The sequence below is a fragment of the Tachypleus tridentatus genome, chromosome 10 (genome assembly GCF_004210375.1).
Source record: "Tachypleus tridentatus isolate NWPU-2018 chromosome 10, ASM421037v1, whole genome shotgun sequence".
In the NCBI taxonomy this organism is placed as follows: Eukaryota; Metazoa; Arthropoda; class Merostomata; order Xiphosura; family Limulidae; genus Tachypleus; species Tachypleus tridentatus.
Genome location: NC_134834.1, coordinates 148,707,133 through 149,283,848, shown reverse-complemented (window position 1 = coordinate 149,283,848; position 576,716 = coordinate 148,707,133). Strand labels below are relative to the sequence as shown.

Genomic DNA, 576,716 nt, shown 5'->3' with positions numbered 1-576,716 from the left:
CACATTGTTTTGGGTTGCTTGTCATATGTGATATTAAATCAAGGGTTGTTTTAAAAGTTCTATGTTTTACTTTTTGATCAAACTAAATATTTTTATGTTGCTTATACGTGTGGGGAGGCCTCTTACTTTTAGTAACACATCGTTAACTTACAATAAATAATTAAATCTTAACTATGTTATTTCTACAATATACCAGGCCGTTTATAATTATTCAATGTTTAAATTAAAAAACAATTAGTTCCCTGTTATATCTATATTGTAACCTAAAACATTTAAGATAAGTGAAAAAGATAAATGATTTCAAACGCTTTTAATGTTATTTAATCAATAATGTATGTTCCATTATTATTAATTATTTCCTTCCAATGATTCACAAGCTTCTAAATGTTACTTCTCTAAAATTCATGGTTGTTTGAGGAAAAGAATGTAGAGATGGTAGTTTTGACATTTTAATGTGTTCTAAGCTCTTTCCCGTCAAGATAGTTCTGCAAACTTCGGAATAGATGATAATCATATGGGGCAAGGTCTGGAGAATACGAAGGATGTGGGAGTTTTTTCTAATCTAGCTCTTCAATCTTTGCAGATGTGATTCTTGCTGTATGGTACCGTGCATTATCCTGGTGTGACACAACACCTTTACGACTGATCAAAGCAGGTCTCTTTTCTTTCAGTGCAACATTCGAGTGCTCTAACCGCTGACAATAGAAGTCTGATGTAATCGTTACACTGTGTGGCAACAACTCAAAGTAGATCATACCAACAATATCCCACCAAACGCTTAACAACACTTTCCTAGGGTGGAAATCCATTTTGTGTTGTGCTTTAACCAGTTCACCTGCACTGAGTCATTGTCTGCGGCGCTTAACATTTTTATAAAATATCCATTTTTCATCTCCGGTCACTAACCTGTCCAAAATAAGTGAGTTACGTTCACGAGAGTGAAGTGCAAATGTCCACTCGTGCTTTAACGTTTGCTTCTATCAAGTCAAGGAGGACACATTTTCTAAGTTTTGACACCTTTCCAAGCTGTTGCAGATGACGGTGAACTGTTAAAGGGGTTGAATTAAGCTTCTGTGCTAGTTTTTCAACTGTTACAGCACAAGTGCAGCCAGCAGCAAGTCATCATTGAACTCAACAGGACGATCTGAACGTGGCGCATCACTTAAGCTGTAGTCACCTGATCTGAACTTCTGAAACCACCTTTGACATTTTCTTTCATTGAGAGACTTCACACCATAAGCACCTTAAATGTTTTATATAGTTTCTTCTCCATTATTGCCTTTTATAAACTTATACATCATTATATGCCTCACGTGCTCCTCAGATACATCCATCTTCATAAAGATTTATTTGATTAATGATCTGAAAAGTAGAGTTGAGTTAGTTTCTTTTATTTGTCTGTAAAGTTTTATACACGTTCTACTACATATTTTAGTCATTAAAGCCAGCTACAAAAACAGAAATGATAAAAGTAAATATATTTGGTGAAGCAATGCTGAAACATTAAAAATATAAATTAATTTGGTAATTTGTAATATAATTTAATTTCAGTCTCAACATCTTTAGGTTAACCTTTAACAATAGCAGTTCTACACGATACTATCAAGATGGTTATATTTTCCTCTAACTTTCTGTTCCTTGATTTTCCAGATCTTCACATGCTCAGGTATAAAGTATTGATAGAGTTCGACTTGTTTTAATTATTTCTAATTAATTAACACCACTTTAGCTTGTAATTTAGATCAAATGGGCACCAAAATTTTCAGAACATACTTCAAATTCAAAAAATGATCTTCAAAAACGAACGTTGTAACTTTATAGCAGATGACAAAATGGTGGATATATCTTATAAAGAAATACTTGATCCAGTATGTTATCCAACATACTGAATAATATAGTGATTGTCATAATAAAATAACAAGGTGTGATTTGTCAAAAAAAAAAAAAAAGACAAAGATAAATAGTTTGATTTGTGGGTACATGGAATCTCTAGGGTGAAATGGATGGCATGATTTTTCTGATTTATTTATCCTTTTAAAACCCCTACAGAATCAAATTACACTGAAAGAAAATTTAACATAGGTAAAGAAATTCAAGCAAAGACTGAATACAAGATTGTATGTAAGTTAGATGAAATAACTGTAAATATATTTTATTTTACGTAAGCAATTATAAGAATCATTCTCAAAATGAGTTATTCTGTGACATTGATAACGAATTTTGAAATTATCTGAAATCTTTACACGCATTTCTCAGTGTATTAAATATTTTGATCGGCTAATAATTTACAATAATATACTTGTAGTATAAATTCCGCATGCTCTAGAAATTCTTTATTAAACATGGGATTACAAGGTGAGTAAAAAGATGTTAAAGCATATGCATGTAGCATATATCCTCTAACGTTATACGCATTTTAATGTTATCTTATTTCATGGTATGGATTTTGGGCTCTCTTCAGGATTGTATGTGGTATTGTTATGTTTTCTACTGACCATTTTTGGTGAGTTTCGATTGTTTCATTTTTCTTGTATTTTTGTAACTTCGTTTGTTGATTGTGCTGTATTTATTTCCATGTACTGTGGACTTCTCCCTGTGGTGAAACTCCCAAAGTTGTCTGAGGTTGCTATCCTTTCGCCTAGTAGTCGCCCTAAACTCTCGCAATCTTCTTTCCTCCTCAATGCTGATAGACTCAGTATGTCTTTGTCTTCTACGCTTGCAGTTTCACCAATATCTGCTAATGTTTCTGTCACCACTACGTCTACCATTTCAGCCGATTTGCCTTCAACACCAGTTTGTTCTCAGATATATTCTCATTTGGAGAACTTTATCATTTTTCGTGTTTCTCTTTTTCCAAATGGAACGTTGGTTTTACACAGCATTGCGCCAAGAACTTGCTAAATATTGCCTCATAACTGATGCACGTACATACATTTATCCCTTCATATAATGGAGTCACTATCCAAAGTTTGAATACTCGTCTCTATGGCATCATTTGCTGTCAAATGGGCCTGATGAACATAAATCCAACCACCACCCAACTTAACTCCCTATCAAACAACAACCATCACCTACACGACCTCTTTCCTTTTCGGTCCCAGCATGACCAGATGGTTAAGGCACTCGACTCGTAATCCGAGGGTCGCGCTAAACATGCTCGCCCTTTCAGCCGTGGGGGCGTTATAACATGACGATCAATCCTACTATTCTTTGGTTAAAGAGTAGCCCAAAAGTTGGTGGCGGGTGGTGATGACTAGCTGTTTTCCCTCTAGTCTTACAGTGCTATATTAGGGACAGCTAGTACTGCACGAAATTCAAAACAAACCAAACCTTTCCTTTTCGTATGTTGTCCTTTAGGTGGATTCCGTCATCAGTGAAGAAGACGTTATCCCGGAATTCCTGAAAAATAAGCTATAAACTCATCGTGCAATCAGAATTAAACATGTTCAAGGTCCAGCCTATATGATTCATGTTCTGTTTAAAAGCAGTGACATCACTGACCATCTTCTTGAACAAGAAGTTTGTATTTTTCGCCATCGCCATCAGGTTTAATCTTGTCAATATCCTTCTCCTCAACCATTGCACTATAAAATATGCTTACGTTACAACCCTCGTAAAACTGTTAAGTATCTATTGTGAGGGCCCACATTTCGCCCGCCAGTGTCTACAGTAGAGACTATTTTCAGTTTACAATTCTTGCCACCACAATGTTGTGATAAACCTTCTCCAAAAGAGAATGATCCTATGGTGGTGACTTCAGCTAGTTCCTCTGATCACATTTTTTCTCTTTCATACTCTTCTCTTCACCTACCGCAGCGGTTAGAAAATGCTGTTATACAAAGATCCTATTACAAAATCCGAATTTAGTCATGCCTTTTAAAATGATCGACATAGATGAATTTAGAATATAGTGATATAAAATATGTTAAGAATGTAATGATGGGGAACGTAACGTTGCATTTCACTGTGACTAATGTTTATTTTCAAAAGTGTTAAAAATCAAGGTACATCTTTGGTTGATTACTTGACGTTTAACTTCAAATTTGTGTAATACTGATTACAATATAATGAGGCCTGGCATGGCCGAGCGCGTAAGGCGTGCGACTCGTAATCTGAGGGTCGAGGGTTCGCATCCCTTTCGCGCCAAACATGTTCTCCCTTTCAGCCGTGGGGGCGTTATAATATTACGGTCAATCCCACTATTCGTTGGTAAAAGAGTAGCCCAAGAGTTGGCGGTGGGTGGTGATGACTAGCTGCCTTCCCTCTAGTCTTACACTGCTAAATTAGGGACGGCTAACACAGATAGCCCTCGAGTAGCTTTGTGCGAAATTCCAAAAAAAAAAAAAAAACAAATACAATATAGTGTTTCAAGTCTCTGACGTAAATGAGGATTGAAAAATTGGTTTTATCTCTTAATGATGAAAACTACATAAATTCGTTATACTTACATCGTAAAGAATCATTTTATAAATTCATTACATTTATCTGAAATACTCTATATCCAAAATAAACTGTTTATTGAGAAATCAAATTTAAAATAATACTTACTTTGTTACTTCAACAACAAGTACAGAGCAAAGAAAGACTGTAAATTGATCTAGTTTTCTGAAATTAGATTTACTGTTTGAAGACTATGCTTTTTTAGCGTGTGAAATGCATAGGTAAGTAGTAAATTATAATTTGTATAAGAAAACCTATATCTTTGTTTTGAATAATATAATTTATTCATTTTAAATTGACAACCATAATTGCCACTGGGGAACTTCTTTAAGGGTACTAAACGAAGGTATGATGTGTTAAATATTTATCTGAATCTCGGGAAAGGTGGTGTGGGAATTAATATTTTTACCAAAATTAAATCTTTTTTTTTTTTTTGAAATGGTGAAAAGGTCCAAGCTGATTATATGATCATGTATATATTCTTTGAAGTAAGTTTTATTCATTTGCAAAGAAAGGATTCCATTAGAAAATAAAATGTGTAAAATACCTGCAGATATATCAGTTATAAGATTGGGGAAGCTTTCAATGGTAGATGTAATAGTTTACATTGGATTACATTGATTTAGTATGTGCTAAAGATACAGAGATGTTCTAAATAGAGGCCTTGCTTCCTTTATTATAATTACGTGTTAACTGATGCATGAAAATGTTATTCTTTTAAATTGGAAATACGATAGTTTTATTACATTTTTAATGGAATTCGGTAAAAGGGTGTCACATGTACTCATTGACTTAGCCATAGAGAGAAAGAGTGCGTGTGTTGCAATCATCCATTATCTAAATAAATAAAATAATATTTATATGGGAAAGCGTATTAATAGATAAAGAATGTATTATTAGGTATCTTTTATACGACAAATTTAACATCTACAATCTTTCGGTACTTTTTGTTTGGAACGTTTGATATTTAATGAACGTTTTTACTTTCAAGTGGTCTTTTAGGATATAGAGGTTTTAAAAATACAGTTTGAAGTTTAGTTTCTCGTATTATTACTGATAGTTGAATTGAAATTATCTCTTTATCTTTATTATGAACAACAGAACTTATGTTTATATTAACATAGTTCTCAGCAATGATAGTGAAAACGTCTAAAATTTTATTTCATTGCTATCATTTAAAGTTTATACTGTCACTATAGTGTAAACACGTGTTTTTTTATGTTCCTGATATCTGTTACAGAATAGTCATAAATTGTTCAAATAGTCTTACCTGAGCCAAACAAGGGTTGAAATACAATGACAGTGCAATAACTTGGAGAGAAGTAGTGAATGGAAATTTATATTGGGCTATGTATTTATCTTTTGTTTATCTTGATATCTTATCTGGCTAAATAATACACAATAATTAATTTTTAGTATCATCATTCCTACAGAAATATTGGATTATTGTTTAAGTGAAAAAGCAGTTTAAAATACATATAATAAATTCCATCACTGTGTGATTCCTATTGTGGATCCTCAAAAGATAGTTAATTTATTTATGGCTTTTAGGTTGTTGATATGTTTTGAAAAAGTTTTAAATTAAATTACGTTCTTTATGCATATAAATTTGGGGATTGTCCAATAGGTTTAGTTTATGGAGAATTATTCTGTTAGGCTAATCATAAGCTTGAATAATTGGATATACTACAGATGTTATACTGGGCTGTATGTATACTAAGAAACTGGTTTCATGTTCTTCAACTGATAATTCATGCAGATGATGAATATTCTTCTGAAGAAAATTACTTTGCTTGAACAGTTAATTTTTTAAAGTTTTTCTTCAGGATCATACCATTCTGAAAAAGAAAGAGCTTTGATTTCACATATCATCTCTACTTATGAAAGATTTCTCACTTTTTAATATTTACAATGAAGATCAGTATTAATCTGTTGTCTAGTTAGCAGTAGGTGATCTAAGATCACAATTCCATGTCTAATACTTCAAGTTTTGAGAATACATGTTTCAGTAGGTGTTACAATTGTCTTTATTAGAGTTTGTGATTTTACTTTTTTGCATTGGTGGTAGCATATCTGTATGGAGACTTGTATTAGATGGTTAAACACAACAATAGAAATGTAGGTAATCAGTTCCTAGAACCTCATTGTATGGAAACTACACTAACTTTTTTGTTTATGAATTATGTTCATTCATGTAGAAAAACATATTAATTACCTGATGTTTTCTTGCACTAATAAGTTTATTCCTCAGAATTTTTCTGATGAATGAGCTTGTGATTATAATTCATGAGTATACATAAAATGATACAAGTTTTGAAAATTATAAGATACAGAAATAGAATTTCAGAATGTGTAGTTCATAAAGTAGAGCCTGTATTCTAGTTTATTTTCTTCCAAAATTAATCCCACTCTTGATGTCAGTATTGTAATGGTGTTATTGTTGGTGTATTTGTTTTTAGCTTATCAGTAACATAGATAATGCAATGCCCAACTCGTTAGTAACAAAATTGTTTTATTTCTTCAACTGTGAGTTACAATAACTAATGTTCTCTCACAGGCTTAAGTTCACAGGAGATAATAATACAACAGTTTTACTTAGTTGTTAACTTTCCAGGTGTATGAAGCACTTTCTTGTGTCTCTGTTTCTTTGTCCAATAATTTCAAAATGAGTGAAAATTAAGTGGCTGACTAATTAACATCTTGCTAATCAATGAGTAATTATCTGCTCTCGTTCAAGGTGCATCTTATGTTGTTCATTTTCTAAGCTTTCTAATAATTAAGACGTGCATATCACACCATATCAAACTCCCATCTTCTGATGTAGATGTTTAAATTAAAACTAGCCTATGCTAAACTTGTAGGATAACACTGTCAAAAAATGAAGATAGATATTTTATTATTAATATGTATTATTAATAACAAGCCTGAGAGTGGCATGTTTCTGGACTTGCAATGCTAGAAAATGGATTTCAAAACCCATGGTGGGTTAAGCACAGATAACCCTTGCATAGGTTTCTGTGCAACTATAAACAAACAACAGAATTAATAATACTGTGAAAGTGAAAATATACTATTAATTGTTTTACCTTCTGATGAAAGATAAGGAAGTATAACCTAAACAAAACATCCTTAACCAAAATCTACAAGATTTTGTAACTCTAGGTGTGATTTTAGTAGGAGTAACCTTAACAAAGAAAACTAACTTGGTGTTGTAGCTTATTGGTCTGAAACAATGTAATGTTGCTAGTTGCAGAGCAAATAGGATTTTATTTTAAGGTTGTATCTACAGAAGTAATAGATACAAGTTCAAAGAGGTTATAGATTCATTGTATAGGGTCTTGGTTAGGCCATCTTTGGAGTATTGTGTTCAGTCTTGGGCTCTTTACTTTGGTGGTTGTCATGAATTTGATAACAAGAAACTTTCTTTTGTAAAAAGAAGAGTTAGATAAAATCTGTTTTAAGTGTTTAAGAATGTTAGGGGAATTGATAATGTTGGTGCACTGTCTATTTTTAACACTTGATGATAATAGATGCAAGAGACGCTGATAAAACGCCTTTATTTTTCACAGGGAGATTTGACACTTGAAATGGATTGCCTTTAGGTGTGGTGGATACAGTAAAGGCTTGATAAATATTCAAATGATATAATACAGTATGAAGCTCATAATACATGTAATTATAACAGAGTATATAAGCATGATACTTTAAAGATTTTACTGAACATCCATCTCTGAGAGATTAAATATAAAATATTAGAAATAAAATCAACCTCTTGTCTAACAAGAATTCAGTAATTCTCCTCTTAAACTAATCACCACTTAGAAAAATAATATTGTCTTCTCTGGAGCCTTTCTCAAATTCACTCATGTGACATTTCCATAATTTGACAAAACCAAGTAGGGGATTTTATTCTATCAAGCTACCAGATAATGTTTTAAGCTTCAGTATGATCGTGTTACCTTTTCTTCAAGAGAAACTTACCGATCATAACCTATTCCAACAAGATAACTTCTGTTTCCAAAGTCATTTCAGTAGCTATCCTCTGAACTCTTTTAAGTAAGTCAATATTCTTTGTTATATAAGAAACCAATGCTGTATGTACATAGTCCCAAGTGAAATAATTACCTTTTTAGAATTGGAATTAATTTTTAGGTTTACTTTTAGCATCTATTTGCCCCCTATCACATTAAAAGAAGTTTTCTGAATGGTTTTAACAAGGATGTGTGTATTGTATTTAGCTACAGGATGAGTAATGTTAGTTCCAGATGTGTGTGTGTGATAATGTTGAAGTTGTTTCTAAATGAGTGAAAATTAATGTTAACTAGCTAATTAACTAACATCTTGCTAACTCATTGAGCAGTTATCTGCTCTAAACCAACTTGCATTTTATATTGTAATCACATGTTTACAATTTCTCAAAATTGACTTTCAAGTGCACATTGACCATTTACAAGGAAATTTTGTTAATAATCTTGAATTATCTTACAAATATACAATTTGGCTTTTTGGTCTTCTTAGGCACATATAAATATTTTCAGTATTTATTTATGATTGGAGACCATATGAAATATGTCATACAAGTTAGACAGCTTTTAACCATCACTTATGTAATTTTTTAAGTGTGCTAAATTTAGCACAGTGCTAATAAAAAAGTTTAAATCCCCATGGCTATTCTTCCAAATAATTGATAAAACTTGTGTGGAAATAGGATTTCTTGCTTGTGAAGAACTTTTCATGAAACAAAAGCTCAGAATATCAATTCTTTAAGTATCGGTTTATCAACACATCTTTGTTTATATGATTTCTTTTATTTTAAAGAACATATGTTCATAAATGTAATAATATAGCAGGTGAGTTTATTAAAAAGTGTATAGGAATTAGGTGTTACCAAGATAGCATACCACGTACTAATCTATACTAGTATGTGTACTGTACATGCACATGTTGAAGTTGGTTTGTAGTGGACTACTTTATTAGACAATATGCTGGCACTGGAGGTTAATCAATAGCTTATTACACACTTATGTTCATCTTAAACATTTTCAGTTTTGTGTGTATGTGTGTGTGGTTGATCATAAACTTCATATATAAATTCAAAATGATTTACACCTCAGTAATGCAGTCTGGTTTTGTTTTTTTGTCTAACTAGATAACTTAATTCATTGAGCCAACTGCTTAAAAGTTAAGTTCGTAAGCTGGTTTTGACCTAAGAAAGGATCAAGAGATTGTTTCTCTGATGATGTTTGATTAAAGTTAACTATGATGTATGTGTTTTTATTTATCTTTTATTGATTTAGGATGAAACTTTTATTTGTTAATAAGAATGGGTTGTCTGTAGGTCATAAAATATGTTAATGTGCAAGTGGTTTAGTTATTGTAAAACATATTTATTTAAGACATCTTTCTCTTGGTAACAATCTTTCTAGACTTCTCAGGTACCATCTGCAGACTTACAAACAACTTTAAGGTGGAAAAGTTCTTCAGTACAGACATCCCACTGAGATGGCTAAAGCAAGGACACCTCCATCAGAGAGTGATCAAACTGTTGAGAATAGAAAAGCTGCTGAAGATGATATAGCTCTGACATTGGCCAATTTGTCTCTGATGGATAATGGTACAAAAGATGTGGCATATGTAAAGAGTTCGAGTTCTAGGACAAGTAACTCTGCTTCTATTGAGAAACATGAGCCAAGAATTATACCCAAAACTCTTCCTGAGGTAAGAAAGAAAAAGGTCCAATCTCTATCCAAAACCAAATTTGGGAGTCAAAGCCTCATTGAACGTGGAACTCGCAAGAAGAGACGACAGATGTCCATAAGTGATCCAACTCCAGAAATTACATGCTTGACTCGTAGTCCTAGCTGTGGGTTTGGATTTTTTAGAAGAGGGCTATCCACAACTTCAACCTCATCTTCCCATTCCTCAGGAGGATCAAAATTTCGCACCCCTGGCTATCGACCTCGATTGCACTCGGATTCTTTTCCAGAACAAGGCTGCCTCCTTCCCCGTGGCCTTAAAGACCAACATGCAGTTCATGTATGTGGGTGGTATGTATCATTCTTATTTTTAATTTGCATAACTTTGAAGTGCTGATTAGAAAGATTATTAGTATCCCATGTTTAAGGTATAGCTATGACTAAAACACATTTGGGTCAAAAACTGGTGATCTTTCCAATTTGATTAATATAGCTCTGGTGTTCTGCTGGGTTTCACCATTAATAATAATCATTAATTTTTAAATGACATGGTATATTATAGTAGTCTGGTACTAATGAGAAATTTCTTTTAAAACAGTATATATGTAAATAACAACACCCATTTTCCAAAGCTCCCCAGTTAAAGTACCATTGTACATGTATCAACACAAAACACCACACTGGATCTGGGTTTTAAACAGTGGGTTTGAAGCTTAGTGTATATTTATTTTATTTTTTTGCTTTTTTTATTTTTTTATTGTTGCATCAAATTATTTATTTCTAAAGCTATTTAAATGACATTAAGTTTTATAATTATGTTAACTCTAATGTTCAGAATAATTATATATAATAATTTAGTTTAGGTTATTAACGTTCAGTGATGTTGTTATATTCTTTTTCATAATTATGTTTTTGTTTTAGTGCCAGGTTTTTTTGAAGAATCATCTTTAGTTAATTCATACCACATGAGTGTAAGTAGATATTTCCTCTTCAGAACTAACTTCACCAGTAAATTTACAATGTAAGCAAATTAGACCATAAAGATGTTATAAATACGTACACTTTGTCCTTCAAATAACTGTTAAGCTGGTGTAATATTTTTTGTCACTGCTTTTTTTTTGTTGATGTATATTTAACTGATAGGAGATTAAAAATGATGCTAGTGATAAATATCATTTGACATGTATAGTTTGCATAGAAACAAACCAAGCAGAATGTTTTTCATTCTTAAAGAAAGTGAAAATTAGATAGAGGATCCATCAGTGAATTAAACAGACTAGTATATATACATTTTGTTATTTAGCAAAAGAAATTAGAAAAATCTTTTGTGAGTCTTATGAATAGGACAATTAGTAAATGGGTTAAGATGATTTCTATATGTATTTCTCTCATCTTTTGTTACTGTTTTTTTTTTATGCATTTTAGGTCAGAGTCTGACAGTGGTTCTAGGATTTCCCCAGGAGAGGGCCAAACTAGTTCCAGTTTTCCTGAGGAAGGAGCTACTGCACCATCATCAGTTTGTACCTTGGAACTCAGTAAAAGTAAGAAATACAACATTGAAAACTGGTGTATTTATGTTTAAATTGCATATTTTATAGGACTGAATGATGAAATAAATTAATGTTGATTGTAGGGGTGTAAAAAACTGTCAGATATTATTCTGAGGAGTGAAATCTAGTTATCACAATATTGTGTGTAAAACACGTCTCTTGCGAGCTGGTTGTTAAAATACTGTGTGTAAGGCGCGTCTCTTGCGAGCTGGTTGTTAAAATACTGTGTGTAAGGCAACGCCTCTTGAGCTGGTTGTTAAAATACTGTGTGTAAGGCGCGTCTCTTGCGAGCTGGTTGTTAAAATACTGTGTGTAAGGCGCGTCTCTTGCGAGCTGGTTGTTAAAATACTGTGTGTAAGGCACGTCTCTTGCGAGCTGGTTGTTAAAATACTGTGTGTAAGGCGCGTCTCTTGCGAGCTGGTTGTTAAAATACTGTGTGTAAGCACACGTCTCTCGAGCTGGTTGTTAAAATACTGTGTGTAAAGTAGCGTCTCTTGAGAGCTGGTTGTTAAAATACTGTGTGTAAGTAACGGCCTCTCTGAGCTGGTTGTTAAAATACTGTGTGTAAAATACTGTGCGTCTCTTGCGAGCTGGTTGTTAAAATACTGTGTGTAAGGCGCGTCTCTTGCGAGCTGGTTGTTAAAATACTGTGTGTAAGGCGCGTCTCTTGCGAGCTGGTTGTTAAAATACTGTGTGTAAGGCGCGTCTCTTGCGAGCTGGTTGTTAAAATACTGTGTGTATGAGGCGCGTCTCTTGCGAGCTGGTTGTTAAAATACTGTGTGTAAAGTTGGCGTCTCTTGCGAGCTGGTTGTTAAAATACTGTGTGTAAAGGGCGTCTCTTGCGAGCTGGTTGTTAAAATACTGTGTGTAGGGCGTCTCTTATGAGCTGGTTGTTAAAATACTGTGTGTATAGGCGTCTCTTGCGAGCTGGTTGTTAAAATACTGTGTGTAAAGTAGCGTCTCTTGCGAGCTGGTTGTTAAAATACTGTGTGTATAGGCGTCTCTTGCGAGCTGGTTGTTAAAATACTGTGTGTAAGGCGCGTCTCTTGCGAGCTGGTTGTTAAAATACTGTGTGTAAGGCGCGTCTCTTGCGAGCTGGTTGTTAAAATACTGTGTGTAAGGTGCATCTCTTGCGAGCTGGTTGTTAAAATACTGTGTGTAAGATGCGTCTCTTGCGAACTGGTTGTTAAAATACTGTGTGTAAGATGCGTCTTTTGCGAGCTAGTTGTTAAAATAGTGTGTGTAAGGCTCGTCTCTTGCGAGCTGGTTGTTAAAATACTGTGTGTAAGATGCGTCTCTTACTGTTTTGTACAAAGGTGTGAACATCAACCTTTCATACAACACATTAGTTTTTATCATTATCTGTTTAATGATACTTCGGTTGTTTTTGTGAATTTTATGTTTTATTGTTGAAATCATTTTGGCTTCAGTCAGTTTCCTCATAAACATCTCAGTGCAGTGATTTCCAACCTTTTAATGTCGCATATTGTCAGTTAGGTGTTTGAGTCATTAGCACTCCTCTGATGTATGAAATTGGATAAGTGTGAAAATTGATTTATGTTAGTAAAATGGTAAATAATAATACTTGAAAGATAAGTCAACAGTTGGTGAATTTTTAGTGTTGGCAAGTTTAGTAACTTACTGAAACTCCTTCCAGTTTTTAGGTTTGTGAGTTTATTTTAATTTTAGTGGTTTTCATACCCACAGAAAGGTTGGTGTACCTCCAAGTTTTGAGCCACTGTCTTTATTAATGACTAGCTTACTTTCAAAATAATATTTTTTGTGACATCTGTGATGAAAAAGTTTCTTGCACAAATAAAGATTTTTGGAACCAGTGAGATATTCTACAGAATTTACTTTTTTTCTTTTTCTCTCTCCTTATTCATAACTGAAACTTTGTTTTTCTGTCTTTACTAGAATCAGATAAAAAAACTCCAAAATGGCAAAAGAACTCAAAGGTTGGTATGTTGAAAGTGGTTTCTGTAACCAGTATAACAAAAACTTTAAATTATTTTAAATAGTACTGGTCTTTAAATAATTCCTACTGAGAAATAACTTGGAAACATTTATATTATTCTTACAAATATCCTTTGTATCAAACTTGTGGTTTATTCATTTATTATGTATTACAAACTAAAGAATCTGGAGAGTTAAATATTATCATGCTTTGAGCAATATTCAAAGTCAAAAAAGTTACGTTTTATTTGGACTAGTTTTATTTTTGATACATCAGAAATTGTATTTTCTCTTGATTGAAAGTTCAATCAGAAAAAGCTTTTGAAATAAAATGTGTTTTTAAAAGAAAAATTTGTTAATAAGGTTATGTTTTTTTGATATGGTGTTTGTCAAAAGATGATTGTTTTTTTAACTCTCTGCTCCCATCTGTCCAAGAATAAAAAACAAACTTAACAGAAATTTCCTTTTGTGCCTTGTATATTTATTGGCTTCTCTTTTTTTAGTTTGAAGTTTTTGTACCCCTCTGTGATGTTCAACAAAGTCTAAAGAAAGGAGAAGTGATTGAAGTGAGTTTTATCTGTATGAACGATAAACCTATAACAGACTTTTATCTGTAAGAATGACAGACTTGTGATACCCTGTAACAGAAGTTTATCTGTAAGAACTGCATATTTGCTATATCCTGTAACAGAACTTTATCTGTAAGAACGACAGACTTGCAATACCCTGTAAGAGATGCTTATCTGCAAGAATGACAGACTCACAATACCCTGTAAGAGAAGTTTTATTTAGGACTCAACTTTCTCAGATTATGAACATGTAAGGACTCCATTTTATTCTAACTAAAAATCAACAATAAATAAGAACCATTCTGAATAAAATCTAACCACTTAATACAGTTCTGCACATATGTAGGAGACATTTCTCTTTGAATATATTAGAATTTTAAAAATACATCATTCAAAAGCAATATGTTTTACCTACCTAAGTGTTTTGCAATTTACAATATGAGAACACCTGCACTGGAAAAGTTCTTGATAAACAAATACATGAAAAATTTGAATGAGAAGACCAAGGCTTCAAAAACAGTCTTAATTTTTATTTAATTTGTTTTGTGTCAGTTTGTTGTTATCAAGAATTAGTATTACTTCAAAGTTTATTTTCAAAATTAAATCAGTATTTTAAGTAGTTTAACATTCTCGTGTATTCAGTTATTTACTGTTTTTGTGTGATAAAGCAAGTTGAAGAAGACTGAAATTTATTTAAGATTAATTTTTTTACTTTTTCCTTATTTATATGTCACTCATTAAAAAACTTGTTAATTTTTATTAGTGCACTTATTACTAACTTATATGAAAATATCAGAAAGTTGGTCATACTATGTTTAAATGAAGACAGAGTAGTGTACAATGGGGAAAACAGACTTGTGTGAAAGACAAATTTTAGTGTTAATATGAACAACTTGAAAACTTTGGTGAGCTGAGCATGGCCTTTTGCTTAGTATACTGAATTGTGGGTCTGAGATTTTCTGCTTTGGGATCCATTCCAGATTAAAAAGTTATCTCTATATTGCACTTTCACTTTATGTGATGGTCAAAATGCACTGGTCAGTCTTGCAAGAGTAACCTTGGATATTTTTTCTTTTTAGTCTATCACTTCCAGATTAAGGATCTCTCATAACTCAGCATGAATTACAACAAACAAATTTTCATATAACAGTATAAATCTTAATAACTGTGTCAAATAATGACGGTGTGTCCAACCCTATCAAAATGTAACCTAACACAACAAAAAAATCTCAAAATGGCTTGTCCGTATCAAATGTACTTAAGAGTATAACACGAAGATACAAAATCCTATAACCCAAGTACTTTTGAAAGGTGAGCCTGAAGAAAAATGTTTGAATATATCTTAACAGTATAAGTCATACTAAAAACAGAGGATGTTAAAGTTATCCATTTTTAAAGGAATTTGTATTTAAGCCCTATAAAGAAGTTGAATTGTTCTTATGCATCTTACTGTATACTTTGTCAAGTAATATTCTCTAATGGCCTTTTTTTTTTTCTGTTTCATACTCACAGGGGCTGCTAAAAGTGAACCCAAGCAACTACAAAGATTCTTTCATTAGTGCTCCGGTAATCCTCGGTATCTTTCTTTTTTGTCTTTTCTTCTTGTTATGTGATTCTTTATATGATATGTTTCAGTAGTGGATAGACTCAATCGTTTCACATTTAAGTACCATTTATTATTCTTTCTTTTCTGTTTTCCACAGTTTCATTTTTGTTTTTTCTTATTATTTTTTGTCATCTGACAAATATTGGGTTAATTAAATTTGCAGTGCCTGTTTATCTTGCACAGTAAGAAAGAAACTGTATGCTTTTATGACTAATTCTGGAGATATTTTGTGGAAAAACAAAAAAAATTTGTAGGAAAGTCATATTATCCTCTCTGACCCTGGCATTTTGAACATAAAAATAGAATTATAAACCCTGTGTTTCATAATAGTGTTTATAAGATGCAGTGTTCTCTAACACATAAGTTGTTATAAACAAAAACTCATCAGTAAATGGTTTGGTGAATCTATGTGCATCACCAACCCAGGACCACTTGCTTCTCAACCTTTTCCAATACTGTTCACTCTGATAAGTTTTGCATGACAGCTCACTCACACCAGTTTGAAAAGACACCCAAAAAAACAAAAAAACAAAACACTAAATAAAGTACAAAATTAAAAGGAAAAATTTGCTATTATGACTTGAATATACATCAAACTACAACCAGAATAAATAAATAATCAAACAATAATGAAACTTGCTTATATGACACTGGAAAAACTTTTCTATTACACGATGTACAGCACCCAACTTTGTGAAATGTTTATCCTGTGTGTGTGTGTGTGTGTAGATTTGCAATAGGGATCACAATTTTCCCATTTCATCTGTGTTTTCCATCATTGGAGAACAATTTTTCTCCGCTTGAATGTACAGAAAGCATTGGACAGCTGAATTTGTTGCACATAGCAAAGAAGTTGCATACATATTCGATGTTTATGAAGTTATAAAGTGATGAATAGCATCAGAAACGGTTCTGTATTAAGGAGTTATAAAGTGATGAATAGCATCAGAAACGGTTCTGTATTAAGGAGTTATAAAGTGATGAATAGCATCAGAAATGGTTCTGTATCAAGGAGTTATAAAGTGATGAATAGCATCAGAAACGGTTCTGTATCAAGGAGTTATAAAGTGATGAATAGCATTAGAAACGATTCTGTATTAAGGACAAAAAAAAACAAAGATTACTATACAAGACTTGAAATAGGTCATAGTTGCCATGCACCTGTCATCCCATATGAGAACTGTTGCTATAGGTATTTGGCTAGTAATAACTAATGACTCTTTTGCTCTTGAATTTGTTTTACAATTTATAATACTCAGTTGCTCAGATTTTGTTTTTATTAATCCTTGAAAAGTACTCTCCTAGAACACCTATGAAGCCCCCCCCATGCCCCTCACCCAAACACACACCATACTGTCACCACATGTTAATAGTTGAAAATTTAATGCTGGCATTCTAGGGTTAGAATAAATAAATTCAGAGGAGCATCATCCATTGTGGTTTTTAAAGTTGATGTGGGAAGTGTAGATCTGAAAGATTTACTGAAAAAGTCATAACTTCTGTTTTTGTTTACAAATAAGATAAAGGATCCCATATGATGGTTAAATTCATCAATATATATATAGTTTCCGTAGGTTGTCCTACATACAAGAAATGCTGGTATTTTTTTTACACATTTCATATAAAAAAGAATGGTTTACTTTTGAGAACGTTCTAGGTGTATTGGTTACCACATACTCTGGTTACTAATTATCCTTTTTGTTTTTTTAAGTTTAAACTCCTATATTTATTATTCAGCTAAAACTATCATTTTAGGCTTGGTCTGGTCACATACAGAAATTCTAAGTTAGAATTTTGTCACTGTTACAGCTTATTTTTGAACACTTGCTGATTGATCATCTAAGTGTCATATGTTGACAAGTTACCATTCATAGTTACCATCAATGAGGATTCTAAACCTAAGGAATTCATTATTTGTATATTAAAAGAAAACTGAGCAGCCTAATATGTGATGATTATTGGGGTGTAGTTATACATGGTAGTTTCTAGAAAAGTTGACAGGTGTGGGAACCATTTAGCTTACTCTAACAGTAAGCTTAGTATTAGGCTTTTTGAATGATCTTCAGATTTAAATAGCCTAAGCTTAAAATATCGACATTGAACATTTGCTGTTTTAGACAAAAGATTTTTGATGTTTTCATGGTCAGATGTGTATAAATGTAACACAAAGTATTTTGAAGATTAAAAAAGAGCTAACAATAATTCTTGAATATATTTTGAGTATTTTTTTTACATCTAAATTTCCTGAGAATTTAGTTTTTTCTGAAGTTTTTTGTATATTGCACTATCGAAGTCAAATTCCTTTTGTTTGGTTATTTATTTCTCTTCAGGGTAAATGTTACTAAACACAGCAATTCTAAAACCTTCTAAGTGTGTTCTTCAATAGGTGAATTAAAATCATTACCGAAAATAATATGCATTGACTCACTTTATGACCTTTGTCGTTGAAATAAAAATTTGTATCATTGTGGTATGTTTTTCTGTCATCGTCAGATGGTCTTTGATCAAATTATTAATATGGTACCAAGTGGTTAGTGTAGCATACTGTGTGGTTTGTTATTTATGTCCCATTACTGCCCAAAAACAATTATAGTCTGTGGGTGCTTAACAACAATAATGGTCAAATTTCACTTTTTGGTTTGAGAAGCATGTCTCTAGATTTGGAGGTGGATGATGTTGACTAGCTGCATCCCTTCTCATCTTTTAATTCAGTATTGGAAATGGCTAGCCTACTTGTAGTTTTGGACAATATTCGACAAAACAAAGAAAACAAAAGCACAATATGACCAAAAGAATGTTGCTGTCTTGTGCAGCATTCAAACAGTGTTAATAAAAGACAAAACACCAAGTAGAACCTTAAAATTAAGGGCACCCTTCCTACCATGTCCAGATGCCATGTTTTGCAAGGTGCTCTTAATATCAGAATAAACCAAGTAAAGCCAGATTCTGTATTGACCATACCAAAGTTTAAGGCTCCCCCTGATTTTGTTGGGTGTTTGTGAGTTGCACATTGCCATAATGTGGAGTGTAGTCAGCAGGAGGTTTGAGTGGATGGATTAGCTGTTCCATTTTTTCTTTATTATTGGTCACACAGTTTCAGAGTACTTCTCTTCAGTGTTTGAACTGCTAAAGTATCAATAGCCTGTCTACTGGCTATCATTTCCTTGTAAAGACAGAAGAAAGTATCGATTACAGAAGATTCAAAAGTTTAGTTTCAATATAATTATGTACATCTTGACATGTTGATTGTTAAAACAAAGTATTTCAACAAGAAAACATATTTTTGGCAACACAATAACAGATTTACTCAAAAAGAATAGAAAAGAGGAATTCTATGCAGAGTTATTGGATTCCCAAACATACAGTAGCCAGTATCTGACCAATATTAACAGAAGTCAGGCACAGATCTGTGGCTAGTAGACCCAGAGCTTGTACAAGTGGTTAGCAGATTCAGACTACAAATCTGAGGGTTCATGACCTTGTGCCACAGAAACATGCTCTCCACTTTGAAGCTCTGATGCAATCTAAATTGATTCTTGGTGATGAGAAACCCACTTTAAATACAAATGTATCTCAGAGCAGCTGGTATGGGTATTAACACATTTATTGATAAGAGAAAAACGTTTTGACCTTGCTAGGTCATCTTCAGATTAACTGTGATGTTAAAAGCCCACAGTTCAGTTGGTTATAGGGACTGTTGACCAACTGTTTTCCCCCTATCAGTTTAGAATTAGGGACAGCCGAGTTCAGATTGCTGTTATATAGCTTTGAACAGATTAATGATGGAAACTGTGAGTGGCATCATTCCATGCACTTCTAACAAAGCTACACTGGATTTCACATCAGATTATCAACATGTTGTTAAATTTGACAAGTTCATGAATAGGGATTTATCACTTCATTTCTTTGACCTAAGTCAACTTTTTACCTCAGTTGATGTACAATATGCCTGCTTATGACAAAATTTCTGTTTTTAAGCTTGACGTTCGATGTTACTATAATCAGCGTAGCTTCAAAGAGAGGTTTGTGTTTGAATTCATTAGTAATAAATGAGGAAATGCAATTATATCTAGATGATTAGTGGAGAGGTTGCCTAAGTAGTGTTCCTTTTCATTCTTGGTACATAATCACTTGAATGCAGTGGTCATCTTTGCACATGCCATAGCTTAAACAAGTGTAACATTGAATATTGCTATATCTAGATGTATAATCAGAAAAGTCAGAATAATTTTCTAGTACAGTTTGTACAAACATTTCTTTTTCCTTTTGGTGGATGCATTTTACACAATTCCAAATAAGTCAACGTGATTCCAAGTGTAAGGAAGTCTGTGTATAGAAGTTACCATAAACTGCTGACCTTCTACAAAATAAATGTTGCTTGATTTTAATTGATTATAAACTTAACTATATTTACAGAAACCTTAGGAACAGATTCTCCCTGTAGCTGATTAATTCCACCTGTATACAAATGATTTTTTAAAATTTATTTCTTGTATTAAGCCAACCTCTTTGCAACATGATTGTTAGGGTTACTGCTTGCTATAGTTGCACAGTTGTACCAGCAATGCTATGGCAACAAGCTGAAAAAACATGAAATTTGGATTTGTTTTCCTTTCAGATTCTTAAAGTTGTGCATGTATTTTTTTAAATTTCATATTTTATGTTCAAACTCTTGCTTGAATGATATTGGATAAACCTTTTTATTATATGATGTGCAACTACCAACTTTACAAAATTTTTATCCTGTGTACATATAGATTTGCAATAGTGGTCATGATTTTCTCATATCACCTCCATTTCCTGCCATGGAGAACTTTAATTTTCTCCATTTTCAGGGTGCAGGTATGATATTACATTACACACACACACACACACACACACACACACACACACACAGATCTGATGCATTGGTGCCATTTATATAAATATAATAGTACTATCTGTTGTATGTCTTTGAAAATACTTTGCAGGATGCAGATGAATCTTCATTAAAATTGATGTAGAGGTTCATTTGGTCCATGGGGAAATGCATACAAATTTCAATTTTGCATTTTGTGGTTTATACTAGTGTCTTTACGGGTTGTTTTTTTACCACCATTTTGCTCATGTTGATCAATACCCCCCCCCCTAAATTTTGAATATTGTTATAATTTCATTATACAAGTGCATTTTTTCAAATACTTTCACTTTTTGACTTAGGAAGATCTGATGGACATTTCTATTGGAAACATAAGTAATGAATTACATCATTTCACCATGTGGCAGTTTGTTCAGTGGTCCATAAAACTTGCAAGGTAATGTTTCTGTTCATCTTGAAGTATGGTTTTATTTTATGATCTCATTCTACAATATTTGTTGTAGTAATTGTTGTGTAGGCTTAAGGTACAAACAACTTTGTATGATATAATGGCTCATTTTTCTGTTATAATTATTTTGGGATTAAATTTACATTTTTTACAGCTAGTAAAATTTAACTGAAATTTTGTTTTTTGCTGTTGTTGTTCTGCTGAGCAACTTTAGGATATTATAAAAGAAAAAAATGGCAAAGGAACAAATGTAATTATATAATAAAAAATACAATTGCCTTTTGAGTTTTATCTTGTATATTTCTATTAAACTGCATATTTTAATTTTGACATGAATCTTTTTGTCCATTCAAATCTTCTGTGGACTTTGTATTTTTTTTTAATTAGAGATCTACAAGTGGAGATTATAGAGTTGATGTCATTTCTAGGTAATTGAATCTCACCTATAAAATAAGTAAAGACAAGTTTGTTGTAGAAGTTACTGTGTTCTTCGATATTTCTTTCACCACTTCTCTTGTGCTTAAAATCAGTTAACTGGGACGTTATCAACCTGTTTTTATATAGTTCCATAGATAATGTTGAGTAATTGTTTTTTGCCTATTACAACATCCAGCAAGAAGAACTAACCAAAACACGAAATTGGGTGAAATCAATAGCTTTGTTTGAAATACACAGAAGACCCCCAAGTATGCTTTATTGACAATGTTGTTTTTATGCTATTTGTGTATTATTAGGGACCCTATAACCATGAAGGTTATGTTTGAACAGTTTATATCAATCTTCTCCCATTGTTAGTTCTAAAAGATTGCAGAGTTCTAAGTAGCGGCAAACAAAATTCACAAAAGTGTGCAGGTCCATATATTGCAGATTATTAAATTTTGTTTTCATATGTTACAACACTGGTTGTAAATAACTAATTAAAAAATCTGGTGAAATCATTAACTTTATGATATTAATTTACTTGTATATACGTGTGTATAATGGTAAACTTATTTTTATCATATATATTGTTATGTGTGTCACTTGTGTTGTTGTATTGTGGCTCCTAGTTCATACAATTCAAATAATTTCATAGCTGCTGCTGAATCGTATGTTTTGGGAAGTAGTCATTCCTGTCGGGTGAATAAGAGCTTCCAGAAGGGAAGGAGAAAAGTCACAATTTTAAAACTGATTATATCCAGAGAAAAGAGCTGTAGTGTTACATATTTCTACCTATAAATTGTACCTTCTATTTAATCATATAGAAGTTATCATCACTGACTTTAATTTCACTTGGAAATAGTAATAGAAACAATTTTGAAAGTAGCTCTGATATAATTAACTGTAGCTGTCTTTTTAATTATGTTCAGAGTTGTTCTTAACAGTAAAATGCATATTCTGGACTTGATTAACTACTTCAGTATGACTTCCTGAATCTTGGAAATGAGCCAAAACTAACTTCTAGTAAAGAAGTTTTTCTGTTGTTTGTTTTCCTAGTCATGAAAGTAATCGTACAACAGCATAAATGGTAGGAACAGTATTCCATTGCCTTAACTCCTGATGTGATTATGCCTGTACTATGCCTGGGAGATCATGAGCCTGAGATGGTATAGTTTTAAAATTGGAAGTTGCTGATCAGGAATTACAAGTTCGTTTGTCTGTACTTCACCAAGATTTAACACTTAACTTACTAGCAAGTCCATTAGGCCTAATTCTGATTTTAAATATGTACATTAGTATGTATAGATAGTACTGTGTGGTATACTTTGTCCTTTATTACTGAGAATTCCAAGTTACTTCGTTATAATTATATTGAGTAGGTGGCTTAAAATGTATTACAGATTTTTGTCTAGTAACAGTTGTATAAACAAAAAATACAATACTAAGTTGAGAAAAATTTTAACTTTGTGTGTGAGTTTTAGAAATGTTTTTGGTCTAAGCCTTTCTGTGCACCCAGAGCATCGTTATAAGTAATCAACGTTACTGCCTGCCAATTTATTCTCATTAGTTAAATACTTCTTTCCTGTTCCACACCTGTTTCACAATATTAATACTAACTGTAACAATATCGATTAAATAACCACCATTCCATATTTAGTTAAATATGCAAATGAGACCTCTGTATCAGGTAATTATTACCTAGTTTTGGTAAGGGCTTTCAATGATCAATAAACTTACCTCTAGGTTTAACAACAGACTTTAATGACTGAAAGTTTGCCATAAATATAATGAAATAAAACATTCCTTGTATGATGTTGCTATAACAGTATTGTACTTTCATTTTGTATAATAACATCATAAGTGCCATTGTCTCTGAAAATATTTTCAAAACTAAATTCGTGATTAAATTTACTTTACATTAGAAGTATCATTCTTCCTTAAAATCTTCTCTCTCTCTCTCCACACACACACACACACACATTGGTTTGAGCTACATTTTGTTTCCTACCACCTTGTGCCATTATTAAATTTTATTTTTATTTATTTTGATTATATATTTATATAAATTGATAACTATTATGACCTTTACACAAAACTAAACCTGACACGAACAACTCTAGGTTATGATTGGCTAATTCTCCAGGCCAACATCCGGTTTACCTGACATCGACATCCAAGCCGATATATTTCATCACATTCGTTAAACATAACCCTTTATTCTCTTGAAAAAAAAGAGTTAATTAATAGAAAATGTTCGAGTTTTGGGTCTTGTTTTGAAAATATAAGTGCCATAATATCTGTACTATTTGTGTTTTAGTGGACAACAAAATATGTTTATCACTGTTGCTTGAAAAAAATGGACATTTTTAGTTGTGTTACACAAATATAAATTGTTTGAATACAAATGGTTTTTGTGAAGTATTTGCCCCTCAGGGTTAATATTTGACCATTAAGTACTCTTTTCTAATATTCCATATTAAAGATACAGTTAAAGTGAACACTTTGGGAGAAAAGAAGAAATGAAATGTTTTCATTCTATGAACCTGTCAATTCTGTTTGAACCAGCTTAATGTTAAGATACCTATCTATTCTCCAAACACTATAATGTTGTAAGGGTCAATAGAGTATATCAGGAAAGGAGATACAAAGCAGTACTTTATAGGTAAGAGTTTAGCACATAATTGTCAGTTTTTCTAAAAGGGACATTTTGCAGAATATTTCACTTTCCTAGATTGTGTTGGTGGAAAATGGTATGGCCGTGTAAAAAAATAAATTGTACAGGTATACAAAGCAAAAGGATATAATGTACCATGCAATGAAAATGTTTTAGTTTTGGAATAGAAACAGAGGATTAGAAGAAACTATTATTGGAATCACAAGTTTATGAATTGTAGCAAGTGGACAAAAGTATATATATATATATCTAGCATATAAGTGTAACATAAGTTAAAATATCTATTTAAGCCTATTCCTGATCTAAGAATGTTTGATTTGTTCATTATTTGTATGTACAGACTTCATACCTACAAAATCATTTTTGTTTATGTACAGATTGTAAATTCTGTGACCTTGCTTGAAATGTATTATGTACAGCTTTTTATTTATGTATCAGTTAGGGCTCATATAATAAATAAATAAATAAAAAAACTAAAATAAATTGATATTTGTTGGCTTCGATTAAAAACAATTTAAACTTAGAAAAAGAAAATTATTTTGAATATTAAAATCAGTAAGTTTCAATAACAATAAGTAAAGGTTGAACAACATCTGTCACAATTACATTTTGACATTTGGCATTTCTTAGTTAGTATGACACCACCAAAATTTGACCACTTTTGTAATGTTCCTTTGCCATGCAAGATATTTGTACACTCAGATTGTAAACGTACTTTCCATTTAGAAGCTTAGAATTTCAAAGATGGAAATGTCTCTTGTGATTAACGGCAATGGAAAAAGAAAGTAATGTGGATCAACTTGATGTACCAAGACCATCAAGAAAGAGACCTGCAAGAATTTGTATCACAGCTATGATAATCATAGTAAGAAGAGTTGAGAACCTGTCAACACAAATGTCAGTGGCAAAAGCCAGAAAACAAAGGCAACATTATCAAGAAGTATCTCTACCTGGAAAAGTTAACAGGGTCATGGGCTCAGGAAGATAGTTTTCATTTACACCTCCTGTTGAAGTGTTATATACCTTAAACAGCTGGAGAAATGAAAGCAATTCTCATGTTAGTCCTTAATAATCAATTCACCAAATACAACACCATTGAATTTCTGTACATTCAAATTGTTGAAATAGGCTCTACAAAACCATCATCTTTGTACATCAGATGGATTAACACAGATTTCTGGGAGGGGTGGTGTACTTTAAACATGACAGAATTATGGTACCCTTTCACAATGTAATCTAGGCTGCAGGATTGTTGTCAGGATGTACAGTCATCAGATTGTGCATGTCCAATGTAGCAGTATGGACAATAATGACATAATGAAACTGAATTTCTCACAGTATGTCATATTCAATCTCTGTACTTAGTCACTTAAACCAAGAAGCATATAAAACAAATGACTTAAGCCTTTGTTAATATGAGTACTGAAGTTGAAGCAGGTTAAAGAAAATGTACCAACAAGGGAAGGGGTATTGTTTTAAATAAACTTGGCATGCCAGCTGAAACAGTTTTGTCAGTTAAATATAAAACAGTGGGCACCATATTGTCATTACCTTGAAAATGCTGGATTGGAATCGTATGTAAGGAATCAATAGTTTCAATATTTCATGAAACTAACATCACAGTAAATCGTAAAGACGAAGAGTTTTAAGTAATGTATTAAATGCAATGAAAGTTGGTGTAATACCCACTACAATCTCACCATAGTATAATCCTAATAGATGTCATATTTTCATTGTTACTGAGTTGTTTATTTTGTTTTACAAGTTGTGTCAAGCTTGGAGTGAGACCTATCAACATAACCTTGAGTGATCTGCTGACAATCCTAGGCTCAGTTTAAAATGTTGGGCTAGTTCTCATGGGAGATGTTAAGATAAAAACTTTGTATTCTGTGCTAAGAACATCTGTGACATTTTTACATCTTTAACTTGTACCACAGTAAAACATTTCTTGAGTCTATACTGGATATCATACTGAAACAGTTTCACACTGCTTGGATGTTTCTATGGAAACATAGTTTTGATACTACCTTAATATCAAAAGAATCCCATTTCAACACTGCTTGAATCTTATTGGACACTACTTTGTAAGTTGCTATAGAAACTGATCTTAACATTTTACTGTATGTTACTAGAACACATCTGGTTGTGATCTTGTATGATGCCATGAACATTTAACATTCTAATCCAACAGAAAGAAATCCATTGAATTAAAGTTATGAGACTGTGGACATTAGAGCACAAATTGTTTTAATACCATGAAGAAGGTACTTTCATTGTAGTGATGATAATTTTAACTATTTGTAAGCTGTTCATAGTTAAATTACAGGTTTGTTTTTACTATAAATAAAAACATTTGTCTTAAAATTCCCAAACTGGATTGTTGTTGCAACCTACATAAACACGTTTAAAAAAGATTCAAGTTCATGGTGAGTGTATTCACAAACTGGAAAAAGAATGTTATCTGGATCTTTGGATATGTCCTAATGTTGAAATTGTTGGGTACGTATTTTAATAAAATAAAACTATTTTTGTTTGTAATATTGTTTATTCACATGACAATATACTACAGGTGATACAATGGGAACCAACACCCTGTTTCACACATAATCCTGTAACAAGGTATTAATGACCGATATTAACACACACACCCCCCCCCAAAAAAAAAAATTAACTCAGTGCTATTAAAGGAAAAATAATGCTGTTATTGGTTCCCATTTAACCCAGGTGTGGGTAAAATTTAAATAGTTTCTATTCTAGCTAACATTTCGAAGCTAGTGCTACGTGTTATAGCAGGCACACACAGATAGTCATTTATATATATATATTTATGTACAATATTTATAAAAATTGTATTGAAAAGAAAAATTGTTGGGTAATATTATGCCAAATGTCATACAAAACAATTAAAAATCAAAATAGTTGCGTGTCTGGCAAACCTATAGCAGCACAGTGTTAACACAGCACATTAAGTTGGCAGTAACCTTCCACAGTTTATCTTTCACTTACAAAAGTTCACGTTACACAAATGTACAAAATGACAGACCATACATAAATGCTTCATTCATTTCCAAGCTTCTGCACTAAGACAGTATTAATGATTGCACCTTAAATTTCTATTTACAGGATGTTGAATATCTTTATCATAACACAGATTAAAGGAGGAAGAAATAAATCGTTACTTCATAGTTTGGGAGTCATCCCATAAGTTCATACATAGTACATCCTAGGACCTGTCGGTTTTAATTGAAGGTACATGGAAGAAAATGATTTGTAATAAGAAACTCTCCTCATACCCTAAAGCATGACAGGCCAAATTTTAAACAAAAAGATAAATATTTTCAAGGGATTAAAAAGATAATTAGACTACTCCCACCTGTTTCTTCATGTCAAAGTCCAGAAGGCCTCAATATTGAAGCCTAAAAGACATCCCATTCCATAACCAGCCAGGAGCAGTCCACTGAAACCAAAACATCTACCCCCATATATAGCCTTAAATACCCTTGAAATAAGAGTACACAAATTATTTACAATCTTAATATTCTAACATCGTCCGTTTATAACTTACTGAGTTGTAAAATGTCATACGAGTATTTGTGTGAATGATTGATAGGGTTCACATAGTTTGCATTTCTATGATTTTTGTTTTAACAACCCTAACACTAAAGTACCACAATGTAGCATTTTTTTTATAATAAATGGCACCAAAATGTAATATATATATAATACGAACATGTGCATGCAATTGTTCTATAAAAATGAATGGTTTTACTAACTTGTACATTTCACAATATGAACCAAAGAAAAACACAAGCTAGCCTTAAATATTTCATTAGTACAGAAAGTATTTATATTAGCATGAAAATAAGTAAACTAATTTTATTTATGTCTTTTTAAGCTTCTGTCACTGAGAAATATTTCACAAAAAAAATCAAATCCATCACATTTCTGGAGTTACTGATAATTGTATAAAAGTTTTCACTGTTTTTGATAAGTCTAAAACTACACAGATATCTGCATTGCTCACTGTGGGTTTTGAAACCAAATTTTTATCACTATAAACCCCATACTTACTGCTGAGCCACATGGGGCTGGGAGGCAATTTGCCAGTCAAGCCACAACCAATAAATTAAAAAGTAATAACCAACGATATGAGGTAGCTTGTATTCACTTTACATTACTGAATGTAGCAGGTTTAAGCTACATCCTCACAGAGTTGATGTTACAAAGTTTTGATTCTGTAACCAATCTGGTTTAGTTTTGTTTGAAGCACAAAGCTATAGTGTGCTATCTGTGCTCTGCCGAATCATAGATACTGAAACCCAGTTAGTGATAGCTTGCTCAAGTAAAAGTACACATGAAACTAAAATCCAGATGGAGATATCTTAGTTGTAAGGTGATTGCAATGATCGGTTTTTGACAATTTAAATGGTTTTGCTTACCCTACTCTGGGATCAAAATAATTTGATTGCAGCTTGTATAGCTTTTCTGTTTTATGAGCAACTTAATGCAAACAATTCTAGCTAAGATGAAATCTAATTAACAAGACAAACACTTAATGCTGTTACCATGACTGGTAATCCAGGGTCTAAAGCTAGTATTAATTTGTCTATTACTGAATTCGTTTTTAGTCCTTCATGGGTTGTCAGTTTTTTTATCAGAATTATTTTCTTGGAATGTTGAATATTGGCTTGAATTTAAGTTTCAAAATAAATGATCTCACAACACTTTTATCAATACAAGTACCTCTGATTATTATTTTTAACTGTTGCTTCTGAAACACTTTTACATGTTGCCACCAACACACAGTGCACCAACGTGAACTTTCCATAGACGTTTTAGCAATTCTCTTTGAAGAAAATTCAGCTTAAATTAACCAAACTAGAGTTATCAAAACAGATGATTCATAACAGGTTCCTTAAAGCTTCTAAATAAATTAATTTCCTGTAAAATTTATCTATGTGTCCGATTTTAGCGGACCAGTCAATCTCACCTGTAACAACAATAATTAATTATAATTCCTTAAATTCACACCTTTTGTTACCAAGTTTTAAAGTTTGTATAGAACTGCCTAGAGAAAAGTGTTTCAGTCTTACACTAGGAGGAGATAATAGAAAATTCAGTATGAACAATTTTGCCTAAAACTTCTCTAAATTCACTCTTTATTTTCATACTGAACTTTGCAGAACACAACGTTTGGATGAATTATATGATCCATAACACCTTTCAATTGCAGTCTAGTTTCTCCTACAAGACTATTCATTTATCGCTAAGACTATTTTAATTTCCACATTAAATCACCTGTAGGACATGGTTTAAACAAAGCTTAAATAAATCTTTACGCTACAAGTTAGTCTTACAGGATTATACTTGTTTATGGCTAGTAATCTTTTCCACATAAAACAACACATGGGGAAGGGAACGGGTCATTCCAGCAACAAACGTCATACATAATTATTATTTTTTAAATAAACAGCAGAGAATCCAAAACTCTGAACACAGAAGATAAGCAATACTATTGAATATATATCAGAACTACACCACTCCCTGGTCTGTGAATCTGTATTCCTGTATGTCATCTTCGACTGACATGCATGAAAGAGAAAACAATACAATATGAGAATAACATTAACACAACATACTGTAGTAATATAACTAGTCGCTTAAACAGGAAAGAAAGGTGTCAGTAAGGCTTCTTGGATTAACTGAGTAACAATTACATATGTTATAATAATTAACGTTACTGATTTTGTGCACCTGTAAAATTACAAACTAAACATTTGGTTAGTACATACACACACCAATTTGTACATATAATGTTATTTCACACATAGATAACCATGTTAACATTTTGCCAAGAATCAAAGCATAAAAAGATTAGTTTGCCTGGCTGGCCACTGTCTGATCTTCAAATTTCAGTTCAAAATAATTTTTTTCAATATTGTGTTACATGTACTGGACATTAAAAAAAATATATATATACACACACACACACAAAAAAAAACAGTGAGAGGGAGAAAGAAAAACCAGCAATTATGAAAAGCACACACATATGTGGATTTGTTCTCAAACTTGTCACGACAACAATAAAACAAACGCCTTACAAACATCTATCCTTTGAAAAAGCTAAATCACCCTTAAACAAACTCTGCATTGGTAAATGAGGTAAGTTATACATCATTTAACATCTAGTATTTGCTGCTCGATAAAATTCCTTAAAGGCAACACATTAATATAAAACACACATGGTGCCTGAAAAGTCTCGAACCACAGATGATTTGTGGGTTTTCTTCATTTCAGACCCATGACCAGTGATGGTGCAGTCAAAGCACGAGATCGCTAAGTTAATCTAAGCTTGTTTCTAATTACAAATACAACATACAGAACATATTGTGTAAAAGTTATTGAAATGCTTATGGTTCCAGACTTTTCAAATACCTCAATTCTAAACCAGGAATTCTTTCTGAAACTATGGGTTGTGACCCCTCACCCTGAGGAGGACTACAAATAAGCTGGAAAGATGCAGCATTTTAGTCTATACATATAAATTTACCTCATCTGTAAAAATTACTTTTTATACAAGACAAGAACTTCAAGTTGCAGAACAGCTACAATAAAACCAAGTACATTCAATTAAAACATCTACATGTGAAACTAAATTTATTTTTTATAATCACACATGCATCTCTTTGTTCACATACATAAATGAACTGTAGCGTATTCAAAGAAAGTTTTTCTATTCATCCTTTTCACTGTCTTAGTTACTGAAAAATAATGCTTTTTTCAGTTTATTCTTTTAATAATTTACTGATGTGCATAAGCTGTTGGAATAAAAGCAGTGGATTGGGGAACATAGCTACTACAATAAAACATCTGTGTTCCTCTCTATCTGTTACACATACCCAACAAAGAGGGATACAAGTGGGGCTCTGGAGTTATTAACCTGAATATAAAGAGAGGGGTACTGTTTTTAAGATGCATGACAACCCCTACTATAAACAAATAAATTCAGTTTTCTTGAAATACTTAGCACAAAATAATCTTTTTAAAAAAATTCATAACTGAAGTGAGTGGATATTTATATTTGTTCTCAAACTAAGTAAATAATTTTTATACCAGAAATAATCTTATAACACCCAACTGTTGTTTTTATTTCATTAGACACTCCATATTTCACTTTCCAAGTTGGTCAGGAGAGTTCATCACAAACACACACCATAACCAACGGCGAAAATCTTTTGTTCCATCAATTTCAATTAGTGTTTTAGTGGATGTTCCTGAAGAAAGTGAAGAGTTAAACATTGAGTGTTTAACTAAATAAAGAGAACCGTTTTATATCATAAGATCGTTCATTTCTGCTATCAAGGTGGCTTTTATTCACCACCATCCACTACAGAAATTAGATATTATATGTCAAATAAGAGTGGACATTTATATTACAAAATATTCTAAACAACACTGGAAGAATAAATACTGAGTTTCATGAAGTGATGGTCTTAGCAAAACAAAGCATCATTTGAGCCACATTTCATTCATACTTGTAATTAACTTGTTACCATCGTAATACTTATTTGACACAACAGTCTTATATGCTTTAAAAACATTATTAAGTAACAATGGGCTTGTATGGAAATAAATAACGTGAAGTAAGATTGTAACAGGCTTGTATATGATAAAAACATTTTAAAATAGCAATAGACTTGTTTCTAATGAAAACAATAAAAACTAATACAAGGAACATGATTAAAAATGCTGTAAGAGAAAGAAAAGTACGAAGCTGACTGCTAGGAGGAAACAATTGTCCGGCACTGTTTGAGGTCAAATGATGAGAGTATTTCTTTCTCCTTTACAAATTTTTCAATCATTTCTTTGTATTTTTGGAATATATCCTGCCACAGCTGTGTTTGTTATCAAAACTTAATAAATCATAGCAACTTCACTTTACACAAGTAACAAAAAAGTACTTTTCATATAGTCTGTTAACAAATCTAATCTCCAAAATATTTTATTTACAGACAATTAAAATGAATTATAATTGCTTCCAACATACATGCACCAAAACAACTGCAAAAATATTTATATAAAATAAATGCAGACAAACAGAACACAAATTTCAGCATAAGAAAAGCACAGTTTGATAAAAATATGAATTGGAAACTGTAATTAATATATCAAATAGCAGGCTTGTTCCTTTGCCAAAGGAACGATCATTTAAAAACATGACATACAACATGGTGTACTGTGTACAGAAATAGATGACACATAAAACAAAATTTCACTGAATTTAAAATCAACCAATCAAACTCAAATCTCATGTACATAATGCAAAAAAAAAATTAAAAAAATAGCTCACAGGAGGTAAATACAGACATTACGAATCATATACACAAATTTATATCTACAAAAGGTCCATGGCACTTCATCTTTCTGTGATTAACATAAAACCATAATAAAAATTGCTGATTATATAATGAATCATGCAGAGCTCCAATCTGTTGTACATGAAATAGCACCACACTTACTTCTAATAACCTAACTCTCATGTTTTAATTTGAAACAAAGCCAAATATGCATACACAACAAGTACACCATAAAACAACCATGCAAGACATAACACCCCCAGTGCATCACATCACATCAACAAAATATTCACACGGATTGTCCATAGCTCTGTGAAACGATTGTCTACTACCAGCAAGTTCCGTGGGGACGGCTTGGAGACAAGCAACATTTGGAGATGTCCGGATACTGAGACTAGGTTCACTTCCACTGCTCACACTACTTCTGCAGCCACTGTCTGCTACCTTACCCAACTGGCCACCACTTCTCTGGCTAGCTATTTCAGAATCACTACCTCCAGGGCTACTACTTTTCTTACTTTTATCTTTAACTCCTCCATTGCTACTTCCCCCTGGAAGAAACATTGGTATTTTTATCTTAATCATGAGAAGCAAGGAACAATTTCACAAACTTGTTGTTGTGAATAGAAATGCATTATTCAGTACAGACTAGAGATGTGCCCATACAAAATAACATTAAAATCACTCACGTTAAACCTTATGTTACAGCTTTCTTAACCCATCTTCACAACAGTTGGAGAGATCATCAGTGGTTACAAGTATTTGGTACATACAAAATTATGAATTTTACCTAAGACTTATTCCTTTTGTACTGTAGTTATCTGCATTCAGATTCTCAATATCTTGAATGTTATCAACTATGTACTGTGTAATGAAATGTTTATACTTAAAAACAGATAAAATGTCCATTAAATACCTTTTAATTTTTCATGAAATAATCTCAAAATACCTTGTTTTGGTTATATTATTAATTGTAAGTTTTCACTTTCTTCACATATAGTTTATTTTAGTGTTTTTTTCTTTCCTGTCCTTTAGCATTACTACTTTTTACAAAACAGGTCAACGATCATCATATTAGGGTATCATAAGCACAAACACTTTAGTTTTTGTTAGTGCTGGGACATTCACCTACTATGTTAAGCCTGATGAACAAAGGCAGTTTGTTTCACATTTTAAATATCCATTAAATCCTTTCTAATACACATTTTAAAAACATAAAGAACACTTATTTAACTCAAATATAAAACTAAAACCTAAATACAATTTAATTTTCTATATAACTAACATGTTTACAGGTGAGAAACTGCTAAGTGATAGTGAGAACAAAAACAGCAACAAAGCTGAAAGGGGTCTCAAGTTCTCTATGGAATTATTTGCACCAATTTCAAAATAACTACTGGGTATCTTTGGTAGAATGTGGACTTTATACAGGTTATAAACATCAAGCTCAACTAAATATAATTGGCTGTCCGTAGACATTAGACATGGCATTAGTCAAGAGTTCCAAGAAATATATATTCTTTTCTCCAATCTCCAAACATAACCTATACATGGAAAGTTAGCATACATGAAGAAGTTATTTAAGTTACAAAGCTGAGAAATTTTGAGAACTTTTGCATCAAATTTAAGTTTAAAAATTGTTTACTTTCAGGTTTCTTTTCAAATAAAGGAATTAAAACTTAAATTAACAGAAAACTTTGAACTATAATGTAAAACTTAATGCTTATTTCATGTGTATACATTGTTCATATGCTATCGTAAGATGCACAGAACAGGTGTGTCCATAACATAAGGGTCATGACAACACAAAAGACTAAAAGCAACATTTCCTGCTATGCAGATATCAAATTAAAAGATAAAAAACTAGAGTTTCAGAAACGTTTCTTCACATAAGAAGAAAGAAAACACTATTACCTGAGCCACTTTTAATACTGCCCTCCCGAGCCTGGCTAGTTGCAGCAGGAGTCTCGTTGGTATAGTTAAATGGCATCGGAATAAAACCAGCGGCTTGGGGAACATAGCTACCAGAATAAGGCATCTGTGTCCCCCATGGGGACTGGACCGTTGGTGGAGGGAGTGGTCCCAAGGTATCTCGATCTGCTTCACTCACTGAATTGTCTTCACTGAGTTTTAGGGCTGTTAAATCTGTAACAAAGAAAATGCAAGCACGTGACTTTATGGTTAATTCACGTGTTAAAAGATTCGCTCAACAGTAATTTGCAAACACTTAATTGTAATCGTATATTTAAAACATCAATCAATTCATCTATGGTTATTTGTCTATTAACATGCTATTAACATGAGATATTCAAATTTTTTTGACAAATACCAATTTTAATCATCACTGATAGAACCCTGTTTTTATCAAATACATGTTGCAAACAGAAAAAAGCAAAAAAAAAAACAATACTGTCAAACATACACACAATGAAATAAATATATTCCTCTCAGTATATCTTCAACTTACAAATAAGCTGCAACTAAAATCACATCTTTCTTTTATTATCCCTATTTCTTTCTATTCAAATGTAACACTCCTTGTTGGATAATGATATTTTCACAGAATAAAAAGGTAAAAACCTTATTTTATTGTACTTTAAAACTTCCCATGTATGAAAAAGTGTCTTTACTTGTACTTTTACTCTTGTGGTACTTATGAAAATTCTACGGTTTGAAAATATACACACTTGTGTATAAACCTATAACATACAAAACAATCCAAAACTTACTACTGCACAGATCTCCAAATACGTAATAACACTGTTCAGAAAATGTTATTTTGTTCACTGTGTGACGAATATACCCTGCTTTCAACATCTGTGTGGCATATTTACGGGCTTCCCGTCTGTCCTGAAACCCCTGAACATGGTTAAACAGCCAGTCGACAACGTCAGCACCTGCGAGTAAACAATAAAAGAAAAAAATCACTACTGTTTTAAAAAACTTGAATATGATAAAAACTATACTCTGACACTTTAAACCAAGTGATACGAGTAAGAATGTTACTTATTTTTTTTACCTAAATACGTAAGAATTACAACTTAAAAACATTAGCATCAACTAATAATTGTAAGTTATATAAAATCACAGATTTCATTGCTCATAATTTCTAAATGAAGTTTACATACCAATGAAGGCTTTTGGTATGGTTATTTTGAGCCACATGCGATCCCTAACGTCTAGTCCTGACTCAGGTCCTGCCATAGCTTTTACTATGGTTGCCATGTCACTGTCTATTGAAAGTGGAATGTCTTGCAACTGACCTACAAAAATAAATACTTTAAGTATAATTATTACATACAACAGAGAATAATGCAATACTGCAAACATCTGACAAAATATCAAATAACTGTAAAAACTGAATATAATCTAATAAAGCACAGTTACGTGAAAAACAACACTATACCTTCCTAGCTTAGTATCTCATGTTTTAACAGAATTAAAATGACAGTGCCATAGAGATCCCTTCCTTCATTATGTCAAATGTACATTTTTAAAATTTTTAACTTAGTTCACCTAGATGCCATGCAAAGTTCATTCTCTGAAATAATAAAACTTCCCGATGCTTGATGACAAGAAACACTTGAAGTAAAAATGTATCTCAATGCAGCTAGTATGGGTATCAAAACTTTTATCAAAATTAAGTAAAGACAACATTTTTAAAGACAACTATGTTTAAGAGATAGAGTAACATCTGCCACTTTGTTTTAATCTAATTTTATTTCAGTAACTCCACAGTTTACAAACACATAAATAAACATATAATTATTTAAGCTCTCTACCCACTTTTAATTATGCACTGCTTTTCCCTTTTGAAATTTTGTTTTATATAAATTATAAAAAAAAACACCCTAAAATAAAAAAGATATGATTACTAAATAAGTCATTAAGTGTACTAAACACTAAACATAATGCCCATAAAATATACAGTCATGTTTCACACTACAAATAGAACAAAGGACCATGTAATTAACTCATCATAAATACAGTGTTACATTAATATCAGAAAGACAGATGTATCATAAGAAAGCACATTTTATGCACACATATTACAACATGTAAAATGTTCCACACTCACGATCTGATTCTGGGATGGAGCTAGTAATGGAAGAACTGGTGGTAACTGATGGAGGGCGTAATGGATAATCAGCAGCTAGGTGGAATAATGTCAAAAGATGATGAATGAATCTTAGGAAAAATTTCATTAAATGTTTTAAATTTATTTAATCCTTAACTATTTCTTAACAACCACAATAACCCACAACACATTTAATTTAAATCAGTTCTCTGCATTAATGAAAATATTATTAATATACTATATATAATTTTAATCTTTGAAAGATTTGAAGCTGAATTAGTAATTATGTACAAGGTCAAGCAACAATTACCTCTTACAGCCTCTGTATGGGCCACCCATGCACCTGGATCTATTGGTCGGACAGGTTCCGTCCACGGTATTGTGAAGTAGCCTTTAGGGTTAGGATCCCAACATTTTGCTACTACTAATTTTATTGGCCTGAAATGACAAATATTTTACAAGTCAGTGAAGCTAAAATAAAATTGATTTTAAAGAAACTTTCTTGTCTATATGAAACTAGACAAAGCTTATTTATTTTATTAAAATAATTAAGTAAAATTTTCAAAGGAAGTGCAAATATATAAACTGAAAATTACAGCTCATCCTGTAGTCAAGTGTTAAGTTGTAAGCAATCTTATGGCAATATATGAAACACTTCCCCTGTTTAAAATATTCCATCAGTTCAGTGCCCAGGGGATAATTAATAAAACCTAGCTTCAAAGCAGGAGATTTACACAATTCAGAAAGTGGTCAGCAGACTTATGTTCAATGAACATTGAAGCTCTTTAAGATAGGATAACAACAGAAATCCACCAGTGTTCAGAAAGATGTACATCTACCTGCATCCAGATTTCTGTTGAATTTCATGTAAAGCTACTCAGTGGGTATCTTAATTATAAATCAGAGGAAAGATAACTAGTCAAAACCATCCACTGCCAACTCTTGAGTTACTCTAATAATGAATAGTGGGACTGACAATCACATTATAATACCCTCTAGGTTGAAAGCATGTCAGGTGACACGTTTTTATCCCATACTATTGCAGATTGCAAGTTGAATGCCCTAAACGTCAGGGCATATCCAAAAGAATATTACCCCATTAATGTTCAGTGTATAAATACATGAACACACACACACGCTCATAAGGGGATTTTGAATCCCTTGTAAAAAGAACATTTAAACTCACTATTTTTTTTAGTGGAAAATATATATATAATGTTCAGGAGGATGTATTATCTCACTAGTATTGATATTTGATATACACATCACAGTGTGTATCAGAACTTTGATCTGTCTCTTCTCTATGGCAGCTGCTTCCCATGCTGTTTTTGAAAATCTGTGCAAGCAGACAAACCTCAACATTCACTACTGAAATGCTGAGAGAACAAACACAAGTAATGTTGAAGTCCGATTTTGTTTCACAAACAGGATATTCTACACTAAATTGTTAGGAATTAATCACACTATAATTTATATTTCAAAATGTGGCATATAAAATAAAACTGTAGATTTACTGTAGGTTATTATGAAATTGTTTTTAGTACAACTGTAATACTCAACAATTACTTTTCGAGAGCCAAAGTTCAAAGCTTTGGCTCTGAGTAAAACCAAGAGTGTAGCACAATTAATTTTTTACAGTCCATGAAAGTCTATTATAAAGTTATCCAAGTTATTTGTTGACTTTTCTACACAAATGAACATTGTACTCTTAATGTAACTGACAATTATTTCTTCAAAACACAATGCTATACAATATGGCATTTGACAGATGATAACTTTGACTTTCTATTGGTTATGGGTAAAATACAATTAAATATACGAGAACTATTAAGAAATCCTGAGTAAGTGCCGTAAAACTGGACTGATTTCTTATTTGATAGATTTGTAACCAATCAAACTGAAAACTATATCTTAAGACGGCTGGTATGGGTATTAAAACTGTTGGCCTGAAGATGACCTAATAAGGTTGAAACATTGTTCTTTACTTTCTTTAAAACAGTTTTAATACCCATACCAGCTGTCCTGAGATGCATTTTTACTTCAAGTGGCTTTCTCCTCATCAAAAAAATTGAAAAATATAAAAATTATGGTTTGTCTGAGCAATGACAATTTTATAGTACATAATTTTAAGTTTAGTTTTGTACTTTTGGTTGGTTGGTTGATTTGGTGTTTTATGGCACAAAGCAGCTAGGCTATTTGTGCCAAACGTCCAGTAAAAAGTTAAAGTAAATTTAGTAAAATTAATAAAAGGAAATTAAGGTAAAACAAAAAAAGTTTAAAAAAACATAAATAGCATAAAACCAATGTTTACATCTCGTCTACAACGTTAAGAGAAAAACTACAGTAGTTCAAGTTATAAAGGGCTTTCTGTAGCATAACTGTAATTATCATTACTTGCCAAGAAGACTAACAGGTAAGTACAAAAACTACCATCAGTCACCTGAAGTTGGCCTTTCCAGACCTGGTTCTAAGTTATTTGATGTTATGGCCATTTTCAAAAATTAAAGTAATAAAAGTTTTAAAAGATTTGAAGCAAAATTGTAATAATAACTTGCAAGGATGACTAACGGGTAGTTCAAACAGCAGCATTAGTCACCTGAAGTTGGCCTTTCCAGTCCTGGTTTCGAGTTATTTAATGTTACAGCCAGTTTCTAATTTCAAATCGAGCTAGATGAACTGTGATTCTTAAAAGGGAATTACATAAAAAAAAAAGATGCAATGTATAAATTAAAAAACTTAAATGGCATGAAAAAGATTAATGGCCTTTAAAAAATTAAAAACATTTCCAAGGTGGACAGTGTCACCATCACCAATAACATTGTCTAACATTATGGACAAACATTTGGACAAAACATGTTCAAAATAGTGCCATCATTGAGAATCATAACAATAGCAAGAATGTAAAATGTGGCTTATTGTGAACTGAATGTCACACAGACTACACATTGGTGCATCAGTTCCAGATAAAAGAAAACAATGAGTTAAAAACTGTGACCAATGCATAGTCTAGTTAGAACAACTTCCTCTTTCCGATCCTTATGAGAGCAGAATGGCCAAAGTCCAATATACGCTTTTATTTGGAAAAGCTTCCTTTCACATTACTCACTCCAAGCCCACTGCAAACTGGCATGGAGCCAAGCCTTGAATACAGGACCATATTCCACGTACGGAACAGGCACAACGGTGATAATGCCAGAGCAGATAGATTTAGTTGCAGTGTTGGCGAACTCATTTGTGCAAATACCAAAGTGTCCCGGTATCCAGAAAAACTAGATAGAAGTAGCTGTTAAAGCGAAATAGGCTAGTTGGTATTGAATATCAGCAAGAACAAAGAGTGAACTAACATCAAGCGATTCCAGGGCCAGTAGAGAACTAAGCGAGTCAGAAAAATAGTGCAGTTTGAGTAACACTTAGCTTCTATGTAATCCAGGGCAAGAGAAATTATGTACAGTTCAGCAGTGAACATAGAAGCTGTAGAGGGGATTCTGCATGCAATCACCATACCACAACAAACCATGGCAGAGCCCACAGAGTCATCTGATTTCGAACCATTTGTATAAATAGAAATGGAATGATGGTTCAAAAAATGTTCAGCAAAAAACAGACTATTTCCAATCAGGAATGTCTGCTTGTCACAGATGACTTAAAGATAGGCCACATTTGGGGACTGTAAGAAGCCATGGTGAGATTGGCTGACCAGTGGATACAGTAATATTATCCAAGGACAGACCCAATTCATCCAACTGCACCAGAATACAAAGGCCAAAAGGAGCAATGAAAGATCATCTGTTTTGAAAAAGAATGGCCCACTAAGGAAGGAAAATACAACCCCAGGGGGAATGCTTTGGTAAGTAATGAAGTTTTGAATCATCTAGTACAGACAGAGGTGGAGGTGCAAAGAAAGTCCACGAGACTCCATGTATAAGCTCTGAACCAGGGAAGTGCAGAGTCGAAGTCCTTGGTGATGAATGGGGTCCAGCATCTTTAAGGCCAAGGTTCTGGCAGAACCATAGACCAGTGATCCATAGTCAAGTTTCGATCAAATAAGAGCACGATATATCTTCAGCATAGAACATCGATCTTCTCCCCAAGTGGTGAAAGAGAGGACACGGATTATGTACAGTGCTCTTGTACATTTGACCCATAGCTGCTTAATGTGCGATATAAACATCATCTTATGGTCAAAGATAAGCTCCAAGAACTTTGTCTTAGGGACCACAGACAGCACAACTTCACCAATATGGAGTTCAGGATCAGGATGAATACATAATTGACAGCAAAAGTCCATGCAAACAGTTTTAGAGAGAGAGAGAAGGTAAAGCCGTTTGCCTTGGTCCACTTCAGTAAACAATGGAGGGCAGTCTGCAGCTGCCCCTCTATATACCTCATGTTCGAAGACTGACATGAGATGTGAGAGTAATTGACATAAAGCCCATTTGCAACAGTAGAGGAAGTTGTTCAGTGATGGCATTAATCTTTATACTGAAAAGTGTGACACTCAAAACACAGCCCTGAGGGAGTCCAAGCTCCTATAGAAAAGAACATAAAAGTGCTGAACCCACACAAACTTGAAATCTCCTGTACACTAAAAAATGTTTAATACAAATAGGCAAATGGCCACATAACCCATATATATGGATGTCTCGCAAAATACCATACCTCCATGTTGTATCATTAGCTTTCTCAATGTCAAAGAATATTGATACAAGATGTTGTCGTTTGAGAAAGGCTTCTCTGATTGATGTTTCAAGTCAAATAAGGTGCTCCAACGTCGAGTGCTGTCGTTGGAAGCTGCACTGGGTGGGCGAAAGGAGGTTGTTTGATTTGAGAAACCAAACAAGATGAGCATTAACCATCTTCTCTAAGGTATTACAGAGACAGCTTGTCAAAGTAATTGGACAGTTGCTTAAAGGAATCTTGGGATCCTTCCCAAGCTAAGAGAAAGGCAGGACAAAAGGACCAGGCATCAGGAAAAACATTCTTCTACCAGATACAGTTAAAAAGAATCAGAAAAATAGCAAGAGAATCAGGAGATAGATGGCACAGCATTTGATAGTGTACATTATCAGGTCCAACCGATGTACTGCCAGACCAATTGAAGGGCCACTTTGAGTTCCAATAGTGTAAAGAGACGATTATAGTCACAGAGACAATCAGCTCGAAAGAAGATAGGTAACTGCTCTGCCCGAGTCTTGATGGCTAAGAAAATGGAGGAAGAAGTAGATGTGCTAGATACCCAGCAAAAGCTTTCACCTAGAGTAATAGGTCTGTCAACCTAGCAGTCAGGTATCAGCTATTTCCTGGCCATCAGAAAGCAAGATCGAGAGGGGGGACAGAATTATATTGCCCACTGACCTTTCAAATCTTGTCCCATACAACTTTGAAGATGTGCTGGTTGTGAACTTAATCCAAGATTCCTTCTGGCTTTGTCGTCTTACCCACTGAGCATGTGCACAGACCTGCTGGAAAGCGATGTGGTTTAAAAGTGTGGGATATCTATGGAAAGTTTCCCACGCCTGTTTTTGAGCCTTCCATGCCATGTGGCAAGCAGGATTCCACCAAGGATGAGGATATCATGGAAAACATGTCAAGGTTTTAGGAACACATTGAGCAGCTGCTTGTATAATACAGTCGTTTATTGATGGCTTACAGAAGACGACAGAATCAAGTTCTGGGAGAACAGTAAAAGAGGGCCAGTTTGCAGGATCCAGCTTCCACCTGGGCATGTTGGTCGGGTGGGATCAATCCTGGCCAGTCTCTCTCAAAATTATAGGAAAATGATCACTGCTTTTTGGATTATTGTTAACCCTCAACAAAAAATGGGAGAATAGTGAAGGGGAGCAAACTGAGAGATCAATAGCAGTAAAGGACTGACTGGGTGCATGAAAATAAGTAGAAGAACCAGTATTGAAAAGAGAAAGGTTGTGATCAGAGAGCATACGCTCCACAGAGTGACCCCTCCTATCAATATCGGCACTTCCCCATAGTGGATGATGTCCATTAAAGTCTCTCAGGATTACAAATGGAGACAGCAACTGTTCAATAAGAGCATCAAGATCTAATTGATCATAGGTCTCTCCAGGCAACAGGTAGAGAGAACAAACAGTGATGGTATGGCCCAAGTAAACACGGATGGCTGTGGCCTCCAATGGCAAAGACAGTGGACACATGCTGATCAACCAGCAGCACCACCCCTCCATGCATTCATACATCACACAGCCTGTCATTTTTGTGCAAATAAAACTGCTGAAAGGTGACAGTATCAGCAAGTTTCAGAAATGTTTCCTGTAAGGAAAGACATACAGGATAGTTGGAAGCAATCTGTATTTTTATGTCATACATATTAGAAAGTAAACCTCGACAGTTCCATTGTATCAAGGTGGCCATTTTTATTTATGTGTAAGCGAATTGGGTGGAGAACCCTTCTGTTTACAACTACATCTTTTTTCTTTACTGTCTTTATTTGAGGGAGTTCTATCGACCTCTATGGATCCTGCCCTGTGTCGATTGGGCAGGTCTTTGCTGTTGGAATAGGTTCCAGCGACTGAGGACATGAACAAATGATCTTTTTGCATCTTGGGGTGGGAGAAGAAGACGTATCTGAGGAAATGCCTGTACCCGAAACTAAAGTAAGTGGATCTTGGGATTTGTTGGAATGTATGTAAGGGACAAAGATCGGTGTTGAAGTTGATTCCATAACTTTTTAACCATGGAGATCAAAATACTTTTCATTTGTTTTGAGAACAATTCTTTTGAAGGCACAGAGAGATCCATCTATACTGTAGTAGTGAAATGTAGTGCAGCAGCATGCATCCGAGATGGAGTGGTGGACAGCAACTTTTGAGCCTCAGGACAAGTAATATTACGAATTGTTTTCAAACGCTGTACCTCTTTTTCTTCCAACTAATGAAGGCAAGAACAAAAGTAGGAAGGGTGAAAGCCACAGCAATTGATGCAATGAGGGACCATTTTATACTCATAGGCAATATGGTCCTTGCCACTGCAACAAACACGCGTCAAGGAACCATGACATGATGTCTTTGAGTGACTGAACCGCTGACACTGGAAACATTGGAGAGGGTTTGGAATGTATGACCATACCCTCCAACTAAGATAACCTGCCTTGATGGTGGCAGGTGGACATGGTGATGTAAATGTCAGAATGAGGATATTGGTCGGCATTGTAATTCCATCTTTGTATGTGGAGATATGCCTCACTGCAGAAACTTCTTGAGTGGAGAAACCAGTGAGAATTTCTGACTCAGGGATGTTCTTCAAACCTCTCTCAACAATAACTCCTCATGATGAATTCATAGTAGCATGAGGGGGTAACCTCAATAGATATATCCTCAATTGCCTTTGAATGCAAGAATTCACTGCATTGAGGTGTGGAATTTTCCACCAGTTTGTCACCAGATCGAAGTTTCTTTACTGACTTTGGAGAGCCAGCAAGTCCCTCTAGTCCCTTCTGAATGAAAAAGGGAGATATTTGCCTTAAAGGTTTGTCTGAAAGAGAATGTAGGATAAGAAAATGAAGCACCTGTTGTTCAAGATGTGGTGATTTACCTATGGACTGTTTTTTCACTATTTCATTTTAGTTTTTATTTCAGTGCCCACTGACCCCACCCACCATGAAGCCCTACAAGGGGATGCACTACAATGTCAAACAAGAACACTACAGCAACGGCAGTTACGTGAGCACTATACCCGAACACCAGCATCAGATACAATGTCCACAACACCTGTCAAGAACATCCAACACCAGTACTTGGTTGACCCTAGCCTAAGTGGAACAGCTGATTGACCCAAGGCTGCCTGTCTGCAGGAATTCAAGGCCAAAGTGGTGTGTAAAGGTTGGACCCCTCAACCATCAAGATCCTCTCCTCCCCTTCAAGGGTCACCATGCATGGCAAACATGTGGGTGGATGTTTAGATCCCAGAGGAGGTAAACTGAAAGAACAGAACCTTTCCTGGGAGACCTCCCTCACCACATACAGGAATCCACACCGAGGGGTTTTGCACTTTTTCAAGGAGTGGTGGGTAAAATAGGGATGATGCCCAGAGATATAAACACCAACAGACATAATTTAGTGCAGGAAGATATTTTAACTCAATACTGTTCAGTTAGGGATAATTACATAAACCCATTTATGTCCCAATGAGATACATATATATATGTACACACACAATCATATAAGACAAATAAAACTCCACCAAGGTGGTCGCATCCCTGATTAAGAAAGAAAGTGGGTTGTCCTTAGGGCTTGCAATCAAAACATAAAGACTTCACAAATTGCTAAACAGAAATGAAAAACCACATGAAATGTCATATTCGGAGAAAAGCGACACGTGGTGTAGTGTAACCCTGCTAAATGGATAAACCAAAGAGGAAGAAACATTGAAAGTATTAAAGTTTTAAAACAAATATTACAAATTTTCTTGAAATTAGAAGTACACAAGTTCCCTTTTCTCAGTCTCTGTAAATTCTTGTTCCAAACTATACAGCCACTATATGATTGGAATCTCTCTCGAGTCTAAATAGATTGATAAAACAGTTTCTCTTAATCACTTCTCTTTTATAGTAATATGCAAGGGTTGATGACAACAACATTTAAGATTTTTTTTAGTTGTAATAATGAACAGACCTAAAAATGCATACTGTACATATGCCAAACTGTAAACCAATCTTACTGAGAGTCTCTTTGCCTGTTTAATCTTTTTAAAGTCTTCATCATACTTTCCAATAACTCTGTTGGTCTAAATACTTATAGGGCATTTCCAGTATCAGGTTCTATATTTTGTTATCATTATGAATTGGCAAACAATTGTGTTTGAAATCAAAAGACATCTATGTTTTCAAAGACTAAAACACTACTGTTAAAATATAAGATATTTTTGAAAAGTACAGGGTGTTTGGAAAGTCACTGTGCACTTGCATATTTATTAACAGACAAAACTGCACAGTGACTTTCCAAACACCCTGTATATAAATATACACATTTTTACACCTTTCTATAGTACTTTAAACTTTCTTATACAAAACCCTTATAAAAATTCAGAATAAAATAATCTGAATGAGAAAGACTGTCATTTGTTACCCAGGTTTCTGAACAGCTTCACGGAGAACCCTCACTGCAGCTTCATTCCCCATGTTTTCAAAATTAATATCATTAACCTGGAGAATCATGTCTCCAGGTTCAATTCTCCCATCTAGAGCAACAGCACCGCTGTGTAAGAAGGAATGAATACAGAATTAAAAACTTAAGTCATAAACTATAATTCAAGTATACTTGTGCTGTGTATATTTGTTGTTTGTCACTTGTGATATTCAATAAAGTAATAAACAGTTTATTTACACACATAAAACTACCACTGTTAAACAAAAAGAAACAAACACAAAAGCTCTGTGACTCATGTTTCTATATTCAAGTAAAAATAACTTACAATGATTTTAAAATAATAAACACTGATGAAGCAATTTAAGTTCTACATGGGAATTGAGGTTCATATTTCACTTGAATGATTCTTTTCAGAATATCACTATTCATTTAACTTTCCATATACTTACTTTAAATTTAACAAACCAAACATCTGAACCAATAAGACTTGCTGTTTATCTTTGCTGTTAAGCACAAAACCACACAATGAGTAATTTTGTTCACCCACTTCAGGTATCGAATTACTGACATATCTTTATACCATTTACTACTTACTTGGACCACATTAAACCATTACAAAAAAGTACACTATTTTTTTTACCAGTTAGAATATACTATGTTAGCAACAAGCTAAATATCAAATTTCTAATTTGTTCCATAAAATACAGCAATTAGCAACATCGTAGTCTATACTTCAATGTCCAACACAAAGACCAAGACCTCAGAAGTCGAAACCAAGATTGTGATTTTATAATAAATTATACCAAGGAAAATAAAGCAAGAATAATAAAAATCACATGCACCAAAACATAACCACAAATATTTTATGAGTTAACCTCACAATGTTTGTTTCACCGTCCCCTCCTATGAAATAAAGAATGAATTAAGAAAATCAAAAAAGTCATAAAATAAAAATAAAATGAGTTGTGGTATCGATAACTATTTTACAATCTTTGAAACCAAACAAAATCACAGCAAATCTTCTAGTCATACTCAATACCAGGAACAATTAGTAACATGCACCAAATTACAGTCATATAAACCTGTAGTAAGTTTATGTGCAATGCAATGTAAAACAGCATATAGTGTTGAATAGCATGTGTTATAACCATGGATTGATATATAGGCAATACAGCAGTTAGTGATGAAAATAAAAATAAGGGTGGTGCTACAAACACCATTACAATGGTGCAGTTTACTTGTACAATTTCTCTGATGCTACAACACAATTCATACGAAGTGCTAAATAACTGGTACGTAGACCAAAATAATCCTGAATAGGGTCTGGTCTGAACTGTTAAAACATTTAAATTTAGTCAGCCTCAGTTTTAAAACCTGTAAAACACTGAGACCAAGACCTTCCAAAGGGTAGTCCCAAGTCCAAGATCCATTTAGAGACCTACATCACTTGTAATTTGTGACATTAATTGCAGAATTGATAAAATCCTTTTATGATAGTAAAAATTATCAGTAATAATACAGATGTAAGTGATCTATAAGTAAATATAAAAGCTGGCATATTTTACAGACCAGCAGATCAATGTCATCTAAATTTCCCCTGCCCTTTATGGTCTGCAGGATACCTTAACCTAGTCATGAAGTATAGAAGAAATTTCATTAGTAGGAAAACAATCAGTGATCTTTGTTCTAAGCCACTGCAGTGATGTGGACATTTAATAACAAAACTACATCCTGTATTGTTGTTTTTTAGATGCTGCACAGCTGTTTCTGTTCTGGAACAATACAGTACTTGTAAGTATTAAATATCTACACCAAAATACTTCTTCCTCTTTATTTTTTTTTTAAATCTTGATTTGTCTTATGGTTCAAATACAATATTTAAAAAAATATATGTTTTAACCATAAAATTAACTGGGACAAACACTTTGAACTATAAAACTAAACTTGTGTATTAATACATCTCTATTACAATAATAACAATTTAGTTAAGTGCCTTTTTTATATAAAAGCACAATCTCAAATGGTGGTCAACAATGTTTAAAACAGTCCACGTTCCAACTTACCCTTTCATTATTGAACCTACGTATATACCACCATCGCTCCCTTTATAAGAATTCCCTACAATACTGATACCTAGAAAATTGACACTGTCTGTAAAGAAAAAGATCCATATGAGTTATCACTCTTAGAAGCATTTACCTGAAACACAAGATGTACAAAAATCTCCCTTTATATCTGATAAGTACTACAATTTAAGTTAGTACAATGTCAGAAAACAGCAGTACACCATTTTATCTTTCTTTTTAATAAAGGTAGACATTACATTGTCACTTCACGCATAGTGTTCATGAGTTCCTTTCTAGCTTGCTTAGCAGCGTACTATCTACAGAATCTAAGACAGTACACTGTTTAAAATAGCTTTAAATCATATAAACAACCAACAAATAACCTTTAACTATTACTTTAATTTTAGGTAGCATGTACAAATTCTCAATCTATAATGCCAATCAGTCTTTCAAAAATAATAAACTCAACACACTTCTACAGTTGTCACAGCTTACAAGTTAGCCCTTGTTAGCTACCTTCACATACATAAAAAACCTTAGAGAGCTTGTTTCATGCAGTCAGAATGTTTTTATTTGCTGACTGAAAATGAACAGAATTCAAATGTATCACTCTGCTTATAAAGTTATTAACCAATGATGTGACACAGAACACTCACAGCATAGTCACCAAGTGGCACAACTGCCTAAGATATATATCAAGTATGTTTAAACCCTATCCAGTTTCAGTTTTAACTCCATTAGGGACAAATATTTTAAACTCATACGTGTATGAAATTTGAAGGTTACTAAATCATATTTTTCTACCAATAGTCAATGATGAAATAAAGTATACTACTTAGAAATTTCTCCAGGTAAACAAATCATTATTATGATTGAAAACTTGATTTGTGAAACAAAAATGTAAATCTAACATTTTATCCATGAACTACCAGATATCACTCCAAGTTTGGTCAAAACAACAATACCTACCTAAATATAATGTAACTGTAATAATGTTAAGAGACATGGTTGATTCTGTGATACTGCTAATGGATGAAGTCTGAAACAAATGATCCAAAACAGTGTTTTCATTAAAATAAAAAAAAAATCTTATTAAAGTAGTTATGGGAATTACACACTTTTCAAATTCACATGATGCACTTTATTTTATGGGTGGACAATCAAAACTTCACACTTAACTCAAAAAACTCTTTGTTTCTTTTTTAGTTTAAGCAAATACTTTTCTTCTCGCTGTCTTATCTGCAGCCAAAGAATCTTTACAACTTAATTCACAGTATAATGATATTCTTTAACAACCTAAAACATCTCAACATGTATAATTATAACAAAAAGAAAGTCACTGAAAATTAATCTTTTCCTCGCATGCATAAAATTTTTCTTTTCAATCGTACATTGTTAAATATTCTACTAATACACTATTAATCCAGACCTTAAATAAAACTTTTAATTAACACATAGCTCTCAAATGTTTTAGTTCATGCCCTAGCTTACCCTGCTCATTGGTGGCATTCTGTGCTTTTTCCTTCGTCTCCGATAACGGGCGTGAATTTTTGATACGCTACTCTCTCCTGTTGTGGTTGATATTCTAAACAGAAGGAGGCTTAAAATAATGAATCTTGCACACAGAGAAAACTCAGAGTGTGGACAAAAAACTAATATTGAAATTTACTCATAAAGTTTTGTCACTAGTTTTGACTCAAAACGTAACATGGAAGGGTTCTAGACTCATCTGTAACTTGTGTCTTAATGTTACATGTTCATTACTTTCACATTAGGGAACATGTTAGTTCATTGTGTACAAAATAGTAATCTTTTCAATAACTTCAATTGATACTCAGAGTCCGTAAACCTTTTATGTAACTGTGTGCCAGATTGTCATACATTTTCAGTAACTTCAGTTGATACAAATATAGTTTGTAAACATTGTACATATATTGTATACCAAATAATATATGTTAGACGGAGTTTCACTTAATGTAAAAAAACAACAATCTAGTAGACTTTTAAAAAAATATACTACTTTCTGCATTAGGTTGAGAAGATTCTATTCAAAAAATATAATTTAATCAATAGCATCACTTAACAAATCAGGTCTTTCTTGGATATAAAAGAAAGACTTTGCTGTCTACAATAAAAACAACTTGAAGAATTTCAAGTATATTTCAACTACAAAATAAAAACTTGTATATCCACGTGAACAATTCATAAAACAGTAATGACAGTCTTAATAACCACAGAAAAAATACAGTTAATGCTTCACAAGGTGACAGTCTTCCCAGCACTAGTAGAGACAAAATAAATTTAAAAAATGGTGGGAAATTGAAATAGCAGGCCATTTTGCCACAAAAGAAAGATCGGCTTTACAAACAAATCATAAACAAACATTCTAGGGAATAGATTCTCACACAAATAGAAGAGAAGTAATTTTTCAAGATTAACTGAAATCATGAACAGCTAATATTTAAAAAAGTAATAGCTTAATGTGGTTTGGCATTTTATGGTGCAAAACAAGTAGGCTATCTGTGCCAGCTTAATACGGACATGGAAAACTGACCTGATTATTTAAGTGAAATATGTAATACAATTTTACAGAGACTTTTAAGGTGTAAAACAATTACCTGCTTCTAGATTCCTCCTCTGAGTCTAAAAAACTTGTAGTTTCAATGTCACTTGTCACCATAGAAGAAGATTCATAACACTGGTGTCCACTTCTGTGTCGATCTACTCGGCCATGTCCATACTTACTCTGACCATTAATGCGGGCTACAAGAAAATCATGTTACTAAGTAATTGAAAAATGATACCAAGAACTCAGTACAGCATGATAAAACCAGCAGGAGATTATGAGTACATTCCAATTTCAATGTTGTTCTTATTTCATAAAAATTATACCCAACAAATTTTTTTTGCATAAAACAATGTGTCAATGATTTATTAAATGCTGTTTTTGACATGTAACTTACTTCACAAGATGAAACATTTTGCAAAATCATGAACAAAAGTAAAAAGTGCATTATATACAACATAAACATTATTTAAATTCTACTTACTATGTTCATCGTGAAAATGCTTATCTCGATGCTTAGAAGATCTGTGGCCATGACGATCTGTAAAGACAAAACAAAATAATGTGAAAGTGTCAGAACACATGGTTACTAGCTTACACTGTAATCTTTGTTTCTTAATTATTATTATTAAAAAATAATACAACAAAACAACTAATAATTTTTTAATGTCTCATGTTTTCTTTGAGAACCTTTATGTTTTTCTGGAATAGTCGCGAGAAAGACTATTTCTGATGCTGTGATGCTAGAACAGGTGCTGTCTATTGGTTCAAGTAACATCCAGATGAAAATAAAGGTTAATTTCCATGATAAATTTTGGTCAGAAAACTATCACTGTTAAACACTAGCTGTGTTCATTGTATTCTCCAATTGTTAGGTCAGATTTATTCTACTCGTACTTAGTACTAGCATAAAACAAGTAAACTGACACAACATTTGACATTCGTTGGAAATAAGGTTTACATAACACATAATCAGTTTTCAGAGACTACACTTACCTTTTCGAGAACTAATAACAGATTCTGTTTCTGTGCATGTGGTGTCACCTACAGTCTCTCTGAGGTCAAGTGCAGCTGCACTAAAGTTGATAAAAGTTATATTCTTATAAAATTTATATTTAACCATGAAGTTAAATATTACTGATTTATAAAAATTAAATTAATATGAAATTCAAAATTAACTTCATTTAACTGAATGAAAAACAACATGTGGTATTTCCTCTTCTAGAACATGAACAAATGTTACTTGTATCAAACATTTCCTCAAAATCAATAAAATTCTGTTTCACACTTCCATATTTACATGCTAATAATCCAGAAACAAAGTGTTTTGTTATAAAAATAAAAGACAAAGAGGTTCTTTGATTGGTCAAGTTAAGATATAACTAGTCATACAGCAAATGCTGAGTCTTAACTTGGTACTCATAAAGCCTAACTTCACACTTGCCAATATTTCTGTAGGTTAACTTGTTAAAAATACTGCTCACAGAAACATGAAGTTTGCAAAGCAAACAGTGATTTTTTTGTGATTTATAGACCCTCAAGTAAATTTCTTTGTCACTTTCTCAACAATTAGTACCTATTAAATCAAGAAACTTTACACACAGCTAACATTTATTGAATGTTTTCACTTAGTATTTCTATTTCCTGAAACATGACTGAAATAGGCATCAAGGTTTTCTGCCCCTGTGCAAATGTTTTCTTCATGCTGATTGTACAAGGATGTATCTCAAATTAATCTAGTTTGTAACAGTCTTTTTATCACACAGCTTTAGTAACAATGAAACATAATAGGTTAAAACATTCTTTTGTAACTAATTGTTCTTGTTATCCCTCAAGATGAATGGATAGACCTCTTTAAAAATTGAACTAATTTTAAGCAAAAGAACTAAAAAGAAAGATAAAGGTGTATTTTTTATCAGGATTGAAATTACCATCTGAAGAACTGCTTTTTTAAAGTAAATATCAACAGTGAACAACACTTTCATCTAAACAACTTACCGGAAAGGAAAGGGTCTACTTTCACCAGGAACATGTGACACTGAGTCCGTACCATCAGAAACATTGCTCCCTTCAGCTGAAACTAGCTAAATGGTAAATAAGATGTTTACAATCTTAATTAATGGAATTATGATCAGTACTTGATGCATAATTTATATTACGTTTTAATTTTTTAAAACTATATATATGTGGTGGAGATATTTTTATAAAGAGTTTACGTTTAGTTATGGTTTCTTTAGAATATTCTAATAAGCTGAGAAAAAAGAAAATTATTTTCAATAATTATGAAAACAGTTTAGAAAGCCAGGAATGATATTCCAGACTGTTGCGATTGTAAAGAATAGGAATAAATAAGTTGTGATATATATTCGAAAAAGTTTTCAGAAACACAGTTGGAATTCATGACAATGAAAAACCTACCTAAAGTAAAAATGTATTCTCAAGAAGGGTAGCATGGGTACTAAAACTTTAATTAAAATGAAGTACAGAACAACATTTCAACCTTCTTAGGCCATCTTCAGGTCAAACTAAAATGTTCTGTAGTTTATTTCAATTAAAGTTTTAATACCCATACCAGCTGTCTTTACAATACACAGCCAGAATCTTTACAAGTTAACATATGATGATATTCTTCTCATTAAACCAACCTACTTAAACAGATGAAACAAAAAAACTGACTTAAAGAATCAAGTTCAAGAAGCCACTCTTACAGTCAGTATGAAATGTCATTAAACAAAAAACTTGAAATGATTAAAATTCATAGATTCTAAGTTTGGTATCCTTCCTGTTACTGATATTTCTCAATTTAAACCCATACAAATGAATGTCATAATGATGGTCTTTACCAGTCTGATTTCATATTCTCAAAGTAAGTGAACAAGGAATGATTGGATAGAAAACCTGCAGGGACTTATCAAAAATTCAGAAACACTGAAAGTGTAATTTTTACACTGGAACATCAGAATCGCATAGCTTCAAATTTGTAACTAACAAGCCAAGTACTGAAAAAAATAAAATCACATTATTTACCATATGTATGCTAGATGTGCAAAATCTGTTCCTTCTCAATTTATTTTACCCACTATTTATGACGTCAAGTATTATATGATAGTCAGTAGATAACTGTTATTCACCCTCAAAAGACAGTGCTCTATTTTATTCTACATGCTGAATGTCCAAAATATTGTGTTAACTCTTTCACTTTGAGCTCATATACTTCACACAAAACCTTGTTCTGGAAATGACACAAGTGCAACATTATGTACTGTAACTTTGAGATTTCTTATCGTATCCTCACCAAAACTGCTGAGATTTTGTTAAAAACTGTAAATATCTTTTACATAAAGAACGACATTATATTAATTAATTGTTTCTACTAAAAATATGTTTATCTATTCATATTCTAGCTATTTACACACAAAGTCTTAATAGCATGAGTGTGAGATGATTTATTTGCAGTATAAAAACACACACTTTATCTTCTAGTTTTCATACTTTATTTCCATAATCTCTAGAACCTCCTAAAAGGATGTTAAAATTTTTTAAGGTAATTTTATTTTAATTTTGTTTACCATATCACTAACTGTAGATATTTTCATTAACATACAGTGCAAAGAAATTTTTAAAATTAAGAAACAGAAAAAAAAATGTACACATCTTTTAATTTCTCATACAGTATCTTAAAATATCTTCCTTTTGGTTATATTAATAATTTCAGGTCCTTTCCTTTTTCCTTTTCACATGTAATTAATTTTTTATGTTTTATTACCCTTTTTCTTTTATTACTCATTTCTGCAGAAGTCAGTGGTGCCCTTATGGCATAATTACCATAACATCAAAATCTGGCAAAATTGTCTTGCACTTGCACAAGTCCTTAAGCCTTGAGAACTGATGCAAAGTACAATGTGTACTTTAAAAAATGTTTACACCTTTCACTTATACATGTTAAAACATAAATAATCAACAATTAACTAAGATATAAAAGACCTAAATACAATTTACTTATCTATCTAACAACAACATACATGATGCAAGAAAAATACCCAAGTTCAACAGTTCTTGACAGAAATGAATAAAAACCCTTTAATCCTATATGGACCTTTCAAAAACTCACAGCCTATAGGGTTTTTATTTCTTTCTAACTACAACATATTTAGCTAAGAAAAACTAAGTGATACAGTGGATAAAGCAGTCAATAATACTACAGGCTAATAGACGATGACAGCTGCGCACTAATTTCACAATTATTCTTGTTGGACTAATGACTATATACATATTTATATATCACATGCATGTTTTAAAGCCCAAGAAAAATGTACAGAAAATGGGTGTGGCACTTAATCGAATTTTTAATTGTTTTACTGCATTCAGCCAGAGAACTTTAAAACTTGCATATCAGTAATGGAAACTAAAGGTACTTATCCAGACTTCTAAAGGGCTGGCATTATCCTGATGCAAAACTCAGTGTGCACAAATTGATATTTTTGATAGCTCATTGATCACGTCTTAAGAAAATCAAAGTTTTAAGTACCTTTTTTAAAAGTTTTCTTTGAAATAAGGCAATTAGAATTTAAATAGCAAAACTTCAAACCATAACATACATTATAATTTTAATTCCACACAAAGCTACACAAAAACTATCTGCACAAGCATAGAGCAAAGGCAGCTAATCATCACCACATACTCCTAACTCTTGGACTACTCTTTTACCAACAAATAGTGGGATTGACCATCACATTATAATGTCCTTACAGCTGAAAGGGCGAGCATGTTTGGCATAATGTGGATTTGAATTCACAATCTTCTGATTATGAGACAAGCACCCTGACCACCTGGCCATGTCAGGCCCTTGTTCAGTTTGACCTACTAAACTTTTAAAACATGTGAAACACTTACCCAAGAGACAACTCTTCCATTGAAGCATGGTAGTTTAACATCGTCTTCTATAATCTCTTCTTTAACAACACTACGAAGAAATTACAAACTTGATAAAAAAATTATTTCATATACTGTGAATCAACAAACATCAATTAAAGTGGAAAATAAACACAATAAAAAACAGCATTATGTGGGTTTACTGATTCCCTACAATACCTTCATTCAACCACACTTTTATTGTAGGAAAACTGAAAAATTTTATTCATGATGATGAGAAACCCACTTGAAGTGTATTCTCAACACAGCTGACATGGGTATTAAAACTTTAATTAAAATGAAGTACAAAACAATGTTTGACCTTCTTAGATCATCTTCACATTGACAAAGAGTTAATAAAGAGTTGTTAACCTGAAGATGACTTAAGAAGGTCAAACATTGTTTTGTATTTCATTTTAATTAAAGTTTTAATACCCATACAGGCTGTGCTGAAAATACATTTTGACAAATTTTCTACATGAAACAGAAGTAGATTCTGTACCATAAAATAATCCACTATACAACTTGCTGAAAAAAAAATATATATATATATTGCTTGGATGCAACAGTACTATTAGTATAATAACCCAGTTTTGAGATATAAAAATGAATAAATATTTGTACTTGTTTCCTTTAGAACAAAATCTAATTGAAGATGATGTCACTCAAATTAAAATGTTTTTGGTATTTGAACAATTTTATTCAAATAGTTATAGCAAGACACCTGAATGACAGTAATGAAAGTTTACTTCAAAAGTGACACTACCCTACTTGGGGTTGTATGTAGTTTTCCTTATCTTAAACTTGTTTCATCTAGCCTTACTAACTGCAGTCTTTTAAAACATCAATTGGATTTATCGACTCCAAACCTCTAAAAATCTTAAAAACCTCGAACAGATCTTTTTGAGGACATCTCTTCAGCAAACATGTGCCAAATTTAGTGTAAGTTTGGTAAACTGTCTGAACTCTGTACCCTCTATAATTAGAAGTATAACTCCAGATGAAGCCTTACCAAAAATGTTATCAAATACAGACAACAGGAACATTCAAAGTCATCCATACACACACACTTTTGAGAGAAAGTATGAATCTAAAGTCGAAATTTATTTCTCAAAAATTTAATTTTTCTTTTTGGCTCTTGAAAACTGCTGATCATTACTACCGTCAATCACAGTTCATTTTATGAGTCAATCACCTTGTCGTAAAAATAAAACAGCCTTAGCTGGAGTCTAAATGACCCCTCACCCTACTGTTTTTTGAAATATAGCACAACAAATTGAGAGGATCTTATCCTCCTGATTCCCTAAATAATCACAAACTTTCAATTTAATTTTCCTTACATTACATATTCTTCCTAATGATAACAGTCAGTGGTTTTTACATAAACAAAAGTAATATATTAATATCATTACATTAATTTAAATGTTTAGTATTGTTTATGTAACTGACATTAAAGAGATAGCTGTGCTTGTGTTTGAAGTATACATTTGTTAATGTTTGGATGTACTTGCTACACTTCTGCAGATCAAAATTTTCACAAACTTGTATACTTCTAGCAGTAGAATAAAATGTGAAAAAAATAGTTGCTCAATGAACAAAGTAAAATGACAAATCTATCATCCCAAAAATCAAATACAAATTCTGCACCCTTGCATTACCTTGTATTTATTATTATGAAAATACTTTGATAAATATTTGTCCAACTAACCAACCGATCCAGGTCATTCTGTATTTTCTCAACAATCTCAATATTGATTGAAATAATTAAGAGTTTAATGTCATGCATATTTGTTACAATTCAGAGAATCACAACTACTTCCAGAGTAAGATAAAATCAGTTACACAAAATTCTTAAGTTAATAAACTAGTACCTACTGAACATTCTGTACCTCAGTATCTCAAATGAAAAAGTATTCAATGAAAACATATACACTATACTGACCGTATCAAACCACGAAGTATAAAAACAAATTAGGAAAAAAAGCAAAAGAAAAATAAACTTGTTTTGAATGTAACATTAAAGGAGACTTAATGATGTTTAACAACTCCTACGTAAAATCACAAATATTTATAGAGAACTTATTACTATAAATATTCAACAAATATATCTTATGTACTAGGAAAGAAATAATCTCACAAGTCTCGTGATTTTCACTGCAGACATTATATAATACATAATATATGACTAGCAAACTGTGTAAAATTCTTAATGTACAAATCACTTCTTAATATTTAATGTACACTAGAAAACAGGCGAGATAGCATTTTTAAGGCATATAAAAATATAATTATAATTATAAAAACTTTAAATTATAAAAATAATTAATAGAAGAAATGCTATAAAAATGACAAAAAAGAATGTAATTAAAACTGAAATAAAAATCAATACTTCAAATTTACTAATTATGTTCCTATCAATGTAATTTACAGAAATAAGGCAAGAACCCAAACATCAAGAGCTGATGTTTCAATCAGAATCTCAGTTGAATTCATGTTTTATTATATCATGTTTCACAACAAGGTTTTCTGTAGCTTCTTTAATCAAACCCTCTATAATTTTCCTTAGTTTGGAAATTAAGACTAAGTCATCAGCACTTTCCAAGGCAAATCTATCACTACTTTAAATAAGAGTAGCCAAGCTTACTATCTTGCCAATTCTCCCAAGTGACAGCAAAATTAATTCAAATAAAAACAATAACAATAATTAGATAATTGGTTTTAAAATAAATTAAAAACACATTACAAATCCTTATCCTGATTCTGAACTGCACAAGACTTAACTAACAATGGATAATAATTACACTTCTTACCTAATGTAGTTCACATCATAACAATTGCTATTCATGCAACTGATAAAATTTACACCTACACTACGACAATGTCTGTTGTGTCCTGACCAGCCCAACAAGTCGTGATGTTAGAAAGGATCCATCAGTGCCAGATGTAGTGTGGTTGACATCACATATCCTTCCTTACTTTCACTAAGTTTACAGTTATAACATCAACAGATAACTTTTTCTAACAAATCCTTTTGGATTTCCCAACTTAATTCTTTATCAAATCCCTAACTTTACTATGGTTCGGTAACTACAAACCATGTCTGACAATTTAAATACATTTAACTTGTAGTCTCTAACCTTGATTCTCTCTTTTAGTAAGCCATCTGTGTTTGAGTTTCCCAGTTACATGTTCTTATAATTTTATCTTGAATTAAAATCAACTGATATTTTAATAGTTATTCCACATCTCATTCTACTCATTATATAAATACATTATGAAAAATTTTCTCTCGTGGCCTCAAAACTGGCTGAGAATGACCAGCTAAAATTTCATTTTAACTCAATGAATAATGAAACTAATTACTGCCTTGTGGTTAGCAAACTTGGACTGTGAATTGACAGTTTATATTTTCAAAAAAATGTAGTCCACATTTTAGAGCAATTAGCATGCTATATGAATTTTGTTTCAATGAAATATGAAGGAATGGTAAATATTTTATTTAAATTTACCAATTTTAAAAGTTTTGGTATTGCTGGCTGTGAGGAGAAAGCTGCTGTTTTAAAACAGCATTTGAGTTATTTGGCAAGTTAGACAAATAAATGCAAGATGTATTATAATTATAATAAATGCAAGATAATACATGTGGGATATCATATGAAATATGAGTATAATTTTAATAGCAATAATTTCAAGTGTTACTGAAGAAAAAGAGCTTGGAGTTCTAGCTGTTCCAATTCTTAAGCCATCAAAGAAGTGTGCTGTTGCTGGCAGCAGATCAAATAGGATTTTAGGTTGTATCTACATAACTACCAAATACAAGTACAAAAAGGTTATACTTTCACTGTGTAGGTTACTTGTTAGGACACACTTATAGCATTTTATTTGTTGTCTTGGATGATTTATCCTAAGAAGAAAACTAATTGGATAACATACAGAGAAAGGCTGCTAGGATGATACTAGGGGTGGAAAAATTGCCATACAAGGGCAGGGTAAAACCTCTCAAACTGTTTTTTCTTGAAAAAATGAGTGTTAGAAGAAATCTCACTGGATGTTTAAACAGTTAACAGAACCTCCAGTGTTGATGCATCATTTTTACCATTCTTAATGATGAGAATGGTATTACTTAAAGACACAAAAATACTGAAAAAATATCTTCAGCTATGACAACTTCATTTTTCTAACAGGGTGGCTGGTCTTTGGAATTGGTTACCTCCAAAAGTGGTGGGTGCAGTTAATTTAAGGGAAAGTATGATAAATATTTGAATGATAACAGCAAGCCTGAGTGTTTTATTTTGATTTTAAAGTTAAGTTTAGTGGATGAGATGGCCTAACAAGTCACTTTCTCCTTAAATTATATGCAATGTAGCAAACCAATTAGCAATCTGGATTAGGTATGACCTTCTATGTGCCTCAAGGAAGACTGACCAAAAATATTTAATATTCTTTTAATCTAATTTTGAGTGGGATTAGTTTTCTGAAGTACTAGAAATACTTGTAATGTAATACCTAAACAATTCAGTAACATTAAGCCTAAAAGCTCAAATTTAGCATGATTATTAGACCAAATGTTGTTTTCCCTTTTTAACTCATGAAATGGTATACCAGATGATTTGAAATGTCCTGATAGATGTTTTTACTTGTGTATCTATCCATTTCATTTATGCTTAAGTGTAATTTATATAAAGCTTACCAATAAAAGTATACTGTTTAAACATTCATTCAAAGTGTAGTTTACACACAAGTAGGCCTACTATTAAAACAAAACTGAGCTGACAAGTAACATGGATAAATAACTGATCAGTTTATATTTATAAATTTTAAAAACATTTCTTTGACATTCAAATTATTGAAAAAAAATCAAAATTAGGTCATAAAATCAAAACTAAATTTAGTCTATCTATATACTTAGTTTAGATGTAAAATCACTTTAACCATTATTAATTTTTAGTAACTCAATCACAACTGCCTTGTTTATATTCAAATAAGTGCGTAAATATGAATTATAAATACAATACTCACCCAAAATCATCATCCATCGACTTGAAAAAGAATTTAAAGTTTGGTCTATTTAGGACATTTTTAAAGTCACCAAGTGTAACCCGGTTTGGATGTATTGGTAACTTTACTAAATATGGTGTGTCTTCTTCGTCGATATAGTAGATTATCTTAGTTTCTTCCATTCTTTACCCACTTTGATAGTTTTATATAAAATACCTTCGAAAGCCTTGTGGTTAAAATTACTCACTAATAGTAGTACAAAAATTACAAAGTATAATCGGACTGGCATAAATTATATACCCACAGTCACAGGTAAACGTTATTTGTATAAATACTAAGCTTTACAATAGTCTTAAGTAAGCCTATTTTTTTTTTCCGTGAAAAAAATCGTCTACGGAATGAAATGTCAAGAACATTTCAACGGTATATTCTAAAGGCTTAAAGATTTTACGTTATACTGAAAAAGTCCATAAAACTTAACGTAACGTTATAATAATAACACTATCACAAACAGTAACTGTACAACTTAAGAAATTGAAACACCATGAAACAACGCTTGATGTTTACATTGTGCAGTTCCAAAATTGTACATTTAACTCCAGTTTCAACTCTACCATTTAGTAATTTTCTTTAAATTTATCAGCAAGATGTCATACGCGGTAAAGAAAAATTTTAAAGCTCCTAAAACGTAATAATTTCTAATTTTTCTTCTAAATATAAGTTTAGAACATTTTGACTACGGTCAATGACGCTTATCAGTGTTAATCTCATCTCAATTCAAAATGGCGACTCCATTACCTCCTTCTAAATCTTATGCGACATTGAACTTATTAATGAAATATAACACTACATATTACTTTTTCAAATAAATGCATTCCGTTGAAAAGTTACAGTAATTATTTTATTAAATAATTGAAAGTCATAAAAATATGCTCAATTTTTTGTGTATAATGTTACATATATTTTTACATGTTTCGTTGCACCTTTTACGACGTCTAGTGATACCATTTAATTTTTAATAAAAACATCTTGTTTTCATAGGAAAATACAAATAGTTTCAGATTTTTCTTATGAAGTTACACAAAGGGATATCTGTGCAGAATTGTTCCTAATTTGGAGCTGATATAATAGAAGGAAAACCTCAACTACAAAATATTGGGTCACATTCACTGTTCCCAACTATCAAGAGTGAATTTTACCCAACATCTTCGAAACGTAGTCCAGGTTTTCTCAACTTCAAAATTTATATATACAATTTAAGGTGATAAGTTATTCAACTAAACATGACAAATACTACCTAGCATAAAAAATCACTAACAAAGTACGAAGAAACAAAAAATAAACGAAATCAGTAGATCTCACCACTCTGTCATAAATTAATTTTAAATTAATCTATTTCGGAATCATAAAACGTTACTCGAGCGACCTTATCTTTTCCTTTAATATAAGATCAACTGTCTTCACCATTCCTGTTACAGGTATAACGAAGATGACAGATGTTAATAGTGGATTTTCTTCTTTGTTTGAAGTCCCTCGTTAGTACAGCGGTAAGTCTACGAAGTTACAAAGCTAAAATTACGATTTCGAGTTCCCTTGGCGGACTCAGCAGACAGCCCGGTGTGGCTTCGCGATAAGAAAATACACACATATTTTTTGAAAACTCTTTTGGAAATAACGGCAACTTCTTGAGGTGTTTTAATCTAAACCTTCCACTAACAAATTCTATGGCATTCTGAATGTATCACACCAACCAGTTTCAACACTTGTTCCTGGCAAACTAAAAATGAGACATCTCCCGAATAAAGGATACTTGTGTTTATTGAGTTGTCGGAAGTGAAAGTGTCTGGCCTTTTTCGGAAAAACTTTGAATTTATAGTGCAATTTCAGTCGGTATGTGATAATAGAAACGATTGCTAGTATTAGTGTGTTAATGGATGTACTTGGAGTTCGAAATTAAATTTTCTATCAGTACGAATTAAGAAAACCATAATTTTAACAAAACTAGAGATTAGCTGAATTAACGTAGGATAATATAATAAAAAAAAATGCATACAGGCAAAAGAAATATCGTTAAATAACATTGCAAAAAATAGAAGCGCTTTTAAAATGAAACACAAAAGTAATGTTCAAGAAAATTGTCCTAAAATCAAAAAAAGAGAAGTCATCATGGTAAAGTACAAGATCTTGGTGAGGTGGTTAGAATACATCAAATATCCCCTGCTGGTGCAGAGGTAAGTCTCCGGATTTACAAACCTAAAATCAGGGGTTCGATTTCCTTCGGTGGACTAGCACATAGCTCGATGTGGCTTTGCTACAATTACCACAGAAAGTGTTCGTACCCCTGCGTCGTGAGTAGTTTTTTCCTCATAACTTAAAAAGTATCATTAAATTAATGAAAGTACAGTATATTGTAAATATTATACTAACACACATCTACATAAATTTTTATGTAAATTAAACGACAAATAAACTGTTTATAATAACAAAAAAGCAGAAAGTGTTCGTACATTTCAGAACGTGTGAAAAAAAAAAATTGTTATTCCCGTGAAAATTTTGTTTAGTTTGGCAAATAAACTACATTATACCATTCCAGAACTAGACACTGGGTTTATAATTATTGGAATTTAGCCAGCAAACAATGTACTTCCGATAATTTAGCGCCGTCTCCGTCATTATCTGCTTGGTCATCATGGCGAACAGAAAACAACTGTCCAGTGATTTAAAAAAAAATGAATTATTGTAAAATACAAGTCTCGTGTGTCTCTTTCCGGTATTGCTACACAACTTAATGTGCCGAAATCTACTGTTCAAAGCATAATTGCCAAGTTTAAGCTTACAGGATCAATTGCTAACCTCCCTTGTTCCGGACGCCCCATCAAAATTCCAGATAGAACCAAGAGGAATGTTCTCAGAGAAGTTAGTAGGAACCCTCGTTTAACACGTAATGACATACAGAAACTGGTGAGGGAAACTGGGGTTGAAGTAAGCACCTCTACAGTTACGAACATATTACGCTCTTCTGGGTTCAAAGCATGCCGTTCTCGTAGATATCCATATTTAAAGCCTATTCATTTAGAAGCACAATTGAGATATACAAGAAAGCATGTAGATAAACTCTTTACCTATTGGAAGAGTATTCTTTGGTCAGACGAGACTAAAATCGAGCTTTTCGGCCACAATGATGTTCGCAATATTTTTCGTAAGAAGGGGGAACGAAATCTTCCAAAGAACACCGTCCCTACAGTTAAACACGAAGGTGGCTCGATCATGCTATGAGGTTTCTTCAGCTCTTCTGGTGTAGGTAGCCTTCACCGCGTCAACGGAATCATGAAAAAAGAAGAGTTCGTTGATATATTAGGCACTTATATCAAGAGTGATTCTCGAAACTTGCGGCTTGGACGTCGTTGGATCTTCCAGCACAACAATAACCCTAAGCACACATCGAAATATGTGCAATTCAGGTTACAGAGGAACCATATAAGCGTTCTGGAGTGGCCAACGCAGTCACCCAATCTCAACCCAATTGGAAACGTTTGACATGAGTTAAAGACCAGGGTTCATCAGCGTCATCCGAAAAACTTGCAAGAGTTGGAGGCCTACTGTAAAGAAGAATGGAATAAAATACCAGTCTAGTGCTGTCAAACGATCATGGAGGGCTATGAGGAGAGATTGCACCAAGTAATTCACCTGAAAGGCTACACAACTGACAATTAAAGTAGACGTACGAACACTTTCTGACCCTCCTATATTTGGTTATTTGTTTATAAACAGTTTATTTGTCGTTCAAATTACATAAAAATTATGTAGACGTGTGTTAGTATGATATTTATAATATAATATACTTTTATTATCCTAATCTTGATACTTTTCAAGTTATGAGGAAAACTACTCACGACGCAGGGTACGAACACTTTCTGTCGTAATTGTAAATGGAGAATTTTGATGTAATGGGAATAACTGAAACATTGTTAAACATAGATGATTTTGATGACAAACGTTTTTAAAAAAAAAACACAAGATTACAGGCTATTTAATCGGCTTTGGTTTGTTTTGAATTGCGCCCAAAGCTACACGAGGGCTATCTGTGCTAGCTGTTTCTAATTTAGCAGGGTAAGACTAGAGAAAAGACAGCTTGTCTTCAACACCCACCGCCAACTCTTAGGCTACTATTTCACCAATGAATAGTGGGATTAACTGTAACGCTATAAAATCCCACGGCTGAAAGGGTGAACATGTTTGGTGGGACGGAAATTCGAACCCGCGACCCTCAGGTTGTGAATGGAGCATCCTATCCACCTGGCCATGCCAGACCTTTTAATATGCTATTTCTATTAAATGGATTTATATGTAAAAGCTGATTTACATCCAGTTGAAGTTGGTAATATTAAATATAACACCAAAGAGATTGAATCCATTTGGATTTTTGTCAGTGGATATAAAATGAAAATTCAAATCCCCGTCACACCAAACATGCTCGCCCTTTCAGCAGTGGGGACGTTATAATGTGACGGTCAGTGCCACTATTTGTTGGTATAATAGTATCTCAAGAGCTGGCAATAGATGGTGATGACTAGTTTCCTTCCCTCAAACTTTGCATTGCTAAATTAGGGACAGCTAGTGTAGATAACACTTGAGTAGCTTTGTGCGTAATTCAAAACAAACAGACAAACAATAAAATGAAAAAAGCTTTTAGTGGGAACTTTTTACAGACCATTAGATGAAGTTGATAAAAGTAGTGAGAAAACGTTATAGTGATATTAACATTTCAACTGTTAAAGAAGTCATAGTTATAGGTGATTTTAATTTCAGACATATTGATCGGTAAATGTTAGAGTCAAACCATGAGAATGAAAGGTTTTTTGGAAACTGTTCTTCCTCACCAATTGGGAACTTACTAGAAACAATTTTATTTTAGGTTAATTATTAATTTAAAATATAGGTATTATCGATAGGGTAGAAAATGGAAAACCTTTACGTTTCATTAGATTCAATGTTTTGCTGCGTGTGAAGATAAGGAATAATAATATTTTGGTTACAAATAAAAAACAAATTTTGAAGAGATGTGAAAAGACTTACATGTGGAATTGTATGCTGAGTTATTTTGATGCACTGACCAGATGTGGATATTTTTAAATATTCAAGTCATAGTTATAGCAGTTGCAGGTAAAAAACCAAGTTGGGTCACAAAGAGTTTAAGAAATAAGATTAAAGAAAAGCACCATAAATATAAGGAGTTTAAATTGATCAGCATGATAGAAGACTTATAAAATCATAAAATATCTGCCCCCACTGGCTCAGCGGTATGTCTGCGGACTTACAACGCTAAAACCGGGTTTCGATACCCGCGATGGGCAGAGTACACGTAGCCTATTGTGTAGCTTTGTGCTTAATTCAAAACAATAAGAACATAGAATATCAAGAAAGTTGGTAGACCTGGAAATTTGGTTTTCAAAAAAAATTTACGAGAAAAGGTTGTCTGAAATGTAAGAATTTATTTAAATACATAAAGAGTAAAGAAAATGTTAGAATGGGAGTTAGGGCCCTCAAAGGATGATAAAGAAAGGCAAATATTTGACGATTATGAGATGGTTGGGTTATTAAATTTGGCTTTTTCTTATTTTCTTTTTACGAACGAAGATGTAAACAGTATTCCAGATTTTGAACAGTTGTGATATAAAAAAGAGATCAAACAAGACGACTGCATTAATTCTCAACTGGTTAAGAAAAAAATTGGGAAGTTCAAAAAGCGATAAGGTTCTCGAACCAGAAAATAATTTTTCAAGAGCTTTGAATGAGGTGAAAGATTGGATATGTAAGCCACTTGTTACTGTTTTTTGTCAATACTTGAATAATGGGCAGATACCAGAGAATTGGAAGTTAACTAATGTAACTCATTCTTTCAAGGGAGGTGTTAAAAATTATACCCCCATTAGTTTTACATCTGATGTGGGGAAAATTTTTAAAAGTACGTTAAAGATGCTTTGCAAAGTTTAGAAAACTGTCGCTGATTTCACTTAGGGGAACTCTTTCCTTACAAATCTATAAAAAGGCTACTGCTTACGTAGATGAGACTAAGGTTGTAAGTTCAGTGTATCTAGTTTTCAGAAAGTATTTGAAAAGGTGCTACATAAAAGGCTTGTAAGCACAATTGTCTCTATAGGTGTGGGAATAACCTAGCTGATTGGATACCCAAGTCTTAGGACCGTAGCTTTTTTTGATTTACATCAATGAGATAGGTGAAGATATAGTCAATCAATTACTTAGATTTCTCGCTGATATTAAGGTTTTAAGTATTAATAGATAAATGTGAAGAGGATACTGCTGCTTTACAAAAGGATTTAGATAATTTAGTGTGTTGAGCAAAGAAATGGAAGATGGGTTTTAATTATAATAACTGAAAGATACTACCCGGGGGTTATAATTTGAATTACAAGTATAACTTTAACAGCGCCATGAAATAAATGGATCTTGATGTAATTGTCAATCATTTCTCAAACCCATTCAAGAAGTGTGTTACTAGAATGGTATCTGGTATGGAGAGGTTATCACCCTCTTGGAGAAATAAAACGATCTACGATCTTAAAAATCTCAATCAGATTCCCCTTAACCATTTTTTATATCAAAATAAAATAATTTAAGAAGAAACTGATTGAGGTGTTTAAGATCGTATATTTTTGTAAGGGTGGGAGTCATCTTCAGTAAAAATAGTTTTATTTTTCCAAGAGGATGGTAGAACTTCTGGAACATCTCAGATGTTCCACATTCTAAATTAAATTAATTTTAAAATCTTAAACATCTGAGATGAACCAATAGGTCATTCTTTCACAAAACGTTATGTTTAAAATAAAGGCAGAAGATCTTGGACAGTTTATCAGTTTGGCTACACAAATAGAGCGTGTGGGTAACTGATGTAATCAAAAGTGTCTGGAACAAGGATAGGTGGAGAGACATGATCACCTACGCTACAAAGGATGACACTCGATGATAGTTATATAATGGAATAAAAGATTTGCATCAAATTCTTTTGTTCTTTAAACTTATTTGGATAATCAAAATTGATATTTGTGAATCAGTCTACAACTTGTTACAGATTTTGCATGCCACCAAATTCGTTCTGAAAAACGCTCTTTTCACCGGTTACTTTGTTTGTTTGTAAGACTAGAAGGAATGCAGCTAGTCATCACCACTTACCGCCAACTCTTGAGCTACTCTTTTACCAACGGATAGTGAGACTTACCGTCACATTATAACGCCCCCACGGCTGAAAGTACGAGAATGTTTGGTGCGACGGGGATTCGAACCTGCGACCCTCGGATTACGAGTCGAACGCCTTAACTCATCTGGTCATGCCGAGCCCTTTCTACTGGAGCATTCCTTAACAGCAAAGATAGTAGTTATATATGAACATAATTATGTCTATAAATACCTGTAGTTCCACCTGATACTTATATTCTTTTACTCTACTCCATAAAGAAGTAGCATCAATGAGGATGTGCAAATCTGAGCAGTTCAGTCGACCAAAGTAATATTATTGTTCAAGCTCAGAAAAACACTAAGTTTATAAACTAGTTTTAAGAGTAGTTTCCCAAAACTTCTCACCTAGCTAAATCTAAATCTGAACTTTGAGAAAGGTATTTGATCTTCTAAAGAACCTTTCAGTACTTCAACAGGTATGTCTAGAACATCTCTTCTCCACTCCAGTCTTGTCTCTGCGTCCATATTGGTGGCCTTTGTTTGTTTGAGAAATTGTAAACTAAAATCAATTTTCATAAGTGGTTCTAAGATCGAAACAAAAAAGTAGGTGAATATCTAGTCGACAACTCATAGAAGGGGAAAACGTATACTTCACTGGACTGAGAGCAAGTGAACATGGAGAGAATACTTGCTTTTATTATATGCAAAAACAGCTGGTATGGGTTGAGAAAATATTTTATGTAGAGGAGCGAATAATGTTTCGACCTTCTTCGGTCATCGTCAGGTTCCACAAAGAAAGAGGTAACTGACCGATAGCTGACCACATCATGGGTAGTAAATCCCGTGATTATTTTAGCAGAAAGTTAAAAGAATTGAAAGGACAAAAAGGTACATTTTTGAAACAAGCATCAACTTCAAGCAATGCTCTGCTAACATCCTACAAGGTGACATATAGAGTCTCGAAATGTAAAAAGTCTCACACAATCGCAGAAGAACTGATTTTACCTACTGCGGTGGACATGATGAACCTTATGGTTGGTGAATCTGCGGGAAGACTGCTTTCAAAAGTGCCTTTATCCAACAATACTATCAGTCGTAGAATCCAACACATGGCCGAAGACCCCAACGATCAGCTAATTTAACAAATGAAAAGGATATTTTGTTTGTGAATTTCGCACAAAGCTACTCGAGGGCTATCTGTGCTAGCCGTCCCTAATTTAGCAGTGTAAGACTAGAGGGAAGGCAGCTAGTCATCACCACCCACCGCAAACTCTTGGGCTACTCTTTTACCAACGAATAGTGGGATTGACCGTAACATTGTACACCCCCACGGCTGAGAGGGCGAGCATGTTTAGCGCGACGCGGGCGCGAACTCGCCCTCGGATTACGAGTCGCACGCCTTACGCGCTAGGCCATGCCGGGCCTCAAATGAAAAGGAAGGAATTGTATTGTAGTCGTAAAACAAATCGTGTTCTTCACTTTAGATGTAATGGTCAAATTCTGTTATTCGATCACACGAGAGCAGTCCAAGAGTTTGTGGCGGATGCCGTTGAACAGCTGCTGTCCTTTTTACTCTCAAAATGTTGCGTCAAGCTACATAAGATTTAAAAAAAAAATTATAATGCTGGGAAGATATAACCTTATTGTTTTATTAAGCTAATTTTTATTTAATGAAAAATTAAATAGGCTTAGAAACACAAGAGCTTTCGAATGAATGACTATTCTTTTTGGATCCTCCGCAAAGGTTAGCGATAAATTTACGGCCTTTACAATACAATGCCCGCGTTTCTATTCTCTGTGGTAGTCAGAGCAAAATAGTGTGCGTGTAGCTTTTACTCAATGAAAAACAATAACTTTTCAAGAACAAAATGCATATACTAGAAATTTAATTTGCACTAAAATCGAATGTAATACTTTTTCCACGCTATATCTCTAAAAAATTATTGATAAAAGAAAGATATGTATGTTTTTTATAGTAAAGCTAAAGGCAAGTAGTTACCTGCTATATTCATCGAGGGCAATTGAACCTTGGATTTTAGTATTGTAAATCCCGAGAGTTACCGGTGTACCCGCAGGATAAATACAGAGTTGTTGTTAACAAGTCCTAAATTTTATATACATTAAAATAATCATCTGGTTAATATATATAATTAATCAGTGCGTAGCAAATTATTAGACGTGAAACTCTTAAGCAAAATATTTAACAGTAAATTAATACAAAATATATATATATATTAAAAAGTAATTAATAAAGTATTTTTGTCCAGACGATAGTTCTACAAAATTATTAATAAAATATTGATAACAATAATTGTATGGTCTCTATATATAATCAACCAGCGCGTGGCAATTTATTAAACGTGAAATTTTGAGTGAAAGACTCAAAGTGTGAAGAGGGCAGTGTAAAGTAATACTGGTACTGTTATTAGTATTACAATTACTAGTTATTGCTTGAATGGGATTTTGTGAAGTTGAATTCCAATAATTTAAGTACAAAGTTTAAAACGATCAGTTACAACTTAATTTAACGTTAAATTATGGATGGTACTACAGAGATTTTGACATCTGTATTTCCTCACATGGATCAAGAACTTTATGCGTATATTGAAGGCAAGTTATTTAAATTTTGGTTACCTGTTGAGTGTTGGAAACTGTAACTTTTTGTAAATAATAATATTATCTACAATAACTGGCAGAGCAAAATATATTTCATCGCGTGCATATAAAACTAAATTGGCATGCCAAGGTAGTGTATAGACAGATCAGAATAAATTTGTATGCCGGTTTCTTCTATTTATGTATGTAAGCCTAACTAAGCATTCTAAGATCGAGCTAGAAGTCACGTTGGCGTATTGCTAATTCAGTTGTTAATAACGTTAGGGTTAATAATGGAACTAGTTTTGAAATATGATATATTTGTGAATTACTTATTCCAGTGGTTCCGCACCCCTAAAAAATGTTAACATGTTCTCGCACCCCTCACAGTAATTATTTATTTAAGAATAAAGGTGAAGGTGGCCAAAACATGTTATCTCGCACCCCTGGTTGGAAACCACTGTCTTATTCAGTAGTTGTTAAGTGTTGACGTCGATAAAGTGAACAATTAGCTCACTCTTTCTTTTCAATTTCAGAACTAAGCTTTACTAAAAAATAAAGCATGTTTTTTCTCAAAGTTAATATTAGCATCTAGCTGTCAAACAGATGTTACTGTATCAGTGACAGTGTATTACATGAAAACTAATTGTTTCAAAAGAAATGTCATATATTGAAAGCAAATGATCCATTTATCTCCCTTGTATTTAGTTATCATTCCAAAGAACAGAATTATACAGTTACATTGCAGCTCACCATTACTGTGTTAGCTTATAAATATTCTGAAAAAGTAACAAATTATTGACAAGAAAACTTAACATTCTCTCCCATTTGTTTGCTGCTATCAGTGAGCAAATGGAACTGAAACATTTGTTAAGATGAAATTGTGATAACACATTAGCTTAAGACCAATTCAAGTACAGTGAACAATAACTACTGAGAATTGGTTAGATGGAGATGAAATTTAAGTCATAAATATTACTATAAATGGAAATTGTTTCTGTTGTATTAATCAAACAATTTAAATGAATTAAAAAGAACAAAAATTTACATTGTTTATGCATTTTTTTAAATATGCAAATAATGTGTTTTTTTTACACATAAATGATTGCATTTTATTATTTGTAGGTGATATTAAAACTGTAAACAATATTGTTAGGAGTTCTAATTTATAGTCACTGTGCTACTGTTATGTCTGTTTATTATATATTCTTGTATGACACAACAGTGTAATATATTTAGAGCTTTTATTGTAGTGTAATACAGTTGATTTTAATATGTATAGCTTCTGGTATGTCTTTTTTTTCTCAAACATAATTAATACACCTTTTCCTAACTTCTAGGTGTGTTGGTATCACTGGTAACTTTTGGAACATGTGTAATATGTGGGGGAGAAAACTTCTAGATAAGAATATAGCAAGACTATGGGTGATATTATGACAGTTATAGAGAAGATCAACAGTATGATGCTTTTCATTTCTGCATGGGTAGCATTCTAGCTGCTCAGGGTTATCATGTTAAAAGTTTGGATTTAATAATTACAGTGAGCACAGCTGAGATGGCTCACTGTAAAGCTTTGTGCATGACAAAAATCTTCGTAAATGTCCATGATATGAAATGTGTGGATATGTAAAGGATGATGTCATTTGCATCACTTTAAAATGTCAAGATAATATATGTACAAGCAAGTAGTATTAATACATCAAAAATATGTAGTTCGTAATTATCACATGAGATAATAATCTTATAAAATTAACCACACTGTATTTCTACCTTTGTATGATTCCTAACCTAAATCATTTAATAAATGATGGTAATTAAACTGTTGAACTTTATGTTAATAGTTCTGTAATAATTACGCATCCAACTTTCACCCTTGATAAAACTTGTTCAAGTACAGACTGAGTAAGTTGAGACCAGTTCAGCTGATATGTAAACTGTGTGTGTGTATATATGGTTAGATGAAGGAATCATAATAACTACTGCTATGTGGATGGTAGTCTAGGTTGATTGTGTGACAACTTTATCACTGTATTAATGAGGGTTTCTAAATAAACCTCTTGGTAATCCTCTTTTTCCTCATTGTAAGCAGTAAAATCCTTAAATCTGTTTGTCAGTGAATAGTACTTGAAATTTTATTGAACTTTATAGCCTTAACTCTTCACCCAGCATACATTTTTGTAATTCCAGTTATCCCATCCTTACATGTCCCAAAAGCAACTTTTACCCAAACTCTATACATCTCATCTCTTCTTTCCTTGACTTCAACTTCTAATTTTCCTTCCTGTAATAGAAAAATATTCCCCAAAGCAACCTGTTACCTTACTCACTAGTAAGGGAAGTGTAAATATTTTGAAAAACTAGTAATATTTTTAAAATACAATGATTCAGTTAAAATTATTTAACATAAATATTGTAGATTTTGTGTTATATACAATCTTTTGATAATTGAATCAAAGTTTGGGTTATTGATGTGTTTATTTACGTCATTTTTTCATCAAACATTTTGGGTAATTTTTCAAGAGGTATTTTTTTCTTGTGTAGAACTGTTTTAGTTTTAAACCATATTTATCATATAAATATGCCAGAATAAAAGCAACTGAATATTTGTTTTCTAAAGACATCTTTAGAATACATTTTTATTTCATGTGTTTCTCATCATTATGATTGAAGATTTATGTTGTGTTTACTTAAACATATCACATATGTTATTGGGTGTGTTTTGGCAGTTGTGTAGGTATATTTACCTCTTCGTGCACTGTCTTGCAGCTGATTCATTGATCTCACATTGTTAGAATTTTATTGAAGAAATCAGTAAAAAAAAGTAAAAGCTGCCAAACCAAATTTTACAAATAGATGTCTACAATGTAACTACTGAAAGCAGACAGGTAAACCTCATTAAGGCCAACATGTGTTTTTAACAGGAGTCTTGGATGGAAGTAAGGATGAATTCAGTTCTATAGAAGAAGTGTATGATGCTGTTGGGGAAGTTTTACATGAAGTTGCAGGAGAAAACAAGAACAAAGAGGAAATAAGAGAGATTTGTAGTCAACTATTATATGCATTGAAAGGGTGAGCTCATAATTGTAGATTTCAATTTTTGTTTTTGTTGTTATTTCATTGTGAACATGTCATCCATAAGATATCTAAAGTGTCTGGTTTAAAATTAATTTAACTGCTTTTGTGATATGTAAATTGAGTATTTGTGGAGAAATGTTATAAGAAAATCAAATTAACTGTACTGAGTGACTCTTTCCTGGTACTAAGTTGCTAATTAAATAAATGTTTTAATAGTGATCACTGTTAGTAGCTTTATAAACCTTTTCATGAATGGTACAAAGAAGTGTTTGAAGTACAAATAAGTAAATTAAATGGCAAAGTATGTCTGTAACAGTGTCATACAGAATAGATCTTGGAAGAATGATGAATAATCTAACAATAAAAGTGTGAATGTGATTGAAGATAAAGTGTTACAATAGATGTTACTGATAGGACTTTAATTTATTGAAGTGAAGAGTAGTTTTTAATCATTTTTTACTGAAAAATTCCATTTAGGGAAATCCTATCCAAAGTTCCTAACCCAAATAAGTTGTATGTATGGTAATTGTATTTGTTGGTGTATTGTTGGATCTGAGATCCTCACATGCCATGCAAGTACTTTGTCTTTTGAGGTGAAATGTTTCCACAGTTGAACCTATGAAGATACTTTTGAGACTAATATTTTTCTTGACCACAAAAGTGTAATTCTTGCGATGTACATTTTTTCTGATTAGAGTATGGCTGCAACAAAGAGAAGGAAATCATTTCTGATGCTTCAGAATGTACTGAAGAGTTGGTCACCATGGATGCTTTTGTTGTTTTCAAGGTATTTCTTATCTATACCAAATTCAGCATCTGATTTGATTTTCTAGAAACCTGGAAGAACCAGATAACAAAGAGCACAAAGTTTTGGATGTTCCTGTACATCTTGGGAGAATGGCCGAACAGTTTGAAAACAATGCAGATGAAATTAAAAGCATCTGGATGAAGCAACGTGACATGGTTTCAGTAAGTTACCTAATTGATAAATATTTTGTGAATCAATAGTTTTAGGTGATGTTTTAAATGAGATAATTTTAGGACCGAGATATGATTTTAAAATTTAATTATGCTAAAAAATTAACTTTGTTAGCACCAGATGCTCACTACTTTGCCAATGGCAATTAGTGGCATAAAATGGCAAGTACAAAAGCCTGCTGTTTGCCAAAATAAAGGTAAGTATATGTTAAACTGTACTGAATCATTATTAAGTTTATTTTATTTTTTCCCTGTTGTTTACCATCTAATCTGTTGCACATAAGTAAATATTACAAACATTATCAAGGTGAATTCACTATTAGACCCAGTGAAAGCACCCCTTTGAAATATGTTTAACCCACTGACTACAACTGCTTTAAATGCACATAGAATTTTTGCAAGCTGCATACAGTGTACAGCATGCTGGCATTCAACTGCTAGAGATGCACTGTATCCCATACAGCAAATAAGCAGTCATATAATTATCTATTATCAAGTCTGGATTGGCATTTTATTTACATTGTAAATCTGCAGAAATGAACAGCCTTTTGATATTTTTAACTCAATTTATAATTTTGATGCATCCCTTTGTTTATGGCATAGTTTCATTAATGTGTTAAATGCTTATTTTGAATAATTTGTGCTGCAGTTTGCACTCGTGAAACATGATGCAGAAATATTCAGTGATGGCTGTGGATGTAGCACTTTTGCCAAATTGCAAGATGATGAATTAACCTTCTTGCTACAAGGCATCCTTTTTTGAGGATGTCATGAAGTTTTGCTGAGTTACTTTCAAAATGTATTTGAACTGCTTTCTTATCACCGTATATGAATAAACTTGACATAAAAACATAACTAATAATCCAAATTTTAACATTTATAAGTTTTAATTTTATAATTTTTATACAATATTAATAAAACAAAAATTCTAGTGTTAGAATTGTGAACTTTGCTCTCTAAGGCATCTGTGCTACTCATTTATTTACCACCCCTCCAAAAAATACAAAATTTTATGTAAATTAATTATTGTAATGCTGTCATTGTTCAGACAAAAATTTTGCATCTTTAATCTTATTTAGTTACAGGGCAGGCTATATAGTAGAAAATGCATAGACATGTTAACATCTTTTAACCGTAACCAAGTCCTGCCATGATGATAGGTGATGATACTTAAGTTATGGCATTATACTAAATTACACTGATGTTTGTTTTTACACCAGTTTGAACCATTGATTTCTACACTTGCAGATCCATAGATAATTTAACTTTTTGAAGTATATTCTGATTTTCCTGCTTCAAATACTGCAAATGAACCAAAATTTGTTTTAATTAAGTTACTGGTGGTTGTACTTCCAATCCAATGTTTCAATGTATATTTTGGGGAATTGGATACTGGAATCCGAAATTGTATGCATAAGATAATTTGTTTATTATTAAATTACATCAATGTGACTCCCTTACATAACTAGCTTTAAAACTTGAAAATGATTTGTTAATGAATATTAATCAGAGATGATCATTTGGTAATTTATTCATTTAACAAAAAGATACTCAGGCTAACATTGCATCTGAGTAAAGATCATACATATTTGTGACCAAACTGTTTCATTAATGACAGTATTAGGTTTCGGATTGTTATTAATGTTTTTATCACTTTCATTATGAGCTTACAGCTTCAAAGGAAAATTTAACATTAGAAGAGAAAATCTCAAAATAGTATAAATAAAACTTAAATGAACAGGTGTTTTGAATATGTTAAACAATGGTTTGCTTCATCAGGTGAGAACAAAATTCCTTCTTTTTTCTGAAGTTAAGACTGATTGTTGTGAATTAGCATTTTGTATGTATTTTTGTTTTTAATAAACATTTCTTTAACATAAGAATGGCTTCTTATAAGATCACTGGGTACTCAGGGAAACTTGTAAATGGATATTCTTGTGTTAATTGGAAATGAAGTTTTCATTTTTATGAATTAGCAAGTGGATCAGAGGAAACTAGAAAAAGCAGAAGCTAAGCTGAAACAGAAACAAGAAAGAAGAGACATGACAGATAAACCTGCCGCTAAGTAAGTTGAGTCTTACCCTTGTGTGTGTGTCTGTTGCTTTATTACTTTTGTTTATAGTGAAGGTACTGCCAATTTGTCTTTCACAATGTATGTTTTCCATTTCATGACTTTATAAAATAACTTTTTATTTTCTTTTAATTTAGTCATATGATAGTAAATGCAGAAGCCAGTGCAAGCCAATCAGTGAGTAAGAAGGAAATTAAACTAGAAGCAAAAGGGATAAACAAGACACAAGATATAAGAATTGAAAATTTTGATGTTGCTTTTGGAGACAAGTAAGTAGGTTTACAAGTGCCAGTATAAAAGGTGAAGTCTTGACCAGTGTTATTGGCTATAGGTTCAATTTCTTGAAGCAATTATAATTCAAATGAAAGGCAGTGAATCAAATGATAGTTCAGGTTTAATATTTATTTTAAGAAGGCTTATATTAGTATAAAGCAAGCTTAAATATCTTGACTATTTAACACTAAGTACCAGCATGTTGTATTGAATTATACTGGAAGCACATGAGGTTGATTTGTAAAAGAAGTCTTGTCTGTTTTAGGAAATCAATACCCTCAAAAAAAAGAATTTCATGGGTAACCTGCTTATTTCATGATATGACTTACAGGTGTACTGATAAGAAAATAGCTTTGTCACTTGTTCATCCATTGTGATTTTTACTTTACTTTCTTCTACCTAAATCTTTTACCTTTTTATGCAGCTGAAAACATAACAGATTTTTCATGTTGGATTGCACAAATTTCACCCACTTCTAAGCCTAACAGGTTGCTCAGCTTACATGCAGTTTGCAATGACAAGAAACCCACTTGAAGTAAAAATGTATTTCGGGAGGGCTGGTATGAGTATTAACACTTTATTAATAAAGCAGAGAACAATGTTTTGACCTTCTTAAGACCTAAGATACATTTTTACATGCAGTTTGTCCAACATCAGTGTGGGAGTGAGGTTTCTTGAATTTTAGTAATGGTTTTTAGTCCAAAAAGAGGTTGCTTCAATTTTTAAATGGAAACTTGTGCAATAATTGTGGTTTCTTTTAATTCATCTGTTAAATACATCTTTTGCCTAAAGGCCAGAAAGGAAGACAAGCAACATAGTGGTAGACTGCAAATTTATTCAACTCTATATCCTCTGGAAGTATGATTACTCTAACTTAAGTTGTTTCCAGGTATAGAGAACTAATTACATTGTAATGCATATTAACTATGGTGTGACAAATTCTACTATCTGCAGTGGTTGCATCAGATCCAAAAGGAATCTATCAAACTTTATGAATGTTGACACTCAAATTATTAAGCTTTGAAAAACTAGAAAATCCAGTTGTTTTATTTTATTTGTATGAGGCTGATAGGTGAAATAACATATAGAAGTTACATTAGAATAGCTATTTGATGAGATTGAGATGTGATATAATAACTTGAAGCTGAGATAAAATAACTATGGTCTATTATTTATATTTCAAATTTCAGTCAGCTTTTTTTTTTTTAAAGTAATTAGCTGATTACAAGTAATCTCTTTTATAGCTGGTAAAGTGATTAATTGATATCTCCCTAATATAGTATGTAAACTTCAAAGAATACTATTTGTACTAACAGGAATAAAACACCAGTACAAAGTGCACTGGTCCAAGCTTATGGCTTTATTGAGATTAAAAATGAATGAAAATTACAGTGAGAAGGAAGTTGGTTAATTCCTTTTGTAATGTACTTTATTTATCCTTAAGAACACTTTATTAACTTAACACAGATAAATTATTGTGTTTGTGAAGGAAATTATTATTAGTTTTCTCTTACAGGATACTTCTTCAAGGAGCTGATTTGATTCTTGCAAATGGGAGACGATACGGTCTTGTGGGACGGAATGGAATTGGGAAAAGTACCCTCTTGCGAATGATATCAAAGTAATGGATAGTTAAAGTGGATAGTTTTAACACCTAATTTTTTTTTTTATTTCCTTTTACACCAAAATGTCATTTGTGTTTGACCAAAGTAAAGACGTATCTACAAGCTGTTTTCATACTGTAATAAACAAATCTTGTAAGGGAATACAATTATTAACCATAATATATATAATGCCTTAAGCTAGCAAAATGTTATCTGTGGAGGATGGGCCAGTATCTGTGTGACATTACATGATGTTCTATGAGTGATGGAAGTGTGAGGTGCAGGTGATACGTCGTGTTCTGTTGTGAGTGATGGAACTGCTGGGTGCAGGTGACATCATTATTTCATAGTTAAAACAACCTCTAAAGAAAAACAAATTTTTTAAACATGGAGGAGGGGTACATTGTTTGAATGCTCTGAAATTAAATTTAAGAACTGTTTAATACAGGTTATTTGTTTAATTAATCTTCCCCTGTAAAATAAAGACAATAGTAAAAAATTTGAGGCATTGATAATTTGTTAACAACAATTTTAATATTCTACATTTTGTTATTGTCGATATTGAACTTCATTCATATACAAGAAACAAACACAGTTATTTGGTTGCAGTGATTTTTATCTTAGTTCAGTGAAGTACATTCAGTTAAGTGAACTGTAAAATATGCAAAGTTTGCTTGTTATTAACATCTATGCTACTTTTTAGACTTGCCATGTGGTTGAGTTAATCTGTTTTGTGTGGTTAGTGTTAAGGAAATAAACATTTACCTTTTTCTTTGACTGTTGAATGTTATTCAGAAACAAAAATATACATTGATACATACAAAAGTTTGTAAAACTGTTCTAAGTTAATATAACCTTCTACAGAAGACAGCTGATGATCCCCTCCCATCTCTCAGTGTTGCACGTTGAACAGGAAGTGGTGGGGGATGATACTTTGGCCCTTCAAAGTGTGCTGGAATGTGATGAGGTTAGGCAACGACTGTTGAGAGAAGAACAAGAGTTAATAGCCCGAATAAATGCTATAGGGTGAGTGACATAAGATGTCTGCGTGCTCTGTAAACCAGTAATTGGTAGGGTAACAACTTGTTTATGGGGGAGTAATTTTATGACATGAAAAAGGGAACAATTTTTTTGTATAAAGAATTCAAAAAAGATGCATGTAGATTTATGGAGGTATTTTGTTTTGTGTGCATTTGCATGCTGAATTGGGAAAATACACAAAATAAGTGATATGTTTATAGATCAGTAAAACAAATTCTATTGTAAATTTATTTTGTTTGAGTGCATATCTGTCAACTTTGTTTAATAAATTGTTTAGTTATTTTTTTATGTGGATAGATTCTGAGTTTAAACTCTTACTTTAGTGTAATCTTCATAAACTGTGTTAATTACTTCAGCAGGCTAGAAGGAACGATCCTGGTATTGACTCTTGCTTTGCTAAAGTCTTCAACATTGAGTGTGTTTTGTTTTTGCAGGTTAGTTGGAAATAATTCCAGGATAATTTCTGATCTTACTAAAGCATTAAAAAACCACACCTGCTTTTGCAGGTCGGATGGTGATGATCCCTCAACCAATTCTCGTCTAGCCCAAGTCTATGCAGAACTCGAGCACATAGAATCTGACAAGGCACCAGCACGAGCATCGGTAATTTTAGCAGGTCTTGGGTTTAGTGTTGCAATGCAAAGGAAAGCGACCAGGCAAGTTAAATATTTCTTTGATAAATTATATAAAAAATGTACTTATTTTGATATTTATGAAATGGAAACATATCTTGTACATTTAAGTATGAATTTTCCATTTTTAATTCCAGGGAGTTCTCTGGAGGGTGGAGAATGAGAATAGCTTTAGCTAGAGCACTTTTCTCAAAGTAAGTTTTTTTCTTGCACTTAAAATAATTGCACTTCTCATTGTTTTTTTAAGCAATTACTTTTTAAGAATTGGTTATCTTGTATATTGAGGTTGAGCCACTCTCAACATTGTTTAATCCACTTTTTCTTCACCTTTAATTCAGTTTTTGAGTGCCTAAGTATCATGATATTTGAATATTTGATAAGTGATGGATGCCTTTCCTTAGTAGGTTTTCAATAAATTCACCTAATGTAACATTCTATCAGAACATCTATTCAAGTGTGCAGAATTTAATTAATAAATTAGTTGCAGTCTAGTAAACACTTGAAGTTACTGAAGTCAGGTGTGTTACAAATGTATAAAGGGATACCAAAAACATTATTGAACTCAGAGGTTTAGTGTATTTGATTAACATTTCCCTCAAGACTTTGTTTCACAGTACAAGAGTTTTTTATTTCAAAATTTAACAAAATTATCTTATTTGAATGAATTAATTAAACTATGGTGGAATCTTTTCAAACAAATGTTTCTGTAGATCTTTACTTCTTTTTGAGTTAAACGATCACTTGTACTTAGTAGGTGAATTACATTTAATACAGTGATGGAACTTTTATTGAGTGCTTAATTACTTATTACCTTCCACAATCCATCTTCAGTTAGGTATCAAATTGCTGTATATATAACTTTGTTGTGTTTTGTTTTTATTTAGGCCAGACCTTCTTCTACTTGATGGTAAGTTACTTCTTCAGGTTTTGTTGCTGAATATTCATTTGTTTTTTAAGAATTATTCATTAGTTATTTAAAACCTTATTTCTGATCCTTAAGGAAAATTCTCTATTCATGTATAAGTATGTATACATTACTTGTTTTCTAACACTTTTTTAGTATGGCTTGTTATTACAAACCTTGTAACTAACTAAGTTATGAACTGATGAGCAATTTGGTAAACAACTAACTTACAGAAATGTTTATAAAATTGCACATTCCATAATTAATTCTAAATTTAAATAATTTACATAGCATTAGAATTATAGATTACATTGATATGTGGCCTTGTTTTAACAAATTTTGTAACTGTGATATATTTTGTAATATATTCTAAATATACATTGTATGAATAGATGGTGTAATTATTTTGATTACCCTATTATGTTTTTAATTTGACTTTTATTTTTGCCTTGCAGAACCTACTAATATGTTGGACATGAAAGCCATTATTTGGTTAGAAACATATTTGCAGGTAACATTAACTAAAACTAGATAAAATGTGTGATTTTTGAAATGTAGAACTCCTTTGTTATATTGGAATTAATTCCCAGTTCGTGTTTCTCTAGTTATTCCAAATAAAGGAATGTCAACCTTCCCATAATCCTTGATTAATTGTTTTTGAATTTCTTTGTTTATATGTTATACATGTATGTCTAGTAATTAAGAAGAGCTCATAAACGGATACTAAATATAAGAGACACAGCTAAGTATTTCTTATTCAGTATCCACAAGTTTTCATGTTTAAGAATGAAGAGTATTTATTTTGGTATTGAACTATAAATAGTTTTTATAAAAAGATTGAACTAACTGTAAAAATTTCAAATGTTTTTTTTTGCTTTTTTTAATATCATTTAGTACAGTTTATAAATGAATGTATTACCCTGTGTGCACAGTGGTGAACTTTGTAGTAGTGTTTCTGAAATACTGAGCTGGCAGGCTGAGTTTGTTTGAACAAATAGAACAGAACTGTTCCATATTCTTTTAGCCCTCATATCAGTAGCAGCAGTCTATTGGACAGATCTCATGTGTGTGAATCAATATATAAGAATGTTCACTATAATTTTTAATTTACTGTATGTTCCATAATAAAATTTTAAGTTTTTAGTAAACTTTAAAAGTGGTCTCCCCCCAAAAAAAATTAGTATTATTTATTAATTAGTTTTACTAAAGATTTGCATGTGAATTAATATATCTTTAATTCAGAATTATTTAATTTGTGCCAAGTATAAAATGTTTTCATATTTGATTTGCATAACCTTAGAACTCACTGGACAAAAATCAAGTGTTCTGCACAGTTTATGGTTATTTTATTTCCTTTGTTATAACATGAAATGTATTGAAAATGTTAATATACTGTGAAGTTATAAATTGAAAAATATGAAATACAATTTTTTTTCTAATGTCTGCAAATTAGAATGGACAATAAATATTTATTCTAATGACTTCAGTTTCTAAACTATTTGTAGAACTTTGGTTTAACAAACAGATGGGTTACATTTTGTGATCTCGGATTGTGATAATCTTTATTTGTTTAAATTACATGTATAATGTTACAAGTTTTTAATTTTTACATATTAGTTCCTTTTGTTAAAAATATACATCAGTAATTAGGAAAATATTCATAAAAAAAAAGTACTTCATGTTTTGTCCCAAAGGTACCATAACTTATCTGGTTCTTTTACCAAGTTATAAATGGTAAAATTCCATTACTTCTCAAAGAACTATATCTTCAGTCAATTACATCTTGCAAACTGTTGACTTTTGTTGCCCAAACTAAACGAATGAACATAAATTGACCTTTTCTTTGTGTTAGCTATAAACCTGTCCATTAAATTTGTACTATGTTAGAAACTACATTAAAACTACGATAAGATGAGAGTAGCCTGTATGGTAGGTTTTACAAATTTTTGAGATCTCGGCAAGTTTTGAAATTATGATCTGTGGCATAAATCAGCCTGAATCTTGACTACAGTTATAGAGTAGGGGACACCCTGGTTACTTATTATACAGAGAAATCCATCTAGCCACTGGCTAGGATGTTGGAATTTTATGTTCTAGTCTGTCTTTATTATATGTAGTTTGTGTATTTAATTGGTGTGAAACTCTTGCAAAGTTATTACAAAAAATGAAAGAAGAGATGTGTGATATAAACAAGAGGGAATACTTGGTAACAATGGCACTTGAAAATCTTTCGGGCAGGATCAGAGTAAATTAATCTGACATCTTTGTTTTCCTTCTTATTAACAATATTTTAGTACATCAGCAATACCAAGCATGGAAAGTGCATGTATAACCACTTCAGGGTCATTCCATGTCAAATCATCCAGATTTTGGAAACTTTTCCAGGTGACCCCTTCAGAATGCCTTGAAAAAATTCACATGTGCTCATCTACCCATATTATGAAAAATTGCCATAGATTAGATCAATATCTCATAGTTTCTGATTTACAGCCCTGTAAAATTTAATTTTGTTTTTTTTTTTGGCTAATTCATTTTCGGGCAGCTTTGGCTGCTTAAAGCTGCAAGAGTAACAGTGGTAGAAGGCTGAAATTTGCTGCACTTGCTGAATTAATCTCCCATAATTCAAAAATGGTCTCAAACCAAGTTTTTCTCTCTTAGGATTTTCATAGTGAGGCTGTAAAATCACCTGAAAACCCAAAATTGTAAAAAAACATTAGTTTATTTAATAAGCCATAGCTCTAAGACTTAATATGATACAAAGCTGAATTTTTTTTCTAATTTCCTATAACATATCAGTTAATAAATCAGCAATTGTTGTAATTAAGTCTATTAGATCTCCTGTAGAAAATTTAGTTGCATGCAACGTTTTATGATTTAGCTAAAAATAGCCCTGCTTCAGTCCACAGTTTGATCATGTCACCAGTTATTCAGCCTTTTCAGATTTTTACCATATATTCTTGTATCTCTGAATATGATCTACAAAAAAAATCAGGATGGTGTTCGACCTACTTTTTGAGTAATAATTTTTAAAGTATCCTCTGACCATACGTTTTTAATTTTTAAAAAATTCAGTTCAGGTGTGTTACTGTGTGCAAATGTATACATACAATTGTGAAATAATTGAATACTATTGAAATATTCTAATCAGCCTTTTCTATATATTCTTACATCTCTGAACATGATCTTAAAAAAAATCAAGGTTGTGAAAAATAATAAATTATCAAATTTTAAGTGTCTCTGATATGTATCATTGGGCAAAGGACAACATTCAGTTCTTTCTTGTCAATCAGGAATTGTGTAAAGTTTGATATACTTGAGTGCTATGAAAAATGCAAAACTGCGGCAGGTATTAAGTCACATCATAGCTTTATTCTACCAACACATTCTATATGAGAAGGCTATCAGATGATGATGTGTACACAGTTGTAACTGTTGGTAGTAAAAGTGAAAGTGATGCTGCAGCAGCTCAAATGGGGTCTGATGATAGCGGTGACAATTATCAGCCAGGGAAGTATGTGACATGCATATACGATCATGAATGGTATGTGGGAAACATAAAAGATAGATCAGATGAACATTCCGATGTGTTGATGTCATTTATGAAGACATCAAGAAATGAATTGTTCTCATGGCCTGCAAGGTCATGCAAAGATGAAAGCTGGATTCCTTTCCAACATATTCTTTGTCTGATTAGTGCACCTACTGTGCAAGGCAGTAGTGCTCGCCACTATGTTCTAAGTCAAAGTGATCTCAACATAATCTCGAATTTTAGAAATTTATTCAAGCTGTCTGAACAAAGCAGTGTTTATTTGATGTTGTTAATGCTAATTTATCACCAAAGCAGTATTTGAAACATTTCATTGCCATGATTATTGCAGTTTGGTGTGACTATAATCTTTCTCAGTTATCCCCTGTTGTAGCGCTGTGCTTTTTGTGTATGATTTACCTTTGTATTTATTATATTATGAATTTTAAACTCAGCCATATCTGCATAACTGTAATGTATACACAATATATTTACATTGCTATGTGTTCTAACTATTGGGTTCAGGAATAATTCGTGAGCGTTTTTTCAAGTTACAAAAATATATTCATAAATGAAACGGTTTCGCAAGATATTTCACGTCATTTGGTAGATAATTTTTTGCTCTAATAGATGGTGTGTTTGATTTTCATTTCTTTAATTTTTGCTTTCATTTTCAGCTCATTAAATGGAATGTCAAGTGGACAAAATTGAGCATTTTCGACACCATCTGCTTTTCGCATTTAATATCTCACAATTTTGTTTAAAACAATGCATACTATATACCTAGGTATTACATGAAATAAAGTATCATAATAAATGTTTTGGGTGTAATGTATTCATGCACTGAAGTATTGTATAGTCTTGCATGTAATGCTTGAATGAAATTATTTAAAAACGCTCACGAATTATTCCTCAACCTAATAGTTATGCCAATAAACTTGTTCCCGTCGGTGTGGATTCTTGTACGTGGTGAGGGGGTCCTCCCAGGGAAGGTTCTTTACTTTCAGTTTACCTCCTCTGCTATCTAAACATCCACCCATGTGTTTGCCATGCATGGCAACCCATGAAGGGGAGGAGAGGATCCTGGTGGTTGAGGAGTCCAACCCTAACACACCACTTTGGCCTTGAATTCCTGTAGATGGGCAGCCTTTGGGTAGCTCCCCTTGGGTCAGTCGGCTGGTCCACTTGGGCTAGAGTCAACCAAGTACCAGTGTTGGAAGTTCTTAATGGGTGTTGTGGACATTGTGTCTGATGCTGGTGTTTGGGTATAGTGCTGAAACCCTGGCATTGCTGCAATGTCCTTGCATGACATTGTAGGTGGGGTCAGTGGGTACCGAAATTTTCCTTTTTTCCTATGGACTCTCCTACAAAGAATTTAAAGAAAATAGTGAAAAAACAGTCAATAGATAAATGACCACATCTTGAAGACTCTGAGCAGCAATCTTCAACATCTGTAACACATGCACCTCATTTTCTTATTACATTCTCTTTCAGAAAAGTCTTGAGGGCAAATGTCCCCCTCTTTTATTCAGAAGGGACTTGCTGGCTCTCCAAAGTAAGTAAAGAAGCTTTGATCTGGAGAGACATTGGTTAAAATATCCACATCCCAACACAGTGAACTCCTCTTGTATTCAAAGGCAATTGGGGATGTACCTATTGAGGTTACCCCTCATGCTACCTTGAATTTATCACGAGGAGTTATTGTTGAGAGAAATTTGAAGAACGTCACTGAGTCAGAGATTCTCCCTGATCTCTCCACTCGAGGAGTTTCTACAGTGAGGCATATCTCCACTTGCAAAGATGGAGTTACACTGCCAACAAATATCCTTGTTTTGACATTTACATCACCACGTGCACCTGCCACTATCAAGGCAGGTTATCTAATTTGCATGGTATGGCTGTACATTCCACACCTTCTCAGATGTTTCCAATGTCAGAGGTTCGGCCACTCAAAGATGTTGTGTCGTGGTTCCCCGACATGTGCTCGTTGTGGTGGCAAGGACCACGATGCCTATGAGTGTCACACAGACCCACATTGTGTTAACTGCAATGGTTCCCACCCTTCCTACTTTCGTTCATGTCCAAAATGGTTGGAGGAAAAAGAGGTGGAGTGTTTGAAAACGACTCATAATCGTTTGAGAATCATTCTCAAAACAAATGAAAAGCCTTTTGACCTCCATGGTTTAAAAGGTTGATGAATCGACTTCTACACCCATCTCTGTTCCTCCCATACATTCCAACAAACCTCAAAATCCATATCCTTCAGTTTCAAATGCAGGCATTTCTTCTGATACATCTTCTTCTCCCACCCCAAGATGCAAAACAATCATTTGTTTGTCACTGGAATCCCCTTCCAACAACAAAGACCTGCCCAATCGGCCCAGAGCAGGATCCATGGAGGTCGATAGACTTCCTCCGAATAAGGACAGTAAGGAAAAACGATATGGTCATAAACAGAAGGGTTCTCCAGCCACTTCACCTACTCGTCATTAAAAATGGCCACCTTGATACAATGGAACTGTCGAGGTTTATGTTCTAATTTGGATGACATCAAAACACTGATTGCTTCTTACCATCCTCTGTCTTTCCTTATAAGAAACATTTCTAAAACCTGCTGATACAGTCACAATTCAGCAGTTTTCTCTGTACAGAAATGACAGGCTGTGTGATGGATGAGTACAGGGAGGGGTGGCACTATTGGTTGATCAGCATCTGCCCACCCTGTCTTTGCCACTCAACACACCCTTGAATGCTGTAGCCATTCGTGTTTCCTTGGGTCATACCATCACTGTTTGTTCTTTCTACCTGTCCCCTGGAGAGACATGATCAACCAGACCTTGATGCTCTCGTTGAACAGTTGCTGTCTCCCTTTCTAATCCTGGGGGACTTCAATAGATATCATCCCCTCTGGGGAAGTGCTGTTATTGATAGGAGGGGTCGCTCTGTAGAGCATATGCTCTCTGATCACAATCTTTCTCTTTTCAATACTGGTTCTTCCACTTATTTTCATGCACCTAGTCAGTCCTTTACTGCTATTGATCTCGTGGTTTGCTCCCCTTCATTATTCTTCCATTTTTGTTGAAGGGTTGGCAATAATCCACTAGGCAGTGATCATTTTCCTATACTTTTGAGAGAGACTGGCCATGGTCGATGCCACCCTACCCATGTGCCCTGGTGTAAGCTGCATCAGGCAGACTGATTCACTTTCACTGGGCTCGCAGAACTTGATCCTGCCATCGTGAATCAGCCCTCAACAGACAACTGTGTGGCAGCGGTAACTGACTGTATTATACAAGCAGCTGCTCAGTGTATTCTTAAAACTGCCACACGTTTTCCATGATATTCTCATCAGTGGTGGAATCTTGCTTGCCACTTAGCACAGAAGGCTCAAAAACGGGCCTGGGATACTTTCCGTAGATATCCCACAATTTTGAACTGCATCGCTTTCCAATGGGCCCATGCACATACTAGGTGGGTAAGACGTCAAAGCCAGAAGTAATCTTGGATTAAGTTTACAACTAGCATATCTTCTACCACCAGTTCCAAGGTCATATGGGACAGGATTCAAAAGGTCAGTGGGCACTACAGTTCTGTCCCCCTTCGATCTTACTCTCTGATGGCCAAGAGGTAGCTGATGTCCAGAGCATTGCCGATACTCTAGGTGAAAGCTTTTGCCGGGTATCTAGCACTTCTGCTTGTTCCTCCACCTTCTTGGTCATCAAGACTCGGGCAGAGCGTTCACCTCTTTCCTTTTGAACTGACTGTCTCTTTGACTATAATTGTCTCTTTTCACTGGTGGAACTGAAAATGTCCGTTCATGGGTCTGGCAGTACAGCTGTTGGACCTGATAATGTACACTACAACATGCTGTGCTATCTCTCTCCTGCTTTTCTTGATATTCTTCTATTTGTTTTTAACCAGATCTGACAGGAGAATGTTTTTCCTGATGCCTGGTGCCAGGCTATTATCTTACCTTTCTCTAAGCCTGGGAAAGATCCCAAGATTCTTTCAAACTACCGTCCAATTGCTTTGACAAGCTGTTTCTGTAAGACCTTAGAGAGGATGGTTAATGCTTGTCTTGTTTGGTTCCTCAAATCAAACAACCTCCTCTCGCTCACCCTGTATGGGTTTCGACAACAGCACTCCACCACGGACCATGCAATTCGTCTTGAAACATCAATCAGAGAAGCCTTTCTCAAATTCCAACATCTTGTATCAATATTCTTTGACATTGAGAAGGCTTATGACACAACATGGAGGTATGGCATTTTGCAAGACCTCCATATATATGGGTTACGTGGTCATTTACCCATGTTTATTAAAAAATGTTTAATGTACAGGAGATTCCAAGTTCATGTGGGTTCTACACTTTCCCTTTCTTTTGTACAGGAACTTTGGGTCCCTCAGGGCTGTGTTTTGAGTGTCACACTTTTCAGTATAAAGATAAATGCCATCACTGAACAACTCCTCACTGTTGTGAATGGGCTCTATGTTGACGACTTTCACATCTCGTGTCAGTCGTCGAACATGACATATATTGAGCGACAATTACAAATTGCCCTCAATCATGTACTGAAATGGACTACGGTGAACGGCTTTAATTTTTCTCTCTCTAAAACTGTTTTCATGCATATTTGCTGCCAACGGGGTATTCACCCTGATCCTGAACTCCATATCGGTGAAGTTTCACTGCCAGTGGTCCCTGAGACCAAGTTCTTGGGGCTTACTTTTATACGACACTTAAAACAGCTATGAATCAATTGCACAAGAGCACTGAACATCCTCCATGTCCTCTCTACCACCAGTTGGGGAGCTGGTCGATGTTCTATGTTAAAGATACATTGTGCTCTTATTCGATCAAAACTCCACTATGGATCAAGGGTTTATGGTTCTGTCAGACCCTTCGGCCTCAAAGATACTGGACCCCATTCATCATCAAGGACTTCAACTCTGCACTTGGGCTTTCTGCACTTCCCCAGTTATACGTAAAATCTCGTGAACCTTCTCTGCACCTTTGCCGTTTGCAACTGTCTTTAGTATATTCTTTGAAACTTCATTCCTTACCAAAGCATCCCACCTGAGGATGTGTTTTCCTTCCTCAGTGGTTTATACTTTTTCAGAACAGACTATCTGCTATTCCTCCTTTTGGCCTTTGCATCCAGGTGCAATTGGATGAATTGGGTCTGTTCTTGGATAACATTGCAGAATCCACTGGTCAGCCCATCCCACTATGGCTTATTACAGCCCCCAAATGTGACCTTCCTTTAAGTCATCTTAGAAAAGTAGATATTCCCATTTGGAAGTACTGTCATTTATTTACTGAACATCTTTCAAACAATCATTCCATTCCAATTTATACGGATGGTTCCAAATCAGGTAGTTCTGTGGGCTCTGCCATGTTTTGTTGAGGTTTGGTGGTTGCATGCAGAATCCCCTCTACAGCTTCTGTGTTCACTGCTGAACTGTATGCCATATCTCTTGTGCTGGATCATATTGAAGCTGAGCAGTACTCCAACTGCACTATTTATACTGACTCGCTTAGTTCTCTACTGGCCCTGGAATCACTTCACGTTGACTTACACCCTGTTCTTGCTGATATTCAAACCAACTGGCCCATTTCTCATTAACATCTACTTCTATCCAGTTTTTCTGGATACCAGATCACGTTGGTATTCGCGGGAATGAGCTTGCAGACACAGCAGCTAAATCTATCTGCTCTTGCACTATCACCACTGTGCCTTTTCCATACATGAACTATGGTCCTGTATTCAAGGCTCGGCTCCATGCCAGTTGGCAGTCCACTTGGAGTGAGCAACATGACAACAAGCTTTTTCAAATAAAACCCTATACTGGGCTTTGGCTGTCTAGCTTCCGTAAGGTTCGGAAGAAGGAAGTTGTTCTAACTAGACTACGCATTGGTAACAGTTTTTTAACTCATCGTTTTCCTTTATCTGGAAGTGATGCACCAATGTGTAGTTTGTGTAACACTCAGATCATAGTAAGCCACATTTTACTTTCTGGCCATCGTTACGACTCTCAACGATGGCACTATTATAAACATGTTCTGTCCCAGGGTTTATCCATAACTTTGGACAGTGTTATTGGTGATGGTGACACTGTCTACCTTGATAAGGTTTTTAGTTTTTTAATAGCCATTAATCTTTTTAATCTCATTTTAGTGTTGGATATTTATTCATTACACCTTTTTAATTGTGGTTCCCTTTTCAGAATCTCAATCTCTTATTCAATTTGAAATTGAAAAATGGCCAGAACATTAAATAACTCGACACCAGGACTGGAAATGCCAACTTTAGGTGATTAAAGCTGCTGTTTGAACTACTCGTTAGTCATCCTGGCGAGTTGTTATTACAATTATGCTGCATGTCTCTTCACACTATTATACTTTTCCTTTTGGTACTGGCCATAATGACACATAACCTGGAACCAGGACTGGAAAGACCAACTTCAGGTGACTGACGGTAGTTCTTGTACTTACCTGTTAGTCTTCCTGGTGGGTTATGATCATTACCATTTTGCTTTAAAGCTTTTCTTACTCTGCTTTCTCTCTTAACATTGTAGATTAGGTGTCAACGTTGGTTTTATGCTTTTTCTGTTTTTCAATGATGTTTTGTTTTACCTTCATTTCCTTTTATATATTTTATTACATTTCATTTATTTTTACCTTTTTACCAGACGTTTGGAGCAGATAGCCTAGCTTCTTTGTGCCATAAAACACTAAATCAATCAATCAATCAATCAGAAATAAATTAATTATTTCTTGTTTCTTACAACTTCATTATTTAACATTGTGAAAGGCTGGTTAGAATATTTCAGTGGGATTCATAACATTCTGACAGGTATTTTTCAAAATTGTATGGATATATATATATATATATGCACACAGTAACACACCTGAACTGAATTTTTTAAAATAAAAAACATACGGTCAGAGAATACTTTAAAAATTATTACTCAAAAAGTAGGTTGAACATCATCCTGATTTTTTTTGTAGATCATATTCAGAGATACAAGAATATATGGTAAAAATCTGAAAAAACTGAATAACTGGTGACATGGTCAAACTGTGGCCTGAAGTAGGGCTATTTTTAGTTAAATCATAAAGAATTGCATGCAACTAAATCTTTTTTACAGGAGATATAATAGACGTAATTACAACAATTGCTGATTTATTAACTGATATGTTGTAGGAAATTAGAAAAAATTCAGCTTTGTATCATATTAAGTCTTAGAGCTAAGGCTTATTAAATAAACCAATGTTTTTTTTATAATTTTGGGTTTTCAGGTGATTTTACAGCCTCACTATGAAAATCCTAAAAGAAATAAACTTGGTTTGAGACCATTTTTGAATTCTGTAAGAATAATTCAGTCAGTGTAGCAAATTTCAGTCTTGTACCACCGTTACTCTTGCAGCTTTAAGCAGCCAAAGTTGCCTGAAAATGAATTTGCCAAAAATAAAAATAAATTAACTAAATTTTACAGGGCTACTGACCAGAAACTATTAGAGATATTGATCTAATCTATATCAATTTTTCATAATATAGGTAGATGAGCATGTGAATTTTTTCAAGGCATTCTGAGGGGGTCACCTGTAGCCCCTTGAATGATTTGACATGGAATTTGACCCTTCAGTTATGTTATTTGTCAAGATCTCTGTCTGCTTACCCTTGAATTGAAATTCTTTTAAGCATGCTTAGAGCATATTAATCTAAGACACATTGGGCTTCGTCCATTAAAAAGGTTTAACCTCTCAAGCCAAAACCTGTAACTAGATCTTGAATTGGATATATGGTGTAACTAAAAGTTTGTACTTGGAAAAACAAACACAAAAAATAAACCTGGAGCCATTTTATAAGCTGTATGCTGTGGCTATAAATTGAAGGTATAGAATTTATTTAAATACTTCCTTTTAATTTAAAAACTGGGTATAAACTTGGCATTAGCATGTGTTTCATAATTCTAAGTTTTGTAAGAAACATTGATAATAAAGTTGTTTACATTTTGAATGTAACTCCACAAAAGGCCATCTGAAAAGTAGTTTGATTGAGCTGTAAAATCATAAAGGTAAGATGTTCAGTGTATTAAAAGAGGAACAGTCATTCCCTTAGTATAGATGGAAGATAATAAAATGTTACTGACTGGCTTCTTTCTCTCTGGCCAGTAGTTTGAAATAGCTATCTTTGCTGTTAAGTGCATTATAAATGTTTTTGTGTTTTAAGTTGTTTGGTATAAAAGTTTGAAATAGCTATCTTTGCTGTTAAGTGCATTATAAATGTTTTTGTGTTTTAAGTTGTTTGGTATAAAAGGTTAAAAGAAACCTATATAAAACAAATTTATTTTAAAAATGAATTTTTAAAATGTTCCATAATTTTCACATGAGTTTTATGAAATCTATTTTTCAAAAATATTAATATTGTGTACATCTACCTAAAAGTTGAAATAAAGAGAAACAAACAATCCAACCAACCTTTACAAAATTTTTACTATCTGGTTTTTAAAATAATTATATATTAATGTGCTTAAATATTGAAGACTGCAAACATGTATATTCGAAAGAAGTTGAGATAGTCCTTCATTACATTGTTGAACATATATTTTCAGAACTGGCCCACCACGCTTCTTGTTGTAAGCCATGACCGAAAGTTTCTAGATGCTGTACCAACTGATATTATACATTTTCACAGTCATCGATTAGAATGTTATCGTGGAAACTATGATGTGTTTGTTAAGACTATGACTGAGAAACTGAAAAACCAACAGCGAGAATATGAAGCTCAACAGCAGTTTAAGGCCCACGTTCAGGTAGGTGCCACTTGGGTTCAGTGAAACGATGCAATTGATCTATGTGTTTAAAACACAGCATAAGTTGTTCTGTTCATGTTTACTTATTTTCTGTATTTTGCTATATTTTCGTTTTTTGACTTCTCAGAATATTGTACAGTTTTTATATTTTTTTGGCCTTGAACCTGATTTTTTATTTTAAAATTCTAAACATGAGGATAAAAAAAATAGTTATTCAAAAGGAAGGCCACTTCAGTTTTTTTCTAAATTCTTCCCTTAGAAAATAAAATTATTTGTAACAGTTGTGGACTATTTTAGTAACATGTGGTTTTTCCCTACATTACCACAAGTCTAACAAAATTACAACTAGTTGAACATGAATGTGTGAAATGTACAAAACGCGCAAAAAGGGAACAAATAAACTTGCTGTAACAAAAGTGAGAAATGTTTAAAAGATTAAAATGAACATACTTTTCCATTACTTTATCATTATTTTTATATGTGTATTATGTACAGAAATACATATTGACAGGTTTTAACTTCTCTTCCAGGAATTCATTGACAAGTTCCGCTACAATGCCAAACGTGCTTCCCTAGTTCAGAGTAAAATAAAAATGCTTCAAAAACTGTAAGTAAAAAAAGTTGTTGCATCAAATGTGATTAAATTTATAATAATAAAATTAGATATATTAAACATTTTATCCAATAATGTTTATCAGTAAGTGAATGATGAAGTACTAGTTGCAACCTGCAAAACACTTGCATTAATTTTTATGTTAATCTGAAAATGACCTAGGAAGGTCACTTTCTCTGCTTATCAGTAAGTGTTAATACTCCCACCAGCTGTTCTGAGATACAAGTTTCATGCCTTTTGCTCAAATTTTTCTCATTTTATCATCTTCAAGCACATCATAGAAGCTGTACTTTCTTGCAGGCATTATGTGCTGGACCTGGTCTGTTAGAAAAAAACTTTAGCACAGTTAGACAAAAAAAAACTCATGCAGATAACTTATTCCATACAGGACCTTTGAGTGGCACAGTTATGTCTGTGGACTTGCACTGTGAGAAATCAGGTTTTGATTCCTGTGGTGGGCAGAGCACAGATAGGCCCGGCATGGTCAAGCAGTTAAGGCACTCGACTCATAATCTGACAGTTGTGGGTTCGAATCCCCGTCACACCAAACATGCTTGCCCTTTCAGCCGTGGAAGTGTTATAATGTGACAATCAGTCCCATTATTCGTTGGTAAGAGTAGCCCAAGAGTTGGCAGTGAGTGGTGAGGGCTAGTGCAGATAGCCCTTGTGTAGTTTTATGCTTGATTCCAAAACAAATAAATATTCCATATTAATTAAAATTAACTTAAATTACTTTGTTATCAATGTATGTTCATAAGCTTGGCAATAAAATAGTTTATAATTCATAATTGTATATTAAAGTTTTTAAATGTCAATTTCACTTTTTTGTTACGTTTTCTGACTTTTTGTTGATATTATTTCTCATCCCTCATGAGATTCAGAATGTTTTATCAATTATAAATGGATACAATACATATTGATAAAACAGAACATAAGATTCTAATTTCCTTCTTTGTTGAGGTTTATTCATTTCTCCTGTTACAACCTCCAGTCTCTCTATTTTGCACAAAATGTCTAACTCTCTCTTTCATTGGTATTGGAAATTTTTATAACCAGTATAAAGAGACTATTCTGAAATATGTAAATTAGATAAGTATATTTAAGTGGTGGTCAATGCCAGTAGTTTATGTGTAGACTACAAACTCTACCTATTTATAGTTTAGTTAGAAAGCCATATAAATTATATTAATTTTGGGATATTTTATTCTAATATCTGATATATTTTTGTGTTATAAAATGCACATTTGAAAGCTACAGGAATAATGTTTGGGATGTCCAATGTAGTACGAAAAATGAAGTTATGAAAATGCAGCATCCAATGTAAATTGCTTGTTTGCATAAACTAAGATTAAATTTATTGTTTAAATGAAACAAAATAATGCAAAAGTTAATTTTAATGAAAAAATATTCAAAATAATCAATCGTGGAAGAATTTGAGGTAACTTATGTCATATGATGAAACCTTGTTTGAGCTGTGTTTTTTGCAGAATGGTTTATTGTTTCTGATGAAACTTGTATGTGGTTGAAAGAGCAACAAAATTAAAAATACTGAAAAGATACATTTTGTTATATATTTAAATGTTTGCCATAGGTAGTATGTGTATTGTAGATAAAATAGAGAACTATAAATGTTTACCAAACAAATTGTTTCATTTCAAAGGTTGTAGGGAATATGCAAAGGAAATATAAAAATATAAGATGAAGCATTTTTATTCTTAATATGAAAATCAGTTTTAATTTGTGAACTTAAGTCTTTACTGTATCAAATAAATCAGTAGCAAGACAATTTTTTTCAAAAATCAAATTTTTTGTGCATAAAATGTTGCAGTGTTTATTAAAAGTGTTAAATTTCATGAGATACATTAAGTACAGTTAGTTATAATATGTACACATGTACCCCTACTCCAACATGTGTAGATGGATTAATTGTCACACAGTGGTTATAGAATTGGTCAAATTGACCAAGTCTGTATCCAGAGAGTTCAAACACATAATGTATACATTTACATATAGATATAGGCCATTATGCTACAGTGTGTTACATAGCTAGCTACAGGGCATTAAGATACTGAATATTAAATAAAATACATAATTTGCAACAACAAATGAGTCAACTGGACTGGTTATGGTGATATTTAATATTGATTGTTCAGTTGACTAGTTTTGACAATATTTAATATTAATTCTCCAATAGACCAGTGCTAAAACCTGTGGAGAAAGAAGCTACTGTGACTCTTCGGTTTCCAGATCCTGAACAACTTTCTCCACCAGTTCTTCAGTTGGATGAAGTATCTTTCAACTATGAATCTAGTATATCAATTTTAAGTCGTGTGAATGTATCGGCCAACATGCAGTCTCGTATCTGTATAGTAAGTAATTTTGCTAATTTCAATTGTAGAATCTGTTTGTACTTTGCTGTCTTTTTATGGAATTCTTTTTATCTCAGTTCAGGATAAATAAAGCTTTCTACTACAGCACAGCTTTTTGGTAGTACCAAAAAGCTATACCCATGAACATTTTTTGAAGGTTTGTAGTATACAGTTTCTTATATACATTGTGGAGTATTAAGCTAAAGCACTATCTGAATAATATTTTAATTTTTGTTGTGTTTTCATTCATTCTTTTTTCATGTAAATAATTATATGAAATATCCTCCATGTGATTGTTCAAGTTAAGTTGATACTTTGTTTCAAAGTTCTTTGTTCGTTAATTTGAAAGGTTTTTTAATTTTCAAATATGTGCATTGGTTTAAAGATACTTGGTTAACCTAAGTATAAGCCAAATGATCACATTATTGGAGAAGGTATGTTGATGTTAATTCTAAATAAGTTATGGATCTACATGGCATGTAACACGTTTTACGTGAAGTGTACAAGTCCGTATGCAAAACAAAATCATGTCTGTTATAAAACTACTTGTTCGTAAGATAAATCTGTGAATTTAAGACATCAATCGGACGTGGACTTTAACAAGTCAGTAGTGCTAGGTGGTGGTTATGCAAGGTATAAAAAAATTTTGTCCATTGTACAGATTGTACATTACATTTATATAACCTCTAAAGATTTCTAAAATGGATACTGGAAAAAATATATTTGTCTCTATGTTGTGTATTTACTGATTTCTACCACAAACTATCACTAAACCAGAATTGTGGGGTAAAACAAATAGTTGATAACTATCATTAAATATGTAATACCCTCTTGAATGGCACTCAGTAAAAGTTGTACCACAGACACTTTGATCCTTCACTGGGCACATGGAGTTAAATTCCCATTATATAAAGCCATATAGCAGTTAGGAATAAGTTTGAGGGCTTATGATGCTAAGATTTGAAGGACTAAGATGTCTCATTGTTCAGCTTTGTGCTCAATAAGAAACTGTAAATATTAAAAGTATTTTAAGAGGTTATGTTCATACCTTAAGTATAAATCTGGTTGTGTGTTGGTATGTATGCATCATATACATACTTAAAACAGAAAATATGACACAACCAAAAATGAGTTGTCAGTGTATGAGCTATAATATGGGATACAAGATGTATCCTTCTTTCTATAGGTGACTGCAAAAGTAAGACCCATATTGTAGTGAGGATGCTTCATCTATCAGTCTTACTTTCTGTTTGCAAAGCCTCGTATGTAAAGATAAAAACAAAAGACTAAAATAAAAATGGATGTGTAAGATATGGATGCTAACAAGAAATTTCTATTTCATTCCTTGGTTTATTTATAGGTAGGAGACAATGGGTCAGGAAAGACAACTTTGTTAAAGCTGTTAACAGGTGAACTTGAACCCACAAGTGGATTCCGTCACGCCCACAGAAACTTGAAGATCGGTTACTTTAATCAACATCATGTTGATCAGTTAGACATGTCTGTATCATCAGTAGAATTTTTAGCTGGAAAATTTCCAGGTAGGTGTGAGATAATTTAATCAGTATCACATTGGGCAAGTATTATCAGTAGAATTAGTAAGTGAATAATTGCCAGGTCTACTCTAAAATCTATGATGCTTTGTAGTTAATTTGAAATACACCTAATAAACACTACTTTTATTGAAATGTGGCTTAACTCAGGATTTTATACTATTAATATGTGTGGGTTAAATGTCAAATATAAAATTTACTGGACCACCCCCCCTTCCCCATATTCACATGTACATATTACTTTACATTTAAATGACAATTGTACATAAGGATAGTTTGATAGGCCAACTGTTCTGGGATTTATTTTTTTCAATGTACAACACAACTTGGACAAACAAATTTCTGGTATTGAATATGGGTATTGAGTAGTGACTTATGGGTGACAATACATCAAAAATGCTATTCTCACACACCTCTGATTTTGAATGTGAAATAAACAAATTACAAAGAGTGTGAAAAGAACAACTGCAGAACATAATTTGTATCACAATTATTAGGCCTAAAAGTATTGGAGGTTTTAATTGGTAAAATTAACCTAAAATGATTGTAAGAAGCAAGTAATTTATCCGGGTATGTGATTAATTGAAATGCAGGCAGTCAACACTAAACTACACTAACCTTCTCTCTGTTTATACTATCTCTTTCACAGTATATTCTATGGGCTTGCTCATGACCACAATCCTGGTTTGTCTATAAAATGCACAGGATGTGTGGTTTCCTGACATATTTATCGAAGAAGTGTATTAAAGTGAAAACACACATGCACATTGTGAAAGTTTGGCAGCACTGTCTTAAGAAAGTGTACAGTCTTATAGAACTTTGTGTTCAGGTTGCCAACCATCAACACATCCATATGTCAAAAGACCAAATGAAAAGTTAATACCTTACAAATAAATCACTTTGGCAGTTGTTATAATACATTTCAAAATGAGCTAGAAGCACCTTACCATCAAGAGAACACAACCACTATATGGAAAGAGAGGATTTAGATGACAAAGAAAAGATAAGAATGGTAGAGTGGTCCACAACAACAGGCGTGATAAAGATGGTAGAGCAGTGACAGTAGATGTTAACTGGCCATGTAGCATCTGGAGATCCAGATAAGTTTTTCATGATGAGAAACTCTTCTGGTATAAATCAAAAAAGCGTACAACACGTGTAATTAGTCTTCTGTTTGATAATACCAAACTCTATCAAAGCAACTCACTGTGCTTCTGTTCCTATTTTTGAGTTGTCAAGTGGTATACAGGTTTAATGTAATTTTGGCAACTGTTGTGAGACATTGAACAGTTATTATAAATACAAAGTGTAAAATGGATAAAACCAAAAACGCTTGTACCCATTAAAAGTAAATTGAATTGTTTGTACGTTTAAAAGTAAAAGGTAAGATTACTTGTGTCTCACCTATCCACTTTTACAAATCTTTAGTTTCGTACATTAATCCTTGTGTCTGAAGTTGTGTATTTTAAACATTTTATCATAATTTATGAAAGATAATGTTTTCAAGGTCAAATATTACATCTATTTTTCAGAATTCAGACAATGAGAAAGATTTCTTATACTTTAGCTTTTTCTAAGTGTGATAAAATTTATATTCACTAGGTAAATCATCAGAAGAATATAGAAGACAATTAGGAAGGTTTGGTGTAACAGGTGATCTTGCTTTGCAACCTATTGTAAGTCTTTCTGGTGGACAGAAGAGTAGAGTTGCTTTTGCTGCAATGTCTATGCTTTTGTAAGTAGTAATTACAGATAGAACTAGTACACCTTTGTGAACATAATTCAGTGGTTTTTCTAAGACTAGGATGATAAAAAAGGAATGAATTTTTAAAGAAAATCTTTTAAAGATTTAGACAAATACATATTGTTAATTTGTGTAGTGTGTGTATTGGATTATAAAATAAATTTTAATTTCAGTAAATGTATAAGGTCAAACACATACTACAAAATCAGTTTTATTTAACTCTTTGTATGGGCTCAGTAGATTATACCAACCTCACAACCCCAGTGTTTTCATATTATAATTTCAACATGTTTAGCCTCACAACACTGTTCATGCGTCTTAGTAAATATTACAAGTCTTACGTAGACAAACCAAAGAATTTTTACCAAGTATTTGACCCTGAATGTTTAAAGTTATAGAGCATTAACTGTTCCAAGTGCAAAATGTTTTTCATGGTAAGATTAAAAATACATTTGAAAATTTTGTAACTTTATTTGTTTAATCTTTAAAACTTCCAAAATAAATACCAAACAATTTTTGTTATTCTTTTTTAGGAAAATGTTATCTGTTTTGTTTCTCCACCTTGACTCTATAAGTAGATGGTTGATTTGTCTTAACTTGCAACCATCATGAAAAAATTAGGAAATAACTTTACCCTTTTTTTTTCTTTATAGAATGATTGCAGATTATAACAGGAAACCACAATTAATTCTGAATAGCTTAAAGCTCTTAACAGTATACATCTGTTTCAACCTAGATTTAGTTTTTTATTGCCCTTTGACCTATGTCTAATCAATAATTTTGCCCCACAAGTTGTAGATCACTTGGCACATGCATCTCATGTTATTTTATAAACTTGCGTAATGTGGAAGCTGCTTGTGAGCATATCTTGTGAAGTTTTTTAGTATAATATTTTTTCATTATCTTACGTAAACTAACCTAACAAGTTTCTATTTATATTTGTTACTTTCACAATAATAAATAAAAAATAGTCATGAAAATAAGAAATATAGTACTTACCTGAGTCTTTTATTTATTGCTATTGTCAATAACTCTTAAGTCTACTTCTTATACTAATTACACTACTACACCAAATAATTATTGTTTAATTAAGTAATGCACCTAAGAACACAGAATAATAGCATGCACAAAGCAAACGATGCTCTATAATTATCATAATTTTTCTCGCTTTTTAACTATGAGATAAAAGCTTTCAAAAAATTAAGCTAAGCCTATCAATGTGATTCCTACAAGAAAGGTTTTTGAAATGGATATGAAACAGACAATTCTCTGTATATAATAGAATGTAATATTTAATTTGTTGCATTACAACTTTGACTTTTTGGAGTTTATAAATAATATAGTATAAAGCGTCAGAGAGGTATTGGTAATTTGCAGAAGAAAGTATCTGATAAGTGGGTCTGATTTTTGTAGTCTTTCAGATATTTTCTTGTAAAACTAGGAACTTAAAAAAACTAACATTGACATGTTACTTAATTAGCAATGGTTTGATGCCAAGTTTATTCATATACACTCATCATTAAGAAGTTTGTTTCATGAAATTTTAAATGTGACTCTTAAAACGTGGTGACATGAGCACTGAGACCTGCCTGTAACAAGTGTGTTAAATCAACTGAAGCTTTCTACTGTTACTGTCTGTGTTTTGGTGAAAGAAACTGAAGTGTAATATTGAGTGTTCAATTAAATGAAAGAAAAGGAAGTGTTATAAGGTCATTTATTAGTAGAATTAAAAAGTAGTATTAGTATTATAGTTAAGAATTAAAATTACTTTCTGGTTAGTTCTACTCACCAAAGGTTTCAATTTGATTAATAATCTTTTGTAAACATCTGTAGTACAGCACCACAAACAGACTGTAGTTCCACTGTAAGCAGCATTTCACATAGTAACTGGTTGTCACACTTTGTTATACAGTAACACAAGCACTCATTTGTAGGAACTAGTCACAACACTGTACACTATCGCAATCATCAAGTAGTATGGTACCAGTGTCTAGCAACCCTGGACGACAGATCTGACGTTATATGGTTTAAACCTTATGATTGCCAGAAATAGTTTTGCTCCACATCTAAAGGATTAGAATACATTAAAATGGAGATGATCAATTTCCAATATTTGGTTGGAGAAATTTACACGACTGCCTCAAGAGTTGGTGGGAGGTCTTGAAGACCTCTCTCTTGTCTTTAACTTCAAAATTGGGGATTGCTAGGTTTAGGTGAAGGGTCATGCTTGCTTGTTTCATCAACTGTTTTAAGATAAACAGTGTATATGGTTTGATATAAAACGATGCATGTGATATATTTTCAGTCCTAACTTCCTTATACTGGACGAACCTACTAACCATCTAGATGTCGAGACAATTGAAGCTTTAGGAGAAGCATTAAACAGATTTACGGTAAGACAGCTGTGGTATTGTAATAGTTCAGGTGAAATTAAGAAAAAACAAATTTTCATATTATTTTGCACAAGTGTTTTTATATTAAAGATCTTGGATATTTAAAAAAAGTAATGTATATATTAACCCTTTCACTACAAGATTGGTATAATATACACAAGCTCATATATACATTTGCACTATATCTTTTGATGCAGAACATCTATCTTCACAAAATTTGATAAATGTTTAGTAAAAATTCCAAATATATTTTGAACATAGGAATTAGATTCTTTAATTAAATATTTTTACCAAAGCTTTGTTTGTGAAAGTTGTCTTTTGTTACTAGTCTAAGTGCAAAATGATTTCGTCTTATGATTAAAAAAACTATTATTCATTCCAAAAATATGAAATATTGTTTATGTAATCTCAAAAACTTCCTAAATATTTTTGAAATGTATGATTATATTTTAATTTCTATACTCAAACTATGTGGAGTCTGTCACTTAACCAACCTCATAACCATAGAATGACTACATGTTTACACATGCACACACTTATTATTTTATTTATTTATTTATTTATTTATTTTTTTATCATATTGACCATTCAGTCATGCCTAGCTAACATTATACAAGTTGCACTGATGTGGTGAACATGCACTCATATTATATATCCAATAATATAAAACTGGCCTTTAGTCTTTCCTGTTTTTGGCTGTGATTTAGTGGACTAACTGGTATTTAGTACTATACAGTCACATTTCTATTATTAAACATTATACTGATACCATAGAATTCCATTAGTAACAAAGATGTATTTAAATTTTAAAAAATATGAAACTTTCAGTAGACTAAACATGCAATATACCCTCATGAAATCTTGGTTTGAAAGAACACGGTAGCCTTTTCTAGATTAAAATAGCTGAGAAAACCACAAAGGGGACATTTTAAGCTGTTGATTGGTTATTTGCATGTCATATACTGTAGTAAGAGTATATAATGAACCGTTTAAAAAAATTGAAAGAGGTGAACCACCATGTTTGATTCAGTACATGAGCCATATCTCAGTAAAATAAAAAGATATAAGGTTCTTACTTTATATTCTAACTTGTAAATATTAGTAATTTGAGTTCCTAATTTGTATGAAACTACAGACTTAGTATTCTGACATCACAAATATCTAATTTTAAAAAGTGCTGCATTCAACATACCACATGACACACTGAAATAGATATTTACTTCTAAATTAAAAAACTCGTATATAACATTAGTTTGAATTATCTACAGTTTGATTCCAAACATATTGACATATTCATAAAATATCAGTTCAATAAAATTTTGAATGTAAGTCAACAAACATGATGACATGGCTTTTGAACCATAATCTGTTGTGAAAGGGTTAATTATTGTAGTTTCCATTTTCACTCAGTTTTGACTTCTTAGACTCCATCAGATACTGTAACCATCTGGCCATAAATCCCAATTTACCCATTGGGTGGTGACAGCAACCCATAAGATTTGTTATTCTGGTTGAAAACTTAAGTTGTTATCTATAAAATTAAGAAATTTGAAAGTTTTATGTTTATAAACCCTGATAATTATTAGCAGACTATTTGAATAATTCAAGTAGAACAAGCAAAAAATTATTGGTTTAAAGAGTTAAACAACATTAACAGGTAATGTATCTGAATAGAACTAATATTAACAGGTAATGTATCTCTGAATAGAGTATTTGGATTTGAATACTTGAGAGTGAGGCTTGTAACAAGTCTGGAAAAACTATTTAATTGTTATGTTTGTAAGTTATTTTTGCTTTGCTTTTGTGATAAAATATAAAGAAAAATTTGTATTTAACAGTTGGTAATTTCCCATAGTCTGAAGTAAAGCTTGTGATTTGTACTCTTACAGGGAGGAGTTGTGTTGGTATCCCATGATGAACAACTAATTCAGTTAGTATGCAAGGAACTGTGGGTGTGTAGAGAAGGGACAGTACATACCATAGAAGGAGGTTTTGCAGAGTATAGAAAAGCTGTAGAAAATGAATTGGCTGCTCAAGCTTAATGTGGAATGCAAGCTGTAAGACACAATGGGTTTAGCATTTATGCCAGCATGTTTTGTTATTTTATCTATAATTACAGCATGTTTCACTTACATGTGTATATATATATGTATATATACTGGATTGTGTATAAAATAGCTGGCATTATTCATGATAATGAAACAGTCACATGATGTATAGATCTGTTGTGAGAAGGTGTTTTATACGATAATAGACTTATTAGTGAATAAAAAGTGAAACCTCAATCAGAATTCTTGATCTGAAGTTATTTTCAATGTTAATTAGTAATGTTGTTTGTAATACATGTCTGGAGTAGTCACAATTTAATTAACGTAAGAGTTGCTGTGAATGGCCAGATTGTTTTCCAAGTTTTATATAATTTTGTAAGAATTTGGTTATTCTGTCAAATGTTAAAGTAGACCAAACCTTTTTTTTCTTTATTGAGAGTTAAAGCTTGAAACATTGTGTCTTACAGTCTTGGTGTTTTAGTAAATGCAATAAAATAGAAGTGTTTTGGAGGAATTACAGAAAAGTGCAACTTTTGACCATGAGACTTACAATAGTATAATTATTGGTTATCCTTTAGTTAATAACCTGTTTTAAAGGTATCAAACACACATTATTTATATAGTTTTCTTTTTTTCAGTATTATGTATTTTGAACTGTCCTTACATGATAAAAACCATGTGATCTTTCATCCTGTGATGCTTGAGTTATTTATACACTAGGAATCTTGGTGACAATTTAAGATACCATTTGACCCAATAAACGTTTCCATTGAACTGTTAAATTATACGTTTTACCAGAAAAATGAGATTATTTCATAGATTTTTCAAATTGTACCATAATTGGCACATTACCTATTATTTTAAATTTTATTTCAAACGAGTTTGAAAATATTTTCTGAGTACATCAGACATTACAGTCCACTAGCTGAAACAAGATAAAAGTGATAGTATGTTTCCACATTCTACACTTAGAAATGATTCAAATTTTGTTGGGAGAACCCCACATGAATTATAACAAAGTAGTAATTGAGGAATATGAGTGTGATAAAATTAAGTGCTTTTAATTTTAATTATACACTTTACATTTATTAGCTGTTGCCATGACAACATTTGGTATGTATTATATGAATATGATACTTTAACGATTTTATTTTTAATGCCTGTAACTAGAATGTTAAGTTCTTGATTTGGAATGATACAGTTGCTTGGGCTTTGCTGGCAACAGCTGTTTCCAGTAAAATATTCTAGCAGAGTTTACAAAGATTGTCTGTTTCCAAGACATGCAATTAGCTACCAGCTTGACTTCACAAGAAATATCTGTGATAACAATTAGTTCTTCTAACTCGCAAGAAACAAACTTTTGTCTTGGAGTGAGTTCGATAACAATGATTATCCATGTCACTTGTGTGCGAGTCTAGTGATAATGTGGAAAAGTCGTGCAATAGGAATAAATCATACGAGTAGATATAAATTGTGCATGAAATTTTAAAAAATGCTCATTCAAATATACACAAATACCTTTTGTTTATTATGTGCTTAACAGCTATATACTGAATCATTGGATTGTCTATTATGTCTCATAGTGAATACTTGGTTTTTAAGTATAAAAATAAACGTGTATATCGGTGGGTTTCTAATCAATCATAAACGAAAGGCTAGTCGGGTTTTTTTTTTTTGTTATTAAGGAAGAACAGTAAGTTATGAGCAAACATAATGATACGAGACCAAACTTTAAAAACTCTAAACGAAGACCTCATATAGTGTTGTAGCCAAATTTATACGAGTGGTATGTTTACACATTTTAGACTTATACACAAACCTAGTATTTTTATACGAAATTTAAGAATATACTTTTATGACAATGTTAATTCATTCTTGTGTATTTTTCAGCCATGTAAGTTATCCACCTATCTAAGAAGTAACCATGTAACCCAGTCTGGCATATAGTTAACTATTTTCACCGATTTATGCTTGTTTTAGTATACTGTCTCTCTTGATCTTGGAGAATGTGCAAGATTTATTTATTTATATATATTAACGTTAAATACACACTGTCGTGTTCCTCTTACTTAAATGTCTTAGAATTAGTTTTTGTATGTCTAGTTAATTTTTATGTATAACCAGCTACACACCCAATCAGGGTTCTATAGCATGCCTGTGTAGCGAGTACTTGTTTTTAAAATTTAAAAATAAACGTGTATATTTATGGGATTCTAATAAATCATAAACGAAAGGGGTAAACGGAACGTGTTACATTACCAGGTGTATTTCAGGTTCGTGTCTCGTTTTGCTTTTAATCATTTTTTTTTTCTGTGTGACATTGAATGAAATATTTTGTGTATACTTAGTTATATCACGATTTATATTTCATTTCCAAAGAGATGATTATTTTTGAAATCAAAATTTTCTATTCCTGCCACAGAAATCTTGTGTTAACATATCTTTACCTTGGAATTATTGATTAATAGTACACCCTAAAACTGATGCAGCACGTCCTTACAGGTTGAATAAATAGGGCTAACATTAATCAAAAATTAATCTACTAGAAGAGAACACTATTTTTCATTGGCTTGTACAGTTTCCAATATGTATTGTTCCTTAATACTTGTTTCGGTATTATGTTAAAAATCCCGATAATGATTCGTAGCACTGTTGAGTGTAGGAATTTTTTAATTATTATTCATTCATTCAGTATATTTTCAAAGACCTATATCTCGTTGAAGATTTAAGCGACAGAATAAACTGAAATATTTTTATCTGATTAACTACATGTAACAAATGAATAATAAACTGAATAAAAATTTATGGAGTGTTAGTTCGGTGTTTCTGTAGATAAATCGTGTTTAAGAGCTACTCTAATTGTAAACGTTTTCTACTATATTTACATTTTTAAATACACCAGTAAAATGTTTCTAAACGTTATTTACACCTTAGTAGTGGTTTACTGATAACTTGAAAGAAGAAGAAATTATTCTTTAGTATTAAAAATAAATTTTAATGATAAAAAAATCTAAGCACAACAATTATAAATATTTTGTTCACTGCTAATTATCATCCTAAATTCACCAGAGCCCTTCGACCTATAAATTTTCTCTCACCCGTTTAGTTACGATACTTGCATGTACGACGTAGATAATATTTACATATTCAAAAATATGTATACGCTGCGCGAACATTTTTATTTTGTTGAGACACTGGGATATCGATTTTCACAAAGTATCGACATTAAAATGAGCTGATATCAGTTGCTTTTGTTTGTACATGAAATTCAAAACAAATATAGTCGTTTAGAACGTGTTAAAAAATAAAACAAACTGTATATGTTTTTTGTCAATATAATTTATATGTTAGTATCAATGAACACATTGTTGCGGTTACATGGTCGCCATGGCAATCATCAGCTCGAGAAACAATGTACAAGGATTTTGGTTGTTAGGGGATAACAGAGGGAAAACATGAAAATTGCCATGGGTTAACATGTACGTCAGATAAGTTGCTTGTCAGATTTTGTTAACTTCATGTTTTTAATATATATTTTTGGAAAAAATGCCACACAAAATAGACTTCAGAGTGGTCCAGGTGTCAGGAGAAGACGAAAATTACCTTGCAGCTGAATTGAACGAACATGACCCAACGACTAAAGGATGGCAGTCCAAACGGTAAAATAATAGTTTCGCTTACGTATTAGATTTACCAGATGAAGTTGTTTTTTGTAGCAACATTTTATTTTTTGTTTTTTATTTTAGATATTTATTATTTTAAGAGGGACAAAATGAACAGTTTAAACTTTCTTCTCATTTCTTTGAAATCAAACAGTGCCTTGGTTTCAAATTATCTGTAGTGCGGTATATTCCGAAACTAAAGCACTGAACTATTGGTTTTAATTGCAGAGTGAGTGTGTTTTATTTCGAAACTTATTCGATGTTTGTTTGTTTTTTTGAATTTCGCACAAAGCTACTCGAGGGCTATCTGTGCTAGCCGTCCCTAATTTAGCAGTGTAAGACTAGAGGAAGGCAGCTAGTCACCACCACCCACCGTCAACTCTTGGGCTACTCTTTTACCAACGAATAGTGGGATTGACCGTCACATTATAACGCCCCCACGGCTAAAGGGCGAACATGTTTGGCGCGAAAGGGATGCGAACCCGCGACCCTCAGATTACGAGTCGCACGTCTTAACACGCTTGGCCATGCCGGGCCCTTAAAATGTCATCATCACCTGGTAAACTTATTCGACCTGTTTAACATTAGAAAATGAAGTACAGTCAATCTAGTTTTGGAATGTGTACACTGGTGCATTTTACATATGAAACTTAAATTTATGGCATCAATCTTATTGTTTTTTTTTGGGGGGGGGGAACATAAAAGCATTTATTATTTTTACATATTACTGAATTTCAAAATGGTGCTTAATTGTATTCATCGCATATCAGGCTATTAATTTTGTCTGCAATATCTGGTGCTAGTTCTACTAAACTAGAAATGGACTTCTAATTGGAAGGACCAAGGTTCGAGTTGCTATATGCTACTGAACACATTCTACGTTACAAGTGTGCCAGTAAATCCCGCTAATCAGTAAATATTAGTCATGTAGGCGTTAAGTGCTTCTAACTGGTTGTCCTCCCACAGGCCGTTTATCTTGTATATCCATGTTTGCGTTGAAAACACTAAGACTAAATATAAGTAGCGTTGTCTTTGATAAGTAAAACCATACAATAAGCACAGTAGATGGTTGCAATATTACGATGAAAATCCGTACTCAAACAGTAAATAATTATCGAACTAATTATTACTAGAGCTGATGTATAGTTAACTGGTTAAACAAATAGTTGAAAAGTACTTACAATATGCTTGGGTAGAAACATTTTTTTAATGAAAATATATGTTTATTAACCACAGGCGTCGTCGGATGCAATTGTATTTTCATGGTTCTGTAAGATTAAACCTAGTGCTGGGAAAAAAACACACAAAAACTGCCTAACATGGCGTTATGATTTCAAATTCATAATCTCTTTCATATGATAATGTGTTTATTTAGTGTGATATGAAATTTACTATAAAAATAGTAATTTTATTATTATTACTGTTTATTATCTAATGTTTCCGTTGGCACATAAACGGATTTTGGTGGTAGCAAGAATATGTCTTAGTACAGATTCACACCCAAGTATGTGTTAAATTATACGTCTAACTAATATCCTATACTGAAATGCACGTGCTTGTGTCAAATGATCACATTTTGTGACAAAATACTAATATTATGTCTATCCTGAACTTTAAAAAAATATATTCTGTTAAATCTGTCCACCAACCTTTCTGTGAGTGTGCACTTATGTATACAAAAAATAAATTGTTTCAAATAGAGGAAAAAAGAATAAGAAAGCTAATATAATAATTTTGAAAACGTTAATAATCTGATCGGTTTTACTATCTCAAAAGCAAAGAAAGTTTAAACCAAATTATAAGTTTGATAAATAATTAGATTTTCTTTCTACAGCGCCAAGAGTCACCTTCAACTGATCAGTGGCACAGCGTCATGTTTGCGGATTTACAAAGCTAGAAATGGCCCAGCATGGGTTAAGGCGTTCGACTCGTAATCTGAGGGTCGCGGGTTCGAATTCCCGTGGCACCAAACATGCTTACCCTTTCCGCCGTCGGAGACTTATAATGTTACGGTCAATCCCACAATTCGTTGGTAAAAGAGTAGACCAAGAGTTGGCGGTGGGTAGTGATGACTAGCTGTCTTCCCTCTAGTCTTACACTGCTAAATTAGGGAAGACTAGTGCAGATAGCCCTCGTGTAGCTTTGCACGACATTCGAAACAAACAACGCTAGAAATCGGGTTTCGATACCCGTAGTGGGTAGAGCACAGATAGCCCATTGTGCAGCTATGCTTTTAGTGACAAACGAACAGATTTAACTTTCTATAAAGGGACCATCTCTACTATTGAGCAAGGTCTAAGACGCTACATTCAACTTTCTAATAAGCAACGTGATGTCACTGACGTATACACTAAAATAAGAACAGCATAGTTACATGTCCACTTATCAAATATGCCAGTGGTATTATACTGCTTAATTATGTCGTGACGAGCGAGCAGCTTTCAGAACATCAGCAAAATATGTACTCATCGAATAATATATAAATCTGGCTTTAAAATTTACAGTAATTTGCCTCACGATATTATGGCCCAACTTAAACTATCTAAAACTTTCTCCAAGAAAAGGGTTTGTTTGGGAATTTCGCACAAAGCTACTCGAGGGCTATCTGTGCTAGCCGTCCCTAATTTAGCAGTGTAAGACTGGAGGAAGGCAGCTAGTCATCACCACCCACCGCCAACTCTTGGGCTACTCTTTACCAACGAATAGTGGGAGCCGTCATCTACACCCCACGACTGGGGGCTTAGCGCGACGCGGGCGCGAACCCGCGACCCTTTACGACGCCTTACGCGCAGATTTGCGTGTTTTCTTAGCAAAGCTACATTGAGCTATCTGCTGAGCTTACCGAGGGGAATTGAACCGCAGATTTTAGCGTTGTAAATCCGTATACTTACGCTGTACTAGCGGGAAGCCAAAGGGAAGGGAAATACAGCATTAGCAATAATTGTGTTATGCAATGTTACCTCTACGTTGCGCGCGGCCGGCCGCACACTTCATTATTCCAGCCAAGTACATCCGCTGAAATGGTGAGAAGTTTTAACACGTTGACCGCCTTAATGGCCCTTACAGTTGATAGGCCAAAACCCAAATGACCAACTGGTAGCAATGCAAAATGGCTTATTTAGCTAAGAGGGTCTAGGATCTAAACATACTCCCCGCCCCTTAAGAAAATAAAACAAAACTGGTGCATATGAAAAAAAACTGATTCCGCACATGGATTGGAAAAAAAAAAACACAGAGGAAACAGTGGTCTTACGCAGCAGACAAAACCAAATATACACAATATATAGTTTTAACAAGCAACAAAGTGTTGTCGATTTATTCAGCTGATAAAAGTTTATGGTACTATACATGCGCCATTTAAACAATTTCAAAGGCGTGGTAAACAAGGCCCTTAATGATAGCCTAAAATTAGCTATAATTGTATTACAAACAAAAACTCTAAACATTAAGGAATTAAAAGTTTAAAATCAATATAAAATGTTTGATTTCCAGTTAAAATGTAGAGACTCCAATAAACAAGTTCTAAAATAAGTACGATGGGAAATATTTTGTCTCACACAGCTTGCAAAACTGGCAACTTATCCACGACGCTGTAGGAAAACGTTTTATTTTTTTCATTATAATACGGACTGTAGCGAAGCGAAGTGAAATATGTTTTCTTAGGTTTGATTTCTTCTTTTTTGATATTTGCGGAACTATGATTTTGGTTTTTTATTTAAATCAGAAGTAAAATTGAACATGTTGAAGTGAGTCTACAAAAACGAAGGGAAAACGTAAAGTAGAACTGTAAGCCCACATTTTACCGAAAACTAGTTCGTTTTTTCAAGAATTCTGAGGCAATGAACAATAAATGATTTAAAGAAAGACCTTTGTGATATAATTAAACGAGGAAGAAAAGAGGGGTAAAACGTACACCAAACATATAAAAGAAAAAAAAAATGAATGAAATGATTTAATGTTCACAAAGTTTCGGACTATTTGTCTGGCGAATTTTAAACTTTGAACGTTTCATAATTTATTTCATCAAAGTTTAAAATCACCATAGGAAGGGGGCCCTGACCCAAAATGTTGTGAGCATTAATACATTTACTTATCGAATACTATTTTGCAATGGTACAATTTTACCCATTTTTGTTTTTGATATGAAAAAATAGACTTAGGCCTAACTATTTCTGCCATTGGTTATAACATTGAATAGGTATAGACATAAAAAGTGTTGAGAGCAGGCCTAAATGTAATTTTAAGAAAGAAGACCAAAAGACTGAGAATAGCATTAAGCCTAGTCTCATCGATAAAAGTTAATTTACATCAGCCATAAATTATGATGTTACTGACAGTGATAGGCCTAGGTGAGATCTGAACACTCACAACGGTTCTTCTGTTTCCGGACGTAGGCTATAATATCAACAGATCCAATCAAACACTTAAGTGACTTACAGAAATATTCAATGCTTCCTACCCATATTACCATCGTAATTGTAACTACCTAAAAAACAACAACACTAGTCACAAAAATTATCTATCTGCGACACTAACAGAACATTTAGTTTCTTTAAAAGCATGCTTGAAATGTAAACTTTCAAAATTAAACTCTGGGACAGAACTTGCTACATTCTTTACGGTTTTTAACCGTATATTTCCCGACAACATTTCCAGATGTGTGTACAGCATGCTTTCTATTTCTAACATTTCCTATCACAGTAGCGAAAGTAGAGCATTATTCTCCAAATAAATGTTACTGGTTTATAATTTAATTAATCTGAACTGTTTGGATATAGATTGTGTGAAATAAAATATTTCAGAATCAAACTTAGGTTTTGATACACCTGATGGGTAGAGCACAGATAGCCCATTCTGTAGCTTTGGGCTTAATAAGAAGCTAAGCCTAATTAAGTGATTTATGAGTTACAAAATGGCAACGAGTAAATTATAGAGCGAAATACAGAGCACTAATAGTATATTCCACAGTTAGAGGGTTATTATTTGTTATATATAAGTTACATGTTAAGCAAACAAACGTAAATTATTCTTGAAAAAATAACAACAAAGAAACTCTAAATTAATAAAGTAATTATTCGACTTGTGTTGAAAATCTTATGTCTGTTGACTGATAACTTTATTTTTTGTCTGAATTTTTCTTTATTGTTGTATTTAGGTATCCCCATTATCCTCAAGAACTAGTTCTTAAGCTCGAAACGAAAACTAAAGTTTACAAGTTACAAATACTCTCCCATCAGTACCTTATTGGTAAATATTGATGTTTATTTATTTTAATAAAATGTGGAAATGCTAGGTTTGTAGAGAATACGTATATTGACGCGATTAAACTATGTGGGTAGAGCGTGTGTGCTTTTAATTTGTGACTTTTAAAATGCAAACTTTTGTGTGTGTGTGCTTCATAATATCTATCTATCGTTATGTATTACGTTTAATTTTTAATAGTTTACGTTACACTCTACAAACTAGGTCAATTTATAGGTGGCTGATTACCACATCATCTATCATCTTTCTAAACATTTTGATATCAACTGTTAACTACCCTTGAGGTACATTCTGGCTTCATCCTTGAGATTACCACATCATCTATCATCTTTTTAAACATTTTGATATCAACTGTTAACTACCCTTGAGGTAGTTTTTAACATGCAGTTACGCAAGGCATTGTGCAACCAATTGCATAGCTATTAACAAGATAAAAACAGACACCAAGTGGAACACATCTTGTCGTAAAGACGAAAAATGTCTTCTAGTTAAATATGTGATACTTTACATTTGTTGAACATTGTTAATAGAATTAGAAACTAACCAGTATTTAGAAGAGTTGATTAATTGTTGGACATTGTTAAAGGAATTAGAAGCTCACCAGTATTTAAAAGAGTTGATTAACTGTTGAGCATTGTTAACGGAATAAAGAACTCACCAGTATTTAGAAGAGTTAACTAGTTATTGAACATTGTTAACGGAATTAGAAACTCACCAATATTTAGAACATCTCTGTAACTGTTTAACGTTGTCAGTTGAATTAGAACGTCACTGGTGTTTAAAGTACTTTTGTGGTTATTTACAATTATTAGTGGAATAGAATAGTCAGTAATTAGAATGGATCTTTGATTTTTCAGATTAAAAAAAAAAAAGAAGTAAAGTAATTCTGGTCTTTTGTTTCCAAATTATGTTTCAAATAGCCTCCAAAATAGATTTATTCTTTGGTACTCTACCAAAGGGTGAGGAAGAGATACCAAATGACCCAAAAATTAGATCTAAAGGAAAACCAAAGGTTCCTCGAAATATGAAATGGGTAAATGTAGGGTAAGTGTATTTTTTTTATTTTGATTACTTTACAGGCCTTATATACCGGTACTTGCACCATTATGCATGGCGACAGGAATGATATTAAAAAAATATAAATATATTACTAGTTATGGCGACCAAATATTCACCTAAATTATTTGATCTTTAGTCAGTTATGTTTGCGCCTTGCTAGTATAGCTGTAAGTCTACGGATTTACAACGCTAAAATTAGGGGGTTCTATTCCTCTCGGTGGGCTCAGCAGATAGTCTGATGTGACTTTGCTACAAGAAAAACACACACAGTTATCTTTGAAAATGTTGTAAGTTTTATATTATTTTTGAAAGCCATATTTTTTTTAATTGATCAGGTTGTAACTACGATAAACTCTGTGCATATGTTTGTTTGTACCCCTGAGTGGCTTAACGATAAATCTAAGAGCTCACATCACTAAAATCCAGGTTTTGATAAATGTAGTGGACACAGTGTAGCGTTAGCTTTATGCTCTGTCAATAAAGAAACGGAAATAGGCTGATTTTATGAGTTAATTGAGTACATTTTATGAGTACTATTCTTATTAATATATAGTTTTTAGAACTCTAAACATTCGGCGTTCATTGAGCTTCGTAAGGCATTGTTTTACAGTGTGAATATCTGTTTGAAGTCAGGCACGAAACTACACAATGGGCTATCCGTGCTCTGCCCACCATGGGTATCGACACCCAGTTTCTAGCGGTGTAAGTCCGCAGACATACCTCATGCCACTGGAGGCACCAGTTTGAAACACCAGTTAGCTGTAGCGATGGGATTCTGCTGATGATAAATAAATAAAGATGTAGTAAGGTAATTCCTCTCCTATTTATTATATAACATTTGTAACACTTCTGTAATTACCGAATTCAGGAATAATCTTTCAGAAAATTTTTTTTTTATCTTGCCTAATTTGCGAAAAAACAACAACTTTATTTTCAAAAAGTCAAAAATGGTTCTTGTGTTCCATTTGGGAATCAGTGTTATCTCAATTCGCATATTTCTGGTGCCAACAAATTTAGAAAAACCCATACAATAAATATGACTTCAATAAACACTAAGTTAATAGGAAGGCGTGAACTTCAAGGACTATTATCACCAACACACACTGAAGTGTTTTTATAACTACCTTTGTTTGTTTTAGAGCAAAGCCACACTGGGCTATCATCTATGTTCACCGCAGGGAATCGAACTCTGAATTTTAACGTTGAAAGTCCGTAAACTTACTACTACCAGAATACTTTGAACTACGTTTACCTTGTGTGTTTATGTTTATCACCTGGTAACATCGCCGTATCATCTTTGTCGCTGTCACGCTATACGTTCTCTATCTCTCAAAATAAGCTAATCAGCCCAGTTTATCATTATAATTTACCTACCATGATATTGGTGTCAAATCGATATGCACAAGGAGAATATAAACATGTAATTTTAATATAATGGAAATTTATATTTGTTTATTCAGTAAACAAATAAGTTTATTTTTAATCTCGTAGTTCGTTTTAAAGACTAAAATTCCTTTGGTGTATCTCGTTTTAGTATCGAGTTAAAACCGAAGAATATCGGACATTGAATAGTCAGACATTCTGTATTGATGGCAAAAGGATTTTTGTAACCAACTTTTGTTTTGCTGTCGAGGTTGAAAAAAAAAGCGTTGAGAAAAATTTCATATTTGTTGTGGTAATATATTACGATAGAACCTCACCAGTATTTGGTACTGTCACCAACAAATACTGTTTCGAGAGGTTTTATTTTTCGTATGGCCCAGCATGGCCAAGATGGTTGAGGCATTCAACTGGCAATCTGAAGATCACGGATTCGAATTCCCGTCACATCAAACATGTTCACCCTTTTAGCCGTGGGGGCATTATAATGTTACGGCCAATCCCATTATTCATTGGTATAGCTTTGTGCGAAAAGGTTTTTCTGGAAAGGAAATTCACAAAAAGCCGTCTTTGTTAACAAATTAAAACCTATACTTTACTGAAGACTAAAGTTAGTTGACAAAGTGAGCGTTATATATATAAAAATAGGCTATATTCACTCGAAGAAATGTCTGTGCGTGAAATGTGTAAAATTAATATTAATAAAAATACAGCTTTTTATAGTTAAGGGCTGTTTGCAAGGGTTAGTTTTCTAATTCTAGATCGCTTTAAAGCGGTTTGGTATATTGATACAATATATATTTATTTTCCGTGTATACTATTTTGTTCTTTAAGTTAAAAGTTTAGTTCAAACACACAAAACTTACAAGTTTTTTCTCAAACGTTAAAACAGTTTTAATGTAACTCAAACACAGTTTGTTTTTGTATTTCGCACAAAGCTACTCGAGGGCTATCTGTGCTAGCCGTCCCTAATTTTGCAGTATAAGACTAGAGGGAAGGCAGCTATTCATCACCACCCACCGCCAACTCTTGGGCTACTCTTTTACCAACGAATAGTGGGATTGATCGTAACATTATAACGCCCCCACGGCTGAAAGGGTGAGCATATTTGGCGCGACGGAGATGCGAACCCGCGACCCTCGGATTACGAGTCGTACGCCTTAACGCGCTTGGCCATGCCGGGCCTAGCTCAAACACAGATCCTACACAATGATGAGAACGAACGCAATGTATCGTTTCACGTTTTGACTTTAGTTTTAAATATGTTGATACGTTTAACGTTTAAGATACAAAGCTTGTCTACTTAAAAGGCTTTTTTTTTTAGAAATTATGGAAAACAACATTCATGGACTCACAGGTGAATCTTATATTTATACTTCAATTGTAAAATTTACATTCGTCAAAATATACCGTATCTATAAACTGTCGACACTAATGGTTATACAATATTTAGGCCTCTCTCCTAGCCCTAGGTTACTATTACACATTTAACAATATTTTAAAGCCTAAGTGAATATTAATCTAGGTCAAGAAGTATTTAACGTTAGGACTAAAACTGAATTAGAGTTCCCTATTCTAGACGTATTGCAATAAGTATAAACGTGACATCAAAGTTTAGGCTACCATAAAATGAAAATTAAACAGAAGAAAATGTCCTCGTCATAGATTTTCATTATGTTAATATACATAAATGTATATATATTTACAAATCATACCTGGGCCTACTATATAGGATTATATGTAATTATAGAAGGAAAACAACATATAACCTATTAACTGTTTATGTCTAGTTTAGTTGTCTATCATCTGTACACCGTTCCACTTACATTTCTAATATATTCAGTGGTGGGATTCAAAATTTTAACAACTGATTTTATCTCGCTTTACACACCGCCATTTTTTGCAAAGAAAAATAAAAAAAAATATCTTACTGAAATAATTTATTTAGCTTTAAATATTTCGAAATTGCCACTTGATTATCATCAAAATCTTTATTCCTTCCACGTTTTTCCCCATCAGTTGTCATCAACTGCGTTTTTTTTCTTAGCCACGTTTGAACTGAAGAAGTGGGATCTCATGAATCCAATGGAAGGCCAATCAAATTAATTGTCATTAGGTTTGCCACATTTTCAACTGTAAAGTGGCTTCTTTTATCTGAATATATGATATTCATAATTGAAAACATTTTTTCTGTCTCTGCAGTACTAAGAGCAATAGCATTCATGATATTTTTAGACTTTTGTACAGTTCTTAGAATCTCATAATTACAGCGATTTCATAGGACATTTTCCACATAGTCACAGAAATCATTAATGCTGGTTTCGTGATGAAATAGCTTACTGATTTCATACAATTTTCCTTCAGCGGTTCTAAGGGGCAACTTCATCAATATCCCAAGAATCTGCTTCAAGTATGTTTAATAGTTCATGAATTTTATTGTCATTTTCTTGTGCATTATTTTCTGATTTTAAGTGTTCACAATCCATCAATCTGGCTTTCATATTTTTTATTACTGCTTCCAGTAGTTTTTGACGAGAAAGGCCTACATATCTTTGGTTTTCAACAAACTCAATATTCCTAAAGGCATCAGAAGCAATGGTTCTATCAGTTTTCTTTTCGAAGGTTTTTCCTAGTTTTTTTTAGCATTTCGAATGCCTTAATGATCCTTTTTATTTGTTTTTCAGTTCTTGCTAAATTTAAGTTTCTGGCTTGAAGTGCATTAGAATGGAAAGACATTTCTTGTAGTGTATTTATTATTACTGCTAAATCCTCCAGGAAGGATTTGTTGCAAGGACAGGTAGCCATTCTTGAATATTTTTTCTCAGTAGAAAAAATTTGTATAACGCTGAATAAGCATGCCATACAGCACGTATTGATCTTAGGCTGCAAGTAACCCATCTTGGTCCCCAAACTCTACCAATCTTCAGAATTTCTAGTCCAATTTCTTCCGAAATGTTAAAAAGTTCCATTTGGTTTTTGTTTGATTAGTGAAAGATCGTGTAGATTTTATATATGAACACATTGAAATGATTCATTTGTTTTATATCAGTGATAGAATCATCTGAAACCAGTTGCAAGCGGTGATTTAAGCAATGCCAAATTATGGTGTCAGGAAAATCATTTTTAAGTTTAGTGCTCACCCCTGACTTGCGGCCAAGCATTACACTTGCACTATCTGAGCAGAATGCGACCAAATTATTTTTAAAATATTCACTGTCAAATCCTGCATCATGCAACCGTTTTAATAGAGATGTGGGTATAGTTTCAGCATCCTGTTCTTTCAACTTAACCAAATCAAGAAAAACGTATTGGCGATGGATCACAATCTTCAACCTTTACAAAAATTATTATCACTGGTTTACTAGATATGGTTGAAGCTTCATCAGTGATCATACAGAGTTTTAAATTTTGTTCAGTTGTTTCAGTAAATATTTCATTTTTAATTTCCTTTGCATGTGATCTACTATTTTAACAGCAGTTTTCTGAGAATGGAGTCCTATGTTTTTTATATGTAACTCAATCTCATCTTCAACGTCACAAAATGGCCTGCTTCGTTTTGCTACATTGTAGATTGTATTAAAAACTTTACATGTAGAGCTGATATATTTTCGGTTTATTTTTTCTAGGCATTTGGTAATTGCATCATCTGTGCGATCTTTCAGTTGCATTGCATATATATTGTGTGCCTTTGATGAAAAATGTTCATTAATTTTTTTTCTGAGAGATGCTTGCTGGACGGTTTTATTCCTTCTTGATGCTCCAACACTGTAGCTTATCCATTCCATCAATACGTGAATTCCATTCATGTTTATGGAATCAAATTTGGTGCAGTGATCACAACCAAGTTTCTTGCTGTGAACAACCAAACCATCATATTTTTTCTTGAACTCCTCAACCTGTTTCATACTCCAGCAGTCTGGAAGAGCAGTTGCTGGTTCTTCATCATCTCTAGTTTGCGCAGTATTAGAAGCGGAAGTTTCATCTCTTCTTGAAGTCGCTGGTGTTAGATGTTCAATTGGATCTTGCTTTGAAGTTTCAATTCTTGGGGTATTTCTTAAAAACTTCAGTGTATTATGTTGCCACTTCATTTTAGGGACTGAAGCCTGAAATATCAAAATTCCTTTATGAAAAATTAAATTTGTTAATATAACTTCTCCTTAAACTTTCACCACAAGGGCTAAAAATATATAATTATTTTTTATAAATTTTCATATGAAAACTATTTTTATAATCATCTTTTATTTTTTTGGCGGCATATGAGAAAAGAAATTAATTTAACGTTTAACTGTTTTAGCAAATATTGTTTTTAGGTGATTCTGTTCCGCTTACATAAGGAATTGTATATGATAAGTATGTATCAACAAGCATAAATATGGTGAAATATAGTTATCAAACCATATAGTTGTAACGTAAATGTAGTACTATGGTGTTATGGTTCATGTTTATATCTGTTATTGCAAAAGTTTTTCATCTTTTGGCGTATATAATAAAATAACATTTTTATGTTAAAAATAACTTTTATACTTGTCACGTATTAAACTTAACATTCTCTAATGAATGTTTTAATGATAGATATATTTATAAAACAGCTATAAGGTAAGATAAAAACCAGAAAGAAGTGTTATAAGTTTGTTTATTCACTAAATGTGATACTTTTATTTCTGTTTATTACATATCTATAAGGTGAACATATATGTAATTTATTATTACTTGAGTATTTTAACTATTTTAAAAATAAATCATTTGTATAAATCTAATAGTAATTTAGTGGCGATGATAAGTGGTAATTACAATACGGTCTTGGAAGAAAAGATTCACGTGGTCTTAAATCCAATAAATAAAAAGATTAAGCACTTCGTCATATAACTGAGAAACTTGTCTATCAAATAATGAAATTCAGTCTTAGACTTAATCAGGCCTGGCATGGCCAAGCGCGTAAGGCGTGTGACTCGTAATCTGAGGATCGCGGGTTCGCGCCCGCGTCGCGCTAAACATGCTCGCCCTCCCAGCCGTGGGGGCGTATAATGTGACGGTCAATCCCACTATTCGTTGGTAAAAGAGTAGCCCAAGAGTTGGCGGTGGGTGGTGATGACTAGTTTCCTTCCCTCTAGTCTTACACTGCTAAATTAGGGACGGCTAGCACAGATAGCCCTCGAGTAGCTTTGTGCGAAATTCCAAAACAAACAAACAAACATAGACCTAATCAAACTACAAGTGACCTCTAGCGACACATAAAGTAGTGCCATAACCTTTTTTTTTTATATAAAGGTTACTTTGAATAAATATAATATAATTAAAATAAGTTCTACTCACCACAGTGAAGCCATATTTATATAAGTTTACCATGGTGAGTAAACATAAAATGAAATATCAGATATATAATAAACACACTTCGTTACTAAGTAAAATATACTCTTCTTCTCTCCATTTCCCTTGTGCAATGTTATGGATGAGGGTCAGAAATTTCTAAAACCGGTATCAGTTTGTGCCTAGTGGTGAAGGGACTCCATGTTTCTTTCTATAAGTAGTTACGATTCATATATCATACTTAAATGGTTGTAGAATGTTCTAGTATACAGTTATCGTATTGGGTTGAGTATCCAAGAGTCTCATGCTCAAAATGAGTTGCTTCTACCACTTTCAATTATTGAGGCTTGATAAGAGTAACTGTCGTTCTCGCTTTTTGATCGGCATCCTCCCAATGAAAGTGGTTTTTTTCAGGGTACTTCCCCCTAACAAAATTATTTATATTAGGATCCTTTAATCCCAGCCCTGAAATAAGACCGTGTAACAGCAAAACCGAAAACTAATACAACTATCATCTCTGTAAGTACCTATAAGCATAATAACAATACCTAATTCAAACTAGAAAAATAATTAAAACTGAATAACATACCGAAATAGACACTCATTTGTGTAAATAAATATGTAAATGCTGGATTTTCATCTCTTTGCTCATTCCACCACTCCATGACGCCAACCCTCGCCGACGGACAACATCCGACTGCCCTACAATACACAACACTGGATCTGCAAGGACACCCTCCTTCCTTCACGACTTCCAGTCATTCTTACAGCTTTTCTAAGTTTCTTACGCTACTCCCAGTCATGGGAGTTAGGCCCCACTTAGCACTACAACACTGATGCAGAGTGAAAACATTTTAACCTAAATTCCCACCACGTCCTTGTTGTTGTCGTTTCGCTTTTTGATTTAGAGTAACCATTTGGGCAGCAGGTAGTTCTGATATTCCGTTCAAAATTAAGGACAGCTATGCCTAAACTATAGGACATTTTGTCCTGGTCATTTAGCCAATTGTGTGCATAGTGTACTTTAGATTACAATGGCCCGGCATGGCCAAGCGCGTTAAGACGTGCGACTCGTAATCATAGGGTCGCGGGTTCGCATCCCCGTCGCGCCAAACATGCCCGCCCTTTCAACCGTGGGGCGTTATAATGTGACGGTCAATCCCACTATTCGTTGGTAAAGGAGTAGCCCAAGAGTTGGCGGTGGGTGGTGATGACTAGCTGCCTTCCCTCTAGTCTTACACTGCAAAATTAGGGACGGCTAGCACAGATAACCTTCGAGTAGCTTTGTGCGAAATTCAAAAAACAAACAAAACTTCAGATTACAAGCAAACTTTTTTAAATATCTGCCTTAGACTCTCAATAAAGTTGTTAATACTATCTATGTGTGATACTGGGAAACTGCCATATTTTCTTTTACTGTAGATAGGTAAATTGTTTAGTTTGCTTAAATTTGGAAGATTTATGTGGTTTTAGAGTGCAGATGAACTTTTGTTGTACAGGTCAGTACTATGTGTTTGAATTCATATTAGTCAGATTTAAAAATTTTCAAATTGTGTTTTTAAAAGCTCTCAGTTTGGGCATAGAAATAACTCAAATGAACTTCAATTTTACCTATTTTGCGATGTAAGCATGTACAAAACATGGTTTCATTAATTAGCATTTAACCAACTTTTTTGCAGGGAAAATAGTACGCGACATCCAGAAATAGAAAGCTCTTTTACTTGTTGATGAATGGGATAAGGGTTAGAGTCAACCACTTCTAAGAGATCACCTCCCAGTAGTTACAGATATTCACGTGCAAATTTGGTTTTTACCAGTGTACTTAGTTATTGCATAAAAAACTGGGTTTGCTCTTTTAAGAAAGGATTCCATACAGTAGTGAATGGTTATATGTATTTTTAAAGTGTTAATTTGTCTTATTTAAATTTTATATTGCTTTTATGTATCTGGTGAAACTCCTAAGACTTGTTCAATTTTGCATTTTTGTATTAATGAACTGATCATTGTTTTTGCTTGAATTAGAGTGCAAAGTTAACAGAAGATGAATTTGCAACAAGAGGACTCATAGTTTGGTTCTGTTTTGAAATTAGTTTTTGGTCAGAGTTAGAAGATTGAGGTTTAACTTCTTGGTACATTTCCTGACATTATTATTATTATTATCTGAATGAGAAAATAGTATATGTGGAAGTACAACATAAGTTAGAAAAACAGTGATTGTGGTCAAAGTTTTTACTAGTTAAGTCAGCTTGGCAAGGTCTTAATATTTGGAATGTTAAGTTTGGTTTGTTTTGAATTTTGCACAAAGCTACACGAGGGTTATCTGCGCTAGCCGTCCCTAATTTAGCAATGTAAGACTGCAGGGAAAGCACTTAAACATTACTATCCATCACCAACTCTTGGGATACTCTTTTACCAACGAATAGTGGGATTGACCGTCACATTATAACACCCCAGGCTGAAAGGACGAGCATGTTTGATGTGACGGGGATTCGAACCCGCGACCCTCGGATTACGAGTGGAGTGCCGTAACCACCTGGCCATGCCGGGCCCAAAATGTTAAGTTGGACCAGGAATATTATATATTTGGAAACACATTTTATTTAAACTTCATACATGTTTTTTACCATACCAGTTACTATAAAAAGTAAGATTATTTTCCCGTTTTAACAGCTGGATTTTTGTTTTATCATATTTTATCATAACCATGTGAATTGGATGAGTGCGACATGTTTTTATATTTATCAGACAAAACAAGCTCATGATCACAACGTGTTAATTACCAATCAGATTAAGATCTACTTCACGTGACGTATATACCTCACCCATATCTGAAGATGTGCATGAATTATGGTTTTTAGTTTTAAGAATATTTATGATGTTAATTTACACACATCACCTGTACTGACAGTGTTTTAATGTACTTCATTAGACAGATATCTCTCAGTGAGAATGTTGAAACGGACTATAAGGCCAGAGAACTGAAGTCCGCACTCTTGGACTCAGCAGCTCTGTATATCAAACTTGTGTTTCACCAAAATCATGTTAATAGATTCAACACCTACAGCCAGGTAGGACATAACACGTTTTCCACAAATATTTGTAAGAATTTATAGAAATGGTACATATTGGTAGAATAAAAGATGTGTTAGTGTACGTGAATGTTTTCTCAGCATAATTCCTCTAAAAAGGAATTTAATCATCCTGTGTTAATTTGTGTTATGAATTCGTGAGTTTGACTGTTGAGCTATACAAGCAGTATAACAGCATATATATGTGACATTCATTTCTTAACTGTATATGGCGTGGATTGTAAGAATGTAATATATAAATATATATTGTTTTAATCCATATATGACTTTTTATGTGCAATAATGTGATAAATTATTGCTATTGAATATGTTACTTGACCCACTATTGACAATATCGTTCAATAGTAGTAAGCTATGCTTTTTGTATTTAGATGTTTATATTGTTATTTGGTAAGTGGGAAATTTCACATTACAAAATGAGTATGGCTTAAGAACTAGAACTGTCTTGAAAGTTTAAGAAAAAATATGACCAGTATAAAAATATAATGCCAAATATTGGGTTTCAGTACATGCGATGAGCACAGCACAAATAGCTGTTGTGTACCTTTGTGCTTAAACAAACATCTAGTAGTGTTTCGTGGAGGGAGTTTTGACATCTACACAGTATAGAGAGATGCGTGGTTTTTGGAAACTTCCTTAATTTATATATTTGACATGACATCACAAAGTTTTCAGACATCTTCCAAAAAATACAGTAATGTAGAAATACAGTAAGTATTTTTATTTATTAGTGTGTTATGTAGCAAATGAATCTGTTAGTGAATTCGTTACATTGTTGTTAATCAACTGCTGATTTGATACAATTGAAATCTAACAAGTACGTGACTGTGTAATTATCATTGACCTATTAGTTGGCTCATTGTTGACTACTTGAACAATTACTGATAATTGTTTACTTTTATTTATTGATTTATATCCAATCAAAAACCGTTGTAGATCTTTACATATTTTTCTTCAATTGGAATGAATTATGATTATTGTTTAAACTGAATAATAAATAAGAACCTGAACAATGCCAGAAACCATTACAATTGTACTTTTACTAAAGAAAAAAAAAGAACCGCAACAATGCCAGAAACCATTACAACAGTAATTTTACTGAATAATAAGAAACAATCCGAACAATGCCAGAAACCATTACAACAGTATTTTTACGGAATAATAAAAAAGAATCTGAACAATGCCAGAAACCATTGCAAAAGTGTTTTTACTGAATAGTAAATAAGAACCCGAAAAATGCCAGAAACCAATACAATAGTATTTTTACTAAATAATAAAGAAAAGAATCGCAACAATGCCAGAAACCATTACAATTGTATTTTTACTAAATATAAAAAAAAACCGCAACAATGCCAGAAACCATTACAACAGTACTTTTACTGAATAATAAAAAAGAATCCGAACAATGTCAGAAACCATTACAACAGTACTTTTACGGAATAATAAAAAAGAACCCGAACAATGCTATAAATCATCACAAGAGTATTTTTACGGAATAATAAAAAAGAACCCGAACAGTACCAGAAACCATTACAACAGTATAGTTAGTGAATAATAAAGAAGAACCTGAAGAATGCCAGAATCTATTACAACAGAATTTTTACTGAATAATAAAAAAGAATCCGAACAATACCAGAAACCATTACAACAGTATTTTTACGGAATAGTAAAAAAGAATCCGAACAATGCCAGAAACCATTACAATAGTATTTTTACGGAATAATAAAAAACAACCCGAACAATGCTATAAATCATTACAAGAGTATTTTTACGGAATAAGAAAAAAGAACCCGAACAGTACCAGAAACCATTACAACAGTATAGTTAGTGAATAATAAAGAAGAACCTGAAGAATGCCAGAAACTATTACAACAGAATTTTTACTGAATAGTAAAAAAGAATCCGAACAATGCCAGAAACCATTACAATAGTATTTTTACGGAATAATAAAAAACAAACCGAACAATGCTATAAATCATTACAAGAGTATTTTTACGGAATAATAAAAAAGAACCCGAACAGTACCAGAAACCATTACAACAGTATATTTAGTGAATAATAAAGAAGAACCTGAAGAATGCCATAAACCATTAAAACAGTATTTATATTGAATAATAGAAAAGAACCCGAACAATGCCAGAAACCATTACAACAGTATTTTCAATGAATAATAAAAAAACATGAACAATGCCAGAAACCAATACAACAGTATTTTTATCTGAATAATAAAAAAGAATCCGAACAATGTCAGAAACCATTACAACAGTATATTTACTGAATATTAGAAAAGAACCCGAACAATGCCAGAAACCATTAAAACAGTATGTTTAGTGAATAATAAAGAAGAACCTGAACAATTCCAGAAACCATTACAACAGTAATTTTACAGAAGATATTTAACCTGGATTTATCACTAATGATAATCCGTGATAACGAGAGTTTCTAAAGAAAGTTATTTTAAAAATTGGCTAGAAATTAGATCACAATCTTGAGCTCAAACAACATTTGTGAGGTATTATATTATGACTATTATATTATTTTTTGAACCCAATAAAATACACATACGGCATTTTTAATTGTGTTATTTGTGTCTGTATTCTTAGATTGGAGTTGTCGCTATTAATATTATTGGGGAAGAGATGATAACCAAAGAAGAAAAGCCAAACAGTTTTGTAAGTATTAATAACCTGCACATGAGCACTTAGAAAACAGTGAAATGACTCCCTGTGTATTACATGCTATTGAATTTGCTACAGGATATCAATTAGAAACTGAACAATAGGCCTGGGAGAAAGAAAGAAAAGCTCCTGCAATCCAAAACGTATATTTGTTGTTTTCTTTTATTTTTTTCCTAAGATATACCTCCTACTGTTAAGTCTATACATACCTGTGTTAATCTAGTCACAGGCATTCTTAAAGAAAGCAGTATAAAGAAACCTAAATGTTGGTTTTTTAAAGATTATTTTGTATAATTAATTTCAATATAACAACTGTTAAATTTAGAAAGCCAAGTTTAAAACCATGCTCTTTCTGTGTTGTAAGTTTCAGGAAATTGACTTAAGTGAACTGAACACACAATTTTAACAATGCAATATCATGATATTGCAGATTTTTTGCACTCACATGTGTCTGATATGTTTTTTATTTCCAGGAAAATAAAGAAAATGAAATAAAAAAGTAAGTTGTTATTATTACTTTCAGTTTTATTCAGACATATTTTCACTTGTTTCTTTCTGATTTATGGTTTGAAGAATTTCTACAAATAAGTATTTGACTGGCAGTGAATAGACATTAACAAATTTATGAGTTACATGAGTTAATGAAGTAATTTCTAGAGCATGTTTTTATACACCATGCAAAGCTTATGGCTTCAAAGTTTTTTTATTGCTAATGATTAAATATATGATGAAGTTTACACAGTTACCATTGATATTCTAGATTAACATGCTGCCTTACTGATCTGTCCTATGATACAATGAGAAAAATGGTGCCAAGAAAATCACTTTCCTTCTCATATTTATTTAACATGCACTGATGGTAATTGTGTCTTTAGAAGCACATGTGAAGCTAGTCTGTTTTTGCAGTGTATTAACAGCAGATCTAATAAGATTACATTTACAGTAGATATGATCCAGAAGTAATAGTTCTTGAAGCACAAGCTTGAATTGAAAATGTAGGGTTTAACTTCTTTTGCAAAATATTTTAATTCAGTGTGCTGGAAAAACTGTTATGAATGTAAAAATCTTTCTTATCAAGAATGTTCCTATATTCTTACATGACCAGACGATAATCATTACAAAATACCTCAACATTTTTAATTCTAAAATGCAGCTGGTATTGGCATTAAAACTTCATTCAGTTGAAATAAAGTACAGAACAACATTTTGACCTTGTTAGGTCATCTTCAGGTTAACAAATACAGTTTCAAACTGACTGTTGCTTAGGGACAAGAATAATCCCAGCAGTGGTCAGTTTCAAGCTGTCTTTGTTAACCTGAAGGTGGCCTAAGAAGGTCAAAATGTTGTTCTGTATTTTAGTTTAATTAAAGTTTTAATACCTATACCAGCCATCTTTAGAATACATTTTTACTTAAAGTTGGTTTCTGATCATCATGACCCTTCTAAATTCTGTGTTAAGACTATCAGAAACTATTTATAAAATGAATTATATTTTCCTTATACATTAGTGTTGTGATTGATGTAAGTGTATCAAAATTGTAATGATTGCAGTGGCACAGCAGTATGTCTGCAGACTTACAATGCTAAAAACCAGGTTTCGATACTCATGGTAGGCAGAGCTTATGTAGCTTTGTGCTTAACTTCAAAACATAAAAAGCAAGAAAATTACAATAAATTTTTTCATGGAATAAGATGTTATGTTTAACCAACTATTCTTCATTTATAGCCTGTCACAGTGATATTTCACAGTTTTTGTTATTATATTTTAAACTGTATTGTCTTGTAATAATAAGTGAGTGTGATTTATTTACTGTTACAAGTGATGTCATATCACCATTGGATGATCTCAGTATATCAATGTATGTTGAAGGAGAGGTAGTGACATTACTACGAAAACTAGAAGTAAAGAAACAAAAAGCAATCTCTGGTGAGTTGGAGACATTTTACATTTTATTGTACATAATATGAGGTATTAGAATTTCCTGTCCATCTGCTAAACAATACCTTTGAGAGATAGTAGTATAAATCATTAATGTATTGAGTGATCAGTAGAATGCACTGGGACAAATATGGATTGTACTTTCTTCCTGGTCTGACATGGCCAGGTGTTTAAGGCACTCGACTCATAATCTGAGGGTCATGGGTTTGGATCCCTGTCACACCAAACATGCTCTCCCTTTCAGTGTTATTGCTATTTTATGAGTGTTTACTAAATATTAAGGTGCATAATGATATGAAAAACATTAAACACATTTAATACAGACATTGAAGTTGGAGAAATGCTAAGTACATACTGAAACCACGTACAAAAGTTGTGATCATGGAACTGTCTAGAATATATCAGTAGAAAAAAATGATTTTTTTTATTTCTAGAAGAAAGGTTTGTGTATGCAAAGAAACTGAAGAATGCAATGAAAGAATTAAAAGAGGTAAAGATTAATTTGTTTTTTTTTGTTGTTGTTATTACTGCCTTTTTAGCCCTTACCAAGGTTCTTAATTTACATGAACCAGTACAGTTAAAGTCATTACGAAATAACTTTATATGCTCGTCATAAATGTATGTATAAGTTGGTCAAACGTGACCTCGTCATTTAGCCTGTTAGACTGAGGACACTTTAAGCCAGAATATGTTGCTAAACATGTCCCACATTTTTAGTTGATGAAACATTACAACATTGACAGTCAGCTCTGTTGTTTTATTAATATTTATTGTATAGACAGCAGGTGATGTGAGAACTACAACACTGACAGCTCCATTGTTTTATTAATATTTAATGTGTAGACAGCAGGTGATGTGAGAATTACAACACTGACAGTCAGCTCTGTTGTTTTATTAATATTTATTGTGTAAACAGCAGGTGATGTGAGAACTACAACACTGACAGCTCCATTGTTTTATTAATATTTATTGTGTAGACAGCAGGTGATGTGAGAATTACAACACTGACAGTCAGCTCTGTTGTTTTATTAATATTTATTGTGTAAACAGCAGGTGATGTGAGAACTACAACACTGATAGTCAACTCTATTGTTTTGTTAATATTTATTGTGTAGACATCAGGTGATGTGAGAACTACAACACTGACAGTCAGCTCTATTGTTTTGTTAATATTTATTGTGTAGACAGCAGGTAATGTAGGAACTACAACATGGACAGTCAGCTCTGTTGTTGTACTAATTATTGTTATATAGACAGTAGGTACATGAGAACTACAACACTGACAGTCAGCTCTGTTGTTTTATTAATAATTGTTATATAGACAGCAGGTGATATGAGAACTACAACACTGATAGTCAGCTCAGTTTTATTAATAATTGTTGTGTAGACAGCAGGTGATGTGGGAACTACAATACTGACAGCCAGCTCTGTTGTTTTATTTATATTTATTGTGTAGACATCAGGTAATGTGAGAACTACAACACTGACAGTCAGTTCTGTTGTTTTATTAATAATTGTTGTGTAGACATCCGGTAATGTGAGAACTACAACACTGACAGTCATCTTTATTGTTTTGTTAATATATATTGTGTAGACAGCAGGTTATGTGAGAACTACAACACTGACAGCTCTGTTGTTTTATTAATATTTATTGTGTAGACAGCAGGTCATGTGAGAACTACAACACTGACAGTCAGCTCTGTTGTTTTATTAATATTTATTGTGTAGACAGCAGGTAATGTGAGAACTACAACACTGACAGTCAGCTCTGTTGTTTTATTAATATTTATTGTGTAGACAGCAGGTAATGTGAGAACTACAACACTGACAGTCAGCTCTGTTGTTTTATTAATATTTATTGTGTAGACATCAGGTGATGTTCACTGTTAATTGTTCTGGTCAGTCTCTAAAGTCTCTAAATTATGGATGGCTGTGACTGAATCCTACTTGTTTGTGACTGCATTGGTTAGCTCACATTTTGCATAAACCAGTATTGAAGGTGAAAACACCAAATACCAAGTGTACAAACACTATAGGAAATGAATTAGTTGATTTTATATTAAATACTTGTTTTATATGTAGAAATTAGTCAACCAATGTTCTTGAAATTGATCTAGTTAGTTAGTTTTATATATATAAATATATTATGAAGTGCTAAATATTTCAATAAATTATGCTTTTGTTCCTTTTCTTGGTTGGAGAAAAACTGGGAAAATTTACTATTGAAAAACAGATGGCAGTTGAGTTAGAAGATTTTGATGAGGCTCGTGCAAAGAAGAAAGAAATTGATGAGTACCGATTGGAGGCTTATGAAAGACTAGGATTACCAGATTTACTGGAAATGGATGGGGTAAAATCTTGCTTTTGATAAGATTACAAAGATTAATACGTTAGTGTGCCCCAAATCAAGATTCATTGAAATAGGTCACTGTGAGGTTTATATTTTGAGGATCTCTTCTTAACCACTATAGTCATATTTAAACTAATACTTTGAAATAGCTAAACCTATCCTATGATATAAAGAAGAAATGATAAAATAAGGTTAGATACTTGAGGCAGATTATTTCAGCTGACAGATTTCTTTTTAAGGTTTCATATGTAAATGGTGTAAATATGAAATTTCAAACATGTTTTTCTTTTCCTAATTTAAAACCTATTATTATGAATGTATTCATACTTTCAATTTCAATCATGTACATATTGAATCATTGACATGATGAACTTAAATTAAATGCTAAAAATACTGATAATCAGATCAGATGCTCTTGTAATTGTAGTACTATAAACATATGTTTATTTACTGTTTTTTACAAACTTTAAAAAATGATTAACAGAAATAGCTGTTGAATTTAGGATCTGAAACAGTCATATTCAAGTATATTCTAAAAATATATATAAACATGATTCTATATCTATATTTTTTTCAGTATAATCCTATCCTCGATATGTCACAGGGAGGTGAGTTGTTCCTTTATTATCCAATTTAATCTATTTTCATTGAGTAGTTAAGATTTAAAAACTGAAGTTACATAGTGAAATGTTGTTGATTTACAATCTTATTTGTATTGTTTAAATATAAAAACAAATTAATATAACTTTCATGTTAGATTTTTAGATAAATACATGTCATCCATTTAAGAAATTATATATGCCTAGCCTCCTAGATATAGAAGTTTGTTCAGGTTTTCAAACCTCCATTATTTTGGTTTTAGCATGACTTTATTTTTGATTATTATTACTGGATCTTTAGTCCACTTAGAAGTAATCTGTTACAATTAAAATTAGAGAAAAACTTTTATATAGCAACACAAAGAGAACCAAAGAGTGGGTTTAACTTAAGTTACTCCACTTTGCATTATCTCTTCTAATGGTGAGACATCTTTCTCATACACTGTGTGAATGTTTTTCATCAGAAATGGAAATTGAATTATAATTTTCTTTAGAATGTTAAAGTGTGTAAATTATTTCTATTTGTTATCAGAATTAAAACTACCAAAAGTGGAAACAGTGAAAACTCCACCACCACCACCAAAACCTAAAGCACCTACTCCATCCCCTAAACCTTCTGGCCATCCCAGAAAATCACCAAATAGTTTTACAGCTTATGAAGATCGCATCATTCCATCCTTGAAGAGGTGAGTCTGTTGAAGTACATGTTTCTGAATGTCTGATAGAAACTGATATAAACTGTTGTGGTAATCTTGGCAGTTGTTATTCACATATGATGTTTTCACTGATCCAAACTGTTGTGGTAATCTTGGTTGTTGTTGTTTATGTATGACGTTTTCATTGATATAAACTGTTGTGGTAATCTTGGTGGTTGTTGTTTAACTATGATGTTTTCACTGATCTAAACTGTTGTGGTAATCTTGATGGTTGTTATTTATGCAGGATGTTTTCACTGATCTAAACTGTCGTATGTTTTTCATTATTGTAATTGAGTATTGTTGAATGTTTGCTTGCATAGTTTTCACAAACTTCCAGGCCTTAGTGAACAATAATACAAATATATGGCTCATGAGCACAGACTAAGAAAGAAGAAAAATGAAGTAAAGGAAAAAGTAGAGAAAAAGTGCACAGTACAGACCAGTTAAAAAATTAGTGAAAAAAAACGTTAAGTTAGCAGACATGTGAGTGATTAGCCATAATAGATATTTTAATGTAAGTTTCAGAGTTAAATAGAGATAAGGAGAATAATTTGTTTTCTCAAAGGGTGTTTTAAAGTAATTGAACCCATATGTGTGGACTTTGGCTAAAAGGAGACAATTATTTAAGGTTCAGGATACAACGATGGTAACTTACATAGTTACCGTAAGTGAACTGATACTATTGTGATAAGAGCACAGAAAAATAGTTTGTTTTGACAATTGAATTTGAAAGTAACTTAATCAACATAAGTGGACTTTTGACAAGAAAACAGAATTATTTATAATTCAACATACAACTGTTATATCCATAATGTAAGGAATTTTTATGTGCATATATCTAACTTGTTTTGAGTATATTATTTTATAACAAGTAGATTGTGTGCTGCTTGTTTAGTGTTCAGATTTATTGCTAAGAAGTTATGGACATTTGCTGCAGAAGAATCCTCAGCCAACTAGTATACATAAAACCCTGACAATGCTCTTAGTAACAAACCTTTACTGGACAAAAATTCTTTGCAGTTCAAGTAGATGCAGTTCTTCAAAGATTCAATGCTTATGACTGATTTTACCTTTAAACGAGAGTGTATTATATATTTAGATTTATGCTCATTTCAATATATTAGTTTGCTGTTTTAGCTATTGCATAGCAGCTCACAGAATGGCTCTGAGATTTTTTGTTTATTTTTCAAGTACAAACTTTTAGCTTATAGCTCTGTTACTTCTTGACTGGTTTGAGACCCAATTACAGTTTAAGATTATGGAGGTTAAGTCCTTTTGATTGATGTGTTTGATGATGCCTAAAGTCTCAGATTAATTTACTTTAATTCTGCCTAAAATAATTTAAATTTGAGAGTTAGTTGGTAGAGATTCTGATGAGTAATAAAATTGAATTAGGTATCCTTGATATTGCTGTCACACAAAAATATAACTGATAAAAAGAGAGAAAAAAGGTCACATAGGGTAATTTACTCTAATCCTGCCTAAAAGAATTTCAAGTGCTGTGGCTGTTATGGATTCCTTATTTCTTAAAGATAAACAAACATTTGTATGTGTGTATATATAAATATATATATCATATTATAACTAATGTTATCCTAGGAATTGCATTAAATGGTTGTTGAAATATAAATTCATTAGTTCTATAGAGTACAATTGTTAATTTTACTGGTGAGTGGCATTTTTAGATAATCTACAAAAACAGTTCATATCTATAACTAGTGATTAGACTTAAAAAATAAAAATATGATTTTTATTATATGATTGCTAACTAATAATTTTAGTTATTTCATTTACACACTAAAAATTTCTTTTTGTTTGATCATTGTCTTGGTAAAAAAATCTGCCACTGTACTTTTAATTCAGCGGAAAAACCACATCTCCATCTGACTCCTTAAAGTCATCAATACCTGAATTTCCAGATGAAGATTTGGAAGAGTTAAAGTATGGTAAAATGTCTGAGAAAGATAAAACTGATGCTGCCTTATCTATCGAAATATTTGGTTTGCCTGTGGTCAGTTTTAGCCATTCTTGTTTCTAGTTTGATTTTATGTACGTATGTGTATAGTGTAACCAATAATTTTTAAGCCAAAACAAAAACATTAAAATTAAACAAAATACGTTGCATTTTTTAAAAAAAAAAGATCCAAGGATACAAGCTACAACTTTGGATTATAAAATGTATCCTAGGTTTTGGAGGTGACTGGTGAAGTAGAACCCACATTGCAGTGGGGATACACCATCTATCAGCCTTAACCTCCAATTCTCTAGTCTCACATGAGAAATAGACACAATTAGACTAGAAATTAGGAGAGTGAAATGTGGATGCTGAAGCCCACAGCATCCCACATCTCTGTCACCCTTCATTGCCTGCAGACAGTTGTGACTGCTCTCCCATGCTAGAATAAGAAAAAGATAAAGATAAAACATGGAAATAAAGTGCTACCTTTTGAGGGTAATTAAGATGAAACTTACCTCTTTAAGTTAGCATTTCTCACCCCAGTATGGTAGAGGCACTAATTAACATGACATTGAACCATATCAGTATACTAAATGACATTCTTGAATTACCTTATTTTTAACTAAAAATGTGTATAGTGTATATATATATGTGTATGCATACAACAAATATATAAACAAGGTATCACAATCCAACAGTTGTGTGATAATAATAAAAAAGAATTATTAATAAAAAATTTCACTTGAAATCACACTATTTTTTTCTTGATGTGTACCTCCTAAAAATTATTCCTTGTGGCTCAACATGAAGTGTGGGTGCTTAAAATTCGATATCAGCCTGTGCAATGTGTACATTGGCTCAATGTGGACTTGCACCGAAAACAAAAGAAAGGAGCCTCAAAAAAATATAATTACTGCCACAACTATCCATCTCTCAGGGTAGTTGTAATCTAGCCACAGGAACTTGGGATTCAACAGTGATAATTGCATCTAAGATAAAGGTGTCGAATTGAATAATGAATTTACCACCTTCTCTATAGGTGAAACTTAGAATCGGTTGTTGTGTTTGTTTGTTTAAGTGCTGATCAGCAAGTACCCACTCTAGGGATCTCTCCCCGAATTTTACCATTATAACCCATTAGGTTTATTGCTGAGTCAATTATACCAGAAAAGTCCTTTGAAATCAAGCACCTATATTGTTCAATTCAGTTTTGATACCTATTTTAAGTTTTGTTTTTCCACTCATATAAAGTTTTTTTAAACATATACCACTATTTTTTCTACTACAAGTAACAGCCTAACAAAATTAAAAAGTAAAAAAAAACTATTGCAAAATCTTTATTACGATAAGAACAGTTACAAAAAAACCTCACTGAATCATCAGAACATAACATGATACCCAGAGCCTGAAACTAACAGATGGATTTAAAAAACAAACAGAATCCTTGGTTAAATTGCTGTTTGGGCATATTAGTACTAAATAATTCATTAAACATGTATTTTTAGTCACTTGAGAATTGTAAGCACAAAGATATCATAAACATTTACTTGTAATCAGCGACTGTTATAAACAAACTTTCCTTACACTTTCTGTTGCTTCCTTCCAGAAAAGGTAAAAGTTAATCAAACTTTGCCACAGTTTGTAATAAAATTTGTTGTCAAGTTTGTAAATTGCGAGAAATTACAAACACTGTCAAAAACTGAAAATATTATGAATTTACAAATCACCAAACACAGTGTGATAAACAGTAGGATGTATTATGAATTAAAAGTCCAATAAGAGCCAATCTTTTAAACTAGCCAAGTGTTGTTTTTAATAATTACAAAGTTTCAACCCCTGACATCACTAGGTAAGAGCTACATTTGTTTTAAATGTACCTTTTATCTCATGAAGACTTGATGCTCTGTGGGTGGAAATATTGTTATTATCAGAATCAAAACTTATCTACTGTGTAAGTTGCTGTTATTTTACTTTTAATTTATAATTCAGTTTAGTAGGTTCCTCAATGAACATTAAACTCTAATTATCTTTTTAGGCTATTTAGTGTTGAAAATGCCCTGCTGTGTGTGTGTATGTATGTATATGTGTGTGTGTGTGTATATATATATATATATAATGAAGTGTATATCTACGTGTTGATGGTGATATGTAAGTGTCACAAAACATTCTTGATATGATTACTTCTGTTTTATTATTTGAGGTTGAGAGAGCTTATTCAAAAGTATTTTCAAATCGAGAAATGGCACTGAAGGAGATTCAGAAGTTTCATCAAAAGTACAAACCTAAAGGAAAATTTCAAACATCCACTGACGTTTTGAAAGCCACAACATACATACTGGAACGGACGTTGAAGGATAAAGTGCTGTCTGTAAGTAAACATTGCTAAACATACGTTCTAGGAAAAAAATATAAACACGAAATGTAAAAGTGTATTTGTGTGCAACAAAGATTTTGCTAATTTCTATGGTGATAATAAAAATGTATTGATTTTAAGTATATTGTTTATACAGAGTCATAGGAGCCAAATTTAGAAGTAGGGGGGTGGTGGCTAAAGTTTATTTGACTCAGCCAAGAGAGGGAATGTGTGCCACAGATGCATCCATTATGACTGGGGTTTGGGGCTTACCTTAGGATCCTGAAATATCTTGGATTCTATATTAAATTTCATGCATTCTCTAATTTTTCATAAGAGCAATTTTTCTAATTTTGATGAACTTTTACTGGGACAACTATTGATAAGTTGGAAGTGTCCCCTGCTTCCTACACCACTGTTACAAATATATCATTTATATCCCTATGATCATAGGTACCAACTAGATAGATAGATGTCTGAGGAAAAATGCAATATGTATGTTATCATTTTATGTTGTAAGTTGTTTTTGTTCAATGATTTACAGCTGGTAGAATGCTCCAGTGAGCACTCAGTTAGATATATAGGTATTCAAACCAACCCAATGCTATGTGTTTAAAAATGTTGCCATAGGTTTTACTGTAGTTATGCACTAGTTAATTTCATTTAAGAAGCACACTTAAGAACCTGTATTGTCTTGGAGTGTTCCATAATTGTTAGGTCAATTTTTAACCTTGGTCTTGGCCCTTGTCAGAAAAAAATAAGTCAGCACCTGTGAATACTGACTGTTCTTGAAATGTTGTGAACTTATATCTTAAGTTTAATGAAAGTGTATTCATAAAGAATGTTTTCAGTGCTAACTTCCTTACTTGACAATTTAATTAGTGGAAATAATTAAAGCATTAGTAACTGTATCCTATAAATTGGAAGTATAAAATACTATTTTATATGACACATAATTGATATAACTACTTTTGTCAAATGATGAGAATGTTGTTACATATTTATATAAAAATTCTGCGTTGTCTCAGTTAGTTTGTTTTCACACAAGTTGTTATGAATGTAAGTATTTTCTTACTTTTGTTTAGAAAATTGAAACCTTGGTTTCTAACTATAGGAGTTACAAAAGTTTCTTTATTGTACAACAGTAAAATGTTTCTCAATTTAAATATTAATAATATTAGAAGAGCTTTATATAAAACCATTCAAAGTTATTAGGTTTACTTCATTTACCCAGTACCTGTTTTTGTATGAATTATATGCCATTGTTATCTTTATATGTGCCTGCTTTTGCATGAATTATGTGTCAATGTTATCGTTTTATATCTAGTACATAATGTGTTATATAATTCAATCAATTGTGTGTGGAGAAGGTACTAATAAAATATTTAATCAATTGAGAACTTATTCAGTGGCTCACACCAATTCATCGGTACTTTATGCTTATCTGTGTTACAGATACTATATATATATATATACCCCACAAAAATGCTTAAAACTGCTAGGGAACATTTAAAAATATATTCCATAATGCTTTAAAGAACAGTAGTGGATTTAGGGCATTGAGTAGTTTAGTTTATTACTACAATTTAGTTTGGGGCCAAGATTTGAAGACAAAATTCAGTGGTTCATTCATTCAGTACCAAAATAGTTTAGATGTTATTATACTGTCCGTATAGATATGTGACTGTTTTTGGGTGTTGGAATATACAAGGAGATATATGGATAAATCATTGTAACGTGTTTTAATTTTATTTTCATAATTTTGTTTCATTAGGAGCAACTCCCCCCCCAATGGGACATTTTATGCCTGAAAATTCCCAACTTTTTCTTTTCTTTCTTTCTTCTAATTATGAGGCTTGAAAGTAGAGGTTAAACCTGAAAGATGGTGTAACCCTATCAGTCTTTCTCTAATAGATATCTCTTTTACCAAGACACATTTTACACTTCTCACAATCTAGTTTTGTACTTCAGTTTTATGTACATATTTTTTTTAGCGTGTTTCTCATTATTTTAGTTATTGTTGTCTGATGTGTTTTAGAAGTAGGAAGAGTATGGTTTGTTTTGAATTTTGCAGAAAGTTGCATGAGGGCTATCTGTGCTAACCATCCCTAATTTAGCAGTGTAAGACTAGAGGGAAGGAAGTTAATCATCAGTACCCACTGTCAACTTTTGGGATACTCTTTTACCAACAAATAGTGAGATTGACCATCATATTATAATGCTCCCACAACTGGAAGGGCGACCATGTTTGGTGTGATGGGGATTCGAACCTGTGACCCTCAGATATTACGAAATAGGAAAAGAGTTCACTCCTTTTTGTACAAAGCTTAGTATGTTTGTATAGGTCTACATTTATAAATCTTTCTTCACATATAATCTTAATTCTTTGTAACAGTTGAACTGAATCTGGTTGTCTACAGAACTGGTTTTGGTTATAAAATCTGTTCTTCTTTTTTAGGTTTTTATTCTTGCTCTGGAACTTATGAAAATCATTTTCACCCAATTTCTTCCTTCTAATAGGTAAGTAAAACAGTTTAAGGTAAGTGTCTTTAAAAATGTTAATAAATAGGGCTTTTGATTTATTTGTTTGTAACAAAATAGAAATATTGTTATTAGAAGTGTATTTTTCTGAGAATATCTATTGGTATCTCAAAATTATTAGTACATTTTATATGGAATCTTTCAAAGATTATTTTTTCCTTTCCATTCAGAGTTCCAAAAAATGAGATTTCAGTTGCAATAAACAGGACTTTGCCTTTAGTCATTATGAGAACTGGTGATACAGTAAGTTTGTTATAAGCATTTCCTTGATGATTCTTGAGGATTTCTTTTTTTAATGGCATATATATTCTTATCAATTTACTGTAAAACATTTAAAACTTGATGAAATAACACTATGTAATATAAATTTTGTTCCTGTATAGTATGTGTTATTTTCAATTTTTCACGTTGTAAAAGTACAGAAAATGGCCATTATTCCCTTGAAACTTTGTTTTTGTGACCTGGATAATGAAATTTAGAAATTAACCTATTTTCTATGTAAAAACTGGCAAATTTACACATTTTCATTTACATAAGGTCTGAATAAAACAACACACAAATCAAGATTTACTTGTATTTATACTAAAGTTATACAAATGTTTAGAAGTGAGTATTTGTTTTAGATTTATGACTGTAATGTAAATCACTTTCATCTATCAGCCCCCAAATACAGTCTCCCACCATGTTTTCATTATACACTTCCAGGTCTCAAAAGCAAAGTTTGAAGAGAAAAATAGTTTTTTTTCCATTTACTTTAGGCATAAGAAATTGGGAAATAACACTTTCTGCCCAGGAACAAGAAAAAGTAAAAATTTTGTTACATAATGTAATTAATATTTTTGATGTAATCATGTCATGTCACATGTTTTCTTTGAATTAAAAAAATGCATGAGAGAAGTAGTGGTAAAAACAAACCTAGAAAAAAGGGGGTTAAAGTTAACAGTATTTATATATCTGTCTTTATTCTCTTTCACAATCACATACACTAAGCTATAAAAAAGCCTCTACTGTGTGTGAGTCCAGTGAAATGTTATAACACCAGTTCTTAACCTAATTGCACATGTCCATTGTTAGTGCATTTGGTCTAACATAGCTCTTTGCAAGATAAATGTTTATTTGATTTCAGTTTGGTAAATTAGTTTTTACCATTAAATAATACAGTAAGAAAGATAGGTGATCAACCCCTCTTAGATAGAAGTTGATGCCCATGGATCTCAGTGGCCATCATTAATTATTATAAAGAAATGTTTACTCTTTCAGGCTACATAATATCAAACCATAACTATGTACAGTCAAAATAGTTTACCACGCGAGTTTTATAATATCCAGATATTATTTTTAGATGCATGTGTCTTTTTTGTTTTTCTTCGTTGTTATCTTGTATATAATGTTTTGAAGCATTAAAGTTTATCGACTGTTTCTATGTTGGTTTGATAATTATAAACACCAACCTTTATATTTTACTCTAACAAGATGAATAACATCGTTTTATTAGTTTTTTTAAACCAAATAATTATATTTTTATTTTATGAAGTTTAACTTATAGGCATCAAACAATCTAATTCCTTCACATTTTCTTATAGTAAAGCATTATATGTTTACAAATTTACAACTTTAAAATAATAATTAAAATATTCTTCATCACGAATCAATTATATCAAAGTATGTTCTTCATTACTAAACTGAGGTGTTTCTTCATCTGTTAAATGATGATGTATGCATCAAGTAATCTTGATAATAAATTTATCACATAATAAAATATAATTAAACATTTGGACAAACTACAAGCAAAATTCATGAACTATTTATTCTTTCCAGGCACCCAGAATTAGAAGTACTGCAGCTAAGTTTGTTCTTGAAATGGCAGACTATAAGGATGTGAAAGTAAGAAATGTTTTAAAAAAATGGTTTTATTATAAGGATGTGAAAGTAAGAAGTGTTTAAAAAATGATTTTATTATAAGGATGTAAAAGTAAGAAATGTTTAAAAAATGGTTTGATTATAAGGTTGTGAAAGTAAGAATTGTTTAAAAAATGGTTTTATTATAAGGATGTGAAAGTAAGAAATATTTAAAAATGGCTTTATTACAAGGATGTGAAAGTAAGAAATGTTTAAAAATTGGTGTGGTTATAAGGACGTGAAAGTAAGAAATGTTTAACAATGGCTTTCCTTTACTATAGGTTACAATTAACCAATATTAAATAATTACATAATTTTAGCAGGAACCACCATGATGGTAATTCCTTATGTTATAGAATTCAGTAAAATATTATCCTTTAGGTGATTGTAAACTGTCACTAAGTTAGAAATTTCCACCTGTGTATTCGAGGATTCAGTTCTTTGAAACAAGGGTCCAGCATAGCTTGGTGGTTAGAGCACTGGACTTGCATTCTGAGGGTTGTGTGATTGAATCCCTGTGACACCAAACATGCTTGCTCTTTCAGTTGTGGGGGCCTTATAATCCCACTATTAATTGGTAAAAGAGTTGCCAGTGGGTGGTGATAACCAGTTGCCTTTCCTCTAGTCTTACACTGCTGAATTAGGGACAGCTAGCCTAGATAGCCTTCATGTAGCTTTGTGTTAAATTTAAAAAACAGACAAACAAAATAAAATCTTTGAAACATGACAGTTATGATGTATACTTTAATGTATTCACAAGAGGATAAGTCATTTAAAATCAAAATTCAGTTTATGAGTCATTATTAAATGCAATATAATTTTCAAATGGATATCAATACATTGAACTCTATTAGAAAGATATGTTTATATTTCTGGTATTATTTAAATAAAACATGAATTCATAGTCTTTGTTGACCAGTATGTTTTATTTGTTTATGAGTCTTTGAGAGCAGTACCTACTCATACCCTTCAACCTTTTCCTGGTACCATCAATTCTCGCTTAGCCCAGAGCCGCTGTGAACTCGTCGAAGCTCTGTTACGGAAGTATTCCATTAATGATCGTCAGTGAGTGCCACAGTTTTTATTATATTATATAACTGTACAATATGCCCTAAAATACACATTTAATTGAAATAGATAGCCTAATTATATCTTTTTGTATATTGCTTTGTTTTTTCTTTATCATGAATTCTGGAGACTGGAACTGCCCAATGCTTGAAAACTTATAGTTAGTTCAATGTAGTTTTCTCTTACGTATTGATTATTTACTTACACTAAGTAAAGCCTTAAAAAGAAAGTACTAAGTCATGACCTTCATTATGCATTAGGCATAATATTTCAGTGCAGTCTTACCAGTTTTTGATCATGCAATTTGTAATTCAGAAACCAGTTTTAACTGATATTTCTTCTACAATACCAAATTTAAGCTTAGATTTGACCATGTCTAGCTTGATCTAAATCTCCTTAATCAACCTCAATAATTTCAATAAATGATGTAAATATTTAATTACTTAACAAAAGATTACTTCATGTTAAATATTTTGTATATTTCGGTTATTTCCAGAGGTTTAACAGTAGGAAATGTGATGCTGTTCAGCATCAAAGCTTTAGCCCATCCGGCCGGCCAGGTGAGAGAAGTAGCAGAACGTATAATCATTGATTTGTATAAAACTGTGGGTAAACTGGTCAAGCAACATTTACCTCGGGATAAAGAAAAGACCCGGAAAAACATCATGTTTCGCAGGATCTTTAAGGAATTTGACAAGATTGACAGGCAGGTAATGCTTCTGGGATTAGAATACTTGATCCTTGTTAACAGATAAATTCACTGATGTGTTACATTTTTACATATTTTTTCAGACATCATTCCCTGCTGATGGGATGGTTTTATATTTTCAAAGATTCCTAAGTGTATATGAAATGTTCCACGATGTATTCAAAACTGAATGTATTTTGGCTACATAATGAGATCTCCATAATTAGAAGAAAAAAAAACATTCAGAGGTCAGTAAAGTATAAATGACAACTGAGATTGCATTCTTGATGTAGATTGGCCAAAAAGTATAATTGCTGATTTTGTTTCTAAGCATTCTGTCCATAAGTACAGTAGTAATAACCGAGTGGGATGAGAACATTTTAAAAAGTTAACTTTTACATGTTTAGTTGCTAAACTTTGTAAGATTAATTATTCTATTAGATGATTTTACAAATACATTAAAAGGTTTTCAGGCAGAGTAGAAAGTACTCTTTAAAGATATAAAAAGGAATTTAACAAGACCATGGGCACCTGCAGGAAGGGGCAAGAGGGAGTATTTGCCCTACCTACATTTTACAATGCTCCCCACGAGGAAAGTTATAGGTCTATGGATTTACAATGTTAAAATCAAGAGCTCGATTCCCCTTGGTGGACACAGCTGACAGCCTGATGTGGCTTTGCTATAAGAAAACACACACACATACATTTCAGAATGCCTCCCACTAGAACAGTTGTACGTCTATGGATTTACAACGTTAAAATCAGGGGCTTACTTCACCTTGGTGGATTCAACAGATAGCCTGATGTGGTTTTGCTATATGAAAACACACACACATACATTTCACAAAATATTGCACATATTATGATGCAAATTTAACATTGTTGTTAAACTAAACATTTCAAGTAGTGTTTATTAAAACTGAAACTTTGTGTTTAAGCACACATAACACATATTCTTTTAGTCTGTTGACTCAAACTGTAGAAGCTGATTCCATATATAAATGTTTTGCACACTCTTGAAATATGTTTCTGGGCACCCATGAACAAAACCTTGATTTCTTTGCAAATTTAATCGTTTTGTTTCTTTAACAGCAACAAACATGTATTCACACTTACTGTGTTACCAAGGGTATGGTCACACTTACTATGTGACCATGTATATAGTCACATTTACTATGTCTAAGCATGTAGTTACTTTAAATAAAATTTTGCTACTAATTACATTGGTCTCACTTATTCTCAGTTTCATCTATTGTTGCTATGGAACTCTTAATATGAGAGGAAAATTCCAACCACATTTTTATTACATGGCAATGACGGTAGTGCTGAAACACAACATATATTAAAACTTTTATTTATTTTGTTAAGAAGACATTTTTCAACATAAATTACTGTTTTGAAATATTTAATGCTTTGTTTCAGATTGTATACATTTCTCTTAGTATGTTTTTAAATATTCATAAAGGGAGACAGAGAGTCTTCAGACAGAGAGGAAGAGATTCGAAAGTTGAAGAGTAGGCTTAACATGATAGGAGGTTTTGGTGGGGTAAGAAGAACTATGTATACTTTATGATAATATGATATATATCAAAATCATCTGGACCTGGTAATGTCTTTTCTGTGGTTTTTCACGAGCTTGTAAGTCACATTAGCCTAAGTTAGATATTGTTGCAGAATTATTCTGCTCTATCAGTTCTGAAATCTTTTACCAGACCACATTGAAAATACAAATATATTAAAGTATCTGAATTTTATAAATAATAATAAATTTAAATTTATATCTATTCATATTCTGTAAATATGATTTTTGTAATGACAGAAGAGACTTATTTTAATGTGGCATTATTTGTAAAATTTTATGGCAGTTGTTTATTATTCATTATTTTATTGTTACAAAAGGGCCCCAGCAGAGCATCAAGTCTTCAAACGAGCCCCAAGAGACGTCCTCAGAGAAGACGATCCTCTTCATTAGACATGGGTCGAGTGTCTTTTATGAGTGGACACAATTCACGCTCTGTTTCACGAGCCAACCAGTCTCTGTTACATCTACGGTCAGATTCGTGGGATGAAGATAACATTACAGAACTTGATTTAGAAAAGTAGGCTTAAATTAGTTTTCTTTAAAAAGATTAGTTTGGTCATGCAACAGATAATGGGATGAATCTTCAAAAGTAATATATCGTAGCCCTTTACATATACATACTGTGCTGTGGGAAAGTGTTAGGACAAGAGAATATTTTATCATTCTTTCCATTTTATGGGGCTAATTCTTCCCTGCCATTATCTGATGTAAATTTCAACACTATGGTAATGTTTCATTGATCCATAGTCGCTGCAGAATTAGAGATAACTAATGGAGATAGCCCTCGTATAGCTTTGCAATAACTTTTGGTAATGTAGTGCATATTATACTTGAAGGTGAACGAGAGGGTGGAAATGTATTTGTCAGTGCATATATGGCAGTGTATCTAATCTTAAAGAAAAGTTATTTTTAATTTGTGGCAAACAACTGCATGCCAATTTAAGTATAAAGAATTTCAATAATAATTGTTTCAAGTGTATGCATTCAATATTTTAGTTCTCATGTACATTTTTCTGTTAATTGTAAAACGTTCCTGTGTGAATGTTGGCCTACATAAAATATCTAGACTCCTTTGGCTAATTTTTCCTTGCCATTACCTCATGTAAATTTCAACACTGTGGTGATGTTTCACTGATCCATGTTGACAACTGAATGAGCCAGGGTAAGAATACTTATCATTCTTTAGAATTCCCATATATTAGTACCAAGGGCATATTCTAAGGGTCTTGTTTGAATGAACATACTAATCAAATTTAGGGACTGAAATAACTGTCAGGGCACCCTATGCAGTGTCTTAACTATATGGGACAAAAGCTAGCAAGGAGCTAGCATATGGTACTGGTATGTGCTAGAAGAAATCAACTTTACTTGACTTGCCTTGTTTATGGTAATTATTGATATTTTAAAAACAAAAACAACATGAAATGTTGATAAGCATTTTATGGTACTTCAAATATGCCAGTCTCAGTTATTTCATGAGACATGAGTGAATACACAATATTATTAAACAATCTTACAGTGAAATTGTTAGAAGATAGTACCATGTTTATGTTCTCATCTGATATTATTTCTGTGTGACCATCTCAGTAAACAGTGTTAAAATTCAGAATAGTTTTAAAGCAAAAAAACTTGTACTCATAGAAGGACAAACTTTTTTTTTTGTATGCTTGTAATGGCTCAATGGACTTGATCAATATTTGTGAATTTACTGTTTTACAATAAAGGAAAACATGTTATGTTATGTCTATTTAATGGGAATATAATTTTGTAAATAATTTTGGTTCCAGCTCTTCACTTACACAGTGAATTTCTGTTTTCCATTGTAACATTTGTTTCAACAAAAAAGCTGTTATTTTGATAGAAGAAGTTTGTACACATTATAGGTGTATACAAGGTGACTTTTTATCATCAAATGTGCCAAGAATTTCCATGGTTTTGGTTAGAAATAAACAATATGTTAAAAAAATAGCAATAGACAATGTGAACCATAAAATATTATAAAACAACAATGATATCTTTAGATGATACTCCAGAATCTATTACTTTGGTAATTCAAACCCTTTATTCTTTTTCCAAAATATTCAAGTTCAAAGGTTAATTTTTCTAATCATAAGGTGATGTGTATAGATGCTAAAAGAATTTTTAAAAAGAGTGTACCATACAAGATGTAATATAGAATGGGCTAAGTTATTCCAAGTTTTGTACTTGGATGTTGTTTTTATTTTGGATAAGTATAAAATGACACAAATCTGAAAAAAGAATTTGAATGAATTAACATGTTAAGATACTTGTCAAAAAGAAAAACTTAATTGTTATTAACAAAATTACAGGATTGAAATAACTGTTTATTTAAAAATTACTACAGTTTTTCGTAAATACACTTAATCCTGAATCACAAATTATAACTAAATATAACAGATCTTTTTATAATATAATTTGATAATCAACTACAACTAGTGTGAAGAATAAAGTTTTAAGTATGAGTTATTAATAATGTGATATTAAAATGATAAATATATAGGTATAGGGTCATAATAAATTGATATATTTGTGTCAAGAAAGCAAAATCCAGTAAGCAAAAGTATCCAGTGACAGGAAGGTTTTAAGTTAATCTACCAGTTCAAATTATTTCACGGACTTTAAAAAAGTTAATTGTGTTACACTTCTGATTTCACTGGGAACCATGTCTCTGAGCAACTTATATCATCCACGGCAGAAGGTAATTGTTGAGTATTTCAGTCATGCTAAGAACCGTTCAATAATAACATACAGTAAATCTACAGTTTTATTCTTTACATCACATTTTGAAATATAAATTATAGTATGATTAATTCCTAATAATTTATTGTAGAATAACCTGTTTGTGAAACAAAATTGGACACAAACATTATTCATGTCTGTTCTCCCTGCATTTCAAGAGTGAATGTTGAGGCTTACTTTGGTACACAGCTTTTCAAATGCAGCTCATGAAGTGACTGTCAGAAATGGGAGACAATTTTGTGAGTTGCCTTTTATAACAACTGCAGGAAAAATATCTATTATGAATAAGTTGGTACCAAATTTAGTGAACAAAATTTTTATGATTGTATACGAGTACCAAGATTAAAATCACATACTTCAGTATTATTACAGATAGCCCTCGTGTAGCTTTGCATAAAATTTCAAAACAAACCATACTATAAAATTATTAAAACCGTTTATTCTGTTAATAAATCATATTTCACTGAATCTCGTGGGGATCAAATACTAACTAAATAATGTCAGTTAGAGCTTATTTTTTTAAAATGCAACACAATTAAGAATACTTAAAGCTTTTCTATTTGCTGTTATTTTGGCAGAAGCTTTTTTATTGTAGTGTTTATGTTGTAAAATACAATAGAAAAATAATTTTTTATTAAAGTGTGGAACTGCTGAGCATTATAATGAAATAAGGTAATTAATAATAGATGATGAAAATGCATAATTTGTAGGTGCTACTAAACTATCTTTTTATGACAGTTGTATTATAAATATCAGAATGAAATATACACAGAAAAAATATGCACTCCGAGGGTCATGAGTTCAAATCGATCCCACCAAATGTACTTATTCCTTTAGCTGTGGGGTCATTGTAAAGTAATGGTCAATCCCACGACTTGTTGGTAAAAGAGTACCCAAGACTTGGAAGCAAATACTGTTTCCTACCTGTCTTCCCTATAGTGTTTGACTGCTAAATTATGGACAGCTACTGCAGATAGCCATCAGGTAACTCTGCTTGCATTTCAAACAAAACGTTTTTTGCAGCCACCTCCCACCCCCACTTTTTCTGGCGATTTTTTTCCTTTTTTGAATTATCAGTTTTTGATCATACAAAGACTTCTGACTAAAAATGAAATAGGCACAATTGATTAAGTTTGTCCTTTTACTTATTTATTGTATCTCTTGTGTTTTATTGCTCAGTTAGGGACAGCTAGTGCATGTATCCCTCATATTGCTTTGTGCAAAATGCAAAAGAAATCAAACCAGAAAAAGAGTGGGTTTAAGGAATGACTCACACCTATAGGATTGAGTCATGAAGATACCATGACCGGCTGAGATATTACATTTCTTAACATTGGGATTTTTTTTTGCCTTTAGAATACCCTGTATTAATGAACTATTTTTGTATAATATCGACTCACTACCTGACAACTGCAACAGTGTATTGAATACACTATCTTAAGTTTATGCTTTAGTTTAAAGGAAAATTACATATTGACATAACTTGTTCATTCGTGGATATCTTTATGGAGACGATAATAATAATTTTACTTTTCATTAGGATCTGCATGTTTTGTGAAGAAAAAAATGATTCTTTTAATCCTGAGCAATTAGATCTTCATTATTACAAAGACTGCCCAATGTTGATGCTCTGTCAAAACTGCAAACAGGTGAGAATGTATAATATATAAAAATAATCTAATACTTGTAATAAAAAGGACTTGTACATAACTTGTCAAAAACTTGTGTTTTAACATTCACAATACTTGGATTAAAATTGATTTTCCTGACTAGAGAGATCAATTCATATTTCATTTGTTATTTATTAGTTCAGTTGTTCCCTTAGCTCAAAAAATTGAAAATATGGTGAACATTTTCATTTTTTTTTTTCTGTCAGAAGATTAGAAACTCAATTTAGTGGTTAGAAAGTACCCATTTTTCTAGTTTCTCCATTTTCTCTGAAAAATGGAAAATAAAGATTTGTGCAACTTGGAATTTATTTCTTTTCTTTAATTAAAGCTCTCAATGGGGACCTGTTGTTTGAGACAGGTCATGAGTAAAGAAGAACCAATAGTGTAGGTTTAAAAATCTGAAACATTGTAATAACATTACTGTGCACCTTTTTTAGATGGTTTATATATTTGCCGACAAAGTTACATAGGAAGTAAAAATGAGCCCATAATGTTAGAGATTAAAATTAGGAGGAAAAATTTACTATCATTCTTTTCAAGAACTCTTATTTAAGGTACATTTTCCTTTACATTTAATTATAAATAATAATGTTATTTTTTTTCCATTTGGCATAACAGAAAAATCCAGTGTCTTGCCACTAAATTCACCTGATGCAATGACATTTAAGATTTATTTTCTGATTTATACCGAGTTTATGCCCATTATATTTGGAAAAATAATTGTGAGGGTTAATTTTTCTTCCTATGTTGATGTTAATGGGAATGTGTCATCACTGTCACCTATACATTGATGGAAGGTATCATTTCTGCATTGATGCTCAAATGAAGTCATTGCTTTGTTGATAAAGATAGGAAGTGTCATCCCTATGTTAATGTACATGGAAAGGGGCCATACTTATGTTAATGTACATAGAAATATGTTATGTGTCGTCCTTATGCTGACATACGTAGGAAGGGGCCATACCTATGTCTGTATCAATAACAAGGTACAGTGCCTACACTGAGATCTATAGGAAGATGTATATAAGAAGGTGTTATGTCTGTCAGTCATCCCTGTGTTGAGATATGTAGGTAGTTATCATCCATAAACTGGTTGACAAGGATGGTATTATCTCTGAAAGAGACCCTAAAAATGTTATTATGTCTTACCAACTTGGTACTTGTAAGTTTTAAAACTCATACATAAAAACAACACTGAAATAAGGTGATAATAGTTTTCTATTTTTTTGTATTTTATAAACAAAGCAACTAAAGTTCCATTTCATAATTGTTTTAAATAAATACTGTTTAGTTTTGTTTTAAATAGACCAACTTTTCATTTCTACCAAGAATATGATGTGGCTATTTGTACTGCTGAAGTTATAAATTCCAGTGATACAAGCAACTTATATCCATGTATACCTTTTCTCATGTTTTTTAAGGTTGTCGAGATAGCTGGCTATACAGAACACTTGCTAGTTGAGTGTGACTCTCAAGACCAGTACAAACAGTGCCTGAGATGCAAGGAGGCAATCCCTCTTAAAGGTTACCAAGTGCACACGAGGTTGAAAAAGTGTATAGGTATAATTTCTTTCTTAGTTAACTATTTTAAGTGATGGTTCAGTGTCTTTGAAGAAACTTTACATTTTGAAAAGGTTTTGAATATCAAGTGTTTCCTTCAATGAATTTGTATACAGTTTTATAGATAACTGTGTAAGTAGTCAATAGTCTGTGTGTTTGTTCACTTATGACACACAAATTACTGTACCAATAGGGAGCCTCCTATGTTTTCTCTGAGCATTAAACAAATACATCAGCTGTAAACAAAGTTTATGGAAGGATATTGACATTAAAGAATATTAAACTACAGTATATTATTTGTTATGGAATCAGAAAAGAATCTTATGGAATCTTAAAAGTAAATTATATTTTATTTAATGAACAGCTGAAAGGGGGCCATTTTCTACCTTTCTGTTTGTTATTGGAATTTTGCACAAAGCTATTTGAGGGATATCTGTGCTAGCCATCCCTAATTTAGTAGTGTAAAACTAGAGGGAAGGCAGCTAGTCTTCACCACCCACTGCCAACTCTTGGGCTACTCTTTACCAACGAATAGTGGGATTGACCATCACATTATAATGCCCCCACAGCTGAAAGGCCAAGCATTTTTGGCTCAACGGGGATGTTTTGTACTCCATTTTAATTAGAATTTTAATATCCACACCAGGTATCTTGGGAATAGATCTAAACAACAATTGAAGGACACTGCTGTCGACATCTTTGCACAAGGTAACACAAAGCAAAGTTCTCCGTGGGTTACCTTGGTAACATATATTGACAGGCCCTTAGACTAGTCGTTGGATTTTACTGCCAATTACACCAAATTAATTTAATTGCGGAATGCGGTGGCAAGTGGAGCTCACAAATTACTAAATCGAGGAAATGTATGGTTAGTCTAAAGAAACTGATTCTGAAACTGAGGTTCAATAAAGTACATCAAGTTTATTTAAGTTATTACAATAACACACATTCTTCAATAACTATAATTATTTGCTAATATTTAATTTTTGAGTTGAACATTTTTCATATATAATATGTTTAACCACATTATGGATACTAACTTCCTTTATATTTGTACTTCGCTATTCTATTCTAAACTACACTGACTGAACAGGAGAAACAGCAGTCTTACTTTCAAGAAAGTTGAGATGTTCCATTGAAAATTGAAAATCTTCATCATTCTTGAACTCGAATTTCGACCTGGAGGCAGAACGACTCCAGAATTTGTTAATTTCTGAAACTCATCGGGCTTTCCCAAAACATTATTCAAAACTCCCAAGTAACTGATTTCTATAATGGTGAGTGAGCAGACTGCTTTCTCACTTGTACCATTGCTCCAATCTATAGAGATGAATTTTACATCAAAGTGCCAATTTTAGATGCTATAGTAACGTATCACTATTAAACTCGTGACTAGCGTTTTTTTGTCAGCGTTCTTATTGAGTTACTGAGCGTTGGTTCTATTATTATCACTCTTTAACTCATAATTCTCAACACTAACTACTAGCTAACTGTGCTTTATCCATTGTTTAACTTAAATTCGCAATACAGGCATCTTTCTTATGCACACCCAGAGTGTCCAGGTGGTTAAGGCGCTCGACTCTCAATCTGAGAGGCGCAGGTCCAAATCTCTATCACACCAAACATTCTCGCCATTTCAGCCGTGAGGGAAATATACAGTGACGGTCAGCCCCACTATTCGTTGGTAAAAGTTGCCAGTGGGTGGTAATGACTAGCTGCCTTCCTTCTAGTCTTAGATTGCTAAATTAGGAACGGCTAACGCAGATAGCCCTCATTATAGCTTTCTGCGAAATTCCAAAACAAACAATCCTTTTTATGCCATTTCTCCATGTGTGTATACCACCCTTAAAAATCTAAATTTTCTTTAATTTCTTGCTCTTTTTGTTAATCAATGTTTACAATAAACATTATTTACTGATTTGCTTAAACAATCCTCACGTTAACATAATATTCTAAACTGATTATATATAATAAATAATATACTAATTAATAACATATAATTAAATAATTATAATGTATATATATATGTGTGTATAATATAATCGTACGATAAATTTAGTATACATGTGATGTAGCATATATAAGCCAAATATAATGATTTTACATTGTTATGTGTAAATATTCTAAATACACTTTCATTAATAATCTTATTCAGAATTATGTTTGGAAGTATAAGAATGTCGTCCTTTCGCGATGGATGATCCAAAATTAAATGTCACATGCCTTCCATTTGACACAATGTTTACGAAGGTGCCAATGTTATACACAGAGAATTCTTTTTGAAAAGTCCAATTGTCTGTATGGAGGACAACCATAACCATCCAGATTCACTTGTGGAAGGCCCATTCGTTGATTCAAAATTCGCGTCTTCTTCTTTCCTTTTATTTAGATCTTGGAATAATGTTCACGGATGTCTTGACACAAGTACCGAAAAGTGCGATTGGCACCTGACCATCTGATATCGTGTAAATACTTCGTTCACCAGTTCAGGTGTCAATGGTTCTCTTCACTCAATACTTTTTCAATTGTATCAAACATTCTTTCTAATTTATTTGGAGAGAGAAAGAATGAACTCAATTTTCTACCATGAAGTTCCTTATTTCAAAAATTTGGCGTGAACCCACTGACCACTCAAGCAATTACTACGTCGGCATGGTGGACCCTTCCAAAAGGCGGCTAGCAATAATGCGTCTGCTATAATGTATCCGGACCTTCCATCATTCACCACTCCAGTGCCACACTGCCTTAAGCTCCCTGTACCCACTCCACCAGAGAGAAAGCAGCCATCTCAAAAAACTATTCACTTCCAAACATTTTTCTATAATTGTAGTATAAATACATGTAAATCTTCATTCATATGTTTTATTCAGACCTTATGTAAATGAAAATGTACAAATTTGCCCGTTTATACATAGAAAATAGGTTAATTTCTAAATTTCATTATCCAGGTCACAAAAGCAAAGTTTGAAGGGAATAATGGCCATTTTCTGTACTTTTACAATATAAGCAATTAAGAAATAACACATAGTATTCAGGAACAAAATTTGTGTTACATAGTGTAACCGATCGTACTGTGGAAAAAGTATATCTTTAACAATTATCCATTTATCTCTGGCTAATATAAAATTACCTTTTTAGACAAAAAAACATATCTACCTTGTTAGTCACTGGAACAAAACTAACATTTTGTCCATTCCTGATTTATATCATCAGTAACATAAGAATCCTCGTAAAACTATAGATACATCTACTAATGATACACATGATTATCATGTTTGATTTATATATATATATATATGTATAACATAACATTGACTATATACATCTACATAACTTATCCTATTTAATTACAACATCGTAATTAGTTTATTGTGTTATTGAAATCATCGATACAAACAAATAAATATAATTTTATTAGATGTTATGTAGACTTGGATGTTATTTTTGATGAAAGATTAGTATTATATATACTTTATTAAAGGATTTGTTTGTTTGTTTTGTTTGTTTTTGGAATTTCGCACAAAGCTACATGAGGGCTATCTGCACTAGCTGTCCCTAATTTAGCAGTGTAAGAATAGAGGGAAGGCAGCTGGTCATCACCACCCACCTCCATCTCTTGGGCTACTCTTTTACCAATGAATAGTGGGATTGTCCGAACATTATAACGCCCTCATGGCTGAAAGGGTGAGCCTGTTTGGTGTGACGGGTATTCGAATCCGCAACCCTCAGATTACAAGTTGAACGCCTTAACACACCTGGCCATGTTAAAGGGAATAGTTATTTCTTATTAAAAGATATAGATAACTGTTTCTAATGCATACTAATATTTTCTTCTTTAGATAATTTTCAATTACTAACAGATAAATTAATATTCAATGGATGTATAAAATCTGGAAATTATTAACATTTTTAAACTTTAAAAATGAGTATTATTGACTTACCAATTATTAAATGTGTGGTTACAATTATTATCAGTGAGCGATATTTGAGAGAACACTAGAATTTACCTAAATATTAAAAATACTGGTTTCAAATATTGACTTGTATTATTTGGTTTGTTGCATATTTACCATGCGAAGCCTGAAAAGGCTATTTTGAATCAGTTGAGCCCCACTTGGCTGGATTATATTTTGATAAGGGTGGAAAATGGATGCTCAGTTATTAGTAAACTATCTAGTAGGGTTTTATGGTTATTATTTTGTAATAATATTGGTGGAAATTGGATGTTTGCTTATTATATAAATTAGGTTTTTTTGTTTTATTATCATTTATTTTCTGTTTGATCTTCCTTACTGGCTGTCCATGCCAGTACTCAGATTAGAATTGCTAGCCTGTGGTATGATGTTTGTAATGTTACCAGGTCTGGCAGAGGTTTGAGTCTACCAACAGTATTGTAGCAATGGCATTCTAATCCAATAGGGACTGGCATGGCCAAGCGCGTAAGGCGTGCGACTCGTAATCCGAGGGTCGCGGGTTCGCGCCCTCGTCGTGCCAAACATGCTCGCCCTCCCAGCCGTGGGGGCGTTATAATGTGATGGTCAATCCCACTATTCGTTGATAAAAGAGTAGCCCAAGAGTTGGCGGTGGGTGGTGATGACTAGCTGCTTTCCCTCTAGTCTTACACTGCTAAATTAGGGACGGCTAGCACAGATAGCCCTCGAGTAGCTTTGTGCGAAATTCCAAAAACCAAACCAAACTAATCCAATAGTATAACTACATAAACTGCCTAACATGTTGCAACATTGTTTGCAAGAACACATTTATCTGTTGCATCACAAATAAAACTTTCCAGGTTCTTAACCAAAATTTTCCAACACTCAGTTGTACAACATAAAATGTACTTACTTAGTTGGCTGTAAACAATATAAGGTAAAGAAAACTTGAAAAGTGATGATCTATTAGAGGACCATTCTGAACTAGAGCAAAGAAACGTTACTCGATGAACAAAATGATCAGTGTATATTCATATCTCTGGCTTTCCACAAATTCTGTACTAACTTATCATAAGTAATCTTTCAACTATCAAGAACTGGCTGCATCTGGTTTGTTTTCTGCATAATCGCCCTTTACGGGTCTTTTCATTGGGCAGACTTACTTTAGCAAGGGTGCCATAATATACTAATGGATTAAAAGAAGTAGCATTTGACTGGATACACTGGAAATCATATACATACAGGCTGTGCATCTGTTATATAGGATTTGGGCTTCTAACTGGAATTTGCCTCCTGCTTAATAAGATGTATGTTTATTTGTGTTTCTATAATTTACAGTATTAACTGTAATTAGATCAATATGTAATTTAGCTATTTATATCATGTATGGGGTGTCAGAGAATAGTAGCATCAGAGATGGAGAATAAGTCATGCCCTTATTGGAGTAGTTCATTTGCATTGGTTTCCACTTGCAACCAGCTCACACCTGTGGCTCCAAATAATTGTTTGCACATGGCAGCAGTCACACCCTGGTAAACAAACAGGTGGTCTAAATTAAGCGAGGGTAATCAATTGGTCTCCTACTCTCAGTAAAGTGGGGATTTGCCTATTCCTAAAACTTGGAGACTGTGCTGGCAGACTGGATGGATAAAACCAGCCTTGATTCAATGGCTATGAAGGAGGTGCTGTAGCACAATGTGGAGCAATGAAAGCTGGAGAAAGCACTACAGATATCGTGGCTATCCACTAAAGCCAAGAAAGTCTCCATCCATAACAACTCAATGTGCCATTGGATTCAGGCTTTTGCAGTTGAGTAGATTGGAATGCCCTTGTACAATGACTTTTCCACTATAAAAACTCTTGTGCCTTGGTGTTTATTGTGTAATTCATCTCTCTGCTTTTACTTTTCAATCATTTAATACCCTTCAGCAATGGGGTCATGACAAACGATAGATAGAGGAGACCACTGGAAGTTCCAGTCACAATCCTGCATGTAGATGGCCCTGGGATGGACATTGGTCATTAAACTCTGAATTCCAAGAAAGCAAAGGAATTCACTAGCATCCCAGGCAACTAAACAACCCTGATCACCGTTCATTTTTTTTAAAGGAAGTGGCTAGAAAAGGTGCCCCAAGCATCACCTGCCCTACAATGTCTGGCCAGCTTACCACAGGTGGTGAACCATCCACTTAATGGTAAAAATCTGTAAGAAAAAGAAACCTCATGCTGGGAACATGGAATGTCCAAACAATAATGGACAGAGAAATGAATTAAGATCTGAAAGGAGAGCTGGATTATTACAGCATTGATATCGCAACAGTTAATGAGACCTGACTGGTTAGAGGAGGCTTTGTCAGCAAACTTTGAGATGATTACTTATCCTTCTGGAAAGTAAAAAGCATCATACAGGGACAGAGTTCATGGAGTTTGATTTACAATAAAGTTACTTCTTCTGAAACAACTACCAGATCTTCCAACAGTTATAAATGAATGTCTTATGAAACTATAATTCCCTGTGAATCCCTCATGCCATGTCACTATCATCTACTTTGACTTAAATGTCATCACCAAACACACTTTAGCAAGTGACAAACTCATATTGATAGATGAATTCAACACCAGTTTTGGCAAATACATTTGACATAAATAGGAATAGAACGTGTGCATAATGTTCTGTTATTAAAGTCACTGGTGTACATAATATTCGGTTGTATAGTTTGTCTTAGTGTAATTACACCAAGAGCAGCTTATGAATCAAAAGACTTGGTGTGTGATGGAAGTATTTGATTCTCCAGGCACCTAACAGGCATAGGTATTCAGGTGTTTGGGTTATTAACAATGGTAAGAACACCCATTTTAAATTTTCACATTTATTAAGCTGCTACACTCTCAATTATAAACTCTTAACATCAACAGAATTTGTCATCATTTTACCTTAAGAGTGACAAAAAAGTGACATTTTGCTATACTTTAGTAGCATTTTTTTATATTAGGTATTTCAGTTGTCAAGAGACCACTGAAATAATGCAAGTTAATATAAGTACTAAAAGTTGAATATGGAGTCAGTCACAAATGTATCAGTATTTTTTTCTGCAATTATCAACTGAAGTTTATAAGTCTCATTTCAGATAGAGTTACCTAAGCCTAGTCGGTATGTAATAATATTACATATTGAAGCCATATAAATTAGAAAATATTTAAACAGAAAACATATTTCTTGTTTATGGTGTTAGCTCTGATGCACTAATGATTTGAATTTTATATATGTACAGATTGTTTAAAAATAATGGCCAGTTAACTTTAAAAATATAATTTCAACTACTAGAAAGAGTTGTAACAACTATTCTATTGTTGGGCAGGTTTTTCTTGGATTGTTTAGTAAGAAAAGGAAAAACTACACTTAAACAATTAATGATAATGTAAGCATTTTATTTTTCTGACTACAGTACTATAAGAACAAGTACAACTTCTAAAAGTTCCACATAACTGATACTAGTAGGCCTGACTTCATAAATAACACTTAGCAGTCGCTTACTAACTTTTTTGTGTGCAGTACTCTTTATACCTATAAACTTCATGATAACACAAAACATAAAGTACTGAACTAATTGGTTGACTCAATGACCACTGATGTCAGCAATCTTCACACTTGACTTTCACATAAGTTTCATTACTTCAAAAAATTTCAGATGTTAAGCCACATGCTCATCATCCCCTGAAAGGACAATACAGACAAGTAACTTAAAGAATGCAGATAAAAAATCACACAAAAATCACTGTGTCAGGATTAATTTCTTAGCAAAACGGAAAACTTATACCGTACACAAAGGGATAATTAAATGTGTACAATATATTGAACTGAGATACTTTTCCTCGGGCCTTATGTGGTCAGGTGGTTAGGGCATTCAACTTGTAATCCAAAGGTCGCGGGTCTGAATCCCTATCACACAAAACATGCTCACCCTTTTAGTCATGGAGGCATTATAATGTGACTGTTGATCCTACTATTTGTTGATTAAAGAGTGGTCAAAGAGTTGGCAGTGGGTGGTGATGACTAGCTGCCTTTCCTCTGGTTATTTTAAACTTTGTTGAAAGAGTGCTGAGAAAAACAAACATTGCCCACAACAATATTCATATTTTTAGTTTTAAAAGTAGCAAAACACTTTCTAATTCCTGTCACAAAAATGTTTCACTATTGTTTGGATATATAACATTTTTTAAGCATTTGTCTTCTTAGATTGAGTTTGTTTTGTCATGTAGTAATTGTCTGACAAGTAGATAAATGCTTAAGTATTGCAACTATGATTTTATGTATTTGCAGCTGCCAAGCCAGAAAAAATAGCAAGTCGTTGTCCTCTATGTCATCAGAACATATCACCTGGTGAAGCAGGTTGGCAGGCTCATTTGATGAAGGAAGATGGCTGTGCTTTCAACCCACGTCGTAAGGGAAATTCTTTGATGAAAAGAGGTAAATATATTTTGAAGTAGAAATTTTTATCATGTTTATAAATATTTTTACACTTTGAAATAGCACAATGGTTTTATAAAAACAGTACAATGATTTATTATGAGGCATAGATTGCTCAATCTCCATATTTTGGTGTATACTCCCAACATTAAACCAAGAAACATTTGTTACATGAAAAAAAAAACTTGTAATTTTTTATATACAGTTTGATAAACCTAGATTCACAAGTTTTGAAATGTAACATTTATTATTACACTAATGAAGTTTACATTTAGTGGTATATGGGTGGAGTACACAGTAATGGGACTACTGGCTGGTGGCAGCATGGTGTCCTTCAATTGTTATTTAGATCTATTCCCAAGAAACCTGGTGTGGATATTAAAATTCTAATTAAAATAGAGTACAAAACATCCCCGTTGCGCCAAACATGCTCGCCCTTTCAGCCGTGGGGGCATTATAATGTGATGGTCAATCCCACTATTCGTTGGTAAAAGAGTAGCCCAAGAGTTGGCAGTGGGTGGTGAAGACTAGCTGCCTTCCCTCTAGTCTTACACTACTAAATTAGGGATGGCTAGCACAGATATCCCTCAAGTAGCTTTGTGCAAAATTCCAAAAACAAACAGAAAGGTAGAAAATGGCCCCGCTTTCAGCTGTTCATTAAATAAAATATAATTTACTTTTAAGATTCCATAAAATTCTTTTCTGATTCCATAACAAATAATATACTGCAGTTTAATATTCTTTAATGTCAATATCCTTCCATAAACTTTGTTTACAGCTGATGTATTTGTTTAATGCACAGAGAAAACATAGGAGGGTCCCTATTGGTACAGTAATTTGTGTGTCATATATCTATAAAACTGTATACTCCAATAGACTAGCATGACAAATTCATTGAAGGAAACACTTGATATTCAAAACCTTTTCGAAATGTAAAGTTTCTTCAAAGACACTGAACCATCACTTAAAATAGTTAACTAAGAAAGAAATTATACCTGTACACTTTTTCAACCTCGTGTGCACTTGGTACCCTTTAAGAGGGATTGCCTCCTTGCATCTCAGGCACTGTTTGTACTGGTCTTGAGAGTCACACTCAACTAGCAAGTGTTCTGTATAGCCAGCTATCTCGACAACCTTAAGAAACATGAGAAAAGATATACATGGATATAAGTTGCTTGTATCACTGGAATTTATAACTTCAGCAGTACAAATAGCCACATCATATTCTTGGTAGAAATGAAAAGTTGGTCTATTTAAAACAAAACTAAACAGTATTTATTTAAAACAATTATGAAATGGAACTTTAGTTGCTTTGTTTATAAAATACCAAAAAATAGAAAACTATTATCACCTTATTTCAGTGTTGTTTTTGTGTATGAGTTTTAAAACTTACAAGTACCAAGTTGGTAAGACATAATAACATTTTTAGGGTCTCTTTCAGAGATAATACCATCCTTGTCAACCAGTTTATGGATGATAACTTCCTACATATCTCAACACAGGGATGACTGACAGACATAATACCTTCTTATATACATCTTCCTATAGATCTCAGTATAGGCACTGTACCTTGTTATTGATACAGACATAGGTATGGCCCCTTCCTACGTATGTCAGCATAAGGAGGACACATAACATATTTCTGTGTACATTAACATAGGTATGGCCCCTTTCCATGTACATTAACATAGGGATGACACTTCCTATCTTTATCAACAAAGCAATGACTTCTTTTGAGCATCAATGCAGAAATGATACCTTCCTTTATACATCAATGTATAGGTGACAGTGATGACACATTCCCATTGACATCAACATAGGAAGAAAAATTAACCCTCACAATTATTTTTCCAAATATAATGGGCATAAACTAGGTATAAATCAGAAAATAAATCTTAAATGTCATTGCATCAGGTGAATTTAGTGGCAAGACACTGGATTTTTCTGTTATGCCAAATGGAAAAAAAATAACATTATTATTTATAATTAAATGTAAAGGAAAATGTGCCTTAAATAAGAGTTCTTGAAAAGAATGATAGTAAATTTTTCCTCCTAATTTTAATCTCTAACATTATGGGCTCATTTTTACTTCCTATGTAACTTTGTCAGCAAATAAATAAACCATCTAAAAAAGGTTCACAGTAATGTTATTACAATGTTTCAGATTTTTAAACCTACACTGTTGGTTCTTCTTTACTCATGACGTGTCTCAAACAACAGGTCCCCATTGAGAGCTTTAATTAAAGAAAGGAAATAAATTCCAAGTTGCACAAATCTTTATTTTCCATTTTTCAGAGAAAATGGAGAAACTAGAAAAATGGGTACTTTCTAACCACTAAATTGAGTTTCTAATATTCTGACAGAAAAAAAAATATGAAAATGTTCACCATATTTTCAATTTTTTGAGCTAAGGGAACAACTGAACTAATAAACAACAAATGAAATATGAATTGATCTCTCTAGTCAGGAATCTCAATTTTAATCCAAGTATTGTGAATGTCAAAACACAAGTTTTTGACAAGTTATGTACAAGTCCTTTTTATTACAAGTATTACATTATTTTTATATATTATACATTCTCACCTGTTTGCAGTTTTGACAGAGCATCAACATTGGGCAGTCTTTGTAATAATGAAGATCTAATTGCTCAGGATTAAAAGAATCATTTTTTTTCTTCACAAAACATGCAGATCCTAATGAAAAGTAAAATTATTATTATCGTCTCCATAAAGATATCCATGAATGAACAAGTTATGTCAATATGTAATTTGACCGTTACTTTACAATGACCCCACAGTTAGTCTAAACACAATAGCTTTATTGACAGATGCCAATATGAGGAGTACAAGTACTAGCAATATATAATGTGGTATGTACAAGAATGATAGTACTGCTTACTGTTCATGCCATCATTAGCATGCACATGACTGACTGTAACAGTTACTGATGTCATCAGTGACATGAACGTGACTGACTGTAACAGTTACTGATGTCATCAGAGACATGAACGTAACTGACTGTAACAAAAACAGATGCCATCAGTGACATGAATGTGAATAACTACTCTCTATCAAATAGTGAGTGTAGGGTTACATGTTCTCAACTCATTTGATAACATTACATGCCCATTTATCTTTACAGCTTCTAAGTCAAAAAAGAATACTCAAGATGTACCAAATCATTCGAGTCTATCTCAACTTGCTGAAGAACCAAGTGAGTCCTCAAACCGTCCTTCTAAAAGTACCATAACCCCTTCAGACCAGGTAAATTTCAAAGCTAGAAGCAGAGCTTCTTCTCAACAATCATTGAAAGCTGGCACTCCTTCTCAAAGAAATCACAAGAAGTAGCTTCATCAGTAGACTAACAGTAAACTTAGAATCCACTATTAAACAGAATATATTTTTTCTTAGTGTATGTAGGGTTGTATAGCACTTGCAATAAGATTTCCCTTTGTGGGCTAATTTGGCTTAAAAACATCTTTGTACAAAGGAATGTTTTAATTATTCAGTTATATTGTGAAACCTGACTTTTTTTTCTATTTTATTGAGATGTCAAAACTTACCTGTCTTACTTTTTCTGGCTTTTAATTTACACACCAAGACACAAAACGTTGGTGGCATGGTCATCTGGGTAACGTATAAAACCAACCTTAATGTTCTAGCACAGTTTGGAATATTTACACAGACTATTGATTTTTTACTGTTATAATTATTGGGCATTGTAACTGTGTACATTATGGCTTTTTATCGTTATGAATTTTTGAATTATTATTGAAGGTTATATCTGTTGTTGTTATCAACCATTTTAATTTTAGGTGGTATGATTAATGACCATTGTAATGTTCTGTCTGATGAAAATTATGATGCTTTAACTGACTTTTACAATTACTGAACATGTTGACAATCCTATAAGACACATTCTTCTTTTTTTGTGCACTTATGCCAGCTAACCCTGGATTAAGGCATGGCTTACTGGGCTGAAACCCAGGGCCTCACACTAATTAGAGGTTCTCAAGCTATCACTATAAATGCATTGCATATAGAGGCTCTATCTCGAGGGGGCTTCTATAAGTTGAAAAGCCTAGGACCAATAAATCTCTGAAGCTTGTCTTGACCCCAGACATGGTGTATTAGTAATCTTCATTGTTTCTAGAAGAATTTAACACTTTGATTCTTATTTAATAAAATATTATAATTAGTGAGAATTATGTCTAGCATTTTTAACATTTCTTTTATTTCAAACATTAATATCTCTAGGATAAAACAACGAAACAAAAGTAACTAGAACAAATTCAACTTTAACGCACTGAATGCAGCTGCTCCAAGTATTAAGTGTACCAGCTGTAAATCATGTATGACAAACCAGCAGACAATGGATTAATGGTTTTGTGGACCAAATGTTTATGCAAAAACTGCATAGGTTTACGTTAATTATAAAAATGTTTAAAAGTTATGTGTTAAATTAGGGAGGTATAAATGCCTGGTATGCCTGCCTCCCACACTTTAACTTGTAATACATTTGTGTTTTAATCACACTTTCTTTCCAGTCTATTTTTATAACTTTGTAAAGTTTTGTTTCTTTATTCAAAAGGTATTATAACTGGTGTTCATATTTTGTTCCATGGAGAAATGAAACCTGTTTTCAAGACTTCAAAATCCACAAGTGATGAAATATTTCGTAATAATGAATTTTTAAGCTGTTTACAAACATAATTGTATTTTTATTAATGTAGGTATATTTACTATGCTGGTTTTTAAGAGTTACTTTTGGGTGATATCAAGAAATATGTGTATTGGTAAATAGATATTTTATGGTGTTATAGGTATTATGATAGTTTTATACTTCCACTCACTTTCAGTTTGTGATGTTCATGTGATAACAAGAGATGGGTGTATAAGTATGTGGATATTTGATTATATGTGGTAGTATATTCATATATTTAAAGCAAGCAAGAGAGAGAAAAATAAATTGTGATTTGATTATGAAATTTTTAAGTTGAAAGTAACTGACAGAATGTATGTATCATTTTTAAAAGAGAAATTATGTATTTCCTGGCTAGAGGTGCATTATTTGATTGATTATAATAATGGCTTAGAAAAATGGGGACTTTATATTTAGTTAATAAATAATTAAGTGGGAAGTTTTTTTTAACTCTCTTTTAAACTTCATGAATGTGATTTAGAAATTATTCTTTTTCTTTAATTAGATACTGATAGGCAATAACATAGAACTCAGTGAAACGTAATAAACGTTTTATTTTAGAATCATATGATTTTTTCAACTTTTACCAGGCTGTAGGTTGAAATTATTTAATAACAGTATTCAAATAAACACTTGTAATTGGCCACATGTCCTCGTTAAAGAAGGTTCATATGTTCTATACATCCACACAGAACTTATTTATTTTCGTTCTGAAATACATTGGTAAATACCTTCAGTTCCACAAGTTGTTAACATCTTTTGGTGAACACACAACCTTCTGTTATTGCCACCATCATGGTGTATGTGTGTTATTGTTCTGACGTTTAGTTTTTTTCTCATTTTTTTTATTGGAATAAAACAATAAACAATGTAGTGTTAGAAAAACATTTATTATTATTATACAACACCTAAAAACAGGGTAGACAACAGGAAATTTTCACTCCTGAATGTGGCTTTATTATGTGAGAATGCATGTTTATGTAATAGGGTCAATCACAGTCCAATGGTTAGTATACTGGACTGTGGCAGAGGTTCCATTTTTCACACTCCATTAATATATATATAAAAAAGTGCTCTGAACTCTGGTCCATGGGTACATCATTCTTATGACAGTCAAATTTCATCATTCAGTTTGGAGTTCATGAGTTGTTAGTAAGGTAACGTTAACTAGCTACCTTTTTTATCACTTTGAAATTAAGAATGGCTAGTGCACTAGACCTCAAGTAGCTTTGGGCAAAACTGAATGAACCACAACAGTTTGTAACATCACATAAATTCAGTGATCATGTAATTACAGATTAATTGTACAGTTATTTTTTAAGGTTCATATTGATCCCTTTTGTTTTTGAACACATTTTCTAAATTATTTACACACCAAGTCTGTTGGTTACAAGGCCACTAATACCACAAAGAAATGTAAATAAAAAAATATAATCAGTGTTCCAAATTCACTAATATCTAATAAGATTTTTTACATAATTTACATAAAAATTAGCAACAAAAGTCAAAGTTTCAGTCAGTTATTCAGAATGACTATTATAAACAGGTAAAAACAAATTTACTGTAAATAATGCAATATGTGGACATTGCTGACAGTGAAGGGAATATAAACAAATTGGTCAATTCAACATTAATTATGAAGAAGAGAAAGAGAGAGAGAGCCAACAATAGAACTGGAACAATCCCATGTACCCTTGCTGTGAACCCCCCTCCCCAACACAGAATGAGGAATCATGGGAGAAAGACAGACAACCCAAAACATGTATGAGGACTTATGTTGATTGATTCAGTCCTAACCCAACCAACCCAATGGTACCAACATCCATGCATGAGGGCTCCAAACTGAAGGAATGAATTGGGTTTAGACGTTTCACTCCATTGTATGGTTAAATGTAGATTGGATGATGTTATGTCATTTACACCGACAGAACATCACCACCCTACTCTGAACTGAATAGTTATAACCATCATATATGGAATCAATCCAGCAGGGTGCTTCCAGAGTGGCTTGGAACTGGTAAGGACTCCCATACTCCACTAGAAGAAAGAGGAGCTGGGAATGTATTGGAGAGCCTGGAGGAACATTGAGCCCCAAGACAGTGCAATGGGTGATCACAATACCCTATTTTGAAAAAAACAAATCAAACAGATTTATTCATTCAATGCTTGGTAGAAATGGGCACCTGCCCCCTTCTTCTTTACTCTTGAAGTACACGGTTGGTATGGTCTGGGACAGGTCAATTTATGAAGCAAATGCCATAAAGTTATTCATCTCCAAGCAATTGAAATTAAACAATATTAATGAAAACAAATCAATATCAGACCAAACTCCACAGAAACTAGACTTATTAAATACGGGTGGAAGAGTTTTGAAGTTTTTATTCAGAACTGCTACCACCGAAGACTTGTGTGAATTAAACGAGAAGGTAGAACGATAGAAACAGGTATTAAAGGAAATGGCTAATTTGATAGGTGAACAGACAACTATAATGAATTCATTAAACCAGACTATTGAATTTCACGATCAATATGTGAAGAACGTGTCTTTGGCTTTAGTGAACATTAATATTGCATTAATACACCATAGTCAGACAATATGAATTACACAAAGCACGAATTTAAATCTTCGTTTTTAACACCAGAATTCAGAATAACTTAAAACAGTTATTTCTAACTGTTGCAAGTAGCATAACAGAATTAGTTAAGTTCGTACAAGCATTTTGTGTAGCTGCAGGTAGAAAATTGAGTTCATTCTTTCTGTCTCCAAATAAATTAGAAAGAATGTTTGATACAATTGAAAAAGTATTGAGTGAATAGAACCATTGACACCTGAACTGGTGAACGAAGTATTTACACGATATCAGATGGTCAGGTGCCAATCGCACCTTTCGGTACTTGAGCGACCTGTGTCAAGACATCCGTGAACATTATTCCAAGATCTACATAAAAGGAAAGAAGAAGGCGCGAATTTTGAATCAACGAATGGGCCTTCCACAAGTGAATCTGGATGGTTATGGTTGTTCTCCATACAGACAATTGGACTTTTCAAAAAGAATTCTCTGTGTATAACAATGGCACCTTCGTAAACATTGTGTCAAATGGAAGGCATGTGACATTTAATTTTGGATCATCCATCGCGAATGACGCACCTTCTTATACTTCCAAACATAATTCTGAATAAGATTATTAATGAAAGTGTATATAGAATATTTACATCTGACAATGTAAAATCATTATATTTGGCTTATATATGCTACATCACATGTATACTAAATTTATCGTACGATTATATTATACACACAGATATATATACATTATAATTATTTAATTATATGTTATTAATTAGTATATTATTTATTATATACAATCAGTTTAGAATATTATGTTAACGTGAGGATTGTTTAAGCAAATCAGTAAATAATGTTTATTGTAAACATTGATTAACAAAAAGAAATTAAAGAAAATTTAGATTTTTAAGGGTGGTATACACACGTTGAGAAATTGCATAAAAAGGATTGTTTGTTTTTGGAATTTCGCGCAAAGCTATACGAGGGCTATCTGCGTTAGCCGTTCCTAATTTAGCAATCTAAGACTAGAAGGAAGGCAGCTAGTCATTACCACCCACTGGCAACTTTTACCAACGAATAGTGGGGCTGACCGTCACTGTATATTTCCCTAACGGCTGAAATGGCAAGAATGTTTGGTGTGATAGGGATTTGGACCTGCGCCTCTCAGATTGAGAGTCGAGCGCCTTAACCAACTGGACACTCTGGGTGTGCATAAGAAAGATGCCTGTATTGCGAATTTAAGTTAAGCAATGGACAAAGCATAGTTAGCTAGTAGTTAGTGTTGAGAATTATGAGTTAAAGAGTGATAATAATAGAACCAACGCTCAGTAACTCAATAAGAACGCTGACAAAAAAACGCTAGTCACGAGTTTAATAGTGATACGTTACTGATGATAGCATCTAAAATTGGCACTTTGATGTAAAATTCATCTCTATAAATTGGAGCAATGGTACAAGTGAGAAAGCAGTCTGCTCACTCACCATTATAGAAACCAGTTACTTGGGAGTTTTGAATAATGTTTAGGGAAAGCCCGATGAGTTTCAGAAATTAACAAATTCTGGAGTCGTTCTGCCTCCAGGTCAAAATTCTAGTTCAAGAATGATGAAGATTTTTAATTTCCAATGGAACATCTCAACTTTCTTGAAAGTAAGACTGCTGTTTCTCCGGTTCAGTGAGTGTAGTTTAGAATAGAATAGCGAAGTACAAATATAAAGGAAGTTAGTATCCATAATGTGGTTAAACATATTATATATGAAAAATGTTCAACTCAAAAATTAAATATTAACAAATAATTATAGTTATTGAAAAATGTGTGTTATTATAATAACTTAAATAAACTTGATGTACTTTATTGAACCTCAGTTTCAGAATCAGTTTCTTTAGACTAACCATACATTTCCTCGATTTAGCAATTTGTGAGCTCCACTTACCACCGCATTCTGCAATTAAATTAATTTGGTCTGATTGGCAGTAAAATCCAACGACTAGTCTAAGGGCCTGTCAATATATGTTACCAAGGTAACCCACGGAGAACATTGCTTTGTGTTACCTTGTGCAAAGATGTCGACAGCGGTATCCATCAATTGTTGTTTAGATCTATTCCCAAGATACCTCGTGTGAATATTAAAATTCTAATTAAAATAGAGTACAAAATATTTCGCAATTCTTAGGTCATCTTCAGGTTAACAAATAGAGTTTGCAACTAACCATTACCAGGCACATGTCTTAGAGACGAGAATGTAAACGGGTATGGAATTTTAGGGGTTGTTGTATTCAAATGTTAGGTTATTAATTAGTATAGGTTTGTTTGTTTGTTTTTGAATTTCGCGCAAAGCTACTCGAAGGCTATCTGTGCTAGCCGTCCCTAATTTAGTAGTGTAAGACTAGAGGGAAGGCAGCTAGTCATCACCATCCACCGCCAACTCTTGGGCTACTCTTTTACCAACAAATAGTGGGATTGATCATGAAATTATTACGCCCCACGGCAGAAATGGCGAGCATGTTTGGTGCGACCGGGATTCGAACCCGCGACCCTCAGATTACGAGTCGCACACCTTAACATGCTTGGCCATGCCGGGCCAATTAGTATAAGTATACCTATATTTAGTAAATTACCTTTAATGTTACCTTAACTTTGATCATACGTTCAATATGAACAGCAATCAACGGAATAACACAACAGAGGAAAAGAATCTTGGTGTGGTGGTGGAATAAGTGACTGAAGCAATCAAAGCAATATGAGTTTAGCGTTATTTAGAAACTGTAATGATGTGTACTGGACTAGTAGTTTATCTAATAAATATTTTAAATTGGTGGAAAGAATTCGTGTGTGTGTGTTTTTCTTATAGCAAAGCCACATCGGGCTATCTGCTGAGCCCACCGAGAAAAATCGAATCCCTGAATTTAGCATTGTGAATCAGTAAACATACCGCTGTACTAGCGGGGGTCGACAGTATTCACATGAGAGTTGTTTGGATGAGATGAAATATTTATCTTATAGGGTAGATTAACAAAAGAAGGGTAAGAGGTGGCATTTTTGAAGATTATAAGATTATCCGTGGAACTGGTAGCAAATTGTAATTTTGAATTTCGCACAAAGCTACTCGAGGGCAATCTGTGCTAGCCGTCCCTAATTTAGCAGTGTAAGACTAGAGGGAAGGCAGCTAGTCATCACCACCCACCGCCAACTCTTGGGCTACTCTTTTACCAACGAATAGTGGGATTGACCGTCACAATATACTTCCCCACGGCTGGGAGAGCGAGCATGTTTAGCGCGACGCGGGCGCGAACCCGCGACCCTCGGATTACGAGTCGCACGCCTTACGCGCTCGGCCATGCCAGGCCAGCAACTGGTAGCAATTCGCTGCATTGTATTCTGAAGATAATAAAACGAGGTTGAAGAAGATAGGGGTTCCACTTCACATAATGTTATATTTCTAACAATATGATGGGCTTAGAAAATAAGTTGCAGTTAGAAGTAGTAATGCTGTTGAAGTTAGCAATTTACAATTGTTTAAAAGAGAACTTGATAGTTTCATCAGTGAAAAATAAAGGGTAGATTTATGCTTTTTTAAATCAAGGACAGGTGTGCGTAAACAACTTTAAATCACCAAATAGTCCATTGTTATTCATATTTTTTGTAAAAACGTTCGGGAAAATGTGAATTGTTGCTCGCCAAAGTATTGTATGTTTATACGTATATATAAAAAAACTAACAGTTCTAAACTGCCGTTTTATTAAATCATTAATTTGTTTTAGCGCAAACCTACATTAATTCTATCTGCGCCTGTCTGGCATGGGGAATTGAATCCTGGATTTTAGCTTTGTAATTAGTTGTCTGTTTATTCTTTAGAACAAGCATTATCCGACATTTAGTGTTATAAATCATCGAACTTAGTGTTTGTTTGTTTTGTATTTAAGAACAAAGCTATAGAAAGGACTATCTGTGCTCTGCCCACCACAGGCATCGAAACCAGGCTTCCAACAACAGATGTGTACAGACATACCGTTGTTTCCCTGGGGAGCTCAAGTTTACTTATGAGACAAATGGTGGCTTTAATGTATTAGTATATATACTTACAGCGTGAGAAGCTTGAGAATAAATTACCTCCACCAGGGGTGGGCGTCTCCATGGCCACTAGATAGCACAATTGTGGCCAGCTTGAGTTTAGGAAACAACTTTTCCCATCATTTATTTTTATCACGAATTTGGTAATCAGCAACTGCACTGCCTCCCGTCATCACTAATGTCATGCGCTTCATCACTGACACAGACTCCGCCCATTTTGTAACGTCAGTTTGGTTTAGATGTTTGCTATCGAGTGCGCGTTGTTTTGCATGCGCTTGCAAACATATTTTTATTGTGCAACTTTCAAGTGTTTAAATATAATTTGTTTTTAATCCCATAATATGGATAAGTGGATAATTTGAAACCGAAAAAATCCAAATAATGGTCAACGCTCAGAAAACAAAGACAATTTAATTGATTCTGGCATTACTGCCGAAAAGAGAATGGCGCGTGACAAGAAAAACGTGAAACAAGAATTCAATGAAAATCGGTAGTTTAAATTTGCAGTGATTGAAGAAAATAATAAGCCAATATGTCTTTTGTGTAACAAAGGTTTTAGGAATAATAAAGCAACACTTTAACAATTTTAACAACGTATTTGAGGTAAAATTTCCAGTTGATAACAAAAATCTTATGAATGAAATTAGCCGTCTGAAAGCGCAACTTTATGAACAAAAGGAAGGCCTAAAGAAATTTTTATCATCGATAGAACTAGTTGCTTTAGGTAGCTCATATGTAGCTAAGATTCTAGCTCAAAAAATTAATCTTTTTTGATGCTGAACCAGGAAAAAGAAATATTATTCTTGTCATTGAAACTCTGTAGGAGAATTATGATTCAAAAATAAAAGATGATATTCTTCAAAAAGTAAATAATTTGCAATTAAGTCGAAGAACAATTGTCCGCAGAATGCTAGAGTGCGCGAAAGACATAGAAAATCAGTTGCTTGAACAACTAAAAGACTGTTTGTATTTTTCTTTAGCAGTAGATGAGTCAACAGATATTAGTGACACTGCACAGTTGATGTTTTAGGTTCGATATGTAACTTCAAATCTTCAAGTGAGGGAAGAAATGTTTGATATTTGTGTATTACGAAATAGAACATGTGGAAAAAATATCTTTGAAAACTTTCTTGAAATGTCAAAAAATTTCAATCTATATTTTAAACAACTGGTTTCTGTCACAACAGATGGTACTCTCGCCATGACTGGGGCGAAATTAGGATTTGTTTATCTTTTGAAGCAGCATTTGATTGAAAATAATGTGAACTCCACGCTACCATCTTTCCATTACATTTTGCATCAGGAAAATTTGTATGCTCAGATATCTAAAAGTGATGAATTGAAAACTTTGATGTATATTGTTGTAAAAATTGTAAATTATATTACAAGTGGAAGCGATCTCATCCATGGACAGTTTGTTGAGTTTTTGACGAAATGCAGTGACTATACCTAGCGCGTAGCGCGTAAGCGTGCGACTCGTAATCTGAGGATCGTGGGTTCTAATCCTTGTCACACCAAACATACTCGCTTTTTCAGCTGTGTGAACGTTATAATGTTACAGCCAATCCCACTATTCGTTGGTAATAGAGTCGCCCAAGAGCTGAAGGTGGGCAGTGAAAACTAGTTGCCTTCTCTCTAGTCTCACACTACTAAATTAGGGACGGCTATCCCAGAGAGCCCTCGTGTAGCTTTGCGCGAAATTAAAAAAATAAATAAAAAGAAACCCTTTAGTCTATTATCGCTGACTTAGATACGGCTGGTGCAGTTAACCCCCTTCATAAAATTAAAAAAAATAAACAGAAACATTTTCACATATTCTTCTCTATAAATAATTTCTTCCGTATTAAAATATATTATCTGCATTACATTAATCTTTTAATATCAATTCTGTAGCTCCTGTATACCTCTGAGGGGGCTATACCCCTTGCTTCATTAGGAGTCTGATAAAACTTCAGCAGGTTAGGTTCTCAAAAAGTTTTATGGTTATAAAGAGACGAATTAATATATAACTCATCTTATTTTACACAAGAGCTTGTCTTTATGGTAAGACGATGAATGCAATGCGAGTATGTTATTCAAATTCCAGAATAAACTTAACATAACCAGCTCTACGACTGACAATACATCTTGCAAAAGTAGTCATAACATGTCACGTGCTCTTCCGACTGCACAGTTAGATAATATTTCTAATTACAAGCCTCAATATTTCTAAGTTTCTGGGCAATGTACATTCGAGGCTCTCAGAAACTTTGGTGGATTCAACCATTGTTTTACCAGATGTGGACTTTAAGCACAGCTTTCGAGACTTTAAGAATTCCTTCGGGAAGTGTTAATATAATCACGCTACTAAATAGGAGAGGTTCTGTTTTATCTGGTTTCAAAGACTCAACTGTGTAAACCTAATTCAGAAGGTTTAAAATCATCTTTCAAACGAGGCGTTCATAACATTGTTTACCGTAAATCATTCATTGGCTTAGAAAAATGTATTGTCGGTAAGTGTGAGCGAAGTGTGAACTTGTAAACTAAGAAACGAAACGGACAAAGGTAGGGGCGCAATTAATACGCACATTGTTAATGTTTGACCAGATTTAAACAGGGTTTTGTCGGAAAGAGACGCTAAGCTGATTAACTAAAAATTCGAGTTTAATCAAAGAAATTCTTCAACACAAACCCGTCGAGTGGAGTTTCGGAAACTCGTGAAGATACTGCGTGTTCAGTTTCAACTTACCAACAGCAGGGGTAACAATAGAGTTAGGGTCATAACCCCTAAAATAGCACTTATTTTTTCAGGTTTCGGAGCAACGAGTCCGTTAAGAGTACATAGCTCTTAAAGATGGGAAAATTGGGGACAATTTTCAAACTTTTAAACTCAAACATAACGATATTTTAGACAATAAAGAAATAAATCTTGTGAAATGATTCTTTATAGGTGTAGACGGAGGGTAACCGTTATGGAAATAAAAATTGCATATATAAAGATGTTAGGTAATGTTTCCGTTTTCTTTTGATACATTAAATCCCTAATGAAGTCATCAAATGCGTACCCTGATTGGTAGAAAATAACAGCTAACTCGTTTAACATATTGTGTGTTTAAATTCAAAGTTACAAGTCTATAAAAATTAAAAAAAATGTGCTTTACTCCAGGGGCTTCTTTATCCTCCTCTGGCAAAAATCTTAAAACAAAGTAACCCTTGTACACCGTAGGACAACTTCCAGTTACCACACAGAGAATTACTGTAATCGAGCTCACCAACTCTGAGTGATGGCTGATAACACACAGATGTAATGGATCATTCCTAATGTTAAACTGTGTTTCTTTACTGAAAGAAGGTACTTAGCTAACAACACTCACCTGCTGCAGAGGTGCTATACTAGAGAGAAGGTACTTAGTTAACAACACTCACCTGCTACAGAGGTGCTACACTAGAGAGAAGGTACTTAGCTAACAACGCCTACCTGCTACACTAGAGAGAAGATACTTAGTCAACAACAGCCACCTGCTACAGAAGTGTCACACTATAGAGAAGATATTTATTTAGTCAACACCCACTTCCTTGGCTAGTCTTGTCAGCTACACGATCTAACGCGTGCACCTAAAACGGTAACTCTTTAACCTAATAGCGGAACTAATTGTCACTTTTATAACTTACGAATAGCTGAGAGTATGTAGCGTGTTTGGCGGCATCACATCTCGAACCCGAGATCGTCGGATCCAGAGTCATATAATGGAAATACTATTTTTAATTTTATAAACGCCAACGAAACCAAACTAATTTTTCTGCCATTTGTATTTAGCACAGTAATGTGCTACATACTTCTAAAGGTTGTGATCTTAGAATAGTTTTTATTTGTTATTTGTAAAATCAAAATAACGTCAATCTCAAAAACAGACAATGTTTTCGGTGCTTCCTAAGGTTATGTCTTCAGTGAAGGCCTGGCATGGCCAAGCGCGTAAGGCGTGCGACTCGTAATCCGAGGGTCGCGGGTTCGCGCCCGCGTCGCGCTAAACATGCTCGCCCTCCCAGCCGTGGGGGTGTATAATGTGACGGTCAATCCCACTATTCGTTGATAAAACAGTAGCCCAAGAGTTGGCGGTGGGTGGTGATGACTAGATGCCTTCCCTCTAGTCTTACACTGCAAAATTAGGGACGGCTAGCACAGATAGCCCTCGAGTAGCTTTGTGCGAAATTCCCAAACAAACAAACAAGTTAAGTATTTATACTATATCTTTTGACACAGTACATGTATTTTCACAAAATTTGGTAGACTTTAGTAAAGATTACATGTTTTTTTTGTACTAGAAAAATCAATTTTTATGAAGTTTTCAATAAAGAATTGTAAAAATATTGAGTCTCTTATTACTCAGTGTGAGGTGAATTTCGTGGTATGATTAAAAAAACTTATCAAAATGTGTGTTGTCTATTTTTTTATTTGGGAGTTGTCAATTTGAGTGACCATTATAAAAAAATGTAGGAAATACAAGATTAATTTTGTCTAAAATCACTGCAACTTATATCACAAGTACAAATGTTTAGTGTGAGCAGCACAAGTCTCATAATGCTATATATATTATTTTTTGTATGCTGACCTAGTGTCGCTAGGGTAACGTAGCTGAACTTTTTTTAGTGGGCTATATTTTGTAATGGTCTCATTAATTACACGTTTATATGATTTTGAAGTAAGTTATTAATTTTTTTTTTTTTAAATATAGAACAGTAAATAAATGAAGCAAACAATTATCTCATCTCGCAACATCCTTCATACTCTGTTACTGTTGGACGTAGGTTTGCTAAGCCTTCTAAACTTTTGCATGTGAAGGATGTGAAAAATTTTCGTAGGTTTTGCATATAGAGTTGAATAATAAAAAATCATAAGTTAGTGTATTGATACCATAGAATTCCACTTTTTGAAATTTGGTAATTAAGTTGTATAAAAGTCTGAAGAAAACTTTAGATACAACCAAGCTCCTTAATCTTGTTTTGAAAGAATATGGTAGCTTTTTATCAGATTAAAATTACTGAGAAAACCACGAGCATGGACATTCTACTCTGTTGTTTAGTTATTCACATTTCTTATATTAAAGTAAGTGTATGTAAGGGGACCATTTCCAAAAATGGAAATAGGTGAACAAGGCCAATGTTTGATTCAGTACATGAGCCATATCTTGGCAGAATAAAAATGAGTTTTTTATTTTATATTCTTCCTTGTCAATATTTAATGTTGATACTAATTCCTAGTTCACATGAACACTGTATTTTGACATCTAATTCGGCATGCCACATGACTGAAAAACTGATATTTAAGTGTTCTTTTAATGTTTACTTTTAAGAAATTAATTTGTATATAATATCAAAACTTTAATCTACAGTTTTATACCAAACTGGATACAAATCCATAAAATAGTAGTTCATTAAAATTTTGAATGTAGGTCAACAAATGTGGTGATGTGGTTTTTGATCTGTGACCTATCACAGAAGGGTTAATCCTTTTTACAGTGAAGAAACCTTTTGTGTACTGCATTAAAATTTGCAAGGCTTTGTATGTGAATTACAAATTTTTGGAATCGGGTTAGGTTTTGAGCTATTAAGTTGGTTGTATGTTTGGCCTTTTGTTGATTGGTGTGTTCCTGATCATGACTGTGCCATCAGTGATACTTGTTAATGTATATCTCATCATTGTTACTGTGAACATTCTCAGTCTATATCATATCTTTAGACTTAGGGGTTAGTCCCAGAATTCTACAGCATGCTTAACTTCAATATTGTTTGTACTGAGAAATGTATATTTATTTACTTTCACAGCAATTAGTACATGCCAATGGCCATATGATACCAACAACTATTTGGTAGTATTGTCTGAAACAACTGTTTTTTGTCACGCCTGAGTCTAAACATATGCACTGATTGATTGAATTTGGAGAAAGAAGAAAATGGTGCAAAATTAGTTAGGTGATGTGCAGTTGCATGGCTTCATTTCTTCAAAAAAATTTAAGTGCTGAATCTGCCTTTAAAACCCTAGAAACGGAGTTCAGCTTAGGATTGAAATCCAGAAATAGTTCAAAATTTAAGAATCCAGAACTGTTTTAGACTAAAGTTCAATTTAGCACATCCCCATGCACAAATAAAATGGGAGAAAATATTAGGTGCAATGATAATTTTTCATCATCATGGTGGCCTGGAACCTTGGATCTGTTGAGGTCTGCTTTGTATACAGTGACTGTAGTTTTGTTTATGAAAATTGAGATTTGTGTAATTGGCTGGTGGTTAAAATGCACTAACTGCAAATTAGTGGTATCTGATTCATCTAAAATGTCCTCTCATGTGACACCATATGTTTGAAGTTCAAACTTGGTGTACTATGAGATTTCTAGCAAACTGTACTTGAGTAACATGAACTGAAAGATTTTCTAGCTTGTATAAGTGATCCTACAATTAAAAATCATACACAGTTTTTTTTTAAATGTTTTCACAATTCCTTGTTATCTAGTGGGTTTGATTTTGCCCCACATAAGACTTAACCTGTTTATTTTGCCCTGAGCATGTGGTTTCCAGTAGTGAAGGTGATACAGTGCACATTAACAACATTAGGCATTCTCTTCAACCTAGTAGTCACTGTTTTTCTAGAGTTCATGTTTGAACTGTAAAATTCTGCCCCTACAAAGTTATTTCTTTTTATATTGCCATACCTGTTCATGGCTCTATCAGTAGCTTCAAGTGGACCTTGTGTATGGGTATGTTCAAGATCTTTCAACTGGTTAAAGATGATCCCTATCTTAATCATCCTGTAGCACAACAGGAATTTTGAGAAAGTTATTGTTTTATAACTCCAACAATAGTTAGTAGGATTAATAACAATATTGATTACAGTTTATTTCTTTGTAACTTAAATGCCATCAGATACCCTTCAACAAGCAGTTGTGAAAATGGAGCATGTTTGTGCACAAAAAGCTGTAGGAAAATGTATTAAAAGCAAATAGAAATCACTGGAAGTGCTATGTTTTATGAAAGACTTGAGTGAGGTTTTGAAAGTATTTTTTCTCTTTGTAGCTTCCACCAGGAAAAATGCAGATTTATGTAAAAACATTAACAGGGAAAACCATCACCCTTGAGGTAAGTTTCTTACCAAGAAGTTTGAAAATTTTTACCAGATTTTCTTTATTTTGCCTTGTTAGTCTTGACATGTAAAGATGATAACACTATGTAACAACATTTTTACTTTTTCTTGTTCCTGGCAGAAAGTATTATTTCCCAAGTGCTTATGCCAAAAGTAAATGGAAAGTAGACCTGTTTTTCTCTCCAAACTTTGCTTTTGTGATGTGGATAATAAAACTTTGGAATGTTCTGGAAAATGGGTAAATTTCAGGTAGATTCAGTGCTGAGTCGCTGATGGGTCTCTGAGCACACTAACAGGATGCACTGGTCACAATGGAATGAGTTTTCTGTGGGGAGGCACAATGACAAAGGTGAGCTACAAGTGAACCTCCAGAAGGTGGTGTTCTCACCATTGCACATAAACTTGGGTCTCATGAAATAGTTTGTTGCAGCTCTTGATAAGGAGTCTGCAGCCTTCAAGTACCTTCAAGGCTTCTTTCCTAAGCTGTCTGAGGTGAAGGTCAAAACTGGTGTTTTTTTTTACCACAAATAAAGATCCTGGATTGCACAGAATTCCCCAAGAAGCTCAGTATGAAGGGAAAAAAAAGTGTGGGGCAACTTTGTTGCAGTGGATTGAGGCTTCTTGAGCGATTACAAAGCCAAAAATTATGTGGAACTGGTTGACGCTTTGGTGAAGAAGTACAGCAAAATCGGTTGCGGGGTGTCCCTGAAAGTCTATATCCTTGATGCTTATCTTGATAAATACAAGGAAAAATATGGGAACATACTCAGAGGAGCATGGCAAGTGCTTCCACCAAGATGTACTGGGCTTTGAATGCTACTACCAAGGAGCATATTACAAAAACATGATGGGAGACTACACCCTTGTGCAAATTAATCGAAACAAATGGTTATTTTATAACATTTTCAGCATGGCGGCTGGTGTATGCTCGCTGGACCTGCTGATTTTTTTAATAGTCATTTTTCACACACAGATGGCATCATTAGCTGTGTTTTGCAGTACGATCGACCAATTTTTGGGATATATGATGAAATTTTGAGGAATATTACGTCATTTGAAATTGTTAGAAGGGCAAGGAGACCAGTCAAAAAACAACTTCTTACTAACTCAATGAAGAAAAGAACAGTATCAGTGGGGTCTGAAATGCAAGAACAATGGAGGAAGATATTATTCAGTGACGAGACTTGTCAGAATTGAAAAAGAGATTTTCAGATGTATCTGGCATTTTTCAGCAAGATCTGGCTCCGTGCCACACATCGAAAGTTGTGAAGAAGTTTATGACTACAATGCAAATAAAGGTGCTGGACGGGCCTGGAATCTCTCCGGACTTAAATCCTATTGAAAATCTTTGGGCAATTTATAAAGAAAAACTGCGGGGAAAAGACTGTACTATGAAAGATAAGCTGATTGAGGTGTGGCATCGTGATCCAAAAATGAGTAAAAATTGCAGTCAACTCGTGGACTCGATGCCAAAGCGGATTAATGATCTTCTGAAAAATAATGGAGGTCATATCATGTATTAATTTGTAAGTAATTTTTGGATTCTCAGGAATAAAATGCAAAAAATTGTAATTTTCTGTCTTGTTCCAATTAATTTGCACAAGGGTGTATATTTGGGGCTGGTACGGGAAAGTGATTTACATTAGTCGGAAATCTCAAAACTACTCTCTTCCAAATATTTTTCTATAACTTTAGTATAAATACATGTAAATCTTGATTCATGTTTTGTTCACACCTTGTGTAAATGAAAATGTGCAAATTTGCCTGTTTTTACACAGAAAATAGGTTAATTTCTAAATTTCATTATCCAGGTCACAAAATCAAAGTTTGTTTGAAGGGAATAATGGCCATTTTCTGTACTTTTACAACATAAGCAATTAAGAAATAACACATACTATTCAGGAACAAAATTTGTGTTCCATAGTGTAGTTTAGGCATTGTTTTACTAGGAAAAAGTAGGCTTGAAAAAAAATTGTTCTGCAGTCTCGTGTAGATGAAATTAAGGTATTTAGAAAGTTTTGTCATATGAAGATGCTCATACATTTCCATCTGTTTATTCATAGTGTAGTTAATCATTGCATGAAATTTTAGTATTAAGGTTTCATACATATGCATTCCCTCTCTTTCTTTTGAGGAAGTCATTAGTGGAGAAGTGACTTGTCATTGAATTCTGAAATGTCACTTTAGTTTTTATGAGGAATTGTTTGTGTATCATCAATACAAAATCTGTCAATGCAAGTACAGTTATCAGAGTATTTATATAAAACGATAGTAATTTTCCATTTGGCTTCAAAAAAATATCAATTTTTACTAAAACAAGACTGAACATTGAATAAATACATTTGAACAACAGTATACTTATGCTTCTACTATAATTATTGCCAAGAGGATAAATATTTCAATCTTGTTTTTTTTTTTGATGTGGTTTGAAAATAAGACTAAATGTGAGAATAAAATTTTGGTTAAATTACTTTTTATTGTTATCACATCAGTATTTCTTACATTGTTTGTTTAATCAAGCCTCCAATTTAAATATATGTGTGTATATACTTAACCCTCTCCTGACAGATTTGGTGTAATCTACACAAGTTAGAAAAAAAACAAACTAGGTTTAAGAAGTTTTGATAGAAATAACTAAAACCATGAAACCAGAGTGCTTTCAAAAAGTGGACCTTTCATCTTCAGGAGCAAAGTGGAGTAAGAGATTCCATTTTTCAAAAGCACCCTGACTATTAGGCTTTTATTCATCAACATACACAGTTTGAGCATTTATAACTTCTGATGCAGTGTGTGCATCTTCACAACATTTGATAGATTTATACACAAAACATCAGATTCTATAATTAACCAAATGTTTGTCTATATAAATGTTGAGTGTATTGTTATTAGGTGAAGTACAAAGTGACTTCTTATGATCAAAAACTATTCTTCATCCCAAAAATCTGGTTATGAAAATTCTAGAGTTTAAAGTTCATAGAAGTAAAAGTTAGATAATGAAAATAATCCATTAACCCTCTCTTCACTGGCATCCTTTGCTCTGCATGCCACAAGGTATTTTTATGTTAAGAACTGCTTTTTGTTTGATATGTCAATTAGTGTAGCACAAAAGCATGTTAATCATCCAGATTTTAATTGTCTATAACTTTTAAGTTCTTGATTTTATGAGGCAGTGTGAGAAATTTTTCTCTTATCTGCCTTTTTCACCACACCTCTGATCATTATTAAACTTGTAAGTTACACTGTAATGTAGTTCTCTCAAGAGAAGCATAATTTTCATATCCTTCAATCTTGTTTAGTTGCAGAAATGTTAATTAGAAAATTGGATCCCATTTATTGCATATCTTTCAGGATTTAATAGTTCTCATATTTAATACATTATTGTTTATAATAGAATCTCTAGGTTGTCATTTGTCAAGTGACATATTACATGAAGTATTTTTCATACAGGGGATTGTCAGTTTCTCTTTCAGAATGAGCATTATTCTTACAGTAAGCATCGTGTAACTTGGATGAATTTGTAACACTTCTTGTGGCATAGTTAAAAAGCCAGAAAAACTGATGATATGGAACATTGTCTTTCTATATTTTATTCTATATTCCTTAGTGGGTTACTTGATTTAATGATTTAGTTGCAGTAGTACCCTTAGTATAATAAAAATAGGCTTAAATATCCTTGACAATTGGTGGCAAGAAAAATGAAAGGAAAAGCACTTTATTTTTTGTTTTAGACATTTATTCTTTTATTAGTATTATAAAAGTAGCTAAAGTTAAAAATGTAGATATTTTTAGGTTAGTTAAGATTAGGTAAAATATTTTATAAGACAAGCAGAGCAGCATATGGTTAATGTAATTTGACAGTATAACATCACATGTGATTTACAACATATAATGGTGCCAATAGTAGTAGGAGATAGTTCAAAGGCCACTCAAGAGTAATAAAATTTAATTATAGGTAGATATATACTGTTGCAAGCTTAGTTACTTAGGATAAACTAATGTAGTTTCATGTTACAGTTTGAAGTCTTAGAAAGAAAAAAGAATAATTTAGATATTTTAGGGTTATGAAGCCAGTTTAATTGACTTTTCTCATTTGTAGTTAAGGTAGAGAAAAAACTGAAGTCTCACAGAATATAGTTTGTATTTAGGTTAGGTTTACAAAAAATTGGAATTTTTGAGATGTGAAAGTACTTACTGTTAACTATTGTATTGTAACAATTTCTTGATCTTAAAATTGTTTTCCCATTCATCTGAATAATGCTTCATAGCTTTATGAATACAAATAGTCATCTGTATCTGATATTAAGGACATTTGTGAATCTACATTCGATTCACGTTGACTGCCAAGAAAAATGATATTGTAACATTTGAAATTATGAGGGGTTTCTTACGAGATTCATTATAGCATTATTATCCATGTCTTATAAGAAGACGAATAGGTACCTGACCTGAAATGCATTATCAATAGATGCCTGCAAGTTTCCCTAAGGAATTGAAAATGATTTGCACTCTATATATTTCAAAGAATGTTAAGAGTCCTCTTCTACAACAGTAACCTTTTTTCAAGAATGTTAAAAGATTTGTAAGTCCGTACTTTTCCTTAGTGAAATCATGTTGACAATCCAATGAAACTCTAAACTTTGTTAAATGGTTTCGCAAAGCTTCTTTTGTGCGACTTACCAAAAAGTTGTACATAACTGACTTAAGACTAATGGACCTATAATAACTGAAACAATATTCTTCACTTCCTTTAAAAAAGAGGAGCATCATCAGCTAACTTCCAACCTTCTAGTACAGGGGTGTGCAACAGGCGGCCCGCGGGCCACAACCCGGCCCGCCAAGCCATTTAGTGTGGCCCTAGTTGTTGTAATCTAACCATGTGGCCTGATCTGTAATCCAACGCAAATGGAATATTTTTAAAAGCATCGATCCTACGGGATTCCCAGGCTTCGACTCGACAAACTTCTAAAATTATCTTTGCTAGAGAGGAGCAGGCCGAATTCGATTGGTCGGCCTCCTTAGGGCATGAATAGGTGACGTGCACTAGCACTATTGTCTACGACTCAACGTCATGTCCTGAACCTCGCCTTCGCCCGCTGGCGACAATTTTCCCTAACCTCTGCTGTCCGTCATTCATTATTGGTGAAAATTTTATTACCTTTTACAGTTACTACAAGAGATTGAAGGTAAATTGATTATTATTTAGCATATTGTTGTGACTTTACTGAATTTATTAAAATTTTTGCTTTCAGATGCATCTGATTCTATGTACAGTGTGACCTCGTTATTCGCGGGGGTTACGTTTTTACCCTCCCGCGAATATTGGACGCAGTTTTAAAACGTATATGTATGCGATTATATACTATATGAAATGCTTCCCAAACACTAATGATACTTATACTCATTGATGCAGTAATAATGTAGCAATATTGCATACTGTTATGTATTTCACTAAATTGTACCGTGCGTTACCGGGCTGTGCTTTGCCGTTTGCGTTGTTGGGGAAGCTGAGGCAGTCAGCCAATAGCAGTCCAATCTTGTTTGGTGAAGACGACAATTGATAAAAACGGCTTGATTGAGTAAATACAACAGAAATCTCCTCGAAAAGCCCTTTCAGTCTCTGTGACCTACAAAAACGCAGTTCGCGCATAACCCGCGAATATGCGAGGTCACACTGTATTTTGCTATTCTCAATTAATTTAAGTACCGGAAGGCTATGATCGGGATGCCAATTTAGAAACATGTGTTTCTGTCCATAAGAGGTTCCATGTGTAAATAAATTCTATGTTTTTTTCTACTTTGCTATTTTCGTGAGAATAATTTTGTTTTGATTTCAGGGCTAGTAAAATGTCAGCAGTTAAGAAACGAAAAATTGATGATGAGGGAAGGTTATTCAATAGTGAATGGTGCACAAAATATCTTGTTGTCCCACATAATCAAGGTGTTGTCTGCCTCGTCTGTCAAACTACAATTGCAGTCATGAAAGAGTACAATATTAAGCGACATTACGCAACTAAGCACTCCTCCCAGTTTGATGAAATTGTTGGTCAGGCACGAAAGGACAAAATTGAACATTTAAAAACATCCATTGAAAAGCAACAAGGTGTTTTTACCACTTTCAAGAAAAATTCAGAACTGGTGACAAAACTGAGTTTTAAGCTTTGTGAATGTATGGCAGAAAAGGGAAAGCCTTTCAGTGATGGAGAATTTATTAAAATTGTTTAACAATATTCACAGAATATGCATGTCCAGAGAAAAATATTTGGTGGAGCAAACTAGCCTTTCCGCTTTACTGTCTCACGCAGGGACAAAAGATCTTTCAGAGGACATCAAAGAAACTTTGAAAGAGAGATTGAATTCAGTGAAGCTTTCAGTCTGGCTTTGGATGAAAGCACTGATATCAATGACACATCCCAACTTGTCATTTTCATCAGAGCTGTTACTGCAGACTTTGATGTTTTCAAGAGTTTTAGATATGGCAAGCCTTTCCTCCACAACCACAGGACAGGATATTTGTGAACAAGTGCTTAAGGTTGTAGAAAGTTTGAACTGAATCCTTATAAATTATGTGGTGTTACAACAGATGGTGCTCCTTCCATGACAGGTAGGACAAATGGATTCACCAAGAAATTTCTAACGGCAGTTGGAGCACAAGACGTAGTTGTAAGCCATTGCATTATTCACCAAGAGAGCTTGTGCACCAAAGTTCTGGATTTTGCAGAAGTCATGAAAAATGTCCAATGCGTAAATTATATTCAACACGAGGATTAAATCATCGACAATTTAAAACTTTTTTAGATGAGCTGGACAGTGAGTATTCAGATGTTTTGTACTTCTCTGCTGTAATGCGTTGGCTTAGTAGAGCTGCTACTTTGAAGAGATTCTGGAATCTGCGAGAGGAGATTAAGCTCTTCATGGAGAGCAAACGTCAGAATGTGGACTTCTTGAGCAATGAGAACTGGCTGAATGACTTAGCATTCCTCACAGACATTACACAGCATCTGTCTGATTTAAACTTAAAACTACAAGGAAAAGTCAACTTGTGAATAAGTTGTTTGAGCATATTTGTGCTTTTGAGAAGAAATTGGAACTTTTCCAGGTTCAGTTGAGAAGAGCCATATTGACCCATTTTACATGTCTTGCAACCAGGAAACTGGAATTTCCTAATCTGGATTGCACCAAATATGGAACCAGTGTACAAAAGCTGCGTGATGAGTTTGCAAACAGATTTCAAGATTTCAGACAAACTGAAATTAGATTGAAATTGTTCGCTCAACCTTTTGATTTGGCAGTGGAAGACAGTCCTGATGATTGCCAAATGGAACTCATTGAACTGCAGGCTGACATGGACACTAAAGGAAATTCTCTGAAAACAGTTTGCTAGACTTTACAAACTCTGTGTAATGCGTGAAAAGTTTCCCAATTTGTCCCGTCATGCACAAAGAATTGCCTCCTTTTTGGTAGCACCTACTGCTGTGAGCAATTTTTCTCCAAAATGAAGCTCATCAAAACCAAATGTAGAAGTCAGCTGACTGATGAACATTTGACCAGTCAGTTAAGAGTGGCAACCACTTCTGTCAAAGCTGATATTGACAAGCTCTACAAGGACTCTAAATTTCAAGTGTCGCACTAAAATGATCACTCATGCAAAAATATAAAATATTATTGCTTGCATTTTGAGAATTTTTTTTTAATTTATTGTGCATGTACACGAATAAGCTTGTTTTTTAAGTGGCCCCGCTTGATTGATGAAGTTGGTTATATGGCCCACCGACGAAAAATGTTGCACACCCCTGTTCTAGTACATGGTTAATGTTGAAGGATTGACAAAAAATAGTAGCAAGTGGCTGACATATCCAGTTTTTAACCACCTTCAAAACCCTCGGGAAAATATTATTTAGCCAATAGATTTATTTTCCTTTAAACTTCGAAATTTTGCCTTGACTAGCCCAGAATTAATGCAGCCATCTTTGTTTTCATCATCAAAATGTAGAATACTGCTTAAATCTTCAATAGTAGAAAGAGAATAAAAAGCAAAAACAATTAACAACCCATTCATCTCATAATCATCATATACAAACCTTTCTTTATCACCCCTTGAGGGTTCCACTGCATCCTGGCATTTTGTTTACACTTTATATATTTTGATAAATTGATAGTGTTGATGCAACATCTGTTTTGTACTTCATAGTGAGAATGGTAGGACTGAGAGACGTAAATGTAAATTTCTGCAGGATAGGAGTTGTTTTCACTTTCTTAATGTAGTAGTTATTTGGAAGAGTTGCCTGATGATGTGGAAGCTGAAATTTAAAGTGATTTTAAGAGAAATTTTGAAAAGTATATGAATGATAAGGGCTGGCTTTAAGATTTTTTAAAAATTTATTTATAAATAGTTTTAGTTTAATTTAGAGGATGAGACAAACAAGATGGATCAGTAGGTTTCATGTTGTCCCAAACTACTATATTATGTTATGTTTTATTAAAAATTATGTTTGAGATATATTTCAAGTTTGTATAAAATGTTTAATTCATTTATGCAAAAGTTATGCATGATCAAAATTTTTCTCCACCTAAACAGTTGATACTCTTAACAACAAATACAGAAAATTCTTTCATAGAATACACTTGTCAATATACATTTTTGTGTAATCAAACAGAAATCCAAGAATGGAGTGAGGTAAAGTTTTTATTGTCCTGTTGTTCACTAGATATTTGGAATAAAATTGTTTTGTTAACAAAGCTGCTTAAAATTTAAAATTGTGACACAGAATAGTTGGAAATGTAATTTATTCAGATACTTTGCTATTGTGAAAATTAAAAGCAGAATAATATCTATTTTGTAGGTAACAACAAATGAGAAAAATAACCAGTGTTATTGATATAACTTTTTAAAAATGAAAGAGAACAAACACTGACACTACACTGCTACGTAATCTTCAATTAATAACTCTTTGGTTAATAACCAAAATCCTCTTTTCACTCTACTAGAACCACTGTTCTCTAATTTTTTACAAGATATTTTGATATCCATAGATTATCATTATTCTACTCGCAGTGATATGTTGAATTTCTATTTATTTGTAACCTTTTAGTTAATGTTTTCCAGTTTCTTGGGAGTTTATGTGCATAGGAATATTCTCATATTTTTGTTTTTTTGCTTCTTTTTATTGTGGCTCACCAACAACTATGGTTGTGTATAGCAGATATCTTGCTTCTTGCTAATTTCTGTTGCAGGAGTATCTTTACCTGCATGTATTGTTGAGTTTGTAGTCACTTCCTTTGTTTTGTAATGCTGTATGCACGCTTTACATACACTATTTCTTTGGTCACTCTCAAACTAGATGTTTTCAGGTTCAAATGTGAACTTAAGGAACCACTGTGTTACAATTGATGGAATACTTTGGCTGAATTTTGGATTCAAAGGACTTATTTTATAAGAAAGTATTATGGTAAAGGACACAACAACACATTTAAAGGAAACCTGACAGTTAAGTGGGAAGAACAAGATCACACTTGTCCCACATAAGTTTACTTGTTCATGTTGAAGCACAGATCTACACTGTGAGTAACATTTTCTGTGCCCAATCAGTAGCATGTAACATTTCAGGCCCCAGAGTTTACTACTGAAACACGTGATCAAGAGTTATGATTAGTACAATTTATTACCAAGTTTTATTGATGTAATATCTACAGTAGGCTAGTTTCCCCTGTTCTTTATACTTTAGTCTAGTGTACATTTCATGTTGACCTGAAATTTTCAAATGTGAAGTCATTTAGTAAATGTGTATTCAATTTACATAGGCATGTATATTAATTTTGGATACAGACCACGCATATAATGTACGCAGGTTTGTATTCTAGTTTGGGATATATGCTACATGTGAAATATACATCGTTTGCCCATACCGTTCATAGGAGTCAGTGCTGAAATTTCAGCTGGATAAACAAAAACAATTTGGGTAAAGTGTTATGCTCAAAGACACAACAGTAGTTATCGTGCCCAAGGTATATCGTATGAGTTATAGGACACCAGATGACCGGAAATTAAAAAGTCACATAAGGGTTACCTGATCTGTAAGTTATACTGACATGTGAAGGTTACATAATTTACAAAAAAAAATGCTGCCTAAGGGTTAAAGTTCGACACCCTCCCACTTTGAACAGACATAGCTTTTCTGCTCATATCAAAAATACTTTGGTTTTGTTAGAGTGTAGTAAGTAATATGCATGCTTTACATATAGAATACTTTGAAAATTGTTAAAGATGAAGTATATCATTTAAAAAATTAAAAACAATCAACTTAACATAATACACCTCAAAAATAATTTTATATTTAAAATTCACTTCATCATTAGATGTCAGATCTTATTTGTGGTTTATTTTAGACTAAATATATTTTTGTATTTATCTTTAAAGGACATGATTGGATAGTTCATTCTTTAGTATAAATCATTAGATCTTCATATCTATGTGGGTGTGAGAGACCATTCACTTTGTAACGTTCTTCTACATTATATACAATTTTCGTGCACTTTAACTGTATGATGAGTTTCACAAACGTTTATTATGATAAATATAACACAACAACATTTAAAATACAAAGTGATAAAAGGATAAGAATAACACAACAACATTTAAAATACAAAGTGATAAAATGATAAAAATAACACAACAACATTTAAAATACAAAGTGATAAAATGATAAAAATAACACAACAACATTTGAAATACAAAGTGATAAAATGATAAAAATAACACAACAACATTTAAAATACAAAGTGATAAAATGATAAAAATAACACAACAACATTTAAAATACAAAGTGATAATACTTGAAACATGCATTTATCAGAATCATGATAAACAGAAAAGCAATTAAAAGGATTAGAAATTTAAAGAAGGATGCATTTTCAAATATATGAAATATGCTGCTTGTATTGTTGAACATAGAATTTTCTATTTCGTCTTCACTGTTCCGATCTTCCTTCTCCATTGGCAGTTCCTTTTCGTATATTGTCATGTTGATTTTTCTTCCAGGAGATAATAGTTTTGTGTTTGTCATCGCATGATAAATGTCTTCATATGAAGTTATGGTTTTTTATGTTATGATATGTCTTTCTTCTTTTGAGAATAATTCTTTGTTATCCTTGGCTTCATGAAATGTTTCAAGAGGTGTTATAGCTGAAGGTTTCTCTGTGATTTATGAGAATATTATTTTTAATATACAAATATGTTCAGTTTTAATACAAGCAAATTAGTAAAATAATGTTATATATAAAGACTAAAATTTTATAAAGGATGGTTACAAATAGTCCTTGAAAAAAAATAGTATAATTGCAAATAGAAACTACCACATTCTGTAAAAAAAAACATGCATCGAATTAATGAAATAAGTACTTGTGAAAGCTATTATAAAAAATATCTTCAACTGCATCATCTCTAAAAAGTTAGTTTTGTGCTGTTGAAATCATATATACTTTACCACTTGAATGATTTAATCATATCCAGAAAAGCATCTGAACTATATTGCGTACAAATCAGCTAAATTAACTACTGCACGAGCTACTAATAATTTATTCAACATCAACAGTAGGACATGATTGGATAGTTCATTCTTTAGTATAAATCATTAGATCTTCATATCTATGTGGGTGTGAGAGACCATTCACTTTGTGACGTTCTCCTACATTATATACAATTTTCGTGCACCTAAACGTTTATTGGGATAAAAAAACAACATATAAAATACACTCATAACATGATAAAAATAACATTTAAAACAGAAAGTGATAAAAATAACAACAACATTTAAAATACGAAGCGATAATACTTAAAACATGCATTTATTAGGATCATCACAAACATAAAAGCAATAAAAAAAATTATAAATTTGAATAAGGGTGCATTTTCAAATAAACGAATCATGTTCCTTCTCTTATTTTCTGTTTCGTATTCACTGTTCTTGTCTTCCTTCAGCGTTGGTAGTTCCTCTTCGTATGTTGTTATATTGAAATCTCTTCCAGGAGATGACAGTGTTGTTTTTGTCATCGAATTAATGAAAGAGAAAGTATATGTGAAAGCTATTATAAAAAATATCTTCAACTGCATCATCTCTAAAAAGTTAGTTTTGTACTGTTGAAATCATCTAGACTTTTCCACTTGAATTATTTAATCATATACAGAAAAGCATCTGAACTATATTGCGTACAAATCAGCTAAATTAACTACTGCACGAGCTACTAATAATTTATTCAACATCAACAGTAGGACATGATTGGATAGTTCATTCTTTAGTATAAATCATTAGATCTTCATATCTATGTGGGTGTGAAAGACCATTCACTTTGTGACGTTCTCCTACATTATATACAATTTTCGTGAACCTAAAATTTATTGGGATAAAAAAAAACAACCTTTAAAATACACTCATAACGATAAAAATAACACAACATTTAAAACAGAAAGTGATAAAAATAACAACAACATTTAAAATACAAAACGATAATACTTAAAACATGCATTTATTAGAATCATCACAAACATAAAAGCAATAAAAAAAATTATAAATTTAAACAAGGCTGCATTTTCAAATAAACGAATCATGTTCCTTCTCTTATTTTCTGTTTCGTATTCACTGTTCTTGTCTTCCTTCAGCGTTGGTAGTTCCTCTTCGTATGTTGTTATGTTGAAATCTCTTCCAGGAGATGACAGTGTTGTTTTTGTCATCGAACTACCACGTTCTGGAAAAAAAAAACAAAAAAAAACATGCATCGAATTAATGAAAGAGAAAGTACATGTGAAAGCTATTATAAAAAATATTTTCAACTGCATCATCTCTAAAAAGTTAGTTTTGTACTGTTGAAATCATCTAAACTTTTCCACTTGAATGATTTAATCATATCCAGAAAAGCATCTAAACTATATTGCGTACAAATCAGCTCAATTAACTACTGCACAAGCTACTAATAATTGTTGGTGAAAATAAATGAGTTGAAGGTTTATTATAATGGAGAAGACAAGAAAACGTTTAACGACAGGATATTTGAAGATTATTAAATTTTCTTTATTTTTGCACAGATCATTGGCCAACTTTACATCAATACTGATCTATTTCTCACAATCATTTCTATTGAAGTTCCACGTTAGTCCCCCGGCTTTTCATTTCAGAACAGATCAAAACAAGAATATGTATTGGTTCTTGTATGATAATTTATTCAACATCTACAGTAGGAAGGTATCGTATCATCCTTAGAAGAATGTTTACCTGATAAACCAACTTTGTTATAAACCATGATAATGCGGTCTTGGTTACGAATTACCTAATTTAATACGAATGAAGTTGAGTTATTCAGCACATCGATATATAATTAAAACGCTGAAACAATGATCAGTGTAATATATTTTAAAATCTTATAAGTTAATATTTTTCAATTCACTGACAAAAATAGTGAAAGTTCATGCTATCACCAACGAAACAGTAACATTGACGTGTTGTATAAATTACTTTGGTGAAATATATATAGGTAAACTTAATGTTAGTATCACCAAACTTTATGATTTATTCGCCTAAATACTTTTATGAAACGCCGATTTTAGTGTTTAGTCCTCAAAGACATTTGTGTTCCACTGGGGCCGGTACATATGTATATTACAACGGGACGCTCAATCAGACCAAACTAAAATCATGTGAGAGTTAAAGAATATTATCATTATTGATTTTGATTGTCAGGTTGGCTAAAACACTGCTGGTTCCTAATAGATTTAATATAGGAAGAATTGGTTTTTTTACCTGTGTTGGTCAGTTTCCGTATGAAGACCCGCCGTTGGGGATTAGACATCGGAGTATAAGTGTTGTTCTTTTCTTCTAAATCATAGATTTTCCCTTTTGTTGAACCTTTTTTTCGAAATATAATGTCCTGGGTGTCTGTTTTAATAACAACAAACAGACACACCAGAAGAACTCCGAAAAAGATGTTAGATTTCGTATGAACGTTTTTCATCATGTCAAGTCTTTCTCTCTGGCTTTCGAACTATTTCAAATTGAACTCATTCTGCACAAATCCGTTACTAACGGATAATAAGAGAGTATTGTTGTGGGTTAGACAATATTTATTGCAATAATATGCTATGACAGTACTTTGATATCTAAACAATATTAGTAAACTGATTTTACCAATTTCAAATAAGCGAACAGCAGTAACTTTGAATTTATTTAACTTTAGAAAATAAAACGACCTATATATTAGAGATGTAACTATATATATAAGTACACACATATGAAGGTATTTTAAGATTTAACAAACCTTTCGCATTTACTGCTTCATTAGGGTTAATATACACAACTGTATGATATTAGAATATTCATTACCTGTAATGTTCTATCTCTCGAGTCTGTGGTAACGTGCGTCTAACAATGTATAAATTACAATTGTTGTTCTTATTTTAGAGTAAAATTTATGCGAACTTATACAGCGATACTAACATCTGATATATTGTTACGTATTATAATTTGAAATAATGGGAAATTTTAATTTAGGATTTAATTAAATGTTAATATGTATGAAATTTATGATACTTATTACTCGTAATTTCAGGATGATGGATTCAAATCCCTTTCTCAAAAAACGTGTTCTCCCTTTCAGCCATCAGGTCGTTATAAAGTGACGGTTTATCTCACTATTCGTTGATAAAAGAGTAGCCCAAGAGTTGAGGGTGGGTAGTGATGACTATCTGCCTTCCTTTTTGTCTTACACTGCTTAATTACAGACGGCTAGCGCGGATAGCCCTCTTGTAGCTTTGCACAAAATTAAAAACAAAGAACCAACCTATCCATTTAATGAAACGAACTGGATGGAAGTCATGTGAATTCATGGTTAATAAAAAGTTATCTCAGGACATGAAAGTTATTTATATTTATAAGTTACATATATATTCTTTTAAAACCGAAAACGCCCATAGAAAAGGCAAAACACAAAATATGAAACTGTAAATTTACATGTATCTCTTCATGGAAACAAGAATATTCATATTGAATTTGGTGAAGATCCATCAACAGAGGCAAAGTTGTGGTAAACAAAACAAAACAAACACTCGTATATCCACACCCTACGAAGTTTTTTTTGTATTTCGCATAAAGCTACACGAGGGCTATCTGTGCTAGCCGTCCCTAATTTAGCAGTGTAAGACTAGAGAGAATGCAACTAGTCATCACCACTCACCGCCAACTCTTGGGATACTCTTTTACCAAAGAATAAGGGGATTGATTGTAACATTATAACGCCTCTACAGCTGAAAGGGCGAGCATGTTTGGTGGGACCGGGATGCGAACCGCGACCCTCAGATTACGAGTCGCACGCCTTAACACACTTGGCCATGCCGGGCCGCACCTGCGAAGTATTTACATGGATATACAATAGACAATACTGTTGTATTCTCAAGACGGCTGTATGGGTGTCAACGTTTTATTTTAATTAAAGTTTTAATACTTACACTAGCCGTCTTGAGAATACATTTTTACTTCGTACTAATTTAGTAGTGTAAGACTAGAGGGAAGGCAGCTAGTCATCAGCACCCACCGCCAATTCTTGGGCTACTCTTTTACCAACGAATAGTGGGATTGACTGAAACATTATAACGTCCCCACGGCTGAAAGGGCGAGCATGTTTGGCGCGACGGGGATGCGAACCCGCAACCCTCAGATTACGAGTCACACACCTTAACACGCTTGGCCATGCGAGGCCTCGGGGAAAAGACTGTACTACGAAAGATAAGCTAATTAAGGTCATAATTGAGGTGTGGAACCGCGATCAAAAATTAGTAAAGATTGCAGACAACTCGTGGACTCGATGCCAAAGCGGATTAATGATCTGAAAAATAAAGGCGGTCATATCATGTATTAATTTGTGAGTAATTTTTGGATTCTCAGAAATAAGATGCAAAAAATTGAAAAAATCGTAATTTTCCGTCTTGTTACAATTAATTAGCACAAGTGTATATCATGTATGTCAGTAATATACCACTGTCGAACCTAAAGGTTTTGCATCACAATTTGCTGACGATGTAGCGGTCTGGAAAAGTGTCCCCACTCCTCCAATAGCAGCAACGAACCTCCAACCAGTCCTGAATAGTTTAGAAGAATACTGCCAGAAATATAGATTAAAAATAAATATTCTGAAAAACCAAGTAATACCATTCACCAGATTAAATAAACTGAAAAAAGATCCACCAAAGTTATACATGAATGGATCAATTTTACAGACTGTTACTATGGTTCAATTTTTAGGATTAACTTACGATATCATATTAACGTGGATACAACATACTAACAATATCCTGACTAGAATCTGGAAAAAAGCAAATTGTGCAAGAAGTCTGTCAGGTAAAAATCAAGGTACATCACCTGATAATGTAATAAAAATCTACAAAACATACATCAGACATATAATAGAATATGCATGTCCAGCCTGGATAGGCATAATACAAAATTCAATCTTAACTTCAGCTTATAAAGTACCCCGCAGTACTTCATTCACATTTATGCACAAGTATGCAAACACAGAGACAATATCTATAAGACTCTTGCATAATGCACTAAATTATTTTTTTAAAATTTGGCATAAAAATGATTTATTATGTGATCTCGACAGATACCACGTACGTGATGAACAACATAGTCCTAAGTACCTCTCCTATGAATATATATTTTAGAAATATAAATCAAGCTGGCCACCATGCACTAGACGCCTAGAACTGGTATAATAAGAGGTCTGTTGCACCTGATCCTCCTAAGTATCTAAAATCCAACATACCCACAAAGAAGAAGCGAATTAGGGACGGCTATTATAGAAATCTGTAGTTGTCTTGCGCAAGATTCTGATATTGTAGGTATAGGTGTTTGTGGATAATAGTATTTCGCTTTTTCATTTCTGAAGATTGAGACAGTGAAACTTTACACTGAAATAAAATCAGATTAATCTTCGTGAAATTCTGAGAGCTTTTGGAAATTCTCAGTATGTTGAAATTAGAAGTGACGGTTATATCCATTCTTGGTATGTATATATGTGTATATCTGTTTTAATTAATACTCGTATGGTAGACAGAACATGGTTGCATTTTAAAGATTTCAAAAACAAAATTGTACAAATGTGTATCTAACCTGTATTATCTGTGTTCTGAACACTAAAATTAGGGGTTTTATCCAAACGACATGGAAAGCACAGGTAGTTCGTTATATAGATTTTCGCTTAATGAATAAAGCACTTTATCTTTGTTTTTATGACCGTATAATTTATTTATTTTATGCTTGTGAAAAAGTAGTTCAAGAAAAACGTTTTGGTTGCCAGTTGTACTGTGTTTAAAAACAAATCGTTCAATGCACAGTGTTACTTGAAGTACGAGGCTCCAAAGGTTTTGTGTGTGTACTTCAAACCATAGCGTTATATCAGTATTCCTTCCTGATGGTTAGGACGATCGCTTCATAACCTACAAGTCGAGGAATCGAAACCTGGTGTCGAAAATGCTCGCTCTTTCATTCGTGGGAATGTTTAAAGGTTGTCGGTAAGTCATACTATTTGTTGGTAAACAGCACCCAAGAGTTCATTTGCCTTTGATTGGCAGTTCAAAATTAGGAGTAGCGGCAGATAGACCCTACTAGTTTTGCCACAAAGAGATAATACGAGGGACTTAAGCCCGCCTGAAATGCCGATGAAAAAAACCAAATTCGTGTGTGAATTTCTAGATCCTGGGAATATATATTGTCAACGAAAGAGCTTTATCCCACATTATCAATTTGTATTTCCGTATCATCAAACCTTGGGTTACTAAAGTGATGAACGTTATTCCGAAAGCTAGAGACTAAATAATCGTTTTACCATCCTTTTATAATAAAGCATTTTATTTAGCTACTTTTTTTCTCAACAAAACGTGAATTTTGGTGAAGAAAAGATGACGCAAATGGCTAATCTAGTTTTCAATTGGATATTCTTACTGCAGTAGACTAGTTTCGCTGAATTAACAGCTCATCTGTGCTACTTGAAAGAGCGAAACAAAGTAGGCCTCGTACAGTGAGCAGTTTGGTTGTGATGTACGAGGTCTGTTAAAAAAAAAAAAAAAACGCGGACTGACGTCATAAAACAAAAAGTACTTTATTTAGAAGTTACAGGTCTGGGACCCCTTCAAAGTACTCTCCTCCCCAACGCACACACTTATCCCAACGGTGTTTCCACTTGTTGAAACAGTTCTGGTACGCTTCTTTTGTAATGTCCTCCAACTCCTTCGTCGCATTTGCCTTAATCTCGGGAATCGTCTCAAAGCTTCTTCCTTTCAAGGATCTTTTGAGTTCGGGAACAAGAAAAAATCGCAAGGAGCAAGGTCAGGTGAGTAGGGGGGTGGGGAAGAACAGTGATCGAGTGTTTGGCCAAAAACTCACGAGTTCTGAGGGCTGAATGGGCTGAAGCGTTGTCGTGATGGAAAAACCAGTCGCCACTCCTCCACATTTCTGGCCTTTTGCGACGGATGGCGTCCCTCAGACGTTTCAGAACTTCAATGTAGTAAGTCTGGTTCACTGTGGAGCCTTCGGGGAGGTACTCGTGGTGAACAACACCCTTAGCATCGAAGAAAACTGTCAGCATCATCTTGACCTTGGATCGAACTTGGCGAGCTTTTTTGAGTCTGGGGGATGTTTCACCCATCCACTGGGACGATTGGACCTTTGTTTCAATGTCATAACCATAAACCCATGATTCACCACCTGTTATGATCCTTGACAAAAAGTTTTCATCTTCTTCTGAACGATCAAGCAGTTCCTGACAAACAAGGACGCGATGGGCTTTTTGTTCGTCCGTCATCAGGCGTGGCACAAATTTCGCAGCAACGCGGTGCATCTTCAATTTTTCGGTCAAAATCTCGTAACAAGATCCAACTGATATCCCACACTCTTCAGCAAGCTCCCTGACAGTCAGACTTCGATTTGTCCGCACCAGGGTGTTGATTTTGTCGATGTGCGGGTCGTCAGTTGACGTGGAAGGGCGTCCAGGATGCTCATCATCTTCAATGGAGTGTCGACCATCCTTAAAACGTTCATGCCACTTGAAACATGCCGTACGCTTCATAGCAACATCACCGTAAGCCGTGTTAAGCATAGCAAAAGTTTCAGTCGCAGATTTTCCAAGTTTAGCACAAAATTTCACAGCAAGTCGTTGCTCCTTCAGGTCATTCATTCTGAAATCCGCCAAACGAAAAAATCGCACTTCACTTAAAACCGCGTAGCTAATTCACAAATGAAGATATCTGCAATCGGGAAATGGCGTCGTAATCAGCTGATCTGTGTGAACCTAGCGACACCAAGCGGGTTCCCCTGGAACCAACTGGAGCCGCGCAATTCAAACAGTCCGCGTATTTTTTGAACAGACCTCGTACTCATCGCTACTAACCTAAAATGCAACGGGTATTTCGATAACAACTGACGCTAGAATAATTTCTGCAGTAGGAGATCTGGAAACCACTAAACAAAATCGAAACCCCTCATATATGATAGGAGTGTACTGTTGCACCCTGAGAACCCCCTAGTATTCGCGGTGTTATGTAGAAGTAGTGACTTAGTAAATAGATTAGGCATCGATGTCATTTTTTTTCAACAAAATTCACGTTTTGCTGAATAAGAGAAATTAACAACTAAATACATACACAGTTAAGCTGCTGATTAATAATAGATAATTAATTGCGACATTATTTCCCATGTTATTCAAACATCGAAAGTATTTTAAGTATTTTATAAAGAGTAAACAAAATAAAGCTTTCTGGCAGAAGACCAACCAACAATGCTTATCACATGATGACGTGGAGATCCACGAAGATGATATTTATATTATTGAAGCATAATACTGTATCCATGACAATATTTTTTGATCGAGGATTAAATTTAAAATCACGAACAAAAATGATACTGATTAATAGTTCACATTAGCGCGTGAATTATTCTGTCGTTTTTAAATATCTCAAAATTAGTTAAACAGACAAATAATTAGCTATGGACCAATTTTCGGTTAAATTACTTAACGATCAACCTAGTACGTCAACAAACTTTGCTCAGATAATAATGCCTGAGGCACAAATTTTGTTACAACATGGTTATAAATTAGGAAGACTTATTGGAGAGGGATCGTACAGTAAAGTGAGGTAAACTTAAAAAGGAAAATACATCGAGTTTGTGGAGTTAAGACAGAGAGGCGAAATTATAATGATTTGCGTAACATATAAACTCCAATTCTAAAATTTTAGATTTGTATGAATAATACTATAATTATTTCAGGTAAAAATAATTTCGTGTTAAAAATAAACATCGATATAGAAAATCATGAAGCACCAACAGGCGTATTATTCATTAAACCATAGAAGATGTGAATATTTGCAATTTTTTAAACCAAATAGAGTGATTTCAATTAATGATATTTTTACCTTTTGATTTTGTAAAAATGTTAGAACGATTCATTTACAATTACTCTCAAATGTTTCTTGGAAGAGTTTTAGCGAATTTATAACACAACAATAATTAACAAAGAAAATTGAGATTTTTAGTAAGATGTACATGATCGTAAATTTAAAACCCACAACATATTCTTATAACAGAATTGCATTATTTATGCTTTAATCCATCGCCAGGCATGTCCATGTGGTCGTGGGTCTGAATTCCCGTCACACCAAACATGTTCTCCTTTTCAGCCGTGGGGGCCTTATAATGTGACTTCATCCCATTATTCTTTGATAAAAGAGTAGCTGAAGAATTGGCGGTGGGTAGTGATGACTAGTTGCCTTCCTCTAGATACTGCTAACTTAAGGACGTTTATCGCAGACAACCCTCGTGTAGCTTTGCGCGAAATTCCAAACAAATCAAACCGTTGCCAGAGATTTGGAGTGCATAAAGAGTCAGGATGTCTCCGTAATTCCCCTCTATCACTTTCTCCCACCGACAAAAAATATTATATGTTCTGAAGAAATAATATAAAAAGGAAGGTGGCGTTTTTTCACGAGGAAACTTTCACAAGGTTGTAAGGTTTAGTTTTCATAACGTGTAATTTTAATCTGAATTAACAATCTTAAACAATATAATTTTGCCAGTATTTTCGTTTAATTTTCATGCTATTACATTACAATTCACAGCTTTAATAGTAAGTACGGTTAATTTATAGAACAGGGACAACGTTTCGATCACTGGTATGATCGTTATGAAGTACACAAGGTTTAACAATAAAGAACGTTTTGGAATTTAAATAAACATTCGAAATCCAACATTAAATTCTAAAATTGATTGTGGTTACTTATGTAAATATCAATGTACATGAATTTTACAGTTGATTTATGTATGGCTAAAGAAAAATCAAGAGAAAGATGCATAAATGTAACAAACTATGGAATATTTTATGCAAAATATCTGCATACGCTTAAGTATGTGTGGAGAAATAATGATCAAAGATCATATATAGGTGTGCCTGGGTATTTTGTTAATTTGGCCCGGCATGGCCAAGCGTGTTAAGGAGTACAACTCGTAATCTGAGGGTCGAGGATTCGTATCCCCTTTGCGCCAAACATGCTCGCCCTTTCAGCCGTGGGGGCGTTATAATGTTATCGTCAATCCCACTATTCGTTGGTAAAAGAGTAGCCCAAGAGTTGGCGGTGGGTGGTGATGACTAGCTGCCTTCCCTCTAGTCTTACACTGCTAAATTAGGGACGGCTAGCACAGATAGCCCTCGAGAAGCTTTGTGCGAAATTAAAAAAAACAAACAAACAATTTGTTAATTGTGGGATTGTTTGATTTTATTAATAAAACTTTTGTGATTTTTTTTTCTGTTACTATCGAATTCATGTTTTAGTACTGTGATGTTTTGTTCAGAAAAAAAAAGTGTTTTTACCCATATGCTCATGGACTTGGGAAGGAATTTGTTGGTGTTCTTTTTTAATCTGGTCTTTAAGTTACGTTCTGTTTCACCTATGTGAGAGGCTGGACAACTTTAAACTGTATTTTGTAAATGTTTCCTGGTGGGGTAGGTTCGTTATATAATTTTCTCAACGTATGTTTAAATTTTATTTTAGGATTGAAAACAAATCTCGACGTTGTGTTAAGGTTGTATTAAGTTGTCCAAAAATAAATGTTTTTGAACTGCGAAGTTTGGAAAAGTATAAACCAGTGTTGTAAAACATGTTTAAATCAAAGTAAGCACAATTTTCTTCAACACTCTTTTGCCAACGTGTAACGATGCTGTTTATGCCCCTGCTGTAGAAATCAGAGTTTCTGTGGTCAATGAACTCCCTTAAAGCTTCTGCAGCTGCCTGGTCTTGAAAACATTTATTGTTCAGAAAGTTTTAAAAGTGCTTGAAAAAACGAGAAGCTGTAGGGCAATGGTCTGGGGAATAAGGTGTATATGGCAGAAACTCTATTCCTAATTCATTCAATTTTTGAAGCGTCATCCTTGACAGGTCTCATAACGCTGATTTTGTTGATTTTCAGTCAGCTCATGCGGAACCCACTTATCCAACTTTTTCATCATTCCAATCGCACTCAAGTGGTTGGCAATACTTGATTTGTTTGTGCCTAGCTTTTCTACAAACTCATGTACTGTTATGCAAGGGTTTGTCTCCCTTAATGAATTTTCATCTAAGAATGGCTTCATTCCACGACCTAAGTGGTCTTCAAGACTTTCATCTCCATATGGAAACCTTTGGAACCAACGCTGAACTGCACGTTCAGTAATAACAGATCCATGGCTGAATGCCTGGATGATATTTCATGTAGTTTTGGTAGCTTTTCGTCCACGTTTGAAGTCGTAGAAGGAAATCAGATGAAAGTCCTTCTTGTCCATGCTGCCATGGGGATTGCGAAACTTACTCTGAGTAAAGTTGAAACAGCAGACAATTAAGACACCTTGTAAGTGACAAACATTGGATTAAACCAACCAACCAATGATAAGTTACTTGATATTCAGCTTCTAAATGTCATCGTGAGAATTACGAAATTTATTTCTGGACAACCTAATATTTATGTCTAGTCTTTTCGAAAATTCTGATAGAAGCACGCTAATATTTTCTATATGTTGTATGCTACAAGTAATTATGGTTCCTTTGTTTTGGCGTGTTAAGGCGTGCGACTCGTAATCTGAGGGTCGCAGGTTCGCATCCCGGTCGTGCCAAACATACTTGCCCTTTCAGCCGTGGGGGCGTTATAAGTGACGGTCAATCCCACTATTCATTGGTAAAAGAGTAGCCCAAGAGTTGGCGGTGGGTGGTGATGACTAGCTGCCTTCCCTCTAGTCTTACACCGCTAAAATAGGGATGGCTAGCACAGATAGCCCTCGAGTAGCTTTGTGCGAATTCCAAAACAAACAAACAAACAAATCCTTTGATTTGTGAACTGTTTGAATTTATTTTTGTCAAACGCCGATTATTTTTATACCTCGTTAGAATTGATATCTTAAAAACGTTTAACATGTTTATGAAGTCCATTCAACAATGAGTAGACTACTAAAACTAAGTGATATCACGCTACGTAAAATGCTTGTATTTAATAAGGTCGCAAGGTCAGTCCTCCCATCAATTAAAATCCTATAACGTTAAATTTCTAGGGTTGATCCATATATTGGGCACATCAAGTATATTCCTTTAGGAAGTTTTTTGCTTAACAACAAATGAACTTGTTGATAGAGCATATTGTTCGAAGTACAACATTCAGCGGATGGCACAACTTTGACTGTCAGTCAACCCTCATGTTCTTCCCAATTCCCAATGTCACCATCCACGATTCCCTTCATCAGATTCCGTAATTCCATCTCCTCTTCTCCAATCCATTTTATAATGTCATCAAGCCCGCATGATCTCTAACTATTGCTTTTATTTCGATCTTACAATCTCTGACAGCATTTTTTTAGATCTAATCACAAATGTCTCACAAAAAAATCAACCGAAATAAAAATAATATACACTCACAAAAAAGTTTTGTTTTTTCCCCTTTAAATTATTGAATAAAATAAAATTCTCAAAGTCTTATTGTTTGAACCTTACTTAAGTATATGACAGTTTTATTCAAACTAACATGGTATATGTTTCAAAATTATTTTCATCACTCCTGATACACACTTCCAGACACTCGCAGCTTTGGATCCCCGTCAAACATGCTTGCACTTTCAGCCGTATAGATGTTATAATGTGATGCTCAACCCTACTGTTCGTTGGTAAAAGAGTAGCCAAAGAATTGGCGGTGGGTGGTGATGATTAGCTGCCTTCCCTCTAGAATTACACTTCTAAATTAGGGACGGCTAGCGCAGATAGCCCTCGTGTAACTTTGCGCAAAATTAAAAACAAACCAAACCAAGCTTCCAGACACTCGAGTCTAATATTCGCCATATTCATTATTTCTGCCAAATTCTTAACCCGTGAAATGTTATTCAAGTCGAAGAATCCTTACTTCACAATAAACTGTAGCATTTTAGGGTATAATTTCTTTAAAAAACAAACATTAAATTTCCATTTGAATTAGTTAGTACAATTGACGATCTTTGGTTACTACAACAAAACATGATGTCATCATGTTGCTTATCTTTGTTACTTGTTTAAAACACCACATTTTACATGTTTTAACTGTGGTTTCGTTTCAGTAGACAAAGTGTGTATTTTCACAGGGTTTAATTTACTGTGTTACAATATATTTCTGTGGTCCAGCAATAAGCTTGATGCCTTACAGTACTAAAATATGGAATTCAGTTCTTTTCATGGATACAGTGCAGATTGTGTAATTTTATGACTAATAGTAATATAATATAACTAAGATTTTTTTTATTTGAAGTACACTAAAAGTACAGACATAAAATTTTAATATAAACTTTCCTACACACCAATATGCACTACAGAAATTAAATAACAAGCTGTTCTGTCAAGACTGGGCTTGTGTTTAATTTACCTTTTCATAAAACCATAAGGTAAAACGTGGAGGAAGTACAACTTTTTTTTGCACAAAGCTACTCAAGGGCTATCTTTGCTAGCCGTTCCTAATTTAGCAGTGTAAGACTGGAGGAAAGGCAGCTAGTCATCACCACCCACCGCCAACTCTTGGGCTACTCTTTTATCAACGAATTGTGGGATTGACTGTCACATTATAAAGCCCCCCACGGCTGAAAGGGTGAGCATGTTTGGTGCGACGGGTATGCGAACCCACGACCCTCAGATTACGAGTCGCATGCCTTAACCACCTGGTCATGCCGGCCCTGGATCTAAATTTAAAAACATGGAACCATTACCTGTTTCTCATATTGCCTGAAAGCGTTATCTTAAAATTAAAAAAAAAAGAAAATACAGATTTGAAATAAAATATCACAAGTTTCTGTCTTGTTTATATTTTAATTGCTAACGAGCAAAAAATGGGCAAATTTGCACATTTTCATTTACATAATGTCTGAATAAAACAACATATGAATCAATATTTACATGTATTTATACTAAAGTTATACAAAAATGTTTAGAAGTGTAATTTTTCGAGATTTTCGACTGCAATGTAAATCACTTTCACGTATCAGCCCCCAAATATAGTCTCCCATCATGTTTTTGTCATACACTCCGATGTCACAAAAGCAAGGTTTGAAGAGAAAAATAGGTCTTTTCTATTTACTTTAGACATAAGCAATTAGGAAATAACACTTTCTGCCCAGGAACAAGGAAAAGTAAACATTTTGTTACATAGTGTAATTTATATGTGTACAACAAATTATGGTATAAGTTTAGTCAAACTGTAATACATGTAACATGAATCAAATATTGTTTATTAAATAAATGGATTTTATTTGTTTGTTATTATGCACAAAGCCACATGGTTGGCTGTCTGCACTCTGTCCACTGCAAGTATCGAAACTTAATTTTTAGCATTATAAGGCTTCAGATTTCTGAGCCACTGATAAGCCACAAAAAAAAGTTTGTTTTATCACAAAGTCACATAATTTTAACTTTGTCTAGATGTGAGGAATCATTCCCTAGATTTTAGCATTATAAATCTGTGAACGTATTCCTGTCACACCAGGGTAATGTATGAATATTAAAGTGATATTATAAAGTAGACATTTTTATCATCACAAGAGTGCAGAGCTAATGTGAGAAATGGCCTATATTCATACTGGGGCAAGTCAACATTAGTTGTTTTGGATAACATTCTAGAGACATTCTCTACATACTGGCTGTAACTCATGAAATATCTGTTCTTCTGGTATCACTGTGTTGAACTATTCCCATGCAGTTCAACCTGCTCCTGGTGGTAATTTGTATAAATATCACAGTCCACATGTACTCAGAGCGTACCCCCCACTGGGCAGCAACCTTTAATCTCCTCTACCTTGTTACTCCCTCAGGTACCTGCCATCCTCTTGATGTAAAAGTGGGACTTGCACTTCTCCTATTACAGCTACCTTAGTATTTTTGCCTTTTATGTTATAACTTGTTTATTTTATTTGAAATAGTTTTAATTTAACAACTTACACTAGAAACTAAAATATACTATAAATGCATACTGCAAATAAAAATTGTTTTGTGTGTTTCACAGAATGTTATTTTTCTGTGTAGACTAAGTTCTCTGAACGTAAGTAACCATTTTTTAATAAAATATTTTCTATGTATTACAATATAATCTATAATAAAAAATATCAATCCTTAAGTTTGTTTCGCTTTTGAAATTAATGTTACAGAGAGAACGTGCATTAGCTGCAGAAAAAGAGAGGCTATGGGGGGAAGCAGTGGGCCAGCAGCTACAGCTCCCAAGATCTCGGGAGCTGCCTTCTAACATTAGCAGAAAGAGAAAAAAAAGTGAGTTGAACAACTGTCATGTATTAATAAATTATTTACAAATCCAATAAATAATTATCAGAATGTGTGGAATTACTAGCCTTTTTACCCAAAAAATGGTGAATCCAAAAGTAGATATTGAATAGCTTTATCACTTAGTAAGTAATGAGTTGAAAATGAGAAATTAGCAGTCTTTAATGTATCAAAAGTAAATTATGAATATCCTTAACACTGGATAAGAAATGAGTCAAAAAGTGAGTAATCAGTAGCTTTTTCACTTGGAAAGATAAGAGTTAAAACGTGAGTAATCAGTAGCTTTTTCACTTGGGAGAAACCGAGTCAAAAAGTGAGTAATCAGTCTTTCAGTTGGGAGGAACTGAGTCAAAAAGTGAGTAATCAGTAGCCTTTTCACTTGAGAAGAACTGAGTCCAAAAGTGAGTAATCAGTATTCTTTTCACTTGGGAAGTAATGAATTAAAGATGTGAGTTATCTAACATTACAGTGATTCAGAATGAAAGTGAAAACAAATCTGGACACAATAAAAATGACATACAAATGTATTTTTATATCATTAGTGTTATAAAAAAGTATATTTTAACCTCTGACATACTTAATAATGTATTTAGACTATCACCACATTATTTTAGTAACTGATTCAACCAACTGTAGGTGATGAATACCAACACACACACACGCATAATTAATTATCTTCATAACAAGATAACTGTGACCACTGTACTGTCAGATACGGATTGTATGGGCACTGTAAGGATTTTGATACTTTTATCATATGATGTGGGAGCTTGTGGTAATTGCAAGACTTATGACAACTGTGCCATTAGAGATAGTGAACTCTGTGAATGTTGTGTAGACTCAGATAACACTATGTAACATAAATTTTGTTCCTGGATAGTATGAGTTATTTCTTGATTGCTTATGTTGTAAAAGTACAGAAAATGGCCATTATTCCCTTTGAACTTTGCTTTTGTGACCTGGATAATGAAATTTAAAAATTAACCTATTTTCTATGTAAAAATGGGCAAATTTGCACATTTTCATTTACATAAGGTCTGAATAAAACAACATATGAATCAAGATTTCCATGTATTTATACTAAAGTTATACAAAAATGAACAAAAATGTTTAGAAGTGAGTAGTTTTTCGAGATTTGCTACTATAATGTAAATCACTTTCACGTATCAGTCCACAAATATAGTCTCCCATTGTGTTTTCCTTATACACTCCCAGGTCACAAAAGCAAAGTTTGAAGAGAAAAATAGTTCTTTACCATTTACTTTAGGCATAAGCAATTAGTAAATAACACTTTCTGCCCAGGAACACCTAGATCTACTGAAAGAAAAAAATGTTCTCATAGCCTAAAACTAGGCTATTGTTTTAATGAAAAAAAAACACCTTTTTTCAGAGAGAACCATCATGAATGTTCCACGTAAAGCAGAGCAAGAAGGCAGTTCAGTGTGTCAAGATCTAACTGCACTGTTGGACATGTAGTAATTACTGCCTGAAGATGGCCAACCCTAAACATAAGACGTCTATTAAAGAATACATGATAGGGAGCTCATCTCCATCTAGATGGATAATTTCTATTTTTAAGATTAAGGGTAAAAGTACAGTATGTTTCCTCTATTTGCTCACCTTTCTTCATCCTTCTTCTCTTTGTCCTAATCTCACAAACCAACATCATCATGTTACTAATGGTTACAGACCAGGATTGGCTGGTTTGTTCTTAAGCCTTTGGCAACAAACTTGTGTTGTTCGTGAACCTTAACTGTACTGCTTAAAAGTGAGAGAAGATTATTGTGTGTCCTGTTCTTCCTCTCCAATTAATAACTCCTTATTTTGAAGTTTCATATTTATTTGAGAGTATATGGGCCAGTGGAATTTAGATCACTGTCATCTGATATGTTCATATATATGTTTCTTTGAATACCTTTTATTATTTTGTTTATATTTTATCATGTTTGAAAAACCTTGCTTGCTTATACAGAACTAAGTTTCTTTAAGTACTATAATCATGGTTATTGTTCCCTTTATCTAATCAAACATTTCTGAAACTAGCAACAGTTTTGTTCAGAATTGAACCTTTTCTAGCAAATGTTCCATGTCATTATTAGCTCTAACAAAAAGATGCTTTGTAGGGGAGAAAAGTCAGAAACTTGAGTGCCAAGCTGGTGTTTTCTTGTACATTTTACTGTAAAATGTTTTGTTAAATATGTTAGCTAAATCTATGTGATACATTTTGGAGTTTTTCATACATGTATATTATGCACTTTATATTTTTGCACTAATCTGATTTGAGTGTCTTTATATGAAATTACTTACACTTAGCTACTCATATTTGTTGTTTTATATTCATTTTCCTATAAGTCAAACAATTTGAAAATGTTTTAACACTAATAGCCTTTTTTTATTTTGTATCTGTATTACCTAACAAAAAAATCAAACTTATTAAATCTCTAAGACTGTAAAGGTTACTTTATAAGGAACAGTGTAGGTAGAAACTCGTTAACTCTTAAGTAGCTCCTTTGATTTTTTTTACTTCTGAATCTGTGAAGTTTACGAAGGTCATATATCAAGTAAAGAACAAAAAAAGTTCCAAATGCTAGCTTTGTTACTTATCACAGTGATTCTTGAATTTTTAGGCCCTCGAGAGCGAGAGAAAGGAGATATTTTAAATAACATTTTCCTAGAAATTACTAGACTTTTCTGATTTTAGGATCGCAAATTAGGAGGCCATTGGTGTCTCAGTTAACTATTTACGCACCTAGTACTTTACTTGTCTGTATGTGTCCAAACAAAACCCTTATTCCAGCTAACCATTTCCTGTTTGTAAACTGACCTAACTTCAAAGTTAGTCAGGTGGCCAATGCACTATAATCATTGCTATAAAATTAATGGGAAGTTGGTTACGTACATGTATTTGCTGGAGATGGTCCGTGTGATTTATGGGAACTAATACTTCTTAAAACAATGGATAATTTTCATACACCCAAGTCACAAGAAACAGTTGCTTATAACATTCTCCAGTAACTTTCAATTTGTAGTTGTAAATTTTTGTTGTTTGTAACAGTAATTTGTATGATGTGAAAAGGTTGGTAAGGTGCTAGGAGTAGACTTCATGATAACTGTCATGAATCTTTGTGTGTTTTTAGCATTTTCCTTTGTAAAACAAGTTGTTCTTTGTATATAGCTGTTGAAATCATGTTCAGAGATTTACTGATCATTATTAAAGTGTTGACGAGTGAGAAAGCTTCTGACCCTAATCATGTGTCAAATATTGACATTTCCTGGTCAGTACTGTGTGACATCCATGAAATTTGATGGTGTTTATTCTTCTGTATTTCATGCTGTTTAACAGGTATATCTTATATTTCTTGTAATCCACTCTTAAATAATTTCAGCCAGGTTGAAACCACAGCTTCGTAATAAAATTCTGTTGTAAGTTAACCACACACAAATTTCTGAGCTATATCTGAACGTATTCTGTACCAAAAGTTATAAAGGGCCCTATATGATCAGATTATAAACCCCATATGAGAATGTTTTTAGAAAAAAATCATAAAAGTACATATATCTCGATTTGTCCATAATAGGTGACAGTAGTTTAATACCACGTCCTCTTACATGTAATTTAAACTACGTTTAGTGGAAATTCACATTTAATATTTGTTTCCTTGTGGCTTAAAAATGTGTGACTGTTATAAATAAAATTATGTTTAAGACTCCATGAAATTAATTTCCTACAAATCTTGTGTACTTGTATTTATCAACTTTAACGTATAAAAAAGTACTTATTACAATGAAACAACCTCTACAGGTATCTTTGTAACTGAACTTGTAGATAGTTCTGAAGAAACTGTTACAAGTTTATGTAACCCTTGAAATTTTAATCGAGGAATTACAAATCATAAAGTATGTGAACTTGAAACACTGGAACGTATAAAAAGGAATATTATCATAAAATCACTAAATATTAAGCACTTCTAACGTTTCCTAACCTTTGTAGTTTTTCGTATAATATTAGTTTTACTATACTGATCATAAGTATACACGTATACGTTTTGTTAGTATATTTAGTAACAAGGTTCCTGGTTGCACTTGGACAGTGAAGTTGAAATTACTTAATAATTGAATATTTTTCAAAAGATTAATTATTTAAAGTTAATTTAAAGGTATTAATATAATGCAAATGTTTTAGTTTTTATTCTTCTCAATTTTTGGTGAGAAATGATAGTGAACGGATAGTAAACAGTGTTCTCGGAAACTAAGTCGATATACTATTTGTTAAAATTTAACATGTCACATCAGTCTTCACATTTATCCATATATATATATATTGGTAAAATAATGACTGAAAGCCATGCTGTTTCATTGTTTACTTGTATTCAAACTCCAAGGAAAGCTCGATGACCCGGAAATAGATTTTCTTACATTTATATGAACTTTCATAGTCACTGGACATTTCTGAAAATAGATTGTTTGTTGTATATATATTGGTAAATGGAGTAAAGTGTTATCAAGCTGAGAAAAAAGGAAACTTTATCTTGAAGAATTAAAATATTGATTGAAAAATAAAAGTTAAAGTGTGAACATGATTGTAAGGCACTATATAAAAAAACAAACTAAAGTTGTGGTAAAGCACGATTTATTTTCGACATTGTGGTCTTATAAAATGTATGTAAACTATCATTGAATATATTAATGTATAGAGAAACAACTTGTTTATCTAAATATAATGTCTATAGTTTAGAAATGTTAATTTAAAATTACTTAGTAAGTGTGTACTTGTAAAAACAAAACAAAACAAAACAGATGGGCAAGCAATGGTTTATAAACATAAAGAAGAGTGTTTTTTTTTCAAAAGTGATGATGGAACATGCTGCATGTTTTGACAGAACATTGTTTTGTCATCTTCAGGTGTCAGTAGTGCAAGAAGACAAACTATTGTTCTGTCAAAATATGCAGTATGTTCTGCCACCAACAAAAACTCTTCTTTGTGCTTATAAACTGCTGTTTGCAAGTTTGTTATTAGTGAGTGTTTGTGATTTCTTTTGGTTTGTAAATTGTTTTTTGGCTGTGAATCTTTTAAAGTTTTCACCGTGAGATTGATTAGAAACTGCATGATGTTGTTTGTATTATTGATCTGTTAACTATTGTATCCGAAGTCATTGGTCTTTTCATGTCAGTGTTTTGTGTCTGATTGATACTTCTCTATACAAATCAGATGCAGGCCAGTTGTTTTGAAATAAAAGATAAACTAAGTAAAAGAAATAAAACTGAATTTGTAAAATTAATAAAGCTTAAATTAAAGCAAAAAAGTACTGTTATTGCAAATTAGAAGCAAAACAAATAACAATATAATCTGTGTAGAATGTGAAAAGAATGAAAACAGGGAAACATGTACTAAATAGAATTTTGAGATCTGAAATGTTGTTATGAATTACAGACCCAAAACTTGGTTCGTGATTGACTGTGATACAGGCTCAAAACATGGTTCTTGATTGACTGTAATGCAGACTCAAAACTTGGTTCTTGATTGACTATAATGCAGACTCAAAACTTGGTTCTTGATTGACTGTAATACAGACTCAAAACTTGGTTCTTGATTGACTATAATACAGGCTCAAAATTTGGTTCTTGATTGACTGTAACACAGGCTCAAAACTTGGTTCTTGATTGACTGTAATACAGGCTCAAAACTTGGTTCTTGATTGACTGTAATACAGACTCAAAACTTGGTTATTGATTGACTGTAATACAGACTCAAAACTTGGTTCTTGATTGACTATAATACAGGCTCAAAATTTGGTTCTTGATTGACTGTAACACAGTCTCAAAACTTGGTTCTTGATTGACTGCAATACAGGCTCAAAACTTGGTTCTTGGTTGACTGCAATACAGGCTCAAAACTTGGTTCTTGATTGACTGTAATACAGACTCAAAACTTGGTTCTTGATTGACTGTAATACAGACTCAAAACTTGGTTCTTGATTGACTGTAATACAGGCTCAAGACTTGGTTCTTGATAGACTGTAATACAGGCTCAAGACTTGGTTCTTGATAGACTGTAATACAGACTCAAGACTTGGTTATTGATTGACTGTGATACAGGCTCAAAACATGGTTCTTGATTGACTGTAATGCAGACTCAAAACTTGGTTCTTGATTGACTATAATGCAGACTCAAAACTTGGTTCTTGATTGACTGTAATACAGACTCAAAACTTGGTTCTTGATTGACTATAATACAGGCTCAAAATTTGGTTCTTGATTGACTGTAACACAGGCTCAAAACTTGGTTCTTGATTGACTGTAAAACAGGCTCAAAACTTGGTTCTTGATTGACTGTAATACAGACTCAAAACTTGGTTCTTGATTGACTGTAATACAGACTCAAAACTTGGTTCTTGATTGACTATAATACAGGCTCAAAACTTGGTTCTTGATTGACTATAAGACAGGCTCAAAATTTGGTTCTTGATTGACTGTAACACAGGCTCAAAACTTGGTTCTTGATTGACTGCAATACAGGCTCAAAACTTGGTTCTTGATTGACTGTAATACAGGCTCAAAATTTGGGTCATGAATGGCTGTAGCATACAGTCTTGGCATTTGATTCATGATTGACTGTGGGATACAGATGTAGAACATAGTTCATAATTGACTGTGGGATCCAGATGTAGAATGCAGTTCATGATTGACTGTGGGATACAGACAAGAGAATGTAGTTTATGATTGACTGTGTAATACACACAGAGAATTTAGTTCATAACTGAGTGTGTGATACAGACTTGGAATTCAGTTTAGAATTGAGTGCATGATACACATCAAGACAAGATGGGTGGAACGGATTTATGCTTGGTATGTTTTGGTTGATTTTCATAAATTATTAACCAAAAAGAGTAACAGCTGTTAGGAGAATCCACAAACATGTCATTGTTTTTACAACTGATATTTGTTCTCTGAAAATAATTGTATGTAATGTTAATTTGATATGATATGTTTTTATTCATAGTTGATGAATTGTTAAAACACTTTGTTCAGCATTTATCTATTATTATCTTGTATTCTAAATGTTTACCCTTTTCATCTACTGTTAAAAGAAAATTTCAAGACAAGAGTATGTTTCATCTGGAGTAGTTTTTAACATAATTTGTTTCCAGTTGCTTCTATTACCCTTAATAAAGTACTCTTATCTTTACTGTTGATGGTCAAAACAGCAACAGATCTTTATAATAGATCAAGCACATGCCCAAGTTTGACTTGGAATATTGTGTTGCAAAGACTTTATCACAATTTTTTCCACTTCTTGTGGATTTTCATGACTGCAGAACTGTGTACAAATATTTTTTTGTATAATACTTTAAGATTTTCTTAGTAAATATGAGTAAATAAGTGTCAAGCACATTTGTATATATATATATTAGAAATACCTCAGACTATAAATGTTAAACTAACATAACTATAGAAAGACATTAAAGACTTTGTTATAATAAAAATATAATCTAATCCAGTCTAAAATAAAGGTTAATAACAGTGTATGTGCATTAACTAGAGAAATTGGGGGTGAGGGCATGTCCCCCTTCTGCTCTCTGTATCAATGATGTTTGATCCTGACAACTTGTGTGTACTTTACTGCTGTTAGCAAGTATAAAAAACATGATATAATTTTTTACTACTATAATAAATTGTGTGTATTAGAATTACTACTATGAAAGGAAAAATAATACAAAAAACTTGCCCTAAAAGGAATTGTAAAATTAATGCAATTTTAATGTTTAGGTATAGCATAGTTGTGGTATTTATGTAATGAAATTTAAAGTGTTTGTTAATAATAGTAATCAATTTTGAATAATTGTGATTACCAGAATTGTGATCACCAAAGTTACAGCCCTTTTTTAATATTGGATTTTTCTTAGTCGAAAATGTTTTTCAATTTTTTGGCATATCTTAAATATTCGTAAAATTCTGCACTGCCTATTTATATGGTTGTTGATTCTTTATAGAGATAACATATAATTATATAATTGTTTATGATTACTTAAATTGTTTTATGTATATATTGTAGTAGACTTCCAAACCAGACGTAAAAACAAAATATGCCACGGTTGATCTACTACTGTTCTCACCCATAAACGTTCACCATTCCAATTTTTCTTCTAATGTAAATAAGAATTATTATTCCTGGTGATAGACTACAGATCTTATTATTGTTTTAAGGGATGTTATAAGTACAGATGGTGATCATTTCGTCTTCCGTTGTATGAAAACTTTCTTTACTTTTTCTTTCTGTGCTTGTATATTAATAAAATCCTATAAAATAGACAAAATCTGACCGAGAGACTTGTTTATTTATTTCGCTTTTTTTTTTCTCACACTAATAACATATTTGCTGTCAAACGCCTGTAGCTGATTTGATACATACAAAGTAATAAGCTATAACATTTTTCTTTGAGTACGTCTCATGTAGCTTGTGGTCTAGCGGATAGAACGCTTAGTTCGCAACCTGCGGGCTGGGGGAGGGTTCGAATCCTCCTTTATAAACATTTGTTCTTTCAAAAACGAGTTTTGGGGGCGTTAGACTGTAACGTTCGATCCCACATTTTTTTGGTGAAAATAAACTAGAAAGCTGGTTGCCTTACCTCTAGTCTGTCACATCTGAATTGGCCAGGTGGTTAAGGCACTCGACTCATAACCTGAGGGTCGCGGGTTCGAATTCCCGTTACACCAAACATGCTCGCCCTTTCAGCCGTGGGGCGTTATAATCCCACTATTCGTTGTTAAAAGAATAACCCAAGAGTTGGCGGTGGGTAGTGATTACTAGCTGCCTTCCCTCTAGTCATTGCTAAATTAGGGACGGCTAGCGCAGATAGCCCTCGTGTAGCTTTGCGCGAAATTCAAAATAAACAATAAACACCTGAAAAACGGTGTTTGTATGTAAAAACGGCTCGTTTGAGTTGAGAAAATTTTTACGTAGAGGAGCGAACAACGTTTCGACCTTCTTCGGTCATCGTCAGGTTCACAAAGAAAGAAAGAGGTAACTGAGCGTGTACTGTTAATAGTGGTGTAAGGTATACTAGTTCAGACATAATGATAACAGATAAGTACAAATACACTGAGAAAAACACAAAGACTTACACTTGTCATACAATCGCCGATGAAATAATAATCAGTGATGTCAAGAAAACCCACTTGTAGAGAAAAATATATATATACAGTTACCCTGTTTATTGGAAGAAAGCAATAATTTTCATGTTTCAGAAAGAAGGAAAGCCAACAAATAAACCAAACGATTACCGCCCGATTAGCCTAACCAGTTGCATCAGAAAAATATTAGAAAAAATAATTAATAATCGACTATCTACATACCTAGAAGTAAATATAAAATTACTCGAAATTCAAAACGGATTTAGAAAATATAGACAAACTACAGACCACATAATCAGATTAACTGAAACAATTACAGACACCTTTAACAAAAACGAATGTGCTGTAGCTTGCTTTTCTCGATCGTGAGAAAGCATTCGACACGGTCTGGCATAACGGAGTACGTCACCGGTTAACGGAAATGGATTTACCCCAGGGAATTATTCGCTGGCTATCTAACTTTCTGGATAACAGAACGTGTAAAGTAGATGTGAATGGGGCCCACTCACGGTCTTTTCACCTGAAGCAAGAGTCCCACAGGAGGGGTAGTCAACCCTATCTTATTTACACCCTTGTGCAAATTAATTAAAACAAATGGTCATTTTACAAAATTTTCAGCATGGCGGCCGGTGTAGGCTTGCTGGACCCGCTGATTTCCTTTGATAGCCATTTTTTCACACAGGCGGTGTCATTAGCTGTGTTTTGCAGTACGGTCGATCTATTTTTGGGATATATGATGAAATTTTGAGGAATATTACGTCATTCGAAATTGCGTTAGAAGGGCAAGGAGACCAGTCAAAAAACAACTTCTTACGAACTCAATGAAGAAAAGAACAGTATCAATGGGGTCTGAAATACAAAAACTGGACGCAAGAACAATGGAGGAAGGTGTTATTCAGTGACGAGACTCATTTCTTCGTACAGGGTCAAAGAAGTCATGTTCGCAGATCTCCAGGTGAGAAACTTCGAGAATCACACATCAATCAGTTCGTAAAACATCCCTTGAAGAAGATGTTTTGAGGCTTTTTCAGCTACTATCAGCTTACACATCGTAGAAGGTATGATGCGAGGATTACAGTACATCGAAGTTTTGCAGAGAAGAGTCGTTCCAGAATTCAAAAGAGATTTCCAGATGGATCTAGCATTTTCCAGCAAGATCTGGCTCCGTGCCACACATCGAAATTTGTGAAGAATTTTATGACTACAACGCAAATAAAGGTGCTGGACTGGCCTGAAAACTCTCCGGACGTTAATCCTATTGAAAATCTTTGGGCGATTTGTAAAGAAAGACTTCGGGGAAAAGTTTGTTTGTTTTTTTAATTTCGCACAAAGCTACTCGATTGCTATCTGTGCTAGCCGTCCCTAATTTAGTAGTGTAAGACTAGAGGGAAGGCAGCTAGTCATCAGCACCCACCGCCAACTCGGGCTTCTCTTTTACCAAAGAATAGTGGGATTGACTGTCAAATTATAACGTCCCCACGGCTGAAAGGGCGAGCATGTTTGGCGCGACCAATCTTTTGGTGAACACACAACCTTCTGTTATTGCCACCATCATGGTGTATGCATGTTATTGTTTTGACGTTTAGTTTTTTCTTTTTTTCTTTTCTTGGAAGAAAACAATAAAAAATGTAGTGTAAGAAAAAAATTTATTATTATTATACAACACCTAAAAACAGGGTATACAACAGGAATTTTTCTCTCCTGAATGTGGCTTTATTATGTGAGAATGCATGTTTATGTAATAGGATCAATCACAGTCCAATGGTTAGTATACTGGACTGTGGCAGAGGTTCCATTCTTCACACTCCATTAATATATATATAAAAAAGTGCTCTGAACTTTGGTCCATGGGTACGTCATTCTTATGACAGTCAAATTTCTTCATTCAGTTTAGAGTTCATGAGTTGTTAGTAAGGTAACGTTAACTAGCTACCTTCTTTATCACTTTGAAATTAAGAATGGCTAGCGCACTAGACCTCAAGTAGCTTTGGGCAAAACTGAATGAACCACAACAGTTTGTAACATCACATAAATTCAGTGATCATGTAATTACAGATTAACTGTACAGTTATTTTTTAAGGTTCATATTGATCCCTCTTGTTTTTGATCACATGTTCTAAATTATTTACACACCAAGTTTGTTGGTTACAAGGCCACTAATACCACAAAGAAATGTAAATAAAAAAATATAATCAGTGTTCCAAATTCACTAATATCTAATAAGATTTTTTACATAATTTACATAAAAATTAGCAACAAAAGTCAAAGTTTCAATCAGTTATTCAGAATGACTATTATAAACAGGTAAAAACAAATTTACTGTAAATAATGCAATATGTGGACATTGCTGACAGTGAAGGGAATATAAACAAATTGGTCAATTAAACATTAATTATGAAGAAGAGAAAGAGAGAGAGAGCCAACAATAGAACTGGAACAATCCCATGTACCCTTGCTGTGAACCCCCCTCCCCAACACAGAATTAGGAATCATGGCAGAAAGACAGACAACCCAAAACATGTACGAGTACTTATGTTGATTGATTCAGTCCTAACCCAACCAGCCCAATGGTACCAACATCCATGCAAGAGTAGGATGAGGGCTCCAAATTCAAGGAATGGATTGGGTTTAGACGTTTCACTCCATTGTATGGTTAAATGTAGATTGGATGATGTTATGTCATTTACACCGACAGAACATCACCACCCTACTCTGAACTGAATAGTTATAGCCATCATATATGGAATCAATGGAATAACTAAGACATACTCCACTAGCAATGGGGATCCTGGAGGAACATTGATAATGGGTGTTCACAATACCCTATTTTGAAAAAAACAAATCAAACAGATTTATTCATTCAAGGCATGATAGAAATGGGCACCTGCCCCCTTCTTCTTTACTCTTGAAGTACACAGCTGGTATGGTCTGGGACAGATCAATTTATGAAACAAATGCCATAAAATTCATCTCCAAGCAATCTAGTGAAACACCTTATTCCATGTTAAAGGTGAATATGGAAAACCATAGAAAGGAATGTGCTAGTCACTATGGTATACAGTGTAGATTTAGTGTTAAAGAATACCTGGCCAGGCACCATTTGTCACAGAATAGGATCCATGTATTAAAGATATGAAGAATGTGCCATGAAAAAAAAAAATCATAAATAAAGTCTTACCTATTGTCAGAGTCCAACCAAAGTACAGCTAGAAGTAGAAGGCTATAACCGAGAAAGCTGAAACCAAGATATAATGTAAAGAATGGGAGATGAATGTGTTAAGCTTGGCTCACATCCCTGATTGCAAGATTTCCTCTAGAGGCTGATGAAGATGAAAAGTGAAGGAAAAGGTGAGGAGTCAGATGAAGATGAGAGGCAACACAAAACAAAGTATGGGAGGGGTGGGGATAAGGATGAATAAGCCAACTGTTTAGGGTAAAAGGGAAGAGATCTGGACCAAGGTTTCCAGGGATGAAGAAATGGGAACGAGAATCATGGAAAGAAGCCATGTGAGCAATACAACAATGAAGAGCACACAGAGGACATAAAAGTATATCCACGTTGAGAGGGGGTAGAGATGAGAAATAGAGGGAAGGGAAATAGGCAAAAAGGAGAATTTCCCTCACAAGCCACTAAGGTTTTGGAAATGGAGGAATGATCTGTGTAAAGGAGAAGACAGATATGGTAGTAAAGTATGTGTGTGTGCATAATGTTGATGGTGAGCAAGTCAGACTTCCAATGACCACAGGCCAAAAGGAAATATGCCTTAAGGGTTGGTTGGTTTGGTGTTTTATGGCGCAAAGCAACTAATCTATCTTTGCCAAACATCCGGTAAAAACTAAAAATTATTGAAATTTGTGAAAAGGAATTAAGGTAAAACAAAACAAACTTTAATTTTTGAATTTAAAACATAAATAGCTTTAAATCCAATTTTTATATCTAGTTTACAGCAGTAACAGAAAAACTACAGTAATACAAGTTGTAAAGGACTTTCTGTAGGATAATTGTAATTATCATAACTCGCTCTCTCTCTCTTCGGTGTTTGGGTAAGAAATGTTCATACCCTGGAGGGTCAGGTTCTGTATGACCACTTCCCCGTACTTATGGTCTTGCCGGATTAGAATTTGTAATTGTCGAACTGAATATTATTTTGATCATTTTCAGGGCAATGTCCATGTATTGTGGCACATATATAGTTATTATTTTACTCCATCAGCAGAATGTCAAGTTTACTGGTAGCACTTTTCTATTACTATTATTATTTAATATTTATTATTATTATTTTATTTTTATTTTTTTATGTATTTATATATTTTTATGTCTAAAATATAAATTAACTGGGAAGAGATATTTAGTACTAGCTTCATCATGTATGAGGTACCAATCTAGTTCCATGGTAATTCATTTTTCATCCAATTTTTAACAAAGTACATTATTGTACTATGTAAGAGTCTATCTGGTACGGTTGGTATGTTTGAATATTTGTGAATGAAATAAAATAGGTCTAATTTATAAATTAAAAACTTAAATAGCATTAAAAAGATTAATGGCCTTTAAAAAAACTAAAAACATTTGTGAGGTGGACAGTGTCACCATTGCCAATGACAGTGTCTAACGTTAGTGATAAACCTTGTGACAGAACGTGTTTAATATGGTGCCGTCGTTGGGAGTCATAACGACGGCAAGAAAGTAAAATGTGGCTTATTGTGACCTGAGCGTTACGCAGACTACATACACATTAATGCATCAGTTCCAGGTAAAAGAAAACGATATAGTTAAAATCTGTGACCAATTCATAGCCTAGTTAGAACAACTTCCTCTTTTCGATCCTCATGGAAGCAAGACGGCCAAAATCCAATATAGGGTTTTATTTGGAAAAGTTTATTTTCATTTTGCTCACTCCAAATCGGCTGCCAGCTGGCACGGAGCCGAGCCTTGAATACAGGACCATAGTCCATGTCTGGAACAGGCACAGCAGTGATAGTGCCAGAGCAGATAGATTTAGCTGCGGTGTCGGCTAGCCCATTCTCGCGAATACAAACGTGTCCTGATATCCAAAAAAACTGGATAGAAGTAGATGTTAAAGAGAAATGAGCCAGTCGATTTTGAATATCGGCGAGAACAGGGTGAGAACTAACGTAAAGCGATTCCAGGGCTAGTAGAGAACTGAGCAAGTCTGTATAAATAGTGCAATTTCAGTTCTGCTTAGCTTCTATGTGACACAGGGCAAAAGAAATGGCATACAGTTCAGCAATGAACACAGAAGCTGTAGAGAGGATTCTGTGCACAATCACTGAACCACAACAAACCATGGTGGAGCCCACAGACTCACCTGATTTCAAACCATCTGTATAAATAGCAATGGAAGGAAGGTTCGATAAGTGTTCAGCAAATAACAAATGGCACTTCCAATCGGGAGTATCTGCTTTTCTCAGATGGTTGAAGAAAGGTCACATTTAAGGATTGTAATAAGCTATGGCGGGATGGGCTGACCAGTGGACACAGCAATATTATCCAAGGACAGACCCAATTTATTTAACTTTGCCTGGATACAAAGGCCAAAAGGAGCAATGGCAGATTGTCTGTTCTGAAAATGCATGGCCCACCAAGGAAGGAAAACACAATCCCAGGTGTGATACTGTCATAAGGATCAAAGTTTCGAAGTATACAGTAAAGGCAGTTGCAAACAGTGGAGATGCAGAGAAGGTTCATGAGACTGTGTATAAGCTCTGGACTGGAGAAGTGTGGAAAGCCCTGGTGCAGAGCTGAAGTTCCTGATAATGAATGGGGTACAGCATCTTCAAAGCCGAGTTCCTGGCAGAGCCATAGACCAGTGGTCCATAGTCTAGTTTCATTCGAATAAGAGCACAATATCTTTAGCATAGAACATCGATCTGCTCTCCAAGTGGTGGAAGAGAAGACACGGAGGACGTTCAGTGCTCTTACACGTTTTATTCGTGGCTGCTTGATATGTGGTATAAAGGTCAGCTTATGGTCAAAGATAAACCACAAGAACTTTGTCTCAGGGACCACAGACAGCACAACTTCACCGATACGGAGTTCAGGATCAAGGCGAATACCCCGTTGGCAGCAAAAGTGCATGCAAATGGTTTTAGAGAGAGAGAGAAGTTAAAATTGTTTGCTGTGGTCCACTTCAGCAAACGATTTAGGGCACTCTGTAACTGCCGTTCAATAGACCTCATATTTGACCACTGACATGAGATGTAAAAGCCATCGACATACAGCTTGTTTGCAACAGTAAGAGGAAAATGTTCAGTGATGGTATTAATCTTTATACTGAAAAGTGTGACACTCAAAACAGCCCTGAGGGATTCCAAGTTCCTATAGAAAAGAATGGGAAAGTGTCGAACTCACACGAACTTAGAATCGCCTGTCCATTAAAATTTGTTTTATAAAAATGGGCAAATGACTACGTAACCCATATGAATGAAGATCTTGCAAAATGCCATATCTCTATGTGGTATCATAAGCCTTCTCAAGGTCAAAGAATATTGAAACAAGATGTTGTTTGAGAAAGGCTTCTCTGATTAACGTTTCAAGTCGAATCAGGTGGCCTATGGTGGAGTTCTGTCGTCAGAATCCATACTGGGTGGACGAAAGGAGATTGTTTGATTTCTGGAATCAAACAAGACCAGCATTAACCATCCTCTCTAAGTTCTTACAGAGACAGCTCGTCAAAGCAATTGTACAGTAATTTGAAAGAATCTTGGGATCCTTCCTAGGTTTAGAGCAAGGTAGGACAATAGCCTGGTGCCAGGCATCAGGGAAAACATTCTCCTGCCAGATCTGGTTGAAATCAATCAGAATAATAGCAAAAAAAGCAGGAGATATAAAGTGCAGCATAATGAACATCATCAGATTCCACCATGGACGAAGACATCATAGAAAACGTGTCGAGGTTTCAGGAATACATTGAGCAGCTGCTTGTATAATACAGTCAGTCACTGCTTCCACAAAGTCATCTATTGATGGCTTACAGATGATGGCAGATGAAGTTCTGTGAGAGGTCCAGTTTGCTTGATCCATCTTCCACTGGGACACACAGATCGAGTGGGATTGACTACGGTCCGTCTATCTCAAAATTATAGGAAAATGATCACTGCCTCGTGGGGTATTCAAGAATAGTGAAAGGGAGCAAACTGAGAGATCAGTAGCAGTAAAGAACTGGCTATGTGCATGAAAACAAGTATAAGAAGCAGTATTGAAAAGAGAAAGGTTGTTATCTGTGAACATTCGCTCTATGGAGCAACCCCTTCTATCAATATCAGTACTTCCATGATGTCCATTTAGGTCTACAAGGAATGAAAAGGGAGACAGCAACTGTTCAATGAGAGCATCGAGGGCTGATTGATCATAGGTCTCTCCAGGCGACAGGAAGAAAGAACAAACAGTGATGATACAACCAAAGAAAACATGGATGGCTGCGCCCTCCAAGGGTGTGTGGAGTAGCAAAGATAGGGTGGGCACATGCTCATCAATCAACAGTGCCACTCCTCCATGCACTTGTCCATCACACAGCCCGTCATTTCTGTACAAAGAAAATTGCCAAAAGGTGATTGTATCAGCAGGTTTTAGAAATGTTTCCTGTAAGGAAAGACATACGGGATAGTAGAAAGCAATTTGTATTTTGATGTCATCCAGATTAGAAAGTATACCTCGACAGTTTCATTGTATCAAGGTGGCCATTTTTATTTATGTGTAGGCGAATTGGATAGAGAACTCTTCTGTTTACGACTACATCTTTTCTTCTTTACTGTCTTAATTCGAGGTAGGTCTATCGACCTCCATGGATCCTGCCCTGGGTCGATTGGTCAGGTCTTTGCTGTTAGAAGAGGATTCCAACGACTGAGGACGTAAACGAATGTTCTTTTTGCATCTTGAGATGGGAAAAAAGATGTACCCAAGGAAATGCCTGTACCCAGAACCAAAGGAAGTGGATCTTGGAATTTGCTGGAATGTATGTTAGGGGCAGAGGTGGGTGTTGACATTGACAATGATTCATCAACGTTTTTAACCATTGAGGTCAAAAGACTTTTCATTTGGTTTGAGAATGATTCTTTTGGAGGTACAGAGAGATCCGTCTACACTCCCACTGTAGTAATGGAATGAAATACAGCAGCATACGTCCGAGATGAAGTTGTGGACAGCAACTTTCGAGCCTCAGAGTAAGTAATGTTTTGAATTGTTTTCAAATGCTGCATTTATTTTTCTTCCAATCATTTAGAGCAGAACGTAAGTAGGAAGGGTGAAAGCCACAGAAATTTACGAAATGAGGGTCCATTTTACAGTCATAGGCATCGTGGTCCTTGCCACTGCAATGAACACACGTCAAGGAACCACGACATGACGTCTTCAAGTGACCAAACTGCTGACACTGGAAACATCTGAGAGGGTTTGGAACGTATGGTCGTACCTAATAATTAAGATAATCTGCCTTGATAGTGGCAGGTGGATACAGTGATGTAAATGTTAAAATGAGGACATCAGTCGGCATCATAATTCCATCTTTGCAAGTGGAGATATGCCTCACTGCAGAAACTCCTTGACTGGAGAAACCAGCGAGAATCTCCGACTCGGGTATGTTCTTCAAATCCCTGTTAATAATATCTCCTCGTGACGAATCCAAAGTAACATGGGATGTAACCTCAATGGGTATATCCCCAATAGCCTTTGAATGTAAGAGGAGTTCCTTGTGTTTAGATGTGGATGTTTCTAGCAATATGTCACCAGAGAAAAGCTTTTTGACTGATTTTGAGTGCCAGCAAGTCCCTCTAGTTCCTTCTGAATACAAAATGGAAGCATTTGCCCTAAAAGTTTGTCTGAGAGAAAATGTAATACAAGAAAATGAGGTACAACAGGTGTTACAGATGTTGAACATTGCTGCTCAAAATATTCAAGACGTGGTCGTTTGTCTATGGACTGTTTTTCACTATTTTATTTAAGTTTTTATTTGGAGGATCCACAATAAAATAACGAATGTTTCGGCGCCCACTGACCACAACCATCAAAGAGCCTTAAGAGGGAACGCACTACAATGCCAAACAAGGACACTGCAACAACGCCAGGGTTTCGTGAGCATTATACCCAAACACCAGCATCAGATAAATGTCCACAACACCTGTTGAGAACATCCAACACTGGTACTTGGTTGACTCTAGCACAAGTGAACCACCCAATTGACCCTAGGGGCCACCCGAGACTGCCCATCTACAGGAATTCTAGGCCAAAGTGGAGTGTTAGGGCTGGGCCCCTGAACCACCAGTATCCTCTCCTCCACTTCACTGGTTGCCACGCACGGCAAACACTTAGGTGGATGTTTAGATACCAGAGGAGGTAAACTGAAAGAACAGGATCTTCTCTGGGAGGTCCCCTCATCACGTACAGGAATCAACACCAAGGGAGCCTTAAGAAACAGATGAAGCAAAACACGTGGAAACAGGTTCGAATGAGGGTAAAGTAAAGGAATGCAAGACCACGTTAATACCCAAAATAAATAACAGCAGGTTGCTGTGGGAATCAACGAATCAGGAAGGAATGGATTAACATGGTATGTGCGAGTAAACGGAAAATTCTGCGGTAACGGGAAAGATTAAAGCTTGTTCATAACTTGAAATTGAGTAGACTGAGTAGCTTCCACAGAATACCCACATGAGAAACTTGGCGATATTAGCAACAGCAAGAAATCCCGAGCCTGAGCCCATGTACAAAAGTCTTCCATTCTCGCTGATACATCTCCATGGAGGAAGGACAGATAGATTGAACCAAGTGAAGAGCTACATAATGGGAGAAACCTGATCACCTGATCAAGGATTGAATAAAACCAGACATGCAAACAGTGATTTGAAGTTCAGGATGCAGAACTGATGACTGGGTGTGATGAAAGAGATCTGGTAATAAGGAAAGTGGTACAAGAGGAAATAATTGTAGTTGGAATAAATGAAGAAGCTATGGTTGGTCTGCCTATTCAGGAGTTATCAGAAGGACCCAAGCATGGAGTGGCATGGATAAAGGAAGCTACTCAATGAACCAATCAGATAAGAGGATAAACATATAGGAATTTGTATGACCGATGCTGCCTGAAGGTTCTATATCCAAAGCCTGAAGATGAGAGGCCAAAAGAGGGTAACTAGTGATTGAGGGTAGTGGCAAATGAATCACTATGAAGAAAACCTACAGATTGCAAAGTCACCTGAAAACAAGAAGGTGAAAGGACCACGTCATCAAGGAAATTATGTTGGGGTGGGAAAAATTATTCACCACAAATTTGAAAACACCCAATACGTGGCATGCAAGAAAACAAAGTGTTTCTTGTGAGTCCCATTTTCGAAATCCAATGTAAGAAAATTGAGGGATCTCGACCAGGTGCTTTCTTGGTGATTAATGTAAGTGTTAGAATGGATCATTACCAGACAATGTATGGCAATGGGAAAAAAGTGATCCAAAGCTCAACAAATAGCTTGGAGCTCTAGTACATTGATATGTAAAGACCATTCATTGAAAGATCATTAACCTGAATCATACGAGTGATTGACTCTTGCACCTCAGCCGTGAAGGGATTCATTTCTAAAGAGAAGCAAGTCTGGACAAGGAAGAGGAAGTGATAAAGCCATCAATTTGCAAGTCTTACCCAACTAGAAAAGGATATCATTTACAAGGGAAGGAAGAATGGCAATAGAAGCATTCAAGGGATCCAGAGCAAGAATCCTATGAATCACTTAACTTCACTTAACTTCTTGTGAGTCCCATATACGAGATCCAATGTAAGAAAATAGAGGGATCTCGACCAGGTGCTTTCTTGGTGATTAATGTAAGTGTTAGAATGGGTAACTAGTGATTGAGGGTAGTGGCAAATGAATCACTATGAAGAAAACCTACAGATTGCAAAGTCACCTGAAAACAAGAAGGTGAAAAGACCACGTCATTACCTTCTGTAAGTCTGAGGGACTGTAAGTCTGAGGGCGATTAAGAGTTTTAGAAGACCACATCCAGAAAAGTGACAGAACTTTACATGCAGAAAGGGAAGAACAGGCAATTGCGATGAATGGACAATTTGGGCCAACTAAGGTGAGTGTTGAAAAGACACCAAATTGGACAAGGTATTTAGAAGGATGCAGGAAGGACATCTTCAATGTGACTAATCAGCCTAACAGAGCAGCTTCAAAAAAGGAGCTAACAACTATGACTGTTCAGCTCCTGTACAGAATGGGCCTGAAGTAGCTAGTTATCTATGTAAAAATAGAAATGTAGGCCCTAGGGCATGAAGATGAAGAGCAAAAACTCACATTTTGATTAAAACATATGGAGCCAAAGGGCAGGGCACAATGGAAGAACCGAAGATAAGGACAGAGAAGGAAATATGCAGGTAAGCACAGAAGACATCTTTAGCTGTGGGGTCATTGTAAAGTAATGGTCAATCCCACTATTTGTTGGTAAAAGAGTACCCAAGACTTGGAAACAAATAGTGTTTCCTAGCTGTCTTCCCTATAGTGTTTGATTGCTAAATTATGGACAGCTACTGCAGATAGCCATCAGGTAACTCTGCTTGCATTTCAAACAAAACGTTTTTTGCAGCCACCTCCCACCCCCACTTTTTCTGGCGATTTTTTTCCTTTTCTTAATTATCAGTTTTTGATCATACAAAGACTTCTGACTAAAAATGAAATAGGCACACTTGATTAAGTTTGTCTTTTTTACTTATTTATTGTATCTCTAGTGTTTTATTGCTCAGTTAGGGACAGCTAGTGCATGTATCCCTCATATTGCTTTGTGCAAAATGCAAAAGAAATCAAACCAGAAAAAGAGTGGGTTTAAGGAATGACTCACACTTATAGGATTGAGTCATGAAGATACCATGACCGGCTGAGATATTACATTTCTTAACATTGGGATTTTTTTTTTTGCCTTTAGAATACCCTGTATTAATGAACTATTTTTGTATATAATCGACTCACTACCTGACAACTGCAACAGTGTATTGAATACACTATCTTAAGTTTATGCTTTAGTTTAAAGGAAAATTACATATTGACATAACTTGTTCATTCATGGATATCTTTATGGAGACGATAATAATAATTTTACTTTTCATTAGGATCTGCATGTTTTGTGAAGAAAAAAATGATTCTTTTAATCCTGAGCAATTAGATCTTCATTATTACAAAGACTGCCCAATGTTGACGCTCTGTCAAAACTGCAAAGAGGTGAGAATGTATAATATATAAAAATAATCTAATACTTATAATAAAAAGGACTTGTACATAACTTGTCAAAAACTTGTGTTTTGACATTCACAATACTTGGATTAAAATTGAGTTTCCTGACTAGAGAGATCAATTCATATTTCATTTGTTGTTTATTAGTTCAGTTGTTCCCTTAGCTCAAAAAATTGAAAATATGGTGAACATTTTCTTTTTTTTTTTTTTCTGTCAGAAGATTAGAAACTCAATTTAGTGGTTAGAAAGTACCCATTTTTCTAGTTTCTCCATTTTCTCTGAAAAATGGAAAATAAAGATTTGTGCAACTTGGAATTTATTTCCTTTCTTTAATTAAAGCTCTCAATGGGGACCTGTTGTTTGAGACAGGTCATGAGTAAAGAAGAACCAATAGTGTAGGTTTAAAAATCTGAAACATTGTAATAACATTACTGTGCACCTTTTTTAGATGGTTTATTCATTTGCCGACAAAGTTACATAGGAAGTAAAAATGAGCCCATAATGTTAGAGATTAAAATTAGGAGGAAAATTTACTATCATTCTTTTCAAGAACTCTTATTTAAGGTACATTTTCCTTTACATTTAATTATAAATAATAATGTTATTTTTTTTCCATTTGGCATAACAGAAAAATCCAGTGTCTTGCCACTAAATTCACCTGATGCAATGACATTTAAGATTTATTTTCTGATTTATACCTAGTTTATGCCCATTATATTTGGAAAAATAATTGTGAGGGTTAATTTTTCTTCCTATGTTGATGTCAATGGGAATGTGTCATCACTGTCACCTATACATTGATGTATAAAGGAAGGTATCATTTCTGCATTGATGCTCAAAAGAAGTCATTGCTTTGTTGATAAAGATAGGAAGTGTCATCCCTATGTTAATGTACATGGAAAGGGGTCATACCTATGTTAATGTACATAGAAATATGTTATGTGTCGTCCTTATGCTGACGTACATAGGAAGGGGCCATACCTATGTCTGTATCAATAACAAGGTACAGTGCCTATACTGAGATCTATAGGAAGATGTATATAAGAAGGTATTATGTCTGTCAGTCATCCCTGTGTTGAGATATGTAGAAAGTTATCATCCATAAACTGGTTGACAAGGATGGTATTATCTCTGAAAGAGACCCTAAAAATGTTATTATGTCTTACCAACTTGGTACTTGTAAGTTTTAAAACTCATACATAAAAACAACACTGAAATAAGGTGATAATAGTTTTCTATTTTTTGGCATTTTATAAACAAAGCAACTAAAGTTCCATTTCATAATTGTTTTAAATAACTACTGTTTAGTTTTGTTTTAAATAGACCAACTTTTCATTTCTACCAAGAATATGATGTGGCTATTTGTACTGCTGAAGTTATAAATTCCAGTGATACAAGCAACTTATATCCATGTATATCTTTTCTCATGTTTTTTAAGGTTGTCGAGATAGCTGGCTATACAGAACACTTGCTAGTTGAGTGTGACTCTCAAGACCAGTACAAACAGTGCCTGAGATGTAAGGAGGCAATCCCTCTTAAAGGTTACCAAGTGCATACGAGGTTGAAAAAGTGTATAGGTATAATTTCTTTCTTAGTTAACTATTTTAAGTGATGGTTCAGTGTCTTTGAAGAAACTTTACATTTTGAAAAGGTTTTGAATATCAAGTGTTTCCTTCAATGAATTTGTCATGCTAGTCTATTGGAGTATACAGTTTTATAGATAACTGTGTAAGTAGTCAATAGTCTGTGTGTTTTTTCACTTATGACACACAAATTACTGTACCAATAGGGAGCCTCCTATTGTGGCTCTGTGCATTAAACAAATACATCAGCTGTAAACAAAGTTGTATGGAAGGATATTGACATTAAAGAAAATTAAACTACAGTATATTATTTGTTATGGAATCAGAAATGAATCTTATGGAATCTTAAAAGTAAATTATATTTTATTTAATGAACAGCTGAAAGGGGGGCCATTTTCTACCTTTCTGTTTGTTTGTTTGTTTTTGGAATTTTGCACAAAGCTACTTGAGGGATATCTGTGCTAGCCATCCCTAATTTAGTAGTGTAAGACTAGAGGGAAGGCAGCTAGTCATCACCACCCACTGCCAACTCTTGGGCTACTCTTTTACCAACGAATAGTGGGATTAACCGTCACATTATAATCTGTTTGATTTGTTTTTTTCAAAATAGGGTATTGTGATCACCCATTGCACTGTCTTGGGGCTCAATGTTCCTCCAGGCTCTCCAATACATTCCCAGCTCCTCTCTCTTCTAGTGGAGTCCTTACCAGTTCCAAGCCACTCTGGGAGCACCCTGCTGGATTGATTCCATATATGATGGCTGTAACTATTCAGTTCAGAGTAGGGTGGTGATGTTCTGTCGGTGTAAATGACATAACATCATCCAATCTACATTTAACCATACAATGGAGTGAAACGCCTAAACCCAATCCATTCCTTGAATTTGGAGCCCTCATTTTACTCTTGCATGGATGTTGGTACCATTGGGTTGGTTGGGTTAGGATTGAATCAATCAACATAAGTCCTCATACATGTTTTGGGTTGTCTGTCTTTCTCCCATGAATCCTCATTCTGTGTTTGGGAGGGGGGTTCACAGTAAGGGTACATGGGATTGTTCCAGTTCTATTGTTGGCTCTCTCTCTCTTTCTCTTCTTCATAATTAATGTTGAATTACCAATTTGTTTATATTCCCTTCACTGTCAGCAATGTCCACATATTGCATTATTTACAGTAAATTTGTTTTTATCTGTTTATAATAGTTATTCTGAATAACTGACTGAAACTTTGACTTTTGTTGCTAATTTTTATGTAAATTATGTAAAAAATCTTATTAGATATTAGTGAATTTGGAACACTGATTATATTTTTTTATTTACATTTCTTTGTGATATTAGTGGCCTTGTAACCAACAAACTTGGTGTGTAAATAATTTAGAACATGTGATCAAAAACAAGAGGGATCAACTGTACAGTTAATCTGTAATTACATGATCACTGAATTTATGTGATGTTACAAACTGTTGTGGTTCATTCAGTTTTGCCCAAAGCTATTTGAGGCCTAGTGCACTAGCCATTCTTAATTTCAAAGTGATAAAGAAGGTAGCTAGTTAACGTTACCTTACTAACAACTCATGAACTCCAAACTGAATGAAGAAATTTGACTGTCATAAGAATGACGAACCCATGGACCAAAGTTCAGAGCGCTTTTTTACATATATATTAATGGAGTGTGAAAAATGGAACCTCTGCCACAGTCCAGTATACTAACCATTGGACTGTGATTGACCCTATTACATAAACATGCATTCTCACATAATAAAGCCTCATTCAGGAGTGAAAAATTCCTGTTGTCTACCCTGTTTTTAGGTGTTGTATAATAATAATAAATGTTTTTCTTACACTACATTGTTTATTGTTTTCTTCCAATAAAAAAAAAGAAGAAAAAAACTAAACATCAGAACAATTACATACATACACCATGATGGTGGCAATAACAGAAGGTTGTGTGTTCACCAAAAGATGTTAACAACTTATGGAACTGAAGGTATTTACACAATGTATTTCAGAACGAAAATAAATAAGTTCTGTGTGGATGTATAGAACAGACGAACCTCTTTTAACGAGGACATGTGGCCAATTACAAGTGTTTATTTGAATACTGTTATTAAATAATTTCAACCTACAGCCTGGTAAAAGTTGAAAAAATCATATGATTCTAAAATAAAACGTTTATTACGTTTCACTGAGTTCTATGTTATTGCCTATCAGTATCTAATTAAAGAAAAACAATAATTTCTAAATCACATTCATGAAGTTTAAAAGAGAGTTAAAAAAAACTTCCCACTTAATTATTTATTAACTAAATATAAAGTCCCCATTTTTCTAAGCCATTATTATAATCAATCAAATAATGCACCTCTAGCCAGGAAATACATAATTTCTCTTTTAAAAATGATACATACATTCTGTCAGTTACTTTCAAGTTAAAAATTTCATAATCAAATCACAATTTATTTTTCTCTCTCTTGCTTGCTTTAAATATATGAATATACTACCACATATAATCAAATATCCACATACTTATACACCCATCTCTTGTTATCACATGAACATCACAAACTGAAAGTGAGTGGAAGTATAAAACTATCATAATACCTATAACACCATAAAATATCTATTTACCAATACACATATTTTTTGATATCACCCAAAAGTAACTCTTATCTTAAAAACCAGCATAGTAAATATATCTACATTAATAAAAATACAATTATGTTTGTAAACAGCTTAAAAATTCATTATTACGAAATATTTCACCACTTGTGGATTTTGAAGTCTTGAAAACAGGTTTCATTTCTCCATGGAACAAAATATGAACACCAGTTATAATACCTTTTGAATAAAGAAACAAAACTTAACAAAGTTATAAAAATAGACTGGAAAGAAAGTGTGATTAAAACACAAATGTATTACAAGTTAAAGTGTGGGAGGCAGGCATACCAGGCATTTATACCTCCCTAATTTAACACATAACTTTTAAACATTTTTATAATTAACGTAAACCTATGCAATTTTTGCATAAACATTTGGTCCATAAAACCATTATCCATTGTCTGCTGGTTTGTCATACATGATTTACAGCTGGTACACTTAATACTTGGAGCAGCTGCATTCAGTGCGTTAAAGTTGAATTTGTTCCAGTTACTTTTGTTTCGTTGTTTTATCCCAGAGATATTAATGTTTGAAATAAAAGAAATGTTAAAAATGCTAGACATAATTCTCATTAATTACAATATTTTATTAAATAAGAATCAAAGTGTTAAATTCTTCTAGAAACAATGAAGGTTACTAATACACCATGTCTGGGGTCAAGACAAGCTTAAGAGTTTTATTGGTCCTAGGCTTTTCAACTTATAGAAGCTCCCTCGAGATAGAGCCTCTATATGCAATGCATTTATAGTGATAGCTAGAGAACCTCTAATTAGTGTGTTTGTTTGTTTGTTTTGGAATTTCGCACAAAGCTATTCGAGGGCTATCTGTGCTAGCCGTCCCTAATTTAGCAGTGTAAGACTAGAGGGAAGGCAGCTAGTCATCACCACCCACCACCAACTCTTGGGCTACTCTTTTACCAACGAATAGTGGGATTAACCGTCACATTATAACGCCCCCACGGCTGGGAGGGCGAGCATTTTTAGCGCGACGCGGGCGCGAACCCGCGACCCTCGGATTACGAGTCGCACGCCTTACGCGCTACGCTATGCCGGGCCCTAATTAGTGTGAGGCCCTGGGTTTCAGCCCAGTAAGCCATGCCTTTATCCAGGGTTAGCTGGCATAAGTGCACAAAAAAAAGAAGAATGTGTCTTATAGGACTGTCACCATGTTCAGTAATTGTAAAAGTCAGTTAAAGCATCATAATTTTCATCAGACAGAACATTACAATGGTCATTAATTATACCACCTAAAATTAAAATGGTTGATAACAACAACAGATATAACCTTCAATTATAATTCAAAAATTCATAACGATAAAAAGCCTTAATGTACACAGTTACAATGCCCAATAATTATAACAGTAAAAAATCAAGTACTGTGTTCAATAGTCTGTGTAAATATTCCAAACTGTGCTAGAACATTAGGGTTTGGTTTTGTACGTTACCCAGATGACCAAGCCACCAACGTTTTGTGTGTTGGTGTCTTGGGCGGTTTTGTTAGGTTTGAGAAATGAAACTGAAAAGCCAGTTTAAGTTAAAAATATGTGAAAAAACGTATTGATTATATTCTTATAAGTGCAGGCAATATTTTAAAGACTAAATTTACTGTTGAAGTTTGACGAAGAACAATGCATATTTCAATGGAGGGTCGCAGGTTCGAATCCCCGTCACACCAAACGTGCTCGCTCTTTCAGCCGTGGGGGGCGTTAAAAAGTAATGGTCAATTCCATTTTTCGTTGGTAAAAGAGTAGCCCAAGAATTTGCGGTGGGTGGTGATGACTAACTGCCTCCTCTCTAGTCTTAAATTTCTAAATTAGGGACGGCTAGCGCAGACAATCTTCGTGTAGCTTTGCGCAAAATTAAAAAACAAAGAAACATATTTCAATGAATATGTAAAAATTTGTTATTAAACCAGAATATCGTAAATGGAAACGTTCTTAAAGCAAATACAATGTAAAATAGATTGTTCAAATTTGATAGACTAAAATAAAACTGTCAAGACGAGCTTAGTAGATTTTTAAATATTTTATAAAGTTAGTTGAGTATTGCATGTTTTATACAATTATCTCTTTTATCATAAACACTTAATATTTTCTTCAGAAAAATAACGACTCAGAATAAGTTCATTTTTTGTTTCTGAAATTATAAGAATGAATTCAAAAACAAAGGGAAAATTAAGAGTTTTTTTAAATGTACTTTGTGGTTTTTGCTGCTTTTTTTGAGTTAGGTAAAGATCTCGCAACTGTACACGTTGAAATCTGACCTCAGATGTCGCTAATAATTGTTTTCGATGTGTTTGTATCAATTTTGGCTAAGGGTTTTAATTTCAGTTGTTTAAGTGATTAGTTATTCGTTTTTGTTTTAAACTTGTATTGAATGAAGAACTCAAAGAGCCTCCAAAAGAAGGTACTGTGAAAATGTTTAATTTAAAAGGAACAGTAATATATGAATGGAACATTTTCAATGAATATTGTTAAGCCTAATACACAGATTGGGCTATTTACTTTTATAGAAATATAATGATACTTATAGTATTTTACTTTTAGATTATTTTTGCTAACTCTCGTCCCCTAGATTAGACCTAGATTACAATAAAACAGTAATTCTGTCTTAATGATCATAACAGAGGTTATTATTAAATAAGCGGGTCATAATTCTGTTGTAACGTTTATACAAAAGGTACTGTAATTTAATGATATTGAGGTGATCGAGAGAAAAAGTAGACACAGTGACACTACAGTATTACTGATAACACTTAACCGAAAAATAATAGTGTAATAAAATCGTCTTAACATTTGATTATGAACTTTTACCATTAGGACAGTCACTTGTCTTGGAATCTAAGACTAACAACATTGCTTTCAGTATCTAATTTCTTCGTTTTTTGCCCAATATTTGTTAATAATGGAATGACATGCCTTCATAGGGTGAATATTGGTTACGGTGTTGAACCAATAGTGTGAGATAGTTCATGATATTCATTAAAATTATTATTTTCTGTCAGTTATGATGTCTAAAAAGTTGTATTGATAAATGAGAGGATTTATGGATGAATCTTTCCATTTAAGTTTAAAGAAGTACTAAATAATCAAGAATATGAAATTATGGATTTAAGTTATTCAAAATTCTACTTTTGAGTATGTTACGTCTTAAAATTCTTAATGCAAATAGTTGACTGTTTATTGTAATTTTTCTTAGTGTAATTTTCCACTTAATTAGTAATTGTAATAAAATTATTAAAGTAATTAAATGTACAAGGAGGAATCTTTCCAACAGTAGTGAGTAATACAAAAAGAGGGTGAGCACTGAAAATGAAGTTGGTTGACTCCCAGCTTGGATAATTTTGAAAGAACTAAAATGTTAAAGCCTAATTACGAGATTAAAAAAATCAGTAACAATATTTTTCCCCAAGTTTATTGATTTTATTAATATACAGCTCTAAGACTTGTGAAGTATGGAGACTTGGTTATTTGATACTCTTGGACATGTACATTTCACCTGAAAAATAACTTGCTGAATGAAAATGGCAATATTAGAAGACAGTATTATATATGTAAAATTGGCTCATTTGGGTTGAGAAAATATTTTGTAGAAGAGCGAACAACATTTCGACCTTCTACGTAAAATATTTTCTCTACTCAAACGAGCCGATTTTACATATATATTTCTCTACAAGTGGGTTTTCTCGACATCACTGAGAAGTCAGTATTGTTACTAACTTGGAGGTCAGTTCAGGTTATAAAACGTTAAGCTTCTGGTCAGGGAAGATATTTGAGAATTTAGTTTTACTATTAGTCTGTGACTAAAAAGCTGATGAAATTATGTAGAGTTGGATAAAGTAATATGGGACCAAGAATCCAAAACTAATTCAGTTTTTTGAGTTATTTATACTTACATATAACAACAAATGACTTGTTGATCTGTCTAGGCTATTTTACCCATTAAACTTTAAAATAAAACTAAAACACTCAAAGGCAGGTCTCACTATTCAAATATTATCAGGCTTTCCCTGAAACTTCTTTACATTAATTGCATTCACCACACTGGTAGTTAAACCATTTCAAAGATCAACCATTCTGTTGTATAAAATAATATTCTCAGTTGAAGATGACTCACTCCAACCAAGATGCATATTTCTATTCCACAGTCCTACCATTCTCATCATATTGTACAATAAAAAAAAGTGATGCATCAATATAGCCAGTTCCTTTATTCTTAAATAAGTTCATCAGATACCCTTTTTTTCAAGAGAAAACAATTTCAAAGATCTTATAATTGTATGACAACCTTTCTACCCCATTTATAGTGCTAGTGGCTTGGCATGGCTAAGTAGTTAAAGCACTTGACTTCTAATCTGAGGGTTGCAGGTTCAATTCCATGTCACACCAAATATGTTTGCTTTTTCAGTCATGGGGGTGTTATAACATTATGGTCAATCCCACTATTTATTGGTAAAAGAGTAACCCAAGAGATAGCAAAAGGTTCTGATGGCTAGCTGCCTTCCCTCTAGTTTTACTCTGCTAAATTAGGGAAGGTTAGTGCAGATAGCCCTCATGTAGCTTTGTGCAAAATTAAAAAAAAAAAATCATCCTAGTAGCTTTCCCCTGCACCCCTTCCATCAATTTCATGACCTTCCTAATGTAAGATTAGGACTAAATACAGTACTCCAAATGTGGCATAGACTTCTGTTCAATATTTTTGTAGGTACAACCAAATATCCTATTTGTTTTGCCATTAGCTACAACATTGCTTGAATGACTTAAGTTCCTTTTCTCCTTAACACTCATCATTATGTACCAATACAGTATACTTAGCCTGTTTTATAACTTGGCAATAAGCTATATTGTGGCTAAAAGCAGCTTACATTTGCTAAGCCTAACCTAATATGTGCAATACTTGCTTCCCCCTAAACCGAATTTAACACTTTAATCCTACATAATCCCATTATGTACCAATACAGTATACTTAGCCTGTTTTATAACTTGGCAATAAGCTATATTGTGGCTAAAAGTAGCTTACATTTGCTAAGCCTAACCTAATATGTGCAATACTTGCTTCCCCCCTAAGCCTAATTTAACACTTTAATCCTACTATAACCAGTCTTATTAAATCATGTTAACATTTTAGTAATTGACATAAATTAATACAAATAAATAATAATATTAATCAAGTCATGAAATCAATTTAATTTGCACTCATATTGTCAAAATAGTTTAGAACTTGATAAGGCATTTACTTTGTGGGATGATTAGACAAGGCATGTTTGAATAAAATTTCAGGATGGGAAAGTTGGCTGAAAACAGTTTCTGGGTCTCTTTTCTCTGTTTATACTGAATACATGTTAAGAAATGACCTAAGAAATATTACATAAATAATTATGGTATTAAGGTGTATGAAAATGTTTTAAGTACTTGAATGCTTAACACACAAAATATACTTCAGTTTCTCCTGTACAGGTTAATTACACTTTTATTTGATGAGGTGGTGGTACTGCTAAATTGTAGAAATTAAAAGAAATTTTTAAAAAGTAAGTGAATTACAGCTTTTGATGCTTGTTTTTTGATATATTTCAAAGGATCGTGGCATAGTCATTCAAGCCTATTAGGCAGTGCTTTGTAGCTCATTTGCAAATATAATTTTCAGAGGTGTTTATAGATATATTAATTACAAATCAGAAAAGGTATTTATGTTTCTCTACAAATCACTAAGTCTTGTTTGGAATACTGTGTACTGATGTATTTCAGGACAGTTGGTATAGTTTTAACACTTATTAATAAAGCAGAGGACAACGTTTCTACCTTTTAATCTTCAGGTTGAAATGTTTTCTGCTTTATTAATAAACGTTAGTACCCATTCTAACTATCCTGAGATACATTCTTATTTCAAGTGGGTTTCTCATCATCACAAAATACTGTGTACTGTTTAAGTGTTATTTAAGAAAGGTATTGACATTGATTGTCTAACGATGTTTTCACTCTACCCGTCTTGCATGTGATAAGTTTATCACAGTTTTAGATGGAGTGTTAATTCAAAACTTATAACAACACTATTGTATCTCAAACTGTGATAAACTTGTCATGCCTGAGAATGGTAAAAAGTAAAAACTTTGAATAATCAAATATCAGTATCTAATAAACAATATTGGCTTATCAGAAAGGGTTTAGGGAAGGACAACTATGATGGTTCTAAGGAAGGATATTGACTTGTTAGAAAGGGTTCAGGGAAGGGCAACTAGGATGGATATTGACTTGTTAGAAAGGGCTCAAGGAAGGACAACTAGGGTGTTTTTAAGGATGGATGTTGACTTATTAGAAAGGGTTCAGAGGAGGACTATTAGAATGGATATTGACTTGTTAGAAAGGGTTCAGAAGAAAACAACTAGGATGGTTCTAAGGATGGATATTGACATATTAGGAATATTTTAAATTATTTTAACTCATTTTTATTAAGAATAGAAGAATGAGAAGTGATGTAAGTCAAGTTTACAAGATCACCCAGTGGATCAATAATATGAAGGCCATTGATTTATTTATATTGTATTTTGAAGATAATAGGATTAAAGGACAGAAGTTTTAAGACATGGAGAAACAACAAGCTGAACAATATACAAAGTAGTTTTATATTTCTAATAGTGAGATTGATTAAGGAATGAAGAGTAATGGTGGCTAACACATTACAAGAGTTGAGGAAAGGAATTTAAGACCTTTCCATAAACTGATGTGTAGATTTAACTGTTTACTTTCCTTAACACTCCTACGAAAAGTGGGGCCTAATAGGCCCCAGAGCAACTTGAAAGGTTATTAATATTAGGCTAATAATTTAATAATTAATGAAATAAAATCAAATGAAATGGAAATTTCATTTAAATACAAATTTATTAGCCTAATATTAATAACCTTTCAAGTTGCTCTGGGGCCTATTAGGCCCCACTTTTCGTAGGAGTGTTAAGAATGGATATGTATTGTGTAAGGCTAAGGTGGTCCTTTTGTGTCAAAATGTTATATGCTGGAATAACAGTTGCTTTAAAACATTTGAACTAACAGAAGAAGCTTAAACACTTGGATTTTTTGTGGTGTATAAAACCAAGAACCAATTTGATTCACATGTCTAAAGTTGTTAGAACGTTGGATGAACTGATATAGAAGGTTTATATGAGTGTTGAAATGCTGACTGTAATATTAAGATAATATAATTTTTGGAAACAAACCAAGATTCAAGTTTGTTTTTTGGAAGAATTATCTATTTGAAAGTGCTCTAAAGGTTTGGAATGGTTTGATAATGTTGTAGGTCTGGTGAACACAGTTACTTTAAACTTGTTGACTATGTTTATGAATTTTGTTTGTCTTGTCAAAGTGTTATTTTCATCATGTTAAATTGTATGGTATATAGTTGCTGCTTATTTGATAATCTCAGATATTTCATTCTCTGTCCTTATCCCCTTGGTGTGGATTCCTGTACATGGTGAAGGGATGTCCCAGGGAAGGTTCTGTTCTTTCATTTTACTTCCTTTGGGATATAAACATCCACCAACGTGTTTGCTGTGATGGCGACCCGTGAAAGGGAGGAGAGAATCCTTGAGGTTGAGGGGTCCAACCCTAGCATACCACTTTAACCTTGAATTCCTGTAGACGGGCAGTCTTGGGTCAATTGGCTGGTTCACTTCGGGTAGGGTCAACCAAGTACAAGTGTTGGATTTCTCAGCAGGTGTTGTGAACATTGTATCTGATGCTGGTGTTCGGGTATAGTGCTCACGAAACCCTGCCATTGCTGCAGTGTTTTTGTTTGACATTGTAGAGCTCCATGGTGGGTGGGGTCAGTGGGCATTGAAATAAAAACTTAAGTAAAATAGTGGAAAAACAGTACATGGGTAAACAATCACGCCTTGAAGATTCTGAGCAGCAATCTTCAACATCTGTAACACCTGTTATATTTCATTTTCTTATCCTACATTCTCTTTCAGACAAACCTTTAGGGCAAATGTCTCCCTTTTTCATTTGGAAGGGACTTCCTGGCTCTCCAAAGTCAGTAAAGAAGCTTTGATATGGTTAAATATTGGTGGAAACATCCACATCTCAACACAGTGAACTCCTCTTGCATTCAAAAGCAATTGGGGATATACCTGTTGAGGTTACACCTCATGCTACTTTGAAGTCATAACGAGGATCTATTACTGAGACGGATTTGAAGAACATCCCCGAGTCAGAGAATCTCGCTGGTTTTTGCAGTGAGGCATATCTCCACTCGCAAAGATGGAATTATGAGGCTGACCAGTATCCTCATTCTGACATTTACATCACCATGTATACCTGCCACCATTAAGGCAGGTTATCTTAATTGCAGATTACAGCCATACATTCCAAATCCTCTGTTTCCAGTGTCAGTGGTTCAGTCACTCAAAGACGTTATGTCATGGTTCCTTGACGTGTGCTTGTTGCTGTGGCAAGGACCATGATGCATGTGATTGTGTAATGGCACACACACAATTGCAATGGCTTTCACCCATTCTACTTTCGTTCTTGCCTTAAATCGTTGGAAGGAACAGGGGTGCAGCATTCGAAAACGATTCATAACATTACTTACCCTGAGGCTCGAAAGTCGCTGTCCGTCACTTCATTTTGGATGTATGCTGCTGCACTTCATTCCACTAGTACAGTGAGAGTGCAGATGGATCTCTCTGTGCTTCCAAAAGAATTGTTCTTAAACCAGATGAAAAGTCTTTTGACCTCTGTAATAAAAAAATTTAATGAATCAACTTTAATACCCATCTCTTTCTTTTACGTACATTCCAGCAAATCTCGAGATCCACTTTCTTTGATTCTGGGTACAGGCATTTCCTCGGGTACATCTTTTTCTCCCACCCCAAGATGCAAAATGATCATTCGTTTACGTCCTCAGTCGTTTGAATCCTCTTCTAACAGCAAATACCTGGCCGGGATCCATGGAGGTTGATAGACCTCCCTCAAATAAAGACAGTAAAAAAAAAAGATGTGATCATAAAGAGAAGGGTTCTCCACCAAATTCGCCTACATATAAATAAAAATGGCCACCTTAATACATTGGAACTGTCGAGGTTTACGTTCTAATCTGCATGATATCAAAAGACTGATTGCTTCCTACTATCCTGTATGCCTTTCCTTACAGGGAACATTTCTGAAACCTGTCAATAGAGTCACCTTTCGGCGGTTTTCTTTATACAGAAATGACAGGCTGTGTGATGGACGAGTGCATGGAGAAGTAACACTGTTGGTTGATCAGCATGTGCCCACCCTGTCTTTGCCACTTGACACACCCTTCGAAGCCAAAGCCATCCATGTTTACTTGGGTCGTACTATCACTGTTTTCTCCACCTGTCGCCTGGAGAGACCAATGATCAATCAGACCTTGATTCTCTCATTGAACATTTGCTGTCTCCTTTTTTAATCCTGAGAGATTTTAATGGGAATCATCCCCTCTGGGGAAGTGCTGATATTGATAGGAGGGGTCGCTCTGTAGAGCATATGGTCTCTGATTACAACCTTTGTCTTTCCAATTCTGGTTCTCCTACTTATTTTCATACACTTAGTCAGTCCTTTACTGCTCTTGGTCTCTCAATTTGCTCCCCTTCACTATTCTCTCATTTTTCTTGGAGGATTGACAGTAATATGATGCAGTGATCATTTTCCTATAATTTTGAGAGAGACTGGTCGTGGTCAATGCCACCCAACTCGTGTGCTCTGGTGGAAGCTGGTCAAGCAAACTGTCCCTCTTTCGCTGCTCTTGCAAAATTTGAAACTGCCATCAATAGACAGCTGTGTGGCAGCAGTAACTGAGTGTATTATACAAGCAGCTGCTCAATGTATTCCTAAAACCTCGACACGTTTTCCATGATATCGTCATCCATGGTGGAATCCTGCCTGCCACTTGGCACGGAAGGCTCAAAAACAGATCTGGGATACTTTTTAGTAGGTATTCCACACTCTCACACTGCATCACTTTCCAGCAGGCTCTTGCACATGCTTGGTGGGTAAGATGTCAAAGCCAGAAGGAATCTTGGATTAAGTTCACAACCAGCATATCTTCAAAGTCATATGGGACAATATTCGAAAGTTCAGTGGACAATATAATTCTGTCCTCTTCTCGATCTTGCTCTCTGATGGCCAGGAAGTAGCTGATACCCAGAGCATCGACGATATCAAAGTGAAAGCTTTTATTGGGTGTCTAGCACCTCTTCTTTTTCCTCCACCTTCTTAACCATCAAGACTCGAGCAGAGCAATCACCTCTTTCCTTTCAAGGTGATTGTCTCTGACCATTGTCGTTCATTTACACTGGTGGAACTCAAACTGGCCCTTCATTTGTTGGACCTGATGATGTACACTGTTAGATGCTGCACCATCTATTCTTCTGCTTCTCTTGGTATTCTTGTGAGGTATGGTATTTTGCGAGACCTCCATATATATGGGTTATGTAGTCATTTGCCCATTTTTATTAATTTTTTTTAATGGACGGGAGATTCCAAGTTCGTGTGGGTTTGACACTTTCATGTTCTTTACTACAGAACCTTGGAGTCCCTCAGAACTGTGTTTTGAGTGTCCCACTTTTCAGTGTAAAAATGAATGCCATCACTGAACAACTCCCTCTACTGTTGCAAATGGGCTTTATGTCAATTACTTTCACATCTCATGTCAGTCGTCGAACATGAGGTATATTGAGTGGCAGCTACAGATTTCCCTCAGTCGTTTAATGAAGTGGACCACAGCTAATGGCTTTATATTCTCTATCTCTCTGTGAAACTGTTTGCATGCACTTTTGCAGCCAATGGGGTATTCACCCTGATCTTGAATTCCGTATCAGTGAAGATGCTGCCTGTAATCCCTGAGACAAAGCTCTTGGGGCTTATTTTTGACTGTAAGCTGACCTTTATACCACACATCAAGCAGCCACATGTCAAATGTACAAGAGCACTGAATATCCTCTGTGTCCTCTCTTCCTCTCTGCAAGGACCTAGGCCTTAAAGATGCTGGACCCCATTCATCATCAAGAACTTCGACTCTGCACTTCCCCAGTTCAGAACTTATACATAGTCTCATGAACCTCCTTTGAACCTCTGCCATTTTCAACTGTCTTTACTGTATGTTTCAAAACTTCATTCCTTACCAGAGCATCTCACCTAGGGTTGTGTTTTCCTTCCTCGACGGGCCATGCTTTTTCAGAACAGACGACCTGCCATTGCTTTTTTTGGCCTTCGTATCCAGGTGCAGTTGGATGAATTGGGTTTGTCCTTGGATAAATTGCTGTATCCACTGGTCAGCCCATCCCACCATGGCTTTTTACAGTCCCCAAATGCCACCTATCTTTAAGTCATCTGAGAAAAGCAGACACTCCTGCTTAGAAATATTGTCTGTAATTTGCTAAACATCTCTCGAACCATCCTTCCATTTCTATTTATACAGATGATTTGAAATTAGGTGGCTCTATGGGCTCTGTCATGGTTTGTTGTGGTTCGGTGGTTGCGCGCAGAATCCCCTCTTCTGTGTTCACTGCTGAACTGTACGCCATTTCTCTTGCCCTGGATCACTTAGAAGCTTAGCAGTACTCAAACTGTACTATTTATACTGACTTGCTTAGTTCTCTACTGCTCCTGAAATCGCTTTATGTTAATCCATACCCTGTTCTCGCCAATATTCAAAACCGACTGGCCCATTTCTCTTTAACATCTACTTCTATCCATTTTGTCTGGATACCGGGCCACGTTGGTATTCGCGGGAACGAGCTCGCCGACAGTATCACCGAAATGGTATACATGGACTATGGTCTTTTGTTCAAGGCTCGGCTCCGTGTCAGCTGGCAGTCGACTTGGAGTGAGCAAAGCGAAAACAAACTTTTCCAAATAAAGCCCTCTATTTTATTTTGTCTGTCTTGCTTCTGTAAGGATCAGAAAGAGGAAGTTGTTCTAACTAGACTACGCATTTGTCACTGTTTTTTAACTCATCGTTTTCTTTTATTTGGAACTGATGCACCAATGCGTAGTCTGTGTGACACTCGGGTCACAATAAGCCACATTTTACTTTCTTGCTGTTGTTGTGACTCTCAACAACGGCACCATTTTACACATGTTCTGTCCCAAGGTTTGTTTTTAACGTTAGACAGTGTTATTGGCGATGGGGACACTGTCTACTTAAGAAATTTTTTTATTTTTTAAAGGCCATTAGTTTTTAATGCTATTTAGGATTTTTAAATGTATACATTAGATCTTTTTTTAATGTGATTTCCTCTTAAGAATCACAGTCCATCTAGTTCGATTTAAAATTAGAAAATGGCCATAATGCCAAATAACTCGGAACCAGGACTGGAGAGGCCAACTTCAGGTGACTGACGGTGGTTTTTGTACTTACCTGTTAGTCTTCCTCGCGAGTTATAATTGCAGTTATGCTACAGAAAGTCCTTTTCAACTTGTATTACTGTAGTTTTCTCTTACTGCTGTAGACAAGATGTAAACAATGGTTTTATGCTATTTATGTTTCTTTTAAAACCTTGTTATGTTTCACCTCAGTTTTATTTTATGAATTTTACAAAATTTACTTTAATTGTAACTTTTTAACGGATGTTTGGCGCAAATAGCCTAGCTGCTTTGTGCCGTAAGACACCAAATCAACCAACCAACCAATCTCCATCTTATACCAACAATACCTCATTATGGTCTCCATCACGTTTCTTGTCTTCTCTTGTGGTTTGTTAATGTAATAGGTTTGCTTGAGAAATTGTTTATTGTTGCTTTGTTTACCCAGTATTTAAAAATGTTTGCCAAGTCCCCAAAACGCAATTTCTTTGTCTATTTCTTATCACAGTAATTGCAGTGTACTTCTGAATATAATATTACCCTGAGAACTTCCATTAGATAAGTTGTGTTGAAAGAACGTGCATTTGAGATGTTATCTACTGCTTTGAGTGTCCTACACTTGTCATCTAGTGATAAACTGTTTTTGCTGCAACTTACACTTTGCCTTGTACAAGCTCGGAATTCTAGATTTATTGTTTTTCTAACTTCTAGTTAGAATCCACGTGACAGTTTCACTGTAGCCCTTATTGGTTGTTTTGATAATGTTTATATATATATGTTGTAGTGTTTTTTGTTGTAGGTGTGAATGTTTGATGTTTTGTATTTTATATCCCTTTAATGTTAATACTATCTGTGATTATTAGACTGATGTTAAATATCCAACAGTTTGAAATGACTCACTGGCTATCATGTTTCCAGAGGTGTTCATTGAAACAGATTACGCTTTCATTTTGTTTATTTTTAAGAGTTAAGATGATTCATGAAGTGTCCCCCTCCGAGGTCAGAGAAGGACATTCAACCTTTGAGGAATTCATGGTAAAAGTTCTTAAGTCTCTGAATTACAGGGGATAAAATATTTGTTATTGTTTAATGAAACCTTAAGAAATGGCACGAGCAGAATTTTTGTTAAGTGTTTTAAAAGGAAAATATCGTAAAAGCTGGTTTATGGTTCCCTTTATTATTTCTACCGGTGAATAAAAATGAGTAACTCGTCAGAGTAAACAAATGAATAAAAGTCAATTATTAACCAGTAATTTCATTTTGATGAGAACCACACAATCCTAGACTGATGCGTAGAGAGACAGAATAACTAGGACATTGTTTATTCAACTGACTTCGAAAATTATTATGAACCGACAGATGGCACCACCAAATACATGTTTTTGCTATTACAATGCTAAACTTCATAAAGCAGCACACGTGATAGATACGTTTATATAATCAACCCACAATGGTTTGGACATGCATTTTCTTTGTATGTAAATTCGTAAGTATTTTCTGTGAACATAGACAATATATACCGCGCACTTTATAGCGATGCAGCGTTAGCGTTGTTTGATCGAGTGTCCACATCCAAGGTCACATAGAGGCGTACATGTTTTCTTTGTGAAACTATTTTTATAAGATTACTACACGTAATTTCACACATCTTAAGCTGTATACCGGATATTGTGTTAACAAAATCGTTTACTCGTGTTTTCATAAAGTAACCCTGAACATCTGTTACAGTGGCTACTAGAATAGGTCTACTGCAGCATGCACGGAATGTCGTGGCAACGTGACACGGGCCCGACTGGAGTTTCAACGTGTTTAGAATGGAATGTTAATAAATATGTTAACCTAATATCCGGACACACGTATAAATATAATAGTAGTGTCTGTTGTATGTCCACGTACCTACTTCACAGGGTGTGGATGGATCTTTGCCAAAATTGGTATCGAGATTCGTTAGGTCCGTGCAGGGATGGATATAGTCTAATTTTCAGTTTTGTATTTTGAAATTTTAGAGCGTTTTTTAACCACTGCTTCACCTCGTGTGGATGGATTTTCACCACATTTGGTATGAAAATTTGTTAGATTAGTGCGAAAATATATGCAAACTTGCTCTTTCACATTTTATATTTTACTATTTTTATGGGCGTTTTTGCTTTTTTTTTTCAGTTACATATAAGGGAAGCAACTTTTCGTGTCCGAAGATAACCTTTTACTGATCATAAATTTATATAACTTCCATCCAGAGAACTTAGTACTCCAGATAGTTTTATTTATTTGTTTTATAAGGAAAACATCAAACTTCAGTGGACGTATTAGGCGTAAATATAAGGCATGCATTTTAGATGGAAACAATATCCAACAAAGTTCAAATATTCTGCTGTTCTCTTTCGAACATTTAATATTTACTTAAAGGGAGAGATTTCTTCAGCGCAACGTTAATGTACTGCTTTGTAAAGCACATGTTGTATGCAAATCTCTATAAATATGCATGTACGAATTCTACGTTTTACAGACATCTAGAAGCGCGTTTATTTATGTAAGAACTATACGCCTGGCTTTGAAGATCCAGATGGAAAGAAGAATGAATAATTGACAACTTTGCAACATGTTAACGTTGCACTGTAATTCGTGTCACGCGCTCGTGAAAATCTTGCGTTAAAAGCTCTAGGGGCTGTAAAATGTAACAAGCGCATAATACAGTATGTAGCGTGGGTTGTCTTTGCGTATTTATGTACCACTCAAAGCTGGGTTCGTTATTTACATAAATGCGATAAAACTTTATAATTTCTCTTTTTTGTTTATTTTTTAATATTGATAATTTTGTCGGTTTGGAGACTGTTATTCATAATTTTATTTGACTTAAAGTTGTTTTACGAGACGTTTCTATTAAATAAAACAACTTGTATCTCTACGACGTATCTTTATTAATTCAATATTTCGTTATTACAGCTTCGTCAGGAACTATTGATATCCCATAAATTCAGCTGAAAACTAAATTTGGAATACTGTTTTCAACTAATCGATACGTAAGCACACCCGCTGTACATTACAAGTCGTTAGTTTATTTTCATTAATTGGAATTTTTAGACTGTTACGTTTGCTGGTTTTCATTTTTATTAGGTCATAGAAACAATCGTGTGCACGTTCATTGTACAGGTTAATATTTGTATGTTCTCCTGTTACTGTTATTTATGTGTTCAACACCAGACCAGCGGTTCAAAGTACTGCGTGTTCGTCTTGGGGAAAGCAAAAAGAAAAGAAAAAAATGTTACTCTTATGTTAATAGATATATCAAGGCGTTTTCAGTTTTCTATAAGTTAACGTTGATTTTCCTTGTAAGTATATTCAATAGTTTGTTTCATATTCATTCGCACATGTGGTGTTACGTAGATGAAGTTAAACCACTTCTCCGTTTTGAATAAGCTTACGTGTGATGTATGTGGGTAAAGTACGGTTCGGGTAAGTGCCTATCTGAGAGGCTAAAAAATGAGTAAGTAGCAGTGAAGTAATTTCCCAACAATACTTAATGTTGTATTTTCATGTGACGTATACACGTATTCAGCAGGATTTCCTATTGTATGTAGCATGTATTTAAAAAAAAAAGTTAAAGTGCATGACATCGAGAGAGAAGACTGAAGTGCAGTTGAAACCATCCTTGTTTATCTAGTATGTTTTACAATCTGTATGTACCTGTCTTTGTTTATCTAGCGTGTTCTATAGCTTGTATCTTTACCTTTGTGTATCTTCGATACCTTTGTCTAGTGTGTTCTACAGTCTGTATTTGTGTAGCTGTGGTACCGTTTATTTACTGTGTTCTACAATATGTGCATGTACCTGTCTGTGTATTTGTGGTACCTTTGTCTAGTGTGTGTTCTACAGTGTATATCTACCTGTCATTGTGTAGCTGTAGTACCTCTGTTTATATGGTGTGTTCTACAGTCTGTATATGTAACTGTCTTTGTGTATCTGTGATACTTCAATTGATCTATCTATGGTACTTTTATTGATTTCGTGTGTGTTCTACAGTCTGTTGTATTTGTGGTACCTTTGTCTAGTGTGTGTTCTACAGTGTATATCTACCTGTCATTGTGTAGCTGTAGTACCTCTGTTTATATGGTGTGTTCTACAGTCTGTATATGTAACTGTCTTTGTGTATCTGTGATACTTCAATTGATCTATCTATGGTACTTTTATTGATTTCGTGTGTGTTCTACAGTCTGTGTACATCGTGTTTCTACTATATCTATATGGATCTAGTGTGTATTATCTAGTCAGTCTATGTACCTCTCCACTGTATTTCTCTCGTACTTCACTTAGTATGTATTCTGTTGTTTTTGTACATTCATTTCCTTTATTTTGTTACAGGTCATATGTCAGGCATTCAATATTAACAAGTAGAATTTTTAAAATAGATGCTGGGTGTGTATTTAGTTGTCAATGTGTATGGATTGTGAATTTGAGGGTTCTGTCCATTTAATGGGTTTAAAGTTACGTATACCTGTGTCCAGATAACCCAGGTGTATTATTTAGCAAAAATTCTAAAATCCAAAGAAATTCGATGCACTTGTTTAATTTTACAACAACACTGTATTTAGCTTTTCACGTCTCCCGGTAGGGTCATGACCTACAATTTGATATAATCTTTGTCTACTTCTCATCTGTATATTCTTCATACATCTATTGAAAGGACCTGTGTCCACCAGTTTTTCTATAGTTTTTTTTTTTTTTAAACATCAGAAGGGTGTGGCACCAAATGATGTGAAATGCTATCAGGTCACACTGTTTAGAAAATTTCAGATAATCTTAATATAAATTATTTAGTAAGAGGTCTGTCAGATTTGAGTTTGTTTTAGCATATTTTTTTAAACATACAAAATTGTTACATGTCTATTTAATTTTCTTTACCATACTTTTGTATATATTTTGTACCTCTGTTGATCTAGGCTGTATATGCAGCTGTAATTATGTTTATGTTGTACCTCTGTTGATCTAGGCTGTATATGCAGCTGTAATTATGTTTGTTGTATCTTTGTTGATCAAGGCTGTGTATGTAGCTCCAATTGTGTTTATGTTGTACCTTTGTTGATCTAGGCTGTATATGCAGCTGTAATTATGTTTATGTTGTATCTTTGTTGATCTAGGCTGTGTATGTAGCTGTAATTGTGTTTGTGTTGTATCTTTGTTGATCTAAGCTGTGTATGTAGTTGTAATTGTGTTTGTGTTGTACCTCTACTGATCTAGACTATATATGCAGCTGTAATTGTGTTTGTGTTGTACATTTATTGATCTGGGCTGTATGTGTAGCTGTAATTGTGTTTATGTTGTACCTCTTGATCTAGGCTGTATGTGTAGCTGTAATTGTGTTTATGTTGTACCTCTATTAATTTGTTGTGTATTTGACATTAAGTCATAAAACGTAGAAATAGTAAAAAGAAGAGCTGGGCGAGGAATAGTAGTTGATGTGCCCTGAATGTGAATCTGAAGATTCAGTTTTTGCATCTAGTGCTGAAAAACACACACGCACACAACACGATAAATATGCTGTTTGTTAGAGATATGTCTGTGTCCCTTATGACGGTTACCTCCCACTATTCAAATATAACAAGCTTATGGTATGTTAGTGTGAGCAGTTGATTAGCTTACTTCCTGCTGATCTGTGAATTTAGAAATAATTGTCTGTGTTCACATAGCCCGTATAGCTTTTCACAAAAAATAAATCTATGTTAAACACACACACGCATACATTTAAAACACCTTTAAAGAGACTTGACAATTTTTCAAGTTCAGTTTGAAACCTTTTTGGGCTTTGTGTAATCCCCAGGGGGATTGTAACATATAATTTGAAAACGTCTTTGTACGTATCTTTCCCTCGTGTATTTTTCGTGTACCTTTTGAATTAACCATTGTGCTCTAGTTTCTTTAAACACCTTTCCCCTGTATATCAGTCATACATCTGTTGAACTAAAATATCTGATCACTGATTAAATTATCTTTACTTTTCTGCCTCTCATCTTTTAAAGCCTGCTACGTTAATATTTGCACACCATTCGGTTCATTGTAACGTGTGCTGAAGACCGATCAGATGAAGGCATGTTTATTGGAACTATCATACAATTTATGTAATAATTATAGTCACATCCGCTTTTCAGTGCAATACATGTACACGTCGAGAGCGAGCGCGCACACAGTTTTGTTTGAAGTTCTTCAGTGGGTTTCATCACTATCCAAAGCATGAGGCCGAGTACTCTTACGAGTGCCTGACTGTGAATTGAAGGTACATGGTTCGCGTCTTCTTGCAGCAAAATTGAGCTCTGCACATTTAGAATTAAGTGTGCGTTATAAAAGTTACGGTAAATCGCACTATTAATTAAGTAATTTTAGGATTGACGATTGGTACTGTGATTAGCTGTTTTCTCGCTATGATTTTCAACTCAAAATTGTTTCTGCTGTGCAACTTTCCGTAGAAACAAAACAAACCGCATATCCTTGTTATAAATAACCATATATATATGTAATGAGAAAATGGGTTTCAAAATACACGTCACGTGTCTCAATGCCTCCACTGTATAGCAGTTAGTGTTAAGTTCGTAAGGTTTGGTAAATGCCTGAAAAGTGTGTGCGTGCGTATACGATTGTGTGATTCTAATACGACTTTTATCTCAGATATTCGGAGAAGTCATGTCTATACCATTTCTGAATCTTATTGGTTAAACTCTATTACTTTAAATGTAATTCTGTGTTAACAGTCGACAGCCTTGCCTCTATCCATCCACGTATTTTCTAAAGTCGTTTACGTTTAAAGTCGTAGATAGTTTACTTACATATGTCGTTAGGAAGTGCGTGATGTAAGAAACGACACCTACATTGATATTAAAGTTTTATGATTTATCTTTCAGTATAAATACTGCTTATTTTTTTTCGTAGAATCTGCTTTCGTTCGTCGTAACCTTCGTAATCTGAGGGTTGCGGGTTCGAATCCCCGTCGCACCAAACATGTTCGACCTTTCAGCCGTGGGACGTTATAATGTCACGGTCAATCCCACTATTCGTTGGTAAGAGTAGCTCAAGAGTTGGCGGTGTGTGGTGATGACTATCTGCCTTCCCCTTCTAGTCTTACACTGCTGAATTAGGGACGGCTAGTGCAGATAGCCCTCGAGTAGCTTTGCGTGAAACTAAGAAAAACCAAAACAAACAAACAATCGTCGTAACCATATCCAACGTTTTGGCTGGACAGGTTGTCAAGTCTACCGGGGTGTCTGTGTAAACAAATAGTTTGTCTTTTTAGCCCGATTATAAAATCAGTTAGAAAGATATCTAAAATGTGCAAATTAAATTTTCCTTCATTGAGTTGAATTGGTGTAAAGTAATATTTTCCTAGGCGACCTGCCCCGTTTTGTTTCTCTTAATATAAATAAAATGTAAATTTATATCTCCAGAATGTATCTGTATTGGCTCAGCATTTCGCTATCACAACTTCGTTACGAACTATTGTCGTCCTAACGATTTCCCTGCTCCAAATGGTTGAGGGAACTTGGGGAATATCAAAGCCTCCTGACGAAGCTAATATAGATACAATCTGGAGATATTGGTCGTTATTTTACTTGTATTAATAGAAATGTCTCCTAATGAACTCTTGTTTGCGAAAACGAAGTTTAGAAAAACTGTTTGTTTACTGTTGAATTTTGCTTCAAGCTACTCGATGGTTAATTTCGAGAGCCGTTCCCAGTTGTGAAGTGGTAGGTTAGAGGTAGAACTTGTCAACACCATCCACTCGATATCGACCGAATGCTACTTGAGCGACCCCCTTATGTTCTATTTTTTCAGCAGGGTTTTGAATTATGACTGTATTTTGGGGATGTTACTTTAATCAAAAGTTTCACAAAACAGTGGAGACTTGTTTAGAATCTGTTATATTTGATTTTTAAGAAAATGTTGAATTCGACATTTGAGGAATTAGAAGAAACATTAGTGTGGTGTACGACAGTTGTTGCGTTTCATTTCGTTAAACCTACTCTTCTAATAAATAAAATATTAGTTTGTGTCGTTTAAAATTAAGTAAGTTGTTCTTGGGCACGTGCGAGTGAAATGCTTCCTATATGTCCGGTTGGTGACGTATTACTAAATGTTAAGCCACTTACCCAAGTTTTGCTATTTTTGCATTATCCCAGATTGAGTGTTATTTTCTCGGATTTAGAATTTGACTCAAAACGCAATTTCTGGTTTCTTTTTCCAACGTGGGTTTAAATGATTCGTTTGGTTTGAATTTCACGCAAAGCTACACGAGGGCTATTTGCAGTGGCCGCCCTTAATTTAACAATGGAAAACTATAAGGAAGGCAGCTAGTCATCACCACCTATTTGGGCTACTCTTACTAACGAATAGTGGAATTGATCATCAAATAATAACTCCCCAATAACTGAAGTGGCGTATGTTTCGTGTGACAGGGATTCGAACCCACGAGTCGAGTGCCCTAACCATCTGGCCATGTCGGGCCTAAATGGTAGTCAAACTTTTCTGTGTGTGTGCGCGCGCGCGTTTACTGTAGATCTGTGTGGCGGAAATTTAATGTTTACAAGAATAAAGCCACATAAGTTCACAGTGTATTATCGTTCGAATAAGCTAACTGTTCGATGCTTCAGGTGAATACTGCATATGTGAAATAATGTTTCAGCGAATCTCGTCTCTCATCGTTCAGCCCGACTGATGAATTCTGGTGTTATACGAAAGGCCTCTATGGCAGTGATTTGCACCAGGCAAAAGATAGATATGGGATGTTATTTTTACTCGTCTCTAATGTTGAATCCGAGATGAAGAAATTCAGAAAATGTGAAGAAAAAGAAACGTTGCAGTTTAAACGATTTTTGAAAGGTTTTGTTACGAAGTTGCGCTGTTATTGTTTGTAATATAATAAGTATTGTAACTGCAGTTGCTAGTATTTATCATTAATATTATAAAACTCGTGATAAAAATTCTGTTGACTACGTATGTTTCTTTTCCCACATTCGTTTTAGTTTTGCCACCGCGGAAACAAAATCGAAGGTGCGAAAAAACACAAAGAAAACCTATCTTTTGACTCCTACAAACCACTACTCCAGAGACCTTTCGTTTAAAGCCTGAATTCGTAATTTGGTCTGGACGATGATAGACGTAATATAGCTTCTGATTTTTATCAGAAATGTTAGGTCTATTCTTTTACAATGTAGGCCAGCCTTCAGCGTTTAAACATTAAATACTGTTAATGAAGCGACGAATATTGTTAAACATTTTGACAGTTTATTTAAATAAATGTTTTCCTGCCTAACATTGGAAGAAATAATTCAGTTATGTATATTAGCGTGAACACACACATACACAATGAAAACTGACCGTTTCACTCTTAAGGATATAAACTGCAAAGTATGTTATTCATAATGGCCATGAGACGAAGTTTAATATATTTAACTAGCTCAAGTTTTTTATTTTTTTCTTGTCTCTCTTTCGTGATTGGAATTAGCCTTTAATTTCATTTTTTGGTGTTTCTGGAGGGATTTGTATAGCTTTGTGTGTTGTTTTAGCTGGAGCTAATCCTCTGATGGGACAGCGCTAAGCCTACATACTTGCGAAGCTAAAATTCGGGGTTCGATTCCCGCAATGGGCACGACAGAGGTTTTGCTCCAACACAAACAATTTACGGACAGTCTTGTTTTAAAATGGATATTTATTACTCCTACCTGCATTAGATATAAATAATGAATGGTTTTTAACAGTTTCCTGTGTATCCTAAATGATTAATATAATTTGTGTTTATTTCTAACATTTTATTTCTCCCCTGATAAAACCAACGAGGTGAAAACCGTGGGCTTCATCATCTTAGATCTCAGCACGTCAGAGCCTCTGCCCAGCAATCAGGGACGTTGAGTTCGAACCATGTTTAGTTCCGCTCTCAGAAGAGATAAAGAAATTGCTGAGCATGTTATCCAAGCTTCAAGTTACTTGAACGTGTAAAAAGTTTCTTTATAGCACTTCGATTAGCCACTTACGATACTCAAAGCAACCATATATTTGACCGTAGTTATATCTGTTGATGAGTCGTTTTACAATATATTTCCTATAATATTTATGTGCACGTTCTCGAGAGTTCAATGAACGATTATATACGGTTTCGTAGCAGTTGCTTTTTTTGCGACTAGGAAATAAGATTTGTAATGTGTGACAGTTTGTTTTTTGTCTTAAAATGAAAATTATATATGTAATCCTAAACACGTGCGTAGAATTACGATACATTTTCAGTTTTGAAACCCAGCAATTTGCTTGTGGAATATATTTCAAGAAATCTTAGTTTACTATTTCCCAGCCATCTGAGTTTATGCGTTAATGATAATTATCCTAAAACCTAGTAAAAAAGAAAATGAATAACACGAGTTGCGTGGTTAGTTATGGTGTGTATATATGTTTTAATCAGGCTAAAAGTGTTGGTACATTGTGAAGTTTACCACATGAAACATTTATATAAATAAGTATGGATGTTGTGGATGGATCTTCACTGGAATTGGTTTGGAGGTTCATTGATTTCACCTGGGGCTATTTTCAAAACATGCTCGCTATTTCATTGGTTGGGGTGTTACAATGTGACGGTTAATCCTCCTATTCATTGGTAAAAGAGTAGCCCAAGAGTTGGCAGTGGATTGTGATGACTAGTTGCCTTCCCTCTAGCCTCACACTGCTAAATTAGGGACGGCTAGCGCAGGTAGTTCTCGTAGCTTTGCGCGTAATTTGAAACAAACAAACAATTGCGGTTTTGAGTTTTCTACCACTATTTTGCCCTCAGAAGACAGATCTTCGTGAAATGTTTGTGGCGGTGTATTAGGTACATGGAAATATACATACAAATTTACAGTTATTATGAGCGTTTTTACCACTACTTCGCTTTCTGTTGATGGATCTTCACAAAATTTGGCATGACGGTTTGTTGGGCTCAGGCTTTTGGTTTCACATTTTGTGCTTTGCAGTTTTTATGAACGTTTTTGTAATTATTTAAAAGGGAAGCAATTTTTCACGCCCTAAAATAAGCTTGTATTAATCATGAATTTATATAATATCCGTTCAGGGAACGGTTACTCCAGCTTGTATGAAAAAATAAATGTAACTATAATTTATGTGTATCAGTGATGTTGAGAAACGCGTAAAACTTGCATTTTACACAGCGTATTGGCTTATTGGTTTTGAAATTAAGTGAACGTTATTTTAGACTGCCCCCCGCAAGTACAGCGGTATGTCTTTGGATTTACAACGCTCAAATCAGAGGTTCGATTCCCCTCGGTGGACTCGGCAAATAGCCCGATATGGCTTTGCTATGAGAAAACAAACAAATATATGAAGAGTTGGACTCGTTGAACTCGTATTGCTATATTAAAAAACAATCGTTGGTGTATTTATATCCTTATTTTTGAGCGCGCATGCGTGCGTTTGTGTGTGAATATAAATATACAACTATAGATTAATATAATGTTAATACAGTCGTTTTTATATAAAAGGTAGTTAGGTAGACAAGGAAAAGTTCAATCGTAAATAGGTATGCTACGTCCTGTAGTTAGTTTTTACCCATGATAATTTAGCTGTTAATCATAAGTGTTAATGCCACTATGTTTAGCCACATATCCTACCCATGACTTCAGAATGGACGCGGCGCATTTCCGTTTGTCAAAATGACACAAATAGCAACGGCGCACATAGCAGGACAGTTTGTGTTGCTTACTCTTCATGCTGGTACCTAGCTGTAATGGTTGCTTGGCAACAGATGGGGGTTAGGGACGTTACTCGGGTGCAAGTTGAGCGTCAGAAAATCTTTATGGACAGTTCGACTCTTTGAAGATTTTTAAAATCGGAATTGGCTAAAACGATCACATTGAAATAGTAAGTTGTTCAGAGAGACCCCAATCTTACGGGTTTTCGTAAGGTGTGAAGTACATTTAACACTTTCCGTAACTTGTTGACGAAAAGAGAACTAGCTGTGATGGAGTGACTTTGCAAGTGTCAACCGTTATTTTGTGTTCTTCCACATGACTAGACAGAAGAGGTGAGATATTTGACAATACGATGCATCGATTGTCTTAACGCAATCGAACCGTTGTGTTGTTTTTTTAATTATTATTTTATTAATACAAAAACAACCTTGCTTAAAGAAACCTTATTTAAAACGTGACCAGTGTTTGCTGTAAGATTTACGCTTCCAATAAACACGTTAAAAACAAATGTTCACAATGTTTGAAAACAGTTGGATTTGTTATTATAACGTCAGGCTTATATAACAGGCCTAATTTTTAATTACCAATCCTGTTTGTGGGTCATCATGTTACGTCGTTTACTGGCATAGGTCGAATTATTCTTCTATAATTAAAGGGAAACGTGCGAGTTTTTACAGGTTGATGGCGTTACGTTGTAATCATTAATTTATTCAGGCTACAACATGGAAGCTGTTTGTCTCCCTGTGTAATGTCTTTTGTGACACAACACCGTTGTCGCATAGTAGAACACAGTTTCCATAGCTCTATGTCGTTAAAAATAACTTAAGGCCGAATTATTCATTTTAGTTTTTGATCCAGTTAACACGTAAAGGGCTTGGCGTAGCCAGATTGTTAAGGCACTCGACTCGTAATCCGAGGGTCGCGAGTTCGGATCCCTGTCACACCATACATGCTCGTCCTTTCAGCCGTAGGGGGACGTTATAATGTTACCACTATTCGTTGGTAAAAGAGTAGCCCAAGAGTTGGCGGTGGGTGTTGATGACTAGCTGTCTATCCTCTAGTCTTACACTGCAAAATTAGGGACGGCTAGCGCGAGTAACCCTCGTTACTTTGCATGAAATTCAAAAACAAACAAAACATGTAAAGCAAAGGAGGAAAAGGTCAAAGCGCACCTGACCCTCCAGGATACATATAATTACCCAAATCCCGAGAGAGAGAGTACAGTATATAAGGGAGTGACAAGTGACAGAATCAAAACAGAATAAAGTGTGAACGTCGTGATAAAATTTAATTGTTCCGAGAAAAATGCTGTCATTGTGTCTGTTTATGTTAGTATTTTCTATCTCGCAGTTTGAACTGCTATACAATATGCCTTTGATTAATTCAAAAGAGGCAGCAAATGTTTTGTATGTGTGGTAGTTGAAAGAAATAAAGCATTGTAAAGACATACGAGACGTTTATTGAAAGTTTATATTGGTACGACTGTCACGAACGTGTGACGAAACACCCGTGATTTTTTTGTTAGAAATGATTCTATGATGGAAGTGATCTATGAAAATAAACAATAATAGTTTAAATCGGAGCGCATGCGTGGTGTAAAATGAGACCGTTTCAATCGTGTGTCACTAGTTTGAAAAGTCAGTGACATCTGTCGCCTGATTGAATTTCAAAAACAAAAGTTTAGCTAATCTGTTCTGGAAAGGTTTTCACTTAGAACTTTTTCAACCATAGTTACTATTTTTCCAAGTATATAGCTTTATAAATTTAATATATACTACAAGATAAATTCGGTCGCTATTTATGTTAAAACGGAAGTGGCAAATTTGTTTAGTATTAGGTGCAATTTGTTAAAATGTTTTAATCCAGTTAGAACCCGGTAAAATAATAATTAAATTATGTATTGTTAATGTAGGATAAAAATATATTTTGCTGTCCAAATTTGTACTTCAGTATATTCTCTCATTGTTTACGCTTAAATATTCTTGTTTATCAATATGAAATTTTTGTGTATATATTTTACATATTTTTGTAGTGATAGGTGTGTACATGTTTGTCATACTGTTTCTGTGTGTGTGAATTGTCGATAACATTTATTTCCACTGTCACTTGGACTCTAACATGGCCAGGTGGTAAGGGCGACCGACTCACGATCTGTAGGACGCAGGTTCGAATCTCTAAACTACTAAATATACTCGTCCTTTCAACCGTGGGAGCGTTGTAAGTGACGGTCTATCCCACTATTTGTTGATACAATAGTAGCCCAATAGTTGGTGTTGTGTGGTGATGACTAGTTGCCCTCTCGTCCAACATTAGTAAATTAAGGATTGCTAGCGCAGATAGCCCTCGTGGAGCCTCGTGCGAAATTCAAAAAAGAAACAAATTATTGTCAGTTTGGTAACGTCCGTGTGCCCTTTCTTTGTAATTATAATAACTTCTGTTTATTATTGTAATAACTTCTACATGGTCTTCTGTTTGTCATTGTGATAATCTGTCTATTATTGTGATAAATTCTGCATGCTCTTCTGTTTGTCTTTGTGATAATATCTGTCTATTATTGTGATAAATTCTGCATGCTCTTCTGTTTGTCATTGTGATAACTTCTACATGATATTCTGTTTGTCATTGTGATAACTGTTCATTATTGTGATAACTTCCACGTGGTCTTTCGTTTGTCATTGTGATAACGTCTACATGGTGTTCTGTTTGTCATTGTGATAACTTCTATCTATCATTATATTTGTCATTGTGATAACTTCGACATGGTCTTCTGTTTATCATTGTGGTAACGTTTACATGGTGTTCTATTTGGTATTGTGATAACTTCTACCTGTCCTTATGTTTGTCATTGTGATAACTTCTACTTTTCCTTCTGTTTGTCATTGTGATAATTTCTACTTTTCCTTCTGTTTGTCATTGTGATAATTTCTACTTTTCCTTCTGTTTGTCATTATAATAACTTCTACATGGTCTTCTGTTTGTGATTGGGATAACTTCTACATGGTCTTCTGTTCATAATTATGATATCTTTATTATTGTGATAACTTCTACATGGTCTTCTGTTCATAATTATGATATCTGTTTATTATTGTGATAATTTCTGCATGGTACTCTGTTTCTCATTGTAACAACTTTTACCTGACCTTCTATTTGTCATTGTGATAACTTCTATGTGTTCTTCCGTTTGTTATTGTGATAACTTCTATGTGTTCTTCCGTTTGTTATTGTGATAACTTCTATGTGTTCTTATGTTTGTTATTGTGATAACTTCTGTGTTCTTATGTTTGCAGTTGTCAACCTTCACATACCCTGGATCAGTTAGTAATAAACAAAATAAAATCATTTCGTGTATATAACACTGGTCACTAAGATTTAAATAAATGTACAAACACACATTGTAGTATTTACTCCATATTTTAGAAATGGATAAATTGACTCGTACTAAATCACTGAGTTTATAGTTTTTAAGTGCAGAGACCAACAACCGTGTGTTGAAGTGGTTATGTAGAGAAGTTTTAGCTCCTGTGACAACAGTGTAGTGACAGTATTTAACGAGTTTTCTCTTCTCGTCTGTTAATGGCTTTAGTACCATGACATTCTCTCCGAAGCTAAAGTAAGTAAGAGGTGTACTGTATCAAATATAAATGTATCGTGTACTTATGAACAGAAACATCAGCTTTTCTGAACGGTGTAGCCATTTTGTTGAAAGATGGAACAACGACAAGAAGTACACCCATTTTCATCAACATCTTGCTTAGTGAACACGACATTTTTACGGTTGGTTTCTCGCAGAACAAACGCAATAATACCAGTCTTTAATCCCTAGGGATGGTGGAGAGATTACTGTGGTTTACTGGTGGTGACGGGACGTCGTATTTGATTAAACATTGATTTTCATTGGACAGTATATACTTTATATACGTTTCTCGTAGCCTTAGTTGGATGTAGAGGTCTCAAACATTAAAACAAGTGGGTGTCTATCTCACCGCTTGTCTATTTACTCTCCTTGTCTTTATCCACCCAGCTGAATCTTTTTATCTCCCTGTATTTATTGATCCACCCACATGTTAAATATCCAAGATTTGTTTGTTGTGTTTTTCTTTCTAGAAGCTTAAAGGCAAGTTTAGATGCAGAATTATCATATTAAGGGTATCTTCTAGATCGTGTACAGAGATTACAAAGTAGTTTCCAAGAGCAATGTTGGCGTCGATGGGACTAGAAGAGGAGATTTGAAAGATTTTGTGAAAGACATCCATCTCAGTAAATATGTCAGTTTCGGTATATCTCCCACGTCTCGTTTGATGTATGACTTACCATGGGGAGGAGGAGAGGTAATTGTTGAAAGCCCGGCTTATTTTACACTGGTGACGTCTTTAATTTTTAGTTGAGAGAAAAGTATAAAAAGATGTACTGGACCAGACTGTTTGAGTTGCTAAGTCATCAAAGTGGAGTAAATAGGAAAGACAGAGAGAGAAAAACATAAAGTTATTAGCGAGATTGGTTGATGTTTTGCATATATTTTGATGACATGCAGGTGTTAATTAGGTTTTGAGCCGTTTTCACTTTTTTATGGTACATTTTAAAGAATAATTAATGTCAGAATCTAACGTTCTCGTAAATTGCGGCGGAAACAAATGTAAAAAAAAATATTTTGTTTCTTTCTGAAAGAAAGATGAAACAGCTTCTTAAACAGAGAAGACGATGAATATATATATGTGTGTGTAAATAAATTAGCTACCAGAAATTTAACGGTTGATAACGTATAATAATTAGTCACCTCTTGGACAGTGAACATCTGTTCTTTATAAAAACTCAACTTGGTGTGTGACATCCAGTTTAAATAAGCCCATAGTATCTTGTCTATGGGTAATATCTGCCGTCATAGATTGATATAAAGTCCAACTGTTCGGTTTATAGGTAATACTTGACGCCACAGATTGATATAAAGTTCAACTGCTGGTTTATGGGTAATATCTGCCATGATAAATTTATGTAAAGTTCAAATGCTAGTATATAGGTAATCTGTTGCCTTAGTATTGCAATACGATGAGTGATATAGTGGATAACATGACTTTCATCAGATTGTGAATTTATGAGTGGGCAGTGTGTGGATTTATTAAATTCCGTCATGTCTTTGATGACCTGTAACCTTTTACCGTCATGTCTTGTCATCACATTGTGAGCTATACCTGTCTTCATCAAGTCTTTCCATCTATTGATTCTTTTTGTTCCTTCTTTCGTTGGCGTTATTAATTGATTGCTGAACTAACAGGTAACAATTTGCTTACATGATATCATTGAGACCGTTTAGACTGTAAGCCATTATTCTATGTAAGCAAACGTGATTACGTATTGGTGCCATGTTTATTCCTTTTGAGCCAGCTGTATGAAAACACGGCTAACATGTTATCCAGGTATCGCTTCCCTATATATTCTGATATATATACAGATTACCATCTGATATTCGCTCAGGGATAAAAAAAATAATCCTACATTGTTTTTTTTTTTTTTTTTAAATTTCGGGTCTTCTATTTTATGAATAAAAGAGTGCACGAAGTCGTATATTAAACGTGGTCGGCGCGGAGTTCATGTAGTTACCATGATAACTGTGAAAAGTATATTAGGTCCCAGTATACAAATTGGTAGGCCAGAAACCAATAATATTATTTACACATGATTGCATTAAGTATAATAGATTATACGATTGAATGTTACTAATATCCAGTTTACGGATATCTGTTTCATCACCTCGTTTATTTATTTTTTTAGAGTTGTTATGATATTTTTGTTCGTCTCTGATTGTCGTTTATTCAGTCTTAGCCTTCATGTGTGGACCTGGCATAGCTTGGGGGTTAAGACGCAATTTTCAGGTCGTAGGTTCGAATCTCCTCACCGAATATGCTCGCCGTTTCAGTAGTAGAGTCGTTATGATGTAATGGTTGATCCCTCTGTTAAATTATAGTAGCTCCACAATTGATGGTGGGTGGAGTTGGCTAACTGCCCTCCCTCTATTCTGTTGTACACAATTAGGGACGGCCAGCGCAGATAGCCCTCGAGTAACTTTGCCCGAAATTAAACAAACCTCGCGTATTTGTAAAAGTTTTTTTGTTTTTTTTTTGGCCGTTCTCCATTAACATTGCAACAGTTATATCAATTTTGTTTGCGTTTGGGAATATTTTTTTGAGCGTCATCTACTGTACGAAGGCATAACATTTGAGGCCAGTAGCAAAGGAAGGGGCACTGATAATCTAACACAGCGATTCATTGGCCGAAACATACTCATATTTGTTGTATGGGGAGAAGGGAATTTTTTTGTTTATTTTTGCTTACTATTAGTGTGTTGTTTGTTGTTGTTTTTTTTGGGAGGGGGTGTTGGAAGATTCTTTACCGTTGCAGATGTTGCGTTTTAAACAAAACTTTACATCGTTCCAATAATAAATGTCAAAAGTCATATAAAACTGTAGATTTTTTTGTTTTAGTTTTCATATTTACTTAAAGATGCATTACTTTATTCACGTTTATAAGAATAAACTAACAAATGATTATCTCATTTCTCTCTCTTGACAAACAGTCTCAGCGGTCCCATGAGGATGCGAATAAACCACAGACTTTTACAGGCCATCCTGTTCTTTCTGGCTATTTTTACTATTGCCACCTATATAATTCGGTGTGGCGACACATCCCGTGGCCGAACCGACCACCTGGTCCCTGCTACTTCCAAATCGGACATTAACATCTTTGATGATTCGAATGACCACGACTATTTGGGCGACGAACATGAGCCCCCGCCATTGGCGGAAGCCCCGCGGATCCGTACAAGAGGGGGATTAAAGACTCTTGATGACATCGAATGTCTTATTAACGACGAATACACAGTGTCGTGTAAGCAGGAGGACGGTGAGGTTTATGTCCCATTTACTTTCCTTCGTGAATATTTTGAGGTGAACGGCAAGGTCGTGAAGCGCAATGGTGAAGAACGTTTCGAGTGGCAGCACAGTTACTCTAAAGTTTACTATCCACGTGGGAGGTATGACCCCCACGGAATCTACATGTGGTTTGAGAACTATCACGTGGAAGTCAGAGACCGAGTCCTGTGTATCAGTGGAGTAGAAGGTAGGTGTATTTCTCTATTAAACGTTTTGTTTTTGCTATAACGTTTTCAATATGATTAGGTTCCGTAATGTTTCAGCATCGTTATTTGAGGCCGATAGTTTTCAACAGTATGTTCGAATTCACAAGTGTTTTAACTACGTGACGTTGTTATTAATCATGAATACTTTCTTCGTAAAGCCTTCATTTATCGCCTTGGTGGCTAGAAGACTCGACTCGCAATCTTAGGGTTGTGGGTTCGAATCCCATCTTCGAACATGCTCGCCTTTTCAGTCGTGTCGTGTGGTTATTATAATGTGTCGACCGATTACATTTTTCCTTATTAAAGAGTAATCCAAAAGTTAACAGTGGGTAACTCAATAAACAGAGATAAATGCACAGTAAGTATTTTATAATTATAATTAGATTAGTTGGAATTAACGTATTATTTTGCATCGATATGTTTGGATTATTTGTAATGATTATAATTATATAATTTGGATTTTTGTATTTGTTATTATCGGACATTTAAGAATTTTAATTTGTAGCTATTTCGTTTGGAGTTTTTGTCAGTTTTCCAATAATTTCTATAAACTGTTATTTTCATTGGTATTTCTCGGCATTTCTCTAAGCCTGTAGACTGATATTTTAAAACAGTAATTATGTTTTGAAAACATTTGAGAGGACAATATAAATTAAGTCAGAAAAGATGTAATGGAGGCTTCAGTTTTTAAATTCCCATTTCTTTGTTATTTAAATAATATTCTTAGACTAAGTGTGATAACACCTTGATTACCACTGCCCTTACCACAGCACTGTCGGTAATATTAGACAAATTCAAGGCCTTACCAGGTGTCGCTTGAAGAATATTATTCAACTGAAAGAAAGCGTACTTTCCTCATTATTTATTCTACATATTCACAAGTCCTATTAATGCCCTTAGCGTTTGCTGCAGGCCATTGGCGTAACTACAAAAGATGTCTCTCCCTCCACATAAAAAGTAATTGGGTCCTCTACATTTAATCCTTTTATCGGAAATTCTTAAGTTTGTTAAGGCCCCCTTTGTCTCGCTCCCCCCTCCTGTAATTGCGGTAGAGGCGACTAAAGCTGACACTTGTCCACACGGTTGCACGTGCCGCTCGAGAACAACGTTTTACTCGCTAATGATACAACACATTTTTAGAAATTTACGGCTAAAACGGTCAAAATATACCATAACTGACATTTTGACTGACACTCAGCTGACTGTAAACTGGCTCGGTGTTTCACTTATTCTTTTATTTGTAATGTAGCCTTGTTTCCAGAGAATTCACAAAGTCTGTTACTGGTGTTATTGTCTAAAGCCATTATTATTAATATAGTATCAATGTTTTAGAAAAGAAAAAACAGACAAACTAGGAAATGGCTGTAGTAGGATTATAGAGTAACTTGCAGGATTAAGCGGCATGTTTTTTGTTGTGGCAGAATATTTCTGAAGGACAACTCTATCTCTTTACGTGGACATTCGTTCTAATGATGCTATATTTTCTGGAATGGTTAACAGATACTTTTTAGTTTACTTGTATTTATGGACTCTATCAGCCCGAAGCATTATTAATTACGGTAGTAGTTAATAGTAGGGATCAGCGAGGATTCCAAAAAATTCACGCGGTGAAAAACCACCCTATGGAATTCCTAAGCGAAAGAACGACTATTCAAAATGTTGGTTATGAAATGTTTTGCTTATAGGTATTAATAGTACGCTGAAAAGGTCGCTAACATTTCTGGTATAACAATTTCCACATTTATAAAACAGCAGCTTTTTCCTCTGCTATCTACCTGATCTCGTCATTGGGGATAGCCTTTAGACGGCTCGCACTATTGTTGCAACATTTCTCTAGCTTACTTGATTGTTCTATTGGTATCCGTTTTTGATATTCTAATAAAAATATACAGATGTTTTATAAACGGTAAACATAAATGGCACAAAAAGACGCACAACAGTTTCTAAGGGTAAAAAAGTAAACAAACAAGAGTGCTAAGACATACGAATTTTATAACGAAGTACGGATCTCACTACAAAAAGTAATGAAACAAGAAGTGAAACAACCGTCATAAGTTAATATATATAATAAGCTGTATATTTAGTGTTATGAAGGTTAGTGATAAAAGTGGCAGCTTTATACTCTTAACTGTAGGCCAAAGTATGAATTTGTGATTGTGGTTTTAATTCTTCTGAACGTTATAGCTATCAGTGACATGGCCATACTGAAAGTAAACTGGTTCAGTTGTCTATACAGATCACACTAAAGTATGGATTGAAAATCGTTTTGTAATATATCCAACTAGTATCACTTTACTTGTTTCTATAATTTCTATTGCAGCATTTATTTTGTTTTGAACAATTTTTATAGGAATTCTGCGAATAACTAACGCCCTTACTTTTCCTTTAATATTTTAATTCCGTTTTTCCAATTTAGGAATATGAACTTCTTAGAATAACCATTACAAAACGTACCTTCCTTCATTCCTTCGCGGGTTCGAAACCTCGTCACACCAAAAGTGCTCGTTCTTTCACCCGTGGAGGCATTATAATGTGACAGTCAACCCCACTATTCGTTGGTAAAAGAGTAGCCCAACAATTGGCGGTTGGTGGTGATGACTAGTTGCCTTCCTTCTAGTCTTATACTGCTAAATTATGGACGGCTAGCGCAGATATTCCTCGTGTTGCTTTGCGCGAAATTCAAAATAAACCAAACCTTCATTCTTGTACTTCAGGTAGAGCAGGTCCTTTAAAAAAAACAACTGTAAATCCAGTACAGCCAACTGTGCTTAAAAGTGGGTGATTTATATATATTTATGAAATTACTCTGTCTTCATGTCAGAACGTGTCTTTATTCTAGAAATACCACGTGTATTTTCGTGATGAAATGGGAAACAATATAAAAGAGAAAATAATCCAAGACAAAGGAAAGTAAAAAAAAAAGACAAGACAAGAATAACTAACTCTTGTTTCCTATTTTTCTTCAAAGATATCCATGTTTATACTGTGGACATTATTATTAAAATACACCTCTTGAGAACTTTTGAGATGTATTTACTTCGCATTGCGGCAAAATAGACGAGCTAAAATGCGCATGCGCCTTATGGTCGTCTTGGTGGTGTTTAAAACGACTTCAGCTCATTTCACGTCACTAATTTACTTAACAGAATATCCAGAGACGATGCAATTCGATGTTTCTACTATGAGCTTCTGTCAACCAGAGAGTAGGGGTCTTTAGCCTGTGATTAGGGTAGAGATTATTTGTAGAATTTCTCGAAATATCCTTAAGATAAGCCTTTTGGGAGTTCATTATTTTTTTTACGCTTATAACTTTTCTCTCTCTATCTTTGTTGTTACGTTGCTTGTTAAACAGAACGACTTTCTGTTACCAGATAGACTTATTAATTTGTGAAACGTACCAGGACGAATCAAGTCACGTTGATTTATTGTATTCGGCTGATATAGTTTTAAAGAAGACAGCAAGTCAACAGCCACCCGTCGCCAATTCTTGGGTTGCTCCAGTCCGACCAAATTGTAGGATTTGGCCTTCACTCTTATATTGCACTACGAAACATGAACATTAAATCATTAGATTCACGGGTTGCACAAACTAACAGTATGACTACTTCTGGCCCTAAGCTTATCGGAATACTTTAACTGTGTGTGTGTTTAGGTATGAATACTAATACCCCACACACACATAACATTGTTTTTTATTACTTTATCTGTAAGACCTGTGAAATGTGAATGTGCCAAAGGCTTTTAAAGCTTCAAAAGCGAAGGAACGAGGGGGGGGGGGTGCATTGAAATGTAATTCCCCAGAAGGAGGGGGACAGTAGGTAACGGTAACAGCATTGATCTGCAAGAATCGCATGGGAAGTCGATTTCTTGTGTCATCCATCAACTATTGAGTTCTATCTAGGCCTTTGACTCTAGACTTGTTTAAATCTTATAAATTTACTTGAAAAACACCGTCTATCTCCACTGACAAACATAGAAAACTGCTCTTTTGTTTGAAATGTAAACTGATTTTCTTTTATTTTTTTTCCAATGAGGTTTTCCATGGTTATTTGTACCTTAACAACGGAAAGAAATTTTCTTCCTGTAGAGTGTGTATGTGTGAGAGAGTGATATGACACATTACACATGTTTACGTAGTTTATTTTACTGTATTTCTGACACGCCCAACCACTTATGGGAGTGTGTTAAGCCTCATCCATTGATTAATTAGGTTTAGAAAATGAATGCATATTTTTAGTTTCTGGTCGAAATATTTTGCATCAATCAAAAGATTCGAGACTAGCAGAAATTTTCGATTGTACTGAGTTATAAATAAGCAAAATAGTAAAGGCTAAAGTATAATTCATCCATTTTGATTTCCATAAGCACATGTAATCCACGATGCTGTAAGAGCCTGAAAATAAAATAAAACGAGTTGATTAACTAAACAGTTTGAAAACTAGTTAAACATGCTGTTCTAGAATGTAGAGGTTAATGAAGTAAGGCATGATTTTTAAAGTGTTAGTAGTGTATATTGAATTTGACGTGATAGTACGTGGCATGTTTACCGTGGAGACATTATGTACGATTATACAGAATATACAGCAGTGAGAAACGAGATGGCCTGATGACTTAACGATAGATGAATGAGAGCAGTGGTTGTAAAGACACGATTAGAAAGTGGCATGAGTTATAAGTGTTTAAAACAGTCGTCCAGAGAAAAAAAAAATTCTCAAGACGACTGGTATGAGGTAGTAAAATAAAGTAGAGAACAACGTTTCGGGTTTCTCGTCATCAAAGGTTGTCCAGAGAAAGTAATAGAATTTGTCGGTTAAATGGAAAATATCGCCAACGAAAAATTAAAATATAATAACTTTTGAAAAGGTATACCGAAATAAGCTGGAAAAAGTCGACTTCCCGTAAGGCTTAGCGATAAGTTAAGATACTTGTAGCACTAAAACTAGGATGCTAGATATCTGTGGCTGACATAGCGCGCATTGTGTAGTTTTTAGCGCTTAATAAAGCAAAAATAAACCGGGAAAATCAATGCATGTGTTATTAAAATAGTGGTTTTTATGTTTGCAACAAATATAAAAAATAAAAAAAATATTCTGAATTCACACAATGCACATAAAATAAATTTCTGCTGATTGGGATCAGAACGATAGGTTATTAAAGATTCTGGGAAATCTTTTTTCTGTGAGTACTTACTCCAGTTAGATGCAGTGTTACACAGACTCCTTCTTTGTTTTATTTTGTCATCCGAGCTGTGATTGGTTGTTTGTGATACGTGTAACTTCTTAATTAGCTGGCAAGTAGTAAACAATGTTTTACCTACGTTGAGAACCCTCGCCTGAGTTTCCCTCGCATTTAATTACATGGGTCTCAACATTCCCACCTAGGAAAGGGGTGTAATGGTATGAAATTGTAAAGTATCTAGACAAAAAACAATTGTCAGTGTGTTCGCTTAGAACTGGCGAGCCTGGCTTAAGTTAATTTGCTTACGTTCATATAGGCTAGTATGGTTTCTTATTATATTAATGTATTTACTGTTAGTCCATCAGTAGTCGGATAACAATAGTACTGAGCTTGGATCAGTTCGGCGGAGTTCGGGAATGATCGGCTCTATCATAGTGGAAAAATCGGTTTAACTTGGAAAACGTCGACATCAGAGTCTTGTGATTTTAAGGTAAAGCTCCAACAAGCGCTAATCATGATCACAATTATAGCATGTAATATCAGGTAGCTTCTTTGGGACAACGTCCGTACTATTTTATCACTTTTATTTTGTATGTTGTCTCTTGGTGATCCAGTTAGGTACTTCGTTTTGTTTGTTATTCATTGTAACTGTGCATTTCATGCTTGACGCCTTGCTTTATTGATGTAAGCTAGATTCCTTTGTAGAGTATGTTACGTATTACAGTTTGAAATAGCCTGAAATGTTAATTTTAACTTAGAAATTAATTGAATATCGATATGTATCAAATTGATGCGCATATTTTTCTTTTTAACACAAATATATTTTAATATTCCAACAATGACACAATTTATGATAACGATTATTACAAATAATGACATATAGAAAAGTGTTACAAACTAACAAACAATACTGAGTCTTCTATCTGGTCTGGAACTGATATTTTATCGACGGTTTACGATGAGCGAATTAATTTCAAGTTGATATCTATACTGTTCACTTAATGGCAAGCTAGCTAGCTCTCAATTCTTCGCTGGTCTCACGCCGTTTACAAGCTGATTTTCACCCCTGAAGTTTTATAATGTTGAAGTAAAAATATAGATGTCCGATGTGAATTCACTGAAGTTGAATGTTTTGTAACGTCTGAAAACTATAGACATTTCTGGTCAAGTATTTGTAGTTTCCCGATTTATAATCGTTTATTACAGTTATAGCTACCGCTATAGTACACCAACTGTAACAAACCAACAATATAAACTGTCATTTTGCGCGTCGATTTATAAATTTTAGACGAGGTGCTTGAAAATTCAGCTGGCCCAGCAATATTTGACGATAAGATAGTGCTTTCGTAAAACGTATATTGTTGATTCTTACACTCGAAAATCTACAAGTTTGGGGAATAGGCGGGTCTTTTGCAGTACACATTTGAGAGTATTAAGTAAATATATATTTAACTAAAACAATAATCGATATTAAAATATATGTCAATAAATCCATTTTAAATATAAGTTTCAGAAGGTCATAAATATGCTTGAGAAAATTCTTGAAATGCCAACTATGTCTTATAGGTATCAGGAGTTTCTTTTTGCTGTAGTCGGGTTTAAGAAAGAACGTTTTCTTTGTGGTTCGTGAGTTTTTGTTGTGTGTGACGTCATTTTAGTTCAAGAGTACAACGTTAGGAGTCGCATGAACACGTTGAACATTCATAAATTATCATTGAAATAAATTATATTGACATTTATAGGAAGTAAATGAAGGTGTTACATATTACATCTTTGGGAAATAACAATGTTGAAATTAGAATCTAGCAGCAGATGAGTCGCTACAGATACATATTTAGAAACATGATCTGTTTGATTAAGAAACAAATAAGCAAGTAAGTTGTTACAGCCTAAATCATTGCAATGGCTCCAATAAATTATCAATAAATCCTACATAATTTAATTTTTTTTTAATTTATTAATAAAATTTTCATAAGTACTCTTTTCACAAAAATATCAAAATGAAAATCTCTGGATAACTCCTTCGAAGTGTGATATTTTTCCATAATATATTTATTTATATGACTGTCGACAGGCAAAATATATTTGTTTTCATCTTTATAATTTAATAAAAGAAGGAAAAAATTAAGTTATTAAAAAACGAGGGAATCCTCAGTTACCGCGGCACTTGAAATTCTTTCAGGCAGGATTAGAGTAAATTAATCTATGAAACCTTGGATGTCGTCAAATACATCATTCGAAAGGGTTTGACTTCAGAGAGTCCAAAACTGGAATTAACTCTCAAATTGATCAAGAGATGAGGGCGCTATGACCTAAACATTTGTACTTGAAAAAACAACAACAAAAACCACTTAGGGCCGTTGTGCCGTGGCTAAAAATATACGTGAAAGAATAAATCACGGTAAAAAATATCTGTCACCAGGACACAAATCATAGGGTCGGTTGTTATGTAATGTGCGCTTGTTACTTGAGGCTCTGGCAGAACTGAAGTACCCAGAGTACACTGTCTGTTTGGTTTAACCTCAAATTTGAGGGCTTCATATGCTAAGAAGAGAAAGATGTGGGTGCTTAAACCCATAATAGTCCACATCTTTATCTCTCGCTATCTCCAGCTAGAAGTGGGAAGGTGGTTACACACACACACACACACACACACAAGAATACTATACGTTACCGGGGGAGAAGTAAAAGTGTCCCTGAAGTTTGCATTAACCCCTCCCCCCCTATATGATGTTTGGAGATAAACACAAAAACGTTAAGGTGCATCTCAAACTAGTAACCATTTTGGTGACTGGAACTGTAGGCCTATGTTTTGAACTTAAGACTTCTAGAATTATTGTACATTTATGTAATCTGTTACAGGTGTTCAGTACTCAATAACAGGTGATCCAGGAAGAAAGAATTACTTGTACGTGTGTGTTTGTATGTATAAAGCAGTTGTTTGTCTGTCTGTCTGTCTGGTGTTACAAGCAATTGTGAGTAACTGGTCGAACCAATTTCTAATATATTTTGCAGAGGAACTCAGGCGGACCCCCTAAAGATCGAATTAAAATGGATAAGCATCAAGGCGAACGACTGGAATCGTATGTCGTGAAAACGTGGCAAAACACATGAAACAGGCACCATGTTTTCGGAAAAATAGGCTTATTTATTTTTTCACAGGACGAAAGTTCTGAGCGCTACATCTCAAAACAGTGAGCAAGGTGGGGAGGCGTTTATACCATTACTTCTTGGTCCTGGCATTGCCATGTGCCTTTATTGGTTTATGTTACACAAAATAAACGTTTTATGTTTAAATGAAGTGGACTCTGTTAGAAATATAAGCATAATTTAGGTTTCATTCATTCAGCGTTTATAAATTTCAGAGGCAGTCAAAGTAGAAACATGAATAGCACAATGTAACAAAATGTTTAATCTTTCGTGTTCCTGGACAGAAAGTGTTATTTCCCAATTGCTTATGCCTAAAGTAAATGAAAAATACCTGTTTTTCTCTTCAAACTTGGCTTTTGTGACCTGGGTAATGAAATTTTCAAATTTACGCATTTTCCAGAACATTCCAGGTAGATTCAGTGCTGAGTAGCTGATAGAGAATTTTCAAGAACTTGCTAGAATGTTGCAGAACTTACAAGAACTTTTCAGAATGTTGTAGAACTTTCCATAGTAATATATACAGGGGTTCACCACACACCACTTCAGTTTAGTTCTAGCTGCTTAAGTGAACACATTGACCTATCAAATTTTACCAGAGATGGCATCAAGAAGCTGCAAGCATTCTCCAAACCCATTCTGCTATGTATGTGGCCAATTTATCAAGACAAGAGCGAAAAAGTACTCTGTGACAGCACCTGCTAAAATGTGTGAAGCCTACAAGGCATATTTCAGCATGCCTATCAGGAATCAAGACAAACCCTGGGCACCTCATTTTACCTGCGAGCACTGCAAAAAAACTCTAGAAGGTAAGACGGACAATTTTTGCTTGCTTGAATAGTAAGATTTTACATTATACAAATTTTAGACCTTTTAAAATTTAAATATCTTTTTTTTATTTTCAATGGTATAGAAAAAGTATCACATATAAAATATTTTGCATGAACCTGTTGTGGATGAAATAAATCTATTCTTTATAATAATTTTATTTTGCTCATTTGCAGGATGGTACAGAGGGGGAAAAGAGCCATGAAGTTCGCTATTCCAAGAATTTGTCGTGAACCCACTGACCACTCAACCTATTGCTACTTCTGCATGATGGACCATTCGAAACGTCGGGCTGACAAAAATACATCTGCTATCATGTATCCAGACCTTCCATCATCCATCGCTCCAGTGCCACACTGCCCTAAACTTCCTGTACCCACTCCGCCAGAGGGAAAGCAGCCATCCTCAGAAGAGAGCAGCAAATCAGAAGAGGAGGTAGATGTTGAAGATCCAGATTACAATTTCAGAGGTGCAGCTGGTGAGAGAAACCCATACTACCCCAACCAAAGAGACCTCAATGACTTGATCAGAGATCTTGGTCTAACAAAGTCGAATGCCGAGCTCTTGACATCTAGGCTCAAGAAGTGAGATTTGTTAGATGAAAGTATGCAAGTCGCAAGTCATAGGAAGCGTCACCGACATTTTTCAAGCTTCTTCACTCGTCAAGATGGGCTCTGCCTCTTCATTGATAGCTCATCCAGAAGCCTCAAGCTGTGCTGCTCCATAACGGGAATAAGTATCCGTCTCTTCCCCTGGCTCACTTGGTGCACCTCAAAGAGGAATACAACAGCGTCAAGACCTTGCGAGAAGCCTTGAAGTATGATCAGTATAGCTGGGAGGTTATCGGAGACTTCAGAATGGTGGCATTCCTGATGAGTCTCCAAGGAGGCTGTACCAAGTTTCCCTGTTATCTTTGCTTTTGGGACAGCAGGGACACTGCAGCATACTAAACAGGATGCACTTGCCGCGATGGACCGAGTTATCTGTGGGGAGGCACAATGTCAAGTGTGAGCCACTAGTGGACCTTCAGAAGGTGTTGTTCCCACTATTGCACATAAAATTGGGTCTTATGAAACAATTTGTCACAGCTCTAAGCTGTCTGAGGCAAAGGTCAAAGCTGTTGTCTTCGTTGGACCACAAATAAAGAAGATCCTGGAGTGCACAGAATTCCCCAAGAAGCTCAGTAGGAAGGAAAAAAAAAGCTCGGGGCAGCTTTGTTGCAGTGGTTCAGGGCTTCTTGGATAATCACAAGGCCGAAAAGTATGTGGAACTGGTTGAGGCTCTGGTGAAAAACTACGGCAAAATGGGCTGCAGGACGTGCCTGAAAGTCCATATTCTTGACACTCATCTTGATAAATTCGAGGAGAACATGGGAGCATACTCATAGGATCAAGGCGAGCGCTTCCACCAAGATATACTGGATTTGAACGCCGCTACCAAGAAGTATATAACGAAAACATGATGGGAGACCATATTTGGGGGCTGATATGTGAAAGTGATTTACATTACAGTCGCAAATCTCGAAAAACTGCTCACTTCTAAACATTTTTGTATACCTTTAGTATAAATACATGTGAATCTTGATTCATATGTTGTTTTATTCAGACCTTATATAAATGAAAATGTGCAAATTTGCCCGTTTTTACATAGAAAATAGGTTAATTTCTAAATTTCATTATCCAGGTCACAAAAGCAAAGTTCGAAGGGAATAATGGCCATTTTCTGTACTTTTACAACATAAGCAGTTGAGAAATAACACATCCAGGAACAAAATTTGTATTACATAGTGTAATTAGTACCTTTTTCACGGATGAAGCTCCACCACCAGCATTGGCTCAATGGTAAGTCTGAAGGCTTATAACGCTAAATACCGGGTTCCTATACCTGTAGTAAAAAAGCAAAGGCATCCAGCCCCCAAACAAATCACGGTTGAAATGTTTGTTCTTGTCTATATAAAAGACGTCATAGAATGATAGATCACACAGAACGAGATCATAACTGTCGGTGGTGTCATGAAACTAGAACTAGGTTTTGAAGACTTGGTGCAGCTTTATTTGGTTCAGTTAATATCGGTATTCAAATGAAGAGTTGGATACAACTAGAACATGTCAGTATTGCAGAACCACTCTGTGTTTCAAACATTTGCACTGCGGACAATCTTGGAAGGGAGATGTTAGCTGAGGCAGCCCCTCGGTACGTTTTCTAAAATATTTAAAAGGTTGCTTGAAAATTTCGCCATTTTTAGCCTTCGAAATCTAGCTACGTTTTAAGTATTCTGTCTCAATAGTAGAAGAGAAATTAAACCATTTATGTCGTTTTATTAACTTTTGAAACAACAACAACAAAATCTCAAAGGTTCCATAATCTATACAGTAGTTACTTTGTAATCTGCCAAGATAATGTTGCTGATGACGTGTGCTAATATCGTTGTCATGGCTACGAAAAGTCCTGACGCATAAGTTTTTAATCTTCTGTTTTTAAATGTAGAAAGGTAAGCTGTCTCTGTCAGTCTGCTGCTGAATAAATAGTTCAAATAGCTGATGGTAATTTGTTTCAGTAAAGTAAAATAATTCAGTAGTGTTATATTCTATACTTACTGACAGAACGGTGCACCGATTTGTGGATGTTAATTGTAGAATTACAACTTCCACGTTTCATAAATGCAACGTAAATTATTCGTTATTTCTAAATTAAAGTTTGGATCTCTATTATGTCGGACCTCCACGTAAAATATTGAACAAAATGACCAGATTTCTAATATTAGTAAAGTATATAGATGATTACTTTCCAACCAAGTATTGAACTAAGTTTAGATTACATTCGGGTAAGCTCATTATGTTCTAAGTGTTGCATCGACCTTACGTTGTAAGCAGATGACCACAGTACAACCAAAGTGTTGCATCAATCTTTTGTTGTTTAAAGAAGTGACCACAGTACAACCCAAGTGTTGCATCAACCTTACGTTGTTTACAGAAGTGATTACAGTACAACCCTAGTGTTGCATCAACCCTATGTTGTGTACAGGTGACTACAGTACAACCTAAGTGTTGCATCAACCTTGTGTTGTTTACAGAAGTGACTATAGACCAACCCAAGTGTTCCATTAGTTTTAAACTACTATGAATAAATACGTGATGATCTTAACCGATGATTATCCTTTTTTGTTTTAGTTTTAGAACAAATTGATTTTTTAGGGGGAGATGTGGACTTGACGGACAACATACTATAACACCCTGAAAGTCATTATTGATAACAGTATTAACCTCTTGTTGTGACAAGTTATGTAGTGTTCATAATTCATCGTATCTCTAGAGCTGCAAGTAATGAAAATCCAGAGAGACGTATAATAAGCTAATGGTATCGGAAAACGAACTGCTTTGTGTGCATGTTCTCGGAGGTTTCTATTTCACTGACTCTAATATTCCATTGTATTAAAGCTTCGACACGAGTCTATAGAAACCAGCAGGCCAAGTTATTATTTCAACAGCACGTGAAAACTTCTGAGTAAAGAACACAATTTTTGTGTTGATTCAAAAACCATATAATGTAACGTTTTTCTACTGATTTGTCTTTTTCCATGCTAGTATTATTGAGTATTTAAGGTTTCAAGTATCAGGTTTTGTCGGAAACCTACAGACTGGTAATTATTAAACTTGTTCGAACTACCATTAGTCCCTGGACTATATTATGATGTAGGCAGTATACGTTTCTTAAGTGTGTGATGAGGCAATAAGTCCGAATATGTACATTTTGACTCCGTTTTGAATAATCAAGTGTATCAACTAGTTTTGAAGTTTAACAAGGGCCTATTTAATCTTTAGGTGATTTTTAAAAATAAGTTTGAACTTTAATGTAAAAAAACAAACAAACCTTATTATACAGAAGATCAAATACTTCATTTTTGTTTAGAATTTTCCTGTTTTGGAGGTAAACCTCTAACTTGTGGATTTTTTGGAGGGGGGAGGGATTATTGAAATAAGTTTAGTACTGTAACCATTTACTCGTAGTTTTTAACTGTTACATGCCATATTATCAACCAAGTAAACAACTGTTCCCTTCTGATTAGAGGTTTTTCTTATGGTTGAGATATATTGATATGAAATGAACATTTGATCAGAGTAAACTGACTACCTAGATCAGAACTAACAGTTAATTCTGTAGCTATTAGAATGCTATGGTTAATTAGGTGAGTACCAGTGTCGTTAGAGGGGGTTTCTATAGTAACTGTATTAAAAATATCTCGAGGCTCGGCCACCTATGAAGAAGGGTTAAGCTAATCCGAAACTTATATACTGAGTTAAAAATACAGAATTAATATTGTACATACTAAACGTTAATCACTGCTCTAGACACTAAATTTAAAGACAAAATTGAGTTTAATTTGACTTACCTTTCTATATTTTGGAACTAAAAAATATTCCTTTTATGAGTTTTGCGTTTACCTTTGGAGGAAAGGTCATGCACAATATATCGGATACAATGAACAACATTGATATACACTTAAAAACAGAATCAAATACAGAATGATTTATGAGCTGTAGAAATGGTTATAAAGTTCTGTACAATTGGATAGGCCTAATGAAACTGTATTGTGGTAATTGATTCAGTTGTAACTAAGCGAGTTTTATTACTGAACTAAGTCTCTCGGATGAGACGATTTGACCATTTTTTAATCCAACGTCTTGCACACAGTTTAACTCTCGGAAATAAGGTTCACTATGAATATTGTTAGGAATTAATATATATCTTTGCGCTAATGTTTTGCGTTAGTTGGTGTTTGGATGCCGTTAACGTACGCTAGGTTTGTTTGAATTTCGCGCAAAGCTACTCGAGGGCTATCTGCGCTAGCCGTCTCTAATCTAGCAGTGCAAGACTAGAGGTAAGGCAGCTAGTCATCACCACCAACCTCCAACTCTTAATAGTGGGATTAACCGTCACATTATAACGCTCCCATGGCTGAAAGGGCGAGCATGTTTGGTCAATTTATTTTTAACCGATACATTACAAAAGAATTCCAGCTATATCTCAAATAATTTGGATCGTTTTACAGTGATGTAAACATATTGTATTTGTCCAAAAACTGTTATTTATAATGGGAAATTGTATATCAACTACTAATTAGTTTTCAGAATAATCAGTGTAACAGTTGTTTTTTTTACAAGTGTATTGCATAGCATTATTGCTAAGCCTTCTTACGATAGGCGGAATTCGGTTTCTTTTTCTTTGTTTTTATAAGTCACATAATTGTTTTTACAGTTATGGTGTTTTAGTCTGCTTTTATTTTGATGTTGCTTATTTATTTTATTTTTTTAGATAACATTTCAACACATAGTAAAATGGTTGTGTGAGTGGTTTCGTTGATTGACTGTGTCAGTTATCAATTACAATTTTAAAAACCATCCGATCTCTACTCCTGTTCAGTTAAAAAAACACAAAATCTGCTTACGTTTTACATTCTATATTCAAGTTAAACTGCGCAAATCACCATTTTGAGAGCAAGCCATTAAGAGTAGTTTTGAAAGACAATGTCGCTATTTCAAACTCAAGACTTGGCAACAACAGTATCTCATACGGACGTATAAACCACTTTGTATTGATTACCGTACTGTATCGAATTTAAGACATTAATAGATTCAAAACATAATCCGTTTATTTTACTTGTTTTTGTTTTTTGTGCTTGAAAAACTAAAGCAAAAATGTGAAATATAAACACAAATTTGTAAATAATTTGATGGAAATACATCACTTTTTTTGTGTGACGTTTGCTAACTTCGGTTTGTTTGGGGTTATGACTGAAAATGCCTTGCAGAGCTAGTGTATAAAACTGATTAAATATATGCTTTTTCTATCTTTGTGTAAAGCTACATAAAGACCATCTGCGCATGACCGTCCCTAATTTACGAACTGCTAGATCTGACAGAAGGGAGCTCGTTAACAGCACCCACCGCCAGATCTTGACGATAACGGGACGTAAACCACGGATCTTCAACTTCACAGACAGATGTGCTAACCTTTAGGCTGTGCCCGAATCAAGAGAACTAACTGCTTGAAACAATGTATTTTTTTCTCTTGTTTTCTAAGCTTTAAAACTGTGAATTTCGGCGATGGAACTTATGGAAAATAAAGGACAACTTGATAGCACTAATTCTTCGTGTGTTAATAACTGAGTCTACTGACACCGTGCACGTTATTATTAGTACGAGTGAATGGTGTTAAATAAGCCGTACGATGGCCGTCTTCTGTGTTAAGAGCTACAACACTGTAGTGGACATGTTGGTCTCGCGCTGTCTTTACAAGTCCAGGTGACACGTAGTGGCCGCGCCTGTATTATCCCGCGAAGTTTTTTATTTGAATTAGTTAAAAAAAAAACACTGTTACAAAGGGTACAATTAACGTGGAATAATTCCTCATAAGTCCTCCGTTTTGTAGTTACTGAAAATAATTAATGAAGGCTATAGGTGCGTAAAATATTAGCGTTTGAACCTTCGTGAAAACATTTAGAAATTTGTTCATATATTTTATTTAAAAAACAAACTTTTTGTATGCACGTGCACGAAGTGGATAGTCACATAATTAACGGTCTTATTAGAAGGAAGTGTCAAGATTACGTGTAAGATAAATGATAATATATTTCTCGTCACCATTAAAGTTATTACCTGAAATTTCATCTTATATCCTATCGTCCGTCAAAGTGACGGCTTTTTGTTTCACATACAGCATGTAATTTCCGGTTGACGTCCTTCCTACGTCTGGTTTCTGTAGGAGCGGTTGATGAAAAACTGGTTTCAAGCTCGAATCGCTCTTTGTTCTAGAGGAAAGGATTGGTTTAATGTAGACGATGTGATTATTGGTGTTGCATTATAACGTGTAAACGTCCAGTGTTGTTACTATATAGTTTACAGGCGCTATTTTTGATGACGAAAAACCCACTTGAAATAAAAGTGTATCTCAAAACGTCTGGTTTGGGTATGAACACTTTTACTAATAAAGCAGAGAACATTTCGACCTTCTTAGGTCATCTTCAGGTTGAAACTTTGTTCTCTGCTTTATTAGTAAAAGTGTTAATACCCATACCATACGTTCCGAGATGCATTTTTATAGCCATTAATTTCGAGACGTATCATTTATTAATCCATTCTCCTGGGGTCAACATCACGTGAGCTCAGTAACAGAACACAGACTTGGTCGCGATAAGGAAAGGTAAAATGAAACTGCTTTTATTTTTGGTGGAATTTTAAAATATTCAAGCTAAAGTTTTGGGGTTTTAACACCACCGCCAATCGTCGGGGTTGGGAAACGTATGTGGGGGGCGACTTCATCAGGTCTGTCTAAACAAGTCGCACACAGGGACCGACTGTTGGGTGAATTTATTGTTGGAAAGCGACTACAAGGTTTCGCACTTAGCTAGATTGAACTTTCCCATTGTCACGTTCTAATGGTAAAATCAATACACCTCGTATAGTGAGAACTATATAAAGCAAGACATACACCCTATTCATAAATGCTAAAACTTAGGCCCCGTGTATTCGTTAGCTCTTAACTACTGCAGTTACGTGCGTTTACAATTTCAACTTAAGATAAAGCAGTATATTGGTTAAAAGTTTCATGTATTTGAGATGTGTTAATTTTATGCTCGAGTATTGTCATTGGATTGAGTTAGTTTTTATTTTTTACACCAGGGTATTTGGTTGTACTGTTATTTGCTGTGAAGATGGCGTCGAATTAAGTAAAGAAATAAATCCAGCGTGTACTTATATTATGTCTGTCTCACAAATATTTACGTAGTCTTTGTTCTGTTTTTTTAACATTCTGAATTTGTCTATCTTTAACTTTTGGCCATTATTAAATGAGCTACAGATAAAGATGGCCACTGAGGCGGCTTGTGACGCCATGCTTGCCAGTAACGAGCATTAATGAAAGTATATTTAGAACTCCATTTTTATATACGGTTTGTCAGGCATGTGTAGTTGGTGCTCACATAAAATATAAATGATTTTTTATGTTGTACAACATTTTCCACATAACATAATTTAATATGTAAACATGTTCGTTACAGAAAGACTGCTTCAACACAGTTGATTACAAGACGGGTAATTATTTCAACTTAATTAACGTGTTATATGAATAATGATAATTTATTTTGGGGAAGTACAAAACGATTCCTGAAAGGATTTCTTCAACTCACTCCATAATTTTAACCTTCGTATCTGTGTTGCACATTTAGAAGAAATGTACCATTCGAAGGACTCCTGGTTTGTTGCGTTCTTTCGTGTTACTTTCGTTAACACAGTTGGTGGAAGTGTCTAATGTATCAACTTTATTGTTTTCAATACTTTATTGTAGATATTATTGTGATTCGCCAGGTTTTACGGCTAACCACGTGAGATATTATTGGGATTATGGCCGAAAATGCCGTTAACCGCAACGGGTATTAAGTTGGTAAAATAACGCATTCTAAGTAAGAGGAGTATATTTAATTATAAGTATTTTTAATTGGAAGTTAATAAATATATATATATATGATGCGACAGAGGCTTTTCAAGAGCTGTTCATATTATATAACTATTTAATGTGAGTGTACACAAAACATTAATACAGGAAATAAACGACCTTAGTTGTTTTTTATTTAATTAAACACTCAACGTTTCGTTTTACTACTTTTTCAGGAGGGCTGAGTGTTTAATTAAATAAAAAAAAACAACTAAGGTCGTTTATTTCTAGTGTCCAGGTGTATCCTACCCAGTCGTGGTGAGTTATAACACACACATGTCTTGTCTTGGTAACCAATGCTATCAAATGTTGTCCCAGTGAGGCGTCATAAAATATATCGTAGGTTGTCATGGTAACGTATTAAATGTGTCATATGTTGTCGTGGTGACGTATAATATCAAATTTAGTTGCAGTGAGGCATCATAAAATATATCGTAGGTGGTCATTTTGTCGTTTTAAATGTGTCGTACGTTATCGTGGTGACACGTAATATCAAATGTAGTCGCGGTGATGTCATAAAATGCATCCTACATTTGTTATGGTGACCCGTCAGGATACATACAGTTGATGGTTCATGTACCCTAGTTGCAGCTTGTTAGTAAGGGTCCGTTGTCTGCAGACACGGGACTCAATTATTCATTAAATCTGAAATGTTTTAATTACGTCCTGTTCAGGGCAAGCTTACATAGATTTTCGTTTGGTCAATAAACTTTTGTGTCTTCTGTCAGCACACACAGTAGGCACACACAGTGACTGACTTTCCTGAGCCTCAGATGGTATAAAATTAATTTCCCACGTAACAGAACACGTAACATCAAAATCAAATCAAATACGTGAAACATTAAATAGTTCTATATTGACAGTACACTGTTGTTTTGTCACTGTTATTTTCACGTTAAGTTTCTTATCTATGGTTAACCTTGTGTTTCATTCCTTCCTCAATTTGTATTACCTGTCTGTGTATATATGAAGTACTAAATGAACATTTCTCTGTCAGAAATGGGCTTGAATACTTAAAACTATGTATTTGACAGTGGTTATTGATCAACAAATTTTCACTTTTTTGTCTGAAATGTTACTATAAAAAGTCATCGTGTTGAAACAGAATTATAACTCACATAATTTATTTATAGTTACAGTTTTTACAGTAACTTCATTTGTTGATATAAAAATATTTTTGTACATAGTAGCACCCTCTCCAGACAGTGTAAATGTCCGACATTTTTTGTCTGTTGACCTGAAATTTATGTTTTTTGTTTTTGTTTTATTATTATAGACTTTCTTAACAGGCGATGGTTAGCTCTTTAGAGCTTTGGGTTTTGGCGCTAGCGATCAGAGTTTGAATCCATGCGATACTACAAAACATGTCTCAATGTAACACAGTGGTATGTCTGCGGATTTATAACGTTATAAATCGGGTTTCGATACCAGCAGTGGGCATTGCACAGATAGCCCGTTGTGTAGCTTTGTGCTTAATTGCAAAGACAGACAGACCATAAAATATACCACGCAAATGACACTGTGGATGCATTATAAGTGTTAATCAATCCATTTTCATAGATGATGCTGAAATTGCAGTCAATAAATAGAACTGAACTGTCTGTGAAGTTTAGTTCTAAGCCTTCTTCACAAGTTCTTAATCCGGTCTGAGTGAGCCAAAGGTTTCCTGTCATCGATTAACTATTTGACACTTATTTTTTTTTCTCCTATGCTCGCAGGGGAGCGTTCGTTTGGAATGTATTTTTTCTCCTTTTCTTTCATCCGTAAAAACACTTAAAACGTACTCAAAGTTCGAATTTCAAACTAGGTGTCGTTCGTAGAAAGAGGTTCGTGTTTTTATTTTACAAGGACATCTTGGCTGCACGCATTGCATCGAAGTAAAGAAAACCAGACATTTTAGTTGGTCCATGTAACGTACATTTTGAAAGCCTTGGAATGATGCTGGTGAAGTTATTTGTCATAAGACTTATTTAAGTTTTCTTGTATCGATCCTTTTATATTGTGTGTATATAGGTTCCCGTTTGTCTGATACACTTTATATTAGCTACTTTTAACATCTGATTTATGTAACACAAAAACATGACTGAAATTCTTTGACTTAATTTTGTTAATTAAACTATAATTGTTGTGAATTCTGCACATCTAAATGTGGTTGCTACGGCAACGTTTCGGTTACTGGAGTTTTTATTTTATAACCAAGTAGAAGTATTTACGGCCCACATTAACTTTATAGTACACATCAATGTTTTTGTACTCATTTTGTACATAATTAAATACAATGAACTTGTTGAAGAAAGATAAAAGTTCATGTAGATTATTTTTATACGAATCTCTTAATTTTGTGTATTTTGTTTTGCAGAGACTATAGTATTCACTGGATTTATTATGCTGTTTTTGAACATGTATTTTATTTGTAATTTAATGATAAATATTAGTAGTTGACTGGCTCGCCATCTTTTGGCAAAATGTGAAATTGCGCGTCACTTTGGTATATTATTTAGAGATTATAAGCTTACCAAAAGTGTTTATCCGACTTTATCTACCTTCTTTATTTTACTTTTTTATAAACAAAGGCTGGTTATAATTCCTTGTGTAATGATTATAAAATTAATACCTAAATCAATATATTGTTTTCAAATATAAATCCTGCCAAGAGAAGTTCCTATCTGATAGGTGTTGTCATACAAACATTATATTCAGTATCACTATTAATGACAAACGTATCTCTAACACACCTCTAATAATAAAAAGGTTGACCAGTTCCACCAAATTTGTTCCCATCTTTACACAGGAAGTATGTTCCCTAGTAGCAAGTTTGAAAAGTTTCTGGAAGACATAAATGGCTGTTGTATCCCCTCCGAAGGAATATCACTATACAGACTTTACACTGACACTATTCACTGAACATTCTTATTAAACTTTAAACTCAACATTTCATTAGAAAAATAAAACACTCTTTCAAGTTATATTCATTACTGTGTATACCATTGTAAAAATCCAAACAAAAATAGCTAACAATAACGTACTTGTGTTAGAAACTATAGGTTTAACAGAACAGCGTTCATTATAAGTATAAAAGAGTGTTATGTAAGGTGACTGATATGACATGATGGCTTTATATGTGTAAAAAAAAAAAAAAGTATTAACAGTGTTTTTAATTTTTGGTAAATGATTTTGTAGTATAATTTCTTTTTTCAACTTGTAGAAGTTGTTAAAAAATAAAGTTTAGTTTGAAAGAAGGATAAGTAAATGTTAAACCACAAACCAACATGTTTTTGTTTCATTCAAGGAGGTGGCACCAGTCTCAGTTTTAGTGACATCAACCTGGTCATAAAGCTTATCACTTAAAAAATTTGGGATAGACACAATGATGGATTTATCTTTGGTCACCAACTTACCACTTGAACTGTATAATTTCTTCTGACAGTGTTTCCATATATAGTGATATAATGTCAAAAGTAACATAACTCATATCTCTATCAAACATTAGTTCAAATTTCTCTTTCAGAGAATATTCATTTCATGGTAAATCAACAAAAAATCAGCCAAATTCTGGTATTGACATGATTGTTGTAAGAGACAGCCTTCATTGTTTAAATTATCTACTGTATTTATATAACTATTTATTTACATTACAACACTTGTACAGTGTTCCAGATAAGATGCATACTGGTGTAATGTCTGACCAAAAGTCAGTCATTTATGTTCTTAAAAATATATTTTTAAATTTGAAATTAATTGACTGAATTTGAGTTTTGATATTGAGTTAAATAATGATAGTTGGAAATAGAAACTTGATATTATTGAATGTGAATACAGTCATTCTGGGTTAGCTCATTTCTAAATCAGACAATGGTAACTGTAATTTTAGATAAAGATAATTATATAAATAAAGCAGAATAGAATTGTTACTTCTAAATCAGATAATGGTAACTGAAATTTTAGATTTAGATAATTATATAAATAAAGCAGAATAGAATTGTTACTTCTAAATCAGACAAAGGTAACTGTAATTTTAGATAATTATATAAATAAAGCAGAATAAAATTCTTCTAAATCAGATAATGGTAACTGTAATTTTAGATAAAGATAATTATATAAATAAAGCAGAAGAAACAGTTAATGATTGTACTAAATATTTAAAAATTACAAAGATCACTAACATTAAAGAATGAAAATATTTAAAATTTAAAATAGAACTTGAACATTAGCCCATCAGGAATTTATCCTGATAATTAAGAAAACAAACAAACAATGAAACATGTTCCTTACAACCAATTGTATCAAACATTTATAACCATGCTTTGATTGCTTTTGTAGTTGATTTTTTAAAAACATCTGCCACAAATGAATATTGTCTGGGAGAGAGTTTTTAGGTTTCTCAAGAAATTCAACTACAGTTTGAAAATGATTTGTGTACAAATATATCATTAGAAGATAATGTACAGTAATACAAACAAAATCTTCAACAGCTAAACAGTAAACATACTAGTATAAGGTTTACTGTAAACCATACATTCTACTTTTTAAATACCTTAATTAGTAACAATAATGGATACTTCTAATGTGAGATTTATCATAGGGAAACAATTACAGGTTTATGTTTCAAAAACTTTTAATGAAAATTTAGTTAAAATATTATTTCATTATGCTTATAAAATATCTAATACAAAGCTATTCATTGAGGACTTTTTATGCATAAATGTTTCTATGTGAGATTCAATTAAATATGAAGTATTTCCTGTCCAGTTTAAGTGTCTAAATATTCTTCAGTTATAAAGAATCAGCTGAAATAGGTTACTCAAAGGATATACCCACATTTACAATTAAGGTGTGTATCTAAACCTAGTTGTTGTCTACTTTCTTTCCTTAAAGACCAGATACTAAATTTATAGTTACTAGTTCATAAGTTTACTTGTCCTTGCAGACATCAAGGATATATTAGTCCTACAAAAATAAAACTGTTAAAACAAACAAAAGAACATGCTACATTTATTAGAGCATACTATAGAAGAATGCTTGTTGTTCATTCTGATTCGTTTAAGATCTTTGCAAGGGCTAGTGATGAACAGTCTCCTATAAAAGTATATTGATTCACAAGGTGAAGTCTGAAATTAATTTTCTTAGTTCTTCAAGAAATGTTTGGTTAAAGCTATAAAATGTAAGATTTAAAACTTGGTGTATTAATACTTTTACTAGCAATAAAGAGCCTTTCTACAGCTATCAAGGTGACATGGTCCTTAAATTTTGTTCATGGGATATAACAAATATCTTGTTTTGTAGTAATATTCTTTGGCTCTTGAATAGTTTTATTCTGATGGTTTTATAGGTGTTCCAATCTCAACTCAGTGGGATTCCCATGGTCATTTTTACCCAATCCAGATTGCCCAGTTTGGGCTGAGCCATTTCAGCAAGAATCTTACAGAAAAGAGTCCGTCCACAACTCTGGTTGATGGTGGTGAAAAACCTCCCTTAGCACAATGGACGATGTCCACTATTGGTAAAACAAGGATCCCACTGAAAAGAGTTCTTGATGAAGCCACCAACAGGAAAGTCCTTGAATTTAAAACAGATGGTATGTAATGTTTATGTGTTTTTGAGAGCAAAGATACAAAATAGATCATAAAACTTAGCAGGAAGTCAGATAAGATATGAATAATGGCAGTGTTTCTTATTTAGTCACATATTACTTAGTAAATAATAATAACTTATGTTTTAAGACAAAATCTAGTATTAAAGTTTATATAACTTGAATAAAGTGGTAAGTTAAATAGACTGTGAATTTACTGCTATTCATTTTTTAGAAAATTTAATTTAGTAGTTCAGTAAAACACAAACAAAATAATGTGTAATATTTATTAAACATTTCAGAATCTAGAGGTACCAAACAAATGTATGATGTAAAGGGTAGAACAAGTGTGTGAAGTTTTTTATGTATAATATCTGGTTTATTAAACATTTCAGAATCTAGAGGTACCAAACAAATGTATGATGTAAAGGGTAGAACAAGTGTGTGAAGTTTTTTATGTATAATATCTGGTTTATTAAACATTTCAGAATCTAGAGGTACCAAACAAATGTATGATGTAAAGGGTAGAACAAGTGTGTGAAGTTTTTTATGTATAATATCTGGTTTATTAAACATTTCAGAATCTAGAGGTACCAAACAAATGTATGATGTAAAGGGTAGAACAAGTGTGTGAAGTTTTTTATGTATAATATCTGGTTTATTAAACATTTCAGAATCTAGAGGTACCAAACAAATGTATGATGTAAAGGGTAGAACAAGTGTGTGAAGTTTTTTATGTATAATATCTGGTTTATTAAACATTTCAGAATCTAGAGGTACCAAACAAATGTATGATGTAAAGGGTAGAACAAGTGTGTGAAGTTTTTTATGTATAATATCTGGTTTATTAAACATTTCAGAATCTAGAGGTACCAAACAAATGTATGATGTAAAGGGTAGAACAAGTGTGTGAAGTTTTTTATGTATAATATCTGGTTTATTAAACATTCAGTATTGTGTTTAGTCATGGAGATAATTTTAAAAATGGAGATAAAAACTGGATGCCCTGTTTGTGATCCTGAGTTGACAGGGTTTGTAACTTTTCATATGTGCATATGATAAAGTGCTTATACTTTAAGTTGATGTCTAATTTACTAATATTTTGGTCTTTGCACATATGTAGGTAGAGGAGATGTGAACAATGGGTAATCAGTGTACAATCTCAGTCGTAGGAAAGTTTTTAAGTTATAATTGGGTTTAAAACTTGGGTTTTAGATCAGTTTGAGGATGGTAAGAGTTACATAATTTTTCAACTATTTTGTGATAAGGGAGCTCTGTTGGTGAAGAGTCAGTAAACAGGCAGCTACAGAAATATGTTAGTTAAGAATGTAGAAGTTATTTGACATACATTCTTTATTATTCAATCGTACCTTGGTCTTTTTAAGCATAAGAGAAATGTGTTCAACCAGTTAAGGTACTGATACTTTTATGCACACTTAAGAAATAAGAAAACTATTTCTTTCATTTGATGTGCTAGATGTGATTAACACTGGTATTTCCTTTATGAATACACCCAATTAGTATGGTTAACTTTGCTTTTCAATGGACGTGATAACACTTGCCCCCTTGATTAAAGACATGTCACTCTTACATCAGGGGTGGAAGATGTTTTGTAAAGTTATTTAATGGTCAGCATGGTATTACTTCGGTAAATCTTTGGAAAATCCAGATGAATCACATCCAGAACTAAAGGCAAGTTGCCACATAAAATTCTTGTAAAAAATTATCTATGAGGGATAAGTTAGCTAATTGGATAAAAGAATTGCTGGATGGAAGAAAGCAGAAGGTTGAATTAAATGTACCTGAGGGCTCTGTGTTTAGGACCTTTGATCTTTCTTAGCTACATCAATGACATCAATTAAGGAATAATCAGTTATTTAAATTTGCTGATGAGATCAAAGTTTTGGGTGTTGCTGACATTGGGGAGAATGTTATTGCCTTGAAAAACTATTTGGATTATTTCGTGATTGGGTGAATAAATGGCAGATGATTTTAATTAATTATAATATAAGCAAGATGATATTACAGTTTGAATTACAACTCTAATATTGGTGTTTTGGTCGATCAGTCTCTTAAGCAATTCAGGCAGTGTGGTCTTACTAGTAGAAGGGTTATGATAATTTTAAGTTGTATCTACAGAAATATTAAATATAAGTTTTAAGAAGTAATAGTGTCATTGGTTAGGCCATATTTGGAATCTTGAGCTCCTTATTGTAGAAGGGGGTGTTGAATTGTTGGAAAGGTTATGATATGAGGATTGGTTGATATCTGTGAATTCGTGTTTCTGTGAAAATAGAAGAGTTAGAGGGGATCTGATTTGAGGTGTTTAAGATTGTTAAAGGAATTTATTGTGTTGATGTGTTTTTTTTATCACTTTTAATGGTGAGAATGGTAAGAGCAGGGGATGTACATCATAGTTTACAATTATTAAGTTAAGGAAAACGTTGAGAAGTTTTCCTTATCTGTAATGTGGATTCATATTTGGGTTCAGAAATGAAGAATCATTAACCTAAGCTACGTGTATTTCTGAAAAATAGTATTTCCTGCACAGGTAAGACATGGGTATATATTTTTAAATATTGCATAAACATAGCCAGAAATTCTTGCTTCTTATAATAGATTTATGGTCAAAAGCCTGAATAACTAATTCTGCAATAAATGTAATGATTAGGAAGATTTGTTCTCTACCAAGATCTGCAAGGAAGTGTCATAGAATATAAAAAAAAAAATTATGATGAGCCCCTTATGCTGCATAAAGAAGGCTGTTCTCTCCAATCAACCTGTAATTAGGTGCTATAAAATACATAACTGACTCACTGACAAATGTGATCAACTTGATTTGAATTACATTTTAAATGAGGCAGAAGATAAACTATTAGGTTACAACGTTCGAGTGCGAGATGATTTTAGTTTTTATCATCTAGAAACTCCAAAAAGTATCTTTGAGAAAGATTAAATCATGAACATTCTTTAAAGCAGCTTGTGTTAACATTTTTAAATGTTTGTTTTATTTATTACAGGTTCTGAAACTGATCCAGGCCTTACTCTGACATTGGAAACTGATTCCACTGATACAACCTTGGCCTTTGACTTGAGAATGGTAGCAAGTGTCACAGTGACAGTGGTCATAATTGGAGGTAAACATTCGATTTACAGATTACATTATGTAATGACTGACTCGCTTATCTCTGCACAAGACAATGAAGTCTTCCTAGGGATAGGGACTAGTAAGGATTGGACAAAAGTGACACGTGACCTTGTTGTGGACTTACAAAAAGGACTGATGCTAACAAAAGGTTCTAAAAAGAAGGCAAAGCTGCGAAGTGCAAGAGTTCATAGCATTACACTTCAGGGATGGGGTTACGTAGACAACATCACTCTTTGTTCTTCTGCCCACATGGCTCACTTTTTTGCAGTTGCCAATTGGTTTGTCCACCACCAAGATGAAAATGGTGGATGGCCAATAATGGTTATACGACGTCTTTCTCCTGGGATGGCTGATTTAGCTCCTGGTTGGTATTCTGCAATGGGACAGGGTCAGGCAATCTCTGTACTTACTAGGGCCTTCAATGTTACAGGAAACTTGACTTATCTCCATTCTGCAATGAATGCCATAGAGCCTTTCAAAGTGCGATCTGAAAATCATGGAGTGATGACCACATTTGCTGGAAAATACATTTGGTATGAAGAGTATCCCACCACACCCAGTTCGTATGTCCTCAATGGGTTCATCTACTCTCTTATAGGTCTTTACGACCTCAAAATGACCTGCACACACAAAGATTGCAAAACAGCATCCAAACTCTATGAAGATGGGATGGTGTCCTCAAAAGATGTTGCCACTCTTTGACACGGGTTCTGGGTCTGCTTACGACCTTCGACACTTCTCGCTGGGAGGAGTGGCACCTAACTTGGCCCGGTGGGATTACCATACAACTCACATTAACCAGTTAATGCTACTGAGCACTTTCAACTCTGACCCCATTTTTAAAACTACTGCTAACCGATGGATAGACTACATGAAGGGCAAGCGAGCAGCTCACAACTGATATGTCTTTTTACAAAATAAATTATTTATGTTAAAAACAACCGTTAACACAATTGCTTACATTGCTTGGTGAAAGATCATATACAACCATTGCACAGTTCCTTATGTTACAAACTATAAATAAAATAGGGCTTTCATGGTGGGTGTATTTAAGTAGTTTTGTGACATTTACAGCTCTTAGCTATGTTCTTGCAGTCTGTGAAAGAACTATAAAAACAAATGTGAGAAAGACAGCTTTTTGGCCTTACAGTAATAACTTTGTTACATGGAGAATGTAATTTAATCTTTCAATGACTAAAAAAAGAAAAATTACACTACACAAACCAAGTTCTTAACCGCCATGTGATAACTGATTAATTTTAAAAATGGAACTTCCCTTTTAAATTTTTCTGTATATTTTGTTTTCAGAAGTTTTTTATTTAAGCTTTTTTTTCTTTTGTAAAACAATGTACAAAGATATGTGAAACAGCACCTTGTTTAACACGTTGCTATGGTTATCTTATTTATTTAAATATCTGTCAGAACTCCTACACTTGAGGCCTAACCTAGTTTATCTCCTCAACTAATATGATTAATTTTTTGTTATTTAATTAATTATTTATGTTGCACTCTTGTGTCCTTCAGAATGAGGAAGAATGTTTAATTAATTATGTGGATATTCTAGAAAAATGTAATTTAGTTGGAAATTCAGGCTTTTCTGAAATGAAGTAGTTAACCTTAAATTATAGATCTCTCAAGGTTAGCCACAATGCAAAAGATAGCTTTATGTCAGAAACATTCAGAGTGGGTGATAGAGTTCTGATAGTATATAGAATATTATCATTAAGGGAAACAACAACAAACAAACAGGGTTTAGCTGTGATATTCTACAACACTGAAGATCCTTTTTCCTTATTAAAATATGGGCATGAAACACTGGAGACTAACAATCAAGGATAATTAAAGCAAGTGGCTCACACTAGTTTTTAACAAGTTTTACTAAATGTTTCCAGTGAAAGTACAAAATGTGCAACATTATATTTACTGTTTGCTGATGTTCCATCTAAAACTGTGTTCTTTTATGACAAGTAACACAATTGTTTCAAACAAAGAAGTTGGCAGAGTATTACCTATGTTTCTAAAATGAAATTGAAGAATTCTGTTAGATAACTAGTTGGAATGTGGAGCTAGATTAGGCCCTAGTGGAATTGTGTACAAGGAGAAAAGAAAATCAAAATTTTATTCTAATTGGAAAAGCAGGGTAAATAATTCATAATGAAAGAGAGAGAAATTAGCTATACCATTATTATTTTTTATTTAAAATTTGAAGGAATGTAATCCTACGTATTGTGATCAGTTAAATTGGAATGATTTATTATTACTTTTTTTTGTATTTGTCTTATTTTTTAAAAGATTTCATCAACTTATGGGTCATAAGTACAATTTCAATGTTTGAAGGTTTCCATGATGAACCTTAAGGTTAATAGTATAAAGTGCTGAAATCAAAACAGATATGTTTAGACTAGTTTGGCAGTTTGCTCTTTTTATAAATTTTTGCAAAGTTGAGAATGAACACAATTCCTATGTTGTTAGCTGGTTAAATATGTTTTATTTTGCTTGCTGATTATATCAAAGGTTCCTTGACTTTGCTTACAGCTTTTAGGAAACTTTCACAACTTAAGAATCAAAATGAAGATATTTTGTGAAACTGTGACAAGTTTATATAAATGCTTTAGTTATTTTTTTCAGTAGTTAACTATCTTTCATTATTATAAAGAAAGGCTAATGTTCTTAAATGGCAGAAACAGAATTGTTTTTAAAGCAAGCAGTTATTTGTCTGTATCCTTACTAAGAAGTGCTTGCACATGTTTGGCACTCAGTGAGTTTTGGTGTAGGCAAATATCTAAGTTGAATACTGTTTTGAACTTTTAAGTTTTCATCTGTTTTTATTTAGAAAACCATCTTAATGGACATACATGTCCAATTAAGAGTATCAACTGCAGTTTATTCTGTATTTTAATTTTGTTGCGAACAGATAAGAATAACCAGTTTTTGACAAGCTATTTCTGTAACTAAAATTATGTTTTGTTGTTGCTGAAAACTGACCACATAATTAAGGTTTATACAACTAATATTTTACTGTTTATGTGATTTATTTAGTTTTTAAAAACTTCTTTACCATTGTGTAAAACTGTTGACATACATGTCTTTGTTACCTGTTGTCTGTTTGCATCTCTTTATTTAAACTAGCCCAGAAATGGGCAGAATGGTATACTGACTAGACAGTACCACCTGGCTTGAGAGACACAAAGGTATGTGCATGCATATTGTAACTTTCACTGGATTGTTCATATCTGTCAAAAGAAGATGAAATACAGTGGCCATAGCATTCACATGTAGTTTTGTGAGCTGGCAAGTTGTATTATTCTCTACTAAAACTAGGTGTATTGTTTGATATGTGATATTTAATCACTCAAGTAAACTGTTTAATTCTACAAAAATATCCAAATTGAGTCGTTGTGATTTACGTCAGTTCCTAAGATATTTAGTTTGGTTAGGCCAAGTTTAGGTCCACTGTTGACTACACCAGTCTTAAAACACATTGTTTTTATCATGATCGTAATTTATCCACATTCCTAGCTCGTGAAGGTGTACAAATAATACAGGATTCCTGGGTGGCTTTTTCTGATTGTTACAGTAATTTGTTACTAATTAAGTTTTTCTTTAAATTCAATAGTATTTGTAAATAGTGCATACAATGTGAACCCAAGTTGTGTTGTTTTTTATGTAATCAATAGGTTTTAAAACCATTTAAGATTATAAAATAAACCCTATGAGAATAGATGAATGTCAAAAGGATGATGCCTTGACATTGTACAGAATGTCATTTTACATGATGTCGAGGTTATCAACCATTCATTTTACCCCGCATTGCCAATTTCTCGACAAAATTGTCAAAAACGTTTTGACAATTTGTATTAGAATAGAGAAAGACACCTTAGAGGTGTCTGTAGTTAGGAGGTCCTAATGGTTATACCCCAAGCACTTTTATTCTTGACACAACTTCATACAGAGTCCAACTTGTACTTCTTTATTAACACTTTTGATTTTTTTAAAACTTACATATATTTTGTGGAGATACACTTAATTAATTTGGAATTATAGTCAGTATTACTTCTGTATAATTGGGTTGGTTCAAAAGATTAACACTAGGGGACATGTTTAGTAGTATTGTATATAATCAGAAATATTGAATTACTGCTTTTGTTCAAACATAATGAACTAACGATGATGAAGCTATGTTTGTCTGTCTGTGTAGAAAAACTTTTAAATGTACCATATAGAAATGGTGTGTTAATGTCGTCTGTATTGGTGATAGGTCATAGAATCCATACAGTTTGCAAGTATTAGTGGTAAAATCTATTTAAAACTAAAACAGTGTCTACTATTATTTTATATTTATGTATATAATGAAAGAGAGAAGGAAGGGTGAAAATCATATGTTTATTTCATATTAGGTAGAACTAATTGTAGAACAAAGATAATTGGTCATCTGAGGATGCCAGTCTCTGGAAATTGCAAGCTTTTACAATAACCATATGTTGGACAAATAAGAAACTTTAAAATGAATATTGTTAGTGCAAGATTCCTATTTTACCTTGAAAATATTGGGTGTTTAAGTAGCATTTAATTTTAGTGTAGCTTTCAAAATGTGGAGTCATATGTTTTAGAATTTTAAAAGCAAATTAAGTTTATCAGAAAGTCCAAGTCTTGTCATTAATAGTCCTCAACTTGAATGTTTGGGAAGGTTAAAAACATGTTTCTCATATCATCAACTTTTCTCTACAACTCCAACTGGACAAAGTCAGGCATAATAACTACTTTTTGTTAATGCAAGGTTAGTTGTTAAGTTACTCTAAATTAACATCATCTAATGATAAATGACAGTTATGGACACCACTAGAGTTTTCTTTTCTTATCAAACTCTATCTTTCAACAAGTATATCTTGTTAAGGAATTGTTCCGAAGTGAGTTGGTTTCATTTAATTTCTTAGCGATATTATACTACACAAAAGAGGACCTCTGGTGAAACAGTACTGAAATTACATTAAACCTTGAGCATAATATTACTGAGCAACAGTATACCAATACAGATTCACTGATCTTTAAGACTTGTGTGGCTGCATTTCTCAAAATGTTACAAATTTTGTATTTCAGGTAATTTTGTCTCAATTTTTGTAAATTTTTAGCATGTTAAGAAAACACCATTTTGAGATCTCTATTTAGATTAGTTAACTTGTAACCTGGAATTTGGATCCCTGAAAGTACTTTGGCCTCCCCAGAACTGTTTTAGTCATTTGTGATAGAAGGAATACTGTGTTGTAACTTGGATCTGACTGTACAATGTTCTACACCAAGGGAAAGCATAGTTGCTTGACCGTAGATATGATATGACCAACTTGGTATGTACTTAGCTTAAAAAACACTTTTCTCATGAAATGTAAGACCTAAAGATATGTGTTAGTGTATCATTATCACCAGCAGGATGGCAATTGAAAGTGTCCAATCAATCACTAATATATCCTTTCTGTCAGCCTACCATGTACTGACAATTAGGTCTGAAGAAACTGAGTTTTTTTAGAACTCACCTTCCAGAGTTGAAATGATAAGAAATACATAAACTCTGTCTGTTAAAAATATTTTATTGCAGTAATTGGAGACTGTTAATGAAATACTCATTGTTAACATGTAACTTGGAAACAAACAGCTAAATGCTTAACAGTTATGCATAACTAGGACTGTATATACTAAGCTGGCTTATACTCTTAATATTTGCTTTAGCAGGCTGGGGGTGCTGACACTTTGGCATCTGTTGTATTTCTCCAAGCTGAAAACACTAGTGCTATGGTGACTGCTGTTTTATGTCGGCAGTGTAACACGTTGGCACTGTAGTGCCTCATATTGAGGCTTTCTGTATAGCTGTTACTGTCAGTAGTATATACAGTTGCCTGATTCTATTTTATTCCTGGGAGAATATCCTATATTTTTCTTAATAGTTTATAGATTGCCAGGGGTTAAAAGCAAATTTACTGACATAAATTAAACATTTTTAATATTAAGTTGGAAATGAAAATATACCTTTTTTTTTGAAAGCAGGAACTTACTCTGATAGGTAAGAATTTTCAAATTACATTTTTTTTCTGTGTAAGTCCCTATTGCACTATTTCTATCAGTCATATAATCTTTTGTTTATCTTTCAGTAAAAAATTAAAATATGTGGACTCGGCTGTAAGTTTTGAAGAGTTGTAGTGCTTTATTAAATTACTCCTAGTACTGTTCTGTCATCTGTAATGTTGCAGTAAATTAGTCTTATCTACCTTAATACCAGTGGTGACAAAAGTTTTAAATAAAACAAAACGTATTACAGATCATACTGTAACAGTTCAGGTAGCGTTGTTGGTTTCCAAATTTACAGAGGCTGAAAAGAAGTAAAACTAGCTATCGAGCACATTTGCCAACTGATGCTATTATCAAAGTGAGAGAACAAACAGCTTTGACCCCATTCTTTACTGTTCATGTTATCTGTAATACTGTATTAATGGTATTATTCCATTTTATTTTTAAGATAGTGGTTTGTCTTCTTGCTGTAATCTACATTATAGGAAAGGGTTTTCCAATAAATTGTTAATTTATTGTGGCCCCGTTAAGTCATTATTTCTTTGAAATTGATTATCATAATTCAATGAACAGATTACAATATTTAATGGGTATTATTTGATTCAGTGGAAGAGTTAACTATTACTATCCATGATTGATTTCAGGTCAACATTTTGTTTTTTCTTCTCCATTACACCACTGACCTGTTAGTTATAAGAACTAGGAAGCAATAATAGTAGCTCATACTTTTCATCTCTGTTATCTTATTTGTACATAAGCATATCAGGGATTGGAGCATATTATATAGCTTCTTGTAATTTGTATCCAGCATGAAATTACAACAGTTGTAGCATTTAGGGTCACGACCTATAGGATGTAAAGTTTTTAGAGCTCGTTTGATGAGTATCTAGTTATTAGATTACTCATGCTGTAGTTTTGGTTGTTATCGGGTTTATTAGATTACTCATGCTGTAGTTTTGGTTGTTATCGGGTTATTTTATACTTTCATACTGGTCAAGTAACACATTTTATGTATATCTTGGAATTACTGTTTGTATAAATTTATATTTTACCTTGTTAATTGCAGAGTGTGCCATCTCCACCACAAAACATTTTCCCCATAATTCTTTCTTCATGTATATACACCATATATTTAATCTACTTAAAACTAATTTGTTTCGAATGACATTGCCATCAGTAGAATCTATTGTTTAATACTAACCACTTTCTTTAATGTGGTAAGAGCTATTTAACTACTTTCACTGAGAATGTGTTACTAATCTTTCCAACAGTTGTGAATATTTACTAGAGCAATTTAGTTTGTATTAGGTCTATTAAAGCTTAATATCTTTTGATGCTGCAAGTTATGTGCCATAAGTTTACAAGTTTTAGGGGGTTGATATTAGATGGTTTTGTTTTTTTTGTAAGATAGATGTTAACCTTATTTCTACCTTTTGAAAGTGTGTGAATTATAAAGGTTCTTTGTTATTTTTATAGAATGGTATATATTAACATTTACCACTGGATAAAGATGATGGGAAAAAATATGTATATGTACTCGTACAAAAAACTGGGCTATATAGTTGTGAAATGTAGATATGTTAAATTTACCAACCATTGAAAATTTTGAAAGATGCAATGTCAGTTGAAGTCCAAATATTTTGGCAAGGAAAATTATAACATGTAAAAAAACCAACCAAAAAAACAAGAAGCCTTTACTGATATGGGACAGTTATAAATATTGGCTAATTTGTGTTGTGAAACGTTTTATAATGTTGGATTTAGTATTATATTGTATTAAATGGATTTGGTGACAGAATATATAAATATATATTGTTCTTTCAGCAGCCGGCTCTGTTATTTATTGAAACTAAAAGAACAAACAAAAAAAACAATAAATCTTGCTGTGTATACTGTTTCTAGTAAACGTCTGGGAACTGAAATATTACGTGAATCCTGTATATGATGACATTGATTCAAAACTGAATACAGTTGTGCGACGTAAGTTTCATCTGTCTGATTGTATGATCAGTGAAACATTCTTAACCAGTCAACAGTCATTAATACATGCACTATTCCTTGGAGAAGGGGTTTTTAAACTTCAAGACTTAAACCCCTCCCTCCTTGTTAGGGTATGGTAACACAACTCTACTGGAAAGATCTGAGTACGAAAGAAACATATCAAGAAACGTATCGAATCGATAAACAACATTCACAGCAAGCTAGAGGAGGGAAGGTAGTCGTTTTGAAGACCACCACCATAATGTATGAAACATCATACGACGCATTTACTTACACGTAGTAATGAATCACTCTGCCAGTTCTAACCTTTAAGGATCGTAATTCTTCTCTTTAATGTTGCAAACGTCTTGGTATATTGGTAATCCTACAACGAAGACAGAATACATTATCCACAATTAATTCTAATATAAGTACTTAAAAAAGAGAGAGAGAGAGATACCTAACTTGTTGAAATACGCTGAATTTTAGCCGTTTCTAAAGCATAGAAATCATACGTTACAAATAACCCTATTGACTTAAAATAAAAATGGAGATACACGTATAACTAATGTACAAAGAGCTTCTGTGGGTGAAATTAAGCCAGAATGAAATTCTGGTTCTGAAATTTATTTCTCATCCTTATGTGATCTCATGAGTTCAAAATTACAGTTTAGTAGAGGATGAACAAAGGTTAACTGATAAATATACGTAACCCTTTCTTAGCTCCTGACAGTTAAATGTCCTTACCTCGCTCATGTATTTAAGTAACCAAATAGAAGATCATTATCTGGAAGTGTGGATAACTAGCATTTGCCTTACCATTATTGTACTTGTTCACTTGATAAAAACCATTAACCTGTATTTGCGGGTGTTGTCTATGTAAGTGCCAATCCTGGGGACTATGAGAGGTTTTCTGTGTAGCTTTGGGAATGAGGATGATACATTTATCGTCCCCTACGTTGGAGACCTCTTAAACAAAGATACAAATTACAATATTTTTGTAAATAATGGGATTAAGTCAAATATAGCAGTATGGGTTATTAAAAGACAAAAGTAAAATTGATTTCTTTTATTTAAATAACATTCAGTATTTTTCATAAACGATTTCCCTTTCTCACTTTTCGGTTAATCTCCACTCATGGTTGGAAAAAAAAAGTTTTTAATTGAACACAAAAACGTGATAACGAGGAATCCAATTTTAAGAAGAGGTACCACCCACTGAGGACGCAAACTTGTGGAAATGTCAAACATTTATATACATGTTTCATCTGTTACCCACCAGTCAAGCTGTCTCAGAACTTTTATCACAAAATACACTATGCAAAAATGTCAATAGAAACCTTTAATATTCTTAGTTTTTTATAAATATGGTTTTATCAGAAAACAGACTAGCAGTGCTACTAATACTAAGCATATAAACAAGTTAAAGGTTATTAGTCCAATCTTCACCCTAACTGGCTACATAATACTACAGACTGGGTATAGAAGCAACATGATTCATCAGGTGGAAAACGAGAATTTATAAAAAATATTAAAAACACAGAAAAACCATCTTTGATGACCATAATTTTGAAAATGTTCCAAATTCCACCAGCATCAATAAAAACGTCAGAAAGTCAGTTTACAATATTTCAGCTGCAAAAGTAACATTAGTTATTGAATACAAAAACTCAGTAGCAAATGTTGTTTCTTGTAGTTAAAAGAATGTATTCAAAAAGTAAATGATTTAGAAAAATGGAATTTCTTCATTTAATTATGGCTATAAAATCTATAACTACACAGTAAAGTTGTTGCATGGTTGTATCCAATGGTGGTTGAATTATACGAAGACCTACTTTCAAATAAACTCCACGTTAATGCATCTACACATGGTTTTAAGTCTCCCAGTAAACGACATTGAAAAAAACGTACTTAACGACGAATGACATTCGTTTCATTTACAAACCATATTAATTGTATTGTTAAAGCAGAGACATAGTCAGAGCTATTGAGTTGTGAGAGGAGTGTTTTTCCAACAAAATATGGACTTCTGCAACGCAAAGAATTAGTGATTTACACGAAAGTCAAGAAGTTATTTTAAAAATAAATCTGGGGATAAAGTGGTCGTACAAGAAAGTTTTGGGCTCTTAGAAGAATCCTTTTCTGGGTGTCTTTCACCAATTTTGCAAAGATCCACAAGAACTGTCAGAATCTGGTGGACGCCCAATGGCCGAATTTATTCTCTTCTTGGTGATAGATCTTGGTACAAGGGAAGCATGGGTGTCATGGTAAGATTCCTAGATCTTTCCCAGCAAGAATAACTCAACTCCATCTCTTGTCGAAACCACTCACCAGCACTGCAAATGGACTGAAGGTGTCATTGGTAGAAAACATCCACCACCAAGCGAGATGGTGGGCACTAAATGGTGAATTAAATAGACCATGAGATGGTTGGCCAAGGTAAGCTAAGAGGTATATTGCTGAAATACACAACTACGAATCGCAAAGAAGCCTAGAGCTGCCTAAGGTTGACTGATGAGTTGTCAAGTGCACCTTGTTCTTCTGTCACCCTATTTAAAAGTGTTTTGTTTTCTCGGTAACAGAATGCGAGCAAGGGATACTTAGTATGGGACACTACTCACTAGGCCACGTTTGATCTATAAGCATTTTAGTTTTTATAAAATATCAGAATTTTAATCGACATCGTTTAGTCAATCTTTTCAGGAAAGAAACCAAACAACTGACGATGGTTTTATTATTATTATCAAAACAATGAGGCTTAAACATTCGTATTTTTTATACACTAAATGGCTATTATATTCCAGATGAAATAATGGATTTCTGATTTTATTACTTTCGAGTCAGTATTTATGGGGAAAAAATGAAAAATTTTAAAGACTATTAAAACATACAGACATCTCTGAATTCATGATAAAACAGAGGAAATTTATACGCACACCTGAATACTTGCAGAAAGTGGTTTGAATTTTGTGCAAAGCTATCTGCGCTAGCCGTCCCTAATTTAGCAGTGTAAGACAGCTAGTCATTTCTACCCACCGCCAACTCTTGGGCTACTCTTTTACCAACGAATAGTGACATTGATCGTGATATTAGACGCCCCCGGCTGAAAAGACGGGCATGTTTGGTGTGACTGAGGATTCGAACCTGCGACCCTCGCATTATGAGTCGAGTTCCTTAACCACTTGGCTAACAAAAATACCGAGAATACGAGAATATATGGTTTGTGGACGTTTTCAAACACCAAAAAAACAAGACGAAATTAAAAGTGAGAGTTTTGCATGGGTAATTAAGCCTGTGGTTTCTCCATAAAATAAATGTTATATTTTCGATAGTTTGGTGGGACATAAGAGGCAAAACATTTTCTTAGAAAAAATATTTAAGCCGCCGAATTTTGAACACACACCAAAATATGTTACGTTGAACACTGTCTTACCTTATTGCTTCACTATTATATTTCACCAATATAAAAATTGAGGTTTAGCGATTATATACTTAAAGATATATTTGATTAGAAAATATAGAAACATTATTTTATGGTTACTGTGAAACAAGTCACCTTTCGTTCTTAAAAAAAGTAATACAAACTCCAATAATATCAGAATGTTTCAGACTTAGCTATCACTATTTCCACTAAGGTTAACAATGGCGAAAATACAAAATACAATGGCTGATCTTTACTTCTTTTCTTGCAGAATTAATTATCTCAAGTATAATAACAACAAAACATCATTTTATAAGTTTATCTAAGTGTACGTTTCCAACAAAACATTTTTCATGATTAGACAATAACTCAGAAAAGACTTGATAACATATTCAAAAGTGCAACATAATCCAGAAGAGACCCGATGGAACCGTTATCTACACATTAATAAACCAGAATAGAACTGTGGAAACATTTATAGAAATAACATCAAAATAGTTTTTAACAACAGTCCCACGATTGGTCATTACATAATTTACAAGTGAACTACTCTGTTAAGAGAACCTCAACTTATCCCCTATTCTAGTTTAATCGTAAGTTTGTTGAATATTGCTTGTAGAAAATGATTTGTTAAATATCTTTACTATAGGAAGTAATGTTATGAATAAACGCAATTATGGTTGTTCTTATAGAGTAAAAGGATGGACTAATAAGAAGATAGGAAGTTTGGTTTAAGGCTGCATCATGGACACCATTTCTCCAGTTTTAGCAATAATGTCCATAGTACTAAGGGCTAAGTTGATTAGGTTGATAAGAAATACTTACAGTATTAAAGACAAGTAAGTGTCCACGATTCTAGAAACCTGTAGTGCTAGATATTCCATTTCATAAAATATCGACACTAATCTATTAAATTAATTTTAAAAATGATTGTTACATGAGATCATTATGTTACAGCTATTGCCATCTATGGGACATGTTTTGAAATATAGATTTTCACATATATCGTGTTGTAAAATAAGAGAATGTTTTCGTATCAATCGTATGTACACTATAAATCAAACATCAACGTTATGTACCTTGCGCACTTCTTTTAAAAATATTATTTAAATGATAATTTATCAACGTACGAGAAATTAAGTAGAAACACGAAGTTTCCTGTATGTAATTAGGGCTTTTCAAGTGACATTATCTCTTCTATATTTCAATTTCATCTGTACTCTTACAGAAAAGTAATACATAAAGAGAATAAAGCAGTTGTATTATCATTTAAACAATGAGTATCGGATGGATACCAGGATTCCTTTTTCAATCGACTTTACACATGAATACAACAAAAATAAGGTATAATTTTTCCATCTCAAGTTCCATGTTCACTTATTTTTAACACTGCCTGGTAACAAATCGAGTTTACGACAATTTAAATAACACAGACATTTTCGGTGGAATCTATAATCTAAAAACACAACCAACGTTCAGAAACACTGGAATGTAGTATCTATAAATATTGAAATTGCTTGTCGGACCGAAACATGATATACAAAACTAACTATAGACTACCAACAGGAAAATGAAAGAAAACTCGACAAGACGGAGACAAAAGTGAAAGTATGTTACGAAAAGAAAGAATTTTTACGAATTTATCATTCAAACTTGTCGAACGTAAAACTAATGTTTAATAACAGTGTGTTCTAATTATTTATTTCCTTTATCCAGCTAGAAACTGGGTTCGTAAGCAAGGACGATAAAGATAAACCTTATTTACTTAACGGATTAAATAACAACCTATTTCAACGTTTTATTCTCCAGATAACTTAGAAATCACAAATAGATAAAAAACAAACAAACTGCACCTCAAATAAGCGCTTCTTTGCTGAATATTTGTTTAGTACGGATCCGTCACTTATAACAGAGTGATTAATATTTAACCATACCGCCTACGAAAATGAAATGAATTAAAATATATAACGTTTCTTTGTTGTTTGACACAATGGGCTGGATGTGCTCTGTCTAGCGGAGGTATCGAAACTCGATTTCTAGCGTTACAATACCTCAGACTTACCAATGAGCCATAAGGCGTATAATGAGTATAGATATATTGTTAGTAATTGTCATAAATTTATATTTCAACTGTTCTTTACAGTGTCAATCTAACAGAGATTCCGACATTTCTATCAACGAAAGCATCCATGTTCGTCCCTTTAGCAAGCTTGTAATCAAAATATCGTTCTTATCGAATTTAGCGAATTAAGGTCCACTATTTAGTGAGAGGCATGGTCATACGGTCTGCTTTTTTATGACGATTTTGCTTCACAGTTCTTTTCTTGGTGAGTAATAATAAATCTTTGTTGCGTTATTGTAAAAACTATAACAACAGCTTAATGAATATATTGATTATCTAGTGAAGTTTATTAGTTAGGTGGTGTGAGTCGGCATCTTTCTAAACGTCTTCTATTACAACACTAACACTTAAAACATTTTCCATTAAAATTTCGGATGAAATCATCCATAGAATGGACAGGAACCTCACGTGTGATTAAAGTAATCGATAATATATTTCTGTACATTTCTGTGTGAGATTTTAATAGGCCTTCAAGTAAATTGATGCATAAACATTTCAGTGTGTTTAAAATCCTGAAGGGGTTAACACTTTAAAAACTAGAACAACCAGGGGTTGAACATGGCACAACTTAAGAAAGTTCAATAAATACTGACCCACCTATACATTATTAAACTAGTTTGCCGACCTCAACATTCCACTATACATAAGTAAAGTAAGTATCGAGCCGAACATTGCACTATACATTGCTCAAGTAATTTGTCGACCTGAACATTCCACTATACATGACTAAAGTAGTTTGTCGGCCAGAACATTCCACTTGACATTATTAAAGTAGTTGTCGACCCGAACATTCCATCAGATATTCCTGAATTCAGACACAAATCAAATATTCAGCCAAGTCTCGAGCTGTTTCTATTAACCAACATCTTTTCAGGCCTACAATATTAATCTCGACTTGGACACAACACACACACACACACGATTCGTGTTATGTAGAAGAATTTGATAGAAAGTTACTTACTGAAGATCCTAGGTTTGGTTGAATATAGAACAAGCCTGATCGTGATTCGTCTGGGAATAACATAACATGAACTATAGAACAGAGACACGAATCTCTAACTACACTTATGATAGTTTCTCGTATAACACTCTTTCTTAAAAATGTTCCTAATGTTTGTTAGAAGGCAATGCGAAGAATCTATATTACCAAAAGTATTCTTCACTATTTTGTTTTATAAATCTTCGTTTCATAGAACGAAAATATATACAAATTTACAGTGTAAAGTATTTAGTAGATAAATACAGAACGAGATTATACAGAAGCTTATAATGTGAAGCATTTAGTATATTAATGTAGAATGAAGTTTTATACGAGGTTACCGAATAAAGTTTCTAATTTTGTACTATAGTTCGTCAGCTTGGAGAATCGCAACAACCACGGGACTGGATGCCATTCACATAACGTATCAACAACTTAGAGTGTGAGGACTTGAAACTGGCTATTCTCCGAAACCTAGAGCTCTAAGTAAGTATTAACCAACCAGCACTTCGTTTTCCAGTATATAAGTTTAAATTGAAATACATGTAACTTTAAATTGTTAGTATTAAGAAACTAAATACACCATGAACACAAACGTAAGCCTAAAGTGGAAAAGCGTTTCTTGAAATAAACACGGCGTGAAATAATACACAGATTTAAATTTGAAAGCAATTTTCTTGATTATCATAGCATGAAATTGTATGAAAGATCTACGTGCTGATATGAATTCACCGCTAGGTGGCACACTCTCAGGGGTTTTACCAATAGGACAGATCCTTTATTTTCTAAAAGCCTCATTCACTCACAAAGACCTACCATGCAGAAAAATGCTTATGCATAGATACAGCACGTTTTTAATCAAAAGATATTTTAGAAATTAGATACCATACGCTGAGTTTTCTCATATTGCACAATGACGTTATTGTACAACACATAAAACCGAGATGTTGTTATTTGTTGTGTACATATAAATAAATTAAATTTTGAAATTTCGGCAATTTATTATAGGTCACATATTAAAATATCAACTAACCGTTAACTTCTCTACTAAAACAAATAATAGCCCCCCCCCCAGTGCAGTGGCACAGCGGTATGTCTGCGAACTCACACCGCTAGAAACAGGGTTTCGATACTCGTGGTGGGCAGAGCGCAGATAGCTCATTGTGTAGCTTTGTACTTAATTACAAACAAAACCAAATAACATCTGCCTTCGTGCTTTTCATTGGTAAACTTTGTCGCTGTCTGTTCCTCTTTTATTACCTTCGTAAGGTTAGGATCCTATTCTGTAGATCTATTGTATAATAAAATAAAACTTTTAAAATTACTTTATTCGCAAGACACGAGAAACAACGTGTGTAAAAGGCCGACTATTTCTAACAAATGTCGCTCTTTGCTTTTAATTTGTATATTTCAGATATACATGTAAAATAGGATTTAAGATCTGCCTTTTGTGTCCCAAAAGTAACTGGAAAATATACGCAGTTTTTATCACAAATTTTAGGCCTACTGGATTCTAATCCTTGGTTAATTTACTGCGTTTAAACCGTAAAAAAATAAACGCATCTTTTAAACTATTGTGTAGTTTAGTGATGAAAATACCCGTCTTCAAAATTGGGACTTCAGTAATTAACGTTTCGATCCATAGTATCAAGACATCAAGAGTAAATTTCCAGTTAGTTGAACTGGGTCAAAACGTTGTATTAATTAAATTCCGAATTTGATTACCGTAAAATTTGCCGTCATTGTATTTTTCATTTAATCTTCTGTCATTTTTTGATTCAACGAACCTTGTTTTTTTCTTGCTATACCAAGTTTCTTTGATCGGGCATTCAAGTGGTGATATGGTAATATATCGCGTGCTTAAATCCAAGACCTTCCGTTCCAATCGGGTGTACTTCTCTGTGTAACAGTAACCATAGTAACGACTGTTTTTTTTTAGGGGGGGGGCATTTCTTTTTCTTCTTTCTCTCTGGGAGCAGCGTAAATTAAATCAATATAACTAACGAATTTCAGCTCTTAACTAATGTTCCTTTAGTTTAGTTTTTTGACAATGAATGAATGTATTCAACATTCAAGTACTAGTGTTATAAGAACTACAGTGAATACCTCATTGGCTTCATTTTCGAATATTTTAGGTTAAGGACATTAAAATACTAGACGTTTAACGACTGAAACCTAAACTTAATACCATAGGTATTAAATCAGCTTATATTTGTCATCTGAAGACAAGAATGGTTTAAAACGTTTTACAAGTTTCGAAGTTTCTAACACCACTGGTAAATGCACGAGATAACATTTCTGTGCAAGGGTCTTGGGCTTGTGTCTTTAGTTTTCAATGGTACTCTACATAAGTAATTGCAATTTGTAACCTAATCAAGCACAAAGCAACGCGAACTTGGGCTAAGAGATCCATATGATGCAGATATGGCGGTCGCTGACACTGAACTGCTGACAACTAGCAGCATTCAACGCCACAAGGATTTTTTTGTTCGACTCTTTAAAACCGAACTACAAGACTGCCACTTCTATAACGCGCCTAAAGCTTAAAATGTAAAGCATGTCCCGAATAATCGCGCTTCGAATTCCAGACTTCAGGATAAAGGTTTCTCAGTCAATAAAGCGAGCCATTGAAGAATTATACCGTGCAGAAAATCAACCAGTCTTAGAGAGAAGAGCCACACCTAGATTAGAGTGAATTTAATTAATAGCTATGTTTCAAAAATACTAAAAAATTGCTGAAATAACTTAAAATCCGATAAGACCAACATAAAACGTTTATTGAAATGAAAAAAAGTTAACCTTTTCATACGCTTGACATTTACGACGGTTAGGGTTCTCCACTTGCAAGTCGTGGGTTCGAATTCCATCACCGAACATGTTCGTTCGCCATTTCAGTCGTGAAAGCGTTATAATGTGGTGATTGAGCCCTTTATTCGTTGTCAAAAAGTACACCAACAGTTGGCGGTTGGTGGTGTAGACTAGTTGCCTTCCCTTTAGACTAGAGCCCGGCATGGCCAGGAGGTTAGGCCGCTCGACTCGTAATCTGAGGATCGCGGGTTCTAATCCTTGTCACACCAAACATACTCGCTTTTTCAGCTGTGTGAACGTTATAATGTGACAGCCAATCCCACTATTCGTTGGTAATAGAGTCGCCCAAGAGCTGAAGGTGGGCAGTGAAAGCTAGTTGCCTTCTCTCTAGTCTTACACTACTAAATTAGGGACGGCTATCCCAGAGAGCCCTCGTGTAGCTTTGCGCGAAATTAAAAAAACAAAAACAAATAAAAAAGAAACCCTTTAGTCTATTATCGCTGACTTAGATACGGCTGGTGCAGTTAACCCCCCTTCATAAAATTAAAAAAATAAACAGAAACATTTTCACATATTCTTCTCTATGAATAATTTCTTCCGTATTAAAATATATTACCTGCATTACATTAATCTTTTAATATCAATTCTGTAGCTCCCTGTATACCTCTGAGGGGGCTATACCCCTTGCTCCATTAGGAGTCTGATAAAACTTCAGCAGGTTAGGTTCTCAAAAAGTTTTATGGTTATAAAGAGACGAATTAATATATAACTCATCTTATTTTACACAAGAGCTTGTCTTTATGGTAAGACGATGAATGCAATGCGAGTATGTTATTCAAATTCCAGAATAAACTTAACATAACCAGCTCTGCGACTGACAATACATCTTGCAAAAGTAGTCATAACATGTCACGTGCTCTTCCGACTGCACAGTTAGATAATATTTCTAATTACAAGCCTCATTAAGTCTGAGTTTCTGGGCAATGTACATTTGAGGCTCTCAGAAACTTTGGTGGATTCAACCATTGTTTTACCAGATGTGGACGTTAAGCACAGCTTTCGAGACTTTAGAATTCCTTCGGGAAGTGTTAATATAATCACGCTACTAAATAGGAGAGGTTCTGTTTTATCTGGTTTCAAAGACTCAACTGTGTCAACCTAATTCAGAAGGTTTAAAATCATCTTTCAAACGAGACGTTCATAACATTGTTTACCGTAAATCATTCATTGGCTTAGAAAAATGTATTGTCGGTAAGTGTGAGCGAAGTGTAAACTTGTAAACTAAGAAACGAAACGGACAAAGGTAGGGGCGCAATTAATACGCACATTGTTAATGTTTGACCAGATTTAAACAGGGTTTTGTCGGAAAGAGACGCTAAGCTGATTAACTAAAAATTCTAGTTTAATCAAAGAAATTCTTCAACACAAACCCGTCGAGTGGAGTTTCGGAAACTCGTGAAGATACTACGTGTTTAATTTCAACTTACCAACAACAGGGGTAACAATAGAGTTAGGGTCATAACCCCTAAAATAGCACTTATTCTTTCAGGTTTCGGAGCAACGAGTCCGTTAAGAGTACATAGATCTTAAAGATGGGAAAATTGGGGACAATTTTCAAACTTTTAAACTCAAACATAACGATATTTTAGACAATAAAGAAAAAAATCTTGTGAAATGATTCTTTATAGGTGTAGACGGAGGGTAACCGTTATGGAAATAAAAATTGCATATATAAAGATGTTAGGTAATGTTTCCGTTTTCATTTGATACATTAAATACAATTAATGAAGTCATTAATTGCGTACCCTGATTGGTATAAAATAACAGCTAACTCGTTTAACATATTGTGTGTTTAAATTTAAATTTACAAGTCTATAAAAATTAAAAAATGTTCTTTACTCCAGGGGCTTCTTTATCCTCCTTCTCCGGCAAAAATCTTAAAACAAAGTAACCCTTGTACACCGTAGGACAGTTTCCAGTTACCACACAGAGAATTACTGTAATCGAGCTCACCAACTCTGAGTGATGGCTGATAACACACAGATGTAATGGATCATTCCTAATGTTAAACTGTGTTTCTTTACTGAAAAAAGGTACTTAGCTAACAACACTCACCTGCTACAGAGGTGCTATACTAGAGAGAAGGTACTTAGTTAACAACACTCACCTGCTACACTAGAGAAGATACTTAGTCAACAACAGCCACCTGCTACAGAAGTGTCACACTATAGAGAAGGTACTTAGCTAACAACGCCTACCTGCTACACTAGAGAGAAGATACTTAGTCAACAACAGCCACCTGCTACAGAAGTGTCACACTATAAAGAAGATATTTATTTAGTCAACACCTACTTCCTTGGCTAGTCTTGTCAGCTACACGATCTAACGCGTGCACCTAAAACGGTAACTCTTTAACCTAATAGCGGAACTAATTGTCACTTTTATAACTTACGAATAGCTGAGAGTATGTAGCGTGTTTGGCGGCATCACATCTCGAACCCGAGATCGTCGGATCCAGAGTCATATAATGGAAATACTATTTTTAATTTTATAAACGCCAACGAAACCAAACTAATTTTTCTGCCTTTTGTATTTAGCACAGTAATGTGCTACATACTTCTAAAGGTTCTGATCTTAGAATAGTTTTTATTTGTTATTTGTAAAATCAAAATAACGTCAATCTCAAAAACAGACAATGTTTTCGGTGCTTGCTAAGGTTATCTCTTCAGTGAAACATAGGTCTAACCTTAAGTGTCCTCTCAATGGAACTCTGTTACAAGGACCAACGTTCAGTAAATAATAAATGAAATGATTACGGACCTAGCTATAATTAAGAAATTTAAAGCAAATACAATTTAGTGACATCTTTATATATATATATAGGTCTATCACTCAGCGACATCTGTGAAGAAATGAGTGAAGTCGATCTATGAATGATCGTTCTTGCGTAAACACGACAAAACACAAAACAGTTTGGTGAGAGATCTCCGATATGCCGTCGCTGATCTACCAATAAACAAACAAATAATGAAGTCCCATAAGGATAGTCGGGAATGGTTCAGAACTCACGTATCTGTCATTCACAAAAACTAATCTTACAAAAATATTAGACTAGTGCTTTCAAAACCAATAGAACTATAATGAAGTGGAGATTTAATTTATTTATTTTACGCGTAGTTTATTAAACAATCTGTTTTTATGAACTAGATTTTACGCATTTTGTTTAACAAATTACAGAGAGAGAAAGTCAATCGGATGGAACCTTTTAGGAGATACTTCTACGGTTTTAACTTTGGTGCCATAACTAACACCTTGAGTAGTCCATAACTATCACCTTGTCCAGCTAAGACAATAGGTAGAGCATAGCAACAACAAAAAATAAGAAATGTGCCCGTTGTGCAGATTTCTGTTTATAAACCAAATTCTCATGTTGTATTTACGACAACTGTTTAAAACCGTGTAGCTCTGATTAAACCTTAGCAAACGACGCCGTTTTCTTTTCAAAATCTGTTTGCTTTAAAGCAAAACCACATTGAGTTATCTCCTGTGTTCGCTGCAGAGAATCGAATCCCGTATTTTATTGTTGCAAGTCCTTATTGTTTTAAATAATTGTATATTTTAAGCAAGTGTCTAGTTAAACTGATGGCAAAGTCTGTGTGTGTGCATTCTTCCACCACAGTTCATCTACTCCCAACGCAGCGCCACCTTTCGGGATATAAACTAAATAAACAACGATATTATTCGATTCTCCACTGATCTCTACTACCTCAGCCATGTTGGGTTACAAAAGGTGTCATTCGCTGGAGTTACGTGTTTCATAATTTTTCATAACCTTTAAGACGTGAATACAGTGCGGTATTTTCTTATCGTTTAAATGATAAGAAGTTATTAAGCTGTGCTTAAATAATTGTGATTAACCATAAATGTTTGTTGCTAATTACAAAGCAATACAAAGGTGTCGAAACACAGCTTGTAGCGTTATAAGCTTTCAGATCTACTGCTCAGACCATGGTGGAGAGTATAAGTAGGCGTAATATTAAATACACAGTCTAAGGAATATGCAACATAAATCTAAACCAGTGAGTTACCGACGAATGTTGGCTTTGAACAATTCTTAGTTCATCGCCGTTTCCCTCTCTAAAATAAAAATATATATATTATTAAGACGAAGAAAATTTGTACTGCATATAAAAACAACAAGAAAAGTATAATACGGTTCGACAATGCTTTCCGATAGAGCATTCAAATTCACGTAACAAGAGTTTATATATTGGATGAATATTAATGAAAAAAGGTAAAACATTTGCCAAATAACATCAGTAAATTCATACTGTACACACTGTCGTTTTACTACTTCGTAAGTTGGTAAGAATGAAACGTTTATAATGGGATAAGCTGAAAACTTGGTTGCAATCAGAGAACGTGTCAAATATGGGGCCATGACAAAAACCAAACATTTTTTCCCACCAATATATTGAAGGATTGCTATAGTCACTTCACACAGTTTTATAATATTCGCTGGAGGTTTTACTATTCTTCCCCTACTCTTTCTTTCCTATTTAAAAATAATGATGATGATGTATCCCCTTTACTGGATGTTGCCTTCGAAGCAAGGATACAACTCGGATAACATGTCATCCTAACAACACATTTGTCTACGTAGCCAATGCTTGCTTCTTCGTATGCGAATAAACTTGAGGTGCTTGGTTGGTTGACGTGTCCTTAAGATCAAGGCCACTTCGGAAAAGTGGACAGAAGATGTTACATCCTTAAGATGAGAGTTAGTCTGGGAAAGTGGACAGAAGACGTGATCACATTTATAAATGTGCAAATTTGGTGCGTCACGAAAATTAGCGTCTGACTTAAAGATTGGTCATTCTTTTGTAGTCTACACTGTTATCTTGCTATATACAGCAATCGTTTAAATCTTCAGTCTCATGGCGAATTTGCAATTGTTTATAAGCCGAATCCAACCGTCTTTCAGTAGAATCGTTAAACCCCAGAGATACCAAATTGAACTAAAAAACGGTTATTGTAGACAGTGCTTTTGCAATTGTAATATATTTTACCGTGTTTGTGTAGTCATCTAACTATAAATTTTATTAAATACTACAAAACATATTGTCAACAACCAAACAAAAACTAGGGTTAAGTTATATCGATACTTCGAGAGAAAAATGAAGGGGGACAATTGATCCCCCTAACTGACCTGAACATAGTTAATTTGTTTGAATCTTCTATATCTACTTCCATAATTAAAATCTACCTTTTACCTCACATGAGGATCACTTGTGAAGGTTGAATTAGACTAATACATGTGTTGTCAATACAATAACTGAAACCTGTTATTGTATTTCGATTAATCATATTTACACTGCAAAATCAAGTTTCTAACTTTAATATTTTGTGACAATATATTATGAAATACGATTATAACGTTTGTAATTGTGATTAGTTGTACTTGATACCACGTACTGCTTAAAAAAACAAACACTACTAAACTCAGACACTAGCTATGTGTGTGTGTGTATATGCAATAGCATGGAAGTTTCTACAGATTACCTTCAATAGATCAGATTCGAGTTAAATACGACGAAGAAATATTAAATAACGATATATACCACAATAATGGTTAAAAAATTAATTATCTTCTAACTTGTAAAAGCTTTCCAGAATCAATTTGTGCATCGAAATACCTCTCATTTTCAAATTCAGTTCGTTATTTAAAAACAAAACAAAAAAAAACTAAAAACAAAACAAAAACTTAGTCGACTTAAGTCTTAGTTTACGAACTTCCGGTGATGTCACGATCACTGCAACAACTTCCTTTCAGTTTGACTTTAAGAAATCGGTGCCATTTATGGAACTAAATTATTATTACAACGCCACCTATGTGATTTTCTCTGATAACAGTTTGTTTTCCCACGATTTTTTGTCATCACTCACGGGCCTCAAGAAAGACTTTCTTGTAGGTGAGAATCTGAGAACAACAATCACCTGGAGGGCGCTTTCACTGCATTGTTCTAATTACATGAGACTTAATTAACCACCAGCTGAAGATGACTCTGAAAACAGATGAATATTAACTTTTTTACACGGTAATTAACACACAAAGTACAGTACCAATAAATCTTACTAAAGGAGTCTAGTCTATTAAATATTTTAAAACAAAACTGTAACCAATCTAAAAAAACATACACATTTATACTCAGCTACAATGGATCTAATGAACAGTACAGGTTTTTAATGGACAGCTAAAATAGACCTAATAAACAGTACAGGTTTTTAATGGACAGCTAAAATAGACCTAATAAACAGTACAGGTTTAGTGGACAGCTACAATTAATCTAATGAACAGTATAGGTTTAATGGACAGCTATAACGGATCGAATGAACAGTACAGGTTTGATGGACAGCTAAAATGAACCTAATACACAGCACAGATTTAATGGACAGCTACAATGAGCCTAATAAACAGTACAGGTTTAATGGACAGCTACAACGGATCTAATAAATAGTACAGGTTTAATGGACAGCTACAACGTATTTAATAAACAGTACAGGTTTAATGGACAGCTACAACGGATCTAATAAACAGTACAGGTTTAATGGACAGCTACAACGGATCTAATAAACAGTACAGGTTTAATGGACAGCTATAATGAACCTAAAGTAATTAACTACAGTTATTCCAATTAAAAGTTCTAAATTTAAAGACAAAATAAAATATTGAGAACACTGTAACTAATAAAATGTAAAACAAAATATCTTACGAAATATATAAAAATATCATATTAATGTATTAACATCTACGTGGTTTAATTAATGTTTCTTATAATTATTTTTAAAACCTCAGTTAGCCATAAAAATGTTGGAAAATTTAATGAAGCTAAATAGGTGGAGGAAAGCATAAAAAATATATAACCAGAGACTCTGATGAAATACTTTTAAACAATGTCCAGATGTGTCAACATCACATTGGAGTTCGGATACATGACCTATAAGGCATTATATGCTAACTTGCCAATAAATGTATGCAGATATACACGTTTTTATTGTGGAGGTTTGTTTTGATAAAAATATCAATGAAAATCACAAAGAAAAATGATATGTTTGACATTAAAGTTTTAGTTTTAATTTCTTTCCAATTGTTCCAAGTACCCACAAACTATTCATACAGTTTTAAAACGTCACATACAGCGACATGCCGATGTTGTGTTCTCATCTGTATGTGACATTGTCACAATACCGTAATCTGAATGGTGGGAGTTGTTTTGTAGCAATAATAGTTATAAATAAAACTTTGAAACACCGGATTTATTGGAGTGGGACTGGAAGACTTGATATTTTCATTAAACTGCCGCCATTCTGAGAACGTAAAGCAATGCTGACATCTGGTGGAGATATTCCTGTCCAATTCTTCTCATTTTACGTGCACTATCACGCAGACGTTCGAAACTGTCCATGAAAAACTTTCCGAGGACATATTAGAGCCACTACTAAGTCTCTTATGACACCCACTATTTGTCCTTTTATTCTTATCAATAAATAAATAATTTTGAAGTCGGACCTTGTTACTTTTTTACACGCGCAGTGATACATAATACAATAATCGAACTATATTGTAGTGTACAGACATCACGTATTTGTAACTGAGAAATTTAGGTAACATTTTAAAAGTTTAGATTACACAAGTCGATTTTTAATTATTAGCAAATTAGGACTAGCGGAAAGAATTTGAACAAATTTGATCGTGACCTAAACTGCACTTGATGAACTACTTTCTGCACGGCACTAAGCCACAGAGGCTGCCATACAGAGGTCATCGCAATTCAGTCGTAAGTTGAAAATATGTTTCGATTTAGTCAGATATACTTTTGACTATTTCTTGAATTTCACTAAGTTGTTTGTTTTACAATTTCGCGCAAAGCTACACAAGGGTTATATCCGCCAACCGTCCCTAATTTAGCAGTGATCAAGTAGAGGGAAGGCAACTAGTCAACACCATCCACTGCCCTCTCTTAGGGATAATCTTTCACCAACTAACAGTGAGATTGACTTGCACTTTATAACGCCCCCACGGCTGAAAAGGTGAACACGTTCTGAACCCGTGACAGGCAGATTGCTGCCAGAGAAACAGTACAATTCAGTAAATACAAACTAACTTTTATTGTCCAGTCTTGTAAACAAAAAAATCGAAGTACAACATCAACCCAGTGGGCTGTTTGACGGGAACTGTTTACAATTCCTTCTGAATTTTTCAAACGTGAAGGACTACATGTTCAGAAAAAACTTCGAGTTTATAAATGTCCGCAATATAACTGTTTTATAACTAAAAATGTCATTTGTGACATAGTCGACATGAATCTATACAAAAGTTTTTAATTGTTTCCTTTGCCACCGGAGGTGGACGGATAATATGTTTTGATATTTCTGTCTGTTTGTCAGCAAGATTTCTCGAACATGACTGACTGAATTCGGAAAAAGATTATGATCGGACTTAGAGGTAATTAATTTTTGGAGGGTCAAGGTCAAAGGTCACGAAAAAAATCCATATCCATTACCCAAGGTGTTTATTTTTCACCCTATTTTAGCTCTATAGCTCAGTAAAAAATGATGGAATTCTTGATGAATGTAATGGGCTTAATAATGACCGACACATTTCCGTATTTTTGGAGAGTAGAATGTTATTGACGCTGCGTGCCGAAGGTATCCGCTTCACTTATACTTACAAGACCAATAATAATATTTCTTAGGATTAAACTTTCCTAAGTTTTCATTTAAATAACAATAGTAATTAATTTAGCAAGACTAAAACAGAAGCCCTGAAAGATATATTTTTATTTGATACCGAATTTAACCTAGTATACAGCCTCGTTATGTTATGAAGTAACTTGTAACACATTATATCTAACATTCCCAAAGTGCGGTTCAAACATGTATCGCCTATTCTTAGGCTTAACTGAAGAGTGAATCCCTGTATGGTTTAATTAATGGAAATTACTTGGTAAAAATACACAGGGTCAAATTCAAAGAACAGTGATCGATTGGTAAGGATTGAAATCAAAGACAGTTGCAGCTATGAAGCTTACAGAAGTGGTTAATTTAAAGCTCCATGGAAGGGTGCTTAAATAGAAGTCATGTGCTACATACAGTCTTTGTTAAAATACTGAGCCTGGAAAACCAGTCTAGAATAAACGTTCGTGGTAGATATCGGATCCGTCACTTCGTAGCAAATTTCCCTCAATTCTGATTATAAAATGTATTATTTCATGAGTTCACCAACAAAACAATCGTTTATCGTTCGGTCTGATACATGTTGAAAGGTATTTTGAATTTCGGAAATCCCATAGAGGGCTATCCGGTGACGTCCCTGATTTTTAACAGACAGACGGAAGACAGCTGGTCAAGAACACTGACCGTCACATCTGTCCGAATAGTTTGATACGATCGTCACCCTTATAACACAGCCTCGGCCCTCTAGTGAGGAAAGTATTTTGTTTTTTTGGTAAGAGGACGCGAATGATGGTTCTGAAAATCCATAGTGCGGAACACTAACTATAGCAAAAGACAACAGTTTCACCACGTAGCCAATTTTACAAAATAGCCTTTAGTTGCTAAGAAGTAAAAGATATTTTCTTTGAGCTCTTCAAAAGGTCATTTAAAATTTTACATTAAACTGTATTTCATTAAAGTTCCGCTTGGTGGCGCTAAATACTGTGAGATTTCCTTCTGAATAACGCTTTGTTTGTTTGTTTTGAATTTCGCACAAAGCTACTCGAGGGCTATCTGTGCTAGCCGTCCCTAACTTAGTAGTGTAAGAAATAGAGGGAAGGCAGCTAGTCATCACCACCCACCGCCAACTCTTGGGCTACTCTTTTACCAACGAATAGTGGGATTGATCGTCACATTATAACGCCTCCATGGCTGAAAGTGTGAGTATGTTTGGCGCAACGTAGATGTGAACCCGCGACCCTCAGATTACGAGTCGCATGCCTTAACACGCCGGGCCCTGAATAACGCACACGTACTTTATTTTAAACATCTCTATTAAGAACTTATATCGCCAAAATAATAACTTTGATAAAACTAAATGCAATGAATTACATTCTTACATGCCAAAACCACTTAATATACTAGTACCAGAAAATGTCCCTTTTGTAAAAAAAAAAATTCTTTGCTTTTGATTTTTAAAGCAGCGTAAAATGGTATATAAAAGTTTAAAAACTGCTTTTAACAATTCTGAACAGACTTCAAAGTGCCTTTAGAAGTGGCAGAAAATGATTTATTTCTTTATATAAACTTTATACACTAGTTCATTACTAGTTATCGAACTTTATCTAATCCCACTCTTGTAACTAGTGTTTAAAAACAACAAACTTGTTTTATAATGTAAAAGTGAAATACAAGAACAAGAGATGTTGACAGGATGACGATGCCAAGCTCAAACTCTACTGTTGAGATATGTATCATAAAGTTAATGGAAGACTGTTTAAACTGTACGATATTCGAAACTTAACTTGAATTGTGAAAGGATAGTAAAATATACATGCTAACCGTCTCTGTGACCTTGACGTGTTACTCGGTTATAAAGACTGGATGTTATCATTTTATCACCTTAATTTGTGATTGAATTACGAAATACACATCCTAAACCGTCTCTGAACTTTGACGGGTTATGTAATCGGTATGCTAATCACTTGTACGACATCAATAACACCTGCTAATTAACTATGTAAATTTGACTTGTAGCCAGATTATGAAACTCGAATCTTAACGTTCTCTTCAACTTCGATTTGTGATGGGTAATTTAAAAATCCTCCTTCACAATCTCTGCCAGGTAACTCATATGTTTCCGAAGACAGAAACTTCCTTCAGGAAGTCTAACAAGTGACTCAAATGTCTCAGGAGACTAACATTCTTATTCAGAATGTTTTACAGGTGACCCAAGTGTCTCCAGAGACGTCAATACGTCCTTCAGAATGTCTTACAGATGAGTCAACTGTTTCCAGAAACGTGAATATCTCCTTCAGAATGTCTTACAGATGATCCAACTGTTTCTAGAAACATGAATATCTCCTTCAGAATGTCTTATAGTATGAGCCAAGGGTTTCCAGAGACATAAACACCTCCTTCGGAATGTCTTTTCAACTATTTCCGTGGTGTCTAAAAGTACACTAGTTGTTACACAAGGCTAGCCTTTCGAATAAGATAAAAACTCAACCAACCACATGTAAAGTACGTATTTCAGATGCTTCAGAAGTGAAGGTGAAGAAAGTTATGGCAACATTTATATATCCCTCACCTCTATTGGCCCCTTATCTCATAGAAAGTAAAACTCAGATAAAATGGTGGCCACTTGTCTCAAAGGAAGTTTTCTTTAAAACTCGGATAAAATGGTGTCACTTTTAAGGACACCCTGTATAATAATAAACAAAATCTCACTTAAACATGTAATTGTTATAAACAGGAAAGAACTCGAGATTAAACTTTCTTTTCAGTATAGAGAACTCTTGTACATCATAAAGCTGTTCTTCGCCTATTTTATTAATTCCTGGATTAATGGAACTTCTCGAGTTATTAATAATATCTACTTCAACATTGTGGGTGTGAAAAGATTCTCGGAAAACCTCATCTGTTTATTATTATCAATATACACTTTCAACTTTGTAGGAAAACGAACTTGAACTTTTCTATACCTTCTCTGAAAAGTTTTTAGATGAAGATGGGAACGAGTAACCCATTGATTTCTTGGAAGAAAAAAAAATCTACGCAAAATTCTTGGATGAGATGCGACATTTGGTGACGTCAAACTCTAGCAACCAATGATGTGATGTCCCAACCCGAATCGATTTTTCCCAATAGCGAAGTGTGTATAAATAGACGTGGAGTTCAGCCTATAATTATCAAACTTCCCCACCAAGCTTTACTATCGCTGGAAGCAACAGGAATCAGACCCTCAGGACCTATAACGCATTTCTGTTCAGAAACATCTTCACCCAGCAGGTGAAACATCTTCAGCAGAGAATGAAGAAACATCCGATGGCACTTGTTACTGCGCTTATTCTACTTTTCTCCTTACACGAGGTAAGACATCATCCTACGATATGTTTTCAATCAGAAAAAAAGATCATGCGTACTGACAGAGAAAGTTAACCATAGAACCAATAGTGGTTAATAGTTAACCACTATTAACGTACATCAGTTAACTACCACCATTTTACTTCTCTCACAAGTTAGAAACAGAATAAACAAAATATTTATAGTCATATCTTGAGATTTCTTGCTAGCAACAAGTTAGTTAAATAACTATTACATTCATATTTCCAGTTTTCTTATATCTTAAAGCAACGTAGAAAAGCATCAAATATTAGGAGCGAAACATACAATATACTACATACGAACATATACAGTATAAACTATCAAGTTTATGATCGTGGTCTTCAGCCAAGATAACTAATAACTATAAATCAAACTGTATCTTTGACACTTAGTTACTTTAATTGTCCCTACATCAGTTAAACTGTAAAATACACATTTAAAATTTATTTAAGCTGCTCCCAACACCAGTTAAACCGTATTTCAGACGTTTAAGAAACGTTACATCATTTTTCGCCATATCAGTAAAAGTGTTTTCTAGACACTTAAAGAAGAGTGACTTTAGTTGTCCCTACATCACTTAAACTGTATCCAAAGCACTTAAATGAAAATTACTTTAGTTGTCCCTACATCAAACTGTATTATAGACACTTAAAGGAAAGTTACTTCAGTAGTCCCTACATCAGGTAAAGTGTATTCTAAACACTAAAAGAAAAGTTATTTTAATTGTCCCTACATCAATGAAACTGTGATTTAGGCACTTAAACATTGCTTCACAGTTGTTGCTGTTGAACTTATTGGTAAACCTACTGAACCACAGGTAGTATAAACTACTTACAATATTTGTACTTTCTTCAGAAATTCGGGTGAAACATTATTACCTAACATGCTAGTAGTTTCTTTGGAAGGCAGAGTTACGGTAAGAAAGCACTAAATTGGAAGTTTGTAATTGTTCTTTATTCTACAGCAACGTAAGATTCAGATATCTAAATAAGAATATCTTGCAAATGAATAGCACAAACTGTATTGACATTGCCATGTTAATACTGTGTCTACCGAACGATCTATACGTTTATTATCTTACTGTTAGCTCGCTAATTTGTTTGGAGTGGGTGTATTTCGTATCATGCTAATTATGTCGAGGGGTCAATGTGACACAGTGGTTGACTATTTGTACTCTTAGTCCGATAGCTGTGCGTTCATTTGTCTGGATACGACCCCACTTGTTCCTGTTTACCTAGCATTTAAAATATCAGGTGAGGTTTAGTTATTTGAGGCTGAAGAAATGATAGTATATCCCATATAGGAAAAATTAATTTAAAACATATGTTTTTAATAATCTCTTTATAAATTTTATACAAGGTTCTTTAAATAACTCAGTTTCGTAACTATTAAAGCATCATAGATCACGCCTTAGTTCGGAGCAAACGCATATGAATATACAGCTGTTGTTATGGCTTGTCACAAGCTAAACCAGTACATGTACATATTTATTAATGATAGTAGTTTTGGTCCGATATTTATAGATTGGGTAGTAGGTGTGGCCATAAATATTAAAAACCAACCACAGATTCAGCCACACTGACCCCTCGCCATAATTAGCATGATTCGAAATGCACCTACTACGAACAAATTATCGAGCTGACAACAAGATAACGTATAGGTTTTAAGACTTTAATATGAATGTACACTGGAATGTACAGTTTAATAAGAGTGGTTGGTTACTTTAAGGAAGTGCGACATATAGTAACCTGAGACAGTGCTCAATACCCCGATTTCCCGTACTTTCAAAAGAGTGGTTATTGCAGGTTATGTAAGGGAATGCGGCATATAGTGGCCTGACACTGTTTAACACCATGTTCTCCCGCTGTTGCAGTCGTTTAGATTTGGCTTGCCTATGCTGTCGTTGCTGTGACCACTAGAGCTACAAAGTGGGAACAGAACGAGTAATGGTCATTTAAACCACTAAACAACAATCATTATGGGGTCTTTATGGGTACCATTTTTTATTACCAGGAAAAATACTAATATTAGTATGCTTAGGAGCTAGTTTAAAGTACAAATGGCCGAGTTGATGCAATATATACAGGGTGTTCGGAAAGTCACTGTGCACTTATATATTTATTAACAGACATGTTTCAATATAGAATACAGAAGGTAAATATGAATGACAATTATAAACAATGTTGAGAGTGACCCCCGTTGGCATCAATACAGGCTTGGATCCTTCTTGTTTTGTGTCTAAACACCGCTATCAGTTGCTGGCTTGAAATAGACTGAATACAATATGATTACAAAACTGACAGTGACTTTCCGAACATCCTGTATTACACGTCCCGTTCCTATTGTCCATTTATGAAGGAGTCGTTATTTATTTGTTTTTTAAGCTATAAATCAGTGGTTCGTATAACTTCAGAATACTGCACATAACTCGTTGAAAGAAAGTTACGGATAACATATATATATATATATTTATCTGCAATTTCAGCAGATTGCTTGAACTAAAAGTCATTTATCATTTTCCAGAAATGCCGTAAGAGGGTGTTATGAAATTTAATATCGAAGGAAACATTTCAAGGACATTTGTGATTAATTTCACCCAACACGACTCAAGATTTGAAAGACAGTAAAAAGTGTTGGAATGTTAAAAAGCAGGTTCAACCTGTATACGTTATTAAAACGTTCTCACCATTTCAAACTACGAAACACATAAAATCACTATAAAAGTTTCTTTATTAAATCTATATATCACCAACTTTAATCAAATCTTCGACAACGCTGCAACAGTGAAGAAATATGTTACAATGACAAAAGTATGACATTAAACTCAAAACATTTACTGGATATATGAAAAAATACGACAGACATTTTCAAAGATCTATAGTAGCTTTCGTTAAAACATGAAACAGTTTACGACAATGGAAAAAGTGTATCTTCTCAGATATGTGTACATAACATATACTGTCTGTTTGGGGTTCTTTTACACAATGGGCTATCTTCACACAGCCCACCGAGGGGATCGAACCCCAGATTTGCTATAAAATTGAATTGTTGCTGAGGGAAAGTGTTATTCTCTTTCGTACACACAGTGATATTTACGTGTATTTTTACATTACTTTTATAAATAACTTCGTTACACAAAAAATACAACACTGTAAACCTGCGTACAAAAAAAAAAGGTTAAAAAACAACAATTATGACGAATTTTAACTAAACAAACGTTGAAACGTATACAAGAACAGAGATGAGAAACGGAAACTCTATTTACATATATATAAATGAGGCATAAATAACAAATAAACTGACATATTAAACAACAATTAATACAGATTACGATACCGTTAATCCACTTTTTAATAATTCTTGAAGTACCCAAGTTTAATACTTTGCTACCTATAATATAACAAACAGAAACTTTGTGATCTGTCAAACGCTTGAAACATTTATAGTATGATCATATGGAGTTAACATAACAATGATCATATGGAGTTAACATAACAATGATCATATGGAGGTAACATAACAATGATCATGTAAATAACACACTTCTGTGTGTTGTAGTACCATATAGTAATAACATGATCATGTGCAGTACACACTTGTGTATGTTGTATTACCGTATAGTTATAACATATGTAAAAACACATTTTGTAAATTTGTGTAGTTTTTATCTTTCGTGGTAACCTCATTAAACCGTAACGAGTTTTGAAATATTACCACCAATATTCCTTTACCATTTCCAACTGACTGATTTTCCAAGCTTACCGCGCAACAGTCAGTTCCAATAAACACAGTGAACATTCTTTTCAAATACGCACATTTTTTTTAAAAATGGAACTGGAACAAGTTTCGTTTATTGGTGATAAATCTCATTTCTCTATATTTCAACTACTGTGACAACGCTTCATGTTTACAGAATAACGAAGTTTTTGACCAACGGAACTGGATTAGCCTAATACGGATTTTTAAACTTAATTTAATCGGCATTTAAAAGTAATATTACAATTAATAGAGACAGTATATTAGGGATTTTGTTCTTGAATTTGTTTTTAACAGTAATTACATTTGAAGTAGAAAATATGAATTATTACTGTGTGTTTTTTTCTCAAGTGTATAGATTTTGTGACAGTTAGGTTCTTTGAGAATTTTATGATCAAAAATTGATACTAATGTCTTCAAAGGTTTCACGTAGGAAACGATCCTTGCTAAGAAAGAACTGTGGTTTTGTTTCCCCGTAAATTTTGATTTCTCGTAAGCATACAACATGGTGGTTTCACGAAGCATTAGTGATGGATTTCACTTTATCACTGTTATTTAGTGTTGTTAACCTGAACTTTGTGGGTGCGTTATAAGAGTGACAGCTAACCTCCTAGCGTGAATAGTGATCGGTGGAGATCTGTTGGCTGGCTGTCTTCTTTCGGGACAGTAGTTAAAATTGGAAACAGCTCATAAATAGCGCATTATAAGACAGATTGTCAATCCCTTTCAGTGGATGGTGATCGGTAGGGTTCTGTTGACGTCATGATTTCTCTCTAAACAATAGTTATGATAATCTTAGTAGCTCTACCCTAAATACAAACCTCAAGTAACGTAAATGAGCTGATACTTACTGACGAAAGTAAAAAGAGATGTCGTATTGGGAAAGTACAATTTCTGACGAATAAAAAATTCAATGAATTATGATTTGTTATTTTCAAGCAAGGGTTGTGTATCGCTGATATATATACGACGTCTAATGAATTTATGTAACAGATAACTGGATGAAATATGGAATTATTATAATCAAACACAAAATGGCAGGAGTAATCTTGAAAGGTACACCTACGTTCAGGTTGATTCCAACTCTGAACGACTTAAGAAGGCGGGTCTTATTTAATACAGGTTGAATTCAATCAGACCGTTTTAAAAGAGCTTATTACAAAGATACAACTATGAAGAAAAATGTATCCAATTCTTTTAATGTGTTTTATGTCCTTGTACGTATAAACTTTAAAACAAAAGAGCAAATGAAATTGCTTAAGCTCTGACTGCTCAGAGAAAAGATTTTCAAACCAGGCGTTTACGTTTAGAACAATTGTCATCTGCAAGTAATCTGAAAGTGTATAATTAGTATTTGCTCACTCTCACTTCAACAGTCAGGAGCACGTCAAATTAAATGTCTGAGGTTTAAATAGGGCAAGTCTCATTCAAAATGCTGAGTAATGATCTTCTAATCATGTGCACCTGGTGTGATGCACCTGTGTGTGAGTTGAGTCATTTTAAGTTGGAATAAATGTGGAGGTGTGCTAACTTTATTTGGAAACCCATTATTGAAGTTAGAAAATTTTCATGTTGAAAATTTATGTTTTAAATGTGACATGGAAAATCTATTGATAAGTTTTTAGATATTTTTAAAATTAGAAAGTAATAAAGTGATTTAGTTAGATTCCAAATGTACTGGAAAAAATTGACACTTTGATTCAGGCATAGTGAGAAAGCTGAATAACATCCTTTGAACTTTGTCACTTATATATCCTTGTTTTTGCTCTGAGATTTTTTTTTTAGGTTTACATTTTTTAGTAACCGGTAGTATAAGGTCTGAGCAGCTTATACTTTGTGCTAAATATTGTGTGTTTTAAAATAAGGCTTTTTGTAAAATTTGAAATCATCTTTTTGTCAGTTAAACATATCTTTATATTGATAGATGGATGGTGTATGTATGTTTCCTCTTATGCTCTGTTAACTTCTTATTTTGGTATCCAATATTTGAATTTTATTTTGGTGAAATGCAATCTAGTACCATTATTTAGACACTTCTTTTTTGTAGTAACTTAATATTGGATTGGTAACTCTGTCTCTTTCTTCACTCATTCCTCAGTACAAGATGAAAAAAGCTAGCAAACGTTGTTATTTCTACCATGAATCTTGAACTGTATCAGACACTATGTAAACCTGGGAATATGTTCTTGATTAGTTGTTTCAGTAACTTGTTTATAGATGTTTTGAATATAGTTTACTGACCAAGTTTACTTTTAAAGTATTCCATACTTAGTGATCTTGAGATTATATCTGGGTATTTATAATTTGAAAAGACTTCAACATAGTAACTTATTGAAGCAGTTAGAAAATTAGGTTAATTATACCCAACAATGATGTAGTTACAAGTTGAGATGAATTGTACCAAACAATGATGTGGTTACAAGTTGAGGTGAATTGTACTCAACAATGATGTAGTTACAAGTTGAGGTGAATTGTACTCAACAATGATGTAGTTACAAGTTGAGGTGAATTGTACTCAACAATGATGTAGTTACAAGTTGAGGTGAATTGTACTCAACAATGATGTGGTTAGAAGTTGAGGCGAATTGTACTCAACAATGATGTGGTTAGAAGTTGAGGCGAATTGTACTCAACAATGATGTGGTTAGAAATTGAGGCGAATTGTACTCAACAATAATGTGGTTAGAAATTGAGGCGAATTGTACTCAACAATAATGTGGTTAGAAATTGAGGTGAATTGTGCCCAACAAAGAGGTGGTTAAAAGTTGAGGTGAATTGAACTCAACAATGATGTGGTTAAAAGTTGAGGTAAATTGAACTCAACAATCGTGTGGTTAGAAGTTGAGGTGAATTGTACTCAACAATAATGTGGTTAGAAGTTGAGGTGAATTGTACTCAACAATAATGTGGTTAGAAGTTGAAGTGAACTGTACTCAACAATCATGTGGTTAGAAGTTGAAGTGAACTGTACTCAACAATCATGTGGTTAGAAGTTGAGATGAATTGTACTCAACAATCGTGTGGTTAGAAGTTGAGGCGAATTGTACTCAACAATGATGTGGTTAGAAGTTGAGGTGAATTGTACCGAACAATGAGGTGGTTAAAAGTTGAGGTGAATTGTACCAAACAATGATGTGGTTACAAGTTGAGGCGAATTGTACTCAACAATGATGTGGTTAGAAGTTGAGGCGAATTGTACTCAACAATGATGTGGTTAGAAGTTGAGGCGAATTGTACTCAACAATGATGTGGTTAGAAGTTGAGGCGAATTGTACTCAACAATGATGTGGTTAAAAGTTGAGGTGAATTGAACTCAACAATGATGTGGTTAAAAGTTGAGGTGAATTGAACTCAACAATCGTGTGGTTAGAAGTTGAGGTAAATTGTACTCAAGAATCGTGTGGTTAGAAGTTGAGGTGAATTGTACTCAACAATCGTGTGGTTAGAAGTTGAGGTGAATTGTACTCAACAATGATGTGGTTACAAGTTGAGGTGAATTTTACTCAACAATGATGTGGTTACAAGTTGAGGTGAATTGTACTCAACAATGATGTGGTTAGATGTTGAGGTGAATTGTACTCAACAATGATGTGGTTAGATGTTGAGGTGAATTGTACTCAACAATGATGTGGTTAGAAGTTGAGGTGAATTGTACTCAACAATGATGTGGTTAGATGTTGAGGTGAATTGTACTCAACAATAATGTGGTTAGAAGTTGAGGTGAATTGTGCTCAAAAATCGTGTGGTTAGAAGTTGAGGTGAATTGTACTCAAAAATCGTGTGGTTAGAAGTTGAGGTGAATTGTACTCAAAAATCGTGTGGTAAGAAGTTGAGGTGAATTTTACTCAACAATGATGTGGTTAGAAGTTGAGGCGAATTGTACCCAACAATGATGTGGTTAGAAGTTGAGGCGAATTGTACCCAACAATGATGTGGTTAGAAGTTGAGGCGAATTGTACTCAACAATGATGTGGTTAGAAGTTGAGGCAAATTGTACTCAACCATGATGTGGTTAGAAGTTGAGGCAAATTGTACTCAACCATGATGTGGTTAGAAGTTGAGGTGAATTGTACTCAACAAGAATGTGGTTAGAAGTTGAGGTGAATTGTACTCAAAAATCGTGTGGTTAGAAGTTGAGGTGAATTATACTCAAAAATCGTGTGGTTAGAAGTTGAGGTGAATTGTACTCAACAATGATGTGGTTAGAAGTTGAGGCGAATTGTACCCAACAATGATGTGGATAGAAGTTGAGGCAAATTGTACTCAACAATAATGTGGTTAGAAGTTGAGGTGAATTGTACTCAACAATCGTGTGGTTAGAAGTTGAGGTGAATTGTACTCAACAATCGTGTGGTTAGAAGTTGAGGTGAATTGTACCAAACAATGATGTGGTTAGAAGTTGAGGTGAATTGTACCATACAATGATGTGGTTAGAAGTTGAGGTAAATTGTACTCAACAATGATATAGTTACAAGTTGAGGTGAATTGTACTCCATAATGATGTGGTTAGAAGTTGAGGTGAATTGTACTCAACACTCATGTGGTTAGAAGTTGAGGTGAATTGTACCCAACATTAATGTGGTAAGAAGTTGAGGTGAATTGTACTCAACAATAATGTGGTTAGAAGTTGAGGTCAATTGTACCCAACAAAGATGTGATTAGAAGTTGAGGTCAACTGTACCCAACAATGATGTTAGAATTTGAGGTCAACTGTACCCAACAATGATGTGGTTAGAATTTGAGGTGAATTGTACTCAACAATAATGTGGTTAGAAGTTGAGTTGAATTGCACTCAACAATGATGTGGTTAGAAGTTGGGATAAATTGTACTCAACAATGATGTAACTAAGAGTAACTGCACTGTTTAGTATTGAACCAATGAGAAGGTTTCATTTGTTACACAGAATCATTTATAACACAACATGTTAACTGAATGTTAAAAATATTCTAAGGCAAAAACAGTCGAATAAAAAATATAAAACTAAAACGTATGCTTACCAAATCGTTTTACACAACAAAAAACAAGGATGCACCATTGAAACAAACAGAAAAAAAGAATCGCATCATCCATGCTTCTCGCACTCAAGATTTGATCAGTAAAAATTAGTTGTTTTTTATCTTGTTATCTCTGAAATTTTCACGCCGCAGTGAACATCCTAACTTCTTGCTCAGCTGAGTAGGAAAGCTGGTTAGCCACCTAACGGGTAATAATGATAATAAATCGTTGTTCAAAATTAAATAATTTCTGTCTCAGATTGAAAATCAGTGAGGCTGAATGAACAGTTTACGAGAAAATATCGCATCATTAAATTCTGTCGTCAATAAATGCCCAGAAAATAAGAAGATATAACTAAAGTTGTATTAAAATCAACAGCAGTTAATAAAAACGAAATAAACCTTTCAAACTGATGTTTTGTTTTTAAAAGAAACGTGGATGACCATCGTGTGGAACGTTCTGGACGTAATACTAAGCACGTTTCGTTGTTGTTGTTTGTAAGCGTAAAGCTGCACAAAGTGCTGTCCACGCTGTGCAACCAATCGCTTGGATCGAACTTCGTATGTCCACGCTATACAAGCTCTCAATCTTACAGATGAACCACCTGGGTATACACGAACTGTGTATTTGAGGATTCAAGGTTCGCGACTCGTATTCGCTAAAAACGTGCATCATACTGTGGAGCCTTCAATGCGTTATAGAATAATTAATTTGTTTTAAATTTCACACAAAGATACTCAGAGCTATCTGCGCCAGCCGGCCATAATTTAGCAGTGATACACTAGAAGGAAGGTAGCTAGTTATCACCACCCGCCACGGCCACCGCTAATTTTTGAACTTTTTTTTTAAACCAACGAATAGTGGGATTGATTATTACACTATAAAGCCTCTACAGAAGAAAGGACGAGTATGTTCGATGATAGGAGATTCGAACCCGTAACCCTCACATTGGATTACGAGTGCCTTACCCACAAGGTCATGTTAAAAGTAACGGTTAAATTCCGCTTTTCGATAAAAGTAGTCCAAAGAGTTGGCGGTGGATGTCGTTAACTGGCTGTTTTCACTGGTGTCTGTTTGTTTAAACATTTATTTCAGAACGTTGAGCAAAGCTTACGTGGGTTTTCTTCTAATAGACACTATTTCGATATTTCGTGATGAAGAGAAACCAAGACAGTGTTGAACCAAAACACGGCATTTAAAGTAAATAGTGTAAAACGCGAAGTTTAAAATTCGCACTTAATTAGGGACCTGAAACATTATTTTCTATAATGTAGGCTCCAATGATGTGTTTAGGGTTCAAATACCCATCACACCAAACATACTCGACTTTTCAGGCGTATACTATTTGTTGGTGAAAGAGTAGCCCAAGCGTTGGCGGTGGATCTTACACTGCAAAATTAGAGACGGCTAGCGCAGATAACTCTCGTGTAGTTTTGCGCGAAATTCAAAAACAAACAAACCAGTGATGTATTGTGAGTAAATACTCTAAAACCAATAAGAAAAACAAGAGGTCTTCACTACTTTAAAACTCTGCGTGTACAAATGACTTCGGTCGCCATATTGTGTCTATATTCAATATTCCAAAATAATCTATTTTTTAAATAGATTATGTTTAAAACAACTCTCAATTGTCAAGGAGATTAGTAACTTTACTTTATTTACCTACACATATATATATATGATTGACTTTGCGTATTGTATTTGTCCTTCCTGAATTAAAGTGTTCCCTCGGTTTTGTTACGTAAAACGTGACACATCAGGGACAAACACTCCAAACCACCGTTCTCCAAAATGTTGAGTACATCCTGCCATCTTTATTATACTGTCTCAATCCTGTAAAATTGTGTTTTTCTATTTTAACCAATCACACATATATACAGTATCTCGTTTTCTCATGCGCACCATGTGGACAATACTAAAAAAAATTGTCTCATTAAAACGTACGATTGCAAATATCGTATGCGTACATCCACGCATGGAATTTAAATAACAAGAAAAGTACACATATATGAAAACAGTTTGTGAATCCTTCCTACAGTTATTAAAAATTCCTTAAGCCTCTCTTAAGTAGTGATCTGCTGTTACTATTATGTATAGTAACCCGGATTACTGGAATCCAAATGAATACGAACTTTTTCATTTTTGCTTAATTCTTTTCTAAGTCTTCCAAAGAAACGTTGTAGGTTACATATTTTTAATTATTGTCTTCTATAAATCCATGTACAATAAACAACATGTATGAAACTGTGCTAACTTTCTATCAAGGCCTATTATACTATTATTCTAAAATATTATTTACAAAAAAAAGCTGTTTGTGTATCTAATAACAACAACTGTTTATAGTTGAACTTCTTCATTTTATTTCTGCTAACTTCAAGAAGTAAGTTTTATCTTACTTACCCCCAAGCGGTAGTACCTTATTTTCATTATTTATTTATTTTTCATCTTTTTTTGTTTACCTTTTTCTTATTCTTATTTTAACATGGGAGAGCAGTCGCCTTCCCACAACTGTCTGCAGGCAGTGAAGGGTGATATATAATCGTGGGACGTTATGGGCTTGAGCACTCACGTCCCGCTCTCCTGATTTCTAATTTTCTAATGTGAGACTAGCGAATTGGAGGTTAAGACTGATAGACGGTGTGTCCCCACCGCAATGCGGGTCCTACTTCAGCAGTTACCTTCAAAACCTAGGATACATCGTAATCCCACGTTGTAGCCTGTACCCTAGGATCCTTTTTAAGATTATTCAGCTTATTTGTTTCGTGTTAATGTGTTTTATGACTTAAACATTTAAGGTTATATATGTATATATACACACACACAATCGAGCTCTTTTTAAAACCTGTGGAGCTCAAAACAAATTCTTTATGCAGACATTATAGGACATTTATTTATTGTCCTTGGTTGTGTCCATACTATACAGTTTTGAATCCCAAATTTCTGTTGCTAATACTCAAATTTGGGTCATGTTAATACTTAAAGACCGTTTGTGCTACATAATGTAAATATTAAGTTCTTGATAAGAGCAGAATCTTGGACATTTTAAGAACCATTTCTTTCAGTTGTCTCTAGATTGTGTATTCTACAAGCATTTAATGTAAAAGTGCTTCGATTTTGATATCCTGAAAAATAGTTATATATTGTAGAGGAGCCCATGGTTAACATTGAGCAGAAACAGAACAATGCTCAGTTGCAGAGCTGTCAATGATTAACAATGACTAGATGTAAAGACATGAAATGAGTTACAACGATTAGAAGTAGAACAATGACTAGATGGAAAGACATCGATGATTTACAATGATTAGAAGTAGAACAATGATAGTTGTAAAAACATTATTTACAATGATTAGGACTGGAACAATGACCAGCTGTAAAAACATTAATTATTTATAACGATTAGAACAAGAATAATGACGAGTTGTAAAGACATCAATGATTTACAACGATTAAAACTATAACAATGACTAGTTGTAAAGACATCAATGATTTACAACGATTAGAACTATAACAATGACTAGTTGTAAAGACATCAATGATTTACAACGATTAGAACTATAACAATGACTAGTTGTAAAGACATCAATGATTTACAACGATTAAAACTATAACAATGACTAGTTGTAAAGACATCAATGATTTACAACGATTAAAACTATAACAATGACTAGTTGTAAAGACATCAATGATTTACAACGATTAAAACTATAACAATGACTAGTTGTAAAGACATCAATGATTTACAATGATTAGAAGTAGAACAATGACTAGTTGTAAAGACATTAATGGTTTACAGTGATTAGAACTAGAACAATGACTATTTGTAAAGACATTAATCATTTACAATGACTAGATCTTGAACAGTAACTAGATGTAAAGATAACAGTGGTTTACAATGATTAGAACTACAATAATGACTCATTGTTAATGCGTTTATGTTTAACAATGTTTAATTGCATAAACGTCTATTGTTAATAGTGATTAGGACACCAACAGGCCTAAATCCACACGAGTCTTTACAAAACCAACCCTCGTAAAATATTTTCAAAGAAAAATATTTAGAACGTTTCTTTTTCAAATACAACACGATGATTTCTGTCCGCCGAATGAAAGACATTTTCTCTTTTTATTCTACAAACTCCACAAAACCACGTGACTACTACTGGCAAAAATATGGAGAAATGGACAAATGTCAGAAATAACCTCGATTTAATGAGAAGAAACTAAATAAAACAGAGAAGATTGAATATCCTAGAAGAAAAGAACTTCCTTTTCTCTGAAAAAACCCTCGATAAAACCTAGTTTTATTATATGACATTTTGCAAGAACAGCCAGATACGTGAGTGATATCGCTGATATAACACTTTACAACAAATGTAGTAGTTCTAATCTTTAAGTATTCACTTAAGAGAATTGCTGAGAATAGAACGGTTAATATTTTTATCTATTGAATAGCGCGAGCTATACACGGCTACTGCCCACGTGATCTGGCGGAACAGTCTTGATTTGAAGTAAAATGCCAAAAAAAGAAAATCAAATCGCGTCATATTTCTGCGAAACTTGCGCTTTGTCGAAGTATTAGAAACTCTGTTATTAGATAATCAGAAAACAGGAATACGCAGCTCGCTAACAATCGTTTCAAACTCACAAACGTACACCACAGTTGTCAGAGATCCGTACAGGATAAAATTTGAAACTTGTTTTTTTTCGTTAACTCTAAACAGTAAACAATGAGAAAAGAATTTCTAAAAGCACTAAGAAAAAACAAAAACAATACATGTAACTGACATATACGTTCAATGCAGACGGACTCCACGTATGAAACAGTTTTTTTGTTGTTAAACGCATAGCTATAACGCGGATATTGAAATCCGTTTCTTAACGTTATATGCCCTCAGACTTTACGCTGAGTTGTGAGGGCACTAAGGTTCAGATCTGAACGCAGCCCTTCCTTCTATATCACGAGGGCACTCAGATTGAGTGACAATCGGTTTAGCGGTTCGCTATCGATAAGCACATACTGACGTGTGTTGTTTTTTTCAAATAATAGTTTAGGTATATATATATATATACACATACAGAGAGAAAGCAAAACAGGAAGAAGCCTAGACAGTGTTAAGATAGTTACGTAGTAAAAACATACCAAACTGATGCGGAAATTGATAGGTTATGTAAACCCTGTAGGTAGCAGCATTACTCACAATGCACGCAAACCAAACAAAAAGCAAGCAGTTTTTGGGATTAATTTCAAACCTAAGACGTACGTTGTGTATTTCTCGTCAGGAAGAACTTTTACGAAATACATAAAATTCTAGAAATGTGTTTATGCGCCTCCTGGTGGGATGTTTCAAGACGACATGGTACGTTCGTTAATAGAATGCATAAAAATTCCTGAATTATTGTCCTAACTTCAACGAACACGCTTTAAGGAAAGTTTCTTACAAAATAAATGTTATAAATTATGCCATAAAGGACGTACTTAAAAATCAAATCGACTCGTATGTGTTAGCACCATAGTGTTTTATGTAGAAATAATTATTTTAGTCTTCCTTCTCGCCCTTTCAGCCGTGGGGACGTTATAATGTTACGGTCAATCCCACTATTCGTTGGTAAAAGAGTGGCCCAAGAGTTGGCGGTGGGTAGTGATGACTAGCTGCCTTCCCTCTAGTCTTACACTGCTAAATTAGGGATGGCTAGCACAGATAGCCCTCGAATAGCTTTGTGCGAAATTAAAAAAAAAAAGTCTTCCTCACATTATATATGGTTCCTTAGCGCCATCTAGTAGCAATTATTAATAAAAAGTTTGTTTGATACCCGGTAATTATAAACCTCAAATTTAAACATTTCTATATTTCCAATAAACAATATAATTATTATTGTCATAACTTACTTCAATTCTTAATGAAATAACTTATTTCTTACCTTGGCTGTTTGACTGCTAGCAAACAAACTTAAAAAATATCACCATTGAAATACATTGTTCCTGCTCACAACGCTAAGCCTAACCGAAAATGTAGAAACAGTGACACTACATAAATGTTTAAGATTAGTTAACTTTCGTATAAAAGTTCTACCTTCAACATTGTTAGTTGTATATTGGTATATTATCTCATATACCAGTATCTGGTATTAAAGTATTGTTATATTCGCCGCTAGGGCGAAACACTTAAGTAAAGGAAACAATGTATTTGATGCGAAAATGGAAATCTTGGTTTTAAAACGCTGTACGTTAATAAACTATAGAATTTTATACACGCTCTATCTGGTTTTGGATATTGGTTTTGAGAAACAAAATCAAATTGGACCGTTACTCGTAATACGGTCACTTTGTTTATGCCAGGTTATCCAGCCACAGAACCAAAGAAGAAAAATATGGCGTACGCCTGGACCTGTTATACTCCAATCTTGTGCAAGGCTCATTTTAACTTCACACATGATAAAACATGTTTTCAAGTACTTCCAGGACTGGCGTAGAGCCAAATTTTGTTTCTTTCTTTTTTGTATGTCTTTTGTGAACTAAGTCCACTGTTATTGAGCTTCCATTCAATACTGGTAAGAATCTTCTGATAAGAAAAAAATGGAAAAAACACGTTTTTTCAAGCGAAAATGGCTCGCTCTCTCTGGCGTAAAATTATTATTTGAAGCCTTACGTTCACTGACTAGGTGAGGATCTTATTTACTGAGTGACAACACTGATATTCGAAGGTTTGGTAGAAGGGCAAGACTGGTTCCGACTCTTCATTTTAAGCTTTATAGAAGATATTAAAATTGTTTTTTTTTTTAAATTATCGATTCTTTGTCATTTTGTTTCTTTTTCTAAAAGCAAAACTGATATTAAATTTTCAGATGACAGTCTCGCACACATTTGAAATTTGTAGATTATATCGTGAAGTTGTGAACTGGACCCAAGATTACTTCGGTAATACAAAACATGTACGTAAAAAAATGTAATCCCATACGTTTGAGATGTCCTGAGAATCGAAACTGTAAATAAAATGTTCTTCGGATTAAAGAATAGAGGCAACGTTTGAAACTTCCTTAATACGTTTCGAAAATAAAAATAGAAGCCAATGTTATTTAAATCTTTGTTTAAAAAAAAAGCACGTGGAACATGCGATTGTGCACGTTTAAAAACTTTCAGAGATCCAAACGTCACGTGCTCTAATCAAGAATCTTCAGATTTAGAAACTGTTGGAAAACAGTGCTTCACGGATATCCAAAGTATGATAGAAAACCTGTCGATTACTTGTGTTAAGTCAAGTTTAAATATTCCTTTTAAATCCTTTTATTGTGGATCAGATCTAGCGATACTTCACTATAGGTTCACTTTGTTATGGTGCTGCTATGTTTCTACGTCATTTTCCTTCAACCTTATTAAAGTTTTTAACAATCTTTAACAGGATTCGGTCCACGCCAAATTGAAATATAAATTTCTGTTTGTTACAATAACCAACTGGAGGGTTACTCAGTAGAGCGAAAACTTGCGCCATGTCACGTTAATTATATTTAACTGTTCAGAAATACTAAAGTTTCTCTGTGTATCCAGCCCTTCGCTAGTACAGCGGTATATCTACGGATTTACAACGCTACAATCAGGGGTTCGATTCCCTTCGGTGGGCTCAGCAGATAGCCCGATATGGCTTTGCTATAAGAAAATACACACTCTGTGTATCCATCGTTACGAACCACGAAGGACCACGTTTCATCAAACTTTACTCGTTTTTGATGTTATAGAGCAAAAAACGTGCGAACAATCAGGCTCCATGTTAACATAGGGATTTTTTTGGAATTTCATAACCTTGCTGTGACCCTGGACCCTTGAAATCATTTCTAAGTTGGACCATAGTCCAAATTTACATCAAATTTTATCCAACATCCATTCAGCCGTTTTTGATAAATTTTGCTAACACACACACACACACACAGGGGACAATCTAACCTTTGCCCACCTTCGGTAATAACACCTAAAATATAACTGGTTCTTAGGTTACTCTTTTTCTTTCTCATCTCTCGGTATTTCTCTCCTGTCCTTTTATACCAGTTTCTCCAACAACTACATCGAATACAGACGTTTTCTTACATCAATTAAATCTTCTCACAATCATAGAATCTCTTGCAGCTGTTCTAATATTTCTCTAATCACATAGTGCTGCAATCTCTTAATCCATCAAGAACTGACAAAACATCGGCCGCTCTCTCACCTTTCTCAACCCAAACCAATTCTTACATTGAACTTCGTATCACATACAGTTCATAAATTTGTTGGGAAAAGGACTGAGAATGGGATTTTTTTGCCATTCTCCGTGAAATATTTTGTATTTGTGGTACAGATGTCTGACACCGGTCTTAATTGTGAAATAGACTTGAGGGAAAGCAGCCGTTCATCAGAAACCCGTTATCCACGCAAAGCGAATGACTCACTCTTATAACGTAGTCACAGCTCAACAAGAGAGAAATATTTTATGGCACTGCATGGATTTGAACTCGGGTCAACAGTTCTGTAATCCAGATCTCTGCCAATCTTGAAGTAATATTCTTAATTTCAATATTTATATATCATTCTGGAGATTTACGTTAAAAATACGTTATTCTGTATGTATTATGTCAACTTTTTTGTGTTTCTTCCAATAAGTGAATTAATTATTACTTCTTTCACTCCTGTTTCACTCGGTTAGTAAAACAACGAAACGGTCATCTGTTCAACCTCATAAAATAAGTCCATCGCACACTCTCTGAACTGAGTTTTAATAAAGCCTAAGGAATACCTAATCGAAAGTTCATGACTAGATTTCAGCCTTTGAGAGCATATTAAGCTGTGTTTTTATGACGCTGAAATCATTAGCTCACGGTTCTAGTCTGGTATTTATATGTTTATGTGATTTTTCAACAGTTGGATTATTACAAAATCTATTACTGGCTCGTTTACATATCAGTCCAGCCACATATCGAGTTACTATATGTCTTTACCTTTTACAGCACTTAGTATAAAGAAAAAGTCAATTGAAAGCACGAATTATAATATAATATATATTGCGAACCGCGGTGTCTGTCCGAACGTTTGTTTGTCTCTCGTTTGAAAAGCTGTGCGCACAGGTAAATCTCAACATTCACTTTTGAAATGCCGGGAGAACAAATACAAATAATATTGATGCCAAATTTTGTTTCTCAAACAGGATATTCTACACAAAATTATTAGGAATTAATCACACTATAATTTATATTTCAAAATGTGGCATATAAAATAAAACTGTAGATTTACTGTATGTTATTATTGAACGGTTCTTAGCACGACTGAAATACTCAACAATTATTTTCTACAGTGGATGGTATAAGTTGTTCAAAGACATGGTTCTCAGTGAAATCAGAAGTGTAACACAATTAACCTTTTTAAAGTCCGTGAAATAATTTAAGCTGGTAGATTAACTTAAAACCTTCCTGTCACTGGATACTTTTGCTTACTGGATTTTGCTTTCTTGACACAAATATATCAATTTATTATGACCCTATACCCATATATTTATCATTTTAATATCACATTATTAATAACTCATACTTAAAACTTTATTCTTCACACTAGTTGTAGTTGATTATCAAATTATATTATAAAAAGATTTGTTAACCCTTTTAAAGTATATGAAATAATTTCAATTAATAGATTAACTTAAACTTGTCTCGTCAGTGGAGTCAGGTACTTTTTCTTGTATGTAAAATTTAGTAGTAATTGTAATTAATTGCAATGTTTAATGCTCTTGGCTATAAGTTTTGTGACCAACAAAGTCAGAGACCCACAAACTATTAGATGACTAAATGGTTTAGAGAAACGTGTTTGAAAAGATCAATCGTAACTATAAGATTAACTGGAAAAACACAATTGAAAATTTTTCTTAAACTCTAAGTTAATGTTAAGAATATCTATCGTTATCTATCCAATTCTCTTCAATACTAATAATTTCAATTTCTATAAAATATCTTATTATTTAATTGACTAAAACCTGCAAAATGCCTAATGCTTAAAACCTTTCACAAAACGTTTAATTTTTAAAAGACGATTTCAGAACCAATTTGATTGGTGGGATTTTCTGGCGATTGTTCCAATGAAGTTTGTTCTCACGCTACTCATGGAAGTGTTTCGCCCAAAATCAGTTTGGACGATGAAAAGAACCTTAAAAACTTCGACAGATTTTACGTTTTAGCTACTGCAGAACCAAACGAACATAATTTCCGTGTTCTACCGTTAGTTCAAGTGCCTGATCCTTAGTCTATCATTTGTGGCCCCTGTACATATTATTTTCTAACTTATTACATCATTCGCCCCTGTATAAATGTTTTTCCCATCCGACGGCGAAGTACCGCCAAAGTGTATTCCACTCAATATTACCATTCGATAACACCGTACGTAAAACATACGCTTCTGTACGGAAATAATGCACTGTTTGGCGTATGCCCACGATAACATAACAATGTAATACTTTTTCTGAGTAAACTGGCACTACAGAAACATGACATTGTACTCCACTGTTCTACAGAAACATGACACTCTACTACACTGTTCTATAGAAACACTACGCTATACTACATTGTTCTACAGAAACACTACGCTCTACTACACTGTTCTACAGAAACATGACACTCTACTACACTGTTCTACAGAAACACTACGCTCTACTACACTGTTCTACAGAAACACTACGCTCTACTACACTGTTCTACAGAAACACTACGCTCTACTGTACTGTTATACAGAAACACTACGCTCTACTATACTGTTATACAGAAACACTACGCTCTACTGTACTGTTATACAGAAACACTACACCCTACTGTAATGTACTACAGAAACACTACACTCTACTGTGCCGTACTAGAAAAACCTGACACTATTCTACAGAGACACGACACTCTACTGTACTGTCCTATAGAAACTACACTATTATACTGAACTACATAAATACGACACTCTAGTGCACTGTGCTACAGAAACACTACACTCTAGCGCACTGTTCTACAGAACCACGACACTCTAGTGCATTGTTTTACAGAACCACGACACTCTAGTGCACTGTGCTACGGAACCACTACACTCTAGTGCACTGTACTACAGAAACACTACACTCTAGTACACTGTACTACAGAAACACTACACTCTAGTACACTGTACTACAGAAACACTACACTCTAGTACACTGTACTACAGAAACACTACAGTCTAATGCACTGTACTACAGAAACACTACAGTCTAGTGCACTGTTATACAGAAACACTACACTCTACTGTACTGCACTACAGAATCACGACACTCTAGTGCACTGTGCTACAGAAACACTACACTCTACCGTACCGTACTAGAGAAACATGACACTAATCTACAGAGACACGACACTACTGTACTATACTAGAGAAACATGATACTACTGTACTGTTATATAGAAACACGACACTACTGTACTGTTCGACAGAAACACTACACTCTACTATACTGTTCCACAGAAACACTACACTCTACTACACTGTGCTAGAGAAACATGGCACTGTTCTACAGAAACACGACACTCTACAGTACTGTTCCATAGAACACGACACTCTATTACACTGTTGTACAGAAACACAACACTACTGTACTGTCCTATAGAAACTACATTCTACTGTACTGTTCTACAGAAACAGGACACCCTACTGTTCTATAAATTTGTGTGTGACAAAAACAAGAAGCAACTTGGAAAGAATGTAATACGGTGGTCTCCGATGACATCTAGTCTAGTCTACTTTACACAAGGTTACTTTAATTAGAATCACGTGCATCAAGACTGCTGATGTGAACAATAGAAACTGCCTCGTATGTTGGTTTAGCCACAAGAGAAGTTGTGGAGACAGACATGTCTAATAACGGCCGTCAAGTTTAGCTCATACTAGAGAAAACCCACAAATCACTTCTAGAACTGTTTATCTAGGTTTATTGGAAGTGGACTGATACTGACCACAGAAGTAATAATGTCTCCTTCAACTCATCCCCTGATTACGAAAACACAAAAAACCAGTTTTGGGTAGAAATATGTAGTTGTTAGAGCGCCTTCTTGATCACTACTATTAAACATTACCATAATTATATGTTAAATTTGTGTTAACGTACGGAATGTAATATACGAATATATATATCTGAATGTGTGTTATTCGGCTGTGTTGAGAACTAATACAAACTCTTACATGCTCATTCCACCTGTGTCAGTTTCTCAGCCTACTTTCCAGTTTTATTTAATACGAGCTGAGCTACTAGTCCTTGGTCCGGGTTATGAACTGGTTTGGTTTTTTATTTTGTTATTTGTAATTTAGCGCAAAGCCACACGAGAGCTATTTGCGCTAGCCGTCCCTAATTTAGCAGTGTAAGACTAGAGGAAAGGCAATTAGTAACCACCACTGACAGCCAACTTTTGGGCTACTCTTTTCCAGCGAATAGTGGGATTGACCGTCATATTATAACGCCCCCACGGCTAAAAGGGCTAACGTGTTTGGTGTAACGTGGATTCGAACCCGCCACCCTCAGATTGCTAGTCGAGTGCTTTAACCACCTGACCATGCCGGGCGGGGTATGAACTGAAAATATGTAGGTGGTGCTATGTTAAATAAGACAAAAAATCTAACTTTCACACAATTTATTTATAACAAAGTGTCATTACTGCACCCATTATTACCTCAACAAAGTTTCTGTGTAAGACCTAAGAACTCGCTATGTATATATACTGAAAAAAATGGAATATACTGTGTGATGGTCAGGATGATCTTGTAGGAAGAGGTAGCAGTGAAAGTAGTGGCGATAGGGGTGCTTATTGTTACCCGCTCTCAACAGACAGCCCTTAATGTTCTTTCACACTGTTTCACGTTATTAAGTAGCTCGGACGTTCCACAGGTTGAAGTAGAAAGTGTGTATAATTCAAGAAATGGCTCTGCATATTAGCCTTATGGTGGCTGATGGATTAGGAAATTTCATGTGAGTTTATGTATTATTTCAATATTGACAGCCGTTTTTTTTTCACTGCATTTCTCTACATATACAACATTTGTGTACCCTCCCTCACGCATTATGTGCATATTGTGTTAGAGAAAAGTTTATACTTTTTTGTTTTCTGTTTTGATTTTAGGTAGTGGCGCCTATTATGAATGTAGTTAACGTTAACTTGTGTTAAAGATAATAAACGTTCAAAAACGGCAATAATAGGGAGTAAGGAGGTTATGACCCCCAGTAACATGCCCCCTTTTCCAAACTATCATCCCACAAAGTTTGGCTGAGACTGACCCAGCAACCTAGTAGTAGTTAGATAATGGACAAACAGACAGGTTTTCCTACGTTAAAAAAAGAGATAAAAAGTAAAATTAACAGACATTATTTCTATATTTTCTTTTAATTTTATAACAGTTACATATGCTTTAACCCGCTTTTTTATGTTTGAACATATTTTATGTTCATGCAGTCGTTTATATCATTACGTAGAAAGCGTGTGTCTGCACAATGGAATACTTACGTTGTACAATCGTTTTAAACGTCATATACCGAGGATATTATTTAATAAAGAATGTTGTAGGAAGTTAATATGTTCTCTAGGTTTTTATGTGAGTTAGGCCACTTTAAGAGACTTAAATTCTGATGGTGAACGTGGAAACGTTCAACGTTTTTTTCCATTAAACACCCAAAGCCAACGACACATTGGAAAACTAAAAGACCAAAAAACTATTATTAAAACAAGTTAACTACAGATGTTTTTCGCTCTAGATTCTTTTTAACGTATTGTAATGTGTGTGTATATATATATTATATAAAGAGCGTTACGTGGAATATTTCGTATGTTATCGCCAGTCTGACTGACGAGTTCTCGTATCGAATGAAAGGCTTATTAGGCAAAGAATTGTGGAAGAGTAAAAACAGATCTTAAATGCTGTTTTCTCCACACTTCTAATTTCGAACCTTAACGAACAAATTAAGAGGAACTTGAGAAAAACGACAACAACAACAAAAAGCACCAGCAGTTATCTATATGAATATAAACAAGCAACCTTTACCTTATAAATAAGTTTGATATTTCTAATTGGAACAACTTCGAGCGCTTAGCTAAATCTAATTTCTCTAGGCTTAGAACTGTTGCTAATTCATCGTTTGTTCTCCCGTTCTCCAAAAGAAAAATAAATGAACGACTTCGAACTTATTAATCATCAGTAATAAACTTTGAACTTCATATTCTAGTGGATACAAAGCACTTAGACACACCGCCTCTTGGCAGTTTTTAATGTAGCACACTGATAATAGCGTAGACAAATTTTCTCGGCTTCTTAAAAGACGTTAGCTGGGGGTATTAATGATGCGTCAAAGAGATATATTTACTTTATATATTTGTGTAATGGTCTAACCACTTAGGGGGACTCAGTCATTGAAACTGCCTCAACTCTGGTTTCTTACAAATAAAAATTATTTCATAATTCTTCTATTGTATTCATCGCCAATATTAAAACTGATAAAATTACGATGTATAGGTAATATTATAGTTTACGTGTCTGGCCGTTTCGTTTGTAGTTCACAACACAGAAATTCGAAGCGAGAAGCATGAGCACTTGGTACATCGGACATCTCGAAATATTTCTCATGCAAAAAAAAAAAGGGAAGAAATTAACAACAACAAAAAGTTACTGTAACTATATTCTCTAAGCCTTACGTGGCGGAAATAAAACGATTTCCATCAACGCTATAAATGCTAATGGTTACTAAAGAAGTTTCTGTTTTTCTGTAGGATTAAGATGTATCCCTAAACCTAATGCGATACTAAGAGCTAACATTCCACAGTTCTATGCGTCATTGTTAGTTTATGAACGCAACCAAGCCAAACACTCAAATTCTAATTTAAAAGGAATCACAAACGAAAGATATTTTAATATGTACGGTACTTGAAACCAAGAAATTGCATACTTTATGGAGCAGATTAAAAGCTGTTCGTTACAATTGAAGTGGAACTTGATATTTTTAGAATTTACTATAATTAAAGGACTGAGAAAGAGAGTGATAAAATTTTATGGAGTTATCGACTGTTTCTAATTCTTTTAACGACTTTTTTGGCAGTAATCCTAATAACTTCTCATGAAGTTTTGCCAACTTAGGAAGTTTAAATTAAGTCCATATACTAATCCAAAGATAAAAGTAATACTATCTTAAGCCTAAAATGTCGAACATAATCTTACTTTTATATTTTATGGCACAAATTATCGTAAAATTAATCCTGCTTTATTATACAGTCCATGCAGTTGGAGTGTAATTAAATATGTTATCGAACTATCACTATATGTAAAGTCGAAGCGTTACTCTGACTAGGATGTAGCAAATTCGTATTTACGTTTCACCTGGATCCGGTATATGAATCTAATACTTGAAAACAAATAATTAATTAATCGAAATCATGTCAAAAGCAGTAAATAATAATTAGTGACTACGCGAAATTCATATTTGAACTAAATCATAAAAACTATGATTCCATTTAAAAACATTCATTACAAAATGTTATTTTGGAAAACCTTCACTTCATATTTACTTAGTAACTATCAAGGCTAAATGTACATAAAGTGTTAAAGTGTAATTAACGTCTTCGTAACAATAGAAAAATGGTGAATTTTTTCTATCATTAGGTGGCAAATGCAGAGAGAAATCATGCAGCGCCCTCTATAAACCTGGAATCTGGTGACATCAAGCGATATATCGGAGCTTTAGCAAAGAATGGCCGACTACCTACAATTCAGAGAGGTAAGAAGCCAACGGAGGAGGATTACTTTGGATCACCTTACACAATTGCCGATGCCAAAATGGCTTTGAGATCCATGCCGTTTTCTTTTCCTGAAGACACAATTCACCCAGAATCTTGGTCTGATGATAACACCCAATCCAAGCAACAGTCTCCTGATTACGTAATTAATGCAACTTTATCTCGCGAAGTTTCACCAAATATTGTCAAAATGTTTAACCAAATTGGTTCTTCTACTGAAGATCGCGTTTTGGATCGTTTACTCTCCGATCTCACTAGCAAAGACAGTTTACCAACAAGAAAAAGAAACATTGCCGCTCTGGCCCGGAAAGGATGGCTGACGGCCCTCAGATCATACAGACCTCCACCTCTCAAGAACTACTATCCTCCCAGAGATTACGAGTACAACTGGAAGAGAGAGATCCTACCATCTAATGGTAATTCTGAAGAACAAAATTCTCTTGAAGCTGTCTCAGAAGATGAGGAATGCATTGATGACAATGAAAATATTTCAAAGGTTGGACGTCTTTACAAAAGAAATATAGCTGCTCTCGCTCGAGCGGGAAGACTACCTCACTGGCACAGAAGAGCCACCTGGTGGGATTTGAAGCGAGACAACTACGTCGTTCCATTACATCGTTTCTGGAAACAGACCCCAACCAGCAGATATTCTAACAAACGACAACCAATAGAGAACCACGCGACAACCAGAAGATGTAAGAAGGTCCAGTATAGCCCCCAGGACAACCAGGAAGATAACTTCTTGACACCCATTCACGGATTCCAATCGAAAGATGATTCCAAAAGGAACATTGCCATGTTAGTTCGTAAGGGGCTGTTACCTGGCAAATAATATGAGTGCAACTGATATACTAATATATTTACCGTGGCTGCAATGTTCTTTTCTTGTTTGTTTGTGTTTTTGTTATTAATTTTCTCATAACACGATTTTTTTGCTGCAGAACTTGAAAGCTATTGAAACAGGTAGAATTTTTTGTTTTGTGATTCCATCTACCTTTTAGTAGATTCTGAAACTGCTTGCATCTTTAGGGCTAATTGCTTTCAGTTTTATTGATATACAGACAGCCAGTACTCAAAAACTGTGTTAAATGTTGCGGTTTATCTGATATCCATTACAACTTTGATTTTTCTAGAATGTAACAGAAACTTCCTTCTTTTAAGGGGGACAGCATGATCAATCGTGTCTAAACATCAACTAAGACTTATGTGAAATGTTTTACTACTGAAGATATGAAGTAGTCACACGATTTTTTTACGTGACCTAATCACTATAACTCCTGGTAAACTTGGGGTATTCCCCTAGGATATATTATATATGTAGCCAGTACAAATGTGCTGAGGTATGGGGTAAGAAGGCTGGTATATACCGTAGATTCTACGGTACAACGCGCACACACAAACAAACACATACGGCACAAGTCAGCGGAAGGGTTAAACGCTTGCATATTTTAGCATAAAACTAGTGACAAACAAATAAAACTCAAAGAAAGTATATATAAATCGTTCTTATTGAGTTTTATCAATATATCAGATTTTTTCTGTCTGTTTAGTTAAATATCTTGGATATGATATACTTCGGTATCTGTACTTTTATTTTTAACAGCAAATAAAATCAGAAAAAAAAATATACACTGAATTCAGGCTAATTCTGTTTTACACTAAAATATTTCAATTACAGAGGGACGAAAAAATGTGTAGCGTCAACACAAAATGATAAACCTGCTTACAGAAAATAGAACATTTGGATATATAATTAGTAGAGAAAATAATGTCCTACCCTTCCTCCTTGGAGAAACTTATCCATTTTTGTCTCTTTATCCAGAAACGGTATCGTAAATGTTCGGAGTTTCTTTGGAGGCGAAGTTTTGGGCGGCTGTTATAAGACTTAACCGTTAAGTCGAAGTGGTGTATCAAAAGAGAATCCAACTAAGCAGCCGGGTTTCGATACCTGTGGTAAGCAGAGCACAGATAGCCTATCGTGTAGCTTTGTTCTTAATTCAAAACAACAATCAAGCAGATGAAATTTGTTAAAACCCTTCAGGTTTAATTTTACGATACTCAACTTGGGATGAGGTTCCTTGTTTTGAACATCTACATACACAAATAGGAACCTATTACTTGTTCTTCTTTGTTTGTTTGTTAAGAACAAAGTTAAACAGTGAGCTAGCTGTCTGTACTGTGCTCAATACGAGTTAATCTCGTCGATAAAACAAGTTCTTAGTTTATACGGTATCTCAAATTATCAAAATACACTCTGTTGTCAGATGTTCAATCAAATAATCGTGACACACATGTAACGCCCGATACCGCAACCAACAGTTTTTTAACACCCTTCTTACTCGAAAACAGTAAAATAAGCTTGTCTGCAGCCATAACCAAACAAAATCATTAATGTGTAACTTTTTTTAATATATAAGTTAGATAAACAATGTTTTTCTTTCGTCAGTGATTGACACTGGAAGTTAATAAATACATCTCATGCGATAGAAAACAACATAAGCCACCAAGAATGAAATGTTAGAATACGTCACAGCCAACCAACATCAGCAAGTCTCATTTGTAGCCTAAAGGCAAACACTCTGGACAAGTGAATAATAAAAAAAATAATCGGTTATAAACAAGAAACGGGTCAAGATGAGTTAATATCATCTTAGGCCTCGTTTGCTGATGTTTTTGTCACTATTTATTAATCTGGCTAGACTTTCCAAAGTAAACAGACGAACCAATTTTGTTAAGTGCAAGGGAGGGGGGAATGCAATTACTCGTACAGAACTGTAGTCCATAGCTTTAGGCTAAGTTCTAGAATGTTACGTATAATGTTCATGTAGTGTTAGTAGCCGCTGTTTTGTCGCGTTTCGTACCAGGCGTGAAACAGGTGGAGTTAGGGTTAATTGTGTGGTAATTTCAATGCCTTACAAGAACAAGGTGTAATATGAAAATATCCTAAAAAGCCCGAAATGGAACTAGTTTTCCAAAAATGATAACTGAGATGGTTATTTCAGATGTTTTAATCAATTTAAACTCAGTTTGAAGTTAATAAATCACTAGCTGGATTAAGCGTCCGTTGGATATATAAAATAAAAACTCGTTTGTAACAAAAGATAGAAAACTGTGCTTTGCTTTTTTATTTAACATAATAAACATTAAAAGTGCAAAAAATATACATAAAGATACCGGTACTAAAAAGAAAGACATAACGTTTTCAAGAATTATATCAATATGAAATTAAACGTAGATCCATCCCACCCCACTCATTACCTTCCTTCTGTGATCTGTATCAAGTTTGGTGCTGATTGATCAAGAAACGTGGAAACGTATAATGAACAGACACACACACGCACACACCTATTGACGTTTTTTTTATATAGATTAATCAAGAAATATGGAAACATAAGGAACAGATGCATACATACTGACGTTTATTTATATAGATTTACGTTACCGATTTGTAGCGGATATTAGAAGATTGAATACAGAAATAAAGTATTAATTTATTTACATAACAAATTATTGGGACAAATATTACACAGTCTCTCTGAAAAGCGTTTTTTTAGGTGAATGACACAATCTGGAAGAAAAAAATATAGAAGTCGAATTTATATTCTTTATACACTTATCTTCTAGACCGTAAACAATACCTATCTCGGCCGCACAAATGACATTCGATCCATGCAATGACTGTAATCAACTTCAACAAAATTATAAGAATCGAAAGAATGACTGGTCTTGTTGACTAACTTCAAATATACATCAGTTGGTCAAGAAGAGAAACTTATAAAAAAAACACAATGAAAACGATTTTTTTCAAGTGTCTTTTTTTGTGTGTGTACCCCACACGACGAAACGTGTAATAAACTCCTTTCTTAAGGTATGACTTTCTATCACTCAGAAATAAAAATCTAATTATTTACCCAGTACCTGGTTAACATTTTACATTTTGTCCTTCCGATGTGTGTACAATTAATTCAATTCATCACTCTGGTATGTAAAAAAATATATATGTAATTCACACCTCGGGTGCACAAGGAACTAAGGTAAACATAATTAATTCGTTTTGGTGTATAAAGAACTACGATAAATCTTAATTCACACCTCAGGTTTATATAGAACTAAGATTATTTTAATGATCCAAACTTGTGAACCGAGATAATTCGAGCTTTTCAGTCAATCTAACCATAACTGAGCTAAAATAATATTACTTTACTTAACGATAAAACCTTAAATTGTGAACCTAAATAACCCTAGTTTGCGAACGTAGATAATCCTGACACACAGTAAAGGATTATGCAACACAGTAATACACACAACATAAAGTAGGATATTCAGTGCAATATAGTACATAACGGCACACGTTACAAATACCAGTGTCAACACTAATGACAAATATTGCATCTTACATCAATGAAATGATGTAACTCTTTATCAAGCAGTGTACATCTGAAAGAAAATCTGAGATCAATTATTCAATGAGAAGTGAAGCAGAAATGTTATTTCCTGTCTTTGGAATTCCAGTCGTATTATACCATCACTGATGGCGTTTTATATAAATTTCTGGTTATACTTCCTGTTATTTTCCTACACTACCTTACAAGTTAGATAAGATAATACTGGAAGTTCGTGGAATAATAACATCCTTACAACATTCCATGAGACAGGATAGTAATTACTCTCTTATCTTTGTGTTATTCGTTAAAAAACAACAAACAAAGAAACAAACTGTGAAACGTTATGGAAGTTGACGTATGAAAACTGGTTTAATGTAACTCGATTGTTTAGTGAATTTCCATTGGAAGGGAGTCATAAATGCAATTTGAACAAATATTACAAATTAATGTAGACGAAAATAGTTTAACTTCTTGGGCACACACACATAAAATAATAAATAAATAAATGCATGAGTTATCTGTAGATCTCTGAACTATAAAATTAAAATATTACACAGCAAGTGGTTAACAAACACACATTGATTCGTATCTTCCTTTCTCTAGTGGTTAACAAACACACATTGATTCGTATCTTCCTTTCTCTACCAGTACTAAACTTATACTACGTATCAACTCATTCAACCACTTCAGATCGAACCAGATTCATTAGAATATTGTCATACGAATTATAAGAAGAAACGGTACCCGGTGACTCAACGACAAGTTTATCTCTCTTAAAACTGGAGTTCGATCCCTGTGGTGGACACGGGGCAGACATCCCATTGTCGCTTTAAGAAAAAAGTAGAATGTATATCAAACCTGTAAATAAGATAACATAGATAGTGTTGTGACGAACAAAAACAGTGATATATACTCACACAGCTCCTCATGAAAATGGATATCAAAACATGGTTGTTCTATCGTGTTAACGAAAAATAAATAAAGACATATTTGCCAGTTTTCATCCTAAGCGAACCTTTTGACCCAAAGCTTCCCGATAACAAACAGAGGTAAGAAAAGGTACCACACCCTACTGGGACGCGATCAAATAGCTGCTTGTAAACGCTACAAGAGGGCGTGTTCACGAAACACGCGATCACGAACTGAACGCAACTCTGCGATCATGAAGTTAAGCGTTTTTATAATTACAATGTATAACGTAACTAAAACAAAAATCAAACTAGTCTCCACGAAAGTTCATAAAAATAGAACAGAAGAAACTCACGAAATATTCCTGGACTGTTGTTCCATGCCATTCTTTATTAATATTTTAAATAATTTAGTATAGTTGTAGTACGTTAGGCCTACTTTACGTCCTATGCAATCAAGCTAAAGATACACTGTTTTTATTGGTATATTTTTCTCTCATGGAAACACTATTACCAGCACACCATAGAAAGCTATCATATTAACTATTGTGTTGGTCTGTTTCCTACCTTCGAAATCCCCAAGTGTCTCAGCGCAGGCCTATGTCGTTAAACTTCAGGTTTAGATACCCGCAGTGGGCAGAGTACAGATAATTCATTGGTAGCTTTGTGCTGAAATATAACCAAAACCACATCTAGCTTTGAAACTTCCAGACTGGTCGACATTAACAAAATTTTATGCACGAATTATTAGCTTGTTATCAACCATTTTAAAAAAGTTTAGATTTGTTGAAGAGAAACCAGTTTCTACGCTTGGTTGCGAGACTGACCAAAAACTACATTATATTCTCCACAGACTTAACTTACAATAGTGCTACTTACAAGTTGCAAAATGTTTAAAGATAGCATAAACGTTCATTTTAATGCTGCCTTATTTTTTATGTGCTGAGTGAACATTCTATTATAAACTATTTTTCTAACAATAAACTTAACAGCCATCTAGTGGGTAAAATTATTATTATTATTATTACTTCTTGTTTTCCAAAACCAAATTGAAAGAAATAAAGGTTAAGGCCATAGATGACCCAATAAATTCTGTATTAACTGTATGGAACTGGTTCTAAAATACAATCTCACGCACATTGTTCGAGGCAGAAAATGTACCCTATTATCCAGAAACATTTTTCACGTTTTTTTCTTCTAATTAATATTCTCGTAACTGAGTCACTCTCTGAGATAAAAAAACTTACTGCTTCATTCTAGAACTTCAAATTACAGATCTGACATTCTTATATTCATTGAACTTGCAATAGACCAAGAATTAAGCACGTGGATGGTGATGTTGAAAATGGATCTTTAATTGCTGAGCGTCGCAGCAGTTTGGACTGATGTCGTAAGAAGTTTGTTTCAGATTCTGATGCAGAATTTGATTTTAAAACACTGAAGTAGAAGAATTGGGCGGCTAAGACAAAAGGTAATACATGCCAACATAACACAAATCAACATACAGACACGTAGATGGATCAACATGACAACACAGATCAATATGCAAATACGCAGATGGATCGACATAACACACAGATCAGTATACAAATACGCAGGTGGATAAACATAACAGAGATCTGGCAACAATGGTAGTAAGATAACTACGCACAGAACCGGAAACGTAGTCCAACACGCTAATTCCTGGGCTGTACCCAAGATAGACAGACAAAAGTAGAGAGAGAGAGAGTGAGAAGTAAAAAGAAAGGTTGAAGGGAAGCGTGAGAACAAGTTTGAAAATTCCTTTCCGCTCTAGTGACACGTCAGCATAAAGTATCCTCGGGGACCGAATTGCTGTGTTATAACTATGAACTTTATGTAGCAGAAACATTCACGCTACATGTTTCATATCAGAGTTTCCTTCCTTCAGTCTCGCTTGTAATTTCAAAGTTAAAATTTCCTACATAAATCACCTGCAAGAGCAAATAGGAAATATAATGTAAAACCATATGGCTTTCATGAAGTACAAATGTTAAACCTTGATGGTATGAGATGCTTGTATGGCCAGGCCAGGCACCCTTAGAGTGCATGTTTAATCCCTTCTCATTTTAAACTACTAATCAGTAGGAAGGGTAACAACCAGCAAAACCCACCACCACAAGGGCTTATAATGGCTTTTTGAAATTATTAACAGGGTTACCTGTTACTTTTATAACGTAACCTGAGAATCAAGTATGAAGCGCGTTCAGTGGCATTACGTAGTCTCGAACCTTGGGCAACCCAGCCAGCAAACCGATACCTTGATCACTATAGGCCACTATTGACCCATTTATCTCACTTTATCTATTTTAGTTAAATATTATAGGTATTAACTTGTTGTTGTTTTGGGGACTTAGGTTTAGACCAGATCATTTCTTTGCTCTGTCCTTCTAACCTAGGAGACTTTTTAAATGTCTACTTGTTGATAAAATTCAGTTTTAAAACTCAGCACAAGGTAGTTAGTAGCTGATCTGGTAAAGGTTACGAACGAAGACCAACCTCATGCGCCTAACCACTACAAACCATGACAGAGCTAACAAGTGTGTACGTTCACTGAACTTCTTAGACAATGACAACCACTCCACTATTAATAAATTCTTGTCTGTGACTGCTTTAACCGCGTGCGGAATTTTTGCGAGTCGTACGCGATATAAAGCATACTCGCGTTCAACTGCCGAAGACAGAACGTACGCTATCCGGTGAACCAGCAAACAATGGGTTAAAAACTGTTTTAGTTAGTTTGTTTCCTGGTGACGAGAGTATCTGGAAATTTTATTATGATTGTGTAAGGTAACGTGCTAATAGTCACGTGTAGCAAATCATATCCCTATTGTGCTAGAGGACACATGAAACTAAAACCTTATTCCAAAAATCAACAAAGAAAGAAAAATATTTTCAAACCAAGGACTGATTGGAAAACTACATATATACATAAGTTTTTGCCTGTGCTATTTTGTAAGGATTTAGATATAACACCCCTACTATGTTCTTTGCATAGATTTTGTTTAATGTGTTGATTCAATAGACATAAGGTTATATTTATAACCAAGTTCTGAGTACAGTGAGGTTCTAACTGTAATATTTTTGTTTATCTGTTGTTGGCTGCTAATTCTTGTTTCACCCTGTACTTAAAAGTTTATGAAGAAACACTTAATTTCTGTAAGAAAGCTAACTTTAAGGGGTAATGATAACATTGTTTACACTAGAATTATGATTTAAAATTACTACTATTTATTAATAGTATTTTAAAAGTGGATACTATGTTTGAAACTGAGTCACCTCAGTTAAACTGGTTGACACTATTGTTTTAGTTTTTTTTAATTATTATGTAATAATATAGAAACAGAAGAAGAACAAGAAATTCAAACATTTTACTACAATATTTATACACACTATCATTAACATAGATATTGGTATACCAGTAAACACTGTACAGTATGTAAAGTTCTGATGACCTATTGAAGAGATATTTAAAGTACTATTTAGACGAATAATCAGAGCCATTCTTAGATAGGCAGTGCTATCGCTTGCTAACAGGCAATCAAACCTGCATGGCTAGATGGTTTGTGAGTTTGACTCGTAATCTGAGTGTCATGGATGTAAATCCCAGTCACATCAAACATGTTCGCCCTTTTAGCCGTGGGGGGCCTTATATTGTTACGATCAATCATTGGTAAAAGAGTAGCCCGAGAGTTGGCGGTGGGTGATGATGACTTGCTACCTTTCCCCCCTATACTTACACTGCTTTGATCGTACATTTTAATGACGTCACGACAGTACAAACTGCAACGTTGAACGACCCTTATGTGTCGTCATTTTACTGTGTACTGACTGACTGACAGACAACACGCTACTGTGTAGTAGTGCGAGTTGTTAGAACAAATAACCCCCTCCAGTTGGCCTTCAGCTCCATTTAGGAGAAATAAACCAGACAGATCAACACAGCTGAAATAAATATTTTAAACCTTAAAGGTTTTTGTAAACAGGCTTAGCAAACAAGTAACACAATGACTTTTTTACGCCATGCTGACACAAATATTAACGCTTATTGTAAGTGTTGAAAAACAAGACAGAATGCGGTACGGTGACAGATAGTCGTGCAGCTTCGTACATACACAACTGTTAGGTCAATCGGTTATTTGTGAAGGGCACGTCTATACGCCTGATGAGGGAATTGCAAAGGAAGCCACTGTCTGCTCGTGCTTTGGACTCGGCGGCATAAACAGATTTGACAACCGATTTGAAAAGATCTCGGAAAAGCCACATCTAACTGGGGCTTTGGCGCTTTTCTGTACGGTCTATTTGTTTGTTATTACGCACAAAGCTACACAAGGGGCTATATATTTTTACGGGTTTATTCTGCTTAAATACCGATCAACCTTGGAGACAGTTACAAGATTAAATACAGAAAGGTTTGTTGTTGTTGTTTTTAATTTCGCGCAAAACTACACGAGGGTTGTCTGCGCTATCCATCCATAATGTAACAATGTAAGACTGGAGAGAAGGTAGCTAGTCATCACCACCCACCGCCAATTCTTGACCTACTCTTTTACCAATGAATAGTGGGATTGACCGTCACATTATAACGAATCCACGACTTAAAGGGCGAGGATATTTGACGTGACGGGGATTTAAACCCTCGGATTACAAGTGCCTTATCCATCTAGCCATGCCGAACCATTCAGAAAGAAAATGTACAACAAACAATTTATCTTAAAAACATTTAGGCCTAGGTACCAATATTCTCTTTATATCACAGCTTGTGTTCATATTTTAAACCGATTAAAAAATTCTAGTTTGTTACCAATATAAACAAAACTGGTTGAGTTTCGGTGTGATCTTGACCTACATTCACCATAAGTTAATTAATGTGTCCTTAGACAACACTCAATCTTTGTAACAAATACTAAAAAAAAAAAGAGAAAAAGAAATTCTTCTTGTACTACACACACGCGCGCGCAAAGAAGTGAAAGCAATATTCCAGCTGTGGGGTGGAGGTAATAACGCTGACTTTTTTTTTGGGTGTGTGTGATTTTTTTACGGACTTGTGCATTTGTTTATATACAACGCTCTGTATTTACGGAGGTTTAATCAAATTTATCTGTCATATAAAAAATCTCCAGAATAATTATTTTATTTTGTTTTCTTAAAAAAATGCTTGCTTTTAACGCTAGGTGGCTATGCCTAGAAACCAATAAACTAAAACTACACCACCGCATGAGGACTCACTTATCTCCAAGATTTAAGTTTACAGTATTTGTTGAAGATGTGTATTGAACGAGAAATGTTTACTTTTTAAGCCGGAAAAACAAAGGAGACGAACATTGAAATCTGCAGGAATCAGCAACACCTAACTCAAGTTCTTGAAGTGAGGTCGAAAACTTATAAAGCTACGACGAAAGACAATTTTTTTTCTACATGCTTAGCAACTTTCGGATCTTTTGTTTACTTCCTACGTTTCTATTCCAAAGATGTATATTATAAAATTGTTGTTTACCGAAACCACTTAGTTTACTCAATTAGTTTTGTACACAACAAAAAAATGTCCATAATACTCGCTTTTTTTAGTATATCTACAGTTTCGTCTACCACAACTTATTGTTACGCATGTTTCGTATTTGTCCCGTTTTTATGCGTCTTCGCTATAAATTTGTTACTTTATACCAAGAAGGTACAAGTTCAAAGCAAGTTTTAATTACTACAGATTGTGGTTTCGCTATTTGCAGACATTAGCTACATCCAACAGCCTTAAAACATGCACAGTTTTTATGTTTTATCATATATCAGGTAAACGCTTATCTTTTTGTCATAACTCTTAATGGCGCATTCTGTGTAGCGGCATGCGCATCCTTACGTCAGCAGAATGAGCAGAGCCTCTTGTACTTGTTCGGTGCGTAGAACGTGTATGTCATTTTGACCTTACTTTAAGGAAAAAAATCATTGGTCATCCACAGTCAAAATACTGTGCAAACTATATACACGTCTCCGTTAAAAAAAAAAAAAAAACACTCCTCTGAAATATAACATGATTTTCACGTGATTTTATATATTTTTATTACAATTAATATTGTACGTTTTAGTGTGAGTGTCATGGAGAGTCAAACGGTAATTATTATTCACGAAATGCGGTGTTCAAAGACTGATAATCGTTGGCTAGAAGAAAAATGTCATCCTGTCAACTTATCGAAATAGTTCTCACAATAGTCGGTTGAGGGAGTGAACTTATCGAAAGGAGGGAGTGAAATCAAAATTGATAGCTAAACTGATAGCTATAATTATATAATTAATAATTTTTTTTACAGTAAATATTCATTCATTAGTTAGCTGGACCTCGTATTTTATTGTTTTACCCATCATCGTGCCCTAAGTTAAACAACAACAACGACAAAAAACATGGCTTGACTAAATAATGAATAATATTTGCTGTAAATTCGTACCTAAGCTATGTGTAGCTACCAGTTGGTCCGCCAATTTCAATCGCATTCCTTTAAAGTCAGGTCCAGCATAGCCAGGAGATTAAAGCGCTCGACTCGTTATCTGATAATCACATTTTCGAATCCCCGTCGCACGAAACATGCTCGCCCTTTCAGCCGTGGGGGTGTTATAATGTTATGGTCAATCCCACTATTCGTTAGTAAATGAGTAGCTCAAAAGTTGGCGGTGAGTGGTGACGACTAGCTGCTTTCCCTCTAGTGTTATACTGCTAAATTCAGGGCAGCTAGCGCAGATAGCCCTCGTGTAGTTTTGGACGAAATTAAAAAACAAACAAAACAAAGGATCTTTTAAAATCGTTCTTCAGTCCTTTTTCGACCGCACCTTTTTTCACACATAAGGCGTTTTTTCTATTAGATGACTTTTTGTCCATACCAACAAACCACAGCAAGTAAGAAAGTGACAATAGATAGTAACCAACATTAGCTTTAGGATCGTAATCCTACTATTCGGACCAGACTCATAGTTTACAGAACCAACCACATTCTTTAAAATATATGGTGGAAGGTTTTTCTCTCGAAAACAGTGTTAATAACTTCCCTTAGGGTAACGCCATGGAATCTAAATTAACAGTTTCTTGTTATCGCCCGCATGACTTCAGTACAGCCATATTAAGCATCATTACTTATGCTAATTACTTAAGCTAATATCGCATGACACTAAACGCACTTTAATTAGGGCAATTCCATAAAATCTGTGCTGAAAAGTTGCAATGAATAATATTTGGGTTAATTTCATAGTGTTTACATTTTCCCTATTAAATGCTTAATTTTTTTTTTTTCCTTTTCCCATTTTCATCTTTCGAAACTCTACTCAAATAAGTGGTTGAGTCTAACAACGCAAAATGCATATTTTTTCTTTATGTTCATTGGCCCTACGATTTTGGCCAGCAGTGTACATGTATCTAGATTACTGTCTGCCCATTACGATTTTAGTGACGAGAGTACCTTGAAACCTTACAAGTGTAGTGAGTGTTGATAAACTAAGCCTAAAGTAATGACGTAGTGTGGGATCATCTAGCCTAGAATCAAATGCATAAAATTTATCATTAAAGTAAAAATATCGATTCAATCTTAAACTTAAATCTTTTCTGCATTAATATGTTCTGTTATATCACCAATGTTTTAATGAAAAATAAACTTCTTTAATCAATATAAAAAATTAACAAATATTTTTGCAGTTTTGTTGTCTATACATTTCATTTTATACTTTCAGTGCAGAGACTAACAACAATATTAGGTTATACTTTTATTTGATAGATTGTTTAGGCAGAGTATTCATGATGAAACTTTGCAGAATGGACAGCATCTGCCTGTTGTGGAGACACAAGTGTAGAAGACGACATTTCGAAAAGCGGAAAATTTTCGAAACGTCTTCCTCTAGACTCGCGTCTCCACAACAGGCAGTTGCCGTCCATTCTACAAAGTTTCACCAGGTTATACTTTTGTTGCTAAGCAACATAGCATAAAAGCCATTATTGGAACATAGTGGCTTTTCAACATATTAGAAGTTGTTAATCTAACTGATTTTTTACTAATAATTTACTCTACGAATACGCTACGAATTCATTTCATGAATGATCTTAATTTTGATTGGTTCACAAACGAATTTACCTACGTTTGACTGTCTCGACTATACTTCTCTGCCTCTTTGTTGGTTAAGCTAGATTTCGCTATAAAATGTGAGGTTAGGGTATACTATAGGGTGAGGTAGTTGTCCTGTCGTTTTCGGCGGGTTATACGCTAGTATATAAAAAACATCGTCTCAAAAATAGATCTTTAGCCAATTCATAAGAAACAAATAAACAGGTGTTTAAACAAACTATTCAAATAACTATCACCCCCCTCTTTCCGTTGGTTATTATATACTCTTCAAAGAAAGAAACGCAAAAGGCAAAATATAAGACACATTGTTAACAAGTTTATTCCGGGTAGTTCTCTATGACATGTGTGAAACTTTGCACATTCACTGCTGAACATCCAAAGTCTGCAAAGGCGAAGTCCACGCTCACTAGTTGAAGTTTAACGTCACTCAACGTCAATAACGAGTATGCCCCCCGTAAGCATCAATAACTGCTTGGCATCTCCTGCTCATGGAACTGATGAGATGACGAATCACATCCTGTGGAATGGCTGTCCACTCAGCCTGCAAAGCTGCTGCAAGCTGAGGTAGAGTCTGCGATTGAGGTTGTCGCCGTCGCAGACGTCGGTCCAACTCGTCCCAAAGATGTTCGATGGGGTTTAAATCTGGTGATCTGGAGGGCCAGGGAAGAACGTTGATGTTGTGGTGTCTCAAGAAGACAGTGGTGAGTCGGGCTGTGTGAGGACGAGCGTTGTCATTTTGAAAAACGTCGTTGACGTTCACCATGATGGGTTGCACATGGGGCTTAAGAATCTCGTAGATGGTTGCGTACGGTCTGATCAGAAATCCTACGCAGCCCTGGTATGGTTGAGGCAGTAGACGTTGCAGTGGTGGTCCTATCCCGAAGGTGACGTAACCGGATGTTGCGATCTTGTGCGGGCGTGGTCACACGAGGTCTGCCAGATCGTGGACGGTCACGAGTTGATCCATGTTGTTGGTGACGATTCCATAGCCTTGTGATGGTGCTTGGGTGGACATTCACAGCTCTGGCAACATCTGATCGAGATTTGCCTGCTTCCAAGCGACCAATGGCGTTGTTGCGTTGTGCTTCAGTCAGTCTTGGCGTAACTGTATTGCGTGTCGGTGGCATAACACTGAGCTATGGAAACCGAGAACCCGTCACTTTTATAGGGATTTTGCACATGTTGCCCTTGCAGAACATGCAGATCTCTCAAACAAATTTATTGGACACGCATGCCTTTTGGCGAAAAGTCCGATGTTTTCCTCCGTTTTCAAAGTGCACAACGTTTATTGTCATTTTAGTCTGACAATCAGTGCCTTAACACGTGTAACATCACATACTCTGAGCTTGTAACGTTATTACATATATTTCTCTTTAAAATAACAAAAATATCCCTTTTGCGTTTCTTTTTTTGAAGAGTATATGTTTCAGAGCAAAGCTACACTGCATGATTTGCTGTGTTCACCACGGAGAATCGAACACCCAGGTTTTAGCGTTTCAAGTTCGTGAACTTGCTGCTGTCTCTCCGGGTGATGGCTCAGTAGTAAGTTTAAATGTTTATAACGTTAAAAATTAGGTTTAGATACTCGCGGTGGGCACAGTATAGGTAGCCCATTGTAGAGCTGAATGCTTAAAAACAAATAAACAACTATTAGGTATCATGTTTATCTATATTTGACTACATTTGCTGATGAGTTTATTTTTAGTTGTATCTATGTAGATAACTTAGGCAGAGAACTCTATTCTTCAGGTACTGTGAGTTATTTATATATTCCAAGGATAGATGAAACCTTGTTCCTTTTGAAAATTAAAGTAATTTAAAAGTTGTACACACATAGAAATACTTCCTTCCGAAAAGCATGCAAATGAAGTATCTCTACACGACATTATAATTTGATAAATTTCAAATATTATTTTATGAAATATAAAACTACGCCCCCTACAGATATCTGTTGCAGTTAAGGAAAAATAACTTTAAAATCTCACTAAGAAGTCTTCTAGATACTAAGCCTTTGGTAAATTTGCCTTACGAAATTATATATCACAGTTTGAAAACAGAATTTCATCGTTCCTTTCAGTTTAAAAATGTACAAGTAATGTTCCTTTTAATGTTCAATACTCCTCGCAGCGCCCCCTACAGTAGAAACCGACTGAGTCCAAATCACTCAGAAGTCACAGGCTTTAAGGTTTACTCCGAAGAATAACATTCAATTTTTTTTAATGGTTTAACGAACCCATGATAAAACTATCACCTCCTGTTTTCATGACATAACAGTGATTATATCCTGTTTTAATGACATACAGGATATAATCACTGTTTAAAAAATTATTAAAGCATCAAGGCTTGAAGGAGAATGTACGTGTGTGTGTGTGTGTGTGTGTGTGTGTGTGCATACATGACACAAACATATTACCACAAATCAATATCAGGCATTTTAAAGAAACGTTTTAGAAACCTCTCGAATTTACAACTTCTCTTTGAAATACAAGGGAAAAATTATTCTTTTACCTATTATATTTAAAGAATTAATCTACGTTGCTGAGCCTGGGAGAGAAAATTAAAGTTTCTGTGGTGTTCAACGTAGATTCAAACTGAAATTTAGGTTCAATAAAAAAAAAAAAAGCGTGGTCACCCTTGTTAGGGATCTCGGGTATGCTGGAATATTTTTGAATGCAATCATTAATCCTGCACAAAGAATAGAACATTTGCTGGGTAGCTGAACTTTACATTATAAGACGCAGGGGACACTTTTGAGGGTAGGAAACACGGTCTATGAGTGACAAACAGTAATTACCTTGGCGGCGAGATTCAGGAAGTACTAGAAATAAAACCGACCACGACAATAAACTCTAATCAATCACTGGAATGATTTAATTAATATCAGGTAACTTAAATTAGAAGTTGAAGTGACGTGAGTTCGAAGAAAAGGTAACACGTAATCAATGCATTCAAGTATTTTTTCTAACTTTCTCTCTTAAAACAGCAATAAATAAAAACGTTTTTAATTATTTACATGCTTCAATTTTGTTTTTATTGCATAACGATAAAAATATCACAATTAGATGTTGCTTTGCCAGAAATAATTCCACAAATACCTGACTAATTACTTGTCTGAAGTCAAGCGAAAAGTTGTGCAATGGGCTACCTTTGCTCTACCCACCACGGGTATCGAAACCCGGTTTCTAGTACTATACGTCCGCAGAAATACTGCTGTGTCACTTGAAGGGGGGTAACTTAAATATATATCTTGGATTTACTTTTCATTCAAATTTAACTGTTCTCAAACTGACGACAGTATACACATTTATTTGTCGTTTCACGATCGTAAAAAAACTACATTAAAGTTAAACATAATAATTTAAAAATATTGAAATCTCACACTTCATATTTTGTTTAATTGAAACATTAATCGTTTCAGTGCCTATGGCTAATCATTGTTAGATTTCTGCTGTTTATTAAATCCTTCACAATATTAGTCGCTCCAGTGCCTATTGCTAATCATTGTTAGATTTGTACTGTTTATTAAATCCTCTATAAAAATTAGTCGCTCCAATGCCTATTGCTAATCATTGTTAGATTTCTACTGTTTATTAAATCCTCTATAAAAATTAGTCGCTCCAGTGCCTATTGCTAATCATTGTTAGATTTGTACTGTTTATTAAATCACCTATTATTTCACGTCAAAGAAACTATAGAACATTTTTTTTCCTTTCTCTCCTTATTTATTTAAAGAAATGTATGTTACTACAGAAAATCAACTTCAGGAAATACCGTTTTCCTACATAGTTTAATATGATCTATGAAAATAAAAAACAGGCTAACATGAACTGACTCGCATATCAATTTCTTAAGTACAAAATCAAATAATAGACAAATGAATGAAACTATCTAAATTATAATAAATCAAATATTTTTATTCGAGGATCTTAAAGGCTCTTGATGGCTGAATTATGTCCATCTAGATAGTACAGAATTACCAAGATCGAGGATTAAGCTGCAGTTGTAGGTTACTGACATTTCGAGTAAATCGGAATTAGCTACGCTATATAAACATACTAACACTGGTAGATTTTTATTTGTACATTAAATATTTTTATTTAATTTTTTCAACATTCCACGTGACATTGTTTCCCGTAAGAGCCAGTCTAAAAAACACTGTACAACCAAAAGCATATTAAGTGCTGTTTCATGTTACCCCCACGTGCTAATCACGTGGAACTTAGACTTATCGTCTACCAAAGTGGTCTTACTTCATTGGATAATGAAATAGATATTTACCTACATTAGCAGTCATAGTAGGCACACTACAGTCCTGAAGCTACAATTTAAAAACCAAAACTTAAATTTCTAATCCATTACTTTCACTCTTTTTGTTTTTATAAATGTGTATAACTTTTAATTTTAATTTGTTAATCCAAGCCTCAAAATTTACATATTTTTCTAATTTCCAGGAGTTACCCAGTATTTATTTCCTGACTTATCTGAACATGGGCAGATTACAGAAGAGAGAATCCAGAAAAAAAAAACGAAACGTGAATTTTTCAAAATACTGAACTGTTGGTTTACTTAACCAACCCAGTGTCTAGTTAACAACACCCGCCCACCTACAACAAATGTAAAATGTGTAACTTTGTAATCAGCTGTGCGTCATTTTAAATACCAGCAAATAGCAAAATACATTTTTCTAGCCTTTGTAATTTACTATTCTACTAAACCATTTGAATATAATGAGAAACACCATGAATTTCTTCTTTTACGAGCATGTTAAAGAAAACCAGAAGACCTGTGAAAACATGATCCGGTTTAGAAACACTGTTTCTTCTATGATGAATCTGTTACAGAGAACCAGAAGTCCCAGGTAAACGTGATCCGGTTTAGAAGCACTGCCTATTTCTTCTGTGATGAACTTGTTACAGAGAACCAAAAGTCTGTTTGTTTCTTGTTTTTTTAATTTTGCGCAAAGCTACACGAGGGCTATCTGCGCTAGCCGTACCTAATTTAGCAGTGTAAGACTAGAGGGAAGGCAGCTAGTTATCACAACCTATCGCCAACTCTCGGACTACTCTTACCAACGAATAGTGGGATTGACCGTAACATTATAATGCCCTCACGGCTGAAAGGGTGAGCATGTTTCGTGTGACGGGGATTCGAACCCGCGACCCTCGGATTACGAGTCGAGTTCCTTAAGCACCTGGCCATGCCGGGCCGAACCAGAAGTCCTGTGTAAACATGATCCGGTTTAGAAGCACTGTTTCTTCTATGATTAATCTGTTACAGAGAACCAGAAATCCTGGGTAAACATGATCCGGTTTAGAAGCACTGTCTGTTTCTTCTTTGATGAGCCTGTTAAAGAGAACCAGAAGTCTTGTGTAAACATGATCCGGTTTTGAAGCATTGTTTCTTTCGTTTGTGATGAACCTTAGGAACACTATACTGTGCAGCTAGTTTTTAAATCGACAAGTTGTCTTCAAATTAATACAGAACTAGACTAAATAACTAGTTTCAGATGAAACACTTGTAGATGCCAAAATGTTGGATGGTAAGCATTTTAGTCACCAGCTAAAGCAACGAAATTTGAAATATATACAACATATGTTTATTTATAATATGTTACCAAACAAATTGAAACTGTAAGAAGGCTTTCTATGGGACAGTAACATTTCTTGAAGCCTAAAACATAAAAAAAAACATGAACAAGATGTTCGCACGAGATTCACATCAAACACAGGTCTGCCGTGCGACTGATATAACTTTGCGAGTGCAGATGAGAATAAATCTGAGTTGCATGCGAGCTCTTAGCAACTGTGAACCTGAAGGATGTCAAGGTTCTCAGAACCCATTATAAGGATATTCTTGATTTTGGTTTCAATAAACACAGACTATCAGAAAAAGGCAGATAACAGACTCCTTACATCGAAGCCCATGTAGCTCACGATAGATACGCTAATGACCCTGAGAAGTGGACACTGATTTTGTACCTTTGAGCATTGTCAATGTGCAATAGTTACACGTCCAACAGTATTAGATTACCTTTGGAGCTGGAAAAAAGTGTTCTTATACATTCACTGTCAATATTCTTCGTCCAAGCAAATGCGAGGTCTTCTTTCATACATTTGTAGGTTGCAATTGCTCAATTAATAACGTGATCTAGATCAGAAAGTACTTCTCTTTGTCCAAGAAAGATAAACAACGGAAAAAATATATCTCCAATGTAGGCCACTCCTGTATAGTATGTAAACAGAACTTCTTACTACTCTTGATATACATATAAATTGTCAATCAATAGTCTCTGAACTATAATGGTGGTTGGGCTCGAGTGGATCGAGTATCTATGGACAACCATACCAAAGGTTTCCAAGTCCTGTGATGAGCTCGACCGGTGCCATGCCAACAACTACCACAAAGATTAATGCTTGAAAAGACCCTGATAAGAGTCAGTTGAATGGACAACAACTGCCTAAAGATAAAAGGCGAAAGATTTTCGACACGTCGTCCTCTGTACTTGTGTTTCTATAACAAGCAGTTCATCTACATAACTAAGTTCTAAACAATTTATCAAATAATACCGTGATAGTTGGGATAGACTTCGCGTTGTCTACAATGAAGAAGATTACACATGGATGAATCAAATAATTATTAAGACATAAAGTACAATAATGTCGGGATACTTGTTAGTGCCTTAAGTGTTGTCTTTATCTCTTTGAATAAACTTCACATTAATGATGGATAATGTTTCATATTGTGGTATAAGTGTAACAGGTGTGCATCTTAATGCATGTGCTACATGACAGGTTTAATCGTTTGTTTTAATAATTTTATATTTAGCTACGTAACTATGATTTACAAAAAAATTTAAATGTAGGAAATGTGCCTTATGAGATGCTATTACCGAGTGATGAAATCTCTTAGCTGGACTCACAATGCTATTTATAAATTGTATTGTAAACTAACTCATAACTGTATCGAAACTAGGAAGTTTCTTACATTAAATTCAATACTATAATAAAATATCGGACAAGAAAAGTATAGTTTTGGGTATTAAGATGCCATTTCTACGTGTAGATTTGAATAAAACTGATTTTCGATGAAGGCCACCTTGCAATTCAATATGGGGAACAAGATATACGACGAGTCTTGTTGCTGCATACATTTTCATATGAAAACCTGTATTCATGACGAATTTCATGCTGGACTATTATTTCATTGTTATACAGCAATAAACATACGAAACCTTGTCTGAGTTTTATTTTATTATTCATCGTTAAGATGCCAAATACACGAATTTCAGCTAAGCCTAACTGGTTCTGTAATGTAAGAACACTTTCGTAATTCTGAAAGTTTATCGTTAAAGTAGGCAAATGTTTCGAAACATAAAATATTCATACAATTCAGGAAATGGCGTTGCAAAGTTAATTCAAAATCGCGGAAATAAACACAAAACTTTGATTACGTATGATATTTAAAAATTTACATCCCAAGTTTATAACCTTCCAAATGTCAAATATTATTTTTGTGACTGAACTTTTAGGTTTAAGAGAAATTTGAAATTTTTACGAAACTATTTGATTTTTTTTAAATCTCATACTTACCATAGAAGTAGCGCTTAATTATTGCTTACTATCTAGTTTATTTTTCTCTTTAAAAAAGAACTAAAAATATTTGAATATTACTTATTACTTAGCTTATTTTCTTCTAATATGACAAATGTATTACTTATTAATAATGCATTGTTCATCTATTATCTATTTTTTTCTTTCTCTCAATGGAGTTACTTGCTATCCGGACGATAGAAAGGGTGTAGACTTGAATTTTCAAATAGCTTTTGATAAAGTGACACACAACTGATTAGCTAGGAGAATCACACCAGTATGAGTTGGATAATATGGTCTAATCAAACTGAATCCTCATCAGTTATGGAGTGTTTTGCTGATCAGTGTTCTTGGGTCTTTGATATTTTTTCTCTCTTACGTTAATAACATCGATAAAGCAGCTCTATTAATCATGTTGAAATATTAAAGGATAACTCGGATCAATTTGTAAGTTGGACAGATATCTGACGAACGACTTTTAAGTAACGCATTTAAATTAACCTAATTTGGATCACCTCGCGGTAAAGTTGTGGTGATCGTGTATCACTCCTTGTCAGGGTCAGTAGCTTATACGATCATCGAAGTCTAATTAATAATTAGTATCTAGCTATTAATGAAGTTGCTAATTAGTTTTACCAATGTTTCAGCTGTCAACCTGCAGGCGTCTTTAAGGAAGTTCTAAGAACTGTTTCTGTATTGATACGTTTATAACAATGTCTAGAGACAACAATGGACCTGTTGGTTCATCTCTGCTGTCTCATTCTATAAGCCAAACTAAAACAACTGAAAAAACCTAAAGCCAGCCCTTGCCAGTTATATATCTATTAAGTTTATTTTAAATCCACTCTAATTTACTGCCTCCAGAATATCTGAAGGCAACCCATTCCATAGGCCACTCGACTTCCGTCAAGAGGACCCAGGATCGAATCGCTCGCCAATAACAACTCGTTAGCGGCACAGTTTTTAGTCTACTTATCTAAGAAATTATAATATTTTATTGAAACATTTTCAAAGGACTATATGATTTTGGAGATGGAAAGATTATCTTACACTGGTGTTAGCGAAGTTGTGATAATTACCAGTAGAACGATAAGATAAAGGGTCCTGGTTTGTTTATGCTATAATCTGAATATAAAGGAAAGGTGGGTAATTGTAAGATTTGGGAAAGACAGTTGTTTTCTTTATCAGGGTGACTGACTTATAGGTTCAGTTGTTGCAAGTAACAATGAATTTCTTCTGTTTTTAAATTTCTCACAAAGTTACACGAGTGTTATCTTTTACTGTTTGTTTTTGAATTTCGCGCAAAGCTACTCGAGAGCTATCTGCGATAGCCGTCCCTAATTTAGCAGTGTAAGACTAGAGGGAAGGCAGCTAGTCATCACCACCCACCTCCAATTCTTGGGCTTCTCTTTTACCAACGAATAGTGGGATTGAACGTCACATTATAACACCCCACAGCTGAAATGGCCAGCATGTTTGGTGTGAGTGGGATTCGAACCCGCAACTCTCGGATTACGAGTCGAACGTTTAACCCATCTGGTCATGTCGGGCCATCTTGTAGTGACAGTCCCTAATTTAGCTTTGATGGACTAGAAAGAATGCAGCTAGTCAACACCACTTGGCCCGGCATGGCCAAGTGTGTTGAGGCGTTCGACTCGTCATCCGAGGGTCGTGGGTTTGACTCCCGGTCGCACCAAATATGCTCGCCCTTTCAGTCGTGGGGGCATTATAATGTTATGGTCAATCCAACCATTCGTTGATAAAAGAGTAGCCCAAGAGATGGCAGTGGGTGGCGATGACTAGCTGTCTTCCCTCTAGTCTTGCACTGCTAAATTAGTGACGGCTATCGCAGATAGCCCTCGAGTAGCTTTGCGCGAAATTCAAAAAACAAAAACAAACAAACACCACCACCTACCGAAAAATCTTGGGTGGCTCTTTATCAACGAATAGTGTGATTGATCGTGACATTATAACGTCCTCACGGCTGAAATTGTGAGCGTGTTTAGTAATGGATTCGAACCTGCAACCGAAGTGCACTAACCACTAGGCCCCTACAAGTATAGAAACCCAATTTTAATGTAATAAGCTCTTAGGCTTATTGCTAAAATACTGAAGGAGTTATTTTTAAATAAACAGCTTGTTTCGGAACTTTCAACAGAGCTCTATGTTTGGATTATCTGAGCAAAGCGGTTCCTAATTTTGCTAGTTAAAAGCGCCCACTACCAACCCTTGAGCTACTTCTATCTGGCCTAGCGGTAAAAGTTGATCACCATTCGTATAGTAGTCACTTACGGCATCAAAGTGGGAAATGCGATTTTACTGCAACGGGATACTAACCACGAACTATCAAATACACAGACACAGTTTAACAAAGAAAATCTTGCTTATTTATTACCTTGTTTATTTTCTTTTTAGTTAAAAATATAATTAGTATTTGTTGCATATTATTCAGCTTACTTTCTTTTAAATAAAATAAATATATGGTAACGATTACTTACCGATTATAACACCAGGAATCGCATTGGCTTAATGTTTATTTTTACCTAAAGATATCGCAACGACAGCTAAAGAATAAAATGCTTTTTTTACTGTATTTATCATCGTTTGAAATTAAGTTAATGTATGTATTTAATATCGCAAGTGACAATTTTATAAATTTACACAAAATACCACGTATACGTATTTTGTATTACGAGTTGTTACGAAATAGCTAATAATATGGAAATCACTGTCAAAACAAACAAAAATTTATCAACTGCAAATGACCTTAAATAACGTGAGATCTCGACATTAAATTTTCTGCTAATAAACAGAATAATTATTTTGGTTTGAAGAACAAATTAATGTTGCAAATTTAAGCTCATTTCGTCCTTAGCCACTAGATGGCGATACATCAGCACACAGTGTTGTCAAGAATTCATGGCTTAGCTATGCTATGTGTCAAGCATGCAGTCCTTGTGTTTGGTTGAAAGAGACGCCTCACGGGGAAATGACTAAACGTAATTAAACTAATGTGAATTTAACAGTAATAATATATCTCAAAGTAATAACTTAAATATAAAAAAAAATAAATTAAATCATAACAAAGCTTCCTCATAAACAATATTTCCAGTTTATATCTGCAAAAGATTTTGAGGAGATCCCAACCTTGAACACCTTACATTTTACTGACCATGACAACACCATGGTTGTTCGAGAAACAATCCAGCAACTTTCATATTTCGAATATGCACCACTTTAAGAAGTGTCAACCTGACAAGGATGATTGATGTGTTTGTTCTGAATTTCGCGCAAAGCTCCCCCAAGGGTTATTTATGATAGCCGTCCCTAATTTAGCAGCGCAAGACTAGAGAGAAAGCAGCTATTTACAACATCTACTGCCAACTCTTGGGTTACTATTTTATCAATGAATAGTGGGACTGACTGTCGCATTATATTATAACGCCACCTGGCTGAAAAGGCAAACAAGTTTGGCGTGACAGGGATTCGAACCTGCAAGTTTGTGTGAGAATGATTCAGTAGGATGGAAGTTATTAGCCCACAGGCTTTACAAAATAGAAGTAGGGTTAAGTACAACTTTGACCAACTTAGGGCATTACCCACAGTTCATAGTGTTTGTTTACATACAAACTTGAGATGAAATTGGCCCAATAGGCTCAAAGGAACTACGGTACAAACATTCATTTATATACTTAGATGTTAAGTATGGGTGTTTGGTGTTAATTACATACATTCAGTTTTCTAACTCTATGTGTTTTGTGTTTTCCCTTAAACGTACCTAAACGAAGCAGGTGATATATTTAATTTTAAAAATAGAGTATTAAATGATGTACGTAATTAACTGGATATTAAAATATATCTTAACACTACCCAGATGGGTTAGAAAAAATTATAAAAATCACAGAGAGTAGCCTACGTAAACTAAATGGTTATTAACCATAAAGAATGTGAGATTATATCCATCAGGTGACAGCACTGATACGCACGTTCAAAATTATAATGTGTGTGTATATGATTTCTTATAACAAAGCCACATCGGATTATCTGCTGAGCCCACCGAGGAGAACGAACCCTTGATTTCAGCGTTGTAAATCCGTAGACTTACCGCTGTACTAGCGGAGGACGCAAAATTATAACAATAAAGAAGAGGACGTGGTTTGATGTAAAGTGATACGCGCGAAAAAAAAAAGTTTCAGAAAGTTTGTTTTTTTTTTATTTCGCGCAAAGCTACTCGAGGGTTATCTGCGCTAGCCGTCCCTAATTTAGCAGTGTAAAAACACACAAGAACACACACACACACACACATACACACAGCATTTAAATTCGGTCTTTAAAATTGCTGATACGTAATTTGGGTTGAAATTACACCTAGAAATATAGGCTGTTCATTGGTTAACACTTTTTAACTACTATTTTTCTACGCCACGCCTGCAAACGTCAACTGTATTCAGTAGTTAACACTTCTTAATTACTTCTTTATGCCACAGGAGGAAGATATTAATTTAGTCTAAAAAGAATTTTTTTCTACAGCAAAGCCGCATAGAGCTATCTGCTGAGCTCACCGAAGGTAATCGAACCCCTGATTTTAGCGTTGCAAATCCGTAGACTGACTTACCGCTGTACCAGCGGGGGACAGTCCAAGATGAAGAAGAGATACTGATAAAAAATGACATTCATTGCTGAGTGTAGTTTGTTACAAATAAGCTTGTTTTAGCAAAACGTTGTTTTTTCTTACAGTATACATAAACCGCAAAGTTTATTTGTTGTTAGGCACAAAGCTGCATAGTGCGCTGCCCATGAAGAGTATCGAAACCCGGTGTTTTGCTTTACAAGCTCCTTAGATTTACCGCAGAATTACTGGGAACAAGCTTTAATATGTTGAAATCTACGCTTATTGTATAACTGCCAAATCTACTAAAAATAGGTCTTGCAAGTTACTCACAGTGACGTCACACCTTAACAAAGAAAGTGCTGTAACTTTAGTGAGAAGGTTTACCCACGAGCTAGAAACCCGGGTGACCTTCGCTGCAACTGTGAAAATTAGACAGTTTTGAATTTCAATATAACATGATTTTTCAAAGCTCTAGGTTTGAGGTCAAAGTTCATTAGGCGAGGTTAATAGAACTAGAGCAATGAAAATCACCTAATAATTAGTACATAATGACGTATTCCAATCTGAAGTTATTATTTATTTATGTTCTCTCTAGATAGGTATCTAGAAACATACCTCTCGCACCAGTGGTCCAGAACTATTTGTTTGCTTCGACAGAACCGGTTTTGAGAAACAAAAGGGACCACTATTTGATTAAAACATTAGGCAAAAATACAACTGTAAACTATAAACTGTATTCAAGTACAAAAATAATTAGACCACACAGGAGCCATAATTATGAATGTAAACATTTGAAATTTTCAAAGTTAGTACAGCGTAATATCTATCAACTTATAGCCTCAAACCAAGAAGAGATGTCAAAATTGTATTCACATAGGTTAATAAGAAAACATATCAGGCCAACATTTCAGTCAACGTTTTTTCCCCATTGTTCGAGTTGATGGCTGATCTGATATGAGACTTTAGAACCACCTACCGATAGTAGCTCAAACTTAGAAGAAAAAAAAAAAGAGAATTTGATATTGTAAACAAGTTCAAAGCACTGTTTGGATACATCAACGCACACAATCAGCTAAAATTAAAGATGTAATATCACAAAGGTTTGTCTGAGAACTATGTGTCCTCTACCCACCAGGGGTATCAAAACCTGTTTATTATTATTATTATAAATCTTCAGCCTAGTTTCTGAACCTCTGGGGGAAAGGAACGTATTATCAAGGGTTCACAACTATACAAACGCACACAAAACCCCAAAACTCCGAAAGTAAAATACCCACCACGAATAAAATAATCCATTTTCTACATTTAGCATCGGAGGTACGCCACCTAGTGCTATACAGAGGAATAAAAATCGTCAATTCTGCTTATAAAGAAACATGGATAACATACTGTGGGGTTGGGTAACATCTTGTACAACTTACTTTCCATGGCAGAAAATTTGCTAAAACCAGGAGTTTTAGCCCCTCATTCACCACAGAAGGTTCAACCATATTTTATTGGAGACCCCTCATTACGTCTTAAGTGATCCATCTTCTGATATAGAAATAATTGTGTTCAAACGAAAGGGGAATGCAGCTTTTTTCTTATCTAGATGTCGCTGTGTGAAGAAAGATGAACTATTCTGAAATAAATAAACTTGAAACCAAAACCAGTACCTACTTCCTCTCACATTTAGTTCAAAATGCACCTTTATTGTATTGAATTAATTGTCTTTGTACGTGTTAAAATCTTTTAGGCTTAGCTTTACACACATATAATTTACGGACAACAAGAAACATATTGGTCCATCTCGACCGAACTATTCATCAAACCTTCTCTTAAATTCACTGCATCTACCAAATCTGAAGGCAACTCCTCAAAAGCCAACCACCCTATTAGAAAAATAAAGCCGTCTTAGCTGACGACGACCCCTACTCTTAGCAATCTTAAACTCTCTCTCCGAGTTTATTTATATGTATAGATACATAGATAATATTAGAGAACAGCAGTATGTTACAATCAGTGTAAAATATTTCTGACAAAACGTATTGCTTACCACACACACACGTTCCGTTACACCTTTCAACGTCGAGTAAAAATATTCGTTATGACAAATAAAAAAATATTTTTAATAAGGTCCTCTTGTGAAGCATTTTAAACTGCACGTAGATTATTTTAGCCCTGAAAATGTTCAATAAATCGCCAATGGTCATTCAAAAAACACATTAACGTGCTGTATTTATTCAGTAGGTAAGAGGTGGGCACGTGATCTCGCAAAGTTCAGCTATTAACGATAGCACTGACTTTCATTTGGTTTCTCCAAACACAGCGCAAAATTTCAACGTTTTTTTTATACAGAAGACGAACAAATTATTATTATACAATTCTAAACATTCTTAAAGTAGCATGTAACGGTACAATGGTGGCAGTATTCTGACTCGTCTCGAGCTCGAGGTTACTTACCATATCGAAAAAGAAACAATGTATTCCACAAAATAACCACAATACCAAGAACTCCCCATCCAATCTCCCAACCACTTATATTGACTTATCCCAAATATAGTGAGTGGGCGGTGAATAGAAACCAGCCTGTTTTTGCTGGTTTGTATTAAATAGTTCGCGCAAAGATACACAGTGGGCTACTTGCATGGGCACTGTCGTCGTTTATTCTGAAGTGATAAATTTTAGAGAGGGCAGCTGGTTAACAGCACGTGCCGCCAACTATTGTCTGACAGATTAGTGAGATTGGACTGAAACCCACAGTCCACAGGCATGGATCGAGTTTTTGTATCACAAACTTAAATCTTTAAATTCAGTCAGGGCACGTTAACCACTGGCCACGCCAGGCACAAACCATCGAGTTATAAACGCATACAAAAACCAGGTCAACAATGAAGAAAGGCTCAGTTTGTATATTATTATTATAGTAAAATGAATTAGGGGCATATTCAATAGATGTTTAAATACTTAAAAAAAAAAAGAAGTATTGCATCATTGTAAAGAACAGCTTTTAATATTCCTTCTTGTTCGCTGCTGATAATACACCTAACTTCATTTACTAGCACAGATTTTACTGCAGAAGAACAGTATAATGCCACTTAAGGTTAACAGGACCATTAGAATGTCACCGTTAATACAAGTTTTATGGTATGTCATACGTGAAGGAGTGGAATGCATGCGGGCTTATTTCCCCTAACTTTACAGGGAAAAGTCACGACATTATACGACAGCAAATAGGCCTAGGAGAGTAGCAGTAGATTAATATCTTCTGTTCTTTTTAAGTAACTATTAACTTTACTCTATAAAACTTTAGTACTCGACTGCGCCTGTTTGCCATTAGGCGGCGCTTTATTACAGTAGTCCCGTCGTTAAATACGACATTTTAAAGAGATAAAAAAAATAAAAACAGGTAAAGATGTCTGACTTCTTAAAATGAATGACGTAATGGATTTTTTATAATCTTCTTTCTTTTTGCTAATAATTCCAAATTGTGCACAATTTAAATTAATCGGAATTATTATTATCAATATAACAGATTCTAATTTGTTCCAATTACAGACGCAACTACTCATTTAATTATTAAGGGTTTTACTCCCAACATCACCTAGTGGTCGAAACCAATAGTTTTTTAGGCTTAGCAACATTAAGACCTTTAAGTTTAATCAATGATTTTCATGTTATACGTAAGTATTCCCAAAAATGGAAAATGATGCAAAAAAAAATAGAAAAGTGAAAAAAATGAAAAAGAATGACAATAAATTCGATAACGAAAGGACATCAGATAAACCTGAATGTTCGTCGTTAAGCAAAAATGTTTCATGCGTAATAAAGGAGTTGTAGCCTAAAGGAGTGTCTTATTTATTATAACTGAAAAAGAGTAGCCATAGCAACTTGTAATTAGCTAGAAAACAAAACCAAAACCTAGTTAGGAGTGTACGGCTGCAGAATTCACATACATAAAAAACGTTTATATCTCTTATAGCATTTTATTACAAATGTTAAGTCTAGACATTCCTACATCAACGTCCACCAGAGGTCACTTACACAAAATATATTAAATTAGGTAAAAATATGGATGGCTTATTTAAAAATTGTTTTTATGTTATATAGTTATTCTATATACACGTGTAATTATTAAGATATCTGAGAAGTCACATTCTATAAACTGTTACACCCCTTTTTTCTTTTTAAGTTAAGACATCTTATGCAAAGAAAAAATTATAAAGAAATCGTTATTGTTATGTGATGTTCTTGTCTCTCCATGTAAGCGCCGGCATTAAGCACGTGCTGTTGAACGAGGCATAGTTTTCTTCTTTTCGTAGTTCGGCTCTCTATACGCATGATGAATACGTCGTATGCGAGGCCTATATAGGACCCGCAACTGAGCCCGCAGTGGGCTTTAAAATTCATAACTTCGGTCCTGATGCACACCTTACATCACAACTGACGTAACTAAGTTGCACTTGTTAGAATGTACGGTTCGATATACATAACGTTAAGTTCAATTTACGGAAAGTAAACAATTTGAACCCACATATTCTAATCTTAAGAGAGAGAAAAAACGACAACTAGAGGAATATGAAGGATTCTTACGTCACATAGTATTTTTCATATTTTAATACACCATCAAGATAATCAATACCATTCTGCTAATTGAACAATAATTTTCATTGGTATTATATACTTGTTTCACGTGCGATATAATAACAACAGTTAGTTTTTAATGTGTAGTTTCTTTAGTTTCGCGTGAAATTACACAGATGCTATCTGCGCTACTCCTCGCTACTTTTGAAACGATAGCCAGCTAGTCAAACCCACCCATCACTAAATCTTCGGATACTCATAGGACCGAATAGTGGTATTTGAAAGTCTCATTTATAACGCCCCTTGTTTAGACCCTATTTTAGTGTCCAGTATTGCAAGGAGGCGGGTGTGTTTAGAAGATATATTAGTGTCCAGTGTTACATGGAGATTAGGCAAATTTAGACCATGCATTATGTGTTTAACTATTTTAATTTGTTGTTTTCAGGCATGAGGCGATTCCAAGGAGGTAAATATATTAGTTGATCAAACGGTGGCAAATTTTATTGAGAAAAGGTTCGAAAACATTACTTAATTAAAAGTGTTTTTAGGCTAATGCTGCAAGACAACATCTTATATCATAGATGCGTCCAGAAAATGCTATATATCAATATGAATGTATTTTATTTAAAACTAATGGATGTACATATGGATTAGCACGTTATATTTAAATAATTTTGAATATAAACTTTAGTAAGTCACGTGACATCCACATCTGATGTAATGTTGCCTTGGAAAGAATTTGTTAGGCCTAATAATATTTGGTTCTGTTAACCCTAAATGTGTATTTTCAGCTGCATTATTGTATTGGTTATATGTTTTAATACTGAACCTGCCCACAAAATTCATTAGTGACGATGAACAGACTTCAAAAATGTCCCTTTAAGATCGTTAGACCTAATAAAACGTAGTTCTATTAGCCCTAAATAGCATACGTTGCACATAAGTATCCATTAGTAACGCCGACTAAACCTGAAAAACTTAACGCAACGTTTAACTTCGAAGAGTTAATGACTTAAATATTGCGAGGGAACGACGTTAGCAAATATTTAACATAATGACGAATTTACTCGAGATTATTCGAAGGCTATTAATTCACGTTCATAATATAATTAATCAATAATCAACTTTAATAATGGGTTTGTGAATGCGGTCTTTGACCGGCCAAACACAAAAATACTTTATATTTTTGAGGGAAATGACAGAAATGGAGTGAGTTAAATATTGGAAACAATATACATATATATATATTAAATTTTGTATTTAACTTTAAAAAAATCAGTAATTCAAAATTAAAACAATCGACATACGCGAGTTAGTTGCCATGCTTTACTTTTTCAGTAAATTCATACAAAAAATTAACTTACTTTTATACTTCCAATATTTTTCCTATTACTGCATTCATGTTTAAAAATAACCTGGAACACAGACAGAAACTGTAACGGAGGCGTAAACAAAAATGTTTTATTAACCTGGCCAGAAAATTTGGTTTGGTTTGTTTTGAATTTCGCGCAAAGCTACACGAAGACTATCTGCGCTAGCCATCCCTAATTTAGCAGTGTAAGACTAGAGGGAAAGCACCTAGTCATCACCACCTACCGCCAACTCTTGGGCTACTCTTTAACCAACGAATAGTGGGATTGGCCTAACATTTTAACGATCCCACGGCTGAAAGGGCGAGCATGTTTGGTGTGACGGGGATTCGAACCCGCGACCCTCAGATTATGAGTCAAGTGTCTTTAACCACCTGGCCAAATAGATGTAAATAAACTATAAAACCTGAATACAATGCTGACTCGCCAGAGGGCTCGATTTTTATGTCATAGAAATCAGAAGGACCCTATATTTTATTAAAATGAATATCTTCATTCTATTTAGCATGTTATTGAACACCAACATGCACAGAATATAACGTAATGATAATTTATATTAAGAATAGATAAAAAATAAGCCAACAAGTAAATAAGCTATTTTATTCTAGCTAAATACTTTAAAAGCCCCATTTACAAAGGCACCCTGGTGTTTGTTACCCACTGTCTTTCATAAATTTTTTTCGCTGCCTCTCTTTTTGTGTGTGCAGTTCATTTATAACAGTTTCAGTTGTTTTCATATAATTTATGAAACGTATGTAGTAAAACCAAGAATTTAACAGACTAACCGCAGGAAATATGTTTTCTCTCTGATGAAAACGTTAATATAAATATTTTCACCATTTAACTTTTTTATACTACATAATTTTGCTGTAAAATTGTTGTTGTGGCATAAGGATGTAGTTACAAAACCATTTAAAGAACCAAACTTAAGTTGTTGCGGCACAAAGATGTAGTTAGAAAACCATTCACAGAACCAAACTTATGTTGTGGTGACACAGAGGTGTAGTTGCTCTACACAGTAAATACATATTACATCTTTATAAAAGAGTATACGAAGGGTCACCACCGTTAAGACTGTTTATTTCCCTACCTATAGAGGGGAGTAAGGTATTAGTTATATTCAAGAGGGGGTGTAATATTTACTATTTTAAGTTGACATTGTGACGGTAGAATAGAGTTACGCATTAGTTTTCCGGAATGAATATTATAAAACCTATGAAAGTCAAAAATAATGTAATATCCAGTGCCCAACACGGTTATCGAAACCCGATTTTTAGTGGCATAAATCCAGAGACTTATCGCTAGGCCGCTGGGGGCCTTTTATTTTTGTTGTTTAAAAACAGACTCATATTTTATACCGATATATTTTCTTACATTAAAACAGGGAATATCCAACTATGCTTTTCTCAAGTTATCCTTCGCAAGCCCTGTGGCTGTTATCTTACTTCTTTCCTTAAAAATCTGGAAGTCCTTACTTCTATACATTACAGTGGTTTAACACAGTTACGTTGCCTGAAGCAACACAATTTAAAATAGGTTTCAAACACAAAAAATAAAAGACATTTATTTATGAATTTCGAAATGTGGAAGACAGTGATAAACTATGCTGTGAATTTTATTATTTTTGACATTAATACTAACATCTATTAAATGTATCAGGAAATACCACCAACCCCTGTAGACCGCTAACAATCTTAAACATTCAAAATATTAACATCTGTGTATCTCAGCTTCAATTATGCGCAAATTTAATTTCCCCCCTCAACATTCTTAGCCTAGCAAGCACCAGTAAATTAAAATATACACTTAACAAATACCTACATCCTCCAACACACTTAGTTAATGAAAGAGATTGCAGTTACACAACCATATCTACAGGGGCACAAAACCAGGATATTTCGCAATGCACTATCTCCTATTTACACTACAAATTTGATCAAAAGCTATTAAGAATGTATGTTTTCCAAAGTTACTTCTCAAAAATTGTTGTTAATTACTGACAATTTCCCTATTTATCAAACTACTGGCAGACCTTTTGCCAATACCTTTTTTCCCTCCTCACAAAATATATTGCTTAACATTTTTTAAACCTAATTTGCTATACACCTGACTGATAGGTGACGGGCGAATGGCCCTTCATTACCATGTAAAATAGTTCACCTTGAAGCGCCACCTGTGTTCAGAGCAGTAAATAATCTCGTCAAAGTTGCGAATAGTCTTGCCAACAGCAACGGGGAATTCCCCTTTCAAGAGAAATAATGACCTTTAGATATAATTAATAACATCAGAGGTCACTACAGGTCTGCATCCGGTTTATGCTTAAATAAAATACATTGTAATGTTCTAACTGAGTACTTTATTAAAATAATGAACAGTAGTTTTATACACAGTAACGACGCATTTACACATTATTAAGACAAGCAATATATCAGGCAACAGGGACTATTTTATTTAGCGTAGGTTTTTAATTGGTAGATTTATACAGTATAAAAAATGAAAAATAAATGCAACAGATAGAAATATATTAAGCAAAAAGTTATGGGTTACATATAACAACGACCGATCACGCATACAATACAATATTTTTATAGCGTTAATCAAAGTACATATATAAGAAGCAATCATTAAAAGAAGCCATATCATCAGGGACCCTGTCAACCAAAAATAGGACGCAATCACTAGTGACGAATGATAACACAATATCATATAAGCAATTTAAATTGAAAGAACGACAATATTAAATATTGGTAATTTTTTATCTTGATTTTCACCAGAAAACGACTTGTTTTTGTACACGGCAGAACTTCTTGTCATACCACGATTTATTCTGACGAATTAGCATGCCAAATCAGAAGTGACGAATTAAAACGTTCGTGTTGGGGTTGTAACGTACGAAACCACTTAAACAGAATTGATCAGTCACAGCTCTCAGCCGAATAGTACGTAGGTAGTCATTTGTCTGAAAATAACTAGAACAGTCACCACAAAAACATCAGAGAAAACGAAAACTACATAAATTCCAATACATCCTTAACAAACTGTGTACGTGGGTTTTTCTGTTTTTGTTTACACAAAAACGGGGGACTTATATGATTCAAAGAGCTAGGTTATTTATTTTCATGTGTGTTTTCTTATAGAAAAGCCACATCGGGCTATCTGAGGGGAATCGAAACCCTGATTTTAGCGTTGTAAATCCGTAGACTTAAAGCTGTACTAGCGAAGAGCGATTTATTTTCGTAAGCCTAATATATATATACAAGGGAATAAATAAAAGACCAGGTTCAACTCATATAAGATGATTACAAACAGTGTCACACTTCTGAACATTATATCTAACTGACAGTACGGCACAAGAAGGTGAAATTGCACACAGCTATTAAGGGTATCCTATACGTGCAAGTAACAATTGCCAAATGCTGCAATGAGGTGGCGCCACTATGTTTTATTTCGCATATTTCCCGTGAGAATAAGGACAATGCGATCATAATAAACCTACACGAAACTGGTGATAGTGAAGAGAACTAGTGAAGTGTTACCAACATATTGCTATGGCAACTCTTAAGGGGTTATCGTAGAATACATCTGAGGGTTAGATTAACTTGTGATAAATCACGTACGGGCAGATCACCGACACCTACTGGAATTAACGCTGAGGTCAGCCATGTCGTAGCAGAACAAGTCAGCACGTGGGTGCAGCACTGCATATCGTGCCGTCTGGTGTTTGGACTAGCCAATTTCAATTGTTCATCAGTATCTTTGGTCAACTTTACGAATGTTTCCTTACAAACTGCCTTACGTTCATGCACTAAAGGAAGTAGAATCTAACCTGATGTTTTGTACTCCAGTTCTTGAGAAGTCTCAAGTGGGTTACTAATAGCCTGCTAATATCTTAAAGACCGATGAACCACACTACAGTCGTTTTTGGAAATATAAATACACGCAAGTGCGTTATTTGGTTGGAAACTAATTTATGTGTAATATTTCCCATATACCTTTCTGATACTAATGTAGTTTCACGGCTGATTTTGTTATTGGAACACGATTTTTTTTGTGAACCATCAGCATATAGACTGCAAGTTTACCCTGTCACTGTTGTAAAGCATGAATAAACCATGCCAACCAATATCAACTTTATGCTACAGCAACGAAATGAGATGGATATTACGTTTGTTTGTGCACAATTGTAACTAGAATGGGCACTTTTTAAGACACAATCATTTCACACTGCTTTCTGTGTGATCAGTTTCTGGAGGTATCTGAAAGTCACGTATGTACTATATGAAGTCTCGCACAATGTCAGACATGATTGCAACTGTTCGAGAAATGAGAAGTACACGAGATGTCGCGTTCCCCGTTGTCGCACAGATACAGTACACTTGCTGTTGTATTCCCTGTTGTCGCACAGATACAATGCATTCTGGTTGTTGAAGGAACACTATTTAGAGTTGCTTTGATTGACAACACATTAATTTAAGTGATGCTTCTAGTGACAGCATGTAACAACTGTGTTATTTAACACCTACGTGTTAGGTTAGGTTAGGTATTTAGTAACCCGACTAGCCTCTCCCTACCCATCTTCTCTGTCACTGTCCTGTTTTCTGGGTAACTTCACCCTTTATTACTACTAGTAACCCGACTAGCCTCTCCCTAAATACCTAACTAAGGTATTTAGTTTGTTAAATATGATGTTAACAATTATAGAAATTCGAATTTAAAAAGCACGTGTGCATCATGTGCAGATAGAAGTTATGTTTCATATTCCAACTGACTTTTCTTATAAATATAAATATCAATAGATAAAAAGGCACACTACTGTGAAAACAAAATATCAATAACGGGATAAAAAGAAAGAAGGCTATTAAGAAAAAAAGTATTGACATGGAGGAAGAAGTGAAGAAAGAAGAAAGACGATTTAGAAAACAGGACAGTGACAGAGAGGATGGGTAGGGAGAGGCTAGTCGGGTTACTAGTAGTAATAAAGGGTGAAGTTACCCAGAAAACAGGACAGTGACAGAGAGGATGGGTAGGAGGCTAGTCAGGTTACTAGTAGTAATAAAGGTGAAGTTACAGAAAACAGGACAGTGACAGAGAGGATGGGTAGGGAGAGCTAGTCAGGTTACTAGTAGTAATAAAGGTAAGATTACAAGAAAACAGGACAGTGACAGAGAGGATGGGTAGGAGAGCTAGTCAGGTTACTAGTAGTAAAAAGGTGAGATTACAGGACAGTGACAGAGAGGATGGGTAGGGAGAGGCTAGTCGGGTTACTAGTAGTAATAAAGGGTGAAGTTACACAGAAAACAGGACAGTGACAGAGAGGATGGGTAGGGAGAGGCTAGTCGGGTTACTAGTAGTAATAAAGGGTGAAGTTACCCAGAAAACAGGACAGTGACAGAGAGGATGGGTAGGGAGAGGCTAGTCGGGTTACTAGTAGTAATAAAGGGTGAAGTTACCCAGAAAACAGGACAGTGACAGAGAGGATGGGTAAGGAGAGGCTAGTCGGGTAACTAAGCATTGTTTGGGGATGAGGAATGAAGCAAGTTAGGAAACAGAACAACAATCAGGTTTTTCATCACTGATGCGCTAGTTGATACAGCTGTTCCACGTCTGTTAAATTACTGTGACAGTCGTGACTGAAGTTGTAACTTTGAGAGAAATTTGCATTCTGGTTAATGACTTTAAAAGATTTGTTTGTTTGTTTTTAATTTTGCACAAAGCTACACGAGGAATATCTGCGCTAGCTGTCCCTAATTTATTGGTATAAGACTAGAGAAAAGGCAACTAGTCATCACCACCCACCGCCAACTCTTGAGTTACTCTTTTACCAACGAATAATAGGATCGTAGCATTATAACACCCTCATAGTTGAAAGGGCTAGCATATTTGGTGTGACGGTGATTCAAATTCGCGACCCTCAGATTGCGAGTCGAGTGCCCGAACCACCTGCTCAGGTTTTAAAAGACCCCAATGTCATCTCAATTATTATGAACACCTCGGTTGAGATACTGGAGACTTGTTCTGATTTTCATTGAAGAACAAATACTATTAAGCCTAATAAATGTAACTTAAATGTAGATTTTCTTTTAATATTGGCCCGGCATGGCCTAGCGCGTAAGGCGTGCGACTCGTAATCCGAGGGTCGCGGGTTCGCGCCCGCGTCGCGCTAAACATGCTCGCTCTCCCAGCCGTGGGGGTGTATAATGTGACGGTCAATCCCACTAGTCGTTGGTAAAAGAGTAGCCCAAGAGTTGGCGGTGGGTGGTGATGACTAGCTGCCTTCCCTCTAGTCTTACACTGCTAAATTAGGGACGGCTAGCACAGATAGCCCTCGAGTAGCTTTGTGCGAAATTCCCAAACAAACAAACAAAATCTTTTAATATAAAAAAATGCGTGGGACTGAGATACCTCAAGATTTCAGACTCGTTTAAATGAATTACTGATTTTTACAGCTCAGAACTAATCTCCTTAGTTATATACTTAACGTGCACACAATGATTTAATTAATATAAAAAAACGCTTCAATCGGACTTCAAAAGAATGAAAATGAAATGTTTATGTACTCTGGATTTTGTTCACCAGATATGCAGCGTGTGTTGTGAAACTTTGAACAATATATTATTACATGCCCACTTCAGGAGCGAATGTAATGGCTTGGCTGTTATCTAGCAGTTACTTTATCTAGCGTATAAAATTTCAAATTCCTTTTAATCGCACCATTTTTAATTCATTTTCGAGCGTAGTATTTCTTCAATTTTTATATGTATTTTTGTATAATAATATTATTAAAAAGCACGGGTCTTAAACCATGAATTTACGAATTAAAGTTAATCGATTTGTTTTCTTTATTCCATAAATATTCACATTTTAGTTAAAATATACAAAAGGTGACGCATGGTATTTGTAATTAAATACTACTTTCTGGGAAAGTTCGTCAAACTTCATAATTTCTACTCGTTCCTTTCACAGATAACGTTCCCCCGCGTCCGTCGGAGTTGTGTGTTAATAACACAATTACAAGAATGTAGTTTTTCAGCATAGTTACTGCCACCTAGATCAGGGTGATTGTATGTAACCACCGTGCCTTACTAATTACAAATTTTTTTGAAAGGTCTTCTCTATATAGCTGCATCTATAAACAGAATTAAATCAGCCTTAATAACATATTTTGTTCAATTTTTACGATAATAATCAGGTTCGTGAAGGGAAGTAAGAGTGACCTAGGTGGCGCTCTAACGTCTACAAGGTTATTAGTTTTATAAAAAAAAAAAAGATAAAATATGAGATCACCTGCATTACAGGGTGGGGTCTTTCTATTTTGATATATTTATATATACCTTGTAAAGCTCAGATGGGAGGTTATATTCGCCAAAGTACTGAACTAATCCTGGCAACCATTCAACATGTTGCCAGCTAACCTTTGACCTAAATTTGGGTAGCGCGCATGCGCCTTAACTAGTTCTGCCAGTAGCATCCAGTAAAAGGGTGGAGGCCAGGGATGCGGCTGACCTAATCTAGCACAGACGTTCCAACAATACCCGCCTTTTCCCTTGGCGGCTCTGGTCACTCACTGTTTTTAACTGGCCTTACGACTGACTCTCTTTCAAACGAATTCTAGTCTCATTAGGACGACTTCCAATGCTCCTGTTGACGTCACCACTTATCTATAAATGTACCATCTTCCCTTTTATCTTACACGGGGATTTTAACAACAACGCAAACATAAATTGCCTGGTTTACAGGCCAGAAGTGTACAATTTCTTTTGGGCGTAGGGATGGTAAAACAATTTAAACTTTTGGCACTAAAACAACAGTTGTTGTTTTGTGTTTTTTAATTAAAGTCACGTGACCATACTTTTAAGGTAATGGCTATCCCTACTTTTTCAGCCCATAAAACATTTCCGCCAAAATCTCCAAGGGCTGTTACGAAATAAATATGCCGTAAATATATTTCTCGAGAGTTACTTTTAATAAATTAATATAATAAATAGTCCCTATGTCTAATTTATTCCGAAAGGCTAGCTCTCTCTTTTCACAGTATATAATTAAATCAAAAAACCTTTCGGTCAGAGATTTAGCTATAAACTCGCTATTTCTCCACAATTTCTTAATCGAGCCCTTAAATTACATGGAAATTCACTGTTGTTCATCTTTACCGCCAACGAAATGTTTTTTTTTTTTACTTAATATTTATTTTTAAAAACAGTTTCTGATAAGAACAAGTTTACATGTATATGCTTCAATTATATCAGATATATTTTATTCAATAACTTCTGCGAATCTAGAAGTCGGCTTGCGGCTATAAAAGATCATTAAGAAATATATGGGAGATTTCTTGAGATATGAATTTAGCGATTACAAAATTATCAGTAACAAGTTGTTTGCTGTACATGTAAGAACAAATCTAGTTTCCTTCTATTAGAGTTAAACCTTATTTTTTCAATCATTTGTGCATGTTTTCCAACGAAAAATAAAAAACATTACTCAAAATTTCGTCACATATATTACAGCAATAATACGCACACGTATCATAATAAAATAAAGTTAAATATAACATGGAAAAAAACTGGCGTCTCTCACGCAAAACCAAGAGATAAGGCTGGTAATTTACTGTTGCGAAACGCTTTATCAAGATACATTTGGTTCACGATATTAGAAAAAAAAACTATGTCTTAAAATGTAATGCTAAGTACAGATTTCATATTTTACTAACTTCTTAAGTAACCGTGATTATGGTAATTTTTTTTTGTTTTGAAGAATTATATTAAGGTTAAAAAAAGCAACAAGAGAGAGATAGGTTGATTTGAATTAAGCACAAAGCTACACAATGGGCTATCTGTGCTCTGCCCACCATGGGTATCAAAACCCGGTTTTTAGCGTTGTAAGTCCGCAGACATACCGTTGAGCCACTGGGGGGCTGAGAGAGAGGAAATCTACGTTTAACTACTTTCGGTCATTAGGCCTAAAATTATTTAAGGTATAAAGACCGGCCGTCGACAGTTGTATGTAATGTGTATACACAACTTGATCGACTGTTACTAAGACGTTTCATTGAAATAGTTTGGTATTTTTGGGTATCAAAGCACATGCTTTCTCTCTTGATCTATAAACACGTAACTGAACAATTACAACATAGTGAGAACTCGGAATAATTTATCATAAAATTTCAAGAGACTTTCCCTCCCCTTCCTGCAGATGGAGTCGTGCTTTCAAAAACAAGTGGCCTGGCATGGCCAAGCGCGTAAGGCGTGTGACTCGTAATCCGAGGGTCGCGGGTTCGCGCCCGCGTCGCGCTAAACATGCTCGCCCTCCCAGCCGTGGGGGTGTATAATGTGACGGTCATTCCTGCTATTCGTTGGTAAAAGAGTAGCCCAAGAGTTGGCGGTGGGTGGTGATGATTAGCTGCCTTCCCTCTAGTCTTACACTGCCAAATTAGGGACGGCTAGCGCAGATAGCCCTCGAGTAGCTTTGTGCAAAATTCCAAAAAACAAACAATTCAAAAACAAGTACTATATTTACAGCTTTTCTCTGTTAATAGTGTGGCCACAATGCCCATATAATTTGACACGTGTCTATCGCGTGGAACTGAAAAACATAATACATTCAATTTAAAGCGAAAGGTCAGACTAAAAGTTACAAACTTGAACTAGCTTTTCGTTCTGTAACTTCAAAAAATGAGTGATTTCCCAAACGAAGTACAACGTAGGCCTGACACATAACCTCCCATTGCCTTCCAACACCTCAAATAAACAGCTAAGCAACAATTTGAATTCGTATAACGCAATTATCTGAAAGAGAAAAATCTAGTTTGTTACCTATGTTTTATGTCAGTACCAGGGTACTTATAGTTCACATTTAATACCTGGCATAACAACATATCTAACTACGGCAATCTAACCCTATAGTTTGTTATAAACTCTCATTTTCTCTCTAATACTAGCTCGACACTCCTTGTATCTCACTATTAAATGCTCTTTACTATATACAGCCACTTAAAATTCCACTCATCAAATTTTCATACCGACCTATCCTCCTTTCTGTAGCCCCCAGAAGCCGCTGGAATTTAGACAAGAGGCGTAAGGTGACCCCGCCCTGCCCGGGTCAACTCTATCCCACCCTTGGCCCATCTTGCTATGTCAGGTTAATCGACTGTAATCCCCAAGGGAGAGAACACTTCTGTTGTTTATTCATAGGGCGTAATAACAAACTCACCTTCTCTTTCTGTCACAGAATGAATAACCCCTTCTGATAGAAGACCATGTCGACTGGGGAAGAGGGGCTGTGAGACAAGGCCACTGTGTTTCCCCTTCCTCTCCAAGTCGAAACTTAAAAGTTAAACCACGCCCAAAACTCGACAAACAGGGCGATAGAAAAGTAGGGCTAACCTCTGACCTTTCGCTTGGAAATCCCACAGTACACGTTCGGCGTGCTGACACGCGCACAATGAGAGTAAAGCACACCTGCTTGAATAACGATAAAACATAACCTAGTCTGTACACAAACAGAACGAAAGGTTAAAAATCAGCGGATGGTGGGTTGTTTTACAACATTAATTATTTTTGAGCACTGTTCAAAAACTTATCTCGACATATCAAGAACACTTAATATAATATCCAACAAATAAAACAGATGAATTTTTGGCCTCGTTCATCATGGATGATATAACGTGATCCAGTAATATATGCACGACGTTATTTTTTGTTTTATAATATCAATACTTTAACTGGATGACTGTCAAAATAAAAAATACACGAAGGTTAAACGTAATAATTAATCGCATAAACTGTTGTCTTCCAATGACATTTATAATGTTCTTTAAAACCAAAATTCGTTTTAGAATATTAATCTGTTGACAAGAATACAATATGAAAATTACGAGTATGAAAATAGACTAACTGAATTTCTTTAAGAAGACTAAATGGTCTACCCTGAAAGTGACAAAAAATTCCAACTAGAAAAACCTTTTTACAAAGTTAACAAATGATGTAGTACTTACGTAAGCTTCAAAGATACATAATTATAAAGCACTAGTTGACAAGGTCTGTTGATAAATTTCTCAAATTACTAAACTGTAGTTCCACTGTTTGTGTTAACGTTATTACTACCACTATCACGTGATGTAACAAGCACAACTTAAAAAAAAATTAGTGCAGAACATGGGGAGAAAATATATAAGTTAAGAGTATCACATAAAAGCCACCGGCGAAAATAAAAGTCGGTAGCTTGTCATTACAACATATTTGCAACACAAAATATACATACATTCCGTCACGATAATAATATAAAAAATAAATCTTGTTAAGCCTATAATTCGTGTTACGTACGCCTATAACGACACCAACAGCAATCTATTTGAAATGTTCATCGTTACCACAGGGGACGGAAACGTTCACTTAATCCCTGTTACAGATTATTATTATTATTATTCATTCGATTTGTATACGTGGGTGTAAAAATTTCAAGAATTCTCTTCAAAACAATGTAAATATCTAAAGCATTTTATTATTAATTCTTGATAAATACAGCTTACTAAGTAGAATTTTGAAATCTCAACTTATACAATTTAGGTCTTAAGTTTCAGTCAATATACTTGAAGTTAATATTTTTATTATGAGCTGTGTGTTTTTTTTTTACAGCAAAGCTACATCGAGCTATCTGCTGAGCCCACTGAATGGAATCGAACCCCTGATTTTAGCGTTGTAAATCCGTAGACTTACCGCTATACTAGCGGGGGGCTTGATACCAACTACCGACATTTTTAGGGCATCACATCATCTTGTGAAATTGGGATTTCTCTGAATAATTGAAAAACTAAACTTTAGTACGAAGCAAGTTTAATAAACTGACAATATTTCAATATCAATTTTATTCCGGTATCACATCAGTCTGTCAATATGCACAATTTTTTATATTTGTAAGATTTGAGGACAGAGGCGAAAAATAAATTAGGCCTTTCGATCATTCATGAGTTAATCTTTTTCTTCAATGAAATAAAAGATTTAAGTGTGGAAAATAAAAATTCATAATTAATATCTTATATTGGTCCAAAGCCAATTTAATAATATATTCTTTCGATACGACCCTGGAGTTCGATTGTTGAACTACCACGTGCTTTATTTACTCTGAGAAAAAAAACAACAACAACAAGGCACTATTTGTCCAAAATAAGATTTGAAGAGAACCGAAAACAGCCACTAATAAAACACATATTTTAAATCTATTCCTACTTGTTAATACACAGTCACAAAACCCTTGCAATAATACCATTTCTTTTTTGTTCAATGGCCTTTAAACTCTAAATGCATTTCACTTATCATGATCACCTCCGTCATATACTATGTATTCTCCTCTTACAATGCACTGCCACAAGTATGAAAGTGAGGAAGTCGGTGTAGTTAGTATGACAACAATTGAGTCGAATTTTCTTAACAGCAGACGCTTTTGATATTTTTTTTCTATTACAAGAAATGAGCGCACTTATTCTATGGTGATAAGGCTAGATTACAAAAAGTGATACACTTATTCTATGGTGATAAGGCTAGATTACAAAAAGTGATACACTTATTCTATGGTGATAAGGCTAGATTACAAAAAGTGATACACTTATTCTATGGTGATAAGGCTAGATTACAAAAAGTGATACACCTACTCATGTCAGATTGTTTTTTCATCACATAACAAAAGTGTTCCATAACAACCATGAAAGGATCTCTGTATAATTCGAAAATAAAACAAGCCGACATGCATTACTGTGAACACAAAAAGAAATGAAAAAATAAAAGATTTTTCTTCCTTAAATCAGAATTTTTTTTATTCTTTAAGATAGAGAATCAAATAGAAACCAAAATGGACTGTCGTGTTCCATGAAAGACTTGTTAACAACTACACGATTTTTTACTATTTTTTTATCTTCTTGTACAACGGTTTTACTTGATAAAGTAACAACATCATATATATATATATCATAAAGCAACTCATGTTTCCACATTTGTTTCTTTGTTTGTCCCGTAATGAAAGTTTCCTATTTCCTGATAGTTAATCAGAGATTATTAGGTATAGTATAGAGGGATTCTAGAATTACCTACTTCATTCATTCTTAGAACTTGACTACTATATTATTTTAGCTCTTCCTAATTCTTTAGTGCCACTGGGACGTGACTTTGTACCAGTGAATCATGTACACTTGTGTCAACTTGACATGCAAATAAAACCGACAAAATAAATGGAGACTTTTGAATTTTTGATTAGTTACGACAATACTGATGATACATCTCATTACATTTGAGAAGAGCTTTTCACACGGCCCGGCATGGCCAGGTGTATTATTGTTTTGTTTGTTTGTTTGTTTTGAATTTCGCACAAAGCTACTCGAGGGCTATCTGTGCTAGCCGTCCCTAATTTAGCAGTGTAAGATTAGAGGAAAGGCAACTAGTCATCACCACCCACCGCCAACTCTTGGGCTACTCTTTTACCAACGAATAGTGGGATTGACCGTTAAATTATAACGCCCCCACGGCTGAAAGGGCGAGCATGTTTGGCGCGACGGGGATGCGAACCCGCGACCCTCAGATTACGAGTCGCTCGCCTTAACACGCTTGGCTATGCCGGGCCTCACATGTATTAAGGCTTTCGACTCGTAATCTGCGGGTCGCAGGTTCGAATTCCCGTCGCACCAAACAGCCGTCGGGGCATTATAATGTGACGGTCAATCCCACTATTCGTTGGTAAAAGAGCAGCCCAAGAGTTGGCGTTGAGTGGTGATGACTATCTGCCTTCACCCTAGTCTTACACTACTAAATTAGGGGCGGCTAGCACAGATAGCCCTTCTGTAGCTTTGCGCGAAGTTCAGTAAACAAACAAACAAACTTTTCACACAAAATAGAATAAAATATTGCCAGAATAAAACCGTGTTTCTTATGTGACGTTGAAGCTTTCTTCAAATTCTTTAGCAATTTTAAACTCTTCAAAGAGAACAAATAAGACGGATATATGTACTTTATAACAAAATAATTTCTATTCTTAAACAATTTAACTATATATGCCCTTCTTTTCCAAATATGTTAAAGAAACAAATTAAAATTCATTTCATTAAAAAAACAACTGACAAACATACATACGTAATAATAGAAGAATAAGTTAAACAATCACTTTTCGCAATATTGTACAGATTATTGTCACGTTACAACAATGGGGTAGCTATTAAAGGATCATATTTTGATGCAATTGGTTTGGTTTATTTTGATTTTCGCGAAAAGCTACACGAGGGCTATCTGCGCTAGCCATCCCTAATTTAGCAGTGTAAGACTAGAGAAAAAGCAGCTAGTCATCACCCCCCCACAACCAACGAATAGTGGGATTGACCGTTACATTATAACGCCTCCACGGCTGAAAGGGCGAGTATGTTTGGTGTGTCAGGGATTCGAACCCGCGACCTTCAGAATACGAGTCGTGTGCCTTAACCACCTGGCCATGCTAGGCCTTTTTACTTTATGCCAGTTAAATGACATCCAAACAAGTCCTGAATCTAATATTTTATTGTTTGTTACTAAGTCATTTTACTGTTATCGAGTGTACAAATCTGTTACGAAAAATTTATTTAGATCTTTTTAGAGAATTTTAGAAAACACTGCTTTGATATTATTCTATTATTGATATTCACGCATACACTCAGAAGACAACATTTATGGGGAGGAAAGAAAGCAGCAAAACAAGTGTGAAATAATTACGTAAAACACAGCATCCAAAGTTTCAAACCTCGCCAAACTTCACTGATTTATGTGATCAAATAACCACGATTTAATAACGAATAAAGTGAGAGAAGACGTTTTAGAAGCTTGAACTGAAATAAAAAACAAAACAAAAACACTTCTTTAATGGGTCATATATCAGTTGGAGCTTGAAAAACATTTAACAGATTAAAGCCAGTAGAGACCGGCTTTCAGTGATAATTCAGCTTATAACCATACCACACAGTAACATCTTATAAAATACTTTCAAAACTGCAGTAGTTTTTAACGTTTAGTCCATTTCTTAGAGTATCTTTTAAAAAATCCGTACATATTACATGCAGTTTGATTCTATTTGAATATTATTACAAAGTAAATTATTGCAAAAAAAAATTATATATACATATACGGTAATATCTGCATTTTATGTCAATTTTTTATCAAAATTAAAACTCTAAATTCACACAATCTATGTATTTCAAAACGAAAGAGAAAAGCATGAAACCAATATAGAATCTAAACAACTTGCATAATAAAAATATTAAAATATTATTTTATAGCATAAATATGACTGTCGGAAGGGCCTTTAATATGTGGACTTTACGATTAGTTGGAGTCATCTCAAATGAAATTTGATAAGTAAGTTCAAAATGCAATGATGTTTATTGAAGCATTACTAGTTGGCTCAGACAAAACAAACAAGATAAATCGAGTGTTTCAAAATGCTATGGCAAAAAAACTTCGATAATTTTCAGGATTAACAAACATTAGGCTTATTTCGGTAATGATAGGAAACGTGATAAAACAAACCGTAGTTCCGCATGATTTGATGGTATAAACATTTTTTCTACTGACAAAGCATAACTGGTCATGAAACTTTAGTATTATATTGTGTTGTATATTTTTAACGCAAAATTTTTTATTCAGTACTTTAGGGTTTTCAAGAAGGAGAAAAACACCCAAGGGGTTAAAAATTAATAGGCTTAATATTATGTCATCATGATTTCGATCACTTTTGTTGGGCCTAAACAAACTTCACATCTGAAGGTTTTTATACCATCATATTAAATTCACTGACTGTTTGAAGTTATGTTTGTGTATTACTTTTATTTATTTTTTGCCATAAATTGGCAAAATGGAAGACAAACGCACATGATTCAAAAGACAACCGTTTTATTAAAGCCCATTCTACACAATATACAATATAAGAAATTTGACAGCGAAGCTCTATTACGTAATATACCTTATATCACGTGTACAACAAGGTATATATTAAAACATAGTCTGGTTTCATGCTATAATTTCTTTACTTTTAAACACCTGCAAGTTAGTTAGATACGCTTGTAAAATATTTTTGTACCAAGTTGTCTGTGAACAGGATAAAATATTTTTTTAAATTAAATTGATAGAAAAAATATAATTTACTTACAAAAATGAAAGAGGTATAAAGAGACAGAAATAGAGAAACTAATACATTTTTAACACTTCAATACTTTCCGTTAATAAATATTAATGTTTTCTTTTCCATAAGTAAATCATAAATTAACCGTTTGATTTATTTGAAACTGAATGTTTGGAAACAATTCCAAAGCTCATCACGACTCGTTCTAAAAAATTCAACTGAAAACATCGTGGATATCCAAAAGTAGTGCTACTAGTCAAGGTTAAAGATATGAAGACTGACTGTGAAAGTAAAACAAACAAACAAAAACAACACACATTAGAATACAATGTTATAAAATAACTAATGTTCCAATCTTTGACCGCTTCAGGATGTGCATAAAAAAGCGAAGGAAGTTAGGCGGATAAACTATTGACCGAAGTCGAACTGGGTGGAGATATGAATATTAATTTGGACATATACTGACCTATACTGAGCTGAGTGTAACTATAAACATGTGTTTGAACACCTGCTGTGCTAAAGTGAGTGGAGTATGAACACCTGGTGACTTGTGTTAAACTATGTCTAACGAGAAATTTACCAAGTTTGGCTACTGTGCTTTGTTGATGCAACAAGACATATTAATTTCAGTCGTTGCTAGAGTTTTGTGTTCTGGAATAATGGGGTTTCTTAAGCAATATAATAAAGTTTTAAAAACCATCAATATTAGTTTAAAACTCTTTAGCATATTGCTACGCTATAATGACCGTATTTTAGTTTATTTGTTTCATTTATGCACTGACTTTACATGATAAAAAGATAAATATGTTAATTTTGTATGTCTTTTATTTATTAGACTTTTTATCATCAGCAACAGCAAAACTACTTTGGGTAATTGAAAATAGTTCTTTGAAACGTTTTCGAAAAAGTAAGATGGTTTTGTAATAGGTTGAGGATGGTATATCGGTATGTCTTTTCAATAATTAAATTTCACAAAAGGGTCACCAATCCTCCTTCTGCAAACATGGAATGAAAAGTGTAAAAGAGAATTTCAAAACGAGACTGTGTGTAATACTAGTAACAGAAACAGAAATGTGGGGTTCATACTAAGTTAAATTACACTAAAAAAATACCTTTCCATAAATATTTCTGATGAAAATCACAACTTTGCAAGAAAATAGAAAGTGGAATTAAAACCTAATCAAAATGTTATGTTCCTGATATTCAATATTCTTTAGAATCACTTATAGAAAAATGTATAAAATTGATGTTAAAAACTATCGCTACTTCGTATAGAAAACAAACATTTGTGGAGAAAATAAAGTACTTGTCATTTTAAACTTAATAATCTTGCATTTAATACAAAAATAATAATAAAAATTCAGTGCATATTTTATGGTTCGCCCTCTACAGTTCATCAGAGATATTTAACTTTGATATCCTTACTAAGTCCACTGGTAATATGTGCTGTTTTAATCATATTTATATCAAGAGAATTATAAAAAAAAAAAGATAAAAATTTATACTTGATACCCTTGTTCTTGGAAGAAAAAAAAAAAAAAGAAAAAAGAACTATTTTGCATTATTTTTGTATTGTTTTAAACTCTTTCTATTTGGTTTCATACATGTTTCGAAATATCACTCACTTTCAGGCCTAATATCAGGTCACCAATGGATGTAGTGGAAGACGAAAGGTTGGCAAAAGTGAGTTTCACGATTTTACAGTTTTATCTCAACACACATTTAATATAATACTTTTATTTGTAGCCTTATACTTGAAACTTAAAACAAACACTCACTACTCATATAGGAATATGGTTCATTTTCGATGAATTTTTTTACAAAATGTTTTTAAAACAAGCTACAAGCATCTACTTATTCGTACGTGAAGACCACGATGTATTTTTCATCGATTCAATTTTTAAGCTGAACTTTCAACCTCCTTAACTTCTCAGTCTCTGTAAATTCGTGGTTCCAATGTCATTTGTGTAGATTCCCTACGAACCATTGCGTCCAGCTTCACCTACATAGAATATCTTCTATTTTTTGATTATAACCTTGGCCAACAGGATTCCCATGTATGTTATAAATAACAATATCATTTTCCGAATGCTGACGCATCATTCCGTTTCTCTTGTTCGTTTGAATGGCAATGAATGCAGTGCATACAAACTTCACAGTGTCCTATCTTTTTGGCTAATGCTGATCTCAGTTTTAACGCAGGCCCAAGTTTCATTCCTAGGTGAGTTGTCAAATGATCTTCGCTCAGGAGTGGTACTGTAGCGCCATCTATGGATTGTTTTCGGAAATTCTAAAATAAAGATAAATTATCTTAAATTTTCAAATTGAATTGATGTAGAAATCCATACCATGACTACACAAAACTTTTTTTAAATAGCGATAAATATATTCACATACAAATTTTCAGATACTCATTAATTACAAATCCATATTTAAAATTCGTATACTTACAAACCTTTTGTTGAAATATCCATACATTAGACAAATCTCATATTCTTAAAATGAAAATGAAAGCAAAATTCAATGAATAAATAATATAACAAACCACATGCGAATAAACGTTTTTAAATTAAGATTATTACACACTCATTCGCTAACTTATGACAAAACAATCGCAGTTCTTTCAGCAGACCTGGAATTACGGCCGAAAATATCGTTAACAGCAAGAGTGCCTGATGAAACAACGCATTTTAATCAATATAAATAGAAACGTACGAAAATCAAGTAGAAACGTAAGAACAATAATATTTCATTACTTATACTGACTGCTAAATTGCTTTTTTACTCTTGTTCTAAAGACATAGCTTGCTGTCATAGGAATATTAAATTTTCCCACATTTTAAAGAAAGGACCCCAGTAACGATGGAATGACGTGACAAAAGCAGTTCTTCAGTTTTTGGAAAACCTGTTAGTTCAAATTTCTATAATTTAAAGAAAGAACGCTAATAATGAAGGTAATCAAATGAATGTTTCAAGTATGGAAAAAAAATTAAATGTGATAAAAACCTGCATGTTTCTGAAAGTCGATGACACCTTATGGTCCAATTTCAGTCTAACAAGACATATTTTATCAAGGCTGGCGTGACTAATTTACTAAACTCACACTCTCAGTTTTTGATAGTTTAATATCTGCTGATAACAAAGGCTGACAGGCCTAGCAATTGTCTCACGCAAGTTCACATTGGTTGTCGTAGGTGTGACGAATTCGTGCACGTGTGCTTACAACACACATACACTATTATAAAAAAAATTACCGTAACTTCTGTTACTCGTTCTGGTGTACATGCTTGAAAAAATGTTTCAGTCTTTGTCGGCAAATGTATAAAAAAAACGAGCAATCTCTTTGTTAGTTCTTCCAGACATGCCGAAACTCCTCGTTTCGCTACTGATGTGAAAAAAAAAAAAATTGGATTGTCTGTTACCACACATAAGAGATAACTTGCTGAATTCTTGGTTAATAACAGTAAACTTTTATTAAACAGACAAAAAAAATCTCGACTATGAACACTTGTTTTTCCTAATTATATGAAAAAGCTCAAATCAAGAAGATAATGACTCTTTCAGTCAACTGTAAAGCTATTAAACAACTCTTGGCTTTCAACATCAAGAAATATCCTTAATAACTGTAACAACAGCCTTATTATTTGAAATACTAAGTCTAAATCAATAACTGTAACAAGAGCCTTATTAATTGAAATACTAAGCCTAAATTAATAACTGTAACAACAGCCTTATTATTAGAAATACTAAGTCTAAATCAATAACTGTAACAACCGCCTTATTAATTAAAATACTAAGCCGAAATTAATAACTGTAACAACAACAACCTTATTAATTGAAATACTAAGCCTAAATTAATAAATGTAACAACAGCCTTATTAATTGAAACACTTTATAAGATTTTTTTTCAGATTACAAAGAATTGCCTTCACGCTTACTCATAAAAGCTTGAGTGTAATATTAAAATTGAAGAAAAAACAAAGTAACTTTTACTCGCATTCCAGCCAAGCGTTACAAGCCAATAACCTGAAAAACAAAATACAGTATTGATCAAATCTCCACATTTGACCAGAAGTTCAACAACACTTTATTTTGTGGTTAAAACACTCGATTTTACTGACACGTAGCCAGAGTTTCTTAAACAAATGTTTACGAAGATATTGTAATAAAAAACAATAGTGATGGGGATGATTGAGATTGGTACATTATAATGAATAATGTAAATAAAAGTTAAAATATTCCTTTTTTTCACGATTATGTAAAGTCTAACAAAGAGAAGAATGTTTTTCGAGAAGATTTTCACGTACACGCTCCCTAGCGACTCAGCGGTAAGTCTGAAAGCTTATAACGCTGAAGTCCGGATTTCGATACATGTGGTGAGTACAACACAGCTAACCAGCCTATTGCATATTTTTTACGCCTAAAAACAAACAATTCATCAACAAGCATTCTTACGATTGAATACCCTTTACTCCTATCGGTCATCATTCGAAGTTTTCTGTATACTGGCGATTAGTTTTCAGACAACAAATAGTAATTACTATAATTAGTCCTAGCCTATCCTGATGAGAATACTACTGGGATGTACTTGAAAACAACCTTCAAGATCTGGTCAACAAACACTCAGTAATTACGGTCACTGTTTAGAGGATGGGTCTTCTCTCTCCCCCTCTGTTGAGTTGGTAATCTTTCTGATAACACAACTGTATTAGTTAAGAGCTCTTTGCCTCTAGGTCACGAGCTTCATTCGTCATCAAACGAAAGGTCTCGAGAGAAGACCATACAATAGACACCTGCTCACCTTTCGACATAAGTGGGGGTGATGGAAAATGTCTAGTTTAGTTCTATGATCAGTTGGTCACGATCGAAAACTATGGCTTCCATAAAGAACAGCCTGGTTTGAGAACTCTTTTCTCTATTTTGCACTTTATTATTATGTTACTGATACCACAACAATAAAGTTGGTGTCCTATAAGGAACGTATTCTACGGCTTGTCGAAGTGTGACAGGTGTGAAACTTTATTTACTAAGCCTATTTAAACATGTTCCATTGTTGTTTAAATGTAAATAGAACAATTCCTTACTGACGGAAAAGTTATGGATTTTGAGTACTTTTGTAAGGAGAAAAAAGTTTTTTTTTTTTTTTTTACAACTGTTTGTGTACGTGTCAGATGGTTTAGCCACTGGTAAGTCCTACAATCCACTCGGAAAGTTGCGTATTCTTAACATGCTACAAGAAGAAAGAAGCGCCATCTACAGTGCAACGTTTCGCGGTCTAGATAGTTTGTTAATGTGTCGAAAATTGCAACACGATTTATTAAAAATTAACGTTACTACTTCAGAAATAATCTAACCTATAAATAAGCCAGTATGTGTCACGTCATACTTGATTTCTCGATATAGGAAGTCATAAAAGCCAAGACATTAGTTCGATTATTGTCCGCCCATTACGATTTTAGTGAGGGGATGCCATGAAGCCTTACGAGTGCAGTGAGTGTTTATACAATAAGCTTAACGTAAAGACGTACTGTGGGATCTTCTAGTTTAGAATCAAGTGAATAAGGTTAATCATGAAAGCGCACATTTGACTTAAACGGAGACTAGATAAACAGATCAAAAATATTTTTACAATTCTTTTGTCTAAGCACTTCATTTTATACATTCAGTACATAGACTAACAACAATATTAGGTTATATTTCTATTGTTAATCAACACGACATAAAAGCCATTGTTGAAACGTAGTTTTACCTAAACGCACTGGCTTTTCTATACATTAGAAGTTGTTAATCTAACCAATAATTATTTTATAAATACACCACGAATTCATTTCATAAACGATCTTAATTTTTTGGCTTACAAAGGAATTTACCGACGTTTAACTTCCTTGACAGCACTTTTAAGCCTCTTTGATTTTATAAATTGTATTTATTTCAGTTATCTATGAAATGTCAGGTCAGGTAGGATACACTCCGCCGTTTTTGATGGGTTATACATTAGTTCATATAAAAAAATTCGAGATATACAGCTTGTTACTTAGAAGAACACACCAATTACTACGATAAGAATACATTCGTTCATCCTTGATGACGAAAAACCCACCCTTGAAATAAAAACGAGTATCAGAATAGTTTGTATGGGTCTGAACACTTATTGATAAGGAGAGAACAACGTTTCGACCTTTCTAGATCATCTTCAGGTTAAACAAGAGAGAGTGTTTGAATGTGACCATTGACGGACACATGTCTTAGGGTACCGGATTATAGGGGGCGTCGTTGGTTATTAATTAATGTAGGTAAAAGGTGTTCCTTTTTTTTGGAATTTCGCGCAAAGCTACTCGAGGGTTATCTGCGCTAGCCGTCCCTGATTTAGTAGTTCAAGATTAGAGGGAAGGAAGCTAGTCATCATCACCCACCGCCAATTTTTGGTGGGCTACTCTTTTACCAACGAATAGTGGAATTGATCGTAACATAATAACGCCCCCACAGCTGAAAAGGCGAGCATGTTTGGTGCGACTGGTATGCGAACCCGCGACCCTCAGATTCTAAACACCTTAACCCACCTGGCCATGCCGGGCCCAAAGGTGTTCCTTTGTATTGATTTAATTTTGGTTTTAGTTGTTGTATAAGTAGGGCTTCTTTGATTTTGCCTTTCTTTATATTTGTTTTCCCTACATAATATCTGGGTGTTTCCTATGGTTATGTTGTGTTTATTTGATTTGCAGTTTTCAAAAACGTGTGAAGGTGTTTTTTGTGTTCTTTGAATCTAATTTCCGTTTTTTTGCTTGTTTCTCCAATATAGAAATCGTGGCAGTTGTTGCATTGTATTTTAGAAATTATGTTGGCGTTGTGTTTGTCAGTGTAGTTTTTACATAGCATAGACCTTAGTTTTGTACTTGGTTTTTGAATAAATGTGGTGTTTATTGAAATTTTGCATTTTGTTATAAGTTTTTTTCCACATGTTGGTTATTTTTCGCTGATGTCGGGAACATATGGTATGCAGCAATCAAAGCTCTTACGATACACTAGAATTTGAATCTGGTTTCTCCTATAATTTGGGGAGAAGGCTACTTAAAAAAAACAACAAATATATATTTATGTTAATGATATTCTTAAAACCCTCTAAGTAATTCATTCCATTCGTTTAAACCCTCCAAGAAACCCCGCTTATATCGTCAATCACGAGATACAAAAAATAAAAAAAGGAAGTAAATAATACGTTGTAATATGCATTCAGTGAGTGTCACATCCCAGCAGGGGGCGCTACGAAACTGACTCGTGGGTTAAGTCAAGCATCAGCTCCCACGGTCTGAGGCACAGACTGCACGTACGGAGAGTAGCACAGAAGTACCCGCGGCCGAAGAGCTTTCTTTTACCGCAGGGGTGCCGCATATCACTGGGATAGAAGATGGTTGCCGCCACGGTAGTTTAATCAATATACTGTCGCCACTCAACAAAGACAAAAAAAACAAGAAGTTAGGATTGTATATATACCATATTATTCTCTCTGTATCTATCCAAATGTTGCATTTGCAGTATGGGTGGGCGATTTTCCAGCTTCTGTTTCAGAAATAACTGAAGGATGAATCACAAAATAATTCCAGGGTTGTACAGGGAAGTCTGTGACCTCGGGCACACTTCCTGTGTACGTTTCAGGGTTACCACAAAATGGTTTCCGATTGTATAACTCATTCCCATATTTTCAACGATTTCCTCGCAAATCTCTGAACTGCGAAAGACCCTGCCACCTCTTGGATTAACTAGTGCGTACCTCCGGTTTGTTTAATTTGACGATAGGGAGGACACCTACCGGAATCTTTTTAAATTCACACAATTTACCCGTTTTTTTTTTTTCTTTCTTCTTTCAAATCACAAAAGGGAAAAACACAACAAAGGATTTGACATAATTATCATCTAACGGAAGTTCTAAGTTTACTTTTGAATATGAAATTATTTGACCCGTTACAATTTTAATATATGACTTTTGTTTGATCCGTTATAAGTTTCTATATCTAATCTTTGTTTGATCTGTTATAAGTTTCCACATATCATCTTTCATCCGTTATGTTTCCACATGTGACCTTTGTTTGATCCGTTATAAATTTCCATATCTGACCTTTGTTTGATCCGTTACAAGTTTCCATATACGACTTTTGTTTGATCCGTTATAAGTTTCCACATACGACTTTTGTTTGATCCGTTATAAGTTTCCACATGTGACCTTTGTTTGATCCGTTATAAGTTTCCACATGTGACCTTTGTTTGATCCGTTATAAGTTTCCATATGTGACCTTTGTTTGATCCGTTATAAGTTTCCATATGTGACCTTTGTTTGATCCGTTATAAGTTTCCATATGTGATTTTTGTTTGATTTGTTATAAGTTTCACATATCATTTTTGTTTAACACATTACCAGTCAAATATTTCTAAAAGCTGTAGCCCTGAGCAACCGATTTTATATGCTATCAGGACACAGCACATTTTCTAAACAGTAATTCTTTTGTAGACGTACTATACATGTTTATGTTTATACACTAACTCTGCTGCCATCTTGTGTAACGTTATGACGATTAGCAATTTACGTCTTCCAACACCAAACTTCCATTTGCTGATTTTCACACCAGTGGTTCGCGGGTTTTTAACGTCATCTACCACACCAGATTAGATTAACAGGTTTACAGTTAATCTACATGAATGTTCAGACTTGCAGGCTTACAATTAATTTATGCCAACGTTCAGTCCAGTTCGTGAACAGATAAAAATAAACTTGTACGTATTTCAAATTTAACTTTGACTTTTCAACTCCGTAGTATTCCCATTTCCTGTATATACCACAAAAAATGTGAGAGACATACTGTACGACCGTGCTTTCTACATCTTTCAGTAACCAGTCACAGATCTTTGATGTAGCACTAAGTGTATTCATTTTTCTTTTTTTATACCGGCCCACCATGACCAGGTGGGTTAAGGCACTCGACTCGTAATCCGAGGGTCGCAGGTTCGAATCCCCGTCACACCAAACATGTTCGCCCTTTCAGCCGTGGGGGATTATAATGTGACGGTCAATCCCATTATTCGTTGTAAAGGAGTAGCCCAAGAGTTGGCGGTGGGTGGTGATGAGTAGCTGCCTTTCTTCTAGTCTTAAACTGCTAAATTAGGGACGGCTTGCGCAGATAGCTCTTGTGTAGCTTTGCGCAAAATTAAAAACAAAAAATATAGTACATATTACAATTTAAATACAACGGAATAAATCAAATTCATGATGACACATAAAATAACCGATGTGGATACGACTAGAATGTTAAACGCACTCCCCTAAACTATTTATACATCGAACTACTTGTGATTCACTGTTTTCATGGATACAGAATCCATAATAACAAATAAGTGACGAAAACAAAACTGAAACCAAAATACTATAAACACCAGGTCATTCCATCCCGACTCAGTTGATGTCATATATTTCCTTGAAAAAGTTTTAAAAAATCTTATAGCTGTAATACGTGGCTGAATAAATCAAACTGAAGTTTTTGCTCGAATTTTTCCACAAAAATCTATGACATGAACTGGGAAATGTTATTTTTTTCTGAGTGGGTTGGCATGGATGACCCTACTGTAATCGATTCCTCCAGCCCTATTTATTTTACAGAACTAGTGAGTAGCTAAAGCTGCTTTTTTATCCGTAATTTAAAACGTTTATTTTTAGACAAGCACAAATATACAAATGGCCTATCTGTCCTATGCCCACCATGGGTATCGACATCCGGTTCATAGCTGTACACGTCCACAGACGTGCCACTGGGGGGGTGGAGGTGAAGGGGAGTTGATAAATCAGTTTACAGAAGTTTAGCTCAATTACAAACAAACAGTAAGATGATGACAATATTATCAGCTCTTGTGATAGAGAGAAGGCAGTCAGTCATCATAACCACCACCAACTCCTAAATAAATTACTGAATTGTAATTTTCTGATATTCATTCAGACGGTGTCAGATCTATATTAAAAAATATTATTTGCTCGTCTGTTTCCGTGTGTGCGTTTTTTTTTCCTATAGCAAAGCCACACCCGGCTATCCGGGGCCCACCGAGGAGAATAGAACCCCTGATTTTAGCGTTGTAACTCCGTACACATACCGCTGTACCAGCGAGGAACCCGTCTGTTTTGTAGAACCATTATCAGTAATATTAAACATATAGCAAATAAATCTGTTTGTTGAACTCCGCGCAAGCTAAACAAGGGTTAGCTGTCCTTAATTTATAAGGGATAACAAAAGATATCTGCGCTAGCTGTCTCTAATGTAGAAGCGACATATGTAGACAGTCAGCACTATTTATCTAAGCGAGGTGGTTAAGGCACTCGACTCGTAATTCGAGGGTCCCAGGTTCGAATCCCCGTCACACAACACATACTCGCCCTTTCAGCCGTAGGGGCATTATAATGTAACGGTCAATCCCAATATTCGTTGGTAAAAGAGTAGCTCAAGAGTTGGCGGTGGGTGGTGATGACCAGTTGCCTTCCCTCTAGCCTTGCACTGCTAAATTAGGGATGGTTAGCGCAGATAGCCCTCGTATAGCTTCGGGATAAATTCAAAACAAAACAAACAAAACCAATAAACCACTATCTATCGTCAATTTTTGAGCTACCCTTGTTAAACCGAATAGTGGAACTTTACTGCCACTCTTATAATTTACCTGTGACCGTAATGTGTCAAACGTGATTCTGTTGTGGTGGTAGCGAGGCGTGAACTATGGAACCCCCAGATTCACAGTCCAGCACAATAATTAGCGAGCTGCGCTTGACCCTGCAAATAGGAATCTGGATAGTCAGAGAGGGGCCGAGCCCTCAGAAACAACCGGGTTTTATACTTTAATTACTTCTTGAACTTTGAAAGATGCTTAGTTGCCATCAATACTGAACTATATACAAGCCCTGTTGTGCTTAACGCAGCTTTTAGGTTGACAGTATTTACCTTTGGTTGATCGTATGGGCTTAGAATGAATATAGAACATTTATAAACAATAAACTTTTAATTTTTTTTTACAAATTTGATTGAAGAACGGTTTTTAAATAAAGCAGTTTGACGGTATGTAAAGAGAAATATTTTAAAAGAAAAACAAACTCACATCAAGGAAGTCTAGGACACCAAAACAACACTATCTGAGCACAGTTTCGTAACTACTGCTCTATCAAGATGGAACATAAATTATGGTTTCATTGTTCTTACGCGTTTATTCACGCGCGCGAATAGCTTATTACACGAGGATCAATGCACGCGGCACGCTTCTTACCTCACTCCAGAAATACAAGTTTTTCGTGTAACTAATGGCGACAGAGAAGCCTGTTACTGACAGGACCGTTCTTTTCTGTTATTCAAGGATGGGCTGTTCGTATATTGCCCAGCGCGCTACTCTTACAGCCGAAAGATGCCAGCCAACGCAGCTTCAGGCGAGAATTGACACGCGGGGTCATGCTCTTCAGCCTTGGTTGTAACCTTTCGCTCTTCTCATGACCAAGAATACAGGTGTCCCTATTTTGAGCATAATATAATGTTTTCCCAGACACCCCACTGTTCTGTCCACGACTCACTCTCTATAGCTGGTCATAGATCATTTCCAATTGTGCTCTCCACGAGAGGCCTGAGGGGCCCCGCCACGTGCTCAGACCATCCCACAGAGACTTGAGTGAAATGAAACGTACAGTTGGAAATCTTGAAAAGAAACACGGTGGTCCTAAACAGACAATTCACAATCCCATAGTCTGACTGGCTCGGTTTGTGAGGGAACGAATATGTGGAATGAACCATGACCTTCGATTGTTGACCCAAAATATTGCCCATGGTTGTAGAAATAAGAGTGCTCATTTGTATAGTGTAAAACAAAACAAAACTGGCTCAGATCCACCCAATTTCTACCCGTTTCTTATTCACAAGTGAATAAAACTTAATGAAATGTTACATTCGACCAGTAAACAAAATGTTGTTTGGAACCTAGAAGTTCCGCTTACGTTTTCAAACCCAAAAAGTAAGATGAAGACGGAAAAACACCAACAATATAAACAACACTTTCTAAGAAATCGTCATGACCTTTTAGAAGCAAGTTTAAGGGACGTCATATCTGGCTGCCAGTCTTAATAGCTCCATCTCAGCAAGAACTTGTGATTTAAAGAATAAAATTAACTTTAATGTTTATATCACAACTGAGAAAAGAAAGTACAAGTTTTAAAGGAAATCAGCCACGAAAAAAATGACTAGAAACAAATATGAGAAGACTATCTATATGATTAGAGTCCGTAGATTCATCGATTGAATGAGTAGGTTTTGTGGTTAACGAAAACTTCGACCATTATTTAATCAGATGTAACTAGCTTTTGGTTAGTCTTAACCTGTTCAGTGCCGTAGACGAGATAACTCGTCCAAGCCAATCGGTAACACAGTGCCACGGACGAGTTAATTCGTTCTCAATAATACCTAACTTCAACGCTAGATGTCAGCACCATACATGCATTTGATCTACTTACAAATTGTTTCACTTTCGATCTAAAATGGCGTCACGAAAAACGTTACAAAGTGAAGAAGCATTAGAGTTGTATTGTAGCAGCTGAAATACTTGGCAGTCAACATACTAAACTTATGCCAAGATGACAATACAAACTATTCTTAGTAAGTTTAACATTCAACTCAAAAAACTATTTATTAATTTTGAATTTTGTAATAAAGGAGTTACAGAAACAAAATATATAAAAAAAACTGAATCAGGCATTGCTTATAAAGTACATAAAAAGTCAACATTTTGATCATATAATTCTTTATTACTATCACAGATAACGTGAACACACAACGCCAATCTTTGGATCGTAAAATCCACTGATTACAATTACATGTGATGTGAACATACGTTCTGTAAGCGTAAGGTTTTAGCAGTATTGCACATCTAACATCATAAAGTGACTGAAGTGAAAGGAGAGACTGACTCACATAAACAAAAACATGGAACCACGCATGATATTTCCTTGAAACACGTGACACCAATATAACAACAATTATCCATCGAAAATCAGTCTAATTTAATACCCAGATGTCAAGTAGTTCATTGGAAGATATAGAAATAAAAACAAAACGTACAAATAGCAGCGTATATGTATGTATTTATATAGCAACAATAATACCTTGGTCCAATAAATTGTAAACTATAGTCCTTACACATAAATTCACCACATCAAAACGAAAGAGAAAGTTGACAGGTCCTCGAAGACTGGCGTGTATAATCGAGTTACCACACTTCCACACCTTCTCATTACGAAATTCGAGAATACTGGTTAAAAAAACGGTCTTCATTTTTAATGGTTATAGCTACACGTTAGAGAACTTTCTACCATCAACCGACATTTCATGCCTGTATTAAATTAACAATGTAGAAACATAAGGAGGTGTATGATACCCTTCAGATGCATTGTTGAAATCAGCTACAAACATACGTCACGATGTAAGGTTTGAATCAACTAGAAGCATACTTGGACGTAAAGAATCGATGTTGATATTTGACTCTTATTAAATTATTTAAATCTAAAATTCCGCTTATCATTAAATACGGTAGTGCTTAATGGCAGGGATCAAGATAAGAAACAAAATGGCCTGTTTAAAACAACTGTTAAAATGTCTGAATATTAAGAATGACTATTTCACAGTATTGATTTAACTAAACTAAAGCTCACTGTATTTATAAAACCGTCTCAGTCGCTCCACATGTACTTATAGAGTGAATCAAAAGTTCACTCTCTCTCTCGTTGTTTGGGTATACCCAGGAAGGTCAGGAGCACTTGACCTCTTCCCCCTTCCTTTTCTTTGTTGGTGTGAACTGTTTAGTATGTTAAAATTACTACATGAGGGCCAGAGTAACCCGCATTTACTCAGGCCCCTATCAGGGCAATATCCATGTATCTTGCATCAATAGTTCCTCACTAATGTCTAGCTCATAGGTGGCTTCTTTTTATTTTAGTACTTAATTATTATATATATATATTTATAAATTATTATTTTTTTTACTTCTTTGAACTATTTAATTTTTTTTCTTAATGATCTAATATATAAATTAATCAGGGAAAGGTACCGAGGTCAATCTTCACATTGTAAGCAGTACCTGTCGAGTTCGCGTAATAGTTCATTTTTTCTCCAATTTTTATCAAAATATTTTATTGTACTATGTAGGAGTCTATCTGCTATTGTTTGCGTGTTTGAATATTTATGTATAAATTTTGAAGAGGTGGTTCCAGGTACTCCATATGCTGTTGTAAGTAGTGTATTTTGTAATTACTGTAATTTGGTTTTCAATTGTTCTTTGCTTACATTAATCCATGCTGGAGCTGCATAGTCTATTACAGGTCTTGTATATGTTTTGTATACTTTTATGATGTTTTCAGTTGTTGCTCCACTGTTTTTACCAGTTAGACTCCTAGTATAGTTTGTTTTTCGCCAAATTTTCGTTTTTGTATTATTTACAAGTTTCTCCACGTAAGTTTAGAATCATACGTTAGTCCTAAAACTTTTGCAGATGTAGAAGTCTGGAGAAGTGCTCCATTCATATAAATCTGTAGTTGTGCTTTTTGGTGTTTCGTTGACTTTATAAATATCACTAGTGGGGTTTTTGTTGTATTTATTTTGATTCTATATTTTTTACAATATTCACATATTCTGTTAGATTGCGGTTGTATATTTGTGGCTGCTATTTCTAGTGTTGGGGCACTTTCCAGATTGCTACATCATCAGCGAACTGTGACAGGTTGACTTTAAGTGGCATATTGTTCATATACATGATGAAGAGAATAGGGCTAACCACCCTCCTTGAGGGACGTCGGCTTCTGGAGTGAAGAACTCCAAGAAAGTTCCCTCTACGTTTACTCTACATTTCTGTTTTCCAAAAAGTTAGAGAGCCAGCAAATAATTCCACGCGATAATCCCATTTCATTCACACGGAACCGGAGACCATTACGCCATACTGTGTCGAATGGCTTCTCGATGTTGATCTCGCAAGCGATAGTGCATTCTCTTTTATTAAAGCTTTTTATTATTATTGTTTCAGTTAACCTAATTAAATGGTCTATCGTTTGTCTAAATTTTCTGAATCCGTTTCGTTCCTCAGGTAATTTTGAATTAATCTCCAAAAATGTGGAGAGTCTATTACTTATTATTCATTCAAGAATTTTGCCTACACATCTGGTCAGGCTGATTGGTCGATAACTGTTTGATTTATTGGCTAGCTTTCCTTTTTTTATGGAACATTACTATACTGGCTTGCTTCCAAAAAATTGCGACGTAGCCAGAGTAAAATTTCACTACTTGAACGATTGTTTATTTTTGAATTTCGCGCAAAGCTACATGAGAACTACTTGAGTTAGAGTTGGTAGTGGGCGGCGACGACTAAATTAGGTACGGCTAACACAGATAGCCTTCGTGTAGCTTTGCGCGAATTTCGAACGAACAAACAATCCATTGAGATCACCATCTTTCTTCACGATTAACGCACTTTGGCTAATGTCTCTTTTCAGGTCCGTCGTAGACATGGTCTTTTGGGGCTCCTCGTCCATTGTGTAATTAAAAATGAGATACCCTATCTTCAAACACTCTGCCGAGACAGACTCATTATGCGCATGGTTCCAATGACAAAGAAAACAAAACAGGAGACACGTCGCGCTATGGGTCAGTAATCAAAGTTGAGACAAGACATCCAACCTTCTCACTTTCAAAGTGGCCCATTATCATCGGCTAGTTTCTCTTCCACAGAAGCGAAAAGTGGTAACTCTCCCCCTACCCCGCGGCAGATTTCAGGCGTGAATGGTACGTGTGCTAGGGAACGAAAAAAAACGTAATAAAGAGGGCGCTTGGTGACCCTCCAAGAACTTGGTGGAACGTTATTAATATATCTCAGGAGACACGTAATGTTGGTACAATTATCCCCTATTGAGTTCCTGCGGAATTACACAAAAGTACCTTAAAACGTGGGAACGTGGTTACTTTTGGAAGAAAGAATGAAGCCAGCAAGCGTATTTTTTCATTCATTGAAATACTGTGAAGAAATGGTAGTCCAAGCGTGTCAGTCCTCACAACTAAAGCTCGACTCATTAGTTAGTGCTGCACCAAAGAAGTCAGCATACTTTATCTATAGATCTGCCTGAGCATGTGTCATGTAGTTCTTAGCATATCAAAAGATCCAAGGTTCGAGCCGCAAAGTACAGGTTAATACCCTCTACACTTTAATCTGTGGGAGCGTTGTAATAAGAACAAGCACTGCGCTATTAGAGTATTAAGAGTATACTCGTAGGCGGTAGTTCTAAATTAGATAAACTTCAGACTTTTCTTACGTGGCTATTTAGCCAGTTTCTGATAATGTATGTTTAAAGTTACAACGACCAAATATTGTCTATCTACTTGGTTCTGCATTCGTCTTTCTGTCTGTTTGATTATTATTATTTTCTAACGCAGAAAGATCAGATTCGCGACAATACTGGCGTTTTAATTTTCCAATAATATTCCATTACACAGTCGTTAAATCTTATGTTGGAATTTTACTCGTAGCGTAAATAATATACGTTTACGCTAATAATGACGTTATTGGAAATGTCCCAGATCTTGCTAACTGCATTTTTTTAAAATTGTACCTCCACCTTTTTTTTTAGCTGTGGCATATCGGCTCAGAAAACGGGTCTGAAAATTTTTTTCAAGTACAAACTCTTAGCTCATAGTTCCGTCATCTATTGACCGATTTCAAATCTAATTACAATTTTGGATTAAGGAGATCACATCTCTCCGATTGATGTATATGACCACGCCCAAGATCTCATAGATTAGCTTACTCTAATCCAATCTAAACGCGGCTATTTACGATTCCCTCTTGCTCTTCATACTGAACCACTACATATAACAGTGGAATCATTCAGGATGTTTATAAATGTGTGCTTAATTAAGTATTATTACATTCATAAAATAAACCACCTTTGTTTATAGTTTCGTTCGGGCTTTCGAAGACAACTGGTTATTGTTGTTAAACGCAAAGCTATATATCTGTGATCTACTTACCACGGGTATCAAAACCCGATTTTTAGCATTGTAAGCCTGAAGATTACCATTCAACCACTGGGAGGCGGCGATTCAGGAAAAGACAAAAGTATTTAGACAGATATAGATTGTTTGATTATTTATCCCTCTCTCTTTTTTGTTGAAAATTGAAATTTACTTAATGTCCCGAAAATAAAAGAATAGTTATGTATGAACATATATATATATGTACATCTGTATGGCTACAAAATATCAACAATCAACAGACTGTACAACTGCCGACACTCAAAATAACCAGATTGAGCAACAAACGTCGATAATTAAAATAACCAGACTGTACAACAACTGCCGACACTCAAAATAACCAGATTGAGCAACAAAAGTCGATAATTAAAATAACCAGACTGTACAACAACTGCCGACACTCAAAATAACCAGATTGAGCAACAAAAGTCGATAATTAAAATAACAAGACTGTACAACAGATGTCGACAATCAAAATTATGTTTTAAACAACTAAAACGCTATTTTTGAAGCAGAAACATATACTTAAACTCGGTGACCGGATCTAGGTGGGACAGGGGGCCAGAACTCCCGAAATATCGTTCTCCCGAAGCCAATGTCACCCAGTGATCCAATTTTAGATTCATTATGTGTATATCATATGGCCCAGTTATATGTTAATTATGTTTTTTTTCTTTAAGAAACATAGGTAATTACTTCTTTAGATTGAAGTGAGATATAACTTCAAAGAAACGTGTTTAACCGCTATTACACGAATATACGAGAGACATCACCACCATCAGTGGTGTATACGATGAGTTACGTGTTGTTCTATCGGTCTTACCCACAGAGGGCGCACCGAACCACATACATTCAGTAAACAAGTAAATTAAATTGCTACCAGATGCCTGAAAATGCTTACTGTGAAGTTTAATGAACGAAATTAAAACGTGATGGAGAATAGTTGGTACGTAACCCAGGAGGCAGGACTGTAACTCCAAGTCTTCCTCAGTCCTCTCGAGTAGCGGGTTGGCAGTCTTTGTCGATACACACAATTACACAAAAGTCTCGTGACCCCGTGCTTTTGATGCCACGCGCGAGCCATTTACACAAGGTGGCTGCTACAGAAGGCAGGGCAGAACACGATGAGCTACCGGCCCAAAGAGCGGATTTGGGTTTACAGCGTGTTATCGCAGAAAAAGAGACCGCGTTCAGAGTCCCCAGTGAGTTCTGAGGAGTTATATGGTTTCTTCCAAGAGTAAAGTCGTGTTATGTTTGTAGATTGTCGATAGGTCTCCGCTCTCAAGGAAAACAAGGAACGTTTCCAAATATTTTAGTTTTTATCCAGTTTTTAAACCAGAGTGTTGACCCATGTCGTGAAACGTGTTATCAAATCCGTTGTAAACTGGCTTGACGTTTATTATTAATTACAAAGCTCCACAAAGGAATATGTCTACTCCGCCAACCACGGGTATCGAAACGCGATTTCTAGCGGTATAAATCCGCAAAGGAACATAGCGAGGGGAGGGGCAAGCCGGCTTAAAAGAGAAAAAAAAGCATCTACTCGAAATGTTGCCAAGGAAATAAACTAAGTTTTTATAACGTGATTTATCTCCAACAGTCGAATTTCGTTTTTGTTTTGTTTTCTCACTTCCATGTGTTTTTTTGTGCTTCGTTTACGTGTTGAATGTACGTGAAGTGAAACACTGGCATGCAAAGGTCATTCATGTTATGATATGACAAACAAAAAAGAAATCTCAAAGATATTCAGTTACTATCACTAACCCACGCGAATGTCAATATTTCGGCTTCCCAACGATATGTGGTGGACGCTTAGTCAAGTAAGGTGTAAAACATAACCCTTCTACACAGCCAGATTGCTTCCTACCCTTCTTTTTTTTCTCATAAGTACGCCGCTCAATTACGTCATATCCGGTGTACATTTGTGTGAAGCATAATTAAGTAAGGAGAGTTCGGATGTATACATTTACTATTGAAGAGCACTACGGATAAATATCTGTCTTCAGTCACTTTCTGGTTGTATACTCCTCACACCTTCTAAATAAATAAAGCTCGACTTTAGCAGACACTATCACCCCTCTCAACATCATGGAACGTTCGGACTCATTACTCTCTGAAGAGTGACCGCATCAAACTGTACCGCTCTAAAATATCAGAAATTTACACTAAGTTTAAATGACCCTTAAAATAACCATAGGCAAAGCCAAGAGTCTAATCCCAATCGACCAGATTACTTAACATATTTAATCCAATCATTACGATACAGTTACGTACACTTATCACAAGTCACACGATATCATTTGCACGTGCAATTCCCCGAACGTATTCGAAAAGAGAGAGATTTATTAACTCGATTATGACGTAAACGTCAGAGGTCAGATCAACAGTGGCGACATCAAGGGGAGGTGAGTAACATCTCTGAAAGTTTTCTACTTCGTCCTTTTGAATACAATGCCTTCAGTTACAAAGCAATTCTAAACAAGAAAAATAACTGTCCAATCTCAAGTTAGCCCTGCTATTTTCTCAGCCAATCGCAGTACGAATTAAACAACTTTCGAAACTAATCAGTTAGGATTAAGTCAAAACCACCCGAGTCCAGCAAGTAATTAACTAAAATCGCGGTCGACTTCAGCCTCTAAAGATGCCCATAACATTAATTTAAACTTATCAGTTAATCTTCTTTACGTTATATACCCATGTTACGAGCTATTCTAAGGCGTTATATCTAAATATTAAATCGAGTCATCAGATTTAAGAATTACAGACGTTCGAGAATTTAGCGAAAAAAAATGCACCAATAAAATAAATCCTGTAGCACAGCCAGGCGCTACCTGTTGTATTCAAGAGTTGTATTAATTATTGTGAATTTATGTACGAGAAACGCGCTGATGACACTATACAGTGGCCCGGCATGGCCAAGCGTGTTAAGGCGTACGACTCGTAATCTGAGAGTCGCGGGTTCGAATCCCCGTCACACCAAACATGCTCGCCCTTTCAGCCGTGGGAGCGTTATAATGTTACGGTCAATCCCACTATTCGTTGGTAAAAGAGTAGCCCAAGAGTTGGCGGTGGGTGGTGATGACTAGTTGCTTTCCCTCTAGTCTTACACTGCTAAATTAGGGACGGCTAGCACAGAGAGCCCTCGAGTAGCTTTGTGCGAAATTCCAAAACAAATAAGCCTTCGCCCCTCTCCAAAGCATATCTATCTGCCACCCCTTCGCTTCCTGTACTCTCACGACCCTGGGGTCACTTAGTTAATATGCGAGAGATACAAAGCGTCTGAAAACTTGTAATTAAACAAATTTACCTCCTGTGTGCACTTTAAAACAGTTATGGAAGATATAGCAGCTACAGTACTAAAATAAATAGTCTCAGACCAACAAATCTTACTCACCTTCCCTCTGGCCCGGCATAACCAGGTGGGTTAAGGCGTTCGACTCGTAATCCGAGGGTCGCGGGTTCGAATCCCCGCCGCAGCAAACATGCTCGCTCTTTCAGCCGTGGGAGCGTTATAATGTTACGGTCAATCTCAGTATTCCGTGGCAAAAGAGTAGCCCAAGAGTTGGCGGTGGGTGGTGATAACTAGCTGCCTTGCCTCTAGTCTTACACTGTTAAATTAGGGACGGCTAGTGCAGATAGCTCTTGAGTAGCTTTGCGCAAAAAACAACAACAAACAAAACAAAATCAAACCACCTTCCCACGTCAAGGCCCGGCATGGCCAGGTAGTTAGGGTGCTCGACTGGCAATATGAGGGTTGCGGGTTCGAATACCCCTCCTATTAAATATATTCGCTATTTCAGCCGTGAGGGCGTTATGATGTTACTATTCATTGGTAAAAGAGTAGATCAACAGTTGATGGCGTGTGTTGACGACTGGCTGGCTTCCCTCTAGAGACGGTTAGCGAAGATAGTCCTCGTGCAGCTTGCTAAAATCGAAAACAAACAAAGGCAAACTTTTTCGGGAAAATAAAATAAACCTATTTAGGAGAAATCATATAAACTGGCAATGAAATTTTTATTTTTTCCAAGTATCGTTTAAAATTAAAACATACGTTGCAACTTCTTTCAAATTCGCTGAGTCTGAAGACTTAACAAACTGAGTTTCGATAACCACGGTTGACACAGCACAGTTAACACATTATGTAGCTTTGCACTCAACAACAACTAACCTTTCAGGTTAGAAATATACGTGTGTGTATATACATATATATAAAGCTAGGGTCATTACGATAATCATTAATTGACTGGTGAGAACGTACGACGAATTATGTTGTCAAAATGAAGGCTGTATGACAACAGATATTATAACTAAAATATTTGCTTTATTTTAGTGTTTTATTTTTAGTAGAGACCCACAAAACATTTCTCGTCAAATCACTATATTTATCTATATTTCTTTAAATACAAGATTTCTAGAATAATGCAAAAGAATTTTAATCGTAGACACCGAAATCTGTAAGCCTACTTGTCTTAGGCATAACATTAGTTAAGCCTTTATTACTTCAGGCCTTTATTTAATAAAGAGATAAATTAACACTCACTTGTGGACTGAACTTATAATATTATTCTACAACCAGAAGTTATATTTTATAAAAAAAAACTTTGATAAGCTTTTAATATATGGTGTCTACTAAAGTATAATTGCTTTTGCCTTTTGTTTACGTCCGTTGGAATGAAGTGCGCTCGCATACAGATTTAGCTTGAATTGTTTGTTTGTTTTTTGAATTTCGCGCAAGGCTTCACGAGTTCTATCTGTGCCAGCCGTCCCTAATTTAGCAGTCTAAGACTAGAGGGAAGGCAACTAGTCATCAAAAACCACCGCCTACTATTGGGCTACTCTTTTACCAACGAATAGTGGGAATAACCGTAACATTATAACACCCTCACGGCTGAAAGGAAAAACATGTTTGGTGTGACGGGGATTCGAACCCTCGAATTACGAGTCGAGTGCTTTAACCACCTGGCCATGTTGAGCCTACTTGTTATGACGATTTAAAATTTGGAAAATTTCAACCTTTATTAATTAACCAATATTTTAAAGTACTTTAAAGTGTCTGTATCCATTTCATCGACAGCTAAAGCCCTTTTTATGAAAACAGTAATAATAATATTGACGGATATCATTATAATTGTTCCAATATATTTGAGTTTGTTTTGTCCGCAAACCGATGTCAATAGACAATAAATCAACACCAATAATCATCTACTTACATCGGCATATTCGGCGCACGACTCCACAGACGTCACGAATCTTGCAACGTCATCGACAGTCCACTGCGCAATCTCACTAGCATCTGATTTGTTTGAACAAGATTGGTCAGTACAAAGAGAAGAGCAGCGCCATCTTTCGGAAGACTTGGGTGACATTCCAGAGGGCGAATTCTCAGACCTAGAAAGACGTCCGTCTAATAAGTTCGTCCAACTTGGAGTCTTGCGGACGCCGACTTTTGACCCGTTATCATTATAACTATTGGTTACCGCTTCTGCGTCCGATTTTAAAGAACCAATGGCTTCACGAATATCTCTTGCAATAGGTGAATACAAGTTGAAGCGTTGCAAAGAAGCATTTGGACTATCTAAGCAAGGCCGTTTGGTGGTCCCAGTGGTCAGATCTAAAGGATCTGATCCGTTTTCTGAACCAAGGGATCTTTTGTTGGTTCCTCGAAGATAGTTCTCCAACTGAGATGCACTCTGTTCACTGGCAGTTCTAACTAAATGTAGAAGAGTTTGGGAAGAGGAAAAGTCTCCGATATTGGGAGGAACTGTCACATTCTCTCCAAGAATCGGGGATGACTTGTGGTTTTCTAACTTCCTACTATTACTGTCTGATGATTCCGAATTTCTACCCATCAGTGGAGAAGTACCAGATTTATACGACAGATGGCTTTCAAAAGGACGAGACATTCCATTTGGTTGGACGAAACCAAAACTGAAAAAGAAAATTACACACGCTATTTATTATAATAATCGAATACACAAATAAACAGTTATTTTCTCCGCTAATGATAAATAAATAATTGTTTCTTTGAGATTCTCTATATCCTGATTTATAGAAGGATTCTAATCGTGTTTGAAGTCGACTTCTCTTTCTAATAGCTCTCGATTCTTGTTAAACCACAAATACAAGCACCAAGATAGTCCATTTAGATAAATCTTAGCCCAAAGTGTGTGGATTTTAGCTAATGTTTTAAATATAAATTAACAGAGACTTACAAATCACTTTCAGTCAAATTAGTAACTTTATTGCAACAGTACTTACTTAAATACAAGGCATCGAAATCTTATTAAGTCCACTTATCTTGAGTCTAACAATAGTTAATCTATTAAGTTCATTTGTCTTAAGCCTAACAATAGTTAATCCTTTACTAACTATCTATATTCAATGAAGAGGTAAATTAAAACATTAACTTGTTTACGTTTTTAGCTTTAGTATAGTTAGGGTTACACTTTATCGTACTTAATACTACCAGTAAATAAATTTATAATGTTAGGCCTTTTGTTTACATCTGCTGGAAAGAAACGAGACCACATTTTCAGGACGAACAACAACTGAGACTTATATTAATTTAATAAACTTATATTAATATTTTTTCAGTTGTATAGATAATCATGGAATTTACTATATCACAATTGGAAGATGGACAAAATGATGCTATGTATCTTTAGCGGATGCATTAATGGTATTGCTTTAGAAGCGTTGGTTATATTATGATGTGATCCCCCCATTTGCTGGGCATTCCGAATTAAAGTATTCATTCGTCTAAAGATTCCCTCTAGCGGAAGAATAACGGTATCATAGTCATCCCGTCCGCTGCCCTGAAGCTGTCTTCACCCTGGTCGAAGCACAGATCTAAAAGTCAGATGACCCTCAACATCCGTATGCTTGACCGCTCGCGCTCTGTTGCTTGCATATCCAGCGCCAAACGGATGGTGGCGGTTTGCAGCTGCACCTATCACGTGTTACTTTATTCTAACAATGGCTACAGGCTAGCGAGGTAAAGGAACACCACCACCAGTGGTTGCATTACGACATCGACTTAATCAACACGAAAGAAAACGAGGTGGGAGTTCTTTGTTTTTGAATTTCGCGAAAAGCTACACGAGGGCTATCTGTGCCAGCCGTCCCTAATTTAGCAGTGTAAGACTATAGGGAAAGCAGGTAGTCTTCATCACGCACCGCCAACTCTTGGGCCACTCTTTTACCAATGAATAGGGGGATTGACCGTCACGTTATAAAGCCCCAAGCTGAAAGGGCGATCGTGTTTGGTACGACGAGGATTCAAACCCGCAACCCTCAAATTACGAGTGAAGCGCCTTAACCACCTGGCCATGCCGGGCCAGGGGAGTTCTTTGGAACAACAGTTCGAAACTCCAAACAACAACAAAATTCTCCTCGCGATTAAATCTTAAGAAAACGAATGAAAAATAACGTTTACTGAGGTGACGCTTTCCTCTTTGCACCGAGTCATATTATTAGTCTCTTAAACAACATATATATGACCGCAAGTTACTCGTAGGCAAGCGACTATGTTCTTTCATTAGATTCTAAAAACGCCCTCTATTCTGCAGAAAATATATGATCTTAAATTTTATGTACACACGCATACAAATACTGTTTTATAAATGAAACCACCAGTTTTACAAAGGACGAAAATAAATTGGGGACCAACAACCCGAACACTCAACCCCGCCCCGAACAAAATGAACGAGCAATTATAGAGGAACATAAATAAAACATTAAAAGTACAGTTATTATTTATTAGGACTGATGACACCGTTGTAAGCTGAGAACCACGTGGTTACCAGGATTGATGGCACTATTGTAAGGTTAGAACCACGTGATTATCAGACTGATGGCACTATTGTAAGGTTAGAACCACGTGGTTACCAGGATTGATGACACTTGTAAAGTTAAAACCACGTGGTTATCAGGACTAATGACACTGCTGTAAGGTTAGAACCACGTGATTATCAGACTGATGGCACTATTGTAAGGTTAGAACCACGTGATTATCAGGATTGATGGCACTGTTGTAACCACGTGATTATCAGGACTGGTGACAAAAAAAAACATTTCGTCTTATATTTCTCCTTCCAATTTCAACGACCCCCGCCAGTACAGCGGTAAGTCTACGGATTTACAACGCTAAAATCAGGGGTTCGATTCCCCTAGGTGGGTTCAGCAGATAGCCCGATGTGGCTTTGCTATAAGAAAACACACACACACACCCTTTTCAACAACAAAAATATATGGTCTTTGTAATACTTTACTTTCTCAGTTCTATCTCTTTTAACTTAAACATTAACACAATTGCACATGAATATTTAGACCCGTATAGTGATTGTTACCGCGTCCAGGAACTCCCGTATCTTTCAGTTAATCTGCGTTAGATTTCCGCGACTTATAAAAATTCAATGTTTCCTGGAATACTAAATGGTGTCATCAGTCCTGATAAATAATAACTGTACCTTTAATGTTTTATTTATGTTCCTCTATAATTGCTAAATGTTTAAATATAATGCTTGAACTCGGATAAACATCGTCAGCGATACCACTTGTAAACAGCAAATTATGTATACGGAAAATACGTGGTCCTTATAATATACGAAATTCTTATGTGCAGTCGTTTTCGTATTCAAAGAAGAAAAGAAAAAGACATCAATCATGTGGAGTACTGATGGCAACGAAAGTATAATATGTATGCTGGCAACGAGACTATAGGATATGCGCTGCCTGTGTGAATAGGAAAAATGGTAAGGCGAATAAAACCACCACATTATGATAATATACACTTTTTTGTATGTTGGTGGTGGTGGGGTGTATACCTTTAAACAAACAATATAAGCACTCTTGGAACTGAAAGAACGCATACAGCAAATAGCTACCAAAATGGTAGTCTAAGCCTACAGGTTCCTTCAGATCACGCTGGACCCACGCCGATAAGGATCCCGGTATTTATAAAGGCATAATTTTGGCCTATCCCTTTCATTTAAGTCTTATAGATGTCGCCTGCTCGTCGCTTTTCTTAGCAAGTTGATCACCAAATGACGGCGCGGTACTCGTTTACCCATAATTACTGGCCTCAGCTGACCAGGCCTCAATACCCAACCAAAACCACTTGAAAGCAGCCCTACATTTAGAATGGAGCTCACGCCACTTCTCAACCTCCTCGTGCTGCACCTTCTTCTTAACTCCTAGTGTTAAAAAATATTATTATAATCATAATATTATAATCATTTACTGACTTTCTGTTTCTTTTTACGCTTTTCGTTGATACTAACCTTTTGTGTTTAATATGATCGTCAGTTATATACATATATATATATATATCTTGGGGAAATCAGTACTGGAGTTTTCTTGTTAGAATGTAGAAATATACACTTATAAAATATTTGTTTATTTAAAGTTAAGCACAATGTTACACAATGCGTTATTTGTGGTCTGTCCATCTTGGGTATCGAAACCAGGTTTCTAGCGTTGTAGGTTTGCAGACGTTCCGCTGTGCCACAAGGGGGCTAAAGTATCAGACTTTCTCAGTTGTTAGGATGATAGCTTTAGTTCTTTCAAATCCTTTCAAATCTTTTTATATCCCTGAAATAAATCTATTACCTATATTGCTGAGTTAAATATCCTTGAAATAGAATTATCAACCATATTACTGAGTTAAATATTCCTGTGATAAAATTATCAACTACATTACTGAGTTAAATATTCCTGTGATAAAATTACCAACTACATTACTGAGTTAAATATTCCTGTGATAAAATTATCAACTATATTACTTCTTAGTTATATATTTATGAGATAAAATTACCAACTATATTACTTCTTAGTTATATATTTATGAGACAAAATTATCAACTATATTACTTCTTAGTTATATATTTATGAGATAAAATTATCAACTATATTACTTCTTAGTTATATATTTATGAGATAAAATTACCAACTATATTACTTCTTAGTTATATATTTATGAGACAAAATTATCAACTATATTACTTCTTAGTTATATATTTATGAGATAAAATTATCAACTATATTACTTCTGAGTTATATATTCCTGTAATAGAATTATCAGTCTGTAGGCTTATGACGTTAGAAATTGAGTTTTGATACCCGTATCAGTCAGAACAGAGAGCACAATGTGTAGTTTTGTTGTTATAAACAATGCATCTATTGATATCGCCAATAAACCACACACTAAATAAACAAATCGTAGGAGCATTATAAGAGTGATAATCAAACCTTCACTCTTCGATAGAAAAGAATTGGTGTATAAGTTGACCAGATGCCTTCCCTGTGGTCAAAATTAAGAACGGTTAGAGCAGATGGTCCTTAAGTTACATATTGAGAAAGAAACAAAACGGTGTGAAAATTATAAAGTAATTTCATATCTAGGAAATATTTGATTCTCGTACTTATAAAATAATGTACTAATTTTATACTTAAACAAATTTTTAATGAAATAAATCTGTCAAAAAGATATCAATCAATATGACGATTGACACATATTTGTTTGAGGCTTCAGAACTTTATTATCAACAGAACCTTTCGAATCTCAGCCAGCGGACTTACAATGCTAAAACCGGGTTTCGATATCCGTTGTGGAAGAGCACAGATAGCCCATTGTGTAGATTTGTGCTTAATTTCAAACAAATAAACTTAAAAACCACATTAGTATTAAAATTTTTTATCGTATTTCTGTGTCATCTTCGGATTTGACATTTTATGAATACTACGTTTACAAGTAATTTATATGTCAGCTGACAAATTAAAAATAGTTCTTTAGGAATGAAACCGATCTAATTAATTAATTTTTTTGATTTTCCATTGTATCTTTGGATCAGCGGCAAGTCGCGATGCAAAAACTCATATTTCTATTCGTGTGGTGGGCAGAGCAAAGATAGCCCATTGTTTAACTAAGAACGAGAATAACCTAAACAATATCTTTTAGATCAAGAGTTTTCTTACTTCATCAAGTGACCAACCGTTCAATACAACTCGATGTATGTGTGTACAGATATTTTCAAACTGATCAATCATTAACACTAACCATTTCTTCGTAATAAAAACCTCATAAGTTGCATCTGTGGTTATTTTGGTTTGTTTTGAATTTCGCGCGAAGCTACACGACTGCTATCTGCGCTAGCCGTCCCTAATTTAGCAGTGGAAGACAAGAGGGAAGCCAGCTAGTCATCACCACCCACCGCTAACTCTTGGGCTACTCTTTTACCAACGAATAGTGGGATTGACCGTAACATATAACGCCCCCACTGCTGAAAGGGCAAGTATGTTTGGTGTGACAGGGAATAGAACCCGCGACCCTCAGATTATGAATCAAGAGCCCTAACCACCTGGCCATGTTTGTTTGGAGCTAAGCACAAAGCTACAAAATGGGCTTGCTGTGCTTTGCCCACCACGGCAACACAGCCCACTAGTATATGTCACCTTATGTAGCTTGATTGGTTGATTACTTGAAGTTAAGCACAAAGCTACAGAATAGACTATCTGTGTTCTGACAACCACAGGTATCAAAACCCGGTTTCTAGCGGTGGAAATCCAGAGACATACATACATCTGTGTCACTGGAGGGGAGATTGCTCATCCCTTTATCAGTTTTACTAATAAAAAAATATCAACGTTCTTTTACAATCTACTTCCGAAACAACAACAGTCCCCATAAAACATCATTTGACCAAGTAATGAATTATCTTCCTTAAAGGATTACTTCCGTGTCTCTCTTCCGTTGAATAGACTTCGACATCCTTAGAAACCAACGTCTTTATTATACACATGCAATGCCATGACGTTCCTATGGGGATAAGAAGATATGGCGTCACAAAATAATATGATAATCAGGTGTTTATCCACTCAACACCCAGAGAGTCGCTTGTAGAGTCCAAAACACCTGTAATAAAAACGCTTGTTCTGATCAAGCTATCAATGTGATATACGATCTGAAGAAATAAATGAAATAAAACGTCCCAACCACAGTTAACAAAGTGGGGGAGAAAAATGAAAGAAAAAAAGCTCTAAACATACGTAATTTACGTCGCTCGACCCGCTTGTGTTCCCGGTGCCCGCTGATATGGAACGTGTTTTTCAAACTGACCAGGTCTCGTGCAACACCATCGTAGTGTCCTCCTTTTCACGGTTATTATCGGTCAATCAGATCTTAGTGAATTCACACTGTTTAACCACGACTGTTTATGATAACCCTGTCAGAAGCGAGTTCAAAGATTCGTCATCGATTGTGAGGAGGACGGAACGAGGTGGTGGAGGGCCCGCGTGTGTGCTCTGGTTCGTGTTTTTTTTTTTTTTTTTGTACACTCACTCCAGGGTAGAGCCACGAGCACCAGGGAAGCACTAAAATACGATGACAAGATCTGGTGATTCTTGAAGACTCTATTTGGCTCTTGTAACTGTTATAAATATGCATGGTTCTCTAAATGGCCCATGAGGGAGGCGAAACAAGGAATTGTAAGAATAGAACTATCAGATCGTTCTATAAGAAATAACAACAATAAAAAAACAACAAACTCGTTTCATAACTTCATTCCTCGAATATTTTTTTTAGAAGCCGCACCATTATAACGTTGAATAACACAAGTTGCTAACTCAGTTACAGATCCTAAGCAGATAACAAACATGAAATATGGGAGTCACATTAGCTTGATGAACATTTGGAGGCTGCTATTGGACTAGAGTTACCTTACCTGTTTAACAGCTAAAGGTTAGTTCACAACAGTGTGATTTATATATCACGTGATCGGTAAGCAAACCATCAGTTATGACGTAATAGAAAAGACCGCCCAGGAAGAAAGGAGCGTTAGGAAACAAATGAAGTATTACTTTTTTTAAGTACCTTATAATTAAATAAGAAATTAAACAATGGCACACACATGTGAAAATTACGTGAAACAAAAACATAAAAATCAAGACACAACTTGGGCAACTGTTGGATATCAGTTCTTTTTGATATAAATATTGAACGAGGTCCTTAAGATTGAACACACAAACCGAAAGAAACTCGAGCAATGAAGGTACCATAAGGTATAAGAAACTGAAATAATAATCAAGGCTTATCAAACTTCTCATTAGTGAAATACGTTGAAATAAGATAACACAATGAATTGTTAAATTATAATATTCCTTTACGCTGCTGAAAGAAGTGAAGGTTTTGGTTTGTTTTGAATTTCTCATAAAGCTACACGAGGGCTATCTGTGCTAGTCATCACCACCCACAGCTAACTCTTGGGCTACTCTTTTACCAACGAATAGTGAGATTAACTGTAACATTATAACGCCCTCGCGGCTGAAAGGACGAACATGTTTGGTGTGACAGGGAATCGAACCCGCGATCCTGGGATTACGAGTCGAGTGCCTTAACCACCTGGCTGTGCCGGGCTGGTTCAGTTTCGACTTAACACTTTCAGTGGCAGCTATGTACTTGTCTTAGCCAGTAGTTTCTTATTCAAGTCATGACTGTTTTCTTCCTTCCACACATTTCTGTCAGTCCCGACTTGTAATGATATTAAAACGTGAAGCTGTAGAAAGAACTGCAAAAATTCTGTTGATTTTACTTTCATTAGATAAAATATAATAAAAAATAGCATTCCTATATCTTATTGTAAATTTTACAAAAAAAGCAACCCTATGTTTGAGAACTTATACGCTAAAAACCGGGGTTTGATGTCCGATGGATAAATCGCAGATAGCCCTTTCTTTGTGTGGCTTAGCGCTAAAATAACTCGTTCCTGTTATCCTTTCAATGATACGGAGCAATTTGGTTAATTGCTGCAAGAACACAACAAAAATAATTAAGAAATAAAATACATAGAACTGGTCTGGTTCGAGATTATTTAACTTATATTTGTTCTCATTTCTTGATCAATCAGCATCAAGCTTAACGCAGTGATACAAGACAACATAAGGAAGGTTATTAGGGGTATATGGTTTGGTTTAAATTTCTTGCAAATCTAAACGGGGGCTATCTGCGCTAGCCGTCCCTAATCTAGCAGTGTAAGACTAGAGGGAAGGCAGCTAGTCATCACCACCCACGCAAACTCTTTTACCAATGAATAGTAGAATTGACCGTCGCGCTATAATGCCCCCACGGCTGAAAAGGCGAGCATGTTTGGTGTGACGGGGAATAGGAACCCCAATCTAATTTTATATCTAATTTCGGAAAACTACCAAATCAGCACAACCTGACACAGCGATAGCGGATGACATGAGGAAGGTCATGAGGGAGGTCAACCCATCTAATTTTATATTGATATAATTCTTGAAATCAGCTGTCATTACTTTCAATATTGGTACCTTTATGTGTTTTCATTGCACTTTTAATGTCTATTATGCTAACAACAACAAAAAGAAGCGCAATTTCCTAGCTTTGGTTTTTATTTCACCAGATGTCTCCCGGTGGTACAGCAATAAGTCCATGGATTTACATCGCTAAAATCAGGGGTTCGATTCCCCTCGGTGGACTCAGAAGATAGCCTAATGTGGATTTGCTATAAGAAAAACAGAAATACTTATTTCACCTGAACAGCGGACGGGTACGCCACCTAGTATTTAATAAAATAGAGTGTTCAGATGCTTTAATAATTTCACAAGTTTCATCTGTTTTCACCGCAAAAAACAAAACAAAATAACAACAACAAAGAAATAGATAAAGAATATGGCAAACATATTTCTTCCAACTATAATTTGAATGTTCATATTTCATTCGACTTTTAACGGAAAAACCTTCCTCTTCTGGATGCTGAGTTTCTGACATGTTATCTGTACATTGATTATGTAACATGCTTAAGGCTTTAAGGAAAGGAAGGTACTTGGGAGTAAAGCAAATTGGGTTGTGGTGGTGGGGTGGTGAAATACAGAGCGTTGAGACGCAGGAGTCGCATAGGAATTTATTCTTTGAGAGTTCTTACCCTAAACTCCATTCAGAACAACTCCCCCTCCCCTCACACATTGCCACAAACTATTCAACTTCCCCATTCAAATTACTAAGAATAGCGCAGTTATTGCTGGCACGTTGGATATCAGTGAAGATGATGATGGTGGGGGGTAAAAGATGAAAAGCCGTCTTGTGGTTCTTACAAAGGCTAACAGAGGGTCAAGAACCAGTATGACATACCCGAACACTGAATTATGGGCAAAGTTAATACCTTTCGTATTAATTGTTTCTTTTGTAGTTAAGCGCAAAGCTACATATTGGGCTAACTGTGCAGAGATGCCAACCATTACGATTTGAGCGTACTCATTACGATTTTGGTGTATACATTACGACTATACGCTCATACAGACAAATATTACGACTTGTTGCAACTCCCAAATTATTATATATTATATAGGCCTATACAATAAAGTGATAAATTGTTCCCCCAGGGCTTGAAAGGGGTGAAAAGAAATTTCTAGTGAGATACAAATAAATTTTGATAATAAATAAAAGTAGTCCAAATGGCTACTTGCGATAATCATGTTGGTGCTTGAAATAATAAAAAAAATATTTGTATCTCCGACGTCTACCAATAGTTTGGGTGCGGTGCTTCTCCATACTGGGGGAATCCATAGTTACGTCATCAGTGCTTTTCAGCCAATCAGCGCTTGCGTAGATGGGTATTTCTCGTTTTCTTAGCGGCATAGAAACACCAATGCAATCGTTCACAAGTGGAAAAAAAAGAGGCCTCGTTCACCAGATTGTCTTGTTTCTGACAAATCTAAAAGGACTAAAACTGTGAATCAAAAATTTAGGAAAGAGTATAGTGCAAAATATCCGGTCATTGCATCAAAAGTCAGTGACAGTCGTGCGTTTTGTACAGTTTGTCACATCGATTTTTCTGTGGCGCATGGCGGGATAAACGATTGTTCCAGACATACAAAATCGGCATCTCACCAACAAAAGGCTGAGGCGAAGACAAAAACGATGCAGATAACGACATTTATGAGTAAGAATTCAGAATATGAAAAAGAATTTCAAAATATTTTTTTTAAATTTATTTATTAAATACACAAAACACAGTCATAAATGAGCAGTCTATAGCAGTAATAAATAATAATAATTCTACTTAATTTGCCTCCCCCCCCAAGTGGCACAACCGCATGCCTGCCGACTTACAACGCTAAAAACCGAGTTTCGATATCCGTGGCGGGCAGAACACAGATAGCCCACTGAGTAATTTTGTGCTTAACTGCAAACAATCTAAATCATTTGATGCGACAAACAAACAAAATTAGAGATAGAAACATATTTTCAGTGTAATAAGCGATCGACGGGGCATCTACTAGCCAAATTAAGCTTCAAGATGGCGACTGACCGGAGCAATTTATAATGAACTAGCACTAGGTTGAGTTGATAGACCATAACTTGATATAAACTGGTAGCCTTAATTATAAGCACATATGTACTGTATATAAAGTCACGGGACTGACCACGTCACTTTGAATTATGACATAATATTCCTAATTCTTATTTAAAATGGAGCTATTCTTTCCGTTCCTGAAAATAAAAATATATTTCAAATCCTGGTGATTTTTCCCCCTCCCATGAGGAAAAGTTGATTTAAAGTTTGTGTGGGGTGGGAGGGGTAAACATGAGAGTTAAATTACTAAAATTATTAAAGAGCTGTTTTAGTATTAAACACGTGCCAATACAACTATAACATAATGGTTGTTTATAATATGAGATTATTACACGTGTGAAAACAAAATCACCGTGGTGAGAAGATTATAATACTGACGGTGTACGTTATGAGAATAGTGTTATTTGCTTTGGTTATCCAAGTAAGCACCAATGAGCCGTGAATTCGGCAAAACTAGTCTGTTGTGGAAGAAGTTGTAAGTTAGAAAATAGATAGGCCTTCACATGGTCTTTCATTCACTGAAATTCACGTCTTGGCGAAGATTTTGGCTTGTTTGGATTTCGTGCAAAGCTACACGAGGGCTATCTGCGCTCGCCGTCCCTAATTTAAGTGTAAGATTAGAGGTAAGGTAGCTAGCTAGTCATCACCACCTACCGCCAACTGTTGGACTACTCTTTTACAAACGAATAGTGGGATTGACCGTGACATTATAACGTCCCCAGGGCTGGAAGGGCGAGCATGTTTGGTGTGACGGGGATCCGAACCCACGATCCTCGGATTATGAGTCGAGTGCCTTAACCACTTGGCCATTTGATAATAACTGTGACAGTGTGTGTGTGTGCTTTCTTATAGCTATCTGTTATCTGCTGTGTCCACTGCGGGAAATCGAACTCCTAATTTTATCGTTGCAAGTCTGAAGACTTATCACTCTCCCAACGGGGATGAACAGTGAAAGTACGTCATAAGTTTCTGAAACACATAAATTATTCCAGGTCATTATTGTTGACCAAAGAATTATACGTCAAAACTAAATTAAAACAATCATTGTATTTTATTGTACGTATTCAGGAATCCTGGGAAAAAATTACGTGGTGATAAAATAAAATAACTTCAGTATTAATCAAACAATCCATTATTTATAATTAACAAACATTTTAATGCTCCATTTCTTTGCACACTAGTGTATGTGTATGTTTTCTTATATCAAAGCCACATCGGGCTATCTGCTGAGCCCACCAGGAGGAATCGAACCCCTGATTTTAGCGTTGGAAACCCGTAGGCATACCGCTGTACTAGTGATGGCATCACACATAATTTGTATTGTCAATGTGTATAAATCATGTATTGTCAGTTAATAACCGATTTAATATATTTTTTATTTCTTTACAATATTTATGGTATTTAAATAAAATGTGACTTTTTTCCTTTCATCGTATTCAGAGATGAACCCTTTTTATCCAATGCTACACTCAAGAATTTCGATGTCTTATATCATACAGATTTTGCAGAGAAGCAGTTAGTTCTAGTAATAAGTTTATAAAAATAAATATAATAATGGTTAATGACATGTTTCAACCACGTGTTTCATCAGAATCACTAAACAACTGTAATTACTGGTGAAAGTAGACAATAACCTAGATTAACGGAAATCGCTTAGTACCATATTATTCTGACGCTTGGAGTAATAGCATGAAACGAATGTTTTTTCTACACTTGAGATAATATTAATACTTATTAATACGTTATAATGAAATACACATTTCTAACTTACTTTCAGTCTCAATCAAAAGTATTTGTAAATAATTTAAGGTTACTACACCAAACAAATAACCATGTAACAAAGTGGTAAAATGACTCCCATACACGCGAATGATGATAAAAAAAACAACAACAACAAAACCGGAAGTTGTGATTCAGTCTTTATCTGTATTTCCTTCTATATGTCGGTTGACAAACTGTTCACACGTACCTAGCCTTGACCCATGAACAATTACCTTCAGGAAAATCTCCAACAGAAACAAATGATTTTATTGTTTTGATTTCCAGGTAAATAGTAAATTTTTTTATTGTTTTGTTTTCCGGGTTAGATGTGTGACTTTTACGTCCTTGCATAAAATCTGTTTTTACAGTGGACTAGCGGTAAGTTTACGCTAAAATTCGTGGTTCGATTCTCCGCGGAAAACAGCGAACAGATAGCCAGCCCATTGTGCAGAATTGTACTGAGAAAACACATCAATATAAAATTGGTTAAACACCACATACACGTTTGTTTTAGAGCTACTTAACGTTGGTCTATCTGCTTCGTTCACCGCGAGCAATAAAGACCCGGATTTAAACTTTCCAAAACCGCAGACGAAAATAGCTATTTCTCGGGAGAACTACCAGTTGTTCTAACGCAAAAAAAAAAAAAAGGTTTAATATATGTCTACTTCAACTAATATATTCTGAAGGTCGTAATATATACTCTTTTTTTTAGGGGGGACATTTTGCTTCCGTGTTCGTTACAAATTATAAATATATTTGTTGTTATTTAAGGGCGCGAAGCCACGCGTGGAGCTGTCTTATCTGGGCTGACTGCATTTCGGCCTTCGAAGAAACGTTTTATCTATTTTTAATTGTTGTATTTTATAGTAACTGTTGTTTGTTTCCGTGCAAAGTTGTATAAACTTTTTTTCCTAACGAAATAAAAATTACAGTAAGATTTTAAAGGCAGTGAAAGGAACACGCCAAGCTCATGAGAGGGTTAAAGACTGTCATAGCCGTACCTTTTCTTCTCTGAATCATACTAAAAGAAATATAATGATCATAAAAGCAAGCTCCCCCTTCCTCCCCAACAACAAAGAAGGCTTGTTCCGCTCAGCCAAGTCTAGAGATTTTAATTCAATGACGATGAAACCTCTCGGAATTCTCTTTTAATTTTAAGAAATCGTGTTATTATTACTTTATTCGAATCAACTTTAGTTATTATTCATATCAGCTATTCTTCTTTATTCCCTAAATGGGTCATCTGATCAAAGTACCATGGGAAGAAAACTTCATTGATAATTAGATAAGATCATGCTCATATGTCAGTCGAAATTTATTCTAATTAGGCGTTTCTGGCTTCGTGGTATGAGTCATGAGTGGCTAGGCTTAGAATTACTCATTTGTTAAGCCTTATATTGTTAGTAAGATGAAAGTAATCAGCAGAAAAATCTGCCATTCCAAAACACCGCCATTTTTCATTCTGAATGACGTCACATCCGGTTGCGTAAGGAAATCGCTTTTAGTGTTTGTTTAGGGTGTTTTTTTCTGGTTTTTTTTAAGCATCTTTTCAACACGGGCTTTTGGCTACTGGTAGATCGTGATCTTGTTCTCAGACTGTGATAATAGACTAATGATTTTTTGATTGATTAATAATTAGATATGTTTAAGAACTTTACTTACTAGGTTCACCTATAATCATATGGTGGCTAGCAACGAATAGAATCGACCAAGAATTTAATCTTTCACGGGGTACACATCGGTAGTGTTCTAACTGGCACACTGTTACAAGCCAACTATTCTAACTAATACTAGTGTAAGCAAAGTGTTTTGACACTATTACAAGCCAAGTGTTCTAATCGACAGTATTTCAAACCAAGTGTTTTAACACTTACAAGCCAAATGTTTGAACTAACGCTGTTACAAATTAAGTGTTGTAACTGACACTGTTATAAGCCAACTGTTCTATTTCAGTGATTAATATTTGTGTTTTTAGTGTATTATATTCTTTCTATAAGAAATCAGTTGAGTATCTAGTCAGATGACCATTTACTTCATATGCAAAATAGCAGATCAAAAGAAGGGTTAACTGACTTTACGATATTTATTTCTTCAGGGTTAGCTGATTATATTATATTTTACTCCATTAGGATTGACCTTTAGAGTTAATCGACTTTATGACATTTAATCCTTTAGGGCTAACTGATTATATAATAATTACTCCTTTAGGGTTAACAAATTTTATGATATTTACTGCTTTGCCATGTATAGGTTTAATTAAGAGTGAAACCTAAGTCACAAGATATAAAGTAGGGATATTCCAAAAGTTATCACAAGGGCAGTGAACCAGTAGGTTTGTAATACTGTGACGAAAATACGTATCATTTACCGACAATGGGCACAGAAAACATTTAAAATAGCGCGAAACACCGATTTCTCGCTGTATAGCGTAAATGCTACCGTACTAGATAAGTTTTACTTTATTCACCACCTAATACACGATGCAGTATTTTTATTGAACCTTCCTTTGTGTTTTTGGGCATAGTGGTTTTAAATAAGACAGAGTTGACAACCGAACAGAAACATATGTAGAGATTCAAACTCTTATATAGGCCAGTCAAAATCTACAATGACTTAACAATAGCCGTCCCTTATAATGAACAACTATCCAGAGAAGGCAGTTAACTAGCTAACCAGCAGACCCATCAATACAAGGTTTTGTCTAGCTTGATCAGTCTAATACCGAAACTTATATTCATTGTTATTACGTTCCCACAGCTGATAACACAGTGCTCATCCAGCTGTACTACGTCTCGAACCCTGAATCTTTCGATCTACTAGCTCTCGCGACACGCTAACCACTAGGACACGTCTGAGCGACGGTAAATGAACCTATTTCTTTTAGTATAACCTAACAATATCCGAGTGAAACATCCAGAATATTCTGTAAAATGAAGAGGTAGGACTTTCTAGAAGTTTCTAATTTCCTTTCCTTTTTTTTTTTTTTTGTTCTTTCCCGGAAGATAGAAACGTGTATAAACTATTTACTTAAAATTTTGATACAAATTCTTCTATAAAAATTGTAAGAGATAAAGGTCAGTTGAGAGGCTGACCTTGTGTTTTTTTTATTTCACGAATGGAAGGTGAAGAACACGACACGTAAGACTTTAACAACAGTGACCTAACGGTCGAGAGGTTAATAGCATGTCATCGGTAACTCATCGTACTATTTAATGTACGAAAGTAATAAAGAATCGTCATTCCTAAAACTTTCTCATCAAGCTATATCCTTTGATTTCTGATTGCCAACTCAACGTAAGAACCCTATCTTAAACCTTAACTTAAACCTGCCGATAAGAGATGTGTCGGTTAAAACGGTTATGTTAATGTAATCTCACTTTGTCGGTTGTTGACTTTTCGCCAGGACAGTGTAATTCGTTGGTTCGTTTCTTATTCATCATAAAAATATACAATGGACCATCTGTGCTGTACCCACTATGAGTAGGGAAACTCAGTTTTTAGCGCTAGCCTTAACGCTGAGCCACCGAGAAACTAGTGTCATTTTTAGAACAGTATCTCCCTTCAACAATGTACTGTATTTTATTTTTCGTGTTACAGTATTTCCCTTCAACAATGTAATGTATCACACATTTTAGTTATCATACTTCCGTTCAACAACGTAGTGTATTTGATTTATTTCGGCAAACAATTGTATTTAACACATTTTCTGACGGACAGGAGTGTGTTCGAATTTAATTATTAGGACTAAAATCACCGTATTTAAATGTGGAATAAACCTAACATTAATTATAATATAAGATGCGGGTAATTAGCATTATATTACAGGAATAGTGTACAAGTGAAAGTCGACAGTTTTGTCAACAGTTTAACTACAATACAGTAGACGATTGCCTACCTTTCTTGATTCTGTTGGTTGTTGTATTTAGCGGCAAGGCCGCGCATGAAATCGCTGTAATTCCTTGTCATCATTTCCATCTGTTTTAATGCCGAAACTCCGCAAGCCAGCCCGACAGACGAATACCGCTCAAGTCCCGGAGAAGACGGTGGGAACGCCGAGCGGAGCCCCAGGCCGAGACTTATAGATGCCGGGAAAGTACGGGCAGGATTCGGCGAGTGCGGCGACAAAGAAGGCGAAGAATAGTCAAACTCTGGGGACAGGCGCTCAGTCTTGACGGGAACGTGGACTGAGCCTAGGGACACTGGAAGCATGTCGTTGTTTCGCGAAATGAGAGAGGAGTGGAATGGCGAAATGCCAAGTTGACGCTGACCTCCGCCAGGGGATGCCTTGTAGTCAGTGCCTGGCAGGCAGTTTAACTCTGTGCTCTTTGTTATAGAGTTGTTATCGTGCTGGGCTTCAGGTGAAGAGCCTTGGTGATCTAAGGGGAGATGATGGGCCATAGAATGCAGTCATTAGTAAATATGTCTTCGCTTAACATTCTGGTAAGAGTTAATTAATAGAAAAACTCTCGTGCGTAATATCCTGCTATTTTTCTTACCTTTACTTTGATGTTAATCCCGGATATATATATATATATATATTTGAACGTAAGTGTAAACGTTGGCTATAGGGGGGTTTATCCAGTAGAAAGAATAAAAACCCATACAGGGCCATAATCAGCATAAGAATGACCGCCGCTCGCGCCAACACATGACTTAACGTGGTCAACGCGCACGCACGCGCCTGCGAAGCCAGCGTATGAAGATTGGTATCACGTAGCAGGTCCTGAGTCCACACACACACTACCGCTTCCCATATCGAGGCCACCATCTCTTTTACCGTAGTTAACACGCCTACTGCGCGAGCCGTTCCTTGACCCCGCCCAAAATAGTTGTCCTTTCTTTCAAGCGTTTAGCAAAACAGTGTAGCTAATAACGGTCTCGTGTGTTTTAGGCCCAGGTCTTCGTATCAACACCATCTGGTGTTAATAGCCAGTACCTTTACCACACAAACTTAAATTCCATATTATACACAAAACTAAAAACATTTAAACAGAATCGTTAATGTCCACTAGGTGTATAACATTAAGTAAAAAATCCTTAAAAAGAATTATTGAAACAAGATATATTACTGTTGATCTCAGGTTTGTGTTGATGCCTTACAACCAGACCAAGATGTTTGAAACACAGATTAAAGATATCCAAACATATATTTGAATTTATATAGAAATACTTAATGTAACTTACATTAAGCCACTAAACCATATGTTTGAAATACACATTCTAATATGAAGTTACAAATTTTACTTACGAGACTAAGCTGATAACTGAAAAAAAAAAAAGGTGTCTAAAAGCGAACAGTAAAATAAATTTAATCAAAGGGCACTAATCCAGAGAACAGGAAATTTGGCGACTTTGATTTGTTTGTTTCTGAATTTCGCGCAAAGCCACACAAGGACTATCTGCGCTAGCCATTCCTAATTTAGTAGTGTGAGACTAGAGGGAAGGCAGCTAGTAATCACCACTCACCCCAACTCTTGGGCTACTTTTTTACCAACGAAGAGTGGGATTGATCGTCACATTATAACGCCCCTACGGCTGAAAGGGCGAGCATGTTTGGTGCGACGGGGATTCAAACCCGCGACCCTCAGATTACGAGTCAAATGCTTTAACCCACCTGGCCTTGCCAGGCCTAGGCGAATTTGAACCCTATTAATGTTGTTCAGAGAGGTTAGTAGTAATACATTCAGTTTTCTTTGCAAGGCAAACAGTGGATCGGTAATAGGCCCGATGGAATCATTATGATTATTTACAACTATCCTCAAAACGTTTTGAATTTTATATACATACTAATTCTACTAGTTCGACGCATATGGAAGACACAGATGACTTGCGGGCTTATATTATTGCTTATGATTATTCAAATAATGTCTTCCATCAAACACCAACATATGCTCTTTCGAAACGTGATAACGTCAAGTTTCATATTGTTTGTCAACAAGTGTTTGTTTCTTTGCTTTTATTATGCACAAAGCTACACAAAGGCTCTCTGTGCTTTTCCAACCACGGGTGTTGAAACCTGGCTTCTAGTAGTATAAGATCGCAGGCGTACCACTGTGCCACTGGGGGGAGGGGCGGTCAAGAAGTGGCCATTAATGAAAGTTTCGGATGGTCGTCCTTTTCCAATCCCGCAACGAGTACTACTTCGCGGTTTTAATCTATCCGGCCATTTTGGAGACGACTAGAATGGACAAATGATAATATTCAAGTAGTTACGTGCCGTTTGATTTGTAACACCACAGCTGCATTTGGTTGGCTACATCCTGCACACCGTTAGAGCTCGTGTATTGATCATAATCTAGGCGGTTAATAAACAGGACACGAAACCTCGGTCCTCTCTGAACACCAGGATTGGGGTATGCATCAGTACAGATTAAATAATTGCAGTTGGGCACATCCCATGGCCTTGGGTTAAATTCGGCTGATCTAACATGGATAAACTGGAACGAGCGGAATATGGAGAAATAGACTGCTTTATAGATAGACGTTCATTGATCCGGAGAAAGGATAAGACCACTAGGTATTTTTTTCGACTTAAGCAAACACAAAGAGCAATGGGGTAGAACAGGCTCGGTAATACGTGTAAGTGTGATCAAAAATTGCTTTAAAATCGAAAGCTTAACCGCTACAGTTTTCTTCTTATTTCGCTTTGTTAGGGAATGACTTATTAACAGTTGAACTGATACACGTGTTTTTTTATTTTTTTAGAGAAGGGTTTCTCGATTAATGGAGGATAAAGAAGTACGCTATTCATAAGGCCAAGGACAAGTTAGGCCTACATATACATGACACAAGGAGGAAATACGCACTTAAAAACATGTAAGCTCTTATGACTTATTCTTTTCGCTTTGTCATCCGTGCATAGCGATGCCGTTCCCATTACTCGGAGAGCTCCTAACGCGGTGAAAACAATCAAAACTAAAGACACGTAATAACCTTAAAATGTATTGAAGTTACACAAGTTTGTTGTCTTACACACACACTGTTTTTTATTTTACCAGCATCATTATTTTAAGTTTATAAATTGAAACTTCTAACTGATCGACGCCATTTTAAGAAGTTATATGATTTATTGTATTACATATTTTGTCTTTTATTTCAAATACTTAAAGTAATTTATAATTATTTAATAATATGTACTTCTAGACTTTTTTATTTATTTATTACGACCGCAAAGACAAAAAGTAGGACGATACATCGTCTGTTTGTTTTTGAACTTCACGCAAAGCTTCACGAGGGCTATCTGCGCTAGTCGTCCCTAATTTAACAGTGTAAGACTACAGGGAATGCAGCTAGGCATCACCACCCACCGCCAACCCTTGGGCTACTCTTTTGCCAATGAATAATGGGATTGACCGTAATATTATCCCGCCCCCCACGGCCGAAAGGACGAACATGTTTCGTGTGACAGGGATTCGAACCCGCGACCATCATATTACGAGTCGAACGCCTTATCACAACTGGCAATGCCGAGACTACAACGTTTGATATCATAGGTTTGTATTACGTGTAAGTAAATAATAAATGTGTAGCGATATAGCGATTCGATATTCGTATCATATCGTGAAACCGTGAACCGATTGCATCGATACATTGTCCGATATGATTTATGTATTTTCACCAAATTTGGCAAGCTTTCAGTAAACATTTATATTAAAAAATAATGATTTAATAAATGAAGATGAGTCCTGAGTACTATATGTTAATATGCAAAGTAACAAACTAACAAATAGACACACAGCTATTAACTTCATTTTTATATATTACTTCTCCTGCCAAAACTGGGGATTTGAAAAAAAATCACTGTAAAGTGTGAAAAAGTTAGATAAGACAATATTAATAATGTACATAATATATTACAGATAAGAATCTCAAACTCTGTAACAAACCGTTGGTAAAACTTTGTGTAGATACGTATCAAGTTGACTACAAGTACTATGATGATACACGCACCCCCTAATATAGACCCCCTTATTTACTTTTTTGGAGGGACGGGGGCCGGCAAGCCCGGTGGTTAAGATACTCCACTCGTAATCTGAGGCTCGCGGGTTCGAATCCCCGTCGCACCAAACATGCCCCTTTCAGCCGTGGGGGCGTTATAATGTTACGATCTTCGTTGGTAAAAGAGTAGCCCAAGAGTTGGGGTGGGTAGTAATGACTAGCTGCCTTTCCTTTAGTCTTAAACTGCTGTATTAGGGACGGCTATGGCAAATAGCCCTCGTGTAGCTTTGCGAGGATTTAAAACAAACCCCTTTTTTGTGAGTGACGTGGTTTGCTTGTGATATATTTTTGTTATTGTAGCACCTTAACCCTAATGGCTGTTGAACAACCACTTAATACGCTGAAAATTCTCTTCTATTTACATCCATTTGAAAGATGACAATATGGTTAAAAGCGTCACTTTTACTTTTCTTTTTCGATCATAATCATCATAAGTTATTTCCACAAAACGCTGGAAAACAGAAATTACTGTTATGAACTACAAAATCAATCACTATTTGCACAGATATGAGCAAGAAATATTACAAATTTGTGACATCGGTATGAAGTACTTTTGTCATTGAGTAAAAAATGATAGTAAGAACTATGCTAGATATGCACTACAAAAACAGCCTATAATTATAAAAAAATAATAGCTCAAAAGAATCAAGTTTCATTCTTTGATATCTTATAAATAACAAAAACGGAGGGTGGGAACAGCGGAAAGAGTGCCGTTATGAATAACAAAAACAGACTATAATATATGAAGCCTATTCACAGATAAAATTAACAGTATAGTTATGCGCAATACGTTTTTATTTACTGTCAGTTGATATTCTGTAGGAAGACATAAGAAAGAGCTGAATAGTCCTCGGTTATGAAGTACAAAAAGAGACAATAAATATATATGCAACACAAAAACACAGATAAAGTTATTATATTTCATTTATAACTAACAGTATTTGTTGTACAAAAAAAAACTTGGGTAACAATGCTCAATTGTAGAGACAGACAACATATATGCAGATAATTACAAAAAAATATTTATGTCCATATTTCTCGTACGACTGACTACAGGAACAAACTAAATAAAAACAGAGTTAAAGTTAAGTATCAAGAAAAAACATTTTTCTCAATGTCCTAGTTATTTATTTTTTTATTTTAGAGTAAATCCTCATTGAACTACCTGCTGTGTCTATTGAGGCGAGTCGAACACCACATTTTAGCGTTGTAAGTCCGCAGAATTACCGCTATTCCACTTTGGGGGGAGGTCGTTCTAGCTGTTAACTACTGTTATGAACCAAATCGTGCCAAGAGATCATTGTAGGACACTTTCCTATATGTGTTCATTATTCATTTCCAGAAAAGTTCATTTAAAAGTGGTTCGGCATAGCCAGGTGGGTTAAGGCGTTCGACTCCTAATCCGAGGGCTGCGGGTTCGCATCCCCGTCACACCAAACATGCTAGCCATTTCAGCCATGAGGGCGTTATAATGTTACGGTCAATCCCACTGTTTGTTGGTAAAAGAATAACCCAAGAGTTGGTGGTGGGGTGATGACTAGCTGCCTTCCCTCTAGTCTTACACTGCTAAATTAGGGGCAGCTAGCGCAGATAGCCCTCGTGCAGCTTTGCGCGAAATTCAAAAAACAAACAAACAGTGTGTTTGGAAGCACTACTTGATGTTATTTTAAACTGGAAGGCAAGACTCACATCAGAGGCGTCAGAAGGCCTGTGAATCGTTCAGTTTCGTTTCGTCCCTTCTAGTGATATAATCAATATATTTTTTCTTTGTTCAAGCAATAGGTCCTCGCGCTGTGCCCACTGCAGGGATCGAACTCCGAACACTAGAGTTATAAGCCTTCGAGTCTACCGCTAAGCTACCGTGGAGTTATGTACCTTAAATGTAAAGTAAGAAATTTCAAACCATCTTTCCTGTTTGTTTGTTTTTTCTCAAATCTGTATTTATATTTATAACTATTAATTATAATCCACCTGCTAATGCCAACTAGTGCCAAATTAAAAAAAAAAAACAGTTATTCGATTGTCTTACAGTACGATCACTGATTTCGTTTCACAACTATCTATCTCTTCATTATGATATATGTTCCCCGCTAGTACAGTGGTAAATCTACGTATTTACAACCCTAAAATTAGGGGTTCGATTTTCCTTAGTGAGCTCAGCAGATAGCCTGATGTGGCTTTGCTATAAGAAAGACACACACACACATTATGATATATATATAAAACTATAAAGGTTGTTTATTCTCAACTAATCGTAATAATATGCAGATACGCTCACACAGGTTAAAAATCCTTAACTTCTTGTTGCAGGTCAGTTAACCTGTGGGGTAGCGTCTAAGACGGAACCTTTAAGGAGAAGTACATTATAGGGCTTTCTGATGCGAAGCTCTGCTGTTGTGAGATCATCAAAGTATAGGCGAACTAAGATTTTAGCGTATTACCAAAGGGATATCTATCGTACCAGTAAAGTAAGAAGACGAATCATGCCAGCATTACTAAACAAATAACAAACCTGGCTACTCCACGACCGCTAACCAGTCGCACACCGGACGCAGTAAAGAAAAGTAAAAAGGTTGTCACCAAAAATATTTTAGAAACACACAGTGGTCCATTCGAAATAAAAAAATCACAAGAATTCTACTGGAAACTTTCAGGGTGCATGGGCGAACGGATGAATCGTTGAAAGTTGTACGAACGGTAGGTAGCATGCAACATTCTGAAACAAGTCGTGACATTGTACGAATCATATGTTTAAACTCAGTGTGTCAAAGGAAAATATAAACAACTTATGACCATGACAGTGATACATTTCAAAACTAATGTTTTGTTTGTTTCAAAATATTTGCGCACAGCTACGCAGTGGACTGTCTGCGAGTTGCTGTCTCTAATTTGGAAATGAAAAACGACAGAGAAAATAGCTCATCGATAACAGAGCTACTATGGATCTCGAGCTATTATTATTTGACCGGGTAAGGTTATTCAACTCACTCTTACAGTGCATCTACGACACCAAAATGCAAAGCACCTTTTAGCGGGAAAGATACTCGAATCGAAAATACTCAATTTCACAGATTGGGCGCGCTTACGGACTACCATTATGTCTCGTTAGTCCCTATTCAAAAAATAGGACACAACATGTCGCCAAATATTTTCTGTTGAGTTTATGGATACCACACGAAAAGTGGACAAAAAATGGCAAGGAATACTCCGTATACGATTAGGTTTACCCAATTATACCAAGAAAAATACCATATTTGTACGCAGTATTTAAATTACGGCTTTGGAAAGAGGTGGACCTCCCTTTTGTGGCCTACTTTGGCAAACCAACTGGAAGACCATGAACGATAACGGATTGAATCTTCTAGATGTTTTACGTCATTCCAAACCGTTCCTCTCCATTATGCCCTACAGTGGCACGGCGGTATGTCTTCGGACTCACACCGCTAGAAACTGGGTTTCAAAACCTTTGGTGGGCAGAGCACAGATAGCCCATTGTGTAGCTTTGTGCTTAATTCCAAACAAACAAATTCCCCCATTATTAAACCCTTTTTTCTCAGGTTGGATGGCGGTAAGGCTTAATTAAGATAAAAAACCCAGCTTCAAATGAATGTACCATTTCCTACGCAAGAACAACGTGCAGAGACACCTAAATCTCATAAACATCTCAAACAGACTCTCTGAAACTACCGTCTACGTACTGTTGACGGACATTGGAAGTTATATAAAGATTTATGACAAAAATGGTCTCAGTGTATTTATAAAATCTCACGACGCAGAATTAGCACTGTAGAGCAGTAGTCCACAACCTGGACCACATCACATAGAACATCATTTTTCGTATGTAAAGATTAGGTCCTCATCCTACGATAGTTACAATCAATCATGAACATCAATCACTCTGTATACACCAAACCTCTCATAAATATCTAGTAAGGTTTGCAACAATGTCTTTTAGCGTTGGACAAATGAATTATGCTTTTTGAACACTTTACAAATCTGAAGGCCTGGCCTAGGCCGGTGGTTATTGATTGCAGTTTGGGTCAATGAATTCCCATATAAGAAATCAGAGACTCGTTTTTAGGTACCATAGCCATTATTTTAACTTATTTCTGTTAGTTGTTCCACATACAAATTAAGCTATGCTTATATTATCAGATCTTAGGTATTACATTTTGGAAACATGTTGGTTACTTCAACGCATTTGTAATTCCCGTAAAACTCACAGAATAGTGTTTTATAGTAAAGTTGAGTCTAACACAGGAATTTAACCCTAAACTGTTAGCCTTATAAGCCCTCAAGCTATGAAGAAGTATGGCGTCAAGGAACTCTTGCTTTGTTTGTTTGTAGTTAAACACAAAGCTATATAATGTGCTATCTCTGCTCTGCCCACTACAGGTATTGCAACCCACTTTCTAGCGTTGTAAGTCCGCAGACATATCGTTGTGCCACTTGGGGAAGGGGGACACTCCCGCCATCTCACTTGATGCGATTATTAAGATGTCTTAACTTTGAATACAGATGTAAGCTAGGTTCCTATAGATGCGGAAAACATTTTGGTTATGAAAGTACTGGTTAAAGTTTCAAATGATTGTAGCATTATAGACCGGTTTCAAATCGATCGTGTGTGTCTGTTGATACAAGAGAGATGTTATTTATCGTTAATTATACAACAATAGTTACATATCTATTCTTACTGTCCACCTAATCATAGTTCCTAAAATGGCGTTACAGACTGAGAAGGTTATAGAGATATGAGAACAGGAAGCCAGAAGAGATGATAAACAAATATAATGTCGTACAATCGATTACTGAAGACACCATCATGAGCATAATGTCGTACACTTGGTTGTTAAAGACACCACGATGAATATAGTGTAATATAATTGGTTGTTAAAGACACCACGATGAATATAGTGTAATATAATTGATTGTTAAAGATACCATGATGAACATAATATCACACAATCGTTAATAAAGATACCATGAGAAACAAAAACCATATAATCGGCTAGTTGTTCGCGATCCCAATTAATAAGAAAACAGTTATAATTCATTTTAAGTCTATATTAACACGTGTGTCAATTTAAATGTTGTCACATAAATAAACACACACACACATTATATTATTTTTACTTTGTGTTAGAAAGTGTAAACCTAACGTTACAGTGGGCTCTAACACGAAGATAAAGACAGATGACCGGAGTGACAACCTCCTAAAGGTTTATCTACTATTTAATCCATCAATACACGGGTCTTGTCTGCTAGCACGATTCTATGAATATGTAATCACGTTTGTTTTCTTTGTAAGTTGTTGAACTCAGTCATATTAAAGATGGCAGTGGCACGAGCGTACCACAAACACCTGGTTGATACGTGATAACAGTGATCCTAAAGGTTAATTCCTTCTAGTCAAATAATTTCGTTTTTTTCGGGCCAACAAAAACTGAAATATAAACTCCCTTCTATGTATGTAAAAACGCGTTCCTCTCAAAATTTCAGTAGTCTAGGTTACACGTTTCTTAATCTATTATGTACAGAAACCACGACGAAAAGGATACCCTACTTGGCTATAGAAAGATGACCCAAATAGGACAGTATAGGTTGTATTGATGAATTTTGACAAAAATGGGATAATGTGTCTAATAAGAGAGAAATCAGTAAAGTACAGTTTTTAGCGTTCTATGTTCCAAAAACAAACAAACAAAAACAGAGCTAATTTTAGCGTTATTAAATACATCTTGAAAGAACGGATTTAGACTAAATACACCTATAGCAACATCTAGGAGGAAGTTTTTACACGAAATTTCAAATTGCTTCCTTTCAAGAAAGAATAACGAGTGGTCGAATGTCAAAGGAACAAAATATAATGTAATGCTTCTAAATGTATCCTCTCACTTATTTGTTAAAGATTAATGTTTGTTTTGAATTTCGTACAAAGCTACACGAAGGCTATCTGCGCTAGCCCTCCTTGATTTTGCATTGTAAGACTAGAGGGAAGGCAGCTAGTCATCACTACCCACCGCCAACTTTTTTACCAACGAATAGTGGGATTGACCGTTACTTATAACGCCCCCACGGCTGAAAGGGCGAGCATGTTTGATGCAATGGGGATTCGAACCAGCGACCCTTAGATTACGAGTCGAGCGACCTAACCACATGGCCATGGCAGGCCTTAATTTAGTGTTTGAAAGTAACCATCACGGTTAACTGCATGTGTGTGGTCAACCAGAAAATCAAAACTGAAAAATCGCAAAGTTTTGAGCTTAGTGAATTTTTCTCAGAGAATGTAGATATTATTTGGTTTGAAATGATGTAAACCACGTAAGCAACACTAGTCAATTAACGGACTCAACTTTTATTAGCATCAAACTATAACGACACGAAGAATAAATGAAATAAATCTAAAATCTGATACAAACAAAAAATAACAGTAATAAACAATGTAAACAAAACTTTTAATTGTACTTTTTAAAATGTTATACTTCTAACTTGCACTTTACACATGCATACGTTTAATCCAGATCTATACTCACCACTAAAAACCTTTAAGATCTGACTGGTATTATCACTTCTATTAACTGACCTAATTACAGTTACAAACGTAAAGTTCACCAGTGTCCAAACGACCATTGACCAGTTTAGGACAGAACAATGTGCAGAAACTATAAAGGTCACTTATCTACAGCCTGATTTACAACAGTTATTGGATTGTATGCGGGCCACGTTTGATCTAGCGGTTAGAGTGTCAGACTTTGAATCCAATTGTTCGCGTCCCGTTTCCGAAAACGTCGCTTCTCACTTCCAGATTGTGAGTGTGCAAAGAAGGGATGTAATAGTCAGGTAATAGTATTCCTCGAGTTGGTGATAGAAACTACTGACTAGGTGCATTTTCTCTGGTGTATTAAAGTTATGGAGGACTGGTGGAGAGAGCCCTTGTGTAAAATTTGAGCAGAAATTACAAAACAAGCAAAATTGTCTTGAAAGTACAACATAACTTTACTTACAAGTAGAGCATGGTCAATATTTTGAAATATTCTATGCCATAAATTATAGAATAGTACGTTTAGATAAATAAAACATACCACATGAATACTAAATTAAGTGGAATAACTTTAAAAATTGCTTACTATCATGGACCACAAAGAAAGGAACTCTGTACTTGAGCTTGTGTGATAACTGGGTAGTTTTAAACATCATAAGGTGTCTTATTTTGTTTTCATGACTTATTTGGGTACAAGGCTATATACCAAGCAATGTAGTGATTATAATAGCATAGAAAAAAATCACATGAAAAGTTCCTTCATTAGGCTCAAGGACGTGTCTTATTTGCAATGAGAGGGAAAATGTGGTACGTTTGATCAAACAAATCAAAATTATAGATCGCCTATTTGGATGCGGACTTGAATTTTTCATCTCCTCTAAGTGGTAACAAGCTTATAATAATATAACAATAATAATAATAATAACCCACACGGGTTCGATCCGTGTGGTGAGCAGAGAGATTAGCTACTTAGTAGCTTTGTGCTTAAACATAACTCTGGAAGTAGAAATATACCAAAGCCCGTAACTAAACCTGTAAGTGTGTAAAACCACAGACATCAGTCCAGTATCAATTATTGTCAGAAAGCAGATTTATATTTATCATATTTGCTACTCATGATTTTCTTAGGATCCGTACTCTCGGAAGAAGCTCTTAACCAAATAAGAAAAACGTTTGCTCTGTGCTCTGCTCAAAGTAGAATGGCTATTCGAAAACACTGAGCAAACTGTTAATCATACCAACTTTTTAGAATTTGTTTCTCTATTTTCGTTGTTACTCTAGCCAGAAAAATTAGTTAGTTCCACAAAACTAATACAATGTTTAGCTTCAAACAAAAAAGCTTTTTGGGTTTGGTTTGTTAGATTTGAATTTCGCGCAAAGCTACACGAGGGCTATCTGCGCTAGCCGTCCCTAAGTTAGCAATGTAAGACTAGAGGGAAGGCAGCTAGACATCACCACCCACCGCTAACTCTTGGGCCACTCTTTTACCAACAAATAGTGGAATTGACCGTAACATTATAAAGCCCCCACGGTTACGAAAGCGAGCACGTTTGATTTAACAGGGATTCGAACCCGCGATCCTCGGACCACGAGTCGAGTGCCTTAACTACCTGGCCATGCTGGGCCAGCTTTTTGGGAAGATTGTTTATATTTCACATAATGACCACAGGAAGGCAGTAAATTGGATTTTTTTTCTTTTAGCAAGGAGCTATAGAATGAGCGATTTGCCCTTTATCCACCGTGGGGACTCAAATCTAGGGTTGTAAGTATATAATTTAATCCGTCATGACCAGGTGATTAGGACGCTCGGTTCGCAGTGTGAGGGTCGCGGGTTCGAATTCCCGTCCCACTCTCAATCCCACTATTCTTTGGTAAAATAGTAGCCCAAGAGTTGGTGGCGGGTGGCGATGACTAGCTGCCTTTCCTCTCTCTACTCTTTCTCTCTTAGCGCAGATAGCTCTCATGTAGCTCTGTGTGAAATTCAAACCAAACTATATCTATAAACTTACCACGGACTCCCAGGGGCACAGTAAATGGGGAATAACACTAGTTAACTAAATTAACACTAAGTCAAACAAGTAATACTTTTATTGATAAGTAACCATGATGTAAACATTCCGGTTTTGTCCTTATTTTAACAATTCGGACAAACATGGACGAGCGAAAAATTTTTTAGTATGGTGTCTTATAAAGTAGTAATTTTCTGAAGATAGCATAGCCTTTCCAAACCAGTGCTTAGAACGTACGATCAGTCATGCGAGGGGTATACTTACGAAACTGATTGTTTACAGTAGCTCTTTTGGGGGAATTTCCCTTGAAAATCTTTAAAAATAATTTGCCGAGATAATTGACCACAGTGCTGTGAATGGAAGGGGTTCTCACTAGCGACACCTATATTCTGAGCAATTACGGTCGAAAACTGAAAGCACGACAGTAAAACGAAAACGAAACAGCTGACAAAAACCCAAGTCGTGTAAAGCTTACTATCTCACCTCATAATAATAAACTTCGACAATCTCTATATACAGACAAGGACTTTTAGAATATGGAGCATAGTAGGTAGAAAAATGGGTAGGTATAAAAGAATTGTGGGATAAATGATTCCACATTCCTTTTCTGTTATAATTTAGGTGATGAGTCAGGCAAACGTACGCATGCTAGGCTAAAATTCCATTACTGTGTGGGTTATATTCAGTTTCAATTGATAAAAAAACTATAAAAGATTTCTTTCTAAAGAGAGAAAATTATATGCGTTGCGAGGAAAATAAAGTACATGTGATATAATTTACGTGTTGGACTAGAAAAATTAAACTAATTGTAGCGTTAAGGAATGTTCAAAAGGAGGGAAAATTACAAAAACTTGATATCTAATACAACAGAGTGTTTTGAAATAAGAAGAGCTGAGATTGGACAATTACGAGAGTTAAGAAATAAGCTAAAAACAAAGATAAACAGAAGCAACAAAACAACAGAAGGATGTTAGAAACAACACAACAACAGAAGACAATCAGAAAAAATTCAACAACGGAAGGGGATGAGAAACAACACCACAACAGAAGAGGATCAGAAACAATACAACAGAAGATAATTAGAAACAACATAACAATAGAAGAGAATTAGAAACAACACCACAACAGAAAAGAATTAGAAACAAAAACAATGGAAGAGGATGAGAAACAGCACAGCAACAGAAGGATGCTAGAAGCAGCACATGAATGAACAGTTAGAAACAGTACAACAGTGTATGGGAATTATACATAATACAAGAAGAAAAGGAGTTTACAAGAAACAGTTGAGGAATTATAATGAACTGTTTAATAGAAGCAACACAGTAAAGGGCATGAAAAGTGGGCACATTTTAGTGAAACTCAACATGCAGGCTAATTTAGAAGAGATAACAGAATTAATTACTCAGAATCACATGGTAGCCAATTTCACAATCACTTAATTTCACATCTGCACAGTTCTGTGGAACACTGGTAACGTTACCATTCTGTCTGTAAAGATCACGATAAAAATAACAGAAGATAAACCTTTAGTAAATAACTGTCTAATCTTAGTTTTAAATAAATACTTAAGACATTACAACTATTGTGGGGCTTGGAAGGTTTCACACTTAATTAAGTCTATTGGACAAGAAAATAAATATATACGTGTAAATACGGAGACCTGATCCCACGCATATCACAGAGAAGTAGGTCATTTTGGAATCAACGCTGCATAAAACATACCGCAATACACTCAGAGAAAGCTTAGGTCAATGACCTTATGGTATTTAATTTTGACACATGCACACGTTAAAAAGACAACGAGTAATTGGAATTTTCACTAAATAAAATGCTAGGAACGCCCCTCCGTCCGCATGCTGTAAAAGGGGCTCAGGGTCTAGTTTCTAGGCTGAGGTGGCAAGGGTGCATGTGTTACGGGCTCGACCTCACAATGAATCGTGACCGAGTTTGGGCGTTACGTACAAGACACGCCTTAAAGAAAACCATAACGTTTCTGACGTCTAATAATGACGCCTTAATCGGAATCTTCTGTTAACCGGAAGTTGTTTTTATCCTCTGCATTTATAAGACTCACCACCACCACCACCATTTGGTTTACGTCCTGCACATTTGTACAATTTGAAATCGATATACTTAGAGCTAAGCTTACCTGTTATGACTTTAGCTGTACATCATAGGTTATTAACCAAGCACCCGTAGATACTTGAATTGACAAAAGGAACTGATTAGCTGTCATCTTCAAAAAAAAAAATTGTCGCCCGTTTCTACTGCAACGAACACCGTTTTATTTCTGGGTGGTGGGGTGGGTGTGGTGAGAGCCAACACGCCTCGTGCTGGCACTTTCTTTCATAATCCGGCGCTGCAGGTGATGTTCTAGGGTATAGGTTCTTTTCCTATTCTAATCAATCTCTTACCACGTGATCACGGAACACGTTAGACAAGAGAAACCAGCATGCATCATAGCAACGTGGACTTTGTATATGATTATACGAAACTTCGTGTTTCTGTAAAACAGGCGAAATAGCGAAGTAGTGCAAATTTTTAACGTTTTTTTCCCCCTTTTTCTTCAGCTATGTCTAAAATGAAACATCAGTACTTATCATTCTTCTAATATAACAAAAGTCTAATTTGGTTTAAATAACTAAAATAAATGATGCAGTAACATTAAAACAAATCACTTAGGTATGTCTATCTACATAAGGATCTTAAACAGTTAATTAAATATTTGATGCGTAAAACAAGGCCTAAGGTATCGAATTAAAACCAGCAGAAAGAAAATATCGTCGATTTAGGAACCCATAGCAAAGCGAACTAATAATAATAAACTAAACGATTCCAAAGTTTAGGCCAAAGACACAAATAACGTTAGACTAGTACTAAAACAAGGATATTTCTCGAAACCAAACTACAAGATGTGCTCTATACACTTTTCCTTTAACTTCGAGTTTATTTGTATTTGTTTATTATTTCATGATTCGAGTCCGTTGCTACAAAAACAGAGTTCGGCATTTAGGAGCCATAGGTGCACACTATAAGGGTGACTGTCAAATTCCACTACTGGGTCAGACGAGAATATTCCAAGAGTCGTTGTGGGTGTTGCTGACAAGATGTCTAACTTCTAGTCTATCACCTTAAAAGATTGGGTGGAAATGCAAATAGTTTTCATTTGGCTGTGCTCAAAAATTCTAAATCAAACAACAACTGTAGCCTTAGACCAAACCTTATCAACCTGACTGAATAATAACAACTGACAAAATATTAAATGTAACCAGTGAATGTGTAAATGAAATATATTAATGCATAATTTTTGTTGTACATATGTGGTGGAACAGCTAAGAATAAAGTGTTTCAGATGACTAACAGTATTGTTCTGGTGTGTCATTAAACGTTTTGCAATTAGTATGGTGTTTGTTACCTGTACAAGTACAGGGAAGAAGACAGTGTATATGTATTTTGTATAACTCAGTTTCGGCACACATTGGTTGTAACCTCTTCACAGTTCTAAACAACTAATAACACAAGTACAACTGAAAACATTTGGAAGACACAACGAATTATATGACAACCAAATAAAGCATGAATGACAAGTTTTATTTTACTTTCAAACAGCCGTTTGTTACATTGGGGTGTCATTAAATATATCCAACTATGTAGATACGACGAGGAAACAACCACTAAAGGGCGTTTCAAAGTTCAATAGAAACATTTGAACTTTAAATCACAAAGTGTTTGATATTTGATGGCCCTATTGTCAAAACCGACATTTGCAGGTAAATGGTGCACGGTTTGTCCGCGTGGCGCGCGCGATCGTAACTCACGTTTAATCCTGATTTACAATCACGTTATGCTATTGCAGTCTTCTCGCCCTGGGCGAATTCTCTAGTCTTTTTCTAAGCCTAGCAGAAAGGTAAGACCACATCAATAGCCATTGTCATATTCGATCGTGAAGTAATGAAGGGTAATTAGTGACCCACAGATCGTGCTGGTGACGACCTGAACACGGGCCTCGTGCAGGAAATTACGCGTGACCGTCAAGAGTACACCAGGAACGAGAATGATGGATTGCCGTTGTTGCAAAGTAAAGTGAATGAGAGACAAAATCAGAGTCTACCATAAAGTACAGACATACACACATATATACCACTATTTTTTTATTAGGTGTTATTTTTACAGGTGACAACGGGAACGTCCGTCACAAAAAAGTAAATATCATAAAATATTTGGTTCATTTATTTCAGTTTTTTCGACTTTGATACTGATGTTGTTAAAGGGATGCCATTTTTTTCTAGGAGAATAATTTGCTTAACAACCGACATATAGGTTTATGTCTTTGTACGTTTAACATTTTGGTACTTGTTGGTTACTGAAGTTGTGTTGATAAAAAAAATCTAAGTACACAAGGCGTAATCCGAGGGTCGTGGGTTCGGATCCTTGTCACACCAAACATGCTTGCCCTTTCAGCCATGGGGCGTTATAATGTGACGGTAAGTCCCGCTATTCGTTGGTAAAAGAGTAGCCCAAGAATTGGCGGTGGGTGGTGGTGACTAGCTTCCTTCCCTCTAGTCTCACACTGCTAAATTAGGGACGGCTAGCGCAGATAGCCCTCGTGTAGTTTTGCGCGAAATAAAAAACACAAAAAAAAATACAACAAAGAGGACGCTTACTTACATATTTATTTTAGGTATTATTAAAATATATAACTCGATCTGAGTCGGAAGATTTCAAACTAGAAAACACGTAGTTAGTTGTCTATCTAGAAATAAAGTACGGCGTCTTTTTACACACATACTTTAAATGTTTATTAATTAAAAGGCGAATAAACCAACAGTTAATTGTACATGACAAAGCACGAGGTAGCAGACAGTTAGTTACAAGTAAAAATTTGTTTTATTTGGTAGATTTAAGCACCAAAATCGCCAGCTACTAAGTGGGCACAGAATATATAGGCTGCGAAAGGTTTGGATTTCTCTAACCCCAGTTAAGTTGTTGGTCTAAAGTGAACTTAGTAGGTGTGGATAGAAAATCAAAGATATAAAGCAGACGAATTAAAGTAAAACAATAACACCCGAAAGCCACGTGAGCTGGTTATTAAATTAATCATTTATAGATTAACTTGGCTGGTATTTTTTACTATACTGTTATAGAAACAAATGTTCTCTCACAATGAATAGAAACAAGCGTACATGTATATCTTCCAGAAGAATTTACTTTATTCTAGAATTCTAGTTCTAACAACGTCGAATCACTTATAACTTTGCTCCACACACACCTCCATTCTCAACAAACACATTGTTTTTTCGATACTTACTAATGACCAGTTTCCTAATAGTAACAGATTCACTTTTAATATGCTTAAGATGAATTTAGATCCACAGAAAATGTGGAAAAGTTTCTTATTGTGTAAAACACTGCCAGAGAAAAGTTTATATATGATCTGGAACGGGCATTATTTAGGGCTAGCTATTAAAACTGTTCAGTGCTAGGCTTTAGTTGAGCACATTGCAACTGAAAATACCATCAGATTAACTTATATGTTTTTCTAACTTCGCCATAAATCTATACCTATTACAGCGAATTACGCGCTTCCATGGTTCCGCAGGTAATATATTTTTATTTACCTGGGTGTAAAGTTATTTATTTATATCACATCGAGATATTTGTTTAATTTATATGGGCAGTTTTAGCTTGTGAATGAGATACTTCAGACGCAATATAAGTATAATAAGTTTCTTTGCTCACCTGATTTCACGACAAGGCTACACTGTTTTCATATTAAATAGTGGTTTTTTTTTTTTCGGTAACGGGATGCGAAGCATGGGATTTCGGTGATAAACAATGCGACACATGAAAGAAGCTACAAATCGGTAAACCCTTATAAATCGAAAACAAAAAGACCTGCAAAGTTTAGCCGAGATTCCGTGGTTCGCGTCTCGCTACTGCAAATAAACACGCAGTGTGTACTTTGGGCCAACTATCACTTTTTTAATTAGAGTAGGGCCCGTTATAGCCAGGTGGTTAGGGCGCTCGACTCGTAATCTAAGGATCGTGGGTTCGAATCCCTGTTACACCAAACATGGGGACGTTATGACGTAACAGTCAATCCCACTATTCGTTGGTAAAAGAGTAGCGCAAAACTTGGTAGTGATGACTATCTGCATTCCCTCTAGTCTTACACTACTAAATTAGGGACGGCTATCTTAGATAGCAAAGGTGTAGCTTTGCACAAAATTCAAAACGAACAATTAGAGCAGCCCAAGCGTTGGCGGTGGGTGGTGATGATTAGCCGTCTTATCTATACTTCATCACTGAAAAAATATGAGCAACTAGTGTGGACAGCCCCCGATAGAGTGGCTTAGCGCGAAATATAACAAACAATAATAAAATTGGATGTTAATGTCAACACGGAATTTAAATCTAAGAATCTTGCACAGTAGGTTCTAAATGTCGTGAAAATGACAGAGAACCATTGTGAAAAAAAATGAAAATTAATCAGCACTTGATATTTCATTGAATAAACACTTGTTGCAACGATCAGTTTGTAATTATTACTCTTGATAAAATTTTTCGAACAGTGAAACAGAGCGGAAATTACAATAAAATTATTTTATAAAAATACTTCAGCCACTGCTTAATTGTTTAAAATGTATAGATTGTTTTTCTCCTTTTTAACTTTAATTTCAATTTGTGACTGAAGAAAGTCCGTGACGTCATATGTACAAGTATCATTAATATATGAAAATCTCACCTTAGATGAAAACCGTTACATTAATAAGGACGGATGTACAGATATATTTACCTTTTTCTTGCGTTTCACCACCAGAAGAATCTCCAAGGGTCCACGGGGACCGTCTCGTGGGGCTGTTAGATACGCCGTTGTCCGAAGATCGCTGGTCAGTTTCTTCACATTGTGCGACAGCGTCAAAACTGTTCTTCTCACAGTTTACTATCAATGGGTCAGCATCAACTGGTACGCCTCCATTCGCATTCTGATTGGCTGGAGTTACTGAGCCTTAAAAAAAAAAAAAAAAAAAGAGAGAGATAGAGGCCACTTTGAGAAATATTTCCTTTGTATCTCGATGAAAGATTTTTTTTTCAACTACATATATGAGTGGTGCACACATGTGTTAAACGTGGCATTAAGAAATGTGGTCCTTTTTCTTATCACAGTCATTCCTGGTTAACTATGTTTGTTGTGGTCCTTCCTGCCTCTACTGGATTTGAGATTTCAGTTACTCAATATCCATTTTAACGTTGAAAGGAATCTAACTAACAACAATAAAAGGTTTTGGTAATATCGGTACTGTGGGGAACCTTCCCCTCTCCAAACTCAGCTTAAAGACACACGAGCTAACTAACAATAATAAAAGGTTTTGGTAATATCGGTACTGTGGGGAACCTTCCCCTCTCTGAACTCAGCTTAAAGACACACGAGCTAACTAACAATAATAAAAGGTTTTGGTAATATCGGTACTGTGGGGAACCTTCCCCTCTCTGAACTCAGCTTAAAGACACTCGAGCTAACTAACAACAATAAAAGGTTTTGGTAATATCGGTACTGTGGGGAACCTTCCCCTCTCTAAACTCAGCTTAAAAGACACACGAGACTGAACCTCGCGATAGTACAGGAATTCAAGCAAATGAGCTGCATACTTTTGCCCTGAATTCCTACGGTCGAGGAATCAGTGCGTGAGCATCAGTTGGTGTCTGAGAAAGGCTGCAAAGCGCGTGTTATATTTCCCTGAACAAGTGGTCCACAATTGTCAATCCATGTAACTATTAGGGTTATTACACAGCTTGCAATAGGTAAGCTGGTTCACATAAATCATCATTTCTTACGAAAAACAATTATTTTTAGTACCATTTGGATACACGCATAACAAAACATCTAAATTGCACCAATCAGCAACGCTTGATTTAAACAAACCTTTTCTTTTTATATATTATTAAACTAAATAAATCACGATAATTTCCATCAGACATCTTGGCGTTTTACAACGGAAGGCCTGTTTAAAAATGCTGTGACTCGTTTGTCGTCCATTACAGAGCCAATTTAAGACAGCAAACAGCAAATATGTAGACTTCGAGTGGTCCCTTGTTTTGTATAATTTTATGCCAATCCAGATTTTAATGAGGTATGCATTTTGAAGACGAAATATCAAACATTTCTCAGTTAGGAGGAGACAGTTTGTCAATAATGTAAAAAAATATCAAAGATTTCTTGAAGTTGTAACGTGTTTTCCGATGAAAACGTTAATACAAATAATACACCATATAAACAATAGTTACTTATTACTGCAATTGTTTTTTGTATTAACAGGCGACTGTGTTTTTAAATGATGTATTGTTTTTATTCATTAAATACAAGAAATTTCAGTAAATCAATTCGATTATACGTGTGTAAGAACATGGAGGCGTGGAATACCTTTTATTTACAACACACTCTACTTTCTCAAGCTAAAATAGTCCCTTTCTTTTGTGTTAAGGTATTCTGAAGATTTGATGTTTATTAAGTTGGGCGTTAAAAATGATTTTATATGGAATGTATGCGTGTTTGTACTACCTGTGGTTATGACGAAATCGCCTTTACAACCAATCCCGTGGTTAGATCAACGGTGTTAGCAACTGAAATACTGTCTTTACACATGTTAACTGACGTTTTAGACGAATCGTGTTAGAGAGATTACGAAATTTAAAAGTGGGCGGTGCTTAGAATTTTAAGATTTTCCGGAAATGGGAATTATAATGGGCGGTGCTTAGCAACCTTAGACTTTCCTGAAGCGGGAATTAAAAGTGGGCGGCGCTTAGTATTCTCTGATGTCTCAATATTTTAACGACACTCATTTATATGTTCTGTTACATTAATACTCACAGATCTTACTTTGAACATAATTATATATCTATAAATAATCAATTAGATTCACCGTTATTAACAGAACCATTCATTGTTATGACTACAAAAATTACATAATACTAAGTACCTCCATTGTTATCGCTGCAAGTCATGTGATACTTAGTTCCTTCATTGTTATCGCTACAAAAATTACGTAATACTAATTACCTTCATTGTTATCGCTGCAAGTTATGTAATACCTAGTTCCTTCATTGTTCTCGATACAAAATTTACATAATAGTTAAGTACCTCCATTCTTATCGCTGCAAGTCATGTGATACTTAATTCCTTCATTGTTCTCGATACAAAATTTACATAATAGTTAAGTACCTCCATTGTTATCGCTGCAAGTCATGTGATACTTAGTTCCTTCATTGTTATCGCGACAAAAATTACGTAATGCTAAGTACCTCCATTGTAATCGCTGCAAGTTATGTAATACCTAGTTCCTTCATTGTTCTCGATACAAAATTTAAATAATAGTTAAGTACCTCCATTTACTTTGAATTTTTTGTTGTTGTTTGAGGAGAACCTTCATAAGAAAACAACAACAAGGTTCAAAGTAAAGTTTTTGTTGTTATTTGAGGGGAACTTCATAAGAAAACAATAACAAGATTCAAAGTAAAGTATTTTGTTCTTGTTTGAGGGGAAATTTCATTAGAAAACAACAATAAGATTCAAGGTAAAGTTCTTTGTTGTTGTTTGAAGCGAACCTTCATAAGAAAACAACAATACGATTCAAGGCAAAGGTCTTTAGGGTAACAAAAAGATAACCTGTGTAAAGGTTTTGTTTTGTTTGTTTTCGAATTTCGTACAAAGCTACACGAAGGCTATCTGTGCTAGCCGTCCCTAGTTTAGCAGTGTAAGACTAGAGGGAAGGCAGCTAGTCATCACCACCCACCGCCAACTCTTGGGCTACTCTTTTACCAACGAATAGTGGGATTGACCGTCACATTATAACGCCCCCACGGCTGGGAGGGCGAGCATGTTTGGCGCGACCGGGATGCGAACCCGCGACCCTCAGATTACGAGTCTACGCCTTAACACGCTTGGCCATGCCGGGCCCTACGTGTGTAAAGGATTTGGTAAAAAGTTTACTTTTCGTGATCACCAGAACAACAATACGACTTCAGGAATTGGTTACGTGATTTCCTAACACACGGTATTTAACCCAAGATTTAGATAGGAGGAACTATTCTTAAATACTCTTGTAGTTTGTTCTTTTGAAAGCAGTGCTTACTCAAGAGGGAAGTAAACAGTTCGTTGGCGGAGTTTTAAAATTTGTTTAAAATATTTCATCGTACAAAAAAACCTTCCACTTCGCGAAGGAAACAAAATACAAAAATATAATAATAAGCCTCTTAAGACAGTTCTAATTCTACAGTTTGGGTTATTTTCCACGTCGTTAGGAAATCTAGAAACAAAACAAAAACGTACCATAACTCAAATTATCGTTCGCACATCAACTGTATGTTATGCAGCGAACTTTAGAAAAATGACAAAAATAAAAGAAAAAAGACAATGAAAATACATGTTCGGTCGTTCAACTTTAGTAAAATCTCGCCAATGTGACGACCTGGTTCAAAATGGAGGCTATGTTTGTTTGTTTTGAATTTCGCGCAGAGCTACACGAGGGCTATCTGCGCTAGGCGTCCCTAATTTAGCAGTGAAAGACTCGAGGGAAGGCAGCTAGTCATCACTATCTACCGCCAACTCTTGGGCTACTCTTTTGCCAAACATGCTCGCCATTTCAGCTGTAGAGGCGTTATAATGTGACGTCAATCCCACTATTCTTTGATAAAAGAGTAGCCCAAAACTTGACAATGGGTGGCGATGACCAGTTGCCTTCTCTGTAGTCTTACACTGTTAAATTAGGGACGAATGCACAGATAGCTCTCGAGTAGCTCTGCGTGAAATTCAGAAACAAACAAACCACAGATACCTTCAGAGCTTCACCGGGGTGGGGTGGGGACGAGCCTGTAGTCCCGGATGCTTATTTCCTCTGATAAGTAAATGTTTGTTTTTTTAATTTTGCGCAAAGCTACATGAGGGCTATCTGCGCTAGCTGTCCATAATTTAGCAGTGTAAGACTAGTCATTACCACCCACCTCCAACTCGTAGGCTACTATTTTACCAATGAATAGTGGGATTGATCGTACCATTATAACGCCCCCCCCACAACTAAAAGGGTGAGCATGTTTGGTGTGACGGGGATTCGAACCCGCGACCCTCAGATTACGAGTCGAGTCCCTTAACCACTTGGCCATACCTTGACGGAGGCTATATTATTGTACGCATATAAAGGACTGCGACTGGGTTTCAGAGGACACATCATTTCTTTACTTCACAACTCATTAAGTGAGACTACATAAAGGAATTATTTTTATTTATGATGTTAAAAGACACAAAAACACTTAAGTTCAAGAGTATTCATACACAATGATAACATTATCAGAATCCGGAGTTTGTATAAGATGTTAAGCATTTTGTCAGGTTTTGGTTTGTTTCGAATTTCGTTCAAAGCTGCACGAGAGCTATTTACGCTAGCCCTCCCTAATTCAGCAGTGAAAGACTAGAAGGAAGATAGTCATCACCACCTACCGCCAACTTGTCGGTTACCCTTTTACCAATGAATAATGGGAATGATCGCCACATTATAATGACCCCACCTGCTGAATAAGAAGCATGTGTGGTGAGACGATAATTCGAACCCGCGACCTTCAGATTGCGTGTAAAGCGCCCAAACCACTTGGCCATGCTTGGGCCCCTTTTTGTAAGTCACATGTTAAATACTCAAAGTTTGGTTCAACAACAGAATAAAAATATAACAAAGTCTCCAAGTTGGTAAAAATTCTGATAATAAATAATTTATTTGGAGGGGGTCATCAAGAAAGAAATATTATGAAACGATGTACTGATAAAAGGTTCCGCCTGGAGAAAAACTCCACACATATGTAAAAGTAATGTTTATGAAAATAAGAAACCTTTGAGCTGAAGAAGTATTTACGTCACAAAAAGCTACTGGTATGTTCGAACTGTAAAGAGATATCAGCTGTGGGGGGGGTATGGATAAAAGAAAATCACAGTGATAACCGTCGTGGCATGGACGAAGGGTACGAAACCTGATGTTACAGAGGAAAAGATGTAACCGGCTCGAAAACATGTATTAATTATCAAGGGATTGGCGGTTATACCGACCATTAGGTTGAAATTAGATTGGAGAAAAATGGTTGTCACGGTCACCGCCAAGGATTAAGTTAGAGGTCACTGCTGTGTAGATCATTAATTTTCTGCCCAGTGTGCAAATCAGTTCTCCCCCCCCATCGTCTGACGGAGGCTGTTCCCTGTCAGGTGAGAAGATAGAGAGTAGGGTGTTTACAAAGGGAGATGAAAGAGGGGGGTGTATAAGATCAACCTCCATCCCTACAGCACGGAAAGTAATTACTACTATCTCACCAGGAGAAAATAATTAATGCTCTTCACCGTGTGCGGCGCTGGTCTCTGTTGGTGAGCAAATCCAAAAAGAAACGAAGAGATACACATTGCTGTTCTAAACATCCAGACATTGAATATCTTGACGAATTAGGGAGAATGAATATTAATCTCTCCCTCCACACACACACATTTAAGAAACATCAGATTCATTTCGCAATCAGATTTAAAATCGAAAACAGAAATCATTTCAATTTTCGTACCAAACCCAAATATCGTGAATTCTATCTCAACTTATTTTCCATACACCATAACTAATTTACACCCAGCCCCATTCCCTTGGAGAATCCTGTTTTGTTGCTAAGACTAAAGAAAAAAGTGTACCAATAATTATGGGAAAAAAAGATTTAGTTTTTCTTGTTTGTTTTTCTTTTTTTGCTAGATATTAATAACAGTTGCCCCTCTTACGATTTCAATGATTTACTAAAATTATCGACTTAAAAATGTAATTCGAGAGTTAATAAACGTAGAAAGACGATACTGCAGCGAGTAACATTCCTCTGTGTGTTAAGATAGAGGACGAACGGAAAACAGATTAACACAAGCATTTTAACTGTGGTTAAAATGTATAAATATTTTAACTGCAGTATCGAAAATGTAAAATAATTTATAAATGAAACAAAGCACTGCTACGTTGTCACGAGAGGACAGCGCGATGCATCTGACCCTTTAGTAAGCTGGAGGAGTATTATAGTCCGAAAATTCTAGGTTCGAAACACGCTCTGATCACTGCAAAAAACACATCAACACAAAAAACATTATTTGCTTGCAGTTAAGCATAAAACTATGAAAAAAAGCGACGCTATTTGTGCTCCGTTTACCACGGTTATCAAAACACGTGGAGTGTGTCTGGGGAGGGGTAGAGGTAAACACAGAAAATCATTGAGCAGCCTTAAGCTTAAAAACAAGCAATAAATCCAATTATATGAAGAAACATCTATCAACAGAGGAGATAATAAATTTGTGTCTTACTCTGAAAGTAAGAAGTCCACAGTGTCAAGTCAATCGGTTGATAAATGTGATTCAGTTTATATATCAATCACGAGCTTTCTACAAAATCGATACCGATTGGAGTTAAACATTATCTGACATCATCTTCAAGAAAACAGATACGAAGTAACAATTATCAAACAGACTAAGTCTTCTACGGACGTTGTTAAGTTTTTTTCACTACCTTTTCTATGTCTGCTATAATTCCGTTAATGTTTAAACTATATCCACCATGTCGTATTTTCACACACCAGTCACCGTTTTTTTTTCTTTGTTGTTGTTGTTGAATCTCATCCAAAACTACCTGAGAGCTGACTTCGCTCACCGCCACTACTTTTGAAGTAATAGATTAGAGAGAAGACAGCTAGTGAATGCCACCTAACGTCACCCCTTCGATTATTCTTTATTAACGATCAGAGAGATTTGTGATCACATAATAATGGCTAAAAAAAGAAAAAAGGCTAACATGTTCGATGGTGGAATTTGATACCATGACTTAAAAATTCCGAGTCGAGAACTCTAACTTCCAGGCCATGCTAGGGGCCAACCTTCTACTTTAAGTAGAAGTAACTGACGAGCCGAGTAAATGAGAGGGTGCCATCCACGTTCGTTCAAGCACCAGGCCTTTCAAAGTCCACTCGCAAGTTTGTTCTAAATTTTCGCGCAAAGCTACAGAGTTGTTAAAAGCTACCCCGATCCAAATTCTTAACTGCCAGACTAGAATAAAGGCAGCTGTGCAACATCACCAACCGCAAACTTCTGGGCTACTGTCCTCCATTCGTATGGTGTGTCTGCAGTCTCAAAGTGCGAAGCGCATTTATTGCAATAACGGAATGCAAAATCTTAACTCAGAATCGCTAGCCACCAGGCCACACCGAGCCCATTTAATCGTAGTATTTTTGTGGTTTTTTTTTAACTATTTGTCTTTGTTGATATTAAGTTTGAGAAATAACAATCACTTTTTGTCACTGGGTTAAAGAAAAACAACAACGAAAACTACGTTTTATTTAAGGTTATGATTATACACAGCATCACGTGCAAAAGCGTTAAGGATTTCCATGACGTCACACAGTGCATGCGTATAAGAAGAGTGAGCGTGTCTCAGCCCGTGATGTACTCATCACTCAGCACGGATTCGTGAATAATGATTCTGTCAAAGAGCACGGGTGGCAAAACATATACTGAATGGATGTGATATATTAACTTCGTCTACCATCTAACCTCAGTTACCGTCTAGTCCAACTGTCATATAATGGAACAGCTGCTTTTGTTGCACGTTTTTATCACTATCTTGCAATCTATGAAGTCAAGAAGTCACCGAGAAAACTGTCTGTCTGTCTTTCATAGCGGATCTGTAAAAGAAATCCCTATATTAATAAACCTATCACACAGATAAATGAAAACTATGACCCACCCTAATCTCACACGTGTATTCACCACACTTGGGAGACCTTTGCAGTTCTCTTATTCTTAGAATGAAACTTAATTAGTCCTTTGGATACAGCTCATAATGTTTAGCAAAACTGAAACCTAAACACGTACACACGTGCTCGATGTTCTTAATAGCATATATCAAAAGGATGATTGTACATTGCAATACGACAAGTTTATTCCAACAAAAAAGCGTCTGATAAGAACACCACCTTCAATATATGTTATTTTTATTAGTAGTATGTACATATCAGATGCTTCTTCCACTGATGCTGGTTCAATTGCTTTGAATCACGACTGCTCCCCCAACAACTACTACAGCGAAATGCAGGGGGTTTGTGTAATAGGAGTATTCTTTATGGTTCGTATTCTGCTTCCGCAAAATCGCGCTCTGCACTTTGAGGTCACGAGTGCGTAATAAGAATGACAGTCAAATCCTTACAAGAGTAGCCCAAGAACTGGCGATGGTTGCTGTTAACTATCGTCCTTCTTCCTTGTCTAGCAATTCGAAATTTCGGTTCGCTAGGCATAAATAGCCTTTGTGTAAATTTGATCTAAAATATTCCAAACACATAGTTATTTATATTTACCGAAATACTTTACCTATAAATGTACTCTATCTGGTTGTGTGTGTGTTCAAGAAATATTTAGAACCACTTTCTTGTTCACGTGGTATTTAACTATTCCGATATATATTTTGATCTAAATCCTCTCACCTACAAAGTAAGTACTTTACCCATTTAGTTAAAAGGCTAGACAACTAGGTTCAGCATGGTCAGGTGGTTAGGGCACTCGACTCATAATATGAGGGTCGCAGGTTTGCATCTTCGTCACACCAAACATGCTCGCTCTTTCAGCCATGGGGGCGTTATGATATACGATCAATCCCACTATTCGTTGATAAAAGAGTAGCCCAAGAGTTAGCGGTTGGCAGTGATGATTAGCTGCCCTCCCTCTCGTCTTACACTGCTAAATTAGGGACGGCTATCGAAGATAGACCTTGTGTAGATTTGCGCGTAAATTCGAAAATAAACAAACTATACAACTTGTACTTGCTAGTAAAATATTTTATAACTTACTAAAACTACTACGTCCGTCCCTCTCACAAATAAGGCCTCTCCTCAGCGGCTTCCTTCAGCGGGACACCAGCATGGTAATATTTTGATTTCATCATAATACGTTTATTGCCTCGTATTTAAAGCTATGACCTATCACACAAAGTGAGTGCTCTACCTACTAAAGGCCCGGCATGGCCAAGCGTGTTAAGGCGTGCGACTCGTAATCTGAGGGTCGCGGGTTCGCATCCCCATCGCGCCAAACATGCTCGCCCTTTCAGCCGTGGGGGCGTTATAATGTGACGGTCAATCCCACTATTCGTTGGTAAAAGAGTAGTCCAAGAGTTGGCGGTGGGTGGTGATGACTAGTTGCCTTCCCTCTAATCTTACACTGCTAAATTAGGAACGGCTAGCACAGATAGCCCTCGAGTAGCTTTGTGCGAAAAACAAAAACAAGAATCAAACTACCTACTGAGCTAAGGAGCTATCACGTGCTAGTAAAGCACTTTTTAACTACTTATGCCACTACACTGACACACACTCGCGCGGATATCTTAGTATGAATTAATTCTGTTTTGTTGTTTTTGTTAATTTCGCACAAAGCTACACGAGGATTATTTGCGCTAGCCGTCCCTAATTTAGCAGTGTAAGACTAGAGGGAAGACAGCTAATCATCACTACCCATCTCTCACTCTTGGGCTACTCTTTTACCAATGAATGGTAGGATTCATCGTAACGTTATAACGCCCCCACGGCTGAAAGGGCGAAGATGTTTCGTGTGACGGAGATTCAAACCCGCGACCCTCAGATTACGAGTCGAACGCCTTAACCCACCTGGCCATGCCGAGCCTGAATTAATTCTGTTCATGTTTTGTTGAAGTTCAAAAAGTTAAGATAGAAGTCGAGCTTTCGCAACATGTTTGATAAAAACAAACTAATGCACAGTTCTAGACAGAGCACACACGCACACATTAACATGGTAACTTCCACTGTAAAAACCTAACTATTTTCTATAGTTTGTAAGGTTAAACTTAAATATCTTCATGTATTAATGTTAAGATAACACCAACTAAACTTTTAGTATAAAATAACATTATGTAACAAAATTTTTACTTTTTCTTGTTCCTGGGCAGAAAGTGTTATTTCCCAATTGCTTATGCCTAAATTAAATGGAAAAACTTATTTTTCTCTTCAAACTTTGCTTTTGTGATCAGGGAGCGTATAACGAAAATATGATGGGAGACTATATTTGGGGGCTGATACGTGAAAGTGATTTACATTACAGCTGCAAATCTCGAAAAACCACTCACTTCTAAACATTTTTGTATAACTTTAGTACAAATACGTACAAAGTTTGATTGATATGTTGTTCTACTCAGACCTCATGTGAATGAAAATGTGCAAATTTGCCCGTTTTTTACACAGAAAATAGGTTAATTTCTAAATTTCATTATTTAGGTCATAAAAGTTTGAAGGGAATAATGGCCTTTTTTTGTACTTTTACAACACATACTATCCAGGAACAAAATTTGTATTACATGGTGCAATCTGAAAAAATTGTGTAAATTCGAGATCTCGTAGGCTCCTAATGCGCATGCGCTGTTTAATTGAAAATGGGTACTAGGCGGGAGTTGAATCCAATCTAGTTTAGTTTTCATCTCAGATTAAATTTCAACGTCACAGGACAGTGGACCACCTCTACAATTTTTTATAATTAAGTGCTTGATTACATCAGCCTTGGGGGGTATAAAATTGCTTTGTTCATGAGGAGGGGACTCACACTTCGCGACACCCCTCTTTGCGTTTCTTACAGTGTCACACCCAATGAACAAGTACCTTTCCTTTTAGTATACATGGCCATTCACAATTAATTATAATTATATGGTTGTGTACTGTCAGAGAGTAAAGGGTTAATTATGAAAATGTTTCATTGTATAAACAAGTCTTGTTTTAATTATTTCGGTCTCTTTAATATGGACCTTTGTGGATTTACAACACTGAAATCTAGAGGTTCGATTCTCCGCGGTGGACACAACAAATAGTCCAATGTGGGTTTGGTGTAAATTAAACTAACTCTTTAATGTTCCTCACTTATGGCTTAGTGTACCCACGAGGGCCTTATAACGTCAAAGTTCAAAGTTCGAATCCTGCGGTGAGCATAATACAAATAGACCATAACCAGAATAACTCGAAAAAAATAAAGGTCGTACTGTTATAATGAACAAATCAGCATGTGAAAATGTAGTAACAAAAACATACCAGGTCTTGTAAACACAGTTCTCATGGATGTAATTACAGAACGGTAGGGAACTGTAGAAGTGGACACGCATCAGGTGACTACGTTTTTTTACGCGTATTAATACAGGGCCATTGACCATACAGATAATTAAAACAAACGTTCTGTAACGATACAAGTCCAGCAGTTAACTTCCGCAACAATGTAAAGAAACCTCCTTCCTGCACTGACCATTTTTTCTTGCATCTTTTAGGGGTTTTTATTGTTCGCATTTTATAAAGCCATAGTTTACAATATCTACATGGATTTTAGCCCGAGTACACCACTTCAGATCGTTTTAACCCACTAACTCCTTTGCATTTCTATCCATAATTAATCGCTCTATACTTCGATTTCTCTTACCCTATTATTTGGAATGGAACGAAGCAAAAGAAAAAAAAATCCCTTAAATTATTCACGGAAAAACTTCGAACTGTGTGTATCGTATTATCTCCAGAGCTTATCCTATCTGGTTTAGGTGTTAAAGCTTTTTTTTTTCCTACAGTTTGCTTAATGTTTCACAACTGATAGACATGACAATCACGTGCTATCGTTCATATTTATTATTGCAGTGTTCGTGCAGGTCAAAGATCAAATGTCAAGGTCATAATGTTATTGGGTTTTTTTTTGCCAGCCACATATATTTGCTGTGATTATATATTCGTGTATTAACTGGTTTATATAAATATTACCAAAAAATAGCGTCCGCCAGCCCGCCAGTTTTCTCTTCTGTTGAATATGTATTACCGCGTGACTGGGAGCCAGTAATCCGACTAGCCAGGGCGGGGTTGCTGGCCTTGACGCTATATTGCAGAAGCGAGTCGGGCCTTTCTTATAGGATATCAACTACTGCTCCTCTCATTTCTCATGCGTCGTCTTTTTGTTTTGTTCGAGCTCCTTGGCCCGTGTTCTAATATCGGCCTACAAAGGTCAGGGAAAGCGACGCTGTTTCTCCTTAGGCATAGGGAGTGGCGACAATGGGAGTAGAGCGCGTTGCACGAGTCATCTAAGAGCTTCCCACGACATGTCGGAGACATCGAGTACAAGTCCAACCAACAACTCATGGCTTTAAAAGCTGGAAGAAAGTTTAGAGTCACCACGCAGGCTACTGTAGTGGCAACCAATGCAATAAGTCGCCATTTTATACCCCTATCACTTAAACCAATATATATATGTGTGTGTGCGCGCGCTCGCGCATGTATACAGGGCGACCTTCGTTTTCTGCTACTCGGCAGCAGAGAAAAACCTTCGCTAAACCAGGTTCACGAGTCAGAATTACAACAAGGACCTTATTTCGCAAGATAGCGAAGTAGATGCCGACTCGATGCCCCTGCCCAGCCCTGTTTACACCCCGCCGCCCGATGTCCTTGGTGTGAAGTTAAGTAGCCCTCAGTATGACCCAGATCAGCTGGATGTATTGTCTCATGATACGCTTATCTGCAAGTAAGCCTAAAATCCACACAGCCTTGCCCCGTGGAGCAAACCGAAACCAGCACCATCAAGGACTTATAAACACTTGAGAACTCCTTAGAGAAGGTTTGCTAGCGAATAATGTAGCAAACTTGGTCATGAGATACAGTCAAGAGGTATTAGTTGTACAAGTAGAAAAAGGAAGTTATAACTGATTCCTGGAAAGGAAAGTTTAGACGTGAGGTATCTAACGGTCCATGAAAGATTTTTATACCTGCTATACCCAATAATCCATAAAATATGTTTATACCTGACACCTCTAAGGATTCTTGAAATTGTTTACACTTGATATATCTTAGAATCCATGAAAGATTTGTATACTTGCTATATCCAAGGGTCCATAAAATATGTTTATACCTGATATATCTAAGGATTTTTGAAAAATGTTTATACTTGATATATCTGAGGATCCATGAAAGATTTTTATACCTGCTATATCCAGGATATACCTAATAAATCTAAAGATTCTTGAAAAATGTTTGCACCTCATATATTCATCATCTACGAAAGGTGTGCATGCCTGATATATCTGACTATCCATTAAAGATGTTTATGTCTGAAATGTGCTATGACATTTCACAAGTTAATTTATCAGTGTATTTTAGAATTAAAATTTAAGACCCGATCCATGTGGTAGGTACAGTTTTGTGTAATTAACAATAAACAAACAAAATTAAAAGCGAAACCTAACATGAAACTACAAAAGAACCAAAACACTGTTTCTGACATGAAATGTACGTGAACGTTTCGCCGTTAAAAACAACTGTACATTGACAATACAAAACACGACCGATATCCAGGTAAGTCACCTGCTATCGGAATATACCATATCACCTGATTAACGCATTAAATGTGTATGTGACAGGATATTTATGTAAACTTTGGAAAGTGGGGGTTTTACCAGTGAACTGTTTGGAAGTGGTTTTCACAACCAAATGTAGGGTTGGTTTGGTTTGATTTCAATTTCTCGCAAAGCTACACGAGGACTATCTGCGCTAGCCCTCCCTAATTTAGCAGTGTAAGACTAGAGGGAAGGCAGCTAGTCATCACCACCCATAGTCAACTCTTGAGCTACTCTTTTACCAACGAGTAGTGGGATTGACTATCACTGTTCAAAGAACGAGCATGTTTGGTGTGACAGAGATTCGAACCCGCGATCCTCAGATTACGATTCAAGCGCCACCTAACCACCTGGCCATGCCGGGTCACAGAGAGAGAGAGAGAGGAAGGAACAGTTTAAAAATAAACCTTAAAGGAGATAAAAAGGAGTCTAAATTCGACCTGACTCTGCGACAAGCAACAACTTGATCAAAATAGCGATAAAGGCCAGACTTCAAAATGACCTTACTTTTGTTGTTATATAGGGAGTAAATACCTACAACTGATTTTATTTGAGAAATTATTGTATAGTCGTATTTGAGAACTTTCACGCAAAGCTACACAAGGTTTGTCTATCCGTGATGACGAGAAACCCACTTGAAGTAAAAAATGCATCTGAGATACAAAGTTTGTCCATGTAATGTCGTCTTTAATATTCAGGTGGTAGATTAGACTCTCGAACGAATACGACAAGCTAGTAGTAACGTCACCCACTGCCAACACAGGAACAACTACTCTTGTACGACTAAATAGTGGGATTGACCGTCACATTTATAGCGCACTCATGGCCTCAAAATTGAAAATCTTTTAGCAATGGGACATAAACCCAGAACCGTCGAGTTTACAGTCTGTGCACGATAACCACTAAACCACACCATAAAAGTGATACACAGACTACTTAGCGAAAGTAGGACCAGAAATAATAGGTCTAACAGACTCTATAGTAGAACCAGAAACACTAGGCCTAATAGATTCGACAGTAAAATTAAAAACACTAGGTCTAACAGTCTCCACTGTAGTAATAGAAACTCCACGTTTAACAGCTTTTTTCAATTAGCTAAAATTGAAATTGTAACAAAAAGGTCTATTATAACAGCTAATAATAACTAAATGATATATTACATCAGTTAATAATACAAGCAAAACAAAAACGTAATAACAATAAAAATTTAATTATGCGACAAACGGTTTAATTGAAACTCCGTGTATATGTGAAGAGAATGAGTCAGCAATGCAGAAAATAGTCACGTAGTTAAACTGAAAGTAGGTTTACTAAAGACATCTGATCATTCAGTGTTGGTAGCTGGTTAGTACATGAACAGGGTTGTGAAATGGTTATTTACTGTATAGCTAAGAGTTATTTTGTCTCTACAGATGTCAATATCGACACGAATAAATTAACTACAATAATAATAATAACAAATTATATATAGCTAACTGTACGTAACTAATACTACAGGAATACACTCTTAACTACAAGTATAACTGAAAAAAGAGCACAACTAAAAAGCACTTTAACAGCGACTTAACAGTAATGATATCAAGCATGTTTAACAGCCTATACAATAGAAACAGAGATAACACATGTAATACACTCAACAGTAGTGATATAAAGTATGTCTAACAGTCTATGTAATAGAAATAGAGGTAAGACGTAATACACTCAACAGTAGTGATATAAAGTATGTCTAACAGTCTATGTAATAGAAATAGAGGTAAGACGTAATACATTCAACAGTAGTGATATAAAGTATGTTTAACAGTCTATATAATAGAAATAGAGGTAAGATATAATATAGTCAACAGCAGTGATATAAAGTGCGTTTAAGAGTCTATATAATAGAAACAGGTAAGACATATATACACTCAACAGCAGTGATATAAAGTACGTTTAAGAGTCTATATAATAGAAACAGAGATAAGACGTAATACACTCAACAGTAGTGATATAAAGTACATTTAACAGAGACTATATAATAGAAATAGAGACAAGACATGTAATACACTCAACAGCAGTGATATAAAGTATGTCTAACAGTCTATGTAATAGAAATAGAGGTAAGACGTAATACACTCAACAGTAGTGATATAAAGTATGTCTAACAGTCTATGTAATAGAAATAGAGGTAAGACGTAATACATTCAACAGTAGTGATATAAAGTATGTTTAACAGTCTATATAATAGAAATAGAGGTAAGATATAATATAGTCAACAGCAGTGATATAAAGTGCGTTTAAGAGTCTATATAATAGAAACAGAGATAAGACGTAATACACTCAACAGTAGTGATATAAAGTACATTTAACAGAGACTATATAATAGAAATAGAGACAAGACATGTAATACACTCAACAGCAGTGATATATAAACTTTGTTTAACAGTGTATATAATATAAAGAGATATAACATATGTAACATACTCAACAGTAGTGATATAAAGATTAGACCTAACAGAAACTACCCAATAAAAAAAACTGTTATTCCTCATTACTTTGTCAGTATTTTTTTAAACATTTTCTGTCACCCGTGACTCGCCAGTTAAACTAGGTGTAACAATATTTCATGATGACAAAGTGTAAAAGTTTGCTCTGGCTACCTTATGATTAATGGCCAGTAATGCAGTCCATGGACAACGATTGTTGGTCCCTTTCACACAGTTTGTTACAGAATATTAATGTTTTTTAGCTGGAATGGAAGTAGAGACGAAAGGTTCTTTTTATGACGTGGCACCAGTTTCAAGCTCCAGAAATCTCAATATTCGTTCTCATGGTTTTGGCTTTCTGAGGCGGGTCGTTAACATTCCGTCCGCGTGACAAGGGCCATCATTTTGGGGAAGAATAGGTCTAAAACTGACATTAGCCTCAGAGCTACAATACGTTTCGTATACGCACGGCTGATTCAATGTCACACGCTCGTGTACATAACGTGATACGAAGTATGACGAGTACAGTTTGGTCTACACAATGATTTCTATTAGTGATATATATATATATAGACACAGTGACTAATTCTTGCAACTTTTTCTCAGTTCCTAAGAGGGCATTTATATTTACACTAGCAACTTTCTCAGTTTGTACAGGTAATAATATATCTTGTTCAATGGACCGTTTCTAAAGTTTGTTTGTTTGTTTTTGTAAAGTTTCGCGCAAATCTACTCCAGGGCTAGATGGGCTAACCATCTTTAATTTTTGAAGGAACAGACTAGAGAAAGAGCAGCTAGTCAACACTATTTAGCACAGCTCTTTGGATTGGCTGAAACATAATAGCATCCTCATAGCTGAAAGGATGAGAATGTTTGGTAATGGAATCGTGAATCCAACACATTAACCACCAAGCCATGATAGGAGCTGATCCCTCTTAATGCAGAAATATCAGGTGGGCCAATTCAACGAAAGGCTGCTGTCTGCGTTACCTTCAAATGTTATTATCCCTGCCTCAAAATGGAGTCAGGACACCCCGACTTCTTTGAGGATTGGAATTATCCTCCCAAATTAATTGACAATGATTTAAAAATCCATATCACCATGAAACACATTTCTTTGCAAAAATATTTTGGCCCAATTGTGCTTTTATCTTTAAACTCACTGAAGAACCAAATGTCTTGCTAGGACTAGTTACAAAAACAGCCCGTTGTTCAATGGGAAACAATAAACAAACGTATTTGTATAAACGTCTATGGTTTTCACAGTCTTACTTCATTCTAATGTATCTTGTAATAACTGCGGATTTTTGTTGTTACTCGTAGTACCATTGGAATGAAGACGTAAAAAAATAAAGTATCACAAATGCGTGACGAAGAGTAAAAAAAAAATAACAAAAAACTTCAATGACAGAAAATGACATCAGAAAGTTTGAACGTTCACAGTTTTCTAAAATTAACTGGTCTTATGATATGAAAAGAGGGGCTTTTTTTAAAAGCGAAATAAACTGAGTCCATGAAAGATATAATTACGACACAGTGTCAGCTGTTATATATCACAACCGGCAATAAGGACTTAAATATAAAGCACTTCCTTTAAGATCTCTTATTTCTCTTCCCCCTTCTTTTTTTTCAACGTACATTGTTCAGAAAAAAATAACACAAAATGACGTAATCACCTTACCAATAACTTGTCGAAAACACGAATCAAGTAAGGCTGGTCCAGTGTTTTACTTTGTAAAAGGGGCGGACGATTGAATGCGTGAAGGGCAAGTTTACGTTGAGTTCATTGATCTCTTTGGAACCATGGGCACTACCTTATTTCAAAGTGATTCGACAAACTGTAAAGTTCTGTGTGTTTCGCCACAGTTATTGTATTTTATTGCTCTTCTGTATAGTATTATTTAAAATCATATAATTATGTCATGGAATAATTCTTTCCTTCCGAGACACAACCGTCAGCCACCTATAAACACAGATGGTGATTTTTTTTGTGTGTGAGGTGTTTTCTGGTGGAGATTTAGGATGCTCTCCTCACAGAATTCCGGGGTTTCAAAAACAACCAAAGAAACAAACAAGATATATATCTTTCAGTGATTCCAACTAAGCCTTGTTTGACTCTTTAAACATGGTTTCAATTAAGCCTTTTTGATTCGTTAAACGCTGCACAATCAATTTTCTACTATTTGAAACGCCCGCCCAACAGTGGCACAGCGCCATGTCTGTGGGCTTACAACGCTAAGAACCGGGTTTCGAAGCCCGTTGTGGGCAGAGCACAGATAGACCATTGTGTAGCTTTGTGCTTAATTCAAAACACGACAACAATAAACATATTTGAAAACGTTGAGAAGTATATTCTAATTCCCAATTGATTAACCAACAGGAAACCTAAATTATAGTTTTCACAACCACAACCGAAAAGAACTGGCCTGATTATTTATATGCATGCAAGTTATTAGCTTTCTATCACAAAGTAATGCGTAAAAAACAAGTGTGCCTAATTTGCTCTATTTTGGACGACTGAATTTCGCGTTCTTTGAAACAGAACTCCAGTGCCCTAGCCCAAGTCCTGCTTCTACTGCAGATCCTTGTACAGGCCGGATTTTATATAAAAAGAACATTTATTACATAAAGCTGAAACGCCCATATTTGTACATAAATAGCAGCGTACAGTTGGCTTCAAAGTAGAGCTAGTTTCTTGTCACGAGACGACTTGGCACGTTAGGAGGAGCTTTAAACCAGGTCATTTAGCTTGGGGGTCTTTTTAAGCTCCCGGGGGAAGGAAAGAGGGGGGAGCGGAATATAGAGCAAGGTAGGGCATTGATGTACATACGAGCGTCACTGACCCTCTGTACAGTAACGTACTATGCTCGGAATTAAAACAACATGAGATACGCAACTTTTATAAATGGACACTTTTTAAGGTCAGCTGAATGCTATTACAGTTTATACCAAGATGAAAAGGTATGAAAACGTACGTGATAACATCGATATATACGAAGCACGGATGACCTGAACAACTCAGAATCGAATTCAAACATACAGGGGATTCAAGGCATAGGTACTAATTACATTACCTTCTGGTTAAACCATAAAATAGATACAAATGTTATTTGCGATGGAGATTTTTAAAGCCTGCACAAACTACAAATACGGAGTTGAAACTGTACATTTGACGACTCCCCCTCAAAAAAAAAAAAAAAAAAGGTGCGCATACACATACACCTCCACGAGCTACTGACACTCAGATTTCAACACAAGATTACCGGACACGTGCATGCCCGCGTGACGCCGTCAAAATGATGAATTGGTGACGGATTTGATGATATCTTTGACCTCGGTTATCCGTTCTAAGGAGGAACAGCGTTGGCGAACAACTTCAAATAATGTAACACAGAGCACTAAATACACAGCATAGTTCGGTTAGTTGGACTGACTTTTAAGTTGAAATTAGAAATCTAATTCACTGTGTCATTCAGATCAGATTGTATTAAAATATCTACGGAAAAATGCAAAATGAATGCGGTAAGAAAAACATGTGACCACTGAAAAAAACAGTGCGAAACGATTATGAAAGGTTACTTTGATTTTCTCACCTTACTATCTTCCGTTTCTGATACTATAGTAACGGCTTGCGTTTGTTTTGAATTTCACGCAAAGCTACACGAGGGCTATCTACACTAGTCGTCCCTAATTTTGCAATGTAGGGAAAGCAGCTAGTCATCACCACCCACCGCTAACTCTTGAGCTACAATTTTGCCAACCAATAGTGGGATTACCGTCACTTCATAACGCCTCCACGGCTGAAAGCGCATGTTTGGTGCGAGTGGAACTCGAACCCGCGACCCTCAGATTACGAGTCGAGCGCCTTAACCACGTGGCAATGCCGGGCCGTAATCAGCGTAATAGAAGTGAGAAGATATCATAGTCATAGAAACGCAAATAATGAAACAGGAAACTGAAGTAAGAACTCGTCAGAGTAAGCAATTCACGTGCTCGTAAAACATGAAATAAACTGTACTTTGTGTTGTTGGACACAATGGGCTACCTGAATTTCGCTCATCACAAGGATCGAGCCCCGACTTTTAAAGTTACAAATCCTCAAACTTACCAATGAAAATACAATAAAATGTAGGTAATACAACAGAAATGTTTATCAAAGCTTATTGATTCACGTCTTGAACTTTCTGTTGTTTTGAATTAAGCACAAAGCTACAGAATGGGCTATCTGTGCTCTGCCCACCACGGGTATCGAAACCCGGTTTTTAGCGGTGTAATTCCGCAGACATACCGCTGAGCCACTGGGGGGCAGAACCTTCTGAAGCGATACAAACGTGATACAGTACGGTACGTTGCCTTCCGCTGTTTACTTGAGAATAAATATTGATAAAAAATCAATCAATTATGAAGGACCAAGAAAGTTGGTTGGAGGGTTGTTGTTATGTGAGTTTTACTGAGAATCCAGAGAACCTGCTCTGTAGAGACACAGCGGTTTGTCTGCGGACATATAACTCTTGAATCCGAGTTTTGATACCGAGTTTCTGGTGAGCAGAGCACAGATACTCCGTTTTGTAGATATTTGTGCTTGACTTCAAACAAACAAATCAAAGGAACTACTCGTATAAAAACAAAACTAAATTGTTGTTCTAAACAGGAAGTAGGAACAAAATGAAAAACAAGTTTAAATATAGCGACGAAGTTTGACTAAGTATCACCTATTTACAACTTGGTATCTTTAAATCTCAAAACATGGAGTTCCTTTAACAGAGAAATGTCGTCAGTGCTAAGTTTAAAGAAAACACGTAACAATATATAAACGCTATTAGTTTAGCCTGTGACCAAACAGTCAATATTAAAACTTGGATCTTTTAAACGATTATTACTTCAGTCTTATCTCATTTCACTCCTTGTGAATTGGTGCTCAGTCATAATAAAATATGTGTTATTTTTGCTTTGTACTCGGGCCGAGCGTCGCCTGGTGGTTAGGATCTATTGTTCGTGTCCCGTTGCCACAAAATCGCGCACCACACTCTGAGGTCGTGGATGCGTTATAAACGTAACGGTCCAATCTTACTGTTCGATCAGAGTAACCGAGGGGTTAGTGGAGAGCGGTATTGAATTTAGTTTTTCATTTCAAAATTAGGGATGGCTAGTTTTTGTACTTTTGCGCGATTTTCCGAAACGAACAAACAAGCCTTTCTATTGTCACAGCAGATACAGGTTTTATTTGTTATCGTCCACCATGTTAGATCTGCTAATTAATATTATAAAAGAAAACCAGATAACTGACCTCTATAGCATTTAAACAATATTTACCAACTTTTCATAGGTCGCTTGGCAACAAGAAAGCTTTTTGGTTTCCATAGTCACAGACCCTGATACAACTGATAGCCGGTACTCACATAATCTTTGAATGTGTTTAAACAATTGTTATACTCATTTTCATGACCGTGACCCTAATCTTTGACCGTCAAGTCAAAATTATATCATTTATGGATTAGCTTGAGATAAGATTATTTTATCTCTTTTATTTTTAGCGATTATCCCTGCCACTGACAAGCAGACACCCACTATTACTACTACACATAAAAGGTATGTGTCTAGCGATTATTTATACTAGCAAGTCCTCTCACGACAAATTCCATGGACTTTCTCAGTTATATCTTGTACGAGTCTTTTTCACAAGATTAGGACGGTTGAATTGTAGATTGTGGTAAAAAATAAATCGTGATTTTACTCACTTGCAGAACGTTAAAAGGAAGAAAACTAGATTTTAAAGAATATTTTTGAATAGGGACAAAGAATATTTTTGAATAGGGACAATATCCTTTACAACAATTTATTACGATCCAAGCGATTTCGTCATCAAAGGTTCAAAAGCGGATGGAATTTGATACGTTTTAAAGTTGTATTACTATGTGTCTTTTACTTGGAGACGGTATTACAAAAAAAAAGTTGTTTCTCACCGATTTAGGGTAATTTTCTTTCCAAATTTCCCCGTAAAATGTTCATTATTATAGCAACAGAACGTTTGATATTAAATTTGTTTCTTGGTATTTTTTTATTCCAAAAAGAAAATATGCGACAAACCAACTCGTGCAAGAGGTCTGTTTTGTTACATCACTTGATAAGCAGAGGCCAATAGTCGAACGAGTGGGCGTCAAAGAGGGAAATCACAATATTTCTACTGGTAAAAAGACCGGTATGCCACCAACCAGATCTACACCAAACGCCACCTACCGGGCGGATCGTAACTGATGTGTACTCGTTTCAATTGGTGGTTTTCGTTATTCTTCATTCGTCTGTATTCCTCTCACTTTTATCTATGGTATTGAAAAGTTCAAATGTTCATTTCCAAATCACGTAGATGCAAGTCTACAGGTAGCATTATTTATTTTATACGCAATTATAACAATCAAATATGTTGATATATTCAATCAGAAGCTCATATAAGCATGGGTTGGAATCTAATCGTGTCCCTCTGTCACAGTTGTTTCTTTTCTGTTAGAAATTACTGAAGGTATAGTGTATAGAGTTCAGTTTTCTGTGTTTTGTCTATCGTCGAGTGAAATTCAACTTGATTTTTGGAATGTGGAGAATTATAGTTTCAGTGATACAGAGATTAAAGAAGTAATAAAACTTAACATGAAAGGGATGGTTGACATTAAACTCCAGAAGAACGTTACTTGATGGCGCAGATCGCCACCTTAATCGACTGCCATCTATCGGTAAACAACAAACAAACAAAACTTGACTAACCTGCTCCACAGTGTGCCTGTTTGTTTTGCCCCAGTTAACGAAATTATTACTAATACTCACGTAAGAAAACACAACTAGTTTTAAAATATTTAGTTAACAGGAAACCGTAGTTCGAATCCTAACGATACATTGGTATCAGAACTAATACGAGTAAGGTAAGCAAAGCGTAGTTATACTGTATTTTTATTACAATCAGAACTATTTTCATTATTTGGTTGGTCAGTTTAGTCGCAGAGCAACACGAGGAGCTCTCTGGGTTGTGCTCATAATGGGGACCGAACCCCGAATTTTAACGTTTTATAGTCGTCAATCTTTCCACTGAGACACTAAGGGTTACTTCTTCAATGCAGTCTCATAAACTCATGCTAATAGTAACTTGTTCAATAACAATCTATAAGCATAATGAAAATTCTACGTAGCCTAATTAAATCATCTTTACACAGAATAGTGGTTCATCTTCTTCAGACAGAATCTGACAATCCTGTTGGATTGTACGTGATCCTTCTTGTTGGAGGCGTTGCAACAGTAGTACAAGAACAGGGTTTAGTGTAAAATGTAACTACACCAGAAAGGGGGAGTTCTTTTTTTACCCCACCATAAAAGGGGCTTAGAAACTTCTTCCTTAAAGTGAAGTGTCCTATCCATATCTCCTCCCCCTCCCCCCCCATCGAAGATCAGCGGTTAGCTTAAAGTTTGTAAAGTACAAATTCAGGGTTCAACCCTCGCGATTGGCAAAGTGCAAATATCACATTGTGTGGCTTTATGCATATAATAAAACACATTAAAGGAAGTTGAAATGTTAGAAGAAACTTATGTGGCAGTTGGATTGTAATGGGATGTTTTACCCTTTTCAATAATCAAACCTACCATTATCCTGTGAAGGCGGACTAGTGGTACTCTTACGAACGTGGTCTTCGCAAACTTTTTCGCTGTCTCCATCAGCTTGGTGCATATCCTTTGTCTTGTTGCTTAGCAACTGATCAATGATACTCGTTAGACGACTTTCTCTCTTAGGCTCGGGACTAGTACTGAAACAGAGGTGAAACACTATTATAAGTGAGAAAAGCAGAAACACAATTGACAGTTACCCTCGCTAAAAACGTAAAGCCTCATTCACGTTAGCTTGCGAGGCCTAACTGGACCAAAATAACGTGGTTTTCAGATCACGTGAGTTTAAAGTACAATACATTTATCAAATCAGACTACATAACACAAAACAATACCTATTCTAATAAGATTGCATTACATAACAAAACACAGTTTGATATATCGGATTACATCACAGTATAACATTCCTTCATAACATCGAATGACACAATGTGGCTTTACGCATATAATAAAACACATTAAAGGAAGTTGAAACGTTGGAAGACACTTATGTGGCAGTTGGATTGTAATGGGATGTTTTACCCTTTTCAATAATCAAACCTACCGTTACCAGGTTGATATATTGGATTACATCACAGTATAATATTCCTTCATAACATCTAATGACACAATGATATAACTGATTAACATTAAATATATGATTAGTTGTCAGTAAGCTAGTGATTTTACAATGTTGTTATTGAACGCCCCCGTATCAAAATAAAAAAAATCTCAAATTGTACTGATTTCTTCTGTATGACAAACATTGAAAATAATGTCTGATCAATCACGTAACGTAATGTTATTGTATGTATTCTAATGTTTTAATACTACAGTATGTAAAGGTTTGTTTGTTTTTGAATTTCGCGCAAAGCTACTCATCATAGCTACTGCGCTAGCCGTCCCTAATTTAGCAGTGTAAGACAAGAGGGAAGGCAGCTATTCATCACCACCCACCGCCAACTCTTGGGCTATTCTTTTACCAACGAATAGTGGGATTGACCGTCACATTATAATGCCCCCACAGCTGAAAGTACGAGCATGTTTGGTGCGACCGGGATTCGAACCCGCGACCCTCGGATTACGAGTCGAACGCCTTAACACGCTTGGCCATGCCAGGCCCATATGTAAAAGTACTCTATTAACTATTAACAGCCCGGCATGGCTAGGTGGGTTAAGGCGTTCGACTCGTAATCTGAGGGTCGCAGGTTCGAATCCCCGTCACACCAAACATGCTGGCCATTTTAGCCATGAGGGCATTATAATGTGACAGTCAATCCCATTATTCGTTGGTAAAAGAGTAGCCTAAGAGTTAGCGGTGGGTGGTGATGACTAGATGCCTTCCCTCTAGTCTTACACTGCTAAATTAGGGACGGCTAGCGCAGATAACCCTCGTGTAGCTTTGCGCGAAATTCCAAAGAAACAATTATACATTACAGTATGAAAACTACGCCATTCAATATTATAGTATGAAAAACTACGCTATTCGATATTGTAGTATGAAAACTACGATATTCAATATTACAGGATGAAAAACTACGCCATTCAATATCACAGTATAAAAAACTACGATATTCAACACCACAGTATGAAAACTATGCCATTCAATATTACAGTATTAAAAACTACGTCATTCAATATTACCGAATTAAAAACTACGATATTCAATATCACAGTATGAAAAACCACAATATTTAATATCATAGTATGAAAACTACGCCGTTCAATATTACAGTATTAAAAACTACGCTATTTAATATTACAATATTAAAGACTACGATATTCATTGTTAATGTGAAAAACTATTTTTAAGTCTTGTTTCAAAAACACTGTTTTTATGTACTATAAATACAAATAAAATTTAATATTTTAAATACGACCTATCTTGTTGATGATAAGGCACAACTTGTACAAAAAGAAAGAGAACCCACTTCAATTTCTTTTATCTGCCTTTCGTGTACATTATTTTAATTGCAGTTTAATTGTAAACGATATGCTGAAAAGAGAGAGAGAGTGGGGAAAAACGAAGTTGGCATAGAAAGAAAATGTAAAAGTCAATTGGAAAGGTCAAGTTGCGGCCACGAGGTCGATGAGAATCATACAATCCCACAACTCTCACAGAAAGGTTACAGGCACCGGATGAGAGAACTCATAAACAAGTCATCTGATCAGTAGGTAGTGAAGATGAAGTTAGGACGACTGGTCCTCAGAGAGAATTAGTTGTTCATATATCATACGCCATACGCAGCTCCTCATTAAACGTGAAGTTGAAATTCCATTGTCTCTGAGCTTGTATTTGTATTCAAATACAAGGACAAACAATCAATCATACAATAGAAAAACAATAAATGGAAGAGAGCAGAACCTAGTCAGAAGGCTGCTGTCTTATTTTTCTCTCGAGGTTGGTGCAGAAATAGCGAAAGGTTCTGACCAGTGTGGAATCCATTCCTGATGAGTCCCTTTTTAGAAGAACTCGAGTGGATTCAATTAACTTTAAGACAGAATCAAACCCAATTCTGGCGAACAAATGATGAAATGTCAGTCTCATATAGGAAAACTGCTTCTGTTAACATACCTCACATTTCCCCCTCTCTGAATACTTAAGAGTCTAGAAGCCGGGTTTCGATACCCGTAGTGGGAGGAGCACAGATAGTCCGTTGTGTAGCTTTGTGCTTGAATTACAAACAAACAAAACTCAAAAGGAATATAATTAGAGTATAATAAAGCTTTCTTGGATTTGGACGATAGATGGCTCTTCAATCGAACAAATATTTATACTCTCTCATACGATTATCAATATGGTTTTTCTAGAAACGTACGTATATTCAATTCCAAAATAAGACAGTAACTAGATACGATTGACACATCTTATCTATATATAAATTTAACTGAAGTCTCTAGAACTACAATTTGGTTTTATTGTTCATGCTAGCGCGTTAATTAGACAGCAAGGTTTCATAAATATAATTTTTAAAAAATTCAACAAAATGTGTGTTCTTTCTGAATATCTATCATTGAGTAGAAAGAGTGATAAATTAAAACAGAGCGACGATTCACTTATTAATGACTTCCAGAGCGATGACTGTAACTAACCAAGCCCTCTATCGGTGACTTGGAGTATAACTGCGGGTTATTTTGCTGATTTTTGTGCAAAGCCACTCGAGAGCTATTTGCGATTGACGTCCCTCATTTTGAAGTAATAGACTAGAGGAAAGACACCCACCGCCAACTCTTGGGCTACTCTTCTACCGTCATATAATACCCCCCGCCCACGGCTGAAAGGGAGAGTGTGTGTTCGATGATAGTGATTCGAACCTGCAACCCGCAGAGTGTGAACGAATTCCTCAACCACCAGGCAACATCAGCAGACCTTAGGTCTGGTTAATTGTCATGTCTTATACGTCAAATAAGTTTGGTTCTTGTCCTTTGTCCATAAATTTGTACAGAGAATGAGCATTTCTGATTAACAATAAACAGAATAAATAATATTACTGAAGCAACTAGTATATTTTGCTCCCAACTCCTACAAGTGGTTCATCGACAAGTCTTAGAGCTTACAACGCTAAAAATTGTGTTTCGATGTCAGCAGTGGGTAGAAATAGATAGCCCATTGTATAACTTTGCGCTTAACAACAAACAAACAGCCGCCGGAAACAAGGCAGTTACGGATATTTATATTTAGTTCAAAAGCTTTATATCGTATTACAAAGACTTCCTTACAGTAAAGAATTAAGCCAAGTATTCACTATATAGAGCCATCTCTTGGGCGGTTAAGAAAAAACACACTTTAAGACAGAAAAAAATTACATAATTTAAGAATCAAATATTAAAAAAGCGTGTGTGTGTTTTCTTATATTAAAGCCATATCGGGTTATCTACTGTATCCACCGATACAGTACTCCTGATTTTAGTGCTGTAAATCCGAAGACTCACCGCTGTATTAGCAGGGGAATTAAAAAAAAATCGTTTACTTGGAGTTAAGTACAAAATTATTGGGTTTAGGAATAATTCGTGAGCGTTTTCTCAAGTTAAAAAAATATATTCATAAATGAAACGCTTTCGCAAAATATTTCATGTCATTTGGTAGATAATTTCTTGCTCTAATAGATGGTGTGTTTGATTTTCATGTCTTTAATTTTTGCTTTCATTTTCAGCTCATTAAATGGACTGTCAAGTGGACAAAATCGAGCATTTTCGACACCATCTGCTTTTCGCATTTAATTTCTTGCAATTTTGTTTACAACAATGCATACTATATACCTAGGTATTACATGAAATAAAGTATCATAATAAATGTTTTGGGTGTAATGTGTTCATGCATTGAAGTATTGTATAGTCTTGCATGTAATGCTTGAATGAAATTATTTAAAAACGCTCACGAATTATTCCTCAACCTAATACATAATGGGCTATTTGTGTTGTTCCCACACAGATATCGAAACCCGAATTTTGGCATTACAAGTCCAAAGACTTGCTGAGCCACTGAGGAGGGCAAATAAAAAAAATGGTAGATTAATACAGGGTTATAACAAAAGTGTGTATCATATTCCACACATTGTGAAAAAGTAAAAATTTAAAAAGTTCCAAAATCAGTAACTTCATTCCTATAAATATTTTAAGCTTTAAAATAGTCAAGACCAGTAATTAAAAAGAAAAATATACTAGTTATTATTATTTCGGGTGATAAAATTCCTTGTCCTAACTCCTAGCATTTCACTAGTTATTATAAATGCAAATGCACTACGTTACTTAAAACCAGTTCAGAACCAGCCCACATACGTCTGATATGAATATTGTAGAGTTTCACCTGAACTCATAGACCGGAAACTGTTCTAGTTAGTAATTTCATCTGTACTAATAAAAGGACGAGTCTTTCACCGCCATAACTCGAAGAGGAAGGAACCTTGGTATTATTACTTTTTCATGTGTGTTAGCGCATCATTTTGTGCGGAAGCTAGCGATAAACCACGTGCGAAAGAATATGTGACCGACATAGCATCAAGACCGTAAAACATACAAACCATTTTGCATACACACTATGTGGACCCTGAGGGTGTTCACCTGAGTATTGTTTATCTTATCCACGCGCATGCATCTTTTTAATGAAGAAAGCTAGCGAAAAAAGAACTACATAGAAAAGATGTGGTTTCTTATATAACAAATTCTAGTATATAGAAAAACCAGTTCGGTTTGGTAACAATGCGTTTCAACAATGGTTTTTATGTCATGTTGCTTAGGGACAAAAGCATATAGGTTATAATTTATTGCTAAAATAGGTTCAAAATACACATATTAACAATCTAATTACCCGAGTAAAGCCGGGTACTTTCGTTAGTTAGTTTGATATGAATTTGGCGCAAAGCTACACGAGGGCTATCTGCGCTAGCAGTCCCTAATTTAGCAATTTAAGACTAAAGGGAAGACAGCTAGTCATCACCACCCACCGCCAACTCTTGGGCTACTTTTTTACGAACGAATTGTGGGATTGACCGTCACATTATAACGCCTTCACGCCTGAAAGGGCAAGCATGTTTGGTGTGACGGGATTCGAACCTGCGAACCTCGAATTACGAGTCTAAGTGCCTTAACCACCAGGCCATGCCGGGCCTCGCTAGTTAGTAATAATTTGCACTTAGATCACAAACATTTCGGTTTTTTATATCAAATTGTCTTTGATTTTTTCCCACATCCTTCTTAATTTCTCAGTTTCTTATTCAAATCGAGAGGTATGTCAGAATAGTATTTCACATCTATCTTTTGTTTCCATGACCCTCACCCCTGTGACACAGCGGTATGTTTGCAGACTTCTACTGCTAGAAACGGAGGCCTACCAAAGACACTAGAGTTAGACCTCTAGTGGCTTTGTGCTAAATAACAATCCATAAAAACAACTTTTGTTTCCCACAAGTCATTGCCAAGAGACCTTTCGTTAAATCAACAGCTGAACGACAAAAGATTATCTGACACGCTATAAATTGTTTTATTTTATTTTTCAAATTTCTCTCAGTTTCTTTACGTCAGGTTTATTTTTATATGATTTTTATCACACATTTTAGACTCACCAGTTTTTATTTCTTCTTCAGAGCTGTTACATTTTATGCGTTGCTAATTTGAATTTCCTGGGTTCAAATATAATAATCGAGTTCAACCAACACAGTTTTAAGATACTGTTGGAATTATTAACAACAATATCGCTAAGAATGAAAGTGTTCAACTGACGGTTTTCTTTCGTATATCGGTCCCCGCTAGTACAGCGGTATGCCTCCCGATTTACAACGCTACAATCAGGGGTTCGATTCCCCTCGGTGGGCTCAGCAGATAGCCTGATGTGGTTTTGCTATAAGAAAACATACAAAAACACACTTTCGTATATTTGTTGATCTTTGACATTATGTAGTTACAATCAGTTTGTCCGGACCTATTTGTAACTTACAGGCACACATCTAAATTTATTGAACTTTCCGTAAAATAAATATATTTCACAGTGGAACAAATTTGAAAAGTGACCCATAAACTTAATGTTTTCTAGATTTCTCTATAGTCACAGATAACTGTATTTAATAACCATAAATGTTCATAAGTGTAAAGTTTTGACGGAAAGCAAAAGACGCTTATAATTTGTGATGTATGTTTAAGTCATCCTAAAACCAGCGAATCCATTCTCAAAGTTCTGTTGCTATATTTTATTCGTTCAGTAAAATCACAACAGGGGGCTAAATATTTTAGTTACTATATTCAAGAAATGAATCATTCTCTGTTCAAGTTAGCTTCGTCACTGTCGAAAATAAGAGAAAAATCGAGTGTAACGTATGCTAGTGTAAACGCTCTGAAGCGCATAGCAGTTAACTAAGTGGTTGACAGTACATGAAAAGCCTACATGTTAGGTATAGCTATTTTTCCATGTTTAATTAAACACTAAGCCTTTTGACAGGTAAACCTGTTTTCATTAAGTCACAATAGCTGGATTTTAATTCAGTTTTTTTAATGCAAGTTAATACACGTTTTCTTTTTAAAAATAATTTTAATGTATTAACTACATTCATTCAAATAAGAATATACGCTAAGCAAACGCAATAATCTCCCTGCTTCGGGCGCGTAAAGAACTTACGAGAGAGATATTACAAACATTATGATTATATACATTAAATATATGTATCTGAATGCCTGTAAGTCGATCCTATTCTGCGAAAACATAAGGTGAGAATAAATATTTGTTTCTTACACTGCCCTTTACCATATATATCTCGGTTGTATTTACAGTTCCATGTGTCAGACACGTAGATAAGACGATTTGATACTAAACATACGCAGAGAAAGTTCGAATAAACGACCATATAATAGCTTATTTGAATGACGTCAGTTGTTCTTCCCGTTTAATTCGCAGACATATCGCATTTTTTATAGATTTATATTTTTGTGACGACTTCAAAACTCCGCAACATTCGGAAAACAAGATAGACACATGAAAGTGCTTGCCAGAAACATTCAAGTATCTTTTTACATGACTTATGTAGCCTTGAAAGAAAATGATAAAAATTCTGTAATCCCCCGAGCGTTTTCGAAAAGTGGACCCTTCTTCTTCAGAAGCAAACAATTTACTCCTGAGAAAGAGAGATTCACCTTTCGAAGGGGCTCGGGTTATAGAGTTTTTTATCATTTTTTCAACTGACTCCATATTTAGATACTAATGCATCAAGACATTAAAAAAACTAACACAGTGAGACGCCGCTTCGTTAACACCTATCACACTAGCAACCTTTTCTAGCAGTGACGTATTACCGTGTACCCAATAAAAGTACTGAGAAGTAAATCACCGACTTCTGTATTGGGGAAAATGGTTCACCATAAAGGCTCTCATAAAATAGAGTAAAACATCGTCTCCGAATACACCAACTTACAGTTTCACTCAATTATATAATTCCTCACAGAACCATGTCCTTAGTGTCTTTGGTAATTGCGACCTTCTACTGTATACAAGCATCATCAACAACACAGACAATTACTTGAAGACCGAGGCGTTCAACTAGTTGAACAACTTTAGGTCCTTCATTGTATTTGTTGACATTTTCCTTCATACTAAGACGTAACTAAAAATGACGAACATTCATAAAACCGTAAAACAATTGTTACTTTTGTAACTATGGTAACCGCTTGGCTCCGATTCACGTGCTTCGCAATTTCTGTGTCCAGAAACTACGTTAACAAAAATTGTTACTGGTGTTTCAGAAACAGAAGTATTGAATCTCAGCCACAGTGACCATTATGATTCAGAGGGTACATGGTTCGCATCCTGTTTCAGCAAAATAGTACCTCCAATTTTGCGTAACAACAAAATGTTAGATTAACAGGTGCTGGTTGGCGCTGTTGACTAGCTCTCTTCCTTTTTGTCTATGAATTCAATTGAATTCATGAATTGGCTGGCAGTCATATCTGAATCTTTTAATTGGATGTTCAAAAGTCATCACCTGCAGTTTTTCCGGATGCAAACGAGGCTCAGCAGCACAAACCTTATCATCAGGGAAACGAGGCTTAGACCGTTAATCACCCATGTGACATACCTGAGGCTTAGCAGCACGAACCTTCTCATTAGAGAAAGGAGGCCTAAGCTGTTAATCAACCATCTCACAAATCTAAGGCTTAGCAGCCCGAACCTTATCATTAAGGAAACGAGGCCTAGGCTGTTAATAAATCATCTGACAAATGACATGATTGGGCAACTGGTACATGAACAAGGGATCCACTATGGATCAAGTTTGGAAGTTCTGTTAACAAGTTATCCAGGAATTCAGAAGTTCAAGGAGAGAGAAAATGAGTTTTATATTGTAACATTTTCAAATGTACGTCTCGATTACAAGGTAAAGTTGCTGTTTCTGAAATATGTGATCTTATGTATTGGTGACGTAATAAACACTAGTCATAGTAACACTTTCAAAACGTTTCCTTCACTTCTTTCTTTAGCACTACACCACTGGCCAACACAGATAGCCCTTGAATAGCTTTGAGCTAATATCCAAACAAACAAATATTTAGTTGATAAAACAGTATCAAGGCGTAATTTCATAAAGAATATAGGAGCCAATAAACCTGATGACTTACTATAGTTAAAATTACACTTCACGTCACGTTTCGGGATAGAATACTTGAAATTGATACAGTTATATTTAAGCCACGTTTCGGGGTAGAATACTTGAATTAATACAGTTATACTGGTAAGGTACGTGAGAGAATCCCACGTTGGTTTTCTAGGTTTAGTTACAGGGTTCGTAACGCTTTTATAAGTATTACGTTTTTCATTCACCAAAAACAGCTTTGTAAACAGATTCTCTAAACTGTGGATCAGGTTCCAGACGTTGTTGGTTGCAGAGTAAGTAATAATTTATGGGCCACACTAAAAACGTAGAAAAACACAAACCAATATTTTACTTGATTTAACTATTCAATAACCGTATGTGTTTCTAATATTCAGTTGATGTTTCCATCAAAGTTTCAATAAGTTACTTACGCTGAGAGTTACAGGCCGAGTGTTGGAAAAGATAAAAACGTAAAAATCACTCAAAATGACACAATAACATAACACTATTAAAACATGAAACTTAAATCCATATATTGGTTGAAATACGAAGCCCATAAACCTGTGTAAATTATTCCATTTACCGCTGTGTTTCATTTAGCTCAGCGACTGTGTAAGCTATTGTTTGTTTGCTTGTATTTGAATTTCGCACAAAGCTATACGAGGGCTACCTGTGATAGCTGTCCTTTATTTAGCAGTGTAAGACAAAAGGGAAGTCAGCTAGTCATCACCACCCATCGCCAAGTTTTGGGCTACTCTTTTACAAATAAATTGTGGGATTGACCGTAACTTTATAGCGTCCCCCATGGTTGAAAGGGCGAGCATGTTTAGTGTAATGGGGATTCGAACCCGCGACCCTAAGTTTACGAGTCGAGTGCCTTAACCACCTGGCCATGCTGGGCCTATGTAAGCTATTTCATTTGTCACCGTTTCCTATACTTTAGACACTGTGTGAGTGATTTCATTTCTGATTGTGTTTCCACTTTAACAAATCTGTACATGTAAGTTATTTCATCTGTCACTGTGTTTCATATACTTTATAGATGATGTTGTAACTGTGGGGTTATCATGATGTCGTTATGTATAAAACAGATGTCGAATAACCGGTCATGAAATCTATTTGTTGCTGTTGCAAAAAAACAACAACAACGAAAAACTAACTATAAACCCACACACATAAAAATACACAATGAATTATTATCACGTTATACGCAAACAGAGCAAGCATACAACGAGACAGCTGTCAACACACACACAAAAAGTAAAATTGATAGATCTTGGCATTTGGAGAGAAAGTGATGTTACAGGTTGATATCTATCGATTAGTTTCTCCTAGCTTATAACGTGTTTTTTTTTTCATTATTTTTTTACGTGTTATCACCAGTGTTCTGTGACGTTGTTAAACTGTGGGAGTGAGTTTACCAGCTGAGGCAACTATCAGACAGGTGTCGTTCTACAAATACCAGTCTATAAAAGCCCACCACGCCGATCAATTTGTAGAAGAGGGCGCTAGTTTCGGCTGTGTCAGTGAGGACTATATGAAGACGATGGTCATTACTTTCCCTAGGTTATGTGCAAAGTCGTGCGTCATAAGAGTAGATTTAAGTCGATCACATGAAACATTAATCACGCGATATAACAAAACTAATTACTTTTATTCGTTTTCTATTTAAACACAAAGCTGCACAGTGGGTTTTGTGTGCTGCGCTCACCACAGGGATTGAATCCCCAAATTTTAGCATTATTAGTCCAAGTGCTTACCTCTGAGCTTCTGAGAAGGGAATGTATACAGAACGAGGTATAAAAACACACAAGATTAACCGTATGAAGTAAATGGATTATGAAATTCATAGTAATAATGTACTGTCGAACAGACATCTTCTGGGCTGAATTACCACACATTGTATCTGTAACTGTTTAATTTTGCTTTTGTAATTAAATATGTATCGCAGAAAGTTTGTACATTTTAACTCTAAGTCATATACAATTATATATATATACACCATAAAAACATAATGTATATGTAAGTATACTTACGAAAAGTACAAACCGGAAGGTTGTTTTATTTTTTAATGCCACCAATTTCAGTAATGACGTCATAATTTAATAGCACACATAAGAGACAAGCACTTACTGTATTATTTGTCTGTCGAATGTTTTGTTCGGGTTCAAGTCTCTATTATGCAAAACGATAGTTATGAGCACATGGTTTACATTATTAAAACTAGCACTTTCTTGTCTACGTATAAATCATGTATGCAGTAACATCAGAACTGTAAGGAATACCTAGTGAGATGCAGCTTTATAGGTAAGTAACATATGAGTTCGTATTTCATTTTAATACAGACAAGGTACAATATAGCAGTTATCTTTCATGACAGAAAATATTAACAGCACGGTTCTACATTAGAGACACACACGTTCCAAACCCACAACAATACTGTTGCATGTACAGAAAGCGTACATAAAAAATAAAATTGATTTTGTTCTTGAAATTAGCTTTCCATCGATGAGGTGTAACGAGTCTTAATTTTTCTCAGCTACAAGAATATTCCAGTTTCTCGACAAAGTTCGTTCTGTCAAGTTCGGTGAGAACAGGAGTTGAGAGATGAGGGTAACGTATCTCAGCTTGAATTTTCTAGAGAAATTTAAACTTTCCTGTTTGTTTGTGTTTAATTTCGCGCAAAGCAAGATGAGGGTTATCTGCGCTAGCTATCTCTAATTTAGCAGTGTAAGACTGGAGGGAAGGCAGCTAGTCATCACCACCCATTGTTTACTCTTTCACCAACAAATAGCAGGATTGACCATCACATTATGACACACCCACGGCTGAAAGGGCGAGCACGTTTGGTATGATGTGGATTCGAAACCATGACCCTCAGATTACGAGTGGAACACAGTATCCACTTGGCCTTACTGGGTCATTGAAACTTTGTAATGAATGCTTTTGTACATAGCCTTAATGACACAGAGTGAGGCAAAATAACCACACATTTGTCTCTTTGTTTAATTATTCAGTTGTTTAATTTCTAACATTTTATTCTGAAACAAGTAATAGTTAAACTGATTTCAATTGTCGTTCTAAAACTTACTTTAGTTTGAAGCGAATAAATTAATTATATCAGTCGTATGGTGACTTTTGCTTCACCCTGTATCTTAATTTCAAACTGTATACAAGATACATTAGATAGTTTTATAACATAGTCTACCTTATTTTTATTTATTGTTATAGTATAATTAAGGTTTTATTTTCTTTCTTGGTTAGTAAAGACAGATTAATTTTTTACGAGATTTTACCTTTCCCTTTGAATTTGTTTTCGAACAGCGTCCATTTTTTTCAGCGATACCTGGTTGTTTGTATTGGTAGTTTGAACCAAAGTTCTTAGGTCCTTCACACTATCACTATATCCACTTGCAAATGGACTGTCGCTCTCTTCTTTTCGATCTTCTGTGCTGTTTTCCAAGCTGTCAGAGGGCGACACCTGTCCATTCTGTGTAGGATTTCCCAGAACTCTCTTGTCAGCAAGCCGTCCTCGGTTCTAGAATAAACAGTTTATTTTCGTATAGGAAATTAATAGTCAATAGTGGAACATGCAGTTTAGTTCGTGTGAAAAAAGAAAAAGAGAAAAAATATTTATATTACATGTGCGGAAAGGTTCGTAACTATAACTTGCATAAAAAGTTTCATAGGTGCTCCTTGTGCAAATAGGTCCTTGCTTGTTACTACTTGTGCTAAATTAGGTTCGTACATACTTGTGCTAAAAATTAGGCACTTTCTTGGAAATGATATATGACTTGTTACAGTCAACTTGCCCCTAGTTTGAAACTGGTATATTGATTATTAAGTAGCCAGTTGTATGTTGTCATTTTCCGATTCAGTTGAGACAACTATAACAAACATTTTGTTTTATATTGGTAAGTGCTGTTAAGAATGGATAAATTTATTAAGCCTAGAGCTTGCATAACACGGACTAGACATGACCAAATACTTAATGCACCAAATCCAAGAGTTCCTGGTTCGTGTTTCGTTACCACCAAGACGAATTCTATCCCTGTGGGTCATGGGTGCGTTTAAAGAATAATGATAAAATGTTACCATTATGTATCCCAAGAGTCGGTGGAAGGTGCTACTGATTAACTATTTTTATCTTTGGTTTATCAGTTCAAAACTGGTGATGACTATGCGCTGATGACTTTTATAACTTATAAAAATTAAGAATACATAATATTACAAAATCCACAAAATTAAACCTATAAAGAATAATATGCATTGAATCAATATCAGCTTTCATTAGATATCGTTACTGTTAGCGACATTTTTGGCCATAATCCCAAATATCCGTAATGTCTAATCACTTTAGGACTATGTTATTCGTAGGCTCAAAACCTAATTCAGTTATGCAAATCAGTCTTTATAAATAGAAGCACGATAAAAATGAAGTAATTAAAATATTTCGAACATTAATACCAGTAAAAAAAATGTTCTTATGAAGCATAATTATCTATTAAGTCAGCTTAACAAAGAGTAAACAACATAATTATACATAAATATTCACTTTGAAGGTCGTTTCCTTTAGTTTTATTTGAAAAACTGCGATTTAAAAATTATGACAACACTGGATTAAACTCATTGATATCGTATAAAATATATTAGTGTCCAAGTATGACCCATAACATAACATCATGACTAAGTGCGGGTTTCATGACTTCATGTGCTATTTATGTCTTTGAGGTTTGACTCGTATCTTAAAAAGATAACTGCTAATTTTGAACTTTTAAGTATTTAGACAAACATACAGCTAACTTTAAATGTGTATTTAACAGAGTTTTCATTTTAAGCATGTATTTGGCATACAAACTGCAATTTTAAACACGTATTTGACAAATTGCTAATTTTGAGCATGTATCTAAAGTTCACGGTTCGAGCCCCGATATTTCGCTGAATACGATCTACACTTTCAGTTGTAAGGGCGTTAAAGCTTTTGACTGGTTGCCCTCCCCTTGAATAACTGCAAAATCGATGTTTGAGAGCAATTAGTATAAAACTGTTAAAAGTCAGCAGGGCGAAGAGAATAAAAGTCAAGGTCTAACCGGCCCTCCAGTGGCTCATTGGCATGTTTACAGACTTATAACGCTAAAAGCCGGGTTTCGATACCCGTGATGGGCAGAGCACAGATAGCCCATTGTGTAGCTTTGTGCTTAATTCAAAACATCAACAGCTCTAATCGACTAAAAGGCATGCGCACGCGCGTTCGTGTGTCTGTGTATGTAAAAACGTAATCGACGCCAAGCTGTCTTCCACACCTACAGATATATAACGAGCATATGGCAAACAAAGTGTATAGGCAACAATTTATAAATGAAGGTGGGGTGCTACGTGTGAAGGAAAAACGAAACGAGTGGCAGAGATAAACTAGGGTCCTGGAAGTTGTTAGCAATTGTCACTGAAAATGGTGCAGTTTGAGAGTGTTTACAGCTTTTAAATGGTTTAGGTTTTGTCATTCAATGCTAGGAAGTACGTATGTGTGATAATAAACACACATCTCTCATTCCTATAATGTGGCAGTAGCTCGTGAATTAAGAAAAAATGACAGGTTAATTCTCTTCCTATTTCACTACCTTCTCATTAGTTACTCTGCACATATAAATGCTGTGAACCAAAATAAAATTTCAATGAACAGTTTTCTGATATAACACAAAATTGTTTACATTTAAAAGCAGAAATAGTAAAGGACAAACACATTAATTTTTGTTTTATACATATATATATATCTTACCCAAAACCTAATAAATAACCAGTAATTGTACTTTCTGATATAACATAAAATTGTTTACATTTAGAAGCAGAAATGATAAAGGACAAACACATTTATTTTTGAAGTTCCCGGTTTTAAGCCAAGGTTTCGAAGCTCGTTCGATGTAATACGTTACACAACAATTTAAATGTTTATTGCACATCGCATATTGAGAGAAAGTTCACTCCAAAGGTCACAGCGGACTTTGTGAAGGTCATGTAAACTGGTATTGTTGTATTGACTCACGCCACCTTAACTTTCAAACATCTCGACTTGTTCTTATGCACTGGCTTCAGTTTAGCTCAACTTCATGTACCAGATAAATGAACGTGCTCATATAAAAAACACACACTACATATGTACAGGAGTTCATGTAGAAAACAACAGATATGTATGTACACGTGTTCACGTAAAAAACAACAGACATGTACAGGGACACAAGATATGATGCATACATAAGAAACTTTACTACAAGATTGTTGTCTGTAAAACCTTCAGAACCTATAGTAGTAATATAACGACAGCAATCAGATCTGTGTAATATCAAAGTAAACATGGTACACCTAACGTTAATATCAAAACCAGTCCGGTCTGCGTGTATATCAGACGAAACAAAAAATATTCCTAAACAATTTGTTTTTCAGTGCTTTTGCTCCATATGATTACTATTGAAATAAATCTATTTATTTTTTGTATAATATTTCCATGAAGATACGTTAATGTATCTACCTGTATTCTGTTGTACTGCTTTGTTTTTAATAGGTTTTTATTTTTTGTAATATTACATATGTAAGATGGGTTTAGGCCCGAAATGTTGTGTGGAATTAAAGTTTTCCCAGATTTTATTAGTATTTTGCCTAATATATTTTTCTTTTTTTAAACCGTATATTTATATCGTCAGTTTCGATTCTGTTAACAATTACATTGTGACTGTCAGTTTTAATTCTTCGATTCTGTTAACAATTACATTGTGACTGTCAGTTTTAATTCTCTTAATCAGTTTTAATTATGTTAAGAATGATGAAGTAACAGACAGTTTTGATTCTGTTAACAATGATGCAGTAATAGAAGTTTTGATTCTGTTAACAATTATATTGTGACTGTCAGTTTTAATTCTGTTAAGAATGATGCAGTAACAGACAGTTTTGATTCTGTTAACAATGATGCAGTAATAGAAGTTTTGATTCTGTTAACAATTACATTGTGACTGTCAGTTTTAATTCTCTTAATCAGTTTTAATTCTGTTAAGAATGATGCAGTAATAGAAGTTTCGATTCTGTTAACAATTACGTTGTGACTGTCAGTTTTAATTCTCTTAATCAGTTTTAATTCTGTTAAGAATGATGAAGTAACAGACAGTTTTGATTCTGTTAACAATGATGCAGTAATAGAAGTTTCGATTCTGTTAACAATGATGCAGTAATAGAAGTTTCGATTCTGTTAACAATTACATTGTGACTGTCAGTTTTAATTCTCTTAATCAGTTTTAATTATTTTAAGAATGATGCAGTAATAGACAGTTTCGATTCTGTTAACAATTACGTTGTGACTGTCAGTTTTAATTCTGTTAAGAATGATGCAGTAACAGACAGTTTTGAATCTGTTAACAATGATGCAGTAACAGGCAGATTCGATTCTGTTATCAATAATGTAGCAACAGACAGTTTTGATTTTGTTAACAATTACATTATGACTGTAAGTTTCGATTCTGTTATCAATGATACAGTGACTGTCAGTTTCTGGAATCACAGATTGGTTTATAGAAAGGAATATTTTTTGAGTTAAGTGATGAAATGTTTGAAGAATTTGTTATATAATCATGACATTTAAAACTTCCAACTAATATACTTAATTATTATTTATTAATTAATGAACTAGAATCATTCTTCCCTTTGTGATGAAAATTACGTGCCAAATATTATTATAAGTAAACATACTATGTAACTAAATCCTGGCCCGTTATGACCAGTGGATAAGGCACTCGACTCGTAATCTGAGGGTCGCGGGTTCGAATCCTCGTCACACCAAATATGCTCGCCCTTTCAGCCGTAAAGGCGTTATTATATGACGGTCAATTCCACTAAAAGAGTTGGCGGTGGATGGTGATGACTAGCCATGTTCCCTTTAGTCTTTCACTGCTAAGTTAGGGACGGCTAGCACATGTAACCCTCATGTAAGTTTATGCGCAATTCGAAAGAAAATGGAAAGATAGAGAGATAGGTTTACTTAGTTACTAGAGCGAGTCTATACACACCAAATCATGTAAGACATTCACATCTAGCAGAGCCCGGCATGGCCACATGGTTACAGAGCTCGACTCGTAATCTGAGGGTCGCGGGTTCAAATCCCTATCACACCAAATATGCCCTTTCAGCCGTGGAGGCGTTATAATGTGAAGGTCAATTCCACTACTCGTTGGTAGTAGCTCAAGAGTTAGCGGTGGGTGGTGATGACTAGCCATGTTCCCTTTAGTCTTATACTGCAAAATTAGGGACGGCTGGCGCAGATAACTCTCGTGTAGCTATGCGCGAAATTCAAAACAAACAAATTAAATCCTAAATTTAATGTTGGTTAGAAATGAAAACACCCTATTGCTTAAACGAGGGTTTTTTCGTTTTAATCAATATTTCCTGAGCTTATGTGTTTTTCTAACAACATGAACTTAAAGTTTGTTAATTAAGTTTTATTACTTAGAACAAGATTAAAACTTTAAGAAGTAAAATTATTATTTTTTGTTCCTGTTATTAAGTTAGGTGTACTCGTGCGGAACTATATAAGTCAGTTTTGCGCAATGATAATAAAATGGGTTTCCTATTTGTTCTATAGCTCTTTCTTTAGAATTATTACTATAGTTATCTATATTTAGGGTTAGGCCTTTCGTTTCGTTCTGTAGTTGGTATAATATTTTTTTATTACTGCGATCGTTACGAATAATGTGAGAGTTCATTTCAGACACCCTGAGTGAATTTTGCCATTTTTCTTACGCGTTTTTTCTTCAATTTTCACGCGTGACTGCTTTGTCCACTTGCTTGTTAGAAATGCCAACCCAGCTAAAAGGTCGTAGCTACATGTGTTTTAGTTCGACCTTGGTTGATAAGTCTATAAATCTAGGTCTAGGCCTAAAACTTGGCCTAATATCTATTATACAGTGCGAAACGTAGGACTGTAGCAAAGGGTAGTGATATAAATATGACTTGCATGTCCTTGAGGTAGCGTCCTTCGCTTTGCACCAATACATAAATATATATACAACTTCTGATATATGTGTAAAAAAGATAAACTTTGTGTTTATCACTACATACCTATAGATGTCACTACTACGAGTAGCAAGGAATTTTTTACCTAAAGTAAAATCTGTCAAACCATTTGATGTCAGACACGATGTGATACTTTAACATTAAAAATCCTACTTGCGAAGTTGTAGTGTCCATGTGCAGCCACGTTCTCATCTATGACGTAAGTATGACGTCATAATGATGAATATTAAGTCAGCCTTAATAAATCAAATCTGCTACAGTATCTGTGGGCATATAGATACAATCCAATATTTCAACGTAGGGTAATTCCCTTCAAGACAACCCTAATCCTACCTTTTCTCGGTTAACCTTTCAGCCGCAAATCACGACACGTTGCCCCTGGTGACCTTTGTCCAAACGTGTCTTTTCTAACCAAACAAATCAGTACAGAAATTAGTTCGTGTATTTATCGTCAGTTGGATTGTCTTTCTTCTTATCGACCTAGGATTTTTCTATAAAGACACATGTAGGGAAAAATATCCGATAAGATAATTAAGTTGATGAAACTTTTCGTGCTTAACTTAGAGTTCACTTGAATATTTTTTTTTTTATTATTGAGACAGTTAATAAAATACCGCTGCAATAGATCGGCCTCTATCAAGACATTATTGGCAGAATTAAACAAGGGCAGGTTATTATAAAATATCCTCTGACGAACTGACACAGACGTGGTAATGAGGTTACCACAGGAAGAATAGAATGGAGCGCCTTCTAACGGCGAACGCCACCATTGTTTTCTATTGTATACGCCCTCTGTGTTCGACAGCTAACGTTAAACATCATCATCATCAGTTTGAAGGTGAAATTAACCATGAAATGAATCATCCAGTATCATACCGATAACCTTCAAGCTGCTAACAGTTCATGAATCATCCAGTATCATACCGATAACCTTCAAGCTGCGAACAGTTCATGAATCATCCAGTATCATACCGATAACCTTCAAGCTGCTAACAGTTCATGAATCATCCAGTATCATACCGATAACCTTCAAGCTGCTAACAGTTCATGAATCATCCAGTATCATACCGATAACCTTCAAGCTGCGAACAGTTCATGAATCATCCAGTATCATACCGATAACCTTCAAGCTGCTAACAGTTCATGAATCATCCAGTATCATACCGATGACCTTCAAGCTGCAAACAGTTCATGAATCATCCAGTATCATACCGATAACCTTCAAGCTGCGAACAGTTCATGAATCATCCAGTATCATACCGATAACCTTCAAGCTGCTAACAGTTCATGAATCATCCAGTTATCATACCGATAACCTTCAAGCTGCGAACAGTTCATGAATCATCCAGTATCATACCGATAACCTTCAAGCTGCGAACAGTTCATGAATCATCCAGTATCATACCGATAACCTTCAGGATGCTAACAGTTTATACGAGCTAAGAACAAGCTCTCTTCAAGTTGAATTAATTGGTTTTAACTTAAACGCACTAAAAAGCAATCGGTAGTAGATAAATAACACCAGCAGAGGGCAGCAGTGGTAGTGGATAAAAACAACAGCAGAGAAGATATATCTGAAGGGTTAGTGTTCTAGTAACATCAACAGGAGGTAGTGGACAATAAACAACAGTGGTTCTGGTGGGGGGTAAAGGATTAGAGTACGCCACGATGGGGTGGTAAAGAGGAAACATCAACAAAAATATTGGGTAAACTCCCAACAGAGGGCAGCAGTAGTAGAGGACAAAAACACCAACAGAAGGTAGTGGGTACCCCACCCCAAAAACAACAACAAACAAACAAAACTCCAGTATTGAAGGTAGTAGATAAGGAACACGAGGAAGGGCACAGGATAAAAACACAACAGGACTGCTTCTACTGTGGTAGTGGAAAGACAAGTTCCGACTTAGGGTGACAAAAATCGAAGGTGGCAAGAGCATTGCTGAGAAATAATACATGCACTTACTTGAATGTCTGCCAGTTCTAATTGGTGTGGAGAGTCCTTGTGAGATATCTGCGTTATTCGTTATTCATTCTTCACGGACGAACAAATCACTCGAACACCCGTACCTAAATCAACCCAGCCACTGTAGTGTCTTGTGCACGTCGAGTGCAAGCTAATACTCTAATGTAAGATCTGTTCTTTCTCGTAGTGCGCAGCATACTTTCGTGACGTACTAACGTCACGTGCTCCTTTTGGCGTAAGTGACATCACAAGAAGCGCGTGTCTGTTGTTAGTATCGCTGAGATAAGTTCAGTAAAGGAGTTTTTTTTAAGTTTTGTTTTTAGTGGTTTTTTTGTTGTATAAAAGGCAACATTCTTTCTCTCTGAACAATTCTGGATTCGAGCAGTTGTAAACATGTTTTTTTGCTAAAGTAGGTAAAAGAAAAAAGTTTCCTATCCATTAACAACTATATCAAACCGGCGGTTGGTACGGAAAACAATAACAGAAGGAAAGCCTGTAGTTTCAGCTGCGTATTAGTAATTAGGTAAACATTCCAAGACCAAAAACCAGTAGACCTAATGTTTCTGCGTTATAAAAAGTGGAAACCACGGAATGAAGGAAACAAACGTTTCAGCTCGTATAGTAAAATAAATAACTCGTCTGTGGAAACTTCAGTTTAAGGCCAGTCAATAGTGGTCAATGTATCTTTCGTAATAGTTAATATGTTTCGTATTGGTTAAGGTCTATGCACTTACACTTCTCAGAAAGTGTTTCAGACTAGTTTATGTACGTTTAAAGATTGTCAGTAGTTGTTACTCGAGACATCTTTGTTAGTATTAAACTAACATTTTCATTTACGAGTACATGTCTACACAATTCGTAGCAGTGGATCAAACTGTCAGTCTACAATTACATTCAATTAGCCCAGCTTTATGGAAGTCAGGAATCTTATAAAATATCATACACATTGAAAAAAAAAACCTTATTGTTGGAATTAATCGCTGTATAGTTTTGAAATCCACACCCAAGTTTTGTTTATTTGTAGTTAAGCAAGAAGCTACATAATAGGCTATCCGTACTACGCCCGCTTACAGGTATCAAAACTATATTTTAGCGTTTTCAGCCCACGGATATACCGCTAAACCGCTGGGGTATTTTTTTTTTTTAAATTAGTGACAGTACAATAGTGTTTGATGGTTCGTTAAGACAGCCTTGAGGTCCTTCCAGTGGGTCAGCGAAAAGTTTAAGTAGTTACAATGTCAAATCCGGGTTTCGATTCCTCGTCGTGGAATGAGAGCGGATAGTGTGTTCTGTAGCTAAAACAAACAATGTTCAGTATAGCCTTTGTGGTTGTCGTACGTATTCTGACGTGAGCAACACCAGCACAGTGGAAAGCTGCACAACTAAAAGAAACCAGGAAATGATTCGTTAAAATAAATGATACCATTCAAGAGTACATGATACGTACCTCAGTATTCAAAAGTATATAACACATATCTTAATATTCAAGAGTATATGACGCATATTTTAATATAAGAATATGTGACACATACCTTACTATTCAAGAGTATGTGACACATATTTTAATATAAAATATATGGCACATATCTTATTATTCAAGAGTATATAACACATATGTAATATAAGAAAATATGGCACATACCTTAGTATTCAAGAGTATAAAAATATTTTAACTGTTTTTGGATTGTATCTGTGTACGTTGACAAACTACTACTACAATGCACTTGAATACACGATTTTATCGTATATATGTTAGAAGATATACCACAGATTCTATAAAAAACAGCATTCATAAAATTAGAATTACAGATCATTGTGCTGCAAGCTTTGGAAACTATTTTAAAAGGTTTTGTTTGGTTTAAATTTCTCGCAAAGCTACACAAGTGCTATATGCGCTAACCGTCCCTAATTTAGCAGTGTAAGACTAGAGGGAAGGCAGCTAGTCATCACCGCCCAGTGCCAACTCATGGGCTATCCTTTTACCAACGAAGAGTGGGGTTGACAGTCACTTTTATAAAGCTGGAAGGGCTGAAAGGGAGTGCATATTGGTGTGACGCAAACTGGAACCACGACCCTCGGATTACAAGCCGAGTGCCTTAACCACCTGGCCATGCCGGGCCAGCTATTCAGTGAATATATCATAAATAAATGACAGCTTTTCCAGGTATTTAAAAAATTCTGCCATTACATCAAAACATATTGATTTAAAATTAACTACAAAGCTACACAATGGGTTATTTCTGCTCTGCCCAACACAGGTCTCAAAACCCAGTTTCTAGCAGTGTGACATGCCGCTGTGCTACTAGGGATCATGCCAAAACTTAAAGAAGAGTGTGTGTGGATGTGTTTTTCTTACAGCAAAGCCACATCGGGCTATCTGCTGAGTCCACCAAGGGGTATCGAACCTCTGATTTTAGCGTTGTAAATTCGTACATTTAGTGCTGCACCAGCGGGGGACTTTAAAGGATCTTTCAAATAATTACAGACTGATTGTTTATTATATCAAATGTTCTTTGAAAGATTATTGAAGAATGATTAAAAAAATGATTATATTCAGTACGTTTTTTCAAATATCGTAAAAAATATGAACACAAAAGATCCGTCAAATACTCTGCTGTTGTTTTTTCGAAACATAACAAAAAGGTTCTTTTTTGACATGATTTCACAAGAGTTTTTATTCAACAAAGTTTATAAAACTGAAATAAGAGGTAATAAATATATTGATTTCAATTATATATAAATAATAAAAGACCGTAAGTTAAAATAACTTAAGTTGTTAGTGGTGAAATGTGCCTATCTAGTGAAGTAACACAGGGGGCCGATGTAAGTCCATTACTCTTTCTACTATGTTTGAACGATTTCTGTGAAATTATGCTCACTGGAAAACAAAGCAAAACAACAACAACAAGATTTCTAGATGACTCAGCATTGGTCAATAATTGAAAGTGTGATGATGACGTCATCAAAACATAAATAATACAGCCCAACCTATAAAGAAGTGGTTTAATAAAAATGTAATATTTAAATATAGTAATTGTTTTGAATTTCATGCAAAGCTGCATGAGGGCTATCTGTGCTAGTTCTCTCTAATTTGGCCTGGCATGGCCAGGTGGTCAAGGCACTCACTTCGTAATCTGAGGGTCGCTGGTTTGAATCCCCGACACACCAAACATGCTTGCCCTTTTAGCCGTGGGGGCGTTATAATGTGACGATCAATCCCACTATTCGTTTGTGAAAGAGTAGTCCAAGAGTTGGCAGCAGGTTGTGAATTAACCGCTGCCTTCCCTCTAGTTAGAGACGGCTAGCACAGAGAGCTTTCATGTAGCTTTGCGCAAAATTCAAATTAAACCAAACCAAAATAGTCCCTGATTTAGCAGTGTAAGACTAGAGGGAAGGTGAGCTAGTCATCATCACCCATCGTTTACTCTTGGGCTACTACTTTACCAACGAATAGTGAAATTGACTGTTACATTATAACGCACCAACGGCTGAAAGGGCGAGCATGTTTGATGTGACGGGGATTCAAACCCTCGACCCTGGGATTACGAGTCGAGCGCCATAACCACCTAGCCATATTTGAATGAAAAAAAAATTCAAATATATATCGAATAATTTCAAGCGAACCAAAATTTATGAGGACTATACGTATCTATCGAGAATAATAGAAATGCTGAAAAACAAAAAAAACAAGAATAGAAAATATATTGGAGTAATATTAGATTACAGATAAAATTAGAAAGAAAACATTAAACAAGTAGAAGAGTTTACAGTATCAGTAATGTTTTATTATTCAAAATATTATTTATCTAAAAATGAATAGGAAAATATTTATTATGCTTGATTTGGTCCACGAGACTTGTATCTTACCGTATGTACAAATGTACCAATGGAAGACATCCCATACCTTTTAAACATTTCTATGTACATATTTATTGTAGTCACTAAAACATTTCTCTGTTGTCGTTCCGTGAGCGTGTTTTTAGACCCATCACGTGCTAACTTGTTGTTTGAAACAGTCGATCAATGACATTTTAGGAAACAATACAGAAAATTCCGACGTGATCAGTGAACAACAAACAGTAACGAATCGTAAGGATATAAAACTCCCATTAATAAACACTGGGTTATTCACATCTGAGCCATATAACATGTGCTGTCATAGGAAGTGGTACATCACTTCCATGTTTTAAATATGGTGACATTTAATGCGGAAAAACGTTTCGTGTTTTCATGAAACACAAAAGAACCACTTTCGCTAATAAAAATGTTGACGTTTAATGTAAACAGAAAGGAGTGTTGTTCCATGTTATAACAATATATCTATATAACATTTATTGCATACGACACGTTCTTGGTACGGTATCGAATGTAAACCTGACATGTATAAATAAATTCAAACTCAAAGGCTATCAACTACTGTTATAAGCCAGTGGTTCTCAAAGTGGTTCGTTTATTTACCATTGCTGCGCAAAGTAATAGACTCCTACACCACTTAGCGGCCACGGCATGACCAGGTGGTTAAGGCGCTCGACTCGTAATCCGAGGATCGCGGATTCGAATTTCCGTTACACTAAACATGCTCGCCCTTTCAGCGTGGGACCGTCTTAATGTGACTGTATGACATAAAGAATATTGCAGTATTCTATTGGTATATCTGTCGTAGGTCCGTCTTGTGACTGTATGACATAAACAATATTACAGTACTCTACTGGTATATCTATAACATTATATATATATCTGTCGTAGATCCATCTTGTGACTCTATGACATAAACAATATTACAGTACTCTACTGGTATATCTGTAACATTATATATATCTGTCGTAGGTCCGTCTTGTGACTGTATGACATAAACAATATTACAGTACTTTTGTAATATATCTGTAACTTTATTTAATGAGAACGTAAAGTGTGGGATTTGATTCCCCGTGGTGGGTTAGTGGAAAGTACAATTGTAGTTGTGTTCATGATGCGGTCCGTTTCTTTATCCAGTCATTCTACATTTCCAGATGATTTTTACAGTCCTATATGGACTGAAAATTACAGAGAGTTTAGTGTTTATAGATGGTTTCATTAAAGTTGAGTTATGGTTTGAATTTCATATCTTGATTAGAAATCTCACGTTTCCCGCCGTTGCTGAAGAAATAATATGACAAGAGTGCAAAAACTTTTAACGTCTGACTGCTGGGTAGAGAGTATAAATAATCATACTACGTAACTGATGAAGTATTGCCTTTTATACTCGGAGCTGTGACCTTTCTCGATCTGTAACCTCTTGCACCTTCTATCCATATTTATTTACGCATGATTTGGTTTTGTTATGCCAACGCCACCTATATAATTCTCAATTTAAAGCTTTATAGCCTGGTACTCGGCAGGTTTGCTGACATGACTGAAAATACAGCCCCCACTGCCAATGCCCCCTCTACCTTCAGAATGACTTATCAAAATGTTTGCTGTGATTATACGAACCTGGGGCGCACTTATCAGAAAAGGCATCGTACGGCATTAGATAACAGGTGTTTGTGGTTGTCTTGTTTGTACAGCCACTCCAGGAAACAGAAGTCTGTATTTCATTATTTTTTAATATTAAACAAATATATGCAGCGAAACATAAATATGCCTCGTTTAATATTTAAATATCTCTTTTTATATACATATATCCGTAGATGTACAAACAACTCACTCTTTCTGCGGACTTACAACGCTAGAAACTGGTTTTCGATACCTGTGGTGGGCAGAGTACAGATAGCCCATCGTGTAGCTTTGTGCTTAACTTCAAAGAAGCAAACAAGTACATATATATATATAGATATATATAAACAGCATTGGTGTAATATGACCTTATAAAGTTTTATATTCATAAATCAATAGTGCATTTGAAGATAGTGGTTTCGTGACGTTTCACATCATTCATCACATATCTATTCTTACGAGTGGTGAGAAACTTGTTACGTTAAGCCTTCGTGTGCGTGCGTGTTTGAGTGTTTCTCTGAAAGATTTCTCGAAAACGGCTGAATGGATTTGGACGAAAATTAGCGTATATTTGAACTACGACCAAACCTGGAAATGATTAGTTTTTGGACGGTCAAGATTGCAGAAAGTTAATGAAAATAGAATCCCCATCTCTTCACATGGGAACCGATTCTTCGTATTACACTATTTAACATAACTGTTACTTTTCTTGTTCTTGGGCAGAAAGTGTCATTTCTCAATTGCTTATGCCTAAAGTAAGTGGGAAAGACCTATTTTTCTCTTCAAACTTTGCTTTTGTAACCTGGGTAATGAAATTTTCAAATTTACCCATTTTCCAGAACATTCCAGGTAGATTCAGTGCTTAGTAGCTGATAGGGAATTTTCAAGAACCTTTTAGAATTTTCTAGAACTTTCCATAGTAATATATATACAGGGGCTCACCACTCACCACTTCAGTTTAATTCTAGCTGCCTAAGTGAACACCTAGACCTATCTGATTTTATCAGAGATGGCATCCAAAAGCTGCAAGCATTCTCCAGACGCATTCTGCTATGTATGTGGCCAATTTATCAAGACAAGAGCGAAAAAGTACTCTGTGACAGCATCTGCTAAAATGTGTGAAGCCTACAAGGCATATTTCAGCATGCCTATCAGGAATCAAGACAAACCTTGGGCACCTCATTTTACCTGCGAGCACCGCACAAAAACTCTAGAAGGTAAGACTGACAATTTTTATTTGCTTGAAAAGTAAAATTTTATATTATACAAATTTTAGACTCTTTAAAATTTAAATATCTTTTTTTTTAAATTTCCAATAGTATAGAAAAAATATCACATATAAAATATTTTGCATGAATCTCTTACAGATCAGTTGTGGATGAAATAAATTTATTTTTCACAGTACTTTTATTTTGCTCTTTTGCAGGATGGTACAGAGGGGAAAAGAAAATCATGAAGTTCGCTATTCCAAGAATTTGATGTGAAGCCACTGATCACTCAAGCAATTGCTACTTCTGCATGGTGGACCCTTTCAAACGTCGGGCTGACAAGAATGCATCTGTTATCACGTATCCGGACCTTCCATCATCCATCGCTCCAGTGCCACACTGCCCTGAGCACCCTGTACCCACTCCGCCAGAGAGAAAGCAGCCATCTCGAAAACCTACTCACTTCTAAACATTTTTGTATAACTTTAGTATAAATACATGTAAATCTTGATTCATATGTTGTTTTATTCAGACTTTATGTGAATGAAAATGTGCAAATTTGCCCGTTTTCACACAGAAAATAGGTTAGTTTCTAAATTTTATTATCCAGGATACAAAAGCAACGTTTGAAGTGAATAATAACCATTTTCTCTACTTTTACAACATAAGCAATTAAAAAACACATGCCATCCAGGAACAAAATTTGTGTTACATAGTGTTATTTTTGCTTTAACACTCAGTCAAAAATGATCGCATTTTGATGAAACTTGGTGGACCTAAGTGGAATATTATTTCTCATTTGAACTCCCAAAAAAATTATCCGTGCCTGTTAATAATGATGGATAGATTATCATATTTTTTTAGGGCCGAATAAGACCAACGCTGCATAGCGGAGGTATGCGCTTTACTGAGTGTCCCTTTCGTGTTAGAGTTTATTAACAAAATTGAATTATCAAAATATACGCAGAAATAGACTCCTTCGGATATTTGCGCAAGGAGACCAGAGGCCGTTTACACTAGCTGTTCCTAAACTTGATCTGCTAGACTAGAGGGTACGTAGCACACTCTTCAACTGTAATCGAGCATAAGGAATTGACAGCCATTCTTATAACTTACGCACGAATCTAACCTGTAGTGCGAGGACGAAGCGCGAACCATTGTCTCTCGGATCCATGGTTCTCCACGCTACTAACCAGACAACGCCTGGTTCCTACGTATGTTTTTTACTAATTACCAGTCTAAGAGTAGGGGCTTGGCTTATTTTGAATTTCGCGCAAAGTTACACGAGGGTTATCTGCGCTAGTCGTTCCTAATTTAGCAGTGTAAGACTAGAGGGTCATTACCAGACCCACCCCAACTCTTGGGCTACCCCCTTTTACCAAAGAATAGTGGGAGAGGCCATCACATTATAACGACCCCATGGCTAAAAGGGTGAGCATGTTGGGTGTGAGGGGGATTCGAACCCGCGACTGTCGGATTATGAGCCGAATGCCTTAACCACCTCGCCATTAAAACACTAATTGTTTCTTTGTAGTTAAGAACAAAAACTACGCAAGGTATTACCTGTGGTGGGCACAGCACAGGTATCTAAACTCGAATTGTTACGTTATAAGTTAACAGACTTTCCGTTTAGCCACAGGGGAACAAATTATGAGTAATACATGGCTGTATAATGATTAATTCTTGTCTTCTAAACTTGTTATCGTCATTTGAATGTGAGACTTGCCACTTAACACACCTTGAAACCGGTCGAGCACTTATCTTATTAGAAAAAAAACAAAAACGGATTCAGTTTTATTATTGATACTAGCAAAATGTAAGGTATTGGTTAAAAAGATCGCTGATATACATGACCGACGTGGGGAGCAGTAATATCCCGAAGGAGAACCAGAAAATCCAGTAAATTCACACTGTAAAGGACTAAGGTGTTTGAGAGATGGTTATCGATATGTTTTCATAAAAAACAATATTCAAAGTCTACCACATATGAAATGTAGGAAGGTAAGTAAACTTCTATGAATTTTAAATACATGAAAATATGATAACCGCCAATGCAGACGCAACACTTTATAGCATAGAGTAAGTAGGCTTACGTCTCCTTTCTTCAGCTATATGTCGTGAAGAGTGTTTTAGACTAACAATCGAAGGGTCCGAGGTTCGACACGTGATGCTGCTAAGCACGCTCCGCACTTTTAGTTGCGAGTACAAAATAAAAGTAGCAGTTTTTCACGTTTTTTTCTGTTCAAAGAACCAGACGAGACAAGGCGCTTGGGACTGCTGGCAGGTTTCCATCTCTCTGGTCACTGCTTTATGTTAGATTCTAAAATAGGTCTTTGAGCTCGATGTTTGACCCACGTGTACGTAGTGTCATTAAGGTTGAAGTTTTTTTTCGGTTAAGAACCTTGATTTAGATTTAAAAAAGGGATTAAACAAAAACGGATTTGCTCCTGTAGTTAATCCAGGTACCAAATCGAGTCATTCTCGCGCTCTCCGCTGGTAGTAAGCTGAGCTACAGATCAGAAAGCTATTGTAATCAGAACTAGTGAGTGTTTCTTCTGTCCTGAGAACTTGTGATGTTTTCTGTTGAATTATGCTGAATAAAGTTGCTCTTCACCCCTACCCCTACCCTTACGTCTGTCCGTGAGTTATCACATCACTTTTTTTTAAGAAAATACGCTGTCTTGAATTAAAAAAACAACAACTTAGCAGGATATGACAATGGATGGTCGTGGAAATGGAAGATTTCTTTGAAGCAATATAAGAGAACATAAGAACGTTCTGAAAAAAACAACAACATCCTAGCCATTTTACATCTATAAACCTGAGTAAGAAACACTTCTTCTCTCCAGAATATGCAGTAAACGATTTCTTGCAAAACTACAGGAGCGCCATCTGCGTTAGCCGTTCCTAATTTTGTAGTGTAAGACTAGAGAAAATGCAGGTAGTCATCACCATTCCCGCTAACTCTTGGGCTACTCTTTTACCAACGAACATGGGGATCGACCGTCACGTTATAACAGCCCCACGACTGAAACGGCGAGCATGTTTGGGACGACGAGAATTCGAACTCGCGACCCTCGAAGTGCGAGTCAAGCGTCTTAACCACTTGGCCATGTCATGACCTAAAATGTTGATATTATTTTTATGTTGGAACGAATCTTTCTCGAAGGGAGAAACGCTGCTACTCGTATCTTGTGATCAGCCAATTAAGAGTCGAGACACAAAACAAATTAGGAGTTCAAACGAAGACAGGACAGGAAACAATTAAAAACTAAGAAAACACTGTTGTTTAGAGATGATTATAAGATAGCATATGCACGTATACGTAACAAACTACATAATGTACATGTAAATAAATAAAGAATCCAAAGGAACATACAGAATGTCTATATTTAAAAAAAGTTGAAATTTCAAAGTATCTTAAATATATTCACACATATAAGTATTCTAGGTTGGATTAGCATCAGTTTCTATGCTTTATTTGTTACATATATTTAATGTACATTGAATCTGATTTATAATTGTAACCAGATATTTAATGTGTTTGGTCATCTTAAAATTCACGTGTTTAATATTACTTGATTTACAACACTGGCCTGGCTATTTAATGTAAGTATTTGGGCATTTAACGTTCACGTGCTTTAATATTACTTGATTTACAACACTGACCTGGCTATTTAATGTGAGGACATAATAAAGGATCACGTGTTTTAATATTACTTGATTTATAACCCTGCCTGGTAATTTAATGTGAGTGTTTGGACGTCTTAAGTTCACACATTTTAATTTAATATAGACAAGTTCAGATCTTAGACAAGCTGTACTTTTAATGCATGATAAAACGAATATGGAAAAGAGCAAGTCAGCAAAGTCCTCTTGTAGCCACCACACATGTCACTAATGATGTTATGTACACACACACATACATAAATAATTGTATCCAAGTGATGTTTGGTTTTGACATGTTTCTTTTACTATTTTTCTTTTTGATGGTGGTGGTGGTGGTGGGCGAGAGAGTTGAAAAACTATCTAGAGCTTACCCGTCCTACGCAAACAGTTACGAAGACAACGTGAAAAGTAAACAGGGGAAGAGAAAACAGCTATAACTCCATGAATGTTTATATAACCATTTTCTATAACCTTTCAAGAAAACAACCTGAGCTCTTCATAATTACAAAACTAAACACAGACGAAAGTATCTTAGTAAAGTTATAACCAAATTCAAACGAATAGCAACCAATCACTCAACGCTAAACAAACCACGTGCTTACTTCACTCTTGGGATAGCAAAGTATCTGGATAAAGACGTCAAATATATAATATAAATACAGTGATACTGTCCTCACCTTCAGGTGTGTGTACGTGTGTTTTATTGTTAAAAGGAGATAACTGTCTTCACCTTCACGTGTGTGTAGGTGTGTTTTATTGTTAAAAGGAGATAACTGTCTTCACCTTCACATGTGTGTAGGTGTGTTTTATTGTTAAAAGAGATAACTGTCTCTACATTCAGGTGTGTGTACGTGTATTTTATTGTTAAAAGGAGATAACTGTCTCTACATTTAGGTATGGTACGTGTGTGTTACTCTTAAAAGGAAATAATTGTCTCTACATTTAGGTGTGTGTTCGTGTGTTTTATTATTAAAAGGATATAACTGTCTCCATCTTCAGGTGTGTATACATGTGTCTTTTATCTTTACGCTGTTTACAAGTTTTATTTTCAGACTAGAATATTTCTCTTATTTTCATAGAGGCAAAATATCTTTTTTTACTATGGAATAAACCTTCTTTGGTTTCTGAATTAGAATGAATATACATTGTTGATCCTCACAGAGATATACACGTATGTTGTTTATCTATCCTTATATGAATATATAGTGTATGTTTATCCTCACAGAGATATACACTATGTTGTTTATCTATCCTCATATGAACATATAGTGTATGTTTATCCTCACAGAGATATATATAGTTTATTTACTCTTCCAGAGAGATATAGTCTTTTTATCCTCACAGAGATATATATCGTCTATTGATCCTTACAGAGATATATGTTGTCTATTTATTCTCACAGAGATATATGTTGCCTATTTATCCTCCCAGAGATATATATTTTTTATCTGTTCTATTAGATATATATATATATATATATGTTTACTTATCATCACAGAGATATACACTGCTGGCCAAAATCATAAGGCCAATGAACATAAAGAAAAAATATGCATTTTGCGTTGTTAGACTTAACCACTTATTTGAGTAGAGCTTCGAAAGATGAAAGTAAGAAAAGGGAAAATAAAAATAAAAACTTTTTTAGCATTTAATAGGGAAAATACTAACTGATCAAAAGTTTAAGACCATACCAAAAAGAAGTCCTAAACAGGGTAGGAAATGCCCAACAAGAGGTCTCAGTAGCGAGTTGAACGGCCGTCATTGGAAATAACTGCAAACGTTCGCTTTGGCATTTCTCACTGACATCTCTTGTGATTCACTGGGTAAAAACATGGCAAAGGCTAAAAACTTGACAGAGTTTGAAGGTGGCAGAATTGTCGAGCTGCAAAAGCAAGGTCTCTCTCAACGTGCCTTCGCTGGTGAGATTGGGCGTAGTAAAACTGCTGTTGCAAATTTCTTAAAAGACCCTGAGGGGTACGGAACGAAAATTTCAAATGATCGGCCTAAGAACATTTCGTCGGCGTTGAGCAGGAGGATTCGACGGGTTGTCCGGCAAGGCACCAGCCGATGGTCGAACCAGATTAAGGCCCTTACGGACGCAGAATGCAGCTCAAGAACAATAAGACGGCATCTACGAGAGAAAGGCTTTAAAATCCATAAACGTCTTCAAAGGCCACACTTCCTTCCACACCACGGAATAGCTCGGTTAAACTTTGCTGAGAGGCACCAAACATGGAACGTAGAAAAGTGGGCGAAGGTTTTGTTCTCTGATGAAAAAAAAATTAACCTGGATGGTCCAGATGGCTTCCAACGTTACTGGTACGATAAGGATATCCCATCGGAGACATTTTCTACACGACACAGTGGAGGAGGTTCCATCATGATTTGGGGTGCTTTCTCCTTCCATGGAATAATGGAGCTTCAGGTTATACAGGGGCGTCAAACAGCAGCTGGCTACATTGGCATGTTGGAGAGTGCATTCTTATTGACTGAAGTCCCTCGCTTGTGTGGAAATGATTGGATCTTTCAGCAGGACAACGATGCAATCCACAATGCCCGTAGGACAAAGGACTTTTTCATGGCGAATAACGTGATTCTTTTGGACCATCCTGCGTGTTCGCCCGAACTGAACCCCATTGAAAATGTTTGGGGGCAAAGAATGTCTATAGAAATGGACGTCAATTCCAAACAGTGTATGATCTTCGTGAAGCCATCTTCACCACTTGGAGTAAAATTCCAGCCAGCCTTCTGCAAACGCTTATATCGACCATGCCAAAGCGAATGTTTGCAGTTATTCGCAATGACGGCCATGCAACTCGCTACTGAGACCTCTTGTTGGGCATTTCCTACCCTGTTTAGGACTTCTTTTTGGTATGGTCTTAAACTTTTGACCAGTTAGTATTTTCCCTATTAAATGCTAAAAAGTTTTATTTTATTTTCCCTTTTCTTACTTTCATCTTTCGAAGCTCTACTCAAATAAGTGGTTAAGTCTAACAACGCAAAATGCATATTTTTTCTTTATGTTCATTGGCCTTATGATTTTGGCCAGCAGTGTATATTGTCTCTTTGTCCTCACTGAGATATATCTTATCTATTTCTCTTCACAGATATATATATATATACATTATCCTCACAGATGATTGTTGTCTGTGTAGTATCCTCACAGATGTTTGTTGTCTGTGTAGTATCCTCACAGATGTTTGTTGTCTGTGTAGTATCCTCACAGATGTTTGTTGTCTGTGTAGTATCCTCACAGATATTTGTTGTCTGTGTAGTATCCTCACAGATGTTTGTTGTCTGTGTAGTATCCTCACAGATATTTGTTGTCTGTGTAGTATCCTCACAGATGTTTGTTGTCTGTGTAGTATCCTCACTGATGTTTGTTGTCTGTGTAGTATCCTCACAGATATTTGTTGTCTGTGTAGTATCCTCACAGATGTTTGTTGTCTGTGTTGTATCCTCACTGATGTTTGTTGTCTGTGTAGTATCCTCACAGATGTTTGTTGTCTGTGTAGTATCCTCACACAGATATTTGTTGTCTGTGTAGTATCCTCACAGATGTTTGTTGTCTGTGTAGTATCCTCACAGATGTTTGTTGTCTGTGTAGTATCCTCACACAGATATTTGTTGTCTGTGTAGTATCCTCACAGATGTTTGTTGTCTGTGTAGTATCCTCACAGATGTTTGTTGTCTGTGTAGTATCCTCACTGATGTTTGTTGTCTGTGTAGTATCCTCACACAGATATTTGTTGTCTGTGTAGTATCCTCACAGATGTTTGTTGTCTGTGTAGTATCCTCACAGATGTTTGTTGTCTGTGTAGTATCCTCACACAGATATTTGTTGTCTGTGTAGTATCCTCACAGATGTTTGTTGTCTGTGTAGTATCCTCACAGATGTTTGTTGTCTGTGTAGTATCCTCACTGATGTTTGTTGTCTGTGTAGTATCCTCACACAGATATTTGTTGTCTGTGTAGTATCCTCACAGATGTTTGTTGTCTGTGTAGTATCCTCACAGATGTTTGTTGTCTGTGTAGTATCCTCACACAGATGTTTGTTGTTTACTTTCGTAGCACTCGTCGTCAACAAACACGTGAGGCAACTCTTGAAAGCTCCTATGAATTTCCTCTCGCTTTTGGACAAACATTCATTAATACCTAATCACTTAACACCACGTCTGCTGTTAACACAAACAAATATTGGTGATAATCAAAGGTAGTGGAAGTACACAAGGGGGTGGAGTCATATTAAAACAAAGGAACAAAAACGAAGAACAAGTACAGTGATTTGTACGAAAAAACAACAACCAGAAATTTGGTAAGAAAAATCAAAGAGAAATCGTGACAGCTAGCATATTAAGGTTAATGCATAAGGATATGGCATGGTCGTGAGTCTGACGTTTGACGACAACTATTTTCACACCTAATTTAGGCCTTATTAAAGCATTATTATCTCCGTGACTTAGCAACGATATTTCGCATTTTCCCTTATTCTATACAATTGATTTAAAAAATCAGAATTTATATATATAGATGTAGCATCGCGGTGAATATATGACCATTCTACATAGCATGGATCACGAACGAAGCGGTGATAAAAAGAGAAACAAAAAGGCAATAACAACAAAAACAGGTTCACTTACGTGTCAACCAAATCCATTTTGTTTCAAGGGTGAGAATGGGTGAGTACTAACCTTCCCGGAAACCGTTCTGATTGTTTGAACGTCATAACAGCAACGCATATGTGTGTGGAATATACTAGCAGAAAAAACTTTAGATTTTCCCACAATAAAACTGGAAAACAACAACAACTATAATTTTAATATTAGAATAATGTACAACAAAAGTGAAACGAAACGGACAATACTGAAACGGTATGCGGTAAACTAAAGCAGCTGACAATTTTCTTATAAAGGAGCAAAATAATAGTGACCTAAAAACGTTCGTTGAGTGTTAATTCACGAAACGTCATTGAACATTACTAAATGAAATGTGTATATTTGTTGTTGAAAAGCGTTTCAGAAACGCCAAATCTCCACTGTTTTATGCATCAGTTGTATTAACTAATGGGCCAAAATTAATACTTAATATTTTTAGATGGTTTCGTTAACTGACTGAAACGTTAGCCTAAAACACTACATGATAGCCTTAAATGAAATGATTTGCCAAAACAAGTAAAGGAATTACGAAATGTGTTATTTAGAGTTATTTTCACCCTACTGAAAACGAACAGACAAATCAAACAAATAACACAGTACTGTACACTTCAGATGTTAAAACAAATCTCTAAACGTCTGCACACAACAAAGAAAACTAAGATATATCGTCTAACAAAACGATAAAATCAATTCTATGTCGGGCCCGGCATGGCCTGATGGGTAGGGCGCTCGACTCGTAATCCGAGGGTCACGGGTTCGAATCTCCGTAACACCAAACATGCTCGCCCTTTCAGCCGTGTGAGCGTCATAATGTTACAGTCAATCCCACTATTCGTTGGTAAAAAAGTAGTTCAAGAGTTGGAGGTGAGAGGTGATGACAAGTTGCCTTTCCTCTAGTCTTACACTGCTAAATTATGGACGGCTAGCGCAGATAGCCCTAGTGTAGCTTTTCCCGAAGTTCAAGCCAAACCAAAGTTCTATATCTACAAAATGGTAAATAAGTCAATTAATATTCACTTGAAATAGATTTTTTTTCCAGTAGCTAATAAGATGAGCTATAAGTAATGATGAAATACTTCCTTTACTGAAACATCACTGTTTGGAACTGAAAATGTTTTAAAGCAGTAGGTCACCCAACTGATGACGTAAATTTGTGGAATATTCATTACGGTAAAAACTGACTATGGATAGGTGATAGGTCTGTACCTTTTATAAAGTTTATTTTAGTCAAATATGACAAAATCAGTTGTACATTTAAGATCTGAATAACAGAGTTTTAACAATGTGTACAGGAAACAGCGAGAGCTTAACAATATATATAGAATACAGTGAGAGCTTAACAGTGTATAAGGAATAGAGTGAGAGCTCAACAACATATAAAAAATACAGAGCTCCAACAATGTATAAAGAACAGAGTGAGAGCTCTAACAATGTGTAAAGGAAACAGCAACAGATTAACAATGTATATAGAATACAGTGGGAACTTAACGACATATAAAGAATACAGTAGGAGCTCTAACAATATATAAATAATACAGTGAGACCTCTAACAATGTATAAATAATACAGTGAGAGTTTAACAATGTAAAAATAATACAGCGAGAGCTTAACAATGTGTAAAAAAGACAATGAGTTGGTTTTAAACAATTAAAAGAAAGGATTTGTTCATATGTAAAAACGGTTGTAAAAACAGACAGTCAGATGATATTAGACGATGGTATCATAAATATTTGTGTTCACATGTAAAGCACAAATAATTCATTTCGGACATAACTATCTTCAAGCAAATACTCGATAACTCAAGAAGCATAAAATTATGACATAAAGTCTTAACTAAAACGATCGAAACGGTTCTACATCATTATGAAAAGTTAATATAAACATCGATCTGGGAAATGAAAGTACAGAATGAGAAAAAAACAAAACGACTCGAGTTATCTTACGTCGAGAATGGAATAGTTTTCTAGAGTTATTGTCGTTTTAGAAACGGCGTCTTTCTTCTCTTTAAATATCACGTAAGAAATGTAAAACAAAACAATAAATGCGTCATTTCGTCTTCTACACACGTCAGAGTGATTTACATGCTGGAAGCCCAACTGTTCTCATCACCATGACAACAGAGTTAGAAGCACGTGCCCTTTTTTAAAGTACGCGTAGCAAAATTTCTGGCGTTAGGATTACTGATAAAAGACGAAGAAACATATGGAAAAATCATAAAGAATATTTTTTGAAAACGTTAATGGTTTACAAATGTCACACAGTACTGTGAAATAAATCACGTACGGACCCTCCTTTCAGAACTGTTACTCTTTTCGCATAATTTCCGCATTGTAAGATTCACTGTTAGGACATTTCGTTACACATTCCCTATCGGTTTTATTCGAATGCGTGAGTTCTCTTATAAACCGAGTAGACAAGCCAGTAGCTATCTTTGTGAATTCTTATACGTTGTTTTCAATAGACAAAAAAGATACTCTGAATTTCGATATTCATAAAGTTAAAGTACATAAGACTGGATTATGTCCTGAACACTACTGCCATAAGAAACGAGTCGAATGAGACAAAATCATGTAATGGACTATGCATAGTAGCTGATTCGCATAACGATGAATGTTGAACGTATGTCACTTGACACTAAAGAAAAGCCAGTTACTGAAATGCACCCACTGCCACATTTTGAGCTATTCTTGTTTTATCGAATAGTGTAATTTGACTCTTAAATAATGTGATTTGATTTATAAATAATGTAATTCGTCTCTTAAATAATGTGATTTGACTATTAAGTAGTGTGATTGTATTTATAAATAATGTAATTCGTCTCTTAAATAATGTGATTTCACTATTAAGTAGTGTGATTTGATTTATAAATAATGTAATTCGTCTCAAGTAATGTGATTTGACTATTAAGTAGTGTGATTTGATTTATAAATAATGTAATTCGTCTCTTAAGTAATGTGATTTGACTATTAAGTAGTGTGATTTGATTTATAAATAATGTAATTCGTCTCTTAAATAATGTGATTTGACCATTAAGTAGTGTGATTTGATTTATAAATAATGTAATTCGTCTCTTAAGTAATGTGAGTTGACTATTAAGTAGTGTGATTTGATTTATAAATAATGTAATTCGTCTCTTAAGTAATGTGATTTGACTATTAAGTAGTGTGATTTGATTTATAAATAATGTAATTCGACTCTTAAATAATGTGATTTAACTATTAAGTAGTGTGATTTGATTTATAAATAATGTGATTTGACTATTAAGTAGTGTGATTTGATTTATAAATAATGTGATTTGACTATTAAGTAGTGTGATTTGATTTATAAATAATGTGATTTGACTATTAAGTATTGTGCTTTGATTTATAAATAATGTGATTTGACTATTAAGTAGTGTGATTTGATTTATAAATAATGTGATTTGACTCTTAAAACGCATCAAAAAGAAGATCGATATTGTTTTGTTTTTGTGAATGGGTCGTAAACCATGAATCTTAGGATTCACATTCGGGTGTCAAACATTTGAAGAATGTAGACTTCTGCCTTAAAACTCTTGTATGTGAATAGATAAGCCAGCGGTTGTTTGTTTGAGTGAAGTGCAAACCTTCACAATGTGCTGTCTATACTGTGCCCACAATGAGTACCGAAACCGGACTTCTAGATTTACTGCTGTGCCATTAAGAGAAAATAGTAAGTTTAAAACAAATAATTATTAGACAACGTCAACTTTAAGTTACAATGGACAAATTAAAAAAAAATATTTAGGGGGAACATCTGTAATTGACTTATTTTTATAACACTTTCAGGTCTTTTTTTTTTTGGTCAATATATTGCTGGTTTGTTTTTTTGTATTTCGCGCAAAGCTACTCGAGGACTAGCTGTGCTAGCCGTCCCTAAGTTAGCAGTGTAAGACTAGAAGGAAGGCAGCTACTCATCACCACCCCCCGCCAACTCTTAAGCTACTCTTTTACCAACGAATAGTGGGATTGACTGTAACATTATAACGCCCCCACGGCTGAAAAGGCGAGCATGTTTACTGCGACGGGGATGCGAACTCACGACCCTCAGATTACGAGTCGCAAGTCTTAACCAACCTGGCCATGACGGGCCATATATCGCTGGTCTTTAACATTTAAACTGCAAACTTTACATTACCATCCTGGATATGTATAAATAACGTTTCATAGAACATTTTGTGTAACATCGTCCAATCAAAATGATGAGTTCTGCTTTCGAACAAAAATTTTCCAGGCGATGAATAGAGGGAAACAAAAAAAAAAACGGACCTGCAAAGTTATTTATTACAGTTGTGAAATTTCGAGACAAATTTATAAGAATGTGATTAAAAATATCTGTAGTTAAAGTGTTTTATAGCAATAAAAAAAGATGGCTGTTACACTTTGAAATGGCAGGGAGGCAAACTTCAGAGTGGAACAAATTAACTGAAATGTTGCATACTTGAATAAAAAAAATTAATAACATAGTTCGTTTGTTTTACAGCAAAACCACATTAGGCCATCTGCAATGTCAAACCGCAGAATTTAGAGTTGCACGCCAATAGACTCACCGCTGCTCCGCCAGGTGAAGGGTCAAATATTTCACAACAACATTATGTCCTATATTTTGCGTCATATTCTCAACTTCTCAGTGGCACAGTTATATGTTTGTGAACTTGTACCACTAAAAACCGGGTTTCGATACCCATGATGGGCAGAACAAAAATAGCTTATTGTGTTTAGCATAAAACAAAACATATTCTCGTTAGTAAGCTTAGGTACCTACGGTACAGTGTTAAACTGCCGTACTTGTATAACTACGAGCACTGTTCACGAGGCTACATAATAGAGGTAATCCCATCTCTTCGTCCTATCTTGTATCTAAAACAAAACGATGGGGAGTTTAAAAGAAAAATCTGGTAATTTATCCACAAGCCCCAACCGGACGTCTTTATGGTTCCATGTATGTGTGTTTAGTCTAGTGATACTAAAGTTTAAAGTTATTATATCCTTACAAAATTGACGAAGGATGTTACATTTTGACCTGATGGGCATGTTTAGTATTTAAAAGTGGGCGACGTCTCGCCTCGCTATCCGATTGTTCTACGTGCAGCAGCCTACGGGCTACTGATCCTACCAGGTGGTGCACTTCCCTAATAATATCCTCAATCGCTTAATTTTGTGAACGACGTGATATTCCTGCTATCCAATTAGCAGTACTAGTTTACCACCAGGCCCAGAACAAGGACACGCCTAATGTGTATTAAGAAGTTAATAAAGGAAAAAGAAAAAAAAACGGGCGCGATGCTTTCGTGAGTGGCCGTCTCCACCCAAGTCAGTGTGTTCCCCAGTGAGAGGGAAGCAGATCTCTAGTCCCCCCGTTACTTTCTTAAGTCTAACAATGGGATCCATGCGCGCGCGTGTGTGTGTGTTTGTTCCAGTAATAACAGGATAAAAGTCACTTCTTGACATGGGAATGTTAACACTGGCCGACAGACTAAATACATGTTATTAGCATGTTTAAATGTTGACACAAGCCACACATATAAGACACTACATCTATCTAGAGAACACGTGTCGTCATGTGACACATATAAGACACTATATTTATCTGTAGAACACGTGTCGTAATGTGGCAGATATAAGATGCTGCATCTATCTATACAGCACGTGTCGCAATGTGACAAATATATGACAATACATTTATCCATAGAACACGTATCGCAATGGGACAGATATAAGACACTACATATATCTGTAGAAAACGTGTCGTAATGTAACAGATATAAGACACTACATCTATCTATTGAACATGTGTCGTAATGTAGCAGATAGCCTTGTGAATACTGAAAGAAAAAGAAAAATTCGCAACCTGGCCGCACCGATCTTGTTTTTTCATTAGTAGGTTGTGATATACTTTCCAGATAACGTTGTATTTGTTGTTGTTTTTTTTACTAGTAGGTGGCCCCAAGTTTACGTGAAAATTCAGACCGAGAGAGATTTCTATTTTGCTGAGTTCTTATTCAATAAGCCCCCTTTGCAGTTGTAGAGCGGTATGTCTTTGCGCTTACAATGCTACAAATTGGGTTTCGATACCCGTGGTGGGCAAAATACAAATAGCACATGGTGTAGGTTTTACCTAATTACAAATTTAAGATTGGAATAGGACTTTTCTCAATTAGAATTCGTCTTATATAGATTTATAAATAATGTAATTCTACCATACTCCATTCTTGAGCATTAATATCAGTTTGTTCTTAAACGGTTTAAGAAATATATACGCTGTTTATACAGCTGGTCGCTTTACAAGCTATGCAGATAGTTTTGTAGTGCGTTTTCGCTACGATCTTGGTATTGTCCTTCCAACTATTGACATTCCGATCAGGTCAGGAGTGGTCCTGACATGGTCCAGAAGTTAGGGTGATCGACTCATGAACTGCGGGTCGCGGGTTAGAATTCCCGTCTTTCTTTCATCTATTGTGCGTTATTATATTACGGTTAATCTAACTATTTGTTATTAAAGTGCAGCCTAAGAGCCGACGTAGTTGACGTTGGGTATCTATATTAGATAGCCCTCGATACACAACCGATCACTTCATCTACCTGAAAAGTCCTCTGCAATAAGTGATGGATTTAACTGGTATAGTGACGATACTGTTGTTAAATGTTTTTCTAAAATAAATCTAACATTAGGAAACAATAAAAGTCGTAGGCCCAAAAGCAGTTAGTGGATAGACAGTTTGGTAAAACGGGTTTCAAAAGCCAATGAGATCAGGACCCTTTGTCGATAATCTCGGAGGTTAAAATACTTTAACAGTCAAAGTTGGCCTCTCTTGTACACGTGAAACTGTACAGAAGGAAGCTCTATAATAGTGCCACCATTCGGTAAGTTTAGGAAGTTCTCGGTTTTATTTTGAACAAAGGTTGGCTTATTTTTTTATCTTGTTTACAAACAAAAACAAATGCTTTAAGTAGTTTTGGGTTTGTAATGTTACTAACTAAACATGAGCTGTACATAAGAGTCCGCTATATTATTACGAAAGTATTATTAATTTTCCTTTATACACGTACAAGTAAAGGAACACTCTTCATAAAGACGTGGACTACGTTCGGACGAGTAGCCGGAATAGGATAAACCAGAGTGGAGAAATATTACACCATATTCAAAGTGCAAAGAAAAACGACCCCCCCCCACACTCATAATAGAAAGATCCCAGTGGTTTAGCGGAAAGCCTGACGGCCAACAATAGGGTTTCGATACTCACGGTGGCTATAGTACAGATAGCCCATTGTACAGGTTTACGCTTTATAACAGAACAAAGAAACAAACATAGTGGAAATCTAGAGATAAATACATTTCTGATTTAGAGTAATTACTGATACATCGTAATTATTATAGCATTGTTTATATCAAATAACCCTTATATACATAATGGATATCCAGCGATAAATATATATTTTTCATATTATTATTATAGAGTGAGTACTGATAGTTCGTTTGTAATATTTCTGCTTTAATTACGTTATCCAAACCATTTAGAAAAAATACGCTTGGTTCCCTTGTGCTTTCTTTATACGCTCCCATGACGACAGCAGTAATTGTCAGCGTCATGGTAACGATATCTGCTTAAGATTTCTATAAATTAATCGAGTTATAGGTTATTTAATCTTCTTACTCTGGGTGCTTTACAAGTTTAAATACTTCGTAAAATCTCTGACTAGTTACATTTAATACTTACTCATCCCACCAGATGGCAGCACATTAAAATATATTTCGCTTACTTTCACTCAACTAGATTAACTTTAAGGTAGATTCACATTGTTATCGGTCTCTAACTTTTAGTCAGTGTAGTTTCCTACAGATACATACAGTTTGTAAATACTATATGTATATATATATACACACACACACACACACAACATTTATATAAGTTCAAGAGGTTGCAGGGTAAAGTTTAAGATGCATTTAAACTCTCACACACATTGCGTGCACGTGCTCTTCAGTGGCGATGTCGTCGGAGAAACACGACATAAACAAAAAAACACCTCATGGACAGTTCTGGACTTGAAATACGGGCACACGGAAGTAGTTGAAACTTTATCTGAAAAGCAAAACTGATCAGTTACGGGAGAAAAACAAAAAGAAATAAGAAAAACTAATAACTCAGAGCTTGGATGTACTTTGAGAAAAACAAAACGTGCCGAAATTGATCGGAACGTCGGATGTAATGACTTAGCTTTAACACCTTTGTGTAGTTTTGCGCGAAATTCAAAACAAACCAAGACAAATATTCCTATAGCAAATAAAACTTTTGGATTACAATCAACGTAACACCTAATGACGTGAAGCTATTTTTGGGACTTGAAACGAACGGTGTCTTGGATTGCACTGAAGAGCAAAACAGTTGTCCGCCATTGTTACATCATCTAACGACAAAATGAACATTACTCAACTGGATCATTGTTAACAAGTCCTGATAATGAAGATTACTCCCTGGGACCTCGTTAACAAGTCCTGATAATGAACATTACTCCCTTAAACCATTGTTAACAAGTCCTGATAACGAACATTACTCCCTTGGACCTCGTTAACAAGTCATGATAATGAACATTACTCCCTTGTACCTTCGTTAACAAGTCCTGATAATGAAGATTACTCCCTGGGATCCTCGTTAACAAGTCCTGATAATGAACGTTACTCCCTTGGACCTCGTTAACAAGTCATGATAATGAACATTACTCCCTTGTACCTTCGTTAACAAGTCCTGATAATGAAGATTACTCCCTGGAATCCTCGTTAACAAGTCCTGATAATGAACGTTACTCCCTGGGATCCTCGTTAACAAGTCCTGATAACGAACATTACTCCCTGGGATCCTCGTTAACAAGTCCTGATAATGAACATTACTCCCTTGGACCTTCGTTAACAAGTCCTGATAATGAACATTACTCCCTTAAACCATTGTTAACAAGCCCTGATAACGAACATTACTCCCTTGGACCTTCGTTAACAAGTCATAATAACGAACATTACTCCCTTGTACCTTCGTTAACAAGTCCTGATAATGAAGATTACTCCCTGGGATCCTCGTTAACAAGTCCTGATAATGAACGTTACTCCCTGGGATCCTCGTTAACAAGTCCTGATAATGAACGTTACTCCCTTGGACCATTCTTAACAAGTCCTGATAATGAACGTTACTCCCTGGGAACCTCGTTAACAAGTCCTGATAATGAACGTTACTCCCTTGGACCATTCTTAACAAGTCCTGATAACGAACATTACTCCCTTGAACCTTCGTTAACAAGTCCTGATAACGAACATTACTCCCATGCACCCTCGTTAACAAGTCCTGATAACGAACATTACTCCCATGGAACCTCGTTAACAAGTCCTGATAATGAACGTTACTCCCTGGGATCCTCGTTAACAAGTCCTGATAATGAACATTACTCCCTTGGACCTTCGTTAACAAGTCCTGATAACGAACATTACTCCTTTGGACCTTCATTAACAAGTCCTGATAACGAACATTACTCCCTTGGACTCTCGTTAACAAGTCCTGATAATGAACATTACTCCCTTGGACCTTCGTTAACAAGTCCTGATAATGAACATTACTCCATTGGACCATTGTTAACAAATCCTGATAATAAACGTTATTCCTTTGAACCATTGTTAACAAGTCCTGATAACGAACATTACCTTACCTACTATAACAAGTCCTGATAACGAACATACTCCCTACTCTCGTTAACAAGTCCTGATAATGAACTTATTCCTTGGACCTACGTTAACAAGTCTATAGTTAACATATATCTTTATACCTTGAAAACAGTTTCCAAGTGAACACTAGAGTTACATATATATAGATAAATATATACCTTATTTACTATACGATATATAACTATACTTACATATATATACCTTATTCACTATACGATATATAACTATAGTTACATATATATATATATACCTTATTTACTGTACGATATATAACTATAGTTACATATATATATACCTTATTTATTGTACGATATATAACTATAGTTACATATATATATATACCTTATTTACTGTACGATATATAACTATAGTTACATATATATTTATATACCTTATTTACTGTACGATATATAACTTAAGTTACACATATATAGATACACCTTATTTACTATAAGACATTAACATGTTTTACTTATCCATTCTTTCTTTCTTTTATACGACCTGAAGTGAGAGAGATTTTCTGGGGTACTCTTATATCATAGCTATCTAGAAATTTTCATCTTTCCATAACGGAAAAAGTGAATTGTGAACAAATACTAAGTAACTGATGGAACTTGAAAGTTAAATATCATCTCACATTTTATGCTATTTCTTAATTATTGAACTAACAAGAAACTTAAACGTAAGTTACCGTCATGCTAGTTTCAACATGAAAAATTATCGATATAAATGGGTTTCAACATGAAATTCTCAATAAAGGAGGGTTTAAACATGAAAGTTCTCAATAAGGGAGGATTTAAACATGAAAGTTCACGATAGAGTAATTTTAAAATTAAGGTTATTCCAAAACTGTTTTAACATGAAAGGTATCTCAGGGGAGATCCAACATGAAAAATCATAACATAAAGTGGTTTTAACATGAAAGTTATTTACTAAAGAGAGCAAACAGGTAAACCATAATCACTTTGAGATTAAAGAATCTTTCAGACCTGCCCTAAGTAAGAAAAACAAATTTAAAAGAGTTGTATGTCAAAGGTCACTGATGAAAAGCAGTAAACAGTATATTACGTATCAATAGCTTGACAGTGTCCCACAATCAATAAAGTTCCTTGTTTGACTGTCAAATCTATGTAAATTTTTTAGACGTTCCGAACCCCTCAGGTATAGTTCAAATTGAACTGCTAATGATCTCGTTTGAATGAAGGGGTTGTTCAGATTAAATTGATAATGGTCTCGTTTACTTGAGGGGTAGTTCAAATTAAACTTGTAATAATCTTGTTTGATTGGAAGGAGGGTAGTTGATATTGAACTGGCAACGATCTCGTTTCATTGGAGGTATTAGGCTTACATTAATCTGATAATGAGCTAGTTGATAGGATGTGGGCTCTACTTAAATTGATAATAAACTCGTCACTATGAGAGTACATTCAGCTGATGTCACATGCTTCTAGTGACTTGTAGAAAGTTGACGATAGCGGTTATTTTGTGACCAACTGAGTGATTGAAGTATGTATGTATGTATGTTTTCTTATAGCAAAGCCACATCGGACTATCTGCTGAGCCCACCGAGGAGAATCGAACCCCTGATTTTAGCCTTGTAAATCCGTAGGCATACTGCTGTACTAGCGGGGTCGTGTGATAGAAGACCAGAAAAAAAGAAAGACATGTCAGAAAATGTCTAGGTTATTTCTGAAACTTTCAACCTCGTCCAACTTCAAACCCTCCCAGTGGCATAGACATATTTCTGCGGACTCACACTGCTAAAAAATCGAGTTTCGATACCCCTCGTGGGCAAAGTACATATAGCCCATTGTATAGCTTTGTGCATTATTCTAAACACACAAACCAACTTCAAAAACACACATGAGAAACGTTTATTTAAATTGCCACTGAAGCGATTCATCTATTTATGACATTAAATAACATCGTTTGTTTTTGTTTTTGAATTTCGCGCAAACCTACACGAGGGCTATTTGCGCTAACGGTCCCTAATTCAGCAGTGTAAGACTAGAGGGAAGACAGTTAGTCATCACCACTCACCGCTAACTTTTGTATCAACGAACAGTGGGATTGACCAACACATTATAACGCCCTCACGGCTGAAAGATGGAGCATGTTTGGGTGTGACGGGGATTCGAACTCGCGACCTTCGGATTACGAGTCGAGTGCCTTAACCACCTGGACATGTCAGGCCCAAATAACATCGTACACTTCAGTCATTAGTGTTAACGAACTACGTTAGAACTTTGACACTGTGTGTGTGTTTGTGTGTAGGTAACGAAAAATAAAATAAAATCAGCAAATAAATAAAAGCGTGAATGAAAAGTTTATAAACCTAGCGCGGGAAGAGACAATGAAGCTCGAGGAAAGCTGTTATTCGTTAACGTTTATACGCGTTTAATAAAAATAACGTGAGTCTAATATCACGCGCTTGAGACTACACAACGTGATTCAATCAATTACTGCCGCAGGATGAACGGATGGACGGAATCGGGGACGCGCAATAAATTCATATAGTCGTTTCTTTTCTGGGTCACAAATGTTTAAACGCAATGTAGTTTATATGCAAAAACGGCTCGTTTGGGCTGAGAAAACACTTTACATAGAAGAGCGAACAACGTTTCGACCTTCTTTTTTTTTGCACGTTTTCTTATGCACGCTTCGCAAGCTCCAAAAAAAATAACCCAGCGATTTAGACTTGCCAACTAGCTTGTGTATAAATATTTGGACTCGGTATGAACATACACACACAAACACAAGGCTTTATGGTTTAGTTATTATGTTGTGTTCTTTTTAAGCACAAAATAATGAGTAAATCTTGATAAAAATTACACAAAGAAATTTATTTTCCTATTCGTAAAAAAAATATTGCATCTTCTATATATATTTTTCGAAACGTGCTTCCCACTAAAATCCGTGGTTTGATCCGTAATAAACACAGGAGTTAGCCCACTGCGGCTTTGCTCTAAATGAAACAAATACACAAATAAAAAAAATTAAAAAATGACACCCCCTACTTCACCCAGTGACTCAGCAGTAAGTCACTGAGCCTACAACGTTAAAAACCAAGGCTCGATACTCGTGATGGGCGCATACGGCCCGTCGTGTAGACTTTGCGCTTAACAAGAAAGTTTTGATACAAGTTATATATATCACAATTAGGTTATATTTCTAAAGCTGTTTCAACTTGGATTTGTGGCCTGGCATGACCAGGTAGGTTAAGGTGTTCGACTTGTAATGTGAGGGTCGCAGGTTCAAATCCCCGTCACACGAAACATGCTCACCCTTTCAGCCGTGGGGGCGTTATAATGTTTCGATCAATCCCACCATTCGTTGGTAAAATAGTAGCCCAAGAGTTAGCGGTGGGTGGTGACGACTAGTTGCCTTCTTACACTGCTAAATTAAGGACGGCTAGCGCAGATATCCCTCGAGTAGTTTTGCGCGAAATTAAAAACAAACAAACAACTTAAATTTAGTTTACAGATAATTTATTGATTTTCTGCAGGAGAAAAGCTTGTGTAGACACAGGACTGAAACGATTAAGATATCTGTGAGTCACAGGAAACGACATATCACGTGAACATTTGTCGACTCTTTCCCAAGTTCTCTCCCCACTTAAACTTGAGTTTTTGGAGAGATCATTTTTGTACTTCCTCTCTTTGTTATTAGTTACTTATAAGTGGCTTTTATGGAACACTATGGTTACGTTGGTTATTTACTATTTAAAAGGCTAAATTAAGGTAAGTCCTAAATGAAGATTAGAAAAACACCACAAAAACACGCGCTAATAGCAGATGTAATGAAGATGAGAAAAACGCGACCAAAACACGCGCTAAGAACAGGTGTAATGAATATAAGAAAAAACATCAATAAAACTCGTGCTAAAAATTGGCATCGTAAAGGTAAGAAAAACACCACCAAGAAAGGTGTTAAGTGTGGGTGTTCTATATTACAGTAAAACATCAACAAAACGCTTCATTAAGAAGATTCGTTTACTATCTGTGAGGCCTGGGATTACAGATGAAATTTGTAAACCTATTGTAACAAATACCTCCGCCACCAGGATACACGTTTTGGTTTTAACTCTCCTACGCGTGTGATCTCTCTCTCTATATCGTTATTTGGGTATTTGTGTATGTATAAGAGAGAGAGATTGCACGCGTAGAACAGTTAAAACCAAAACGTGTATCCTGGTGGCGGATTATTTGTTACAGTAGGTTTATAATATCTGTAAGATTTCATCTGTAATCCCAGGCCTCACAGATAGTAATGATCTTAATTTTCAGTTTGTTTTGAATTTCGTGCGAAGTTACACGAGGGCTATCTGCACTAGCCGTCCATAACTTAGCAGTGTAAGACTAGGGGGAAGGAAACTAGTCATCACCACCCACCGCCAACTCTTGGGCTACTCTTTTACCATCGAATAGTGGGATTGACCGTCACATTATAACGCCCCCACGGCTGAAAGGGCGAACATATTCGGTAACGGGGATTCGAACCGAAGACTCCCAGGTTTCGAGTCGAACACCTTAACCAGCAGGGTGTGCTTTCTTCCATCTACCCTGATTCTGGAGTACGGATCCATCGTCAGATGGTGCCCTGGATGATTCCCACTAATGTTTTGTTAAACAAAAAACAACTGTACACGTGAGTATATAACATAACATTTCTAAACTTAGTATATTCAAATACAGCTAGTTATTCGATGACTTAAGGTTTTAACTGTTGCATTTCAATCTAATTATTGAAATTCATTTGAGCTCATCACTTAATTAACTTACTAAGTGATATGCCCTCCCACTGTAAGCTTACGGCCTTTCAACGTTAAAAAACGATTAAAAATATATAACAAAGTCGACTGTGCCTAACAAAGTTTTGAAGAAATTTCTTAATATTACTTCCATTTTCCTAATAAGTTCCAGAAGCTTTGATTTATACATATATATATCCAATAAAGCGCGTTCAAAACATAAACAATTACATATATACATACCTAATGATTCCAACTTCTACCATACCTATAACAGCACACTCACATATAATAACATATTGCAATGAATCATTACACCCTCTAATCATGTATGTGTGTGTGTGTGTGTATTTTAACCAAAACTTGCGCTTAAGGTTTCCTTCGTCTAAGACAATTCCTGGGGACTGCATCATTTACAAACTTGTTACCCCAGAAAACACGAGTAAAGGCCGAAAGTTGAGAAGTCATCTAGGATGGTGGAGTACAACCCAGTCACAGAAATAACAAATGGACGTATCTAGTAGGTATCCATGGTGTTTTAGTTACGTGTAAATGAACTAAACAAATAATGGATTACCTGCGCTACTTAAACATGGAGGACGACACACTGACGACAAGATAACAATGTCACTAAACGCTGCATCATTTAAATCAGATGTAATTTAAAATAAGCATTATGCGCCCTCTGGTGGTATAATTATTTACCAACCTAGGTGATTTTTGTTTTTGTGTGTGGCTATTAATGCGTTTTTCTTTTCAAACCTAACGTTCATTTCTCAAACATATTTAACTTCTGGACTGTTTAAATGTTTTACTTACGGGTTTCCTTCTTCAAATCGAAACACAAAAATCGATACAATTTTTGATCTAGAAAATATAATTTAAGAATTACTTACTTGTACAAGAACACGTGTGAAATAAATATTTCAATGAGATATTTTCATGATAAGGTGGTTATGGCACTCAATTCGTAATCCGAGGGTCGCAGGTTCGAATCCTCATCACACCAAACAAGCTCGCCCTTTCAGCCGTGGGGGCATTATAATATTACGACCAATCCCACTATTCGTTGTTAAAAGAGTAACCCAAGAGTTAGCGGTGTGTGGGGATGACTAGCTGCCTTCCCTTTAGTCTTACACTGCTAAATTAGGGTTAACTATCGCAGATAGCCCTCATGTAGCTTTGCGCGAAATTCCAAAAACAAATAATATTTTCATATCGATCGTAACTTCTGAATATACTTCAACACATACTTTTAATTTCTTATATTCAATTTCAATTTTCGCTTGAATCTATACCTCTGTTGTAATATTTTCATAAGCGTCCACTTCTAATTAACAGAAGATAAAAAAGGCTCAGCTTTCTGTTGAATTCGCTAAGTGGCCTGTAATAAAAATATTAGCAGGCGGTAATTATTTTCATACGTAAACTATTGAACATTACAGTTTTTCCTGGTAGGGGGAACATTTAAAAAAAACATATTTAGATGAGACTAAATGGAATTATCTTTGCTCTGTCAAGCGTCTCATTACTTGCACGTGAAATACATTTGACCAGGTGGTAAGCATCGCGTGCACTGGCAGGTCGAGTTGTTTGACACGTTGAACCATGACGAGAACGAACTTTAAACAATAATAACTGAAAAAACAAAAACAAAATGTTAAAATATCTTTGGTATACCACCGCATTCTTCCTTCCGTGTCTCTCATTATATTTAATACCTTGATAGAAATACCCGTTGTTACGTGGAACTGTAGTATACATCCATGCAGATGGGAAGGGGAAATATTCTTAGGTCGAATGTATCAAACTGAATTCAGTTCTTCCACGTGCAATGACAATTCTCAAGAATATCGCTGTCCACCTTTTGCTGCACTTTCCATACGAACCAGAGATATAAAAAACAATCCTCCACTAGCACGTACTCTCAACTCTCCATCCAAGGGAGAAACAATCGAGATATAGTCTCCATCCAAGAAACAGTTGAGATATACTCTTCATCCAAGAAACAGTAGAGATATACTCTCAGTCCAAATGAGAAGCAATAGAGATATACTCTCCATCCAAAAGAGAAAAAGTCGAAATATAATTTTAATTCAAGGTAAAAAAACCTGTCAATTTCTATTCTCCGTCCATTAAACAATCAGCATATACTCTCTATCTAAGAGAGAAACGAAGACTATATATTCTCCACCTAGGAGATAAATTAGTAGCAAGATTGGTAAAAAAAAAAAAAAAAGGAAACATTTACTCTTCAAATAACAAAAACACATTGTTCATTAGCAAAATCTCTAAATCCTTCCAGTTGGTACTACAAGTCCTATAAAACAATACAACAGCATTAATATATTATTTCATGATATAACCTTCGCTAAAAATATCTTAAAATTCTGCTCACAAGCAGCCAGTAGTTTGAAAGTGTTATAGTAACGTCACAGTAGCTAAATCTTTATGATATACAGTGTTCGAAACGTTAACAATTTCTAGGGCATGCTTAAACTGCAAAAAGGCACTCTACGCTTTAGGGCTAAGGTTGCAGTATAAGGGTGACCATGATTTGGGGGTTGGGGTTAGTGATTACTGCTGTTCCTCTAGTCTATCTCTTATCATGGACATTTATACGGAGTTATATAATGATGTAAGAGTACCCTAATTTCTTAATTGTTCTTTCATAATTACACTTTTGTGAAAAGCGAATTCTATTTAAACTTTATTTTTACTACAAATATTTTATATTATTTTTTGTTTGTTGTTAAACACAAAGAGCTATCTATGCTCTGCCGAAACGGGTACGGAAACCTGGTTCCTAGCGATATATTTTATTTTTTAAGTCGGTTTAAAAGTATCTTTGTAAGTTTCACTGAAGTTAACAGTCTACAAATATCTCAAATTTAAAAGTAACTGACTTAAAACTGTATCGTAAAGTTTCAACAGTCTAAGTGTGAACTTAGAGTTGAAACGAGATATTTCGTTACCCTTTTAAGTGGAGTACAGAAGGCTAACGAGTACCTCGTGTGAAAATAAGTTAACCAGAGAAAACTTACATTTATATATTCAACTGAATTTTGCTGTAGATTTCTTTGTTCAGCTCAGTGACAAAGGAGGACGAAGGATACTGATGAAGTCCTAATTTCCAGGAATTAGCCATGGTAGCGTCTCGCATGAAACAACGTAATAAAAGGGTCACTTTGTTTCATCAGATATTGGCACGCACGGCCCTTCATGTGTACCGTACGATTCATACGTTATCATCTGATGAGAAACGGGGACTAGGTAGACCCAGGGTGTAATGGCACTTTAGATCATTAGCCATATCTGATCAGGTGCACATTCCTACTATCGAGAGGTCTTTGCCCAGGATACCAGGGTCAGAGGTCAATTTGCTAGCGGCAGTTCTAATTTTCACATAACTGCCTCTAGTCTCCCCTCGCAGGCCTGTCCAATCACTAGTGCCCCGAGTCACAAATACCAAGCCACCTTATCTGATTGTTACGTCACGGCCTGGTAGTGTAGCGTGACATGTACACCACGACGGGGTCATGAGTTCAAAGCATGCAATTAGAATGATCAGTCACGTGGTACATAAACCTCGTGGCGGGTTTTAACCTTTCCCTTCGATTGGGTCATAAAGGTCAAGAAATCAGACTTGCCTAGCATCCATTATTTATGTATGTATGTATGTGTAACGTATATCTATCTATGTATGTGTAAGGTATGAACTTAAGGTGAGATAAACGTACAGCTACTGTCAAAGAACAAACATTTAATTTTATAATTGCTTGTGTTGTATTCTGTCCACGTTTTTGTTCTGATTGAAAAACAGCACAAAATAATTATAATTTGTATTAAAAGTGGTATAAATTAGCGTCCAAATAATACCATCCACGTCGATGTTCATACTAATCACGTTTTAAAATATACAAAAACCAACAGAAATTGAAATCACCTATATAAATAAATATTTCACCAAACGTTATTAAATACTTAATGGAATATACAATATTCAAATAAAGATAATTTTATTTCTGACCACTGATGAACCTTAAACGTGTGACGACTGTTTATACAAATAAACACCAGATAGCAAGGGGAAAATTGACTGCATAGCAACGTTTCTAAAGAATATCTCTACATTTGTATTTAATTAATCATTTTTAAAAAATTAGGCTTTTATTTAAATTTAGACATGTGTTTGTAAGACGGCCCACCGAGTTAAAAGTTTTTAATTTTCATAACGAGGTCATAAGATGTGGTACATTTTAGTTATTGTGAGCTGTTCTAAATATTTTCTAAATTTTGCCTAAAACTATAACGACTTGCAATATTAGATGAGGCAGACCGGTTGAACTAAATACCTCGTATAATTAAAAAAATAAAAGCTACTATAATGGTCAGCGCCCTCTACTGGTCACACCCGAAAATGCCTAGAACAACGGTCAAAACAGGGCGTTACCCTCGACGCGTGTTGCACACGTATTGTTCACGAGCAGGCTACCTACCAGCTGTCTTTGAACTTTGTCCAAGGTATGAAAATACCTCGAGGTACTTAAATTTTCACGCCAAATGCTTTGGTTCAAATGCTATTACCGCTTATATTAAACTGCAGGGATACAGTAATATCATGTTGTTGTTTTTTATTGGGAAGGGGGAACGCCTATATCATATTAAACGTGCAAGGAATTTTGATTTTATTAACACTAATTTAAGCACGTTGAAGCCTCTAAATGGACCACGATTACGTAACAAAACAACAAGATTGTGATAGCGTCACGAACAAGTGGTGACTACGGGACAGTCGGGTATTATACATAGCTAACTACATATATATTTGCGCATGTATTATAACATTTACTATATCTGATTGCTCGAAGAGATTCAAATTGTCAATTACATGCTTGTCGCAAATAACTTTTCCGTTAAAGGTGTGTATGTGTTTTTCTTATAGCAAAACCACATTGGGCTATCTGCTGAGTCCACCGAGGGAAATCGAACCCCTGATTTTACCGTTGTAAGCCCGTAGACTTACTGCTGTACCAGCGGGGGACCCGTTAAGGGGATTGCCTCTTCCTGAAATCCCTCTAAAACTTCATATTTAATGATCCAAAAAGTGAGAGAGAAAACAAAATTATCTTTATTATAACCAGATCGATAATAATTTACCAACACAATAACAATAATAAAAAATGTAATAATATAATAACAATAATAAAGAACGTTTGTTTGTTTTGAATTTCGCGCAAAGCTACACAAGGGCTATTTGCACTAGCCGTCCTTAATTTAACAGTGTAACACTATAGGAAAGGCAGCTAGTCATCACCACCAACCGCCAACGTTTGGGCTTCTCTTTTAGCAATGAATACTGGGATTGACTGAACATTATAACGCCCCCACGGTTGAAAGGGCGAGCATATTTGATGCGACGGGGATATGAACCCGTTGAGCGCCCTAACCACCTGGCCAAACCGGGACGAATAAACAATGTAATAATATAATAACTATAATAAACAATGTAATAATAAAATAACTATAATAAACAATGTAATAATATAATAACAATAATAAACAATGTAATAATATAATAACTATAATAAACAATGTAATAATAAAATAACTATAATAAACAATGTAATAATATAATAACTATAATAAACAATGTAATAATATAATAACAATAATAAACAATGTAATAATATAATAACAATAATAAACAATGTAGTAATATAATAACTATAATAAACAATGTAATAATATAATAACTATAATAAACAATGTAATAATATAATAACAATAACACATGATATACAACGAGATTTAGAAACATTATCTAGTTATGTTGCGAATAAAGTAATAAAGGAATCGTCTATGTTTCGAGAACAAAATACTGAAATCAACGACCGAAAGTAAAAGTATTTTGCGGTAAATGGATGAGTGGGCTACTTTATTCAAAATTCTTCGAACCTCATCCTGAAGTCAACGTCCTACCATATAACTCCAGGTGTTTTATTATTATTGTAAAATCGTGTACGATAGACGAAAAGTGAAAATTATATAAGTGGAATACTGTCTCAGAAGTAATTACTAGTCGAATTCTCACTTTAGTTACGAGCTGTCTCGTGTATACGTATAACCAGTTAACAATATATAAAGTAAATAATAAAGATCTTTATATCATTATAAACACATTAATTTACCACTGAGTGGCGTTTAAGATTTAACTCAAGAAACCAATGTCTCTCTAAAGGAAAGTCCTACTTCAGTGTCATGTTATCACAAATATAAGTTTATTAAATGTTATCTTTGTATTTGATACAGATTTACGCTTAAAACATTGTTAAAGTCTAGCCTTTCAATAAAATAATGTTATAGTCATTCTTAAAATATTGTTAATAGAAGGTAAGAATTATACACCTACATAAATTATTAATTAACAACTATTTATCGTTGCTATACAGACAGTCTATAGAAAACAATGAAAGAATAATTGGAAACTGTGGTAAAAATTACGACAAGGGACACCTATCGTTATAAAATCATAAAAGTAATTCCCTTCTGTTCATGAGAATGTATAGAAGTAAAGATCCCCGGCATGGCTAGGTGGTTAGGGCGCTCAACTCGCAATCTGCGGGTCTTAGGTTCGAATTCCCCACCCATGAAACATGCTCGCCCTTTCAGCCGTAGGGGCATTATAAAGTTACAGTGAATTCCAATATTCGTTTGTAAAAGAGTAGCCCAAGAGCTGGCGGTGGGTGATGATGACTAGCTACCTTCCCTCTAGTCTTTCACTGCTAAATTAGGGACGGTTAGCCCAGATAGCCCACGTGTAGCTTTGGGCGAAATTCATAAGAACAACCATAACAACAACAACAAGTGATGAGCTATTAACTGAACTCGTGTGAGGAGCCATTGGGTAAAAATCCAACCAACCACAGCATGTTGTTGTTGTGAACTGTTTCGAAGGGTACGAAACTGCTTCCTAACCAATGGTACAAATTCTCAGACACCTGAATGAACGGATCATCTCTCGGATCACATGTTGCGAATAATCACCAACTCTCACCGTTATAGTAGTGTACTTTCTCCGAGGTAAATTCAGATAATCTCATTTGCCTCGAGACACTGAACGTCAGTGTAAAAGCAGCTAGAAATAGATTACAAAAGGCTGTCCTGTATATCGGGTGTCAACAAAACTGCTCGCTTGTAAATGTTCCAAAAACACGTCCAGTGGACTAAGAAGACATCCAGTTGTCGAAAAACAAGTCCAGTTCCAAGAATATGTCTAGTGAACTTAAGAAAACGTCCAATGGACCAAGAACATGTTCAGTGTTCTGACTGATAACGTGCAAATACACTAACTTCTCAACTCTCGATTTACTGATGTTTAACACAAAACATCAGTAAAAATTTTAAAACTCGCTTTCTCATAATGTTTGGCATATATCACAGTTTAACAAATTGATTTAAATCTGCTACCAAGTTTTTGCATTTATTGAAAACCTAAAACTCCGTTATTTCACTTGACATGTCAAAGCTTTAAACACTATTATCTGGTGTTCCTTAACAAACGAAACTCAATGAATCGTTTTTATATAGTGGACTTCATGTCGAAACTAAGAGGTTTGATATTAAATGTGACGTTAAGATCCTTAGAAACAGGCATTTGTTAAATATCATGTTTTGTTGGTGTTAAATGTCATGTTAAAACCTGAATAAACTATTGTTTCGTTGGTGTTAAATGTTATGTTAAAACCTGAATAAACCAACGTTTTGTTGGTGTTAAATGTGATGTTAAAACTTGAAGAAACTATTGTTTTGTTGGTTTAAATGTCATATTAAACCTGAATAAACTAACGTTTCATTGGTGTTAAATGTCATATTAAAACCTGATAAAACTATTGTTTTATTGGTGCCAAGTAACCACTAAAGTTTTCAAAAGATGTTGATTATCTGTTGACACCTTGACAAAGCTTGTTCTCTGGGTGCACATAGCGGGTTAAACTCCCAAGTTATGTCGTTTTGTTGAAAATTAAAGGCTATTAATAAAAATTCTACACAAACACGTGTTGTACTGATATTATAAATCATGGAAACACACACAAAAAAAGGTTGCTGTATAAGTCGCAAAACAGTCTTCCATATTGTTCTCATTAGATAAAACTTGTTAGGGTTAACACAGTTTGGTACTGTTAAGAATATTTTGTGTTAAGGAAGCTAAATTTATAAAAGAAATTATATTGAATTGTAAGCAGTAATTATCGTTTAACAGCCAGATTCTTACGTTTATGATCTGTCCAAAGTATGACCTTGTGGCTTGTTCATTTTAAATTAATCTTTGGCGTGTGTGCGCAAGAAGCGATAGTTTTGAAAAATAGATATGGAACTTCGCTTCGTTTGTGTGTAGTATTTCGCATAAAGTATCTACGTTAAGTTGTCCCTAATTTTGAAATAACAGTCTAGAGAGAAGGAAGCCAATCAACTATCAAATCGCGGGCTTCTCTTTTTACCAACGAATAGTAAAAGCTATAGTCATCTTATAACGTCCCAATGGCTAAAAGAGCAAGCATGTTCAATAACGGGATTTGAACTCACGAACCACAGATTACAAATCAAGTGCCCTGACCATCAGACCATGCCACTGTCTTCTGAGTACAAAGCTACAAAATAGGCTATTCCGTCACGGAAATCGAACTGTGAATCTTTGCGTTGTAAATCTGTAACGTTGTCATTGTTCCGCTCGAACTACTTCTTTTAATTCATTTATGTTTTGTTTTTAATTTCGCGCAAAGCTCCACGAGTGCTATCTGCGCTAGCCGTCCCTAATTTAGCAGTGTAAAACTAGAGGAAAGACAACTAGTAATCACTCCCCCCCCGCCAACTCTTGGACTATTCTTTTACCAACGAATAGTAGGATTGACCGTAACAATATAACGCCTTCACGGCTGAAAGGGCGAGCATGTTTGGTACGACAGGGATTCGAACCCGCGATCCTCGGATTACGAGTCGAGTGCCTTAATCACCTGCCCATGCCAGGCCGCGTAATTCTAGGAAGTAAGTGTTTAATTAGGGATTAACTAGTTCATAAGTTAGACTGAATAGTTTCTTTGATCACTGCTTGCTAACTTCCTGTTGTGTATGTGGTTCAAACTTGTCAACAAATGAAGTTCCAAACTTTAGTCAGAAATAGAGCATTGGCCAACTCGTTTGTTCACCTGTTTCTGTTCAGTTACGTAACTGTTTCTTAAAAGTAAATTACCACCGAATGATTGTAGTTATAAAACCGTAATCTGAAGATTGATGACGTAATTAATCATGAAATATTAATAATAATAAACCTCGAATGAATCGTTCTCTCGTGGAGAGAGCTTTACCCAAGTCAGTATTCTGTTTAGAAATGGAAAACTCTTTCATTCAAACCTTTTCCCAGTAGCGACGCGGGACTAAACTTGGCTGTATATTTTAATAATAAAGAGATTTTTTTAAAGGAGGGGGAGAGTTGCTGTTCGAAAGCTTTTGACTTGAGAAACGTTCACAATGTATATTGTTCGGTCGTATTTAGCCATTCTTTAATATTAACCTCTAATCTGTTTCATTGTGACAAGTCGATAAAATCGATGACAGCGCCACCAGAAGAGATTTGTGAAAACACATCACTAGCCTGAAGGGATAGATATTCAGTTCCTGGTTCGTCTTTTAGAACAAGCTTTTTTCGTGAGGAAAACAAAGTTGCTTTCAATTTAATTTTATGAACAGACTTTCATTTAAAATCATTAGAATTTCTGTACAAGATAACGATGTTTGAACGTGAAGAGAAACATGTAGTCGAATAGACATTTATTTTGTCATATTTAACTTCACAATAAAGTTATGCGTGTAATATCTTAATAAAAATATTCACCATGGTTACAGGCTTCACGAAAAATAGTTCTTTTTTCGACACTATCGCAATGTCATGACTTCGTTACGTGACGAACCACGTGATCAAACAACATTTTATCACGTTTTCATTAATAGAAGCAATCAGTTACGTGTGAAATTGAGAACAACTTCGATTAGAAATACGTGATAAACAATCAAAATAAAGCGTGTTACGCGCATATATATTTCTATTGACTTGAGGAATTAAACTGAGCCCCCTTCCTTCCCCTCTCTATGACTATTGCTTGTGTCGTTTCTAATTACCCTAGTCAGGGGTTTAAATCGAGATATTACACGAGTTACGAGTACATTATAATTGCCGTCACTCTACACAGAAAGTTTCTACTAACACAAGAAGGGCAAGGTGTCGATGCACTCAATCCCTATTTGTGGTAATATCTATATGTACATTTTTACGTCTAGTTTCAGGCCCTGCAAAGTTAGGTGATTAAGGCGTTTGACTCTTAATCTGACGGCCCGAAGTTCGAATCCCCTTCGCACCAAAACCTTTCCCCTTTCACCTGTCCGGCCGCTATAGTATGAATATTAATCCCACTATTTGTGGCTAAAAGATTAGCCCAAAAGTTGGTAGTAACTACCTTTCCTTTAGTCCCACACTGCTAAAATAGAGACGGCTAGCATAGATAGCCCACGAATTGCTTTGCACAAAATTCAAGCAATAAAATTCTTGTTTAACTTTTCCAGCCTTCCATGGTGTATTTTTAGGTTTAAGTGTGTACGTATTTTATAGCAAAGCCACACCGCGCTATCTACTTATCCACCGAGGGAAATTAAACCCCTGATTTTAGCCTTGTAAATCCGTGGATTTAGCCACAGAGGAAACCTTCAGGTTAGAAAGATAACTCGGTGAAAGTTCCTGATTCAAAAGTTGTATTGTACGGACACGAAATGATTGGACTAAATAAGAAGGAAATTTTTTTAGTATGTAAATTCCCAAAATGAACTCAGTAGTATAGAAGAAAGTAACTAAATAGGTTTTATATATAATTTAAAGCGACTTACAACATATCATTCTCACAACATTCGGAATATAATATTTTCAACGTAGTTGAATCCAATTACTGCAAAGCTAAACCACCAAGATGTGGATTTAAAGTCACGTCTTTCAGGAAGATCCATTTACGTCATTACGATGTGATGGCAATCAAGATGTATATATTAATGTTGTACCGGTTGCTAGGCTATCAACGTGTCTGTTCAGTGTACTTATGAGTTGTGGAGCGCAGTGAAAATGTATGTAAACGGCTCTCGCGGTCGAGTAGGTTCCTCTTTCGTAAATCAAAGAAATCAGCCCTTGCTTCGGGTGTTATTATCACTTATAAACATCCTAGATGGTTAAATAGTGACCACGAAGCGCGTGATACACGGTACAAGCCTTTTACGTGCGCATTTAATGTAGGATGCACTTTGAGAAGCGACCGCGACCTTTGGAAAGCTCTCGGGCGATTTATTTGGGTCCGCTCTTGCAACGTGTGCCCTCTTGCCGGTTGAAAATCCGATTTACAGCACGGGCGCGTGCTAAATTAAAAAGATAAATAGTTTCCTAAAGCACGCATATTTAGGTGGCGCGTGACTTGAGAATCTCTTTCTACCAAAGTGCCAATTTCAAGTAGCTCGTTTAATGGAATCTTAAAGCACCGTAGATGCTGACAGTAGGTATCATCGGCCTGGGGTCACTGTCACAAGCATCACGAGGGAGGCACGAGCGTGCGTTCTTGATTGCAGAGCTCGCTAGCTCCCAGTTGACCGCTTTAGTTACTTAATAGACCGGTAGGTGTCAGTAGTAGCTACGGTTCATATTGCAGTAAGTGAGGTCCATACATCACATCTGATGCCACTGAGGCTCGTGGTTAACTGACAAACTCATGTATCAGTCATTAAATAAATAAGTATGCGGGCTTACAGCGCCAAGACTATCGTTTGGATACCCGTGATGGGCAGAGCATAAATAGCCCATTATATAGATTTGCGCTTCAGAACAAATAGAAGACAATCAAAATTAAATAAATCATTACTAAAGTATAGGAATCGTACAGAGAACCAAAATTCAACCACCAATCTTTAAAACATGAAGAAACAACTGACAATGAACCTCACAATACACCATATTTAAAACACATTAACTACTGAAATGAAATAAATATACTGTCGCTGAAGTATACAAAAGTATATTAAGTACCAAAATAAAATACGCCATTGCTAGAATACTGAAAATACATTATCTACCGAAGTGAAATACACCATCACAAAGAAACAGAAAATAAACTATATAAAAAAAAAGAAATCAACCGTTGCTTAAACGTAGGAAACACGGTTAAAAACGAGAAACATGTGCGTATGTATATATATAGTTTGTGTACGTGCTGCCATCTTTTGATAACTTTGAAACGTATTGAATTTAATCCGGCTCAGAACCGTCATCAGGTTTATACGATCACACAAATGATAATAGAGATCTTACATGACGCTATACTGTTTTCTAAATTGTACATCCTTGTCATATTGGACGTCAGACATTTCATTCTAGCAATTTATAACAACAAAAAATTCGAATATTTTTAGTTCTATGATCAACTAACAAAAAGAGTCAAGGTTATTCTGTTTCTCGATATATCTGAGATTATTTATAGCGTCCCATAATACATATATATATATATATCAAAATTTGTATACGTTCTAAGGACATAATAAGTCGATTTAGTAGAAATTCAACTACCTAAAATTTAATTCAGTTATATACGAAATTAAAAACCTTTACTTGCTTTATATATTTCTTTCTCAACGTTTTAGCTCTTAGTTATTTTTGGCAGTGCCTACAGGTGGTGCTCTCAAATATTCAGTCAGCGATCATAAGATTCCTACCTTCTCTCCACCAGTGACTCTGCGATAATATGAATGTATTATAACGCTAAAAATTGGGTTTTGATACCCGTGATGTGCACAGCACATATGTCATGTTATATTAGTAATATCTAGTATTATGAAAACAACTAATACGTAGACAATAAGTACACTAGTAAAGAGAGAATATTTTAATTCTGGTTTTTATATAAAAGGTATTTTGACGAGAAACACTTTCTGAAACATCAACAGTGGAGCTTATAATACACCATATTTCATTAATGGATGTTATATATAACACACCATATTTCATTAATGGATGTTATATATAATACACCATACTTCATTAATGGATGTTATATATAATACACCATACTTCATTAGTGGATGTTACATATAATACAACATATTTCATTAATGGATGTTATATATAATACAACATACTTCATTAATGGATGTTATATATAATACAACATATTTCATTAATGGATGTTATATATAATACAACATACTTCATTAATGGATGTTATATATAATACACCATACTTCATTAGTGGATGTTACATATAATACAACATATTTCATTAATGGATGTTATATATAATACAACATACTTCATTAATGGATGTTATATATAATACACCATACTTCATTAATGGATGTTATATATAATACAACATATTTCATTAATGGATGTTATATATAATACAACATACTTCATTAATGGATGTTATATATAATACAACATACTTCATTAGTGGATGTTATATATAATACACCATACTTCATTAGTGGATGTTATATATAATACAACATACTTCATTAATGGATGTTATATATAATACACCATACTTCATTAGTGGATGTTATATATAATACAACATATTTCATTAATGGATGTTATATATAATACAACATACTTCATTAGTGGATGTTATATATAATACAACATACTTCATTAGTGGATGTTATATATAATACAACATATTTCATTAATGGATGTTATATATAATACAACATACTTCATTAGTGGATGTTATATATAATACAACATACTTCATTAATGGATGTTATATATAATACACCATACTTCATTAGTGGATGTTATATATAATACAACATATTTCATTAATGGATGTTATATATAATACAACATACTCATTAGTGGATGTTATATATAATACAACATATTTCATTAATGGATGTTATATATAATACACCATACTTCATTAATGGATGTTATATATAATACAACATACTTCATTAGTGGATGTTATATATAATACACCATACTTCATTAATGGATGTTATATATAATACAACATATTTCATTAATGGATGTTATATATAATACACCATACTTCATTAATGGATGTTATATATAATACACCATACTTCATTAATGGATGTTATATATAATACACCATACTTCATTAATGGATGTTATATATAATACACCATAATGGATGTTATATATAATACACTACTTCATTAATGGATGTTATATATAATACACCATACTTCATTAATGGATGTTATATATAATACAACATACTTCATTAATGGATGTTATATATAATACAACATATTTCATTAATGGATGTTATATATAATACAACATACTTCATTAATGGATGTTATATATAACACACCATACTTCATTAATGGATGTTATATATAACACACCATACTTCATTAATGGATGTTATATATAATACACCATACTTCATTAATGGATGTTATATATAATACAACATATTTCATTAATGGATGTTATATATAATACACCATACTTCATTAATGGATGTTATATATAACACACCATACTTCATTAATGGATGTTATATATAATACACCATACTTCATTAATGGATGTTATATATAATACACCATACTTCATTAATGGATGTTATATATAATACACCATACTTCATTAATGGATGTTATATATAATACAACATATTTCATTAATGGATGTTATATATAATACAACATACTTCATTAATGGATGTTATATATAATACAACATATTTCATTAATGGATGTTATATATAATACAACATACTTCATTAGTGGATGTTATATATAATACAACATATTTCATTAATGGATGTTATATATAATACACCATACTTCATTAGTGGATGTTATATATAATACACCATACTTCATTAGTGGATGTTATATATAATACAACATATTTCATTAATGGATGTTATATATAATACAACATATTTCATTAATGGATGTTATATATAATACACCATACTTCATTAGTGGATGTTATATATAATACAACATATTTCATTAATGGATGTTATATATAATACAACATACTTCATTAATGGATGTTATATATAATACAACATACTTCATTAGTGGATGTTATATATAATACAACATATTTCATTAATGGATGTTATATATAATACACTATACTTCATTAGTGGATGTTATATATAATACAACATACTTCATTAGTGGATGTTATATATAACACACCATACTTCATTAATGGATGTTATATATAACACACCATACTTCATTAATGGATGTTATATATAATACACCATACTTCATTAGTGGAACTTATAATATATCAGACATCAATAGTGGAGTTGATAATCAATTCCAAACAAAATTATGCAATACATAAATGAATGCTGGCACATGAGAAACTTCCGTAACACTGTAATAGGTAGATACTAGATGGCGCTACAGTACAAACCATCTCTCGCTCAGCTACTTACCATCTATTTAACTTGAAAGGAAAAACAAAATTCATTTGTCTTGGGCCTAATGGTCTGTTGAATATATTTATAGACAACAAAACAAAATAAGCGACTCGAGAAAGAGCAAACAAACATGTCTTCAGTGCTATTTCCGGTAACGTCTCTCGTACAAGTATGCCGACGGTCAAAAATATGGAGATACCCATTTTTGTTTTTACCTGTTTCTCGCACTGCCTGTGCTCGACATTATCTAACCCCACATTAGAGACGATAAAACTCTGTATTTCAAATGAATATGTACCAAAGCTGTTTGTCATAGGACGCAGGTGGACTAAATTTCACTAGAGGCACATTCAGTGCAGTTTGGAGATAGTACAGGGTACTTAATAAATCACCCCTGAAAGTGTACAGTGTGTTCTCTTTATGAAGCTGTTGTTCTGGATAGGGGTCATTCATCCTTAGAATATCCTGTACAGAACACGTCTAACATCCTAATCATCAGTTTCACAATGACCTAGAGGAGTACACTTTCCAATACGGTTTTAAAATACTCTGTACTGTCGAAACGTTTTCAAATACATTTTGTGATTTCTCAGTGTGTCTCTTGTGATTCTTCCCCTGGATAAAGAATCGCTTTACGTTTTTTTCTAATTCATCACCTTGTACTATCTGATAAAAAAAACAAGGTGTAACAATTGTGTTGTGACCCGGAATGACCAGGTGGTTAGGGTGATCCATTCGTATTCTTAGAGTCGTGGGTTCGAATCCCCGTCACACCAAATATGCTCGCTCATTCAGACGAAGAAACGTTATAATGTTACGATCAATTCCAGTATTTGTTGGTAAAAGAGTGGCTTAAGAGTTGGCAGTGGGTGGTGATGACTAGCTGCCTTCCCTCTAGTCTTAGACTGCTAAATTAGGGATGGCTAGAGCAGATAGCCTTCGTGTAGCTTTACGTGGAATTATAAAACCAACTAGCTGCCCTCCCTCTGGTGTTACACTGCTAAATTAGGAACTGCTAGTGAATATAGCCTTCGTGTAGAGTTGCGCGAAATTTAAAACAAACAAACATAAACCATCTGTGTAAAAATAAAATAGTATTATGAATAACTAGCTCAGGATGCATTAATTTATATATTCTCTTCGCAGAGTAAGAGCTGAGACAGTATAGATTCAAGCCAACATTCACGTGGATAAAAATAAAACTTCCAATTCTCTTGGTATTAAAAAAAACTATCTGAACGACGAACGGTCTGTCCTTGTATGTTACCACGTGGCTTTCCGTCTGTCCGTCTGACACTACCACATCAAATAGGCTGAACCTCTCGCCTGGACGGCTTTATCTTCTTCACATGTCAAAGTTCAAGTCGTCGCAGTAGGGTAGCTTTATCAGTCCTAAGTAGAGGGTCACAAGCGCGTTATCGCACATACCTTGTTTATCTGGAAATGCGAGGGGCCCAACATTACTTACCAACTACTGCTTAAGAACAGAATATTTGTTTATACTGTACCATTTTCTATCGAGTAAGGTCAAAAGTGTATTTTAACGACTTCAAATATCAGTGTCATAAAAGGACAGAAAAAGTCCGTAAGTGTCGTCCAAAAGGTTTAAATCTTCTATCCTTAGACTTTTATTTTTGTGATTGCAAATATTAGAAAAGCCTGGAAAAGTCCATAATGTAGACAGGTCTTAAATGTTTTGTTTTGATAATTTTATCTGGGTCCGCAAAAATCACAAAAGCCACACAAAGTCCTTAAAATAGTCCATCCAAGATTTAAACGTTTTATTTTTGTGACATTAAATATAAGAAAAACATGAAAAAGTCCATTAACATTTTCTCACAGGTTTAAATGTTATATTCATTGATTTACTGTCATGCTAATTAACCCTATTTAAGCTATCATAATTTTATCATTATTGTTCATTTGTTTTTTTTTTAATTTCGCACAAAGCTACACGAGAGCTATCTGCGCTAGCCATCCCTTATTTAGTAATGTAAGGCTAGAGGGAAGGCAGCTATTCATCACCACCCACCGCCAACTCGTAGACTACTCTTTTACTAACAAATAGTGGGATTGATTGTAACATTATAATGCCTCTGGCTGAAAGGGCGAGCATGTTTGATGTGACGGGGATTCGAAACCACGACCCTCAGATTACGACTCGTGTGCTTAACCACCTGGCCATGCTAGGCATATTATTATTTTTACCCACATTGGTCAAAAGAAATTAAGGAGATGACTGTTCCTTTTTCCTTATTTATTTCTCCATAACCACGCACAAAACTACAGAATGGGCTATCTGTACTGATCCCCTTACGAGTACAGCCCAATTTTTTACTGTTATAAGCTCTCTCAGACTTATCGTTGAGCCACCGGAAGGGGAGAGCACACTCCAAACTAACCATAGAAATCTCTGGAGGGTACGTCCTAAAAATGAAATATCTCAGGAAATGTTATTTGTCTTGAAGCAAAAGTGTTTAATCGATTTTTATACTTAGTACATAGTCAACCTAACCCTTTCACGGACAGTTACAATGAGTTAATCTTATTAAATATAATAACGCTTTAATGTCAGCTTAAAGATAAGAAATAATTGAATAGTAACGTCGAATTATCTATTTATTTGTGATACATGATTCTTTTCTCTCTCTTGTTACCTTTTCATCAAAATGACAAGCATATAGCTAACCCTAACTTCTTACTTATAGTATAAGAAACACATAGTAAACCATAACCCGTTATCGACAGTATAAGAAAAATAGTTAATCCTAACTTTGTAGAAGAAACATGTGATGATTAGCCTTATTTCTCTACTGATCGTATATAAAAAAAATACAATGAAAACGTATCATCTTACTGACAGTATGTCCAACATATACTTAACCCTAACTTATTTTTGATACAATGATACAAGAAATATACAGTTAACTTAATTGATAGCTTACGAAATATATAGTTAACCCTAGTGTTTCACTATAATACAAGAAACATATAGTTAGTTAACCACAGTAAATTATACTATCGATAATATAAACATTTATGGTTTTCGAAAGTTCTTGTTTATAATATACGATAAGCACTTTTACAAACAGTAAGTTCTTGTGAATAACTGCGAAAGGAAGACAGGAGTTAACGGTTTAACACTCTTTAGTTAAGAGGAACTTGTGGTTAACGCTAACTCCATAACGAGACTTCAAGCGAAACTAGCAGTTACGCCTAATTCCTTACTAACTTGTGGTAAGGACTAATTCCTTATTGAAAGTTAAAGAGAGACTTGTAGTTTAACCCATTAGAATTAAAGCAAACTTGTTGTTAAATTTAAATCTTTGTTTCATGAGAAGTACAATTGTAATTATTCTTCGGTAGCTTATAAAAGGAGCTTACGCCATAAGAGTTGTCGTTGTGATAAATGGTTTATTTAAATAATATTCCAACCACTACGGTGTGTGTTGTACACAAACCAACCTGAAACACTTCTCAATTGAACGAAACGTCGTCAGTAATGGATATGACAAATATAGAATGGTTGGAATACTATTATTATTACTACACACTCTTCTAATTATTGAACGTCCCTAAGGACCTAAATAAACAATGTAGTGCTTAAAAATGTAATAGGTATAATAGTAATGTCTTATAACAAAAATAACTGAAGAGAAACTTATGGTTAAGCCTAATTCTTTAGAACCGAAGAGAAACCTGTGGTTAAGCTTAATTCATTCAAGCCGAAGAAAAACTTGTGGCTAAGCCTAACACCTCAGTTACAGCTAAGAAATAGCTCTTTTTTTTTACATATTTCGGACATACAATACTTACACAAAGTTACATGAATGATAGAAAAACTCATTCCTTACGTCAAACAAGCTTGAAACTGTTGTAATATAGGAGTACAATCTATTCACATTTAACAGGAATAAATGTTAAAGAAAGCTACTCAGTGAGAGTGATTTCACTCACTTCTGAAATTAAAAGAAGTTCCTCATCGCTATTCTTATATTAATTTTCATAAGTTTAGTATTATATCAACATATAATTCTTGGTTTCATAAGTTTAGTACCATGTCAAATTGTGATTGTTTGTTTCATAAGTCTGTATTTGTGATTAAGTTTGCTCAAGTTTACAGTTGTTACTTGGATGTAGTGTTTTAAAACACATTATTTTTTCCTGTGTGTGAAGCTATATGTTGCTAGATTTATCTACTTATACATTTTATAAACTGTATATATCTTATAATATACGAATTATCAATTTTACTACACAAAACTACACCAAATAATTTTGCAGCCGCGATGAACTGTTTATTTCAAAACTAATCAATACAATGCCTGCGATAGGTCGGAGGTATGCGTCACAGAGATTATATACTCAGTCTAATCCTATACTCTGGCGCCAAAATCATATACCCACAATACTTTCTTTTCATTTAGAAATCCTGTGAGCTATGTGGAACAGAAACGTGGGTCAATACATTCTAGCGCTATGTAAATAGAAAAACCAGAAAAACTTTTTTTTCTATCCACCGGTAGAAAATTTGGTGTTTCAGTCATTTGTACAGAGGATAAAATCGTCCTCTTTATACATTTATCTAGATTACATTTCGACAGTTACAGAAGCAATAATTGCGTGGTAAAAGTATTAAAAAAAAAAACGCCATCTAATAGAATCGAATTCGACAATATTTACACCATCAAGTGCACTTTACCAGTGGAGGTCAGGGCACTCAACACGCAGTTTGAGGCTCGCTCTTTCAGTCATGAGGGTGTTATATATTACAGTCAACCACACTATTTGTGGGTAAAGAGTAGTGCAAGAGTTGGCGGTGTATGGGTTTGACTAGTTGCCTTCCCTCTAGTCTATCATTTCAAAATTAGAAACGGCTTGCACAGACAGTCCTCGAATAGACGTGTGCGATATCTAAAAACAAACAAAATATTTCACCACTGATAACTGTTAATAAAATTGTATTCATTTGCGTAATCAAACTATGAGACGTTATCAAATTTTCCACGTGTGGATATTCTATCCGTGGAGTTTTATGGGTTTTTCACATGAAGCCAACCTTGAGTTAGTGATCTATCTGTAGGGTTTTATGGGCCTTCGACGTGAAATCAACTGAACACTCAGTTTGTTAGTTTCTGTGTGGGGTTTTCACTTCAAATCAGTCAAACACATACACGTATCTCTAGTTCAAAACGAGTCGTTTATCGTTAACTTGGTGCTGATAGTTAAGCTAGGTGCTTCACTGTTGGTCACACAGTTAAGATAATACGAAAGCTTTAGCCAAACATATTTGGTTATTTCAAAGATAATTCACAGTGCAATATTTAACATATTGCATAGTTGACGAGTGCCACTGTTTTATTTACCACGCGAAAATATTAGATCTTACGTATCAATAATGCCCCTAGCGGTTCAAAGATAAACTTATTCAGCATCACGCTTAACAACAACAAACGCCAACATGGAAACAAATTAAAACATTTAAAAGAGATCCGTCGGTCGAAAACACCGTTCTGCTACGAGATTTTAATGGGAATTCGTTCGCTGTATTATTTAGACTGGTTAACATTTTGTTCACTAAATTTTCCCTTGTAAATACTTTCCTTCTTTTTCTGACAATTACGTCATCATCTCAACATGGAAGGACAACATCCCATACAAAAACAACAACAAAAGCAACCGCGGTAGTTAAGGGGCATTTAATACGAGGGAGGGGGTGCGCGTGCAAACGGGACTTTGACAGAGTGCAGAGGATCGGATTTCCACTAACCAAGCCTAGAAGCTAGGGGAGGTGTGTGGGGGGTGAGAGGGGTCGTCGTCTATATTTTGCAGGTGATAGAAGACAGTATGTGGTAGCACGTACAGATAAGTTACCGTTTTTGGCGTAGTGGCGGAACTAAATTCGGCTGCACGTGATCCCCTGCATGGGCTGAAACACCACACAGGGCACGTCCGGCACGCGCGTCTGCGCAAGAGACGGTCGCCAACTCTGCTCTGCCGACGTGACCCTTGTGACTCAGCCAGGCAAGATATCAAAGTTCTTTCTTATGACTTATGCCAGAAAAAGGGCCAGTGTAATCTCTGTTTAACCCCCTGTCTAGCTATGTCGTAAGCCTTTCTGTGTTTTACTAACCTCCTCCTACGTCTGCTCTAACATTTTTACTGAGTCTCGCGTTCTGGTTTCTGTATTGGGTAAACAGTTGTTCTGGTACTGAGATAAATAGTTTATATTCAAACGTTTTTCGTTAACGACGATCATCGAACAGGCAGTTCTATGCACGAATATATTCTCGCACGTGGGGGAGGACTTTTCGTCATCTTGCACGTGAAAAATTATAAGAAATCATTGGATTTTATTTGTTTGTTTGTCTGTAACTGTATTTCTAAAAACACGACAGCTGTAAAATAACGGTGGTTATATTCACTTTTATAGAGGGCGCTGTGGAAAGAAAAGCTCTCACTAGTATAATAATTGAAAGTTGTTAATCACTGTATTTCTAATTTACTGACTTCACAAGTAGTTTAAAACCAATTACTATGTTTTGCTGTTTTATCTTATTTACAGGATGAATACTGACTTATGTTTACCATATTTTTAGCATGCTAGTAATAAGTTTCTTGACAGGAAGATTCGTTACGTGGGTAGTTGGCCCAAACTTCGATACCACAGGGTTAACGTCACTTTAACTTGCTCATGTCTTTATCTTCCGTTCTCTACGTGTCTCTATGGGTCGAGGTCTTGGCTGACTGCACGATCATGGAATTTACTATTCCGAACTTGACAAAGAATACAATTAGTTTCCTTAAGGCACAATTTATAGATCGCGAACCGTAAAATGACGTGCAAAATATCAAAACATTTTTCAGAAGCATTTTATTTGTTTGTATTAAATCAAGCACAAAGCTACACAATGGGCTATCTGTGTTCTGCCCACCACAGGTATCGAAACCTGGTTTGTAGCGGTGTGAGTTGGGAGACATGTCGCCGTGCCATTGGGGAGCATTTTAGAAGTTTGAATAGCACTAAACTGCATGTAATAACACTTTGAGAACTAGGTTTAATAACTATATTTATTGCATAACATCTCTAGAAAATTCGGACTTTTTAATGCATCCTCGGGCTTATAAAATAACCTTGAATTTATATATTTCAGTAAAGTTATAAAATTACTTTGCTAAAACATAATTTACCGACACTTTCTTCTACTTAGCTGCTGTTTGTTTGTTTTCAAGATTTTTCGAAACTTATATAAACCATTTTTTTTTATTTCGGTCTTAATGTAGCATTGATTGGGTTGGAACGCGTAACATTGTAAGAAAATTTATTGTTTTTACGCATATTAACATTAGCTTCAGTTTGAAATACATAACATTGTAAGAAACCTGTTGTTAGGACACACGTATCACCACCTGAATACTGTAGCTTTAATACATGATAAAATTACCCATGATTCGCGTACTGTAAGCACAACTTGACTTATAATCATGTAGTTCAGTCTCTCAATATGTTTTTCTGTTCGTGGTAAAGTAAAGCTATAATTTGTACATAATTATATCATTAGTTTTATAATAATTACAATATTAATAGCAGTTTTAGTCAATTTAATGCTGATAATTGTGTGAATCAATGACTATCAATATAAACTTGAAGCAGCTTAAAGTTTAAGATGCATTTTCTGTTTATAAAAAAACTAGGTTTTTAGGAGTTCGAACATTTAATTTTGTTTTCTTTACGAGAGTGACTGGTTATATTATGGACGCATTTTACGTATTAAGTAGAAATCAAAATTTCGCTTAGTGGAATAAAACATATTTTTATTTTGCAGTTATTGAAGTAAACTGTTGGATATTGAAATTCAGGGTAGTATGTACCGTTAGCTTTAGGCTTAGCGAATCATACTTACCGTTAAACTATTGGAAGGAAATAATTAAAGTGACAGGTAATACAATCGTAACGTGCTAACATAAGTCGAGTACACAAGACAAATATTCCACTTACGGTTCTGTACGGTAAAATATGACGTACACAAAACACGTGTCTCTGTACGGTAAAATATGATGTATACAAAACACGTGTCTCTGTGAGGTAAAATATGATGTATACAAAACACGTGTCTCTGTGTGGGAAAATATGATGTATACAAAACACGTGTCTCTGTGAGGTAAAATATGATGTATACAAAACACGTGTCTCTGTGAGGTAAAATATGATGTATACAAAACACGTGTCTCTGTACGGTAAAATATGATGTATACAAAACACGTGTCTCTGTGAGGTAAAATATGATGTATACAAAACACGTGTCTCTGTACGGTAAAATATGATGTATACAAAACACGTGTCTCTGTGAGGTAAAATATGATGTATACAAAACACGTGTCTCTGTACGGTAAAATATGACGTACACACGTGTCTCTGTAAAAAATATGATGTATACACGTGTCTCTGTACGGTAAAATATGATGTATACAAAACACGTGTCTCTGTGAGGTAAAATATGATGTATACAAAACACGTGTCTCTGTGAGGTAAAATATGATGTATACAAAACACGTGTCTCTGAAGTAAAATATGACATATATGAGACATATGTATATGTCGAACCACCAGTAAGCAAACACATACCGTTTTTATTCGTTTATAAGACGATTCGCTTATAAGACGGGTCCCAACTTCACCTGAGAGATTGTCGATATTCTGTTTAGACTCGTTTATAAGATGAAGGAAGGAAAGCAGGTAACGAGAGAAAAGTGAAAAAAATGGAAATTAATAGAAACCTAATTTTGGGTTTCGTATACGATATTTCGATTTCAGATTAGAAGGAGAAAAATAGAAGAGATAGAAAAGTGAAAATAAATGAATAAATCCAAACTCGGTGTTCAAGCGTTTAATGGAATTTCATCAACTATTTTATTTACTGTATGATAAATATTCATATTTAAAACACATAACAAAGAACAATCTAACGCACAAAACTTATCACAACATATTTCAGTATCAAAGTACGTTTATGCTAACTTTTAAACCACATTTCTTCAAAGTATTAAAAGAGTTTACGCAAACTGCACTTTAATAGAACACAGCAAATCAGTATGCAAGTTATGAAATTCAAAAGCCTTCAAATTATTCGTTGTCGCTATCTCCAAACAGTTCATAAAACTGCTCCTCGGACAATCCATCATCGTAGAGGTCACATTCCTCCGTGTTCTCCACAATCACAGATCTAATAATAACAAGATAGCTCACTTCCCTATTTTAACTGTCTGAAATATTTGCACAGTTCTGAGTGAACTAAATTTATTTTCTATGTCTGTAGACCTCGCCTATAAGACGGGCCCCCCAATTTGAGCCCGAAATCTCGAGGAAAAATCCCCGTCTTACAAGCGAGTAAACACGGTATATACATTTGAAAAAATGAGATTGTTCTAATATACAACGGACTGGAATGACTTAAACGGTTACAGCCAGAAGGTTTTATTTAACACAAGGACACAGTTCGTTCTCAGTTTAATAACTGTTCCTTAACCTGCAAATAGACAGTTGAAGATCGTTTATGTATTTCAGAACGGCTGGTAAAGGTATTAACACTTTTATCAATAAGCAGAGAACAACGTCTTTGTTAACCTGAAAATAACTTAGGAAGATCGAAAAGTTGTTCTCTGCTTATCAAACAAACTGTTAATACCCATACCAGCTGTTCTGAGATACATTTTTATTTCAAGTAGGTTTCTCGTCATCAAAAGTTGAAGATTTACTTGATTTTCCGGTCTGTAGAGGTAAGAGTAAACTGTTGGAACTTTCCAAATCATTCAGAGAGTTTCGACAGCACTGACTTTGGTCAAGCACACGTTGTGGCATCATAATGATATAGGGGGTTACGATCAGCTTCTATAAACAATAAATTTTTAATTTGGTCGCTTATTGTGTGGTTGAGGTTTGTCCATAAATAGGATGCGATCCAGTCTGTACGACAAGCTGCGTTACTACTATGTGAGCATTTCACCTAACGTAGTCTGAGTAGGTATCAAACACAGTAGGAGACAAGTTGCTCCAGATCTTATCTGAGAACGTTTCTTGCCTGTTGGAACTGTTGTAAGTTTGGTTCTAACTTTAGCGGCGTAGAGACTGTGTTGGTTTCTGACGTCTACGTGAACACACACCCACGCTAGAAATATATTGTTCAGAAACTCCCTTCGCCGAGTTGCCGAGTGTATTATTCGATCTTTTCTCTGGCGCGTTTCTTCAGGGGGATTGTTTTCTGGTTGATTCTTTTATTTGAAATATACAGATGTATAAATATCTGGCTTTCTCTGGTTAGGCGTGGCTAATGGTTAGTGTGCTGTACTTTGAATAAGAACGTCCACATTTCACGTTACATTACCTCAAAAATGTCAGGGTACGTTATAAAAGTTAGGTGAAATCCCAATTCGACTATTGTAGTAACTCAAGAGTTGGCGGTTGGTTATGTTAACTGACTGCCTTCTCTATAACCTATCAGTTCAAAATTAGGGGCTGCTAGCACAGATAACCTTTACATCGAAAATAAAATAAAATTTATCTATCTGTACATCTATAAATCTTTCTGTTTGAGGTCTTACAGATACTGATTCAGTTGTGAGTTTTTACCAACATGTGTTTATAAGTTGTATTTTACTTTATTAATATTCTAACTGATGTGTGTGTGTGATTACTTATAGAAAGCCACACGAGGCTATCTCCTGTGTCCACCGATGGGAATTGAACCTCTAATTTTAGCGTTGTAAATTCGAAGCCTTACTGCTATCCCAGCGGGAGGTTTTTATACTAACTGGCTGTAAGTTTTGTTTTATTTTAATTTATTTAACAATATAAAACTTGCATATATAAATTTAACATTTGTGTTTTTCTTATAGCAAAGTAACATCGGGCTATCTACTGAGCCCACCGAGGGGGAATCGAGCCTCTGATTTTAGCGTTGTAAATCCATAAACTTACTACTGTACTAGCGGGGGGCGTAAGTTTAGCATCCACAAAGTTACTTTAAGTACTTAGTTAAATGTCTTACCCCCTGGTTTAGGGTTAAGTAGTAAAGTAGTCAAGAACACGTCAAAACTGAACTTTACAAACAAAACAAGTTCTCAAGAAAATCCTCTTAGAAGACAACATGCCATAGTAACTATTACAAGGAAAAAAATTCTAGAAGACGATGTATTTGAGGCTATTAAAATTTAGGTATTTCACCAGAATATAGAATCTCTGGGTCATGAATACTTGGTGGTCTCAAGTATGATTTTATGACCATTCATGGGCGGTGGAGCTAACTGAAACAGACATGAGTATTAAGTATCAACAGTTTGAAATTAAACCAGGATCTGTAACTCCAAGAAACGTTGTTAATACTAATGTATGTTGTTTGGTTTGGTTTATTTTTAATTTCGCGCAAAGCTACTCAAGGGCTATTTGCGATAGCCGTCCCTAATTTAGCAGTGTAAGGATAAAAATGGTAGAGAAACTCGGAAGTTAAATGAAGTAAATTATGTGATTATTTAGTTTTATAAGACATTATATTAATAAGACACGGTAAATAAAAGTAACCACTCTTTCTTCGAAGGTTTACCGAGGTTACCAAAACGTGTAAAACGGTCTCTAGATGTTCCATTAACGCTTACAGAAATAATTTCCGCTTACCAGTCATTAGTAAAAGTCCCCAGGAATTGAAGACACAACGGTTGAGTGGTTAGTAAAAATTTTGGTCTGAGGCTGTTATTTCTCAACTAGAGAGTTTTAACAAATTTCTAAAGGCAGGTGAACGCTGTAGAAGTAGCAATAAAAAGGCGATAATAAAGAAAGATTTAACAGAATTAAAAACATTGACCATCAGGTGTCACTTTAAAGTGATGAATATAAAGTATTTGCTAAACCCATCACAAACAGAATCGAACCTGTCATGGGTCGAGTGATTCGTGGAAGTCAGCCTGTTCTAGATCGATGTATCTATGTGTGATATAACAAATCTCGCAAATCAAAACAACGAACGTTTATATTTTGTAAATTTACAAAATATAAAGAGCCTTTGATCACATAAATAATAATTATTTAAAAATATATATTAAGAAAATTTGTTTTTGGCTGGAGTATTATAAAGTCAGTTGAAACAATGTAAAAAATTATCAGTATTTATGCAGATCATGGGTTGGTTTCAACTTCAAGTATTCGCTTTTAGACAGATGTAAGACAAGGAGATCCAATAAGTTTTTCATTCTAGCGACAGAACTTTTTCTTTATAATTTAAGAACGAATGTTCGTTCCTTAAGGTCAATATTTAGTTACAGCTATCATCAAAGGACTTATTCTGTTACATTATGCTGACAATATAATTATATTAGACAGGAGTCACAATTTAATGTTATTTAAAATAAGATAAAGGAACTTGAAACATATTCAGTATATAAGTTTAATGAAGAAAAATTCCTTGGTTTAAAGTCTGGTGTCTGGAAAACAAGTACATAAAATAAACTAGAACATACATGGTCGATTTGTTTGTTTTGAATTTCGCGAAAAGCTACACAAGCTATCTGCGCTAGCAGTCCCTAATTTTGCAGCGTAAGACTAGAGGGAAAGCAGCTAGTCATCACCACCCACTGCCAATTCTTGGGCTACTTTTTTACCAACGAATAGTGTGATTGACCGTCGTATTTTGACGCCCCCACGGCTGAAAGGGTAAGCATGTTTTGGTACGACGGGAATTCGAACCCGCGCCCTTCAGATTATATATATATATATATATATATATATATATGTATATATTTAAAAAATAAATATTACACAATATACTGTATTAAGTAAATAGTAGTTAGTTACGTGATTAACCCTTAATCAGCGAGAATGGGGAATGTTGTATGTAGCAGCATCAGTTAATAATGGCCGCCGTTTAAAGGTTAATACTTACAAAATAATCGGTTGAATGTTTTAACGAAATTATTCAAAGTTAATCTAGCATTTTATAATTGTTAATTCTGTAGATGTTGATTATATTTAAAGGAATTCATTACATTAAACATTATCCATTAAAACATGTAATAATGTGTAATAATTATGTATAGATGTGACGGATAATAGCGATAAATTTGTCACGTAAATAATGTAATGGGCAAAAACGTTTTTATTTCTTTGTAGAAACAGATTATTTACTGCCCCTCCCCAGTGGCACAGCGAAATGTCTGCGGACTCACACCGCTAAAAACCGGGTTTCGATACCCGTTGTGGGCAGAGCACAGATAGCCTATTATGTAGCTTTGTGCTTAAATCCAAACAATTAATGTTTGGTGTCACACTTGTCAAAACTGGTTTGGTTGTTTTGGTAAAAAGTATGAAAAAACATCTACCCGTGTATCTATTTAACCAGATCTAATGCTGATTTACTTGCAAATTCTAGAATTCAAATTATTCTTTGAAGTCCACATTTTATCAAACCAAAATATTTATACTTAAGTTATAATTCTCAAGCCATAAATGATTATCTTTCATCTATTAACAGAACTCCATATAAGTCCTCATTACCTCCCCAATGCCACAGAGGGGTATCTGCGGACTTAAAACACTAGAAACCGAGTTTCGATACCCATGATGGGCAGAGCACATCTAGCTCATTGTGTAGTTTTGTGTCGAACTTTAAAAAAGAAACAAACGAAAATCCTTATAATATACATATCTTCCTCATCGAGTGCTAACCCTAACAAAACGTGTTTCTGCACGTACAGTCAGAGATCTAATGCAAGTATAAGTCAAAGTTAATAATGATTTAAGAAAGGGTTTCTGTTGAAAAATGTAAGGCAAAAACAACCTAACTATATTTTATTTTAACAAAAAACGCTTTATGAAAGACATAATGTTTTGTTGCTGGTAAAATATCGCTCAATCAAACTTAAATGTTTGGAATATTTTATGACGTCATTTCCCTTCGAACAGTTACAAGAAAGATGCAAGTAAAACTAAAACTACACAAATAAATACATTTTTATATTAAAATAAAAGTTTGGAGAAATTTATAGACGATGAAACATTTTCAAAAGTATAGAAAGATGGGCGAATGGTGGTGTAGCAACACCAATTTTGTTAACACAAGCAAAAACATCAAACTTATTTTACGCTTAAATAATGCATTTTACAGAGAGCAAAGGACAATTTTCGCGAATATATTTTCCGTTATCTTCAAACGTACCGAGCACCTGGCGGACACTGTGTTTTTCCTTTGTCAGTCCCCACTCCATATAGAGTAATCGATTCCACGGGATCAATACCGATTTCACCCTTTGACCTATTTATGTCGATTATCGTCCATTTCACTGTTAGTAACTGCGCATGCGCAGATCGTTAGACTACCATTTTCTACACATAGTTACAGGTAAAAAGAGATATAGAGTGACAAAACCAAAACTAAAACCGCTTTCCTTTGCCAAGGGTTTTTTTTTAGTAACATACATTGATTATGCGAATGTAACGTCTACAACAGTACCTTGTTTGTAACTAAGCACACAAAAAAAAACAAAATGGGTTAGCGTTGTAAGTCAGCACACATACTGCTCTGCCATTTGAAGGGGGGGGAGGCTTGCAGAAAAGTTGTTTCCTATTTAAACCAATAAAAACCTGTTTTTTATTTGTTATGACTTTTCCATACGATCCCTGTTTATATATATTTGTAATCTGATAGAACAAATAATATTACAAGGAAGAATAAACATGCACTCCCCACAACAATCACTTCTCTGTGAAACAGTGTTGTACTATTGTTGTTGACTGACGTGATTATCTTATTGTTAATTCCTTATTATTGTTATATTGAAAACTCTCTGTTCGGGCCTCTGCATCTTTCACTTGAAGTGTTCGTGACTTTCTATATGTTGTTCATTAAATGAAATGAACACTTTTAAAAAAGGAAACATAAACAAACCCATCTTCCAGACTCACTAACCGTGACCCATTTTCAAATATAGTACCTCTCTGAGAAAATATTATCCGTCTTCTCCTTACTAATGTGCTTGCTTGATTATTTAAAGTTAAGCGCAAAGCAACACAATGGGCTATCTTTGCTCTGCTCATCACGGTATCGAAATCCGGATTCTAGCGTTGTAAGTCCGCAGACATACCGCTGGGCAATTCGGGGTCATTATTAATTTGACGAGTTAACTTCTCCAACAGTGTATATATAACATACACACACGACATATATATATATATATATGTATATACAGTGTCTGGAATACATGACGAATAGATATCCTTTAGTTGATTCTGTTGTGTTTATTGTCAGGAGGCTAAGGTTAGATTACTGACGTCAGGAAAATGATATTCATCGTGTTATGTAGGTTAAGAACAATGATTTTCTTCTTTAGAGTCCTGCTGATCCCAACAAAGTGTGTTACACACATAAATACGGACGAAACTGCTCCTTTAAAGCACTGCTAACCCTAACAAAGTGTGTTCTGTACGTTTAGGCGGACAAAACTAGTCTTTTAAGTCCCTGCTAACCCTAACAAAGCGCGTTATGTACGTTCAGACAGACGAAACTATTCTTTATTGCTAACCCTAACAAAGTGCGTTATATACACAAAGACGAATGAAACTGCTCCTTTAACGCACTACCAACCCTAACCAAGTATATTACGTACGTTTAAACGAACGAAACTAGTCTTTTTAAGGTCCTGCTAACCCTAAAAAAGCGTGTTATATACATAGAGCTGGATGTAACTGCTCCTTTAAAGGACTAACCCTAACGAAGCGTGTTATGTACGTTCAAATGGAAGAAAGTGGTTCTTGAACTTTCTTAATACTTAAGAAACTTTTTTATGTTTTCGGATATTGGCAGCTTAGTTCATTGATTATTTTGTATTAGTTCTAAAAATGGTGATATTTTATGGACAACTGTACAACAGAAGGAACAGCAAACAAATAAAGACAGATAACAAAGTTACATTTAATATTTGCCTATTAAGTCTAAACCCAGAAAGAAAGAAAACCAGAGGTGTCGTTCCAAAGCAACAACAATAGTAAGCCAAATATTTTGGATCTGTGTGCGATAGGAGGAAAATTCGAACATTTTGCAGAAAAATACTCGTATTCAAACTTTTCAAACATAAATTTCACTGTGAAAACTGCTACAGTGCGTTATAAAAATGATGCAACAAATAAGCGGTGATACCAAACATAAAAAACAGACCAACAACACCTACGTACCAAATATTCGATCCACACAAACTACTGTGAAAAACCGATAGAAACATTGGATTCTATAACGTCGTGTTGCTTACTAAGTTCAAAAGAAATAATATCACTGCTTTGGCAGAATCAATAAGTAAAAGTCCACAAATGTTATGTGTGTGTGCTCTTACAGCAGAGACACATCGTGTTATCTGCTATGTCCACCGAATGGAATTGAACCCCTGATTTTAATGTTGTAAACCAGTAGACTTATCGCTGTCCCAGCAGGTGGCCAAAGGTCATGTCGGATGAATTTTCGCAGCAATACATGACCTTTGTGAAGCGATTTAAGATTTTACAACTAACAACACAACAGCTGACCAAGAACATGCAAACCAACCAATCATGTGACCCACTGTACTACATAAATAAATTTAATTTCTTTACTAATAATTTCCATAAACGCACATAACTTGTATTGCAGAGAAACTCTGCAAGTTTTACTTAATCAGGTTATTAAACACTTAACTAAATTCTCGAAATATTCATGACAAGAGTTTTTTGTTGTTGATTTTTTGGATGTTCACGAAAAACAACATAAGCGATATTCGCGGTAATCATCTCTTAACTTCTAAAGTATAAAATAGATTAAAGGAACTTTTTCATCACCGAAAACCGCCAGCTATTGGATTCTTATCAAATAGCGAGAGTTCTCAATTACTCTTATAACGCACACATGGCCCTGAGATGCGGAACGTAACTATTATTCTATTCTTTGTTGTTTTTTTGTGTTTTTTTTTTTGCGGGTACGGGATGATAGCCACTGAACCTCAACTCCAATCCAGAGCGCAAACCACCGTAACTCTGGTTCAGCCATGGCACTAACACTTTGTTAACACAGGAATGACCAGGGACATCAGCAACAATGGATGACTCATCTTCACTACACAGCATGGCCTTTGATGCGTGAATTAAACGTCTGCGCAAGGCTACGCAATAGGCTATCTGTAGTGTGCCGACGTCGAGTATCAAGACCCAATCTTTAGCGTTTTTAGCCTTCAGAGTTGCCGCTGAGCCCCTGAGGGGATGCATGAATGAAGGACTAACAAACAGAGCAACAAAATAACACTCGTTATTGCTTCTGTTAGAAACAGTAAAACACCAGCCAACATTTCCTGTACAGAAGAGAAGAGAAGAAAAGAACAAAATTCCCGATTGGATTAGAAACTTAAAGAACCCCACGACCTCATTCGTTAATATAATTACACTTCGGTGACGTCACCTACTCACAAAGGTGCAGTTAACCTTGAAAAGAACAATAGGCAAGGAAATAATAAAACAGAAGTGGAGGGCAGAGCCATTCCAAGCATATTATTATAAAACCACAAGCTGCTTCTGTGTACGTAATATGACTTTTTTTCTTAAAAATACGTCTTTTTTATAGATACCTCCGTATCTAGAAAGACACTGCCAAAAACGTTGTTCTCTATTTTAATAAAAGTTTTAATACCCATATCAGCTGTCTTAAGATACATTTTTACTTTAAGTGGGTTTCTTATCATCATAAATATTACCAACGCCATCTTAACCAAACTTTTACACACAGTAACAGAACGAGGTAAAAACATGTAAGTACAATTTGTCATAATTCAAGAGAGAGGAACTTTAGAAACCTTGCCACCCCCTACCGACCAATCTAGTAATGAGAGTCTCGCGTGCTGATAAGGCGGGAAACCCTCGCACACTGGTAGCTTTGTTAGTGTATATAGAGAACGCTATTAGGTCACGTCACTGTGACTAGAGGACAAGGTTTTTAACTACGATTCCAGCAGTAAACCTGGATTACATTTACGCATGTATTAAAATTAATACTGAAGGTTCGTATACTGGAATTAGATCAGTTAGCAAACGTTTCATGTTTTTATACTTAGCATTTGGTTTATTTATAAAATAATTATTACTTATTCTTCTGAAAGAACTATATTATGGTTGTAGTCTTATATATCATATAGGCTATCTGCGCTAAGCCTATCACAAGAGTCGAACTCAAAATTTTAAAGTTATAAGCCCTCGAGAGAGTTGTTCGTGGTTTCACTTTTATTTTGCAATATCCATCTTTGGCCCGTAATCTGAGGGTCGCGGGTTGGAATCCCCGTCGCACCAAACATGCTCACCCTTTCAGCCATGGGGGTGTTATAATGTGACGGTCAATCCCACTATTCGTTGGTAAAATAGTAGCCTTCCCTCTAGTCTTACACTTCTAAATTAGGGACAGCTAGCGCAGATAGCCCTCGTGTAGCTTTGCGCGAAATTCAAACCAAACTATTCATATTTGCTTTATTTCTTTGAGTTATTAGCACACTTACAAAGTCTTAATATGTTAAAGAACGTATAAAAAGATAAAAATCAAACCTCTGTAGTTTATATGTATTTATTGTTGACCGGGCACCAACTGGCTAATTGTAATAAAGTATCCGTAATCCTTGCTATACGTAAAAACGTGATGTGTAGTGCATTGTTGTTTTTGGAATTTCGCACAAAGCTACTCGAGGGCTATCTGTGCTAGCCGTCCCTAATTTAGCAGTGTAAGACTAGAGGGAAGGCAGCTAGTCATCACCACCCACCGCCAACTCTTGGGCTACTCTTTTACCAACGAATAGTGGGATTGACCGTAACATTATACACCCCCACGGCTGGGAGGGCAAGCATGTTTAGCGCAACGCGGGCGCGAACCCGCGACCCTCGGATTAGGAGTCGCACGCCTTACGCGCTTGGCCATGCATGTGTAGTGCAGACCCGAACTATTGGTTTAAACATCTCAGGCTCTGCCTTAAAGACTTTCGTAAACGTCATAAAGACACATTTAGCAGGTGTTTTTGTGTGTTTTTTTACGATTTACAAACAAAACAAAAGTAATAATAAAATTACGAACAATCTGGTGTCGTAACCAGTTCGGTTCGGACTGAAAAAAAAAACCATGCACTAAGCTACTTCGGAGTGACAGTTAAACCAATACGCAATAAACATAGCGTGTTTTTGTTAGTTTTTTTTTAAAATTCCCAATATATCACAGGCTTTATTAAATAGCGCGGCTTGCTATTGTGTTTCTTAAAAGCCTTGAAAACCATACGATCTATTTAATTTTTCTCAGTCATTGTAAAATCATATGATCCATGACAAAATTTTCAGCGAACGTCATCTGACTTATCTTTTTATTTAAACTTCGATAACAAACATTTTCAAGACACGTGTTTGATACAAAGAACAAGCTATTTAATGGTCACGTTTTAAAGTGAGTCGCCTTCCAAGGCTACCTTCCTGTTTAAGTTTCTTACTTCCATATTCGAAAAGAATATTACCTGAGAATATCAAATGTAAATGTGAAATAAGCACCCTCTGGAGTTGACTTGTGAGGTCGAAACAGTACAGTAGTTGTAGTGAATATCTGGTTGCATAAGTAATACATTTAGATGAAAAACTCGTCTTTAATCAGTACTCGTGAAGTATGAAAAGTAACGTGTTTTTTTAATACCCCAACATAGATAATAAATTATATGTATTATAAGTATGGTGTTTACAAAACATTCTATAGGAAAAGTTCCATACCCAGAATGGACACTGTAATCACCACAGTATACAGGAAATGAAACGTTCCACACCGTGAATGGACACTGTGATCACCACAGTATACAGGAAATGAAAAGTTCCACACTCTGAATGGACAACGTTGTCATTACAGTATATAGGAAATGAAAAGTTCCTTACCTAGAATGGACACTGTGATCACCACAGTATAAGAAATGAAAAGTTGCACACCCTGAATGGACACTGTCATCACCACAGTATACAGGAAATGAAACGTTCCACACCGTGAATGGACACTGTCATCACCACAGTATACAGGAAATGAAACGTTCCACACCCTGAATGGACACTGTAATCACCACAGTATACAGGAAATGAAACGTTCCACACCGTGAATGGACACTGTGATTACCACAGTATACAGGAAATGAAAAGTTCCACACTCTGAATGGACAACGTTGTCATTACAGTATATAGGAACTGAAAAGTTCCTTACCTAGAATGGACACTGTGATCACCACAGTACACAGGAAATGAAAAGTTCCACACCCTGAATGGACACTGTAATCACCACAGTATACAGGAAATGAAACGTTCCACACCGTGAATGGACACTGTGATCACCACAGTATACAGGAAATGAAAAGTTCCCAACACCCTGAATGGACATTGTCATTACCATAGCTTAACAGTAAATTCAAAGCATCTACTGTTCGTGTTCTAAAATAACATGTATACCCTGAAAAATGACATAAATGCTAGGTATCTGATGATTTCACAGTGGCTAGTATACCAAGAAAGGTGACATAAACACTGGACACCTGCTGATCTCACAGTGGCTAGTAAACCAAGAAAGGTGACAGAAACATTAAGTACCTGCTGATCTCACAATAGCTAGTGCACCGCAAAAGGTGAAATAAACAGCAGCTATTTTCTGTTGTTATACAATAAAATACAAGTGACAAATATGAAGTACCTACTATTATCATAGCATCTTGTATAACATTAACAGTGACATAAGCACTAAGCTTTTTGTGGTCTTATATAACAGAGATAAACAGTGATTACAGGAGATAAAAAAGGGATGTAAACAGTCTATAAACAAGATATAAAAATATTGTTACTGCAGTGAACATTGCTCTAATTAACTGTCTACAGATGTGAGATGTAACATAAACAGAAAGTTGCGGTATTCTAAAGAACTGTCTACGGGTGTGAGAAGTAACATAAACAGAAAGTTGTATGCTCATGACTTTTATTGGAACATTGTGGTGACAAAAAATGACATATACAAATACTGGTTTGTCAACATTTTCATCAGTCAGAAACGTATGAGAAGAGTTTATATTTTATATCTATATCTTATATGTTCTAAATAGAAAGTCTGTGGATTTATTGAAGATTTTAAAGGTACTTATAATAATGTTTTGGCATGTGGTTTAAAGCTATGTACGACAGAGAAAGTATGTCTTATATTGAGGTACAGTCTGTACTGTCAAGGCGACTCCTAATACTATACCTTACTCTGATAGTTCAACCTTATTAGGTATATAATAACCATGTTCGATACTTTCTTTTCAACTATATAAATGCATATTGAGTAGGGATAGTAAACATGGGAAGAGAACTTTTGACTTCAGATAAAACTACAGTTTTTTTATATATCTATTTATATTTGTAACTTATGTATTCATATATAAAACCATATATAACAACTAAACTCTTATTTTTACTGCTTAGCAAATATTTATACGACTAAGCACCGGACACGTATAGAAGGACCAAACATGTAACACTTATCACAGTATAAGAGTACCAAATATACAAACAGATCAAAGTGTAACAGTACCAAATATATACATAGATAAAAGTATAACAGTAATACATATATAATACAAACCACGGTATAAAATTACCAAATGTATAAACAGATCAAAGTATAACAGTACCAAATATATAATGCACATCACAATACAGAAGTGCCAAATGTATAATACAGATCAAAGTACAAAACCACCATACATCTATATTATATGTATAGTACAAATCACAGTATTACAGTACCAAACATATAACACAGAGCAACGTATAAAATAACCAAATATATAACACAGAGCAACGTATGAAATAACTAAATATATAACACAAAGCAACGTATGAAATAACTAAATATATAACACAAAGCAACGTATGAAATAAATAAATATATAACACAAAGCAACGTATGAAATAAATAAATATATAACACAAAGCAACGTATAAAATAACCAAATATATAACAAAGATCACAGTATAAAAAGAACCAAATATATAACACACGCCATAATATTAAAGTACCAAACATGTAGCATCTATCACGAATTTCGTGTGGTAATGTGCTTTTCAAGTAATGTCGTTATATAAGATACTGGAAGAAGTTGCATTTTTTTATTGGATAAAACGTTATCAGTGACACGTAAACGGTAATGAAGTCCAATAATGTGCAACTTTACTAATCATATCCACCAAAATATAACACCAAATTTTCCTTGCAAGTCAGAGTAACTTCCTAGACTTTACTATTTTATTTCATGGAACATTCTTAGTGTTAAACGGTTTGAAGTTACTTTATAAAGCGTATGAATCTGGATCAGTTCAGCTGTGGAAAACAAAATAGAACGAAAACGGAATCAGCATTGGTTTTAACACCACTTTCACACCGTCAAATAGTTGTCTGTTTCAGCCTCAAGCTTAAAGTTCAGTTATACTACCAAATGGCGCGTTTGACCTCTTATCTTTTGACCCGACACTGTAGAATAAACAAACTTTACGACCCGCAGGAAGAAGGGAAATGTGACATAGAATACAAATAATAAAAGTTTGTATTTTAAAGTTTAAATATAAGGTTTACAGCATTTACTTAACATTTATTATTCAAAAACTTAATTCAATAACGTTCTTTATTTAGAATTATAAAGATACGTGAGTAAGGTAGAGAAGCAATCAGAGTGGACTTTGAATTAAGCTGGGTTTCAATAACATCCCTTTTCGTGATGGATTTCAAGATAGCTTATAATGCCTAGTAAATGGTATCATTACGCATGTCATGTTTCTTGCGTGTTTACATATTTGAGGGAAAGAGTCACCAAACTAAATAAATTAGGTAATGTGGGCTTGGCCCTAATGAAATTGAAATCACCTGACTTAAAATCGTTTCGTCTTTGTTCACTGTAGTTTAAACACGATTCTTGTTAGTAATGTAAGGCATTAATACGTCATGCCATTTTAAAATGCACCAACTATCGATTTATTGTAGTCGTCCCGAATAAATTACAAACTTTCATTCATGGTTGCTGGCAAGTCGTCTGTAATTCTTTAAATTTTACGATTCCTCTAACGAATACATTGTACAGATAAACTCACAATACATTAGATACGGATGTATAGTCGGTTTGGATCATTTTACATCAGTGCTGATAAAGTAGGAGATTAGAAATGTTCTCTTTCACACGAGGCTGCACAAATGTCACGTTGACACAACTTTTGTATTGTATTGTATCACTTGATAATACTTTAACATTATGCCATAATGGTAAAACCTTAATAAATTAGCACTAATTACAAACAGTTGGAGATATATATCCATGGCTCAATTTTGGGTGTCTTATAGTTTGGTGTGAAATAAAGAATAAATCCATGACTTCCTCTTCTAATATCCTAAAATTATATATTTTGGGGTGCAAGGTTAGAAGTCGACATCGCGAGGACCAAGAAAACGGAGCATTTTCGAGCTGTGGGAGAAGTCAAAGAACAAGGTCAGCTGCTGTAACTTTAGGACTCGCTGTTAAGCTAGCTTACATATTAAAACTGTTAACAGATTTACAAAATATGTGTTGTGTGCGTGTTATTTTTTACGGCTGAATTATATTCAGGTGAATTAACTTTGTTTACTTACTTGGGCTGATTTGCACGCAAGGCTACATACTTGAAGGCTATCTGCACAAGCCGTCCCTAACTTTGAAGTGTTAGATTAGAAGTAAAGTAGCTCTACAACACCACCTACCACCTTTGGGATCATTTCTTACCAGCAAGTGGTCGAATTGACCATCACCTTATAATGCCTACATGGCTGAAGGGTCAAACATGTTTGGTGATGAGATATGAGTCTCCGACCTGCAGATTACAACTGGAGCACTCTAGCCACCAGGTCATCCATGCCATGCATGGTAAATTAAGCAACTAATCCATTATCTTCTATAAAGGAATCCATTAGACGCCGCGTCACCTTACAGCATGATGGTGAAATAATAAATATGAAAATCATTCGAATAACAATAATCTATTTATAAAAATATTCAGATAAAGGTAGTGTCATTATAAAACTGATTAACTGTCATTAAATTGAATATTAAACAATAAAAAATACTGAGGGGGCGTAATATAAAATATTATCATAAAATATATTGCTATAAACGTAAATAAAATCACCACCAATGTCTCCAAAACTGTAGAGGGTGGTGTTTTCTTATAGCAAACTCACAGCAGGTTATCTGCTAAGTTCACCGACGGGAATTGAACCGCTTATTTTAGCGTTGCAAATCCGAAGACTGTACCAGCGGGGTACTATAAAACTGTCACTTTATTAGCTCAATATTTCGCTATTACACCTTCGTCAGGAGATATCGATATCCTACAGATTGAGAGAATATCAGTAAATGGTGACGAAGGTGTATACATTTTACACACATTGTCCCTGGTACATCTTGTATATGTTGTTTCTCAAGAGAGAATGTATACGTTCATTGTTTAACTGATACTCACAACGGATTGTCTATAGCTTTTAAAATAATAAGTTAGTTACATGGACGTAGATGGATATCAATGGTATCCACATTTTTAGTGTTATATTCCTACTCTTACTTATCAATGGATATATCTTTCTTCATTACTGTAGAACACTTAGTAGACTACACATTATAGAATACAAATGAAACAGTGTTACACCCTTATAAACAGTTCACTTACTTTAACTGTTTAATTATGGATAAATAATAACTCAATATATTAATGAAATTTACCTTAATAAGTGTACGATATCCAATGAGGTTACAATGACGCCTAATATAAGATACACAGTAGTGAGGTTAAAATGACACCCAATATAAGATATACACTGGTGACGTTAAAATGACGCCCAATATATGATATACACATACTAGAAATTTCTGATAAAATAAGTAATCTTTCTAATATATTTGGTTCTTGAATAAATTATACTATCTGTAACTATGGGCACAGCATGGCCAGGTGGTTTAGATGCTCGACTCGTAATCATGAGTTCGAATCCCTGTCACAAATTCAAAAACAAACAAACCGTAACTCTGAGTCACGAATAATATGTTGCAACAGTTATTTTTTGTAATTTTAAATCTTTGGTTCGTGGCACCCGAGAGATAAAGAACAAATCAAATGGCTCGAGAACAGAAGGTGTGTGAAACACTTGACGAAACAGTAACGAACAACAGAACTAACCATATCTCAGTGTTTCTTGTGATGTGACCAATGCACTCTAAACAATAAACGATTTCATATATTATTGGGTATTACCTACTGATACAGGAACTACACCCAAAAGTGAATTCACACCATTCGTCACAACAAAAGTGACTTTACACCCACAATAGATTTTGAAATATTAAATCTTATTTCGAGTTTGTTTTGAATTTCGCGAAAAGCTACTTGAGGGCTATCTGCGCTAGCCGTCTCTAATTTAGCAGTGTAAGACTAGAGGGGAGCCAGCTAGTCATCACCACCCACCGCCAACTCTTAGGCTACTCTTTTACCAACGAATAGTGGGATTGACCGTCACTTTATAACGCATCCACGGCTGAAGGGCGAGAATGTTTGGTGCGACTGGGATCGTATTTTGAAAAGTCATACTCTATATACTACGGTTAACTATAAACGTACATGTTTTTAAGAATTTTGATTATTTGTTCTAAATTTACACCGTTTAGGTATGTGATTCATACTTAGTTAACAATAAGGGCGTGTTAGTTGGACCACACCCATTCACACATTTCATTTTCTTAGTGCAACCAAACACTTAAAAAAAGAATAAGGGTTGTGAATCCAGAGAATCAGATGATAAGTAACCTTGAGTGTACGTATCTCTGTTCGGTTATTATCAGTAGTCGCTTCAGAAGTTAGAAAGAAAATGAACTACTTACCACCGGCGAACTGATTCTACACCCTCTACAGTCACAATCTGGAGGGTGGACGGCTAAGATTCCCTTGGACAATAACAGTTTCATACTCTTCCCGTGGTGTCGGATACTCCTCTTCCAGTCCTTGGCCGTTTCTCGCCCACTCACGTACTGGAATTCATTTGGAGTCAACCATATGTCCCGAAAGAAGATGCATGGTCCTTTGGATCCCTGGCATAACTTGGATAGATAAAGCAGACCATTGTTTCCACCACATTCCACTTCAATACGACATCACCGTCCTGGTATAAAGGCTTCAAGTATTCCCCATAAACCGCCATATCTGGGTAACAACTGCTTGACATCTCCGACTCAGACTGTGGACATTCAACAGAGCCTTTTGGCACGATGCTGGCTGTCTTCATCCCCTCAGTAGGGCGATTAACGTGGTAAGAGGAGGAAAACGTTTCGCTCGAATTGTCCTCTACCTGGCACGGGCTGCAATCGCTATTCATTTGTTCCCCTTCCTCACTGGACGGTCGTTTGTCTTCCTCGACAGTGGCAGGTGTGATTAGTGGGGTGCCAAGTTCTTCAGAACCGATATACGAAGACTGGCAACCACGGTCAGTAGTGCGCGTCTGTCTGTTCTTTGCCTCGGTGACGCCAGTGATGACCCTCGATCCCATACCCCGGGGCATCACCGCCGCCGACATCACGTGCTGTCCTGATGATAAGTAACGATTAAACAAACGCCTGCCTTTCCGTACGACGACCAGTGTCAGTAAAATGGATCACACAACAGAATGGCTACAGTGATAGAGGTTTCAGGTGGCGTTGCTGTAGTTACTACCGCTGCGTGGAGGAAGTGGCGGGAACAGTCGGCCGGATGTCAGCACGACGCGTATCCGTCGCCTCTGCCGAGCCCAGGAGAGAGGTCGACGAAGTGATGCCTGCTGATAACGCTATCTCCAGCAACCTACGACCCCACCTTCCACTAACAAGACGGGAGGAAGCGCTCCTCGTGACTGTTTTAGCTGATAGGCTGGCTGCACGAAACGACTTATTCGATTTATGTACACTAGCGTGTAGTTTCCTATCACACTGAGCAAAGTGAAAACCTGGGCAGGTGCACAATATGAGACGTTCAGCAGACTGAACCTGCTACGAACCCTGATCCCTACGTTGCAAACAGAGAAAAGCGCAGCACATGTCTGTTGTGTCAGAGCAGATGGCCCATTTGCTCTTCTGTGCCCTGTTGTTCTTAGACAAGAGGTTCTATGCTCGAATGAGGGAGAAGGTCACATGAAGTGAGATTAAACCAGAGAGATTACTAGTTACCCAAGTCTAGTATCACGTGGTTTACGGACCGTGCGTGTGTCCCCCCTAGTATGGCTAGGATAGTTCTTTTGAAAAACTTTTTACCTCTAATATGCGGTTACTGAGGTCACAGCCTCTTTACACTATCTGGCTGTGTAACGGATTGCTCACTGCGCGCGCAGTCCCTTTCCCGCCCTATTTAAAACGGTGCAGGGTCACAGGAAGAAGTATAGACTGAGAGAAGCCAAGCGCAACTTCGCCGCCAACGGCCCCCTACAGCGTTTTTCTTTGTCCGTAGAAGTGTTGACAATGGCCCCACTGGTCTAGGGAGACCCTCGGGACGAAAGTACACGTGCACGCCTCCGACACGCGCATCTGAGCAGAATCACCCAACACCGGAACTGTTCACTTTGTCAGCATCGACAAATCAGAGAGTTTCAAGTGGCCAGCCAGCACATTGTTAGGGGAGAGGTAAAGTTCCTACCCTCACACTAAAATACCAGCTGCTCTGGGACAAACTTTAACCTAACTTAAATTATATAATCTTAATTTCTCCCCAGTCATATAAACTCTTACAAACATAAAGTAGCCTAACAATAGCGTTTTTCATGAAAATGGTCCTATGAATTGTCCCCTAGTAGTTCAGAGGTAAATGTGAAGGCCTATAGCTTGAAACATCGCGATTCAATACCCTTGATGTTCATATCAAAGATAGATCGCCCAATATAGAGCTCTATACATAACACTTAAAGAACACAACAAGAAATAAAACTCCTTAACATTGTCTAGTGTTTAAAGAAATTTAGCAATTTATTACCACGTTAAACAACACGATTACAGAACATTGTTTACTGGTATGTCTGTCATATACAAACTAACTACAGAACATAGCTTACTGGTGTGCTGTCATATACAACCTAACTATAGAATACTGTTTACTAAATATGCATGTTATATAGAACCGAACTACAGAATATTATTTACTGACGTGTCTGTCACATACAACCAACTATAGAACATAGCTTAGTGGTGTGCTGTCATATACAAGCTAACTACAGAACATTGTTTACTGGTGTGTCTGTCACATACAAAACTGACTATAGAACGTCGCTTACTTATGTCTCTCTCATATACAACCTTACTACAGAACATTTTTACTTGTTTGTCTTTCATATACAACCTAACAACAGAACATTGTTTACTGGTGTATCATATGTTGTAAAGGACATAACTACATAATATTGTTTACGGATGTGTCTATGTTTTGCCAAACATAACTACGTAATATTGTTTATTCGTGTATCTGTGTTATACAACAAAATTACATAATATTGTTTACTGGTGCATCTATGTTATAGAACATGTAACTGCTCGATAATACACGCTTTACTGGTTGTAACGCAGTGCTTGGTGCGACATAAATCCTCTACCATGTATATAATAATATTGTTTTATGGGCGTTATACAATTAGGTTACATGCCAACCTAACCATAATATTAAATTACTGGTGTTGCTATTTTATACAACATAACTGTATAATATTGTTTACTGATGTTTCTATGTGATAGAACAGTGAATGTACACATAAACATACCACTTCGTCTATCTATGTTATACAACAGCAATACATAATATTGTTTACTAGTAGTCTTATGTGTTACATCTTGGCATGGGTGTGGATACATTACTGGCATGAAAAATCTATTGTGATGCAACATAAATCCTGAATAATGTTGTTTAGTGGTATTTCTACGTACTATACAACACTGGACCCTATCATAATGTTGTTTAGTGTGGCACCCATGTTATATACAAACATAACTTATGTAATATTGCAGCCACTGATGTATCTATATGCTATACAACATAACTAGCCAATTGTTTACTGATGTATCTTTGTTATACGACATAATTCATGTATTGTTGTTTTACACGATGTATCTTTCGTTATACATCATAAGTGTACACATTGTACAGCATAGATGATAACATGAGAAACAAGTATTGTGTACCAATGTTGTACAGCATACATACACCAGTAAAACAATGCCATTGTGTTTCAGATCAGATTTCGTTACTATAGTATAACCTCAGAAAACAATATTATGGAGTTAGAGTCGCATCAATGGTTAGGGAATCAAAAGTACATAATATTGTTTACCGTATGGCTTCACTTGCCACAAAAAAAAATTAAATTTTAAAATATTAGTTATTGAGTAAGCAACCTGAATTCAAGCAAGCGTCTATAAAAGACAGTGTTTACTCTAAGATCCAACCTAATACAATTGTCATACATAGCAACTATAATATCACTGGTTTTACCTTATCATAATGTAAAATTCCTTGTTTGTACCACACAATAACTCCAAGGTAAATATAATAAATTACTCAGCTTGTGCAAAACAGCGTTGGAAGGAGATCCAAGAGAAAACATCGACTTATTCTTAAGGTAACACTGGACTTCGAACGAACAAAAAGAGGTGTTGCAAAAGAATGTCTCCCTCCAGCTGGACAACAAACCTAGAATATCACAAGTTAGTCACTTGTTACCTCAACAAGATAAGATCCAACCTAGAATATCACAAGTTAGTCACTTGTTACCTCAACAAGATAAGATCCAACCTAGAATATCACAAGTTAGTCACTTGTTACCTCAACAAGATAAGATCCAACCTAGAATATCACAAGTTAGTCACTTGTTACCTCAACAAGATAAGATCCAACCTAGAATATCACAAGTTAGTCACTTGTTACCTCAACAAGATAAGATCCAACCTAGAATATCACAAGTTAGTCACTTGTTACCTCAACAAGATAAGATCCAACCTAGAATATCACAAGTTAGTCACTTGTTACCTCAACAAGATAAGATCCAACCTAGAATATCACAAGTTAGTCACTTGTTACCTCAACAAGATAAGATCCAACCTAGAATATCACAAGTTAGTCACTTGTTACCTCAACAAGATAAGATCCAACCTAGAATATCACAAGTTAGTCACTTGTTACCTCAACAAGATAAGATCCAACCTAGAATATCACAAGTTAGTCACTTGTTACCTCAACAAGATAAGATCCAACCTAGAATATCACAAGTTAGTCACTTGTTACCTCAACAAGATAAGATCCAACCTAGAATATCACAAGTTAGTCACTTGTTACCTCAACAAGATAAGATCCAACCTAGAATATCACAAGTTAGTCACTTGTTACCTCAACAAGATAAGATCCAACCTAGAATATCACAAGTTAGTCACTTGTTACCTCAACAAGATAAGATCCAACCTAGAATATCACAAGTTAGTCACTTGTTACCTCAACAAGATAAGATCCAACCTAGAATATCACAAGTTAGTCACTTGTTACCTCAACAAGATAAGATCCAACCTAGAATATCACAAGTTAGTCACTTGTTACCTCAACAAGATAAGATCCAACCTAGAATATCACAAGTTAGTCACTTGTTACCTCAACAAGATAAGATCCAACCTAGAATATCACAAGTTAGTCACTTGTTACCTCAACAAGATAAGATCCAACCTAGAATATCACAAGTTAGTCACTTGTTACCTCAACAAGATAAGATCCAACCTAGAATATCACAAGTTAGTCACTTGTTACCTCAACAAGATAAGATCCAACCTAGAATATCACAAGTTAGTCACTTGTTACCTCAACAAGATAAGATCCAACCTAGAATATCACAAAGTTAGTCACTTGTTACCTCAACAAGATAAGATCCAACCTAGAATATCACAAGTTAGTCACTTGTTACCTCAACAAGATAAGATCCAACCTAGAATATCACAAGTTAGTCACTTGTTACCTCAACAAGATAAGATCCAACCTAGAATATCACAAGTTAGTCACTTGTTACCTCAACAAGATAAGATCCAACCTAGAATATCACAAGTTAGTCACTTGTTACCTCAACAAGATAAGATCCAACCTAGAATATCACAAGTTAGTCACTTGTTACCTCAACAAGATAAGATCCAACCTAGAATATCACAAGTTAGTCACTTGTTACCTCAACAAGATAAGATCCAACCTAGAATATCACAAGTTAGTCACTTGTTACCTCAACAAGATAAGATCCAACCTAGAATATCACAAGTTAGTCACTTGTTACCTCAACAAGATAAGATCCAACCTAGAATATCACAAGTTAGTCACTTGTTACCTCAACAAGATAAGATCCAACCTAGAATATCACAAGTTAGTCACTTGTTACCTCAACAAGATAAGATCCAACCTAGAATATCACAAGTTAGTCACTTGTTACCTCAACAAGATAAGATCCAACCTAGAATATCACAAGTTAGTCACTTGTTACCTCAACAAGATAAGATCCAACCTAGAATATCACAAGTTAGTCACTTGTTACCTCAACAAGATAAGATCCAACCTAGAATATCACAAGTTAGTCACTTGTTACCTCAACAAGATAAGATCCAACCTAGAATATCACAAGTTAGTCACTTGTTACCTCAACAAGATAAGATCCAACCTAGAATATCACAAGTTAGTCACTTGTTACCTCAACAAGATAAGATCCAACCTAGAATATCACAAGTTAGTCACTTGTTACCTCAACAAGATAAGATCCAACCTAGAATATCACAAGTTAGTCACTTGTTACCTCAACAAGATAAGATCCAACCTAGAATATCACAAGTTAGTCACTTGTTACCTCAACAAGATAAGATCCAACCTAGAATATCACAAGTTAGTCACTTGTTACCTCAACAAGATAAGATCCAACCTAGAATATCACAAGTTAGTCACTTGTTACCTCAACAAGATAAGATCCAACCTAGAATATCACAAGTTAGTCACTTGTTACCTCAACAAGATAAGATCCAACCTAGAATATCACAAGTTAGTCACTTGTTACCTCAACAAGATAAGATCCAACCTAGAATATCACAAGTTAGTCACTTGTTACCTCAACAAGATAAGATCCAACCTAGAATATCACAAGTTAGTCACTTGTTACCTCAACAAGATAAGATCCAACCTAGAATATCACAAGTTAGTCACTTGTTACCTCAACAAGATAAGATCCAACCTAGAATATCACAAGTTAGTCACTTGTTACCTCAACAAGATAAGATCCAACCTAGAATATCACAAGTTAGTCACTTGTTACCTCAACAAGATAAGATCCAACCTAGAATATCACAAGTTAGTCACTTGTTACCTCAACAAGATAAGATCCAACCTAGAATATCACAAGTTAGTCACTTGTTACCTCAACAAGATAAGATCCAACCTAGAATATCACAAGTTAGTCACTTGTTACCTCAACAAGATAAGATCCAACCTAGAATATCACAAGTTAGTCACTTGTTACCTCAACAAGATAAGATCCAACCTAGAATATCACAAGTTAGTCACTTGTTACCTCAACAAGATAAGATCCAACCTAGAATATCACAAGTTAGTCACTTGTTACCTCAACAAGATAAGATCCAACCTAGAATATCACAAGTTAGTCACTTGTTACCTCAACAAGATAAGATCCAACCTAGAATATCACAAGTTAGTCACTTGTTACCTCAACAAGATAAGATCCAACCTAGAATATCACAAGTTAGTCACTTGTTACCTCAACAAGATAAGATCCAACCTAGAATATCACAAGTTAGTCACTTGTTACCTCAACAAGATAAGATCCAACCTAGAATATCACAAGTTAGTCACTTGTTACCTCAACAAGATAAGATCCAACCTAGAATATCACAAGTTAGTCACTTGTTACCTCAACAAGATAAGATCCAACCTAGAATATCACAAGTTAGTCACTTGTTACCTCAACAAGATAAGATCCAACCTAGAATATCACAAGTTAGTCACTTGTTACCTCAACAAGATAAGATCCAACCTAGAATATCACAAGTTAGTCACTTGTTACCTCAACAAGATAAGATCCAACCTAGAATATCACAAGTTAGTCACTTGTTACCTCAACAAGATAAGATCCAACCTAGAATATCACAAGTTAGTCACTTGTTACCTCAACAAGATAAGATCCAACCTAGAATATCACAAGTTAGTCACTTGTTACCTCAACAAGATAAGATCCAACCTAGAATATCACAAGTTAGTCACTTGTTACCTCAACAAGATAAGATCCAACCTAGAATATCACAAGTTAGTCACTTGTTACCTCAACAAGATAAGATCCAACCTAGAATATCACAAGTTAGTCACTTGTTACCTCAACAAGATAAGATCCAACCTAGAATATCACAAGTTAGTCACTTGTTACCTCAACAAGATAAGATCCAACCTAGAATATCACAAGTTAGTCACTTGTTACCTCAACAAGATAAGATCCAACCTAGAATATCACAAGTTAGTCACTTGTTACCTCAACAAGATAAGATCCAACCTAGAATATCACAAGTTAGTCACTTGTTACCTCAACAAGATAAGATCCAACCTAGAATATCACAAGTTAGTCACTTGTTACCTCAACAAGATAAGATCCAACCTAGAATATCACAAGTTAGTCACTTGTTACCTCAACAAGATAAGATCCAACCTAGAATATCACAAGTTAGTCACTTGTTACCTCAACAAGATAAGATCCAACCTAGAATATCACAAGTTAGTCACTTGTTACCTCAACAAGATAAGATCCAACCTAGAATATCACAAGTTAGTCACTTGTTACCTCAACAAGATAAGATCCAACCTAGAATATCACAAGTTAGTCACTTGTTACCTCAACAAGATAAGATCCAACCTAGAATATCACAAGTTAGTCACTTGTTACCTCAACAAGATAAGATCCAACCTAGAATATCACAAGTTAGTCACTTGTTACCTCAACAAGATAAGATCCAACCTAGAATATCACAAGTTAGTCACTTGTTACCTCAACAAGATAAGATCCAACCTAGAATATCACAAGTTAGTCACTTGTTACCTCAACAAGATAAGATCCAACCTAGAATATCACAAGTTAGTCACTTGTTACCTCAACAAGATAAGATCCAACCTAGAATATCACAAGTTAGTCACTTGTTACCTCAACAAGATAAGATCCAACCTAGAATATCACAAGTTAGTCACTTGTTACCTCAACAAGATAAGATCCAACCTAGAATATCACAAGTTAGTCACTTGTTACCTCAACAAGATAAGATCCAACCTAGAATATCACAAGTTAGTCACTTGTTACCTCAACAAGATAAGATCCAACCTAGAATATCACAAGTTAGTCACTTGTTACCTCAACAAGATAAGATCCAACCTAGAATATCACAAGTTAGTCACTTGTTACCTCAACAAGATAAGATCCAACCTAGAATATCACAAGTTAGTCACTTGTTACCTCAACAAGATAAGATCCAACCTAGAATATCACAAGTTAGTCACTTGTTACCTCAACAAGATAAGATCCAACCTAGAATATCACAAGTTAGTCACTTGTTACCTCAACAAGATAAGATCCAACCTAGAATATCACAAGTTAGTCACTTGTTACCTCAACAAGATAAGATCCAACCTAGAATATCACAAGTTAGTCACTTGTTACCTCAACAAGATAAGATCCAACCTAGAATATCACAAGTTAGTCACTTGTTACCTCAACAAGATAAGATCCAACCTAGAATATCACAAGTTAGTCACTTGTTACCTCAACAAGATAAGATCCAACCTAGAATATCACAAGTTAGTCACTTGTTACCTCAACAAGATAAGATCCAACCTAGAATATCACAAGTTAGTCACTTGTTACCTCAACAAGATAAGATCCAACCTAGAATATCACAAGTTAGTCACTTGTTACCTCAACAAGATAAGATCCAACCTAGAATATCACAAGTTAGTCACTTGTTACCTCAACAAGATAAGATCCAACCTAGAATATCACAAGTTAGTCACTTGTTACCTCAACAAGATAAGATCCAACCTAGAATATCACAAGTTAGTCACTTGTTACCTCAACAAGATAAGATCCAACCTAGAATATCACAAGTTAGTCACTTGTTACCTCAACAAGATAAGATCCAACCTAGAATATCACAAGTTAGTCACTTGTTACCTCAACAAGATAAGATCCAACCTAGAATATCACAAGTTAGTCACTTGTTACCTCAACAAGATAAGATCCAACCTAGAATATCACAAGTTAGTCACTTGTTACCTCAACAAGATAAGATCCAACCTAGAATATCACAAGTTAGTCACTTGTTACCTCAACAAGATAAGATCCAACCTAGAATATCACAAGTTAGTCACTTGTTACCTCAACAAGATAAGATCCAACCTAGAATATCACAAGTTAGTCACTTGTTACCTCAACAAGATAAGATCCAACCTAGAATATCACAAGTTAGTCACTTGTTACCTCAACAAGATAAGATCCAACCTAGAATATCACAAGTTAGTCACTTGTTACCTCAACAAGATAAGATCCAACCTAGAATATCACAAGTTAGTCACTTGTTACCTCAACAAGATAAGATCCAACCTAGAATATCACAAGTTAGTCACTTGTTACCTCAACAAGATAAGATCCAACCTAGAATATCACAAGTTAGTCACTTGTTACCTCAACAAGATAAGATCCAACCTAGAATATCACAAGTTAGTCACTTGTTACCTCAACAAGATAAGATCCAACCTAGAATATCACAAGTTAGTCACTTGTTACCTCAACAAGATAAGATCCAACCTAGAATATCACAAGTTAGTCACTTGTTACCTCAACAAGATAAGATCCAACCTAGAATATCACAAGTTAGTCACTTGTTACCTCAACAAGATAAGATCCAACCTAGAATATCACAAGTTAGTCACTTGTTACCTCAACAAGATAAGATCCAACCTAGAATATCACAAGTTAGTCACTTGTTACCTCAACAAGATAAGATCCAACCTAGAATATCACAAGTTAGTCACTTGTTACCTCAACAAGATAAGATCCAACCTAGAATATCACAAGTTAGTCACTTGTTACCTCAACAAGATAAGATCCAACCTAGAATATCACAAGTTAGTCACTTGTTACCTCAACAAGATAAGATCCAACCTAGAATATCACAAGTTAGTCACTTGTTACCTCAACAAGATAAGATCCAACCTAGAATATCACAAGTTAGTCACTTGTTACCTCAACAAGATAAGATCCAACCTAGAATATCACAAGTTAGTCACTTGTTACCTCAACAAGATAAGATCCAACCTAGAATATCACAAGTTAGTCACTTGTTACCTCAACAAGATAAGATCCAACCTAGAATATCACAAGTTAGTCACTTGTTACCTCAACAAGATAAGATCCAACCTAGAATATCACAAGTTAGTCACTTGTTACCTCAACAAGATAAGATCCAACCTAGAATATCACAAGTTAGTCACTTGTTACCTCAACAAGATAAGATCCAACCTAGAATATCACAAGTTAGTCACTTGTTACCTCAACAAGATAAGATCCAACCTAGAATATCACAAGTTAGTCACTTGTTACCTCAACAAGATAAGATCCAACCTAGAATATCACAAGTTAGTCACTTGTTACCTCAACAAGATAAGATCCAACCTAGAATATCACAAGTTAGTCACTTGTTACCTCAACAAGATAAGATCCAACCTAGAATATCACAAGTTAGTCACTTGTTACCTCAACAAGATAAGATCCAACCTAGAATATCACAAGTTAGTCACTTGTTACCTCAACAAGATAAGATCCAACCTAGAATATCACAAGTTAGTCACTTGTTACCTCAACAAGATAAGATCCAACCTAGAATATCACAAGTTAGTCACTTGTTACCTCAACAAGATAAGATCCAACCTAGAATATCACAAGTTAGTCACTTGTTACCTCAACAAGATAAGATCCAACCTAGAATATCACAAGTTAGTCACTTGTTGCCTCAACAAGATAAGATCCAACCTACAATGTCACAAGTTAGTCACTTGTTACCTCAACAAGATAAGGTCTAACCTAGAATATCACAAGTTAGATAGACACTTGTTACCTGAACAAGATAAGATCCAACCTAGAATATCACAAGTTAGTCACTTGTTACCTCAACAAGATAAGATCCAACCTAGAATATCACAAGTTAGTCACTTGTTACCTCAACAAGATAAGATCCAACCTAGAATATCACAAGTTAGTCACTTGTTACCTCAACAAGATAAGATCCAACCTAGAATATCACAAGTTAGTCACTTGTTACCTCAACAAGATAAGATCCAACCTAGAATATCACAAGTTAGTCACTTGTTACCTCAACAAGATAAGATCCAACCTAGAATATCACAAGTTAGTCACTTGTTACCTCAACAAGATAAGATCCAACCTAGAATATCACAAGTTAGTCACTTGTTACCTCAACAAGATAAGATCCAACCTAGAATATCACAAGTTAGTCACTTGTTACCTCAACAAGATAAGATCCAACCTAGAATATCACAAGTTAGTCACTTGTTACCTCAACAAGATAAGATCCAACCTAGAATATCACAAGTTAGTCACTTGTTACCTCAACAAGATAAGATCCAACCTAGAATATCACAAGTTAGTCACTTGTTACCTCAACAAGATAAGATCCAACCTAGAATATCACAAGTTAGTCACTTGTTACCTCAACAAGATAAGATCCAACCTAGAATATCACAAGTTAGTCACTTGTTACCTCAACAAGATAAGATCCAACCTAGAATATCACAAGTTAGTCACTTGTTACCTCAACAAGATAAGATCCAACCTAGAATATCACAAGTTAGTCACTTGTTACCTCAACAAGATAAGATCCAACCTAGAATATCACAAGTTAGTCACTTGTTACCTCAACAAGATAAGATCCAACCTAGAATATCACAAGTTAGTCACTTGTTACCTCAACAAGATAAGATCCAACCTAGAATATCACAAGTTAGTCACTTGTTACCTCAACAAGATAAGATCCAACCTAGAATATCACAAGTTAGTCACTTGTTACCTCAACAAGATAAGATCCAACCTAGAATATCACAAGTTAGTCACTTGTTACCTCAACAAGATAAGATCCAACCTAGAATATCACAAGTTAGTCACTTGTTACCTCAACAAGATAAGATCCAACCTAGAATATCACAAGTTAGTCACTTGTTACCTCAACAAGATAAGATCCAACCTAGAATATCACAAGTTAGTCACTTGTTACCTCAACAAGATAAGATCCAACCTAGAATATCACAAGTTAGTCACTTGTTACCTCAACAAGATAAGATCCAACCTAGAATATCACAAGTTAGTCACTTGTTACCTCAACAAGATAAGATCCAACCTAGAATATCACAAGTTAGTCACTTGTTACCTCAACAAGATAAGATCCAACCTAGAATATCACAAGTTAGTCACTTGTTACCTCAACAAGATAAGATCCAACCTAGAATATCACAAGTTAGTCACTTGTTACCTCAACAAGATAAGATCCAACCTAGAATATCACAAGTTAGTCACTTGTTACCTCAACAAGATAAGATCCAACCTAGAATATCACAAGTTAGTCACTTGTTACCTCAACAAGATAAGATCCAACCTAGAATATCACAAGTTAGTCACTTGTTACCTCAACAAGATAAGATCCAACCTAGAATATCACAAGTTAGTCACTTGTTACCACAACAAGATAAGATCCAACCTAGAATATCACAAGTTAGTCACTTGTTACCTCAACAAGATAAGATCCAACCTAGAATATCACAAGTTAGTCACTTGTTACCTCAACAAGATAAGATCCAACCTAGAATATCACAAGTTAGTCACTTGTTACCTCAACAAGATAAGATCCAACCTAGAATATCACAAGTTAGTCACTTGTTACCTCAACAAGATAAGATCCAACCTAGAATATCACAAGTTAGTCACTTGTTACCTCAACAAGATAAGATCCAACCTAGAATATCACAAGTTAGTCACTTGTTACCTCAACAAGATAAGATCCAACCTAGAATATCACAAGTTAGTCACTTGTTACCTCAACAAGATAAGATCCAACCTAGAATATCACAAGTTAGTCACTTGTTACCTCAACAAGATAAGATCCAACCTAGAATATCACAAGTTAGTCACTTGTTACCTCAACAAGATAAGATCCAACCTAGAATATCACAAGTTAGTCACTTGTTACCTCAACAAGATAAGATCCAACCTAGAATATCACAAGTTAGTCACTTGTTACCTCAACAAGATAAGATCCAACCTAGAATATCACAAGTTAGTCACTTGTTACCTCAACAAGATAAGATCCAACCTAGAATATCACAAGTTAGTCACTTGTTACCTCAACAAGATAAGATCCAACCTAGAATATCACAAGTTAGTCACTTGTTACCACAACAAGATAAGATCCAACCTAGAATATCACAAGTTAGTCACTTGTTACCTCAACAAGATAAGATCCAACCTAGAATATCACAAGTTAGTCACTTGTTACCTCAACAAGATAAGATCCAACCTAGAATATCACAAGTTAGTCACTTGTTACCTCAACAAGATAAGATCCAACCTAGAATATCACAAGTTAGTCACTTGTTACCTCAACAAGATAAGATCCAACCTAGAATATCACAAGTTAGTCACTTGTTACCTCAACAAGATAAGATCCAACCTAGAATATCACAAGTTAGTCACTTGTTACCTCAACAAGATAAGATCCAACCTAGAATATCACAAGTTAGTCACTTGTTACCTCAACAAGATAAGATCCAACCTAGAATATCACAAGTTAGTCACTTGTTACCTCAACAAGATAAGATCCAACCTAGAATATCACAAGTTAGTCACTTGTTACCTCAACAAGATAAGATCCAACCTAGAATATCACAAGTTAGTCACTTGTTACCTCAACAAGATAAGATCCAACCTAGAATATCACAAGTTAGTCACTTGTTACCTCAACAAGATAAGATCCAACCTAGAATATCACAAGTTAGTCACTTGTTACCTCAACAAGATAAGATCCAACCTAGAATATCACAAGTTAGTCACTTGTTACCTCAACAAGATAAGATCCAACCTAGAATATCACAAGTTAGTCACTTGTTACCTCAACAAGATAAGATCCAACCTAGAATATCACAAGTTAGTCACTTGTTACCTCAACAAGATAAGATCCAACCTAGAATATCACAAGTTAGTCACTTGTTACCTCAACAAGATAAGATCCAACCTAGAATATCACAAGTTAGTCACTTGTTACCTCAACAAGATAAGATCCAACCTAGAATATCACAAGTTAGTCACTTGTTACCTCAACAAGATAAGATCCAACCTAGAATATCACAAGTTAGTCACTTGTTACCTCAACAAGATAAGATCCAACCTAGAATATCACAAGTTAGTCACTTGTTACCTCAACAAGATAAGATCCAACCTAGAATATCACAAGTTAGTCACTTGTTACCTCAACAAGATAAGATCCAACCTAGAATATCACAAGTTAGTCACTTGTTACCTCAACAAGATAAGATCCAACCTAGAATATCACAAGTTAGTCACTTGTTACCTCAACAAGATAAGATCCAACCTAGAATATCACAAGTTAGTCACTTGTTACCTCAACAAGATAAGATCCAACCTAGAATATCACAAGTTAGTCACTTGTTACCTCAACAAGATAAGATCCAACCTAGAATATCACAAGTTAGTCACTTGTTACCTCAACAAGATAAGATCCAACCTAGAATATCACAAGTTAGTCACTTGTTACCTCAACAAGATAAGATCCAACCTAGAATATCACAAGTTAGTCAC

At 34.7% G+C, this 576,716-nt stretch overlaps 9 protein-coding genes and 3 long non-coding RNA genes across 52 annotated transcripts; 8 read left to right on the top strand and 4 right to left on the bottom strand.

Moving 5' to 3' along the window:
- Positions 1-4,566: 4,566 nt before the first annotated feature.
- Positions 4,567-24,697, top strand: LOC143230595 (uncharacterized). Of its 20 annotated transcripts, none has more exons than XM_076464408.1 (9): positions 4,567-4,661; positions 8,010-8,496; positions 9,867-10,487; positions 11,562-11,677; positions 13,604-13,644; positions 14,146-14,208; positions 15,724-15,787; positions 21,021-21,111; positions 21,511-24,697. In XM_076464408.1, the coding sequence occupies exons 3-9, from the start codon at positions 9,943-9,945 to the stop codon at positions 21,557-21,559; spliced, it is 969 nt and encodes a 322-aa protein (XP_076320523.1). In that variant the 5' UTR covers positions 4,567-4,661; positions 8,010-8,496; positions 9,867-9,942; the 3' UTR covers positions 21,560-24,697. The 20 variants fall into 20 exon arrangements, 14 of the variants coding, with proteins under 14 accessions (XP_076320523.1, XP_076320526.1, XP_076320530.1 ...); XM_076464407.1 differs by lacking the exon at positions 4,567-4,661 and adding an exon at positions 4,779-4,928; XR_013016541.1 differs by lacking the exons at positions 4,567-4,661; positions 8,010-8,496 and adding an exon at positions 4,777-4,928 and having other exon boundaries at positions 15,724-15,777; positions 22,199-24,697.
- A 4,848-nt stretch (positions 24,698-29,545) lies between these two features.
- LOC143230594 (segment polarity protein dishevelled homolog DVL-1-like) lies at positions 29,546-61,089 on the bottom strand. Of its 2 annotated transcripts, XM_076464404.1 has the most exons (17): positions 60,334-61,084; positions 55,297-55,366; positions 52,402-52,487; positions 51,400-51,479; positions 50,888-50,944; positions 50,456-50,600; positions 49,329-49,422; positions 48,807-48,876; positions 47,835-47,922; positions 45,751-45,879; positions 36,963-37,090; positions 36,653-36,727; positions 35,703-35,837; positions 35,304-35,471; positions 34,489-34,719; positions 32,907-33,125; positions 29,546-29,799 (listed from the first exon to the last, which is right to left on the bottom strand). In XM_076464404.1, the coding sequence occupies exons 1-17, from the start codon at positions 60,492-60,494 to the stop codon at positions 29,750-29,752; spliced, it is 1,986 nt and encodes a 661-aa protein (XP_076320519.1). In that variant the 5' UTR covers positions 60,495-61,084; the 3' UTR covers positions 29,546-29,749. The 2 variants fall into 2 exon arrangements, with proteins under 2 accessions (XP_076320519.1, XP_076320518.1); XM_076464403.1 differs by lacking the exon at positions 29,546-29,799 and having other exon boundaries at positions 32,206-33,125; positions 60,334-61,089.
- Positions 61,090-69,867: 8,778 nt separating this feature from the next.
- On the top strand, positions 69,868-104,432 carry LOC143230593 (ATP-binding cassette sub-family F member 3). The gene is made up of 18 exons (XM_076464402.1): positions 69,868-70,116; positions 73,023-73,170; positions 74,010-74,145; positions 76,131-76,219; positions 76,363-76,494; positions 78,015-78,119; positions 78,967-79,128; positions 79,650-79,799; positions 79,913-79,969; positions 80,660-80,682; positions 81,135-81,190; positions 92,825-93,025; positions 93,556-93,632; positions 95,833-96,007; positions 97,368-97,548; positions 99,163-99,295; positions 101,610-101,697; positions 103,587-104,432. The coding sequence occupies exons 1-18, from the start codon at positions 70,044-70,046 to the stop codon at positions 103,737-103,739; spliced, it is 2,139 nt and encodes a 712-aa protein (XP_076320517.1). The 5' UTR covers positions 69,868-70,043; the 3' UTR covers positions 103,740-104,432.
- Positions 104,433-107,130: 2,698 nt separating this feature from the next.
- Positions 107,131-163,728, top strand: LOC143230591 (centrosomal protein of 104 kDa-like). Of its 4 annotated transcripts, XM_076464399.1 has the most exons (25): positions 107,133-107,404; positions 112,563-112,654; positions 113,590-113,713; positions 123,345-123,483; positions 126,108-126,176; positions 126,656-126,681; positions 128,003-128,109; positions 128,556-128,613; positions 130,318-130,471; positions 131,049-131,079; positions 131,603-131,756; positions 133,632-133,779; positions 135,926-136,093; positions 138,537-138,598; positions 138,790-138,862; positions 140,438-140,503; positions 141,459-141,583; positions 142,083-142,296; positions 143,740-143,820; positions 144,174-144,373; positions 148,157-148,265; positions 149,708-149,846; positions 158,100-158,246; positions 161,388-161,509; positions 162,837-163,727. In XM_076464399.1, exons 1-25 carry the CDS (start codon positions 107,292-107,294, stop codon positions 162,843-162,845), a joined length of 2,730 nt encoding a protein of 909 aa, XP_076320514.1. In that variant the 5' UTR covers positions 107,133-107,291; the 3' UTR covers positions 162,846-163,727. The 4 variants fall into 4 exon arrangements, with proteins under 4 accessions (XP_076320516.1, XP_076320514.1, XP_076320513.1 ...); XM_076464398.1 differs by having other exon boundaries at positions 107,134-107,404; positions 161,388-163,728; XM_076464400.1 differs by lacking the exons at positions 112,563-112,654; positions 113,590-113,713 and having other exon boundaries at positions 107,134-107,404; positions 161,388-163,727.
- A 10,128-nt stretch (positions 163,729-173,856) lies between these two features.
- On the top strand, positions 173,857-211,857 carry LOC143230590 (uncharacterized). 6 transcript variants are annotated; one of them, XR_013016531.1, is made up of 4 exons: positions 173,857-174,263; positions 176,632-176,696; positions 203,403-203,525; positions 204,928-211,857. It is a non-coding gene; the product is annotated as an uncharacterized LOC143230590 (long non-coding RNA). The 6 variants fall into 6 exon arrangements; XR_013016530.1 differs by lacking the exon at positions 173,857-174,263 and adding an exon at positions 174,276-174,365; XR_013016535.1 differs by lacking the exons at positions 203,403-203,525; positions 204,928-211,857 and adding an exon at positions 176,820-179,169 and having other exon boundaries at positions 173,858-174,263; positions 176,632-176,694.
- A 12,928-nt stretch (positions 211,858-224,785) lies between these two features.
- Positions 224,786-227,800, top strand: LOC143228239 (centrosomal protein of 104 kDa-like). Its single transcript, XM_076459529.1, has 2 exons — positions 224,786-224,888; positions 226,339-227,800. The coding sequence occupies exons 1-2, from the start codon at positions 224,787-224,789 to the stop codon at positions 226,510-226,512; spliced, it is 276 nt and encodes a 91-aa protein (XP_076315644.1). The 5' UTR covers position 224,786; the 3' UTR covers positions 226,513-227,800.
- Positions 227,801-253,194: 25,394 nt separating this feature from the next.
- LOC143230587 (D-glucuronyl C5-epimerase B-like) lies at positions 253,195-294,536 on the top strand. Its single transcript, XM_076464395.1, is given in 5 exon segments — positions 253,195-253,499; positions 259,736-260,277; positions 283,269-283,514; positions 286,529-287,339; positions 287,341-294,536. Coding segments are annotated over 5 exon segments (1,833 nt in total). The 5' UTR covers positions 253,195-253,482; the 3' UTR covers positions 287,558-294,536.
- Positions 282,916-383,558, bottom strand: LOC143230589 (uncharacterized). Of its 3 annotated transcripts, none has more exons than XR_013016527.1 (4): positions 383,198-383,558; positions 342,444-342,614; positions 294,989-295,078; positions 282,916-283,495 (listed from the first exon to the last, which is right to left on the bottom strand). It is a non-coding gene; the product is annotated as an uncharacterized LOC143230589 (long non-coding RNA). The 3 variants fall into 3 exon arrangements; XR_013016528.1 differs by lacking the exon at positions 342,444-342,614 and adding an exon at positions 309,817-310,088; XR_013016529.1 differs by lacking the exon at positions 342,444-342,614 and having other exon boundaries at positions 383,198-383,555.
- Positions 315,919-342,194, top strand: LOC143230588 (uncharacterized). The gene is made up of 2 exons (XM_076464396.1): positions 315,919-316,110; positions 340,533-342,194. The coding sequence occupies exons 1-2, from the start codon at positions 316,051-316,053 to the stop codon at positions 341,496-341,498; spliced, it is 1,026 nt and encodes a 341-aa protein (XP_076320511.1). The 5' UTR covers positions 315,919-316,050; the 3' UTR covers positions 341,499-342,194.
- LOC143227910 (uncharacterized) lies at positions 357,904-382,852 on the bottom strand. Its single transcript, XM_076459268.1, has 3 exons — positions 382,803-382,852; positions 382,414-382,692; positions 357,904-359,416 (listed from the first exon to the last, which is right to left on the bottom strand). Exons 1-3 carry the CDS (start codon positions 382,850-382,852, stop codon positions 359,257-359,259), a joined length of 489 nt encoding a protein of 162 aa, XP_076315383.1. The 3' UTR covers positions 357,904-359,256.
- A 4,525-nt stretch (positions 383,559-388,083) lies between the features above and the next one.
- LOC143230584 (uncharacterized) lies at positions 388,084-562,872 on the bottom strand. Of its 3 annotated transcripts, none has more exons than XM_076464392.1 (7): positions 561,655-562,872; positions 482,977-483,218; positions 470,610-470,770; positions 446,877-447,089; positions 427,428-427,908; positions 410,609-411,326; positions 388,084-390,619 (listed from the first exon to the last, which is right to left on the bottom strand). In XM_076464392.1, the coding sequence occupies exons 1-7, from the start codon at positions 561,736-561,738 to the stop codon at positions 390,407-390,409; spliced, it is 2,112 nt and encodes a 703-aa protein (XP_076320507.1). In that variant the 5' UTR covers positions 561,739-562,872; the 3' UTR covers positions 388,084-390,406. The 3 variants fall into 3 exon arrangements, with proteins under 3 accessions (XP_076320507.1, XP_076320508.1, XP_076320509.1); XM_076464393.1 differs by lacking the exon at positions 561,655-562,872 and adding an exon at positions 490,695-490,864; XM_076464394.1 differs by lacking the exons at positions 482,977-483,218; positions 561,655-562,872 and adding an exon at positions 490,695-490,864.
- Positions 427,835-497,964, top strand: LOC143230585 (uncharacterized). 9 transcript variants are annotated; one of them, XR_013016524.1, is made up of 4 exons: positions 427,841-427,972; positions 430,238-430,348; positions 433,307-433,417; positions 474,764-475,005. It is a non-coding gene; the product is annotated as an uncharacterized LOC143230585 (long non-coding RNA). The 9 variants fall into 9 exon arrangements; XR_013016518.1 differs by lacking the exons at positions 433,307-433,417; positions 474,764-475,005 and adding exons at positions 468,521-468,575; positions 469,058-470,131; XR_013016521.1 differs by lacking the exon at positions 474,764-475,005 and adding an exon at positions 433,841-434,330 and having other exon boundaries at positions 433,313-433,417.
- Positions 562,873-576,716: the final 13,844 nt, after the last annotated feature.

Bases quoted from the DNA above. Each gene is read 5' to 3' on its own strand.
- LOC143227910 (XM_076459268.1), bottom strand. From the start codon at position 382,852: ATGAACGAGGCCAAAAATTCATCTGTTTTATTTGTTGGATATTATATT. The intron at 382,693-382,802 runs GTGTTCTTGATA...GTTTGTGTACAG, and splicing joins TTTGTTGGATATTATATTAA to ACTAGGTTATGTTTTATCGT. The intron at 359,417-382,413 runs GTGAGTTTGTTA...TCTCTTTAACAG, and splicing joins TTCTGTGACAGAAAGAGAAG to GCTCATCAAAGAAGAAACAG.
- LOC143230594 (XM_076464403.1), bottom strand. From the start codon at position 60,494: ATGGAAGAAACTAAGATAATCTACTATATCGACGAAGAAGACACACCA. The intron at 45,880-47,834 runs GTAAGTTGGAAC...CTTCTTACACAG, and splicing joins GTAGGTTCAATAATGAAAGG to CGGTGCTGTTGCTCTAGATG. The intron at 33,126-34,488 runs GTAATAGTGTTT...TGTTTCTTCCAG, and splicing joins CAGTATTAAAAGTGGCTCAG to GGGGAAGTAGCAATGGAGGA.
- LOC143230591 (XM_076464398.1), top strand. From the start codon at position 107,292: ATGCCACACAAAATAGACTTCAGAGTGGTCCAGGTGTCAGGAGAAGAC. The intron at 140,504-141,458 runs GTAAGAAATGTT...TTTGTTTATGAG, and splicing joins CAGACTATAAGGATGTGAAA to TCTTTGAGAGCAGTACCTAC. The intron at 142,297-143,739 runs GTAATGCTTCTG...ATATTCATAAAG, and splicing joins TTGACAAGATTGACAGGCAG to GGAGACAGAGAGTCTTCAGA.
- LOC143230593 (XM_076464402.1), top strand. From the start codon at position 70,044: ATGGATGGTACTACAGAGATTTTGACATCTGTATTTCCTCACATGGAT. The intron at 73,171-74,009 runs GTGAGCTCATAA...TTGATTTTCTAG, and splicing joins CTATTATATGCATTGAAAGG to AAACCTGGAAGAACCAGATA. The intron at 79,970-80,659 runs GTAAGTTTTTTT...GTTTTTATTTAG, and splicing joins GCTAGAGCACTTTTCTCAAA to GCCAGACCTTCTTCTACTTG.
- LOC143230584 (XM_076464392.1), bottom strand. From the start codon at position 561,738: ATGAAACTGTTATTGTCCAAGGGAATCTTAGCCGTCCACCCTCCAGAT. The intron at 447,090-470,609 runs GTAGGTTTGATT...TTTTTTTTTAAG, and splicing joins TCCGCCTTCACAGGATAATG to GCTCAGTAACTCCAGCCAAT. The intron at 427,909-446,876 runs GTAAATATATCT...ATCTCCCCTTAG, and splicing joins TGGTGAAACGCAAGAAAAAG to ATCACCAAGGCTCTTCACCT.
- LOC143230588 (XM_076464396.1), top strand. From the start codon at position 316,051: ATGAAGAAACATCCGATGGCACTTGTTACTGCGCTTATTCTACTTTTC. The intron at 316,111-340,532 runs GTAAGACATCAT...TTCTATCATTAG, and splicing joins TACTTTTCTCCTTACACGAG to GTGGCAAATGCAGAGAGAAA.
- LOC143228239 (XM_076459529.1), top strand. From the start codon at position 224,787: ATGTTTTGTGAAGAAAAAAATGATTCTTTTAATCCTGAGCAATTAGAT. The intron at 224,889-226,338 runs GTGAGAATGTAT...ATGTTTTTTAAG, and splicing joins TCTGTCAAAACTGCAAAGAG to GTTGTCGAGATAGCTGGCTA.
- LOC143230595 (XM_076464408.1), top strand. From the start codon at position 9,943: ATGGCTAAAGCAAGGACACCTCCATCAGAGAGTGATCAAACTGTTGAG. The intron at 13,645-14,145 runs GTTGGTATGTTG...CTCTTTTTTTAG, and splicing joins AATGGCAAAAGAACTCAAAG to TTTGAAGTTTTTGTACCCCT. The intron at 15,788-21,020 runs GTATCTTTCTTT...TGACTTAGGAAG, and splicing joins TAGTGCTCCGGTAATCCTCG to ATCTGATGGACATTTCTATT.